This window comes from Peromyscus eremicus, chromosome 7 (assembly GCF_949786415.1).
Source record: "Peromyscus eremicus chromosome 7, PerEre_H2_v1, whole genome shotgun sequence".
NCBI classification, from domain to species: domain Eukaryota; kingdom Metazoa; phylum Chordata; class Mammalia; order Rodentia; family Cricetidae; genus Peromyscus; species Peromyscus eremicus.
The window spans coordinates 98,995,008-99,443,001 of record NC_081422.1 but is presented as its reverse complement, the minus strand read 5'-3'; the positions used below and the strand labels follow the sequence as shown (position 1 = coordinate 99,443,001).

Sequence of the window (447,994 nt, the reverse complement as noted above, 5' to 3'; positions counted from 1 at the left end):
GGCTGGACCCCTGGCACACAAGGATATCTAAACACATAAGCGAGAAGCAACCTGATGAAAAATGAAAACCACCTGAAGCAATAGACAGCCACAAAGATGGGTCCTTTTAGGGTGGGTGGCTCTTGGGAGGAATGGCTAAGAACCATGGCCTTCACTTACTCTAGCTTTCTAACAGGAAGACTGAAGCTTAACAGTAGATAGATACATTGAAGTAATTACGGTGTAACCTGCCCCCTTTCTATTACAGTTTTTATTTTATGCTTTCTATTATCATTACATAAGTTTTATTTTTTATGTATGTGAATATTTGCCTGCATGTACACATGTGCACTGTGTGTGTGTTATTGCTTGCAGAAGCCCGAAGAAGGCATTGGATGCCCTGGAACTTGAGTTGCAGAGAGCTGTGAGATGTCTTGTGAACTTGCTGACCTCTGGTCCTCTGCAAGAACACCAAGTGTTCTTAACCACTGAACCAGCCTTCTAGCCCCTGTAATGTTCTTATATGTTTTAACTATGAAAATGGCTATTAAAAAGGTGAAGAGGAGAGAGGGGGGCCTCCAGCTCCATTCAAATCCAGAGTCAACTGAGATGACACTAGCAAGACTCACACTACCTGGCTGAAGAAAGGGATGGATAAGAAGTCATCAACGGGGTTAAATAATGGCAGACGTATCCAATAAATCCGACGGGGATTTGATTGTTAAATGAATCATATGACTGATGAATGGGTGGAGATGACAGCTTGGGGACAGCGGGAAAATGTCCAAATGCTGGCCATACCAGGAAACACTATCACCAGGTTAGAGGCCTGGGGATGAGTTTAAATAACAGCTTCTCTGCAAGAAACACATCCTTCCCTAGAGGGCTCATTTCACTGTGATGTTAGACCTGGGTTGTGTACATTTTCATATTAAAATTTTGCTAAGTGAACTTTAACAATAGTCAAAAATGATTTTCCACATGTTCTCAAAATAGGAGTAATGACTGTTTTTACAAAATCTAAAAAGCAGGAAAAGGAAATTTGTTCGGTGTGGCTATGTTGGAAAGAGGGCAGAGAGCCAGTGACCCCTCCAAACACCTTTTAATGGCTCTTTCTCTAATCTTTTCCAATGTCACTTTTCTTGGATGAGATTATTTTCAAATTTTATGAGTTAAAACAGGAGGTTTTTTTGTAGTAAGCTTTCTTGTTGGACCATCTTTGGACCACCAGCCTGCAAATGACTCAGAGACTTACTATTAATTATAAAAGCTTGACCTTTAGCTTAGGCTTGTCTCAACCAGCTCTTATACCTTAAATTAACCCATATTTTAAAATCTATATTCTGTCACATGGCGTTACCTCTCTTCCATCTTGCACCTCCCGTTTCCTCTCCTCTGTCTGGTGACTGTCCTTCTTATTCCCAGAGTCCTCTCTATCTCCAGAAGTCCTGCCTAACCTCTTCCTGCCTAGCTGATGGCCACACAAACTTTTAGAGGTGTTATATATATATATATATATATATATATATATCTGTATTAACACAAGTATGGAATATGTAGCATGCACAAGTCAGTTAAAGATGATTTTTTTGTTCTATGTTGGAGCAGGTAAAAGTCATTTGTCAACTTTATAAGTCTGGACTGCATAACCAAATCTCTATCATGCCATATGAAAGGATGACATGTAATAATAAGTCATGAGGACACTGTAGCTAATGATACTTATCATGTCTCATCCAGTCTCAGAGCTGTTCCCATGTTGAGGGATCAGCATATATGTCACCTGTCTTGTAGTATTTCTTGGTTTCTTTTTTCATATCTGTAGTCAAGATTTTCAGGTCTCTGTCTTAGTTAGGGTTTCTATTGCTCAGATGAAACACTATGACCAAATGGCAAGTTGGGGAGGAAAGGGTTTATTTGGCTTACACTTCAGCATATCTGTTCATCACTGAAGGAACTCAGAACAGGAACTCAAACAGGGTAGGATTCCAGAGGCAGGAGCTGATGCAGAGGCCATGGAGGGGAGCTGCTTACTGGCTTGCTTCCCCTGGCTTGCTCAGCCCACCTTCTTATAGAACCCAGGACCAGCAGCCCAGGGGTGGCTTCACCCACCATAGGCTGGGCCCTCCCCCATTGATCACTAATTGAGAAAATACCTTACAGCTGGATCTCATCAAGGCATTTCCTTAACTGAGGCTCCTTCCTCTGATAACTCTAACCTGTGTCAGGTTGACACACAAAACCAGCCAGTACAGTCTCCCTCAATCAAATATGATCTTCATTAATTTTGAAGTGAACCATATATTTTTGTTTCCTGTGGAAACAAAGGCATAACCTCTCTCACAACACAACGTATTTCTCAACTTCCATTGGAAGCCGACATTACTAAAGTATACAGGCTGGTTTAATTCATCAGTCCCTTCCATAATACAATTAATACAATGTCTCTCAGCAGCTGCTGTTTTCTCATCAGCATTCAAAAACTTCAAAGTCAACAAAACACGATGCAGGGTCCAGATGCCCTGTATATTAAAGATGCCCATCCTTTAAAAAAATATTACTTTACTCTTTCTTTAAAGACTTTATTATTTTTAAACTATTTTTCTCTATGGTTGTTTATATTCATTTTCTCTTCTTTCTTCAGCATCTAAGCACATTTTTAAGCATATTATATCTGCTCAGAGGTTTTCTTGGTCTGGATCTGACTTTCTGTGCTTCTGCAGCCTCCTCTGACTGTGTGAGCCAAATCTTAAAGTGCTAGGCTACCATCACATGACTCTGCTTGGTGCATTAGTGAATGGTGCACTAGTGGCTGGTTGTTTTTACCTAGCACAATGGCTGTTCAAGTGCTCTGCTACATAACAGCTGTGCCTCTGTAAACCACAAGCACTGGGTTACTAGGAAGCCATTTTAGTTTTTGTTTGTTTGTTTTTGAAGATATCTCAGGCTCTATGTGGAAATACATGCCCCATGTTGTGCACCATATATAGTAAGCTTTCCTGTCAGACTGACTCTCTTTGGACTGCCAGCCCGCAAATAATGACCCAGAGATTTATTATTAATTATAAAAGTTTGGCTTTTAGCTTAGGCTTGTATCAACTAGCCCTTATAACTTAAATTAACCCTTAATTTTTAAACTGTGTCCTGTCACATGGCATTCCCTCTTATCCATCTTGCACCTCCCATTTCCTCTCCATGGTGTCTGTCTGACGACTCTGTCTTTCTTATTCCCAGAGTCCTCTCTGTCTCCAGAAGTCCCCTCTAACCTCTTCCTGCCTAGCTATTGGCCATTCAGCTCTTTATTAAACCAATCAGAAGGTGCCTTGGCAAAGATACATCTTTACAGTGTAAGCAAATACTCTGTAACAGTTTCTATTAAAACTTGTGACCTGTTGGTTTAAGAAGCTGAGCATGGCTCTCACACTCTGGAAGAAGTTTCAGTTTGGTTTTGTTGTTTCCTTTCCACTCACAAGGCTGTGGGGAGAAGGCAGATCTTAGAGAGCAGAAACCTGTTTGTTCACTTGAAAGCTTGGATTCCTGGCCACCTGTTGAACAGCACAGGATGTGGGGGACCTCAGATCATCTCAGAAAATGGCTTTTGAAAATGTTTTAGCCCCTGGAGCTTCCAGCTCCCCACTCCCCACAACAAACAATCCTTCCAGAGTCCCTGGCCTCCCTTTCCTTCTGCCCCAGGCTGTGATGTTTGCCCGAGGAAGTTTGCAGTAGGCCATGACATTTCAGGAAAGGTTACTAGCCAAAGATGGTCCCTGAGAACCTCCAAGACTCCAAGGGTAATCCCACCCCATCTAAGGAGATGCTGCTTTGTAGCTGAAGTTCTGAATTCATCTGACACCATGGAACTTGCTGCTTTCTGTGGAAAGAGTGGCCGAGTGGCTGCCATTAGCCTTCCTGCTCCACGTAGATGCTTGTCTTTCTGTGTCAGGACTCCCAGGAGGCTGCTCACCAGACTCCTCCAACCTTTTGACCCATTGAGCAGGGACTGGGGGGAAAGAAAGGTGAGAACCTCTCTGGGCTTGTTTTCTAGGGCTGCAATAATAAATCACACACTTGGTGGCTGAAATAACAAAAACTTGTCCTCTCAGTTCCGGGGGCGCAGAAGGCCTAAGCAAGGTGTGGACAGAAGGGTGCTTTCTCTGAAATCCTCTGAGGAGGGAAGACTCTGTCCCTTACTTCTTCCAGCTCCCAATCTTCCTTCCATGCCATGTTGCCTTTTCATCTATCAGTTCTCTCTGCCTTCCTTGTAGCAGGAGACACAGGATTGCACATAAGGTCCCCTGGATAATATAGGTTCATGTTGCCTCAAGACCAAGTCAGGAAAATAGGACACACACACCACACACACACACACACACACACACACACACACACACACACATACACACACACACACACAGAGAGAGAGAGAGAGAGAGAGAGAGATCCTAATGGTCTTGTACAATACTTACAGAATCAGCGTAGGAAACAAGCGAGTTGGCAGACAAGGAAAAGACTGGAAACCCAGCTGGTCAAGGCAGACCATGTACCATATTGGAAAACACAAATGCAGAGAAGTGTTTGAAGATTTAATTGAGCAACAGTTAATTATCTATTGGCCTGGTTCAATAAATTCTAGCTACTCTTATTATCACTGGGACAATAAAGGAAGAAATGGTAAGAGTCTCATCCTGGGGTAGTACTGGAATGAGTCTTCCAGAACAGAATCAAATTCTAATTAATTCCTGGAAGAGTACAGAGGGAGTGTGGTGCTGCAAGGATGTAGCTGTACAATAAATCTCCATCCAACCTGTTAATTGCATTCATTAATTCTTTTATTGGCTTCTGAGTCCTCTGTTAGTTTAACCAATGTGATAGAAATGTTAAAATTTCTTGCTGTTCTCATGGATTTGTGCTTTTTTTCTGTGACTCTATATACACACTTTATGTGTTTTGAAGTTAAATTATAAGTGCATACCATTTCATGACGGTTTTTCCTTTTATGATTCACTTCTCTTTACCCCTAATAGTAGTTTTTGCTTTGAGGTCCACTTTGTCTGATATAGATGGTGTTATATAGCTTTCTTTTTATTAAGATTGTGTGGGTATATTTTTTTTCCTATTCAAAAGACTTCAAACCTTTATGGTTTTAAGAGATCTGTCATCCATGACATGTAACTAGATTCTTATCTAATCTCACAATATCTCTATTTTATAAGTAATTCTAATCCACTTACCCTTGGTGTAATCTGCATGACTTTCATTGTGATGGTTAGCATTGTCAAGTCAACCCCTAGGAAACAAACGTCTGGGTACACCTATTCAGATTAAGGTTAATCTTTCAGAATGTCTGTGAGGGATTGTCTTGAGTACTTTAATTGATGTGGGAAGGCCCATTGTGGGATCCTGGACTGTGGGAAATGGAGAAGGCAAGCTGAGTACTAGCATGGATGCAGTAATTACTCTTTTCTCTTGACTGCAGATGTAATGTGACCAGCTCTCTCATGTTTCTGCTGCTGTGACTTCCCTGCCATGATGGACTGTAACCTGGAACTGTGAGCAAAAGCCTGGTGTTTTGTCACAGCAACAGAAAAAGAAACTAAGATGATTACAGAAATTTTTTAGCAGATAATTAATTTTTCTAGTATTTATATTAGTTCCTTATAATAATCAATTCTCATTTCCTCTCTGGCTGGTTTTATTTTGTAATTGCTTGCCACATTGAATGAAATTTATAGTTTTATCTCTTTCAACATCTGTGATAGTCTGTTACTCTAAAAGACATAAACTTTTATGCTTTTTGACAATTGGAATTTTTGAAGGACACATTTCTTTTTCTTTTGGGTACTACATTTCTTAGTGACTAGATGTAACTTAGGTATTCCCAAGTGGACATAAGTGATATTCTGTCTTCAGTGTGTCATATTTGGTGAACTATGATGGTCATCTACCTCTCACAGATCATATTACTTTTATTATTATGAGTTACAAACAATAAGTAATCAATGGGGAGACACTTTAAGACCAGATAAATAAATATCCTAATCACCAACAAAATTGGTCTGTCCCTTTCTCTTAATTTGGTATCCACTGATAATTCTTGGTCTGGATAGTTCTTCACTGTGATGGCTGCAAAATGGTAACAAAGTTAGAAATAAGGCTCAACTTTTCAACATTAGTACTCCTGGTTCATTCATTCATTCATCCATCTGTCCATCCATCCATCCCTCCATCCATCATAGTACTGGGGACTGAATGTAAAGCCTCGCCGTGTTAGGTGTCTTAGAAGTTTGAAGAGATGTAAGAAGTCTTAGTAAGTCTGAAAAAGGAGATCATGACTTTTGTATTTTTAACTTGTATTTTCAAATTTTCTCTAGTATTATCTTCACAATATGAAGTAAAGGTTTTCAGTCTAAAACAATCCTATTATTTCTTTGCTTTGATGTCCTTTAAGATAAAAATATGAGTTTCTCTTGTGGCATAATTATGTAATAAACTGTGTTCTTGATAAATTTTAAAAATAAAAAATAAATAAAAAAAATAAAAATGAGTCTGTCCAACGTTCCTTACCACCTCATTGGGTAGAGATGAAATTGGGGTATTGTCTCTAGAAAGCTGCAAGAGCTCTCTATTGAAGTAATTATGACTCATGACTTGTTTGTAGGAAAAATGGCTTAGCAGTTTTAGTTGTTATGACCTCTTTGATATTCTTGGACCTCAGGATTTGGTTTCTTAAAGAAAGTCACACAGTGTTTTACTGCCTGGTGTTACTTGAAAGTGTAATCAATCTCTACTAGTCAGACATAAGACCTTTGCTCATCTAGCCTGGGGTTGGCTAAGAGGGTAATAGGAATAGTCTTAATCAGCCATAAGGAAAGGGCAGCTGTTTTCAGCCTTTTTTTCTATTTACCATCCACATTATCAACTCCTCACATAAAAACTCAAGCATCTTCCTCTGGGGATGAGAACAGCCTCAACAAAAAGAGCAATTTTATTCAACTATAAACAGGCTGACGTCAGCCAGAGTTCACAGTCCAGTGGCGAAGCGACCTCCCCAAAGCCCTGCCCTTCCACTCTCTATCTGGCATGATTCTGGAAATAGTAGACTGGAGATTTTCAAGCTCTCTGTGAGAGTCTAACCTGTGGCTAGACCAGAGAACCCTTATGCTTGGTGAAGTTGCTTTTGTGGTGATGGTGGGAATGAACAGTGCTGGATGTGCCCCTCCTGTGTCCTCCTGTTTGGTAGACAAACTCTGAGCAAGAATTCATACTGGCAAAACAATCCCATCCCTTTCTTTTCTTTCTCAGATTATTCAAATTTTTATTATACTTCATATTATGTAAATCTTTTATTTTCTTTTAATTTAAATTCATTTTAACAAAAACAAAGATTATAGATGCCTACAGTGTACCATGAAACATTTCTTCATATGTATACATTGTGGGATATTTAAATCTGATATTAAATTAGATACATAATTACATACATATCTCCTCAAACAATCATATTTTATGGTGAAAACAGTCACAAACTCTTATTTTAGCTTTTAAAAACATGTAGTGTATTTTCACTATCTATAATCTTACTGCTGAGCAAGAATACACTATTATGTGAGTCTAGTCAATTATATCTTAGAACCAGTACTGATCTCTCCTAACCCCTCATTTCCCTACTCTCCTTACCTTATGAGAACCTCCAACATTTGAAGATTCCATATATGAATGAGAGAGTATACATTGCTTCATAGCAGAACATAATGATTCCCAATTTCACCCATGCTATGGCGAATGTCAGAATGTAGTTTCCTAAGACTGAGTAGTATTCTATCATGTATCTGTACCCTATTTGTGTATTCATGAGTCTATAGACATTTATACTGCTTCTATTAGTGACAGAGTTATAATAGGCAACAGAACAGAGTAATTTCATTTCCTCTGGATATATACTAAGCAATAGAATTACTAAATAATATGGTAGTTGTTTTGATTTTTTAAAAACTCTTCCTTTATTTTTTCTCCTCCTAGATTTTAAAAATTTAATTAATATATTTATTTACATTCCAACCAGTTTCTCCTCCCTCCTCTCCTCCCATGCCCTCTCTCCACTTCCCCTCTGCACCCCGCCCCCATATACCTCTCTCTGTTTCTGTTCAGGAAAGGGCAGGCCTCACATGTGTATCATCAAAGTTTGGCATATCCAGTTGCAGTAGGACTAAGCACCTCCCCTTGTATTAAGGCTGAGCAAGGCAATCTAGTATGAGGAATAGGGTCCCAAGAGCCAGCCAAAGCATTAGGGACAGCCATTGATTCCATTGTTAGGAGTCCCTCAAGTAGACCAAGCTACACAACTGTCACATGTATATAGAGGGTCTAGGCCAGTCCCATGCAGGCTCCCTGGTTGTTGGTTCAGACTCTATGAGTTCCTATGAGCCAGGTTAGTTGATTCTGTGGGTTTTCTTATGATGTCCTTGACCCCTCTGACTCCTACAATCCTTCCTCCATCTCTTCAGCAGGATTCCTTGAGCTTGGCCTAATGTTTGGGTGTGGGTCTCTGCATCTGTTTCCATCAATTATTGGAGAAGGCTCTCCTATGGCAATTGGGGGTAGTCACCAATCTGATCACAGGAGATGGCCAGTTCAGGCTACATATCCATTATTGCTAGGAGTCTTAGCTGGGGTAATCCTTGTAGATTCATGGGAGTTTCCCTTGCATCAGATTTCTACCTGACCCTGAAATACCCCACCTCCCAGTCATCTCTTTCAGTACTCTCCTCCTCCATCCACCCTACAACCTGATCACTCAAGTTCCTAAACCTACCCACCCCCCAGTTCACCCAGGAGCTCTCTTCTAGCTCCCCTTCCCAGTGAGATCCTTGGGTCCTCCTTGTTCCTAGCCTCTCTGGGTCTGTGGATTACAACATGGTTATCCTTTGATTTACAGCTAATATTGACTTATGATTGAGTACATATCACGGTTGACTTTCTGGGTCTGGGTTATCTCACTCAGGATGATTTTTTCTAGTTCCATCCATTTGCTTTCAAATTTCCTGATGTCATTTTTTTAACAGCTGAATAATACTCTATTGTGTAAACATACCATAATTTTTCATTCATTCTTCAGTTGAGAGGCATCTAGGTTGTTTCTAGGTTCTAGCTATTACAAATAAAGCTGCTATGAACATAGCTGAGCAAGTGTCCTCGTGGTATGATTGAGCATCCTTTGGGTATATGCCCAAGAGTGGTAGAGCTGGATTTTGAGGTAGATTGATTCCCAATTTTCTGAGAAGTCACCATATTGATTTCTAAAGTGGCTGTACAAATTTGCACTTCCACCTGCAGTGGAGGAGTGTTCCTCTTGCTCAACATCCTCTCCAGCATAAGCTGTCATTTGTGTTTTCAGTCTTAGCCATTCTGACAGGTGTAAGATGGAATCTCAGAGTCATTTTGATTTGCATTTCCCTAATGGCTAAGGATGTTGAACATTTGTTTCTCGGCCATCTGAGATTCTACTGTTGAGAATTCTGTGTTTAGATCTGTACCCCATTATTTTATTTTTTATATTATTATTATTATTATTATTATTATTATTATTATTATTATTATTAATTTTTTGGTTTTTCGAGACAGGGTTTCTCCGTGTAGCTTTGCACCTTTCCTGGAACTCACTTTGTAGCCCAGGCTGGCCTCGAACTCACAGAGATCTGCCTGCCCTGCCTCCCAAGTGCTAGGATTAAAGACATGTGCCACCACCGCCTGGCTTGTATCCCATTTTTTAATTGGTTTGTTTGGTATTTTGATGTCTAGTTTCTTGAGTTCTTTATATATTTTGGAGATCAGCCCTCTGTCAGATGTGGGGTTGGTGAAGATCTTTTCCCATTCTGTAGGCTGCCGTTTTGTCTAATTGACCATGTCCTTTGCCTTACAGAAGCTTTTAAGTTTCATGAGGTCCATTTATTAATTACTCATCTTAGTGTCTGTGCTACTGGTGTTCTATTCAGAAGTTGTCTCCTGCGCCAATGTGCTCAAGTCTATTCCCCACTTTTTCTTCCATCAGGTTCAGTATGTCTGGTTTAATGTTGAGGTCTTTGATGCACTTGGACTTGACTTTTGTGCACGGTGATAAATATGGATCTATTTGCATTCTTCTACATGGCAACATCTAGTTATGCCAGCACCATTTGTTGAAGATGCTTTCTTTTTTCCACGCTTTAATTTTGGCTTCTTTGTCAAAAATCAAGAGTCCATAGGTGTGTGGATTCATGTCTGGGTCTTTGATTCTATTCAAATCAAAGACTCATCCCTTTCTTTGATGAGAGGTTAAAAGACTTAACTGGTATGACACACACCTTCCTTTCTTTCAGATACTCAAGAGCCTCCCTCCCAGATCATTGTTGCTAAGCCATGTTTACAGGCACAGCAAAGGGAAAGGGAACTCTTCCAGAGAAAGATCTTCAGTGGCTGTTCTTCAAATTTGGGTGACTGGAAGCCCGGGCTCCATCCAGGACAAATGCATTGGAGTACAGTGTGATTTTCAAAGCATTTCATGGATTAGCTACTCACTACATTACCTCTGCTTCTCAATGTGCTTACCAGTGAAGCAGAGCTAACCACCAGGGGTCAGGCATGGTGGCACATTCCTGTCTGAAAGCCCAGGATGCTGAGGGGAAAGGACTACCAGTTTGAGGCCAGCCTGGGCTACATGTATAGCAAGACTCTACCTCAAAACAAAAACTAACCTAGCAGTGTGGGGGAAGAATGCCTGAATTGTGCAAACCATCTGAAGACGTGGGTGCTCCGTGAAAGCCAAGATGCTTGTTTCTTCAGGACTGGAAGTGGACAATGAAGGCCCTGATTTCACTGCAGTTCTCCCTCTCCATACGGCTCTTCTCAACTTGTACTCAAGTATTTGGCCACAAAAAGAAAACAGCAGCATGCTCCATATTCCAGTTCCCAGAAAAAGAAGCTAAATTAGGTAAACATGTCTATTTCTAATTTTTCCTCATAAGTGTTTTTTCCTAAACTTTTGATACTTGGTGCAAGCATGGGACAAAAGTCAATAAAAGGGCAATAAAATTGACACGTAGTTTCATTTGTGATTTTTATCATGGGTCTGAGACACTGAAGTGTATCGATATATTTCTAAAACAATCAAAAACAACTATGTTTTTGTGAGATCCAATCACAGTTCCTTCTAGTGTGTGGACCTTAGTGTTCTTTCGGGAAACCACATCTGGTGAGTATGCAGAGAGACAAATCTCACTCTGACTCAGTCCAGGCTACTTGTTCAGTGAGCCCAGGGCGAGCCCAGTCCCCTGGCTCTGCTTGCTTTGTGGTAACATGAGGCTGATGATGCCAACACTTGCAGTTCTGCAAGATGCTGTTTCCAGAGTGCTCACGTGAGCAAACATCTTCGAAGTACACAAAACCACATATACATAAAACATTGTTATTGTTACATTTTTATGATGGTTTTTCTAGCTGAATTTACTTAAGTCGAATCTCCCAATTAACTGGCCTATCTATGTTCTATAAATCATGGCTATCTAAAGCATGTTGCTTTAGGTCAGTCAGTGCCTTTGGCTGTAAAATGGTGTCATCCGTTGTTTAGGGCTCTCCCCTCCCACTAAGAATCTGGAAATAGGGAACTGAGTTTTCAAAGCTCTGTAAGCTTTAACTTGGCCAGAGTGGGGAACTGCTGAGCTGGTTAAGTGAGGCTTGCCTCTGTAGCCCCTGTAAGAACTGCGGGGGGTGGGGGTGGGGTGAAGGGGATCCCTTCCTGGGCCCTCTCGCTCTTTCAGTGGCTGTGGGCTGCAGAAAGGGGTTTTGAACCATTAAATCGTGTAATTGCAGATGTATCCCTACTATGCAGTTAGCTGGTTAACAAAATGAACCACACAAGCAGGGAAATGCTGCCTACTTCCCTGGAGGAAGTCTGAAGTCTTTATATGATGGTTTCTTTTTTCCAGAATAGCACCTTTTCTTTCTCCACTCCCTTTGGTTTGTCTTCCTAAACATCCACCTCCTCTGTTCGTACCCTCACCTTTGACCTATCCGCATGGTGGTATTTTAGCAGCAGGAAGGCTACTAATAGCACCTTGTCACACTTCCTAAGGGAGGCGGGGTGAATAGACCAGTGAGGGAGCACATCAGAACCAATGCTTCTGCAGCTGGCAGGGGAAACGGAGTCACCCAGAACCCGATGCCATCTTCGCTTCATCATTTAAACAGGACTCTGTTTTAGATAAGGGAATTTATGTTGGACACTTGCAAAAGCTATTTGTTACCATTCATTTCTGACAGTCACCATGCGTCTCTACCAGGATTATGATGTAGTGTTTAGTTAGTTAGCTCCTCTGCAGACAGAGCACTGCCACGGCAGGACCAACGGATGCCTTATTCCTTCTCCTTAAAACAACAAACTGTCTAAATGACAAAACATATCTTGTACCCACACGAAGTCTGCTTTCGCTAGGAGAAATCAAGATTACAACTGTCACTTGCATTCTCATCAGATTCCAAGATGAGCAATCGTGCCCTCCCATGCCAGGGCGCTGTGGCCAGCTGAGTTCACTTATTAGCTTTTCGTGTGGTATGGACCCATTCATTAAGATTAATTTGGCTCATCTAACATGAACAGATCACCTCATCAATCAATCAAGAAAGAGAAACATGTGGCACAGACTGTGGTAGATCTTACACACCGCATTTAGAAGCGAAAAATGGAAGATGAAGGCTAGGACTCAGCTAAGACAGCAAGGACAGAGTCCTCCAGCTTCAGGGAGCCCTAGGGAGCTGTAGGGCAGAATCTGAACGGCATGTATCATCTGTCTGGGGCAGCACACGCTGAGACCACTGTCATTTATTGTCTGACAGTGGGAGAGGCCTCACAGCAGTCGCAAGAGCACTGAAACTGAAGAGCTATCTGTTGTCAGGGTGAAGGGAAATGAATGGAAATTCCCCAAAGCAGGAGCAACTTACCTGCTATTCGGTAGTCTCTCATGAAGGAGACTTCTTATATAGAAAACAGGAAGTCATGAGGACATGTGAGTATGGAGTCCCTGAAGATGCCTGCTATCAGCAACATGCCTCACCTCTTCACAGGGGTATTTCACTACAGATCTGTTATCAGCACAGGATAGGGAATGCAAGTCCATTCTTCCTGACACACTTCCTGTCCAAGCAGTTTTCCAGAGTGGTGATACTTCAGCAAAGCAAATTTTTAGATTCATACCATCCTCCCAAGAGAAAGGACTCCACCATGGAAAAGCCAATTAGGTGGCACCACGACCTCATGCTTTAGACGAGATTCAATGTTACTGAGCTGATGCTGCACTTTTATTTGGACAGTGAGGAGTTATGTTTGCAGGCTTTTACAGACAGTATCATCTCAGAGCTTCAAAGGATGATGTGGAGTGTAACCTGAGCACCCGAATGCAGCTTTCTCCTCCCACACTGGCTTTTGCTGACATGGCTGGCAGTGCCTCTGTAGGCAGGGACTTCTGAGGAAGGTGCAACATCACCACAAGCAACAGATGCTCTTATTACGACTGACGTCCTTTTCGGAGGGCTCCTTCCGACCAGCTGCAGACTGGTAGTTTGCTCTGCAATGAGAGCCTCAGAGCTGACTTGGCTTGTATGTGTGACTGTAAACCATAAGGCTCCTGACGCCAAAGCAAACACCTGGCCATTGCTCCATCTGTATTCCCATCACATATGGAGACATCCATCTATTCACACTGACCTGTGGACAGCTGTATAGGTCATTCCCATATGCCACCCCGGTCTGCACCTCAGCATTAAAATCAAGTACTACTGGCATGTAAGTTCTATCCCCTTACCTGTCCCATGTGAGAAATGTTCTCATAGTGTTCAGGTCATGACAACTGGCATCATCCAATTACCCAAGCCAGGGACACCATGGAGACAGGCCGATGTGGTGATATATTGTGTACCGCAATAAAGCTTACCTGGGGATCAGAGAAGCAGAACAGCCAGCCACTAGCTTACCTCTACAAAATCCTCAGCCTCAAGGGAGCGAGTTCCTGTTTCCTCCTGCCTTATATACCTTTCTATGTCCTGCCATATTACTTCCTGGGATTAAAAGTGTGTGTCACCACTGCCTGGTTCTGTTTCTCTCATGTAGCCCAGTGTGGCCTTGAACTCACAGAGATCCATACGGATCTCTGCCTCTTGAGTGACAGGATTAAAGGTGTGTACCACCACTGCCTGACCTCTATGTCTAATTCAGTGGCTGGCTCTGTCCTCTGATCCCCAAGTAAGCTTTATTGGGGTGTACAATATATCACCACAGGCTGATCCACATTCGATTTCAGTGTTGGATGCCTTAGCAGGGAGGCAAAAGGTCCTATAAGTCTAAAATGTGATGGCTCATACTTAGTATAACTAAGCTGGTATCCTTGATCAATTGGCTTCCTTTTTATTATTAGACAGTCTGGCTGTATAGCTCTAGCTGGCCCTCGACTCAAGCCCACAACCTTCCTCAGCTCCTCCAGAGCTGGGATTAAGGTGTATACCACTCTGGTCACTAACTGGTCCTCCTGAGGCTTATGGAATTACTTAAGGCTCAGTACTATCCCTATTTTACCGCTTATAACCAGCACAAATGTTGGTATGAATGGCTAACTGGAGTGTAGTTTGGCTACAAAAACTGATCTCTGATTTCAAGACAAAACTCTGAAATGGCATGTCAGGTTCAAGCTCAAATTAGAAGGCAAGGAGTTCTAAGAAGTGACTCGCCTGCATGCTTACAGTGCTCGGCAGCAGAGACAAGCGCTGGCCTGCCCACAGAGAGCAGGCCAGAATGGGACTATGTACCCACCCAGTCCTCATTTTAACATACAGGTTTCTGTAACTTAGATAGAAAAAAAAAATCCTCCCTTCAAGTTTCTAAACTCCAAAAGAACGGCACACTTTTAAAGAAATGATTTCTTTGATCCAACAGGTAGCAATGTGGCTCCCCCCAGGTCCTATGTTTCAGAACCACACTTTAAGAGATTTTTAAATAAAAGTTGTTTATACATTTTTTAAAAACCCTTACGATAAAGGGAAATGTGTGTAAAGAATGATGCCTACAAATGGCAAAACATTTGTTCTTTGTAAACTGTCAATTTTAAAATCCAATCTATGTGATTGGTTTATTTAATGTAGTAATTTTGCTAATCAGATTTAAGTGAGGGGTAAGTGATGCATTTGTGTCCTTTGATAAAAACAAGAGCATAGCATCGTAACTAAGCAGAGGGATTCGATTCCTGGTTCTATTACTGTTCTGGTTCATCAAAGTGCACACAGCACAGAAAGTTCTGCCCCGCCAGTGACATCAGGTAAATGTAATAGACGGTGCGCTGGGCTGCAGCACGTTCTCATCATACAAGTCTTCTGGAAGTTCTTCTTCATCCCCATCAGGAAAGTAAGTAGGGAAAGGCAGGCTTTTACAATGATCCCTATATGCAGGCAGTGTAGAGTCTTTGATCTGAGGGAATAAAGAAAAAATTCTTACTCATAAATGATACTAATTATGGTTTTTAAAGTTATCACTAAGGGGCTTAGACCTGCCTCAACTGAATGTACCAGGCTCTGCTGACTGCCCATGGGAGGCCTTACCTTGTCAGAGGAGGGAATAGGGGGTGGGTAAGGGGGAGATGATGGGGGAGGGCAGGAGGAGGGAAGAGAGGGGATCTGTGATTGGTATGTAAAATGAGTAAAACATTTCTTAATAAAAAAAAATAAAGTTACCACTAATAAAGAATATCTGTTCCTGTGTGCTTGCACAGGAATGCAACCATTCCATGGAGAGGTGAGCAATGACTCCACTGTTGCTTTTCTTTCTATTTTAGTAAGTTTGATTAATCAATTTTCTTCAATTGAATCAGCTACCTCACAAGAATAAAACCACTAATTAACACTTTATATTTACTGTAACTTGTAAGTATGTATTTAACTGTCCAACAAGATGGATATTTTAGAATCACATCTCAATTATCTTTTATATCCACATTTATTTTTCAAATATGAAGGTCTGATACTAAATACAAATTTAATACCTAATAATTATCCATTTTATTATTCATTCTTTTTGTCTGTTTTTGTTACTTTATTTTCTATACTTAGAACCAAATTTTGGAGGTGAGGTTAAAAACATGTGGAGTTTACCTCATTTTTGTTAAGTGTTAACTAAGAGCACAAAAAGGAAAACATCACTTTTATTAAAGGAATTAGCTCACTTTGGCAAGGAGCATTTTTACTGAGAAGTTAAAGACAAGGATAACATCAACACAAAGAAAGCCATAAGCATTTACAGTAGCTCTCAGAACACTTTATGGCCTAAAATACTTCAAATTATGTCTGGTTTCACAGCTGATACATTTTAGCAGAGATACTGATATGATCTAAAATCCTCTATTTTAGTTTTGGGTATTACTGAGTTTCTCAAAGCTTCCGTAGCCCTCATTTGGAGAGGGAAAATACATTATGTACACAGTAAAATAGGGCATATTCATTTTAGCAATGAGCAATGAATAATTTAGTCAAACGACAGCTGCTAGGAACAACTAAGTGTATAAAAACAGTTCTATTTTAAATCCCCTCATTACAATTGTTTCAAGAAATGATCAGGACGTTGCCCGGAGGATGCCATCATGTTCAGTTTTTTCCAATTCACCAATCTTAGACTCAGCCTTCATCAGGAAAACACTCAATAAGAAACCTATGTGCTAATTTGATAAAAAAATTGTCACAAAGGGTCCACTCAGTTACACTTATACTTTTACATATCTGCTGTACCTGAGGGTTTCCAATAACAAAAACATTGATGATTTTTCCAGTGTGAGTGAATATATAATGAATGCAACAGTTAAACTGAGATTTCTGTTTGTTTTTGTTGAAAATCAATGACCACGTTTTATGGAGCTGGAGTCACTTCAACTACGAACCTTCTCACACTCAGAAATTGCAGCTTCACCACAGCTCAGCAGAGTCAGCCTCTTTTTTTTTTTTTTTTGGTTTTTCGAGACAGGGTTTCTCTGTGTAGCTTTGCGCCTTTCCTGGGAATCACTCGGTAGCCCAGGCTGGCCTCGAACTCACAGAGATCCGCCTGGCTCTGCCTCCCGAGTGCTGGGATTAAAGACGTGTGCCACCACCGCCCGGCTCAGAGTCAGCTTCTATCCTGCATCACCATGGCTCAGCAGAGTCAGCTTCTACCCTGCATCAGCATAGCTCAGCAGAGTCAGCTTCTACCCTGCATCACCACGGCTGAGCAGAGTCAGCTTCTACCCTGCATCAGCATGGCTCAGCAGAGTCAGCTTCTACCCTGCATCAGCATAGCTCAGCAGAGTCAACTTCTACCCTGCATCAGCATGGCTCAGCAGAGTCAGCTTCTACCCTGCATCAGCATGGCTCAGCAGAGTCAGCTTCTACCCTGCATCAGCATGGCCCAGCAGAGTCAGCTTCTACCCTGCATCAGCATGGCTCAGCAGAGTCAGCTTCTACCCTGCATCAGCATAGCTCAACAGAGTCAGCTTCTACCCTGCATCAGCATAGCTCAGCAGAGTCAGCTTCTACCCTGCATCAGCATGACTCAGCAGAGTCTGCATCGTGAGTTTTACTGGATAGAAACGAGTCTTTGGAAGCTCCCAGGCTCTACTTCAATCTATCTGGTCAACATGTCAGTTATATTTACTTTCTTCCTCTCTTTGTAATTTTGAAAAGGACAGTAGGTGCTTGGGGAGGCGGGTGTGGCAGAGTGGTGCTGGCACTGAGACCGCTGGCCCTAGTCGCCTCTCTGGACCACGACTCCCACCTCAGCACTAAGCAGGACTCATCTATTTCTGGAAGGACAGAGGAAAACTGATGTTCTGGCACCAGCTCCTTTCTCTCCTGAAGTCCTTTCTCCCATGAGCTCTTGGCTTCAGGATTCCAATGTGCAGCTTATTTTATAGTGCCCCTTATTTTATAGTGCATCTTTTCACTGATGTGCTACTACAAAGGGAACTGGAGCAGGGAGCATGCAGAGTAACAACAGCTGCTTTAGAAGCTCCACATTCAGGTCAAAAGAGAATTTAGGGACTCTCGCTATCCCCGAGTGGTAGAAGTAAAACAGTTGTACAGACCTTTACTAAGCAGTTCTTGTGTCCAGGCACAGAGCCATTCACGTAGATTATGTTGTGTTTGGTGTTCACTCTCCACACCTACAACACAAAGTGAGAGATGAAGGCTCCAGAAACTAGGAAACGTGTTACTAAAAAGCCGAGAATATGCTCTACAAACCATGACCACGCCAGCAACTGAAGGCCAAGCTTGTAAGATCATCAGTACACCTTACTTTAGGAGTGTGGCTGTGGACAACTACTTCAACTCCATGGAGTCTGCTGACACCAAGAATGATATGTGGAAATTCAGTTCTGTTTTGGTTACTATTACTTTTTTTTACAACTAGCAACTGGGAATTCCTAACTCACTGAATCTAATCTCTAAAATAAGCCAGCCAAGCAGACTGCCTTCAAAAACTTCTCAACATAGAGGAAAAACAATAACACACAATGGTTAAAAAAAAAAAAAAAAAAAAAAAAAGACAGTAAGAAAATAGGGGACATCAAGTTACCTATAACACTACACAGGAATCTGTGAAACAGCAATGTTGTTTCACTAAGCAGGAAACAGCTAACTTTAGGTGTCATGACTGGATCAAGGAGCTCGAAGAACAGGAAGCATGACTTCTGGTGTGCCTGTGACTCCAGGAGTCTGTGTGTATGTCACTCAGTGGGTGAAGATCATCCCATCAGCTGGGCCACAACAAATGAAAGAGGCCGAGGGAAGTACTTCCTCTAGAGCCTGGAAACCTGCCCCAAGTCATCTGAGCTCCAGGCTCCCAGACTTCGGACTCAGTGCCTGTCCAGGCCCCTGCCTCATTCTCAGGACTTCTGCTTCAGACTGAGAAGTCTATCACTGGGTTTCGAAGTTGAGGTTTTGGACTGAGTCAGGGCTACAGTCATTCCAGGGATTCTAGCCTGTAGGTATCCTATAGTGGGATTTCTCAGCCTTCATATAGTAATGACAGAAGGAAATCCTAAAAATATCCCTTTGTTTATCTATCACATTGTCCAGTCAAGCATCCAAAGCATCCACCCATTCATCCAAATAGTCACCCGCTCTGGAGAAGCCTGACCTAATTATATAAAATTACACAGAATCTATACATTAAATGTATGTAGAATTAAGATGGGAAGAATCTGCACAAAATGCCGCAGCGACTACTGGATGCTGTTGCTATGGGTGGCTTATTTTGTTCTTTCTACGCTTTGAGCCACATACATCTAAATATACACATATTTGCTGTTTTAATCAAAGTATAAGCACAGAGCATCCATTATAGTACAAACTGTTTGCATTCAGCTGTTGAAGATTTTCTTCTGATATTAGTATTAAATATTAACTTCCCTTTTAACTCTCTCTCTCTCTCTGAAAATGCATGCACCACAATGAAGTAATCTTATCCCCTTTACTGGGACTGTCCCCTCCTTTCCTTACCCACATCTATTTCACTCACACATTTGACATAAAATCTAAGACCGCTCAGCATATAACCTTCAGCTTCTCTGTGATGATATACATAATATACAGAAACACAATGTCCAGGGAGCTTTTGTTCTCTTTATAAAGGAAAATATTACATCTAATGCTTGGAATCCTTTCTCCCTTGCGATATCTTGTGAAAATATTTCAGTTCAAATAGTAGGTCACTATTTTTTTCTTTGTAACAACTACACATAACACGGCTTAGATGTAAAATATAATTATGCAGCCCCCATTACAGTACAACTCAATTGAATGACTAATTCCACACCTACAAGTCAACCACACACCTCATGCACCCTCCATCCTTAATAGTCAGAAAGCACACTTGTTCAGGACACACACACACACACACACACACAATGCATGCTCTAGGCCTTTGCATATAAACTTACAAACAGTACTTTATAGACTTACTTTCAGTCCATACACTGTCCTGCTCTGGTTTCCCATCTGCCCAGGCATTTTGGTTCCAGGCCAGACTCTGGCAACATCCTGAACAACAAAAAACAAAGTTCACACTTTCAGTACTTTTGACTTTGAGCAGTACTGACTAAATCACAGTGGACACCACAAGCAAGAATAATTAAGTCCTATTCTTTCAATTCCTTTATTCAGCTCTATTAGTAAAGAACTGAATGTGGACGTATATCCATTTACTCCTGTGTTGGAACATGGTTGAAGAATGGAGTCGTGTGAGAATTCTGAGTGCTTGTGACTGTGTTTTCGTGCTCCTCCTAGGTGTAGTGGACAGGAGTGAGTTTACTTCAGCTGCTGTTACTCATGTGCCTCAGTGGAGAAACATGTTTGTGCCATGTGTGGCTTGTCCTGTGACTGAAAACCTTACTCAGGTGATTCTTTTTAACTCTCAGAGTATAAATTGTCTGATGCTCTGAATAAAACTGGCTATCGCATGAGACTTTAGTCCGCCTCATTTTTAGGCCCCTTTCCCAGGTTCATCATTCCCAATTAGAGCTGTAAACACTCCCAGATGGGAGCTAAACACAGACTATGAAGCAGATAGGAGACAAACTCATTAGCAAGGACACTAACTGATCTAATACAGACAGAAAGTTTAAAAAAAGAAGAAACCAAGGAAACACAAACATGCCACATCACCATGCCACGGGAAACCAGTGGGCTGCTTTCCTGATTTCACCTAATCCTAGTTACTGGCTTAATGGGCTTCACCTACACCGCCTGAATGGGCTTCTTCCTCAGGTGTGAAGTCATTTTTCTTGGCTCATATTATCTGCATCAGTAGAATAGTGTTCGTCTAACTAGCTCTAGCTAGCACTGAGAATGGACACTGATCCCTTATCTAAAGACATCAAATGTAAAGTGAGGGACCACTCACTGAACTCTTAGTGAGCAGTTTTGTGTGGCAGGCACACCCTCGCAGCAGCTGAAACTCCCAAGTAGAACTGACACCAGGACAGCTCACTCCATGTGATGGGTTAATTCCCATTTTGACCTAACTGGATTTAGGCTCACTGGGGACACACCTATGGGCATGTCTCTGGGAGCATTTCCAGGGAGGCTTTACAGGAGGGGGGCCCTCCCTAAATGTGGGGGGCACTCTCCCATTGGCTTAGGGTTCCAGGCTAGAGAAAAAGGAAGAAAAAGGAGAAAGCAAGCTGAGCAGTGGTGTCATCTCTGCAGAGGTGGACACCACATGACCAGTTGCTCCCCATGCCCTCCATCAAAGCCAGGGCCTATCTCCCTCATGCCTTCCCCTCTACCATGGGCTGGACTTCTGAACTGTGGACCTTCCTCAAGGGCCACGCCAGGTACTGTCACAGTCATGATGAACTAAGGAAGTCCTTTACTGTGTGCTGCACACAGTTCAAAGAGGAGTTCTGAGTACTGCAGACTAAGTGACTTGTACCCGTTCTATACAGTGTATGTTAACAAGTTCAGCACCCCTGCTCAACTTAACACTGTCATTACAAGCACTCTAAAGAGTACAGACTACATTACCTAATCCTTTAGTAAAGTATTTACCCAACACCTTATGTATATCTGACAACAAATAACCATCAATCATAAGAACAGGAAAGTTGTAAAATTCACCTGAAAACATTTCATCAACCCTAAATAGAAATTCCATACCCATTAGCTGCTCCTACCTCCAACCCTCACAGAAACAACCTTCATAGATTTGACTAGTTTGGAAAGTTACATACAGTCATAAAATATTCTAGCTTCTTTGGCTTAGCATGTTTTCAAGGTTCATCCATAATACAAGTATCAATCCCTCAGTCCATTTTACTAAATGACACTCTATTGAATGGATATATCAACTTTAGTTAGCTACATCAAAGTGATGGATATTGCCACTATGGATATTCATGTGAGTTTTAGTATGCATAGTCATTTCTCTTGGACATATACTCATGAATTGCTAGGTCACAGGGTAACTTTACACTTAACCATTTTAGAAACTGCCAAGCTGTTTTCCAAAGTGGCCGTCATCATTTAAAATTTCTGCCACCAATGTATAAGGGTAGTTTCTTCATGTTTTTGCCACTACGTGTTAGCACAGACCTTTTGATAAACTACGTGCACCCCAGTGCGTGAAGTGCTGACTCACAGTAGTTTTGATCTGCATTTTCCTACTGCTGAAGAAGCTGAGCGCTTGCTCACTGGCCTGACAGATACTTTCTTGGCTTCTTTGCCTGGTTTTTAAAACTGAGTTACTTTTACTATGGGTTGTAAGAGCTCTTTATTTACTGTGGGTAAAAGTCTCATGAGGTATCTGATTTATAAGCACTTTTTCCATTCTGTGCGCTGTCCTTTCCTTTTTCCTATGTTATTGTTTACAGCTTGAATGTTTTACATTTTCATGATGCGTAACTCAACTGTACTTTCTTCTGCTGATTAGACATCTGGGTCATATCCAGGGCCTTGTTTATCTCATGGGCATGAAGATTTATTACTGTGGTTTTTGTTCTAAAATTTTAGGCTTTTCAATCTGTCTTTAATTGCACCTTTCTTTTTTGGTGGGCGGTGGCAGGGCTAGAGACTAACCCCAAGACCTAGTACTTGCAAGCACCCATCGCTGATCAGCCAGGTTGTGTAACCTATTTCTATATAACTACGTGTTTTCACATTCCCAAAATGTTGCCAAAAGAACGGAAAGGATTCTCAGCCCTGCCAGTTGTTCAGTCTCAGCCCCATTTGCTCCCTCACTGTCTCCCCACACACCCGCTTTCCCTTCATCACATGAAGATGGCTGGCTCTTGAGAATGAGGATGCTCTCGTGTGTAACCATGGTTACATGTGATAAACCTCCGAAAACTAGGTACGCCACCAACAGATCCACAGCCTCTTCTAACTTTGTCAACTGTCTGTCCCACTGAATGTCTGTAATATACCATTGTCCCCAGGTTAAGATCCACTTCAGAGTTACTAACTGCATTTAGGTGTCATAGCTCTTTAGACTCCCTATGTCGGGAACAGCTGCAGTCTTCTCGTTTTCCAGGGCCTTCAGCACTCTTGTGGGGGACAGGCCAGTTACTTTTTAGAACACTGACCACCACCTTTGTCTAACATTTGCCGTGATTAAATCTGAGAGATGCTTTTTTCTTTTCTTTTTTTTTTTTTTAAAATTAAGAATCAAGAAAGAAATGAGCACAGGTTCACTTTTCCTTTTTTCTTTCTGCGGTCTTGGGAACTGAACTTAGAGCCTCACTCATGCTAGGCCAAGCACTCATCCACTAGGCTACAGCCATGGGCCTGGTGGATTCATCATGCTGTCTGTCTAACTGGTAGTGCACATTTGATCAACTAGTTAAGGATGCATAAAAGCAAATTAGTCCCCTCTACTGTTAATACTTTCTCTTATGGCTAACCTGCAATTTGTTTTGAGACTAGATGTAAATCTAGCTCCCCTCAAGCTTCCATCATTTGATTTGTATCCACTGTAAATCCTGAACTGCTCACCTATGATGGTCACCAAACGTAAGGTATTTTATCCCTGTCACCAGGGATTAGCCAGCATTAGACCGTCAGAAAGGACATTCCATTTTCACTCATACAATTCATTTATATCAGCAGGAACTTTATCATGAGTCTTTTCCTCTTTGGGGAAAGTTGTTATTGTGTGATTCTGAGAGAAGGAGCCTCTGTGTTCCATGAATTTTCCTCTATGACATTTTAGTTGTAAGCCAAAATTGTCCCAAATGGGAAGTTCATTAAGCTGGTTTCTGGGTCCCTATCTGTGTCTATCATCATTTAAGCATGTCCCTTTTTCCTGTCTAAGGCATTTTGGGCTCACTGTATCTTTCCAGTGCCAACTAGTGAAGGCGTTCCTTTCTGAGGGCACAATGCTGAGAAACGAAGTCTTGCAGCCTAGGAACTTCCACTACACTGGAGCACTTTCATAGGTCACTGCAGCAGGCAGAGAAGGTGAAAATTGGACAGACAGACAGACAAGCACATACACAGGGCGGGGCCATACTGCTAAAACACGATTCAAGGCTTGCTCTAATTTTCCTTTCACACCGAAGCATCCTTCTCTAGCAGAGAAACTTGACTTGGCTCCCATCATTAGTGTATTTATTTCTCTGCTCAATCCTACAACTCATAGAAAATTACTTCTGAGTTGCCAGTATCAGTGCCAAGGGCAAATCTAACTAGAATTTAACAACTGTGTAGTGTGCTGTGTGTGTATGTGGGTGTCACGCTTGTATGCACATGGTGTTGGATCCCCTGGAGCTGGAGTCACAAGCATTTGCTGGACACCTGGCTTATGACCTGGATGCTGAGATCTGAACTCGGGGTCTCGTGGTTGCTCAGCAATCCCTCATAACTGCTGAGCCACCTCCAGCCCAAAGAGTGCTTTTGAATTTAGACTCACAGTATCTTACCAGGTGACTATTTAAAACACCGTGTTAGTTTTCCTCCCTCTTTAGTGTGGCTGTTACTCATCTGAGACACTGAAGCTCATTTTCTAATTATATTTCATGTATTTACCCCCTCAGTGTTTTTATTATGAATATGCAAAACATTGCCAAGGATTCAGGAGAAAAAATACACATTATAAAAGAGAATCTACCACTCCTAAGCCTTCCTACCTTGTTTCCACCCATCACTTGGGGGAAGCGCTCTCACTAGATCTTATTTCATCTTTCTGGCCCTTCTACTGGCCAGGACAAACAGAACACACATACTTTTAGTCTGCCACAAATCATCACTGTTTCATAGAGGTCTCATTCTTTTTTTTTTTTTTTCCCTAGAGCAGCACTATTTTCTCTGCATAGACATACCACAGTTTTATCCACCCAAACTCAAGTGTGGGTCTCTATCCCTGCTCATTACAAATAGCACTGCAGGACTGACTTGTGTCCTTAGGGCAAATTCCAGAAGAAGCTTTGCTAGGTCAAAGGACATGCATGTGTAGTTTTACCAAGGTTCTGCCTGTTCTCCTTCATTGTGTTCCCAACACTGATTTTGATTCTTATTTCCTGGCAGTCTTGTGAACAGATTTCTCTGCAGCTCTCAGTAGACAGTATGACAAAAATTCAGCTTCTTGGTAATACAATCTGTTAGGTGAGCACTTAGTACCTAAGGGAAGCTATAATCTGTTTCTTATTGTGAAAGAAATAGAATATGTTACCAACCACCAACCATTAGAAGGATTCTGCATTTACTCTGAGGCGCCAAGATTTTATTTAAAAGCTCTACCTCTGGGAAAGAAACACTGAATTAGCAAAACAACGGGTCTTTCCTTCATTTTTTATGCTACTATTGCTTGTTTCTCCATTTATCTCAATGCCCTCCCCGACACAAACACTATAATACTATCCTTGACAATCTCACACAACTGTTTCCCCTAGAGCAAAACAAGTGTGTGAACCAGCAAATGGAGCAGCTAGCTGCAGATGCCTCAGTGCTTTAGCTAGGACACTAGGAGAGAGAGGAAAGAGAACGCTGCCGTGGGTATGTATGTCCTGGAAAATGGTGAGGCCAGCCTGTGAAACTGACAACTACTAGGACCACCGAAGCCAGGTTAAAGTATCTGGCTTGAGCTGACCAACAGTGAGCACTGTGTGCAGAGGGTGAGCACTTGGCACTGAACAGAACACCACTGTCTAGTCTGTGGCTGATGCCTGTATTCCTAGCATGCCAGAGCTGAGGCAAGATAGATACTGCAGGTTATGGGCTAGCCCAGGCTACAGAGTGAGATCCTGCCCAACTCCCACCTCCCTCAATGGGCATCACTATTTATACTCACTCCAGTTGAAATAGCTCCAGGTCTCCTGTGGGTCTTCGTTTGACCGTGAGAAGCAGGCTGGCCTTTAAATCCCCATCTTTTCATGACACCCTGAAAACCTTTACCAATACTGAAAAAAAAAAAAGTTAGAATTTACATAATGAGTGGAACGTAAGATTTCTGCCTGTACTTTCTTGACAGCACCTTGGAATTCTAACAAGACTTCCTATCTAAATAACCAGAAAAGGCCATACCAGCCAAACTGCAAATGAACATTCCTTCATCTGTCTTGGTTTGCACCTCTCCCTGGAGTCTAATTCTGTATAAAATGTTATGTCAAGACTGTGAGACAATAGCAAGCTAAGCATGGGGAATTTACCTAGGAAAGGTTCGCCCTCATAATCCTGTGATATCATAGCAAAGCTCTAGAAGTTTCAGCTTCCTAACAAACATAATAGGATGGACCCCAAAGACCCCTATCTCCTAGTATTCATGCTGTACTTAATCCTCTTCCCAGGAGCCTGGGACTGATTCAGTTTAATGGAAAAAATGTGTTAAGAGATGAGCTGTCAGTCTGAGGTTGGTCGCAAGAGACTCCTCTGGTCCTCTCTCTGTCCTCTTGCTTCCCAGGCTCTGTAAGAAGCATCCAGCACTATATAAGCACTCCTATGAAATAGAATGTAGCAAGGCCGGTTCCAGCCAACAGCTGAGGCCTTGTCACTGCTGCCGACAACCCTGCCACTGAGCCTGGAGGCAATTTTTCTCTAGTCAGGGCCCAATGTGACCACAGCCTTGTGAGAGACCCTGAGCCAGATACAGCCAGGCAAGGTACACTGAATTTCTAGCCACAGACATTGAGGCTGTCAAGGTTTATTTAAGCAATTGTGTGAGGGGCAATGAGTCAGAGAACAACAGATAGGGCACAGAACAGAGCACTGAATAAATAAACCTCTAGACTGGCTCTGCCATTTACAAGGGTGAGCCTCTAGCACAGTGGTTTTCAACCTTCCTAACGCTGCGGTCCTTTCAGTCCCTCATGTTGTAGTGACCCCAACCATAAATTTATTTCATTACTACTTCATAACTGGGATTTTGCTACTGTCATGAATCATAATGTAAACAAATAGCTGATATGCAACCCTATAGGGGTCGTGACCCACAGGTTGAGAACCACTGCTCTAGACGCTCTAGATGTTTTAGAGGACACCAGGTGGATCTTGATCTGTGTTGAATAGGAAGCTAGTGGAAAAGCAAAAGTAGAGAAAGACAGATTCTTAATAACCTAAATATTATTTTTAAATGAAAACACTTTATTACAAAGTCTGTTAGTTAAAGAAACAAGCTGATGACACCAAGGTTAGCAAAGTCCATCTCTGAATGTCAAGTGCATTCCTACAAGTGATCCTGTGCAGGTCTGAGGACTTGTAAGTCTTCTACAGGCATCATCTCTATGTTCTTACAGTGGAGATTTTCTTCATCTCTCACCAGACAGAGACAATATATTTCAATGTAATATTGTGTGGTTTCAACAAAGCTAGTTATAATTAGACGTGCACTGTTCAGACCCAATACAAAACAGCACGAAAACCACACTATTTCCACAAGGATTCTGCTACACATTTATTAACAAAGAATTATCAGACGGGATGGATTGAAGAAAGCCCCTTGAATAACAGTTTTAGATAAATCAAGAAGTTAATATAAAACAATTGGAAACTATAAATAGAGCCCCAGAAACATGCACTCTCGAATCACACATCAAGACTTGTTTAGAAAGAAATTAAACGGAGTTTACACCTCTTTCTGCCAGCATATACTACTCTCTCATCCCTCAATAACTACAAAAGTAAACAGTCCTAACAAAAAGCTAAAATAGAAATGTAACATATATTTAATGGAAAAATTACTGCATAATTTTATAGAGAGATGAACATCAAAGAGAAGCTATGAGAATCAAATACTGAAATTATGCTTTAGATGATTATTAATATTTTCACTTAACAGTGAATGTTAGGGCATACTTGCAAAGTAATGTAAAAAGCTTAGTAATTTACAAATGAAAAGAAGTAAGTGAAGAATGATTTGGAAGTATTCTATCATTTAGCAAGTAGCACCTAAGAGCAGCAGGGGAAAATGACCAGCAATACTCCTCTTGGGGGAACATGCTTTAAAAATACCACACTTGCACTCTGGCTGCCTTTTGTAGACGTTCACTACTGCCTCCAGAGTTCTCAAACTGATTATCTGCCTTAAAAAGACAGCTTGAGTGCATGCACCAGGAAAACGCAAGCAGGTAAATTACAGAAGATAATTGAGCTCATTTTAGAGTAAATGATTACAAGATGAAAGTGGTATCCTCAAAGTGCTAATTATGTGTCAGCTAATTGCAGATTGTTTTCCAGTCTGGTCTGGAACACTTCATGAGTTCCACTGTGTACAACGGGAACCTCTTCAGTAAATAACCTTTAAACAAAAGGCAGAAACACAAGTGACGTGACAATTACTGGCTTGACTCAGGCTGCAGAGAATAGAGTGCACCTGTTGATCCATGGGAGGTACAGGTAGCGAGTCTCTGGCTTCTCCCAGTTGCTATCCAACTTGAGAACAAAAGTCATACAAAAGGAATGAACTCATCTTTACTTAGCATGCCCTGGTGTAATTCAAATACAAGACTTTTCTTCTGCAAGTCACAGAAGAAAAACCTTCACAGAAATGTCTACACAACACAGATGCCTACCTCCCTCACCCCCCACCCACTGTGGGGCTTTGCCTGCTTGTTTGTCTAAGACAGGGTCTCGTGCTGCGGCCCCGGCCAGCCCAGAGCTCACTGCCTAACTCAGGCTGGCTCAGAACTGATGCCGTCCCGTCTCTAACGCGCCAGGTTTGCAGGTGTGACTCTTCCTAGCTACCCACTGCAGTTCCTAACTAATGGCTGCAGAAATAAATCAAATGAAAATTTAAATCCGGGAGAATGCAATTTTAAACATTCCAATTTTAGTGGGGCTTACGTGAAAACAAGAAAAACAAAAATAATGTATTTAGGATACTTACACTGTTTAAAAAGTCATTTAAAAGCAAGAAACACCTCAGAGGTCTCATTTAATTTAGATGACTACTACTACTGCCCTGATCCTTGGCCCATGCCCCCCATATGGGCGGCATACAGGGCAGAGATAACATCTTACTTAGCCCAGAATCCAGCCTAAAGAAGTGAGCCTAATGCCATCACTACTACTACTATGTCGTGGGAAGAAAGGAAAGAAAAAAGGTTTAGAGGCCTACAGGATTAGTAACCGTACACCCTTCCAGAAGGTAATGCATAACTTACTTTTCCCAACTCATCCCATTATCTCTAGAGATTAATTCTACAGGAATTTCATCCCCTGGCCCTGCTGCCATCAATGTCCACTTTGTGGTTTCCTTAATCTTTGAGACGCCCTTTCTCCCTAATGCCACATGAAAAGGCAGTTTGAGCATCCTACTTCTGATTGTCTTCTTGCTTTGGTTTAAGTCACAGATTGGCATATGTTAGCTTGCACTGACCACCTGGTTTTGTAAATAAAGTTTTATTGGGGTAAAGAAGCGCACATTCATTTACATGTTGACTATGTCTCTGTTTTGGAGCAATCGTGTCGAAAGATGTCTGATATATTAGATGATATCAGAATTGAACTTTGAATGATTTCATGCTTTCTGTTCACTTCTCAAGTCTTTCTTACTGAGGTAGAGCTTTCCTTTTAAACTAAACAAAAAGCATGACAACATGGTGATGGTAGCCAATGCTCCTGAGCAGGACATACTCAGTGGGAGGCTTGAGCCAAGGGCTACAACAGTGGTTCTCAAGCTGTGAGTGGCAACCCCTGGGAATCGAATGGCCCTTCCACAGGGTGGCCTAAGGCCATCAGAAAACACAGATGTTTACATTATGATTCCTAACAGGAGCAAAATCACAGCTATGAAGTAGCATGAAAGTAACTTTTTGGTTGGGGTCACCACAACATGAGGAACTGCATTAAAGGGTCGAGGCGTTAGGAAGGTTGAGAACCACTGGGCTAGAAGCACTCATGTTAAAGATGAAGCAGTAAGAGATCAAGGAACTTGCCTCGGTCACAGAGTTATTGTGGCTATGACCTTGTTCACCCGTTACTTACTGTCTTGATGACCTTGGTTTTTGCTGCTGGTTGATTTTCATTAGGAATGCAATTAGAGATATAGATAACCACTAAAATATGTTTAAACAACAAATCAAGAGAACTCTGAAACACTTCCTCCCAGTCTAGCTTCATCTCAAAACAACCATCCACCTGAACCTTCTTTCCGAGAGATTATCTCTTTCTAATCTCACTAATGTCCATAAACTTACTGCTCTGAACAGCTAGTAAATCAAGTTATTAAAAAAAGACTAGAAATGGAGGACAAAGTAGAAAAGTCTGTCCTCACATCAGTCACAGGAGAAAGGCAATGGGAAGACACAAAACCTATCCTCAAAAGGCGAGGTCTCCACTCACAGTTAATTGGAAAACGATACTCTCATGGGCTCTGAACAGGGGAGCTGCCTCCAGAGGAGAAGCATTGAGGAAAGTGCACTAAAGGACTTAAGAGGACAGATGGACAACAAGCGAATGCATGTGGGCTGTCCAGACACCCCACAGCCCAGAGAGTCAGTGGCAGGGAAGAGAGGCTTCAATGAGGATGAATCACACAGCTAAGGAGCCAACAGAGCACTCAGAAGTTCAATCAAGGTCCATGTGAGCAGCCAATCAGTCTACAAGCATTTAAGAGCACCAGAGGATGCAGTGACATGCTGGCTGGAAGTGGTACAGTCCCTGGAAACACTTACCACGAGTTACCTAAGATCCAAGGCAAGCTGACCTCAGGAAAGGCCGTCTACAGGAAGATACACAGACCAGAATGCAGTGTGCTTTCATGGGAGCAGCCTGCTGCTCAGACTGAAATGAAACGAATGCTGAGCTGCAGCCATGCAGCAGCAAGGACCTCCTCCTTTCCTCCAGAGCTGGCCAGCACTGTTTTAATCCTAAGGCTATTTGTTCTCCCAGTGCTTATTTACTATTTAGACTGGAGGCTGCCATATAATTTCAAATCATCTTGTTTTCTAGAATAGGACCTTACAAAAGAAACATTCCCCTATCATACTTGATACACAAGAAGACTGGAGTTACCAAAAGGAAAAAAAAAAAGCCAAAGACACTCAACAGTAGCATATGAACTGAAAGCATCCACTGACCACAGGCATTTGAAAAGCTAAGCTCTACACTAAGCTGGTCACAAGTCTGGCCACAAGACAGCTGCTGACCAAGGCATCTGACTCTGCATGTCTTCTTAGGGTGTCCCATATGTCCTACAAGTTATGTAATGGAATTCACACAGCATTGTATGTAAGTTCACAGAAGTGCATGGTATGATTTGTAATAATTCATAAATTTCAAAGTAGAATAAGCTGCTTTATAATCTAGAGTCTTCACTGGTTAACCAAACCAAAGGTCAGGAAAGCTGAATAGTAGTCACCAAGAGACAAGTCAATGACCTTACTGGCTTCAATAACTAGGGGAGAGCAAAAGGGACAGGTTCAGAACCTCCTAAAGACTCCTAACCACCGATCTACCCCATGTCATGTCTTCAAAGCTGGACAAAGGTAAAGGCATCTAGCAGCTTCTCAAGTGGCCTACGTTTGACATGAGGTAGCCATGGTGTGGAAACCTATCTACCCAATTAAGGAAACTCATCAGCTTTTATCCAAAGAAACCTGATGAGTGTTGGCCTCAGTGTCTTTAAAACAAAATCTGGTGTTTCACGATCCAAGTGTGCGTTGTCTTGGTCTTCAAAGCAGACCCAATGGAGAAAGCATTAATTCACGTGACCTTCCACTGAGCCCCATTTCTGGAAGCACACATCTCAGTCCATCTGATGTAAACTCTTTGTATGAAACTAACCCAGTGCAACTTTAAAACTAACCGTCAGTGACTTGACAGGATTATGAGAGCACTTGTTTCTATTCACCGACTTGAATGACTGCACGTTCACCCACCCTGTTCTTCAACACACGAAGAGAACCAAAGCAAGGAGAAGTGCTGAGACCTACGTTTTGGCGGTGACATCCACATACTGTCCAGGACGAAAGTGAGCAGCATAAAGAGGGGTTCCTTTATGAAAAGAAAATGAGAAATCGATGTTATGTGTCAGCACAGAAATGATTTTACTCACAGGCCATTCCCCCACAGAGCACCTGGCTGTGCTTTCAAGTGCTTGTAGATTTCGGCAATTAGAAACATTAGAAATATCCAAACAATGGAGCCATTCACAAACAAGTTCTAGTTATCAATGAGAAGGCTGAAGGACAATGGAACCCTTTTTAAGGTGCATGTGCTAGAGTGAGCCACCAGATACACCTGACTGATTAGCTAGCACCTTCATGGGGCTTATGTGGTACTGGTCAAAATGAGTGAGTCCTGTGATAATCCAGTGCCCCTGCTGGCAAACAAATATAATGATTTCCTGTTGTTTCAGCAAATAAGCATGCTGAATTAAAATATATTATCCATTTCACCTAAAGGGGAAAAAAAACAAAACAAAACATGAGAAGAACTAAGTGCATCAGGGTTTGATGCAATCTTTCGTCACCCAGTGGACTAGGAAATGTACTTCCTGGACTCAGCCTTTCTTTGGTTGGGTACTGATTACAGTGGGAATATTCACACAGCACCTGTCATGTCAGATTACTTCTGTTCTAGGCGTGTGCTGATAAAATCTTTCAGCTAGCACAGGCCTAGGTCTTTGGATTAGACAAAACCTGCCCTAATAGATACTTCTAAGTCTATATTAGAAACGTGTAAGTCACAGCCCTGACCTAAAAAATTGTCATTTTGGTTAAGTCAACACTACATCATCAATTAAGAGCCTAATTACATAAAAAAAAAATGAGAGACCAATGTAGCTGAGAACGAAATTGAAAGCCAGTTTTAGTTTGTTTAATTAGTACTAAGAGTGGGGTGTAGTGGTATTTTAGAGGGCAGTTTCTTTGAGGTAAGATTACTCTAGGTTTGTAAGGGAAAAGAAAAAACCTTAAATAGGAACTTAATTCTATGTATGCCAAAACATCACATTACCCTCTATAAATAAATACAAATGATTTGTCAACCAAAAATATTAATTTAAAAGAGAAAAATTAAAGGTTTACAAGGGATCTCATTTTTGCCAGGCTGAACAATTCAAGCTGTTATTTGACCATCAATGATTCACAAAAACGTGATTTAATATGGTTTGAGCTACAGCAAAAATTAATGTGGACTTGACTTTTGTAACTATCCTAAATATGAACAGAGGGCTTAAATTAGATATGTTAAGATCAAAGTGGGTACTTAAATTTGCTTCAGAACAAATCCTTTATATTCAAAGTGGAATATATGCTCACTATATATCAGACTGATGATATCCAATAATGCAAGTCTTACCATAATTTTTGTAATCAAATTTATTTTGCCTTAAAATTAAAAATTTAAACTTAAAAAATTGACTATCTTCTTGTTGCAATTCAAGTTCAAAAACTGAGGGGCTCTCTTAAAGGTCAAAACACACCAAAATGTCATAATTTAGTAACCATATGAATTAGTATAATCGCATGTCAAACCTTAATTTGACATTCCACGGACAGGCAAATGAATCTTTATCCCAAGGGCTATGTTTGGCCATTCTCCTTTTGAGGCTGTATTTTCTCACTCTCCAGGAGAGTGTACTATTCCTAGCAGAATGCTAGCCTGCAAATTATGAACACATTTTAAAGCTAGAACACTTACTTGGGGAGGCTTTTTTAAAAAATGTGACACTCCACATTTGCAAACAAAAGTTCCTCCCTCTCAGGGAAAACAAAGAGGATCCTACAGCTTTCCCACTTCCCAGAGACAAATACTTGTTTGTTCCTGGTGATTAAATAAGATAGGTTTTGTATTTAAAAATAGGTGTTTGGGACTTGGTATTTTGTTTAGCTTTATTGAAAGGGCTGACATTAAACAAAGCACATATTTGGGTATTTTTACCTCCCTCCTCTCCCGACCTCAGATTACCTGGCTTAATTACAGCATTATCTGTTACACGAAAGATTTTAATTGTCTGTTTTGGTGGCAATCCAAGTTCTCGGTAAAATTCCAATATAGAATCAGGTTTCTAGAGGGAAAAGTAGCACGTATAAATAACACATTAACAGTACAAGTGGACTTGAATGCAGAGACCCAAATCAAGTTACAAACAGCCAGAAAAATAAAAATCAAAGCACAGTGTATTTCCCTACTGAACCAACAGCATCTAATTCCCACTGTTTAAGGGAGCTGAGATTATATCTACAATCATTATACATCTAAGAATCCTTACCGCTTAGGATTCAGCCAGGCGTACAAGTTTCAGATAGAATGTACGCCCTTGCTGGTCTGAAAGCATACCTGGCACCGGCTGCAGGTCCTTGGTGTACACTAGTCACTCTGTTTATGGGGCCTTTCCCACAAATTTTTGGATGACTTGCCCTCTTAATTACTCAGGTCTCCTCAAGTACTGTCTAAAACAGAACTGTTTTTTGTCACCTGCCAACCTCTCAGCCTATTTTTCTTATTCCTTAGACCATTTACCTATGTCCATCCTGGTACACTTAAATAAAAAAAAATTGTGCCACGTGGTGGTGGTGGTGGCGGCAGCGGCGGCGGTGGCGCACGCCTTTAATCCCAGCACTCAGGAGGCAGAGCCAGGCGGATCTCTGTGAGTTCGAGGTCAGCCTGGTCTAGAGTGAGTTCCAGGACAGGCTCCAAAGCTACACAGAGAAACCCTGTCTTGAAAAAAAAAAATTGCTTAATCATCTATACCTGCAGCTCAGTGAACTGTATTCTCAACACTGAGGACACTGCTGTTCTAACGGGGCTGTACAGTGAACACTGCTGTTCTGACAGGGCTGTACAGTGAACACTGCTGTTCTGATGGGGCTGTACAGTGAACACTGCTGTTCTGATGGGGCTGTACAGTGAACACTGCTGTTCTGATGGGGCTGTACAGTGAACACTGCTGTTCTGATGGGGCTGTACAGTGAACACTGCTATTCTGACGGGGCTGTACAGTGAACACTGCTGTTCTGATGGGGCTGTACAGTGAACACTGCTATTCTGACGGGGCTGTACAGTGAACACTGCTGTTCTGACAGGGCTGTACAGTGAACACTGCTATTCTAATGGGGCTGTACAGTGAACACTGCTGTTCTGATGGGGCTGTACAGTGAACACTGCTATTCTGACGGGGCTGTACAGTGAACACTGCTGTTCTGACAGGGCTGTACAGTGAACACTGCTATTCTAATGGGGCTGTACAGTGAACACTGTTCTCTGGAGAAGCTATCGTTCCCTCCAAAAGACAATCTGTCCTCACTCTCTGCTCTTCCCCATCTCTCTTGCTGAAAATGCCAAAACTCCTTTTTCTCACCTTCACTCACACTAACTTCTTCAAGAGGAAACACTGAAGCCTTCCTACAAGTCTGGCTCCTTCAAATTCAGATGTATTTTATTTAAAAGGTTTCAAATTTGCTTTTGACATTCACATATTTAGCTGATTTATAAAGCATAATATTATTTTATTAATATTGAATTTGGAGTACACCAAGAAGCTTCTGAGAAAAATCCCTTACGTTTGGTACGAAACGATAGAATGAACATCACAGCCTACATTAACATTAGACTCAAGCATAAAAATGACTAAGCTGACATATACATCTTAATAACTCTTCAGTTTCACTAGAAGGGAAGAACTGTTTCAACTAAAATCACAGTATTATAAAACTAGGTCTAAAGACGGAGGAGCAAAGTGTTTTTCTTTTTTTTCTTATTTATTTTTATCTTATTTTTATTCTTCAGCTTTCTGGGGGCGGGGAATCCTACAATGGGAGGGCAGATGCAGGGGGTCCAGGGAGATGAGTGGGATTTGGGTGTATGATGTGGGGTTCCCAAAGAACTAATAAAAAAATTTAAAAATGGATTAAAAAAAAACCCAACTAGGTGTTAGTCATGAGAAAAACTGAATGCTCAAATTAAGCTGAAACCAGATGCACTCTAACAGTCTAGTTGGCCCCTCCCCCTTCCCCTCTAACCTTCCACACAAACGATTTACAAAGGCAATCTGGGGGCTGACAGCACTGTCACACTCGGTAGCCCCGTCCACGAAGCCATCTTTCCGCTGCAGAATTCCTTAGCAATTACCCTTCCTACAATGAAAGTACTGCTCTGCTCCCAAGGTGAACTGATTTCATCAACTTTTAGGGCCACTTAATGTTCTTATGAAGAAACACTATGAACCACATCAATTTTTATTTATAAGATACAAAAATAACAAAAACAAACTAGTCTGGTTTCTTAAGAGGTGTAAATTCTTTGCAGTTAAAAAAAAAGTTCTATCCCTATTATAAATAAGAGCATTTTAATCAACTTATTTTGATTGCTCAACTATTGAATATGTTCTGTTCATAGTCTTGTAAACAACAAGCAAACCAAAAGATAAAAACAAGACCTCTATATAGTCAGTCTATCTGCAGCTTCCCTAAGGGCTAAAACCTGTAAGGAGCCAGGACATTCTTAGTTTGAAAAATCTCTTTTCTTTTTAAACAAAAACACTTACAAATGGCGAGTGCTTTCCACACTGGCAAAGCAACTTTTCTTTTTCTTCTTATTAATACAGATTAGTGACACGGGTAATGGGTTTCACTGTGACAATTCCATACACGAACAGCATATATTTTGATCATCTCCCTCCTAACTGACCTCTTACCCTTTGACCCATCTCTAACCACTTTCTCTTTCTCTAACAGACCTTTGAGAAGTGAATAGCTCATAAAGTTCATGTAGCTGAGTGGTCAGCATTTACCACAACACAAGAAAAAGCCTTCTAATGTCCAAATCCCCACTGTGCTGCAGATAAACGACATGAGGGTTATATACGGGGGAGGGGCCAGCAGTCTTGAGTGTCAAAGTGGAATGCCATCATTTCTGAAAAAAATTATTAGTGAGTACTATGCAAATTGCAAATATTGTTAGTATTTGATCGATAACACATCTTTATTATTAAGTAAAAGAGAATATATTAAATTGTGCTCTCAAGTATATTTTCTTTGAGAACTAAAAGATTCAGAGAATTGGTGTGAATTTCAGAATTGGAACAGAATTCAGAGACCTCCGAATTCTACTTTTATGAGCGTACACAGGGGTGGGGGTGGGAGTGGGTGTGAGAAGGAGGTGAAGAGGAACTAATGGTAGCACCCAGGATCAGAACTCAGCCCACATCCCTGTGTTCCCCATCACCTCCTATTTATTTTAAAAAATAATGTTGATTCATTTTTTATATAGGTATGAGTGCTCTGCCTGAATATATGTATATACACCACGTGCATGCCTAGTGTCTACATAGGACAGAAGAGGATATCAGATGTCCTGGAATTGGAATCACAGATGGTTGCCCATTGCCATGTAGTGCTGGGAACTGAACCTGGATCCTCTGCAAGAGCAGCTTGTATTCTTAACCACTGAGCCATCTCTCCAGCCCTGTTATCTACTATGTCTGAGGACTCACTGTTCATCTATCTTTTGTAGCAGAGTAAACTGTCCCAATATGGTGCTTAATTTACAGCCATCAAGAATGTAAGACCATGGATTTACGAAGCTGACAATGAAAATAAAAATGACAGTAGGTGCCCACACACAATCTTTTACCACCCGTTGTCCTTTTTTGTTTCCTCCCTGTGAACTGCCTTGGCTCTCTCCAAGGAGGACTAGCTGTCTCCAGTTCTGTGACTGCTGGATTTATGGGATGGCTACCTCAGTCATCCCTCTTACCAGCTTGAGGGTTACGGGGGGTGGGGTGGGTGTTAATATCCCGAAAGATTTAAGTATGCGAGGCTGTGGAATCTGCCCTGACCAGTGACTTCACTCCTCTGTCACAGAGGCTATAGTGATTACGTTGGGTAATGAATGAAAGAACGCAAAGCCTTCACACACTCAAAAGAAGTTAACTGTGACAGCACATACATGCTGTGTAGCAATCGCCTCTGGATGACACATTCCTTCCAGGAAGTGTGTGTGTGTGTGTGTGTGTGTGGGGGGGGGTTGTCCTCAGAAGACTCAGGAGTAAACAAGCCTTACAATTTCCTCAAAGCCGAACTGTATTTATTCATGAGGATTCACAAGGCCTTCCTGAAGGCCACAGAAGCAGCAGACAACTGCTTAGGGCAGCACCAGTCAGCTCAGCTGCCTGCAGGAGATATTCTCAGCCTGGAGCTGTCCACACCTTGTGGAGGGAGCTCCAGGCTTGTAGACTTCATGAGCTGTTACCCAGCTTATGGACTGAGCTGCCCACGCTCTTGTATGCAACCTTTCCCCATATGCCTCTAAGTAACCCAATGAAGTCACTGGTTTGCCAAGCTGAGCCTTGGTTTTGTTTCTTTGGTTTGTTGTGGGTTCCCTAACTGGGGTGAGTAGATGTTTATTTGTGTCTCTGCAGGAAAAGTCACACAAGAGCATACAAGAAATATCTGCTACTTGTGACAGATAGTATGGTTACATCCTGATTTTTGCCCATGTTTACTTCATAGACAATGAAAAAAATAGTTTGTTTGGAGATAAGTGCTGTGTTCTAGTCACTGGTGACAACCATCGCAATTTCTAGGGTTCAGTCTGGGACACTGGCAGAGGGAATTAATTGGGTGCATTTTTCTAACAAGCTACACATTCAGCATTCTGTTAACATTCTACTTAGGAAACAATGCTTTGTTTACAAAAATCTGATGTGGGTTCAAATGCATCCCAAAGTACTGAAAGTTCCTTCTAAACTACATAATACTTTTTATGGGCTTTGGGTTTTAAGTGTTGAATTGATTTTCCATAGAAGAAAAAAGGGTAAAATGTATGATATATGCTTTTCTACACATAAAATTCATTTCAAATTTCAAAACCAAAACCAAAACCAACCAACCAAAGCCAAGATCTATTGAGCATCTATGACAGTCCAGGCACATTAGAGAACTTCATCTAGTCCTTGCGGTATTGTTAGTCTCCTTACAGATACACAACACTACATCTTAGTGAAGGCTAATAGGCTTGCAGGAGGAGGAGGAGGAACTAGACCAAACCCAGAGTCTTTCAGAGTCCAGATGCCTCTGCCAGCCTGCCTCTCTCCAGACAAAGTTCTCAGGGCAAGTCTCAGGTTGTGACTACAGAACATTCTTTAAACACAAAAGCATATAGAGCTGAAATAAAATGTGCTATTTTAGGAATGGAAATAAATACTTACATAGAAGCGTGATACGGTTTTCCCACCCACAGTCAGGGCTGCTGTTTTTCCATTATAGTTTTCTTTGGGAGTGTATTTTACCACATGACAGTCTTGTACCTGAAAAAAAAAAAAAAAAAAAAAAAAAGCACACAGAACTTAAGCTTGTACTGTGATCCACCAGCTACAACGAGGGCCTAGGACAATTAGGATTTCAGAGTTACTTAACTCATTACCCAATCTGACAGCCAGCAACAAGATCACAGTTACAACCAGGAACTGAAAGAACTGGATGTTAAGTGATGGGCTTGAGATATTTTCTAAGAATGAACTAAGTGGCAGATCTACGTTAACCCTCCCTGCCAGGGCATTGCTCTAGGTTTCCTAATCCCACTATGGAAAGACTGGTTGAGGCCAGACTCCACTTTCCCAGACCCATCATAAGCAAAGTTCTTTGCTATCATCTGTCACGTTTTCCTTTACCAGAGTTTTCTGTCTGAGATACACATTTCAACCATTACAGCTTATGTACACAGATCTTGGCACGCACATAGATGTCATTATATTTCTATGTTTTCTTACCTGAAGTAATGTGACTGCATGCTTTTGACCATCTTTGGTCCATAGAGGCATCATGCCGAGCTTGAGGGCGATAAGACCGACTCTGGAAGAACCTGGCGATAAATACAATATATTTAAGACTATTTACAGATGTAAGTATCTTCAACTATATCAGGCATAATATACTGGTGGTTAACAAACGTTTATAAAATGAACAAATGTAAAATAATTCTAATATTCAGTTTTAAGATAATAGTATTAATACAGAGCATATAAATCCACCATCACTTTTTCCTAGTTTCAGATCCTGTTCAGCATTATCAATCAGAAAATACCTATTCAAATTCTAAGGTATTAGATGGTGTTAAGATGGTATTATACTACACACATGCCATAGGCGCTCCTATTAAAATGTACTCTATTAAGAACTTTTGGGGCTGGGAATGTAGCTCAGGTGGCAGAGCCCTGAATATGATCTCATGAACTACATAAGGCAAGCCTGAGAGTATATGCTTATAACCCAGCACTCAGGAGGTAGAGGCTGGAAAATCAGGAGTTCAAGGCCTCCCTTGACTACAGTGAGAGCTCAAGCCAGGCTAGACTTGAACTTTCGTCACTAAACAATGTAAATGCCTCAGTAATTTCAGAGACCACATGTTCAATAGGAAAGGCTCCATCCTGCTTGGTCTGGTCACACATGGGTTTAGTTTCACACCAGAGACAGAGCTGATTGTGGAACTACGCTTCCCAAACGAGTACACAGCATTCCAATTAAAAACAGCTGTGTTAACACAGGCCATTGTACACTGGATTTTTCCAGCCTCTTCTCCCTGGCTCTTCCCTTTCATTTTACATTCTTTATACCTGAAGGGAGGAAGATCATATATCCAGAACGATTTTCCTCTCACCCAAAACACCTTCCTGAGGAGGTCTTTTCCTAGCAGCACATAAGAAGTTTGGAAATAAGCTGGCAAACCAAAGCAGAACGAAACAGACACACTCAAGAAATGAAAATTCAAGATGTCAAATTTGTAAAGCAGTCAACATTTTTATGCATCCAGCCATACTGTAATTAAGGGGTCATGTCTCGACTCCTCCCAAATCACCTGGTTCCCAAGGATGTAAAGGCCACGGTTCATCTTTCAGGGGATTCAGTTTACTTGCTAATTGGGCTTTATTTTCATCAAAGACCAATTGCTTCACAAACGAGGCATTTTCTTCAGAAAGATGCTCATCCCACCAAGTACTGCTCTTGCTTTGGAGATTTCTAACAAAGAACCAGGTGTTCGTTCTGAAAACAAAAACAAAAACACCACCAAATCATTATTTCCATTTAATGCAGGGGAAGCCAGTGTGAGGTAATGTCCTAAAGGCCTCAGGGAATGGTGAGGGTTGTGTATTTACCCTAACATTTCTTATGATAATATTGGGGCTTCCACTTTAATCAAGAAAGGTTAGTCTGAAGGCTTTTGGTACTCGATGAACAAGTCTACCTAAACACATGAGGGGCTACTAACCCAAAAGAATGTGTATTTGACAGTTTTATATCCAATGAAGGTGGCAGCATGTGGCAAGCTGAATTTTCTCTTAAGTGTACCTCCTCCCTGTAATGACATGACCTATGCTAACAAACCAAATATACGGAGTTTTAAAAACAAAACTAAAACCCACAAAATGCACAACCTCTGACCAGCTGAGCACCAAGCACCAAGAAGGATCTTAGCAGGTTTGAGGCAAAGCACAAGGCGTGTGTAATTCTTTCACGAAGTGGGCCAGAACCTAAATAAACCTGTGTGCAGTCTACTTTGGTTGGTAGTCAGGAAGTTCCAGCTTAGAATCGCGAGTGATTTTCTACTTATTAGCTGAGTGACTTTGGACAACCTATTTCCCTTTAGTTTCAGTTTTATCTGAAAAACTTTATGACTGTGGTCTGCTAACAGGGGGCTGGCTACAGGACACACGCCTAATAGGACACTTAACACAAACACGTCTAGTACAGTACACGCTGGTTGGAAGATATTGCTGCTGATCATAGTCGCAGCTAACAGCTAATTTCTTAAACATTAAGATTAAATTTCTTAAACATTAAGATTAAAACATGCTTTCTTAATCTGTGTCACACTCCTGGACATTTGACACTTTCCACTTCTAACAGACCGTCTGCGCCGGGCCAAGCCTCTGTTCAAGGACACAGCTGTGTGGGCTGCGCACCCCTCCACCCTCTCTCTTGCCCGTACCCACCTACTCCCTAAGCCCGGGGCAGCACCTAGGCCTCTGGCGCCACAGCCCAGCACCTGGGCGCAGGCCGGCGCCAGCAGCCTCCAGGCCGGCATGGCGTGGCCGGGCAGGGCTCGGCTCGCGACACCTGCGGGCGCGCCGCCGCGGAGCTTTCAGCGAGTCCCCGACGCAAGCACCACGGGTTCGAAGCAGCCACGGGACAGCAGTCACACTACTGGATCGCCAATGCCTTCCGCGGAGGAAGAGAACAGTCGAGCCACTTCCGGTCCTTTTCTAAATGCGCTCCGGGCAGAGACTCAATACTCTTAACTATGGTTCCGTCTCCAAATAGCCCTCTTTTGCCAAGGGATACTGTGTAGACTTCTCTTTAGCGGTGGGCAAGAAAGTATTTGGGTTTTAAACTTTAGAAGAACAAGGCAAGAAAGGATCAAACTTTCTTAGGAAGCTAAGGAAAAAGAAGTCACCTCCAAAAATTCCCCCTGTGGGACAACTCGCCGTGCTAAGCAACACTTCGGCCATTTTATATTGGTTAATCCTAAGAACAGCCCTGAAGAGAAGTTATTTCTTTATTATAAACGAGGGAACACAGACTTAAAATTTATGTACATTCCAAAAACAGACGGGCAGAGAAAACACTGAAATAAGGCTGGCGTGTGTTTAACAATAGAATGGGACCAAAACCAATAGAACAGCATGCAACTTTCAGGGCTGGGCATAAATAGTACCAGGCAGTTCTTCAACTCGTGAAAGATCTTGAACTTGAATCATCCAGAGAAGAGGTTCGTGGATTTGAGATCAGGTGTGATTGCAGCATAAAATGGTATTATCACAAAGTTTCAGAGTGATCGTGATGCAGCTACTGATAGCAACTGTGTCTTCTACGCCCCAGGTCCGGCCCACCATGTATGCCCTGGAGATTCATTTCCCTACTTAAAGTCCCTTTCTTGGTCAGATGAGTGTTTTTGGAAAGGCAGAAATACCAGTTTTGCCTTTTCAGCCCCTCTACTCTCCTTCCCTCCTCTCTTCCCCCCCCCCCCCCCTTTTTTGTTAAAGATCTGGGTAGCCTTAGAAGGCCCAGGGGAGAACCTGGCCACTGCTTGGACTTGTATCTTTCCTTGTTCTTACATCTCACTAAGCACTGTTGTGGGTACCTCGGCCACATCTCAGTAATATGTTAAGCCATAGAGAAAAGAGTGCATCACTTCATCATAGCTACTTGGCTTCACAGATACTTAAGATAGGCACTTTCATTGAGTCTTGACATACACTCTATGTGAGAGTAAAAAAGAAATCCCCTACTATCACCAATATCTAGTATTTTGCATGCCTATAGTGTACAACAGTATGTGCTCAGTATTGTATCTGTCCATTAGTCAATGATAACCAGGAAGACAATGAACCCATAGGAAGTTAAGTTTAATTAGCTTAATGCAACAAGAAGGATCACATGTCTGGGAATGTCATTGTAGGAATGAGTCAGGAGAGATTAATACAAAATTTAGGTTTACACTAGGTGTTTTTAAGGTACTATTAAGGAATTAAACTTATTTTCAAATGGATGCTATGAAGAGTTAAAGACAATTCAGCAATTAGGCTTCTTAATCTTTATTCTGGAGACAGGAAGACCAAATTGGGCACTGAGAATGATTGACAATGTCATGAATTTGCACGTGCATGGTGCGAGGATGGAGGGGGTGAGGTGGGGGTGTTCTGCGCATGCAGAGAAACGTGTTGACATGCTGGGCAGATGCATGCCATGCAGCAGCAGCAGCCAGCAGCTCACAACCCAGACGCTGCATCCATGTGGAGAGTTTATTATAAAAGAGAGATGAAGATAAAGATAGGAAAGAGAGAGAGAGAAGTCGAGGGAGCGCACCTCGTGTGTGGGAGGAGGGGGGAGGGAGGAAGGGGAGGAGTTTTTCCTTTTATGTCAGGTGAGGTGCCAAGGGGTGGGAATTCAAAGGGGCGGGTCAGAATATTAACAGACAATACTGTTAATCATTTTGTTAGCAGCCTTTAGAAATACCATGTTGATGTTCTGTTGTAAACATAACAAATGGATGGTAAAAGGATTAGTTTTCATTCTCTCAGTATATTTTTCTCACTTAATCTTTATAATAACCTCATGTGGTGATACTATCATTATCCCAACTGTAGGCAAAGGGAAACGATGACTTAAATAATGTTACCCAGCTAGTAAGTGGTAAAGCCAAGGTCTAAATTGTGGTAATATCACCATAGAGATGTTTTCCTAGACATTTTATCTGTTTCTCTGTAGCATCTTTGTTGCTCTCCTTGCCTTAGAACCCCTCTAAAGGTAGAGAGGAAAATGAATAAGCATATCACATGCAATGGACCAGGATAAGGGAGAATTCACATTAACCTTTGTTTCCAGTGCCAAGTTTTACTCAATCCAGAATGAGGACGGTGTGTAGATGAAACTGATGATAGGCACCGCTGCTGAAGTGAATCAAAGCAAAATCGTAATTTACTGTCCCAACTGACACCTGGAGCTAGGAGTTGTCATTATTCTTGATTTAGTCACTGCCGTGTGCTTCTAAGTGACAGTTGCAGGTCCCAAGAGACCCAGCACAGGCTTCCTTAGGGAATGCAGGCATTGATTTCAAGCTTCCCGTGTGGTGATATGCCTAAGAAACTGCCTAAATGCCAGGATCCCAGGCCACTTTGCCTCAGTAAGACTTCATTTTCTCACTGGAGCAGAGAAGACCTGCCCAGTCTCTTTTTATTATGACAGTTCTGAGGTTCTTACCTCACTAATTCAGACCAGGGCTGATGAAAAGAAGCTTTGTGCTTATTAAAGTAAGAATTAATACATTTCTAATCCTGAATTACTACATCCATGCCCAGAAATGAGAACCACCATAGTAGTTTCAAAGCAAAGCTTCATCAGATATACTGAAAACCTACCATTTGGCTTTACTATGAAGTCTTAACAATATTTGTGATGTGTTCTGTGTGGTTGGCTTATTGCAGAATAATAACAATTTCATTATCAGGCAATTATATTTTAGTGGCCATTTATACATTGTTTAACAATATACCTTGTACTTGAAACTGAAAACCTGTAATAAATTAGTTTAGCCTTTTTTTTTTTTTTTTTTTTTTTTTTTTGGTTTTTCGAGACAGGGTTTCTCTGTGTAGCTTTGCGCCTTTCCGGGAACTCGCTTTGGAGACCAGGCTGGCCTCGAACTCACAGAGATCCGCCTGCCTCTGCCTCCCAAGGGCTGAGATTAAAGGCGTCACCACCGCCCGGCTTAGTTTAGCCTTTTAATTAAACTATCCCAGACCATGTTCTATTTTTCCTAAGTTGTAGAGAATTAGAATATTTACAAATTGTTATAGCTGTGATGAAGATGGGTCATAGCTCTGGTAGTGGAGTAGACAAAATGCACTTAAAGAAATTTCGGACTTGGGGATTCCATTGCCGGCTGGAATCAAAAGCCTCAGAAGCCATAGTGTAAAATCCCCAGATGCTCATTCACCAAGAAAAGGAGCTTCATGTCAGTGCTCTCCAGCAAGATCAAGTCACTTTTGCAACTTCACCAGCACACTTTCAGGATACAATCGTTATTTCTACTAGATCAGGCCGTAGACTTTAGGGTTTCAAGAAACTATCAAACGCAACTATATTTGATTTGGAGAAATAAAAAGGAGGAAGTGAAGAAGGGGGGCAAGTAAGAGGAAATGGAACGGAAGTGGAACAGGAGGAGGAAGACACAAAAGATGAGGGTGAGGAGGAGGAAGGAAGGAAGAATAAATACAGCAACAACTTGAGGAAGCCACCCCCAGTGTGGCTCTAAAAAACATGTTATACACGTTCTTAAAGTTTTCCAGAATCTTGTCCCCTTCTGTTGTTTTTAGTGTGGTTGTGAGATTCAATGTAATTATGCCAATGTGCATTTCTTTAAAATTTTTTATTGTTATAAAAATGTTAGCAACAGAAAACAGAACACCACATACCAGGGGACCACATGCCTTCAGTTGAGGCCATCTGGCTTGTCTCCCTCCTGATGCCAGGCCATTATCACAGTGATCACCACTTATATTTGTAATTGCATGGTACCCAAAGAATAGGTAACTTTCCCACTTAACTAAACAATGATTGCAGCTTTGCCACTTAGCTTCTGCTCTGAAACATTGGGATAAAAATGATCGGTACTAGAGGAGCTCATAGCAGGGAAGATAGGGGAAGCAAACAGACAAAAAAGTACATGTCCGAGTAGAGATGTACAAACTTCTTGAAAAGGATTCTCATAGAGGAGGTAATGTGAATTATTCCTTAGGGGAAGAGGAAGGTTGCCTAGAAGTAGAGAAAGGACATTATAAGTAAAAACAATACAATTCCTACAAAACAATAAACCAACCAGAGCCTTTGGGCACAGAACAACCACTGCTATATTATCTGAATGATTATCTTTGCCAGGATTTTAGAAAGGACACAGTAAGGATAGCTTGTTTCTTCTGTACATGTGATAGATAATGGATCTATTTGCATTCTTCTACATGTAGATATCCAATTATGCCAGCACCATTTGTTGAAGATGCTTTCTTTTTTCCATTGTACAATTTTGGCTTCTTTGTCAAAAATCAGGTGTTTGTGGATTAATGTCAGGGTCTTCAATATGATTCCATTGATCAATGTGTCTGTTTTGATGCCAATACCAAGCTGTTTTTGTTATTATAGCTCTATAGTAGAACTTGAAGTCAGAGATGGTGATGCCTCTGGAAGTTCCTTTATTGTATAAGATTGTTTTGGCTATCCTGGGATTTTTTTCCATATGAAGATGAGTATTGTTCCTTCAAGGTCTGTGAAGGATTGCATTGGGATTTTGATGGGGATTTCATTGAATCTGTAGATTGCTTTTGGTAAGATTGCCATTTTTACTGTGTTGACCCAACTTATCCACAAGCATGGGAGATCTTTCCGTTTTCTGATATCTTCTTCAATTTCTTTCTTCAAAGACTTAAAGTTCTTATCATATAGATCGTTCACTTGTTTGGTTAGAGTTACCCCAAGGTGTTTTATGTTATTTGTGGCTATTGTAAAAGATGTTTCTCTGATTTCTTTCTCAGCTTATTTATCATTTGTATATAGAAGGGCTACTGATTTTTTTTTTTAGTTAATCTTGTATCCTGCTACATTACTGAAGGAGTTTATCAGCTGTAGAAGTTCCCTGTTGGAATTTTTGGGGTCACTTATGTAGACTATCATATCATCTGCAAATAGCGAAAGTTTGACTTCTTCCTTTCCAATTTGTATCCCCTTGATCTCCTTTTGTTGTCTTATTGCTCTTTAGAACTTTGAGTACTATATTGAATAGATATGGGGAGAGTGGACAGCCTTGTTCCTGATTTTAGTAGAATCACTTTGAGTTCCTCCCCATTTAGTTTGATGTTGGCTCTTGGCTTGCTGTATATTGCCTTTATTATGTTTAGGTATGTTCCTTGTATTCCTGATCTCTCCAAGACCTTTATCGTGAAGGGGTGTTGGATTTTGCCAAAGACTTTTTCAGCATCTAATGAGATGATAATGTGTTTTTTTTTTCTTTTAGTTTGTTTATATGGTGGATTACATTGACACATTTTTTGTATGTTGATGTTTCTCAATGTTGGCTGGAACAAAGATGCAGGCTGATGTCAGCAGGGGGCCAAAAACACCTTTTAGGCTTATTTACTCCTTACGTGGTAGTAGATGGGTAGATGCTACTTTTGTGGCTGAAACCTGTGTCTGGTCTCTGCTTGTGCTTCCTCACAATATGGTGGTTGGCTTCTAAGAGCAAGCCTTGCAAATGAACACGCATAGATTGTGTAATCCAGTTTGACCTAGCCTTGTGAGACACCTGGTGTGACTTTACTGCTGCCACATGCTGGTCCATATTCAAGGAGAATGGCAAAGGTACACTATAACAAGGGAATGTGGGCTGGAAGACATTGTGAGCATCTTCAGAGACACAGGCACCATATGTCCAGGAAGATAAGTAGGATTGGTTTTAGGTTGTTGTAGGGACCAAATGATGGCTGACTGCCATGACAGAGTGATCCAGTGAAAACTTTCAGACTAAGTCCAGATGGTTTACAAGAGAGAATATGATTTGTTCCATATTTTTTTGGCTCTAAAGAAGTTTCTAGATATAGATCTGGTACCTCTTCCATTTAGAGAAACAAAGGCAAGGGCAAAAGAACATCTTGATCCAAAGGGTAGGAGGACATGGCAATGGACAAGTTGAGCAACCGAGGCTAGGACAAAAGGGAATCTATCAGACAGGGCAGGCCGCTGACCTCAGGGTCATTTCCTGATGTCTGCATGCTCCTGTGGCAAGCAGCTGAGGTGTGTCCAGAGGGAGTGAGCAAACTACAAAGGATGGGGAGAGGGCTGCCAAGCTGCTCAGGAGTCATGTGGTGACAGTGGTTTCTCCATCTGTGGCATTTAGACTCCAATCAGGCATAGACGCATTGTCATGGCAACTTGCCCATCTGCACCGCTGAGCTGAGACAGGATTCCCTTAGTAACAGAGGAGCTGGGAGATGATGCTTAAAATACTCTTTTATGCCCAGACAGAAATGCCTTTGCAGTTTTATTAGCCATGTAGCATCATGGGGCCTGGCTTTCACTCTCACTTTATATCAAAATGGAACAAAATGGCTTTTTTAAAGCAAGAGTTTCTCTGTCTCCACTGCACAAAGCATACATCCCACTGAAGCCAATGAATAACACACCTAAGTTCCTAGAGTTGCTGGTCAGTATCACATACATTGCCTCCAAATAGAACAGGCGGTCTCCATCTGAAATCACTGGGCTTCATCTAATCTTTTTTCTATATCCTACTGAAGTCCCAGCAGTCTCTCTGTAGGGAAAAATAGTTATGCTAAACAAGAGTTCAACACTTAGGTCATTTAGCCTGACAGTTCCTTGTATCTGTTGGCCATCCTTGCTCATGCCTCCCCTCCAATTTTCCCTCAGCTGTGGCTCTGTCTCCTGCATGAGCTCGCTTGTGACTGATAACCCTGGCTATTAATTCCTCTCCTCTCTTAGCATTTACCATGTGTGTGTGTTCAAGTCCTTCCATGGCTGCATCATCCTTTAACAGTGAGAAGACTCGAGTTCCTAAACCATCTCCCCTCAATAGAACTGTTGGCTCTTAGGGTAGGGGCGGTAGTTCAGAGGTCACATGCTTACTTAGCCTGGGTGGGGGTGGTAGCTCAGAGGTCACATGCTTACTTAGCCTGGGTGGGGGTGGTAGCTCAGAGGTCACATGCTTACTTAGCCTGGGTAGGGGCGGTAGCCCAGAGGTCACATGCTTACTTAGCCTGGGTGGGGGTGGTAGCCCAGAGGTTACATGCTTGCTTATCCTGGGTGGGGGTGGTAGCCCAGAGGTTACATGCTTACTTAGCCTGGGTGGGGGTGGTAGCTCAGAGGTCACATGCTTACTTAGCCTGCTACCAGCCCTGAGTTCAGTCCTCAGCAAAACAAATTGATTATAGTTCACCAGGAAAGCTGTAAACCCTCCCAGCCTCTTTCTCCTCTACCATCACTATCCCTTACACTACTCACAGACCTCTTACAGTGGATGACCTTCATAGACATGTCATCATCATCCGATGGCCAGGTTTTCATGAGGGTTCACCCAGTGCTGAAAGTCCTGTGGGTCTGCACCACCATACAGGTGTCCACCATTGAAAATGATGTGTCTATTTCAAACAATGTTTTAAACTGAAATAGAATTACATTTCCTCTTCCCTTTTTCTCCCTCCAGCCCTCCTCTGTCACCCTCCTTTGAAACCTTCCTATCTCCTATCTCTCTCTCACTCTCAAGTTGATAGCCTTTTTCTTTGACTATATTTGTTACACACACACACACACACACACACACACACACACACACACAAATATACATAAATATGCAATGTGTGCTCAAATACACATAAATACAATCTTCTGAGTCCATTTTTGTTTGTGTGTATCCGGTGTCAGGGCTGACCATTCTGCGTTGAACAACCAGTAAGGGGGCTTTCTCATGAAGGAGACTAATCCCCCTCCTCCCAGCAGTCAACAGTTGCCTGTGGTCCTTTGTCTGGGGATAGAACCCTGGGAAATCCCCCCTTTTCCAGATTAGCATGTCCACGGACATTGCTGTTGTAGTTTTGTTTATGTCTCTGTTTCTAGAAGAAACTTTCCCAGCAGACTTCCTGGTATTTTGGCTTTTACAGTCTTTCCGCCCCCTCTTCCACAAAAGGGTTGGTGATGTGAGGGTATTCCAAGTGACTCCCCAAGCAATACAGATTATTGATGTAGCCCTTAGTTGCCTCTCAGGGGTTGAGCCTGGCACCATATTGCTGAAGACACCACACACTTAGGACACAGGACTCTGATGATTTAAGTTAGATCTGACTTGAAAACCTCTCTCCTGAAGTTTAACTTTCATGGTTCCAGAAAATACTATGAAAGCTTTCAAAGGAAGGAAGCAGTAAACAGTGCTAGACAGCTGCAACACCTATGAGCCATGGGAACTACCAACATGGCAAGATATGTATAATGGTGCCAGCAGTGCCACTCACATGTAGTTGGAGGCCAACAGTGGACTTAAGCCACACTCAACAGGAGGGAGGTCATGCCTGGGAAACATAAACTCCTCTTTAAAAGGTTATCTGTGTGAGTGTTTTGCCTTCACGTATGTGTATCACCCACATGCCTGTGCCCAAGGAGGTCAGAAGAAGGCACCAGATCCCCTGAACTGGAGTTATGGATGATTGTAAGGCACCATGCAGGTGCTGGGAATTGAACCTGGGTCCTCCATAAGAACAAAAAGTTCTCTTAACCACTGAGCCATCTCTCCAGGGAAACATGAGGTGGAGTCTGATGTTGATCACAAGAGAGAGAGATCTATCCTCAATGGTCTCCAATGCTAATCCCTGTAACAATACTGATAGCCCATTTTGTTATAAATAATGATTTATAATGTCTTGTTATATGTCTCCATTTCACAGATGAGGAGCCTGAGGGTTAGAGTGGATAACTACATGGGGGAGGAGTCTGTCTGACCTCAAAACTCATTGGTAACCATAATGATTCTGCTCTTTTGGAAGGTCAGGCCAGCTTGTTATCCGTTCTTCTAGAATGAATCAGTGCACTTCTGAGAATGAACTGGGATCTAGAGAATGCCAGCTCAGCTAAGCTCACGTTGATCCAAAGATATTAAACAAAGAGACCGGCCGAGCTGCAGCTGTGTTTAATGATATTTTTAGTCACTTTCAATTCATTTGCTTCATATTAAACTGTAAATTAATTATAAACTAATCTGAGAGATTATGAAATTATTTTCTCAACCTAATTCAGTCCCTGTGGGCATACGTACTTTTAATATTCCACACTCCAGTTCACCTGTGTTTGACATTTGGCATTCTGATTGCTTTTCACGATGGAAGGATTGAGATCCCAGGGGATCCTGGTGTTGCCAATGATTTACCTTTGTGTTTTTAATATATGCAGGAAGTCCTTTGTAGCATGTTTATGTTACTTGGGGGCAGGGGGATCATTCAACACATAAGACGGAAGAAAATATCTTCCCTTTGAAATGTACCAAGTCCTTTTTTTTTTTTTTTTTTTTTTTTTTGTACTAAGTCTTTTCATCACCAGGGAGATAAATTTCCATTTTAGGAACCTTATCCTGACCATCTAGATGGGAGCAATGATAAGGGAGCTGGTGTCTGCCCATCCTAAAGGGAGCCCTTCTAAATTCAGTTCTGCTTTCAACTTCACAAAAGCAAAGATCAATGAATATATGTGCATTATACATTCATATACATATGAAGAGAATATTGTATGCTAGATGAAACCTGCATAAGTATTTTTTTTAATCCTTCTCCCTCCCTTCAGATTTCAGAGATGATTCCAGAACTTGAAGCCATATTTCCTTTCCAGGAAAAGGTTGTGGGTTTTTTGTTTGTTTGTTTTGTTTTGTTTGTTTTTTCCCTCAGGGAGGATACAGTTTCAGCACCAACTCTGGTCTCAAATATCCAGTAGCTGGGTCAGACTGTAGCCTCATGCTTGTCTATGAATTTACACTGGAGTTTTAAAGTTACAACTACTATAAGGTGGCTGGAAAGATGGCTTAGTGGTTAAGCATGTTTGCTGCCTTTCCAGAGGACCCGAGTTCAGTTCTCAGCATCCACATCAGGCAGGTCACAACTCCAGGTGGCCTCTGAGGGCACCACCCCCACCCACATGGTATATGTTTACACAGACATATACACACAAGTAAAAATAAAATAAATCTTAAGCACCACACATTTATTTAAGTAGCATGCACTTAGAAAACCTCAGTGAACCTGGGTGAAGTTCAGAATTACATTACCCATTCTAAAGACTCTACCCCCCCCACCCCCACACCTGCCAATAAGTGTGGAATACAGTTATACATTTCAACTTTTTTTGTGTAATGATCTGCTTAAATACAGAAGGCTTAAGAATATTAGAATAAAAATTTCCTGGTCAACAGAGTAGAATCCTGGGCCTAAGTGGAGACCTAACTGGATCCAGCTGGGCCAGGTCATTCACTTGGCCAAGGGAAGGCTCACCATGCTAAATAGGTAGACAGAATAACTAGTCCCTTAATGAAACTACTATGTCTGTGTGTCTGATCCCCACTGTAGCTAGAGTTTTCCTGCCTGGCCCACAGTCAGGACAAATCTCTCTCACCTGCCAGTCCCACAGCCACTCAGACCCGACCAAGTAAACACAGAGACTTATATTGGTTACAAACTGTATGGCCATAGTAGGCTTCTTGCTAACTGTTCTTACAGCTTAAATTAATCCATTTCCATTAATCTATACTTTGCCACATGGCTCGTGGCTTACCGGCATCTTCACATGCTGTTTGTCATCATGGCGGCTGGCAGTGTCTCTCTGACTCAGCCTTCCACTTCCCAGCTTTATTCTCCTCCTTGTCCCGCCTACACTTCCTGCCTAGCCAATGGCCAATCAGTGTTTTATTTATTGACTAATTAGCAACACATTTGCCATACAGAACTTCCCACAGCACCCCACCTCAGCTTAAAACGTGTGGTGTTTTTTGCTTCTCTCCTTCATACTTTTCCTCCAGGTAGCTGCTGAGTTTTACAGCTGGTCTGTCCTGGGATACTTCTTTTAAACTCTAATAAAATTGTCCTTGAGTTTCAGTTTGTGCCCATGCTTAAATTCTTTGATTAATGAGGCTAAGAATTCCAAAAGGGGATTTCCCCTGTATCAGAACCTTTACACTTGAAAGGATGAAAACATGGTGAAGTGGGTCCCTTCTGCCGGCCCTGCCAAGGTATGCCCTTAAGGGGATGCAACACACACAACCGAGTTAGTGCAAGAGCTCCGTAGGGGGAGGGAAGAGTGAAAGAGCAAAAGGCCCTCTCGAATGAGGACATGGAAGAGACAGACAAACAGACAGAAAACAGGCAACAGAGGGACAACAAGAAGCAGGAGAGGCAAGAGAGGGGGCTGTAAGGACAGACACTTTTAAAAGGTGCACTCCTTGCAAAGTTGAGGAATGAAAGGTGCCTGGCAACAGGTGATGACGTCACCACTTTGGCGGCCCAGGCCGGCTGGCCAGGGAGGCTGAAGCAGGAACTAACAAAACTCACTTTCTGAGGCACACTTAGGGGACTGGAGAGATAGCTCTGTAGGTAAAAGCACTTGTTTTTTTTTTTTCAGAGGATGCAGGTTCAATTCCCAGCACCCACATGCTGGCTCACAACCATCCCTCACTCCAATTTCAGGGGATCCAACACCCTCTTCTGAATTCTGTGGGTACCAGGCACGCACAGGATACACCTACACACATGCAAACAAAACATTCACATGCATAGAAAAACTTAAAAAAAAATTACATCCATTTTGACACTGACAAAGAAAGTAGAACAGAATTTGGGGAGGTATATGTATGTTATCAGAAAATATAAAATTTTCGTAAATGTTTCATGAGGTTTTTATTTTCCTCCCAGGATTTATTGACAGTGCATATGGTGACCTATAATTCCTCACAAAAAGCACAGTATCCAGTTTTAAGTTTATGTTTTGACGAATCATAATTTCCTTTGTTCATCTTAGGTTTTCAGGGAATCTCCACTAAGCGCTCTGTTAGAGGCATCCGGACAAGCACAACTTGGTCTTACCGTTGAGCAATTTAAGGAGACACCTCCTCTGCCCAGGGACTCCACTCAGACGTAGCCAGGATCTTGACTTGCCCTGCAGGCAAGAATTTCAGGAGGGGTCACTGACTTGGGGTTTGTTAAGAAAATGACAGCCCCACATACCCAAGGGGTAGGTGTGGAACACATCCAAGTGTAGATGGTACAAACACTCACAGATAAACACTGGAGAAACCTGGAATGTTAATCATGCAAGGTTGTCTCCTCAATGGAGGAAATGTATACCTGTTCTCCACCCAGAAGGCCGGGAATGGATGTTGTTAATGATCTGGTGACCTTTGCTATCTGGAGGGCCAGGCGTCACCCAAATCCCCCCAAATGTTTTTATCCCAGACTCTTTCTCCCTAGAACTTTATCTTTGGCTTTTTTTTTTTCTCAATCTAACCATCCTTAGGGGACATGCCACATGTACTTTATAGCCTGGTTACCTCTGCACTCTCTGGGTCAGAAACCACACCAGATCCCAGGCCCATAAGCTATAGGACCCATTTTCATCGTCACATGTACTTCGCAAAAGAATTCCAATGCAGTCACACCTTAAGCTCTGTTGTGTACATGGGATTGATAATTGTTACTAAGAAACTTTCTTCCCCAAAATTACATTGTACTTAAATATATCTAAAATAAATTACTTGGTGTCAGACTCCAGAAGTTTGAATCAACCCAACTAAGTCAGTCTGAACCGAGTTTCCTTCTTACCTCAGTCTATCTTTCCCCTGCTGGCTGTGACACTTACATACAAGGGGTGGGTGGGGCATGCATCCAAGAGCTGCCTGAAGACGTTTCCATAGTCACTGGAAAGGACTCTTCAGTCTGTTGAGCTGTCTACAGGCTGTGCAGGGTGCTCCAGGTTCCCAGTTTTCATGAGCTGTCGCCCATGCTGGGGTGGGCCTTGGTAATGCAGCTGTTCGTGAGTCATTTCTGCTCCTGTAAGCAAGCCCTCACCTATATTCCTGTAAGGAACCCCAATAAAACTCTTTGGTTCACCAAGTTGGACTTCGGTGGTACCCGAACTTTGGTCTCTCATGGGCTCCATATCTGGGTGAGTAGATGTGTGTAGCATCTCCCCAGGAAAAATTTTGTCACACAACAATTTCATTAAATTTTGATCTTCCCAAGTCCATGTCCTTTTAATACGCTAGGCAATAAATTGCAAAAAACCCATAAAGTACTTTCATTTCATTTCCATCGGAAATCGTTCCCCCAAGGAAGAGTAAGCTCATCATTGTATTTGGAGTGGGATAGTGGCTTTCCCCCACAGAACATCATGCTTCCAAAAACGTTAAAAAATGATTGACAGATTCAGTTATTCAGACACGAATGTTTGGAGATATTTTTCTTGAAGTTGAGTGAAGTGAGCCTGTCACTCCAAGAAGAACATCTGACAGGGTTTATTGCCAATGATAACATTTGAGCTTTCTAGCAAAGATTAGGATTTTAAAAAAATTGAATCTGCTGCCATAATTTGACAGATTCTCAATACTTTTTGATGAGACAAGTGATATTATACAGCAATAGGTCATGTGATGTTTTGTTGTTGTTAAATCAACTGTATAAGCATTTAGTCGATCTAATACATCTGAGTGAATAAATATTTTCTAAATGACCAATGCATGGCATTACAAAATTCTCCATAAGCAAAGAAACTATTGACAAAGGCCAGACAAGTTTTATTGCTATGATTTCATGTTCTGTTTTTACAAACATTACCATAGATTGACACTGAATGAAATGGAAAAATAAAATGATTGATTAAAACCGAAAGTTAAAAATAGGGACATCAATTAAGAAATTGCCTCCATCAGCTTGGCCTGTAGGCAAATTTTGGGGGGCATTTTCTTGGTTAATGATTGATAATGGCAGGCTTTGGGGCCGTGCCATCACTGGACAGATGATGGTCCTGGGTTGTACAAGAAGCCAAGCTGAACAAGCCATGGAGAGCAAGCCAGAAAGCAGCTCTCCTCCGTGGTATCTACTTCAGTTCCTGCCCCCAGGTTCCTGCCAGAAGTCTCTACACTGACTCTCTCAGTGATGGAGTGTGACTTAAGAGTTGTAATCTGAAATAGATCCCTTCTACCCCAAGGGTGTTCTACCACAGCAATAGAAACTCATAAGATACAGGCAGTTTGTGATTTTCAGTGCTGTATTCCAGCCAGAGCATCATTTCCCTTGCTGACTAACCTACCTCCCCAACCTTTCTACCATCCCCCGCTTCTGAGAGACACCTGTGTTAGATTCTACAGTCAGTGAGATCATGTGGCATTTGTCTTTCTTTGTCTGGCTTATGTCAATTGACATAACTTCCTCCAAATTAGCCTACTTTGTCTCAAAGGACAGAATTTAATATTTTAGACTGAACACTATTCCAGTGTAGAATAAACATTCAAAGTGATGGATATGCTCATTGCCATGATTTAGTCATCCTACAATGTATTGAAACATCACACTGCACCACATGAATATGTTCCACTATTATGTGCTTATAAAAATAAAAGAAAAAAATTGATAAGATGAGAAAAACACTGAAGAGTTACAAAATTAAAAGACTATCATTATAGTTCTATTTTCTTTTGAAAATAGTTTTAAATAAAAATATAATTTTTACTTACTTTTTCCATTTTCATATATGTGTGTACGTGTGTATATGGTATATGCACGTGTGTGGGCCTGGGTGTGTTTTGGGGATGCTCACACATGTGTGTGTTTGGGGGAATCTGAGGTTGGTATTAGGAATCACTCTTTTTTTTGAGACAGGGTTTCTCTGTGTAGTCTTGGCTGTCCTGGAACTTGCTCTGCAGACCACACTGGCCTCAAACTCACAAAGATATTCCTGCTGCTGCCTCCTAAAGGCATGTGCCACCACTGCCTGGCTAGGAATCACTCTTGATAGCTCTTCCACCTTATTCTTTGAGGCAGAGTTTCTCAATCAAACCCAATATGGCCAGTCTCATTTGCCAGTTTGCTATGGGAATCCCCCATTTCCACTTACAGAGGGTTGATTTATAGGTCTGCTTCCATAGCTACCTGGCATTGATGTTGGTTCTGGGGATCTGAACTCTGGTCCTCAAACTTACATAGCACTTGCTAAGCTCTTTAACCACTGAGCCTATCTCTCCAGGCCTTTAAACATTTATTGATGATAACATATAATGAACTGACTATTGCTACTTAATACATTTTCAGTATCAATGTCCCCCCTCGCCTTTTTTTTTTTTAAACCGAGTCTCATGTAGCTCAGACAGGCCTCAAATGTGCTAGATAGCCTAGAACTCTTCATCTTCATGGATCTGTGTCTTGACTGCTGGGATTCCAGGTGGGTACCACCATGTTTGACTTCCAGTTTCAACTTCCAATACAACAAATATCACAGACACAAACTCAGAAAAAAACACTAATGGTTCTCAAGAGTTGTAAGACCGGACGGGGAGGGGGCCAGTTGACTCCGTTGTGCCAAATTAGTTCCTCAGAGCCATCTTAAACACAGTTATTTTCTTTTGACTGATACAATTAGGATCCTGTATTGTTTTGAAAATTGTTAAACTGGCATGTGCTTTTAATATGCAATATTAAAGGGTTTCATGCAAAAAACTAGAGTTTTCAATTATTTTGAAAAGGCGGATGGACAGTCTGCACTAGGTCCACATTTCTGCTTGGTCCCCAGAGCTGTGTAGTGGCTGCCCTCTTCTGGACACATGCTTTCCCATTGCCCTCCATTTTTACTCTCCACTCTGGACATCCTGCATTACTCACAGGGCTTGCTCAGCTCCTGGAAGCATCCATAAACGTGTACGATCTATACCGTATCCTTGGTGGGTAGACAGTGGGGAGAGCTGGTAGTATCCTGAGGATCTACTGACACCTCCCCAACGGGGTAGGGAGCCTATGAGAGGAAGATGACATCCTCAGATGAGAGAGATATTTCCAAATTTGGGGCAATGGTCTGTTTTCTTAAAAAATCTCTGTGTGTCTGGAATGTGCATATGCGTGAGTGTATGTTCATATCTGTGGATGTAGGTGTGTGCACGCAATGTTGGAAGACAACTTGGGGTGTCAGTCTTCATCATCCACTTGGAGACAAGGTCTCCCACTGTTTGTTGATGTGCACAGCAAGAGAGCTAGCATGTGAGCTGTGAGGATTCTTCCCTCTCGGCCTCTCATCTCACAGCAGAAGTGTGATTACAGACACAAACTGCCATGTCTGACTTCAAGTAGGTTCTGTGGATTTGAACTCAGGCCCTTGCTCACATGGCAAGCACTTTACTCACTTTCTTACAGATTTCCTAATGATCTGCTATTAATATAGCCACGGATTAGTACAGCGCCAAGAGGGTAGAGATGGGGTTTGGGTTCAGGCTTCAGAGTATCCATTATTCAAATCCTGGCTTTGCTAAGGACAGCCATGAACATTTCTAGTCTGGTGACAGTATCCCTCTGTTTTGAGTTAATTTTTCCAAAATCTTGTTTCCCTGACTTCTTGCTCGTTCTTCCTTTGACCTATTTCATTTCACTAAAATTCTCCAACATTGTGCTGCTGCACCTGTCAGTCAAAGGAAAGTATTTTAGAACGTGCTATGCTGAAAACCACGTGGGCACTGAAAGCAGAGGTAACCGTGCTGCCTTGGCTTTGCTGGCGGTACACTTCCTTGCTGGATTTCTTCCTTTGACTCTGTTTGTGTATTTCACATTGTCAATGGAAATCCTTTATTTCTACATTTGCCTCAAAGCCAAAGCTTCCATTCTGGGTGGTCAGAAACAGGTGCCTGCCAGAAGCCAGCTCATTTCAGTTAAAAAGGGGGTGGGGCTCCGCTTGGAGTAAAGAATCTTGTTTTAATTAATATCAGCTTGCTTATTTGATAAGGGCAGAATCCTAGGGCTAGCTTTACCTATGCCAAACAAATTATTAAAGTGTATTCAAGTATTAAATGTGTGCCCTTTCTGTTCTGGCCGTACACATATTGTCAATACCAAGCTCCTTTGGGGTCATGTTGACTCTTTTTGCACATCCTCTTTTCCTCCATCCCCAAGCACATCAATGTGTGTGTAAAATATGTGTATATTTTACCTACATCATATACACATACGTGTATGTTCTTTTGTTTCTTTTTGCCTGCTAAAACTGGTCATAAAAAGGATGCTGCCTTCGGTAGGTGAGGATTAAAAAGAGAGTCAGGGGATATCAATGGTGAGGTTTTATATCTGATTTTTGGACCACTTTCATAAAAGAGAACAGTAATTGGCCCCCAGGATGGAGGGCTCAGCTCCCCAGGCTCCTCTGTATACTTATTCCAGCAGATGAGATTTAGCCAAATTGTCACCAGGGCCTGAAGAGCTGACTCTGTCCCACCTAGTTTCAGTAGAGGGTCTGTTTGTGAGTTCTCCATTTAGAAGGTATATCCTCAAAAAGACCTGTACTGGGAGATGGGTGCAGGAACGGGTAAAATGCAATTTCTACTCTTCATGGAGAAGCTGATACTATCTATCTCAGGATGCTGGAGAGATTGAATGAGATTGTACAAGATAAGAAATTCGAACAGTGTCCCTTACAGTCTCTTCTTGTTGTAGAATAGATGTTTGTGCCTTTCCACAATTCACATTGGAAGATCTGATGTCCCTATGGTGCTATTAACAGGTAGAGACTTTGGGGGGTGGCTGAGTAATGAGGATGGAATTCTTGTAGTGGGATTAGTGTTCTTGTACGAATAGACCAAAGAATTCTATTTTCTGTATCACCGAGGATAAAGCAAGATGATGTCTAACTGTGAGTGAGAAAGAGAGGGCCCAAAGGGCTGGCACCTTGATTGGACTTCCTGGACTTCAAAACCATGAGAAAAAAATTCTGCTATTTAAACTACTGTGTTTATGGGATCTTGTTTTAGCAACTTGAGATAAATACCTTAAGTGATTGTTAGGTGATATTTTTATTATTCTTTGGAGCTGAACTTGAGTCTGACTATGAAAAGGGAAGGAAACCACCTAAAAGTTTTGGCAGGCAAATTGGACTCTGTCCTTACCAGCTCAGAATCCCAGGGAGTATGGACTGAGTGGTAACATCTCAGCAGATATCAGAGCATGGCATGGTACATCATATCATGGTGCTCATGGACATGGTGCTCATAAACGCTTAACCTACTTATTAAATCTATTACAGGTCAGAGATCGATCAGAGGCCACACTGACAAAACTATTTGTTTATTCACTCATTTTATTGTTCACCTCTGCATGGACTAAACATCTACTGAGTGCTTCCTTATACCAGGTACATAGACACAGACATTCATACACTGGTTCGGGGTTAGAAACGGTCATTAGGTAGTTCTCTAATACAGAACTTAACTCTTTCAATTTTGGGTCTGCAATGGAAGCACCAATCTTCCTCTGACGTCCCCTCAATCATGTGAAATATACACCTCACTGGCAGGAGGTTGCTTTGAAAAGAGGAACAAGACCACAACGCTTAGAAAAAAAATTCTGTAAGTACCCAATTTATTCAGAAAACAATACAATTTAAACATTTATGACTCTTTTTCAGTCTTACATTTTTTTAAACCATCATTCCCAAAAATGTTATGCATTTGGTTGACATGTATTTGCAAGATTAGGATCTATAATTATAACTCTGGAAATTGTACAAGACATTTGATTTGCTTCATTAATTACTACTGCCCCCCTCCCCCCAAAAACCTATCCCAACAAAATGTTTCTTTTGCTTTGGATGTACTTCACCATTTTTCTGACCAAAACTAAGTTTCATTTGTGCTTTTTTGTAGCATATAAAACATTTGTCCATTTCTCCAAGAGATGATCAGAAAAGCAAAAACAAGTCATTGTTTTGGTCCAAGACTAACTTAGATTCAGACCAAACACTCCCGCCCTACACAGTCATTTCTACTCATGGAGGTTACACTCAGAAGTGAGAAAAGAGGCCAAAAGATAGACCAAACACTCCCGCCCTACACAGTCATTTCTACTCATGGAGGTTACACTCAGAAGTGAGAAAAGAGGCCAAAAGATGCCCCAACACTGAGCTCAAAGATCAAGTGAGTAGAACAGAAACCTGGGGAGCCATGTTGCTATTTGGCATGGACAAGATTCCATTCAAGATCCAAGGAAGAATCTTGGGAAATCATTTCTAGGAACTGGAACCATCCATGCAGCGAGCTGTAGTGCCTCTTTTAGCCAAGCAGGAGCAAGCCAGAAGGAGCGCTCCTTAGTCTGGGTTGAGGAAGAGGTGTGACTATAAAGCAGTGAGACTGACATGAGGTGTTCAGCTTCTGGAATCAGTCTCATTACTTTCTAGCCTCGCCTCAGAGATGGGCCAGCCCTGTGTGCTACTGGAAGGGAAGAGGTGCCATTGGCAAGCAGGCTAAGAGCTGCCCTGTTTGGGATGATCTCTGTTGTGAAAGCCTTGAAGTTCAGAACCTCACTGGTCCTTGTGAAGTGCAAGGAATGCATTAGCATTACATGGGACCTTGTGAGACATGCAGAACCTCAGGCCCTGAATTAAAAAGCTCCATTAGAACAAGATTCCCAGGGAATTTGTGTATACAGTAGTGTGTAAACATGGGCACTGGGCTAAATGACCCAGATCCACTTCAAAAAGGCTACCTCTAGGTAGGTAAATTTATTTAATAGAGAGGCCATTCTCAGCAGGGAGGGATTATAGATAACAACTGCAAAAACAGTGTAGGATTATTTTTTATTATTTTTTAAACATGCAAAATACAGTCCATGCATCTGCCATTTGGAAAAGTCTCTCATCCTATAGGAGATTAAGCCAAATACGTTTCGGCTATCAACGTTCAAGAAATGTTTCAAAATGCTTTACAGTGTAAAGATAATAAGAAATTTAGCAAAATTTCAACAAACCAGTATAAAAATGGATACATATACCATTTTAGTTCAAGGCAACATGCTGTAAAGAGTATGTCATGACTGTATTTCATTGTAAAAAGTCTTTAACAATACAGATCAGGCCTTGGGGCTACACATGCAAAACAAAAAAAAAGTCAGTTAGTTAAAAATCACTGAAACGTGCTATCTTTAAATGTATATTATCGTTATTTTTTTTTTTAAGTACAGGAATAGAAGTAGTAAATATTAGCGAACAGTGCTTCAGAACTCTGTAAAAGTTTGGAATTCATGGTGCCAGTGTCCTGGAAGACTCATACACTTCCGATGAACACTTTGGTTTAATCCCTTTACCATTGTAATAGTCCACGACTTGATTTGGGACTTCAGCCAACACACTCTTTGCAAGGGCTGCTGGAGATGCCTGCAGGGAAGAAGAAATGACTGTGACTTGAAGCAGATGCAGACTCTGACTCAAAGATCTGAGCCCTGCTCTCAGCGGCTAGTCTCATTCCCTAGGTCACCCAGCCATTTGTCCACTCAATGTCCTTGTTCTAGGTCTGCAAATGTAAATTCACATCTGAAGACGAATTTTTCTGCAGGTTTTTATTTTCTTTAGACTTTCATTCAGTTTTAAACATGTTCCAGTCACTATGCCAGAAGTAGCAGAACTACCAAAAGAGTAGAAATCATGTTAGGGGACTTAGCATGGCCAAACTGAACAATTCTCACAGGCTAACATGATGTAAATGCCACTCACCAGCAATAGATATCACATTACACTGATGCTTCCTATCAGTGTAGATGCTTAGAATGAAGCCAGTACTCCTGAATGTAGACCTGTATTTTAACAAGATGCCCTGGTGATTCCTACTGAAATCTGAGGTATACTGTTATAGAAAGTCACAAACAGTGTGAGACAAAGTTATCTTAGAAGCATACCTCCAAGACATCTTATCTTAGACAGCACACCTCCAAGAGGAAACAATATTTCACTTGGGCATATGTTTAAAATTCAAGGAAGGGAGAGGGGAAGGGCATTTGATGATTCTAAAGACAGTAAGGCATCTGATGGTGTTGAAGGAAGAGTTCATGCTCGTGTGTGTGTGTGTGTGTGTGTGTGTGTGTGTGTGTGTGTGTGTGTGTTGGGCATGGATGGTAGTGGGAGTGAGTTCTGTAGTCATTTAGTTAGAAAATTAGCTTGGAGTCAGGATCTTGAATGTCCCTGTGGTACTGATTCTGCAGCAGAGAATGGTTGAGGTCAAGTACATGGTTAGACCTTGGAGTCATAGAGAGCTAGACCTGACTCCTGGGTCTGACCTTTAGTACTGACTGCACAAGCCCTGGGCAAGCAGTTTCAATAGTCTGAGCCTCAGTAATTGCTACTGAAGGAATTGGGAGGTTGACCAATTAACAAATACTTCCAAGGAAGAAGAGCTGCCCTAAGGGTCGGGGGACCATGTTTCTAATCTTCTCTTTCTCAAACCATTCAACACTAGCCCCAATCTCAGAAGCAAAACAAAAAGGAAACAGAAGCCACTCTGTATAACAGAGTATGAAAATAAGATATCTGAAAGATCCAGAAACATCATGCCGAGTTTTGAACCCTAATGGTCTGAAGGTATTGCAGCGAATCTGGCCTGCAGACACTCTTTTACTTTACAAATGATTGGTTGGGCTTAGACCATGGTCCATGCATACATGGGGGCAGAAACAAAATTCATCTCCAACCTCCCCCTGGTTAGAAAGCTTAGAAGGCCAAAATTGACTTGATTTCCTAGCTTTCCCTACATCTAGGGATGGCCATGTGACCCAATTTTGCCCTATAGATATAAGGAGAAATTTCCTAGGTGAATTTTTGGAAGTCTTTACTTCCTGCTTGCAGGAGACAGGCCTGATTGGCTCCATTTTCCTCTTCCTTTTTCCTTGAATGAGACTGTGATTCCTGCTAATGGCTCTTTTATCATTGTGAGGAACCATCAAAGGAGCCTATAAAGGGCTGATTTTCACACTACTGAATCAATCAAGAAAGGAGTTGTCTGAGTCACAATCCCTAATATGTAGTTACCTAAGAATAAGTTTGCTCACTCCTCATCAAAGAAGTTCCTTCTTGCAGCCTTCAGTTACAGAAAGTCATAACTGGTCAAAATGTGAAGAACAGCTGGTGCCCAGGCTTAGTTGATATAATCACAACACAATCTCTATACCCAACTCTCAGGGAATGTCTTAGATGAGGGTTTGGAAAGATTATAAGAATCAGTGGAGCCAGGAGGTGGTGGTGCATGCCTTTAAATCCAGCATTCGGGAGGCAGAGGCAGGCAGATCTCTATGAGTTTGAGACCAGCCTGGTCTACAGAGCGAGATCCAGGACAGGCACAAAAGCTACACAGAGAAACTCTGTCTTGAAAACAAAACAAACAAAAGAACCAGTGGACCAGAGGGTCTGCTGAGACAGTGTCTTTTATATATGAGAGGGGATCTGTACTACTAAAATCTCAACAATATGGTCGCCTAAACAGGAGCTGAAGGTCAATGCCAATTGACAAGCCAGTGAACAGGGGGAATCTCAGAAGGCCCTGTCCCTAGATGAAGAACTGTCAGGAGCCAAGTAGCCTAACTGATTCTCATGGGAAAAAGCTGTGTACCCAATTTTCCGTTAACAGTTTCAATAGCAACCATTTTTCAACAAGACCACAGTATGTATGTACCTTTTGATCGACTCCCTGAAACATAATGGTTTGCTGTATGGTCCGTTGATCAGGCCCTGGAACAAAGAGACCTTTCCCTGAACCCTACCTTACCCTAACTTCCTCCTAGTAACTTTCCATACCCCTATCTACTTCTCCTAGCTCCTAGCATATATAAGCCTGACTCCCCTTGCAATAAACAAGACCTTGACGCAACTCAGACTGACTTTGTCTTCCTTTACGCGCCTGGTCTCCTTTCTCTCTCGCCCCCATTGATCTTTCAGGAGGTGCCTCCTCGGGTCTCATCAAATAACCTGGCCCGCGGGACGGGTCAAAGAACTACAGGCAATTAATGGCTGTTGAGAGAAGGACAATCAGTTTTCTCCAGGGATGAGCTCCCCAGTAGGTTATGCAATCCCATGTGGTCTGCCCTGAATACATGTACATAGATACTAGAGATTGAACTCAGGTCCTAACGTCTGCACGGTAAGCACTTTATGGATCGAGTCATGTCTCTAGCCCCAATTTTAATGAATCTGAATGCAAATGTCCACACGTGGTTAGTGGCACTGGTGCATTAGAAAGCACTGTTCCTAAGGGAGCTCCCCCCACACCCCGCCTTGCATATTTGTGCTGGTGCATGCACATAGCTGTAGGAACAAGAGTTGGATGGAAAAAAAAAGCCAAAACACAAAATCCATTGTCAATAACAGTAATATGGACAGTATACACTAACCATTTCCATGGATTGGGCATGGTACCTAAACTCCCCCTTCTGCCATCCAATGTATCTGTAGCATTTGCCTTATCTTACTGAAAGTCTGTGTCACTGAGAGGTTAAATAAGCTGCCCAGAGCCACATATCTCAAAGCATGTGCCTATGTGTTTTAAAGCACTGTGTTACCATGTAGAGCAGCAAAAGAGAGGCAACTCATGGGTTACTGGTGTGTGTGAAATATCCGCTCCTCATCTCCCTATTATTTATGGCTTATTGAATTCTGAGTAGATTAGTTTGGATAATGAAATGCTTTTCAAAATCTAATTTGGAATCCATGAAGATAAGGTAGGTGAAAATGCTCCCAGTGCTCTGCCAGTGTCACCCCAGAGAGGCTGGGAGTGCACAGCACATATGAGGGACACTGTGTCCTTGTCCTGGTTGAGGCAATTCTCTCATGGGACAATTCCCTTGTTTCTAATTCCCCTTCAGTCCCTGTCAAAAATCCTCCATTTTTTTTCTGCCAATGCCTAGCTTAAGCTGTAAGGCTTTCTTCGTGAGTCTGTCTCTCTCTGAAGTCATTTGAAGGGTGTAAGACCTGTGAGCTGCGGGCCACATGGAGCTGCATACAGCTGAGGACAGGGATGAAGGCAATCCAACTAAAGCAACAAACTGACTTAAAATTAGGAGGATTTTTCCCTTGCAGTTGTTTTTGGAATTCAATGGCATGGTTCTCAGACATAAACTGTAGATCATAACATCATGTTGCAATGTCAAAATGTTGGACAGAGCTGGTGAGATGGTTCTGTGAATAAGTGCTTGCCACACAAGCATGAGGACCTGAATTTGGGTCCCCAGCACTCACTAAACATCTGGGTATACATACTCCTGTGCACTTCTAATTGAAGTGCTGGGGCTGTGGTGTTGGGAGGGCAACAAGCAGGTCCTTGGGGTTCATTGGGTGCCAAGTCATTGAGCTTGGGTTCAGTCAGAGACTCTATCTCAAAATGTAAGGTGGGAAGTGCTAGAGGCAAACCCCTGATGTCAATGCCTGGCCTCCATATACACTTACATACCTACTTATGTATATATGCACATATGTATACATACAAACATATAACACACACACACACACACACACACACACACTGGACACAACTGTAACTTAACCTCATCCACCCATGGGTTGCTTAGCATATGGATTTTCTGCTGATATCCTTGTCCTAAATATGCAAGTCTCTAGAAAATTCTCCAAAGCCTGGACTCATGCTTTATTAAAACACTAGGGTTCCAGTGTGTGGGGAGCAGAGGACCCCTGAGTGTGTGAAGTCCTGAGTCAATGTGCATTGTTGACATGGGTATGACTATGTAAAGGATTCCAATGCCTCAGTCCCACGGGAATGGCAAAGCGTTCCCCAGGGGAGGCTCAGAGGGATGGCAAAACCTTCTTCAGGTATGAATGAGGATGTTGATAGTATGTACAGAAAATGCCCACCATAGCTCCCTGCACCATATTTATAGCCTGAAGTCTGCACCCTACTGAGTCTGATTACCTAAACCTATCTTCTTGTTCAGTTGCTTCAGGGGTGCTGTGGCTTCCACCAGAGAGCCAAGGCCAACCCACCCCAACTTCTCTATGTGTCTCTATGTCTGTATGTCTGTCTTTTCTTTGTTCCCTTGCTGCCATAGTTAGGCTTCTCTGGGAGCCATGCTGGATGAGGAGCCAATGTTCCTAGTGTGTGCCTTGTGCAGTAAATACTCCTACTAATCTGAGGATTAGTAGGAAGCTTGATAGAGGTTAACACCTTTTGTGGCTTGATGACATTGCTCTTATGTCATATGATGGGCAGTGTGATGGTTAATGTCAACTTGGTGGTGGTGCAGTTACTTTTATTTGGCCTGTGTGTGGAAGGCCAGGAAAGTCTTTAAGAACAGCCTTCCCTCTACCTCGGACACATCAGGAAGCAGAGAGTGTCACGTGACACAGATGCAGCAAATTGTGCCTGCCTCAGCATACCATCCACGAGAAAAATGCAAGGCCTTTCTGATGCCACACTTTGCTGTCCACAGCAGACAACTTGAGAGCTTGGGGAGCCTTGGGTACTTTTCTTTAGAAACTTTCTCCATGGGAAAGTGGAAGACGGGATGGATGCTGGGGCAGTTACTCTTCCTCCACAGCACTGCCTGGAGATCTTGTGGTGAGATCAGCCTTTGCTGCTACTTGAAAATGCCCTCTACACTCAGCTCTGCAGCAGGGCATTGATTTCCTGCTTGCTCAATGATTTTAATTACACGGTGTCCCTCTTTAAAAAGAGACTAGTGATCACATTGCCTTATGATAACGGACAGATTCAAGGAGCTCTGGAGTGTACAGTCTCTTCTCTCAGAGGTTGGACAGGTCATGGAATCTAGGGTTCAGCTGAAGCTGTGTGGCAGTTGCTAGATCTGAATGACTGCTGGAAAGCTGTCACAGAAAGACAGAGGTGCAGGCAGCCCTGCCTAGAGAGCACAGGAGAATATCTCTGTTGCTGAGATGGCTAGTACTAGTGTGGCTGAGGTCCCAGAGCCAGCCCAAATTGTATTTGGTGTGCTTGGACACAGCTGAGAAACTGGCTGTGAAGAATGTTGGAAATTCATTTGAGTGAGAGTCTTTGGAGCAGAATGGCTTTTCCAAATAAGCGTCCAGTGGGGGAGATACTACATTCAATGGTATGGCAATGTGCCTCCCTCTCTCTGATCTCAATAGCAATGGAACCCCACATCTGAAGGGGCTGCTGTAGAAGCTAACAGGAATGTTTCCAGAAGGGACACACTCACATTTGTGCTTTCATGGTACAGGTGACAGAGGAGAAACTGTAAAGGACACTGAAGACTTGGGGTAGTTCCTCCTGCTAGGAGCTCATATCTGGCTCCTCCCTCTGGAATGGTGGCAGTAAGCAGCAGAGCAGAATCCAGGGCTGTAGTGGAAAGCAGGGGCTGGGGATGTGCTCCACTATTGGCAATGTTTACAAGGGCCTACAAATTAAAGGATACAGGAGACTCTCTGTGGCCATCTACAATACTTTCACGGTCTCCCAGACATAGTTTGGGCATCTCTGAACCCAAGAAAGACTTCATGTTGGCTATCTCAGCTTCATTGGGGGGGGGTTGTGGAAATTCCAATGTACTTCTTCATCTAAGGACTTAATAATTATCCCTGAATTGGAGGTGTGGGTAGAGTGTTATGAGAACTTTCTCAACATCATACTAGAGTATTACCTAGAGCAGTGGTTCTCAACCTGTAGGTCATGACCCCTTTGAGGGTCAAGCAACCTTTTTACAGATATTGCCTAATACCATTGGAAAACACAGATATTTACATTATGATTAATAACAGTAGCAAAATTCCAGTTATGAAGTAGCAATGAAGATAATTTTATGGTTGAGGGTCACCACAACATGAGGAACTGAATTAAAGGGTCACAACTTTAGAAAGGTTGAGAACTACCAATCTAGAGGGTTTGCTCAAGCCAATTGGAAAATATGACTCTGCTTTACTGTTTACTATGGATGATAACCCAGAACTGTACAAACTAAGGCTATTGGTGATTTCTCTCTAGCAGAGAAATGATTCAAAGACTATAAGCTTGCATGTTCTTGATCATGAACCAGTCTGCTTTGACAAGCTTGTTCCAGTATTTTCTCCCCTCACTGACCACATTACACTACCTTTATATTCGTTATTTCTTAGCTTGATCATCTTGTTCCTGAGTGAGCAGACTAAATCACCAATGCTGTTCACTGTACAGAGATGACTTAAGCGTCTATCCTTCTGCAAAGAACAAACAGGCAATCTTCTGACAGGTAGGGCCAGGCTAAATTTCAACTTATCCTTGCTCCTTTTTCAGGCATCCCTGAGCAAGCTGCCCAACTGTCTATGGCAACCCTGAAGGAACCAGAGGTCCTAAACTTCATGAGTGAAGACAAGCATTTGCAAAATTTTGGCAATTATAGTGTCCACACCTTCTTATCTATAACTCAATGTATGCTCCTTTCCCCAAATAGTTATGATCTGTGTATCCTTCCTATAGGAATTGTTCAGCCTAGACAGGGTCTGCTGTTACTGCTTCAAGAATAACAGGTCACTACCAACATTGGTGGACATGTGGGAGATGTGAGGATGCCCCCATGATGTCTATGCATACGTGTTTGAAGTTCCGGAAGGGCACAAACTGGACGATGTCTCGAAGGACAGGCTCTCCCTTGGGTGACCTTAGAATTCCGTCATCGCCATCCAGCATCTGCATGTCACTGAAGTCAGCGTTGCCTACTCCCACGATGATGACTGACATGGGGAGGTGGGAGGCATGGACGATGGCCTCCCGGGTGTCAGCCATGTCTGTGATGACACCATCTGTCAGGATCAGCAGGATGAAGTATTGCTTCAGGAGTCAGATGACAGGTGAAGATGAGGGACGAGGTGGGGGAGAAAATGACAATACAGTATCAGATAAATATCTATATCGAGGTGACCTCCTTACAGAGCGACCATAGCAGGAGGGACAATAGACATTTTTGTTTGTTTCTTTAACTTTTTATTAAGAAAAATGTAAAGCAAAACCAAAATAGCCTGGGCACATCTGTGGGCTCATTACTGGGCATCAACAATTATCAGCCTATAGTCAATCTTGCTTTATTTACTGTCCACGCTTACCTACTTTGCATTATTTTTGAAGCATATTTCATATATTATAGCATTTCCATAAATAATATGCACAAAGATAAAATTTTACTAATAAAAATAATATCCTATATGTGAAACTAAAATTAATAACCCAACTCATTGAGCAAAAAAACCAGGCTGTTTGTGTTTTCTGTACACAAAGCTTCTTGAGTCATTCCCTGATGACTCACATTTCAAAATGTAGGATTCTTTCCTCAAAGGCTCTCCAAAGCAGATTCCAAGCTACCCTCCACCAATCCCAAAGGTTCTGTCTCCTTTAATATTTATTTATTCTTATCCATCGCTTTGGTTACTCTCCCAAATAGGCTGGTGGTTTTGGCTCTGGATGACAGTTATGTCTACACTCCTGGACTGTCAAATCCTGAGCTTCGCCAGGTCTGCTAACCCTCACATCAACTTCACTTTAGTTTACCTTGTTCACAACCAAACCAGAGCTGCTCACCATTCATCACCACTCCACTTAGGATACTGTGTCTTCCAGGGTTTACCTGCTAGATGATCTCCCATCCTTCCAGCCTATCTGTTCTCCCTGTCTTCCTATTGACTTTAGAAAGACCTCAAGACCCTTTTTGCCTCCATATCTTTCCAGGTTCTCAGCTAATACGTATCTGATCTGGGCTTCAGCTCAACAACAGACACGTTTGGAGCCTCTGCAGGGTAGCCCTAAAGGCTTAAGGTCATGATGAATGGAGGCACAGCAATTGCAGCTTAATTATAATAATAATAATCTTTCTGATTATTACAAAGCTCAGGGTAAGTAGAAAGCAGGAGACTGGGAGTCAGGAGAACTGCCTTCCAAGCCTTATTCTGTGCGACCTGAAATATTCTATATGCATTGGTCTCAGCTTCTTTATTTCTCAAAAGACAAGAAATATTATGTATGATCTCCTTCAGCTTGAGGATCTTCGGACATCTACAGCTGTGCTGTCCATCGTAGTAGTTACCAACCTCATGAAAATACTGAGCCTTTCAAATGTGGCCAGAATAAGAGAGGAGCTGAATTTTAGATAAAAAAATAGATACCCAATTCAGTTATTGAACATTTTTAAAGTATGCTTAGAACAAATCAAATTAAAGAATTGATATTTTTCATCTGTCAACTTATAATAGCTAAATAAAGATCAAATGTTTGTGATAACTCAGCACCCAAATTGAGATGCCGTTAAATGTAAAATACAAATATTTTAAAGTTTAGTAGACAAACCCAAAGTATTTCATTCCTAATTTTATATGAATCAAATGCTAAAATGATAATATATTGGCTAGTTGGGATTTTATTATTCATAAAGGACATTAAAATGGATCTCCTTGTTTCTTTTTATTTTTTAAATGTGGTTACTACAGCATTTAAGATTGTATCTAGAACTTATACTGCGTTTCCTTTGGACTATGATGCTGGAAAGCTCTGCTAGGAGAGGGGCAGGGCTTGTCATGTGTCAATATGGTGATTGTCCAAGTATAAATGTGAAAGGCATCCTGGCCCTTGGTTTACAGCCTCCCTGTTCCCTCTCCATGTGGAGAGGCTGCCATAGGGTCAGTTGAGATGGGGATTAGAGCAAAAACTCTGTACCTGCCGGTGCAGGCAGTCCCACTTGGAAGTGAGTGTGGGTGTTGTCCATCATGAGCACACTGTGCTGGCTTCACTGTGAGATGGGAGGGAAGAGGTTTAGGGAGATGAAACACAGGCCAAACCCAAGAGAACTTTCCTAACAGTCGCCACAATATTCCCAAGTAGGTATTAGCTCATTGGTGGAGTACTTGTCAGGCATGTGAAGTCTTGGGCTTGGTCCTCAGCATTACAAAGACTAGTACATGAACAAGAATGAACATAAACAAGCTAACTCCCAACAGCAACAAAAGTTAAGAACTCTCTGGAGTCAAGAGAGTGTGAACATTCTAGAATCTATTTCTTCAAGGCTTAATGTATGAACCTTAATAAACTACAGATGACTGTATTGAACCAGGTGGAAGTTTCCAAATAAAGCTGTCACAACACCTCATTCCTAAGTCAGGCCGGGAAAGTGCTTGTGTGTGAAATATCATCATCTATGAATATACCTGAGGTCTATGGAGGGACATTTTTTACCCAGGGAGAATTCTACAATATCAAAGAGAAAAATCCTATTACAAGATCCCCTGACACATTTTGCCTGAGGGGTTTAAGCTCATGCCCCTTGTTAGTAATAACAAGGGACCCCAGATCACAGTGTTCAACCACAGGAGATACCCCTAGAGAAGGGATAAATCACCCACACAGCCAAGAGGGATCAATTACCTGCTTGTTCGTTTTTGTTTTAGTTTTGTAGAGGCTTCTTACATGTGGTGGTTCTGTGTTTTGACTATCTCAGTCTCTTTAAGAGCAGACTCACCTGGCCCTGGGGTTGTGAGGGATGGCTATGACCTCATGTTGACTTGTATTAGCACAGAGTCCACATCTGTCTCTGTGCAGGTGGCCCTTTACTTTTGTAGGCCCTGGTCTCCCAGGGGGATTGAAAGCATCTACTCTTAAAATTAAGCTGCAAGAATTCCAAAGACTGCTCGGATATTCTTATCAACAACGGAGAGGAGACAGGCTTTCTCAGTTCCCCTTGCCCAGTTTTGGCAACAATGTGTCTTTAGTTTCATTTTCAAAAAAATCTATTTTGGGGGCTGGAGAGACAGAATTTAGTATCTCAGGATGGCCTTGAACATACTATGCAGCTGAGGATGACCTTCAACTTCTAGTCCTCTGTCTCCACTCCCTGAATACTGGTGTTATGGGTGTCCTCCACCAGACCTACTTTGTGTGGTTCTAGGGATTGAACCCAGGGCTCTGTGCATGATAGCTAAGCACTCTGACAACTGAGTGATGCTGCCAACCCCTTAGTTATGTTTTCAAACGATCAGTCTTCTTTCTGCACGAAGCATAGATGCACTGGGGAAAGGTGTACAGAGTCCACCTAGAATTTGCTTTGGTCTAAGTGAAAACAGTTGTTGGTCCAGAACAGACAGTAGCCACAAAGGTACCAAAAAGTAGTAATACTTGGGATATAATTTGAAGATAGTGTCTTAACTTGATCAGTTGGATGTGGGAGTGTATTAGCAGGATTTCAAGATGGCACCCAATCAGCCTTACTTCCTAGTTAATGTCCTTTTGTTGTCTTTCCCCACACTGAATTGGAATGGTCCGTGTAATCAGCAGGGTATGATGAGACAATAGAGAGAGACTTTTGTGGTAATTTGAGTTACCATTACTCCTTCTTTGTCTTCAGATTATGTCACTGACCAGAAACCAGCAACTACATGGCAGGCATGTGGCCAAGACATCTTATTAGCAGATCTTTCACCCTGGCCACCCTTCAAAGGACCTCATCCCTGGCCAGTATCTTAACTGCAACCTTGGGAGACCTAATCCAGGGTCACACAGCCATCTCTGCATGCATCTCTGATCCACAGAAAATGTGGAGGCAATGAATGTTTATTGTGGTTTTAACTTAAGGCTGTGTGTCATTCAGAACCAGGAAATGAGGAAAAGAAAAGATAGGAGGTAAGCCATGGAACCCAGATTACTTCAAAGTCATAGCCTAAGCAACGGTTGCATGATGGTAGTGTAGAGACTGGGAAGAGAGGAATGCTGGGAAGAAAGGCCCATTAGGCTTGTAGGGAGGAACTGGTGGGAGGAGAGAGAGTTTGAAGGAGAAAACTAGGTTGATGGAGACAACCAAGGACTCTGATTTGGACCCTGCCTTTGTGTTATTCAACACCCAGATGAAAAGAATGATAAACAGTTGAATGATGAATTTGAAGTTCAGAGGCAAGTTGGGTTAATGATACATATTTGAGAATCATAGCATTCAGGAGGTACATGAGGCCACGACCATGAACAAGATCACCCCAGACAGAGAGCAGAGGAGATTTAGCATTGAGAAGTGAGGAGGAGGAGGAGGAGGAGGAGGAGGAGGAGGAGGAGGAGGAGAAGGAGGAGTAGAAGAAGAAGGAGGCAAGTGGGGAGGAGGAAGAGGAAGAAGCAGAAATAGAGACCAACAGAGTGGTCAGTGAGATAAGAGGATGGAATGTCTAACTTTGACAAGTGTAGTCTTCAGAGGGATGCTGGCGAAGAAACTCACACAGGTTTGTGGGGAGGAACTAGTGGGGGGAGAGATGGAGACAAGCAAAGCCGCTTGCTTTCAATGAATTTGCTGCCCAGAGTTGTAACTCTAGGGACAGTTGCTAAAGGGCACAGTAGGGCCAAGGAGGCACAGCTCTGGATTAGATGGGAGATACTACAGGAATGTCTACATAACGGGGGAGGGTGGGGGAGGATGCAGAACAGAATCATCACATCTGGTTCAGTCTCTGGATAACCCAGAGAGGATGTGTTCCAGTGCACAAAAGTAGTGGTTGACATTTGGTAGTAATGTGGTCCTCAATCCAGCCTAAGACAAGGGAACACAGGTGCAGTGTGAGCAGGTCAGGGGGATTATTGCAAGATAAGTCTCAAATGTGATCTTCTTCACTCAAATGTGGCATGCTGGAAACCACACTTCAGTTACACAAGGCTTTCAGACAGCTGTAGTGTCTGCTCCATCTGAGAAACATCACAACACTAGATAGAAACATGCTGACATCATTAAATAACACACAAGAAAGGTAACATAAATTTACTTCTAACATGTCAAAGAAAAGGCTCCAATTTTGTTTTGGCTTTGTAGCTGTGGTTTGCGTTTTTCCTAAAAAATAAAAAAAAAACAAATGAACAAACAAACAAACAAACAAAACAACTGAAGCAAATGTTTGTTGTGGTATTTTGTATTACTGTTCTTCACCATGATGATTCATGAGGTTGAATCATCATTTTTTGTGGTGTGTGTGTGTGTGTGTGTGTGTGTGTGTGTGCGCGCGCGCGAGTTTCATTGGAATGTGAGGGTGCATGCACTCATGTGCACATATGTGGGTGGAGGTCAGAGCAGGATATTGGGTATCTTCCCCTGCCACTCTCCACTTAATCTTGTCCTGAGAGAGAGTCTCTCACTGACCTGGAAGTTCAAGGTTTCAGCTAGGCTAAGTGGCCAGACAAGTCCAGGTATCAGCATGGCTCCACTCCTAAGTCAATGCTGGGTTTGTAGGCATGCGCAACCACGCCTGGATTTTTGTATAGGTGCTGTGGGTTCAAAGTCCCTTTCCTGTGGTTACGTAGTAAGCACTCCTTCACACCGAGTGTTTCCCCAGCCCTTCTCCTATTGCTTTATTTATTTGTAGTCTGGCCATATTGGAGGACAAGCTTGGTTTTGGACTTAGGTTTTCTTTCCTGGGACAGGCGGTAAGTCTGACCCAACTCAGTGAACATGGTGGCTTCCACTATTGAGTGCCTGTGTTCAGGCAAAGGGGCAGACACTTGTGTCAACCCTAAGCTTCACATCCTGGCAGATTTGGGTTTAATTAACTCCATTGTTTCTCAGATGAAGAGATTGAAGATAGGGAAGTTAAGGCATTTGGAAAAATTAGAATTAGAACTCCAGCAGAATTCCACTTTTCTGGCTCAGTCTTCACCAGTGCTGACCTGCCTGCCTGCTCCCACCCCCTGGATTCTGTTCCCCCAAGACTCACTCCACTGCCCAACCCCTCCCACCTCATCATCTTCCTAGAGGTCAGCCTTTCCCCACAGCTCCAGCAGACTCCACTGGCCCAGGCACAGTCCACACCAATTGGAAGAAGAGGTGAGTGATCTCCCTCCCAGTTGAGCTACCCTACTCCCAGACTCTGATCCCCAGGGCACATCCTGTGGCCCTCCTCCTTGCCCACAGCCTCAATAGCTTTCCCAGAGGCCAGGCTGGTCCTAGGGACCCCAGGTAATACACCACACACTGCCCACTAACACTCCTTAAAGCCTGCCCAACAACCTCAGACTACGCCCCTCCCCTGGCTCCATATTCTGGTCTATAACATTGGAAGAAGACAGGACTTACTGGAGGCCAGGCTGGTATTAGGGACCCCAGGTAAGATACCACCCACTGCCTACTAATATTCCTTAAAGCCAGCCCAACAACCCTAGACTGCACCCCCTCTGCTGGGCTCCATATTCTGGTCTACAACTTCTGAAGAAGAACACTTTACTGGAGGCCAGGCAAAATCTAGGAACCCAAGGCCCCTAAATCTCCAGCGGAGACACCCTACTGGGCCTGAAGACTGGTCAGTCACCAGAACCCTTGGCCACTTAGGCCAGAAGATGAAAGAAGAAACAGAAACCAAGGGACACAACACCCATTCAACAAAGACAAAAGCAAAAATCAATACCTAAACCTATAATCATCCCAAATTGAGATGCCTAAACACCAGTGTAAGACCATAATCAATAACAGAAAGGGCAATATGGCACAACCAGAACCTAGCTGTCCAATGATAGCAAGATTTGAATAATCCAAATACAGTCGAAGTGCAAGATATAAAATAAATGATGATAAACTAATAAAAATAAATACTAAATCAACTTAAAAACAAAAGAAAACTAGAACTGATTGTCAGACTATAATAAGTGTCATGATCAATATCTGAACGAGGTAGGGTAAATCCCCAGTACAGGTGACCTGTCCCTCTCCTTACGGATGCCTCCTTGGTGTTAGTCTCCTCCGAAGCTGACTTGGCAACCTTCTGAATGATGGGAGCAATGTTGGTGGGCCCATAAAGCTGGAGCTTGGGAAGGCAGCTCTGGTAGGCTTCCACGACTCCTTGGATTCCTAAAGTGAGATTTGAGAAATTATCACTTCCATAGTCCCTTCAAATAGATTTGCCTACTCACAAAAATAAAACATTAACTTTGTCCAAATCGTCCTCACCCATATCACACATAGGTTCTTTTTATTTGTTTTTCTCTCAAACAATACACCCCAACCTCAATTTCCCCTCCCTCCACTCCTTCCAGTTCTCTGCCCACCCTGTTCCCTCTCCCCAAGATCCACTCCTCCTCTGTTTCCCTTTAGAAAAGACAGGCTTCCAGGGATATCAACCAAACACAGTATAACAGGATATAATGAGACCAGGCACAAACACTCATATCAAGGCTGCTTGAGGCAACCCAGTAGGAGGAAAAGGCTCCCAGGAATAGGCAAAAGAGTCAGAGGCACCCACTCCCACAAAACCCCAAGATAACAGGCACAGGGTACAGAGACATGTAGGTTCTTAAGGCAAAAGCGAGTACTAGGTCAGTATGTTGTTGCCTCCCCTCCCCCACTGAAATCAAATCACAGAGTCAAGTCAAAAGCAACTGTTTCCTCAAACTTTGCCCCAAGCCTTTATTAGATCACCATAGTTTAAGGAGGCAGAAACTGCACCCATTTTATAAATGAAGAAGTAGAAGCTTAGAGAAATCATATAATCTGCCCCAGGTCCCAGAAAAAATAATAATTATTTTTTTAAATTATTATTTAATTAAATTAAATAATTTAATTAAATTAAACAAAATTAAATTAAATAAAATTATTAATTTTTTAATTATTATTTAATTAAAATAATTGCAGACTTAGTATATAAAATCAGCTCTTTGAATTGAAAGAACCACTAAGCAAGTTGGCTTTAGGGTCTGTTATTTATTTATTTATTTATTTATTTATTGATCATGTTGCTGATTTTAGAGTAAATGGGTTGCCTATAATAACTATTATGTGCACATGTGACCATCTCTCCAGATATTACCCTCACTGAAGGCAAGAATCATGACTCACTCACTTCTGTATTCCCCCAAAGAACTTGCAGCCATGTTGAGAACACACCAAGTGTGTTGTAAACAAGCAAACAGCCCAAATGCTCACAGGTGGGGAGTTATGATAGAACTGATGTCAATCACTCCTTTAAAGGAGGGCATTCACCCTGAGGTCGCATGAGTTCAGGAAATAGAAAAAGTCTGGGATTCTTCTGGGACAGGTAGCTCTGCCCACACTGTTATTCAAATGTGATGGGTTTTGACCATGTTTCACACCACAGTTTGCCCCCCAGAAGACCGTTATAAATAAATTGCCATTATAAATCCATTTGATTCACATGGATGCTGTTGGTGCCTGTGTGACTTTTGCTTTCTCATGCTTCAGCTCATCCTTCTATCCTTCTTGGTACCAAAACAGCACACTGCTCTTGATTTTGACCGTAGGGATTCACAGAAGTCACTGCTGAAGTTGCTCTCTGTAGTCATCATACACTGCAAATCAACTTGGGGACACTTTGGACGAGCAAGTTCTGTTCTGCCTTGTACTGGTTCCCAACCTTATTGAAAACACTTCACCCCCCCACCCCTTCGCCAGCCTGAAACACCAATGCCTGTCATTCCAAAAGTAGATGCCAAATCATTTCACAGTGAGGAGCAGAAGCAAAGTGATGCCGAATAGGAGCTCCATCTTTCTTTTGGCATGCAACCCTTTGCCTAAGATAAGGAAGTTTGGTTTCCTTTCCAAAATTATCAGGCAGTTGAACTTCAAGTGTGTGAAATGATAAGTACCAGAGTAGGTACCGCAGTCTTCTCTGGTGGGAAACCACCTTACTGTTTTGTGGCAGAGTCTCCCTGAACTGCAAGCTCAGGCTTTCAGCTGGGCTGGGATCTCTGGAGACTAGAGGAGCCTAAACCATAATAAACTTGGGTTGAGTGATGGGGGAAGGAATACTAGGATAATGTAGATCATGACTTTGTGGTTACTGTGTTCAGATCCAATGACATTGATATCATAGTCTTGGACACTAAATGCCAAGTTTGTGAAAGAATTCAGAACGTTCACCCTTTGCTACATCTCCACTAACTATGGTGTAGCCCACTTCTTCCTCAATAAGGAAGAGAAGAGGAACATGGACATTTATTCTCTAAAAATGTCTGCCTTCACAGCCTCAAAGGTACTTGGCTGTTTGTTGCTTATTTGAAAGCGGAATGTATGATAATTATCACTGTTCTCTCAGTGTCATTATCTTGTGAAACCATGTGTAGGTATTTCTGGCCAGGAGGAAACAAAGTAACATAGGCCAGACCAAGTCTTCAAGCCTTTGAGCTCTTTCTTGCACAATACCATGAAGATATTTGTTCAAAATCGCCTTGGTCAGCGTGCTGGAAATGTCATGTGATTTCTGGGCTTTTCTCTTTCCTTAAATCTACACAAAGAGGAAACTCAGGAAAAGTTGAGAAGCTCTTGGTCCATCATGGGTCATTCTCCCATTTAAAAAATCAGAATGAATTTTTAATCAATCCATTAACTAAAGTTGATTGATTAACTTTAGTTTGGCTAGAAGCACCCAGGAGTTTACTGAAAGCTTAAGCTCTCCCTGCATTCTGTGTCTCCCAGGGTGCATTGTCCCACTCTATAACATAGCCCTCCGTTCCCTGTGGAGCAGTGTGGCTTCTTTGGAGTCCCAGGGCCCGTTTCTGTGCTGTGGACACTCACACCTGTTCTGCTGCCCTAGTAGAGAGAAACCGAACCTGGAAAGGTGCACAGGGTCAGGCTCTGAGACGCTGGCTTTCTTCCCTGTTATGACTTACCTGCACACTCTGGGTTGTCCTCATTAAAGTTGATTGCAAAGTCATGAGAGACCTAGACACCGATTAAAATTTTAAAAGAGGAAGAAAGGAGAATTACAACCTGAATCCAGTAAGAACTCACAGGGGGGCTTAGGGTTTGCAAACAAATGGCATCACATTCTTTGTGAGTTAAGCAGCAGGTACAATTTTAAGGCATTATACAATCAATCTGAGGTGGAGGGTGAATCCTCAGCTCCCTGTGGAGCTGAGGTGACAGGAAGATTTTCTAGAATCAAATCAATGCTAGCAGGAGGGAAAAGTAAAGCATATAAAAAAGAAAGAAAAAAAAAGGTTCAGAAAAAGGTAACTACAGATCATTTCTAGATTCAGCTGGCCCCAGACTGAAGGGTTAAAGTTGAATGAGCTTTTACTTGTATCCACTTATTTAAAAAAATAAGAACTCAATTAACTGAAGCTGACTGATAGACATGGTATCACTCATAGAGGCACTGGCTAAGCTGTTGACATTTAAGGATCGTTCTGATACACAGAATTACAGTGCAGGGGGATCTTCATGTACACCCAGGTGAAACAGAATGCCTTCTACTGCTGAAAAAAATGAATAAAGTGATATGGCCTGTAATCTTCCATCACAAACTCCCCTGCCTGGCAGTGCCTAAGCATAAGGCTAGATGATACACGGATTGCTCTTTTCTTCCCCCTAAAATCTGATAAAAGAAATAGGATATTCTGGCATCTGGACAGTCTTATTAAATCACTTGGAATTTCATGGAAAATTCCATTTCAAAGGTATTTCTGACCATCGAGTCTCTTGAGTACTGAAAAATAGGTCACCTCATTAAAAGACAGATACCTCCTTTCTGAGTAGGAGGTCGCAGGTGAAACAGCTGGTGTGTACCCACTGTCCCTTTGTCCTCTGCAGATTCCAGGCAAGTTGGCTGACTGCCAGCTGCCCTACTTGGTTTATTTATCTCAAGTTTTTCTTTAGCTCGAAAGATCTTCCTTTGTCTACCCAAGTTATATACTAAACACACTGGCATTGGCAATCCTTAGGGAGATCTGAAAGGACAGTTTGAAGCCCTGGAATGCAATGGTTTGGGCTGTATTCTCAGTCTCTCACCATATTGACAGTGAGTTAAACCAAAGACCCTTAAATACATACCCAGAACACCAAGAACTTGTTTTTTCGTTCATTTGTTTTTGTCAAAGGCAGGCTTTAACAAGCATCCTGCACTCTTGGGCCACCATAGTTACATAGCAAGCATGAATAAGATTGCTGAGATGAAATGCCACAGCGCAGTACAAGATCCTACCTCTGCTCACTCACCGTGTACTCTGGGGGTATCCTGGCACCAAACCCAAAAGCCGGGAACATTTTGTCACTGGAATTAAATAGAAAAGAAGCTGCTTTATTTATCCATCTAAGAAGGAAGAGAAACACAAGCCTGCTTAATCTTACTAGGCCATGTGGCCAAGCCAAGCGCTGACTCATACAATAGCATGGATGATCAAAATGAAGAAACAGTTCTTACTGTTCACTGCTCATTAGCATGTAGTCTCTTCCCTTAAGGTTTTGTTTTTTAACTGAACTTGATAGCCAAGAGTAAAATGGACCTGGAATTTGCACATATCCCATCCCCTAATTGTGATTTTCTGTTTCCTTGGAATAGTGAGTGATGAGGAATTTGGCAACTCCAATCATTGGCTGAATTAGGATCTTCCATATACATAATTTAAAATCTTTTTGAAGCAAGAGATGATTATTCCTTTTTTTTTCCATGTAGGCAGACACCTTGAAGAGAAGTACCACTCAAGACGACGCTGCTGATTAGAGCCAGGATTCAAACACAGACAGCCTAGAATCTCAAGAGATATCAAAAGGCACAGGGGAGCTTGGTAGGCTGCTACCTGACAAAGTATGGTTTTCTTTATAGGATTCACTGTGCCCTCCACCTTAAGCATACACACAAGCAACAACAAGTTATTTGCATGTCTTTTCTTACTTCCTGAACTCAAAGGGACCCCGTGTTTTGCATTAAAATCTTTTTTGTTAACATGTTTCTTAGGCAGGGCCTCACTGTATAGAGCAGACTGGCCTAGAAATTGTAATGTGGTCTAGACTAGCTTCTAACACATGGCAGTCCTCTAGCTTCAGCCTTCTAAGTGTTGTGGACACGTGCCACCAGGGGTATTAATCTCTTACATGCCCACTGCCATCCGACCCTGACTGCCCTGTACTCTCACCTCCATCGTTGGATTTTTCATTGACTGTCTGCTCAATAAGTAGCCAATGATAGATAATCCACGCATTTGAGTCAATAAGACATGGCTGTATGCAGCACATCTGCCCTTTGTTTGTCTTGGTCTCTTCTATGATCACTAGAATTCATCACTAGTTCAGGTGTGTTGTATCTTAACTCTAACTGCACTGTACTCTAGTTAAGAGGAAGGGAGGCATTAACATTTATCGACACATGTAATGGCCTAGCACTATCCTAGGTGCTGTATTATGCTTACATACTACCCTGGGACAGAGTAAATGTTATCACCAGAGAAGATTATGGGATTCCCAAGCCCATGATTTTCTAGTTACCAATATAATGTAATAACTATATGTAATATTAAACATCTAGTAGCAATTCCAGAACCTAGGTCCCTGAGTAGGCAACAAGCAAGACCTTTCTTAAGCAGATTGTTTGCTATAGTGGTGCTATGAAATATTGGTCTTGGGAGAAGGCCTGGCCTTCTCATGCCATGTACCTTTGTTTGTTTTCTCTCCTAGGAAGAACACAACTGAGATTTGTTCTTGCATTTTTCAGTTCTTCTTAGAGTTAGTCAAGGGCAAAGAAGAAATTCAGAGTAGGGCTCACCCCATCCTCTGTAGGAAAAGAGGACATTCAGCCTGGGCCAAGCTCCACTTTCTGAAAAGTTACTTCAAGAAAATCAAACTAACAAAGCCAGATTTTCTTCCATCCCTTCCTGATTTAGAAGCTGTTAGCAACCCATGACAGCTTTGACAAAACCTTCCAACACACAGTCAATTCCACACAGGTGGGGCTACAGATCTAGACAAGCCAGTGTTCTCTAAAGTTGAAATCCTTCATTAAACCACAAACTCCCTCGTCTCCTCATAGCTGTGTCCAGCCAGGCTCTGTTGTACATTGCATCTAGCACATAATAGAGAAAGTATTATTGCTGATAAATAAGAGACTCACCTAGCTTATAGAGGATTAGTCACAGCTCTAAGGAGAAGAAAATACTCCTGGTCCTTAGAAAGACTGAAAGACTTTGCCTCAGAACTTCCTCATTAGCCCAAGAAAACAAAACAAAACGAAAAACCAGTGGAAGGCAAGGGAGGATCTTGGGGGCTAAGTTAGAAGACTTTCTTGCAGGGAGCATGGGTCCCGGATTTTCCACAGCAGGGATTCCCCAAGAGTCAGAACCAGAAGCCTGGGAGGCATCACATCCTTTACTTTCTTCTTTGATGAGTTTTTTCTCTCTATTTTTTTTTTTTGGGGGGGCATGGTGTGTGTATGTGTGTGTGTGTGTGTGTGTGTGTGTGTGTGTGTGTGTGTGTGTGTAGATCTAATACTGTATCTACTTCCAATCACTAACCCAGTACCCAGTGCTTTAATGATATTCCTTTTATACCTGCTAAACCACCCTTGGGGATTTGAGGTTTGCCGAGCTTCATGCACTGTTATGTAATTGAGTTTCAAGAGTAAGATGGTAGGAAAACACCTCACCTACAAGGAGAATAATTAATGCTCCAGAAGGGCTGAATTCTCTGAAGTCAGCCACCATAAAGATTCTACTTAATAAACATACTGAAGAAAAAATTCCAAGCCTAGCACAATAGATTTAAAGTCCATTCCTCCTGTTTAAAAATAAAACCAGTCAGAAAGGAGTCTTATGCAATGACTAAGGGAATAAAGTTGAACAAAAGAAAGCTTTAATATGAGAACACGTCAAAGAAGTCAGATCTGGATCCTCCTGGTACTGAGCAAAAGGGCTATTAGCAACTGTTTCGAAAAAAACAGGCAAACATTGCCCACCTGGAAATTTCAGAAGTATACTACCACACTGGGAAAGGCTACATTTCTTACTGTCAGAGTAAAACAGAAAACACAACAGAAGGCCTCATGTCCTTCCATGCTGACATATCAGTTGTCTTTAGTTTCATAGGAAATGGTCATGCCCAATATCCAAATATCTCCTGGTGGGAAATTTGATTTTAAGCACATTTTTCACTTTCTCCATGAAGGAAACACAGAAACAAAGCAAGACATTAATACACATCAAGGGATGCATATTACATGCCAATGTACATGCCAATGGAGGTCAACTCAAACAAGATGGCCTTTCAGAGCCCTTGGCAGTTTGATGAAGGCAATTTTCCACACAGGCATCTTAAGACTGAGGTCCATGGATAGAAATGCAACAGTGCTCTGGAGACACAAGAGGGTGGCTTTCTTATTAGAAGGGGAAATCAGCATTCAATTCTTCTATTTCCACACATATCCTCTGCTGAAATTGATCTTCTGGGAGCATCTGTGATGGTGAGGCCTGGCTGTATTCACACCTTTCCTTTCATAATTGCTCTTTTCTTTACCTCTTCTGAGTCTCAGCCTTCATGCTGCATTGCTTCAGAGAACAAAAACTAAATTATCAAGTAAAGGAACTATTCTACAGGACTCAGCACCAAGTACTGAGTACCAAGATTCAATTACCAAATACCAAGATTCAAACGTCAAGTAAAGGACATTTTCTCCAAAGTTCAGTAGGAACCAAACCTTCTGCAACTCAGGTCATTGTCAGTTTTCACTTTAAAAATTGCTTGTGGGTGTAGCTAAATTGTAGAACACCTACCCATCACGTAGATGACTTTGGGTTCAATCTCTAGCACTGTGTAAAAGAAAGAATTTAGGATGTGTTATTGTTAGTTGTTAAGTCATTAAAATAGGTTTTGGGAGCTGGCAATAGTGTAGGGTAAATCCTACTTTCACATATTTGTTTATAAGAACAAATTTCTTAGTGTTTATGTTGACACAGTAAAAAATGGGTTAGAATTGATGCCAGATTCTGCATTTGAGCAATAGGTAGCCCTTATCCATAGATATATAAACGAACTGGACTCCCCATACACACACTGTTTTGTTGAGAGCTGATTTCTAAAACCTTTGTACTTCTTTTATATAATAATTAAGCTCTGAAATTCTTAACATATGAATACTTTTTAGATCAATAATATTCAAATTGTAACTGTTACAAAAATTCAATCCAGAGATATTTTTAGAATAGTTTGAATCTCTTCATAGTGAATCATTTTTAGATATTAAAAATTCCATGCATGCAATATCCTTGTTTTCCTTACAGACATGTATGATATAATGACCGTCAAAATAACTTCAAATTAAATTTATGATGAGACATTGAGTCCTAGAGAAGGGATTCAGAAGGAAGAGTGTCTGGTATGCACAAAGCTCTGTTTGATCCTCCCGAACACCACATCAAAAAATGTGTTGGTTTTAAAAATGATACACTTGAACCAAATTCTATGGAAGGAAACAGAAACTGAGTTGGTGAAGAAGCAAAATTCTCATTTGAATCTGAAGAGCTGGTTCAGGTATATTTGTAAAAAAAAAAAAAAGAAAAGAAAATGAAAAAAAAAAAAAGGCCAATAGCCAATTTGCATGGCATTTAGATTCTGTCAGGCAGTTACAAGGGTTACATGTGAATTTATTTTTAAATGCCCATATTTATAACACTCTAGAACTTCCAATTCTTATCACTATTTAAACCTGTGATGAAGAAAGATGTTTTCAATGAAATACTGTGTGAAGGTTGCATATTTTTACCGAATCTTTTCAGAGGCAAGTGAGCAAACCAACCAACCAAACGAAGGGACAAAACCCCTACAGGTCATTTGTCCAACATGACCCCAGACCTGACACTATAATCCTGTCTCTTTTTGTGTTCAGTTTATTTTTAAAGATTGAATTTTGAGTCTTAAAAATAACACCCTTCACCATTGATTGTTTACCACAGGCAGAACTGCATGGGCTCTGCGAAGGAAACTAGATGCGCCTTCAATTTGCAACCAAAGATATAACTCTCATGAGAACAGAGGTACAGAGCTGGGGTGTGAACCCAGGTTCATCTGTCATCAGGACCCTTTAAGAGAACACCATCACACTCTTTCTACTGCTCTTGTTGACTCTGCTCACTGTAGACAAATTTCTTAACAGTCTTGTTAAATAAGAAACACAGAGCTAAATACAGAGTTAAAAGCCCAAGAGATCAGAGCACTAGTGAAGAGCCTTTAGCTTACCACTCACTGCCATCACTTCCCCTGAGAGTTTCTTCCTGTCTGACTTGTCTTTTTATTGCCTTTCTGTTCTGCCTTCTCATTGGCTCTAAACCCAACCACATGACTTCCTCGTTACTGCTTGTCTATACAGACCTCAAGGTCTCTATGGTTGGTACTGGGATTAAAGGTTTGTGTCACCACACTAGGCTGTGTCCTTGACCACACAGAGACTCTGCCTGCCATGTGATCGGATTAAGGGAGTGGGCTATCACCACCTGACTTCTGTTCCTGGCTTGCTAATGACCTCTGATCTCCAGGCAAACTTTATTTATTAAAACACAAATGAAATCACATTTCAGCATAATTAAAATATCACCACATTTCACCACAAGAAGCTGGTCTGGTCCTAATGATTCAGAATAAGAACTCCATTTATGTTCTAGTAACAAAGGGGGTATGTGTCAGAATTCTGATTAGCCCAATCACCAAGATGTCAAGATTCTCTCCTTGTCCACCTTTCTTCCAGCAGGGCAGAGTGGACCCTTCCTTCCTTGACACACTCTCCATCCTTACACAGGAAGGGTTTTCTGGGCCATGCTGAGCTGGGACTATGTTTGTTTTTGTTGTTTTGAGATATAGTCTCTCCAAGTATCCCAGGCTAGCCTTGAACTCCTGTGGTCCTCTAGCCTCAACCTTGCTAATGCCAGGCATCCAGGTGTGAGCCACAGCACCTGATTGACTGACTTATTGACACACTTTTGTTTTCCACTAGACTGTGAGCTACGTGGGGAAAATGCTGCCACATTTTATGTTTTTGCCGCCGCATACAGGGGAGTGGTATTTAGGAGTTGTTGCAGGGATGCTGGCATTCTCACTGACCCAGCAGCACTCCTTACTTCGTGGTGGATTTCAATGCTAGATAACCACTAGAACAACAGTATCAAAATCCCGATTTCTAGGTACACAGCAGACAATGAACTCAGTCTATGGCAGGGGTTAGACCCACATAACAGTATGTTTGACACTTCCCAGGTGTTTTTTAGTGTGCAGACAAAGATGAGAGTCCTGATGGGCTGAGGTGGGGTGTGGCAAAGGCTGTACTGAGATAGAACCCCCATCTTCTGCTGAGCAGCCCGGTGTTCTACACGTCTAAATACCTGTCAGACTGGATTTCAGTTCTAACGTGTCCCCAACACAGGACCTTGCACACTCCTGCCTTGCTTTCTGTTGTCCCCAATTCACTCTGAGGTGGCCACTTCTTTAGACCAGCAGTCTGTGCTTGCAGAGTAATGATTTGGTCTCTCTGGTCTCTCGATCACAGACAGGCTGCCTTCCCTTTCTCCTTCCTTCCTCTTTTCTTTCATGGTATTAGGGACTGAACTCAGGGTCTCATGCATGCTAAGCAAGTGCCCTACCACTAAACTGTAACTCTAGTACTGTTTTCCTTTATTTTATAAATTTTGAGACAAGGTATCACTAAGCTGTCCAGGCTGTCTTGAACTTGCAGTCTTCTTGTCTCAGTTCCCAAAGGAGCTGAGATCACAGGCCTATGGCCAACAGATCCAGACCAGGCTTTTCATTAGAGGAAAGTTCATGTTTTCTGAGACCCAGAGCTATGCTGGCCCCAAGAAAAGCATGCCACTTTGACACTGAGGTGTCTTATGGGATATTTGTATACTGTGTGAAGATATATTGTTGGAATTAGTTTAATAAAAAGCTGAATGGCCAACAGCTAGGCAAAAGGTATAGGCAGAACTTCTAGTCAGAGAGAGAGGAAGTAGGAGATGAATCTAGATGCCATTGAGACACTGAATGAGTCAGACACACAAAATGGGAGAGAGGCAAAACCCATGTAGTATAAGGTAGGTTAATAAAAAAATGGGTTAATTTAAGTTATAAGAGCTAGTGGGACAAGCTTAAGCTAAGGCTGAGCTTTCATAATTAGTAAGTCTCCATTGCTATGGGGTGGTCTGTATGTCAAATGTGTTGCTCTGATTGGTCAATACATAAAACACTGATTGGCCAGTGGCCAGGCAGGAAGTGTAGGTGGGACTAACAGAGAGGAGAATTGAGAGAACAGGAAGGTGGAGGGAGACACTGCCAGCCGCCGCCATGACAAGCAGCATGTGAAGATGCCGGTAAGCCATGAGCCACGTGGCAAGGTATAGATTTATAGAAATGGATTAATTTAAGATGTAAGAACTAGATAGCTAGAAGCCTGAGCCATTAGGCCAAACAGTTTCAATAATATAAGCATCTGTGTGTTTATTTTATAAGTGGGCTGTTGGACTTCTGGGGCTTGGTGGGACTCAAAGAGAAAACTCTCCAGCTACACTTCATTTCATTATTTGGGGCTGGTGGTAGAAAAAGTTGTCTCTAGAGGTCTATAAGAGTTATTATGCTGTGAATTAAAACTCTTAAAGAGAAGCTGTGTCTGCAGAGACCTCTAAGTTGGAACTAACATCCTGTGACTAATAGATAAAAACGCTTGGAACCTATTGGCTTAGCAGATCCACTGGCTTCCACCAACCTGAAAGCTAAGAATATTATCAGAGAGACACTTGGGCCTGTAGAAGAGCCTCCCCCATCTTGCTGTAATTGCCTCATTGATGTGCCCACCAACGTATTTTAAACTTGCCTTGATTCATGACTTTGTTTCTTCTCTGAAACTATAAAGCTTCATGAGACTGTTTCCACATTCGAACCTGTCACTTGGGATAACCTAAATCTGTGTTCTCAGGCTGTGGTCATTCAAAATGTCTCCAGAATAAACTGTCTCTCATTTCTTTTAAGGTGTGAGCTCTCTGGTTTTTGCCTTACAGGAAGTGTGCTGCAGCAGGGGATATGTACATGTGTGTGCCCAAGGGTATATGTAAGCACGTGCATGCATGCGTGCATGTTTTTGTGCATGTATGTGCACACACTAATTTGTGTAGACAGTTAAGGCATATGAGCTGGGATTGTCCTTGCAGAGGGTGAGAGACAGCATGGGTCAGCAACATTATCTTCTGGATTTGGGGACAGCTATCTTGTGATTGGGGGATCCTCCCTTCAAGGCCATCTGGAGAAGAGATTTATGTCCTCTTCAAACTGTTCTACTCAATGGGTCACCTGCTAATGATCCAGTAGGGATGATGACTGTAGAAGGCAGAGAGACAACCCTTGGCTGTCAGAGGCAGAGAGGAATCGCTAAGGCTCACAGGAACTGAAAACCCCTGTGTGGTTTCAGGAGGGGGAATGATGCCTTCTGTCAGGTTTTATGCAAGTGTTTCTTTCTAAGCGCCAACCTTCCTGACTTTGATGCAAGAATAAATTAATTCCAGAGCCCTGACTTGAAATTTCCTGACTCTGCCTGTCGACTGTCTATCCACCCACACAAAAGAGAAACTGCCGAACCTTGTCAGCTTCCATGGGAGGCGCTTGCATGCCAAGCTCTCCCAGGGAGTCTCTTAAAAGAGTGCAGAGGTGTTTTTCAAACCTCCTTTTCTTCTTTAGAATTTGCCCATTTTAACGCAGCACTGCCTTCTTTAAACACAAATAAAATGTTGCTCTGCTGGGCTGCCCGAAGTTGATTTTCTTGTCCAGCTAGGCATGACTTCAGACTTACCCTATTAAAATTTAAAAGCAATTGTTTCTAATGACTCCTCATGTGACTCCTAAGGTGACATATCTTACGTTTATATGAAGTCTGTGTTTTGGAGGGAATACAAAGTATCTGTCAACTTTTGTCTGGTTTGCATTTTCAAGGGATAAAAGCTTTAGGAGATGTCCAGTCACTCTGACTAAGGCATCTGCGTTCTGAGTGTGAGGCAACCAGGTAGTGAATACACTCTGCAAGGATTAGTCAATAAATGCTCCCTGATGATGGATGAGTGTCTAGACCAGCAAATGATCCAGGACTGTGAGGCAGACTATGGGTTTCGGCATCTCAGTTTCTGAATAACTGACCACTCCACTCTTTGGAACTGACTATTGGATGCCTTCTTCCTGTAGGTTTATAGTTCTGGTAATATATTCCATATATATTCAGGTTTTTATCCAATGATTTAACTTTTACTTTACATAAGGGGTCTTATTATGTTGCTTAGGTTGGGCTTGAGCACAGTGCCTACCTAGCACTCCCCTGGGAAAGTTACCTTCTATTATATGCATCTCAAGGTCTAAACATTAAGGGTCTTGAAAACATTCCCTCCCTTCCTTCTTATTCCCTTATGCGTACACACAAGATTACAATGGATTATTAACATGCTTGTTGTGTGAGTGAAGGAAGACAGATGATACCTACTCCTGTGTCTTGGGGATTGGAGCCTGAAGAAACCAGAGCTGAAACTCATTATCTTCATATAAAGGGAATTTATTAAAGTGTCTTACAGGCTGTGGTCCAGCTAGTCCAACAATGGCTGTCTACTAATGGAAAGTCCAAGAATCCGGTAGTTGTTCAGTTCTTGTTGCTGATGTCTCAGCTGGTTTTCAGTTTAAATGGAATTCTGAAGAAGTTGGCTCTAAAGCCAGTGAAGGAATGGACTTGCCAGTAAGCACAAGCAGACAAAGAGCAAAAGCTTCCTTCTTCCGTGTCCTTTACATAGGCTTCCACCAGAAGAATCACAAGATCCACATGGGTCACATGAAAGGTGGATCTTCCTACCTCAAAAGATCCAGATTAAAAATGTGTCCTCCCACTTTAAATGATTTAATGAAAAAAAAAAATCCCCCACAGGTGTGCCCAGCTGCTTGGGTTTTAGTTAATTCCAGATATAGTCAAGTAAACAACCAAGAATTCAACAAGGTAATTTAAAATGACTTTTGAGGTATGCTTAAGGGGTGTAACAAGAGACATTGGAGAAGAATTTTGGGGATGTTTATTGCTCATTGATTTCATAGGACCTGCTAATCTCCTCTCTAAGTGTCTCTATGGCAAGTTGGGGTATTGTTTCTGACCAGGCCTAATACAGAGACCTCACCAGACAGGAGACTGATTGGACCTTTCTTATAACCCATGCTATGGGTTTCACAAGGGTGTGCCCTTTATTATCCTGTGGCAGTAGCAGTTTTTTGTTTTGTTTTGTTGTTTTGATTTAGCGTGGTTGTTACCGATAATGAACTCGGGAAGAACAGAAATCATGTTATGTGCTGAAATTTCTCTAAACCCAGAGGACAGAGTTGCTTTGTTTAGTTTCTTGGATTAAAAGGTCAGCTGTTCACAGCTCGTTACTAACTAGCCTTGTTTCCCAGTCACACCAGGGGTCCTCTGAGGTGTATATGTTTATGTTTACATTGGTTCTATCTCAAAAAGCCTTAAACAAATGTCTGGGCTCCTTCCCTTTATCCGGTCACACTGGAGTGACAGCACAAAGCCAGCTTAAAGCAGTCTATGTTGACAATTTCTCTCAGGGAAACACTTGGTGGGAAAGGGCAGCATTTATCATCAAGAAGAAATAAATACTACTGATTGAATCTCAAGATCATCTCTGCATACACACACACACACACTCACACACACACTCACACACACACACACACACACACACACACACACTTTCCTGACCACACAGATGCATACCTGGGTAGACACATATCTCTGCCAATGTTACCAATAGCTTCCAAGATCAGGAAAACAGTGATGTCGAACTCAATGCATAGAGTGAGAAGGATTGTGGTTCAAATACCATCTCTGTCTGTGTGATGGTATACGAATGACCTATCTTCCCTTTAGTTTTATTCTTTTAAAAATGACGGCTATTATATAAGATGCCTAAAGTATAGAGAAGGAACATAGCAACATCCAATAATACCATGCTTCTAAAACTCAGACATCTGAGAACCTCCTTAGGCTGCAACTCTAGTTCAACAGGTCAGGGGTGATGCTGGTTCATGAACAAAGTGTGAGTAGCAAGGACAGCTTCACACTAAGTCCACACAAGGAAAGTTAGGTTGCTATCTAGTGATTTCACAAACCTAAATCAAGCAGGAAGCTGAAAGAGGAATTTGTCGGTTCACTGAAGCAAGTTTGGCACCGACTCAGTTTCTCTAGGTGTGGAGAGAATGAAGTATCTGGCACAAGGTTTTATTCTGTTTTTCATGAGCCTCTATATGAAGACTTGCTGGAATTGATTGCCTCTTTCCTGCCATGCGTCAGCCAATGGCCATGGGACCCCGCTTGAGAGATAAGCGCACAGCTGATAACCTGAAGTCTCTTACCTGTCATAGTCTTGGCAAATCTCTCCCACAGCCACCAGAGCCTTTAGGTACTCATTGGGCTGGTAAGGGTGGATATAGTGCAGGGAACAGCTGTTCCTGGGGTCTCCGTTAGAGGCAGTGAAATCTATAGCTACCTGGAAGAGGAAAACCAGAAGAATAGATGGGGTTAAGTCAGATGAATTGTTTAGGAACCGTGACTAACCTGGAGAGAGACATGGCCTCAGATAGAGAAACATAAAGAGCTCACGGCATATCTGGCTCATCAGAAAAGGGACAGAAGTGAATTGCTTTCCTGAAAAATGAGTTATTAATTTGACTGAAGTCACTTCTGCTGTCTTTTACAGCCCCTATCTCTTCCTGACCAAGGGGAACTTGAGATTATGGTTCAGAAATCCCAGTCTCATCGATCCGTGTCTCCAGGCAGCCAGGGTAGGGGCAGAGTATCTGTCTCCAGTTCACAATCCACTAAGAAAAGGCTCCCGTGCTCCATGGGCAGAACAGCTCCATTGATGAAGGACAGTCAAGGATCCTTATGGCCAAATTCTGTGTAGAGAATATTGTCTCCCTGAGAAAGCCACTGTCATATTTTCATGAATGGTCAGTTGCCGAGATATGTATTGGAGTGGTTTTGACCAATTTTCTCCCAGGAGTAACCCTGGAAAGCTTTCTTCCCATTTATAGGGGAACATACCTGGGTAGCTCATCACTTCAAGTAGGAACTATAGAATGGAAGCCTCTATCTGGCCACCAAATGATCTTTTCTCTTTCAATTTCCTGATATTATTCTGACTCCAAACTCAAATTTTTAAAAATTTGTATTTTAAGTCAGCATAAAAAGCAATGAGTTTGTTAATAGGGTTTTTGTACATAAGAGTCATCATATTTTATTCTTAATTATCCTTCTTCTGCACTGTGCCTTGTGCCTCTTCTGGCTGATTTCCATTCTTCCCCCAGACAGACCCCTCTGCTTGCTGATCACTTGCATTCTATTACTCTCTTTCCCCCCATCCCTTAAGATTTCTTCTTCCTGTCATGGTCCCTTTTCTAGCTCTCTCTCTCTCTCTCTCTCTCTCTCTCTCTCTCTCTCTCTCTCTATCTATCTATCTATCTCTCTCTCTCTCTCACACACACACACACACACACACACACAGAAACACACACACACACATTTTAAATCTAAGTTCCATTTATAAGAGAAAACATGATATTTATCTTTCTAAGTTTGGTTATTTCACTTTATGTATTGTTTTCCCGCTTGTATCCTGCTAGTGTTATGATTCCACTTTTCTTTACAGCTGAATAAAATTCCACTTTTTTATCCATTGATCTGTTGGAGGAACATCTGGCTCTATCACCTGGTTACTGTAAGTAGTGCAACTATAAACATGGTGCTCAACACCTCTGTGGGATGTGGAATTGGAGTCCTTCAGGTATAGTCCCAAGAGTGGTATAGCTTGGTCGTATGGTAGTTTTGTTTTCAGCTTTATGATGGGCCTCTATACTGATTTCCATAGTGGCTACACAAGTTTACATTCTCCATCAATAGTGAATAAGGGTCCCTCTCTCCACACTTCCTCATCGACATTTGTTAGTTGTTTCCTTGATGATGGCCATTGAGATGGAATCTCAAAGCAGTTTAAATTTGTATTTTACTGATGGCCAAAGATGGTGAATAGCTTTTCAAGTACTTATTGGCTACTTGTATTCATTTCTTTCTGTATGGTGTATGGTACATGTGTGTGGGTGCATGTGCATGTGTGTGTGTAGGCCCAAGGTCAATGCTGGATACCTTTCTTGATCACTCTGCACCTTACATATTGAGGCATTGTCTTTTGCTAAACCCAGAGCTTGCTGTTTGGCTAGTCTGGCTAGTAGCTGGCTCCAGGGATTCTGTATCTCCTTCTACATACCAGGATCACAGCTACACCTATTTGGCTTTTACATGGATTCTGGGATCTGAACTCTGGTCCTCTCAAGTGTAAGGACCCACTGAGCTATTTCTCCAGCTCCTTATTTTCTTCTTTTGAGAACTATCAAGTTAATTCATTAGCCCATTTACTTATCAGATGATACAGTCTCCAGCATTTTACTTTTGCAGTTCTTTATGTATCATAGATATTAATCCCTTGTCTGATATATTGTTGGGAAAGACTGTCTTCCCATTCTGTTGGTTGTTTCTTCCCTCTGGTGATTGTTTCCTCTGCTGTGCAGAAACCTTTTTCATGTAACTAGACTTGCCAGTTGCTGGGCTTACTTCTTGTGCGATTGGAGTCCTTTTCAGAAACTTCTTGGCTATGGCTACATCTTGAAATATTTTCTTTATGTTTTACTCTAGCAGTTTCAAAGCCTCAAGTCTCATATCACATTAAGGTCTTTGATCCATTTGGAATTTATTTTTTACATAGGGTTAGTGATACATTTCATTCATTTGCATGTGGAAGCCAAGTTGTCCCAGTACCACCGTTAAAGAGGCTGTCTTCTTTCCAATGGATGTTTTTTGAGCGCTTTGTCAAACATTAGGTCACTGCAACAGTGTGGGCTTATTTCTAGGTCCTCTATTGTCTCCCACTAGCCTACCTGCTTGTTTTGGCAACAGTACCATGTTGTTACTGTTGTTTTCCTACTATGGCTCTGTAATGTAATTGGAAGCCAGTGGTTGTGGTACCTCGAGCATCATTCTTTCTGTTAAGGATGGTCACCATTTGGGATGCTTTGTGTTTCCATGTGGAGTTTAGTATTTTTTCCTACTTCTGTGAAGAAAAAGGTCATAGGGATTCTTATTGCATTAGATTTATAGCTCTCTCTCACTGCTCTCTTTCCATTAACAACATTAATTCGGACAATCCATTAGCATGGCGGGGGGTATTTCCAAATTCTACTGTCTTCTTAAATTTCTTTCTGAGAGCTCTTTCACCTCCTTTGTTAGATTATTCTTAGTTATTTTATTTATTTTTAACCTGCTGTGAATGATATCCACCCCAACCCCCGATTCTTTGTTATGAAGTATAGAAAAGCTATTGATTTCTGTGTGTCTGACTTTTGTATCCTGTTATCTTGCTGGAAATGCTCATCAGGCCTAAGGGTTTTCTGGTGGAGTACTTAGGGGCTCTAAACTAAGTACAGAACCATGTCATCTATACATAGGAAAATCTGACTTCTTCCCTTCCTATTTGTATCCCTTTCCCTTCAATTTCCCTTGTCACATTGCTCTAGCTAAGGTTTTGAGCACTGTATTAAACAAGAGTGTGCACCCTTGTCTCTAGACGAAATGGTCTCAGTTTTTATCCATTTACTATAATGTTGGTTATAGGTTTGTCTTATAATAGACTTCAGTATGTTGAATTATACTCTTTCCATTCCTAGTTTCTTCTGCACTTTTATAATGAAAGGATGCTGGGTTTGTCAAGGCTTTTTGGCATTGAGTCGATCATATGATTTCTGCTCTAAAGTCTATTCATTTGCTGATCATACTTACTGATTTGTGCTTGTCAAACCAACATTGCTACCCTGGATTGAAACCAACTTGGTCATGGCGTGTGATCTTTTTAATGTGCTCTTGAGTTCACTTTGCAAAAATTTTATTGAGAATTTTTACAGCACTGTTCATCAGGGTAGTTATCTGTAGTTGATTTGCTGTGAGCATGTCCAGTTTGGCATCAGGATGATACTGGTTTTTCAGAATGAGTTGGTAGTCATCTTTGCCTTTCTACTTCATAGAACCATTTGAGAAATATTGGTATTGGCTCCTCTTTAAAGAGCTGGCAGAATCTGGCTGTGAATCTATCTGGTCCTGGGCTTTTCTTTGTTGAGGGATCTTTCTATTACTGCTTCTGTATTGTTGATGGATCTCTTAGAACTGGAGTTACAGATGGTTGTGAGCTACCATGTAGGTGCTGAGAATTGAATCCAGGTCCCCTAGAACAAAAGGCAGTGCTCTTAACCACTGAGCCACCTTTCTAGCCCTGAAAGAGAGGGCCAACTTTTTGATGGAGTCTTTGTATTGCTCTTTATCAAATACTTCTTAACAACAAAAAATAGTAATGAATAACTAAAGCCAATGGTGTTAAAATAAGAGAAAACATCTTAGATTTCCTATAGCACCACCATCAAAATAATACATCCAGCAAAGACATCTCAAAACTGTTTAGCTTAGGGTGGGAGAGGTTACAAAGTAGAAGTCATGGGAGAGAGTGAATGTTCACGTTGCATCATCTTTTCTTCTGTTCACACTATAATAGAATGTGCTCCCTGGTTCCCTAACAATAAGAAAGCTCTATTTTTCTCATATGATCTTGGGGATTATGAGACAAGAATTGTTTGGTTGTGTTATATTTGAAAAAATCTATTACAACCAGTGTCCTAGATGCTCCTTGGGCTTAAAAATGGGGCATTCTGGAAGGAAAAAAAGCTATAATTAAAGAGTAATGTTGGTGGGGAAATACATTACTTTGTCTGAGGTTGTAGTCCTGCAATCAATCAAAATAAAAAGAATAAACCATTGTAATTTATTCAGAACCTCTTTTGCTTTCTTTCATGGAACTATTTCCCCCTTTTCTTCTTTACCTCTCCACAGGACTTAGTTAAACATTAATTTACGAAGGATTCAACTCTGTTTTCAGAATATCTGTTCATTTTTGATGAGGGATATCTACTGATAAAATGAAAATATAAAGTGTGTGATAAGGAAGATCTCGGAAAGGAAACTTACCACCCCAAGGCATCCTGACTTTGAATAATCATGAAAAGAGAGGAATAACTTCTACTAAAACTTTTCTCTCATAAAGACTGCTCTATTGGCATTATTCACTTTCACAAAACTGTAAGGTAGAAATTGTTGTTTCTTTTTATTAATAACCATGATGCCCAAAGGGGTTGAAGGTCAGATAGGTACTACAGGGTGGAGAGCTGTGTTTAAAGCTATGTCTATATGCCTCCAAAAAACAATGCTTTCATTATTATATTTTTATACACCTAAAAGAGCATTCAAGTTTCGTTTGAAATCCACCAGTAGATGAATGAATAAAGAAATTGTGGTGTATATGTACACATATGCAATGGAGTCCTTTCTAGGCACAAAGAAGAATGAAATTATACTGTCTGCAGAAAATTGGATGGAACTGGGATCCTGGTTATCATGTTAAGTAAAATAACTCAGACTCAGAAAGCCACATTATTTTCTCTTGCCTGTGTATCCTAGATTTTAGATAGATACATAGACTCACACATAGGAATTGAAGTGAGACTGTCTCGGCAAAGAAAGATGACTATTAAGGGAAGAAAGAGAGGAAGTCTGGTCAGTGATTTTTGTCAAAATACACACTATGAATGAATGATAATGTTTTATAAAACCTACCACTATGTACAATAAATATATGACAATATTTATATATTTTTTAATTCTAAACCTCTCTAATGGGGTATAATAGTTCCCATTTAAAAAAATGGTCAGAGGAAAAAAAATGGTCAGAAGTAGAGAGATTGCTAGGTAGGAGGCAGGATGCAGCTGTGACAATTCAGGGGAGGTGGTCTTGAATCAACCAATTCTCTGTGACTAAACAGTTGTGGAAGGGAGGGAAAGGACAATCCAAATGTGTGTGGCAGATGAGTAAGAGTGGAAAGACATTTTACTGTGAATGGATGGAGATGGCCTGGAAGAGCCCCCCAAATACTCTATCTTCTGAGATGACCTTTATCCTGAAAGTGAGAACCAGTCTTCATAAAGAAAGAGAAGGCAATTGAAGAAACTCCCTTCAACTAAGCTCTGTGAGGCAAGCCAGTGATAATTAAAACCTCCATGAATTCTGAGCAGGAGACAGGAAGCACCCTGGGATCCACTCATGAGGCTCTCATCAGACAAATATGATCAAAATATGTGCAGACAATTATAGAAAAAATATCTCTAAGAGGGACATGCAAGAGGTACTCAGAGACTGGGTGTGATGGTACATGCTGGTAACTCCAGCACTTGGGAAGGCAAGCTGAGTTGCAAAACAAGGCCAGCCTGGGCTACAGAACAAGAGGTGACATTTATCATACTATGGTAGACCCCTGGGCTAAGTTCAGCTCAGAGATCCACCATTCTCAGCCTTTTTCTCTCAGACAAAATTTGGAGATAACAGTGCCTTGCATAAACAACTGACTTTAAAGGTAAGTCAAGGCTAGGATGGCCAAGTGTGATGTCACTCCTTTTCTTCCTACTGAGAAAAGCATTTAAAAACTCTTGGAAACCCCAATCTTGGTATGATGGCATACACCTGTAATTTCAGTGTTTAGAACACTGGGGATTATGAATTCTAGGCCAGCCTGGGCTATATAGTAAGACCTTGTTAAATCAAAACCCAAAACCAAACAACCATCTCTTTGGGAAATTCCAGAGAGTATTAAGACATATGGCTATTACCTTGATTATGTATTATCTGAAAAAAACAAGTCACTGGAAAATGTTGATAGTTTTTTTTGTTGTTATTATTATTTTCTAAATAATGCCTGAGACTCATGCCTGCTAAGCTACCTCACTTCTGTTCACAGTATCACAGTACTCCTCACAACAGAAGGCATCCTAATCCATGCCTCTTGATTGTCAACATAAGTTGACAATCCATCTCAGGTCTTCATAACCCAACTGAAAATCCTGAAATCTCAAGGGTATTACATGACAGCAAACACATACTGGTGGCGTGATATGAAACTAGGGGATGAAATCAGGTAGAATGGATGGATAAAAACCCATAAAGAAAAGCAGTGACTAGAGACAGAAATACCTCTCCCGTTCTCCCCAGGCAGGCAACATGCTCTTGTCATGCAGCTGCTAATGGCTGGTGTCTGAGCCTGGGTGTATCATCTAGATGGGTGACATGATATTCAGAGGAGTATGTATGTACCACATTGGGATGAGCAGACACAGAATCTTAGCAAAAATACATTTAAAACTGATTTTAACATATCTTAGAGCTGAAATTGGGGTGCAGCAAAAGATGATCCTATATTGTAAGCCTAAGGAACCCTATTAGGCCATTCCTATAAATCCTTCATCTGCAGACTTGGAAGAATCTCATATGTTTAATAAACTAGGGTGGGGCAGAGATGGTGGTGAGAAGGGGATTGTTATTAAACATGGAACTCAATAGGATTTAGTGACCTATATAACATGGAGTTGGATGTCCATTAGGAGAAGGAAGAGGTAGATTTATTTGTGGCTGGAAGAAGGTCATACACCCACTGGACCACAGACTAATATGAAGGCCAAGGTTAGAAGGTTAGACTTGGGCTACTTGGTTTTGGTGGCCTGAAGCCAGCCTTTGGGGTTTCTTCGTATCCCACAGGTTGGTACCTGTATCTATCCATGTCCATCAGAGGGGCTGTCCCAGTTCAGGAGGTACTGGGACAGGCTTTGAAATATTACCTGGTGAAGAAGGGAATAAACCAGTGACCTGCACCACCTAGTATTTCCTGTAATTGCCATAAAGATACTTCATCATGGCCTGCACAGTCTTAAGTACATAGCAGCTATTTTTTTTCCTTCTGCCAAGCAATGGTTTCTAAAGAGTCTCCGGAAGCTGGAGATAAAATATCCATCTTCAGGAGGTGGCCTTCCACCAGGAGTTCTGTGCTCTTTAAAGTTAGCTGTGGTGGGAAGAGAATGCAATGAAAGGTTAGGTTTATTTTAGAAAGCGACAGGGGAGGGGGGCAGTGAAAGATGGGATTAAGTTGAGGAATAAAAGCAGGAAAATGACTGAAAATGCCAGTCTGTGGAGGTGGCTGCAGACACCCGGATTCTTGAGTGCCAGCAAGCTAGCAGAACTGCCGACTTTCCATTTTCTGATAGAAAGCACTTAAGAAAACCTGGTCTTCTGGTGTGTGCTCCAATCTTCTCAGCGGGCAGCTGAGAGCAGGCTCCTGGGAAGCTGCTCACGTTTTGAAGCAGATGTGGGGAGTGACTATAAAAAAGGGCATAGAAAGAACTCTAGGCGCTCCCTGGATGCTGCCTAGTCTCTGGCTTGTGGAGCTTCCTCTTGGGAAAGGTTTAGATGTGAAGACTAAACGTGTCTTTGGACACTTTTAGGTTTTTACACCAAACAACCCTATTCTTCAGACGCCTGCCAATCACTGGACTAACTAGCCATTTGGGGGAATTTGTTGGACACAAGTCACTGGGAAGCAGAATCTAGTTAGTTGCTGAATCTCTTATAACCTGGAGCCCACATGCATACTGTCACATTCTGAGGCAGTTATAAAAAATTAGACATAATTCAGACTTACGCAGTAAGCTATATAATAGGAGATGTGGACTTTGGTCGTCTTTTTAAAGCGATAAGCTAAACTCTTGTTCTCTGTTTCCGCAAAATTCCACAAGGTGGTCATGAAATTAAAAAAAAAAATCCTATTTCCCTGAAACCACTTGGTCCATTTCTTGGAAATTGTAAAAATTTGCCTCCTGTGTCCACTGCACCCTGGCTATGTTTTCTTCGGGCAGGACTCACTCTTCTATCTCAGAGTCCACCAGTATTTAATCTGGCATCTAAAATAAGGATTTATAAACTTAAGCCAGGATACTTAGTAGCCATAAGACATATTAAATGTGCTAGAATAAGAAAATATTTCCGGAGAGGGTCTTAAATAGATAATCTAAGTTTTAGGTTTGATGGTCATGGTGAGAGAACCCACATTCAGCTTCATATATGGTACTATCTTACGAAATACACCATAAAATCAGAGGGAGACGGGCGGTGGTGGCGCACGCCTTTAATCCCAGCACTTGGGAGGCAGAGCCAGGTGGATCTCTGTGAGTTCGAGGCCAGCCTGGGCTACCAAGTGAGTTCCAGGAAAGGCGCAAAGCTACAGAGAAACCCTGTCTCGAAAAACCAAAAAAAAAAAAAAAAAAAAAAAAAAAAAAAAAAAAAATCAGAGGGAAATGGGAAATAGCATCTTTAATTTTTACTACCACAAATCATACAAGTAGCCGTGCAAAAATATCAATAAAAATCACAGCTCAGGATTCTATAGCTTAGTAAGTGATTTTTACTTAGTTTCTAGTTGTTTTATACAATGTTTCCTCCCTCCATTTTGTGCTGCTCTACCAGAATGCTATAGACTGTATTTACAGATGGAGATGGAGCTGGGTCGTGCTTGCAGAGGCTGAGGTATTCAAGAGCTCTGCTAGAACCTGCTCAGGGTTATTTCACTGCTTCATCCCATTGTGGAAGGCAGAAGAGCATGAGTAAGACTGAACACAGATGCATTCTGCTTTGTAATTTGTATTATAATTAACTATATTATAATTCACCAAGAGGATAAAACCCTTATGACCTATAAACCTCCAGAGAGATCCTAGATCTCAATAATTCTGTTGCTTTGGGATTCAACATGCTATAGGGACACATTCAAACTATATATATATACACACACACATATATGCATTATGTGCACATTATATGTATCACACAGAGGCATATTATATGGTGAAATCTATTACATAGTTGTGCTATGTAATAGATCCTAGATCTCAATAATTCTGTTGCTTTGGGATTCAACATGCTATAGGGACACATTCAATCCATATATATATACACACACACATATATGCATTATGTGCACATTATATGTATCACACAGAGGCATATTATATGGTGAAATCTATTACATAGTTGTGCTCACAGAGTCATTCTGGTTTTCTTTTCACTCAGTGCTATCATAGACATGGATTCATATGATTACCTAGTCCTTAAAATTATAATTTAAAATGGCTGCATCATAGTCCATTTAGATGGAGTACTGTAGTTTACACAGTTATTATTTTACTGTTGGACATTTAAGCAGTAGAAGTTTCTATTTATGAAAATCTATGTTACAATTAATGTTTTTATTCATCTATAAAAGCCACTGCTTTCAAAGGAAGACTTTAATTCTCTCATCATCTCCTTTCAACACTGCACAGCACCTGCCTCTTCTGCACTGTCTATAATTGCATTTTTGTCTATGAAGTTCTAGTATCTAGTTTTATTTTTAGCTACAGTGCCATGTGTCAAACCACATGCCTCTCTCTGTCATCTGTTTCACCTCCATTCACCTCCTCCAAGACTAAGACACCACAGTTGATCTTGGTCCTTATGTCTCCAGGATTCTCGTGAGGCATATATGAAGCTTGTCCTTGGGGGTGCTCTTAATTTGCCATGGTTGTGTACAAAATCAAGTGTGCGCATTTTCTACTGACATAATAATATAGGTCATGTATCAGGTTCTCAAATGTTCCAATGACCAAAAAGAAATTATTGACCAAGGCTCCCTTTAACATCATCTGTCTTGCATTGCAATACTGGGGAGTGAACCCAGGGCTTTGACATTCTAGGCAAATACTTATTTCTGAGCCACACCACAGCTCCATTGGGCATCCTTGTCTTGTTTCACTTCTCTGCTTATTACCCGATTCTAGCCCAACACTACCCCTCTTACCCTCAAATTGCCATCCCCCTTTCCTCTCTTGTCTTCCCTTTGTTGTTGATATTCTTGTGTTCACACCTGTGATGCTCTTTATCTTCTGTTAATACACTAACCCAGGATCTCACCTTATTCTGCTGAACCAGTTCTTTTGAATATGACCTATGTCTGCTCATCACATCCCTCAGTCTTTGCTTATTCACTTTCCTTCTTTTCTTTAGCACTTGGGATTGTTGCCATTGTCTTGAAACTCTCCCACCCCTTGGCCATTTGAGCTTTGGTACCTCCTGCTCCTTGGCTGTCTGTTCTTTTGCCCATGGAGGTCTTCTATGACTTCCTGTCATTGGGTCTCTTGTCTTTGTTTGTTCTTCTCTTTGTCCATTTCATCCAGATTGAGATGTATGCAATTGCACCTGTTTCTTGGGACTGAGACTTGCATTTGTAGGTGCTATACACTGGGATACTCAAACATACTTCCAACATCCCCCAAAGCAAACTCATCCTGTTCACAGCTCTCCTGCATTTCTCCATGAACAGCACTGCCATGTTTTGCCAGTCAGGCACCAAGTCCAAGTCATTCTAGACTCATTCGCTTCCAAATCTCTTCTCCATATCTGAGACCCAGGCTCACTGCCTTTCTTTCCACACAGCCCCTTCTCTTGCTGCCACACTAAGTCACTCTCTCGTCATCTTCCTTTGGATCTGCTGTATCTGCTTTCATTCTGTGCCTCATCTTCCACACTCCTCCACTACCATCAGTTGCTTTTGATAAACAGTATTTGATAAACCCCTCCAGATTAACTCTTCTAAAACACATGGCTATTGTTTCCTGTCCTGTTCTTGATCCATTTGAATATTCCGTTGTGTACAAAACACTCAAATCCCCTTAACTTCTGACCCAAAGATACCTCTCATCATGCTGCTAAATACACCCTGCTATTCATACTAATACAAGTAAGCTTCTAGCATTTATCATTTGAATTCATGTATATAAATAGTTAGTTGATGGGGGTGTTTTTCAAACTAAATCCCTAGGGCCGTTATTTATTTATGTACCTTGTTCTTTCAGCTAAAACTGATTTTTTTCTTGAAAGTTTAGGGTTAAGTGAAAGTATATCAAGCAGCCTCGTGCTGGGAGTGTTATTTAACTCTCTTAGCTCGAACCAGAAGTCTCATGGAAGACACAAAGGCTTCTCTCAGCCCTTGCATGTCATGCCAGATGCTCAGTCTCTCCAGGAAACAGCTTGCTCAGAAGAGATGACTGGGGGAGTTTAATAAAGGGACAGTCCACATATGTGTGGAAAAGGGTATATAAAACCAATCACAAAGGGTAGGAAGAACTGTTTCTAGAACTCAGCAAGAAGAGTCTGAAAGACAGGGCATGTGGTAGGAACGGTGATCTTCTATGGATGAAAAAGGTCACTCTGTTCCAGCCTGGAAAGCAGAAATCTAGAGAAATGAGTCTTCTGCATCACTTTTCCCCTTTGCTCTCTGACTGCTGCGCATCAATGGACAAACCCAAGCAACATCTAAAAGCAGGAGGAACTGTCTAGCACAGGTGCCTGGGATTCAGAGAGGGGTGGGGAAGGAAGAGTATATCTGCAGGATGAAGTGGAGAACACCTAGAACTTCATGTCACTTCTGATCCCTGAATATCAATCTTCAGGACTCAAATTTCTCATGCCTAAAGCTACTGGTCTTGCTCAGCACCCATGGCTGCATCATGAGCCAATGAGAATCTTTGCCTCCAGGTGATACAGAGGTATAATTCCTTTCCTCCCTCTTGTCACTTTCCTGCTATCTCCACACCAGGGAGCCCCCCCGCCGCCCCAAATCACTTTTCAAGTCTCTGCCACCCTTTTTCATGCAACAATGAAGTTACTGGGTAGAATATAAGCACTCTTAGACCGAATTAAATTACATGCTACTTTTAATTAACTGTACTACAGCTTAAAATTTACATTCGATTATGCTATGTAAGCAGTAAGAACTTTATAATGAGAAAGCCAGCTTCGTTTTTGAAGCAAACGCCATTAAAGTGATTGGTGCATTTTCTTGGACGAGCATGCAGAACTCTCATGCTCCTTCTAGTGTCTAACCTGAGGTCTACGGAAGGAAGGGCTTTGTGGTGGAACCCTTAATAGCCCAGCCCCTTCTCAGCATTATCTTGCGTTCTCCTCTCCTCATTTTTCACTCCTGATTGCTATTCCCACTCATGTCTCCACAGATCTATTAGTTGGCATGGGAGAAGATGAGAAACTAAGACTTGGGGTGTCATTGTTGACAAACACTGAGGTAGCCTCTATCCAGCTGGGGAAGGTTAATAAAGTGAGAAAGTCAAGGAAAATAGAGCATGAAAGGCAACCTTCCAAAGTCAAGTAGCCACAGGCCTGTCCAAGAGTGTAAAGCCTGGTAAGCCAACCAGTGAAAGGTTACACATTCAGTATAACTGGGTAGTACATACTGGCTTTGATGGGGAAAAGGGAGATGCAAAGTTGAATGGAAAAGGAAATGGGTTGAAATCGGGAGGAATCAAGGAAGGAGGGTTAAAATGATAAAAATATATTCTATGATATTCTCAAAGAACTAATAAAATGAGTCAGGATGTGGCCCGGGAAACCTGTGGGGTAGCTGATGTTCTTCAGCACAGCCCCAAGGGCAAAGCAAGCCTGTGAAGGTTGAATAAGGAATTGTTCATGTGCCTAGAATCTACAGAATCTAAAACAAACTGAAATCAATAAAGCTTTCCCTTGGAAACCTATAAATAGTTTTCTGACATCAGTCTTTTGCCTAATATCTTGGGAAACTATTTCAGTGGCTCTCCTTGACAAATTTTCTTGCTTCACTACTGCCCTGTAGATAGACCTGGATCAGCAATAAGCCCACCACACAGGTAGTGTTGGGTGTGTGTACCCACAGGACATGTTCTTGTTGCCTTCATCATATACTAGGAGGGCAGGTGGGCATGCAGGAGGGTAGGTGGCGCCATCTCTGGAGAATCTTAGACTTTATAGCAGTGACAAGCTCCATTACTAGGGCATTCAAAAGTAAATGAGCAATGCTGAGTTTAGGCAGTGTAGGTTGACTTTTCTGACATTAAAACAGAAAGAAGTTGTTGTCTTAGTCAGTATTCTATGGCTGTGAAGAGACACCATGACCATGACAACTCTTATAATGGAAAACATTTAATTGGGGCTGGCTTACAGTTCAGAGGTTTAGTCCATTACTGCCATGGTTAGAAGCATGGTGGCATGCAGGCAGACATGGTGCTGGAGAGGTAGGTAGGGGCTCTACATCTTGATCAGCAGGCAGCAGAAAGAGAGAGTAACACTGGGCCTGACTTGAGCTTCTAAAACTTCAAAGCCCATCCCCCGATACCCTTCCACTGACAAGCCACACATACTCTAACAAGGCCACATGTTCTAATCCTTTCAAATAATGTTACTCCCTATGAGCCTATGGGGGCCATTTTCATTCAAACTACCACATGAGTCTTTTGCTAAAGAGATACTGGCCTATCAAATGGCCATCTGTCTCAATTTCCCTTTCTATTCCTGTGACCACCACTATCCATGGTCCTGGTAATGCATAGATTTTTGTCAATTTTGTTGAACCCAAACACATACAAAATTTAAACTCATTTTCCATGTTTTCTCATGTGGCTGATTTGGTCAAGAGAACTAAAGAGAGCTCAGCTTCACAAATACAGTCCTGTAAGAAGATAGGTAAGTATTGTACAAATTCCACCTCTTCAATGTTGTAATCCATATTGCCTTCCTATGTGTTCAGCACACCTATATTATTATCTGGGCGTATTCTTTCTGAAAGTTACATCTGCCTATATCTCAGAACATTTTTGTATACTGAGTGAGTAAAGACAAGTTGTTCCAGGGCAGATGGATAAAATTTTTGTGTGTGCATATGTATTCCATGACAATCATGTAGAAGTTGGAGGCCCACTTGTGTGAGTTGGTTTATTCTTTCCACAGTGTGAGTCCTGGAGATCAAACTCAAGTCATCAGTCTTGGTGTCAAGTTCCTTTACCCATTAGGTCATATCACAGTCTCCTTTATTGGTACTTAAAAAAGAATCAACTATCCCAACCAACACACATCAGTAGTGTCTAAATCCCATAAGACCATAGATTACATATAGGAGATGATCCTCAATTCACCTGCTGAGACTAAATACCCACTATATTTCAACCTGGTTTAACTTGGTCCTCTAGTCTTTGAGATTCCCTTTTCACTGCCTGAGAAAGCACTTGGATAGCTTTCCCTTGCTACTGATCAGTGGGTATGACATTGATGCCCATGTTCCAGTTACATGAACACAACCAAGGCATCTATCTTAGCTCAGTGAAATAGAACAGCATGGCTCACTTCCTTTTCATCCTTCTGCCCAGCCATGGGGTCTGGCAATCCACAGCCTTCCTTGCACATCATACCTCATGCAGTTACTTTAAAGAAGGGAAACACAAGAAAGGCTTTCCATCTGAGGTTGAGGAGCAGGGATCATACTCACCAGGAACAGGAATACGAACTCATTTTAAAAACAGGGTTCCATGCCATACTCTAACAATATTGCTAAAATGCTTGCCTAAGATTTTGAAAAACTCTTGTATCTGCATGTCCTCAAACCTAACACCATTCCCATGCCTCATTCCCCAAATAAGGACAAACACAAAAAACAACTTACTGTAAACTGGATTTGGCAGCCACCCATGATGTAGTCCAAGAAGGAATGCATCTTGTGGATCTGCATGGGAGAGGGCCTGGTTAGTAATAGCATGATCTGCTTTCCCTGAATACTCAAGGCCTACACTTAAGGGATAGGTTGCTGTGGTGGTTTGAATAGGTATGAATGCCCTTCCCTCCACCCTCCATAGACTCAAGTATTTGAGTGGTTGGCCTATAGGGAGTGACACTATTAGGAGGTGTGGCCTTCTTGAAGTAGGTGTGGCCTGGTTGGAAGAAGTGTGTCTCTGTGGGGGTGGGCTTTGAGGTCTCATGTGCTCAAGCTATACCCAGTGTGGAACACAGTTCACTTCCTGTTGCTTGCAATCAAGATGTAGAACTCTCAGCTCCTTCTCCACTACCATGTTTCTCTGTACACCTCCACGAAGGAGTAAACCTCTGAAACTGTAAGCCAGCCACAAATAAATGTTTTCCTTTATAAAAGTTGTCTTTTCATAGCAATAGAACCCCTGACTAAGACAGCTGCTAAGCCAAGGAAAAGGACAGAAAGAGGTCTGTAGTGGGTCTTCAGTGTCAGTACATCTGCAGATTCCCACCTCCTGCCCTCTTTATTGAGACATGAACCATGCTTTCAAGACTCACTACTATTTTAGAATAGGGAATGCCTCATACTTAGTCACTCTTCCCCACACAACTTGAGTATCTTCTTTGAGAACTGCCCTGCGCATAGAAGAGATTGAACTATGACCTGTAGTTCCCTATCCTTTGGGGCAAGACTGTCCCTGGGAAGGGGAAGGTAGCATTGGGCTATCATAGCTTTTAGGCCATTCATAATAATATTTCATTTTCTTTGTCCAGTGCTACATCAATTTTATGAATTTTGTCTTAGAGAAAGTTGTTCTCTTGTAAAACATCTTCTCCTTTGATCACATGATTTGAACTCCTTCACCAAGACAACTCTAGCCGTTTGCTCCTGGCAGAAGGGGATTACACATACCTTGCACTGGTTTAGAATCACCATGCCTGAGTTCTTGTAATTCTTCTTCTTGGCCTTGTATTTGGGGTTGATGCATTCCCACTGTACCTACACCAAACAAGTCAATCGTGAGTGTCTTTGCAAAGTCAAGACCGCCTATGAGCTCAAGCTTCTAGAGACGCACACACGGAACTACATAGCTGGAAAATGGTCTCTGGCATCCAGGAGGTAAGGCAGAGTGATGACTGAGACAATGGACTGCCTGGTGCACATCCCATGCCTTCACGTCCCAGCTATGTGTCCCATGATGCTGCTTGACTCCTCTGTGCCAACGGATTGCTTTTCTCTAAATCTGAGCTTACGATTCCTCAGTTCTCAGCCCTTCTCTTGGCTCTGATTCCAGAGGACACTCCTTGAAGGACAGGATCAGAGCCTTGGGGAGGACTGAGAACTGAGTAACTAACCGGTAGCTAATTAGAACAGTTTTCAGCTCTTCCAGATGACAGAAGATTTTACGAGGCAGAAACAACTGAGAGCCAAACACCCCACGTTCACTGGACATTTCTCTTCATGACCCTGAAGGAGTTGGACCCTGAGGCTTGCACTCAGGACATGAAAGTTTACTCCTGACAATCAAAAAGAAGCAGCTTTGGAGGCAGATGTGAGCAGGCTAGACCGATATTTCAATGGCCCTAGGGCCCATGCATTAGTTATGTGGCTTGTTTTGGTCAGTGGGACATTAAAAATGTTGTAAGAATATAAGTTGGAAAAACACTAGTGTTCTGAAACTGCCTTTTTCTGCTTCGAAGTTTTATTTTACCACCTTGTAAAAAATTTATGCATTGCAGGATAAAACCACCACCACTGCCACCATCACCACCACCATCATCACCACCACCACCACCACACACTCCCACCATCACCACCACCATTACCACCACCACCACCACACCACCACCACCACCGCACCACCACCACACCACCACCACCACCACCACCACCACCACCACCACCACCACCACCACCACCACCACCACACCACTGCCACTATCACCACCACCATCACCATAACCACCACTACCACCACCACCACCACAACAACAAACCACAGATGGAGAGCTTCAGCAGCCATCTCTGCTGCATATGCACAAAAGCATGCGAGTTTCACGGCATCATAAGGTGCAGAGAGGCGCTATCCTGAGTGAACCAGGCAAAATAGCCAACCAAGAAAATGTGAAGTAATAATACTGTTTTCAGGTAGGAAATTAGCACACAATTCGTTACTCAGCAGCAGTTATCAGTAATGTCTCATCAGTCAGCAGGCCCTCCTATTGTGTATTGCAAGACTCACTCTTGATCATCTCAAACTAAAGATGCTTATGAGATTCTCAAGAATTAATGAAGATTAGTTAAGAAATTGCCCTATTCTGTCAGCACCAGACAGGGAAAGGGAGTGTGAACCATGAGGCTCGTCTTTTTCCTTCTGATGCAGTACACTGGGTCCTCAGGTTCAAGGCTCCCACCTTCCCGTCTGTCAGCTCTCTCTATTTATTCACATCTTCACTCAATTTTAATCCTTTCTCTTTGATAGCACCTAAAATACCTTTTCAAGTAAGCAACCCTCTACGGCAGTTCCTGTAAAACCTGATTCTCCAACTTTCTTCACAAACTGGGCCTCCCACCAAACTTCCCCACCTCAGGACCATTGCATCATCCTTTTCCTCCCACCCATTCTCTAGTCTCTCAACAAATCTTACAGTTCTTATTTCCAACATATCTTAAATCTCATACTCTTATTTCTGTCCATTGCCATTCAGTCTCGGTCATTATCACATCTTGTTCCACTAAAGTGGCTTCCTAACAGCCTGACAAGGCTCTTCATCTTTTCTCTATAAATGCTTACACACAAGCCAAAGCATATTCTCTCTCTCTCTCTCTCTCTCTCTCTCTCTCTCTCTCTCTCTCTCTCACGGGTGCATATGTATGGGCAGCTCAGAGATCCTCCTTAGGTGTTGGTACTCAGGAGCTATCCACCTTGACTTTTGAGCTAAGATCATTCATTGGCCTAGAGCTCTCTAGGTAGGATAGGCTGGTCAGCCAGTAAACCTCAGCTACCCTCCTGTATTCCACTCCCTAGTGCAGAGCATGCCATCATGCCTGGCTTTCGAACATGAGCTCTGGGGATCAAACTCAGGCCTTTATGCTTATACAGCAAGTACTCTACCAACTGAGCTACTGTCCCAGGACAGCTAACACAATCCTTTAACCACTTCAAACCAGTTTGACCCTTTTCAACGTTACCTAATGAAATTTTCTGCAATGATGGGGATATTCCATGGCTTCATCATCTAATATGACAGCCACCAGCTGCACGAGGCTATTAAGCACGTGGAATGTGGCTAATATTACTGACAGATGGATCTAAGAACACAGTCACACGTGGTTGGTGGTCCCCAAACTACAGAGCACAGTTTGAATGTGTCCTCATAACATTCAGAGGATGCAATTAGGGCCAGCTCCTCCTGGCCTCTGCTCTGTCTTTGACCCCTTTCCATGCAAGGTCACCTCATTCTCTTTGCACCTGACATACTGGTCCCTTTCCAAGACCTCGAGCACACCAAGCTCTTTCCTGCTTCAGTACCTCAAAATGTTCTCTCTGCTTGAATTACTTTTCCCTTACTCAATGCCAAATGGCCTTCTTCTCATCCTTAAAGGGTATGAAGTTAAATGTTACCTTTTACCTTGTGACTCACTTGGTAACTAAACTATTTTCATCTTATTTATTGATTTGTTTATTTTGATACACACACACACACACACACACACACACACACACACACACACGTGTGTATGTAGGTGTGCACACGTGAATGACCCATGCACATGTGTGTAGGTCAGAGGACAACATACAGGAGTTGGTTCTCTCCTTCTACTTTTTGGCCCCCAGGCATCCAGCTCAGGACATTAGGCTTGGCAGCAAGTACCTTTACTGGAGGAGCCATCTTCTCAGTCTTGTCTTTCTTTTTTAAGTAACATTTGTCACAGGCTGTAATTGTCTTTTAGGGTTTTGTTTATTTGGTTCATGTTTAGACTCTCCTTTGGCTCTCCTCAGTTTGTTAGCTTCAGGAGAGCAGAGACAATGTTGGCATGGCTGGTCACTGCACACCTAGAGCCAGGCACAGTAGATGCTGAAAAATCACTGAAGAAGAGACTTGTTCCCACCATATAAATGTGTCAGCACAGGGGCTTGAGGAAGAACTAAGTTCCCCTGGTATCTCTCAGATACAGAAGAGTACAGTGGTGTGCATTTCATGGTCTCAGTGGGAATTACAGATTTATCTCTGTTTATCTGGAAGTATCTAGCCTTGGTGGTCTTCAATCATGATGGATGTTATAATCTTACTTTTAATGGCCTCTTGGGAACTCAAAGATGAAATGTTTCCCCTATTTATTGATTTGACTATTTCTGTTTATAGAAGAGAGCAAGATACAACTTTATGAGACACTTCAGGATTGCAGCAGGTGGTGATGGTAAGCTGGCATTGACTTATTAGCTCGATGGGGCCTGGCTCTGTACATTGAATGCAGCAGCAGTTTCTCTAGCTGTGTTTCTTATCATCCAGGGAGTGACTGCTTATAATTTAGTGCTGACTTTGATTGTGGCCCTTGGGAAAGTAATGCTACTTTTCCAAGATTGCATAGCTAAAGGAAATTAGACATTTATTCATTGAACCTCTCTGTTTTTCCCATAGAGAAACTTCTATTTTGGGGTGATATCTTGACAAGGTCACAGAATGGCTTTCATTAGGATTGTTCTAGAATCAAATCCCACAATCCCCCCTTTCCATCAGTCTCAATCATATATGGAAGATTCGCCTCTAGCATTTCCATTTTTAGTTAAAGGTGCATCCTGAGAGTGTCTGGGGTAACACCACTTACCTGTTTCCCTTCCATGGCTCCTCTCATCTCCTTGAAGGTGGAGGTGAATTCTCCAATAAAATCATGCTTGCCATTCGAGTCCCAGTCCCACACTATGCACTGCAAGAAAAAAAAAGATGATTGTTTTCTCCCAAAATTTTTATCGCAGCAGCTACAGGCAGTGTGAACTTTATGAGGAGTATATGAAAGATGTTTGTTTTATAACAAAAGCTTCATGTAATATCCCTTTGATTGCTATAGCTTTTTACTTGGCTTTGTGAGCCACAACCTCCAAAAAGCCCTGTGCCACATCAGGCACTGCCATAACTTACCAGTGTTTTCAGAAAAAGCCAATAAGACCCAGAGGAGAAAGGTGTGACTGGCTAGAAGGCCCATCTATTGAATGACAGCCTGAGTCTTGAAGGTAGTTGTCCATCCTGCCTCTAATTCCAATGCCTTTTCTCCCCAGCTCTGATTTTTAATTTTTTTTAAACCATCACAGATAGTCTCTGGTTTATAGCTGGAACAGATATCTGAGTTCACAAATTTATACCTTTCAGAACAGTAGTCTGTTAGTGATTTTGATGAAATAATATTATTCATATTTTTTCTATTTTCTTCATCATAAAAGTAAATGCCAACAAAAGCAAATGAAAAGGTTAATAAGTGAAAGCTTTCATGGTACCTTCAAAAGAAATGAATGGATGACAGTGACCAATAAACCACCCTGGTAAATATCACACATCCATCACCCAGCTGTGGCTGTTCATATCTAACAAGAGAGATCCATCTACCACTGTTACGGTTAGATTCTGGGTGCCCCAGTAATACTTCCTATAGTGACTAGATTAATCAACAACAAGCTCTCTGATTGGCTGCATAACTAGTTAAAGAGGAAGAAGGTCCTGATTGTTTTCTAGAGTGAAAGTTAGACCATGGTTTTTAGAAACAATGGCACATTTACATTTTAAGCCAATGGGGTATCACAAAAACCTTAAATTAGGTCAAGAGAGCAAGACACCAGTGTCCACAAACTATCCCCATCTTCCCCCAGACTTCAGATTCCTACTGTCCAGTCTGCCCAAGAAATCAAACTGACCTCTTCCTGGATCATGTGGGATGCCTCACACATGTACAAAAGTACTCCCCAACCCCAGATACATTCTTAGACTTTTTTTTTTTTTTTTTACAATAAATTGCACCTACATTCATGTAATTACTATAAACTGAAAACGGGCATCATCCCCAATATTCGTATTTATCCTCACATGTCCCACACCAGTTCTCTCCATGATCTCTGCTACACATTGCTTGACTCCGTTACTTCTCTTCTCTTCTCTACTTCTTCTTAACCTGCTACTACAATAGCCACCTTGGTGGCCTCCTGGCCCCCCTATATTTCTCTACCCTCAAGATCTATTAATTATGCTAATTACCTGATTTGAATAAAAATGAATATCAACCAATAGGTCTTCCAAGATCTTCTATGATCTTATTGCCATCAGTATTTCCAAATTTACCTCTTATAGTCCATGCTTACAATATTCTAAAAACAATTTTTTAAATAATAAAAAGTGAGGTGGGTGAGAATGTAAGACACTTGTTTTGCTAAGACTTTAACTTTCCTGTTTGAGGTATCTTGAAAAAACTAATTTCTCAGCTTCTCTCTCTCTAAGCATGGAGGATTTGTTAGATAATCCTTTTGCTTGGAAAACATTAATAATATTTTCTGTGAAGAAAGAATGCATTAGCACAGATCAGAATGGAAGAAGTGAGGACAAAGGGAATTAAATTACTTTGCTGAAACAGTAAGGACAACCTTAATTTTTCTTTGATAACTAGAGACCCAGGGGTGAGGGCTGATAATAATTTGAGCAGTTTCCACCAGAAGGCTGAAGATGGGCTGCTGTGCATTGGATCTTGAATGTATTCAGGGACCCATACATTGAGACCCATGCTTGGTCTCCATCCTGTGTCACTATCAGAACATGGTGGAAGTTTCAGGAGACTGGGCAGAGAAGAAAGTTTGGTGATTGGGGTGTGTCCTGGAAGTAGATATCAGGACCCGTATTAGTTATTTATTTATTTTTTTGTTTCTCTGATAAAATACAATGACCCAAAGGAACTTATTTTGGCTTACAGTTCCAGAGGGAGAATCTATAACGATGCGGAGACATGACAGTAGATGGGCATGGCTGTTGGAGCAGGAAGCTGAGAGGTCACATATTTATTCACACATAAGAAACAGAGAGCAAACTGAAATGGGAACAAGGCTCTACACTATTAAAGCTGTTCCCCAGTGATGTACTTCACCCGACAAGACTCCACTTTCTAAAAGTTCCACAATCTCCCCAAACAGTGTCACCAACCAGGGACCAAGTATTCAAACATGTGAGCCTATGGGAAACATTTTTCATTCAAACAAACACAAGACTCCGGCCCCTCTTCTTCTTTTTGTTTCACAGCCCCCTTGAGATGAGCAGGTCCCCTTGGTCATATGCTCTCACCATGATATTCTGCTTTGACTTGGGCCCAAAAGCCATGAGCTTACTGACCATGTACTGCAGCTCCCAGAACCACAAGTTAACTTTCCTCTTATTGAGTTGATCATATCAGGTATTTTTGTCATAGTGACAGAATATTGACTAACATACAGAGTCAGCAAATGAGGAGCGAGGAGGTCAAACAAACAACAGAAACCACACAATACTTTGGAGACAATGATGTCTGATTCAACTCCCTAGCGCTGCCACCACATCCTGTCTCCTGTAAACCCTGGGACTTCTGTCAGAGTTCTGCCCGCTCCAGCGTTGTGTTGATGGTTACTTGTAGAGTAAAGAGCGAGCATCATAATCACGTTCTAGGGACATACCAGAAAGCAGAATGAGGTAGAAGGGGACATACCAGAAAGCAGTGACTGGGAACTGAGTGGAAATCAGGTGTGTGGAGCTGGGGCTGGCAGGTGAGTCCAAGGAGTAGAGCAACACAGAAGTACTCTAGATAGAGGTCACTGGCTCGTGTAGTGATATGGACTCTAGTTCTTGAGTGTATCATTGTGTGCTTGTGTGTGTGCATACACATTTCTGTATATGTTGCAATAGATATGGTTGTGGGTGTGTATGCATGTGTGTAGGCCAGAGATCAACATTGGCTTCTTCCAACAACTTTCTACCTTAATTGAGGGAGGCTCTCTCACTGAACTCAGGGCTTGTCAATTTGGCTAGACTGGCCGTCCAGCAAACCCCAGGGATCCTGCTGTCTCCCCAGTACTGGGATTATAAATACACATTGCCACACCCGGCTTTATATATGTGGGTGCTAGAATCAAACTTGGGTTTTTGTGCTTATATGGCAAATACTTTATTAACTCAGCCATTTCCCCAAACCCTCAATTTCTTTTACTTAGAGTTTATTATTGAAACATACTATGTGCATTTAAGATATTATAATCAAACCCATAATTATTCATAATTAATATATGGTAATAGAAATAAAAACATTTAGAGATCACCTAAATCTTATACATGACTATTATAAACAGTTAAGTGTGTGACTGTTCTTTGAGAAGCCTACATCCATGCTCTGTGTGCTTTATTCTTTCTTTGAGTGCCTATTTTTAAATAAATCCCAATTCTGCTTCAAAACAACAACAACAACAACAACAACAACAACAACAAACCCACAACAACAAAAACTAGAACCCCACAATGAGAAGGAAAATTCTGCTAAAAAAAATCATGTTTTGAAATCTACTCTAGTGTTCTGGTTTTTCGGTTTCCTCAACTGGCAAATGTTAAAAGTAAATTACTACCATAGGGAGGAAGCCTTGAAAACTCCCTTTCTTAAAAAAAAAAAAAAAAAATGACCCTCTCCATTTCTGAAGTTTGCCTCTAGTGCTGTGAATCTACTTGTTTTTCCTCCCAATCACATCATCCCAGATGTCTGTAAAGTGCTCTCTAGCTGGTGAAGAAAATGAGGACCACTGAACCCTCCTAGGGAGGATGAGTGGAGCTTGAGAAATTTCCTGTCAGGGTCTCCAGGAGCAGGCACACAACCTTTGATGTGGCTGTGTGTGTGTGTGTGTGTGTGTGTGTGTGTGTGTGTGTGTGTATGTGTTTGTTTGTTTTGTTTTCCAAGACAGAGTTTCACTGTGTATCCCTGTTTATCCTGGAACTAGCTCTGTAGACCAGGCTGACCTCTAACTCACAAAGCCTGCCTCTGACTCCCAAGTGCTGTTGGGATTAAAGGCATGCTTGGCCTGGTCCTGCTTTTTAAGGTATCAAGTTTCTCTCAATGTAGCTGTTACAAAGTTTTGTTTTGAAAATTCTCAAAAGGTATCCCAAAGGAAGGAAGACACTGAGGCAGATAGATTTAAAAAAATCCTGTTGTTGATTACTTCCTGCCCCAGAGCTCTGATGTGGCTGAGAAGGAAATGCATCTTGGTGAAAGCAAACAGATTAAACCTCCTCAGAAAACTGGAGACATAGGTGAGATGCCTTGGTGTTACTCAATGAGGAAGCCTTGACACATCTGGGAGAGCTCAGCCTTGCAAAGCTTCTGCAAGCCAGAAAGTTCTCACAGCTCCCAGAGGAGCTGAGGCTAGAATCAGAAAACACGTAAGCTTGGCATTGATCAGATGGTCTGATCAATATTCTTCTTACAGACAAGGGGATTGATTGCATTAGTTCCTTTTCCCATTGCTGTGATAAAGCACTCTGAGAAAAGCAACTTAAGGGAGAAAAGGTTTCTTATGGCTCATAGTTCAAGGGCTTAGTCCATCATGGTGGGGAAGTCCTGGGGGAGGAACTTGAAGTAGCTAGTCACATCACATCCATGGTCAGGAAATTGAGAACAGAGGATGCATGCTGCTTGGGTCCTTTTCTTTACTTGTACAGACTAGGACCCCAGCCGAGAACTGTAGAAGTGGGCCTTCCCATCTGAGTTAACACAATCATAATAACACCCCACAGGCATGCTCAGAAGCCTGTCTCTGAAGGGAGTCTAGATTTTAATGTCAAGTTGACAAATCTAACAATCACAATGGTCTAGACCTGGCTTCTACAAATCTATTCAGTGCAGTGGGGATCAAAACCCAATCCTTCTAGAATCTCACTGATTTCATCAATACTACATTAATAGCAAAGTTTTCATGATTAAAAAAGTATAGAATTGTTACCAGAGCTTATACCCCAGTGTTGAAGAACGAAGCTGGATTCTTTTCTCATGCAAGAACAGAAAACAACTTTTGGATCAATGACTTAAACGTGAGACCCAAACCATGCACTCCAAGAAGAAAACAGAGAAAATGTTTCAGGACACTTAGCTCAGCAATGACTTCATGGATATTATGCCAAAAATACAGAAATAAAAGCAAAAGTAGACAGACACAAATACAGCATACTAAAGTCCTGTACAGCAAAGGAACTAATAAATAAAATAGGGGGAAATATTTACCAACCACGGATCTCATAAATGGCTCATTTCATAAGAGAGGAACTCATTCACCACCATAAGAAAATAAATAAAAGCCACAACAAGTCAGAAAACAACAGCAGCATCACATCTCTGGGATTTAGCGTTTTCATGGAAAGCAAATGCTTCTGCCCCTCTGCCTGGACTGTTCATATAGGATTGTTGAGAACATCAAAATGAGACAAGATTTGTGGCAGCAGTAGAATGACTATAAATGACCCCACAAAAGAAGTCATTAACCGGGTCAGTAAGATGTCTCTGAGCTAAGAGAAGAAGCAATGAACACATTCTGTGGTGTTGGTTCAAGTGATTTTCCTTTCATGCCTTTAATTCCTTTATTTTTAAAATTAGAAATTCAGAGTGAAATGATTTGCAAATTATGACTGACCATAGGATACTAAAAATTTTATGATCAACTTGAGGCAAGGCATAGTTCCCTTATAATAAATCAAATAATACAGATTCCTTGGGGCACTCATTTGAATAGTGCACAGTTTCTGTAAATCTGTATCACACAAGAACAAGGTATGTGAAGTATCTTGTCCTGTGTCCTGTGTTACAATCAATGTGTTGGCAGCATCTCTGTAGCTCTCATTATACCTGGTAGACCTAAACAATTGGCTAAAGCCTTACAGAAGTTGGCCAGGCAAATTATTTATGTAGCTCACCAAAGGCTTTGTGGTGAGGGCTGATCCCCTAGACTCTCACTCTCCTTTCTCTTTTATGCTCTCTCTGTTCCTTAACTCCTTGCAGTTTTATGCACCTTTAGTTCTGGTGAATTCAAAGCTGTGCAGAGTTTATCCAACTGACCCATCAGTTGTGAGGTATCAGAAGGGCAAGGAGAGAAAAACTATCCCAATTCTGCCCATAAGGTGTCTGAGCCCAGAGATCCAAAGTGACGATAGAAGAAGAAAGATACTGAGCTGCGTTCACCACCTGCCAGATCTTCTGCTAGGGCCTTTTCTAAGGGGTTTATATTGGTTAAGTTATTTTTATTACAATGAATTTGTTTTATCTTCAGTTTGGGAAGTTTAGGTTAAAAAAATCACCTGGGGGAAAAATGGTGAAGATGGGAATTTTGCTACACTGCCTAGGCTCTAGGAACATTTGAATAGGCCAAGTATTAGCAGAGCTTATAAAGTACATAAGCCTAAGAACTATTTAGAATTCAAAGAATCCCTAGCAAGTGAATCATCTGGTCAATCTCCTAAGCAGCAAAGACTCAAAGCTATTCTCCTATTCTGCTATTATGACAAGTCAGCTAGTCACTCTGTCACCCTGTGCTCTTCAGGCTCCACTGTTATAACCAATTACTTCATTTGTTTCCAGATAATCTCCATTACCCATGATGAATAATGTTCTATACCAAGTCACTGCATAGTCTCCTGGCCAACCTTCCATCTTGGCTATCCTAAGGTAAACTGCCCACTTCTTATACTTTTAAATAAAATATAATATGTATTTATTCCTTGAAAAATTCATACACATATGCAATGTATTTTGATCATATGTATCATCTACTACATTTCTGTAGCTTCCCCTAGGAGCTCCCAGGCCATCACTATTTCAACTTCATGTCATTTAAAAAAATAATAACTATTATTATTATTGCCCTATAAATCCAATTAGTGCTGACCACATGTGCATGGATATGAAAATCCATTGCAGTATGGGCAATCTTCTATGGACTGCACCCCTAAAGAAAACTGACGCTCTTTCCTTCATTAGACTCTCTGCTAGGAATTGTGCCTCAGAAGCCCCTGCTTCTATCCATGCTGGAATTCTGATAGGCTTGATCTAGTGGAGGTCTTGTGAAGGCGACCACAGCCATGTCATGCCTTTTTATCTACTCTCAAAGAAGCATGGGTACAAGACACCAATGGTAACTTTCAAATAGGGAACCCTTTGAAAAGCTGTGAATATAAAGTGTTCTGAAACCCCAACTGTCTAGTGAAGGATTCAAAGTCAATACCCTAGCAGAGCCTGAGATACCAATTAAAATCAAACTGCTTTCCTGTAGAAAACTACAGTCAATGAAAATAAATTCAACCTTCAAAACACCTAAGTAAAGGTTTCAAGAGCTCCTTTATATACCATTTCATTCTTTTATAATTCATCCTATATTATTTTATTCTTCTTTAGTGAAGGGTTTTTTTTAATGGAGTTTCTGATGTGTTAAAAGACAACAAAATCTTTCTTTTTAAATTTGTATTGAAAATAGATTTTTCTCCTCATATAATACATCCCAATCACAGTTTTCTCTTTCCCCCCTCCTCCCAGCTTTCTCCACCTCCTCTCTCCCCTAGATCTACTCCCCCTCCGTTTCTTCTTCAGAAAAGAACAGGCCTCCAAGAGATGACAGCCAAACAGGACAAAACAAGATACAACAAGACAAGGCAAAAACTTTCCTATCAGGGCTGGACAAAGTGACCCAATAGGAAAGGAGTCTCAAGAGCAGACAAAAGAGTCAGAGACACACCTGCTTCCATTGTTACGAGGCTCACAGGAACCCAAAGCTAATAGCTGTAACATATATGCAGAGGACCTGGTGCAGACCAATGCAGGCCCTGTTCTTGCCCTTTCAGTCTCTGTGAGCCCATTTTGGAAGAGGAGGAGGAAAGTCTGTAGGAATCACAGGGGATGGAGGACACCAGGAGAACGTGATCCACTGAATCAACAATAAAATCTTTCAAAGTTTAGTAGTTACATCAATTCTAAGGATCATCTATTGGACAGAATGAGCACATAATTTCAATACTGCATTTTGTTTAGCTAGTAATATTGCTATAGTATTATCTTTCTGTGAATATTTATTATGGCACTGAGAACTTTGAGTTTATTTCAGATGGCCTGAGCTTATATGATACACTGAAGACCTAAACTCTATTTATAATACTGTTGCATCAAGAAGAAAGAATATTCTGAGTGCATGTAACTATTAACAAAAGGAACACCTGGAATATTACCATTCATAAACTGAAAATAAGTGAAATTTTATTCCAAGATTCTTCTTATCACCTGGCATCAGCATATTTGATGACTTCATGGTAATATACATCAGAAAATAAGCTTAGAAGTAGAAAATAGTTATTTTGGTTCATGGTCTCAGTTCATGGTCACTTGGTCTTTAAGTCTGTGGGAAGGTAGCACAGTATAGCAGTAGTGGGGCAGGAGGTTGGGGGATGAAGGCTCACTATATGTTTCACAGGAAGCAAAGAAAGGGAAGAAAAGGAGAGGAAGGAGCTAGGATCTTAATATCACTTTAAGAGCATGCCCTCAGTGACATCCTTCCTTTAAGCTGGCCCCACCCAGTGCCTCCCAAAGATACCATCATCTGAGTACCACACCTTCAACATATGATATTTGGCAGAGGGACACACTTAGGATCTGAACCATAACAGTATATAATATGTTTTCTTTGTCATTCATCTTTTGATGGACACCTAGGTTGCTTCCATATCTCGACAATGTAGGTAATGTTGCAATAGACATATGAATGCAGATATCTCTTTAACGCATGGAATTGTTTTTTGTTTTGTTTTGTTTTGTTTTAGTTATATACCCCACAGTGGAATTGCTGGTAGTTAGATTTCTAGTTAATCATAAATCTTAGTGTGTCCTAGTGACTTTGGTTGTGAGGAAGTTTGGACTTTTACATTTTATGGAATGCTGACTCAGGACCTCAATTCATGGGGTTACAAAGAACCTGCCAAATAAATGATTTGTGCATGGCAAGAGAGACCCAGAGGAGAGTGGTAGTCTGTTTAGCAATGATTGTGTTCTCAAACCTTTCCGCTAAACTAGATTACATTCCAAATTATAATATATCCTCCCAAAGCAGCTACCTAGGGTTACTTACAAATTCCTTTGTGAGTTACATACCAAAGCAATCAAAGCAACACTCCATTTACAGAGCATATCCCAGCCCATGAAGGTGACTTTGCAAATATCTACAATGTTATTCCTTGCAAGGCTCCTTTCCATAGATCAAAGATCCAGAGAGCCCTTTCTTTCTTTTTCTTTCTTTCTTTCTTTCTTTCTTTCTTTCTTTCTTTCTTTCTTTCTTTCTTTCTTTCCTTTCTTTCTCTCTCTTTTTTCTTTCTTTCTTTCCTTTCCTCTCTTCCTTCCTTCTTTCTTTCTTTCTTTCTTTCTTTCTTTCTTTCTTTCTTTCTCTTTCCTTCTTTCTTTTTTTCTTTTTTGTATAGCCCAAACTAGTCTGGACCTCACTGTGTAGTCTGGTTGGCCTCAAACTCATGATAATCTTATCTCTTATCTCAGGTTTCCAAGTGCTGTGTACAGAAATAAGTCATCTTACCCAGATGCAGAGAACACCCTAAAAGCAAAACTTTTAGCTAGGTAAGATGGTACATGACTGTAGTCCAGTACTTGGGACGTTTAGGCAGGAGAATAATGAGTGCAAATCCAGCTTGGTCTACTTACAAGGACCCTATATTAAAACATTTCTTAAGCTTCTAGCTAAAGACAGAAATAGAAGGCAGGTAGATCTCTATGGCTTTTTAGAAACTTATACCGAGGCAATTTAGATGTGGGGTGCAGGGTTTTTGCATCATGAGGAAACCTTGGTATTTGCCTCCTAATCATCTGGCTTTAGTAATATATAAAATTAGAAAAACTTGCTATAGAAAATGCATGACTTTGTTAAAAGAAAAGAAAAGGAAATGAAAGGAAGCGAGAAGAAAAGAGCCAGCAGGGCAATTCTGTGAAGAAAGTAGTTTCTTGCTGTCTAATTATGAGTTCTTGACAGTCTTGGCAAGGCATATAAAAGGAAAGCCACCATCTTGAATAAAAGAACACCCCAGGTGACTAACTTGTCAGTAGCAGGAAGGCTCTCAGAATGAGAGAAAGTTGCTGGACTGTGGGACCTAGACCTGCTAATTAGCAGACTCAGGTGTGTTTTATTTTCACAGTAATCCAGCTCCCCAGTTAAATGACCCAACTATAGACTCTGCTGGTACTCTATGGCCCAGCTACGACAGGCTTGAAATGGAAATCCAAACCACTAAGTCACCAGAGAGAACAACGACAAAAATCAACCCAAGAGCAGCACAAAGCTAAAATGACCTGATTTACAAGGGAGTCTCATTCTCCATCCTTACCGATCTATACCAGTATATAAGGTGATGCCATGTAGGTAGTTCATTCTTTCTTAGTGCCCACCCTACTGTCAGTGTGTCTGTGGCATGCACATATCCCGACTCATTGGACTCAAAATCAGTAAGAGAAAACTACTTTTATCTTTTATTACAACTCTGATCAGTAGACAATGCTTGACTAGGACTCTGAATCTAAGAGGCAGAGAGTTGATTTATCATTGAGGAAAGGATATGCTTTCTTGGTAGCACTTGCAAGGGAGAAGGTAAGAGAATGCACAGGAGGAAGTGTGTGGAAGGGGAGAGTAGCGGTAATTCCACAAGGCATTTTACATTGTAGCTAAACCTAGTTCAGATATGCTGAGTGAGAGAGACCCACAGTCTCTCTCATAGCTCTGAGGACTTGGTTTCTCTTTCATGAGGGATAAGTAAAAATAATTCCTCCTTACTTCAAAGAAAACACACACACACACACACACACACACACACACACACACACTCACACACTCACACCCCTAATCAAAGGGGCCCAATATGTCAGAGTATTGGATAGTAGCCTCACAGAAGAGTCTTACACTAATAAGGAAATGATTTTTCTCTCTCAAGTGAATTACAGACATTGCCTCAGCCTTCCTTGTGACCATATAGCACTTGGATGATTCTGAAGATATAAGTAGCTATCATGGGCAGAGCAGATTATCTTTATAGGTCACTGTAAATTTTACAAAACAGCCCATGAGAGGAAAGGTCTAGGTTGGTCTCATCCACCCTTGCTCACGGTGAAAATTATTAATAAGCATTTATCATCCCTTATTACCTACAAGAGAAGCATTAGTCACATAGAGGAGTGGGAATGATTACAGAGGGTCATAAACTGCTAATGTTCAAAGCAAACCACAGACAGAAGATGAAGTGAAAGCAGGGTCTGGTGGCCGGAGGAAGAGTTCATGAATCATGAAAACCCACAGAGAAAGCCATTCTAGACAAAGAGGAACTAGGGATCTCTGTCATCCCCACAGAGGACATAAGTAAAAGACCAAGATAAACAGCAAGGCAGACTGGATATCAAGATGCTACAACCAGCTTAGACCTATAAATAAAGTCCCTGTGACTGCTGGCCTCACAAAAGCTCAGTCACGATCTAGGCAGAAAGTGCTGAAACATCTCAAGTCACTCCTTGCCTCCCACATGGACCCAGTGACACGTGTTTATACAATATGATTGATTACTCTGCATTTTGCCTGGTCAGTCAGCCACAGAGTTAATTACACATTATTCTTGAGCATTATTATATATAATGGTATGGCAAACAGTGCTAAATGTAATGGCCCTTAGCATTCAGCTATTAATTTGACAACATGACCACATCAGCATTGATGTATTGGTATGGGCCTTCCTTATCAAGGGTAATTTATATCACTGAGCATACTGGCTGTCCCATTCTCCTTCTTGCTGACTCATTATTCACACTGATATAGGTGATGACTCAGTCAATAAAGAAGAAATAAATGTAGTTTGATTTTCCTTAATCTTTTATAAATGCTGATCATGAAACAATATGGATTTTATAGCACTAAGATACAGTCTAAAAGAAATGTGGGCTCATTGTAAAACTTGCCAAAATGGAAAGAGAAGATAGATGTTGGAGGTCACTTGTACCCAACTGTGGTCTCTCCAAAAGGATACCAGCTAGGTAGCCCACCAACCCTGAAACACTCTTATTTCCACCACTCATTTGTCCAAGTGTATCTTCTGAGAAGTCTTCCCTGGCTACTGTACTTGGTGAGGCACCTGTACTGTGCTGGATCCTCCAGAAGATAACCCAAGACCAATGATACATGTGAAGATGTTTCTGGAAGAAACTTCCTTAGGAATAGAGATTTAGGTCAGAGCAGGAGAGGAGGCAAACAAATCTTAGAAAGCAGTTTTGACTCCAGCTCTCAAGTATATCCCCAAACTGTGAATTCTCACCTTGGAATTGAACTTTTGCAGGGGATGGGGATGGGGATGGGGATGGGGATGGGGATGAGGATGGGAATGGGGATGAAATATGGTCTCACTCTGTAGTCCAGCTGGCCACTAGCTTACCACAATCCTCCTGCTTCAGTCACTCAAGTGCTAGGAAACACCAGTTCTACCTCAGGATTGGACACTTAAGCCCCACTTAAGCCATTCACTGATAAAGGGCTACTCCAAGCACTTCAGTTCAACACATGCAGTGAAGCTGTCTTGGCAGCCTTAGGGCAGTCCTCCAACTGAGATATTGGTGCTAAGTGTAAAACAGAAATAATGTAGGAGCAAGGGTGCCATTACATACCAAAGGAGCGCAGTGTGACATGGGTGAGGCATATTGATAGTATCTGTCTCAGTGACCCTGAAAACATTCTTATAGTACTTGAAGATGATCTATGATAAAATCTACCATATTGTTTTATAATTGCTTAATTATCTCTCTTTCCTATAGATTTTAAGTCTTATCATGGCACAAACCAGTTTGTTCATCATTTATCATCAGTAACAAACCTAGTACCTGGCCCATGGTTAGTCTTCACAGTCTTCAAAAAATATCTGTGAAAACTCAAACAGGGAGAAGAATGGGGTATGTGTGTGTGAAGAAATGGGACAGGAGGCTTAATTAAAATGGATGGAATATAAATCAGCCTCTTGGAAATCTACTGTTTTGTCACTCAATTTAAAACCACAAAAGAGAGCTTGAAGGCAGATTCCCCTGCAAGACAACACAACACCAGTCATAAAAGTAATAGGTTACAAGAGAAACAAAACAAAATAAAAACCTAGTGCCAGGTGCAGGATATCTCCATAGGAATTGTTGATGAGGGAGACCCCAGGGGACCTCCAAGCAATGCAGATTCCCCACAATAACTAGTTGATAAGACCCTAATGCTGAAGAGTCCTCGCACTTTGGATACAAGATTTTAAAATACAAGATTTTGGATACAAGAAATTAAGCAGGTACTCAGCTGAAAGCTTCTGCTTTGCTGGCTAGTTTTCAAGGTGCTGGATGGTACCTTGAGGAGGTAATAAATAAATCAATGGTCTGACCCAGCTATAACTATAATACCAACATGCCTGGCCAAACGTACCTGGTATTGCAACAGTGGCATGATTGTTATGGGGTAGCCAACTGTTCTATGATTGAATTTGAGGTCTGCTTCAAAAGAACAACCCTACCCTACACCAAAAGAGTATACATGTCAGTGAATAGCTAACAACTCTACTATTCAATATTATCAATCAGGAGGCAGAGGCAAAAAGATCAAGAATTAAAAGTAATTTTCAGCTATATAGTGAGTTAATGGCCAGCCTGGGCTAAGTGAGACCCTTATTTAAAACAAAAAAATTAAAATATTAAGCACCTAAGATACATAAAGTTTTATATTAGTGGTTATACATAAAATTATAGGTGAAATGGAAGTGGTTGCTGTCTCGTGGGACTAAACATTTTCAAAGGAGATGGGAATTCGTCAAGCAATCATGAAAGGTTTATCGTCCTTTCATAGTTCAGGCCCCATTGCAACCTTTATCCCAAATTGAGCTTTCCTAATCAGCTCTGTTGGAGGATATTTAATCACACTGTGAACCTGGAGTTAGCATTTGCATTAATTAACTAAAATTAACCTTGGGTCAGGAGGTTGAGTTAGCAACTAGTTGACATAAAGTAATCATTGAGCATCAGAGGGCAACTGAAAGAGATAGAGAGACTCATTGGAAGTAGGAATGAGGGATTTTGAGTGGTGCAGCTTTCTGTTCGTTTGTTTTGGCAGAGCAAAGGGATGGACTTTTGGGGAGTCGCCAGCAAGGAGAGAAGGTTAGCTAGGCACTACTCAGCCTCTCTGAGCTAGCAGGTTTTCACCCTAGCCTTTGAATCTCAAGTTTTATTTATAAATAGAATGATAGATTTAGTTAAAGCTACCTTTAGCAGCAGCAACAGGGCCAATGCCTGGGGGAGCAAAGGCTTGGCCTGAGCATCTGGGCTGCTGTCAGAGAAGCAGGCTGGTAACTGCAGAGTTGCAATTGCTGCCTGAAACAGCAGTAGATTAAGGTTCAGCCACTGCACTGAAGATAAAACAACAGCTCTATTACAGACACCTCATATCTTTCCTCAAACTCCTAGATGAACCAGATGGTGTCTATTCCAGTCCCACAGTACTCTGTGTTAAATGTGTATTCTGGCATAGTACCTACTAGATTGTACGCTTTGCTTATTTGGGCTAATTGAAAGAGATACCTTCACTTTCATATCCCAATACTATGTAATTTTTTTTTTTACATAGCAGACACTCAATAGTATTAATTGAATAAACAAAAAAGTGAATTAATTCCTCAAAATCCTTTTCACAAGACAATCTGATGGGCAGTTTCATCTAAATGCAAATATACATATACAAGCTCCTTGGCTAAACAATATGGGGGAAGATCACGTATTATTATGCCCCAAACTAAAAAAAAAAATATTCACAGTGTACCTTAGTAGGAACTGGCCAGAGTAAAACAAATAGATAAGCAGGGTGAGAAACTGAAGGAACGGTTACCCTGTCTTCCTGCATGTGCTGATCCTGTACTTACAGCATCCTGAGAGTGAGTTGCTACTGCAGTTGGCAGTTGGGATACCTCACCCTATTAAAATACTCTGCACATTTACATGTCAAAATCTCTGAGTTCCTGAAAGAGTCAAAATGGTTTGACTTCTGTCCTAAGGCAACCCAGATGTATTTGAAGATGCAGTCCTTTGGTTATTAATACCTAATAACCTCCCATAGAATTGGTACTCTGTGAAATAAAATTTAAAATGTATTTATGCTATGTAAGTGAATAAATTCTATTTTTTTTACATTTGCAAGTAGTAGCCTTGATGTAGAGAATGGATTTTTTTTTATAGAAATGTAGGTCCATTTCTCAAAAACTACCTTTGAAAACATACTGAATGTTATGACAGTGTCTAATTAAGCTTCCATACTTTTGCTGGCATCCCAAAGTAGTTATTAGAGGAACCAATACAGGGAAGGTTATTCCCATTGGTGAATAGATGGTTTTTAACCTCTGGGAAAACTAGATGTGTTACATATCCTCAAAGACAAATAAAGCTATTGGTGTGTCCACTAATAGGAATTGGATGAGAAGAAAAGTTCAATTACTGGGGTAATAGGCTGATGAGATAGGTCAGTGACCCTACTTAACACTGTCAAAAGCTTGTTCTCTACTTGTCCATCTTAGAAATACATGTCTGACTTTATCTTGGTGGAAGGAATGGGTGTCATTCTGGCTGGTTCATGGACTAAAATCCTATCTCTTAGTGAAGTGTTCTTCAGGGTCTGCTTGTAATAAGAGGAGAATTGATTCTTTTTGACAAATAGAGAGTTCCTAGTAGAAATTGTAGGCTTAACAACTGAGTGTAAATTTTTAGTTTTCTCATGTCATCCAGGACTTCCAAACTGTCTTACACACACAAGCTAAGGGAGCAACATAATTCAGCGAAGTTGCCCATGAATAGCTGAACCAAGATAAGAAGGCTATGGGATGAAAAGACACCATCTCAGTAAATAAATAAATAAACCTTCTTTTAAAAGAATATTAAGGGCTAGGGAGATAGTTAAGTTAGTAAAATACTTGTGTGGCAAAGAGAAAAAAAAGCAAAAACAAAAAACAAAACCCAGCCAGGTGTAGTTTTGCACACTCATTTCAACACTGGGAAGACCGACACAGTGTGTCCCTGGAGCTCGCTGACTAGCCAGCCAAGTCTCCTTGGTGAACTTCAGACCTATGAGATCCCTGTCTCAAAGTATAGATAGATAGTTTCTGAGGGACTGCAGCCAAGGTTGACTCTGGTCTCCACACACAAACACACAGGCACACAAGTTCATCTGAATAAAAATGCACACCCATGTACATAATATACCCTTTCACAAGAATATTATTGGATTATCCTAGACTTTGTTTTCTATTACTTTAGAGAGTGGTTGGAGTAAGCCTACACAAAGCCCCTGTCAGTCATTCTCAATTAGACCCAAGGATTCAGATACAATTGCTACCTTACAAAAAGCACAAGTGAGAGAATCCCAAAGGTTAATTGGGCCCTGAAAAGTCCTGGACATCAAGGGTTTAGAGCTATGTGCTCACTGATAAATAAAATGTGCAGTCCAAGCAAGTCAATGAAACATTACAGACACTAGGCCCGGGCAGGGATCAAGATAAATACCAGTGATAAAATGAGGTCTACAACAATTTTTATGAATCTAAGTGGAATGCTTGAGTTTCTTTTGTATCATCTGATGAGTGGGTGGTCAGTCTTACTTAGGCATTTGCTATTGGCTTGGACCTGGTCCTTACAAAACTGTTCTGTGTGGTCATTTTGTATGATTGGATAGGACTAGTAAGTTTCCCATGCTTTTAGGACCTGTTTTTCCCCCTTTATTGAGAACCTCCAATTCTCAAATACCTATGGTAGTTGCATTGGCACTAATTAAATGAGAGAAGTGCATAAATGAGCTTATGTCAGAAAGACACAGTAATCAAGTTGCCTGACTATGCCAAGATTTCCTCCTGGCTGTTAGGGAATGCCACATTGCCAGCTTGTGGTTTCCAGACTGATTAAGCCATACAAATGAAGTCATCTGTTCTTTCTCGGTCTTATAGTGCCTTTTCCCCCTCAGGGACCCAACAGGAGGTTGTATCCAGGCATCAAATTATAGCAATCAATAAACCTTCCACAGCATGGCTCATTTAGAGTAAGAGACATGGACATTTTGCTAGAAGAAACAATGATTACCTGTCACGGAATCTGAGAATCACTGTGTTTATTAGAGGTCAAGAGTGCGGGCTCTCTGTGGCCATGCTAAACTATCTTTGGGTCCTCAGTATATTCTCTGTGGAATCTCATTTTGTGAATGGTACACTCAGTTATCCAAGCTAGTTGTTTGAGGACAATCTTCAATTGCGTCCTCCTTCTTTTCTTCTCCCGCTGCCCCAGCACTTACTCAGATATTGAGACCTCTAGCTTCCACTTCCTTGGTCCTTCCACAGTCTTTCCAGGGCCATATATTTCCCTTAAGTCCTCATTGGGCTTCTATTCCCTGCAATCCCTTTTTCAATCTTCATTTAAGAGCAAGAACAAATTTTCTAAATTTGTTATCTTAATATGGAACCCTCTATTTTAAATGTTTTTTCTCTCTAAATTGTCTACACACAGAGATAATCCAACAATGAATTCTATAGAATACTCCAGCACTTGACAAATACTGATATGGATTGACTTCATAAAAATATAAATAAAATACACAAAGAGATGTCTTAGCAGTTAAGAGTGTTTAATGTGCTTACCAAGGACTGGAGTTCAGTTCCCAGCACCTGGCTCAATTAACATGGAAGAATGCCCTTAGAGTTACATAAAACATGGCAGATCCTCAACAAAGATGCATTCAGTGGTGAATAAACAGGCCATGCAGTACAGAGAAAAATAACAGTGTTTCATCAGATGCTGAAAATGGTGTGCCTTGCACCCCAGCAATCAACTGGATTGTCCTGTATTCTTCAATACCTCTAGGCTGGCTAGGAATTATATTTACTTGGACATTCTCTCAGTCCAACTACCTGTCAGATTTCAAATCAAATACCAGATTCTCAGATAGGCCTTACATCTATAAACTTGCTAGAAGACAGTGGCACAATCTGAGCCAGGGCATAGTGACTAGTAATGAAGATCGACAAAGCTTGCCTCCTTGCTTTGCCCACATAGCCATGGGAGTTTCAATCTTCCTAAAGAGCACTGAAGTATGAAGTTGCAAAGGTTTAGACAAGTATTATGGAACCCTTGATGATTATCTGAACCAGCCAACCCTCCCAGGGCCATAAATCTCCAAGAAAGATTCAAAGAATGACACACTTCACTGTGAAATATCCTGTAGCATGTCTAAAATCCACCCAAAAACAATGTGTGTGACCTAGCCTGATAAAGTCAACACCTCCACTGTTTTTTACTCTTGGATACCTCTGTCTTTGATGAGTAAAAATTTTAGGATACCATTTGCCTAATTATAGCCTTGGTCCACTGAACAATCACTAAGGACTCAAGTGAATGTGAATGCTGTTTTCTGTCTAAGATTAGGACTTTTATTAAATTGAAGACTTTGTGAGTGTAAGCCAGAATATAATGGTAACTCCTGCCTTCATATCATATACAATAGACTCCTGGATCTTCTGACCAGCAAACACATGCATCAAAACTGGCAACATGTTTAGTTCAAGTGCGACTCTTGTGCTCCACTCCATACAACAGAATCAGAGCCTTTAGAGGCAGGGACTAGAAATCTGAAATTTAGCAAGCTCTTCTTCTGGAATTCTAAATTTCTGCAGGTGAAGAATTTTTATCATTATTCCTACAATGCAAACCAATCATATTGCCGATGAAGGCTGAGACACAGAGAGGTGAGAAATCCTGCCCAATCAATGTCTTGCAGTCAGCTAACATCAAGTGCTACATGGAGACCTGAGTTTGTGCTTCACAAGTTCTGTTCTGGAGTCACAGTATCTTCCTCCTCTTTTGAGGCACTGACTGTTATTACACACCTCAAAGCTCCTCCTCTTCTGAGACACTCACTGTGGCACAGCACAAGGTCCAGAAGAGATTGCTTCAAGGCTCATGAGCCTCGCCAATGTACAAGATCTTAAGGCAAAGGACTCAGCTGGACAAATTACATTCCAGTTCCATGCAGGATATAGACAAGATCAAGGAGAAAGTATGTTCACATAATCTAGTTGTTCCCTTCAGACACTGGATGCTCTCTTGCTCTGTCCTCACATTATGCTTAGAAGAGATAAAGAAGTGTTTTACTTGCATATGCCATTTACCAGGTGCTATTTTCTTATTTGCTCTCAGAAGGATTCCTTTCCTGACTGTGTGTAGTGAAAACTCCTAGACAACCTTTTGTTTCCATTTTTGGCATTTGTACTCTGTGTGACTTATTTATTTGAACATCTGTCTGTCCCCTGCATTCAGTTATCAGAATTTAGAAGGAAGGAGCTAAGTCTTTCACTTTTCCATCCTGATTGCCAGCATAATTCCCAATCTGCTGCTGTTGATGAACTCAAGGGGGTGGGGTGGGAAGAGGGGAATCTAAAGTGTGCTGTGATCAAGGCCTGATAGAAAGCCCCTTAAAGGAAGAGATGGTCACAATTCACAGTCCTTCGTTTCAAGGCCTGGAGGTGGGACCTGTCCATTGTAGCAAGTGTCTGCTTGTTGACATCTTACTGGATAGCTGGTTTTCTCCTTTCCCCTTTTCATTCAGCCCATGAGATGGTGCCACCCATAGCCATGGCATGTCTTTCTTCTTTAGTTACCCCCTCTAGAAATATTTCCACAGACAGAGCAATGCTGTGTTTCACTAAGGCTCCCTGTCTAGGCATTTCTTAATTAATCAAGCTGAAAATCAAAACTGACCATCACAGATATCATCCTGACCTTTGCAATGAATTAGATGGGTAGATAGAGGCAAGCTCACTTGCAGCTGTCTACAGTTAGTGAAGAGGGATTTGAATGGAATTCAGAATGATTCCAAGAGTTGCTGTTGTCTCCAGCAGGTCCCCAAGTTCTCTTCCACCATCAAAATGTTCCCTTCCTGCAGGTTGCTGGTATTTTTAACCAACTCTCTAATTTTGGGAAAGGAAGTTCTGCCCCATTACTGCAAATGCAGTGAGAGAAATGAAAAGACAAATTGAGAGCAGATTTAAAGGAAAAGGTACTGAAATCCACAGCCAGGAAGTGTAGAATCTATAGATGGAGCAAGATATAGAAACAAATTGATGTAAGTGGTGCTGACCCTACCCTGAAAATAGCTCACTAGTCAAGATCCTATGTATTCAAGATACCATGTATTCAAGATACTATGCCACTATACAGATCTATGTTTCAGGACTAGAGAAAGCTCCATCAATTTGAACACATGGTATTGATTATAGAAAGTGACATAACTTCAAGATAGCAGATGAGCTGTCCATACATCACTGGTATTCATGCCCTAGATTCCTTGTGTTTCCTCTTGAGGCATATATCAGTATATGAGGACTGGCCAGGCAGAGATAATGGGTGGTGAGTGATGGTGGACAAACTCCCTAACAAGGTCTGCCCTGGGAATTAAACAGTGATGTCACATCCAATATTTACAACAGTTCTTGAAGCAGATGCTTGTGGCAGAACCTCCCCCCCCCCCTTTTAAAGACAGGTCTCACTATGTAGCCCTGGCTGCTCTAGAACTCATTATAAATATTAGACTAGCCTCAAACTCACAGGGATTCACCTGCCTCTGCCTCTGCCTCCTGAGTGCTGGAATAAATGGCATAGGCCACCACACCATGTCCAAAGGCTTCTTTTAGGTGCTAGAATTTGTTCATGACCATGAGGCCATTCACTTACTCATTCACATTTACACACACACACACACACACACACACACACACACACACTTTTCTGTGTAACTACTATTGTCAGGTATGGTGTTAAATAATGAATCATGGTACTTTTTCCCAGTATGAGTTGGGAAGTGAGATCAGGGAATGGGAGGTGCCACTTTCAAAGTAGGTACAAGGTAAATACAGGACATGAATAGATATTCTTAAGGGACCCATAGTGGGAGACTAAGGTGAGCAGCTCGAGGGTGTGAGAATGAGTACTGATGTGGTTTGGGAGGGCAGAGGCAACAATGATCACAATGAAGATGCATGAATTCATTTCTAAAACTTGTTTCTAATTGAAAAATAATAATTGTATATATTCATAAGATACAATGTGATAGTTGATCTACATATTCATTGTAGAGTCAATCAAGATAATTAGCATATTTGTCATCCTATGCATAGGAGTTTTTGCAGTGAGAATTAAGAAAAAAATCTGTTCTTTTTACAGTTTAAAATATTCAGTGTATTGTTAGTCACTCATTTCCTTGCTTATTACATGTTTCTTTTAGAAAATTGCATTGGTCCTTCAGTTCTTCACCTGCGTGCTCTATAGGTCTGGGTTTTTTTCTTTCTTTCTTTCTTTTTTTTTTTTGGTTTTTTGAGACAGGGTCTCTCAGTATAGCTTTGTGCCTTTCCTGGAACTCACTCTGTAGACCAGGCTGGCCTCGAACTCACAGAGATCTGCCTGGCTCTGCCTCCTGAGTGCTGGGATTAAAGGTGTGTACCACCACCTCCAGGCAGCTGGGATTTCTAAGTGCATGAAAAGAAGGTGTAGTTGGGATAGTAGGAATGTTCCCATGCCGTCTAAGGCTAGGCAGCAGTATTCTAAGCTGGGAGCATATGGTGAGTTTACTTTCAGGAGATGGCTGATAGACTGGGGATGGCTGTAGTGCAGCAAATCTCAAACCAATATGTGTCTGGATCTTTTAATGTTCTGTCTGGATTTTTTATAACTCTTTAGGTACTGCATGCAGGTGGTCTTGGAGGAATACACTGACACTTACCTACTATGTCGGGAATGGGAGAAGAGAGTCCCAGTGGTTAGGTCCCTGTGAACCTGCCACTTTAAGAAGAGGACAACACACAAATGAAATACACTCTTAAGATTCTTTCTAGTTACTAAGTACAGAATGGCTTTCTAATTCTTGTTGAGCCTAAAGCTTCCATAGGGCCTATGAAGATGGTCTTTGAAAATCTACCCAATGTCCCAGCAAATGCAAAATGTATGTCAAAATTGGGTACATTATGTGATTCCCATGATGCCCTTGCTACTGGTAGACACAAGACCTTGCATGTGATGACAGGGACTCCAAGAGCTTCTACCCCAAATCTACTTGTAACCTCACCTGGTTGGGTAGCAAACCTGGCCCTCCATTTTTTTTTTCTACAGAATAAAAGGCAATCAGTGCCTGGATACTTCCTGAAGCAATGGCTGCCACAGCTGTGCCCCCAAATTAGCTTTCATTGTGCAGCTGGATACTCTAAAAAGAGGGGAACCACTGTGAACAATTCTTTGTGACTATGAGGAAGCTATGTGGAAGAGAGCGCTGAGGGGGCCATGCGTTTCAGTGATGGAGTTGACAAATCGGTGCATAGGAAAGGGCCTGGCAGAAGAATTAACTAAATATTGCTAGTTGTCACTGTATGACATTTACAAAGTCGGTAGACATTGCTCTGCTGTGAAAGTCACAATATGGCAGGTATCATAGGAAGAGACATGGAGGGGGAGGAAGGGAGGAAGAGGAGGAGGGAGGGATAGAGGGAGGGAGGGAGGGAGGGAAGGAGAGAACATTGATATCTGGAAATGATAAACTGCAGATTCTTTATATCCAGCCAAATGTCTACACCATCTTATTCAGCTCTCCAACAACCTATACATTTTTGTTGAATAGGATCAGAGTAGCTGAGCAACTTGCCAGCCTGCACCAGCTTGAAATGTATTCAAAGGTGTGCCGAATTTCCAAGGCCCTCTAAGCCCATCTAAGAATCATCAAGAGTGTTTGTTATTCAAGTAGATAACAAGATCCCTGCAAAGACTGAGGAAATCAGAATTTCCGAGGAAGGATCCTGAGTACGTGCCTGCTCAATACGCACTCTAGGTGGCTCTTCTTCTCAGATCATTTAGGGGGCACCATGCAATGTGTCTCATTGTCTTGACAGGTGGCAGGAGACTGAGAATCAGGTAGGAGGGATGCAGAGATTAAGGAAGTGGACTTGACAGACTGTCTGTGGTTGTGTGAGAGACAGCCGTTAGTTCTAACAGTGTCTCTGTCCAAAGTTATGTGTGTTGTAAACTACAGCCTTGCATCAGTTCCCTTGTAGGCGAAAGCAGTGAATGGCCACTCTGCCACGTTCCCTTGGGTTTGAAAACCGGAGAAAGCTTTTGCCAGGGCCCAGCTACATGGGATTGTTCTGCTCTGATTACATAATTTGTAGGAGATGATTTTCCTTATACTCATAGGTGAAAAGAAAAAAGGGTTCCTGGGAGAGCAGCCAACTAGCATGTCCCTGTTTTCAGAACACAGAAATTACTGTAATTGTTTAGCTGATTAAAAACATAATGATGATGATGGATATGATTTTAAGAGAGCTTCTTGGAATAAGAAATTATATAAGAGTTTTTAAAGGCTTCAAATTGACAAAATTGTCGTAGGGTAAATCAGGTTTCTCTTTGCACAGCAGGTTACTTTTCCTGAGCTCTTTAGGTCCTCAGCTACTTGCCACTTCCAGGGCAGATGTGTGCTTTTTCTTCTTCTTCTTTCTTTCAATCTTCAGTGAAGATATCATCTATGGTGCAGCTTCTCAAATATGCTCACATCCTAATCTCTGGAATTGCAACATGTGATTTGTTGCCTTACATAGCTGATGTACTTGGATAGGAAGATTATCTGGATTATCCAAGTGGGCCTAATGTAATCAAAAGAATCCTTTAGGAGGAGGAAGGTGGGTCAGAACCAGAGATGGAGAAGCTGAGGTCAACTGATGTGAATGATAGATGGGGGTCAGAAGATAAGGATAATGCCCCCAAGTCTGGAAATCAGCTGAGTCTTCTACAGCCACTGGAAGAAAGAAGCTACATACTTACTTTAGCCTAGACTCATTTTGGATTCTGACCTGAAGATCTGTAAGACAGAACATTTGTATTGTTTTTAAGAACCAACTTTGTGGTAATTTACTACAGAAGCAATATGTAAATAATATACCATCACCCAGTGGCTTCTGTGTTATTCCTATGCTAAGAAGGAGGGCTTTCATGATCCGGTGGGATCCGGGATCAAGTTTGATGGTGGCAACTATCACATAGGATAAACACCAAGAGGATGAACCCTAAGCTCTCCCCTGGAGTGTGGGAGCTGTAGTTTGTGTTTCTTACAATCGCAGATGACAAAGGTGTGTCTCAGTGTCTTTCCTGTGATCCCTTCTGTACCTGTCTCGAGGGAGGCACCCAGAGTGTCTTCTAAGCTATCATGTCTAACAAACAGCACTTCCACAGTGAGCTTCAGGGACTCTTTGCCACCAATTGCTCTAGCTTGTGGACCTTATGGAAAATCAGCACAGATATCTCATTAGTGGCATGTGTCTGTGGCTTATATTCCAACTGTGCTTTTCTCGTGACAGTCAAATGGCTTCCTATACTGAGGTTTATGCCTTGTGACTCTCTATACCTCAGAGAAGCAATTTGTAAGTGTGCAGGCATTGGTCTGGTTGCAGCTTTTTTTTCTAGTTCCGTTACTCTTAAAAATCTCCTCCAACCTTACTTCTTTCCTTTCAGGTTTCCTTTCCTTTAGAGAGTGTAGGCAGCATCTGATCATGAAGGCAATTTACTCATGCTCCATACCAGGAAGAGTGGCAGCTTGGGATTTCTCAGTTGGTAAATAAATGAGAGTACTCAACACCCATAATTCTCTAATGATAGTGGTTCTATGAAGTAGTTTGTCATGGATCAAACCCAAAAGTGAGACTCATTTGAAAGCCATGAAGGCTAATTCCTAGACCTACAGATGCGAACAGGTGTGAGCTGATAGTCAATAGCTAAGATGGATGCTTCAAATCAGGGAGGTTGACCAGTGCAAAACAGTCTTAGAAGTAGAGATCCATCCTTCATAACTTCTTTCACACATAGATCTTTAATTCTAAAAAAAATGGTGATGCTGACTCATGGGAAACAGTACACTGGTTTGTATACATAATCACAGCAGGGAACAGTTATATAACACAACCAAAAGAAATGTCATTGTCTAGAGAGGGTGAGCACTTTACACGATATGTCAGAAATGATTGTCCCCTGCTCAGTAACTACTGGAGTGAAGCCCACATTGGAACAATGGATCTGTTTTCACAGAGGTGGGCTTCTGTCCTTGGTGCTGAGGTGTCTCAGATCAAGCAATCTCACCTTTGGTCACTTTGCGTTGAGTTGCTGTCACTGTTTGGTCACTGCTTGGTAGCCACACTGATAGATGTATAGAGGAGACTGGAATATACTCTAAATTTTTCTTAAGCCCAGACCACTTGCAGCCTTTAACAGCAGTCAACAGATCCAAAGATAGAGCCAGGTATTCAGCGGACAACTATAAAGAGTTGATGTAGTAATTTTGTCTGCAATGTCTGTAGAATTGCTATTTCTACACTTTTGCCACACAATTAACTCTATTTTTAAACTAGCTTTTTGTGTCACTAAACTCTACCATAGTGACATACTTCAAGAAAATAAATGCAAACCTGAACTTCTTTATATGCAACAAGATGGAGTGTACAGAGAAGAAACCAATTATTAGGTGATGGTTTTTGCTCAGGTTATGAAGAGTTGTGATGGAAGATTGGGAAAATGGCTCAGTGGATAAAGTGCTTGTCACGTAAGCATGCGGACCAGAGTTTGACTCTCCAGCACCCACACAAAAGCCAGGAAGGTAAGGCAGCCTGCCTGCAACCCCAGTGCTTAGAAGCGAAGGACAGCAGATCTTTGGGCAAGCTGGCTTAGCTGGTGACAGCTGAAGAGCCCACCTGACATGCATGCTACACACAGCGACACTCAACAAAATTAAAAACATGTAAGTGAAAAGTTGTGAGGGCTGTGATGAGTAGCAGTTAAACAAAATCTTCTCCCCATTTCCAAATTGCATCTGTGATTTCAGTTACCAAATCTCCCCTTGCTGGGCTTTGGATTTCAAAAGAGAAAATGCCTTCAATTGTACCCCATGAGAGTTTACACTCTTGCCCAGGTTATTTTATAACCCTCTGAGTTCTCTAGAACCCTCAAAGTTCTCCCTTTAGACCTCTCTCTTGAAATACATTTATGCTTTTTCGAAGCTGGTACAGTCTGTTGAGTCAAGGCCATGGTTGCTTAGAGTGTGGAGTGGACCAGTGAGACCAAGAATCAACAGCACTGTGGTCACAAGGAAGTCAGAAATTTGATCTCAGTCCCCACTAAGGCCTATGGGACCAGATCTTTACTGAAAGAGGCCCCTGGATGATCTGTATGCACACTGAGAAGCAATGGGTTAAGCTGTTGGCTGAACTGGAGACCCATTTTCAGTATTCTGGATGTGTTTGCTGGTCCTATTCATTTAGAACTAAGCGTCAACCATCTCCCTTGCACTTGCTCTGTCCTCAGCTATGTGAATAAAAGGCAAAGAGGGTTTAGCTCATTTTCCTTCTGCCATGGTGTCCCTCTACCAACCCATTCTATTATTTCACTCTCACCGACCTCCCCCTTCCTCCCCCCTCTTCTTAACTTGGGGTACCTGGCTTGGCTTTGCCACCCATGTTCCTGAGTTTTGCCTGTTATTTCGGGTATTCCTCGCTCATATGGATTTTGAATGTTTGTGACCACTGCTGCTGTTTCGCCGGTCACTGTTGAGGCTGCTCAGGGGCTGGCTCTCCTCCCTGAGTCTATGTGCCACTGCCTTGCCTCTCTCGGAGCACACCTTTCTAGTGTCAACAAGGAGAGCATTTCTGATCCCAGCTGCTACCGAGGTTTTTAGCAGTTGTGACCTCCTAGCAACTGCCAAGGTCATTCCTTGGGGAGAATTCATTTGACCTTGCAGAAAACAATCTCTCTCTCTTTTTCTTAATCACACAAAATGGCCCCTTCCTCACAGCTTGTTTCTGCACATTTCCAATTTAATTCCCCCCCCTCTCTGTAAGTGGCTGATGTCCTTATCTTCCTCAGTTACCCATCACTTATTCTTCAAGTCAGGAGCTCTCACTGAGCCTGGAACTCACTGATGTGACTATGCTAGCTGGCTGGCAAATCCCAGGCATCTTCCTGTCTCGGTCTCCCAGCACTGGGATTGCAGGCATGGCCACACCTGACTTTTATGCAGGTGCTAGGCATCTGAATAAAGTCCTCATGCGTGTGCTCCAAACATGTCACTGACTGAGCCATCTCCCCAACCCTGTTTCTTTTTAATAGCATAGCAATGAATTTCAATTGGTGAAACAAAAAGCTGTTTTCTAGAAAGCCTGCTAACATCCCATCTCTACCCCCCCTCCCCGTTCTCTTTCATCACTCACAGAACTTGCTATACATTTAATGGACTCCCAACTCTAAGCTGATTTAATGAAGTTAAGAAATTACAGTAGAAACCATCACTCTTCCTGTGCGGTACTTCTAAAGAAGACAAACATCATTTGTGCTTTCTCTCCTCTTGAATGGAGCACTGCATCCTCTCAGGCTGATTCCATGTGAAAATTTTCACTCTCTCGATGTTTATATCACACTTTATGAGGATATTATGACTTTATGTGATGCTATAGAAACCCTGTCACAGGCTGGGGGGATGGCTCAGTGGATAAGAGAACTTGCTGTGAATGTAAGGGAACCTGAATTAGAATTCCCAGCACTCACATATAAGCTGGGCATGTATGTGTGTGGTGCCTATAACCCCAGTGCTGGAGGCAGAGACAGGTGGATCTTGACAGCTTGCTGGTCAGCCAGTCCAGCTGAAATGTCAAGCTTCGGGTTCAGTGAGAGAGTCTGTCTCAAAAAGTATGGTAAAAAGTGGTAGATATATCTGACATCCCTCCTTTTGTCTACACATGTGTGTAGATATAGATATAGATGATAGATAGACGAATAGACAGATGGACACATGCCGGCAGACAGATAGATAGGTAGATTCTGTGACATTTCAGCAGTGTGTCTTTGTAACCTGGACTCTAGAACCACACTTGTGCATGGAAAACCATGAAGACATTCAAAATAGGTCCTTATGGTCTATACTCTGTACCAATACATCTCTATTCCAAGTCAAGATTCTGCTTTAATTACTTATTGTGGAATATTACTTTAACTATGTAAAGATGTGTTACGTTTGTATGCTACATTTGTTTAACTATGTAAAGATGTGTTGCTGTTTTACCTTGCCTGCCTAAGGCACCTGACTGGTCTAATTAAATAGTTGAATGGCCAGTAGCTAGGCAGTAGAGGAATAGGCAGGGCTGGCAGGCAGAGAGACTAAGGAGGAGGAGGAATCTAGGAACAAGAGAACAAGAGAAGAGAGAATAAGTGAGAAAGAGAAGAAGATGCCAGGGACAGCCAGCCAATCAGCTGCCAGCAAGCCAGACATGAGAAGCAGAAAAGTAAGACATACAGAAGGAAAGAAAGGTAAAAAGGCCCTGAGGAAAATGTAGATGAAGGGAAACAGATTAAATTAAGTTATAAGAGCTAGTGGGACAAGCATAAGATAAGGCCGAGCATTCACAACTAATAATAGTCTCCATATCTTGATTTGGGAGTTGATTGGTGGCCCAAAAGAAAGCCTGCTACAATTACTTGTAGTTTTTAATCTTTCTTGCCACGATCTTATATATAGTCTATTTCCAATCCTTTGTTTCTTCCAATCAAGCAGAAGTTATCAGTGCACCTGGAGCTCTCAAACACTAGGGCCCTTCACTCTCTTCTAATGCTTTCACTAAAATGTTTATCAAACTTCTATTATGCAGCAGAAATCATATCTCTATTGTGTTGGTTAGTTTTTAATGTCAATTTGACATAAGCTAGAGTTATCAGAGATGAGGGAACCTCAATTGAGAAAACGCCTCTGTAAAACTGAGCTGCAGGCAAGTCTGTAGGGCATTTTCTAAGTTAGTGATTGATGGGCAAGAGCACAGCTCACTGTGGGTAGTGCCACCTCTGGGCTGGTGGTCCTGCGTTGTATAATAAAGCAGGCTGAGCAAACCGTGAGGAAGGAGCAAGCCAGTGAGCAGCACTCCTTTATGGCTTCTGTACCAGTTTCTCCCTCCAGTTCCTTGTTCCTGCTTGAGTTCCTGTCCTGACTTTCTGCAGTGATAGTCTATTACCTAGAAGTGAATGCAAAATAACTCTACCCCTCCGATTTGTTTTTGTCATGGTGTTTTATCACAGCACTAAAACCTATAAATAAGACAGACAACCATATTTCACATCATTATTGACTAAAGGAAGCTCTGTTATTTTGGGTTTTGATATGAAAGTAAAAATCATGCAGATGGCGAGTTCAACAGAGATTTCTCTTATGCCATAAAAATTAATGGTTTTATTTATTTACTTATTGTGTATGTGTGCACATTCATGTGTGAAGCTATGCATGCTTTATGACATGCATGGAGAACTCAGAGAAGAACTTTTTGGGAATCAATTCTGGTGCTGTAAACCTAGTCAAAAATCCATGACTAGAGAAAATCACAGGTCCCAGAGAGGTATTTTACTAAATGGTCATGTTGTCAAATTACCATCCAATTATTTATGTTTATACCTATGGATTTGTACTGCTCTCAGTCTTGGTCAGAGAAGCTTCCTTTTGCAGTGGGTGGTGGTTAATGCAGAGACTCCTAGTCAGTCAAAGTGCTGAGATTAAGTGACTGAGAGTACCCAGCTGTAGATGGGTCATCTACAGGTCATCTATATCAACCTTCCCCAACCCAAGGCTCAGGGAATATCATAGAAGAGGAACTAGGAAGGATGTAAGAGGTAGAGATTAAGAAGATCTGTGAAAGTCCACGTTTTAAACATACCATGGCTGGCACACACATCAACTCACAGCAGTTGTGCTTGCCCGTATAAGACCTAGCCTTGTAGGTCTTATATTTAACCTAGTTAAAATTCCACCATGGATGGGGGAAGGGCTTCTAGAGGCATTATTGGCTGTTGGTGGCTCCTAGGGAAGGTACAATCACTTTTCTTTGGGGATGTGGCTATTGGCAGGTTGCCTAGGCCCCTGTGGAGTCTCATACCCATGATCATATGGTTTTTAAAACTAATAGGTTTTTAGGAAGTTGTTAATGGTAATAATTTAAAACGAGGGCATGGAATTGGAAATGAGATGGGTGGATGGATTCCAGTGGGAGAGTTGAAAGGAGGTAGTGAGGGGTGGATATGACCAAGATACATTATATACATGTATGCAATTTTCAGATAATAAATAAAAACACTATTTTAAAAAAATGAACATCAGAAACTGTTCTTTTGAATGTCACCACCAACTACAATGGTCATATTTACTATAAGATGTTGCTTTATCTTTGAGATTCAAAAATGTGAGAAATGCATGTGCCTTAGACTCGATGAACCAGCAGATGTGGAAGTGGAGAAACAGTAATGACCGGGAATGCAGCAGGTGTGAGCATCAGGCTAGGAAAGTATCTTAGGTCTGAGTGGAGGCATACACAAGCTCTAAGCCATGAATCCTTCCCCTGAGAGAGACCAGAGCTTCCAGGAGCCACATGGGCTGAGTATACTGTATGTGACTAACTGGAGAATTAGCACAGAAATCTCATTACCTGGATGACCTTCTAGGCCCCTTGTTCTGTGGAAATTAGAATTGAGCATAGAATGACACATTTTTGGATATCTTTCCTCCACAATATAGCTACCTTTAACCTTTTGAAATTAAATTCATTTTTATAACGTTACTGTGTAATCATTAGAGTAATAAAATCATTTTCTGAGTCCCATAAGAATACAGAACCAGCAGGAGATACCCAAGCAAAGTGTTTTAAGGGCAATTTTCTGTGTGTCTAGTTCTCCCCCAGCCTCGTTCTTTGACATATATCTCTGATGATTTTTTTATGATTGAGATTTTTGGGATATAACAGTTTTCTGTAGGGAATTATGTGGAGCTACAGTAGGCTAAGATGTGGTCCCAGTTTGATTTTACATAGTTTTAAAACTTTAGAAAGACTTAATACATAGTTCAATTTAATAATGAAATATTTAACTTCATGAGAAATTACTAGGAGACTTATATTTTTAATCATTTTATGCAGAAAATGAAAATTACTAGCACTTTCTTTTGCTTTGGTTCATAATGAGAAGTAATTTGAGAATGATCCCCATCATGAATTTATCTTAATGAAAGAATCACCTCCCATAATGATAAATAACTGCTAAAATGGGACAAAATCGTGAAACAGCAGTGTTCGCTGAGGACTGAGGCGGGATGGATTTTTGTCGGGTAGGAAGTGGTAGAATTGTGGATGGAGACTTCAGATAATTATTGAATACTGGCTATGCATCAATTCTGTGCTGGGGGGTTTACATTCATTGTTCACATTCTCCTGTGCAACTCTGTGGAGTATGCTTTTATCTTTTAAACCACAGAGAGGCTAAGTATCTTGCCAAAAGTCAATTTTCAGCAAGCAACAGAGCCATCCAACACCACTTTATGGAATTGCTCTTGTCACAGAGATGGTCTTATCAGTGACCTCAGGATGAAAAGTCCACTGGGAAGTTTTCAGTCCTTATCTGTTTTGTCTCTCTGCAGTATTTGAGGATGTTGATCACTTCCTCCTCTTTAATAGACTATCTCTATTTGACTTCTAAGGCAAAATGTCTTTCAAAATTTTGCTACACACAGAGTTCTCCAGTGGTTCTATTTCCTTCAACCGTAGTAGGGTGTGTCCCAGACCTGAGCCCTTGAATCTCTTCTCTTCTCTGGTGAGGCTCATACTTCCAGTCCAGGTTTCTCGTCCTCAGGGCTATTGACATTGTAGGTCTGGTAATGCTTTTGGGTGGGGTTACCCTGTACATCATAGTATGATGGTTCTTTTTCATAGCTAATTTGTCTGGATTTAGATTCACCTAGAAGACACACCTCTGATTTCTGTGAGGTCATTTCCAGAGTAGAAATCATCATCCAACCAGTGGTTCAGGTATAGACAGGTCTGAGGAGGAAGCAGGACGCATCTGCCTTCACTGCTTCCTCCTGAGAGCCTGTGGCTGCTACTGCTAATGCAATAGCACCCTCTGCTAACATCAGATCCAACTCCTTTGACCTTCCAACATGAACTCTTCAGGAATTCCAGGCCTTCAGCACCAGAACGATCCTGCTGAGACTCCTGGTGATGTGGACTGAGGAGCTGTTGCGTTTTCTACCTCTACAACATTCAGACGGCTAATGTTAGACTACCCATCTCTTACCAATCTAATAAATCTCCATATATATTACAAATAATTTATAAATATATATTTATACACACATATATATACACACATTCTTTTTCCATTGGTTCTGTTAATCTACTTAATGTAATAGATTATTTAGCAGTGTCCATGGCAATATCCCAGCAGATGACAGTAACACCTATTCCAATCATTCCAGTTGAGATCCACCACCACACGTGATCTAATCTAGTCCTCAGTTCCCAAGTTTCTATCCTAAGTTTGTGTCCTTAGCACAGACCCTTCTCCTTAACTGATGCCCACTTAACCTCTCCACTTTAGGAATCTAATACTTGGGCCTCCATTTGTGTTTTCTTCCCTAAATTTATTCTGCTGCAATCTGTCCGTCCCCATTAAAGGTATCACCACCTTCCAGCTGATCAAGTTAGGACTTCTCTTTCTCCCCTATTCCACTCACAGTGCTTTAGGAAAATCTCATTTATTTTACCTTACTGGTATTCCACCCAGTTCAAGGTCATCTCAGCGTTTCTCTCACTGCCTGGCCGCACTTACCACGATCTCTTGCCTCATGGTTGCCGCAGCCTCCTATCTTGTCTCTTCGCCTCCACAGAGCTTCATTCATCACCTGCATCCCTACTTCACCCTACCTACTGTGTTCTTGAGTGAACAGCCACTCACATGATGGTTGTGTGGAAGGCAGGGGAATTAGGGTGGAGTGATGACCAGAGCAAACCATTTCATCATCTAATTCCAGCCCCATCCCTTTCGGTCAAAATATCTGTTTGCCTCTAACACACAGGTCATCAATATGAAATCTGGCTTCTGTTTTAGGCTGGACTGTAAAGTAAATCTTAAAGCCAAAAACATTGGTAGGGTGTGAACTTTGTTGTATGATGACACTATTAAGTTAAATGTTTATTGAAAAAAGTGACAAAACATCCAAATATCTAAGCACTAAATTATTTCACTACATTCATGTATTTATTTATTTATTCATGTATTTATTTACTGTGTGTTGGAGCATGTGTGTGGAGGTCAGAATACAACTTGCAGAAGCTGGTTCTCTCCCTCCACCTTTGGTTCCTGGGAATCAAACTTAGACTGCCAGCCTTGGTGGTAGGCACCTTTACCCGCTGAGCCATCTCTCCCCCTCTAAGTCTCTTCCAATAAAGTCCACAAATCTTTGGATTTGTGAATTAAAACAGCATCCATGCTTTCAAACATGAGTATCTAAAAAGGGAGATAATAATGGACACTAAAAACTACTTGGATTGGATTGGAAATAAAGGGAACAAATACTAGAATTTACATGATATTGTTTAAATAATCCCTCAATCAAATTTAAGACTGAAATGTTTATATTAGCAACAAAGAGTAAAGTTGATGATAAATGTTCAAATTAATTTAAAAAAAGAAGTAATCCCCTAAATTGTGGAATAACAGAAAGAAGCAAGTGAGTTTGGGTTCTTTCTCTTCCATTTGTCCATCAAGAACACCATAAAGGTCACATGGACTACATTTCCACTATTGTAGTTACTATTCACCCATGCCAGCCATTTATCACTGTAAAATCTACAATTAATCTCATGAAAAGGTTAAAAATAGAATTATGAGACCAAAAGTGTCCTCATCTTAAGGCCTTTACTCTGTTTGGGGACTGACTGGTACATGTTTGGCTCTTGTTTGGCTACATGCTGAAATTATGCTCCCACCCTTGGTACCATCAACCCCTGCTCCTGATCTTGCTCTCTATGTGGTATACCGTATCCTCATGAGTGATGCACATGTTCACCTCTCAGATACTGGAACTGGTTTAATCAAAGGAACTTTTCATACTCTGAGCACTGATTAACTGACTGCGTTTAGAATCTAGGGATACCAAGACTGGCAAAACAATTTGTCAAAGCTTTAGCAATATGAAATCTTGGGGAGAAGGAGTTCTTTGTTTGGAATCATTTCCCCAGGTGTAGCTGTCAGAATCAATAAAGAAAGTAAGTAATCAAACTCTCGTATTATTACAATCCAATTTTGCAGACTTCTGGCCAGTAAAGCAACCCTAAGGATGCGTAAGCCTGGGTCTCCAGTTAAGGGGCCAGTAATAGCCAATAATTTCATAATCACTTCTTATTTGCTTATCTCCAATCTTGAGGCAAGTGTTTTAGATTGAGTAAATGTGATCACCTCTATGTTAACTATTAAGCCTTCAATAATGTTCATCTTGATCCTGATAATATATTTTAGCTGGAGGGGGAAACACTCAGAAGACAAAGGTGGATTGGTGCTCTTTCTGATTCCCTATAGGAAACTGTCAAGCTTAAAGGGTCCTGAGCCCTGGTTTAGGAGAGACTACGCCCTGGTTTTCTATTATTACATCAAAGGCCAAAGCAAGCCTGGGGAGATGGCTCATTCAGTAAGGTTTAGGCTGGTCAAGTAAGAGGACCTGAGTTCGATCCCCAGAATCCAGGTGAAAAAGCCAAACATGCTGGCACATGATTTCAATACCAGTTTCAGAGAGGTAGAGGTAGAGACCTCTGGGGCTGGCTCACTGGCCATTGAGCCCAGCCTAATCAGTAAATTCTAGGCCAATGAGAGACTCTGTCTAAAAACAAGGGGGGCAGCATCCAAGGTTGATCACTGGTCCCTACATACATGTGCACACATATATATGTCTACTTGCACAAACATAAACACTCCCTTGAACACACACATGTCCATGCATACACAGATACACATGCACACACACATATACATGCATATACACACATGCACAGGCATACACACACACACACTCACACACATAAACACACACATTTGAAATCATCCTGAGTGAAGAACAAGTGAACTGGTTTCCTTTTTCATTGCTTAGAAGGTAGCTGGACACAACACACTGGATGCTCATCAACACATGAGCTTTTAAGGCTGATACTCTTTCGTGGGCAACTTATCCTTTTGAAACACTTGCTTAAGACGGCTCTTTAGTGAGTGACTCATTGCTCAGTCACAAAGATCAAAAGTGAGTTTTGATTTCTGTGACCCTGTTGCAGAACTGTTGTTTGCAGATTCCATTATTTCCATCTAATTTGTATCCAGTGACCTTTCCCCATGTACGACGGATTATTAAAGCGCTGATGTCATGAAAAGTCTCAGAAAACCTACTGATCCTAGAATGAGTTACTACCCAGTATGTATGGAAGGCTTTTAATTTTCTCAAACTACCCTAGTTGTGGATTTAGACATAAACACCTTTAACTAGCTCCAAAGATACCTCATTAACTATTTTAATTGTGTGGTAACCTTATATAGACACTTGAGGAGGTCAAAGGTTGATGTTGGGATGGCTTCCTTAACACTTCTCCACGTTTTTTTTTTTTTTTTTTTATTGTTTGGCACGAGCTTTCATTGAACCTAGAGAGCTTGCCATTGGATAAGCTGATTGCTAGCAGGCCCCCAGGATCCACCTGTCTTCATCCTCCAGGGTTGCAGTTACAGATGCACCCTATCACATCTCCTCTGTGGGGTCTAGGGAATCATACTCAGATCTTCATACTTGCTCAGCAAGCAATTTACCCTGCGATTCATCTCTCCAGCTCAAGTGTTTTGATATTTAATCAGGCTATGTTAATTGTACAAAGGGGCTTCATTATGACATCTCCACACATGCATTCAGTGTACCTTGATCATATTTACCTTCTCATTACTCTTTCTTTTCCTTCCTCCCCTTCTCTTCCCCTTTTATATCCTATCAAAGTCGTCATAAATGGCCTATTCTAGACTATCAACTTGTAAGCTTTCGAAGCACTCTTCAAAAATGTACAATCATCTTTCCATTTGATAAATGATAGTGTGAGATGTTAGTCGAACATATCAAGCATTAAATATGCCCAACATCATTTAAATGTGAGCTCATTAAAATTAAATGAAATTTAACTGTTCCTTTCTTGCCACTGGCTGCATTAGCATTAGATAGCAACACCAGTTTTGGTGCTTACCCTGCAGCATCAATACTGAACATTCTCTGGATGTTTATAAACATTAGAAAACATTCTATTGACCCATTACCTGGGATGCATCTAACATGCTTCATGAAGACTAAATGGTATTTAGAATAGGAAGAAATCTCAAAACTCTTCAGAGGCCAGGAAGACAACAATGATATGCAAAGTAATATGGCATTTAGGAAAGCAGCTGTCTCTGTGGAACTGGATGTTACAGAGCATTACAGTCGGCAGCATCCTTTCTCAAATTTGCCCCTGCATCAGAATCACTGACAGGCTTTAATTTCTTCATTGGTAGATAGCAGTCAAAGCCTGAGATATGACATTTCTCATATGCTTCAAGGTGATACCAATACTGTTTGCTAGTGAAAGGATTGCACCTAGAGAAATCCTAGTTCATGCAATTACTGTTCATTCTTTTCAGCTTAGGTCACTTTCTGCGTTCACAGGTTAGATATAAACCACGTTTGTGCTTCTGGGAGAAAAGACGGCATAGGCTAGAAATGAAAGATCCCAGAGTCAGTGTCATCTTCTGGGCCTAGGAGAGTAGAGAAGGTCTAAGGGTACTGAGGATGCCAGAGAAAAGTAACAGGAATATACGAGGGCATGACCAAGGAAGAGTGAAGGAGGGCTGGGTACAATCCAAAGCCACTGTGGTGGCTTTTCAGTAATGGGTAGAAGCAAAGACATGGCACACAGCCTTTTCTGTTTTAGATAATCCAACTGCAGCTCAATAAAAACTAGTTTTCAAATGAGGAATAAGGAGTAATGGCACACTAACAAAACACCTCTGAGGAACTCGGGCTGGAAATTGATTGCAAGGGCAGATTCTGGATGCCTCAAACCATGAGTGCCTCAAAGAGGAAAAGGAAAATAAGATTGAAGTCATCCTGGAGGGACATTCTCCACAATGAAAGGAACAAGGATGTATTAGATCATGTTTGTGCTATTGCCATTATCCATCTGTGTTGTTCAAATGGACATCACTCCAGACTAAAGAGACTAGGCTTCAAAACTAAGTGCAGGGACCTGCAAGTCAGAAGACCTCTTACTTGCTAATTTTTAAGAGTATCTTTTTAATCTTCTAGGGTTAGCACCCTCCCCCAAACCCTGATACCAACAGTGGTTTGGTACTTCAGGCATCCCTACTATCAATTAGAGAACTTGCTTATACTGCAGCTTATGTGGTGTCTGGACACAAAGGATCACAATGTCAAATACAGTATCAGCACATATGTCCTGACCACCCATGCTTTCATTTCTCTCTGTTAATTCTTACACCTCCATGAGGCAGGTGTCCTTTTATTATATTTTCATTTTATTGATATGAAGATACAGAAACATATTTTAACTAGACTCAGCAAGATTTAGGAGGCACCTCAAATCTCAAGTATACTCTCTTTGTTAAGCTAAAGATGAGCCAGATTTTCATTCTCTGAGGTGTCAATGTTGTACCTGCCTAGTTGCCCTATGAAGACCTGACTGCTAAGAAGGTATTTTGAAAATGGTAGTGTCCTTAGGCAAATCCAAAGTGGTTTTTAGTTTCTCTCACTGACTAAAATAATGTCATTGAGAAGTGGGCAGGGGCAGTTAAAGCACAGGAAGGTTATTCCTGTAGACTCTCAGAGAGGAGTTTGTGAACTGTGAGCAGAACTCACAGACTGGTCAAAAGCCTGCTCAGGCAGGGCATTTTTTTCAACAGCTCCAGGGTGTCCAGTTTCTGTTGCAAGGGTTGCTTTGTGCAGAAAGTCTTTCACATCCCCTGATTTGTGACTCACTTAGGACACAAAGTCTATGTGGTACGCTGACAAACAGCAAGGAAACAAACAAGAAATTTCCAGCTTATCAGTCCAGAGTACTAAAGGTTTTTATTTACACTTCTTTTAAAAACATACAGCGCCCCAAGTATGAAGAGTCAGGCCAAAGTGGTTTTCACACTTTGCATCAATATATTTCTTATTGTAAAGTGAACCAACAGGGAAATAGAGTTTCCTTCTTGTGATAGCTTTCATTGGAATCCAGTACTTATAGACAGGTGGCTTGGGTGTGAATCTTGCTTGCTATTGCTGGTTGTGTGATCTTAGGGGTTCTCAGAGTTTTTTAAAAAAAATGATGAAAACATCTTACCATGTGTGGAGGAGAGGAAAGAATTTTCAAGGTAAAAATTAGAGAGGCCTCTTGATTCCCTACTCCTCACCTCACCCCCAACTGCCCTATCAGGAACCAAGATGATCACATTCCCCCCACCCCGAGGGGAGGGGAACTACTAGCCAAATAGACTTCCAGAAATGTTCCTTTCCTTTCTTGTCCTCAGTGTCACTGGACTTCAAGGTCTCATCATCTCATGTTTGGACCACAGCAGTGCCATCACTATTTCCCTGCTCTACTCTCCAGATCACAAATATGGTTCTGACCTCATCCTTATTGTCCCACCCTCCCCTCCGGAGTAGATGTCCTAAAGACTTTTCTTTCTTTGGTATTTCTGAGCTTAGAAAATCACACATCTGCTTATAAATGGGCATCACGTTTCCCCACAGTAACTGAATTGTTCTGATATAGAGACAATCATCTTTGTAAATCCAGAACCCAGCATAGTGCTTTACAGAGAGCAGGTCTTCAGTGGAGCTTTATATGGGACCGAAGGAATGGTCAGACTTTCAATGGACACAAGAGGGCTGGGATTCAAAGATACTCTGTGAATGTTCATTAGTTTAATGAATACTTTGTAAACGTTTTAATATTTATTCATTTGCATACACACACGTGTGTGTGCACGCTCATATATAAGCCAGAGGACAACTTGGGGGAGTTGTCTCTCTCTTTCCATCATGTACATCTCAGGAATTGACCTCAGATCATCAGGACGTTTACCTGCTGAGCCATCTCCCTGGCTCTAAACAAATGTTTTAAATACTTGAAACTGAGGTGGAAGTGGAATTCTGGCTTTGATCTTTGACCATCGTTCTTTCAAGTATAACATCAGTTGTCTCAGAATACAGCAGGCAATTGAAGATTGGTGGAATTAAGGGTGAATCAGCCCAGGAAACAACGGGAGGCACTGTTGTCTCTGTCTGATGAAAGCATAAGATGAAGCTTAAGGTGCGTGGTACTATGCATTGGCCCAGTTGCCTGTAAGGAGGTGGCTGAGCCAGAAGGCAAGTCTGAAGTCCCTCTCATGCAGCCATACAGCAGCTGGTCCACCCAGCAAACGAAACTGAGCATTTTCCTCCTTCACTACATTGCTGGGTCTGATGAGAGATGGGCTAACAAGTCTGGAAATAGGGAAACAGATGGAAAACAGCTCCCAGGATAGATGTATCTGGGGGAAAAGTCGATTTACAGAAGGCAGCAGCTTTTGGTACACTGTGCTGCAGTAGAGTGAAGGGAAAGCTATATCAAACCCCTCCAGTTCATATGGGATCATTCAGCTGTTGGAACTCTGTATCTGTGGCTGTCCTGGAACCTACCCTATAGACCAGGCTGGCCTCGAACGCAGAGATCCTCCTGCCTCTGCCTTCCAAGTTTTGGGATTAAAGGCATGTGCCACCACTGCCCAGCTGAGAGGTGGTTCTTATATGAACTCCCTCTCATTTGTAACAACTACATCTAGACTCTACTGCTGTCACTGAAGAGATGCCATCAAATACACCTGTCCTGGAATAACATCAGTCTCTGGGTGTAAAAGACACCAACTGAAACTTATAGAAAGGTTCGCTGCCATGTTGAGAGTCACTAGCAGGGAGGGGAGTGTTGAGGTTAATTTATGTCCTGGTATACTGCATGGCCAGTTCATTGTAAAGAAAAGAAAGATAGAACTGGCTTTATGCTCAGGCCCAGACTGGGGTTCAAGTCCCTTCCCTTTCAGGTCCATCTGAGAGACCTAAGGGAAATTGCTGTTCTTCTTCAAATGAGGAACAAAACCACCAAGACTTCCAGGGCTGGGGGGAGTGCTCCACTCCCTGTAGGTCATCAAATTCTTATATTAGAAAATAAAGCACACAAGCTGAGTATGGTGACAGAGGCATGTCATTCCAGCTACTTGGAAGGCTGAAGCAGGAGGATTTCAAGTTGAAGACATGCTTGGTCTGTAGAGTGAATTCAAGGCTAGCCTGGACAATGCAGTAAGTAAGACCCTATCTCAAAAATAAAATAAAATGAGGCTAGGAATGTCCCTCCATGGTGGAACACTTGCCTAGAATATATAAAGTCCTAGGGTCAATGACCTATATAGAGGTGATTGTACCAGAATGTAGAACCACCTATCTTGAATGTCACCTTCCTTAATGGAAGGCAACAAGCAACTATTTACACTGTAATATTCATTGTACACTGTTGGGTGATGATTTGCAACAAAAGAACATTCATTTGTTACCTTATAATTCTTTTTTGTGCCAGCATCCATTCATCTGCTTCCACCATTCAGGGTCTCGTTCAGGCTAGAATGTAGGTATTGGCCTGGATGCATCTTCTCCTAGATAATTGACTAGGAAAGTGTAGGATTTTAACCTCTCTGGGGCGGTTGGCAGAATTTGTGCGTATTCATTACTCCTGATAGTCTAGAAGCTACCAACAGAGAGAGGCAGACTCTGTTTGGAGTATTTTACATCTGGGACTCCCTAACCCCTCTTTTAAAGGGCTTCCATAATCAGCTCTTTTATTATGTCAAAGTCAGCTGATTTGAGATCTCAGCTGCACCTTCACCTTGGCCATATAATGTGACACAGCACAGGATGACATATCACCATTGTCACAATTATTGGTTAGAAAGCAACAGGTTCTGCCCACATTTGAGGGGATGTGATTATGCAAAGATATGGATCCTAGGAGACAGGAATCATGAAGGCAATCTTAGGGTATGTGGAGCACAATGTGGTAAAGAAAATATTAATTATTAGCACTCTAATTTATGCTATTTTTTGTATCATAAAATTTCTCTTATTGGGTGAAATTCAGAAAGTATTCATGTAATAGTAGAGATGTGTAATTAATTAATAAACAGCTTCTCCCCCCATAGTCTCTTCATATCTTTGATAATCATTAATGATATTCTGTACAAAAAATCAAACCTATCTTCCTATTTTGCATCTGTAAAATGAGCATTTTAATTCGTCTAACTACCTTTTAACTGATGCTCTGAAGAGAAAATATTGAGAAGTCTTAGAAAAGAGGTACAGTTAATACAATATAGGTAGAAATGTTCTCCCTCTTGGATCTTAGAAAAACAAGAAAGAATGTACAAGGTACCCCTTCCTCCCCCACTTCCTTACATAATGTCTCCCCCATACGCACAGGGTCCTTGGGTTTTACAACAAGCCTAGAGAAGCCCTTGAGGTTCCTGTTTCCTGGTTGTTTGCTGCTAAGGGCCCTTCACCTGGAATGTGATGGGTGACATCAAGTCACAGGAAGGTCGCTGTCATTTCTCCTCTTTTCTCATCCTTCAACCACTGAGCACACATAATATGACACTTTTTCCCTCTTATGTAAGAGCAGCCATTGGACCTATTCCCTCACCTTCTATTTACCCTAGCATCAGAATGGCGGCTCTGAGGAAGGTCGTGTGGCCAAACAGAAGGGCCACCCAGTCTTGGGACACTTCAGAAGATACAGAATGTACTTGGGAATCAACCAGACCTGGGCTTCAGTTTCTGTCTTTGAGAGATTTGTGATTTTTTTTTTTTTTTTTTAGGAATTTAGTCAACTCTCTGGGCTCTGGTTTCTTTCTTTGCTAACCCTGTAGGGTTGTTGTATGGATTGAAGGGATGGCATGGGAGAAAGTACCAGCATCATTTCTGCCATACAGCAAGAGCACATCAATCAGTTAATGCCCTTTTCACCCATAAATGCGTATTAAGGTGTTGTTTTGGCTTCTAAGTCATGTGGCTCACAGCAAGCTGTTTCTCTTTCCTATACCCCCAAGGTTTTTGTCCTTGGGATAATACAATGGTGGGGATACCTTAAGGTTCCTAGCACTCATCTAAAGAATCTGAAACTTCACATCTCACAGCCACGTACACAGTTACACAGGATCTGAGAGGGCACTTTGTCCCCTTTCTCACTTCAGGTGAAGATTGGTGTTGACATTCCTGGCTCACTTGTTCTAAAGAATAGCTAATGACATCAATGGCCACATGCTTTGAAAAGAAGTGCTGTGGCTATAGTCCTAAACAGATTGAAAAGGTTTTTATTTCTTGTGTGTGTGTGCGCGCGCGCACGTGTGCGCATGTGTGCATGGGTGCACATGTGTGGGCCATCTGCCATGGGTGCTGGGAACCACACTCTGGCCCTCTGTAAGAGTAACAAGCACTGTTGATTGCTGAGACACCCCCCCCCACTCTGCCCAGATTATTGATCACTGAACTGTATTGGTTGTTGCTACAGAATGAACAAGACTGAAATGTGTGACATAAAAAATTCACTTTTGAAAACAAACAACACTTTGAAAACTGGTAGTCTTTGCTTGTTTGTGTTCATATCATTATTGGTCACTTTACTGGCAGGCTACTTTGTGTCTCTACAGACACTGAATTTAAGTGGAGATTAGGGCAAATTGGATAACTTTGCATAATGTCACTATACAAAAATAGGACGCACTTGCTCATCGTCAGGAAAACCTACTGGGACTTTAAAAATAGGCACTTCAATTTTGAATTTTTAAATAGGAACTAAAAAGGTCTAAGTAAATATAACAAGTTGGCATGTATATTAAAAATGTGCGGGGATTTTAAACAAGTGTTTTCCTTTTCCTTACTGCAAATGTAACACATTTTAAGGTAGAAAATTAAAAAGAAACCCATTTTTTTTGTAATTTAGCCACTGAGAAATCTATAGTTATCATTTTTGATGTGTTTTCGTCTAGTCATACACATATATATGAGCACATACATGTATGTTTACTGGTCTTTACATGTATGCCCCAGCTTAGCTCTCATCTCCAAGAGTCAAATTCATTTAGCCAACTGCCATTTTGCACAGCTGTCCTGGTTTATTCAGGACCTTGTGGCTTCCTACGCTATGCAACTTTGTGGTTTCCTACACTATGTAACTTTGTGGTTTCCTGTACTATGTAACTTTGTGGCTTTTTACACTATGAAACTTTGTGGTTTCCTGTACTTTGTAACTTTGTGGCTTCCTACACTATGTAACTTTGTGGCTTCCTACACTATGTAACTTTGTGGCTTCCTGTACTCTGTAACTTTGTGGTTTCCTGTACTTTGTAACTTTGTGGCTTCCTACACTATGTAACTTTGTGGTTTCCTCTACTATGTAACTTTGTTGCTTTTTACACTATGTAACTTTGTGGTTTCCTGTACTTTGTAACTTTGTGGCTTCCTACACTATGTAACTTTATGGCTTCCTACACTATGTAACTTTGTGGCTTCCTGTACTTTGTAACTTTGTGGTTTCCTGTACTTTGTAACTTTGTGGCTTCCTACACTATGTAACTTTGTGGCTTCCTACACTATGTAACTTTGTGGCTTCCTACACTATGTAACTTTGTGGCTTCCTACACTATGTAACTTTGTGGCTTCCTGTACTTTGTAACTTTGTGGTTTCCTGTACTTTGTAACTTTGTGGCTTCCTACACTATGTAACTTTGTGGCTTCCTACACTATGTAACTTTGTGGCTTCCTACACTATGTAACTTTGTGGCTTCCTACACTATGTAACTTTGTGGTTTCCTGTACTATGTAACTTTGTGGCTTCCTACACTATGTAACTTCGTGGCTTCCTACACTATGTAACTTTGTGGTTTCCTGTACTATGTAACTTTGTGGCTTCCTACACTATGTAATTTTGTGGCTTCCTACGCTATGTAACTTTGTGGTTTCTTGCACTAGGTAACTTTGTGGTTTCCTGTACTATGTAACTTTGTGGCTTCCTGCACTATGTAACTTCTAGTGATAAACTGGGAGGATTCTGGGCTATCTACTGAATGGCTCAGAAACACCTTAAACTCATCAACTACAAACTTGAACCCATATTTCCCATCCCAAACCTGTTCTGCCAGTGTCTCGTATTAAAGTATGGTCCCTTCCCCCACACATGAGCAAACCAGGAATCAGAGACCTACTCTAAAGTTCCTCCTTTTCTTCTCCCTATACACAACATGCAGTTTAGGCCTGAGTTCTGATCACCTCCTATTGCCATGACTTTAACTGGATCGCCTACGTCAACCTCTCTTGCTGTGGGATGGTCTGTATGTCAAGTGTGTTGCTGATTGGTCAATAAATAAATCACTGATTGGCCAGTGGCCAGGCAGGAAGTATAGGCGGGACTAACAGAGAGGAGAAAAGAAAGAACAGGAAGGCAGAGAGAGACGCTGCCAGCTGCCGCCATGCCAAAGAGATGTAAGGTACCGGTAAGCCACGAGCCACGTGGCAACTTATAGATTAATAGAAATGGGCTAATTTAAGCTGTAAGAACAGTTAGCAAAAAGCCTGCCATGGCCATACAGTTTATAAGCAATATAAGTCTCTGTGTTTACTTGGCCCGGTCTGAGCAGCTGTGGGACTGGCAGGTGAGAGAGATTTGTCCTGACTGTGGGCCAGGCAGGAAAACTCTAGCTACACTCTCTCCTTCCAAGTTCCACCCAAGAACACAAACAGCATTTCATCACCTGTCCACATAGAACCACTTCCTCTCCCTTCCTGGGATCAAAACCTAAACGTCTTAAGTTGAAACACAGGGCTGTGTTTAATTTACTAACTGCAATCTCCTACCTGTTCTTGGAGCCTCTGCAACACATTGAAACAATAGAGCCTTAAGCCTGTTCATTCCAAACTCCTCAGCCTTTGGGATATAGACTCTGGAAAATCTGTATTTTCCCAGGAACCCTTGAAGCCTCTGAAGGAAACAGAGCTCTTGCCTTTGCCAGTTACTTGGCAACTTACATGGCAGCAGAATCTGGTGACTCATTGGCTGCAACAGTCTTAGAAAGCTTTCTGGACAACGTTGCATGACTCTGGGTGGTTGTTTTCCTCATTGATTTTAGGAACCCCATCTCCACCCCAAACAAAAAAGCCAGGCCTGGTGGCATAAGCCTATTGTACTGTCTACTCAAGAGGCTGAGGCAGAAGGATTGTGACTTTGAGCCCATTCTGTACAACACCAGGACTTGATCTAAGAAAACTAAAAGGGCTGTGGGCATAGCTCATCAGTAGAGTGCATGCTTGAAGCCCCAGGTTCAATCCTCAACCATGACAATAAATCCAAAAGGGGATTAAAATTTTTCAGTCTATTAACTTAAGCAGTAGACCTTCACTGTGCACATTAGATTTACTCTGGCAGCATCTAAGAAGGCATTCTGATGCCTTGGCCCTTTGCCTAGAAATTTTGTTTAATTGTTCTGAGGTGGGAATCAATGTTTTTCTTAAGTTCCCCAGGTGATCATAATATGTAACCAAGGTTGATTTATGCTACTAAGGCTACTGGACACCCATGCAGAAAGGGAAGGTGTGGCATTTATATAGCTCTTGTCTTCCCATCCTAAAATTATTTACGGCTTTTATCACTTGTTGATTTTGTTTTTTTCTTTTCAAGACAGGGTCTCATATAGCTGAGGATGGCCTTGGATGTCTCATCTTCTGCTTCCAATTCTGAAGAGCTGGGATTACACATGTGTGTGTCACAGTTAATCATAATCCAAAGTCTCCCAGGAGACTTTCTTGCCTGGACATCAGGGACCATTTTTAGCAGGAATAACATGACATTTTCATTGCCATGTTTCTGAGTTATGTCTTTACAATTGGACCAAATTCAAGTGGGGTGAAATGAATTTTTACTCTCAAATCCCCCCACAAGAGGAAGATATTAAATATACAAGTGACTGGAATAATAATTCTCAAACAGGGACAGTCTAATCCCCTGTGAGCATCTGGCAGTGTCTGGAGGGAAGCCTCAACAATTGAGTAGAGACTCATCACACTTCTTACCTTTCACAGTAAGATGTTAGTAAATGTCCTAGGATGTACAACACAATTAACCAGTCCAAAATGCAGGTCATAGGAAGACTGAGAGGCCCTGACTGACAGAGAACTCCAAAACCTCCTTCTAGTGTTCAAATACTTGTGCCAATGTCTAGTTGGGGGAAGAGTCTTATGTAAGCAAGTAGAATGAAGTGGACAGATGAATGCTGCTTTTGGAAAATGCAAATATAAAGAAACCTGGGGGTAGGGAAGGGGGAATTGAAGGAAATATATTATTATACTTATGGATCATTTCTTCTATATCATTAATTCTCTAAATGTGAATGGCCAGTGATATCAGCAGCACCTGGGAAGCTATTAGCCATGTACACACTTGGGCCCCAAGCCCCACTGCATCTGAAACTCAGGAATCTGTGTTTTAACAAGCTCTCTGGGTGATTCTGATGCTGCTAAAAATTGGCAGCATTGTTTGGGATCCCATGCTGACCTCATTTGAAGGTCTGTTGTGCTTTGGTGTATCATAGGCTGTCAAGAGTCGATTTCATTATTGGAAGTAGCAGAGTTGAGGGAATTGTAAGGGAGTTTATGAAAAGGGCCAGCTGGTCTGCAGGGGAGATGAGCTGGAGGTAATGCCTCCTGACAAGTCCATTTAGTGATTTTACTCTTTCATGGGATGTTTGCCATAATGTGTTTTAAATGCCAGTGCAATCAGGCATGCTGGGTAGAGAACAATAATGATGCTGGGTACGGGTTTAATTGCTAAGGGGAAAAAAAGGGAGGGGTGAGGGATTTGTCTGTTGTAGAAAAGTTCTGAGGATCAGAATCGGAAGGACGGCCCTTTCTCTTCTCACTCTCTTCAAGACTTTTAATTGAATCCTGTTTGTCTCACCCACCCCAGCCCCTCTCCTGATTTATTTCACTGACAATCTCATGGCTTAAAGGTAAGCCAGGATTTATCATTCTTAGCCCTAGACTTGGTTCATGCCATTTCAGAGACTGTTCAAAGGAAGCAAAGTACTAACCCATGAAATGTGGCTTTGAAACGAAAGGGACCTGACATTTGAAAAATCCACAAAGCTGCTTTCGTTCCCCACTCCTTTTCTGAGAAGAATTTAGTCTCCATATCCTCCAAAAGCTGTGCTCTGAGAGCCAGCTCTGGCTACATACCTTTCTTATTTGTCAGACTCTCTCCCTGTGGCCCCTCATTCCTGAAGGTATGTTTCCTCTTTGCCTTCCTCCCCATCCAGACCCCTCCCTTCCTGTAACCTGGGACTGATGGAGGGAATTATCTGGTAATGTACAAAGAAACTCGTAGAAGAGAATATGGTAATAGTGTACTTCAGTGGGGGGGGGCATTCCCAAGACACAATAAAAAAATGTTTTCATAAGTGACAGAATGTGTACCAAGTCCAAAGTAATGATATGGACACAGCTCTAATGAGTGAATCAATAAATATGCAAGGATAAGGGCATTTCTTTTTCCTGGGATTATTTTAAAAAGGTAGACCAAATAGTAAAAACTATCAGGGATATCTTTCAAAGGCTCTATCTAATGTAACTATGGGCTTTGACATCCATCCATCCATCCATCCATCCATCCATCTACCCATCTATTAAGCAGATACTTATGAAGACTATACTGCATACATGCAAAGCACTGTGTAGGTGGATGAAGCCAATTTCTTTCCCTTAGACCTTGACGCTTACATTTCAGTAGAGAAGATAAACCATAAGCACATACATAAATGAGAAAGATGATTACAGATGGTGGTACCTGTCTTGAAGGAGATGAATAGGATGATGAGATGGGCAAATGGAATATAAATGACACACGTGATTATATCTGAGTAGCTGAATTCTAAACTGATGCATGAAGGTTAAGAATTTACCAGCCATGCAGAGACAGGGACTTTAAAAACACATTTAAGGGACAGATAGGGATTTTCACGTTTACATTTGGCTTTAGAAATGTCAACTTAGGGGGCTATTTGAATATGTTAAGAATATTATGCACAATATAGACTTAAAGACCTGAATATGGCTGCATGTCCTTTCAGTGCCATAGGGAAGCTTTGTTAAACAGGCCCTTCCAAGGGTAATTTATTTCTCTACAAAAGCATGTCACTGTCTGATTTAAAAACTTACTACTATTAATTAAGGGATCAGACTATATATTGAACTATATCCATGTGTGTATTTTTATATGTATGCTTGTATGTATGTGTGTGTACGATACAATGACTTGTGTCTAATAACAAAGATAACCCTGACATTTGTAGTCAATTGCCCTGAGGACATTAACCCATTTCTATGTAGAAATCTTAGTTCTTCATAGGTGTTATGGAAGCGGAGAGGGGATATAAGATGGTAGAAAAGTTTAAGCAGGGATGGGGTGGGCACAGGGAGTAGGGGTGAGGCACAGGGAGACAAAGGGGCAGGAAGAGAGAGCTAACCAAATGAAGGATGTGTTTAAAACTGTATGGAATCCTGCTACTTGGTAAGCCAATTAAAAATGAAGGTTTAAAAAAGGAGTTAGAGGGGCTGGAGAGATGGCTCAGAGGTTAAGAACACTGACTGCTCTTCCAGAGGTCCTGAGTTCAATTCCCAGCAACCACATGGTGGCTCACAACCATCTGTAATGAGATCTCGTGCCCTCTTCTGGCCTGCAGTCATACATGCTGTATAAATAATAAATATAAAAAAAAGGAGTTAGAAAGTAGTTTCCTGCATGACTGGATAATGTCACTCCTAAAAGCCACAGGATATTAAAAAATTCCAGGAGCAAATTATGGGCTAGCTTCTTATGAGTTACTGGTCAGGGACACCCCAGAGAACCTCCAAACAAGACAGGATCTTGCCATTTCCCATGGTTGCCTACCAAAACTAAATGGTAAGTTCTATTACTGAAGACACCATACACGTTGGTTGCAAAATATAGAGAAATTGAGCTGGAACTGAACCAGAAGCTTCCTCCTGCTGGCTTTCATAATACCTAAAGATACTATGTCTGTTGCTAGAGAAGAAAAAGAATCAGTGGCCTTATTCAGCTATTATCCTTACGAACCACAAGGCCAACATGCCACAAAAAGTGTGTAACTGGTACAACAGTGGCTCACAGTTATAGCAATAACCAATCATTCTTGGATTAGATTTGAGACTCACTCCATAAGAAGGATTCATGATACTATATCCCCAGTAAAAATCCACTGCTGAGGAGGTTCCAGTCCAGGATGAGGAGGCTTACTATTGAGGTTCAATGGAATTGACAGGGCATCAAACTCCCTTTAAATAGTTATGGTTACACCCATAGACGAATGCAACTCCCAATCTTAAACAGAGAAGCTTCTCATTGCTAAGAGTGGTGCTGAATGCAGAAACTCATGGCTGTTCAAGGTGCTGAGACTAAATGACAGCTGAGTGGGAGTTATCAGCTTTAACAGAACATTTATACTACAGCACCTAAAATGCAGGGAGAAGCCAGAAGAGGGAACAGAAAGAATGAGAGAGAGAGAGAGAGAGAGAGAGAGAGAGAGAGAGAGAGAGAGAGAGAGAGAAGATTGGGAAGAAGGCTGGGAAAGGCTTTCTTCAAGGATGACAAAGCGATCGCCAACATGAGCTCCTAGCAGCTGTGGTCTACACATGCCTGGGCCTGTCAACAGTCAGTTGGAGACTAGGAAGGGGCTCAGGGACCCACTTCTCTCTGCTGAACTGTTGGCTATTGATGGATTCTGGAGGAGGGGATATACTCACTAAGGAGCCCAGGAGACACCAATGGACAATTCCAAACCTATCATCACACACATGGTCCTAATTAAAAATACATGATTGTGGAAAAGGGACTTAAAAGGAAAAGGGGGATGCAGAGAGGTGGAGAAAGATAAGTGGATGGGAGGTAAGAGTAGTAAGAATGCATTGTATACAACAATGGAGTTGTCAAAAGTCAATAAAAAAGAGATGGGATTTAAAAAAAAGAGAGAGAGAAAGATTAGTCATAGTCCTGTTTAGAGGAAAGGACAGTGTACACTGAATTCCTGAAAAATGCTCAGTTTTATCATCTCCTTGTTTTTCTCATTAATTGATGCATTGACTACAATGTAGTGAACATGTTCATTTGGAAGTCCAGTGAGAATATTGCTTTCTTACTTTATCAACATTATAGCTTGAGAAGTGTCATCCGCAGTCCAAGTCAGAGGTCTGGAAAGTTGCCTTGAAAGATTTCAATGTTTATTTCTGCACAGTTAGACATGTTTTTAACTTAACCTTGTCAATAGGAAGGTCTTCAGAGTTGGACTTGACTTCCTGAGAGGCATTTGCCTCTGAGTCAGTTCTGTAGGGTATGGGGATGCATGCAGCCTCTCTCCTCCAACATAAGCACAAAATAGGAATGTGGTTTATTGAGGAGGAGGAGGAGGAGGAGGAGGAGGAGGAGGAGGAGGAGGAAGAGGAGGGGAATCACAATCCATGGTCATCCTGGGCATTTTGCTCTGGAAAGCATCTTCAACAGAATCATCAGACAAGACAGGAGGAGAGTTATCTCTGAGGAAAAACACCAGCTTTTATAAAGACAGCCCCCAAGGCTGGGTGCTCTGGTTATTGGTATTCAGACACTAGAGAAGAGCCCTCTCTATATGGAGTATGAGGAATATAGGTTTTTTTTGTCAAATCAATTTATTAATATTTTATTAATTTCTTATAAATTAGCATGTGTGAGTCAATTCTTCCAGGTCCTGTCAAGTATTTGGACAAAGTCAGATTCCTTTCATTGAAGAAGCTGGAGTCTACACCAGACCCAGGTTGGAAATTCCAAAGACGAGAAGCCTCTGTAGGAAACGTGAGGAGGCATCTCTCCATCACTTCCTTATTTATCTCTAACTGCATGAGGCAGAGGTGTGGCTGGCCACTATACTATTTCCTCTCTCTCTCTCCCCCTCTTCCTCCTTCTCTCCCTCTCCCTCCCTCCCTCCCTCTCTCTCTCTCCCTCCCTCCCTCTCTCTCCCTCCCTCCCTCTCTCCCTCCCTCTCTGTCTCTCTCTCTCTGTCTCTCTCTCTCTCTGTCTCTGTCTCTCTCTCTCTTTCTCTCTCTCTCTCTCACACACACACACACACACACACACACACACATACACACACACACACACACACACACACACACACACAGTCACTCCTCTTGGTTTTTCTAAGACAAGGTTTCTCTGTGTAGCCCTGGCTATCTTAGAACTTGCTTTATAGATCATGATGGCCTTGAACTCACAGAGATCTGCCTGGTTCTGCCTCCAAGTGCTGGGATTAAAGGCATGCACTACCACTGCCCAGCTAGTCTGTTTCTTCTCTTTATTGGGATAGTCACAAAGTATTTGTGTTCCCTTTTAGATAAAAGGTCATAAAAGAAGGCAATCCCTTGTTCTCAGAGAGCAAATAATTGATTTCTTGCAAGGTTAGTAAGAAGTTTTTTCTTCCTTGATATTCAGTTTAAGGAATTTGTTTCATGTTCACACACATGACACAGCCTTGACCTTCTATAGCCCACTCTGATGGCTGAAGCTGTTGCAGACAGGTGAGATCTTGGGAAGGCTGTACCTATGAGGGGAAGCTGCTACTTCCTTCAGGTCTAGAGGTAGCCCTTGGGATTGCCCTGCTTAGCATCCCTGCGAGGGAGGATCACTTCCCTTGGCTTCAAGGACTCTCTTCACAAAAGCTGACATACTTCCTTAGAGATAACTCTCCTAATGTTTTATTTGAAGATTCTATTGAAAATATTTTCTGGAGAAAAACTCTCAGAACAGCTATAAACTGTGATTCCCCCCCCCCCCAAACATATTGCTATTTAATGTTTAAGTTGTGGGAGTGGAGCTGCATGTATACCCTGCAAAGGCCTCTCAGGAAGTCGACTTCATTTTGATCTTCCTATTGACAAGGCCAGGTTAAAACATTTCCAACTGTGCAGAAACAAACACTGAAGTCTTTGGAGGCAACTTTTTCAGTTTCGGTGTTAGCAATGTAGTACAATAAATGATGGAGTGAGTGGCTTAGATTAGCAAGCCAGCAAACCAACCAACCAACCAACTCAGCAATGAGCAATCACTGTGGCCAGCACACAGCGTTGTCCGAACAGAACATCCAGTCTCTGTGGTGGTATTGTGTTCCCCAAAATATTGTGTACCCTAATAAACTTTTCTGGAGTCAGAGAACAGAACAGCCACTAGATATAGAGGCCAGAAAATGGTGGCACACACGCCTTTAATCCTATCACTTGGGAGGCAGAGATCCATCTGGATCTCTGTGAGTTTAAAGCCACACTGGAAAAAGCCAAGCATGGTGACTCACGCCTTTAATCCCAGGAAGTGAGGGCAGAAAGCAGAAAGGTATACAAGGCGTGAGGACCAGGAACTAGGTTGGTTAAACTTTCAAGAAGCAGTTCAGCTGAGATCCATTCAGATGAGGACTCAAAGGCTTCCAGTCTGAGGAAACAAGACCAGCTGAAGAACTGGCAGGGTGAGGTGGCTGTGGCTTGTTCTGCTTCTCTGATCTTCCGGCATTCACCCCAATACCTGGCCTCAGGTTTGTTTTTACTAATAAGACCATTTAAGATTCATGCTACAAGTCTCACCAGTTAGAATTATCCTACAACCATATCAAGGGATTCCCCAAATTCCCACTCAGACTATTCTTTTCTACATTAGCTACTTTTCTCTTTGCTTTAATAAAACACCTGATAGAAACGAGAGAGTAAAGGCTTATCTTGGCTCCTGGTTTCAGAGGGCTTAAGTCCATCCCAGCATAGAAGGCACTGTGGGGTTAATGGTGTGGGAGAAGGTGGTAGAGACTCCTCACCTGGTGGTGACCAGGATAACTGGATAACCTGTCAGTTCTTGGCTGGAACTTGGCTCCTGCCTACACTTCCTGCATCTTATCTATTCTTGCTCTGTCAGTCACCTCGTATGAGAGTGTGGCAGCTCCCCAAAGATTCCTTCTGACACTCAGGTTCTTCTGTTTCATAGACCCTTGTGGGAAGAGGAGGAGTCTTCTTTGCCCAGCCATTATGAATGAAGAGTACAGTAGAGGCGGCACCAATATCCCATCCTTCTTTTCCCATGAGCTGGAACCAGAGCTGGGTATAACCTCCAAAGGCCTTCCCCCAGTGAACCACACCCACCAGTTAAGCCCACCCCCTCACCTGAAGATCCCAGAGCTTCAAATTAGCACTCCAAGTGGGGAAGCTCACTACCCATTGTGAGTCTGTGGAGGGCTTTTTAGATTCAAATCACATCACCACATCCATTCCTCATCAAGCAGTGTCATCTCTCCTCTGATTTCATCCCCAAAGCTGGTCACCTGTCACTTTCCAGCACAGAACTAGCTTAAATAGGAGGAAACTGCTTCCCTTCAGAACAATTCTAAGTTGTTCAGTTGGATGCCATCTGTACTGGGGAAGCATGGTATCCAGAGGGACAAGGGGATCCCCTCTTTACTTCCATCTGGGGATCTCACCAGAGAAGTGTCTGGTGCTCGCTCAGGGCTTTCTTCAAAACATTCTTTGAACCAGTCAAGAACTGACAGGTTATCTGGATAGACATTAAAGACATGCCATGGGCATGGACCATCCTGCTAATAAAATAGTTTGACTTCAATGTCACTTGACCTTAATATTGAAGTAGTGCCTACTGCTGACCTCATTCCCCTCCCTGTGAAGTTACTAAGTGCAGCAGGCACAGGAGGATCCTCATTAGCACCAGGGCCATGACACACAGAGAGGAGATCTTCTCCTCAAAGAATGTTTGAAAGGATGATGTGTGGGGAAAAGAAGGATGGGATATTGGTGCCGCCTCTACTGTACTCTTCATTCATAATGGCTGGGCAAAGAAGACTCCTCCTCTTCCCACAAGGGTCTATGAAACAGAAGAACCTGAGTGTCAGAAGGAATCTTTGGGGAGCTGCCACACTCTCATACGAGGTGACTGACAGAGCAAGCACAGATGAGATGCAGGAAGTGTAGGCAGGAGCCAAAGGCCCCACAGTACAGTGATGTCAGGTAGATGTTTCGAGTTCAGTCATGTTAACTGGAAGAAGATTATTTATTTATTGTGGCAGAAGATTTATCATACTGCATTCACCATCAAATTGTTTTTAAGTGCATAGCTCTCTAGCATTAAGTATGACCGTATTGTGGTATAACCATTATCATTATCCATCACTGGAAATGCTCTGTCTTCCTCACTAAAACTCCATGCCCATGAAACACCAACTCCGAAGACTCAGCTTTGTATATTTCCTGGACAAAACAGGACTTGATCTGGGAAGATGGTCTCAGTCTCTCGCTCCCTGATTCTCACTGAAAAAAAAGTCACCTTGCTATTGAAGCAGCACCTGCTGGGTGACCCCTTTTGCAGGAGACTTCACTCCTCCCCCTTTGGAGCTACTAAACAAGACAGGCAGAGGAGGCCTCTCATTAGTAGCAGGGGCCTGAGACACAAAGAGGGGCAACATTCTACTCAGGATGGAAAGGCTGATGTTTGGGGAAAGAGGAATAGATTATAGGAACAGGACAACTGAAAACAGCAAGAGGCTTAAAGAGAAGGTGAAAGGCTGGAAGATAATTGGTTTGTCCAAGTGTATGTATAGTCACTGTTCTTCTGAACATGCAGACTTAGGATATAGCTGTCCCTTCAGGAAGCTTAATTGTACAGTGATGATGTGGAATCTAGTTCAAAAGTCAAATAGACTTGGTTCCATTCATGTCACTTTAAAACTTTGTGCATCTAGGTGTTAGTATGTTATTTTCCTCTTCTTTGCCTCAGTTTTCTCATCCACAAAACGGGTGATGAAAGCATTTCTCCATGTGAAGGTCAAACAGCCCGTGACAAAAATCTCTTTGCTTTTCTTTATAGGCGTCTAACTAGACTGCACTGCCCAGCTTGCCTTGCTGCTCAGTGTGACTGAGCTGTGTTACTGGGTTCTAGTAATTGGTTTCAGCTAAAACTTCTGGAGAACCAAAGTTTCCTATTTCTGTTTCCTGGATGCAAATGAGTAGTAGGGTGTGGGTGAGCCACAAATACAAGGAACCTGAGTACCACCCCCAAGGCTTCTCTCTAGGGTATGATTACATAGCTTATGCTAGTCTGGCACTTGCTATGTAGACCAGGGTGGCCTCAAACTCATAGAGATCTACCTACCTCCACCTCCCCTTGTGGTGGGATTAAAGGCATGCACCACCACATCCAACAGAAACCTGAGTTCTTGAATCATGGAGAAGCAGACATTGATCTGAATGTTTTATCTGTACTTGTTAAATAAGCAAGACATAAACTTTTGCTACTTGGCAGCTCTCTATTAGCCCAGGATTGCTTTTTTATGTCTTGTGTATGTGCATATGTGTGTAGACTGGTGGAAGATGCCAGAGTTATCTTGACTTGCTCTCTCCCTTAGGTTTGGAGACAATGTCAACCTCTGAGCCTGGAGCTCACTACTGATTCAGCTAGACTGACTGGCCAGTGGGCTGGGCAATTGTCTCTCCTGCATTATGCCCCAGGGCTGGGATTACGGATGCATTCAGTTGTGCCCTCCTTTTAATGGGTACTAGGGACCCGAACTCAGGCCCTCAATGTTTGCACAGTAAGCACTCCCCCCCCAACCCCAGGCATCTCCAGCCCTCTGCTGGATTGTTTAAGGTAAGATAATTACAGAGTTTAGTGAGAAAACTTAAGCCAAGTACCTAGCACAGTTCCTGGAACCTGGCAAGCACTCAGTAAATATTATCTGTTCTCTAGCAGAGACAATGGGGCAGGAGAGACCCGGGTTGAAGCTAAGACCATGCTCATTTAGCTGTGTAATCTTAATTTTTCTGCAAAGCAGAATCCCTAACTCCTCATTTGTGAAGTAGGACAATGTTAATGAAAAGGAGGAAATACGAAAATGAAGAAGCCATGACCCTGTCTCGGTTCAGAAGCCGATTCCTGAATTATTTAACCTTGCTTTCCACACCGTGGTACTGATTGCAGATCTCAGGTGGGATCTGGGATCAGGGGTGCCATTTACTCAAGTGGAGTCAAGAATTCCAGCACCACAGATAATTGAATCAAGAGAGATTTGGATGAGTCTTCAATCTGCCTGTAAACTTCTGAACATTTAGGTAGGGTGTATGAGTGACAGGCACAAGACCAGCAGCCCTGAGCCCAGAAGGCCATGAGGAGAGCACTTGAATTTGAACAGATTTTAGGGAAATGTAATAGGACTATGGACATCCAAGTCCCCTCCTCCCACAATTAATTATACAGCAGTAGAAAGGGAAGAAAAGTTTCTTTCAACTGCCCAATAACGCCAGGCTCTTAATTACAACTTCCAATAATCCTGAGCATAGTAATGGCCTCTTCAATTCCAGTTGCTGGAATTGAAAAAAAAAATTGAAAAAATCCCCCCAAACCAAAAACCAAACAAACAAACCCAGAAAATGTTGAAATCTAGAAAATGTACACACAGGCATGTGCATTTGACTTTGTGTTAAGATGACAGAAAAAAGCTGACGTGCTGAAGGGGGGGGGGGACCAGCAGGAAGTTAGCTAGGCTGCAGAGGCAGTGAGAAAAGGGTGATATCTTTTAGTGCATGCTTAGCAAATGGCTGGTTCCATCACTAAAAGGAAGACTCCAGCCTTACTGATCTGGGATTTTGACTTAACAGATCACTCTAAAGATCGTTTAGAAGTCCAGCTTTGGGGTTGTCAGGTGGCAACCTGGAAATATAGCTGTTTACAGTCAATCAGCATGCCAGCCCGGAAGAGTGGAAAGATGAGCAAAATAGATGGTGGGCAACAGGATCCCCTGGGGGTTGCTTTTACGTGTGTTGGGGCTTCCTTTTCCATATTCACGGGTCCGAGTCCTTCTTTAGCTTCTACATCTTCCTTTCTGTTTCTCCAATTACCTGCCTATATTTTGTCTGTGCCCACCTCACCATGATCTCACTTACCAACCTAGACCTCTTGCCTGCCTAAGGCATGGGGGCTGGGGTCACAGAAACCACAGTTCCTCCTCTCAGTCCCTCTTCAAGGCAGCTAGCTGTCATCAACTCTTACTCCAAGGATGTCACATGAACTCTATAGAGGGGAGTCTCCAAGTCATCTTTGTGACTGAGATATTAGAAGAGCAGACAGAATCTGACCCTTTAGCGGGTGTGTGTGTGTGTGTGTGTGTGTGTGTGTGTGTGTGTGTGTGTAAAAGTTCTCAGTGTGAGCATGTGGAGTTTGTCAAGATTGCTCTGATGTATTTCCCCTCAGAACCAAGCATGCTGTTGTGTCAATAAATGCTCGCTGATGGTGCTCCCCACCCCTGTAGTTCTCTAAGAGCCCCCCATCTGGAAGAATCCTTGGTGAACCCCACACTGTCTCTGAAAAATTATGACTTGTGTAGGAGCAGTGTGTTGCTCAAATCAAAGGAAATGATGAATACTACATTTCATTGAATTGTTTTTTGGGAGAGTATTTTTCCCTTAATGGAACATCGAGTGATTCAGGGTCTCAGACCTCATAAAATAGCTTACATGTAGACATTTTTCTTGTTAAATGTTACAATGACAGAAAATGATGCCTTTTGTTTTAGTCGAAAAATATGATTATCATGGTGATTTATTTTTTAATAAATCAAATACAGGAGGAATGGATTCAAGAGATATTCAACAACTTGACTTCCACATAAAGATATATTAAGGAATAAGAAATTATAAAGCCTTAAAATTCATGATTTCAAAGCTTTGGTCTAGAAAGCAAGGAAATTATTAAGCACCCGACGCATGAGGTTTGTGTTCGAAGAATTTAAAGCCAACGCAAAGGAGTTTTGCTCAAATATGGGATGATGCAATATGTTAAAGGATTAATAATAGCTGAAATAGACTGAAACACTCATATGAAAACCCATGAATTCTTAATAATACCAAGAGCATTCTTGTCAGAGGAAACAGAACTTGAATGTGTTCAGGCCCCAATGACCCATTTATAGGCAACAGAGAATATAGGAAACACTCCAGGAAAAACCATACTGGTCTTTTCTTCAAGAAAACTGCACAGAAAACAAATCTAAAAACACAAAAGGGAACAAAAACTAATTCATTACAAGAGTCTTATTCGCATCCTGGGCTTTGTTTAAAGTATAATATAAAACCAGGAAAACTGGGGCTGGTGAGACCTCCCAGTGGGTGAGAGAGCTTGTTGCATAGGCATGAGTTCAAATCCCCAGCACTCAAGTAAAAAGTTATGTGTGGCCTTATGTGTACATGCCAGCAACCCCAGCCCTTTGTGTGGATGGGGCAGGGAAAGGATTGGTGGGACTTGCTGGCTGTCAGCCTAGCTCCAGATGCAGTGAGCTTGTCTCAAGGGAACAAGATGGAAAGTGATAGAGCAGGGCACCCACCCACACATTCTCCTCCGGCCCCAGCACTCGTTTCGGGATATGCACCTACATACATGTGAGCATACACAACACACAAGCATACACATGCACACATTAGAAAACAGAAAATGCAACTGTTTAATAAGTTAGCAAGTCACTAGGAGAGAGGCAGATATGCACAGGTGGCAGGGTCTCTGATAGCATTAAGCAGCTCCAGTTAATATTTTTGGGCATGAGATGGTTTCATGGTTGTGTTTATGGGAAGGTCCTTTATCCTTCAGTAGTACATCCTGGAGTATTTTCAGGTCAGGAAATATAGTGGCTAAGATAGGACCATGGCATAGTATTGCTTGGCCTCAGGCTCTTTTTCCTTTATGGCTTTCCATAGTAGATTCCCACGGGCCCTTAAACCACCATTATTTTATGATGTAGCAAAACATGTAAATAGTTCATCCAATTTGAAATATTCTTTTCCCTGCTGATTTTAAAGAAATGAGAGAATTTGGTGGGGTGTGTGTCCCTGAAAGCACTGTATGTCTTCTATTTGCTCACTAGGCTTCATAGTCATTGACCCTGCTCTGGATTTGTTTCAAAATGGCCCACAGGTATGAGTGGGACAGGGAACTTCAGGGAGTGGATGGCATTAAGTTGGCCATATTAATGTCTGCTTAAGCTGTGTGATGGTATATAAGAAGGTGGGTATCATAGCACTTCTAAAACTGCCTGTGTATTTAAATACTTTCATATTGAATAAATGCATTTTGTAAAGGTCATTTAGTCACTATTTTGACTTTTATCATGGATAGGAGTTCCAAACAAAACAACATACAAGCAAACAAATGGATAGGCAAGCCAGTTACTTAAAGTTGATATTCATGGAGATGCTGCATACATAAGAAAGGCATTTAAATGATACATTGGGACAAAACCTTAATTGTTAAGCTAGGATTTAAAATATAACCTGACAGATGGTTTAAGAAATTCACTTGGCCAGGTGGTGGTGGCGCACGCCTTTAATCCAAGCACTGGTGGGGGGGGGGCAGAGCCAGGCGGACGGATCTCTGTGAGTTCGAGGCCAGCCTGAGCTACCAAGTGAGTTCCAGGACAGGCTCCAAAGCTACACAGAGAAACACTGTCTCGAAAAACTAAATAAACTAAAATAAAGAAATCCACTTTTTGTTTTTGTAGGTTGGGAGACTAACACCCATGTGATTATAGCTCCTGTCTAGCAGTGAGGCACTGCTTCCCTTGGAGAAGGACATATTAGAATGTCATGGCCACTCTTGAAGAAAAATAACCAATAAATATAAATAAAGGTATTATAGAATACTATTTTAAGGTTTGTTACATTTGTTTATGCTGTGAAACTTTTTTTTAATGATGCAAAATGTGTTGCATTCTTTTATGTTGCATTTGTTTAGCTCTGTGAAGCTGTGTTACTGTGCCTGTCTAAAACACTTGATTGGTCTAATAAAGAGCTGAACAGCCAATAGCAAGACAGGAGAAAAGATAGGTAGGGCTGGCAGGCAGAGAGAATGAATATGAGGAGAAATCTGGGAAGAAAGATCAAGGAGCAAGAAAAGAAGGGGCCAGCTACCCAGCCAGACACAGAACAAGAAGGAAAGAAAAGATATACAGAAACAGAGAAAGGTAAAAGCCCAGAGGCAAAAGGTAGATGGAATAATTTGAGAAAAGCTGGCTAGAAACAAGCTAAGCTAAGGCCAGGCATTCACAAGAAAGAATAAGCCTCTGTGTGATTTCTTGGGGAGCTGGGTGGCAGGCCCCCAAAGGACAAAGAGTAAAGAATAAAAAAAAATCAACAACAGAAAGGCTGCACAGAATCCATCCTGCCTTTCAGAAGAGCCTATTTTATATGAGTGAACTGGTGAGTGCCCCCGGAGGGCCAGCATGTCAGTGGGGGTTGGGCTCCTCACAATGAAGCTTAGGCATATCCCACCAATCTCTCTGAGCTACCTTCACTCTTTCACAGGTCAATGCCAGAAACAGTTACTGCATATGAACTCTGGACAAGCCCTGGATGTGCTAGGTGTCCGGATGTACGGTGAACAAATGTACTTCTCCTATGTGGAGAAACAACATCAGCCAGGGAGACAGAGATGCCTGCAGACATCTGCAGGAAGACTGAGAATTGGTGAGAGCGCATCCTGCAAAGAGCTTGCTTGTCAGACATGAGGACTTGAATGTGATCCTTAGAGCCCACATTAAGTAAAAGAGCCAGGGGGTAATGTTTAATCCCATCACTGTGATAGTGGAGACTGCTAGGGCTCACTGGCAAGCTGGCTTAGGCTACGTAGTGAGTCCCTGACCAGTGAGAGGCCCTGTTTTGTTTTCTCAAGGTGGGCATCACCTAAGGAAAAATACCAAGTTGTCCTCTGGCCTTCATATGTATGTACATACCTGTATAAGAACATAAACACATACACACAGACACATGTGCATACTCTCAATCCCACAAGGGCTAAGGAAGTATTGGTGAGGCTAGAAAGCACCCCATAGATATTAGAGTACCCCAGGAAGGTCTTCTGGGTTGGGGAGGAGATTGAAGAGACTCAAATGCAGTCAGTATGCTCCAGGAAAAGCAGAAGAATGAGGTGAGCAATCCCTGGTCAGAGAGCTGACTGTAGTTAACCCTGGGTGTGGAGAGAGTACAGCCTGGGTCTGAGCACTGGGCAGAGAGAGCGTGGCAGAGAGGAAGGCAGGAAGACAAAGTGCAGCATGGAAACTAAAGAAAGCCACCAATGCTTAATCTCAAAGTGACTGGAACAGGAGCATGAATTCCATCAGGAAACCTGATAGAAATGCAAATTCTTATGCCCATTCTATACCTCCTGAATCAGAAACTGGGGGTTGGGGTGAGCCTCAGCCATTTCTATTTTAACAAGCCCTGTAGGCATTATGGATACGTCAGGAGTTTGAGAACATTGGTCTGTACCAGCAATTCTTAATTAAAAGTGATTTTACCCTCTAGGGAACATTTTTCAATGTCTAAATATATTTTGGGTTGCCAAATTGATGAGAGAGGGAGGGAGGGAGAAAGGGAGGGAAAGAGAGAGAGACCAACACTAAGCACTGTATAGTATATACCACAGTCCCCCAGAACTGTACCCAATGTATCAGCTGTGAAGATGCTGAGAAACTGAGCCTTCTTCCAGGTTTTACTCCTGCTTCTCTTCTTCTTTCTTCCTTTATTCTTCCAGCTCTCTCTCAGTTCCTTATTTCTGCCTCTTTCTACTTTCCATCAGATTTTCTGTATCTATCTCTTATGGGTTCTTGTTCCTACAGAGACCTCAGAGCTCTCAACAACCCACAAAGTCCTCCTTATTTACATTTTTATTCATTCAACTGTATTCAACACTCTTTTTTTTACCCATTCAGTAATTCCCAGTGACAAAACACCAAAGGAGGTGTTAATGTATTCCCAGCCCAAGGAAGACATATATCTCCCTGGAATGGTGAGCCCTGTTCAGAGCAGAGCCACCCATTCCCAAAACTGTAGCTCTTGGGCATCTTGAAAAGGAATTTCTACCAAGAAACCCAGTCAGAAGTCCCAATTTTTGGCACGAATGAGAGTTTCCAGAGGTTTTCCTAAAATAACTGTTTTTCATAAGAGGTAGAGGTAAAACTTGGACTTGTCACTAGCAACATGGAAGTCAGCGAGTTCACTGACAATTCAACCACAAATTCCACGCAGAGTGGGGTTAAGCAAAGATATACAACATTAACATGACTAGGACTAACCCAACAGATGGGATTCTAATCTGAATAATAACACTGAGACTAAAAGAGCATTATCCATCCGAACAAAGTCTTCAGAGAGAACGGGATGAGGGGAATGCAGTCACAAAGGCAAATGGTGGCAGTGTCTATGATGGCATTGTTAACTGTCAACTGGACAAAAGTGAGAATCACCCGGGAGACGATCCCCTGGGCCTGCCTTCAGCGGGTTATCTTGACCATGTTAATGGATGTGGGAAGACCCATTTGGATTGTGGGTGGGGCCTGAACTGTATAAGAGTGCAGAACTGAGCTGAGCACTAGCATGCATGATTCATTGCTCTCTTCTGGTTGCAGATACAACGTGACCAGCAGCTGCTTCAAGGGCCTGATGCCTTCATTCCCCCACCGTGATGGACTGTAGCCTGGACCTGGGAGCTGAAGTAAACACGTTTTCCCTTAAGTTGCTTTTGTTAAAGTATTTCTATCACAACAACAGGAAAGATACCATGATAGTGCCCATCTCACAATTTTATGAGAATGTGTTTCCGAAAAGGCAAACATGAATGTTTATTTCGAGTGGTGAGTAGACCATTCCTTTTGCCCACATGTGGAAGAGGATGCTCTCGACTTTCAGCATCTGAAGGCTAATGTCTGAGTTACCCAGCATCCCTGCCTGTGCCCTCAGACTCTACCATTTACCTTCTAATAACTGTCTTCCTTGTTTGCTCACAATATAATGCTCTAGAGAAGCTGATGGGACCCTGAATCTACTTGATCATCATGTTTCTCACGGAACATTAATCAACTAGACTTTTGGCTTATAGGCACTTTGTGTCCAATGAGTTAGTTAGTCATCCTGAATCAATAGAGTCAGTTCTGTGGTATTAACAAGGGAACTTCTTAAGCTTCCAAGGTCAAGGGCAGGCCAGCCCATTGACCACAGCAGGTGTCCACAGAAACTGATTTCTGGTATTCAGTCTGTTGTCTCCCTCTCATGATTCCTGACCCTGCTAGTGCATGGACCCCACATCCCCATTTCTACATTTGCATAGTGCTCAAAGCATTTGTGGTAGACTTAAAAAAATTTGCAATTCTTCCCATGGAGAGGTAGAATCTATTGTGTCTGAATCTGGAGTAGGCAAGTTACATACTTCGGCTTCTAGGCTGTGGAGGAAGTAACTGAGTTCTTAGCCTTGCACTCAGAGGCCTTGCAGCTTCTGTTGGAGCCTCTTGGAACCCACAGTTATTATACATAAAAGTGTAAGATAGCGTGTATGATGATGAGAGGTAAGGCTCAACCTCCCTCTCACCCCCACTGCATACAACAGCCTGCCTACCTCCAGAGCTGTCAACATGTTCATGGGCATCGGAACACAAATGCCTAACAGAGATCAAGCCAGCTCAGTCTAAGAACCACCTAGACCAGTTTGCCAATGCACCAAGTTATAAGCTAAACATGTTTACTATTTCAAACTACCACACTGGTGGGTGTGGGAGTGGGGAGTAGCACATTATATAACCATAGGTATTTAATGAAGAAATATTTTCCTTCCAGAAACTTCCAATTATACTCTGAAGTTATTTCCGCATTTTGTTTCTGGGAAGCCCCAGGCTCTGTCTTTTGACATAATACATTAGGATTTATTACTGTTGCCTAAGCATCAATAGTTCTGGCAGAAGAAACAGCCTGCCTTTCTTCCATTAAAGATTCTACAAAGTGAGAGGCTTGAAAAAAAGCGACAGAAAATTCTGGGTGCCAAAGTTCATGTGAAAAGAAGAGGGATAATTCAATGTATTTTCAAATTAACATCTCTTGGATGTGGATCTAACCTTCAGCCGGCGGTCTGGATCTCCGCTGCACAGAGAATTTACTGATACTTTGAACGACTTCCAGGCTGGGCTTAAGTTATTCATCACAACCTGGGAAGAGAAAGGCATGAATAGTGATTTGAAGAGGGAAGGCTTGAGAGTTTCATACTTCAACATAGAAACTACTTGAGAAGACACAGCGGTGCTTACAAAAGGACAAGTATCTGGAACTTACAGCTCAATGAAAACTTGAGAGCAGTGAGTATTTTTAGAGTGGCCACAAAGTACGTCATTATGGGTGGAACTCCTATGGTCACTTGCCCAGATGTTGTTTCATGAATAAGGATAGTGACATTGACTACTATGTGGGTAAAGAAGGTGACCTCTTCTATAGCAAAAGGCCTGGAGTTGAGGCAAGGCTGCCTCTGGCCACTGATAAAGGATTCCCCAGTCCTGTAGGACCATCAATCTTATGGCATAAATTCTTTCCCATTGGAGTCAGCAGAGGAAAGGTATTTGGCAAGGGTGGAGGGGTACTATTGAAAATCACCACCCCTAACTGAGGAGTTTTGAGCAGTTCCTGGTTGCTGGAGCCAGGGAGTCTTTTAGTCTCGTGGTGTAGCCCCTGGTGAGTTGTCCATGCCCCAGCAAGCAACCCCACAACCATGCCAATGCAAGCAGTCCTGGTTAAATTCAGTGGGTCACACAAACACAAAAAAAATCAAAGTAGGAGGCAAACTTGTTGATTAGAAGGCATCCAGTGGAGGTGAAAGAGGGTTAAGAGAGAGTAAAGGTGACAAACGACTATAATACACTATATACATGTATGTATGACACAAATAGTTTTATATATATGTACTATATATATACATATATACAGTATATACATATATATAGGAGAGCTTTGGTAATCTGTGACCTTGAGTCATATCGAACAGAGAGTCAGAAAATTTTCTAGATGAAGAATACTGACAGCAGTTTTACATTAGCTGATCACCATCTATCTCAATTAGAATATTTAGAAAGGTATAACATGGAAATTCTTCAGATTATAAACTAAATTAATAACATAGCAAGATCTGTTTAAAATCAGCTTACTAATCATGAACTTGGCTGAATATTGCCCAAGAGTCCATGAGACTTAGACTGTCTTTTGATGGTGTGAATAATCAGCTTGGTTCAGTGTGACTAAGTACCAAGCACGTATTCTAGGGCAGGGACTAGCAAACTGTGGTTCCTGGACTAGTAGGCGCTATGTTCCTGGGGACTTCTTACAAACACAAATTCTGGGCTCCATCTAGTCCCATAAACACTTTTGAGGGAGGCTTTCCAGGTTATCTGGTGAATGAAGCCTAAAAACTATTGCTTTTGGGGACACAGAAATAAAGGTAAATTGTTAAATTGAACTTTGCCATGTTAATCTTTCTTCATATGAAGTCTTTAGGTAGATATCTTTGTGGATTTTTAAAAAATAAGTCTGTCTCCAAATAATGTAATTTGTAATTATTTACAAATGATTCCCACTTCTACTGAATTTTTTACTATAACTATGAATTATTGATTAGATCACAGATTCATTATTAAATTTATTTTAACATGTTAAAATACAGAAACAAGGTTCCTTTGTGACTTTGTCTTGTCTCCAGATATCCTGGGCATGATCAAATTATTGTGAGAAGGAAAACTGGATAATATGGCCTGTGTTCATTCTAATTCCTTACATTTACTAGCAACATTTTCATGAATTTCTTTTTGGAAAGTTCAATAGCAAATCAAATTTCAACTAAAAATTTCAAATCTATATGCATGCATGAATGTATGAGTGTGTGTATATGTGTGTGTGTATGTGAATGTATATTTTGTGTATGTGTGTGTATCTACCCCAAGAGAATAAAACTGTGTACTTATTTTGAAACTACTGAGTAAGCAAGAGGAACGATCAATGCTATGCTGTTTGAACTGTTAGAAAGCTTTGTAATCACCAATATTATGAGATTCCAAAATTCCCCAGCACTAGGATAGGGTCAGAAATTGCATAATTTCTTGGGAACAGAAAAAAATTCCCAGTATCAACAATTGGAGGACACCTGACAAGAGCCATGGAAAAGAAGATCTTAGGAGAGAAGAATAAAATCCAACAATATTAATTAGTATCTCTTCTCCTTTCTTCTGTTCACTGCCTTCCCCAAAGTTGATTTTTACCATAGAGATCTTTATATCAGCAGAAAAGCATTTGGTGATAGTGAGAGGGGAGCACTCAGGGAACCTGTACTTTCTACCTGTTAGTCAAATATCCAGGGCCTGGAGTCCAGACACTCATATTGTTCTTCAGCATACATAAGACACCCCATTCATATAACTAACTCTATACACTTATCTATTCTTTAATTAAGCACATACTCTGGTGCAAGCTACATGCCAGATCATATCTACTAGTGGCCCCTTTGAGACTGTTTAATTCTTGTCAACTTTAAGAATAACAGAATTCCCCTTTGCTGTTTCAAGAAAATAGATCGACAAAGTGACATGGTAGGAATATGGTGCCCCCACTGTCACCCATGAAAATCATGGGTATTCCCGCTCCCCTTCCTTTGCCATTGACACATACAGGCTCTTCTCTGAGTGTCAGGTCATTCAGCACAATTATTCTACTTCCTTCTTAGAGAATTCCCCATGCTCTGGTTCACAAATCTAATAAAATAATAGAGATTGGAGTTGGTTGCTGTATTAATTTCTTTCCTTATTATGTTGACAAAATGCCTGACTAAAGCAACTAGCATGGGAAGGGTATATTTTTTTTTTTTTTTTTTTTTGGTTTTTCGAGACAGGGTTTCTCTGTGTAGCTTTGCGCCTTTCCTGGAACTCACTTGGTAGCCCAGGCTGGCCTCGAACTCACAGAGATCCACCTGGCTCTGCCTCCCAAGTGCTGGGATTAAAGGCGTGCGCCACCACCGCCCGGCGGGAAGGGTATATTTTGTCATCATAACAGGGAGAGCATGGCAGAAGGTGTGTGAGGTCACACTGCATGAGCAGTCAGAAAGCAGACAGAGACGAATATTGGCACTCTGCCTGCTTTCTCCCTTCTATTCATTCTGAGACTCCAGCCCACAGGATTGGGCTTTCCCTGACATGGTCAATCCTCTCTGGAAGTGCCCTCATACACCCCTGTGGTGGTTTGAAAGAAAATGGCCCCCAAAGGGAGTGGCATTATTGGAAGGTGTGGCTTTGTTGGAGTAGGTGTGGCTTTATTGGGGGAAGTATGTCATTGTGGGGGTGGGCTTTGAGGTCTCATATATGTTCAAGCCACTCCCAGTGTCACAGACCATTTCCTGTTGCCTTCTGATCATGATGTAGCCAGCACCATGTCTGCCTACATGCCACCATGTTCCCCACCATGATGATAATGCGCTAAACCTCTGAAACTGTAAGCCATCACCTCAGTTATAAGAAGTGCCAGGGTTATAGTGTCTCTTCACAGAAATAGAAACCCTAATTAAGTTCTCTTCCCCTTTTCTTCCCATGAGGTGCGCTCTCTCTCTCTCTCTCTCTCTCTCTCTCTCTCTCTCTCTCTCTCTCTCTTTCTCTCTTTCTTCTTCTTCTTCTTCTTCTTCTTCTTCTTCTTCTTCTTCTTCTTCTTCTTCTTCTTCTTCTTGTCTCTCTTTCTCTCTGTCTCTCTCTTTCCTATCTTTCTCTTCATCTCCCTATTATAATAAACTCTCCATATGGATAAAAAGAAACCCTAATCAAGACAACTCCATTGGTATTTTTTGTCTGGTTGTTGTTGTTGTTGTTTCCTCTCTAGATGATTCTAAATCCTATCAAGTTGACAATGGAGGCTAACCACCATAGGCACAGGTTATATACATGAGACAGTCACACTAGGGGCTTACAGTAGGGAAGGATAAAGGTTAGGACCTCTTATAGTGTGGCTCTGAAATGTCTCCCACAGACATATATTTGAACACTTTTTCCTAGTTGGTGGCATCTTTTGAATGCCTGTGGAAACTTTGGGAAATACTCACTGCCTAGCTGGGAGACATTGACCACAAGGGCCCTATTTCTGGTCCTGTCTCTGCTTCCTGATTCTCAACTGTGTAGTTAAGCCCCATTGCAAGTTTCTGTACCTTTGACAGCGCCACCCCACCCTGGCTACTCTGCCTCCTCTCCCACAGTAGGCTGTATTCCTTGACAACAAGAACAAAAACAAAGCTCTCAGCCTTTATGTTGCTTCGGCCAGGTATCTGGGGACAGTGATAACAAAAGCAGTGCACAGGGGCTGTTGGGAGAGAGAATGAGTGAGAAGGAGCACTGTTTGACCCAGTGGCTGTGGTAGCAGGGCTTCAGCTCCCATGACAGCTCCAGGATAAGTACTTTCCTGGGGAAGCATATTGCCTTATACAATCACACAACCTTGATGTAAATATCAGCCCCACACATTGCCAACTGTAAAACGTGGGAAACGGTGTAACTGTCCCAAAGCCCAGTTCCTTCGACTGAAAAGTGGGGATAACAGTATTTCTTCCAAGGAATGAGAAGTAAAATACTAGCCAGGCGGTGGTGGCACACGCCTTTAATCCCAACACTCAGGAGGCAGAGCCAGGTGGATCTCTGTGAGTTCGAGGCCAGCCTGGGCTACCAAGTGAGTTCCAGGAAAGGCGCAAAGCTACACAGAGAAACCCTGTCTCGAAAAACCAAAAAAAAAAAAAAAAAAAAAAAAAAAAGAGAAGTAAAATACTACATGTAAATCATTTCAGATGCTGCGTCATTCCCAGTTGTCTCATCAAATGTTGGCGCATGTCATAGTTAATGTGTTCTATGTTTACTTTTCGTGTGTGCATACACACATGCATGTGGGCATGTGGTGGCCTGCCTGTTGCAGTGCATGGACAGAGGTCAGGGAACAAGTTTTCAGGGGTCAGTTTTTTCCTTTCATATGTAGGCTCTGGGTATCAAACTTGGGTCACCAGACTGAGCCACCTTGCTGGTCCTAGTATTCCTAATTTATTATAACTGAATTGCTGGTTGGCTGTGTTGAATGTCGGCTATGGGAAAATGAATCTAGAAGGGAGGGGAGGGGTCTTTTCTTCAAATTTATAGAACTAGAGTAAAAGCCCAAGCCTAAAACGTAGAGGATCATTTTGAGGAGAGAGAGGACCTAGGTCTTTGTCTACGGGCAGTAAGCTAACATGGAAGAGGAAATGTTATGGCCCCGACCCTAGACAAAGAACTACAGACAACAGAGGAATGGTGAGAGCCGGACAAACAGCCTTCCCCAGAGAAGAGCCCCTCAACTCTTGTTCCAGTACCAAGTGGTCAGCTCTAAAACCACACAAGCAACATTTTATGGACTAAGCAGGCTGTATTTCTGTATGTAGGAATACCACACACTCCCCATTAAAGAAAAAGAGGTCGTGAATTTGAGGGAGAGCAAAGGGGTACATGGGAGGGGTTGGAGAGAGGACAGTGGAGGGGGGAGTGGTATGATTATATTTTAACTTAAAAACTGAAAATTATTTTCAAAAGAGGGAAAGGAGTATGGATGCTTCTCAAGCTGATCTCCTCAGACGGGGGACCCAGGCTTCTTACCTCTGTCCGGTGCACAAGCTGCTGAGTTGCGTCATCATTCATTCTGAAGATTTCCAGAAATGGGTCGGATTTACTGAAGAAATCCTAAAATGGACAAACAGCATTAAGTTGTTTTCCTTTTCTTTCTCCTCTGAACTTGATCTAGCACTGAGCGCTGGTAGGTTTGATTCTCATCATCTACCCCCTGACTCCCTGCGCAGTGGAGGCCAGCTTGGCATTTATTTTCGGAAGTCCAGCCTCAGCCTCATCACTTTCTCCTCCTTGCCCCAAGGTGGTGCACACTGCCCTTCTTTGCCCTGTTCCTGTCCCTCTAATCCACTTCTTGGCCTGGAATTAGCTGCAACTGAACTCCAAGGTCTTTGTAAAGTGTTTGCTAGGCTGAACTCTCAAGGACTCTTCACAGATAGATTCAAATGCCGGTTTGCTGAGAAGTGAGATATCTGTTGTCTCAAATACACTGATCATGATTATTGCAGAGTCGGTATCTGACCACTATGAGGTCTGGATCACTTAAGCATCCATCTCTATTATCTGTTTCTTGGTATGTTTGTTAATTTTGATAAAATAAACACCATATGGGGAAGATTACAAAGGTTTTAAATTCATCCTCAGCATCTATAAAGGAGTTAGAATGGGGGCAGTGCCTTGAATCTAATCAGGATTAAGCTATTCAAAAGTTGGATTTCTTCAGAAGTCTTTAATAAAAGGAATCCATCTATATTGGAGTCCTTCCCTCCTTGGGTGTTGTCCTTGGAGTGATCTAGCTGAAAGCCAGCGTCTATGGAGCAGGTTCTCCCCAGTGAGGACTCAAGGCTCCCTGTGCCTCTGTGTCTCCTCTACCCTCTTTTTTCTTTAGGTTTGTGTTCACGTCCTCTGTTGCTGTCTTAATTAGTGAAGGCCTTGAGAGGCGAAGCCCATCGCTGCACTCCTCCTCTGTAGCATCCCTGTTCTCTTAGTGGCCCTGAAATTCCAGCTTTTCTTTCCTTATCCTATAAGTCTATTAAAATTTGTGCTCAGTTCTGGTAGGCTTCGTAGTCTCTATATCCATGCTATTTAAGGAACTAGGCTTGTATGGGAAACCTGCTCAGAATATCTCAATTATCTTGCTGGATTTCTTCTCTGCTCAGTTCTGGTTCCCTTCATCTTCATCTGGGTCCCTTCTCTGCCTGAGAACCCACAGACAGATGTCCCTTGTATCGTCTCTGGTGCTTATGGATGCTTTTAGTGTGTGTGTGTGGAGCCTATACAAATAGGTACTTCATTACTGGTATCAGAAACTACAGAATCTGCATCCTCCTTATAATTTTTTTTTATAGAGTAGTTGGCAAATTCTCAGAAAGGAGGAACTATGCTTTGTTTCCACTTACATATTTGCTGTTACTTTCTCAGTATTTTACCGTGTATACACTTTAGTAGTACCTGGCATTTATTGAAGGAACATATGCGTGAACTAATACAGAAAAGAATGAATGAATAAACAAGCCCTTAGTATAGAATAGGAAGCCATCTATTCCACAGCCTTACTCACACACTCTTACCAGCCCCACCCCCATCTAAACTGTAACAAAACAGAATTAAATCTATATTTGCCCTAACAGTCATCAAATTAACAAGCTGTCATCGGACATCATTTTATTTCTCTTTGGCTTCTACTTATAAAATTCTCTTCTCTATCAATCTTTGCCAGCCATCCTCACCTTGAGCTCAACAAAGGGTTTTCAGGGTGTATGAAGGCCATAAAACCTTTGTGCTAATGTTAAAATCAAAGGAACATTAGTACCTAGCTGCACTCTCTAAGTATCATCAAGTTGGGTGAGAAGCATAAGAGTTGACCTGAGTTATGCTAAAGAATGAAGGAATACATATTCAGGGGTTCTTAGAGAGGAGGAATATGATCAACGTGACTGTAGAAAGTGGCTGGGAAGAGGCTGTATCTCTAGAGTGGGAATTCTGAGAAAGAACAAACATGGGGAGGAGTAGAGGAAGCAGTTATTAACTGTGTGTGTGGTCAGTGGTTCAAGGCAATGCTGGCAAAGTTGGCTCCATAGTAAAGGCCACTAATGCTTATTAGGTCTTTGCTATCCTGGAGAGAAAGCCCAGAGCTACCAAGGGACAGTGAGCAGGAAAACAGTACAATTACCTGTCATGAGTATCATCTATACAGGACTGATGTACATATGAACACTGTAGTGGTTTAAATAGGCATGGCCTCCATAGACTCATGTGTTTGAATGCTTGACCTACAGGGAGTGGCACTATTGAGAGGTGTGCCACTTGTTGGAGTAGGTGTGGCCTTGCTGGAGAAAGTGTGTCACTGTGGAGGCAGGCTTTGATATCTCTCTACACACAATGTGGGACACAGTTCACTTCCTGTCACCTGTGGATCAAGATATAGAACTCTTAGCTCCTTCTCCAGCACTATGTCTGCCTGCATGTTGCCATGCTTCATACCATGATGATAATGGACTAAATCTCTAAAACTGTAAGCCAGCCCCAATTAAATGTTTTCCTTCCAAGAGTTGCCATGATCATGGTGTCTCTTCACAGCAATAGAAACCCTAACTAAGACAAACACACAGAGACTGTAGAAACACACACAACACCTGGACAGGTTCAAACCAGGTAGGGTCCCAACACAGAGAAGGCTGAGTAGAGACAGGGTCCCACACCCAACCAAGAAGCTATTTGCAGTAGATACTTGTTGGCAAGGAGAAATCAATCAGTTTTTTCCAATGAGTGTCATTGGGTATATCAACCAACTACACTCTAGGGTGGACCACTATTTGCCTAGGAGTAGTTGGCCAACACAAATGCATCAGACTCCGTGGTTTGGTGTGTGTGTGTGTGTGTGTGTGTGTGTGTGTGTGTGTGTGTGTGTATGCACGCGGTGTCATCTTGTTTAAGCATATTTTTTATCTTTTTTATTTGTTTGTCTTGATTTTAATTTTTAATGATTGTTTGGTTTATTTATGTATTTATTTTGAGAAAGAGAGAGCACATGAATTTCAGTGAGTTTGGAGGTGGGGAGGATCTGGGAGGAGTTGGGGCATGGAAAACACAATCAAAATATATTTTATGAAGAAATTATTTAAACACAAATGTCTTTTAAAAGAATATTAGCCTAGAAACTTTATAGAATAACCTAGAAAGAGAAGAGAGGGCAGCGGGAAACTCCCTTCTCTGCTGCATCCCTCCCTATTCAACCTGAGACTCAAACATCAGCGCTTTCACTCAATATCTGAAAGTATAAGAGTACCACAGCCTTCCTCTTAGCAAGAATCCAGTGTCTACCTTCTTCACTAGCCTAACCCACAAACCTTGTCTCATCCCCAAATGGCCCATTTATCTTTCAGACACGCTCATAGCTGATTTGCATACACCCGTCAAGGCATTTGCATCTCAACCTATTTCTGTTTTTATATGCATCTAATAATATAGTTGACACCCTCTCTTAGCCCTTCTCTCATGGATGTGGGCCACGTTATCTTGTCCCTGTGTGCCACGGACTCCTGCTTTGCCTCCATAAATAGATTATTGTCCCCTCAGGGATGATTATGAGTTATACTTAAAAACTGCTGACCACAGTGGAAGAACTCTATCAATTATTTTTCTTTTTCCTCTTTATTGAAAATTTTAAACTTTTCTTATCATCATTTTTACTTAAAAATGGGAAAATGTAGGAAAATATAAAATAAAAATAGAAATATGGAGGGGAGCACAACTCCCATCTATAACTTGGTGCATAGAATCTGACATTTATATTGTGTATTTCTCTTCTGAATACCAAGAAGACAGAAGTTGACGGTAGGCCTCATAGAACTATGTAGCTCTCAGACATCATCAGAGAAGTTTCTTTGTGCAGTAGATGGTGGTTAATATGGAATTCATAACTAGCCAGAGTACGGAGAATAAATGTCTGTGAGTGTTCAGTCACCAATGGGATATCTGAATCCTACTCTTGTCCACAAGGCTCAGGGACCATTGTAGAAGAGGAGGTGATAAGAGCCAGAGGCTAGGGAAGACCAGATTAAACAACATCTTCTGGACACAGCAGGACCTCTGCACTCAAGAACTCACAGAAACTGTGGTTGCTTGCACAAAGCTTGCATAACATCAAGCCAGTCAATATTCCAGCAAGGATAGGGGAGGAGCTTATGAACTCTCACACTGAGCTAAGGATCTATTGACAGTTGATGGCTTGGGGGAGCAGGGGGCAGAGATTCAGTTTTCTTTTGGGTGTGGTCCTATGTTCCAGAGAGACATATAGTTGGGAGGGGTTGGGATGGGTAGATCTAGGAGAAATTAGGGAGTGAATATGTTAAAAATACATTGTATGCATAAGTGAAATTCTCAAAGAAGTAATAGATAAAGAAATTGGTGGGAGGCAACAGGTTTATTCAAGACTTCAGAGTTTCAAATCTATCTCAGTGTTCCAAGGTGGTGTACAGATGTTTTTTTTCCCAGATTAAAATCTTCCATCTTGGAGGGAAGCTCATTAAGACACGATGTTAAAGGGGAGGTTAAACAGTGAGATATCTTAAGACAACATGTTTAGAGGGAGATGAAACAATAGGATGTTTGAAGTGGAGGTGAAATAGCCCATCCTTCAGGGAAGCTTGTTAAGCTCAGGAAGTAAACAATTCAAAATCGCTTCAGGAAGTTCCTAAAATTGACCAGATTCACTAAACCCCTCACTTCCCAAGAGCATTTATAAGTATTAAGGTTTGCTGAGAGGCAGGCCCAGACAAACTGAGCTGCTAAGAAGAAGAGGCTTGGGCTTGATAAGCAGTCTAGAAGAAGCAGAGACCAGAAGAGCTGTCTGTAAGAGAGTCAGACCAACCAAGCCACCTGGAAAGGACACCCAACTACCTGTTGAGCTTCCTGCAGGTTGCACAGTACAGTGCTCTCCAGGGTTCCAGCTTTTCTGAGCTGTCACTCATTCTGGGGTGGGCTTTGGTGATGCAGCTGTCTTTGAGTCATTTCTTTTCTTGCAAATAACCCCTCACCCATATTTCTGTAAGTGACCCCAGTAAATCTCACTGATCACCAAGTCAGACTTTAGTGTTATCTATACTTTGGTCTGTAATGGTTCCTTATCTGAGATGAGCAGATGTCTCATCATGTCTCCCCAGGAACAATGTCTCATAACACAGAGTGTAAAGGTCTTATGGGACATGGAAGGGTTCCACTGAGACAGTGGGTGGGATTCACTGGGTTGAGGAAAGGTCCTTCTCTCTAGAGGACCATCTCCTTATTCTCTTCTTGTAAGTCACTCACAGCTTGATCTCATGGGACTGTGTCTGCATTTTCTTTTTAGAGAAATGTATTACTCTTCAGTGAGTCAATTCATATGAATAGAGGAGAGATGGGGATGCTGGGAATGAGAGGACTTACAAGGGATGCCTTGTGAAAAGGATGGACCCTTAAAAGATCAGGGGAAGGATTGAGAGAGGAGGCAATAGACAAAGCCACAAATTCTTCTTCTTGTATCACCGTTCCTCTCCTCAAAACACCCAACTAAAAGGCAAGTGAGATGTCTCAGTGGGTAAGGGTGCTTGTCACCAAAGTCAAACATCTTTTTAGTTTCCAGGACTCAAAATGTAGTAGGAGATGGCAGACTTCTGAAAGTTATCTACATACACACACACACACACACACACACACACACACACACACACACACAGAGAGAGACAGAGACAGAGACAGAGACAGAGACAGAGAGAGGCAGAGAGACAGAGACAGAGACAGAGAGAGGCAGAGCAGAGAGAAAGTGAATCAAGACATAATAACCAACTTAACTATTCTGGACATGTCATTTTCTATGGTACAATTGAAATGAATATATTACAATTTGCCCAAATATCAACAGTATTTTAGTAAATCTAGATATATTTTATGTATAATTCAGTATCCTCTCACTTTTTACTTGGTCATATGTTAAAATGCTCTATTTCTTTCCACATTTTAAAAAAAGATTTATTTGTTTATTTTATGTATATGAGTGCTCTATCTACATGCACACCAGAGAAGGGCATTAGTTCTCTCTGTAGATGATTGTGAGCTACCATGTGGTTTCTGGGAATTGAACTCAGGACCTCTGGAAAAGCAGTCAGAGCTCTTACTGCTGAGCCATCTCTCCAGCCCCTCATTTTCCACATTGTTTAAAAACACTGTTCAGGGTATGAATGAGAATTCCTGGAAGGAAGCTGTGTCTGCCAAGGCAGATTGACTAATTAGAACTTCAATGATGTGGGAAGGTTAGAATGTAGCGAATTCAGAGCAAATTCTCCTAGAGGGAACTTTTGCTCCTTTGGTAGCCACTTATTGCTCTCTCCGTACACGACCTAACATCTCTTGTGACCATTAGGTAGACCCTTTGGAATGTATGAACAGACCCCTAGTTCTACTAATCAAAGGGCCAAGACTGCTGCCAGACAGCATTGGAGGCCAAGAGCAGAGTTCCTCCTGCTTTGCTCTACCTACCTACCTGAGGTACCTGTCAAGGAAGTTGAAAAGTGTTTTTCTTTCATGCATGTTTAAACTCTGTTGCTATAAAAAGTTTATGAAATGGCTGCCTCATTGAAGCATGGTGTTTGGGAAAAAAAACTAAATCTGTGTTCCAGGCCATGGTCCCTCATAACTGACTCCAGAACGAACCATTTCTTTCATTCCTATGATATGGGACTGTTTCTTTAACTGACAAGGGTTAGCACAAAGATGCTGTGGGGGTATCAGAGTGTGAAAGGAAGAAAGGAGAGTTATATGCAGTCTTCAACTTCATATAGGTAAAAATCTAAAATGCTTTAGCATTACTCTCAAATCCAAACTCTCCCACATCTACTCTGGATGATTCTGGGCACAGGTTTAATGTCTCATGGCCTGTTTCCTGCTGTGGGATGTTCTGTACGGCAAATGTGTTGCTAATTAGTCAATAAATAAAACACTGATTGGCCATTGGCTAGGCAGGAAGTGTAGGCGGGACAAGGAGGAGAATAAAGCTGGGAAGTGGAAGGCTGAGTCAGAGAGACACTGCCAGCCTCCACGATTACAAACAGCATGTGAAGATGCCGGTAAGCCACGAGCCATTTGGCAAGGTATAGATTAATAGAAATGGATTAATTTAAGCTGTAAGAACAGTTAGCAAGAAGTCTGCCACGGCCATACAGTTTGTAAGCAATATAAGTCTCTGTGTTTACTTGGTCGGGTCTGAGTGGCTGTGGGACTGGCAGGTGAGAGAGATTTGCCCTGACTGTGGGCCAGGCAGGAAAACTCGAGCTACAGTTTCCCATCCACAGTGAGGAGAACATCACTCTTGCTCTACAGCAGTATGGGGAGAGTAGAAGAGCTGTCCATGTGAATCTGGTGTCTGTCACGTGTTACACTCATAAATGGTGGCTTCTGGGACTTATCAGTGGGACAGAGAAGTCACACAGACACTATGAAGAACTATTCAAATATGGAGATGATGATCATTTGATTCCTGGAAACAAAACCACTCAAAAGCAATTCAAAAAGTATCCATGAGGATAAGCATTATCTTCAAAATAACAACTCTGGGCACAGTTGTTTGGTCACCTTAATGTGGACTCTTTAGTTTTCTTTGCATCAAAGCAGTCTTTGGGACAGTTCACTGTGTTGAAGGTGAATGACTCAGGCCTTTTACTCAAGTTCTGCTATAGTGGATTATTTAATACCCTGTAGGCCACATTACTTTGGTCTGTAACCCAGTATGAAAGAAATTTGCTTAAGTGAGAGGGTAGAAAAATGGTCACTAAAGACTGGGAAGGAGGGAGAAGTGGGTAGAAAGAGGTAGAGAAAAGAAAATAGAGAGAGATAGGCCAGTCCTAGTGTTCTAGAGCAATGTGGGGTGACTAGGAAATTTGTGGTATTTTCAAGAACTATAAAAGAAGACTGGAAAAGTTACCAACAAATAGCAATAACGAATGTTTGAGGAGATGAAAATGTTAATTTCCATAATATGCTCATTACACATTGAATATGTATATCAGATTATCACACAGCTATTTGTCTATTTAAGAAAAAAAGAAAAGAAAAGAAGATGCTCTACATCCTTTAACAGAGATATGTAACACATCTGCATTTCTAATGTACTTTTCACAATAGCCAGGAAATCAAATCAGCCCAGATGTATCAACTGATAGACGGATAATGAAAACGAGGCCCAGTTATACAAGGGAGTTCTATTCAGCCATAAACAAACATGAAGTTGTGGAATGTGAAGGAAACTGGATGGAACCAGAAAACAGCATATTAACCCAAACAACCTAGGCTCAGGTAGATAAATACCATACATTCTCTTCCATACACGACTCCTAGCTTCTGATCGTTAAGTGTGTGTGTATCTTGGTGGGAATAAACGTGGATAAAGGCCAGGAAATTATAAAGGGTCCATGGAAAATGGGAGGGGCAGAGAGATAATAGAACAAAGTGGAAGGGGGGATACTGGGGACAAAAAGGTACAGAGGAGGAAAGGGAGAATAGGGAAATATGTGTGTGTGAAAGAGGGGAGTCAGGCAAAACTAAACGTGCATGGAAAAAATCATCGGAAACCTGTCCTTAGCAAACAAATTTAAAAATATAGTTTCCATAAAGAAACAAAGAGAAAATGGAGCAGTGCATATCTCCCGCAGTAGTCTTTGAACCAGAACCCTGGTTTGTAGAGGAACTGGGAGAAAGAGGTGCCATACCCAGACCCCATGGCTGGTTGCCTTTGTGACTGTGGGAAAATTTTTAAGCTCCCTGTGTTCTGTCTGTAAGTTAGAAATAAAAGGGCCTACCTTTGAAAATACGGTTAGTATCTTAGGGATGAGGTGGGTTAGACACTTGACCCCTGGTACACTGGGGCTGTGCTTAGCAACTATAACTTTTCCATCATTTATGCCGACTAGACCACCATTCCCAGGCAGCCATATACAAGCACAGTGAAACACAGGGCCACGAGCAAAGATTTCACATCTCTTTAAAGCAGGAGTCAGCTAACTACGACATGAGAGACAAATCTAGCCATTGTTTTTATGAATAAAGTTTTATTGGACCACTGCCACACCCATTCATTTATGTTTCATTTATGGCCGTCTTCATGCTTTAAGACACAGCTGAGTGATAGGAACAAAGACCATATGGCTTATAAAACCTACGATACTTACCATCTGGCCCTTCGCAGGAGAAGTTTGACAACCTCTATTTTAGAGACAGATCTGCTTAGTCATCTACCACTCCATCAAGCTAGCTTCATGGGGACATTAAAATGCAATCTATAATGACATCCTTTACAGATGTGGAGGCCAATGGAAGAAGCAGTTTCTCTACACCAGCATGGATACTTTCTCAGGGAAGGGAGGAGAAGGAACATCCTATTAGCTTTCATGTTCCAAAGTGGTTACTAGATGCATCTGTGTGCCTACCTGTTAGGCTAATTGCCAACTGCCTACTAATATAATAAATGCATGCTAATATGACAAAAGAAATGATAAAGGCTCTCTCTTTCTCCATTAAGTGAGTACATTAATATTAGATAAATAAGTTACTCTTCACAAATGTAATTTATTTTATGTACTGGTTCTTAATGACAAATACTTGTCAGGTTTCAAAGATGTCCAACTTGGGTAGATGGCTGCTTGTCTGTTGAACAGGATAGAGCAAGCTAAAAAAATGTTACTTTCTGCCAAGAAGAGTGGACATATTTCTTTATCACTGCGGTTTGCAAAAGCACTTAGTACTCCCTTGTGAATCCTACAACAACAGTTCTCAGACTTTTTTTTCTTAATATTCCTTTGCATTTTTAAAAATTGTTGGGGACCCCCAGACTTTTTATGTGGTTTGTATTAGTTAATACATAAAACATCATAAAGTTTATACATTTAAAAATATTCATCTGCTATATTATTTTTTAAATGACAAAACTCAAGACATAACAAAATAGCATTTTATTGGGAAAATAACGTATTTTCCAATTTCAAGGAGGTAGTGAGGAGAGTGTTATTTAACATTTGTGCACATCAGTCTAGTGACCTCAGTAGGAAGGAGAGGAAGCTGGGTTCTCATATCTGCTCCTGTACTCATTGTGGTTTATTTGCCCTTGGGAAAACATCATTGTTCATGAGTGAGAGAGTGAGACTCAAAAGAGAAAAGATGTCATGGTGTTACTATAGAAACAGGTTTAACTTTGGGGATTTCCGTGGAAGGGTGCACAGATACGAGATCTCCCTTTGACAACCACTGACCTCCAGCATGTCCTCACCTTCCCTCTCCCGGCTTCCTGTTCCTCTGAACCAAGTGTCCTACCTCCTGAAAGCAACCCAAGCTTTGGCTGGGACTCGGGAGACTTCCTGGGTCATTCTCTGTCCTTGATTTTTGCTTTTTGTTTTGAGTTTATTCATATAGCTTTAGGTGAATCATTTCACATCTCAGAATCTCAATTTGCCATCTATAAAAGAAGGCAGATGGATAGAGCAGTGCTTTTTTTTTTTTAACCTGCAGTATTTAAATACTTGGATGTTACTAGACTAAGCAGGAGATGGGATTCTGATGTTCTGTGACTGATATGAGCTGGATACAGCCCATTTCCCCCACAGATTCATGCTGCAATTTTAGATGTATATGGAAATCAGTTACTTTAATGTTACTCACTAATATAATAAAACCCAAGAACTTATTTGTATCATAACGGCTTTTAGTCATTGATTTCTAGCCAGTGACTATATCTGCTGACCACGTAAGTGGTTGCAAAATTATTTAAAGCTAAAAGACTGGAAAAAAATCTTCCTTGAGAATTTCCAGAAACATTTTTTTTTTTCTGCTTGTGAAAGGAAAAAATTGTACTGTGTTATTCTGATCTAGCAAAAAAAATATTATGGGAGTTCCAAATTTTCCAATGATGGCTTCCACAATGTTTGGGGTATACATATTTTCTATAACATGGGTTTTGCCATTTTCCCATAGACCTGGGGTCTACTTCCCTGCTCGTATGTCTGGTGTATGACTTCTAAGATTGAGTCAGCAAATTGTTTGAAGTTCCTACATGGTTCTTGAGAGGCACTTTCTGGGAGAGGCCAGGCCTGCTACAGGATATCTGTCATGTAGGTACTCTATTGAGATCCTGCTGAGCCCAGCCTCTGGCCAGCCCAAGTGCCAGGTACCAGCTGCCTTTTAGAACCATGGGAAATGTGACAGCGGCTCTTTCCTATGAACAAAAGGGAAACTGTTCAAGTTCCTTAGAGCCTGTAGAGCCGCTAACAAACCTCCAGGCCCTTGTGCTGTAACGTTAGTTACTGAGAACAAATTAGAGGCACTACGAGGACAACAGAAGATGAGAAACCATTGCAAGCCGTGAAATGAGCAACCTCCAACTATTATGCTCGCTGCAAAGAGACCGCAGGGCATTGTTGTGAACTCTTCTGAGACTGGGGAAGACACTGGAAGAGGGGGAGCTTAATAGTCATGAGAGGGCGAGGATTTAAAGCCCAACCCCCCAGTCCACTGGGTGCACTGCAGATCCAGCACTCAGCTCTGAACACCAACAGAGACCACTTTGTAAACGTTTCACATTAGCTCCTTCAGACATAAAACAAAACAAAACAAGACACTGAATGGTACATAGTTTGTGGGGCTGAAGGAATAACTCAGTTGATAAATGCTTAGTAAGTGTGAGGACTGTGTTCAATCTGTAGAACATGTGTAAAAAGCTGGGTGTGAGAACTTGATGGTAAGACTCTCCTGCTGAAGACACCACCCACTTTGACTGCAAAACATAGAGAAGCCAGTCATGAACTGGTCAGAAAATTCTCTACCTAACAGCTAGCTCGTTCTCACAGTGCTGACACTTGCTGTGCAGGCTGCTGGGGAAAAAGACATCGATGGTCTTACCCAGCACTGGACCCTCAGTGCTACAAAACCAACCTGCCAGACAAGATGTGTCCACTTGTGTGATAGTGGCAAAACTATTTATGGGGTAACCAACTGCTCTCTTGATTGGATCTGAGGGCTGTTCCACAAAAGAGGATTCCTGTCTGGTTTTATAAATACGGTTAAAACCCATGGCTACTGAAGTCATAAACCTAAGAGGAAGAACTCTTGGTGTTATTTGGCTAAATGGGTGTCAAACTGCCTTCCTAAGCATCCCTGCCTCTATCCATAGATTTGTGTTGATCTCAACCTCGACCAGAAGCTTCTTATCGCCGTGAGTGGTGGGTAATGTAGAGACTCAAAACTGGTCAAAGTGTTGGGATTGACTGAGGGTGCCCAGCCACAGATGAGATACCTTTATCAACCCTTCCCCCAGTGTTCAGAGAATTTGTAGAAGGTCAGATGGAAAGGATGTAAGAGCCGGAGGATGGGGAGGAGAGCTGGGAAGTGCTGTCTTCTGGATGTGACACGGCCACGGCACACATGACCTCACAGCGGCTGTGGTCATCTTCACAAGGCCTGCACACAATCAAGCCAGGGAAAAATTCCAATGTGGAGTGCAGAGGGGCTCCCCAGGCCTCACTCCTAGCTGAGGTATTGGCAGTTGATGGCTTCTTGGGGGAATCAGTTTTGCAGGTGTAGAGAGGGTTGGTTACTGGTAAGTGCCCACACCCCAGTGGATAGCTCCACACCTATGTGCATATAGGCAGCATTAATTGGACTCAGTGGGTTTTAATTTTTTAATTAAAAAAAAAACCATGAAGTTGGGAGAGAAATGTGTTGGCCAGGGCCCTGAAAGGATATGATCAAGATACATGTGCGCAAAAATTTCAAAGAATAAATAGAAGAAAAATATCTAGACTTGGTAATATAGGTTTGTAGTCTCCATGGTGGGGACACAGAAATGTATAGCTCCCTGGGGTTTTCGGGCCAGGAAGTCCAGCATAATCAGTATATTCTAAGTCCCAGTGACAAACCCTGTTTTAAAAAAGAAGAATGGCTCCTGAGGAACAATATTCAAACACACACACACACACACACACACACACACACACACACACACACACACAGAGGCATGCATACACTTAGTTTATAAGGTTTAAAGTTTCTCCTGATATTGCCGGGCAGAATGAGCAGCCACCCTTCCTAGACACTCATGTTCATACACCAATTATCATATCTTGCACATCACTATAACATTTATATGTCATGTAGTTTTTTGATTTATATCTAACTTAGATGATGAAGTCCAGGCTGTGGTGTGAGAGTGGTGTGTCTCCTTCTTAGCACCTTGTTGCTAATAAACACCCCATACAGTTTGGGAAATGAATGATGAATGAAGGAATAAACTAACAAATAAGAGAATGTATGTAAAAATTGATTCTTACTCCGGGAAGATGGAATCCTGTGTAAATAATTACAGATGCGACATGGTTTTATACTTAAGGATATATTTGAAGGGAAATCATAGATACAATATGGTTAAACTGGGAGTCTTTGTAAGGTGTAGGGCCTACACACACACATACACTCACACACACACACACATACACACACACTCAGGACTAACTGGGTGATCGGGTGGATGTTACCATGGAAAGAGCATGATGGAAAGAAGACTGACATGGGGTTGGATCTTCAATTTTATCACTTACTATCAGGATGTGGTAGCCATGGAAACATACCTTGCACACTCTTTCTCTGGGGAATGGAACTGACCAAGGGTTATAGGCTTCTGAGCTCTGATGTCCATCCTTGCATTTGTACTGTGGCCGGACTGCTAGGGCTGCTCTGTCTAATAACTAAGTACATAAGGGACATTAAGGCAGGCTATTGGCTGGGAGACACAGTTCTCAGTGGCCAACTTTGGCTCTGGAACTTCCTAATGGTTTTACTGAACCTCTCTTGATCTAGGTAGCATTTTAGGGGACTTCTATCCATACTCACTCATCTCTTTTTCATTTGGGGTCAGAATTTCCTCATGACCACATTTTCTCTCAGCTTTCCCCTTATGCAACCCATAGGCATTTCCGTAGATACAATCTTTGTGGCTTTCATTCTGTCTTGGTGTCTGTTACCCAGTGGCTCTGGACTGTGACATGGAGGAAGCTTGGACCAGTTATTTCATCTTTTAATCTCTTTCTTCATCTGCATTAATACTGCCACTTACGTGAGGACTGTACAAATGACTGAATGAGACAGTGTATGCAAAGCTCTTAACTGAACTTGGCAGACACAGATGCTTACTGATATGTTATCAGACTCCCCTTCAAGGCTTCTCTTTTTCTTTAGAATGATCTTAATGATGGGGGAAAGTCATATTTTCCTGGGCACAGCTGACCTCTGGCATTTGGAAACAAAAGATGACTTAGTCTTACCAAATTGTCTTACCAAATGCTTCTCCATTTGGGGAAAACCTCGCCTTCCAGACCTCTCTGATGTCTTTGATGTGTTTAATAATGTGGGTTGAAAGGGAAAAATAGCTGCGAGGAGGAATCTGATTAAACTGTGTGTCTTAGCTTTATTACTTCCTTCAATGAGGTCAATGCGAGACGTTTTACCTTATCATCCAATTTCCGTGCATTGAATGCAAGCTCCACATAGTCATCATTGCCTGATAATTCTTCAGCAATCACCTAAGGGAAAAGGCACACATCAGCTGCTGTAGAGAGTGGACCCGTCAGTCCAGGAGCCTATCAGCACCTCTGGGTAATTTTGGTCTCAAAATAAACAAACACAGGCATTGGGCAAGAAGTTTCTCCACACTCCTTATGCATGTGGTGTACCATTTTCAGCTCTGGAAGGGAGCTCACTAGAATACCGAGCAGTGTGTGAGTAGCTTTCATATGAGGAGTGTGAAATGTGAGATGGAGCCATCAGGAGCAGCAATTATCTTTCTGGATATGGAGATGCATGCTTTAAATTCCAGCATTTAGGAGGCAGAAGTAGCACTATCTCTGTGAGTTTGAGGCTAGCCTGGTCTATATAACAAGTTCCAGGCCACCCAGGGCTACATAGTGAGATCCTATCCCCGCCCCCCAAAATTTAAAGTACCTGCCTTTTCTTTAACAAGTCTCCAGACTCACTAACTATTGAGCAATTCATCCATTGCTAGTATCAAAAAGGAACTGAATTTTGGCATTTATTTCATTTTAAATAAAGAATAAATTTGCTTAAATAACTACTGTCTACAGAACCAAGCAACAGAGCTCCATTCTATTACTCAATGAAGAATATTAAGGTTGGCCTCTCCCTGGGAAGCAAACCAAACTTTGAACTAAATGCTTTTAAAATAAAATTATTGAGGGGGGCCAGTGGGTGGCACTTTGCCAATCCGAAAACCCCAGTCAATTCTGTATTCTTCCTGTGTCCAATAAAGTCCACGTTCTTCTCGTTCCTACTCTGTCTTGTGATTTCTAGCGTGATTGCAGAAGCTCTCAGCAGAAGTGAGTGACCCCACTTTCAAATCTACTTTCCTTCCCATTCTCCCTAAGGGTAGAAGGATCAAAATGGTTTTAACAAGAAAGAAAAAGAAGGGGGAAAAAAAGACGGAGAAGCCTTGGGTATTTCAGTCAGCTCCCAGCAGGCAGAGGAGTTCGCCATCCTAGCGTCTCTTTTGGATCAGCGAATGCATGAGGTCTGACACCTGTTGCCACTGCAGGGACAGCTTACCGTGATGGAGGATTTTCCGGCTGTGTTCCCATGCTTCAGCAAGGACTTGGAAAGCTTTCTCTGGGATACAATCTGCAAGCGGAAACAAAAGGAAAATGCTACATATGCAGCTACAGACCTGTTTTAAAACATTCTCCTCTGCCAAACGCTTCACTGACAGCTCCACCTGAAATTATATATATATATATATATATATATATATATATATATATATATCCATATCCATTTATGAGTCCAGTTTTGTCCCTGGGCCTCTCTAAAAATGAATTAGCCCTCTATATTAGCCCTCTATTTCCTCCTTCCTTGTGTGCTGTGAGAAAGGGGGTGAGGAATTTAAATAACTCATTTGGGCCACAGTGGCGTAACTGTTGCTGAGGCATTTACATCAGAATCAGGAGGGCACTGTTGAACATGTACATCAAGCTAACGGAAAGGAGGCTTCATAATCATCTGAAATTAGCATCAAATCTTTACAAAGCAGGTGCGGGGGGGGGGATGTGTAAATATGTAACTTCTGGGTCTGTAACCTCTGGAGTTCTATTTTTAATATGTTCATCAGGGAGCTATGTGTCTCATCAGGAAACCAATGCTCAGACAAGCCCACAGGAGTAACTGGGGTGCTTTTCACGACCCAGTGTCAGAGCATGCACACAGGGACAGCTATATCATCGTATTGGAAGTTATTCTTAGAAGAACTTGCTTCTCTCCCTGATTCCCCCTGTTTTTGTTTGTTTGTTTGTTTGTTTTCCTATTTGTGAAAGGTAAGCTTGGCAAGGCATTGTGGTTGGGATGGCTACATAAGCTATGTCCAAAGGGGAATGGAGTGAAGAGAATCAAGGTGATGCTGTGCCTGCACTTAAGGAAAACATCCCTCTCTTTGGCGGGCAGCTTCTATCTAATATGGTCTTGGTGATGCTAGCTTCCTGGTGTGGTGCTATGGTGTGAGCCTCTCTCTTGAGTATGAGGTGGTACAGTGACTGCTTCTAGTCATTAGGGAAGCGGAGGCATGGAACTCCTATCTCTCCTGTTATTCTGGGGGACAGCAAACAACCATATTGTAAGTCAGCCCTGTACAAAGCCTCACATGGAGAAGAGCTGATGGCTCCTTCTTAACAGCAGGGTTAAAAAGTCATGAGCCTGGGAGGAAACCCCCCACCCGCAAGCTGAGCCCAGGGACAGCAGCACGCTGATTACACTTTTGACGGGCCCTTGTCTAGAAGACTTAAAAAAGCCATACCCTGATTCTGGAAACAAGAAATGGTGAGGTAATAAATGCTTTTTTTCCCCCCAAATCTACCACATTTGGAGGAAGCTGCTTTTTTTTTTTTTTTTTTTTTTTTGATAATCACAGAGGACAGGAGAAGAAGTCAGTGTAAAAAGCAGGTGAGACAAACCCATTCTCTGAAATTCTCATACTGTGTGTTTTCTGTCTCTCAGAGTAGTGAAAATACAGAGGATTCTGGCCAGAGGGAAGACATCTGTAAGACATTCCCAGGCTGAACAGAATGACAGATCCATCAGAATCATATTCTCAAGATGCTCATCATGCTGTGGTCTGAAGAGCAGAGAGTATTCCCGACATAAAGCTACCTGACGGTCACACCAATGATGCTGGTAACACTGATGATAACTGTGACAACCTCAATGACATCTGCAACCAATCCTCCCACGTAAGGAACACATCACTGTGTCAGATGCCTTAACTCTGCAGACTTTTATCCAGTCCCCGCTGCATGCTGCGAGACTTTGTGAATAGATGTGGAAGCAAAACCAGATGTCACACCTGACCTCATAAAGCAGCAGGGGAGTGGGGAGGATGTCAAGAGTAAATGAAAAAAAAACAAAAAAAAAACAGTTGTTATCTGTGAGTAGAAACTGGGCAGCATCTGACTCAAGGCATTTTACAAGTTGACTTGTTATCCTGAGGCATTTCTTTCTATTTCCCTCCTGCTTTATCCACACTGCTTAACTGCCCCTGGGTCCAGTTGATCCCAACAACCTTAGGCTGACAGGTTTCGAGATAGGGTTTCTCACAGGCCTGGTATGCCAGTTTAGCTAGGCCAACTGGCCAGTAAGTCCTAGAGAGGCACCTGTCTCTCTTTTCCCAGCACTGGGATTATTAGTGCACACCACCACTCTTGGCTTTTATTTGTTTATTTTCTTCACATGGGTTCTGGAGATAAAACATGGATCCTCACACTTGTGAGGCAAGCACTTCCCCTGTTGAGTCCTTTCCCCAGCCCCATGCATCCTCATCACTCTTATCTAGACATACCAGCACTTCATTTGCAGGGCATGGATAGTAGCCTGTTACTCTGTGCTCACTCCCGCCTTCATGTTAGGAAGTGGGCATTTGGGGTACAAGTGGCTAACCAAGCAGGCAATAATAACCTGCTTTAGAGTCTCCAGGCCTCCAACTCAGCTTCAAAGAATGAGTAATAATTAAGGTTTCAATGCTTTCATGGTAACAATGATAGACATGCAGTGGGCTGTCACTGATGCTGCCGCTCTTGGGGTTCTTGGGCAAAAATAGCATGGATGCCCAGCTGGGGTGTTGATCTATAGAGAAGTCTGTTCACTGCAAACCCCACATGCTCTGTTGCTTTTGAAACGACTGCAGCAGGCTGGGGGAGACCTTAGGTCATGCCTTGGAATGAGGAAGGCAGAGTGACAAGGACTCACCCTGGCTGCAGCTGACATTTGAGGCCAACAAATAATAAGGTTTGCATGGCTTCAAGGCTAAAGGGGATGTACCTGTCAAAAGTCCTCTAATTTGATTCTTTTCACCCTGTGGCAGGGTCACAGCTGCAGACCTTAGCACACAACAAAAGGGTGACATAGAGAGAGAAAGGATGGGAGTTGAAGCCCCCTGGGTTAGCAAAGTTGGACCAAAGGGACATTTGTACTGCTGGGAATCTGGTCTGCATCCACCCCCGGTCAAGGGGGAGGGCAGACTCCTCCAATGAGGATGACAGTGGTGTCTAACAGCATGGGTCTCTATTTTCAGTAAAGCCCAGGGTTTCATTTAAACAAATAGGAACAAAGCCAGGAAAATAAACATTTAAGCCCATGTCGTAGCAAATGTATAATCAGTTATATTTCAAAACAGTCATTTGGTGACTAGACACACATTTGTCGTAAGGCTGTTTTTAGTGAAAATATTCTCAGGATTCTTTTTATAAATTACTACAGTAGCAGATATTTATTGACTAGCTTCTATGTGTCAAACATTGGCTCATAGGCTACAAGGGTGGAGAAAAATCAGTCAAAATATATTTATAATATTTTTAATTTAAATAGAATACATAATTTTCCCTGATCTTTTTCTCTCCTCTAGCCCCTCCCAATTACCATCCCTCAAACTCCTCTTATGTCCTCCACTCAAGTTGATAGCTCTTTTTCTTTGATTATTGTTATAGTGTTGATATTTATATGTATGTATATATGTATATGCATATGTATATATGTGTGCACCCATATATATATATATATATACATACATACATACACCCATATACATATAGATGGATACTTAGCAGACTGTACACACACACACACACACACACACACACACACACACACACAATTTGCTGAGTCAGTTTTTGCATACATGGAATCAAGGTTGACCACTCTGCATTGGACAACCTATAAAGAGGGATCATCCCTGGGAGAAAGTAATTCTCCTTCTCCCAGCAGTCAGGAGTTGACTGTAGTTGTTTGCATAAAGGTGCAGTAAGTGGTACTCACATGTCGGTGTCAATCAACAGCTGTCTAATTGGACTTAAGATCCATTCACAGGAAGGAAATCATGTATGGTATTGGAAAGCTAGGCAAGTGGGGTCTTAGAAAAGAATCTAGGACCAACACTGGACTAGCACAGCACCATTCCTCACCACATCTAAATCTTATCCTTATACCGCAGATAAGTGTAGCTACCACCTCTCATTAAAGAAACTTCTCTTTCACCAATCACAGAAAAACCACAACTGGACCCAAGGCAGAGATCAACATTGTGGGGAGCCCAGTTCCAATGGATACATCTATATCGCAGCTCCTGCATCTGTGGCTCAGAGAACCCCTCAGAAAAGGAGGAAAGATTGTAAGAGTCAGAATACCAGAAGTCAGCTGTGAAACAGTCTCTCCTAGAAACGGCTGCATAAACAAGACCGGAACAAGGTGTATCAATGAACATGTTAACATGGAAGGGGGAAAATGTTTATATTTTTAATCGCTCCCCTATTAGCCTGACTGTTAATCTCTAAAGCATGTGCTCTAAAACTTGTCACTATTTAAAGACAAGTGCATGGTAAATACACTTGTGAAATACAACTGGGAGTCACCAATTAAAGCAGGTTTAACATGTCAGCCTCGGGAAATCTCAGAGCTTTAGCTGTGAGTCCTTGAGGACAAGCACGTATGTAGTTTTGCATGGAAAGCACTACACACAGGTTCAGGGAGCAGAGCATGGATATGGGGGAGCAGAGTGGATATTGCCAGGGATCGGGCAGGGGTTGGGCAGGAATCCATATTGATTGTCTTCTTTCGTCATTCTTCACCTTATTTGGGGAGACAGGATCCTTCACTGAACCCAGAGTTCGATGCCTCCTCTAGATTAGCTAGCTCGTCTGCTCCAGGGACCCACCTTTCTCTGCTTCCCCAGCACGGGGATTTCTGGCCCGTGGTGCTGTGCCCAGCTTTGACTATGTGGGTGCTAGCTGTGAAACTCAGTTCCTCATGTTTGTTCAGGAAGCACTTTACCAGCTGAGTTCTCTCTCCATTCCTAGGTACTGTCATTTGTTCATTCGGCTTCCCCCCTTCTTATGTGTTTGCTAATACAATTTCTAGACCCACAGCTATAGAAAACAAAACAAAACAAACAAACAAACAAAAAACTAAAATCCCGGCAGTTTTCTGCAGCAGACAGGAGACTTGCCAAGAACCTCACAGGCTTTCCTCTTGTAGAGCAGGTCAACCTTCCTACAGCCACACTGGCCATCTCTATGTTTTGAGTGGTACTCATGCCTCTTATCCATAGACACAGGAAACAGGAAGTGGGAAGAACTAGTACTTTTAGGGAGCAGCCCTCAATCAAGGATGGGTAGACTTGGTATATAAACACCCTGCCTCCTTTTCTGTGAGCTAGAAAGTGAGAACACAGAAAGACAAATAACTTCAGTGTTCAATGTGATCAGATTTTGAAGATGTATTTAAAGGGGGTTTTAAACTAATTTATCCTGTTGGAGTTTCACCAAGGAGGAAAAGTTGTAGGAGTTAAGAAAGGCACAACCTGCCTCCCCCATCTTAAGTCCTGGGGATTAAAGCTAAGGTTTTACCACTGAGTTACATCTCTCTACCCAATTTTTACTTTTTATCTTGAGATAGGTTCTCAGTAAGTGGCCCGGGTTGTCCTTGAACTCACTCTGTAGCTCAAGCAGGCTTTGGACTTGTGAATCTCTTGCTTTAGCCTCCCAAGTACCTGGGATTAGAACAGTGGTTCTCAATCTTCCTAATGCTGCAACCCTTTAATACAATTTGTCATGTTGTGGTGACCCTTATAATTAATATAATTAATTTCATTGCTACTTCATAACTGTGATTTTGCTACTGTTATGAATCATAATGTAAAGATCTGTCTTTTCTGATGGTCTTAGGCGACTCCTGTGAAAAGGTTGTTTGACCCCTCGGGGGTCGAACCCACAGGTTGAGAACCACTGTATTAGAGACTGGTACCACTAAGGCCAGGCTAGACAGACACAATTCTGAAGCTTTGTTAGGCATCTAGGAGAGAGGATGGCAGTGTGCCTGTGTGCTTACATCTTACACGAACTAAGTACAGTCCTTGGCCTTTAAGTGGAGCCCACCAAAGGTCCATCCTGGGGAGAACAATTCAGAAGGGTAGAGAGGGTGATGGTCTCAGTGGGTGATCTATTGGTTTGGGCTTTCTGCCTTAAGCTTTCTATTAAGTAGGATTCTAATTACTTCAGTGTAATTACAGGCTTTTACCCGTTCTCTGACTTCATTAGCAAGAGTTGGAGAGGAGGGAACATTTCAGAGAGGGAGAGGGATTAGGGTTGAAATCCTTCTGTGCACTAATAACTCACCTTTGCCTTGTCACTTGTGTAAGGCCACGTGACCATCACAAATGACTCAGGTTAGTGACTACTCAGCAGTCACGTGTCCCTCATCCCAGCCCCGCCTGCCACACCACAGGCAATCAGGAGAAAGAAGAAAGGGTTGTTCACCCAGCTCAGGGTCCAGGCCAGAGTATTCTATCAGGACAAGGACACACATCAGCTTTTCAACCACCGTCTTTGGCAGGTTGTAGATTGTCTGTCCCAAGGCTGGCAATCAAGCATCAGCAGTCCATAGAGCCGGACTCTATGGCCTTTGCATTTTTTAAATGAAAGATGTTAACCTGGTTTTGGGGTAGACTAAGTGTCCTTATTGTTAAAGGTCACATGACTAAGAATTGTTATAAATACAACCTAGAAAGCTCTGACTGTGTGGTAGCTGCTGCTGTAGAGGACCTCTGGGTACGGATGGGCTCGATTCTCAGGGCAGCCAATGAAGCACGGCTATATGCTCACCAACAGAGGAGAAAACTAAGATGTGGAGAGCCTGTGGCTTGCCAAGGCTGAGGGAACAAAGAACTACAGACTTGCAGCTTAAAGCAAACCAATTTAATTCTGTCCTGGGGCTCCAGAGGGCAGAAGTTCAAAACCAAGGCATTGGCAGGGCCTTGCTCCCTCAGAGGATCTGGGGGGCATTTTGAATCTTGTTCCTTCAGCTTCTGGTGGCTGCCCCGGTCCTCTGCTTGTGGCTGAGTCACTCTATCTCCTTTTTCTTTAGATGGCTCTTTCCTCTTCTGTGTGTCTCTCATCAGGGCACTTGTTAATGGATAAAGAACTTACCTGGCTCACCCAAGACTTCCTCATCTTGAGACTGTTCACTTCAGACTATAAAAGCTTTTGCTAATTGGGGTCATGCTCACGGGACATAGACACAATTTTTGAGGGCTATTGCTTAGCCCACAACAAAAAAGGTAACTTACTCAGACTTTCGCAGCCAGTAAGTAATCTGTGATCTGAATCCAGACAGTCTAGTTACAGAGTCCACATTCATTACTACAGACTATTACAATTCCCAGGAATGACAGAGGCAGGACAGAAGGGACTCTGGCCATCTCAAGTGTGGCAAGCATGGCTCTGGCAGGCCTTGCCCTTCTCCCCGACTCCCTCTGCTTTGCTTAAAACCATTAGATTACATTCCTAAAGCTAGCCACCGAGGTCTATTCCCTTATTTGGCCACTTCCTCCTTCTAAGGCTGACTATGAAGGTCCAACTATCATATTATCTATGGCATGAATTTCTCGTGTATATAATGACCATTAACAAGATTACAGAACCAGGCAATAGGTGCTTAGAAAATGCTATTTCTTTCTTCCCTCCTGTCCTGTTCAATCAATCACCACTTAGAGATAATTATAGTCACCTATTGGTTTGGACTGGGGCCTGGAGGTAGAAGAAAAGATGGGCTGATAGAGACACGGAAGACACTGGATTGATCAGGCCTCATGATCAGATGATAGGAAGGGTAGGGAGCGAGAGGTGAGGAAAGGCTTCCAGACTCATTTCTCCAGCATCTGGGAGGATGAAGGTGCCACTCACTGCCTGGGCCCCTCTAAAGGAAGGGTTGATGAAAGGGGCTCTGGGGAATGCAAGGGGAGACAGTGAGTTTGGATTGGGCTGTTGAATCTAAGATGTCTGTGAGCCATCATGGAGTTATTACCTTTATTGTTGGATATCTGAGGAAGTGTACTGTCCTGGGAGTCTCTAATGCATGAATAATGAATGGAAAAGGGGGCAGACAGGGAGTATATGAAAGGGAATGAGGCAGGACTAAGAGTGAGGCAGCCTTCTAGGCTGAGCCCTTAGCAATGTCACCCTAATTCACTTATCCTCAATCCTTGTGTAGGTGGACTTTCTTTGGACCACCAGCTCCCAAATAATGACATAGACACTTACTATTAATTATGAAAGCTTGGCCTTATCTTAGGCTTGTTCTCAACTAGCTCTTAAAACTTAAATTAACCCATTTATATTAATCTGCATTCTGCCATGTGGCTCTCTCTGCTCAGTACCGTGTGTTCCACTTTCTCTGTGTCTGGCTGGTGAATCCTGCCTCTTTTCTTCCCATAGTTCCTCTCTCTCCCATCTATCCTCTCCTCCCTAGCTATTGGCCATTCAGCTCTTTATTAAACCATTCCGAAGGTGCCTTGGCAGCAACACATCTTCACGGTGTACAAAAAGATTATCCCACAATACCCTTGAACAAACCCATCAGTAGGGAACTAACCTCCAGGACTGAGGGATGGCATTCAGCCCTCTGTGTTCTCCCTGCTCATCTGGGGCTAGAGAAAGGTCTATGTGTGAGGAGGGAGCATCTAATTCAGGGCAGGGTCTGTCTTCTCATTTGTGTAGTGATAAAAGCTCAAAGAGAGACTCATTCAAAAATAAGAAATTGGAGATGTTACTGAAGATGCAGTTGAGGGGACCTTTGTGCACCAAGAAGGGATGTGTAAGTTCTGCAAAGTTTCTGTATGGATCATCAGCAATTTGTGTCAATGGCCTTAAAATTGGTGTCCAAACATTCCTGTTAAGTTGTTCTAGAGGAAAAGCAATATCTAAAGGGCTGAAAGATCCATAGAATAAGATGTTCATCCAGATGTTGTACAAAATGACAAAGGACTGGAAACAGCTTTAATATCTATAACAGAGAACATGCTACACCAATTTTGCCACATGTCTTTTAAAATTAATGAAGCAAAAGCATGCACATTCACACTGACAGGTTTGCTGTATATTTGTTGTAAAAAGTCAAGCAACAAGGCTAGGGATGTGTCTTGGGTAGCAGATGGTAAATCTAGCATGCATAAAGCCCTTGCTTCAATCCTCAGCACTATGAAGTTCAAGATTATCTGCAGAATAGAGAGTTCAGGACCAGCCAGGGACACATGAGTCCCCATCAAAACAAAACAGAGCAATAAAAATGAAACAAAACACAGAAATAAAAACAGAAGAAGACATAGCAATAAAAAGCATTCATAGGTGACGAGTATTTATTTAGAAAAAGAACTGTGTATACATGCATAATGGAAGAAAATCTGTAGTGTATACCAAAGCACTTGAACTATCTCTCAGTAGTAAAAAGAAGGGTGAGTTTTGAGCAGGTAATCCCTTACATGCAGTAAAACAATAAATCCATTTTCTACAAATGATGTGGTTGAGGGACAGACGATCTTTCTTGATAGATGTCATGTGGAAGATCTTGGGTGTTTGTAGAAAGAGCCTGGGGTTCAGCAAACCTTACAGAGAGCTGAGGGTGGGGCTGGGAAACAAAGGATTCCGAAACTGTTACAGTTCACTGTCACATGAACTCAAGGACCTAGAGATTTAAAAGACTTTATCCCATGGACCCACAGATGAGGTAGGCTTTGTAGATATTCTTTCTTGGGGATCAGCTCATCTCTAGAGCTTGTACTACTTGTACTAAAAGTGCTGCCAAAGAGGCCAAAAGGTCTGTGTCAGGTGCAGAACTGCTCTGTTGTTGAGACACAGATCTGCTCTAAGAGTCAGAAAGCCTGGGCTAAAATCATGGCCCCGGTGGCACTTGCACAGCAAGTTACTTCAAGGTTCAAGTGTGTCACAGACAGACCAGGAAGTCATGGTATCTCTGGAGTTTCAGGAAGACTAATGAAGTAACTGGTGCAAATATTTCAGCACTGAGTCTAGTGGCAGTACCATGTCTCAGTTTTTATCTTTAGAATTCAGTTAACGTACTATCCAATATGAGAGAAATTAACATGTGATCATAAAAGATCCTTGACAAGGGCAAAACAGGGCAAAAATACTCCAAGTTACTTAAATTTCCTGGTCCTGGAGTATTTCTGATAAATATTCATGAATGGGGTGCCGAAGAGCTCCCTAAGCTAGGAGAAAGGCATTTTTTTTTCAGTCACAGGAGTCAATTTATCAGCTTGTGGGGAACAATGTCCCATGCTTGACCATGTGTGACCAGTTTCACAGTGGTGATATTCAGGAGGAACTGCATATTATGCTTCAAATTTATGAAGGATTGGCTGGGAGAGATGAGTTAGCAGCTAAAAACACTTGTTGCTCTTCAGAGGACTGGGTTTCCATTCCCAGCAATCACATGGAGACTCATACGCATCTGCAACCCCAGTTTCACAGGCTCCAACAGGCATGCACCTGGTGCACACACATGCATGCAAACAGAACATTCATACACATAAATTAAATAAACCCAAAGGTATTTCCAAAGGGTTGTAGAAATTGCCTTCCATTTGGTAAGCAAAGTGGTATAATGGAAGGCTCCTGTGGAGATCAGCTCAGCTTAGTTTTGAACTGGTATTATGCAAATTGCTTTCAGTGTGATCTTGGGTGAAGGAGCTGAACTCCCACAGCTGACTCTTTATCAATTAGAGACAATGGTGCTCTCATTGAACTCAATACTCTGTGATAGAATAAGGTTTCATGAAAATTGGTCTTTTTTTCTTCTACTCACCACTCATGAGAAGACCTGGGAAATTTTAAAGAGTTTTTAAATTTTTCTTATTAAGGATGTGAAACAAGAGGCCAGAGGTCACATAGCTTACTTAGGAGCAGGAGAGAAGCAGCTTAGAATTCTGTGAATCCAAATGTCTGATGTTAACTTTTTGCTGTGCCAGTTTGGAGGCTTGAATTCTTTCCCAGGTTATGATGATGGTGATGGTGGTGATGATGGAGGTAGTGGAGGTAGCAATGATGGTATGATCATTACAGTGGTGCTGGTGATGGTGATGATGGGATGGTGTGATGATGATGATTAATGGTGGTGGTGATAGTTGTGGTAGTGGTGATAATGAAGGTGATGGCAGTGATAATTACTGACGATGTCAATGATGGCACTGATGGTGATGAAAATGGTTGTGTTGGTGGTGATGTGATGACTATGATGATAACTAATGGTGGTGAAGGTGATCAAGACCGTGGCGATGGTATTAGTGATGATGATGGTACCATTAACAGCACCAAGGTCACAAATACCAGCCAGACCTAAGATCAGTTCTTTGAAATGGCTAGTTATGGAAATGATTTATTATTATAAAGTGATCATAAGAATATATTACTCAAATTGGGGCATTTTTATTATTTAAATTAACAAGATGTGATTAATTAAAACAAAATAATGTGTTTAAGTTAGAATGGCCTGGGCACATGGGACCACAGTCTACACTCTCAGTATGTGGCAATCTCATGAGAGAGGTACAGTCTCCTCCACAGAAATGTTATCAAGAGGCTAGAAACACCAGGCAAAAGAGAGCCTGCTCTGTTGGGAGACTAAACCCAACCCTGCTGTCTCCTCAGTTCTCAGCTGTCTGATTCCACAGGGGCCCTGTCAGCAAATTAACTGTAACAGCAGATTCCTTGCTTTGAACTTTAACGGAGGGGATAGAAGTTGGCAGGATTTCTGCTCCTTTGTTCCCCGGACTAGTGAGGTCAAGAGAGCTGCCCTGAGCATCCAGGTGGGCAGATGCTTCGGAGGCAGGAGTTAGGACTGTAGTCAGCTTACTCTGGGCCTCTGGGAGCTGGAACTCGGGAGTGTGCACCTTGGCTGACCTGCGCCCGTGTACAGAGAAGCCCCAGAGGCCTATGTTCCAAGCAAAACAAAGCTAATTAATTCATACCTGGCCTCATTTTGTCCTTGGATCTGAATCTAAGACTCGTGGGAATGACTTTGTAAACCAAGCAGGTATTTTTTTTCTCTCCCTAAATTTTATTAGATTAATTCAAAATACAAATATTATGTTTCTCAAATTTGGCTTGAATCAGCTCTGGGGGACTCTCACAACCTCTTTGCAGATCTAATGGTGGTTCCTTAACTTATTTGTTGGTAATGCCCCAGGCCCTCCCAGGTCTCTTCGGTAACCAAAAGTAATATAACAAAAGATCAGAATCAGATTAGCTGGGCCAATTCTGCTTCCCATGGGCAGAGGGTTGGGGACCAAGGTTTTCTCAAAAGCATCTGATGATGAATTTGCAGAAACCTTACATATACTTCACTAAAAAGGCTTTTCCTACTGACATGCTGGACTGAAATTCTTTATATTTGTAAAAGTTCATCAGTGGGTTAAGAAACTCTCGCTCTCACTCTCTCTCTGCTGTGTGTGTGTGTGTGTGTGTGTGTGTGTGTGTGTGTGTGTGTGTGTGGTGTTACATATATATTTGCATCTATGTGGACATTCATTTGTGTGTTGGGGGTAGGTTTAAGAATCTTTAAAATGTATGCTGCTGCTTCTTTTTGCTTATTTATGAGTGTTTATGATGATGTTTTTACTAAAACTCATTGTTTCTTTGTATGTGTGAATGTGTGTGTATGTGTATGTGTGTGTACAGGTGCACATCTGTGTGTGTGTGTGTGCTCACACATGCATGTGGAAGCCAGAGGTTAATGTCAGGTGTCTTCTTCAATTGATTCCCATGGACTTTTTTTTTTTTTGAGACCAGGTCTCTCACTGAACCTGGAGATCTCTGTGGGGTCGGGCTGGCTGGCCAGTGAGCTTCAGAGTTCTATTCGTCTTTATCTCCCTCGTGCTGAGATTATAGACACATACTGGTTAACCTGGATTTTGTCTGTGCAGGGAACCACAAGTCCAGTCCTTATTCTTTTGTGGCAAATACTTTACCGACTCCTGAGCTCCTTGGTTGTATTTTGTATTGTAATTCTGATATATATATTCATTGTAGGAGTTATAGGAAAATACAGCTGCAACGCTACAAACCAACCATAATCCCACAACCTAGACCTCATCACTACCAGCGCTTAGACATGTGTCCTCCCAAGTCTTTCTCCTTTGAAGAAGTGGGAAGCATAATGACTATCACCATATTTTCCTACCATTTGGGAAGAAAACACAAGAGATGATTTATTCCTCTTATGACTATGTTTGGTATTCAGAAAAGTTCATCATCACCACTAACTAAATTTCATGTATAGCTCGAAGAAGAAGAAATCAGAAATAGTCACAACTTTTAAGATAAACGTAGTAAACTTTATAAGATAATACATTTTAATTTTGTTGAGAATGGTTTGGGGAAACTAACTTTTTGGTTACTGAGGTTTAGCCAATTGGTGATTTGGCATATTGATAATTCTATTCATGGTGATACAGTGTCTTCTGGTTCCATGCTGTGACAAGGACAGGGTAGTATTATCTGATACTCAGGAGGCTAATATTTGATAAGGACATCAAGAAAGCATTTCCAGAGGCAAGGCAAGTGGCAGGTGACAGGAAGGGTCTACTACATGTCATGGAGACAGGGCCAGCCTGCATGGACAGCCAGTTCTGAGCTGGGTGGACTTAAGAATCTAAGGAAAGCTGGCTAGGAATGAAAAGCAGAAGCTGAGGTAGTCTCAGGTATACCATCTTGCTCCTTGTCTGGGTAAGCTGGTCTGGGTGCTGAGTGCCTTGTACTAGTCTGGACAAATGTCTAGAGCTGTCTTTAACACAGAGGTGGAAGTCTGCAAATTGTCATTCAGTCCCAGCTATCTCACCCTCATCCTCTGAATCAGATAAGGCTAAGGCAGGTATCCAATAGCTGAATAGATGTGAAATAGGGCCATAAACACAAGCTCATTTAAATTGCTACTGAATATATCTTTTTAATATTATCTTTGAAATTGAATGGGCACAGGATTGTTTTCTCTGGGGAAGGGGGGTGCCTAGGTAGAACAGTGCCATCTGTTACTCAATGGCATCTAATACTTAGCATCAGCGAAATGCTGAGTCACAGATGGAAGGAAGGGGGTGCATGCGGGCTATGTGGTGGGGACTCGGGAGACCGTTTTTCGAATGAATGAGTACAGAAAAGAATGTTTAATTTCTGAGAGATGAAAGGTAAGAAAGGAGTGACAGTCATTGACTCAGGATGTGAAGGAACTTAGAAAGGAATTGACCCAGAATCTTCTATAAAGATAGATGAAGTTTATGACCCATATGCCACAGAGTTAGTTGTTAAGCAACTTGTCAGAGGTAACATGGGGACTTGGTGGTAGTCCTTAGATGTAATGCATGACTCCAATTGTGGACCCTCTGAAGGAGGTGTAGAGCTGTGGCAGGAGACTTCCAGAGGAAGCAGAGAGTTTCCTATGGCCTGAATCGTAGATTACTAGACTGAAAGAGCTAGCAAAGAAAAAAGAAAGAAGGGATTTTGTTCTCCTTGGAGACATGGGGACTTGCTTGCCTGCAAGCACCCTGAATCCTGCCTGTCTGTGAGCAGAGCGTCAACAGTAGGGGGCAGCACTGTTTTACAGGGTTCCACATCTAGTCCAGGGGAGCTGACAGGAGGCTGTTAACCTGTGACATCATTCATCACTTACACAGTTGCCACTGCAGTGATTCTGTAAAATTTGGGAAAGCTTTTTCTCTGAGAAACAAAGGGGAAATGGGTTGCTTGCTATAATATGTAAATTTACTTCCCTAGCCATCAAAGGCACAAAACACTAGATATTATCGAACAAAATGCTGACATTGGGATCTTGCTCTGGGCATTACAGTGAGTTTGGATGACACTTTTGGTGTTCACAAATGGGGCCAGTCTGACCTTAAACCAAATTCCCACAGATCATGACAACTTGAGGTCTATTGGTCTTCTCAAGCATCAGCTGACATAATGTGGACTTCTATCTGTGTCAGGAAGGAAACGCGCTGTCTGGATGGTAGGTCCCTTTGACTGTATTTAATGGAGAGCAGAAACAAACAGTGGCAGCCAAGATCTCCACCAAGGGCTGATGGGACAGACAGCTCAGTTGGTAAAGGGCTTGCTTTGCAAGTCCAAGGACCTTAGTTTGTTCCTAGAACCCACATTTTAAAAAGGCAGTGATGGGCTGGGGAGATGGCTCAGTGGTTAAAGAGCTCACCATGCAAGCATCTGGAGCAGAGTTTAGGCTATAAGAAACCCAATTAAACATGGGGTGGGCATGACACCCTACCCTGTAATTACAGTTTCAGAAGGCAGAGACAGGGGATCCCATGAGCAAGCTGGCTAGGGGGACTAGCCAAGTGGGTGAGCTCCAAGTTTGACTGAGTGAATAAGGTGGAAGAGCCAGTAAGAATGCTTCTAACATCACTGCCTTGGCCTCCATATGCAGGTGCATGAAGGTGCCCAGACCCCTCTATACACACACACACACACACACACACACACACACACACACACACACCTGCACATGCAAAAACACATGACACACGTGACAAATAAAAGAAGGAGGAGGGGAGGGAAGAAGGAAAAGCCAGTGTGTACTTGTAATCCAAACACCAGGAAAAGGAGACAGGGTCTCACTCGCTGGCCAGCCGACCTGGCCTACCTGATGAGTTCCAGGGCAATAGAAGATGTTAGCTCATAAAGCAAGGTAGACAGCGCCCTAGGAATGATACCCAAGATTATCCTCCAGCCTCTACATTCACACATTTACACATGCACTGCTCCCCAAACACACACACACACACACACACACACACACACACACACACACACACACACACACACATTCTCTTTCTCTCCCTCAAGACATAACCCATGAACCATGCTGTAGAAATATAAACATTATGTTCTTGCTCCTTGGTCCTTAATCTCTTATATCACTACTTTCTTTCCTCACTAAAGCTAGTGATAGAGTCTGGCCCGTTAGCAGGTGCAGGGTTCTCAGAGTGTAGTCTCTGGTCCATCACAATGGGCATCACTGGGGAACATGGAAATTCTCATTATAAGGTCTACCACTAGACCCTCTGAATCAGATGCTCTGGGATAGGCCCAGCAGGCTGCATTTTCATAAGGTTCTGGATCATTGGCTAGAGAAATGGACTGGTGGTTAAGAGAACTGGCTATTCCTATAGAGGAGTAGGGTTCAATCTCTAGCACTCACATGGTGCCTCACAACCATCTGTAACTCCAGTTCCAGGGGATCCGATGCCCTCTTCACAGGCACCAGGCATGCATGTGGTGCACAGACATACATAGAAAATGGTTTACTATCCATCTCTTATGAACAGAACAAAAATATCCTGTGACACTGAGTCTAGTACCCCTTAAATGGCTCACAGATTGAGTTCTCAGTTACTTTGGAGAAGAAAACACATTGAGAAGCAGCCATGTGGCAATAAAGAAGAGGGATTTATATGGCTGTAAATGTTACTGAAGCATAGAGAAGAGAAAACACATGCAAGAACTTAGGCAATGAGTGGTCAACATGGCTAGGCAAGGAAGGAGCTCTGGCCAGGTGTGGACGCCCTGGATGCCGACTTTGTAAGATTCTAGCTTGAGGGGACTGGCAGTCCCACCAACAGTTTTCAAGAAGCCATGTTGCAATCTTTCCATTTTAAGACTTACTTTGTTTTTAATTATGTGTATATGTACATCTGTGCCCCTGGGTACAGCCTCCTGTGGCTGGCATAACAGGATGTTGGATCCCCCAGAAATGGAGTTACAAGAGGTTGTGAGCTGTCCAACATGGGCACTGGGAAATGAACTCAGGTACTCCACAAGAGCAGAAAGTGTACTTACTTGCCGAGTCTTCTCTCCAGCCCCTGTATTTTAATCCTAAAGCAAATGTCCTTCTTGAGGGAAGATAACTAATGTTGTGCTTTTGCAAAAGTGTTTACAGATCATCTCTATTCCTTCTGTATAAATCATAAAACAAATTTAACTGAAAGAAATGCTCCACCAAACACTACCCAGGTCAACTCCAACTTGGCTTTGCACTAATACTACTTTCTAATTTATACTAGTTAGTGTTGAACTAGAATAAGTGGAAAGGACCATAAAAAGCCATGTGATGCTAGTCAATGCACCTGTGTTACTTGGTCCTATTTTTCTCAGCTGTTTAATGACAATACCAGTAGTAGGTAGTGTCTCTCTCTGCTGGGTGCTGGGATAGTAAGTGACATTGACATGCAATATGGCAGCTCCCTAGCCCAGCAGCTGGGGAAGTCATGTTTGCTACTTATGACCACTGTCTTTGGTGAGTGAAGAAAAATGGACGTCTAAGGACGAGTGAACAAGTTAATAAGCAATGAAAGAGGAAAAGAATGCCAGAGGAACGGGTATCTTGCTCTTCTGTGTGGGGAGGGATCCTGTCTTTCCTGGTGAGTCCTCTGTAGGGTGTAGTAGAAGATGGGCTTAGCTGTGTGTCTAGTTTGGGACAGGATGATCTCCAAGCTCCCCCAGAAGGAAAGCAGAACTCTCTGGTCACTCTGTGTCCTTACAACTCGCCCCCCTCTTCCATCTGCTGAGAATGTACAGTTCTGCCTGGAGTCCTCTCTGAGGACACGAACCTTCCTTGGCTTTACTTGGCATTTTTGCTCAATGCGGAGTCTCTTGCTGTGCTTGGCCCCAACTGCACAGTCAATGCCAGTTTCTAGCCTGCTGAGGGCTGCAGCTTTTTTCCAAAACCAAAAGTCAAGCTGTTTGTGGCAGAGTAGGAAAGTGGCAAATGCAGCAACCACCTCAAGCATCTGTGAAAGCCTGGGGGGACAGGCTCCACATGTGTGACTTCCTGTGTGGTTTGATGAATTCACTCCATCTCTGTTGGTGGACCTTAGTTGTAGCAAGGTAAGTGTTGAAATACCTGCCCAGACTATTTCAGCTTTCTTTTTTAAAACTTTTTTTTTTTTTTTTTTTTTTTTTTTTTTTTTAGGGCATGCATTTACATGAGCCAATGTGTGCCTTGAATCTTTGGACTGAATGAGATCACACATGAGGCAAAATTATACATTTAATATATGCCCGGACATGGAAACTCATCCTTTATAACTCTCCCTTCCTGCTGACAATGCCACTTCTTCTCATCCTTCCCTAGATCCTCACTACGTAGTGCTTCCACTATACCAGGAACTCTGCCTAGCATTTATAAACATTGTCTCACTAATGTGTAGGTAATCATGTGTGAGCATGTATGTCCATAGGTGGATGTTTGTGTGTGCACGTGCATGTATAGGTGCTCACATTCATGTTCATGTGTACATGAGTGTGTGTGTGTGTGTGTGTGTGTGTGTGCACCAGTGTGTGTGCACATATGTGCACATGCACAAGGATATGGAGACCAGAAGACAACCTTCTATGCTATTTTCTTAGGCAGCTGTTCCCTTTGTTTTTGAGAAAGTATTTCTCATTGGCCTGAAACTCACCAGTTAGGCTAGGTTGACAGGCTAGTGAGTGTCCATTTTCCAGTGCTAGAATTACAAGTTCATGGCCCCACACTCAGATTCTTTTCCTCCACTGGTTCTGAGTACCAAACCCTCAAACTTGGCTCATCACGCTTGCATAAACTGAGCTATCTCCCCACCCCGAATCTCATAGTATCCCCAAGTGCTCTTACCATGGCTTTCTCTATTGGTAAATGAAGAACAGAGGCATCTACAGTGTGGAGAATTTGTCTTTGGACAAACCAACTGAGAGCACTGAGCTAGAATCTCTCTGGGACCATTAAGAAGCCATTGAGCAGACCAGTACTGAAGCCTTAGGAAGCCACACCTGGGACACCAGCTGTGCCATCCCCAGGGTTGACCTCCAGCCATTCTGTGCCTGTCTTAGCTACAGAAGACAAAAGCCTCCTTCCAACACCACAGGTGTCAAGGAGGAACACGGTGGTGGTTTTTCTTTTTGCTTGCTCATACTTGAGAGAGCAACAATTTTGAAAAATATCCTCTTCCCCCCAAAAACCAAAAAAATCAAACAAAAAACCCAAACCAAAACAACAACAACGAAAAGTTTCCCTTCATGTCAGTGCTTCAATGTCTAAGCTGTGAAGGGTAAAGCTATTTTGCTGCCCTCCACGGCTCTCGGGGCAAATGCACCTGTCTGGATTGTTACTCCACATGCAGAGGACACTCAACAAAAAAAGGCTTTTATTGGGAATTTTAAGACATCAAGTTCACACTATTATTTGAAAGAGGTAACAGGAATCTTAAAAGGTTTTATTAAAAAAAAAAAAAAACAACAGAGCCAGATATTGGGTAAAAGCTGAAAGATCAGAGAAGCAAAGATTTGTGTTACACAATGAAGAAAGATGGTCTTAAGGTTTTTGAGCTTTGAAGAATCTATTGATTCATTCTAATATGACATGTTCAATGGACTTCTTCCACAAATGCATCATCCTGCTTGCTAACCACTTCCTTCCATGCTACCTACTATCATCTCTCAGGAGTATTTCCTAACGCTACATCCTGTATTCCAGACTCAGTGGGCAGTGGCCACTGGCAATACCAGTATTTTTGGCACAAACACCCTGAGCTTAATTACAGATAGGTCTCATGCTGGACTCCCCACCCCTTCCTTGAATGATTATCCTCAGGGACTGTCAAGGCACTCCTCTAGTCATCTGGCAGACATAGCCTCCCTCACTTAGTCTCCCAGGCTTGCGGACTGCAGACTCTCCCCTGGGTCCTCCTCCTCTAGGTCTCCTTCACTGTGGTCCTTCTTGCTCCTTTGCTACTTCACTGATCTCCTAAGTGCTTTTCTTGCCTCCACATCTCTCTGCTCCTGTGCATCCTTTGTGAGCATGCCAAAGTGCTCTTTCTAATACATGCATTCAACCTTGTCCTTCCCCTGGTTACCAAGGCCTTGGTGCATCGAGTTGAAGCTCTTTCAGTTTTAGGAAAAACAAAACAAAACAAACAAACAAACAAAACAAAGCTGCCTGGCCTGGCTCTTCCCCTCATGTCAGCATCTTTATCCCCTTCCCATCCTCATTTGACCATCCAGCTATGTCCAGTCTCTTCAGAACTCACCGCCATCATCCTGATGTCTGGTGCCACTGTGTCTTTGTTTGGAAAGTCTCGTTTTTCTTTTTCTGTATGAGTGAACTGCTATTAACTTCAAGTTTCAAGTTCAGAGTCATCTTTCCTATGAGTTCTCTTTGATGCCCTTTGGGCAGATAAGTCTTTGTCCTACAACTCCTGGGACACATTTCCATTGTAGCATTTAACCATGTGCACTTTGTTTATCTACAGGTGGATGTCACCCAGCTAATTATAGCTTTTCTGTGGTAAAGTTCCTGCCTTTTTCACCTTTGTATCTATAGCACCAAGCATAGTATTTGGCATATCCAGGGAACCTGGGTATATTGCCTCCCCCAAACCAATCACTGTAGCTATAAAAAATGGGATGCTTTGATTGACTGAAACCAAGCAGCGCTGAATGCAAATGTGTGGGGAAAGTCAATCCTACCAATCACATGGCCAATAGGATGAGGTCAGAGGCCAATCCTACCAATCACATGGCCAATAGAATGAGGCGCTTATGAAGGACAGAGGCCAGCATGTCATCTGGAGTTGGCTTCAGGGGCAGCAGGTCAAGTCTGTGCCTCCATGGCTAACTTTAGCTTCTGGCTCCCTGTGGGGTTGGTTATACATACCCCTAGCCTTGCTGCAAGACCACTACAGTGTTCCAGGAACCTCAGGCAAAGTGAAATGGTCTTTATTTGTATCTCTATTCTAGGAGCTTTCAAATAACACTCCCAGGATTTACTAGTTAGTGCTGGCCACAGTCATAGTCCTAAGCCAAACTCTGGCAAGTGGAGGGGTGAGATCTGTGGCTGAGCTTAAGCAGGATTCCCTTCTGAGTTAAGGATGGAGCTATTTCTACATGGCCAGATGGCAAAAGTAATGATCCAAAAATGATCCAGGTATGACTGCTAAGAGAATGGGTGAGTGGGTATTGAACAGACAAGTTATAATAAGAAACAAAGAACAGGCGTACCTGCATCCTGTTTCAATCACCAGGCCCACAAAACGAGCACACACACTGACTTCTGACCACCGACACTGAATTTCTTTGCTTGATGCTTCTGCCAATCCTTAAAGCTGCCTTTGCTACCCAGGCAGCCAGCTAGGAATGCTAGGAGCCCGATGTTCCCAGCCTAGGAACAGACCTCCCATTATGCACTATGGCAGCTGGCTTGACCACACACGCTTGAGGGCTGCTTTTCTTTCATTAGATCACATTTTTCGACCATTATGGTGGCTCAACTCTTTTCATTTCTTAATTCAGAGCTAGTGTTTTGGCAATATCAAGGGTGCTCTCTACCATATGGCCAACTCCTCCTCCAGTCCAGAGGCCCTGTGCATTGTTTTCCCATCTGTGGGGAACATACTTCTACCTCATCATTTCAGTGTGAATGCCACTTTCCTTGGGAAGCTTTCACCCCTCTCCCTCCCCACTGCTCATCTGACCCCCCCCCCCCGTCACATACACCTAATGCTTCCTAGCGCCCAGTTATTATTATTATTATTATAATTATTCTAGTTATACTCTATAATTTCTCATAATGGTTATAATTTTACTGATTAACCCTTTACCTCCCACCTTTAACCTCCCACCTTTAGACTCGACTGGCTTGCAGGCAGGGATGCTGTGTTTGCTTGGCTTTATATCATTGGCATCTAGTACAATGGCTGACATGAAACAGGGCCACAGAGTCACTGGCCTTTGGAAAGATGAACCTTATGAGGAACTAAAATGTAAGTTCAGGGTCATTTTCACAAGTGAAATTATCAAAAGTTTACATGAAAAAAGACATAAAAATATGACTTCAACATAGATCTATAATTATTCCCTGGGATAAACACAACTTTTACCCTTATAAAGAAGCTTGGTGTCTGAAGGAGAATCTTGACACGGTTCATTAGCATCCATAAAAGATATAATTTTTTATCATCATTGGTTTTTTAAGATTTATTGCATATTATTTCCACTCATCCTCCAACTCTTCTAGTATCTCCTTACGTACTCTCAAATTCATGAATTGTTCAGTTATTATTATAACACACACATGCACATGCATGTACAGGCACATGTGTGTACATAAATGCAATCTGCTGAATCCATCTAAAATTGCCCATGCATATAATGTTAAAGACTGGCTACTTTTAAAAACATGTAAACAGGACTCCACACTGTAGCAGACTTTCTTGGACTGCCAGTCTCCAAATCATGACATGGAGACTAATCATTAGTGATGAATGCTCAGTCTTAGTTTAGGCTTGTTCTACTAGCTCTTATAACTTATTTTAACCTGTTTCTCTTCATCTATTCTTTGCCTCAGGGCTTTTTACCTTTCTTTCACTCTGTATGTCGTACTTTTCTGCTTCCTCTCTGTTTGGCTGGCCGGCCCATGGAGTCTCCCTCTCCCTCAAGCCTAGATTCCTCCTCCTACTTATTCCTTATTCTCTTTGCCACCCCCACACAGCCCTGCCTATCCTTCTACTGCCTAGCTATTGGTCGTTCAGCTTTTTATTAGACCAATCAGGTGCCTTAGGCAGGCAAGGTAAAACAAATGCAACACAACTTTACATAGTTAAACAAATATTCTATTCCACAACACTACACTAAAGCCATAAGTCACTCATTTAATTTGTACCTAAAGGTACTATCCCCAGCAATACCTATAATTATCCACCATCAACTCTCTTGAGAAGTCAAGAGAGTAAGTCTATCAACAGAGGAGGAGATTCTGTGTTCTCAGTTTCTCTCTCTGCCTCCCTTGGGTGAATTTCTGCATCCAGCCTTCAGCTTTCTTTAAGGGAATAAGGTGTGTTCCTGTGAAGGTGAGTACTCTATCCCCTGGGAAAGGCTGACAGGGATGTTCTGTGTTGCCTTCTCCTCCCCAGTGAGAAATTTCTTCTGGTAAATGGCACGCAGGAGGGCAAGCATACAGACACACATGAACACACAAGCTTGCCTTCTAGGCAGACCTCTTCTCACAGATCCCTTCTCCTGAGGCAGGGAGTGAATGCAGGTTTTCTAGGGCATTAGGCTACTGTAATTGGGATTCCCTCTTTGTGAAAAATGGCAACTCTACAAATTACAGTGTACTGCACAGCCTTGGCAGCAGGCCCCAGCTGCAAAGGGCTCGGAAGTGAAATCTTTGCTAGTTCACAGAAAGTCAGAATCTGGCCTGGTTCAGGGACACCAGGCTCCTCCTACTCCGTACTCCTGGCACAGTCATGTGACCTTCATGACTTGTTTACACAGCTTTCTTACTGGGAGACTCTCCCCCTCCTTTGCTAACCCCAAACCATGGTTTTTTTTTTTTGTTTGTTTGTTTTGTTTTGTTTTGTTTTTTCCCCAGAGAGTTTCGTCCCACAGCATCTTCTGTGACTCTTTCTTGTGCAAAGGTCTCCTTCTCATTGTGAAGGCCCACAACACTGGAGAAGGGGCCCAAAAGATGACATAAATTGATACATTTGAGTACATGGATCGCACTTTCTCTCTCTACATTGCTCATTTTATTTGGGGGGCTCAAAACAGGTTTTGCACCTTGATTCCACTCATCACTAAAGGAAACCCCTAAACCAGGGTCATAAAACAGACTCCAGGCTTCGAGAAACCTGCCACTATGAAATTCTAGAAAGCAGCCAACCCCCGTCATATGCACTGGGGCCCTGAGGTCACAAAATCAGATAACCTGACTTACATCTCCAGAAAAGCTAGGAGAAGCCAGGCCCTCCCCGTCCCTTTCTCACCGCTAAAAACAAACAAACAAAAACTTGATTCTCAGACCCTGCACAGCTGGCCCATTCTCCTGTACCCTCCAGTACCTAGCCCCAGGGTTTTAGGACATCAATGTCTTAGGCCAATAATAATCAACACTTGGCATTCTGAGGTTGAACTGAGTGTATTTCATTTTCCTCTACTGATTCATTTCTTACAAACACTCTGCTATACTCTAGGTACAGCAGAAAGAGGAAGATACATAGGAATACCCATGGAAGCAAGGTGATGAGCTTGGGGTCAGCCCTGGTTCTGCCATTTACAGGGGTGAGCCTTTAGCACAGTGGGTGCCAACCTTCCTAATGCTGTGACCCTTGAATACAGTTCCTCATGTTGTGGTGACCCCCAACCATACAATTATTTCATTGCTACTTCATAACTGTAATTTTGCTACTGTTATGAATTGTAATGTAAATATATGATATGCAGGGTATCTCATATGCAACTACAAAGGGGTTGTGACCCACAGGTTGAGAACCACTGCCAGGTCACTTAACCAATCTGAGTCTGATTTTTGTTTGATCAAAGGGACAGAATGATGATATTTATTTCACATTCCAACTAGGATTAAATTAAAGCATCTAATTACCAAGCATTTAGTCCCTTTCTTGGGTCATTTTATTTTATTTTATTTTTTGTCTCCAGAGACTTGGAATACATTTGAATGAGGAGCACTCTCTACGTGTGAGTCTTACAGTTCAGTTGGGAGATGGGAAATCTGTAAAGGGACAGGTTACTACAGCTCTAACAGATACAAGAACAGAGGATGGAGCCCACTCTGTAACAAGTGCCCAACATACAGTTGTTGCATAAATGACCAACACGATGAGGACATTCGGAAAGGAAGATGGTGAACTCTGTAAAATAAGTAACTTCACATATTTGTGTGATCGTTCTCTTGTAACTATAATCAATACGACAGTAGCTAGAAAACATTCGAAAATGCAATGGTTTAAAAAAAGAAAACTAAAGGGAGGGAAGAGCAAAGATCAGATGAGAGGAGGAAGCCTCAGTGGGAAAGCCTGCCAGGTGTGGGGGAAGGTGCAAGGGGCAGCTCCTGCCTACCTGGCCAAGTGTGCACTCCATGCCACCCAGGAAGTCAGCCTCCTTCAGCCCATTGTGGTTGCTGCTGATGTCATGGACTTCAAACCGGAGGCGCTGAACCTCTTCAAAGTAAAAGTCCACCGTGAACAGTTTGGAGTACACTGGGTTTATGCAGGTACGGATCACCTCTGTCCTGTCCACCTGAAAGAAAAAAAAAATCCACAGGGATTAGGACTTTCCTTATTAACCTTCAAGCAAATTAATCTTGTGGTGCATCCCCTTGTTCCGAACTATAAATACCATCCTGAAAGTCACTAGGGCTGGCAAATTAAAACTACAAGAGAAAGAACTAAGCATTGGTCCAGATAATTTTACTAGATGTAACAAACAGTCTAAGATTCTGTATCTGGAGAGTTCAACGATGGTATAGGGACTGGGTGATAGAACAAGATGAGATCATCAGTAGTGAAGGAACGTCTGAGAGAACATCTGGGCTCAGTAGGAAAGACATCTGTGGTCAATTAGTGATGTCTGCTGAGCACAGTGATGGAAAATGATAGGTTAGCTGTCTCATTTTAGCCAAGTCTATTCTAATAAAAGTTTCCAACTCAAGATTCCCAGGAGCACAAAGAGAAAGATCACGAGAATGAAGATCAAGCTACCTTTGTTTTCAAGTGTGCTCTTCATTAGGTAGGCATTCACCCATTCACTACTAGCATAACGCCAATTAGAAGAGTAGAGGATGAGAGGAGTTTATGTGTTCCAACACGCCATGAGTGGTCCTTCTTTCTGCCTCCTGCTTGTCCCCTTCTTCCAGATCCAAGTCTACAACATGTTGTCCTGCTAGGTGAAAAGGCTGAACTCTATACATTGAATTTTGGGGGCTCTCTTCTAGGAGGGGTCTACCAGAGGGAGGAGGGCTGGGCAGGCAATGAGGGAGAGGGAGAACAGAGAGATTCTAGCCTGCCCCTACACGTATAGATGTTGTCATAGACTCTTCCCCTCCATCTAGAGAGCTTGTGCTGGTGCTTGGTGACATGAGCCCTCATCCTAACCTGCCCCCCCCCCATCTCAGGCTTTGTTACTGTTTCGTTTTGAAGATTTTAAAAATGATTATTTTAATACATGTATAAGTGTGTCTTTGTGTGCATGTGTATACACACATGAGGGCAGGTGCTTGCAGGCTCTAGAAGGCAGGTGTTGCATCCTCTGGAGCTGGAGTACTTATGAAACATCTGATGTAGGTGCTGGGAACTAAACTCAGGTCTTCCATGAGTCATCTCTTCAGGCTTTATTTTTCATTTTTGAGACAAGGTCTTTCTGTGTAAGTCAGCCTGGCCAGGAATTAACTATGCATCCAGGCAGGCCTGGAATTTATGGCAATTCTCCTGTCTCAGTTTCTCCCTGAGTGCTGGGATTACATGCATGCAGGGTCATATCTAGTCTTTTGTTCCCATCTCTTATCCAGTCAGACCAAAGGTGGCAATGACATTCTGCTGTGACTCCCCTCCTGTCTTATCTTCCCGTGTCAGCTCTTTGCTCTTGTCCTAAGAGAGTTTGATTCTCTAGAGGCTCAGCTTCATGGGCTGGGCTCTCTCTGGTTCTGTTGTCTGTTTCCTGTCCAGATCTGGGCTACGACGTTTCTTTCCCTTTGCATTTGTCACAAGGGAAAGCACACAAAGCCATTTATGTTTTTGGAAACCTGAAAAAAGTATCTGTTAGCATCTTCCAATGGGAGAAACCGATTCTTCATACTCCACAAGTTGACAGGAGCCTGCTTGTTCCTACAGCATGTTGGCACTCAAGTAGAGACACAGTCTGCTGACTGCCTCTCAAGTGCTGGTTCTTAGCACAAATTATACCCCCACTCCCCTTCCTTTCACACAGGTAAGGGAGAATAATATCCTTCCAGAGGGAAAGAGTCCTCCACCGTGTCACCACGCCCACAGTGCTCCACAGAGAGTCTAATCCTTGCTCCATCTGCCCCTCACCACACCTGGTGCAGTGCCTTGATCCTGGCCCTAGCCATCTGCCTTCTCGTGTTGGACCCCGTGTGGAGGAACTTATAGATGAGGGACACACCTGTCATGCAAGGTGGGTGAACAATCCAGGGTTCAAGGAAAATGAAGACCTAGACCTTGTCATGTTGCTGTGCATCAGAAAGCCATCTCAGGGCCACCATGCTTAGGATTCTACAAGTTGTTGCTCAGATTGGTGGTTATTTGATTGTTTTGGTACCCCATGAAGATTCAGTTCCTATTTTAGCTGAATTTTACTCTCATACATTTATACATACATATACATACATATGTATATACATATATATGTACACACATACACACGTGCGCATATATATACACGTATATAAATTCATTTTTGGTGGCAGAGCTGTTTTTACCACTGACTGTGCCAGTACAAGAATTTACTGGCATAATTCTTGACCTAGTTTTTTCTTGTTTTGAATAATGGTGAAAATCACAGGTTACAAGCTTGTGGAGCACTGGTGAAAGGTGACATGGAGACAGCTCTTTTCCTCCACTTAATGCGTTTTCCCCTTCCTGTCCAATGTATAAAGGCTTATTTCTATTCTCCATTTGGAAAAATATATTGGAACAGCTGGTAACCTTCCAGCAATTCTACATGGCCAAGGACTGCCACACTAAGAAAGGGCATCTACTCCACAGGCCCCATATATCCTTCCAGGCCCTTCTCCATCATGGATTGGCTCCAACTGGCCCTGAGAGACTTGTTTTATTTTAACATCTGATCCAAATGCATAAAATAATGAATCACAAAATGAATGGCTTAAGTATCTTTTGATAGAGAAATGGGTTACAGATAGATTTGACATCTCTAAGACAGAAAAAAATATTCTCTCCTTGTGATTGAACACAGTGTCTCGGACAGGTTCAAATGCTGAGAGACAGGAGATGGAGACTCTGGTCTTTGTTACTCTTGTTAGACACTTCAGTTGACACAAATGGGTCACTCTTTAATTTTCAAGTGTAATTTACATATCAAAATATGGTTCATGTTGGCATTAAACTACACATCTCAGACAGGCTAGCCAAGTGAGCCCTATTCCCTGGAAATGAGACAATGGAAAGAAACGAAGTAATAATATTGACTTTATGAAGATTATGATCTTCAAGAATAATCTTCAGCCACTCAGAACCCTGAGAGCAGAAGTGCTCAGACACAGAGGGAAGGCAGTGAGGAGAGTACTTATGATGATTTTAAGTTTTCTGCATCTCCAGTCATTGAGAGACGCATCATCCTTCTGGAGGCCGCAGACTGGGATCCCCAGAGCAATAGCCTTGAGCAGCACATGTTCCTCAATGAGAGATGTCAAGTTCAAGGCAGGTATCTCTAAAGATCTACTGCCATCTTCCTCGAGGGAACAGTCCTTAAAAACCCGACCCCTGAGTAGATCCTATGAGTAGATCATAGGACCCTGCAATCCAGAGTCTTAGAAACTATTCCAGGCAGGGCTGTATACTTCCTGTGGGTTGGGACTGCAGGTGTGCCCACCACTCTGCATGTCTTAGGCAATTGTGCTGTGGGCTTGCCAGTCTTTGTGAAACAAGCTGCTCCGGTGTGAGGTGAGGTTGTTATGGTTGTTGGTAAAGTGTGGTTTAATCTTGGTTGTTCTCTATCATCCAGTTTTCAAAGTCATCAATGCTTATCTAGCCCCTCTCTGCCACTGTCATCATGATTGATATATTCATATTGCTCTAGAACTCTCAGGACATACTCATAACCATTTAAATAACTTATCACATTCATTTGTTTATGTGTGTGTGTCTACACATGAGGACACTTGTGTGGAGATCAGAGGACACCTTGTAGGAGCCAGTTCCCTCCTCCCATCACATGGATCTGGAGAACTGAACTTAGTCACAGGTGCCTTTACCATTGAACCACCTCTCCAGCCCTCACTCACATCCATCTGTTAGCTTTGGTTTTCGCAGCAATCATGTGGGATGGCCTTATACTCTTTTCTACCTGAGACAATTCCTGGTCATATGTGTAAGATGCTAGATGATAGTGTAGGCTTTTGAACTCAGCCTGCAGACTGACTTCATCACTTGGTCCTTATTTCGTGTTTATTCATATACATCATGGAAAGGCAAATGTAGCTTGACTATGGGGAGAGAACCCAGCCTCAAATGGCCACAGCTTATATGATGATCTTTGAAAATATTTCATGTCAAATGTTTTTTTTTAATACAATGACTTTCCAATAACTAATATTTTCAGAGTATTTGCTATATCGTGGACACTCATTTAAAACACCACCAGTGTTTTTGAGGCATAATTGGCACTAAGGAAAGTCAACACTTTTATAAAGTTTATTTTATGTGTGTGCTCAAGTATATGTATGTGCACCATATGCATGCAGTGCCAAGGGAAGCCAGAAGAGGGTGAAAGATCCCCTATCTAGAATTGGTATTTGTTGTAGAATATTATTTTCAGATGTGTTACATTTTTTTATGCTGTGGAACATTTGTTTTAATGTTGCATTCTTTTTGTTGCATTTGTTTAACTATGTGAAGCTGTGTTACTTTGCCTGTCTAAAACACCTGATTGGTCTAATAAAAGAGCTGAACCTCCAATAGTGAAGCAGGAGAAAAGATAGGCAGGGCTGACAGGCAGAGAGAATAAATAGAAGGAGAAATCTGGGAGAAAAATATCAAGGAGCGAGAAAAGAGGGGGCCAGCTACCAAGCTATATAGCCAGACACAGAATAAGAAGGAAAGAAAAGATATACAGAAGTAGAGAAAGGTAATTTAAGCTAAGAAAAGCTGGCTAGAAATAAGCCACGCTAAGGCTGGGCATTTCTAAGAAAGAATAAGACTCTGTGTGTATTTGTTTGGGATCTGGGTAGCGGGCCCCCAAAGAGTAAAGCATAATAAAACAACCAACAACAGGTGTTACAGGTGGTTGTGAGTGCTGGGAACCAAACCCAGGTCCTCTACAAGAACGACAAATACTCAACCTCTAAGCCAGCTATCCAGCCCCAGGAACTCATTTTTAAGTGTGCAATTCAATTTTTATATATGTTCATATTTCCAAAACTATGACCATGAGCAAGGCCATGAATGTATCTCCATCTCTCCAAGTGTTCTCATTTTAACCTCCTCTCAGCTCCCTACACCATTCCCAGGAAACTGGCATTTGCTCTCTGTCTGTAGAGATTGTTTGTAACCCCGTCTCATTAAACAAACTCTATATAACATGCATATCAACATGCATGCCATGTATCTTTTTTTTCTTTCAGCCAGCATATTTATTTTGTATTTCGTCCATTGCTGTCATATAGATTGTTCACCTGGGAGTTGGAGATAGCTCAGTTGGAAAATTCTCACTGTGCAAGCATCGGGACCTGAATTTGCTACCTAGAATCTACATAAAAAGCTGGGTGTGGTGGCGTGCATGTACAATCCCAGTGCTGTGGGGAAGGTGGAAACAGGCAGCTCCTTGGATTTTCTGGCCAGCCTAGTCTAATAAACAATCTCCAGTTCAATCAGATATCCTGTCTCAAAAACAAGGTGAATGGCATCTGGGGAACAAGGCACAGGGCTGATTTCTGGCCCTTACATGCATGTGATCCTCACACAAGTATACCCGCATGAACATACACTCCACAAAAAAAAAAAAAAAAAGGTTCATCTGTGTAGAATTCCACTATTGGTTATTTGGAGTGTTTCTAGTTCTTGATTATCACACATAAACCTGCAAGTCCCTTTATGTGCAACCCTTTGCATGGACATACAGTTTTTGTTTGTTTGTTTGTTTGTTGATTTGTTTGCAGATATATGCCTAGCAGTAGAAGAGGTGTGTTTAACTTTTCAAGCTTGAGTAGGTAGGCAGTGTTTTTATTATGGGTTTAATTTGCATTTTTCCTAAACCAATGATGCTTACAATCTTTTCACAAGTGATTTACCATCTGAGTACCCACCTTGGAAGTAGCCATTCAAATCTTTGGCAGGCAGTTGCCTGGCTATTCGTTCTCATGGTAACAAAACTACATACTCACTAGGAGAAAGAGAGCCACAGCGTCCCTGTTGACACACAGTTTATGAGTAACAGAGGTGGATTGGAACCCAGGCAGTCGAGCTCTGGAGCTTGTGTGTTCAACCTTGTTTATGTTAACCACTGGTCTTGCACACCTGAAGCTGTTCCTCATAACGGCTCTCCCACCAAGCCCCAGGACCTGAGTTCTAGTCTTAGGACCTACACAGGAGAAGGAAAGAACTGATGCTTGCAGGTCATCCTTTGACCTCTGTGTACACACTCTTGACATATGTGCTTCCTCATAAATAAATGTAAATTTAAAAATTCACTGGTGTGAGTGGGGAGGAGGTAAAAGTGGGCACCCAACACTGAGGCCAGTCAAAAATGCTCTGGAGTTTCAAGGAGAATACAGACCCTTGTTCCCAGCAGACCCTGGTGAAGAATGACATCATAGACCAGAGGACTTGACCAGGGCCCCAAGGCAGGCTCAAAACTAGATACTTCCCGAGAGTGATATTCCTTAAGTACTCTTTTTCCATATTTATTACGGGTGGATAGAGAGAAACTAATTTTCGCCGAATGAAGAACAGATAAGCTTATGTGCAGAAAAGAAAGGGTTTATTGCAGGCAATTTTTCAAACCATATTAACTTCCAAGAGGGTATATTAAACCACATAAAGTTCTGATAATAAAACAGATGGCTGGGCTAGCAGAAAAAGCACTGCTCTGTCTCCAGGCCTCAACTGTCGCCCAACTCCTGCGAGAATTCATGTCTCCTTTTAGCCACCCACCTAGTGGCACTTAGAGCAAACCTGGAAAATGAATGCACCCTTCTTTCTAGAAACATCCAGCCAGGCGCCTCTTGGAGGTTCCTCTCCAAACTGGCACTCTTCATCTACCATGTGGTAAAACCTCCCAGCCCTGTAGAACAGACTGAGCAGGTTGGCAAGGGGCTTTCCCCCACTAGCAGTTCATTGACCCCTCCCTTCCTGTCCTCTGCGGTGGTGTGATGGTCATCTCTCAGTATCAGAGCCTCTGGTGCTAAAGGGGTTCTGTTTTAGGGTCCTGGAATCAACTGCTGTTGAACACAGAGCGGGATGTTGCTGTCACAAGGGACAAGGCCTGGGGCTCTGATCTTGTCTGTAGCAGCCAGCAGACTTACACCACCTTGCCCGGAAGTGTGGTTCAGAAGTCAGTGCCACTTGGCTGGTGCCTTCAGAGAAGTCTACAGTGTCAGTGAGGGGCCTCAGGTTTCCACTCCCTTTATTACCAGCCCCACAGGCTGCTGGCTCTATGCATTCGGAACATCCAATCGTGCAATAGCCTGGCATATACATGCGGCCTCAAACATGTCTTCAGGTGCTGAATGCCTCCGTCCTTCACGGTTCACTTCTCCCCGTCATGAATGCTCAGTTTGTAAGACTCAAGCTTCCTGATTTCTGTCCCAAGACTTACTGCTTTGAGCCTCTGCTCAGTTGGAGGTCCTGCACTGTCTTAGAGTTGCTTGATAGAACTTTCCATGATGTTCAAATATGGTTTAAATGGCAGTGACTAGCCACAGGCGTCTTTTTAAACTTGAAATGCAGCCAGTGGGACGTAGGAACTAATTTTTAAACTTACCTGAATGTAATTATCTTAGATTTAAATACTCAGGGGTGGACAGCACCATTCTGGCTTGTGTCAGCTCTGTCTCCCTGTGGCTTAATGGAAGCCTGAATGACTGTATGCATGCACTTGCATAATGAGGCTGGGGATTCCCAGCTGGTTTCGATGTCGGGCAGTAATTCTCAAGCTTTGCTATATCTTAAGGCCACTTGGGGATCTCCAGACCAATTAAATTAAGATTCTCTAGGGGTGAAACGTAGTCACCAGCAGTTCATAAATCCTCCTAGGTGATGCCAGTGTGCAGTTAAGTTTTAGAACCAGTAACTTATTACCAGCTGTGTTGACTCAGCTCAGAAGTCAGAGAGTCCAAACCAGACCTACTGTGTGTGTAACCTACTGTGTGCACCACACTATTTACACTAAGACTGTCTCACATCTTTGGAAATAGTCAGGCTGGTGAATTTTGCTTGCTCCCTCATTTCTCTGGGCAGCAAATTTGGCAGTGACCACGTCCCCACCCCACACATTTACAAGCCCTGCTAGCTGCCGTTCTAGCAGAGTTTCAAGGATAACAACACCTTCCTCACCTCCCCCCTGTGCCATGTCACAATGAGAGAAGCTTCTCAGTATTGCTATTCCAGGGCACCAAAACATCTCCTGAGGATTCCTTCAGTCTTACCTGCACAGCTCAATAGGGACACTTCCCTGAAGGTTTTTTTTTTTTTTTTTTTTTTCCAGAACTCTGATCAGTTCTATGATATTTACGTTTTGCTGCCCACTTACAAGAATTAAACTTCCTAGGGCTCAAACATTCCATAAGTCTTGTGAATGTCAACACAGGTAAAACTGTGTGACTAGTGAAAATCCTAATCCATTTTATTGGCTTTAAGATTTGGAAACCTCCAGCTGTGGTTACCATGGTCGCTTCCCTTCAGCAGCAGAACCCTGGTCCCTAACCAAGATCAATACGTGTCAGAAAACACATCAGCGGGTCACTTAGTGTGCACCCACAGGTGCTCTAACCACTTGGCCTATCTCCTCCCAGGTAGCCATTCCAACATCATAAATCAGCACCATCCATCCCTGTTTTACACATGAGGAAACGTAGATCCGAGAGGTTAACTGTGCAATTGACCCAACTCTTAAGTAATGGGATGTAACTAGAATTTCCCTGAGAGCTCTTTCCTGAGGCATGACTCCACTCCCAGAGAAGACAAATCTATTCACGTCCTGTCTCCCCACAGCTGTTTCAGGCAAGGCCATTTTGATAAATCAATATTCCACATGTTCTCTGAGAGAGAAACATTCTTTCCTCTCCAACTCTATCTGGACAGTTGTCCCTTAAAAGTCTTTTCAGTGTGACTGCTGGGTGTTCAGCAAGACCTTTTTGGGTGTTGGTTCTTAAGTTTTCTCATCCTTCCTCCTCCTGCTGCATTTTCCTCAAGTTCTTAAGTGTGTGTGTGTGTGTGTGTGTGTGTGTGTGTGTGTGTGTGCAGGTGCACTCAGCCTTGGGAGTGCACATGGAAGCCAGAGGTTGACATCAGGATGTCTCATTATAATCTGACTGGTTGACTAGCAAGGCTTTGGGATCCTCCTGTCTCCTCGCCCTCTCCACTCAGGTGTGCTACTAACCAATCTTTTTACGTAGGAGCTGTGAGGTCTGATCTTAGGTCCACGTGCTTGGACAGCAAGCACTTTACCTACCAAGTCATCTCCCCAGCTTAAGTTCTCCTTAAGTTCTTCCCATTTAGACAGGGACCTCTCTCCAATGGCTCAGGAGACATGCAGATACTCCAGGCCCAGTGTGCTTAAGAAAATTCTATCACAAAGGGAAGAGTCCATTTTTACCCCCAGTCTTAAATTAGCTGTCTTTCCCTACTCACTGCAAAGAGTGGACAGAATGTTCCAGGATCAAGTGCAGGAAGGTGCTGGACTGTGGTCACACCAAGTGAAGCCAGGGTCAGATTCTGAGCACAGGGGAGCACGGGGCTAACCCCACTCACGTGTAAAGCAATGCTCACTTCATTCAGGATGTTGGCTATTAATAGGATGTTCCCATCGTATGGACTCTGCCACAGCTGCAGAGTCCTCCAGAGAGGTCATCCGAAGCTGGAGAGCCCTGGTTTTCTTAATAATTGGTATTTGAAAAATAGTGCAGCTACTCCTCTGCAGGACGATGCGCATACATCTCCAGGCCAGCACACTCCTCAGACAGTCGGTGTGAAGGAGAGATAGCTGGGACCCCTCAGCCCCTTCACCATGGGTGTCCTATGTGAGGATGAGGTTCTGGAGCTATCCTGTAGCTTACTCCTCTACCCTAACTTTTTTAGAGTAATCACCCATTCTGCTTATGAGTCAATTCCTATCGGTGCTAATTGTGAATCAACCATGATACCCAAATGGACCCTTTCAGGGTGCACAGGGCAAGGAAAAACAGGTAAGTTGTATGCCCACTCCCCTTCCCCACAATACTCTGTTATCTGTCACTTTTTCCTGATAGCTCCAACCAGGGAAACAGGTCATATACATATGTGTGTGTGTGTGTGTGTGTGTGTGTGTGTGTGTGTGTGTGTGTGTGACATATAAAAATACATTGTAGTGGTTTATTTTGTTGTTTTTGTTTTTGAGATAGGATCTCACTGTGCAGTAGTCTAGTCTGGGCTGGCCTCAAACTTATATGTTTCCTTTGCCTTTCTAATGCCTGGATTATAGGCATGGACCACAACACCCTGCCTTAGCCATATTTTTATTATTTTAGTTTGTGTGTATGGGTGTTTTTCTTGCATGCATGTCTGTGTACCACATACATGCCTGGTACCTGAAGGGGCCAGAAGAAGATGTTGGAACTGAAACTGGAATTACAGATGGCTGTGAGCTGTCATGTGGGTGATGGGAATAAACCTAGGTCCTCTGGGAAAGATCCAGAGGCTTTAACCACTGAGCCATCTCTACACCTCCTCAGATTTTGAATGTATGCCACTGATAGCAGTCGTTTTAGGTGTGTTATAGAAGCTGAGAACAGCAGTGGGTTTATCCCACCCCTTAAGTCTGAGCAATCAGTGGGAACATAGAGTCTGGAAGGTATTTCCGACTCTCTCTAAACTTTGTGAGAATGATCACTCAGCAATGTAATCAAGAGGTGGCTAAGTGGCTCCTATGCCACATATATGCCATTCCTGGGTGTTCTTATGATTCCATTTTCAGTAGAGGCAACTGCAACCTACAGAAATTGAAGTGATGTTCTTAAATCCCTCTAGCTACATATTGACAGTTGAGCTATGCTGGTTCCCTGACTTCTGGAGCATGTTCTACCTCCCCAACACTCTTAGTCGATGACTTTCTAGACAACATGCCCACAGGATCTGGCACCCAGCATTAGTGCTAAACATAAATGCATACATACATACATACATACATTCAGCCTTTTGTGGGTTTTGTCAGTGAAAGCCAATCCCCTATGACAACTGAAACAAATTAAAAAAAAAAAGAGAGAGATCCTTGAAGAAAGCAACACTGTGGAAGCCAACAGTACCAGGAGCAGGGTCCCCCACAACGGGCCAGGTTGGTCAGCTTTACTACACGAACAGCAGGGGGAGAGGACCTCAAACTCTCTCAGACTGGGATGGCCAGCTGACAGAGTACATGAGTGGGTGTCCTGAGTGTCCTCAAGAAGGATGCTTAGTAATTCAAAGTCTCACTGACTCTGGTCCAAACACTAGCCCTGCAAGCAGCCATCAGGAAAGGCTTCTTCAGTTAAATACACTGTGAAAACATTTTCCACTGTGCCCAGATTTTAGATTGTCATCACACAGGATACGTGTACACTCTAAAGTAAACAGACATTCTGCCTTTTCTAATATTTCCATACATATTTGTCCCTCCTTTTTCTTCATATGACATACACATGTTGCTATCAAGATACACTTTAAGGGGCTTGCATCGATGTCTTAGTAAATTAGATATCTGTGTTAAATATATTGGGTATTTTCTGGGTAAAAATGTTAAAAATAAGTGAGGCTAGTTAATTTATGTATCTTTCACATACTGTCAAAACCATAGTTTGCTCAATATTTTCATATCAGAGCAATAAACAAATGATTATTAGCTTATGAATACATCCAATATTTTGTATGATCCAATAGCCCTTGCCTCTAGTATTCCCTGCTGTTTCTCTGGCCAGGTTCTTCCCTCATCTCCACCCTAAACTCCTATCTGTAGCCACACTCTGGTTATGAGTATCACAATTTCTTATTTTCATGACATTGCAGCTCATAGGTTAGAGGACGGTTTGGCAGAGATCCCCAGGTTTCTGTAGAGTGGGACCTGGTTTCCAGTGTGTGTACAGAGCCTCCTGCCTTCTCTCTGTGCCCAGTGAGGTCACACAGCTTTGTCAAGTGTGTGTCACATGACTTGCCCAAATGACAAGTCTAAGAGACACCCATGTAGCAGTCACTAACTGTGCACCTGGACTTTGTCACCACAGTGGTTCAGTAACCCGCCCCAATTCCCTTTCAAGTTCACTGTGACTCTTTTTCTTTACTAGCTTCTGAAACACCTCCCTTGGAAGTTAGGAAACTCACACTTTTGCACAGTCTCTACTTTGAAAGCTGCAGCTGTCTGTGAAAGGGCTGAGAGGAAGCATGGTGGGGCACACACCTAGAGTTTAGGAATTGCAATCTATTTCTTAAATAGTAGAATGTTCTAGACTAATACAGATGATGATTCCTTTTTCACTCGGGTGATTTAAGCTGTTTCATATATCACAAAAATCTCCAAATGTCCAATTTTTAAACACCAGAGATGATCCCTGGTGGACAAATAGGGTTGGTAATCATGAGATTAATTTCAATGGAGTATTAATTCATGGGTAGGTAAATGAATCTTCGTGACAACGGCCCCAAGATTGTCATCAATAATGTCTTTATTAGAAGAGGTAAAAATGTGTTTTCCCTTTTCCCATTTTTAACTGTACCATCCAAAGGTTGAAATACGTACATATATCTAGTCACAGATCCATTTTTTTGAAGTCTTGCTTCTCTCCTAGAGGCTTCTCCCATGCATCTCTCCTGCTCATCTTTCATTGTTCTGTTGGTACACCAAAGAGCTTTGGTTGTGGGGCCCCTCATAATCAACACTGTCAGTGAGCCATACCAGGTCTCTAATTGGTGATCCTGCCGATTACACCATCAACACCAACAGCAAGACTGAAATGATCATCCATTACCAATCCTTACCACACATGCACACTGCACAGGCATGGACCTGGCAATCTTGTGCTAAAGAAGCATTAGCACGTCAAGCTATTGCTTTGTAGTAAATTTTTCAAATAATAGCTAGAGTTCTCTGAAGGCCCAGCACAGGCTCTGTGCTACATTTCTAGTATTCATTAGCTCTGTGGAACTATGAAATAGGTTTCTGTTTGCCTCTTGCTCTCAGGGCTAAGGATTTCCAGAAATGTAATTCAAAATTTATGCCTTTGTTACAGTGTCCATGGTTTCAGGGCCTATATGTGGCCTTCTGGAAACTGCTTTTCATTTTGATAACAACCAAACCATTTATTTCTTACATTTTACTTATTTATCTATAGCAAGTTCTTTGCAAAAAAAAAATTCTGATTTGCAATTTGTATTAATTTCCATGCATTTACTCAAGGGAAGCTTAATGAGTGTATGTGATTTTTTTTTTTTCTGGATGAGGCCCTAGGAGTTCAGCTTTACACTAGGCATTTATCAATCCATCTCATAGCAGAGTCTGAGGTATGGTAGAGTTCTGCTCAGAGTAGAAAGCCTGAGACACACAGGAGGACATTCTGTATGGTGGTTGCTGGGCCCTATGGAGTCCTGCAGTGGAGGCTCTCCTGCTACAGCTCAGGGAAAGGGAGAAAAACCCCAATGTGCTCATAATTAGTATCTTCAGACGAACAGTGCATATGCTAAATGTGAGTGGCTTTTCACTGTGGTCATAAACAGTTCTGCTAACTCAATGTAGACAATTTATTTGATCTGACAGCTATTCCAAGAGATGAATGAATGTTTCTCATATATGTACAAAAAGACATCAAACTTCTAGGAGTTAGCAGGCATAGACCAGAATGAAGCCATTTTGGTCCCATAAAGGGATGATCTTCCAGTTAGAAATATTAAGCAAAAATAATCAAAGAAAGACCAAGTGGGCAGGGAGCAGAGACTTTTTTAAAGAATAGATTCAAGGTAGGAGGAGAACAGCCTAAAATGTATGTCGTTCCTCTTGACTTGAAATATATTTTTTAATGATTTATTTCTATTTTATGTGTATTGATGTTTTCCTTGCATGTATACCTGTGTGAGGGTGTCAGATCCCCTGGAACTGGAGTTGCAGACAGTTGCAAGCTGCCATGTGGGTGCTGGGAATTGCACTCTGGAAGAGCAGCCAGAGCTCTGAACTGCTGAGCCATCTCTCCAGCCCCCAAACCTGGAGTTTCAATTCCACACTGGATCTAAATTTGGACTTTTCAGACACTGTCTTTGGTTGCAGGAGAGAGGCTAGTTTTCAGCCCTTCCAACATCTGTACAGTGGTTTTGGAATGTCTCTGGCTCATCTCTGGCCCACTACAAAGCATGCACACAAACACATCTTCCTAGCAGAGGGACTGAATTAACCATGCTTTCACTTCTCACATGTTTTATATTCTGACTACTTGGAGCCTGGCTGACCCTAGAGCATTACCCTTCCTAGACAGAGTTAGTTCTTAGAGACAGACCAGTCTATCTATCTACCCCTGAGTGCTCTTTCCTATGCAAGCCAACCAACCAGGAGCCCACTTTCCAAGCACCTCCTCAACTGCATCCCCTTGCTCTAATTACCCCAAGGCTAAGTATCAGCCCAACAGATTTGGCTCTTTTGCCCTGTAGCCCTTGACGTAATTTAAACTACCTGCCCCATCTCAAATCATTTACTACACTGGGACTATTTTCCCCATAGAAACTGTAATAGAGACCCCTCACCAGTGGAACAACTGATCCTGAGAGCCTTCCTACCCTGCTTCCCCTTTCTATGGGATGGAATAGTGGGAATTTTCCCCTCCAGTAATGGTCATTTTCATGTCTACATGCCTTGCCATACCAGATGAAAACAAGTCAGGAAATGCTTCATAGACAGTGCAACAATGGGAAGGTCACAAGTTTAATAGAGAATGAATGAAAATTTGGGGATCATGTTACAGATTTAAATTGCCTTTCACACAGTGGGTGATTGAGTTCAGTTGAAAAGAGTACTTCCCATTGGAAATAGTGACACAGGCCTTTAATCCTAGCACATGGGAGGCAGAAGCAGGCTGAGTTCAAGGCCAGCCTGGTCTACGGAGTGAGTTCCAGGACTGTCAGGGCTACACAGAGAGGCCCTACTTTGAAAAACTAGAAAAGAAGGAAAAAAAAAGAAAGAAAGAGAAAGAAAAAAAGGAAAGGGGAGGGAGGAAGGAAGGAAGAAAAAAAGTTCTTTCCAAGCATTGGCAAAGCTCTGGGTTTGATCCCCTGTAGTGATATATTGTGTACCCTAATAAAATTTGCCTGAGGATCAGAGAACAGAACAAGCCCCTAGATTAAACATAGATGCCAGGCAGTGGTGGCACACACCTTTAATCCTAGCACTCGCGAGGCAGAGATCCATCAGGATCTCTGAGTTCAAAGCCACCTTGGAGTACATGAGATTGACTCAGTCTAGGAGAGAAACAGAGCCAGGCAGTGGTGGCACACACCTTTAATCCCAGTACTTGGGAGTCACATGCCTTTAATCCCAGCATTTGAGATCTCATGCCTTTGTTTGGGAAGCTCACATGCCTTTGCTTGGGAAGCTCACACGCCTTTAATCCCAGCACTAAGAAGGAAGTGATATTGCTGGGCAGAGAAAGGTATATAAGGTGTGAGGAGACAGGAACTAAAACTTTTTGGCTGAGAGCCCTTTTCAGGCTGAGGAGTCCTAGAGGTAAGAGGTGGCTGTGGCTTGTTCCTCTGTCTCTCTAATCTTTCAGTATTTACCCCAATATCTGGCTCCAGGATTTTTTTTTTTTTTTTGCTAAAAGACCATTTTAAAATTTGTGTTACAATCCCCAGCATCATATAAAACTGGGGATGGTAGCAGAAAGACCAGGAATTTCAAAGTTGTCCTTGGCTGTATACAAATTTCAAAGCTAGCCTGGACTACATGAGACCCTGTCTCAATTTTTTTTTTCTTCATCCTCTATGAGCAGGAAATACCTGACCTTTATTGAGCCTCTACTGCATACTATCTCAATTACTTCATACCACTTGCATTCTAGAACAAACACCATTGCAAGGTAGATAGAAGAAATACCTTCACTCTAAGTGTGAAGAAAAGTGACACATCAAGAAGTTAAGAGATTTGCCAAGGTCACCCACTCTGCTCTTGGTAGTATGGAACATGAATCACACTTTCATTCCCAAGCTTGTTTGCCCACCTGCCTGCATTCTCTCTCTTCCTCCCTTCCTCCCTTCATTCCTTCTTTCTTTCTATCATATTTTATGTTTATCTCTCTTTGTACTAATTATGATTATCAAAATGGCATCCCTGATTCTGCTCCATTACAAAAAACACAGTTTAAATGGGAAAGGATGCATCGATCTCTTATTCACAGAACTGGATAAGTTCTTTGGGACAGGCATATGCTAGAACTGAGAGTTGGAAGTTTAAAACCAAGTTTGGGAGCATATAACATAAGTTACTGAAGTTTACGTTGTTACTGCTCCTTTGGGATGGCCCATGGATTGCATAGCCAGGTGTTCCTGACTTGGTCTCAGGCAGGAACTTTATAATATAGAGCTATAATTTAGCTCTAGACTCTGAGCTAAAGGCTTGGCTCAGATCTAGGGGTTGGCATCATCCATATATTAATTCTTAGGCTTTGATTTTCTCTCTGTACTGACTTTCTAGGTCATTATCCCATCTCACATGATCTAGACAAACTAATGGCTTCCAACCTGATATCTCAGACCCAGGCATCTTCCTTGAACATCAGCCACACACACCATAACAGAACTGCTCCTACCCTGCTCTGTGTAGAGGCACAGAGATTCTACCCAAAGGAAGGGGCAAAGGTATGCAGGGAAGGACTGGTAATTCTTATCTCAAAGCCTGGAGACTTCCTTATCTAAAAGCCTTGTCAACATCTGGGAGATCTTGATGAAGAGCAATTAAAAAAAAAATCTCCATTTGACTGATGGAACCAGGAAAAAGCTTCTTAGCTCTAGGGCTCAGGAACGCTGTGTGTGTGCCTTGTGCTGCGTGTACTCAGGAAGAATTAAAGTGGAATTGGGGATAGCATTCCCCAAGGCACATACAGATGCACCCACCCAACCGGGAAATCTTCATAGCTCAACTAACTGAAGTGCATTAAGCAAAATCTTGAGCCAAACATGGGATGACCAGTATAATAATGTGCCCCAGGGACAACTCCTGGAAGCCAGGCTTTGCCACTAAAATCACATCCATACTTGATAGAAGGTGGCCTTCTGCCATCAGGACTGACTATAGAGAGAGCTTCAAAGCCACTTCTCTGCTTCTGAACACACATTCAGTAGTGAAATCTAAAAATATCTCTGTGTAGGGGGTTTAAGGAAGCTGGATGGGAAACTTTCTAAGGATCAACCAACGAAAGAATATTGTTATGAACCTGCCAAATAGCACATGTTGTAGAATATTAAAGAAGTGTTAAAATTCTTTTATGCAGTGGAACATTTGTTTAAAGATGCAAAGATGTGTTACATTCTTTTATGTTGCATTTGTTTAACTCTGTGAAACTGTGTTACTTTGCCTGTCTAAAACACCTGATTGGCCTAATAAAGAGCCAAATGGCCAATAGCTAGACAGGAGAGTGGATAGGTGGGGCTGGCAGGCAGAGAGAATAAATAGGAGGAGAAATCTGGGAAGAGAAGATAGGGAGAAAAAAAAAAAAGAGGAGAGGAGGATGTTGGAGGTCAGCCACCCAGCTACACAGTAAACCATGGAATAAGAATTAAAGAAAGGTATACAGAATATAGAAAGATAAAAGCCCAGAGGCAAGAGGTAAACAGGATAATTTAAGTTAAGAAATACTGGTTGGAAACAAGCCAAGCTAAGGCCGGGCATTCATAAGTAAGACTAAGACTCACTGTATTTATTTGGGAGCTGGGTGGCAGGCCCCCAAAGAGCAAAGAGTATAAAACAGCCAATAACAAGTAGGTCAGTAGTAATAGCAGAAAAGGCTAATAGTTAATAGAAAATGCTAATTGTAAGGTAGAAACAAAGTATCCCACAATTCTCATGTGAGTAAGAAGAGAAAAATGGAATTTTTCAGAAAATCTCCTTATTGGAGATATAGGTGACCAGGAAAGCATGTTGCCATGAGAAAACATTTGTAATTCATCAAATAATAGAGATATGTGTCTAAGTAGAAAGGTAAGTGTGGTGGTTTGACTAGGTATGGCCCCCATGCTGAGCCTAGGAGACAAGCAGGCTCCTAGATGCATAGCTTTGTTTCTTGTGCAAATGAAGCTCATACTATTCCCTTCCTTCATCTCTATGGGCATAGCAAAGAGATTGACTGAGGACAATAGGGCTTTTTGCATAGCCAGTTGCAATAAGAACTAGTATTCCAGAGGAGACACAGAACCACTTGGCCAGAGAGAGGAGAGGAAGACAGAGGTTCTGTAGAGGGTAAAACAGATCTCTTGTAGAGTTTATCAGGGCCAGGGGTAAGGAGCCAGGAAGGGTAGATGGAGGATGAAGATTAGGTCAAAGGCATAGGAGCTTACTAAAACTATGAGGACAAGAAAACTGGGCACAGAGAGGAGCTGAATGTGAGGACAGGACTGAAGCTGTATAAATGGAATTTTGTCATAGAGGAATAAAGTTTACGGACAAAAGAGCAAAGTGTACTTAGGTTCCTTTTCCTCAGATACCCCCACACCATATGTAGCACCTTTCCCAGGACTCTGGGAGGAATTTTCTCAGTGCAGGAACTTGGGAAAATTCCATTATCCATACTGCTGCTTGTTGGCAAAATGTGGACTTTGGAGCAGGAAAGCAGTGAATGCTTTAAGCTGGGTTTAATGGGACATCCTAGTAGGAGGAGCCTAGGAAACAGTGTTGCTGAGAGCAATGCAGATTATGAGTGTCGGGCTCAAGAGGTTTCAGAGGAGAATTACATTAGCAGGTGGCCTAGAGATTCTTCTTGTGATAATTTGGTGAAGAATGTGGCTACTTTCTGCCCTTGTCTGAAGAATCTGCCTGAGGCTAAATTGAAGAATTTGGATTAATAGTGTTGGCAGAGAAGATTTCAAAACAGGGTAGTGTCACATGGTTATTGTGAGACCAAAATGAGCCATCTTAGAAATAAGACCAAAATGCCTTCACCCAAAAACTAAGGCCTAAGTCCTTCTAGGAATAGGCCAATAGTTACTGAAACAAGTCAGTCCAGATTCCAGAAACCAGGAAGTGTAAAAGTACAGAGTCACAAGGTAGTCAAGAGGTAATGCCTGCCAGACTATGGAATGTCCTCTCCCTGGTTTCCAGGGTAACTGACCATAAAATACCCCCACCTGAGGGCAGCCAATGAGAAATGGTGGCAGGCAACCACTCCCTTAGAAGTAATTTCAAGAAGCCCCTAGAAGCGAGCCAATCAGAATTGTACCCGTACTAGCACCCCTAAATGATGTAACCTTGTGATTTTTCCCTTTAAAAACTGAGCTTGCAGATAGGTGGGCACTTCCTCCAGCCTCCACTGCGTTGGGTGTATTGGACGAAGTCCCTGCCTAGGCTTGTATTGCTTTTGGATATCCCGGAATTAAACCTTGCTTTTGCATTCCGGCATGCTCATCTTTGGTGGTCTCTCTGGGGGTTGCGATCTGAGCACAACATTTGGGGGCTCTCCGGGATCCCCAGAGCCCCCCCCCCCCCCCGCTAGGACACCTAAGAGCTCCGGAGGTCCATCTGCACTGATCAGTAAGAGCGCTCCATTTTCTTGTCTTTGCTTTCCTTTTACTTTCATTTTCTTATCTGAAGCCGGCGGTTGAATCTGACAGGCTCTCACCTTGGCGGACGCACCTGTAAGGTGACCCTGGAGGAGTTGGGAGACGTCCCAACCCCTCATCAGGACGCGGGGGTCCCCACAGGTCCGTCCCCCCCCCCCCCCCCCCCCCCCCCCGTCATAGGATGCCCGAGAGGGGTCCATCTGTTAGGACGCCCATGAGGGGTCCATCTGTTTGGACGTCCGTGAGGGGTCCGTCTAGGGATCGGGAGACTCTGTTGAGTTGTCCCTGTCCCATCCGTACGGGCTTTGGCATAATCAAGGCTCCCTCTCTGGACTCTCATCTGCCTGGACCATCTGTAGGGCCCTTGTTCTTCCTTTTGTCTGCCTTTTTTTCTGCCTATCTTGTTTGTCAGTATGATTTGTTGTACCTATATAAATGTATAAATGTATGAGAACTGTGGCCACATGTGTGAGTGTTTTATGCCTGAGCTTGTGTATGTGTTGGGACTTGTGGGCCGGATTGCCAGCCGAAGGGATGGAGACCCCTTTGGTAGTTGAACTGGCACAGAGTAACCTAACATTGCTTCCTTGCTCTCTCTGACCAGAGTGCAGGCAGCAGAACTTCAGGGGCCCAGGGTGCATGCTGAGAGAGCTAGGCGGCCTGTGAGCATCACGGGGGCCTAGACGCAGAGGGTTCGGGGGCCCCAGCTCATTCAGAGAGCTTTGGAGTAAAGACTTTACAGCACGATGAGGTGGCGGCCAGATTGGCCCAGAGGTCGCATGGGAACTAGGCATGGCTGTGTGCTAGGGCAGGCTATGAGCACTGTGGGGCCCAGATATGGCCGGCAGGTTCTGGCTGGGCTCCTGTGTGGACATGGGGCAGAGCTGGCAGGAGCCAGCAGGAGCCTCAAGGAGCTCAGTGTGGGGGCTGGTGGAGAACTAACTGCCCCTCCAGGGTCACAGCTGTGGAGTGGCCTACAAGTCTGTGGGCCCAGCCAGGGCATGGAGTCACTTCCAGTCTGCCATTCTCGTGTTCTTGAAAATCTGAGGTTAACAGCAATCTTTTTGTCCCCATGGTACTTGCTTTCCCTGTCCTCTTTCTCTTCCATGCTGTTGGGTGGGGCTCCCAAGACCTGCCCTGGGGCTAAAACCTGATCAAGGTCTGGCTCCAAGAATGGAATGTGAGACTAACCAACTGTTTCTTGTCTGTGGTACAGTGCTGATGCAAATTGAGAGTTATTCTTGTTATGGTATATGCATGTATTTCTGTTCTTGTTTAAAATATTGTAACTTTACAGTATATTCTAGATTACTGAGAGAAATCACAAGAAAGACTTTGGTAAGAGTTTCTGTTTTAAGAGAAAAAAAAGTGGAATTTGTCTAGAGTAAATGTCTGAGGGATCAAAGGAATAGACTGAGGGTATATAGAAGGTTGTAGAAAGTCAGAGGGGATGTGATGTAAACTGTTAAGTTTTCTTATACCTGCAAATACTGAATTTAAAAGTTAATTTTTGTTGGTTTTCATTTTAAGAATGGCTAATGATTCTGTAAACTGCTTATGTGTGTATGTGGACAGGTATGTGACTTGGAAATGTAAGCAAGCTTTAACTGTATGAATGTATGTGTGTAACTTGGATCCAACTGTGTGTATATATGCAAGTAATTATTGTTTAGAAAAAATGAGCTTTAAACAGCAACCACATGGCTCCCTCCATCTTGGCTGGTGACCTCATGGGCAGCCATGTGGCTGGCAGCCATCTTTTACTAAGGTTATAAAGATCTACTCAGGTTAACACCTAAATACTTATGTCTTTACCAAGTGTTCAACAGCAAGTTTCTAGAGAATTTAAATAGATGGCAACATATGTTTAATAAATAAGATACTTAATAAATATTAAAGTTACACATCAATGCTTTTATACACAGGAATATACCTTGCTCTGGCAGCTATGATGCCATGTTTTCTCCCCCTTGAAGTAAAAGAAGATGCTTTATTGTTGATGTTACAGAAGACATTTGAGAGATCTTAATCTTTTAAGAACAGTTTTTATAGTTAAAAACCAATGACTTAAAAAATGTTTCTCCTTACCCAAGGTACGTTCAGGCTTAAGAATGTTATCTAGCCTCCTTGTATTTGCTAAGTTTGTTAAGCTTAAGTTATTTGGATAAACTGATGCATATATATGTTTTATATTGATATTTTGTTTTGGTTTCTTTACTGAATCTGTATTTGATGCTAGAAGAGCTTCAACTTAAAAGCATTGTTTTTAGGCTACTTATTGTAGACTGTTAGAGAACATAAATAGTGAGTCATAAGTAATCAAGTTTTTTTTAATTGTAGTCAGGGTAAGTAAGTACTGATATAATATTACAGAGATAAGTTTACTCATTTACTCAGTCCCTTGCATATGTTTTCAGGGTTAAGCTTGAAACAAGTAATTAGAAACAAAGTTTGTCTATTCAGATATATCTGGACAGCCCTCATACTTCAGAAATCTGCAGAATATGGCATTTAAATGTTGATCTAAAAGCTTATTATATCAGACAGGCTTCCAGATCCTAGCAGTGACCCAAGGTCTCCGAAGAAGATTCTGTATGAGGCACCACAATGTCTCTGCCTGAAATATGACAACGTTGACCACAGGGCAAGATGCTCCAATGCAACGCCTGCTGCCAGGACCCAGCCCAGACTGTGGACAAGCAGTAGGACACTGGAATTGACTGTACCCTTTTGCCTGGTCAAGGTCAGTCTTCCATGTCCCTATTCCACAGGAAAAATACTCTGCCTTATGGGCCTGATGGCGGAAGAAGATTGATGCTGTTCTTACTGGTGCCTCCAACGTTATGGAGACCTGGGTAGGGATTGGTTCCTGTAATTTATAGGATTGGAAGCTTCTTGGTCTACACTCAGATATAGTTTATCCTTCTCAGATTTCTGATAGTACTGATGGCTAGGCTAGCTCTAACTATGTCAGCATGGCAGCATCACACAACCAGATCCTTCTGCAAGGGTATAGCTAGCTTGTTAGTTCACTTTTAGGAAAATGTTCTAAGATATAAAAGTTTAAGTAAGTCATAAAGGTTCAGATATGAGTCTAAAATGAAATATGTTTCAGATTGCTCTTCTGTTCTATGGTTCAGAGCTTAACATTTAGGAGCCCTGATGAGCTGGTAGAGCAATGACTACTTACTGTTCAGTCACAAGCTCAACATTTTGGATTTGTTTTAGATGTCATCTAAATATGTCTAAATGTAAACCTAAAAGTGCTTCTCATCAGGTCAAAAATCTCTGTCCAATTTATACCTGGCTTTCTGGACAGAAGAAAAATGCACAAGCTTTTAACCCAAATCTGTAGTTCTTGTTGGGACTCAAAGGTATGAGTCCACTTCTGCTGTTTTACAAGATACCCATTACCTGCTTTGTCTACAAAATGGATTTCAGTACAGATTGGTAATACTAATGTATCTAAAACTTTTATGTCATTTTGTAAGTAGGCCTCAAAGGATCAAAAGAGTCATAAAAACCTAGACCCACTTCACAGAGGTTGAAAGGACCCGAGATAAGTATTGCTATTTTTCCTCTCTCCTGGTCTGGGGACTACTGCTTTTCCCATTACTAAGGGTATGGACCTAAGGGTTCCAAATAAGTTCATAAATTTTAACTTCTGTTCCTAGTTTAAATTTGTTTCAACAGATTTCCGCTTGGCTGGCAGTCACCTCCAAGTTTCAGTCGCTGACTCCGCTGCTCCAGATGACTGTGAGCTCCAGACTTGCTAAAAGCTGATGTGGACCAGCCCAGCTAACATGGTTCTTCCCTGTCCCTATGGGGTCAGGCAGCTACATGCTTCTGACAAATGCCCCCTTGCCCAGTCTTTGACTAGCTTTTCAGCCTTTTGGGGGCCCCTGACAACGGCACCCCAATGCCAACTTGAAGCAGTTCCAGAAGAGAATATGTCACCCATGTTCCCTGTTCAGAAAAGGCTGAAATGCTGGGTCAAAAGAAAACTCCCTGGCATAGAGACAAGATGGCTAACTATACATGGCCATTATTAGAGAGGGATACTTATGAGCTAACTGCCCAAAACCCATGATTGGGTTCCATTAGGCACATGAGAAGGGGGAAATGTGAGACCAAAATGAGCCATCTTAGAAATAAGACCAAAATGCCTTCACCCAAAAACTAAGGCCTAAGATTTCTCCTTCTAGGAATAGGCCAATAGTTACTGAAACAAGTCAGTCCAGATTCCAGAAACCAGGAAGTGTAAAAGTACAGAGTCACAAGGTAGTCAAGAGGTAATGCCTGCCAGACTATGGAATGTCCTCTCCCTGGTTTCCAGGGTAACTGACCATAAAAATGCCCCCACCTGAGGGCAGCCAATGAGAAATGGTGGCGGGCAACCACTCCCTTAGAAGTAATTTCAAGAAGCCCCTAGAAGCGAGCCAATCAGAATTGTACCCATACTAGCACCCCTAAATGATGTAACCTTGTTATTTTTTCCCTTTAAAAACTGAGCTTGCAGATAGGTGGGCACTTCCTCCAGCCTCCACTGCGTTGGGTGTATTGGACGAAGTCCCTGCCTAGGCTTGTATTGCTTTTGGATATCCCGGAATTAAACCTTGCTTTTGCATTCCAGCATGCTCGTCTTTGGTGGTCTCTCTGGGGGTCACGATCTGGGCACAACAGTTATCAGTGGCCATGCTTATGCAGATCTATAATGAAAAGGAGCAAGGTGAGCAAGGAAAAATACAAAATGTACAGGTTAAGGAGAAAAGAGGCACCAGGAAGTGTAATGGAGTTAAGTCCTGTGTTCAAGAAGATAAATAGATGAAAGAAAAGTCTGATGCTAAATGGAATAAAGGAAGTGATGACCTAAGATCAAGATCCTACCCAGCTAAGTTTCCAACTCGTGAAAAAGAATTAAAGAAAAACTTAGGGCCAACCTTGATAGCACATGCCTTCAATCCCAGCACTGAAGAGGCAGAGGCTAGTAGATTTCTGAATTCAAGGCTGGCCTGATCTACAGAATGAGTTCAAGGACACCCAAGCTTAGACAGTGAAGGAAACCATTAAGAACAGAAAAGTGGTGAAATGTTTTTGAATGAGGGGACCATGTTCCATCCCTGCAAGTAGAACTTGTCAGCTTCAGCCACATGGTTCTAGCTTTAGAGTCAAGGACACAAGAAGTGGGTTGTGAAATCTCCCTCTGTGGCTAAGGAAAGCTGCTGAGTTCAGATGTGTGTTAGGAGTGTCCCTTCATGGAGGCCCAGAGAAGCCATTGTGTGAAGCCTGGATTTCACTGGAGCCTCCAAAATGCTAGAGATGCCCGAGTAATGGGACACCTGCCAAGGAAAGCTATTAACATGGAGTGGAACCAGCTTAAGAGAGAGCAGTGTGTTTGTTAGAGTCAAATTTGAAAGCAGATGGACATCTGAAGAGCACTTTTCTATCAGGTAAGAAGACACAGAGTTTAGATTTTGCATAGATGGTTTTTTGGTCCTGCTTTGGTCCAGTATTTCCTCAGTATGATCCACTTCCTCCTTTTTTGGAATGGTAATGTATCTCCTATGCCATTGTATGTTGGAAGCATGTGATCTGGCTTTTTATTTTGATTTTACAAGGGGTTACAGTTAAGAGTTTGCCATGGGTCTCCAGAGAGACTTTGAACTTTAGACTTTTAAACAGGGTTGAGACTATTACAGACTATGGGGACTTTTCAAGTTGGACTTAATACATTTCAAGCTGGACTATGCTATGACTATAAGTCTATGGGGGCCAGGGAGTGGAATGTGGTGGTTTGACTAGATATGACCACCATAGACTCAATTGTTTGAATGCTTGGCCATAGGGAGTGGCATTATTAGGAGGTGTAGCCTTGTTGGAGTAGGTGTGGTCTTGGAAGAAGTATATCACTGTAGAGGCAGGCTTTGGGGTCTTATATATGTTCAAGCCATACCCAATGGGACAGACTCCTGCTGCTTGTAGATGAAGATGTAGAACTCTCAGGTCCTTTCCAGCACCATGTCTGCCTGCACCCCCACCATATCCCACCATGATGATAATGGACTGAATTTCTGAAACTGTAAGCCAGTTTTCCTTTATAAGAGTTGCTGTGGTCATGGTGTCTCTTCGCAGCAATAGAAACCCTAACTAAGACAGGAGGGTTGAGGTTGGCAGATACTCTTTACTGTAAGCCCAGTAGTTATTACCATCTTTCTTATTGTTGATCCCACCTCCCGCTGCCAAGAGTGCGAATTTCAGAGGCTCCACAACATTATCCTGCTTCCTTTGTAGCCAGCACCTGGTTTTTAATCCTATCCTGAGCAGACCAGCAGGACTGGAGAAGTTAGCCATTGGGGGATTCTTAGAATGTATATTCTCTCCCTTGATGAAAATACATATGTACAGAGAGATTTTTTCAATTACTTCCTTTGGATGTTGTCTTTGTTGAATGAGGATATGAGTTTGAAGGCAAAGCCATCCACTTGCAACCATAAGGAATGTGATGTTAATTTTCTGTGTTACTTCTGGGCCATTGGATACCAGATATATATACTTGCTTATACACAGCACACAAATCATATATAGATGTATGTACCTTAGCCTCACTGAAGAGGCATCTTTTCTTTTTCCTTTACGTCTGTATTTATGTAGCTTAGTTAAAATAATTATACAATAGGTAAACCTTAACAAAGCTAAACAATGAGAATTTTAAAGTACACATCCTCTAAAGACAGTTCAATAAAATAGAAGTAAATAATTACGGATGACTCAACCCAGAATTCCTTGGTAATTGTTGTGGTACGAAAGAAATGAAAACAAAAATCCCAATGAGTCTAGAAATCAAATGAAAGAATACGTCTCCTAAAAATCATGGAACTCAGAGAAACAACTACATTTTAGAAGCCTAATATATCTCTACTGCAGAAAAACAAAAACTAAAAATTCAGAAACAAATGATAACTATAAAGAGCTAGATTAATAAACAAAACAAAAGAGGTTGGGGACATTTTAGTAAAAAGAAAGACATACATTTTCAAAAGAGAAGAAAAACAGAAAGAATAAGAATTTCTAGGTGTGGTGGTGCATGCCTGTAGTCCCAGCACTCAGGAGAAAGAGGATCACTGCAAGGTCAAGGCCAGCCTGGGTTACATAGACCAGTCAGAGCTAAATAGAAACACTCCAATAAAATTATTTCCAAACAAAACTCACAAACAAGAAACAATAAAGAAAGGATAAGACCTTGGAAGAGGCTAGGGAGATAGTGCAGTGGATAAAGTGTCCTTGTTGTACAATAGTGAGGACCTGACTTCAAATCTTTAGCATCCATGTAAAAGGCAGCTGGGCTAGTATGTGTCTGAAACCCCAGCACTGAGGGAGAGTGATTGATGAATTCTTGTAGCTTGATGGTCAGCCAGTCCTGCCAACTGCTGAGCTCCAGATTCCATGAGAGATCTGGTCTCAGATAAGGATCATAGTGATGGAGGAAAATATCTAATATTGACCTCTGGCCTCAACCTGTACATGCACAGGTGAGCACATACATACACACACACACACACACACACACACACACACACACCACACACATACACACACACACACACATATACATACACACACCACACACACATACACACATGCCACACATACACACATGTACCATACACACACACACACACACACCACACGTACACCACACACACACCATACACACATACACACCACACACACACCATACACACCACACACACACCACATCACACACATACACATGCATACACACCACACACACACACACACACACCCACACACCACACATACACATACACCACATCACACACACACAAACAAACATACATATCCATATACGCAAAAGAAACCCAAGGAAAGTCCTTTGAAAAACAAAATGAATTACATCAGTACCCTGCAGTCTGATTACAGATAAGAGAGAAAGAACAATGGCAGATGCAGTGAAGGTTAAACGAATATGTATAAATTATTTCCCAAAGAGAAATGACTTTTTAAACAAAATATAAACTACTTAAACGTATCTAAGAAGAAGTGGAAAACTAGAGTCGACCAGCAACTGTGGATGAGCCTGTGAAGGTGGTTAGATTCATTGCAGGAAAGGGCACTGGGGCCAGATGGGTTCACAGCTGAGATTTATCTAACCTTTACCGAATGGGTAATTATGATGTTACTCCAACAGTTCTGGGCCAGAGAGAAAGCCGAGCGGCTTACCAATTAATTTCATGGCACAAGCAAAAGTTTAATAGCAAAGCTTGATAAAGAATAGGAGGAAACAGGAAATATGATCAGTATACACCAGTCCTGTTGGGAATATTGATGCAAAACTATGGTAAAAGGGAGCTGGGTTCCGGTAAGGGAACTGGGTTAGGCACCAGGGACTTTCCATGTGACTACATCTGCAGCCGTGAAAATGATACTGAGTAAAATATAGAGGGCTGGAAATCATTTCAAATAACCAGAGGCAAATCACATCTAAACAGAACAAGTAAAGTGATGCAACTGTTACAATTAAAATGGGCAATTAGTAGGAACACTCATCATTATTGTTATTACTGTCTAGACCATCGTTTGAAAGCAACATGACAAGAAAATTTTAACATAGGCAGACCCTTATAAAAATAGAGCCGAAATGATTCCTTGTTGCCGATTATAGGACTGTACATCTATTTAGAACCAAGATACTCAATAAGTCTGTCAGGATTCATAAAAGGGTTTGTTGGGCCAGAGATGGACATGGGAATGCTAGTACATTTATTAACATCAATAAAAAACTTTAAATATCACAAATATATTTCAATTTAAATTTATTTAATACTGAATTTGCATTCAAAAATTGCAAGAAATAATAATAGAAAAATCCCCTGTCCCCTTTGCCCAGTTTCCCCCAACAGTCACCCCCTGCAAGACCATGGTATGATGTCATAAACAGTGTACTGAGTTGACAATGAGTACTCCTAAGCCTTTCATTTGCCATTCTATAGCCACTTCCACTGTGTGTGTGTGTGTGTGTGTGTGTGTGTGTGTGTGTGTGTGTGTGTTCATGTGTGTGGATGTGTGTCCATGCTTGTGTGCATGTGTTTAGTGCCATTCTTCCTCAGGCACCATCCACCTTGTTTCTTGTGTCTCTAATTGGCTTGGACCTTGCCGACTAGGCTAAGCTGGCTGGTCAACAAGCCTCAGAGCTCCTTCTCTGCCTCCCTGGCCACTGGACTCACAAGCCCATTGCCCCACACCCAGCTCTTTAAACGAGGGTTCTGGGGATCAAACTTCTATCCTCATGTTTGCAAGACAAACACTTCATGGGCTATCTCTCCCTCCTGTTCACCCTCTCTGGAACTGCTGGCACCTCTAACTTGGTCTCCACTTCTTTATTGTTGTCCGTTAGAAATATTATTTAAGTGGACTGATACAGCGTGTAAGCTTTGGAGACAGCCTCTCTTCACACCACACAATCCTCTAGAGACATCCAGGTTGTTGTCTGCATTGGCCATGTGTCCTCTATTACAAGGAGCCATGGCGCTATGTACATAGCATAGTTTAACCATTCACCTGTTGAGGAACATCTGTTTCCAGTTTGGAGCTATTAGGGATAATGCGCTAGAAACCCTCGTATACAGGTTTTCATTTGAGCGCAGATCTTAATTTCTCTGGGACAAATGCCCAGGAGTTTAATTGCTGAGTCACGCGGTGGTTGCATGTTAATTTTCGCAGAAACTGACAAATTGTTTTTGAGAATGTCTGTCCCACTTTATGTTTCCAGCAGCAGTGTCGGCGTGATTCAGCTTTCCCCAAACCCCCTACATAATTTGTTTTCACATTTCAGCCATTCTGATTGAAATATCCGTGGTTTTTGTTCTAATTTCCCTAATTGCTAACACTTTTTCATGTGCTTAATTCCCATCTGTACATCTTTGGTAAAATGTTTCTTCATGTTTTCTCATTTTCTAGCTAGATTGCTGTTTACTACTGAGCTTTGAAATTTTAATTAAAAACTGCTTTACGTGTATGGATGTTTTGCCTACGTGTATGTCTATGTATCACATGGTAGTCTGGTGCCAGTGGAGGTCAGAGGTCAGAGATCCTTGGGACTGGAGTTACAGACAGTTGTGAGCCACCATGTGGGTGCTGGGAATCAAACCCAGGTCCTCTGGAAGAGTGCCCAATGCTCTTAACCACTGAGGCATTTCTCTCTCCAGCCCTGGCATTTTTTCTTTAAGGAACCATAATTAATATTGCCCTTAAAGCTTTGTTTTCCACACTTTTGCTGTTAGATGCAATGGAGCACTGAGGCTTTGATGAACTCACTTTTAATTATAGGAATTTCTTTGTGGATTCCTTGTGACTGTTTACACATTCAAGTTCTCTATAAATAGAACACTTTGACTTCCTGCTTTCTTACTTATGTTCTTTGGTCATTCCCTTGCCTTAAAGTCCTGGCTCAATCTTCAGCACCATGACATGTACAGGTATGAAATTCTTGAAAATAAAAAAGTTAAAAAGTTAAAAATGTAATCGCCTTTTTATCTAAGAATTATTTTTCAGCACTTCTCTTGGTGTAACTGGGCTGGCAATGCTGTCTTGACTTTTGCCTCAGCTGGGAGTGTCTTTATTCCCCCTTCTGGTATGAAGGATGCTTGTTTTTAACCAAGGATAGACTTCTAGGTTGACAGGTCTTTTCTTTTAGAAGTTGAAGGCCATTGCCATTTTATTCTCTCCTGTATGTCATTTGATAGGAAGTTTGCTGTCATTCAAATTGTTTTTGGGGAAAGCACTACTTTTCTTCAGCTGCTGAAGATTTTTCTTTTCTCGTTTTCCTTGCTTTCCAGAGATAAGTGAGGTCTCTTGGCAGTGTTTTCTCGTGGTTTACTGAGCTTAGAATTCACCTAACTTCAGAATTGGTAGTTTTTTCACCTCCCCAAACTTGGAAAACTTCCTGTCACCTTGTCCAATGTAATTTTCAACTCTGCCAATGTTTCTTCTTTGTCTCTGGCAATGTCACGGTGACACCTTTGTTAGACATCCACTCATTATTTCTCCAGTCACTGTTTTCCTCTTTATTGATCAGATTGATTAATTATCTATTAGATCTTCCAGTTCACTGACTCATTCACCCAAGCCTTCTGTCCTGCTGGGGAGTTTTATCTCTCCCATCAAATCTTTCAGCTCCAAAGTTCCCAATTTGTTCCTCATTATATCTTCTCTTCTGCTTAGGCTTTCCAGTTTTTCATTTGGGTATAATTGCTTTTTCAAGCAGTTTAATTACAGCTGTTTTAAGTCTTTGTCAGAGAAATTTAACATCACTGTCATCTCGATATTGACATCCATTAATTACCTTTTCTTTTTAAATTGGTTTGAGTTTTTCCAGGTTTGGGGATGACAAATAAAATTTAGGCATTTTTATGTTACAAGATTCCAGATCTTGTTTAAATTCTTTGTTTTAGTCGTGGTTTTGTCCCCCCCCCCCCAATATTGCTCTGATAAGTAGAGATGGGACAGGAGCTCACTGTTACTGTGTGAAAGCTGAAGTCCAGGTTTTCCATTGGCTTCTGTAAATGCCCCGAAGGGAGTTTCTTATGATTATTGTCCAGGAATGGTGTTGTGGGTCTCCTTCCATCTTCATTGCCCAGTGGGCAATAGTTACAGCCCTGAAACCACACTAAGCTTCTTCTGATACAATCCCGCGGGGAGGGGAGAGGTGTCTATCCACTTCCTAGCCTGCAGTGGGGAAACCTGCATTTATCACGTGGTCTCCAAATCCACAGCAGATTGAAAAGCTGGTATAATTAAGGAGGGTGTAGTGTAGACTCCAGTCCTCAATTAGAATTCTCTGACACCAGCCTACGGAATTTGGGGTCGGGGGATGGGGGATGATATTGCAAGCCTGCTACAACCTTTGCTGGCACAAAAGGAATGGAGGCATGGGACATCTGGTTTAAGCATTTCTCTGCAGACTCTCTCTCCTTGTCCTCTGGCTTTTGCTGAGTGCTTCTTTATCTGCACAGTTTACTGTTTCTAGGTCACAGAATTTTTGCTATTTTGTTTTTTTTGTGTGGTTTATTGTTTTTTCAGCTCTAGCGTGTCTTACTCTTTCCAATTTTAAAGTCTTTTTTATGTTTACTTAATATTTAATGTTCAAGGTTTCTTTTTTATATAATTAGAAGAAAAATAGGAGAAAGTACATCTCTTCCATCTTAAAAGTGGAAGTGCTTTTTTCCAACTAATTTTGACACAAAAGAAGCAATATCTGAATAAAGAAAGTGATGGGTTCTAATCAGAAGAGCAAAATCTGTCCACACCGCTGTGCACATTTATAGTTTTTGGATAAGGAAATTTTACGTCATTCCTGAGTCTACATAAGAAAAACATGAATACAAAACATCAGTGAGGAGAAAACTCTTCACCAGACATTGAAGCATATCATAAAACTGATACTGATCAGACAAACAAGGTTTCGGCATAAGAATTAACAAACAGATCAACATAACATCACTAAGTTGTCTTGAAATTTTTCAAATGTTTGTAAGAATTTACACATAATAGAATACACTTCAGTGGAGAGAAATGTATTATGTTTTAAACTCTCAACTGTCTAATAACTTAAGAAGCCTGTCTCACTTTATATGAAAATTTAAAGCATGCCTAGAGACATTAAAATGCTTAGCTGTAATAAAAAATAAATAAAACAACACTATTTCAAGAATGTCAATGTAACTACACATGACTAACTTAGTGGAAAAGAAATCATTCTTGGTTAAGTGTATAAACACAGAGGTTTAAAAAAATGTACAAGGGTGTCATTGTGTGGAAGGAGGTGGGGAAACGGTAAGAGCTGGAGGCACAAGAAGCTTGTTGTGAAAGTGTCTCCCAGAAATGTCAAAAGCTATCCCCAGAGTCTCAACAACATGGTTACCTGAACAAGACCTGGACTGAGCAGATTATACTTATGTTCTTAGGAATACACACACACATACACACGTTTATATGTATGAACAGTTAAAAACAAAGAGGTCATGAATTTCAGAGAGACTGGAGGGAGGAAAGAAAAGGGAGAAATGATGTAATTATATTACAATTTTAAAAGACAAAATATTATTAAAATAAATTATATTAATGTATTGATGGTTTAAAAACTATACATATGAGAAGCTGGAGATGGTCCAGTGACAGTCAAGAATACATACACATTGCTCTTGCAGAGTACCTGAGTTTAGTTCTGAATACCCACGACCTGCTGTTCACAACTGCCTGTGACTTCAGGGCCAGAGGATTCAAAGCTACCTTCTGGTCTCCACTGCACATGCAGTCACATGCATACATTCTCACACAGACATGTTCCCCTAATTAAAAATAAAAACTATCCTTTTTAAAAGTGTATATGGATTTGATGGCACAAAATATTTTTTAAGATTTATTTATCTATTATGTATGCAGTGTTCTGCCTACATGTCTGCCTGCAGGCCAGAAGAGGGCACAGATCTCATTATAAATGGTTGTGAACTACCATGAGGTTGCTGGGAATTGAACTCAGGACCTCTGGAAGAGCAGCCAGTGCTCTTAACCTCTGAGCCATCTCTCCAGCCCCATTACAAAATGTGGTGATATTTTGTTTGTGCTCTAGCAAATAAAGCTTGCCTGAAGATCAGATGGTGGAGCTAGCCACTAGTGAGCCATAAAGGTCTGGAGGTCTGTACAGACAGGAGACAGGAAGTGATACAGCTGGGCAGAGAGAGGAATATAAGGTAGGTGGAGATAGGATCTTGTGTAGCATGAATCTCTAAAGATCTTATTAATAAAGACAAACCCAGAGCCAGGTATTGGGGTGAACGCTGGAAGATCAGAGAAGCAGAACAAGCCACAGCTAACCTTACCTTGCCAATTCCTCAGCTGATCCTGTTTCCTCAGTTGATCCATTTGGAAGTCTCTGAGTCCTCATCCAAATGGATCTCAGCTGAACTGCTGCTCAAAAGCCTAAAAGCTTAATAAAACTCTAGTTCCTGGTTTTCACGCCTTATATACCTTTCTACTTCCTGCTATCACTTCCTAGGATTAAAGGCATGTGTCGCCATGCCTGGTTGTTTCCAGTGTAGCTTTGAACTCACAGAGATCCAGACAGATCTCTGCCTTCAGAATGCTAGGATTAAAGGCATGTGTGACACCATTTTCTGACCTCTATATCTAGTGGCTATTCTGTTTTCTGACCCCAGATAAGTTTATTAGGGTGTCCGATATATTGGGAGCACAATATCACCACAATGTCACCCTTTTTGGTCTGAGGAATCGTGGAGGTAAGAAGTGACTTTGGCTGCACCTTTACTTCTCTGATCTTTCAGCATTCACCCCAATATCTGACTCTGGATTTTTATTACTAAGACCAATTAGAACTCACGCTATTTTTAAAGATTTATTTTATTTTTAAATTGCATGTGTATATGTGGGCATAAGCGCAGATACCCACAGAGACCAGAGGTGTTGGATCCCCCAGAGCTGGAAGTACAGGTGATTGTGAACCTCCCAATGTGGGTGCTGGGAACTGAACTTGGGTCCTTTAATAGAGCAGTTGTACTTAACTGCTGAGCAATCTCTCCAGCCCTATTATAAAATATTTTAAAAATTATATAACAAAACATCATAAAAAGTCAATAAACAAATAAATTTAGAAAAAATTTAGGTGCCACATAATTCAGATGGCAAAAGTTAATACCAGCAATATAATAGAAACTTGTAAATTGTTTAAAGACAAATAACCCTGCAGAAAATTGGAAAATGGGAATAAGAAGGTAACTCATAGGAATGAAAATTGATGTCCAACATATTTAAGAATTCTCAAACTCACTAGGGCTCAACAACTAGGAACTGAACCAACAACAACAACCAAAAAATCACTTGATATTCACTAGACCCATTAAACTTCTAGGGTGGTATTACCTCTTAGTTTGAGATGGGGGACCAAAAGCACATGCGCAGTGTTGGTCAGGAAAGTAGAAGTGGTAGCCTTTTGGGGAAAGCTCTGTAAGTGGCATCAATTTAAGACAGTTTAAATGATGGCTGCAAATACGGCTCAGTGATTCAGAGCACATGATGGTTTTGCAGAGGATCCAAGTTCAGTTCTCAGCACTGACACCAGGCAGCTTACAATAGCCTATAGCTACAGAAGGCCTAATACCTCTGGCCTCCACGAGCATCTGCACTCATGTACACATACCTCCACATCAACACACATTCATACACAGAATTTAAAATAACAACAAAAGTTTAAAGATAAATGTATCCCTGTAGCCCACCATTTTGTATATGAGAGTATATCTCTGGTAAGCAATACTACTGGCATGTAAGAAAGTATTGGTATTGACAGCACCATTATTTTCAGTGCCAGATAAACTAGAAACATCATGATGCCTGTTACCAAGGTTGTTCAACAGGAGGATTAGCTGTGTTCACCCAAGCCATGTTTTAGCACACTGTTACACTACCATTTGAAATGAGTTAGAAATAAACCACTTTTATTGCAGAAGTGATGTATGTGTCTTTATCATGAGAATCAATGACCAGTGTCCATATTGTGCATATCAACATCTGTATGGGATTATGTGAACACAGAACAAATATGGAATGTTATATTCTAAGTTACATTATGGAATGAGGATATAAATCGAGATAGGAAGATAAATAGAATCAAGCAAATTAAGTGGGGAAAAAAAGTGTTCCTAACATGCATTATGATAGAATCATGCACATAGTTGTACAAGACAATGTGTGTGCATGTGTCTGTTGTATATTTGAAGAAGTTTGAAATTTAAATATATATCTTAACTCACCACAAAATACAAACACACCTATAGTCCAAAACACCAACTTCTTCCATGCCAAAAATCTTCATATAGAACCAAAACCCAATGACTTGAGAGACACTTGAGACCACGGTGCATAAAAGTCTGTGACTGGAGATGAAAACAGCTGCCAGCAGTGACAGGGTAGGTAAGCTCTCCCAAGCGAGTTGCTGCTATGACACAATGCTTTGTGTCATGGCTCCCAACTTGTTCACAAAGCTACTCTAGGGTTTCACAGTGAACTCTGGGGCAGCACCAGAAATTTTGAAGAGAAAAGAAGACACATTTGGTGTTTAGTGATGCCTTGGCAACTGCTAGCCTGAAGTAATGTACATTTTCAGATAAGACGGAGCATGTTTGGGTGTATGGGTGTAAACAGAAGTACAGCCCAGGCTGGCCTTGAACTTGTGTACATTGAAGTGTTTCTGCTACACTCCTTTCAGTGGCATGCTACTGCTGTGGGATTAGATTTTGGTACTTGCTCCACTGTGGGACAGGAAATGAGGCTGCTGGTGGTGGGTTCAGGATTGACTCCAGGGTTTGAGAGGCTCTACGGTGACCCACAAGCACACACATTCAAAGAATAAATAAATATGATTATGAAGGAGTAAAATTAATTTTTCTTTGAATTTATGTGCATAACTTATAAACGACTTGGCCAGCAATTTGGACTCAACTACTTAATAAATGGAGTAGTTAGGCATTTCTTTTAGACTAGACTTATGAGAAAAATCCTTGAGCCACTAAGAGAGCCAAGAGTAACATTTGCTAAGGAATGCTGCAAACTGAGCCATTGGCTGAGGGGTAGAAGAGCCATGCAGACTCCCATAGGGATGGAGGCAATGGTTATAGTTACTACGGAAACAGCTATGAGGGTCTGCGACTGATGGCCTTTGGTGCAGTGATGTAATTTCTTCCCCTATCATGCATAAAACAAAATTAAAATCCTACAAATGCCACTGACACCTGTATTCCTATTGACCATAAGTAGCTAATTGATATTCCGTCCACTGCCTCCATGACAACCTGCAGGGATGAAAGACAACAGAACAATTACAAATCAATTACTGTTACACTGGGGTTTCCCAGAGCCATAAATCTGAGAGCTGCTTTGCCAGGAGACAAAGTAAGTTTGACAAGTTTCTTAATATTCAGAAGCCAGCCATCAGATAAGAGTCAGAATTTGCACATTCTAGTGTTGATTACTTCCTTCGTGTGTTTTGTAATGGGAATAGTCAAATACGAAGGCTACTTGTGGTACCTTATTATATTATCATTAAATAAATCGCATTAGGATCATCTGTCCCACTGCATTCGTCATTCTTAGGCCAGAGACTGGCAGGTTTGCGAGGATTTCCATGCATCTTTCATGGAGATTCCCCTGAACCAATTTCAAAATGCAAAACTTCCCTGGGTCAGTCAAGAGCGATTCTGGATGCCACGCTTATGTGGAGTCTCCATTCCCTTCTTAGGGATGCCAATGTGCTCATCCAACTCCTCATCATCCAATTATCTCACTGCCAGCCAGGCACCCTAGGGCAGTGCAGTTTGCCAAGTGTTATGCCAGGCTATTATGGGTAGCTATGAACACGGTACAAAGTGACAAAAAGCTGTGGCATTTGAAACACTCTGTCTCTCAGGTGCCAACTCAAGGAGTACTGCTGTAGTCTTGGTCACTAGGCCTCACATCTTCCTTGGTGCTTCAACATCAGTGAACTCAGAACATTAATAGCCTAGGCTTCACCCGCTCACTGTTCCTACACCCTGTGCTGAGAAAAGCCTGTGTCTTTCTGAAGACACTTATTCTTAGCTCAGGCTCCTTGTCCTTCCCCTCCCCTTCCCTCTCTTTCCCTCCCCTCCCTTTCCTTCTCTTTCCCTCTCTTCCCCTCCCCTTCCCTCCCCTTCTCTCTCTTTCCCTCCCCTTTCCTTCAGTTTCTTCTTCTCTTTATATATATATGTATATATATATATATATACAGGTTCTTTTTTTTTTTTTTTTTTTTTTTGGTTTTTCGAGACAGGGTTTCTCTGTGTAGCTTTGCGCCTTTCCTGGGACTCACTTGGTAGCCCAGGCTGGCCTCGAACTCACAGAGATCCGCCTGGCTCTGCCTCCCGAGTGCTGGGATTAAAGGCGTGCGCCACCACCACCCGGCTATATACAGGTTCTTATGTTGCTTGGACAGGTCTTAAACTCAATATGTAGCTCAGGTTGACCTTGAATTCATAATCCTCCTGCTTCCAGGTTGCAGGTGTTATGATTTCAGGCATGTGCCATCTTACTCAGCGTTAAGATTCTCATTTTCATTTCATGAATTTTAAAGCTTTCGTGTTCTTCATCTCCATAAAGGACTCTGCTTAGAAGGAAAACTCACAATGTAGAACCAGAATCTTCTAGGACTACCAAACAGCAGTGCTGAACTCACTTTGTTGCCATGGCCATGCCAAGATGCCTTTGCCTAGAAATGTGAGTTTCACCATCATCCATCCCTGCCCTGCCTTAGGGTAGAAAAGACAAATGACACAAGGCAGCTGCTCAGCCTCGTTGGACAGCTTGGGACAGGATGGCAAAAGAAGTTCATCTCAGTGGAAAGGGCCACCCTTAATGGAGCCCATCTGCCTCTAGACCATTGCTAGTCCTTCTCAGGGGGTTTGTAGGTCCTGAGTGTGAGGCATGGGGTTAACACCTGAAACATATGTAACTCAAAGAGGTAGTGATGGGTTTAGGTTACCAATGAGAATCTGGTCATAAGAATGGAATGCCAGAAAGTAGTAGGGGGCCAATAAGAGGGAAGAAATAGTTTTAACAGGACTGATAGCCTTAACACAAGTTCACTGGGCAACAGGGAATAAGTCAGATGTTTGCTAAAAGCCACTGGAGTTGGTAGAGCCTGGAGATGGCCTGGTGGTTTGGGAGCCACTGTTAGACAGACTGTAACTTATATATTTGGGTAGGCTTGATAGCCACTAGCTCTTTGCAAGGTGGCTCCATCATACTTCACCAAGGCCAGTCTACTCCACTGATCTCATAAGTAAAAGCCAAGAGACTTAAGCCCTTGAAAGCTTCTTCCATTCTCTTAGTTGCTACAGACACTATTTCCTCCACCTCCATCAAATCTGAACTCCTAGTTTACAAAGTAGAGTTTTAACACTCATCCAATGGGAGAGCCAACCATCCCCGCCTTGCCACTCAGACAAGTGGGCAAGCATGGAACTCTTACTAATTTTTTCTTAGTGCTTCCTCTTTTTTTATTCTCTCATATAGTACATCCCAACAACAGTTTCCTTTCCCTCACCTCCCTCACATACTGTTTCCTCCCCAGATCTTCCCTGACTCTGTCTCCCCTCAGAAAAGACCAGGCCTCCCAGGGACATCAACCAAACATGGCATAATGTAAGACCAGCCACGTACTATCAAATCAAAGCTGGATGATGCAACCCAGTAGGAGGAAAGGGGTCTCATAAGTAGGTAAAAGAGTCAGCAACTGCCTCTGCTCCCACTGTTAGGAATCCTACAAGAATACCAAGCTACTCAGCTATAACATATATGCAGAGGACCTAGGTCAGACTCCTACAGGCTCCCTGATCTCTGAGAGCCCCCATGAGTCTAGATAATTGATTCTGTAGGCCACATTCTTGTGGTATTCCTGACCCCTCTGGTTCCCCCATCATCCCTCCCCATCCTCTGCAGGACTCCTGAGCTCTGTCTAATGTTTGGCTGTGGGACTCTGTATCTGCTCCCATCAGTTGCCAGGTAAAGTCTCTCTGGTCTCTTTGATGAGGATTCTGCTAGGTTCCAGTCCCAGACTCTTCTTTTTCTTAATTATTTTTATGTTTGTGTGTGTATTCATGAAGATGGCTGAGAAGACTAGAAGGTGCCAGACCCCCTGAAGGTAGAATTAAAGGTGGTTATGGACCACCTGATGTGGGTACCAGAACCAAATTCTAGTCTTCTGAAGGAAGAGCAAATGATCCCAACCACTGAGCAATCTCAGCTGTCCCCAGTATGAAACTTTTAACTCAAGCAAGAAAAATGACAGATTGTCTACCTAAGAAGATACAAGGGGAGGAAAAGGTCCAGTGGGGTAGAAATTGTGTACACAATTGGATCTTGGGTGTTGTATTTATCAAGCTACACCAACTGCTTCATTATTGATGGGATAATGAATAGAAAGTTATATGATGACATAAAGAAAGTTTAGAAGTGCTTCAAAGCAGGATACTTGCAGAGAAGTTCTTCTGAAGAAATGATTAACATTAACGAGAAATGAAAAAAATTCAGGACTATCTCTCTGGAAACTGTGAATAAATCTGTGAGGCTCCTCACAGGGCATCCCGAAGTCAGCACTTTAATATGCCTTAAGTGCTATGAAGGCCAGGAGGTCATTAATCTCATGACATCATCAAGCATCATTTTATAGGATAAACCCCAAATGGCTTTGTCACTTTTGAAATAGTGCTTTCTTCATCACAAGGAAAGTGCCCTGGTCAATATGATGCACCATGATATGCACTTATCTAATAATCTTACTGATAGCTTTGATACATTGGGTCAGAGTGCAAATAGTGTGAATATTTTCAAAGGAGGGTCAACTGTCAATACTGGAACTGTCTGTGTTGCTATTAAGAATGACTTTATTGAAATGAAAATGGCTGCCTACCAACCCCACCTCAGTTATGATGGTATGGGCTTGTCTGAATGATACAAAGACTTTTGTTGAGACCTTATTATATATTTATATATGCTGCCTTCACATCACCTCTGTGAAGTGGGCATCCTCACCCTGATCGTCTGGGCACAGGAATGAGACTCAGTAAGAGTTTAGAACTGACTGAGGCTGCATAACCATCAAACTGTAGATTCAATATTTATACTAAGTAGTTTCCAAAAACAACAAATTGGCCAAGCAATAAGCAAACACTATGCCAGTTCCTCAGTCACTGTCATTAACCCCAGCTCTGATGTGATGTGTGCTCCTATGTCGCAGTTGAGGTAGCCCTCTTGGGCATGAGATGTAGTGGAAACCCTGATCTTTATGCTTTTTTCCCCCCAAATCACTTGATTCACCTTCTACATGTCCACATACATATTTCATGGGAAGAGGTAAAATGTATCACTTTGCCTCCAAGGAAATTTTGATGAGCAAAGCTTTGGACATTATCACTTATATTCTGAACAGCCAGATACGTCATTCCCAAGAAAGCTCAAGTATGTAACAACATTTTAAAAGTTACAAAATAGTAGCCCCCTTTCACAAAACGAAATGAGCAGTTTACCCTATTCTCATGTCCTGAGGTAGTGATTGTGTTAAAAGAAGAGCAAATGAGATTGGAGTGTGACCTTAATTAAAGCAAAGACAAGAGATGTAACAAGACAATTTAAACTTCTTTCTGAAAGAGAGAGAGAGAGAGAGAGAGAGAGAGAGAGAGAGAGAGAGAGAGAAAAGAAAAAGAAAGAAAGAAACAAAGAAAGAAACAAAGAAAGAAAGAAAGAAAGAAAGAAAGAAAGAAAGAAAGAAAGAAAGAAAGAAAAGGCTTAATTTGCTTTATTTTCCTCATATAAAAACCCTATATGGTAAGTCTTCCAGGACATGTGCCCTCTGCTCTGAGACAATGGTGTGGGTTTTCACAAGGTGGCCAAGGAATTCCTGATAGGGAGAACAGGACGATTTAATTTTTGTAGCTGGTGGATCGATAACTCTAAAGGAAGAAACAGGTCTTTTAAGAGGGAATTCTGGGTAATTTCTCTCTTGCTGAGGCTTTGGGACTTGAATGAGGGTGGAACTATTTACCCTGAAACTTGGGGTAAGGTTTGTTTCTTTCTTAAAAAAAAAAAAGAACGGAAGGAAGGAAGGAAGGAAGGAAGGAAGGAAGGAAGGAAAGGAAAGTGAAGGACAGCCAGGTAGAGTAAATGGGAGAACAGGGCATAGCATGTGGAACTAGTAGAGGATTCTTTCACACTTCTCATCCAATTGTTAATTTGTTACCAAAGCTAAAAAATAGGAGAGAAAATGAATTTTTTCTTATGAAAAGTCTTAGTCTATTGTCTGGAAAGGCAGACACTGCTGACACAGGAGAAAGATTGGCCACAAAGGCAAAGCTGCAGAAGAAGATGCACTTCTAAGAATTGAGTCACTTGGGAAGGAGCAGGGACATCTCTAGGCTCCCATAGGCCACAAGTAGCATAAATCATGTCCAAGGGAACACTGAGAGAATACCCCCTGTACTCATGCCATCGCGATCCTGTGCCCTTGCTGGTCTGGGCCCTTTTGATTCTCATCTCTAGGATTTTCCCCCAGGAAATCTTAAGTTGACTTTCAATAACACCATGAAGAGAAAGAAGCCAGAGCAGAAGGTAGAAATGGGAGCAGGTAGGATGCCTGGTGATTCCCCCAGCTGAGGGTAAATAAAAATCTATATTTGAACTGCCCAGACAAGCAAATTAGGATGTCTTTTGTGTAAAAACAAATGACTGGATGCTATTTATAGTCAATTAGTAAAGAAGCACAAGAGAGCAGTTAGAAGAGGCTTACTGTGTTATAAGATACAAACAACGATCCATCCTGATACTCACTGTATTAAGGATCTTTCTAGCAACTTCATCTTAAAAGGAAACTCAGTTCAAAAATAAACAATTCCTGCATGTCTGTTTCCCTCTCCCTTCGGCAAAGTTTACTTATTATAAGTGAAAAAGCCTTAGCTGTCTCTTCCCTCCATACATCACAGTATGCCTAAAATGATCACATCCACATAGACCTTATGTTTTTGTTCATTTGTTTGTGAGACAGGGGCTCATGTAGTCCAGACAAGCTTCACACTCACTATGTAGATAATGATGGCTTTAACACAGAATTCACTTCCTTTTATCCCCAACTGTGAGGATTACAGGCATGTGTGGTACCATGCCTATGACTATGTTATGACTTTTCTGAAATTGATTTAAGACACTCAAATGAACAGGAATTCATTCTTTTCCAGGTTCTATCCTACATATCCTATACACCTCATCCCATTCAGGTTCAAGAGCTCTAGAGTAAAGGGAGTTTTGTTCTGTCTTTGCTGATAAGAAGTGGAGGGTCATTACGATCAACTTATCTTGACCATTTATTCATTTTCCTTCCAGTAACTCTTTATAAAGTATCTACTGTGACACCCATCATCCTTCTGGTTGAGAAGAAAACAGTGAAAATAAAGACCAAAGTCCCTACACTTCTGGCATTTACATGTCCTGGGAGACCAGAACATGAAATAAAATATAAGATATGAAATAGACAAGTAGTAAGACATAAACTATGATAAGTATTACCTTATATACAAAGAATGAATAGGGGATGGGAAGCATTAGGGATGAGATAGTTGTTAATGGATGGATAGGAAAGACAATATTGAGGCATATGGCAGGCAAAACATTCTTTAACTTCCTGGGAACTCCTATCAAAAGGATGGGGCTATTTATATCCTTTGAATTTGGGGTGCATGTCTTCATTAACCAATAGCATTTGGCAGAAGCTGTGCTCTGACTAGTTTATGGGTGTATCTTTAAGAAGACTAGAAACTTCCACTTTTGTGTCTTGAAGCTCTGAGATAACACTGTGATGAGGTCAATGCTACACACCAGGAGGCCTCTGTAAAGAAAACATATCCCTCTATGCTTTGCCCCATTTCTTGATCCAGAATCATAAGTCATAACGATAACTCCTTGGTATCTAAATCATTGATTTTTTCAGAAAAGTTTTTAGTTGATTAATTTTGCTATTTGACAGTTTCACAATGCATATGATATATTCAAAGTTACCCCTCTCTCCCAACTCTGTCAACTACTCCCATCCCTACTGGTCCCTTTCTCAGGTTTATGACATGGGGGTTTGTTGTGTACCCATTTAGTTTAACCAGGGCCATTTCTGTGCCCATTGAACTGGAACTGTCCATTAGATCATAGGTGGAGTTATAGGTTGATTAAACTCTGTGTTGAAAAGGTTTTTATTCATTTAGTGGGGTGGGTGGGTGCAGGTCTACGGCTCACAAATGTATGGAGATCTGAGGGAAGCTTGGCTCAGTGCTGCCTCTCTCCTTCCACCATATGAGTCCTGTATATCAAACTCAGGTTGTTAGCCTTGGCAGCAAGCATGCTTATCTATTGAGTATTTTTCCAGCTCAAAACCACTGATTTTTGAGACAGTTCTTTTCACAGTGTCAGATCCACAGAACAGAGGTAGCTCTGAGTAACAATATAGGAATAGAGTGAGCCACGTTTATGCTGTCTCCCTTGGTTGCTATGGCTGGACTCAAGCTCAAGTGATCCTCCTGAGGAGCTAGAAGTACAGGCACACTCCACTGTACCTGGCTGGGAGTGAGCTATTTTAAGTAAGCATTCTAGGCAGAAGAATTAGCATCCCTAGAGATCTGAAATGGACTAGGAGCCTTCAGCAAATGGCAAGGAGGCCAATGTGGTTAGACCAGACTTAGTGTAGGGAGAGAAGTATGAGACAGGCTCAGAAATATAAAGCAGGCAGGACATCATGCATGATCTTATAAAACACCCTAAGGACTTTCATATGATTTGTAAGATGAATGATGGCCATGGGAAAGTTAAACTCAGGGAATGACCTGGTATCACAAATATTTCCCCACTGTTCCTTAAGAACCTGTAAGGCAGCAGAAAGTATACAACATTAAGAAAAGCCAACATGCACAGTGACTTTGTTAAGCCACAACTAAAGATTGCACATTAATCACTGAGTAAACCAGAGATGGACCAACTCCCACGATGTCACCTCTCTTAGCAAAGGTGTAGTATCTGAATGTTTTGTTTGAGAGCTGATTTTTTTTAAGTTGAGAATTAAATTGTGTGTGTGTGTATGTGTGTGTGTGTGTGTGTGTGTGTGTGTGTGTGTGTGCAGAAACCAAATAGAAAAAATATTTATCCATCAGAGTTCAGACATTTTTACCGCTTTGGGAAACATTATTGTTAAATACCACAACTGTTCATGTTTAAATCAGTGTCAGGTATTCTGGAGCCATAAGTTTTGAAACATTAGCTGACCAAATATTCAGTTTGAAGTGTGTCTGTGTGGGTGTAGATGTATGTGTGTTTGAGGGAAAGCAACACTAAGTGGGCTGTAAGTTATATACATTATGTTCACTTTTAGAATATCTACAACACTAAAGAACAAATTAAAGACTCAGATGAGTCCTGTGATGCTCTTCGAGGTAGTTTGTCATGAGAACACCTCAGAGCCCTCAAAGGTACAATTAATAATCTTCTAGAAAGTATGCTTACCTCACTGCTGTGAGTGGAGGTTAAATGATTCATCGCATACTCATTAATCATTAATATATTACTGAATCTATCATTTATCATGTAGCTTAATTGTATTGGCTCATCTGGAGTTGGCACTCAGCATGTGAGTGAGCGCCAGCATTTTGTTTCATCCTTGCACTTGCTGAACTTGCTTAGCTCAGTGTTCTAGAGCTTTATTTCTTGAATAATAAAAGTTTTGAATATTATGAATGGCAGGCAAGTTTACTGTATGATTGCTACTGCTTCATGTCTCTATGTGTGTCACCTGTCTGTCTGTATCATTTGGGAGAGAGCATGTCAGGGACAGAGGCTAGGCAATGGTCTCCTGTGAGCCTCTTCAAATGTTTTTTTTTTTTTTTTTCCCAGCAACACAAAAAGGCAGTATGATGAGGTCCATGTTCTAACATTTTCTCCCCTTTGGGATTCAGGGGCACCTGACATGAAAGGGGTTAATTAGAAGAGCAGAGAGCTGACCTCTAAACAAGATCAAGCTAGAGCAGAGAACCATTCTTTCAAATAAAAAAGATTTGATAAGCACAATTTCATTCTCTTTGCAGGAAAGTTAGGGTGATAATGTGAAAGAAAATCAAATGCCTTTCTACTTTCTTTATACTTACACATTATTTTTCCCTCAACCAAGTTATAGTGAGGTCAAAGGTTCATTATGGTCATTTTATCATTACAATAAAAAACATGTACATGTCAAGAGAGGGAAAAAAGCCCTGACCAACCCTCCCAAGATTTCTGTGGGGCAGGAGAAAAGGCAAGAAGGATCATCCATGACACAAAGTGGTTTCCTTTAGAAAGCAATACAGTCTTCTATATAAGATGCAGCCAATTAGCATTACCTTCAGAAGAGTAACATGGATTCACCCAGAAGGCTCTGGATTGTTGCATATGTCTTTGCTTATGACAACACAGTTGCCATTTGATTCAACTGTACAATGAGTTTCTCATCCTTTAACTAGACCCATAATATAGTACCATGAAGAACGTGATGTAGCAACTGACTTATTAGCAGAGGTATCAGAAACTGTAATTGCCATATTCACTCAGCCTCATGTGATGAGCTGAATGACAAACACACCCTTCTTAAGTGCATGGTGTGATAAACATGCCTGGGGCTCACTCTGCCTGTGTTTATTTCTAATAAATTAGATTATTATTTCTCCAGATCTTCCATCTCTCTCTGAGATGTCTCCCTGTAATGTGGCTCATGTTAATGATAACCCTAAATGTAATATTACCAGTTATGACTTCTCCCTTCATAGTAGCATCTAAGTGGCTGATGTTCCCTACTGTAGATAACATCCTGGAGCAGCTAATGAAGAGATGATGATGAGAAGGACAAAGAGGCCACAGGAAATTGTGCCCCTGGCTCTGTGATGAGATCATATTTACTTCCCAGACTTCACATCTTTCAGGCATCAAGGGATCTAAAGGAAATGAGTTGTAGCTCATGGAGGGAATAGCACTATCCCACACCAAGTACAGGATATTCTCTTTGGAAGAAAGTGTGTGATAGAAGCTTCAACTATTGTATGTTCTCCAGCTTAATATTAAGAAATTTATCTTAGAATGTTCAGAACAATTCTATAGTTGAGGGGCAAAGGAATAACAGTAAAGTCCAATAACACAGAATTGATTAAATTATTATAGTAGATCTACTATTGTCTGTAGCAAGCACTTCCATGGTATGTTATATGTGGAAGAATCTCTAAGAACTGTATATTTCCATTTATTTATTCTACACACAACCTCAGGAGCAATGCTGTTATGATCCATATTTCACAGATGGCTAGATGAGACATAGAGATCCAATAACCTATCCCAAATCATACAGCAACTCTGTAGCTAACCTGGTGGTTGGCCAGGTGTTTGGAGACAGCAGTTGGACTCCACAATCAATGCTCTTTCACTGTTTCTGCTGTCTCAATGCAATAACCAATGGAATAATGCCCAGGAGGTATGACCAAAGGCATGACACACTGATATGTGAAAATATGTTTAAAACATGTACGGGAGTGGTAAAAAATAAAAATAGGTTATAAAATAGGTTGAATAGTATGTCCTTATATTTATGGATAAAAAATAAACTTATTGAGGGAAAATAGAAGTCTATTGAACTATAACAATATATTAACAGATATATCAAACTAGTAACTGATATTTGCAGTAGAATCTTTTGGTACTTCAATTTCTTTATGCTAATGTCTCCATTTTTATTATTATTACAAAGACTATGAGTTTTGATTTCAAACAACCATAAATGTCATAGTAGAAATTTAAATAGAAGAAATATTGTATAATTAAATTTTTCATATTTACATATGTATGTCCACATATACACACCAGCATACATCTAAAATCTAAAGCTAGTCATGTTTTGGTAGAAATGATGTATTTCTGAATTAATCCTGGCAGTGTAAATATTTACAACCCTTCCCTGACAGGGAGTTATCTGTTAATATAAATCAAGAGCCAAGAAAATGTTCATTTCCTGTTATCCTGTACTTCCACTTCTGGAAACGATCCTATGATCAAAATTCAGAAGAAGAGAACTGCCACATGCTCTTAGTAAGAAATACAACACAAAAGAGTCTATTAGTAAATGCCTTGGAAGAACACCGAGAGCTGTAAGAAATACAACACAAAATAGTCCATTAGTATATGCACTGGAAGAACACCAAGAGTCAGCTACCATGATTTGGATAGCCACCCAATAAACCCACGAGGAAAGACAACTAGGCTTATTCAAGAGCCATCAGACTTCTCAGCAAAGGTCTTGTGGCAGTGCGCTGTGTATCCCAGGAGATGCCCCAGAAAACCATAGAGTAGATCTAAACCCAGGATACCAGTGACTTGTGAGAGTAGAACTCCTAGATTTGATGATTTGTGTTGTCCCTGTTCAAAGTCTTGACACAGAAATTTCTAGTATGCAGTATGTAGGAAGTGGAAAGGCTACAACAAGTACAAGAGTTGTAACGTGAGGGGCACTGTGAGAAACTATAGTACACTTCCTCTTTGTTTGGGAGCCTAAGAAAATTAGTGGAGGAAGCCCCTTCAGCCAAGAACTAAAAATACCAGAATTTTCCATCATGATAAACAACAGTGGGAGTAAAAATTGTTTGATTTTTCATTTTGGAGCAAAGAGAAGGCATTTAACAACTCTAGGAACACTTGCATTGGGAGATGTGTGCAAACACGGCAGCTTACTTATAAAGACCAATGGCTTGCTTGTCAAGAATCACTTTAGGCCGCTCATCAACTGTACCCACCCAAAGGAACACCAGTGAATCTTGACCTTCCCTTGTCCTAGCCAGTTCCCTATCCCCATAGGCTGACTACACATCACAAAGCCCAGACCCTAAAGACACCACCCAGGATTATGTCCAGGGGCATTCTGACTCATGTCAGCAAATCCAACTAACTTTGTTTGATCACTGGATTTTCTGAGTGTCTTTGGAGAGGCAAGAATTTGCTCCTCCCTAGACTAAGGAATGGAAGAAGAAACTAGGAGAAAAAGGTGGGAGAGATATCCCTGAGGATGAGATAAACCTAGCAGCCTAGGAAGGATGGCCACACCACTGGTAAAACAGCAATGGAGAACTGTGAAGGAGGAGTGTTGGGGACAGAGAGCTTCCTAGCTCATTCATCGTAGTAGTATGAACACAGGACCCCTCACAAAGGCTTATGTGTTAGAAGCATGGTTCCTCCATGTGGGGGTGGGAGGTAACATGGGACCTTTAAAGGATGGGTATCTGTACTAGAAAGATAGAGAGGAAGGAAGGAAGGAAGGAAGGAAGGAAGGAAGGAAGGAAGGAAGGAAGGAGTCCTTGGAAGGAGTTTCATGGTCCTCTCGACTCTATCTTCTGCTAGGATTACAACCATGTCTGCCTTTCCATGTGGTGCTGAGGACTGAGCACAGAGCTTCCTGCATGCTAGGCAGGCACTCTACCAACTGAGCCACAGCCTCAAATTGTCGTGCTTTAGGTGCTGCTGTCCACACCATCTGTTTTCCTCCTTCAAGGGATGGCCATATTGTAAACGACACTGACGAATGTGAAACTCACTTTCGTTACTATAGTAAGGGTAGTCACAATGGCTTAAATATTATCAAATACATATTTCGATATTTATTAACTTCAGTTGGTTAAAGTTTGACTTATAATTTTGTGTTTACTTTTCTTAAAGGTAATTAGGCAGACTACAAACCTGTCAGCTAAGTACACCTCTTCTCTTTATAAAGTTAGCCTGCCTCAGGCATTCCACCATAGTAATGGAAAACTAACTGTCAGAAAGAGTACTAGCAGTTTTTTGTAAAGACTATTTGACCTGTTGGACTTAGTACAAGAGTGGGTCCTGATAGCCTTAGGCTCCCAGGAGTCCATTTATTGAAGCTCATAGCTAAAGCTCTAGAATTGCCACTGCCTGGACTATGGCTCAAAAGATTGTCTCTGGTGTTCAGCCGCTATAGAGACGGCCTGTGTCAGACCCTGGCTCTGCTAAGATTGGTTGTGTGGCTTAGGGCAAGCCCCAACAGACTTTGGGCAGGCATAAAAATCAGCTTTGTCTGTAAAATGAATACAAATAATAACTCATTTGCAGCATCATTTTATGGCTAGGTTAAGGCAGCTGACATTGTGTCTGTCATGAGGTACCTACGCAGTGTTCACCTTCACTCCAGTGCTGTTCTGTCCTGACCACAGTACTTATTACCCTTCTTATGGTAGGATCCCGCCAGGGGCTGAAACGGGGGAAACTGGGAAGCCTGGGCAAAGTTACTCATCATGATTGTATTAGTTATTTTCCTGATTATTGAGACCAAATAAATACCTGACAAGAAGCACCATAAAAAAAGGTAGGGCTTACAGTTCTAGAATATACATTCTAATACATATATATTAGTGTAATATACAATACAGAATCTCCGTCATGACAGAGAAGGTGTAGTGACAGGAGGGTGAGGCAGCTGAACACATTGTGTCCCGGGGGAAGCAAATGGAGATGAAGGTTGGTGCTCAGCTTGTTTTCTTCTTCTTCAGTCTGAGACACCAGCCCGTGGCCTGCTGCCACCCACTTTCAATGTTTGTCTTCCCACCTCAGATAGACCTTTCCAGAAATCCTCTCAACAACAGACCCAGAGATGTTTCCATCATGAGTCTACATCTAGTCTAGTTGACAATCAAAATTTACGATAACAGCAAAATTTTGGAAATAAATACTGGTATGCCATTTCCAAAATAAACAAAATTTGTAACATTGGCTGCCTTTTCTGGCATAAATGTCTTCACCAATGTGAAATGATTGAACACAGAGAGGAAAGAGGAGAGGAAAAAGAGGAGAGGAATATTTCATTCCCAAGAGCTGGTGCTAGCTGGCATGTGCACCATCAGAAAGATGCTTAAACACTTGCAAAGTGGAATGTCAGTAAGGTGGCCCTTGATAACACAATGAAATGCAATAAACGTTAGAACCATAAACACAGAATTTGGGGGCACACACCTTTAACCCCAGCACTTGGGAGGCAGAGGCAGGTGGATCTCTGTGGGTTTGAAATCAGCTGAGTCTACAGAGGGAGTTCCAAGTAAGCCAGAGCTATATAGAAAGAACTTGTCTCAGAACAACAACCCTAAATACAGCCTTATGTGATGCTCATAAAAATAAGCAAGCCAGTCTGTGGAGAGATGAGAAGTCGCATGTTTCCTCAATTCTAGCACAGTCCTCAGGGTTTTGCTAATTTCTCTGTGGATGTTACAGTGACTGCTGGATTCGATGTCACATTTCATTTTTTTTTTTTTTTTGTCCGTAACATTTGTTAATCAGTGATGTTCATCACAAGCAGTGCTGTCCTCCAACAAGGCTGAATGACAGATGAAACGATGCCGGCTTGGGAGTGGGGAGAGCTAAGCAGCTGAGAAGAAGGAAAACAGTTTGCTTGTTGTCGGAGCCGTCTGTAAATTGCCCTCTCACGTGATGAGAGTGTTAGGGGTGCCTGCACCACAGAGCAAAACAGGAACATGAAATTAGAATCCAAACCTGGGCACTGGTGCATATGTGAGAGAAAAGTGAAGTCTTGTTTATTTATTAATTTTTTTTGTCTCCCCCCACTTTGGTCTTTGGTCTATAATGTATCTATAACTTCCCGACTATGTGGTCATAAGGTCAGCAGAGTGCTTGGTGTTCTCTCTCTCTCTCTCTCTCTCTCTCTCTCTCTCTCTCTCTCTCTCTCTCTCTCTCTCTCTCTGTGTGTGTGTGTGTGTGTGTGTGTGTGTTAAACTACGTTGTAGCATTTATTTAGAGCTGTGCCTTTAAGAAAGAAAACTGAAGGAAAAACTAGTTTAGATTGTAAAAAACAAAAAACAAAACACCAAGAAGGGTTCAGCAAGGATGGCCAGGCTTCTGTGAACCTCTGGGATGGTGTTTTTCCTTTGGGCTGGCTGGACTGCCAATGCGGGAGTCAGACACAGCTGTGCGTCGCCCCACTTCCCTACTGGGCAAGGGGAAGTGCATCATTCAGGCTTTGTCAAACCTGAAAGGAAAAGCTTCATAGCCAGATTTTTGTCTCTATTACTTCGGTGAACTACTTCTTCAAAACAACAGCTTCAGTCCCAATCTGTCACCCAGAAGACAGCTTAGGGCTACAGAAATTTCTTCCCAGTTCTCTGAATCCCTTCTCCCTAAACACTCACCCTTAGATTTCATGCTTTTGTGTGTGTGTGTGTGTGTGTGTGTGTGTGTGTGTGTGTGTGTGTACTTCAGGATAAACAGGTTTTGAATGCTTTCATCCATAAAGCCAAGTACTTCTACCAAACATAGCCTATATCCTAATTTAACTGGAATCAGGATTCCAGTTTTCAGGCCAGTGAGGTCTCAAGCATTTTGTTGGTTTGTTTTCAAGGATTTTTGGTGATGTCTAAACTTTCTTTAGGAAGATTTAAAGGATTTATTTTATTTTTATTGAGAATATTTTTTTTTGTCTGTTTTTTGTTGTTTTTTGAGACAGGGTTTCTCTGTGTAGCTTTGGCGCCTGTCCTGGAACTCGCTCTGTAGCCTAGGCTGGCCTTGAACTCACAGAGGTCCACCTGCCTCTGCCTCCTGAATGCTAGGATCAAAGTGTGTGCCACCACTGCCCGGTGAGAATGATTTTTTCATACAATATGTTCTGATCATGGTTCCCCTCCCTCAACTCTTCCCAAGCCTTAGGCTTTTGTGATCTCTCCCTACCTCATTTGTTCATTCAAGTCTAGTTAAGACAGACACAGAGATTAAAAACAAACAACAAACAAACCTCTTGATGCAGCCAGTGCTGGGGGATCTGAGAGACAACATTTAGTAGAAGACAAAGCTGAGGTTTGTGGCTGTAATCAGGCTTCTCCAGTGTTCATGTACCAGAAGTCTCAATATTCTCCTACCTGCACAATTCCTACAGAAAGCTAAGGACTGGTTTTAGGTGGCACCCTGTCTAGTGCCAATCAGACTCCTGGTGGCTGGCACAGGTCACAAAGAAAGCCCAGCCAAAGAGATTCTGTCTGAAGCCAATAATTTCATTTTTTTCCATTTGTAAGGAGAACTATAAGTGAAAACAGACTCCTGGGCATTCTAAATGGGACACACTGGAGATGTGAAAAGAATCCTGTCAGAAATATAATATCTGGAGCCCAGAAGGACTCCAACCATCAGAGTAGAGTTGGGTCAGGAATCCTCCTTTGGGTAAATAAATGCCTTATTTGTTGATCTTTTCTTTCCATCCAATGCTGTTTGGGTATCCAATGGAATCTCTCATTAAAAAAAAAAAATCACAGGGCTTAAAGGACCTTGTACTGGCCACAACTGAGTTAAGTTTGCAAAAACTGCGTTTATCACAAAGTACAGAGGGATGCTGACTAAACAGCTTCATCCCAAGCAAGACAGGATTGGCTCCCTCTGGTCAACTGTCCAAAGGTCTAGGAAAACAGAATTGATTCCTTCTGTCGCTGTGGATGGCTGTTTTTATCCTTTGCTCTAGGAATCCAATGTCACACTTTCCTGCAGTGCAACCAGATTGAACATAAATTCTGAATGAGACCCTGGAATGGAACTTAAGCTCCAAACTAGGCAGTAGTTCAAGAGAAAGTCACCCTTCAACACTCTCAAAGCAATTTGCTAATTTGAGGAAAATACTAAGTTCATTTTCCTTGACAGAAAGAGGTGTTTCAAATATTTCATAGTCTTGATGACTAGGGAAGAGCAAATTATCATAAACATACTATAATATTCAAACTACGGCTTGAGGGCATGGGTTTTCATTGAGTATTGGAAGCATTGATCACATCCTAGCTGTGTTCATCTATTGGTGTTATCAGATACATATACATTCTGCTGCCTATGGAACCTCCCAGTGTTTGCAGATTCTCAAGTGGTAGGTGAGATCATCAGATAGCAAACTCCAGGAAGGACTCTTAAATGAACTTAATATACAAGTGGAAATACAGAAGTAGTGCTGGTGACTGTTCCGGGTTGTGGAAGATATGAAAAACTTCGTTAGCTTCTTCTGACAAATAGTGAGACGTGGCCATCTGAAAATGAGGGTCTATAATGATGTGTTCAATCTAACAGTCCATACGTCTTAGCCATCTTGTCTGTGCATGTGAATTGTCTATATTGTAAAGAAAAAAACAGAGGCATCACATATCTTTTCAGAAGTTGGTATTTCATTTTATCAACCAAACCAGAACACATAAAAACCTATTTATCGGCTGGGTGGTGGTGGTGCATGCCTTTAATCTCAGCACTCGGGAGGCAGAGGCAGGTGGATCTCTGAGTTCGAGGCCAGCCTGGGCTACAGAGTGAGTTCCAGGAAAGGCACAAGCTACACAGAGAAACCCTGTCTTGAAAAACAAAAACAAAAACAAAAACAAAAAAAACCTATTCATCAACATGAAGGTAATATCTGATCTAGAAAGCCTTTGCCTTCATTATAATTCCTTACTTACATATCATTTTATTCACATTTTACTCCCACCAAGTATTAAACTCTATGAAAACTAGAAACATGTCTGACTTCTGTGTCATTAGGCTCCATCCCCGGTGTCCAGTGGACAGATTACCACATAAAAAAGTCATTGAAAACAAAGTAGATCTTTAAAATGTTACTAATGAATGTATGCATACTGTAAGGCATGTGAATGTATTTATTTATTGCCAAGGATGAAGAAATTTGGATCTGAAATCTAATTGATCTATTATTATTATTATTATTATTATTTACATGTATGAGTATTTTTGCCTATGTGCAGTACTATACCCATGGAAGCCAGAAAAGGATGTCAATCTCTCGGAACTGGATAGCTGTGGATTGCCATGTCGGTACAGGGATCTGAACTTGTGACCTCTTCAAGAGCCGTAATTGCTGAGTCACCTCTCCAGCCCTCTAACTGACTTTTAAAAAGTTTATTCTGCTCTTAGGCTGATCCTATGTGAAGATATAGGATCACAGATGCCCCATTCCACTTAGAACCCAGGATGCACAATTAGTCTTTTCTTTCCTTTGTCTCCATCCCAGCACACACATTCTCAGATGTAACCATTCTTGGGCCCACATTGAGTCTGATTGATTCTTTTTTGATTGTATATGTATATCTACATGGTATATACATGTGCATGCACATGGGTGCATACATGAGGAAGCCAGAGAAGGGGTGCTGAGTATCCTTCTCTGTTACTCTCTGCTTTTCTTCGAGACAGGGTCTCTCACTGAACTTGTAACTTGCCATTTTTGGACTAGGCCAGTAGCCAATAAGCCTAAAAAATCATCTTTCTATCTTCTAGCCTCAGCAGTGGGATTACAGGTGTACAGGTGTGCATAGCCACGCTCCCTGGCTTTTTATGTGGGTTGGGGGGGTCTGAATTCAGGTATTTCTTCTTGTATATCATTGAACCATCTCCTCAGCCTTGATTTCTATTGATTTTAAGAAAGTTGGAGTCCGTTTCTGAGCTTCCCCCAGCACTCTCCATCATTAATACACAAATGCGCAGGAAAAAGATGGAGTAGTTACCATCAAGTTCCGAGAGAGAGATGCCATGGGACATTTTATCGGGGCTCTCATCCTTCAGAACAAGTTCCTTGTTCTACAAAAATATATTGGGCCCCTGCAGATGGTAACATCACAAGGGGTTGACTGAACTATCTCCAATTCAATTGAGGGGAAGAATTTACAAAGACAAACAGAAAATCTGGTCCATACCTGCATCACACCAGTAAGTGCCTAGCATGTGGTAAGTGTTCAATAAATGTATGTTACACAAATGGATGGGTGGAATGTATTATACTGATTGGAATTAAAAGTAGTCTTGCCGTAATAGATGTGTTTGTACCACTTCCTTCAGACAAGGTTCACAGCATGTGAGCTTTGAGGTGACATCTCCACATTAGTCATGGTCAAAGAAATTCACTTGGGGTCCCTTGACAGTATCAGAATCACGGTGGCATCTCTTCCTGTCACGGGCTCCTCAGATAGCCACAAATGCCACAGAATCTTCCCAGAGATAGAAATTATTGATGTGATGTCACCTGGTCTTTCTCCTTACATTTGTGAATCACAGATGGCTGGGTAATGTCCTGTCAGTTGAAAAGAATGCACACCATGGGGAGGGATGTTTATCCCAGATCTTACTGTGTGTGAAGTATAGCACATTTCTTCCATTTGTGCTCCTGTTGGCATTTTGTTCCTTCCTAGGACTTGTGATTTGCCAGCTACATCATTAATATGTATGAGGAAATCCCAGATTCAGAGGGGCCCATGAGCTGTTCCCTGAAAAGTGGAGATGAACCTGGACTCAGGCATCCCTAACTACACCATTAACAGCCAACCACTGGAAACGACTCCCTCTTAAGTACTAACCAGTGTTAAATCATGTAAAATCTAATTCAAACCTCCTTAGTCTCTTAGACTTGAGTAAGAGATGTATCACGTATGGATAGAATTATTGAGACTCAACACTGGGCAATACTGACTGTCATAGGATGCAATTAAGCAAAACATCCTGGACTATCAATTTGTACTTTCACAACCTGCCAAATGAGGCAGTGTAGCAGAGAAGAACAAGCCATGGTTTATCTCTGTAGAGAGAAACATAAATTTTAAACAAGATTCTCCATTTTCAGTAACACATGGTTTAACAAGTGGCCATAAAAGTATTATTCATTGATCATGTAAAAATATCCACTTACTGTTAGGTTTATTATGTTTTAGGACAGTACAGCATCTTTCAGTTTTGTCCCCCTTAGGCCCTCCCTGTGTGTGTGTGTGTGTGTGTGTGTGTGTGTGTGTGTGTGTGTACACCTGGAGTTAATCACAGGTATTTGACATGTTAGGTCTATGTTCCCAGCCCTGTTTTGTTTTGGAGACAAACAATTAAACAGTCCTGAACTAAACTCTTTGGTAACTACATTGGTGTCTCAGAAAGCAGTGCTTAAATCTATGTTCTTGACAAGAGGAAGAAGTAGATTTCTTGAAGTTTTGATGACAGAAGAGCCCTTACCTTACAAGTGATGATGCCTTACTTCATAAGAAAGGCAGTTGAATTTCATATAAAAATTAAGCCTTTATTTAATATTCCAGAGATTCAAAATGCCAATGAAGATGAGACATAAAAGTATTTTCTGAACATCTTGCTGACTTTGTCTTGTACTGAGCATGACAGCACTGTGTGACATTGACTTTGCTTCCTTTGTCTTCAGATGAGAAAGCTGAGGCTGGGGATCACCAGATATCAGACCACCAGAATGCCTATCTAATAGCCATCCTTCCCCAGGTCCTTGCTAAAAGTCTCCAGCTTTATCCTCACAAAAGGTGGCCCCTGTATGGAAGTGAAATACGATTGGTCAAAACTCAAAATGGTAATATCATTCTCTTCAGCCAGTGACTGACTTGGAGATGATCCTGTATCGAGTCCCAGAAAAAAATACAGCGGGGCAGTCTATTGAAGAGATTCTGCAATATGTTTCCTGCCCTGAACAGAAAAGAGAAAAACACATAGAAAGGCTTCGTTTCTTCTGCTGGACAAGGGAGAGTCAGCACAAAATGCTGTGTGCTCTGGCTGCCGTCTTGCTCCAATGTGGAACCAGTTTGAATGTGAAAGCCAGCATGCTTTGGATGAAGGAAGGAAAGGATGGAAGGACCTGTGCTCCCAGGGACATTAATAATTAACAAGGAGCTGAATAGTCTATTTCTTGCAGTCAAAAGCATTTCAGCTGGTGCAGTGACAAAACAGATTTCAACCTGAGCCTGACTGACCACTAGATCCATGACATTAGCAAGGCAATATGGTTTGGTGGCCCCGAGATCCACTTTCTTAGGTGCTTGAGGCAATGCCATCCAATCTTATGAGGGAAATTTCCTGTGCTGTAGATGGTGGTTAATGCAGAAGCTCACGACTGGTTAAGATGCAGAGAGTAAGTGTTGTAGGGTCTGAGGGAACACTGAAGGAAGACCCCAGACTCAAATAGTATGTATGAGCAAAGAGCATTTATTATGCCACATGCACATGGGGTACTTTACTGTACAATAGGGGATGACCCCAAGAGGGATGTGCCAGTTCCTTTTATGTACAGCTAAGGGGAGTTTCAGGGTCAGCTACCTAACTGGTCAAGCAGGCAGCGGTTACACTAGTATATTCCTAATTGGCTGAGGTTCAGTCTTATCATTTTTGGACACATCTACACAAGCTTAGACATAACTCAGAAGGGGCGCCGGTGGGCTTGTCCTTGAGATACTGTAAGGCTGAATTAAGCCCTCTGTGTTTGTTCTTTCCCTTGACCCTGAATGTAAGGGCCTTGTAGATAAATGACCCCCATAATCATGAGTGTATGGACATCACAAGTTAGAGTGGATGGGTTAATAACTAAAAAAGAACACAAATTGGAGGAAGTAGGAAGGTGTGTCCAGATCTTGCACCCTACTATTGAGAGTAGTTTGTTTCCCCAGTGAGACTCCCTAGGAAAAAACTAAATTTTCATTTGCAAGTGGTTATCAGTTGGAAATAGCTTCTAAGTTAGGGATGGGGGCATGTGTCTACCTCTCCTTTCAGCTCTAGGACTCCATCTGGTGCAGACCTGTACATGCTGCCTCAGTCTCTGTGAATTCATGTGTGCATTGGTCCTGTTGTGTTTAGAAAACCTTTGTTTTAAAGACCAACTCCAAAGCTGTCTTTTCCTTAAGAAGGTCTTTAAAGGCTCAGTTTAATGTTCACTAAATTATTTGGGCTGATACGGGCTTGGGAAAGGTGAAACCCACAGGAAGTTCAGCTATTGATCGTTACTTGACCTAGTCTTTATTTTTCATTACCTAGATGCCTATTTCCCCAGGCTATAAAATAAATAGCTGAATCAGTCCTTTTCCATCTTGGGGTTTAGATGTGTGTGTGTCTTTTGCCTTTTATTTTAATTGTTTTTAACTTCTGGGGAAAGCCCTGATGAAGAGTGGAATAGCCTTAGTCCTGCAGAGAAAAGGAAGCGAGTGAGGACCTTGAGGAGGCAGGCTGATAGAGTACTAGATCTTTGGAGCTTTTAATTCTTCTTGTCTTTTTTTTTTTTTTTTTTTTTAATTTTTATTTTGCAATACAATTCAGTTCTACATATCAGCCACAGATTCCCTTGTTCTCCCCCCTCCCACCCCCCTCACCTTCCCCCCAGCCCGCCCCCCATTCCAATCTCCTCCAGGGCAAAGCCTTCCCCACAGACTGAGATCAACCTGGTGGACTCAGTCCAGGTAGGTCCAGTCCCCTCCTCCCATGCTGAGCCAAGGGACCCTGCATAGGCCCCAGGTTTCAAACAGCCAACTCAGATTCAGAGATAGTTTTTGTTGTTTTTCAAAAAACAAATAAACAAAAAATAACTGTCTTTGGTTAGAGAATGAGAATAGAGAGATGATAGAGAATAAAGGATGAAAGGAGGAAGAGATGAAGGGAGTGTTGTAACACCCCACCCCCACCTCCCCACCCCCGCTTCATCAGCTTAAATGATGTTGTGCATTATCAGACAAAACACCGACATAATCAACTTCAGGCTGGAAGGATTATTTTGCTTATGGATTCAGAGGTGCCGATCTATAGGACAGGGAGTGCATGGTGGACTATAGTTGTTCCTGTCCTGGCAGACAGAAGGCAGAGTGGAATGGCATCAGGGAGGGGCCAGGACAAGCTCTGGATCCTAAGGGCATGCTCTGAGTGTCCTTCATCCAGGCAGAGCCTACTTACCACACAGTTCTATCACTGGTCAATAGTCTATTGAAAATTTGAACCCATTAATGAACTAAAGCATCCATGAGATCAGAGCCCTAATGATCTGTCTATGAAACTTGATATCCATTCTCTAAGACGTACTTTTCTAATCCTCTAGACCAATGATTCTCAACCATCCTAATGCTTCAACCCCTTAATACAGTTCCTCATGTTGTGGTGAACCCCAACCATAAAATTATTTTCATTGCTACTTCATAACTGTAATTGTGCTACTATAATGAATAATAATGTAAATATCTGATATGCAGATGGTCTTAGGTGACCCCTGTGAAAAGGTCATTCAACCTCCCTCCCCAAGGAGTTGAGACCCATAGGTTGAGAAGCACTGCTCTAGATCTTTCTCAAGCAATCAAGTTGACAAGAGAAGATTAGCCATCATACAGTATATGCATCCTTATATGATAGGGGGAAGTGTGATGGGATTTAACCTGACTTCTCTAAGATTACATCTGGACTATATCTGAGAGAGAGGAGTCCAGATGTGAACAAGAGCAGAAATCTGGGGATCTTCAGGTCCTGTTTTCTGAGGGTTAGGCTTGCTGCTAACCATATGCAACAGTACACAGAACAATTAGGAAAAAGTCCAGAAATGCTGTGGGATTTCTGTCTGTATGCTGTAAATATATGTTGTTCCCATTGGTTAATAAATAAGCTGCTTTGGCCTGTTTTTCCCTGCAGCTTAGAGGCAGGTGGGAAATCCAAGGTGAGAGACATGAAAGAGAAAGGCAGAGTCAAGAGAGACACCAGCCACTGCCAGGAGAAGCAAGATGGAAAGTACCAGTAAACCATGGCCACGTGGCAACTTATAGATTACTAGAAATGGGTTAAGTTATAAGAGCTAGCTAGCAAGAATCATGACATAGGCCATGCAGTTGATAATTAATATTAAGCCTCTGAATGATTATTTTATAAATGGCTGTGGGACCATGGGGCCGGGTAGGATCTGAGAAATTTCTGGCTACATGTGGGGCTTGAGTCCATGACCCTGAAAAGTCAAGAAGAATGCAGGGCTTTCCATTTCCCCCTTTTCCTTCATTTGTCTCAATCTGCAATCTCAGGTCTCAGGACTAAAAGGGGAAGGAAAAGTTGCAATGTGATGGCTTTTCTATATTTAGACCAGAATATGCTAGAAAGGAATGCCTTGGTGGACTATGCACACTGTATCATATATATATATGCACTAGTCTAAATAGTATATCAGCTTTCCTCAACCCTCATGCATGAATGAGATTAATTAGTGGATAATGTGCAAGATCACATCCATCCATGTCCTCAGTCCAAGTGTCCTCTTTTGAGCTTGGGAAGCCTTTCTTATGAGCCCTTTTTCTCTCTGGCTTGCCCTGTGGGGTCTCTGATATGCTTACCACCTCATTCCTACTTCTCACTCAAGCATGCTACTCAAGTGATGATGGTTGATTGTCTTTCCTCATTTTCCCTTCTAGACAGGATCTCACATATTCCAGATTGACTTCAAATTTGCTATGTAACCAAGGATGACCTTGAATGTCTTATTCTCCTGCCCTTACCCCACCCCACCTCCAGGTGTTGGAATTACAGGTTTATACCACTACATCTGATTTGATTGTCTCCTAATGTATTTCTCAGGGATATGGTATCCAAACCTACAATGACCTTATCTTTCTTCTCATAAGATCATAAGACTTAAGGGTCTTAAACAACAAGGGGGCAGACCAGGATTCTAATGGGGGATCCAGGCACCTGTGTTGTTTTTATGGCCTGAGAAACTGTCAAAGTGCTGCTATCAGGCTCTGAGAACCCAGACCCTGCAACTGGAGAGGGAGAAGGCAGATAGCATCTCTGTTGAACACTCATTTCAGCTTCCTGTCACCACCCACAATAGAGAGGGAGAGATTGTGATAATGGGAACTTCATTTCAGACAAAACCACTTCAGTCAGCTTTAAATTGATGAAGTAAAGCCAAGCAAGAGAACTACCCCTGGAGATAAAGCAGATGCCAGTTTGGGAAAGGCCCCAAAGAAAAAATGCTTTGACTAGAAGCAATCAGTGTTTCTATAAGCCAACGTTTTTCAGACAAACCATTGGAAATGGGGCTGTCGCATGTAACACAACACATCTATTGCATCTTGTTGGACAATGACTTGTTCATCAGGAGTTGACAGTTGATTAAAGGCCTTGCCACGGGGAGGAAATAGCTCCCATCTTTATCCTCCACCTGCCATAGAGATATTTAGAGAGACCTGGAAAACATTAACAAACACATTGAGGCATATGTATAGACTGAATTAGGGAGTGTCAGGCTAATGCCTTGAGTTTTGTATCAGTTACAGCTCCTTCAATCTCCTAGGAGCTCAGAAGGGCTGGCTAGAAATTTCTGTGTTTTCATTTTTTTTTTCAGTTAGAAATGCATGTTTCTCTTGCCCTCAGAGATTCATCCTGGAGGATTTGCCTCATTCAACATGAAGTATTCAATTATATTTGTACTTATTTAGTGTGTGCACATGTGTATAGGTCATAGGATAACTTGTGGGAATTGGTTCTCTCCACCACATGGATCCTGGGGTTTAAACTCAAGTCCCCAGGTTCAGTGGGAGGTGCCTTTATCAGCTGAGCCACATTGCTGGCCATCAATATGCATTCTAAAGTGCATAACCAAGACTGAAGAAATGTTTCTGTGGTTAAAAGTGTTTAATGCTCTTATAGAAGACCCAAGGTCAGTTCTTAGCACCCATGTAGGATCTCTCACAATCACCTATACTTCCAGATCCAAGGCATCTTATGGTCTCTTTTGGCACTTTTAGGTGTCAATACTTATATGCACATACCTACATGTAGACACACATACCTGCTGTGGGATGGTCTGTATGTGAAGTGTGCTGCTGATTGGTCAATAAATAAAACACTGATTGGCCATTGGCTAGGCAGGAAGTATAGGCGGGACAAGGAGGAGAATAAAGCTGGGAAGTGGAAGGCTGAGTCAGAGAGACACTGCCAGCCACCACGATGACAAACAGCATGTGAAGATGCCAGTAAGCCACGAGCCACGTGGCAATGTATAGATTTATAGAAATGGATTAATTTAAGCTATAAGAACAGTTAGCAAGAAGCCTGCCACGGCCATACAGTTTGTAACTAATATAAGTCTCTGTGTTTACTTGGTCGGGTTTGAGCGGCTGTGGGACTGGCAGGTGACAGAGATTTGTCCTGACTGTGGGCCAGGCAGGAAAACTCCAGCTACACATACCTATCGATAATCAAAATTGAAGTGAAATCTTTTTAAAATGCTCACATTTATCTTCCTGAACGGGCTTTATATTATAGGCAAGGTCCAGCTTTAGTGTGGGAATTCTTCTCCTTATTTCTCCTTGAGAAAAGGATGGCAAGGGGGAATTCTGGTAATGCATATAAGTCTTACTTCTATAATGACTTGAACCCAACCTCTCCTTAGCACAGAGCAGAACTTCCAAGACACCGTGTGTTCAGTTAAGGCTGTAACTTCAGGGATACAGAAAGAAAGGTCAGTAGTCAACTTTGAGTTGATAAATAGACTTTGGACCAGAGGCAACAGTATTTCAGAAATTTTGTTTCCTTATTGATTTAGTGTGTTAGTTTGAATGAAAATAACCTTTGTGGGCTCATATGTTTGAATACTTGGTCACCAGTTGGTAGAACTGATTGGGAAGGATTAGAAGGTGTGTGCTTCTTGGAAGTGAGTCACCAGGAGTAGGGTTTGAGATTTCAAAGCCATTCCCAGTGAGCTCTCTCTGCCTCACAGTTATTTCTTCACTCAGCTGTTTCTTCACTCAGCCATCATGGACTCTAACCCTCTGAAAACTTAAGCTCAAACTAAATGCTTTTAAAAATAAGTTTCCTTGGTCATAAGTGTATTCTCACAACAGTAAGAAAAATTAACTGTCTTAGCTGGTTAGTTAGTATATAGTCAGTTATGTAGTCAAGTTTAAAGAGCCCAGGAATTTCAAATGTTCAAAATAAAGCTTATTATAAATAGGACAAGAAAGGAATAACCTCTGTAGAGGCTAGGTAAGAGTTGTCCTACTGGGAGAGGGATCAAGTTGGAGACATAAGAACAGAGACCCCAAGAGAAGACTTTGCATGTGTAAAGAATTCTGTTCCTCAGAAGATATACAACTTCCCTCACAGGGGAGGATGTATCATCATTGGGGTCCCAGAGACTTGCTGTCTACTCCCAAGATGATGTAATCCTATTGATCCTACCCTTTGTGGCAAGACCTAGAGAGCAACATTCCTGGAGATCTTTTAAGCTCCTTGAGACAAGGACTGGCCCTTGGGCACGGAGGGACGGTGAGGTTGTGGGATAGAAAGCACCCAGCACTGCTCCTGGGTCAGGGTGAAAGGAATCATCTAGAGGACTCTTTGTGAGCATTCTGTGATGGAATGCTGTCCTCTATTGCAGTACTGCAGAGTTATCAGTGCAGCATTAATGGGATTGATTGATGATACTTTGAGGGAACCCCAAAACTCTATCTTCAGCAAACAAACCCATGTGGACCCACAGGATTCTGACTTTGTTGTCAAACCGAGCCCTCTGAGCAAGACTGAGGTTTGGTTCTCAGTGATTCTTCAAAAATTATTTACACATGGAACCGGGCTTGTTCTTCCTCTTTACTCTGGGGTCAGAACTGGAGTCTGAACTCCAATATTAGATCCGTTCCTTGGGGGCCAATGTCTCTGGAAAGCCTCTGGTTGTACTCCTACCCTTATGTTCTAGAAACCCTGAGCTGCCTCCTGGTTCCTATTCATCACCTAGACACTCTGGCCAAAGGACAAGAGCACTCCTATCTCACTAATACATCCAGGGAGCAACAGGACTCATTCATTCCCTTCAGGCTGACTAACACCACAGGGGAGTAACAAAACTTGCCAAAGAAAACTTTCTTGCAAGTACATTTTGTTGTTTTTGTTTTGTTTTTTTGTTGTTGTTCTTGTTTTAAGTTTAAAAGTCAATAACATCTCAGTACAAGTGATATGGATTGAAGAAACACTTAAGGACACAGACTCTCAGGACTGGAATGGTCTTCAAAGTGAGCTGGTTAATTCACCTGACCAATATTGAGATCCTGAGCAGTGAGCCTCCTGCCTAGTATTATTTTATGTTGGAACCATATTACTTTATAAACCACGTGCTGCTTTTTCTAATGATTCCAATTGCCAATCAAGCCTTACTTTTATTAATTCGATATAAATACCCACATGGCACTTTCTCATTGGTTCCAGCACATATATTTTATATAAAATTGAATAATTAGAACTGATTCTAGATGTTTTGATATGGTGGTTTTTAATAGCACTTCCACCCTCAGACCAGTCAGCTCCAACTTCTGTTATAAGTGTAGTACATAGATCAAGCCCCTGATTAATACTGCTGCATCTGGGCCTCTGGATTTTCTCTGAGGTTAGGGAAATCCACATAGAAGACAATCTGATAACAGGTAGGTGTCCATTCCTTGGGGAGGAAAGGATTTGTTTCAACTTATAGTCTGTAGTCTATTCATTATCTACAGAAGTCAGGGCAGGAACTTGGGGCAGAAACCTAGAAATGGGAACTAAAGCAGAGGACAGAGATCACTGCTGCTTACTGGCTTGCTCCCCACGGTTTGCTTAGCCTCTTTCTACCATCTTCTACCACCAGCCCAGGGGTGGCACAACCCACAGTGAGCTGGGCTCTCCCACATCAAACATCAATCATTGATCAAGAAAATGTCCCACAGGCTTGCTCACAGGCCAGTCTGGTGGGAGCATTTTCTCAGTTTAGAATCCCTCTTCCCAAATGACTCTAGTTTCTGCCAAGCTGATATAAAAGTAGCCAGATCGGTGGTTTACAGTTCCTATAAGGATCACTTAACCAGTGAGTCAGGAATGGCTAAGCAAATCTACCAGTCTTTGGGAAAAAAATCCTTGAGTGTATCATCTCCAATGCAATGACCCCACTGTCTGGAGTAACAGTCTTTTACTATCCTAAGAAACACCCAGTGTCAACAAATAGTGCTATCAGCAGCTGACATTAGTAGAGGGTTTGCCTTGTGGCCAATACATTCTAGGGGCTATATATCATATTGCTTAATTTAAGCACAGAAGCAACTCTGACATATACACTTTATGCCAATTTTTAGCTACTGAGATAATATTCCAGGTCAGACTTTAGACAGGAAATGTGAGCTTCCTCAGGAAAGCGGAGGTGACACTAATGCTCAAAGTGAAGTCTAATCTTTTTCAATATGACAGTATGTCTTAGGGTTTCTTTTGCTGTGAAGAGACACAATGACCATGGCAAATCTTATAAAGGAAAACATTTAATTGGGGCTGGTGTACAGTTTAGCAGTTTAGTTCATTATCATCATGGCATGACATGGTGGCATGTAAGCAGACATGAAGCTGGGGAAGGAGTCAAGTGTCCGACATCTTGACTTGCAAGCAACAGGAAGTGGTCTGTCTCACTGGGCATGGCTTGAGCATATATGAGACCTTAGAGCCTGCCTCCACAGTGACATACTTCCTCCAACAAGACCACACCAACTCCAGAAAGGCCATACCTCCTAATGGTGCCACTCCCTTTAGGGACCATTTTCTTTCAAACTACCACACAGAATATTTAGGAAGTATCTAGGTGATGATTAGCACAAAGAAACCCTCTAGTTGTTAGGTGGTATTATGTAACACTCATGTAGAAATCACACTTGTTTTGTGCAGGGAAAAACAAAACAAAACAAAAAAAACCCTCTCTTTGGACATGAAGAGATGATGCCTTACTCTGCCTTCAAGTTCTGAGTTCTGAGCACTAAGCATCAGTCCCTGTACTCTCTGGCTGCCAGGAACATCCTTGCACACCTTCTGTGAGTTATTACTGACTTGAACTTCTGCCTCTCTATTTGTGTCTTCACACATTTTAAATTCAAATGACTTGCTAATTGATTCACCCACCACGCCCCTGCTCATTCCTTAGTATATCACAGCTCTTTGTAATTACTGCCCTGAAGACACCCAGGAGGAGCCAATTTTCCACCTTGTTCCTGACCATTACATGGGGAGGAAGGAAAAGTCTGTCACAGATGGCTCTGTGGACTTGAAACGGACTTGGGAATCCTGATGTATTTTGAGGGTGGGTGGGTAGGGATTGGTGCCTTTGAGAAGAGGGCAGGAAGCAGGATTCAGAAAAGATCAAGGAGGATGGACTCTTAGCCCATCTGCTCTTGGGTCTAGGGCAAATATGATCAGAGCTGCCATGCCTTAGACACACATGGTGAGACTTTTACACTTACATTGCTCGATTATTGGATGAGCTAGAGAAGATGTGTACATGGGAGGCATCTTGCAGTGCAGGCACAACCCTGAAGACGTGGTAGCTGAAGGCTCCTTGCTCATCATTCTCCCTGTAGCTGGGCGTCCACTTTCCACAAAGGGGATCTAATTGAGCCCTGGTGATGGAGGTGGTGCACCTCTGATCTAAAACTAGACATGTGAGCTCATCAGTCTAACAGAAGTGGTAGGATCTCTAAGATGCTATTATCCATCCTTCTCTCTGTATCCTGGTTCAAGAGTTATTTTGGTCACCAACAGCTGTCCCTTGTTTATGAGTTCCTGGAGGGCTAGGGATTATAGATCTGTAGACCCGACAATACACAGAACAGTGCCCTTTGGATCATGAAGATAGAGTAGATGTTTATTAAACAAAATAGAGGAGAATTATAATAAATTTTAAAGGGAAAAGGGTGGTCCCCTATATTAATTTTAAACAATTACTTAGCTGAAAAAAAGCAACATTATTCACTGGTACCCACACATAGCAGATACATTAAAATTACAAATAGAAAGTTGAAATCATAATTCTCAGAAGATATTGGTAAATATGACTGATTTTTGAGGTATTAGAATGTTAGAAGCAAAGGAGAAACATACTGAGAATGTTTATAACACTTTAACATTTTCATAAGTTAGAAAACATTTAAAAATTAGAAAAGTGAACCACTGAGAAAATATTTATAACAGATGAAGCCATATTAGTCCATAAAGAATGTATACACATTGGTTGGACTAATAAAAAAAAATTCCCTAATGGAGAAAAAAGGGGTAAATGATATGGATGTACAATTTTAAAAAGAAAAACAAATGATTATTTGGTAAAGAAAAGGGTGGGCCCCTTTGTTAATCAATGGGTTTCCATTTTAAAACTGAAGAGAAAGATTCTTGTCTATCTAAGTGGCAGATCTTGAGAGCATAATATCATTGGCAGAGGTCAGGGAGATGGAATTTATATCTAATAGAGATTTGGTGGTGGAATCAATTTCAACAATTTTCTTGAGGACATTTTGGTCACACAAATAAAAAGCTTTTGAGCCAGTTTGAGCTATTTCTGAATATTTTCCTTAAAAAGTCATCTGAGATATAAACAATGATAAATACCTAGCAATAAAAGAATCAGAGAGAAACAAATTAGTTTATTCACTTACTATGCAGCTATTAAAATTTACCCTGCTGAAGAATACTTATTGAAATCAAGTTATAATATTAAGTTGAAGAAAGTCAAATATAAACAAGGCAAATCAAAGCATATTTATGAATATATTTATCTGCACATCCTAGATAAATAGAAATTAATCACTATATCAGAATGAGGATAAATTATTATTTTCTGTATTTCTTGCTTCAAGGTTTTCATATTCTGTACATACTATTTTGTCATTAAGATAAATCAACCAACCCTTCTTTTCTCCCCACCTTCTTCCTCCAGCCCCCAAGGCTTGTGAACAAGATGCCAGGAATAGATGAAACTTTACCGCAGTTCTGTCCCCTGCTCTGGTCATCGATCTCAGGCTACTTATCTTGCAACCTTGATTAAAGGATGCCCTAATCCTCTCATTTTTCTCAGTAGAAACACTTAACTGAGAAGGTACAAATTGTTCTGCAGTACAACAAATACAGATTTGGAAACTTCCATGTTTAATTCCAACCCCCAGACTAAACTTCAAGACTAAATATTTTTGAACACTGAGACTCACTCTCCTCTTTGCAAAATGAAGTCATGAGCATCCACCAAGTAGTCTTTTCATGGGGTCCAGACTACCTTGTTTCAAATCCTATGTTTGCTACTACTGACTGTAGAATTGGAACTATGGCCAAGTTTTTAACCTTTCTGTGACTAATGATTCATGTAGTAAGAGATAATGACAGCACCCGCTTTGCCAGGTTTTAGAAGCATTTTGAAGATTAACAAGCATTCAGAGCAATCCCAGGACCAGCTGCATACTGTGCCCGCATTTGCTGTGATTATGCAGTTGAGGCGCTTGGTGCAAAACCTGTCATAGACAAACAATTCAGTTAATCAAGCTCTCAAGGACAGCTATGTGCCAAGTTCTGTTAGAGGTTCAGGATATCAGAAGGGCCCCCACCTTTGCTAAAGTCTTGGTCTTGAAGGGGAGGCATGCACATATAGAAAAACAATTGGAGCCAGATGGAGGAAATCAAGTCACCATTGTGCACAGGGCACCTTACAAGCTCTAAGAGCAAGCTGTTATCCAACACAGGAGTTCTGAGAAGAAAATGAACCTTGTAGAAACTTGAAACATGTAGCCACCCTTCTCCCTCTCCTCATTTCTCCTTTTAACCAGCTCTCATCAAACCCTTTCGTGGTAACAGCGCAACAAGAAACAACAGGAAAAAACTGGGAGGAGACGGCAAGTGTGTTTTTCTTCCCAATTCTGCTTCCTCCCTCCTCTCTTAGCCTGGTAGAACCACACTGCCTTGCATCCACACATGCACACTTTGAAAGTTCAAGGTCCTTTCTCAGTTGCTGGCAACCAGACGTGGGAATTTATGTTCATCTTTCCCTGAACTGTTCGAACCTTTCATGAGAAGCTCTGTTCACCCCCATGCCCATAGAGAATTTAATACCTAAGTCTTGCTGTCACAAGGTTTTAGGGACACTGAGACATCTGAACAACAGCCAAAGCTAACTTTTCTCAAAGATTCTTCTGTTTTCTGAAGTCTCACAAGGCTGACTACACCTTATCCCAACATACCCGGTTTGAGTTGCCAATCACCCTTCTCTGGGCTCTCCATGGTACCCAACTTAAAGCTCAAGTTTCTCAAATACAAGTCAAGAACAGTCTGAGCCTGGGGAGTGCTATCAGGGTGGGGGATGCTCCCTAATGAAGACCATTGGGGTCCAGCTCCTCTATAGTCTTCTCCCAGAGTTCCAGAAGAGACGCTACCAGTGGCAGATTAATTAATCTGAGGGGTTCTTGAATATATCTCCATACACAAAACTCTTTAGTCCATTCACTTTATTCTTCTGAGTCAGTTCTCTCTCTCCACAGCTTCTTTTCTGCTCTTGTGCTTTGTTCCTTTCTTGCCTGATTTCACTCTATGATTTTCTGCTGTTATCTTTGAGTTCTATCTTAATTCTCCTGTCTAGTTTTTCCCCATCTCTTTCTTTCCCATCTTGTTCTTCCCCAGCTAGCTCTTATCCATCTTCCATCTCCTTCCTCTAGTCCTCTCTTCTAATCTTTTCTCCTCTCTCTCTCCAGTCCAGTTTTTATACACATACAATCCACAGTTCTCTGGCTCTGCCACTTTCTGGTTGGGTGGGGCAAGTCTGCTTGGTAGCTAGGCAACCTGCATCACAGCTTGATGTACCTGGTAAGTAAAAGCCCTTTAGTTCTGGGTTAATGGTTAAAGGGAGACCTAGAACTAAGATAGCACTGGGAAGAAAGAAGGTTAAGCTTAATTAGCACATCTGCCAGGCCTTGGCAGTTGTCTCATTGTAGATTTTTATCTTTCCTCAGGAACTAACAGATAGTCTGGATACTGCAATCTGTTCTTAGAAAGTCTGGGGAGTATCTAAGTTAAGATACTTTCATCTGGAGAAGGTCCTGGCCGGATGTTGCTAATGATGATACTTACAGAAAGGTCTGAAAATAGGGGTCTGGCTGTGTGACTGCTTTTAGCACAGTTAAGAAATGTATATCCAAATACTTTAATTATATAGGGGAAATTATGCCCCATGAATGATCAAACACACTGTTCTAAGAATGGAAAAGCTACAATAGCACACCAGAAATTCAAAGCAGGAAACAGCTAATATTAAAAAGCCAGTATCACCAAGACTCCTTAAGCCTTGACTTTCTCCTCTGGGAATGTCCTAGGCTTCTTCCAGTCATAGCTTTGTCATAGCCAGCTGAATTCCTACTTCATATTTCTACGTCCCGCAGCAGCTCCCCTTTCTACAAGTCCCATTCTTCTTTACCACTGGTCTTCTAAGACTTGCTAGGCCACTCTTCTCTGAAACTTGCCTTTGACTTCTTCTCCCTGGCTCAATTATCATCTGTACTTCCACCACTGATACCACTCAGGAGAATTTAACTTTGTCAAGTAGGCCAGGGGTCCTGAATGTGGTTATTATGCTTTTTGTCTGCAGCCCACCAACAGTATGGTGGTGACCTTGCATACACTTGGTGTTTAATCAATGTTTGATGAGTATGTGAATGAAAAACTGAAGTTCCCAGATAGGTCAAATAGTGAGTTAATGTAAGAGTAACAGGTGGCATTCTAGGGTAAAAATATCTTGAACAGCAGTCACAATCCTAATTGTGTCTCTAAAGTGTCAAAGACTGATCCTCAGTTACTGAGAGCTGAGCATGCAGCTCACCTCCTATGGAAAAATGTGTCAAAATTAGCTTCTCATTGTGTATTTTACTGGATAAGTAATACACACTTATTACAGGTTAAAAAATAACACAAAGAGCCCAACCTCTAATAACATTTTCAAAATCAAATTCTAAGACTTGAATGCCAAGGGATATTTTCACAGGGGATTCATTTGGCCATACAGAGTAAACAAAACTCTCAGAGTTACACAGAAAATAAGGGAAAGATTTCTTGCACCTAGCTTGCTCTAAAAACATCCATCAATAAATGAAACTTATCAATGGTAATTTTGGAGGCCCTACATAATTTTAAACACATATATATTTACATGCTGACAGTGGATGTCCAACAGTGTGAAGGCTCTTAATGCTATCAAACTGAGCACTTAAAAAGGGATAAAATGGGAAATTATGTTACATACTTTTCTACATATATGCAATATACACAACATACGAAGTATGTGCACTTAATTCCTTGTGGTCATTTTCAAATTACTCTGACTCAGGACTATTTCCTGAAGCCATGTTGTTGGAAGACTTTATGCCTCTAGCATCATCTGTGGATACCATTGCTCAGTGGTCCAAGAGGAGTTATTTAGAATACAGAGTTGTGTCCTTGGCTGCAAAGGAAATGCAAGGTCAATAAGAGTATCCATGATATGCTCTAAGAGACATCTTCTAGCCTTCTTAATTATATTTCCATTAGAGAATTCTGTAGAGCCACTGAGTCCTTTAAACACTTCAAAGCTGGCATCTAAAATAGTCCATCTCATGTTCCATCAGCTGCAAATAACATAATATTTAGCATATTTGATTTCTACTCTCTTGTGTATTTTCTACTGAAACTCTAAAGATCGACCATTGATGCCATAGTGATTTAATGCTATCATTGACTGAAAACAAAAAATGTAGATGAGATCTTCCTTCATAACTTCTGTAACCTTTACTTTCCCCTTCAAATTGTATTTCCATTTTATTTTATTCATAAAATTTAAGCCAAATAAAAAATATAATTTTATACCTTAAAATATCTCATTGATTGGTCTTTCCTAGCTCTGTGACAAACATGTTTGTAAATATAAATCTTTTGAAGCACAGTTCTGCCAGCCTAACTATTTATTAAACGTATAAGTTGGGCTGAACTAGCACTATGAGTACAAAGTTGGTCAAAATAATAGATTATAAAAAAGTGATAAATCATTATTAGTTAATTCAAACTGTTTCCTAATGAGATAAATGGTAGCACCTCCCCAGCTGCTTCATGTGTTGCTGTGTGAATAGGAACAGTTGCTAGAATCGATGAAATTTATTCTCACTTCCATTTTTCTTGTGACTAAAGAGACCCAAAAAGTTTCATTATAGTTGGTGTCACTCCAACTTTTGTGCTCCCTCCAAGTTGTACATCAAAAACCTCATGGTGACTTATCATCACAAAATATTTTCAAGATCCAGCAAGTGACAAGTTCATTATGTCCACCTTAAGTTTTGAGGAAAGAAAATAACCAGAGAACATGACTTGAAGAAAGCTTTGTTAATTACTGAGCTGGGATCGTTATCTGCTTTCTCAATGCCCACAGTACCTTAAATGGCTCCTTGTTCAGAATTTGGAAGATGTTTATTAACCATGGGTTATTGTACCAAAGACAGCATCCCAGTACTGATAAATTCTCCTCTTAAATAAAGTGGGAGAACTGAACTGTTGTTGGACAGTCCAACTTTAGGAAATTTAAATTTTAAAATCTGAGTTTTAGTTCAGATGAAACTTGACAATCTTCAAATCAAGCCTGCGTTTACTTTTTGGGAATCTTCAAGTTTCCCAGGATTCTCTTCCTAAGATTCATGATGGCTACCTGAGTTCACCAATCCATTGGCCACTGGGCAGGTAAATTACTGATATGTTTTGGGGATGCAGAAGCTCACTGAGGTTCTCTGGAGAGACTCTTCTTGTGGTCAGATGTGCCCTGTGGCCATGCTGGTGAAGATCTCATCTTCCCCGCATCATCTGCAGGCAGGCCTTGCTTTCCCATTATTGCAGCCACTGCCTCTCTAACAACAGGAGTCGTTTTCACTATTAAAGATATCTCCCTGCTATTTAGAATATTGAAATGCCATTATTCAGTAACTGAATTGGCACTTTCCTACTGAGATCATTATTAAAGGACCCAAAGAACCAATAGTACCCAAGTATTTCCAGTGTATGTGGGGGAGGAGCTAGTGTGAAAAGAGACATGGGATGGGCATTGATTTTAATGACTTATCTGGTAGATTTACCTTGGACTGTCATAAACAGATCCTGGGGGGTCATTACTAAAGTCTTTATTTTTGTCCTCTACCTACCCTCACACCTGTTTCTATTTCATTTCTTTCTTAAGAGCAAAATAAATTGACTAGAGTTAATATACAACAAACTCTTGGTTCAATGTCTTTCTGCTTCAGTTTTTTTTAATTCAAGGAAGGTATTTTGATACTAGGATGTTCTGCATGGAGCTACCAGTCTCAATTTCAATTCATTCAAAAACACCTGTATGCCTGAGATCTCCTAGAGGGTGACAGCCCCCTACCCCCAAAATATGTCCATTTTTTTGGTCTTAAGGAAATCCCAATCCATGGCTTTAAATACCAAAGATGTATCACAGAAACTCACAAATCTCTGCACAGTTTTTATCTCTTTCCTAAATTCCCAAAGTGAATGTATATGTGCTAACCAGATAATTAAAGTTGGAAATCTTGAGGCAGAGCTAAAAGGACACATATAGACAACAAAAACAAAGGTGTGTTTCCCGATAGGGTAGCTTCTTATTCCCAGAAGACAGTGCAAGGAGAAAGGCAGGAGGTCCCAGGGGAGGACATCTAAACAGGACCAATAGAAGAAAAGCGAGGAAACAGGGACCTTCTAAGTAAGTGCTTAAGCCAGCATCAATTTAGCGGACTTCTAGTCTTGGGCTTCATCCACAGTTTATTCACACCACAAACCCGCTACTTTCCAGTTCTCTGCAGCTTGGTCTTCTGTCTTTCTTGGTTTCAGTTCTCTGCCCGTGTCAGAAAAGGAACTCTACAGCCTCAAAGACAACTTCCATCACCCACATTGCCATCTCACATGTATTTCAAACATAACATGCAAGAAACAGAATTATTTTTATTTCCTCCTCCTCCTCATACAAAAATACTTAACTTCTTAAAAGCCTTGGCTTCCATAATTGTCACAATATACAGAATGATTCCAATCAAAACATCGTTAGTCATCTGTCTTTTATCATACCCTCAAATCCAATACATCAGCAAGTAAACATGGTGGATGACATGAAGGACCAGCGCTTCACACCGTTTCACATAGTCTCACACTTCTGTCCACCAGATAAAGACTCCATGGAGGCTGGCCATGGCTAGCATGTAGCTTCCCTCATCCCTGCCTTCCTTGACCTTTCGGTCCATTCTGTGGGTCATTTTAATCATACATGCTAAGCCATGTAACCCGTTTGGAATTCTTTGTGCTTTCCCAGGGTTCTTTTCTGTCTTGTCCCTTCCACTCCTGGAGTCTCATGTAGCCTAGCCTGGTCTTGAACTTGCTATGTAGCTGAGGTGGACCTTGAACTTCTGATTCTCTTGTCCCTCGTTTCCAAGTGCTGGAATTACAGGGGTGAGTCAATACATTCAGCTAGTTTTTTCATTGTTCTTAAAAATAAAACCCAACGTTCTTCCCAAGTCGATAGGACTCTGCATCGGTGAGTTTTAGTCTGTAATTAGAATCACCTGGAGAACTTAAAATAACAATGAGAGAGCAGTAGCAAAGGCAAGAAAAAACCCAAGCCATCATCAGTAAGTGGGTTCCATCTCAGGCTAGCTGCATGAGGATCTCTCCAGTCCGTGGAAACTGACAGGCACTGTCCTGACCTCCAACCACTGCTCTGTTTTACACTCACTATCTCAGTCATTAAAATCCACATATACTGATTTTCTTATTTTGTCTCTTGTTGATTTTTTGAGTGTGCTAAAATCTTGTGGCTGTCCAGGACCTGTGACATAGCTATTCCCTCTTTCTGGAATGCATTTGCCCACATTTGCTGGTCACTCTTGCCATTCAGGACTCAATTTAAACATTACATCTTCAAAGAGAACGGTGGGGAGGACGACAGATTTGTCAACATTCATATCTACACAGATGAAATAAGAACCCCACCCAGGAGCTCGCTAGCCGCTCAAATTCTTGCAGCCCCATTTTTCTGAGTTTCTCGACAGCAGTTGCTCTTCCATCTCCTGGCTGTGGTGCACATCTCTCCTAACAAGCTCCGGGATTATCAGATTCTTCTCAAACAGAAACTACCTGTGATGGCCTCTGAGGGATGACATTCCTCCTGGGGTATGCCCTGACACACAGACCCTTCTAATCATCCTTCAGTTATTTTTCTCGAGAACATACTCAGTGAAAATCCAGTTCAGTTTTAGAAACTATTCCTTTAGGAATAGAATAGACAAGGGTTTAAAAAATGAGACTGAGAAAAGGAGCTTGAACTCTGATGCCCAAACATAAATTTACTCTAAAGTAATCTCTCATGGTCCATCATTTCCAATATCCTAATAGGACTTACACAGATGAAGGTACTACACCTACAAATAGCCATCCTTTAAAAAAAAGATTTATTTTTACTTATATGTGTGTGTGTGTGTGTTTGTGTGTGTGTGTGTTTGTGTGTGTGTGTGTGTGTGTGTGTGTGTGTGTGTGTATGTGTGTGTGTGTGTGTGTGTGCATGTAAATATAGGTCCTCTGTTTTTCTGGAGCTGGAGTTACAGGTGATTATTAGTAATCTGATATGAGTGCTGGGAATTGAACTCAGATCCTCTAGAAGAGTGGCAAGAATTCTTAAGCTGGGTGGTTATGCCTTTTTAAGCCTTTGCAAAACATGACTTGTGGTCATTTCCTGAGAATCCAGGAGTAAACCTAGCCAGAGTCCATCATCCTGGCGAGTATTTAATTAAAACTTGCTTCAAGTTTGGCTCAAAATTGTGGAACTGATCTTTCTCTTGCAAGGATCAGGGTTAACAGTTTCCTTGGCTTCTCCCTGCCTTAGCTTGAGAGAAGATTGTGGAGAGTCCTGTGAAGGAAATACTTTCTTCACTCTCATCACAGCTGACCAATGTTATTTGAATAAAAGCCATTCTGTGAGGCAACTTCAGCTACATTAAGCTGTTCTGGAATCATCCTCAGCCTCACTAACTACACAAGGAGAGAATTTGACCACAATGACTTCCTTCTTTATCAAACTTCCATTGAATTGAATCCCTAACCTGAAGTCTAATGTTCTATCCCCAGGGGCTTAGTTACAAACACATTCATTGATTCTGTGCTTGTCCCCTCAGGTCAAGAGGACACAAGTACCCCATAGCTTTCTACAAAGAGGGGCATGTTCTGTAAGCCTTATGTCTGCTGTGTCTGGAGAAAATAATCATGCTGGAAGAAGGACACCAATGCAAACATTTTTGTCTCAATCACTGGTCATGGCCACACAATATGGCCCCTTCCTCCCCAGCTGCCTCCTATCCTGACCCCAGACCCTCCATCAATAAATGGATTAATCTCATTTGCTGATCTCTAGAGAGAAGGCATTCATCCTGGGCTTCCTAAGGTGCTTCTGTTCCTGGTACAAAAAGCTGAAAATGTCATCGCCTTTGCAAATGAACAGAAACCTCTCACTCAAAGAGCATCCACAGCACTGTGGTTCACTGAAGCAGCCCACAGGAGCCTGCCTCAGGATGCCAATCCTTTCTTGTTAGAAGAATACACATATGTTCTTTTCATCTAATGACGGTGGGTAAGTCTAACTTTCTTTGCAAAGGTAACAACTTCCCCTGCTCCCCACCCTGCCCATAAGGTTGCTCTCTCTTTCCTTGGAAAGAGGCAAAAAAAGTCCCCTTTCAAATTCACTATTGGGCCAATCACCTTTAGCTTCTAGACATGTCTTACCTCAACTTCATTCCACGCTGAAAACTTAAACTCTGTAGGTCACAGTATGTTTGGTATTCGTTACCTATTGAAGTCTGAATTCTGGGCCAAAATTCTAGCTCCACCAAGCCTAATTCCCATGCATGTCATTACCAAGAAGAGATGAGCTAAGAGTCCGACTCTTACAATCTTCATTGTCTGCTGTGCTTGGGGCTTCAACCAGTTTTAATGTTTATATTCAACTCTGTATGTCCTGAGCAAGGGCTTCCAAACTCAGAGAAATGAACAAGGCATCTGGGTCTGGCAGAACAGGATAGCTCTGGATTTTCAAGGACCAGCCCATAATCTCTTGAATATGAATGAACCATCATGGTGCCTAGCTTCATGCCACAGGCTAACCCAGCCTCGTAGTTCGTTCTGTTGCAGAGACCTCCCTCCCAGAGTGTAGCCAACAGTGTTCACCAGAGATTCTGTTAGAAAAGTTTTACTTCCTTTGCAAGCCTGCCACGTGTATGTCTCAGCAGTTTCTGAACCCAGGGAGGCCACCTATTACATGTTTTATCTTGTGCTACATGAAGGGAACATGGAAATGAGGGGGCTCTAGCTGCAAACTTTCCTGGAGCCCTCAGATTCAATAGGTAAGGAAGCTGGGTTAATGACTGCACCCTGGCTGCCAATGGTGAAATGAACGATCATTGTTCATTAATGCTGGAATAGATGCTTTCTGATAGGTAATTATCCTGTTCAGCTGTGACACATTAATGCCTCTATCATCAAAACCCACTGCATGTGCAACAAGCAAATGAAATTGCTTAGAGCATTAGTCAGCTCCAGATGCTAAAACAAAATACCACACTGGGTGGTTTAAGCATCAGAAGTAAATTTTCTCACATGCTGGCAGCTGGAAGGTCTAACAACATATCAGGTAATTTAGCTCCTGGTGAGGACTTGGTCCTAAGAGATTGGCGCTGTCTTTTCCTCTTGTAAGGGCACTAGTGTAAGGGTTCAGTCTTATGTCCTTACCTATAGCCTATCTATAGTCATATTTGGGTTAAGGGTTTCCATGTATGAATTTGGGAAGACATAGACATTGACTCATAATGCTCAGTAAATGGCAAATTACAGAAAATATGACCTTAGCTGTTGTGTTCCTGGACCTCTTCTATAATTATGTCAGGGATACATCTCAAAAGCATGAACTGTACGCTGTGCCAAGTGAGATGTAGCTATAGACATGTGGACAGCATTGATTCAGTCACCACCAGCACCACCTACACCGACTCATAGCCTGGCTGTTCTAGACAAAGGAAAGATAAGTTAGACATGCTGTCAACCCCTGTCAACATGCTGTGATATGAAACTAGACAGATACATAAAACCAGGTAATTACAAACACACAAATGGTTTAGGTCCAATGTAAGAGACGTGTATGGGATGTTGTGAAAATTCACAGCTAAGACTATCATGTGATCTGTCCTACGGGGCTGGTGAGGATAGTTCCAGGCATATGTGGTCTTTTGTGGCAGTTTGTGGAGAACCCAAAAGTTGCAAATGAGGCAAGTGTTTAAAAGCAAAAGGGTAGTTCTGATTCTCTCCTCAACCTGATCAAGTCAGTAGCTGGATCTGGGACATGTAAATGAACATGGAATTGTGGGAAGCCGGTGACATTTGGCCATGAGCTATGAATGCCAAATAGCACCACAGCTCAGATTTCACAGAGCAACATCATTGTAGTTAACATTTCTCTTCTTTAATTTTTAAAGCCAAAATCCAAAAGAAAATCAATAAGATGGAATTGTGCAAGGTTTAACTCGATTCCACTTTAGAATTTAAATTGAACTTGTGTGCCCCTCAGTCAATTAAAGACACTTTCTCCAAGCTCTACAGTCAAGGCATTTACAGAGATCTTCAGACGTACTTACTCACTTTGTGGAGTTTTGAAAACGGGCTCCTTGAGGAGCAAATGTCAAGAATGTTACTGTGGGTGTGTTTTTCACTTCTCAAGTTACCTCTTGAGAGACTGGATGTAATTGAGTTAGAAAAGAAACAGAGGGCTAGAGCAAGACCTCTCCCCAAAGTCAAGATAAACTCATGTACGGTTAATGCTGTGTTTAAGCCAACACAGTGAACAGAGCTGTGATTCGAAGTGGGACCATGACACTAAATACATTGAACGCATGATGCCCCAAGCTGGGTTATGCATAGGATTCCCACTCACATTCTGTTAGAGTGCATTCTAGCCTGTCTCACTGAGCCTGCCCTTTAGTCAAGATTTGTCCACAAAATTGTACTTTATGCTAAAAAAGATTCCACATGCTCTAGTGTTCTGTTTTTAGTTTTAATTTTGTTTATAAAGTTTTCTCATTCCTGCCCAGTCTCTGATTTTCATTATGAAATCAGTCTGAATCATCTTCAACAATGAACTTCCTCATGCCCATCTGTCAGTTCTCAAGACTGACCCTCTACAATTAATTAGGCTTACACAACCACAATACATAAGTACAACCTGCTCAGTCTGCATCATGCTCCTTGTATGTATGTTTTCAGGGCTGACCATTTGTTAAGTGATTGCAGACTTGGTGTGCTCTTGGCTGATGAAGACTGTTTCTCCTACTCACTACAATCACTATTTGCAATGGCAGCCTAGCTCCCATCAGGTAGTAGAGTTACTAGAAGACAGGCCACAGTGACTCCCCGAGGATTGGCATATGCAGATTACCTAGACTTAGTAAGAAGTGGCTGGTGCCAACAGCTAAGGTTCCTACAAAGCAAGAAGCCAAGACTAGGGATGGAGCAGGCTTTAGACTCTAAGAACCTTCAGATCCTGCTACCAGAGTAGCTCCCCAATGCCCAGTCACACAAATTACTTCCTCACAGAATGTAAAATCTCCATCATCAGCCAGCTATGGTATCACATGTCCATAGTCCCAGAAACTGGGAAGCAGAGGTAGGAGAGTTTCTGTGAGTTCAAGGCCAACTTGAGAAAATAGGGTTGGCTTTCAACTCTATTTAGTGTGGTATGTTCTGTGTGGCTTTTAGCTTGTGTGAGGCTCTCATTCTATATTTCCCACTGATATTCTCCATGTGAAGTTTGGGATCTGAGTCAACATGGGTGCTGCCTCTTGCTGGTTCATGTGTATATTTATTAATTTACTCTCTCTTTTTAGAAACTGTCCTAGAGTTTATGACCCCAATGTAACCATTATGATGGTTCCTGCAGCTCTCTTAACACCCAGCAGTTGCAGGTCTATTTCAAGATTTCTAGCTCCATTACACAGCAAGCTTCTTCAGTGCCTTGCAAAGACCTGGCACATAGTAGTTGTTCAAAGATGATTAGAAGGATGGATAAATGACAGAATTTGTATTGGCTGTGGAATTGTAGACTAACGAGGAATATGGAACAACAAAAAAAAAAACCTACTTTGTATAACTAAGTCTGAAGAAGCTGGTAATTTTATCAACTTGCTACCTGTAAAAAGGAAAACAATATTCAGAATTCTGACCTTAAATATATCAACGTATTTATTCTATAGATGCCTAGAATATCATGGTTAGAGTGAATCTGAGCTAATGATTACCAAAAATATTTGATGAATGAGAAAATAGGGTTGGCTTTCAATTCTATTTAGTGTGGTATGTTCTGTGTGGCTTTTAGCTTGTGTGGGGCTCTCATTCTATATTTCCCACTGATATTCTCCATGTGAAGTTTGGAAAGGCTAGATGGGACAAAATTAAAATGGGGGGTATTGGGTTTATAGTGGATGCTTTGAATGTCATCTTAGTATATGGTATTAATTTTGTAATTAATTAATTTAGTTTCATTTAAATATTGGATCTTACTAGTAGTTCAGGGTGGTCTGGAACTTACTGTATGGCTAAAGTTGGCCTTGAACTCACAGAAACCCTCCTACCTCTGTTTCCCAGTTTCTGGGACTATGGACATGTGATACCATAGCTGGCTGATGATGGAGATTTTACATTCTGTGAGGAAGTAATTTGTGTGACTGGGCATTGGGGAGCTACTCTGGTAGCAGGCCAAAAACAGTCTTGGCAGAGGCTAGGGATTTAGCTCAGTGGTAGAGTGCTTGCCTAGCAAGCGCAAGGCCCTGGGTTCGGTCCTCAGCTCTCAAAACAAAACAAAACAAAACAAAACAAAACAAACAACAGTCTTGCCTACTAGGCAACTACATAAATTTCCATGAGAAACATGGAGGTTTCAGTAAGAGTGGAAAGAGAAAAGAATGTGGGTCCGAGAGCTCTTTTAGGGGTATCCTCATCAGATCTTCATATTACAGAATCATCCAAAAAGGTTCTCAGATAATTCCCACTTTAGTTGTAAAGAAGAAAGTAGAGATGGGAAAAGGGTCAGAGTTCAGTATACCAGCAGGAACCTTAAGTCAAGTGCATAAGTATCCGGAACTCTGAATTCGATTGTGCTATCTGAATGTATTCCCCTAGTGGCATGTGCCTCTATCATTTGTTCCAAGGGCCTTGGAGAAATGGCCTGTTTCTATTGGTAATGGCCACAGCAGGACAATCAATCTGTACCCAGGAAGTGCCTGGGATTTTGTAAAAAGCTCATGCTGCTTTCCTGATTGAAATGGGGTCAGGTTTATTTTTGTACTTTGTTGCATTTTCCAATGATTCTCTGTCCAGTCCCTGCAAACCTTATATACCACGGTTGAAGAGCTAAATCTATAAAATCAAGGTTAAAAAAAAGTTGTCTTTTGACCCTAAACAGAAACAGAAGTGGAATTAAACCCAGGTGTCTCAGCAGGTCTTCACTAAAGTCATGGGTCAACAAAGGAGAAGCCAGGACACTGATGAGTGCTGGGTTCTATGTTCTCATCAAGAATGTTCACTAGTCACAGACTAGCTCTTTCAAACACAGGGCATTGCAGTGTAAAACATCCCACAGCATAAACTATGGCAGACTTAACTGGCATTCTACTGGGCTTTGAGGGCTGATAAAGATACACAAAATGCTCCAGGTCATTGCTTAGTCTGGGTACATTTCTTAGTGGCACTGTCACCAGTCTATACCAGACATCAGAAAGGACTATTCAAAGTCACTGGGAATGGAAAGAGGGAAGCATCAGTAGGACCCACAGATGAGATGGCAATAATAATGTCAGGAAAATAGGATAAGAGGTTAGGGAAAGGATAGAAAGCAGGCCAGTTTCATGTCAAATCAGAATATATATGCATACTAGACAAGAGATAAAAAGAATCACACAGAAAATAACCCAGAAGGATTTTGGTGAGAATCCATTTCTGACCAGTTGGTCAAAGTAGCAAACAAGGAAAGCTTCCTTTACCATAGGACAATATTGCAAAGAAATGCTGGGTGATCGAGGTAGGAAATAGCCAAGAAGACAGAAATTATCATGCAATTGTCCAAAACTTCTGGTTTTGGGTGTAGAACATTAGATAATTACAAAATTTTTGGTTTAGCAAAGAAAAAAGAAATGTTGACAAACTGCCCAGCTGTTTCTTTTACAATCCAAAATGGAAGTGTGGGAAGGTGGCCATCAGAGGCTGGCTCTGGCTGAACTCTGCTGAGGTGGCTCAGAGTAGTGCTCACAGGTGCTATTAAATGTGAAGGCATAAGTCGCAACATAGCAAGACTGTGAATGACATCATGAGCAGACATCTAAACTGAGCTCATTAGCAGCATCAGGAAGACACAAACTGTTCACCAAGGGCAATCCTGGAAACTCCTCCAAAGCTCTTAAGGTGACTGAAGGTGCAGAACTGAATCATAGTGACATGTTATGAACATGGGGAAGATGCTGCTTGCTAACAACCATAAAGAGGGACCACGAGATCTTGGTAACACAGAGCCTCACATTACTAACACAGGTCAGCAGCCCAGAGACTGCCATCCTAGATAGGAATTTCAAGCTATTGCCTTGAGTTTAATATTTTGGCTTTAGAGTGGATGCATACAGGACTATAGTTAGGTACCTTGTTAGAGAATGTTCTTTTTGTTTTTTTGAGGCAGGGTCTCGCTATGTAAACTGGCTGTCCTGGAACTCACTATGTATACCAAGTTGATCTCTAACTCATAGAGCTCTTTCTATCTCTGCCTCCAGAGTGCTGGGATTCAAGGTGTTCACCACTATGCCTGGCCTTTTCCTTTTTTATTAGCATATATACTTACTAGTTTTTATTGTCAACTTGACTCAAACTAGAGTCACCTAGGTGGAGGAAACCTTAGTAGAGCAAATGCCTATCAGATAGATCAATCTGTGGAACATCTTTTTTTTTTTTTTGACTATCAATGTAGGAGTGCTCAGTCTACTTTGAGCAGTGTCATCCCTTTGCAAATGGGCTTGGGTTAGAGAAGAAAGCTGACTGAGCATGAAAGCTGGGAGCAAGCCATTTCTACTTCAAACTCCTGCCTCGGCTCCCCTTGATGATGGCCTGTAACCTGTAATCTAAAACAAACCCTTTCCTTCCCAAGTTGCTTTTAGTCATAGTGTTTATCACAGCAACTGCAACTAAATCAGAACAGCACATAAGATTATAGATTTCATGATAGCGTTTTCATATGTACATGTCATCACAATTTAGCCCCATTTTTCTCCCATCTCGCTTTCCTTCTCTTACACCCCTTTTTCTCTCACAAGAGAGTTCTACTTCCAGTTATCATGTAGATGTATCCATTACTCTCTCTTTTCCTTGCTTCCTTAAGATATTTTCCTTTCATAATCCCATTTTCACTCTCATGCCCCCCACATATACACACACACACAAATACATAAATGCATATTTATATCTGTACTCTGCATGTGAGAATAAAACATATAGCATTTGTCTGAGCTGGCTATTCCCCTTAACATGAGGGCCTCCAGTCCCACCATTTGTTGCCAACACATGCTTTTATTCTCCTCCTATGGACGAATGAATTTCATTCTATGTCTCATATTTTCTTTACCCATTCACCTGTAGATTGATATCTAGGCTGGTTACATATCTTATCTATTTTGAATAGTGCAGCAATAAACATGTATAGGAAAGCATTGTTACAATAAAGGTTATATGCCAGTATAAATACTAATAAAGGTGAGGGCTCTGCTGTAGCTAAAGTTTTCCTGCCTGGCCCACAGTCAGGGCAAATCTCTCTCACCTGCCAGTCCCTCAGCCGCTCAGACCCAACCAAGTAAACACAGAGACTTATATTGGTTACAAACTGTATGGCCGTGGCAGGCTTCTTGCTAACTGTTCCTATAGCTTAAATCAATCCATTTCTATAAATCTATACCTTGCCACATGGCTCGTGGCTTACCGGCATCTTCACATGCTATTTGTCATTGTGGCGGCTGGCAGTGTCTCTGACTCAGCCTTCCACTTCCCAGCTTTATTCTCCTCCTTGTCCCGCCTATACTTCCTGCCTGGCCACTAGCCAATCAGTGATTTATTTATTGACCAATCAGCAACACATTTGACATATAGACCATCCCACAGCACTCTGCTAAGACCCTTTAAGGAAAATCCTTTCCTCCCAGCACCCCCATGAAAGAGGAAGAGATGTGTCAGGGAATGGAATCTACCTCTGAGTGGAGATGTACCATGGTTCGCTATTCCCTTAAAAGTTAATCCATCAACTTGATGGGTATTGAAGTAGCAAGAACCAGTTTTGCATTTTAAAAGAATCCAACATGTGCTATGTTCTTTGAGGCAGTGATTGTGAAAGTCAGAGTTTCTTTTGATTTCATTGACCAGCAATTAGACATGATTTGTCCAACTGACCGACTTAAGAAAAAAATTGATTTTTTTTCCAAAATTGTTGTCAGGAGAGGGGTTCTGTAACCTGAGACTTTTTTCTTAGCCCTTCTGTTTAAAATTATATCGAATCATTTTATTATAGTGTTATTTCACATGAAAAAAATGTATTGTTATACATAAACTATGATTATTTCAGTCTTAGTTCAGTTGGGTCAGCAATTGCCTAGTGTCAGGAAGGCTGGCTTGCCTTAAGCTGTACTAAAAGAATAGGAGGAATGATTGTCCCTTTAAAGACATAATGCACTTCTCCTTCCCAGAACACCCACTCCTAGTACAGTTCCAAGGGGCCACCAAAGCTCTGTTCGATTTGCCTTTCTGAGTCCTCAGCCAGAAAGATGTAACTTTTCCTTTTCTATCTCTTTCTTTCAGACACCCAAGAATGCCCAAGCTGGGCATCCTTCCCAGCACTGTGGCTCTGTAACTGTTTCCCTAATGGGGTCTTTCTTCCTCTTTTCCATTTTCCTCCTCTGGGCAGCTGCTGAGACGTACAGCTTGCTTGCTGTGGGCTTTATTCTTTCAAACGATGGTGAAATTGTCTTCAAGCTTTTTTTGTGGCCATCCTTAATTTCATTTATTAATGAGACTAAGGACCCTGAAAGGGACATCAGTTGCCCCAGTAACATGTGACACCCAAAGTAGGGATACACAATAATTCTAGTAATAATATCTCTATACTATGCTGACTTACAGCTCTTTAGGTACATACCCAGAAGTAATAGAGTCAGGTCATATGGTAATTCTATGTTTAGATTTTTGAGGAAATTCTCTATTGATTTCCATGCTGGTTATATTAGTTGATATTCCTAGTAGGATGATGGCTTCTCCTTCCCCCACAGCCTCACCAACCTGTGTTGTCATTGATTTTCTTAATGATAGTCATGCTGATGGTGTGAAATAGAATATCAGTGTAGACTGGATGTGCATTTTTCCTGATAGCTGAAGATGTTGAATACTTTTTCAAATGTTTATTGGCCACTTGTATTTCTTACTTTTAGAACTAGCTATTGAATTCAGGTATTGAATGGATGATTCAATTATTATGATGTTTAATCTTAAGAACATTTCAGGACAGGCAGAAACTACAGAATCTGAACACTGAGCTGGCACTGTAGAAAATAAAGAACTATAAACAGATGAGGGAGAAAGACAATCTCAATCACAACAGCAAAAGAAAGAATAAAATCACGAGTAGAATAGATGAAAAATATGAGAACTCAAATCATGTCTGACACAGTAAATTGATGAACTAATGATTCTACTAAGGAAAGAGGAAATGACCAAACAGTAATACAGACAACTAGAAAAGCAAGCTACAAAGTTACAAGAATTAGTAGGCCCCTCTTAATAATGACCTTAAATGCAACTCATCACTATAGAGATATAGACTAGCTGTTGGGATTGAAAAACATGACACAGTGCTTATTATCTTCAAGAAATGAATTCCACTGGCAAAGGAATCCATAGGCTGAAAACCAAAGGGGGAAAAAATCAACATATCAAGAAAGAGGGAGCTTAAAAGAAGCTGGTATAGCTGGTGATGGTGCACACCTTTAATCTCAGCACTTGGGAGGCAGAGTCAGGTAGATCTCTGTGAGTTCGAGGCCAGCTTGGTCTACAGAGCAAGATCCAGGACAGACACCAAAACTACACAGAGAAACCATGTCTTAGAAAAAGAAGAAGGAGGAGGAGAAGGAGGATGAGGAGGAAGAGGAGGAGGAGGAGGAGGAGGAGGAGGAGGAGGAGGAGGAGAAGAAGAAGAAGAAGAAGAAGAAGAAGAAGAAGAAGAAGAAGAAGAAGAAGAAGAAGCAGCAGCAGCAGCAGCATCTGGCACAAATATTCTGATAATCTAGTAAAGTAAAATTCAACCCAAAAATTAGCCAGGAGGGATAAAGGAGTCTACTAGATATTAATAAAATGAAAAATTCACCAACAAGATACATTAGTTATAAATATATATGTATATATGTTGGTGCATTTTCTAAGTTATATATTCTATCTGAATAAGAGAATAGCTGTCTGGGAATTTCTTCTTAGTGAAAAATGTAAAGTATGAGAAACATTCTACCAGGTTTAAAAAAACACTAAAAAAAAACCTAGTTAGGCACCTAGTCTGTGCCAGCCACTATTCTGGGCATGGGAGACACATAGGTAGATAACTCTCTGTCCTCTTGAAGCTTATACACAGGAGATAAGAACACACTGATTGGCAATGTTGATTGTTGTAGCTAGAGTTTTCCTGTCTGGCCCACAGTCAGGACAAATCTCTCTCACCTGCCAGTCCCTCAGCCGCTCAGACCCAACCAAGTAAATACAGAGACTTATATTGGTTACAAACTGTATGGCTGTGGCAGGCTTCTTGCTAACTGTTCTTACAGCTTAAATTAATCCATTTCCATTAATCTATACCTTGCCACATGGCTTGTGGCTTACCGGCATCTTCACATGATGCTGCTTGTCCTGGCGGCGGCTGGCAGTGTCTCTCTGCCTCAGCCTTCCACTTCCCAGCTTTATTCTCCTCCTTGTCCCACCTATACTTCCTGCCTGGCCACTGTCCAATCAGTGATTTATTTATTGACAATCAGCAACACACTTGACATACAGACCATCCCACAGCAGATTGTAGTGCTGTTTCTAGTTAGAAGAAATGAGACACACAGCATCAGCACTGAACAAGAAAAATGTTAGTTAAGCCCGTCTTTTGAATTGCTGGGCCATTATATAATGATGATGATGATGGCTGTGAAGAGACTGGACAGCATAAGTAAGAATCTGTTCCTGAACAGGCAGCATAGGTTGCTGACAGAACATTTGCCCAGCATGCATAACGCTCTGGATTCAATCAGCAACCAGCACCTTCAAAACGAAAGCAATGAAAGTTCTAATTCAGGTGTGACTTCTCCTCTAAGCATTTGAGTTTGTAAGATATGACTCTTAAACTAATAAATCTGAATTCCTTTACTTTATCCCTTATCCTCTCTATGTCTCACAGTGCCTAGAGCAGTGGTTCTCAACCTGTGGGTTATGACCTCTTTGGAGGTCGAATGACCCTTTCACAAGGGTTGGCTAAGACCATCGGAAAACATAGATATTTACATTATCATTCATAACAGCAGCAAAATTACAGTTATGAAATAGCAGTGAAAATAACAGTGAGTTCCAGGATAGCCAGTGTTACATAGCAAGGCCCTGCCTCAAAAAACCAAAAAGAAAAGAACATTCTCCAACAAAGTACTTAACTATAGCCCTGTATGATCAAGGCCAAGCTAACCTCATGAAGTTTAAGAAGCATGTGGTTTAGTCATCCCCACACACTCCCCTAGTCATGTGCCAGGCTTTACGTGCAACTGAGCATCAACACATGATAAATTCCACATGAGACCAGAAGAACAGCCCAGCTGAGCACAAAAGGAACTGCGGACCCACAAAACAGTAAAATATATAAACAGCTGTTTAGGCCAATATGTGTTTTGGGTGATGTGCTATTGAAGGAATATATATTCCAAATGAGCATAATCCTGAGTACTTTCCACATTCATCTGCCTTGAGGATAATCTAGAATTCTTGTTACCCATTCTGTGAGTTTTCTATCCTCATGCCCATATGAATGGGATGAATCATGTGCTACATGCCACAAAACTGAGAAATCTGCAGTCTAGAAAGTCCCCAGCTTGCTTTTCTTGGTGCCCTGAGGAGAGACATCATTGTGGATGACTAATTTGAAGGAAAATATTATGGAGATGCATGTAGTAATATGCATGTGTGAAAATGCCCTGGCAAGATAAAGAGACAGGTGCAGAATCAGCATCAGCCAAATTAGGAGCAGAGACCCCAACCAATTTTACACCTTCTAACTCAAGGTTGATTCTGTCCATGGACCAATGCTGTTCCAATTTTCCATGTCTTCTCTTCTAAAAGTATCACTCTGAATACGATGTTATAAGAACCATCATTTAATTGGGGATGTATCTCAGTAGGAAAGTGTCTGGCTAGCATGTACAAGGCCATGGCTCCAATCTTTACCATTGGAAAGAGAACTATCAGTCAATGCAGTGCAGTTCTGGGAATGGGGGAGGTTCAGTTAGATGGTTCTCACTTGGACCTCTCCTGAAGTTGTAGCCAGAGGGCAGTAAACGTCATGTTAGAGCCTTCCTCACTCCTGTGTCTGGTGCTTGCTGCTGGCTAGCAGCCAGAACACCTAACACTGGTTGTCTTCACCTGGCCCAGGACTTTCCACTGTGTGGTAACTTGGCACCAGGAACACACGTTCTAAGGGCTAGACTGTAAGTGCTGTTCTTTCTTTGTTTCAGAAGTCCTGCACTGCACTGAGTGAGGCAGTCTCACAAAGTCATGGCCAGATGCAAGAGAAGAGGACTCCAGCATTCACACGAACCAATACTGAAAGGTCATGCTTTAAGAAGAACACATGGAGCAGAAGACATTATCACAGCCTGCTAAGTAAAATCTGACAGATTTACATGTAAATCATAGGAAGTCATAAAACTGAGAGTAATTTCACTTTTATGGACTTGCATCTGGAATCATGCTAACTGGTGACTTAAGCATTGAGTATTCTGTGGTGATAACCAAGCAGGTCTCAAATATAATTAGATACTTGAAATTTCATCTGGGTCTCCTAAAAGCATCTTGGAAGTTAATGAGAACCTTTCTGTTGGCCCGATGCCACCCTTCCACATACAACTAAATGACATTTAATTTAGAGTATGAACTTCACCTTGAGATATTAATCAGAACACAGTAATTTTATAGTTGTAATCCTGGGGCATGAAAACACAGTCAACTTAATCAGCTGATATTAAGACCCAGGTGTAGGGGAAAAAAATTAATCTTATAGGCAGACAAGAAGTCATAAAACCACAGTCCTTTTCAGTGATTTTCCTGCTCTGGTGTCCAGCAAATAGTCTGAGCCACGCCCTTTCTCTCTGAAGTAGAATCTGGTAGGGGAGAAAGAATGACAAGCGAGTCTTTGTAGCATGAATCTTAAAAGTTCTTATCAATAAAATCAAATCTGAGGACAGTTATTGGGGTGGATGCTGGAAGATCAGAGAAGCAGAACAAGCCACAGCTACCTCACCTTGCCAGTTCCTCAGCTGATCCTGTTTTCTCAGACTGGAAGCCTCTGAGTCCTCATCCAGAATGGGTCTCAGCTGAACTGTTGCTCAAAAGCCTAAAAGCTTAACCAGCCAAATGCTTCTAGTTTCTGGTCTTCATGCCTTATATATCTTTCTGCTTTCTGCCATCACTCCCTGGGATTAAAGGCTCACTTTTTGGGATTAAAGGCATGTGTCACCATGCCTGGCTGTTTCCAATGTGGCCTTAAACTCACAGAGATTCCAGAGGGATTTCTGCCTCTGGAATGCTAGGATTAAAGGTGTGAGTGCCACCATTTTCTAGCCTCTGTATCTAGTGGCTGTTCTGTTCTTTGACCCCAGATAAGTTTATTAGCATGCACAATATTTCGGGAAACACAATACCACCACAAGTCTTCATGAGTTTGCCTCTCAAACCATAACATCTATTCAGGGACATGGACTGGGAAGGAGAAAATTTACAGTTCTCAAAATTCATTACATACAAAGCAGAGGCTGTGGGGGTGGAGTGTAGGGATCTTCCTGCTCACACTAGAGGCTTTCTAAGATTATAGAGGAAGAGATAAGACAAAAAGAAAGAAAGAAAGAAAGAAAGAAAGAAAGAAAGAAAGAAAGAAAGAAAGAAAGAAAGGTGTCCATACCACCAAAGAAATAGACCTACATTCCTGACAAATTCAGAGGCCTGGGAGAACTCAGATGTCAGGAACTGGTGTCCATGCTACCAGTGACTTGGGAGGCTGAGGGCACAGGACATCTCTAGGGGCCAGATAGCTCTGGTGAGTGTAGGTAGGGGAAGGTAGACACATTAAGCAAGTTTCTCTGTCCCAAGGAAACACTGAAGTCTTGTAAAGCCCTGAATTCTGTAAACATGCTGTTCAAGGCAAAGGGTGTTTTGTGTAGTTACAAGCCACTGAATTTGTGATAATTTGATATAATAGCAATATAAAATGAATATGACCTCTCCCCTTATCTACAAAACTTCAATAAATACTTAGAGACAAGCGAGCTATCAGGAGATAAAGGGTCAAACCACAACTGTGTGGTCACAGAAATTGAATAAGATTGAAATGAAAATACGCCAGGGTTAATGAAAAACCAACAGAACATGTGCTAATAAGAAATTGAAAGTGGACAAATGCCTGGCTGTGTTTACTTGAGCAAGTGAGAACAGGTCATAATCATCCAGCAGATAGTACAGAAATTTGTGAACTTTAATACAGAAATGCAATAAACAGCTTCAACTGGACTATGCTATGAAGACATCAAACGTGCAGCTTAGCTTTGGCCGGGTAGTGCGTATTTTAGACTCCATTCACGTGTCTCAAAAATCTTTTGTCTCTCTCTCACACAAACATACACATACACACACAAACACACACTCACACATAGCAAAGGACTTGAGAAGAATGAAGAAGCAGAGAAGCAAAGGGAGATCAGGGGGAAGAAACAACAGGCAGCAGAAAGAAGAGAGGGAGAAGAAAGAGATGAAGACCAATGTACAAGGATGTCAGGAGTAGGAAGTGGAATTATAAAATTCCTGGGTAGGGGGAAGCTGGGGCAGAGGAAGGATGAGCTTCTGAAAATCAATCTTGGCCGTGATGCTTTGGATAGGATGCTGAAAAGCACAGGCAGTGCCAGCAAAAGTAAACAAACGGAGACCACATAAAACCCAAATGCCAGGAACTTTAAAAAGGTAATATCCACCATGGGAGAAAAATGTTTGTAGGGCACACACACACACACACACACACACACACACACGCACACGCGCGCACACACACACGCACATGCACACGCATACATATACATGTTAGTAATCCAAATATACAAGTAACAACTCATATAACTCAATAGCAAAACAAAAACAAGAATGAATTCTGATTAAAATATGGGCAAAAGACATTTCTCCAAAGAATGTATAAAAATGACCAAAAGTTCTGTGAACATATGCTCACCAAATCATTAGGAAAATACACATCAAAGTCAAAATGAGTAGGCTGGAGAGATGGCTCAGCCATTAAGAGCTCCTGTTGCTGTTGGAGAGGATCCATATCTGGTAGCCCATAACAGCCTGTAATACCAGCTCCAAGGGATCTGGTGCCCTCTTCTGGTCTCCATAGCCATTGCAGTTCATGTGCACAAACCCATACATAGATACACAAATTTAATCAAAAAGAAAAATAAGTCTTTAAGAAATGCTGAGATAATGCCTATGAGGATGGCTGTTAGCAAAAGAAAACAAACAAACAAACCAAAACCCCAGAAGTTAACAAGGTGAAAAGGAAAGAGGACTATATTCACAGTTGGTGGGAATGTAACTCAGTTATGGAAAAACTATGGAGTTTTCACAAAACAATTTATAAAATTGGATCTCCTCTTTGATTCAGTAAGTCACCTTCTGCAAAAGAGTTGAAACCAGGACCTGCCAGGAAAATCAGTATCTCTGAATTTAGTGCACGCTTATTCATAATAGCTAAGATGTGGGGACAATATAAACATATAGTCATCAATGAGTGGATTAAGAAACTATTGTCTACTTACAAAGAGTGGACTATCATTCAGTTTCACAAAAGAAGGAAATATTGCCATTTATGACTGTAGCAGATGAAGATGTAGAACACTGTAATAACTGAAATAATCTAGACCCAGAAAGACAAACATTGTATGATTGCACACACAGAATCCAGAATGTAGTTCCCAAGGGGAAATAAAGAAGAAGATACTAGTGGCCAGGCTTAGGAGGAGGAGCTAACAGAGAGGTGATAGATAGTTAGTAAAAGCATACAATTTCAGTTATACAAAACGTCATTTCTAGAGATCTACTAGACAGACAGCATAGTGCCCATAGCTAACAATGCCATATTGTCCAATTACAGTTTGCTTCAAAGGCAGATTGTATGTTCACTGTTTTTACCACATACACATAATTTAGTAGTAATAGTAAAGGTGAATAAAGGAAATTTTGGGAGGCAGTGGATATACAAATGACCTTGAGACTGGTGGTTTCTTGGGTGATATGTTTTTCCCCCAATTTATCAAGTGATATACATTGAACACATGCATATATGTGTGTGTCTCTGTGTGTGATGTTTTAAGAAGTATATGTATACATATATGTGCTCATTCCTAGAAATAATCTAAATAAATATGTTGGGTTAGAACACTGGGACATAGAAAGAGAAATAAAAGACAGCCCATGCCTTCATACCCAGAAAGAACATATCCCAAAACAAGCTCAGCTTTCTATTATATTCAAAGCTCCCCGTTATAGGGTCTGCCTTTCCATGTTTTTCTTCTCTCCCAATCCTAATTCTCATCCTTTCTATGAGAATGCTATTCAAATTAGTCCAGATATAAAAGTTCTTATGCCCCTGAGTGTCCCAGAGGAAGGTTCTTATGTAGATTTTCTCTGTCTTCTGTACACTGAATAGTGTGCAGTAGGTTGCTATGTAGATTTTTCTCAAGCTAACAATTATTGTAGTGAATTTCACAATATACACATCATTCAAGAACACACTTATTTCTTCAGAAGAAACAATATCATGTCAGTTCCTGGCTAAAACCTTTCAATGTTAAGTGCATCATCTCATTTAACCTCATCTTTATGTGATCACTATAAACAGCTCCATCAAAAGACTGAGTCTCATCTTGCCCAAGGTTACAGTGCTATTGACTGACCAAGTGAGGAACATGACTTTTCAGAAAGACAGTGTCAAAGGGTACTGCTCACTATTCAAGTATGGGGGAGTGAGCTGCCCATAAAGGATGCTTGGAAATCAATTGTACTCATGAGGAATTTCAGCTCACTGCCTGCTTGGGTGTCTTCAGGTCAATAAAGAACAAATTAAAAACTTTTATCCCTGGGCCATAACTTAGAGTCTAAATCACCCAGGACTGCAATTAAGATTTGGTGTTTGTGGTCCCCAAGGGGAAATAAAGGAGATGAAAGTTATGATAGCCAAACTGAAGGGGAAACATGGAGCCTGGGAAGTTCAGTTCTCCTCTACAGAATCTATAGAATTAGAGATATTAAGGTGAAAGCATAGCAAAGACATTTAACTTCCAGAGAGAAGGGGGAGAGCAAAACAAATGCTAGAGAAGGGGGAAATCATAAATAAATATTCAGTACATATTTATTTGATGCAAAGCAAGGTGAATATCCGATCAAGGCAGGGACCCAGGCTGAAGGGCAAAACCAAAACTACAGAAGCCTGCTGTTTTCTTGATTAGCCCAAAGCACACTTTCGACATCTTCAAATAAAAACAAAAGAATCCAGGCTTCTCTGAGCTCTGCCTGGGGACCGACAGGCCTGAAAATAAATATCAGATATCATGTGGGGCTGTGGATGCCTGAAAGCATGCGCCATCTTTTATTCATTTGGTCCCACAACACGTCTTGGTTGCGAGGACTTGCTCAGACCTAAGTTCTGCCAGCAGCATCAGTGGCAGAGCAGCACACTGTTCTCACCCCACAGTGCAGAGGCCAGTGGAAACAGCCGAGAGTGCTCAAGAGCTCCAGAAGGCTCTGGCTTCGAAGGTGGCTCAGGGTTGCAGGACAGACTGATCCAGAAGCTGGATTTAAAGGTGTATGTATACCTTCCCTATTAAGGTATGGGTATTGTAGTATCCTCACTGAGGACAAAGTATGCTATTATACAATAACAAACAGAGTTCCAATCTCAACTTTTAAAATCCTAAGGGTATACTCCCTCTGTCTACAGGGGCAGAATAATTTGGACAGGGCCTTTTCTGTTCACTATCACACAGGATTCAGACATACACAGAAGCCACTACCTTAAACATTAGCAGTTGCTGTTCCAGAGAAGAAAACAACACCCTAGAGTCTTTCACTGGTTTGAAAGTGACCCATTAGTCATAGTTCACTTGCTGGAATGAGTCACAATGGAAGCCCTATTAATTATAAGGGACTGGGGAATGCCATGCTACTCAGGGTCCAGAAGACAGAACTGGAAATGATTAACAAACACCATTTATGGCTACTATAGGAGTCCATCTTTCTGTATTGCTTGTCTTTAACTGAGGCACAAAATAGAGAGATGAGATTCAGGCAATGCCTTCAGATGCCATCATCTCAGAAATTCTATCTGTGGGGGCACAGGTCATCAACAATCAAGAGGAGGTCTAAGGAACAGCAACACAATTTTAGGAAACTGGTGGGTCTGGCAGATAAAGGAAGATTAGAAGTATTAAATATGCATAGTTTGTCTGAGCAGACCCAGTAGGGAGCCACAGTGGGTGGTGGAGGTGGACATACTTGCAATCTAAAAATATCCAAGAGATAGAAAGATCAGAAGGAAGAATTATTTAGCATGAAAATCAGAAAGTATCACAGGCAGTTCAGAGAGAGCTATGGAGAAGGGGGCTGTGGAATCCTGAAACTGGACAAACTGACAACATATAGACAAAGAGAAAGACAGAAAAGTGTTCTGGGGTACTTTATTCTTGAGAATGTGGAGGGGGAAAGCTCCAGTGACTAGGAACCCACATAGAAGTTGACTCAGAGAGACATTCAGGAATGGAGATGACAAGCCTCTGGAATAAATTTTTATTTTTATGTTCTGAAAGTTATTAACATGGGATGTGACTTATCATTTATTTTTTTCCTAGCATGTTTTCCAAGAAAAAAATATAAGTTTTTTTCCCTTTAACATGAAAAGCTATGTGTTTTCAGAATTAACAGATTCCATCCAATTCTTGTCCCAATATAGGAGTGAAACAAGGGTCACTCACTGCAGAGCAAGATGCTATCAGGCTTTGATGGACTTAGGGCTCAGGCTCTCCCTTGTACAAGACAGCCCTGTAAAGCCTACATCTGGAACTCAAGATCCTATGGTAGAGGAATAGAATCCAAGTCATACCCAAGTCACACCCCTGGTCTCAGGGGCCATCTTGAACTTTCAGGCAGGTTATTAATTGATAACCATCTATATCTGGCTCCAAGAGCCCTAACTTTATGGGGTTCTTGTCTCACAGGCATCTTTCTCTTAAAGAAAGAACAAAGACTTGCCGTCACCCTCTCCTGAAGAGTCGATCCAAATGGATGTGTCAATCACCAGGACACACAACTCTCCCTAGGAAATCTGTCTCTTCCAGAGGCTTTAGAAATAGTTTGAAACCCAACAAAAATGTAAATCAGCACAAAGGTTTCTCTGGTCACTGCCCACCTCCATCCTGTGAGAGTGTTGGGATCTACCATGGGCCCCCTTGGCCATTGTCCACACTCATCCCTTAAGGTTAACCCACTTTACTCCTTAACAAAGAGACTATCCTGGTGACAGCTTATGCCATCAGTGATAGTAAACTGAAGGAGGAGGGGTAGAAGAGCTATGAGAGAGCAGAACTGTTTTGAGCCAGGGCACAATTGGAAGACTGGGCTTACATCGTTCCTCTAGCATGCCACAAGGAGGTGTGCAATAACAGATCCCAGAGCCAGAGATGTCAACAGCTAAGGAAATGGTGGCAAGTACATACAAATCTTGGCCCAAGATCCAAAACAATGGAGCCCAAAGACCAGCAAAGAAGGAATAAGTTAAAAGGGGCAAGCCAGAAGAACCCAGTGGTTTTGGGAAAGAAGCCAGGAGGCTTGGAAAATGGGAAGTGGTGTTGCTGATATTTACAGTAGAAGTCAGTAGAGAGAAGCACTCGTCTTGATCCACAAGGGACGCAGAAACATCCTTTCTCAAATAAAAAGCATTTTCCCACCACCTCTAAATGAAAAGGGTATAAATAAAACAAACACCGCCTACCGACATCTGAAATGTTGCCAGCTTCTGTTTTGTAAGAATCTCAGCTCTTTTCAGCTAGGGACTACCTCCTGGTCTTAAAATGCACCGTGTCACTTTATACAGTTTCAACCACTCAGGTTGCCTAAGTGTCTGAGCCACAGCTCCCTTTTCAAATGAACAGCCTAGATTCAGTGTTTCAAAAGTAGTCATCTGATAAGAGGCTCAAAAAGCATACATTTCTCCATGTCATGCTGTCCTTGTCAAGAAAGAGCTGCTTTTCAGCAAAACATGAAATTGCTTTATTAGTTGAGTGTATAAAAACACTCCAGGATTTATGTTCTTTCCCCCCAACACATGCTTGGGTGACTCCCATTAGTAACAGCAGGGATTGTAACAGCCCACACAGGAAGAAAATAGCAGCTTCACAGGGTGAGTCTACAATAAGGAGCAGAAAAACCCAGTGGAGTCATCTTGCTGTCAGAGGACCTGCTCACCCATGCCTCAGTTTCTGTATTTGGCTATTGGGTGTGAAGTTTTGTGCTCTTCTGTGGACAGGGTATACTGTAAGGACTAGTTAAGGACTGACACTAAGAACTTCTCATGCATTTCACACACACACACACAACTAAATTTTCATTATCACACAGACTAGCAGTAAAGAAGCCCAATGCCAACCAAGTTTACTTAAAGCCTAGTGGGGTCTGAGGAGATGGCTCAGTGTGGAAAAGTGCTTGCTCTGTAAACCTGAGGACCTGTATTCAAATCTACAGTACCCGTGGAAAAGCCGGGCATGGCTACATGTCCCTGGAACCCCAGCAGTAGGGGTTGGAGACAAAACTTGTTGGCCGTGCAGCTTAGTCAAAAGCGCACATTTCCAGTTCAGTGAGAGACCCTGTGTCAAGGTAATAAGGCAGAGAATAGCTAGAGGTGAGCACCCAACATCCTACTCTGACCACTGCATGTTTGTTGGGGGTAGGGTGAGCAAACACACCTGAACACCTAGGTGCAGTCAATCCCTGCCCCCTCCTACACAGACATCTACTGTAATCTTTGGATCAACTCTACATATAGATAACGTTATTCCAATTTATTGATTCAGATGTTGAGGCTTAATTCTGACATCGCTTGCCAGGATTCACTCTCAGAAGCATTTGATCCTATAAAGTAGATGGTATTTCTAGCAATACCTTACAACCTAATGACACATGTGACCACAGGGCAAGACTGAGGGAAGACATATGGGGCATAACTGTACTTAATATTCTTTCATCGTTCAAAATAACAGAAAAGAATCACTATGGGGGGATGGGGTGGTGTGATAAAAGACAATGTGGTTACACACATGTAGATCTAGGAGAAATAATGAAATGAGAGAAGCATGAAGAAATATGTCTTCGGAAGGCCACACTCCCTTCCCCCGTATGCCTCAGACAGTAAAAGCACTCTCTCTTTCTCTCTCTGTCCCCTTAAAATCAAATCCTGCCCGGCATGAATATGTATAATTAGATGTTCCCTGGGAGTGAGAAGTAGTAATTAATTCAGTGTTAAACATCACAATCTATTACTTGAACTCCATGGCAACGGTGGTTGCCAATAGAGAGAAAACAAAATTTCGGAGCCTATTTTAAAATAATTACATTGAAATTTTTGAAAATGTGTAAAAGCTGATGCTTTCTATTTTTAGGTTAAAACAATAGGCAATGCCTCCTGGAGTAGAGACGGACACTTGGGAATAAAAGAAAAAGGAATGAAAATCTCATCTGAACCAACAGAAATGGCAATATGGATCACGTGACTCTGACCTGGTCCAAAGCACAGAGCCCAGCTGCTCGCTCTGGGTGAGGTCATTGCTCAAGCCAGAAGGAGATGTATTAATAATTTCCTAAGAGACTGAATCTTTGCAGTCAATCTGAACTAGAGTTTAATCCTAGATCTGTCACTTAATGTTTCACTTAGGCAATGTTCTTACCTCTATGAGCCTCAATTCTCTTACCTGTAAAAAAAAAATGGGGTGGGGGGGCAGGTGACTTGTAATGTTCTTAAGAGTGTCAAATGTAGGATGCCAAATCTAGTGTGATTGGTTGTGTACCTCTGAGAACACATTTTGAGTTTAAGAGTCAGGATGACCTGAAAGCCAACAGTTTAAAAAGTGAGCAGAAAGGGAAGAAAGACAGGGCAGAAGAGGTTGTTCACGACAAAGTCCCCTCCACAGCTTGGGAGGATCTCTCGGGAATCTCTGGAGCTAATGCGGCCTGATAGAGCTGACCAAGTGTGGAACAAAATATTAAGAATGTTTTCCACACCACAATCAGCCATTCAGTAGGTGTAGCCTCTCCATGGAGGACAGAACCTTGGGTGAAGGGACCTGCAGTGGAGGCAATCTTGAAAAGGGCTGCCAGCTGCCAGCTTTCTCTGCAGCTGGTCCCCAGGTCCTTGGAAGGTGAGGTGGGGGAGGGCCTGAATGCTGAATGTCTATATCCATTTTACACTAGGTGGATAGTGTTTGCTTTCGTTCCTTAGAATATGTAATCATTACAAACATTTCCAACTAATAGAGATTCTAGTGTCTAGAAAGAGCCAATTACGATGAGAAGCGTCGCAATTTCTATTCTCCAAAAGAGCACTGAGGGCTGGGGAGATGGGGCAGCCAGTAAAGCATTTGCCTTGCCAGTGTGAGGACCTGAGTTCAGTCCTTAGACATGCCCTGTAATCCTGGACATGGGGACATGGAGACAGGCAGAGCCCTGGATCTCACTGCCAGCCAGCCTAGCCTACTTGGCAAGCTCCAACTTGTCACCTCATGCCTCTGTGTCTCATCAACTCAGTCCATCAACAATCAAACAGCAGCGCTCTGCTCTCACGGGAACTGCTCCCTTCCCTTCCTTCTGCTGACAAAGGTGACTCAGTTCACCTTTATGCTGCAATATTCTCAGTTGCAAGTGTAATCAAATTGTCTTCTCTCTATCCCCACAGAGAACTGCAGATGGAGGAGGTCAGATTACAGGACCTCCAGAGTCCATCTCATCCCCAGAATCCTCTACCAGCATCTGCCATACTAAATGATGGGGATTTTGTATTTGAGACAAGCTTAGAGTAAAAGTCTAGAACACTTAGGGATCTTTGGTTGCAAGCAACAGGACCCAGCTTTGGCTAATTTACACAAAAGGGAATTTGTTGAACAATGCTGTAATTGAGGAAGTCCACAGAAGCCCAGTGGCTGGATTTGGAAAAGAGCAAGACCACCTAGCCCTAAAACAGTTATTCTCAACCTGTGGGTCACTGGCCCTTTCACAGTGGCCACTGAGATATTTACATTACAATTCAAAGCACTAACAAAATCACAGTTAAGAACTAGCAATGAAAATAATTATATGGTTGAGGGGAGGGGTCACTATAACATGAGGAATTGTATGAAATGGGCACAGCATTGGGAAGGTTGAGAACCACTGCCCTAGAGGAATAGCAAGCAAAAAGCCAGTGATCCTCTTACTGGGAGAAGCTTAGGTTGATGTTGTCTGCTCTGTTGATGCATCCTGAGCAATAAGTATCTCTCAAATGTGCCTTGTCCACCTTGTCCCCTTCAGACAGATGGTCTGGAGGAGAACATGGGGCTTCCCCATGGCGGAAGATAAAGAGTGGAATCCTTTGGTTTCTACTGTAGACAGAGACACATGGGCGTTTTCTCCCCTGAAGACTGTCTAACCTATAGTTTGCCCAATTCTCTCAGGATGCTATTTATCAGAACTCTATGCTACCCCTGAGGCCTTATGCTTCCCACTTATATCTGATAGATTCCTCTGGGAAATAAGAGGTGTCAAGCTCTCATCACTAATTATAGCATAGACTGAACTACTTTTTCCAATGGAAATAGTAGTAGATAAAAATCCAATATAATTAGAAAATTGGCATTTTACACATATTCCTAGTAACCCGGGGAAAGCAAATTAATCCTCAACTTCAGTCAATTTAGAGAATCTTAATTGACAACAAAAAGTTAAAAAGTCAGCAGGTCCATGCCTGGGCCAGTTATGTAGAATGATACTATTTTCAAGTTCTAAAGTAAATCCCTTAGATTTTTAACTACTAGTCAGGCTATAACAAAGGTATGGGGGTACATTTCCATATTATTTGTACCTGAACACCATTGTACAATTCGGAATTTGGCTCTCTGTAAGCCTCTCGAAGAGGGTTTTTTGTATGCCCCCCGGGCTGGTTGCCCTGGTCCTTAGAACACCCAGAGGGATGGCTGTAATAGATCGCTTTCTCAAGTGATGATTTGAAAGGGCTTAGAAAATTATCGTTTTCCTTTTTTATTCTTAGAAGTATACCCCTATCAAAATATCCACGTGACTCAGAATTCATTGATTTAATAAGGAGGAAAGACCTTGCTTCTAAATTTACTGTTATCAAAAGCAATGCTCTTGTCTTCTTAGGGAGTTGGCTGACTTTGGGCCTCCACACAGTGAACAGAGTGCCTCACCCAGCACAATTTCACAGTGTTAGCAGGCATTTAGGCTGCAGAGCTATAACAGAGATCACAGCCTTAAACCCAAAGTCCTAGAAAAATCCATCTGCCCGAGAGATCATTTTGAAAACATCTCTGTTTCAAATCGTTAAGATATTTTCATCTATTCAAGGATTTACAAAATAATTACCCTATTTCTACATATCATAAGTTTTCTTATTTAGGAAAAAGAGGAAGAAGGAAGTCAACATCGATGAATTCCTACGCTGTCCCTTGCATTGGGCTGGTTCTTTCCTATAGTTCTCGATCCCTATTGAACTTTTAGAAGATGCCACGCCAACCATGCCAGAGGTCACTGGGTTATTCCCACTGAACTGTGTTTACATAACATGCCTGGGGTCTTCCAGCTTATAAGTAGCCAAGCTATACTCTACATTGACCCCAGTGCCCTCAGCCTTCCACTGGGGCACAGTTATCGAGCCACAAGCTTGGCAAAGCTATAAACTGGAAATTGGCCTTTTGGGGAGTGTTACATCAGTACTAACAACACTTCCACTGTGGGTGGAATTGATATGTGCAGTATCTTTTGAATACACATGGGATGAGGCTTTCATTTTTACTGAGCATGTGCCAATTCAAGACCTTCCTGCAAGTAAATGATAAAGGAGAAACTTTGAATGACCACTGATGTTCTAATAGATGCAAAACCTTCTGAAGTTACAAAATTAAAGGTTAAGCAGGAAGGATAGCTGACTTTTATCAGCCACAGTGCAATCATATTTAAATATGAGCACATGTTGCAGAGTTTAAAACAGGCTAAACATCAAAACTCTTTATTGTTTCTAATCTGGTATCAAGTGTAGACAGCCAGGTATTTCTTCTTTTGTTTAAATTAAAAGAGGGTTGGTGAGATGGTTCAGCGGGTAGAGGCACTTTGATCCTTGGAGCCTACAAAATAGGAGGAAAGAACGGACTCTTCAGAGTTGTCCTCTGACCACACATACGTCATGGCATACTCACATGGCTACAGTCATATACACATGCGTGCACCTGTGAGTGTGCACATGCATGCATTTATATAAAATAAAACAAATTTAAATGAAGAAAGAAATAAACATATTGCTGTACATGATGAAACTATAACTAGATTGTAAGTTTAGGCCTCTGTAAGTATTTTATGGCTCATTGCATACCTTGGTACCCAGGACAATCACAGTGAATTCTTATTAAAGAAATGAATGTTGGTTTATTTCCTCAATTAGAGGGTAGAAGACAGAATCAAGACTTGAGCATTTCCATCGTTCAGGCAAATTTATTCCTTTACTAACCTTTATTACTTTAATTAATTTTGTCCATTTCTGGTTAATGTAAATGGAATAAAAGGTATGTACTTTTCTAAAATAACTTCTTTAAGAACTTCCTTCAACAATATATTTTGATCACATTCACCTCTCTTTCCAATTCTTCCTAGATCTATTCCCTTCTCACCCAACTTAATGTCCTTTAAAGTATATACTTTTTAATATTTTACTTCCTTTACTCAAAAAATTTTGATGAGATATATCAGTATTATTTATATGCATTATTATATGTGTTCTTTTGGTTGCCACAGGCTGTTTTATTGTATGAAAATGTTGCTATTTGTTAATGTGGTCTCAAGGTGGAAGCCATTTGGCTCATTTTCAGTTTGGTTTTTACAAAGCTGTTACCAGCTTTCTTCTAGAAGAACTTGTGTGGACATATTTCTTCCTCTTCAATGAATATGAAGGACAAGACACTGCATTTATGCATTGTATTCTTGAATTCCTATCTAAATTTATCTCTTCACACACACACACACACACACACACACACACACACACACACACACACACGTTTTATTTTTTTGAGACAGAATCTAATTTTGTGTCCCAGAATGGCTGCAACTCACTATGTGGCCCAGGCTGGCTTTGGACTAATGGTAAATCTCCTGCCTCAGCCTCTTGTATATTTGAATTATAGGCATGAGCCATATGCCTATAAACTTAACAGTGTGTTTCTTGAGAAACTGTGTACTTTTTGAGAACATGCACAGAATTTTTTTATTTTAATGTGCAAATAGATATAATTTTAAAAGGCACCCTCCTCTCTCAATGCCATGGCTCTAAAATGGAAGTAGGCATCATTCCAATGGAATATTACCCCTGCTTAGGATTATGATCTCTGTGCCTGGTATATGGCCAGATCCTGAGATGAATGTTGTCAGAACTCCAAACTGACATTTCACTGGTACAGTTTAAGGACCCCCTGGTATCCACAACCCCATGTCATCAGCAAAAGATGTAAAATTACAACAGTCCAGATTTGATATTTAACTCCAAAGCAGACCTGGTGAGGCAATAAATTCAAGGAAAAAAATGTCTAGATGTATTAACTATACAGCCCTATAAGTGAGACAGTAACTAATATTTAAAAATAACCAACAAATCAAGGAGTAAAGGGCCCAATGTGACATGGTCTGACAAACGTTGATGCTATTAAGTTGGAATAAATCTGAAGTGACACCTTTTACAAGTAGATGTGGAGAGATCAGCTGGATTTACGCATCATCTGTTGTTGAAATAACTTCACACATATCACTGCCATCAGGACTGTTTATCAACAGAACATGGGGTGCATTTCAATCAGGCCACTGACTTAGAATTTCTCAGACTGAGAATTAACCAGACCCTACCATACACATACACACACACACACACACACACACACACACACACACACACACACACATACACACACACACAGCAATGTTATCCAGACTCTCACAGAGAGATGGGACCATTTAGGTCTGTTTGGCTATCTAGGGATAAACTAAGTCTTTTCAAGATTTGTTTTTCTCTCAAATTAACTGTATGTTTGGAGCTTAGAAATTCATTAAAATGAAGCTGCCTTAGGGCCAAAGAGCGACAGTGGATTTATGGCTTTTTACAGTGATTTTTTTTTTCCCCAGGTGTTGGGTCCTGCACTAACCTTTCTTTCTTTCAATTCACATGCACTGGTCATCCAAAGTGCATTCTACTGTAGCACCTTCAGGCATGCATATGATAACTTAGCTTGTATTTACCTCCTCATATAGTTCTTCTTCACCCTCCATCCCTCCCTCTTGCCTATAGCACTCTTTCTACTTTCTGGGTATTTTCCATACATTCTAGACATAACGGAAAAATCCCAGTCTATGTTGTTCTGCTGTACTCTCTCCTTGTTGATAAATTCTGCCATTGGCTGTATATACTCTATATACAATTATTATCTATATGCAATCTGTACACAATTGTTGTCTATATACAATCTGCATACAATCATTGTCTATATGCAATCTGTTATAGTCATTGTCTATATGCAATCTGTACACAATTGTTGTCTATAGACAATCTGTTACAGTCATTGTCTATATACAATCTGTCAAGAAACTGTTAGCATAAAGCATATATCAGAATACCACCACTTGTGCTCTCCTCTACCCTGGGCTACCATCTTCTTGTGTGTGTGTGTGTGTGTGTGTGTGTGTGTGTTATTAGAATACAGTTCCATCTGGCCTTGCTGCTGTCATCCTGATCCTTCTCATCCAGCTTTCAACCCAGCTGACAGTATGATTTGTAAGAGAAAAGAGAGATCATTGTTGCTCTATTTTCCTCCATATACTTCACCACCCTACTTTTTTACACTCTCTATTCCAGTTGCTCCAGCCTCCCTGCTCTTCCTGAATGTGCCAAGAGAGTCCCTCTCTTGGGACTGTGTTGGACGTCCCTTCTGTGCACCTTTATTCAATATCCCCTCCTCACTGAAGTCTGCCCTGACCACTGCAAATTGTGGAAATGCCCTGCTTCCCAGTCCTCTGTCTCGAAGCACTGACCTCATTCTTACTAGTATTTTCTGATTGATTTTTATATACATATATATTTTTATCACTTATTTCTTTAAGTACATGTATATACATGCAGTAGTACATGTGTAGAGGTCTGGGGACAAAATGTCTCCTTCCACCCTATGGGTCCTGGGGATAAAACATAGGTCATCAAGTTTGGCAGCAGGAGCTTTTCCCCACTGAGCCATCTCGCTAGCTTGATTGGATATTTTTTTATTGGCTGTCTTTTCCAACTAGCTCTGCCAAAGCAAAGTCTACAAATTTGTGACTATTTTTCTTTACTGATCTTTCCCAAATGTCCAGCTCTCAGCATAGAATAGGCATGAATACTTGCTGAACAAAGGAATAATCTTGAATTAGAAATTTCTGGCAATGAAGGTCTTCTTTGAAGTTAACTTCAGTATGGAGCATTCAGGAAATACACTGAACACTGCTGTTGATACCATTGTACTAGGTCAGTTGTTGGAGTCTATGTAGTCCTCCAGGTAAAAGTTATCTTACATGGGAGTAGAAGAAAGCTTTTGTTGTTGATCTGTTGTTATGTTGATATTGTAGTTCTTTTTCCTCGTGACCATATTTCATGGAACGCAGACTACCCTTGAATTACTATGTAGCTGAGGATGACTTGAACTCCTCCTGATTATCATGCCTCCACATCACAGTTGCTGGGATTGCAGACAGGCATCACTACATGTGGCAGAATACGACTTTTAAAGAAAGAAAAATGACCATTATCCTAGATAGTTCATCTAATATATAATACTGTTAGAAATGACTCAAAATTGAGAAAAATAAGCTATTCTGAGCCTTACAAGGGCACTACTGTCATGCTCTGGTTTTCTTTCTCAGAAGCAGTGGTCTATGGCACAGGGGGGATGCTGAGAAACCCAGGAAGAGGAATTACATCATGCCCCTAAAGTCTCACACTATTCCAGGAACTCTTCACATCACTGTCACCCTAAGGAAAAAAATGTCTCCAACACACCCATCTCCCCAATCTCTTAAAACACTTGCAAGAAGATTTGACTTTTTCTTTAAATTGACAAGATAAAACCATCTAAACACTTAAGCTTTGTATCCATACTAAGGAAAAATGTGTCTCTTTCCATAGAGAGAGAAGAAAACTAAATGGCATATCAGGATAAAATTTAAAATTATTAAATCCCAGCGAGGTACTGATGCCACCTCTATGCTCTGAGCATGTGGTTCATCTTGTGGAAAATTGAGAACATAAAATGTTAAGGAGAATGCTCATCTTCCTTTGTTTATGACACAAGCAGATAAACCACGGAGAGGTGTGATAACCATAATGTCATGTATAAAAGAACTAAAAAAAAAGTACAAAAATACAACCCAAACACCCATTTAATGTCATCAGGATACAAAGTTTAAGGAGATAATGCCTCACTGTGATGCCCAGTGTGTCCAGATTTCTCTTGAAGTCATCAGTGTGTCACTAGAACCATTAGTTAGTGCAGACTCATTATACAACATGGCCATTCTAGTACCTCAGGTCACACGACTTCACTTTGTACTTTGACCTTATTCTTGGTTTGTTGTTTCCTAGTTCTTTCCTTTCTAGTTCTGTTCCTATACCATATTTTAGAGGTACATGTTTTTGTTTGGATTTAACAAATTCATAGCTGGAGTAAAACTCCTGTCAAAATGAACTGTATCTTGAGGCCCCGCTTCAACTTGGAGTAGGAAAGAGTTAAGGCTTTCAGGATATTAGGATGTAATGATGCTACAGTGTCTGGGAGAAGGAGGTGAATTTATGGAGATAAGCAGGAACAGAGTGAAAGACATTAGATGTTTGTGTCCTCTCAAAATGCTTATGTTGACATCTTAACCCCAAAATATGATGAGATTAGGAATTGGAGTCTTTGGGAGGTAATTAGTGAACGAGACATGTCAGGAGTAGGAGCAATGAGCTCATGAAAGAAACTCCAGTGTTCCTGTGCTCCTTCCCATGGGAAGACACAGCAACAAGGTGCTATCATAAGCCAGGGAATGGCTCTTCCCACATGGAACTGTGATGCTGTGATCTCTGACTCCCCGTTTCCCTAGCTATGGCAAATAAATTTATCTTGTTCATAAGCTAACTTATTTATTTATTTATTTATTTTGTCTTGTTATAGCACCCTGAGCAGATTATGACAACAACTTGGGCAGTTTTTTATCATTAATTTTATTAGTATATATTTATATGACTTTTATCTCTTCTTTCTTTCATTCTTTCTATCTTTTTTGAGACAGGGTTTTTCTGTGTAGCCCCAGCTGCCCTGCAACTAACTCTATAGACCAGGCTGGGCTCAGAATCACAGAGATCTGTCTGCCTTTGCCTCCCGAGTGCCAGGATCAAAGGCATGAGCCATCACTGCCCAGCTTATTATGGCATTTGCATCCATGTATTTTGATCATATTCATCTCTCACTACCCTCTCTTGTCCCCTGCACGGTTTCTCTGATCTCTTTCCTCTTCCCAATGTGTCCCCCTTCTACTTTCATGTATTTTTTTCTTTCTTTTCTTTCTTTCTTTTTCAATGATCCAATGACTTTCAGTAAGTTGCTTACAGAAGCATGGCAAAGTGTTTGCCAGTGATTAGACCATTAAAGAAGATATCTCTCCCTCCCTTGGCAACCATTAACCACGTGTAAAACCCCAGGGACAATTTCAAATGGAGGGTAACAGTAAATACCAGATGCTGAGTGAGAGTTCTCTGGGAACAGTACGATCTCTCAGTCTCTTCAGCTAAAGTCCCATCTGTGTCAGACAATGACTGGGGAGGGGCACCAAGGTGTGATGCTTGGATGGGTTCACATATCAAGATTGGGAACTCGTCAAGACTGGGAACTTGTCAAGACTGGGGAACTTGTCAAGACTGGGAACTGGTCAAGACTGGGAACTGGTCAAGACTGGGAACTGGTCAAGACTGGGAACTTGTCAAGACTGGGAACTTGTCAAGACTGGGGAACTGTGTCAAGACTGGGGAACTTTACGAAGGTTTCCACTAACTCAAGAACACCCGAATTTCCAACTAATTCCCACAGTCCTGCTTTTCATACCATTTCTGCTTCTACCCACAGAGACACATAGTTTTCAGCAGGAGGAAACTGACATGGGAATAGATTTCCCCATCTGCACAGAAGCTGGGGCAGAACTGATGGCTAATGTATGTCCTCGAGTAACTACCAAAGACATCAGTTAAAACTACTTCAATAATTTAAAGAATTCAGCAGATAAACAAGGAATCTGCAAACCAAGAGAGATCCAATCACTTTACTTATTCATGAAACATCAATTTTAATTCCAGATTTTGAAAATATGATAAATATTCACATCTCCCCTCTCTCATCCCTCCTCCCCCAATGCTGGGAAGAAAAACACAGAGATATAAACTACAATGAAAGCCCGAGGTTTAAGTTAATTTTTGATTTTATAATGATCTTCATCTCCCTGCACTTTCTGCCTTTGTTAGCATCATGGGACGGGCAGACTTAATTACCTCCCTTTCCACTCACTCCTTGTTTCTTTGCTGGCTTCATTTGCTTGTTTATTCTCTTGCATGTGGACTGGTGATGAAGGATTCAAAGAGGGAAGACAAGAAATGTGATGTCATCTTTCATGAGAGAAGTCAGATTTTTATTTTCTTATTTAAATTCAGAGAGAGTTTGTTTGTTAGGCTTGAGGGTGTGGGTGGCAAATAAATTCTTTGAAGAGAGAAAGCTTATTCTTTCAGTAATTATATTTGTTAGCAGAGACAGAGGGAAAGGCTCATCACCTGAACAGGCTGCCGAGACAATTATTTGGAGGAGAAAATAAGTCAGACCACTTCTCACCATGAAATAGAAATGAATTCAAAGTGGACAACAATTTAAAAATAAACCAAAGTAGAGAAAGAAATAACCTTATCTCATCTGAGGATATAAAAAGTAGGAAAAAACTATATATTTATAAAACAAAAAGACAAGTGAAATCATTTGACAAGATATGTAGAAATATAGAAAATAGTCATCTTAACTAACATTTAGAACTCATTTGAAGTTTGCCCAACAGTGAACATAGCGTTAAAAGAAGAAATAAAAATTAATATAAAATGAATTTTGTCTCACTATTATGGAAGCACAAGTGACTCCTGGGGGTGACCCAAGCATGTCCCAGGCTCCTGCCAATTTAAACTAAAACACTGGGTCCACCTAAGGCAATGGCAGAAGTTTCCAAAAGATGGGACTAAGAAGTTGGTGACCCTGTGAAATTTTCCCCTCCCAGGTTAGCATGTCCACTGGTATTGCTATTAGTCTAGTCTTGTCTGTATGGCTGCAAGGAGGAGAATTAGTCCTTCGAAGGGATGAACCTCCTTACTGATTGTCCAGTGGAGAGTGGTCGGCCCTGAAACTATATACACATAAACAAAAAGGGACTCAGCAGGTTGTATCTCTGTATATGTGCATATACACATACATACATACATACATACATAATATATATATATAACAATAAAAAGTAAAGAAAACAAGCCTATCAGTTTGGGAGTTGGGGTATGGGAGGGGTTGATGGGAGGGTACATGGAAAGGTCTGGAGGGAGAGGGAAATCAATGTAATTCCACTTTGATTAAAATATGTATTCTTTGAGGTGTATGTGGTGGCCCATACCTTTAATCCAGCACTTGGGAGGCAGAGGCAGACAGATCTCTGAGTTTGATGCCAGCCTGGTCTACAAAGTAAGTTCCAGGACAGTCAGAGCTACACAGAGAAACCATCTGTTGAAAAAGCAAAATAAATAAATAAATAAACAAACGTAGATAGATATAGAAATTAGTTAATTAATTAATTAATAAAAAAGAAGTTAATTGAGCCTGCAGTAAAGAATTGGGTGAGTCTCATCCATATTTTTGACTCACATTCAGCTTGATCTAGGTGCTAGAGCAGCCTATAACTCAGAACCATTTAAGAGAAAGTTGTAGGAATTAAAGGGCCAAAGCCCAATTCTGAAAGCCTAAACAGGCTGAGCTCAGCCACCCACCCCAACTCATCCATTAAAGAGGATTATAATGGTGAGAAACAAGGAAAGGAGATTTAGTCAATACAGTGCATTGGGGAAGAATAGGTAAAGGGGTTCAATGACCCCTAAGTCAATCTTCAAGGCAGTAACATGAGCATTAGGCTTACATAGAGGGAGGATTGGAAAAGAGGCAGAACTGCATATAACTAAGTCCCAGGCTATGATGGTTGAGCAGTATCTCAGGAACGGTTTCCAAAGTGGTTCCAAAGTTGCCACTGTCTTCACTTTCTTGGCAAGCCAGTCTTCTTGAGATGATGGTCTTATCACAGGGAGATATATCTGCAAGGCACTGTTGCTCTTACAGTTCTGACTTCAGGGGGTGAGGTCTGTAATAAGGCATTGTAAAACGGGACACAGCTACTCTTTGTGTCTTGTGCCATGAAGAAAGATGAGTAGGTTAGGTACCACAGTCTTTCAACAGGCATTCCTTGAGCAGTCAATGTGTAGATTAAAACAAAAGACTGACTCAAAGAAAAAGAGACCGATACAAAGTGAAGGAGAGGCATTGGGTTTTTTTTGTCGGTTTGTCTTATGTAGTGGGTAGCTGTTCCAGCTTTGACCTGGAAATACTACTCCCAATGAGACTTCTAGTAACTGTCACTCCTACCTATGGCCTGCCCCTGAGGTGGGGCTGAGATGGGAGCCCTTAAGACTCGAGATCCAGATGTGAGGGCTCTCTTAGTTCCTGGTGATCGTGGATGCTTGATGTAGACCGAGCAGAGTTCTCCAGAGAACACTGCTGGACTGCACTTCACCTCTCCTGGATCCTGTAACTTATCCCTTTACTTGTTATAAGTTACCCCAAAATAAACCTCCCTTTTAACTACGTGGAGTTGCCTTAATAAATCCTCCAATAGTCTTGCTTTGCTTTGCTTTTTAACCTTCTTTAGGGACCTCTTGGGCCAAGTAAGGAGTCAAAGAACTTTAGTAAAAGCAGTTTCTAAGTGCCTGCTACAGATAGAGGTAAGAAAAAAGATCCCTGAAAAGCAAGTTTCCTCCACAGAGGACAGAGACAGGGAGAGACTCCACATGAAGGGCTCTTCTCACCCTTCCTACCCTGTTACCATCCAAAAGAAGTGATGTCCCTCCCAACTCCATCCAAAGAGCTATGTCATGTGAGATGATGCCATGACACGTTATTTTCCATCTCTTCAAGGAGCTTTCCCTTCGCAGAGTTCATGCTAAGGAGCACTGTCAACTCATCCCCTCCTGCTGGGGCAGGTGACGGTGGAAAAGGGTTACTCTGTGCCTCCCCTGGGCTGACTTTATGGAGATTCAGCAGAGTGGAACAGGATGGGAGTATAGTTTTCCATTAAGCTAATGTAAACCTGGACAGCATCTCTCTAATTCCCTGTCCTCCATCTGGAGAGTGGGGAGAGGACCCTGAGCAGAGCAATCAGGAGGAAGGCTCCCTTCAGTCAATCAGCACATGAAGTCCTATGCTCACCCTCAAGTGACCCATGCTGGAACCTGAGCATACCCCCATAGTGGAAGCTGTGAGAGCCCGAGTATAATGTAAATATCACTGAGGAGTGATGTAGGCCCCAGTACACAAGTTGGGCATACCAGAAGAGCACTTTAAGGGCTTTGAAAATAAAATAACATTTGAGTCATATACCTTATGTTCACAAATAGAAAAATTATTAAAATATTGAGAAATACATAACTAGACTAATACACCATAACCAAGTGAGATCAAATCTAGAATACAAAGTTGGTTTAGTTGTTAAAAACAAATCAATGTGAGTCTTGGGGAAGGAGTGGCTCACTCAGTATAGTGCTTGCTGTGTGAACATGATTAGGTCCCCAGAACCTACATAAAACATGGGCACCCTGGTGCTGGGGAAGCTAAAGCAAACAGCTCACTGGCCAACTAGCCTTACCAAATCGGGTGAACTCCAGACACAAGGAGAGACCCTGTCTAAAAAATAAGAGTGGAGAGAGACCACAGAGGAAGATGCTCATTGTTGAAATCTGGTCTCCATATGTCTGTAAACATATGCACACATACAATCAATGCAATGTCTCATACTTTACAGTCTAAAGAAAAAAGCCCATGTGATCATATTCACTGAGGTAGAAAAGACTTTGACAAAATTTAGCACCATTCAGACTAAATATTCACAACAAAGGAGAAGCAGAAGGGGACTTCCTCAGGGTGATAAGGAACATTGATAGAATCATCAATAGCTAATAACACAGGCAATGATGACAGACTAAATGCCAAGGCAAGAGGTCAGCTCTCAGCACTCCTTGTCCATGCAGCTCTATGTTCTAGTTGATACAACAATGAAAGAAAAAAGAAATACAGTTCTGAAAGGAAAAAAAAAATCATGATCAGAGTGTAGGCATGACCATCAAAAGCACAATTCACAATAGAAAAAATATTAAATTGATGAACTGGCTCAGTTGAAATGAAATATGTCTGCTTTGCTAAGGGCACTGTTAACAGAATGGCAAGATCAAGGAGAAATGAATGCAAACATGTCCAACAAGGTACATGCATCCAGAACTCTCTAAACTCAATAGTAAACAGCCAAGCAGCTCAATTTCAACTAGGTAAAATACTTGACTATGTGCTTAACCAAAGATATACAGACATGAAAGAAGCACAGGACAGATGGTCAGCATCACTCAGCATTAGAGATATGTGGATCAGAGCCACAGGGAGACACATGACACACTCACCAGAAAGGCAAAAACAACATTAACATTGATTGATAACCAGCACCGGGTTCTCCCACCTACTGCTGATGGGAGTGGAAAATGGCACTGTCATTCTTGAAATGAAATGGTTAGTTCTTTTCAATCAAAAGACCTTACTGCTAAGCAGCCCTTATCCTATGAGTCTATGCTGGAGAAATGGAAATCCAAAGTTTATACAAAAATAAGCATATGTAAGTGCTCCTAGCTCCAAACATGAAACAAACCAAAATCCTCCATATGAAGTGAATAAATTGATGGACATCTAGACCGTATATTATCTTATGGCTATAGCAATAGAGAACAGGTTGTTGTTTGCCAGAGTCATGGGTGTGGAAGTAAATAACTGTAACAGGATAGTGGAGGGGAGGGGTGCTTTATTTTGGAGCAAGTGGCGGCAGAACAGCTCTCTGTCCTGATAGTGGTGGAGGCTATTCAGGTTTATTCAGGTAATAAAGTTCATAAAATTATATACTGCTTCTCACACCAAAGAAGGAAAGGAAATTTAGAGACAACAAGGAGGATGTACATGGACAACTTAGTGAAATTCAAGTACTATATGGCACCAAGGTTTGTAGAAAGTCAAATTTCAGTCTTTATAATTGCATTAAGGTTATTTGCATATGATATTATCTTTGGGAAAAGTAGGAAATGTTAATGTATGAAAATATCACAACGAAACCCACTTCTGCGCAATTAATGCATGCTCAAAAAGATTCAGTGGGGACTAAAGAGATTAACAGGAGGAGGGGGAAGAGGAGAAAGAAGGGGTGAGTTATGGGGGAAATACGCTCAACATAAAATACATATTAGTACAAAAACTTTCAAAATAAAAATTTAAAAACAAAAATAAAAGTCAGTGGAAGAAAATCACAAATGTTTATTACTGTCAGAAACCATAACTTGAAAAACCATGTAAAGTATTCAAGAAAATCAATGAGAAAAAAAGGTGTGTGTGATGTGAGAAGGAGGGATTTTACATAGAGATTCTCTGGGTCACATTTTTAAGTCACTCTTCTCTCTTAATGCTGTGAATCAAACCCTGGTTTTTACACATGCTTTTATTGAAGTAACATAGACATATAATAAAATTCACTCATTGTAAGCATACAACTGATGGTTTCTTAGCACACATACAGAGATATAAAATCATCACCACCATTTTGAACACTTTCATGCTTCTAGAAGAGACCTTTGCAGCACCTCATCCATTTCTAACCTCAGGCCCAAGTTCCAGCTCCTTCTTTTATATCTCTATGGTTATGCAATTTCTAGTTTCCATACCAAGAGGTCCACATTAGTCTGAAATTAATTCAATATAAATATTTTAAAGATAAAAATTTTAAACATGTGACCTTAAAATTTATTTTACTAAGAAATTTAGTTATCAGATATTCATGTTGACTCTCTCTAGGCATATGAATATTTTAAAGATCCAACTGCATCTTATGTAAGAAAAAACACAGTCAACAAGATTACAATGTCTTTTTATTGGTTGGTGCTTAGAAACAGGACTTTTAATAGAATATCCAAGATTAATTTAATACAGAAGAAAAAAAGTTACCCAAAAGAGACCAATAAGAAGTAAACAATGTATAGAGAGGGATTAACAAACTTATTTCTGAAGGTAACACAAAATTGTGTTTAAAAATGATTCCTGCACTATGAAAAGCTAACTTGTGGAGATGATGCTTCCAGATGAGGATCAACTTTATTTCTCCCTGTTCTGTGAGGTAAATATGTGATATCTTCAGAAACAGGGTCTTATCATTAAGATCTAGAGGGTAAACAAAAGTATTGGCAATATGTTGTAGAATAATCTTTTTGTACTCTGCAAATGAGTTACTCAGATTGGTTTAATAAAAAGCTGAAGTCCAACAGCTAGGCAGGATTTGCGGGGGAGAGAAGATACTGGGAAGAAAAAGAGCACATTTGCCAGACAGAGAGCAAGCAGTCTGGACACTATAGAGATGAAGTTAATAAAGCTATGAGGCAGAAAGTAAATGAATAGAAATGAATTAATTTAAGTTATAAGAGCTAGTTAGAAACAAGTCTAAGCTATCAGCCAAGCTTTCATAATTAATAAGAAGTCTGTGTGTCATGATTTGGGAGCTGGCTAGCAGGGCAGACAAAAACTTGCTATAAATGATGTCCAACATCCAGCCATGTATATCCACATAAAGCCTGAAAAAGCTTATTAAAAAAAGGTTATAAACACACAAAAACAGAGCCAAATGCAGCTTTCTAGTTCCACAGTCTCTCATACACACTGCAGTAGAGAGACACATCTCCCGGCCTCAGTCTGTAGGCTTGAGCTGCCATCTTGCCATGAGCTAAGCTGTACAGCAGTTTAAGATTTTGCTCATGCAGACAGACAAGGTTACAGATACACAGTAAAGCAAGTTTAGATGGGGGAAAAAACCTCTAAACAGGTGACAGTGTGTTTAATAATGTGCATAGGCTTAAGAACAAACAAACAAAAAAACAAACAAAAAAAAAAGAAAAAGGAAAAGGATATTGACAGTCATATAAATAAATAGTTTAAAAACGATAGAATAAAGTCTTTAAAGAAGAGTAAAGTAATAAAAAAATAAGAAAATAAACAGAGTCTGGATCCTGTATGTTATTGTGTTGTCTTCGAATTTTTTGATTGCTGATGAACAAATGATAGCTGCTGAGAGACACTGGACTATGGAAACTTTTAAATTAAAACCAATCTATGCATTTTAAAATGTCTTAACTTCAAAATGGAAGTCAAAAAATATCTTACGTTAGAGAACAGGTTACACTTTTGTTTCCACAGAAAATGAAAAGCTGTGGATTCATTCAGATTTAAAGAGGATCAGGTTTGATTGTGGGAGACCCTCTGAAAATCCTGGCTACAGACATAAAGGAATAAACCTAGACAACTACAAGACAGGTGACATATATTTTACCTGCTCAAACATAAAACAAAAAATCATCTTTGTGTATAATGGCTTGTGTATAATGCACAGTCTACACTTGCATTAATGCAGATATATATGTTACCTTTGGAAGTTTATGTGTTTTCAGAGCAAGGGGACCAGAAACCATGTGATGCCGCCTCTCAGAGTGTCTCTGTTGCAGTTTCCTCAGAGTTCTTCATCCAGAACAGCTATAAGGCTGTTGACTGTGATGGTCCAGCCTCACAGACTATTCTAGCCAGGACTTGACCATTAGTCTAATTTTCTCAGGGTCCCCCAAAGATGCTAGCACCCCCAGACAACAGGAAGTGGTGTAGAAAACACAATGCCTGCATTCTCAAGGGTTGAGGTGGGTGGTTTTCAGTCATTCAGTGGGCTATGGATGTTTGTTGTTGTTTAGAGGGTTGGTTACAAATTGTTATTGGTCATGGTCAGAAAAAAATGAATAAAAGAGATTAGATTCAGGGATCTCTTTCTGAAGGGAAAAGGGAGGTATAATATAGAAATGATGGGATAAAAGGTTAGATTGTTGAGTCTACATTTGAACAACCATTATCTCAAATATTTTGCATTGTATGAAATTTTGTATAATGATACAAATTCAAGGTTATTTTTGTTATACTGTATTATATTTTTCTATTTCTTGTTTAAGGTATTTCACCTATGCAGCTCATTTTTAAAAATACAATATAAATTTCTAGTCATTGAAAGTTATTATTACAAACTATTTAGGAAAATAAAAAAATGAAGGTTAATAGTTAGTCACCTATAACAAATTTGTAGTCATGTTAGGTATATTTTCAATGTCAGAGGTCTATTTTAGATAGATAGATGGTCTTCAGACATTTCAAAGACCTACAGAATGTGGCATTTAAAATGTTTTGTTAACATAGAGCTTTTCATGACAATGAGACATGTCTGCTCCTGGCACCACCATTCTATTTCATAAAAGGATGATGGACATCAAAGAAACTCCATATGGAGTTTGCTTTCTTATAGCAAAGTTAGCTATTTGGTCAAGAAACTGCCTTTGCCTTGACTGCTGACAGTATGCTGTCCAAACTGGACAAGGAGGACACAAAAGAAAGAGACTGCCAAACTTTGCCAAGACAAGGTAGGGCAGAACTTCAAAATCCCTGCTTCATAGAAAAGTCTGTCATATAGTTTAGTCCTGTATGCTGAAGATGGATGCCCCAATATTGCAGCAAAATCTTGGGGTGACTGTCCAGGCAGCCAGATGTCTCTGTCATTTCTTAGTTTTGGAAATGTCTTGCATTGCACTTCTTGTTTACTCAGGTAGTACATTCTTCTGGGATCTTTGATGGGATTGAAGACTACATAGTTATAGTTAGTTATTGTCTTCCTCAGTTATGATAGAAGATAAATTACATTAAAACTTTGAATTCATCAAGATAGGATAGATAATGGAGTATTTTCTCCAAATATGCCAAATACTGATAAAGTGGACATTGTAAATGTAATTCTTACTTGATAATTGTTCATATTGTATAGTTTTATTTGTTAAAGTTAATATCTTTCCTTTCTATTTAGACAATGCCTGATAATTGTTCTTATTATATATAGTTTTACTATGTTAGAGTTAAAACCTTTCCTTTTTATTTAGACAAAAAAGGGGGAAATGCTGTGGAATAATCTTTTTGTAAATGGTGAAGATGTGTCACATGGATTGGTTTAATAAAAAGCTGAACATCCAACAGCTAGGCAGGATTTTCAGGGCAGAGAGGATGCTGGGAAGAAGAAGGGCAGAGTTGCCAGCCAGATGGAGAGTGAGCAGTATGGGCACTATGGAGATGAGGTAATAAAGCCATGAAGCTGAAAGTAAATTAGTAAAATGGGTTAAGTTATAAGAGCTAGTTAGAAACAAGCCTAAGCTATCAGCAGAGCATTCATAATTAATAAGAAGTCTCCATGGGAGCTGTTTGGTAGGACAGAGAAAGACTAGCTACAGCAACATCCTGTAATACTTGGAGGGGTCTATGGGACCCTATTGGCCAACAACTCAAAAAGAGTTAACTCATTCACAGTACTGTGGTTTTCATTTGCTAGTGTGTGGTATCAAGGAGTCAATATTACCCAGCTGTGAACCCTGCAAGCTACAATAATGATGAATCTGACAAGTTATGCCCACTGGTGTAATAGTGATATGAATATTGTGGGAGTTATCTACCACATTCTAGTTGGATCTAAGACCTGCTCTATGAGATGGAACCCCCATCTGGCACTGTTATCAGGGCCAAGGTCAATAGGTCATTTAGGCCTAGGGGAAAACCTAATACTATTACTTGTTTAAAAGGATTAAGAAGATTCTTAATATATTAAATTAATATCAAATCAATTTTATTTTTTAATTAAATTAATAAAATTGGTATTAAAGCTGAGTAGTGGTGGTGCATACCTTTAATCCTAGCACTCAAGAGGCAGAGGCAGACAGATCTCTAAGTTTGAGGCAAGCCTGGTCTAGAGTGTGTTCCAGGACAGTCAGAGCTGCACAAGGAAACCCTGTCCCCCAAAAACAAACAAACAAAAAATTGATATTGAAAAGATTCTTAATGAGTTGTTGCTAGATGGCAATTAACACAGAAACTCTCAACCTTCAGAGAATAAGAGACTGTACAGTGCTCATCCCTAAATGGTACATATGTATCACACAACTCCCCATAGGGCTCTGGGATCTTTGAGGAAGAAGGTGTGAAAAGATTGTAAGAGCCAGAGGAAACTATTTTCTGGATACAATAGGGTAGTATGCATGTATGAACTCACAGTGATTGTGACAGCATGAACAAGCCCCAATCATGCTCAAGACAGACAAAATCCCAGCATGGAGGTAGAGGAGGTGGGCATGGAATCCCACCACAAGCTCAGGAGCTATTGGCAGTTGATAGCTGCTAGGAAAAGGAGAGTCAGTTTTCTTTAACGATGTGACCTCTGGTAGGTTGACCACAGTTCAAGGCAGGCTCCACACCCAAGAGCAATTGGGTAGCATAAACTGGTGTCAATGTTGGGGATTGAGGAGAAGAAAGCTCAAAGTTGTGTGGGTCGGGAAGTAAGAGTGGAAACTGGATATGGGAGGAGTTTGGTGTAAATATGATCAAATCACATTGCATGAAATTCTCAAAGAATTAAGAAAAATATATTTTAAAAAGAAATAGAAAATATTCCTGAAATCCCAATGAACCTGAATTTGATCTCTTGAATGCACACAGTAGAAGGAGGAAATGACTTTCATAAGTTGTCCACTAACCTTAATAGTTCACTATGCCATGTCACCCCTCCCAAATAGTAATAACAAAAACAATAACAAATGCAATAAAAATAATTCTTACCAATTTGTTGAAAGTTAGGGAGCAAGTTAAGATAACATTTAAAATTCAAATTAAAGGCTGGTGAGGAGGCTCAGCAGGTAAAGGCACTTGCCGCCAGGTTGGATGACTTGATTTCAGTCCTAGAGACACCCATGTGGTGGAAGGAGAGAACCAGCTCCTGCAGGTTTTTCTATGACCTTCACACGCACACTTTGCCCTGCCTATGTTCATACACATGCAAATGCACACAGAAATATAATTTAAAACTGTCAGGGTGAATTTACACTAATAATCATACTGAGTAATGTTTTAAGTTGTTTCTTAGAGACTTTAGAAAAAAATTACGACATAAAGAAAATGACACCAGGTTGGAGAGGTGTCTCAGCCATTGGAAGCTCAGGCTCACAGGCAGCACTGATGGGACAAAAGCACACTGTAAGAATCTCATAGGACAAAAACAAAACGAACTCAAGTAAGATGACAGGGCACTATGATGAGAGGTCTCCAGTCACTTCTAGGAATTCTAAGCATCAGGTTGGAAGATGGCTCCGTTTGTGACGTGTGTGCATTGCAGGCATGAGGCCCCTGAGTCTGGTACCCAGAGCCCACATAACAAACAGTGAGTGTGGTCCTGCTTACTTGTGGTCCCAGTGCTGAGAAGGCTGGGAGAAGAGAAGCCCTGGGGCTCCCTGGCCAGGCTATTTAGCCAAATCAGTGAGCACCAGGTTAAATGAATGGTCTAAGTCAAATTACCTGGTGACTGGTGCTTCCTGGGGAACTGAAGTTAACCTCTGGCTTCCGTGTGCACAGCAGACATGTGCAAACTCACCCACAAACACATGGACGCACACATATACAGACATACCCACACACAAAAGTGAATTCTAAAGCTATATGTATATTTCTTTGTATGAATACATAGGCAAATATGTACGTGTGTGAACTTAGTAAATTCAAGCATTTATGGCTGAAATAGAATAATTTTGATCTAAAATTTTACTCAAATAATATTCTCAGTTTTCTTATAGTAAGAATGAGTGTATTTTAAAATAAAGACATTTGAATATAATTTCTTATTTTAAAATGTCAAGTGATGATAGTGAGGGTAGGGGGTACCTTAAGGGAAATTTTAGAAAACAACCTCTAATATGTGTGAAAAGCCTTATGGATACATCATGACTTGGATTCAGAAATCACTTGTGCAAAGGCATGAGGTATGGGTGACATTTAAATGAAAACATGACCTCCACACTGTGCATTTTGAAGGGAAAGGTTATTGAGAAAAATTACATTATAAAGGCAAGTATTCAAATACTTTCTAAATCTATATTATAGAAATAAACTAAGAAAATTTAAGTACAATAAGTGTGTGTGTGTGTGTGTGTGTGTGTGTGTGTGTGTGTGTGTGTGTAAAAGAGAAAGGGCTTCACATAGCCCAGGCTGGCCTTGAACTTGCTATTCAGTAAGAATAACCTTAAGCTTAGAATTCTGATCTTCCCGCCTCCACCTCCTAAGCACTGTACTGCCATGCGTGGTTTATGTGGTGTTGGGGATAAACCCCAGACTCCGTGTGTGCTAGGGAAGTACTCCATCAACTGTGTCATACTCTGGACCCCAGGCAATAGGCTTTTTAATATTTAAAGATCATATTGATGGAAACATATAACATGGAAAATGTTTATAATCTAATGCAAAATGAATTTTTAAAACTAGAGCATAATATATATGTGTTATATATACTCATATTTCCTTTAATTTTGTTATTTGATATATATTTAATTAAAAAACAAATGTATACACCCATATTTACATATGGATTTATATATATTATTTTTATGCATGCATTTAATATGATATTGGTATTTATTATTCTGGGTGACAGAAATATGGTGTCTTTATTTAATTTTTTAAATATTTATTTGCTTATTTATTTATTTGTTTATTTATCTATCTATCTATTTATTCATCCATTTATTTGTTTGTTTGTTTGTTTGTTTGTGGGAGGGGCATGCCATGAGAGTGAATGAAAGTCAGAGGCTAACCTGCAGAAATCAATCCTTTACTTCCATCATGTGGGTCTGGAGGATTAAACTCAGGTCTTATGGTATAGCAACAGGTATCCTTCCTCAGTGGGCCTTCTCCCCAGCCCTACACTGATTTTCTACCACATGCTATTGTCCCAGATGGGAACAGTTTTATTTTGATGACAATCTAACCAGTAAAAACTCTCTTAGATCCCAGAGACTTGGCCTGTGGTACCTGTGTTACCTCCACTCCATGATGTCTATTCTGTCACCAATGGATGGAGGCTGTGGTCATGTTTTCTCCGTGGTTCCTTCCTAACTCTAATTCTACAGTGCAGGCACCTAGAATGTGTGAGGTTCTGTACAATGAACCATAAAGCAATTAAGGCAGGCTAATCAGGGCCCTTCACTTTGCTCAGGAAGAAATCATCGTGTGCTTATATAAATTCCCCTAGCACAAGGGAGAATTGGGGAATACCACAAAGAGCTGAGCCTACAAAGGGAGACTTCCCATCTGGGAGGGTAATGGCAACATTTTCATGAAATAGTTCATATTACCAGCCTTATCTCTCCCAGTCCTGGTTGTGATCAGTTTTCTCCTCTATAATTTTCTCAATTGGTTTCCAATCTTATCCCATTAGTCATTTGGATCATTCATTATTAGTTTTTATTCCACTTTCCTCTATGCTGAGCCCTGTCAGCAGTGAAAGGGTAACATGGAACGGGTGAACTGGAATCCAAAAGAACAAATCGCAGCTCAGTTAACAAATATGTTGGCTAAATGCCGGCCTTGAGTAGGAAACAGCCAGCCAAAATATTTATCAACAGGATTTGGATTCTACAGTTTGATTTAAATTTCTACTTAGCAGACTGTGGGGTATATCGAGCTGGCAAACTCTGGATTTCTAATCAGGGCTGTTGAAGCAGCAAGACAAACATTTGCATTGATGCTGCCATTGTTGACTTCAGAGGGCAGGGTGCCTGAACCCCCTCAGACATCCCCTTCAGTCACTCACTGGCCACCATCATGGAAGTCTCTTGAGGTATTTACTTGTTAGCTTTTTATATCACCCCAGTTGTATACTGGGCTTCTAGAACAAAACATTCTAGCTTTTTCGTGATCTAAACTCATTTGAAAACGAGCTTGGAGCTGCTTTGAACAATAATGACACACCTCCACACTTGCCACATCTCAGCAGGGCCTTGAGTAGGACCATGCATCTGGCCATGGGGCTGCCTGCTACGTTACCCTTTCGGGGAACCTTCTCTAAGAGTGGAGTTATTTCTGCTAAGCTTTGTGTCTCTCTGCTGTATTGATCCCAACTGCACCCACACATTTCTCCTTATCACAGTTCTTCCCCCACCTAACACCCCTTCCTGAGGAGGAGAAATGATGCCCTTTTTAGTCCCTGAAACAATTGCATCCCAGAGGTGAACACTTAGAGGAAAATCATGGAGGTACTGAAGACAGAAAGGAGTGAAATGTTCCATGTCAGATTTCTGTGTTTTGTCCTCGGCCTCTCTTTGGGGAGAAAAACACAGGGAACCAGTTTCCCGAGAGGAAAGGATTGTTTCCTTCTCCTTTCACTACTGTGGAGCAGATCAACTCCTAAATACGGAAAAAAAAAATGCGGCATTTAGATGTGGATCCAGAATGTTTAAAGCAAGGAGAAATCATATCAGGAAGCAAACAGAGGAATCATCTATCGTTAGACAAAGAGGTGGAGCACCCAGAGCTTCCTTCATGCTCACTGCCCCAAGCAGATGGAGGCACAGTCAGCAGACAGCCTCCTGGGGCAGCACCCCAGCCAAAGGAGATGTTATCCTAACAGGAAAGTGAAGGTGGCTTTCAGTCATACTGGAAACAACTGAAAAGTTCTGCCTGGGCTACTGAGGCTGCAGCAGAGGGAAGAATGCAGAACATGGGTGTGGGACATAAGCTGAGCCCAGTCTACAATCTCCTTCTTCTGGAAGAGACGGGATAGAAACCCTCAATGGGCTTGCATTCTTGACTTTTCTAGAACAGATAGGCCAATTCACCTATGATTGGAGAGCTTACATAGTAGGGGGTGTCTTCGAAAGGCTTGAGGAAGCACCCTCAGTTAACAATGGCTGACGGTTTGTCAGAGGTTTCTAACATGCCAGTAAGGAAAAGGAAATCTGTATTTGTAATGAAGGGCGAAAAAACAAGAATGATGAACATTAACAGCTCTTAGAGCTCTACTCCTGACCGGGATGTTTCATTTATAAAAGAACTTAATACCAGGCACAGATGTCCTCTCAGAGGTGACCAACAGGGATCTGGTGGGCGTACCAATGAGGACACCTCCTGATGTTATATGGATACACGCCATATTGAAAAGAGGAGGAAGAAAGGCACCATCTTGAAGGGAAAGGATCACAAAGGTAAGATGATTGCATCTTAAATGGACTGTCTTTAAACCCTCATCTGACCACTTGTACCAGGATGAGTGTACAAATCTTGATGAGGCTGTAGTCAACCAGAGATGACAAATGAGGGTCTCCATCACCAACCACTGACTACAAATATGGCCTGGAAGCAAGTTATGGTCCTATGCAGAAAATCCAGGCCCCACTTTTGACATATAGGTTGTCACCAAAATGTTTAAGCTACTTACATGTATTTGAAGGGAAATCTGAACCCTAACAGACACCTATCTGCATAAGGTCCATAATGGGAAGTTGCTGTGGGATAATGCTTTTGTACACTGGTTTAATAGAACACTGATTGGCCATTAGCCAGGCAGGAAGTATCGATGAGATAAGCAGACAAGGGGAATTCTGGGAAGAGGAAAGCTGAGTGAGGAGACACCAGCCCGCCATCCAGAGAGCAGCATGTAATGGCACACAGATAAAGCCACGGAAAATGTAGCAACATATGGATTAACAGAAATGGACTGAGTTTAAGTGTAAGAGCTAGTCAGCAGTTACCCTGAGCTAAATGGCCAAGCAGTTATAATTAATATAAAACCTCTGTGTGTTTACTTGGGGGACTCAAGTGGAAGAGATTTGTCCAGACCGCCAGCAGTCTGGGACACAGGATATCTTCTGGCTACAGTTGGTGGTCACCCAGGTATGGCTCGGGCCCAACTTCATGCCTGCCACCAATGGACCTTGGACCACCTTTAACTCTCTCTGCATCTACACCTGCCTGAAGGCAAAAATGAGAGAAAACACAATCATTTTCTCCATAAAGCACTTTTTTAATGCTAAATGAAAACAAAAACTTTATCTCTTGCACCTTCAGAATAGTACACCATGCCTGACATGATTCTGAGAGGTTTCTGGCAGGCAGCAGTGGGAGGGGTGGGTACGCCGCTGGCAGAGACCCAAAGAGTCTGCAAATTATTTATGCAAAAATGGAGTGGGACAGAGCTTGTTATCTGAATTATGCATGCTTCTGTTTTGTCAAATCCATTCCACCCACACATACATTCTAGGAGTCATCATCTCTTATTTACACACCACAGGGTACATTGCTCAAACAGAGGGCAGAGTGATATGGTGCATGCAGAAAGAAAGGAATGTTTACACTGAAAGTATGCGTATTTATTAATCAATTCAACTGATTTTAGATACACTTTTAAAAGCCTAAGCTATGCCCATGGTGAACAGGAGTGATTCCCACCCCCCTTGATGTTCCTCGGGCTACCCTGTGGTTTAGAATTCAACATTAGTTCCAGCATTTGATCTCCCTGAACCTCAGTTTTCTCCGGTGTAAAGTGGAAGACCAAGACTCCCTTTCGGAAGTGCTAGAAGGATAAGAAGACACACTGACAAAAATAAAGCTATTGTGGGGCAGGGCTGGCACACCACAGCCTTTGCCCTCTGTCCCCAAGTCAAATACAATCCACTCTTGGTTACTCCAGGTTTGCATTGCTGGAAGAAACCAAGAACACTTTTCCATGCAGCTTTTAAAATAGCAGTGATCCCACTGCTAATCACAATCTGAACAGGGCTTCAACATGCACCAGGAAACGTCACTTGAATAGAGCTGTTGGTTTATAGAACAAGTCAAAGGCCAGCACGAGCAACATAATAAGACTCTATATGAGAAACACACAGAATATAATAGGGGCTCATAACATAGCTCTATGGTAGAGTACATGTCTAGTGAATGCAAAGCCCTAAGTTCAATTCCCAGTGCTGGAAGATCAACAAGACCGTGACTCCTTTCTTCATGACTGAATCCAAGAATCTCTGATTGTTCTCTGTATGACATGTTCTCATTGCTTACTTCAACTTTATCAGATGTACCACCATGACCTCCTTGAAGTCAGACTGATATTATAATGTGTCAATATATTATTTTATTAATCTACACCAAATAAGTTTTTAAAAAGTTTGAATTATTTTTATCAGCCCTGCTGTGTGTGTGTGTGAGTGTGTGTGTGTGTGTGTGTGTGTGTGTGTGTGTGTGTGTGTGACAGAGAGAGGGGAGGGCAACTTGCTAGAGTTGGTTCTGTCCTTCCACTAGGTGTGTTTCAGGGTTCAAACTCAGGCCGTCAGGCTTGACAGCAAGTGTTTTTATCCCCAGCCTCAGACAGTTTTAATGGACATCACTTCACAACATATTCACAGCAGCTCTTGGACTAGGTATTGTTATTATCCTCTTCCTATAAGTAGCTAATGGAGGCTCACAAAGGATACAGATATTGAAGAACATGTAGGCCTACCAAGGGAGAGAATGGTGTATGAACACAGAGCGTCAGTCTGGGGGTCTGAGCTTTTAGGAACTGTGCTCTCTTGGCTCTTTGCACATCAGAGTCCATTGGGATACCAGGCATTGAGTTGATGCTCAGTTCATTCTGGTGAATTAATTTCAAATTTAAAGAATATTTTTGCTGAATAGTCTTGATCTTGAACATCCCCTGACATGCCCGTGTACTTGGTCCTTGGATGGGCACCATGAGGTCACAGAGACTTTTAAGACATGGTGCCTTATGGGACATTGTGGCTTGTGAGAGTTGTGCCTTTAATGGGGACTGTGAGAAACCAGTCTCCATCCCTCCCCCAACCCCTGCTTCCTGAATATTGTGAGGTGAATAGCTTACTCTACTACACATTCTTGCCATGGTGTTCTGACTCACCCCAGGCCCTAGGAAACAGGGTTAAATAATTGAAATCTCTGCAATTGAGCCAAACCAATCCTTCCACTGGTATAAATTGATTTCCTCTGGAATTTTGCAATAGCGATGGAAAGTCGGCCAGCGTAACACCTAGCCGTACTACATCTTTTCCGTCATTTTCAGCCTTCTTTCTCTCTCAACATTCCCCAGCACTGGTTCCTACATGACGCTGAGGCATGGTCTGCATGCTCCCAGGCCACTCTCGTGAATAATCACAGTCTTTGTGAATTTAGTTTTATCTCATTTTCCACTGCCAGGGTCTCCCTTCACTGTACATAATCACTCCCCTTCCTAGTTTGCTCTCACCACATTTGAACATCAAGGGAAATAAAATAATGATTTGGGGAAACACCTACAAGAACAAGAAAACAGACTCAGAGTTTCAATTCTATTTCATGTATATTACCAGGCATTGGAGTCACTGAAAAGTTGTATTAAGTTGATTTAAAACACTGACTCCTTGTACAGGACTGTATCATCATCGTAACAGCTAGGAACTTACAATAGATATTTATCCTATGGCAGGTATCATGACCAACCGTTTAAATATATTATCCCACTTAACTTTCACAATGACGCCGTGAGGTATTGTTAACATTTCACATTGAGAAAAATAAAGCTTCAAATACATAACTCTCTCAAGGTCACGTCTAAGCAGTAGACCCTTCACTCAAACTCAGTTCCACCCGAAACCAGAGTTTCTGTTCTGTGACACAGAACTCTGCCTTCTGAAGTTTACACAGATCACTCATTTAATTATAGCACAGTGTTCTAACACTCAATCCCACTAATCCACCGACACTCAGCTAGAGAAACATGGGGTACTTTGACATTCTGCAATAGTCAAGAGGCTCAGAAATGAAATGTGGTCCAAAGCAGTCAAAAAGTATCTAAGCAAATATTCCTGCTAATTCTTTGTACACTTTCAACATAATAGGTATTCAGTAAGGTTGAATAATTGACTAATTAATTAAAAGAATTAATGAATGAATGGCCAATCAGTGACACAGGACTAAAACTGTTGGCCTATATTCACAGAGACTTCCTGCCTTCAGAGGCTCTGTGAATGCCATTCAGCTAGCCTGTAGCAGTGAACATGACACAAACTGGACACTAGCTGGACTTTGGCTCTTCTCAGGACATTAAATTCCAGGCTATTTAGAAGCCTTGCAATGTGACAGAAATTTAGTTGCAATAAATCATGGACTCTGTTTGTGTTTATTTTGTTTTGTTACAGAAATGAGATAAACCCTCTCAGTTGCCACCCTCTATTCTTAGTTTTAAATAGTTAACTGGATATCTCAGATAGAATGGCTAACAGCAAGGAAACAAATAACAAATGCTGGTCAAGATACATGTTGCAAGATTCATGGGATATGAACTGGTTCAGCCACTATGGAAATTAATAAAGAGATTTCTCAAAAACTAAAAATAGACCTACCATAAGGCCCAACCACACCACTCCTGAGCACATTCCCAGAGGGTTCTAAATTACCATAACACATTTGTGTTTATTATCGCACTGTCCACAAAGTCAAGTTATTGAGTCAACCTAGGTGCCTGTTGAAAAGGACAATGTGGCACATGTATACAGTAGAGTTGTATTCAGCCATAGTGAAGAACACAATTATGTTGTTCATAAGGAAATGGTGCATCTGGAAATCATCACATTGAGCAAAGTAATTCAGGCTCAAGAAGACAAATACCACATTTTCTCTTATTTTGGGGGGTCCTAGATTGTATAGACAAATAAAATTGTGTACATACATAGGATATGAAAAGCAAGATGACCTAGAGAGACAGATGGCAATAATCTTAACTAGAATTAAATCAGGTACATAACTCTGATGGCTTTAGGTTAATAGCAGAGGGACTGCAGTCAAACTGCTTTGATTCTTTCTTGTGTTTGGTTTATGAGACAGTCTCTCTGTGTATTATAGACTGGTCCAAAACTCACTATGCAACCCAAACTGGTCGTGAAACTGAGATCCTCCTACCTCAGCCTCTAAAAGGATTATAAGCACACACCACCATACCCAGCATAAATTGTTTCACTTCTAATGTCTATAATCTATGCAATTGGGGGCAAGATAAGTAACCTGCTTCTTATTTGTAAAATGGTAACAACTATATACTTGGCTCATGGCAATATTTTAATGAGGTAGAAAACATGTAAGTAACTTAGAGATCTCTAGCACTTGGTAAGGATATATTCTTTAAGAATATCTACTGTGACACCCAGGATCTGAGAGGCATTAGTTTTACACAGGTGCTCTGTAATGGGTTGCTTCCTTCATCCTACCTTACTGCTAGACTCCCAAACAATGCTTCTGAAGGAATAGACAGAAGAAGCCCAGTGTGGGTAACTACATGGATTCTTCTTGTCCCCTTTACATGTCACCATATGTTACTATCAGAAAACCCATCAATAAAGCCTGTTGGTCACCCCAAATTCCCCAGCACAGCTGACTCCTCTGTACACTCATTCTTCATGGGTTGACAGGAAGACATCCCAGTAGACATGCAGAGAGATGCTAAAGGACTGGCCCTCCTCAGGGCGGAGAAGGTTTTGAGTCTCAGATAGGTTGTCACTTATTAGAGATATTTATGCAAAGACAGAATATACTAGCTGCTTCATGAATAATACTCATATAGTAAAGAGATGCATGTGTAGTTTGGGGAGCTAGATTCTTGGCAGGGGTGGGGTGGGCATTTCCTGAGTCTTTCAGCCTGGTGAATGGATTCAAGGGGCAAGCTGCTTTTTTCCTTCAAACTGAACAACGCAGGACCTGTCTATGTCCATGTGGCCATAGGACTCCCGCACAGGATGGTGGCTGAATTCCTACAAACCCAGTTAGAGGCTGCCGTTCCTTATGCGGGGTGTGATTTCCTCTCTCTCTCTCTCTCTCTCTCTCTCTCTCTCTCTCTCTCTCTCTCTCTCTCTCTCATGTGTGTGTGTGAGTGTGTGTGTGTGTGTGTGTGTGTGTGTGTGTGTTCCTGTGTGTACATATGTGATGAATGTGTGTGGAAACCACAGGACACCCATTAGTTTTGCTCCCCAGGCATTATCGTTATCCACCTGTATGCTGATATTTTATTTGTACTGAAATGTAATTTTATTTGTATGTTAATAAATAAAGTTGCCTGGGGGTCAGAGCTAATAGCAAGCCATAGCAGAGCTGGGCGTTCATGGCGCACGCCTTTAATCCCAGCACTTGGTAGGCAGAGCTGGGTAGATCTCTGTGTGGTCAAGGATACAGCCAGCATTGGAGACACATGCCTTTAATCTCAATACCAACCATTACAACCAATGAGAAGGCAGAACAGAAAGTCTATATAAAGACAAACAGACAGGAAGTAGCTCTCTTTCGGAGAGCTCTCTTGGCTGAAGAGGATTGCTGAAGCAGGAAGGGTAAGGCTCTTAACTCTGATCTCTTGGCTTTCTTCTTTGCATTGGCTCTGTGTTTATTTAATAAGACGGTTGGTTACATCTACACACTTGTCTGGTTTTTTTTTTTTTTTTTTTTGAAGCAGTCTCTCATTAGTCTGGAATATTCCAAGTAGGCTAGGCTGGCTGGCCAGTGATTCCCAGGAATTCTTGCCTCAGGAGAGCTGGGATTACAAGTGCATACCTCCATGCCAGGATGTTTTTATATGGATTCTGGAGATCAGACTCAGTTCTTAAAAAGTATTTATTTTCATTTTTCTGTTTATTTATGTGTGTATAAGTGGTTTGCCTGCATATATCTCTGTGCACCATGCACGTTCCTGGTGTCCACAGAGGCCAAACAGGCTGTTGGAGCCTCTGGAACTGGAGTTACAGACAGCTGTGAGCCACTGTGCAGGTGCTGGGAATCAAACCCAGGTCATTGATTAAAGGAACCAGTTCTCTGAACCTCTGAGCCATTTCTCCAGCCCCCAAACTCAGTTCTTTTTTTTTTTTTTTTTTTGGTTTTTCGAGACAGGGTTTCTCTGTGTAGCTTTGCGCCTTTTCCTGGAACTCACTTGGTAGCCCAGGCTGGCCTCGAACTCACAGAGATCCGCCTGGCTCTGCCTCCTGAGTGCTGGGATTAAAGGCGTGCGCCACCACCGCCCGGCACCAAACTCAGTTCTTTATGCATTCAAGGCAAGTACTCTCCCAACTGAGCTACCTTCCCAAGCTCCTAGAGACTGTATTTCTTCCTAGAGAGATTAAGCCTATCCCAGTCCCAGATCTTTACAAAGCAGAATGTCAAGCCATACAGCCAGAGCAGATCGGGGCAGAGAGGTGCTCTTACAACCCATCACATTGCCACAGGCTCTACCAGACTGCTCTAACGTCCCCTCCTAGACACAATATCTGTATGTTTGGTTCCTCAGGCATTCACACCCATCAGTCAGTCCCCTTCCGGATGCTGGAGTTCTAAGGTCAGTTCCAGTTGTCTTCCATGGCTGTGCACTGAGTCCAGTTGTCTACCTGTGCTTAGTTTGCTCATCCCTGCTTGGCCACTTGGTATCAGCTTTGTCTAAATTTAATCCACCACCCCCAAACCCCATCTCCTATCACTCCTCCAGAATTGAAGCAAGCTCCCCTCATTTCAATAAATCTAGTCATAGTTGGTATAACTAGATCCAGAGACCCATGTTTTTAATAATGTATCTTCCTATAGCTCCAGGCATAAGTGATTGACCAAAACTGAATGCACTGTTAGCCCTGCCTATTAGAGAGCAAATCTGCTTATTTCATGACTAGGGCCAGGCTGGAAAGAGAGCATGAGTGAGTGTGTGTGTGTGTTTGGTTGGGGGTGGGGCACAGGATGTAGTTGAGTCCAGGGCTGTGGCTGATCAGGTGTAACAGTGTCACATTAATATGAGTCTCAATCCCACATAGCCTGGATCTCTTCTGGTAGGTAATGTGTGTTAAGAGCCAGCACAGGAACATGTGTATTACATGTCCACCTCAGAGACTCCCTTACTTCAAAGCTGTCACTTTCAAGAGAGTACAAAAGAAGTCAAGTGGACTGAGAGAAACAGCTGTTTAGTGCAAGAGATAAGATCTTAGAAGACATGTCATGAGGAGGAAAATGATCGCCACTGTCTTAAAAATGTAATCTATCTTGATTATTAAGACAATTTGCAACATACTGGCAAGAAAAAAGAAGAAAACTAAAGATCCCTGTTTGTTCAAAAGTGAGAGGTGACAGTGCATACATTTTTTTCCTGGTAATTCTGTGTGTACTTTTCACAATCTTCACTAAAATAAAATATTACTCTCACAATTAAACATCTTTCTCTTTACTGTTGTTTGTGTATGTGTTTGCATGGCATATGTATGTGTACATGTTCACATGTGTATACAAATGTACAGGTGTATGGGTATATGCCTGCCATGCAGAGACCATTGGCTGACCCTGGGTATCGCTTCCATAATTCGTCACCTTAGCTTTGGAGACAGGGTCTCTCAATGACCTCAGAGCTCACTGATTCAGATAGACTAGGAAGCCAGAAAGCTCCATGGATTCTCTTGCCTCCATTTTCCCAACATGGGATTGCAGGCATGTGACCAACACCCCCAGCCTTTCCCATGGCTTCTGGGAGTTCAACTTAGATCTTCAAGCACTTTTCTGACTCATCTCTGCCCCACCCCATATGTTTCTCTTTAAATAGTGTTATGCCATGGGCTATATCGTTGAATCCTGTTTGCAAATCTCATTGTAACCAGCTGGACACTATTGAGTTAAATGAACAGAATGTATATAATCACTCCCCTACTGATGTCACTGGAAACTGTTTTCATATGTTCACCATTAAAAATAGCATTTTGAGGCTCCAACATGCTGTGGGACGTATGGCAAATGTGTTGCCGATTAATCAATAAAACACTGATTGGCCATTGGCTAGGCAGGAAGTATAGGTGGGGCAAGGAGGAGAATAAAGCTGGGAAGTGGAAGGCTGAGTCAGAGAGACACTGCCAGCCGCCACGATGACAAACAGCGTGGGAAGATACCGGTAAGCCACGAGCCATGTGGCAAAGTATAGATTAATAGAAATGGATTAATTTAAGCTATAAGAACAGTTAGCAAGAAGCCTGCCACGGCCATACAGTTTGTAACCAATATAAGTCTCTGTGTTTACTTGGTCGGGTCTGAGTGGCTGCGGGACTGGCAGGTGAGAGAGATTTGCCCTGACTGTGGGCCAGGCAGGAAAACTTTAGCTACACCAACCTCTATACATAGGTTCACATTCTTGAGTTCTTCTCTCCACTGGTAGTTATCAGAGCTAGGAGCATCCCTCCCCAGCATTCTCAACAATACTGGATATTATAATTTATAAAATCCCAAGCAATTATGATAATTGAAAATTTATGCCTTCAAAATTAACACTTAGTTGATTATGAATATAGCAGATACTTTAATATGTTTAGAAAGCATTTAGATGTCTGCTTAAATTGCCTGTGGAATCTTCATATCTTTTGCATATGTATCCATCTACAGGGTATGATAATATTTGAAGCATGGATTTCTGAATTGTACAAGGAAAGAGGGATGGACAGGGAGGGAGAGAAGGAAGAGAGGTGAAAAGAAGTAGCTGTTGAAATCTTTTTAAGTAGGCCAACTGGATCTTTAAGGAGGCTTGGAAACCAACCTTAGGACTAAGCAGCTAGGAAAAATGACTAATGACTCCCCTTTCATCCAATTCTGGTGAAGAAATTGCAGCCCTGGTGGCAGCTGCCACAGAGAGAAAGAGTTCCCTGTCCACTCTGTTTCATTTAACTCCCAAATCCAGCGCTGGCCTGACAGATCTGTGGAGCCTGAGACTAATGGGAAAGAAGCGGCCATGGTTTCCTCCCTGCAACTTAAAAGATTTCCCAATACAAAGAGGCCAGGAGAGGCCAGGCAGCTGAAGCAAACATGAAATGTCTGCAAGGGGTCTCTGGTCTTCACCCTTGGTTTAACCACAGTAATAAGACCAGACAGAAATCAGAGATGATAAGGGATGTGTGGCATCACCACAAGCGAAGAGATACCTGCCAGGATGTTCTCACTGTAGCTCATTAATCGATTAGAAATTCATCACAGATAAGCTTGCCTGGATTTTCCCTACAGCACCTAAATAAAATTTAAATATTCCACTGTGTCTGTGTGTGTGTGTATATGTGTGTGTCTGTGTATGTGTATGTGCATGTATGCATGTATGTACTTGTGTATATATATGTGTGTGGAGGCCAGAGGAAAATCTTTGTCTTTCTTCAGAATGTCCACCTTGTTTTTCTGAGACAGGGTCTTTCATTAGCCCAGAACTCACAGATTAGGCTAGGTGGGTTGGCCAGTGAGCCCCAGGGATCTACCTGTTTACTATTTCCCAGTACTGAGATGGCAAGCATGTACCTCCACACCCATTTTTTAAAAAATTTATTACAGGTGAGCACATCAGCATATAAACATATACATACATCTCCTTGTACATACACACACACACACACACACACACACACACACACACACACACACCACAACTTATACTACTACATCTGTGACTTGTTTTTCGTACATTCAAACATATCAACAGATGACCATTGCAGTCAAGCATCACGGTAACATGGTGACAAATCCTGATGACAAATATGTAGCTGTCCACTGTGATCCTTCTTCAACATGTTTAAACAACTGAACTTTTTCAGGAAAATAAATGCTTGAGAAAACCATCATACTACCACAAATACAGAAGAAAGCCAGTAAATTAAAAAATGAACGTGACAATTAAAGAAAACCAATAATTAGAGTAGAATACGTCAAAGCTAACAACATGAAAGCAGATGACTGGACTGGTCTTTCTTTTGTTTACACAGTCCAGGAACCTGGCCCAGGGAATGGTGCCACATATAGTGGACAAGTCTTCCCACTTCAATTAACCAGATAAAGATAATCCCTAGGCCTGCTTATCTTCCAGATGGTCCTGGTCCTCATCAGTTTGACAAGTGAGATTAAGCAGCACACTATACAGCTACTTTCTTTAATCATCGATTTCTCGGGTTTTCCTACCACATAAGCCTCCAGGATAGAGAAACAAGACAGCCAGAGGGAAATATGCTTAGATAAGGGATGCAACAATAGAAAAAGTTCCTAAGCTCCCACATAATAGACTCTGTAGCTACAACTGCCATAAACACAGTCACCAAAGTCCAGAAGGGATTTGGGGTTCATGGTTCTTAGGGATGATGTGGCTAAAATAATATGTATTACCAAAATCCAGACCAGCTAAGTTGAAGGTAGCATCTTGGCAGTATCATAGTTGCCACTTTCCAGAAGTACATGGGCGGCCAAGGAGCTGGTAACAGTCCCAAGTGGCAGACAACACTACATGTCTCTGGAGGTGACACATGAGAGCAGTGGGATCCACTGGCCTTTCCCCTGCCAAGGATGAAAATGACCGATAAGTGCCCATCAAACCACAGGAATCAGGCTGGCACAAGATCTATGGTACCCATGGGCAGATGCACTGATAGATACAGAGAGATAACCACCTAACTCTGGACAGAGAAGCAAAATAAGGCACAGCAAAAACACAGGACTTAGAAGAGAAAGGAAGTAAGGAAGGGAATCGCATGCTGTTCCAGTCTTAATAGGCAAACAGGCGTTCGGGGAGGGTATCAACTATGGAACGTGAAAATGCGCTAACTTTGGAGCTCAGTCTGGCTTAGAAGGGCAGTGGGGTCACTTGCTAGCCATTTTGCATTAAGCAAGCCTTCCTGTGCCTCTGGTTTCCCATCTGTACACTGAAATACCACCACCTAACTCACAGGCTTTTCAGTAAAGGTTATTTTAAATAATATATTAGATGCCAATACAATAGCTGACACTTAAAAGTTATTCAAATGCCTCCTATCTAGTGTCACTCACATCTTAGCTGGGTTGTAGTTGCCCACTAAGTTTGGGGGCTCCAATTATGTACACTATGGAGTGCTCAGGATTCTTCCATATTTTAAAAATGTTTGGAAGCACATGAGCATTCAGGACTGCTGAGGTGAACAGGCCAGAAGGAGAATTCATTCAAATCAGATTGAAAAACCATGACAAAGTTTCATGAAGTGGCCTAGGCTGGTCTCAAACTTCTAGACTCACATGTTCCTGCCACTTCGGCCCCCACATAGCTTGGACTACTGGGGTGTGCTACTGCACCCCATTATTTCTTTATTTTATCTCAAACTCTCTCTCTCCCCTCCGTGTGTGTGTGTGTGTGTGTGTATGTGTGTGTGTGTGTGTGTGTGTGCGTGTGTGGTGCACATGTTCAGGTTCCTGTGATGTGTATGTGTGTATGTGTATGTCAGTGTAGATGCCCAAAGTTGATGTTGGGTATCTTCCTTCACAGCTCTCCACTTTATTGATGCAGCATCTCTCACTGACCAATCCCAGCTAATCTAGCCAGCCAGCTGGCTTTGAGGATCCCCTGTCTTTGCCTCCCAGTGCTGGAATTACAGAAAGGCCACCATGCCTGCCCAGCTCTTATATACACTCTGGGGATCCAAACTCCAGTCCTTATGCTCACACAGCAGGTACTTTATCCACCAGGCCATCTCCCCAGCCTCTTCCCTCTCTGCTACAAACATTCCTAAGAAGAGGAGAAGCTCACATGCTCCTGGCAGCAGGGTTGAGATGCCCGTTTCTGTGTCTTAGTTCTTTGTGGTTCTTGCAAAACACAAGGCTCAGGAAGCTCATTTCGCTCAGGACCAGGCAGCTAGCATCTAGCATCTAGCATCTTGTATATTTAGTCCATAAGTATCACTTGTGGTGTCTTAGACTTCTATACTATTCTTTAGACCCTTAAAAAAGACTTCTGAGTCCACTCCTTGCCAGCACTTCTCTTGTGTTCATGGTTTGAGTGTCTGAGGCAAAATTTCTATGACCACCATCAGGCTTGAGTATTGCATAGCAGTGGTTCTCCCCCCTCCTCACACTGCGACCCTTTCATACAGTTCTTCATGTTGTGGTGACTCCCAACCATAGCATGATTTCATTGCTACTTCATAACTGTAATTTTACTCTATTACGAATCATAATATAAATATCTGATAGGCAGGACATCTGATATTCAACCCTGTGAGGGTCGTGACACCCAGGTTGAGAACACCTGCTTTGAAGGGTAGCTATGGCATCTCAAGATCTTCCATTTAAGGCCACTGTGCACCCTCTCCTGTTGGTCTATGGCTTTAATAATTCCAGTCTTCCTTAAGGCAAAGGTTTCTCCTTCCAGAATATTGAGGTCACAAGCAAATGAAAATACAGAAAACATATTAACATATTCCAATAGGTCCTCACTGTGTGTTTCCTTGGCACCTCACTCCTTCATCCCCGCTCTTCCACTTCATCACGTCAATGAGGGATAATTGTTCCTTAAGAGAAAATTGGTTTTGAGCTGACTTCCTTCAAGCCTACACCATGTGAGCAAAAGTGACAAGCACAGAGGCGTGGAGTTTTTGTTGTTAAATATGAAAAAGGAAACAGGGTAAAGTACCAAGTCAACGAATCTTGCCAGGGAGGCTTCTAAATCTGTTCTGCTGTGAATTCAAACTGGGACACTGGGAACTTCACATCTTTGCCATGTTTTTTAGGCAATTAGTAATTAAAAGTACATCAAAAAAAAAAAAAAAAAGGCCCTGAAGATTTGTGCCCAACTCCTATTTGGCTCATCTGAACACAGAAGCACTTGTGAAATGCAAAATTCTTTAATCACTCCAAATTGCCCAAGCACTAACCAGGCCAAGAGCATCAATTGCTGCTAAAATAAGATGCAGGTGTTCTGAAAAATCTACATGCAGTGTGCTCTTTGCTCATTTTAAACTACTCTTCATTTGATGTGCCCATCGGAGAGGAAGGACTGGAGGAGGCATTTTCTATCACAGCCTCACTAGTGGAATAACAGTGGTGATTCCAAATGTATCGAGGAGGGCAGGCTGGGATGGGACAACAGAGATGCCATCCACCTCCTCTTCATTGTGTTAGATGTTCAACAAAATGAGAGGAGCATATGCCAGGCCCCAGGGGCTTCCCGATCACACTCAGTCTGGGTGGCAATATCAGCCCCAATTTTTTACCCCCACTGGATCCGTACTGTTTGCCGAGTAACTATGGAGATTTCTTCACCAGAAGTGCACTGTGGATATATCCACACATTGTCTTTGCCCTTTTCACTTTCTTTGTGAACAGATAGAAGGGACAGTGTGTCAGGACTGAGCCCAGGTGTGAAAAGCCTGTGTGCTTCTCTCCTTGGGACTCTTGCCGTCACCACAAATAAAATATGGATGGGATGGTCCTCTAATCCCAGAAGGAAATAAAAAAATCAACTCAACAGAAGTGTTCAACCAAATAGAATAAAAAGGAGCTCAGCCTGAGCCATCTGGCTACCAGCCCACCACAGACACTGTAGCCAAAGAACACTTGTATTTCTATGTGACAGCTTTTGTGGGTATTTGTTCTATGGCATCATGGAAGCAACAGATAACTGATACACAACACTAAACCCAAGTAGAACACACTGGGCACTACTATTCTAAGTGTGTCACATGTGCTAAACGGATTTAATCCTCTTCGCAGTCCATATGATCCTGCAGCATGATAAAGCAGACCCAAATTACATGTCTAATAAATAACAAAGCAAGAAGTCAAACTTGCGTGGTGTGGCATCAGAGCCCCCTTCCCTAACCCCTCTGTTACAATGCTATGTTAACTCCAATGTGAGCCTGCTTCATGATGCAGCAGCTCTGCCCATCCATTTTTCTATTGCGCTTGTGTACAAGCTAAAATACCATTTACGATGCTGATAAACAGAAAGAGTGTGACAAGGAAATGTACTGAAAGACATACTCATTATTACTTATATTAATATTTTAGGTGACTTAGGTACATGTATGTATATATGCAAATGTATAAGGAAAAGCCCCAAAGTGGGAATTGATGTGGAAGGTGTCCAGGATGGGAGATTTGTGGTTCAGAAGAATTTAGATACTATTAATAATGTTTAAAGCTTTAAAGATGAGACTGTATTTGTATATTATCATCCAGTTGCAATTCATATTTTCAGTTTTTTTCTTAAAACATTCAATGAGAACCTCAAAACCTTGACTTACAGAATTCTCTCTGAGCTTAATGCCCAGTGTGCAATAGTTGGGAAGTTTGGGTACATAAAGCCTTATCTCCTAATCTCACATTACAGCATCTTTATGAGACACTCTCCCTTTCATGATAGCTGGTGATAGAACAGAAGAATAGCTAACTCTGTGTGGAATAATTTTAATAATTCTCTAAGCAACCTGAATGAAAGAATTAGAAAGGAGATGACAGACACATTTGACGGAGCAAGTCAGCTTGGTCTAAACTGCTTTGGGTTACATCTCTAGCTTTCCCACAGTGCAGTCTCCGTCACCACATGTATGGAATTTTATGCACCAAAGGCATCATGCAGACTACCACCTTCGCTATTACATAGAGGAGGAAACAGAGAGTGGGCAGGATGTGTGGGGTGCCTGAAGTCTCTTGCTAGCAGGAGATCCCAAGCTGTGATCCCAGCCTTTTCCTCTTCACTGCATGTCTGATGGGATTGCCTCAATTTCTGTGTGAATTGAAAGTGAAACAGAACCAGAGTGTACCCATCAATTCTGTGGGTGACTCCCATCACATGCACCTGGACAGGACACTTACATAAGGGACAAGCCTTTGAGCAAAACCTACTCTTGCAAGAGATATCAAAGAAATGAGTAATACCTGTTATTCTGCTAATTCATGAATTCTTTTAGTCTTAAAATACCTTTTCTACACACTGGCTGAGCATTATGAGTATGTTTCAGTGAAAGGTGGTTTTTGACATGAGAAAAAAAATCCCTTCTCAGGAGCTCAATCTAATGAGGAGTGTGTGCTCCTGCAGTATTATCGAAGGTGGCAGGGCAAAACTAATATCCAGTAACTCATACAAAGGACGATAGAGTTGTGACTAAGTGGAGTTCAGCTCCGAGTGCAGGGCTGGATAACATCCAACCATGAATTCATCTAATACATAACATTGAAAAACAAGAGAGAGCTGACTGCAGATGCAGCTAAGTTTTAAAGCATTTGTCCAGGTCTCCTCCTCTCAGAACAAAACGACCAAGGGAAAAAACAAACAAGCAAACAAGTGAACAAAAGTCCTATCAAAAGATGTAGAAAAGGCATGCGACAACATTTAAGAGCCTGTTTATGTCACAACCTCTCAGAACACAGGAAATGGGCTCTTCCTGAGTAAATCTTCCACAGTCCCAGGACTCATGCCAGATTTAGTGGTGAAACAGTCAACACCTTTCCCCAAGATCAGGAACAAAGCAAATGTCTATTCTCACTCTTATCTGTTCAACAGCTCACTAGGTAGAAAAAAAAGAAAAACCTTTAGCTCCATAAGACTACTGTCATTACTGACACAATATTACTGAGGGCTCAGAAAATCAGAGGTAATTTAAAAAACAAAGAAGTTAAACTAATTGAACGAATCAGCAAAGTTATATAATACAATGCAAATATATAAATTACTGTATTTTGTATAATAAATAATTCACATATAAAACTACTTAAGATAACATGAAATAAGATGCTTAGGAATAAATTTAGCAAAACATGCATAACCTATATAGTGGAAATTCTAAACCCAATTGTCAAAACTTATTTTACCGTTTGTGTGTGTGTATGTGATGTTCATGTGTGTGGTATATGTTGTGGAATATTATTTTAAGATGTGTTACATATGTTAATGGTGTGGAACATTTGTTTAATGATGCAAAGATGTTATGTTGTATTTGTTTAAATCTGTAAAGCTGGGTCACTTTGACTGTCTAAAACACCTGATTGGTTTAATAAAGAGCTGAACAGCCAATATCAAAGCAGGAGGAGAAGACATAGGTGGAGCTGGAAGGCAGAGAGAGTAAATAGGAGAAGTCTGGGAAGAGGGAGGATCAAGAAGTGAGAGAAGAAGGAGGACTCCACGGGCCAACCACCCAGCTACACAGCCAGCCAGAGTAAGAAGTAAAGGAAGGTATACAGGATAAAGATAAAAGCCCAGAGACAAAAGGTAGACAAAACAATGTAAGAAAAGCTGTCAAGAAACAAGCCACGCTAAGGCCAGGCATTCATACATAAGAGTGTATAAGCCTCCGTATGATTTATTTGGGAGCAGGGTGGTGGGCTGCCCAAAGTGTAAGAGTTTCAAAACAAAACAATCAACAACAGGTGTATGTATACATTTGTGTAAATGCAGGAACTTGCAGCTCTCTACGTCTGTTGAGGCCTCAGAAGGTGTTGAGTGGCCCCCTCTATTGCTTTCCCCATATTTAAAACAATTTTTAGGCTTTTTAAATTGTTATGTGCACGTGTGTTTGGCCTGCATGTATGTCTGCTCAATACCTGAGCACCGAGGACCTGTGAAGGTCAGAAGAAGACATCAAAGCCTCTGGAACTGGAGTTACAGACTGTTATGAGCCACCATGTGGATGTTGGGAACAAAACTGGGGTTCTTTGCAAGAGCAGCTAGTGGTCTTAACCACTGAACAATCTCACAAGTACTGTTCTCCATTTACTTTACAATATTTTTTGAATACAGCTTTATCATATTAAGCTATGTAGTTACTATGTCAATTTTCACTAAATTGATAGAGAAACCTCAATCAAAATACTAGCAGAATTTTCTAAAGAACTTATTCTCCTGAACTTACAATTTCAAAAAAAATTTACATGATGTAAAAGAGTAACAATAACCCTGAAAAATAAGAATATTGCCTGGCTTAGATTATATGAATTTAATATTTATCCTGAAAATATAATAATCATTTTTAAAGGGTGATATGGCATAAGCCCAAGAAAATGGACAAATCACAGAGGGTGAAGTCTAGAGAGTCTAGAATTAAAATGGCCCCGGCACTTTAAACTGATTTTCAACAAAGGAGTCACAGAAATTCATGAGGGAAAAAATGTTTAAAACATTTTAATAACTAGGGCAGGGTGTGGGGGGATGCGAAGTGCTTGCCTAGCCTGCATGAGGCCCTGATTCCTATTCTTAGTTCTATAAACAACAAAGTATGATGGAAACAATTGGACATCTGTGTATTTATTTATTTTTTTAAATCTCAAATCTTATCTCATTCTATAAATAAAAATGAATTTGATTGTGGATCATGGGCTTAAGTAAAAGCTGGGATTCTAAACCATCTATGAGAAAACAGAAGGTGATATTTTTAAAATTTGCTTATCCAATTTTATTTACAACGAGAAAGGCCTGAGTCAGCAAAATTCAGCAGGTTACAAACATCTGCCCTGGAGCAGGGACTCCTTCCTCTCACAGGCAAAAAGAAACAGGTCCCTGAGCATCTCTGGGATTCAGCATTCTCTTTGACACACCTGGTCAATCATCTCTATAGTCTTTTTATTTTAATATAAAATAGAAATCTCTATATTATTATAGCACCAGTAATAACACAAATACCCACAAGTTTCTCCTAGCCACCTAAGGAAATAAAGCAATACTGGTAAATATGAAGTCCCTCTCATGCTATGTCTTAAATATAGTCATTTATATAAGGATACCCAGTACTATGCAATTTATACTTTCATTATAAGTTTCAAAAGGGAATATTTTTGTGGCTTAGAGAAAGACAATGATTTCTTAGACAGGGTTAATTTTTAATAGACATTCAAATAATTAGATTTAATCAAATTTTTACATTTTTTCCCTTTTAGAGGCATGTTAGGGAACAAAAAGACAAGCTATATAACACAATATTGAAATATTAACATGAATAAAAGTTTATGACCATTTTACTTGTTAAAATTTAAGAAGTTTGACAATATCAAATGTCGGCATGAATACAAAACAAATGAGGATCTCATTCACTCCTACGGGGAGGGCAAATGATGCAACCACTTTGGAAGACTACTTGAACTTTCTTAAAGTTAAACATACCTTTACTACTTGACCTAGCAATTTCATGTTTATGTACTGGCACAAGAGAATCAAAAATATATATTTGGTAAGATACTTGTGTAAGAACATTTCTAATAGCTGAAAACAGGTAAAGCATAAATGTCCAAAACAGATGAAGAAGTGCAAATATTTTATATTCAAATGAAGGACTGTTAGGATAAACTACAGACACTCAAGACAACTCAGAAACATCTCTACAACATCATGCTGAGAAAGGAAGTAGCTAGGCAAAAGAACATGTTTATACATTAAAAATGTATATGCAGGACTGGACTCTGAATATAGGCTGTTTTCTTGGAAAGGATGAGCTTGGAAGGGGGAAAGGGTATTGAAGGACTTTCTGGTAGCTGAATCTAGTCTATATATTATTTTTACTGAGTATATACAAGTATGAAAACAGTATGCATTAGCTATCAAACTAAATAGATCTGTGCTCAGGAAGTACAGTTTAATGAATAAAAGGAAGCCAGGAGTGGTAGCACTTGGAAGGCAGAAGCAGGAGGATCAGGAGTTTGAGACCATCCTCAGTTACATAATAGGTCAAGATCAGGCTAAGTTACTGAGAATTCTGTCAGAAAAAGACACACATAATTTTTTAAAGAGGTAGAATAACGTTTCACCAAATCCCACCGAGGAAAGATAACTACATTATTAATAACTATGGGATGCAGAATGCTACTTTGCAGTGCAAGCTTACATGAAATATGTACACTTTCTCATTCTATGACTGAAATAAAAACTAGTCCACATTATCATGGGAAGATCTGTTAGTTTCTTCTGTTCACGCTTTCTCCCTCCCTTTGTCTCCCCCTTTGTTTTCTCTCCATGCCTCCATCTTTCTCCTTATTCCTTCCTCCTTTCTTTTGTGGATGCATAGAAAATTGTAACAAGTTTCATCAGAGAATTCGTTTTAATATAATCCAGTAATTAAAACTGTGTGTGACCACAGCATAACATACAGCCAAATGTGTGTCTATCAAATCTCTTCCCACTGCCAATGTGAGCCAGTCAAGACAGGGTGCTCTTCTAGTGCCTTCCAACAGGAGTCTAGTGAAAGAATAGAGTCAAGAGAAAGAATCAACTTCTACTTTTTATTAGTGTGATTCTTATGAGCCCTTTTCTGAGCCCTTATCTGTCAATATTCTGTAGAAAGCCTGGTGTAGGCTTGACCTTAACTGAGGGATCTTGATGTTATTGGGTTTTCCTCTCCTGGACCCCAAGATACACAGACCCCTCCATGGCCAGACAATTCTGATGACTGACAAGCTCCAGTTGGATGAAGACTGGCCTGTGATGAAGAATGTAAATTAGGTCAACACTTGTCCCTCACCATGGTAGCACCAATGGCTCTGGGCCCACTGAGGTTGGCACAAGTAGCTGTCTTTGGCTTGTTACTTGTCAGTAATTCCTTCATCCTTCATAGCATTCTGATTACAAAGGGGTCTCTGGCAGGTTTCAGAAAGGCTGCTCCTTTTGAAAAGGTCCACTCTACTGTATAGGTCTACCCTCTATTTCATGACTTAGACTGGTTAAAAAAAATCATCATTTCTGTTGTTAATCTTATATTCATTATTTATACAGGTAGCTAAAGCACAGATTCCTTAGTTTCTGTTTTTATCTGAGTTCTCATTTGTCCTCTTAATTGTGCCTTGAGATTGCATATGTGAGTGTGGGAGGGGCGTGCAATGTGTGTGTATATCATAAAATTCAATCATCCCATCTTGAAGAATCGCCTTGGGCTTTCACTTATCAAGACCTCCATTTTCAGACCTGACTTATCTAGACCTGTAGCTCTTTATCTGCAATCACTATTACTGCCATCAAGCCCAAAACTTTCTAATAAACAGATACCAAGTTCATATAAAATTAAATGTGTTATCTGTTTCTGTCTGCACTCAGTTTCATATATTTGCCTTTCTGAGTCCTTCCTTGGATGAATAGCCACGAAAACACCAATTATATTTGAGATGAAAGCTAATGGGTAGTTTGCTTAGAGTGGTCCTTCTATTTGCTGGAATACTGTGCTTTCTTCCTAGACAGGCCTGAAATGTTTTGTTCCATCATCTGACGTGTCTAAAAGAATAATGACCAACTATGAAGCTTGATTTGGAAAGTCCATTCAAATCATCACACATTTGTGGAGTACCCACTGTGTAGAACCCAGAGGAAACACATTTTCCTTTGTATGATTCCTACCCAGCCATCTCTTTTATGGTGATAATATATTCACTTTTTCAAAATGTATACATTTTATAAAAAAATGTTTCAAAAATATGTCTGTTAATGAGCCAGGAAACTAGAGTGTAAAACATTACATTCTATACCTGTACTGAGCCTGGTGAGTCTGTGCTTTGTCTATAAGGTGAGATGTGACATTCCATTTCTGCACTTAGGTAAGGGAAGAAGACAAGGAGATACACATAGATGGAAAACCTGGATAATAGAAAACAAAACATACCAAGAAATGATGCTTGGAAAGTCTGTCCATGAAACAACTTTCCAAACAGGATCTTTCCTAAAAGCAAATGCTTTGGGGCCGTAGAGATGCCTCAGCAGATTAAGTCACTTGTTACCAAATCTGATGACTTGAGATTAATCCCAGACACCCACAGGATGGAAGGAGAGAACTGACTCCTACAAGTTTTCCTCTTACCTCTACATATGTGCTGCAGCATATCCACACACAAGTAGGTAGGTAGATAGATAGATAGATAGATAGATAGATAGATAGATAGATAGATAGACAGATAGACAGAGAGGCAGATAGATGATAGATGAGGTGGCTTGAATGAAAACGGCCTCACAGGCTCACAGGGAGAGGCTCTATTAGGAGGTGTGGCCTTGTTGGAGAAAGTGTGTCACTGGGGGTGGGTTTTGAGGTTTTAGAAGCTCAAGCCAGGCTCAGTGTCTCTGTCTTCCTGCTGTCTGCAGATCTGGTTGTAGAACTCTCAGTTACCTCTCCAGTACCATGTCTGCCTGCATGCCGCCATGCTTCCCACCATGATGATAATGCACTAAACCTCTGGCTTGAAGCCAGCTCCAGTTCAATGTTTTTCTTTATAAGACTTGTTGTGGTCATTGTGTCTCTTCACAGAAATAAAGCCATAAGACAATAGATATAATTAAAGTGAATGCTTGTGTGCTTAAAGCAGCTGTCCTTTCCACAGGGTGGTTGTTACTGTCTCCATTTTACACACGAACAAAGCTAAGCACTGAAAACCCACCCATTGCCACACAACTAGCATTAATGGCAAGCCTGGGATTTGAACCCAGCCAGGTTGAAGAAACCCTTTTCTTATCCAAGTTGGTCTATGATTACGTTCATTCAGTAGAGTGGGAATGGTATTCATTATTTGTGTCCTGCATGGTGTTTCACCTACAGATATCAGCTTCCCCTGATACAGACTAAATGTACCGACCACCTTGAATCACATGTCAATTCTCTGCCTCAAGGACAGAAGAATAAGAGGAACAAAGATTAAAAAGTCATGTGTTCCTTCCCATATAATCTAAACATGGAAACATACCTTGTGCTGACCCCAGTAATAAATTCTAAGGTCTCAAGGCTGCACTGAAAGAGCTTGACTTGTAGGTTAATAGGCATCACACATATTTAGTAGCAAAGCCAAGGCACTTGCTTCCACCCTACACGTTACAGCAGGAACACTGCAATATGACTTGGGGAAAATAGAGCTGGTCCTCCAGCAAACATTTAATTCCTCTCCGCCACATGGGAGACAGGAAAGGCTTCCTCAGTTGCAGAATTTTGCAAACAAGTCAGTGCCATGCTAGACTTGGTAGCTGTCTGAACTTTAGGGTGCTGTGAAAAAGCAATAAGCTGGAGCCTAGGAGACTTGAGTAACCTGATTTGGGAAACATTTTTCAGTCTCCCCGAGTCTCAATGTCTTTGTTTTATAAAAAGGTTTAGATGTCCAGATAGTCTCAGCTCTGGCATCCTATAATTCTGTAGAACTGCTGTGAGTTGGTCTCAGGACCAAATGTTCTTTGCTTTCTAGTCCCCACTGTCTGAGGAAGGTCAGTTAAAGAAACACTCTGAGGTCTGGCAGAGGGGAACGCTGTGGTAGTCCCCCATGCCTCCCCAGCCCTCTGCTGCTTAGTCAAGTATACTTCTGGGCTAATTATGTTGTGGCAGCCACTGTGAAATTGAATCCCACCCTCATTTCTCCTTAAAGCGCAGCAATTTCCAGCAGGTGTTAGGTGGTTAAAAAATTGAAACAGGAAAAAAAAAAACAAAAAACCAGATGTAGCCCATCTAAATACTACCACACAGGTGTTGGGGGTAAGTTCTCCTAGTTATGCAAATGTGTCTCTTTTTCTTGATACCTCAACTTTTCTGAACAGTAAAACACATTTCTTCAGGGATGTTTTATTAAATTTAAATTTTCAGTGTTTTTTTTTCTGAGGCCATTCACAAAATTATGACTTCAAATTTCCTTCAAAGTAAGTCAAGAAAATTAAAGGTTTAGTCATAATTATTTGTTCCTAGACAGTATACGAAGTTTCTTTTTAAGATTCCTTTATCACTTCAGGCATCAGTGTGTGTATTCAAACACAACCTCACACTCTTCTCCCATCCCACCCTATCTCCAGGTCCATTAATGCAAAGGTAGTTGAGTTTCTTTTTACTATTATTTTTATTTATGTATGTGTATGTCTGTGTCTATCTGTAAGTCACATATGTCCAGATGATCACAGAGGCCAGGAGAGGGTACCAGATCCCCTGGAGCTGGAATGGCAAGTGGTTGTGAGCCGCCAAACATGGGTGATGGAAATCAAACTCAGGTCCTCTGGAAGAGAAGCATGTGCTCTTAATCACTGAGTCATCTCCCCAGCCTAGCTAGTTGAGTTTCTACTTATATCTATTTAATTTTTTTCTGATGGATGTCAGTGAACTACCACTCAAAAAAAAAAAAAGCAGCTCAACAAAGAGACAACAGAACTAAGGAAACAGGCTATAGACAGAACTTGGATTGGGGAGGGTGGTTATGTTCACAAAGAGGTAGAGTGTGGCAACGCTTATGTGGGACACTCTTCTTCCTTCACCTGGAGTCTCTTTTTCAAGTGAGCCTAGAAAGCATCCTCAGCCCTGTCCCAGTACACTAAGAGTTGTACTGAATGTTCTCTTTTGGATGTCATCTCATTTAGAAACCATTACTGTCAAATTCTTCCCAAGGCAATGGCAATATAAAGACCATGAGTCCCCAAACCATCATAGACGGGTCACTATTCTGATGGTAAATTATTTCTAGAACTTATGGCTCTAAAGCAACAGGTCTCAGCACACAAACCACCAGAATCAGCTTATAATGCAGTCACTGTCATCCATCAACTCTCCACAAAAGGAATGCAAACATCCTCCACTCCATAAGAAGCCATTCTCAACCACAGTGGCAAATCAACATCACTGAGACAGTTTCAAGAGAATGGCTATAACGGGAATCAACCTACCCAAGTCCCAAGTCAGAATCTCTTGGGGATGAACAGATGTGTTTGGCCTTTTTTTTTTTTTTTTTTTTTTTAGAAATTCTCCAAGTGATTTTGCTGTGCTGTGCAGCTCAAACTGAAAATTATGAGGGCTGAGGAGATGACTCTGATGGTAAAGTGCTTGCCACATAAGCATGAAGACCTGAGTTCAAATCCCCAGCAGCCACATGACAAAGCTATGTATGGAGGTGTGCATCTGTAACCCTAGTGCTAGAGAGGCAGAGAAAGAAAAATTCCTAGGGTTTGCTGACCAGCCAGCGTAGCCAACATGGTCCACTTCAGGATCAGTAAGAGATCCTATCTCAAAAAAGAGAAAGCAATTGAAGAGGACATTTTGGGCCTTCACACTTTTGTATGGTGCACAGGTACTTGCACACACACACACACACACACACACACACACACACACACGAAACAGACAGTAAGACAGAGACAGAGAGACAGAGAGATAGAGAGACAGAGACAGAGCCTAACACCCTAACACCTAACACACCTAACAGTCAGGGCACAACCCAGGCTAATAAAAGTAGAATGAATCTCTCAGAGCAGAAGTCTCACATCAGCATCTTAAGGATATCTAAATAATTTGAATGTTTATCTAAGACTATGAAACAACATTATCCAGGAGATTCCATTAAGCATCACTGATTCGGATTACAGGGGTACCCAAATTCAGCCGAAGAGTCTGCTGGTGCCTAGACTTGTTTATTTCTCAAGAATCAAATTCCGGAAGGAACTATCTAGTGGAAGAAACACACAAGACACTGATCAGCATAAAGAGATTACAGTGTTGCCAGGAATGCATAAAATGAAAAATGAATAGAATAAAGAAAGTCAATGCAAATCTGTTCACAGAACAACTCCACCATGCTACACTTTCTCGCTCGGTCTCAATCTCCCAGTTCTTTCCTTTGATGTCAGATCAACTTCTCCCAGTTTCTACCTGGCTTCTCTCTGCATGGAGTTATGAGAAGCTCATTATTTCAACACACCAAGGCACCTGCATCTTTATCTATTCACCATCAGTTAGCCTTTGGGCATCTGTAAAGCCATGCTGGGGTGCCACACAGCAAAGCAGAGTAGCAACAGTCTCAGAAGGTACAGCTGGGTGAGAATGAAGATCTCAGGGAAGACCTCCTCACCAGAGCCTACAGTTCCTAAGACGGTACAGTCTACAAAAGCCAACATGTCGCTAACTTATAATGAAGTACTAGAAATACTTCAGATACTAACCAAGAATTACTGTTCTTGAACCCAGGGGAAGGGGGACAAAACACCCATAACATATCTCCTTGAGCCTATTTTTATTATTCTTATAAAACACATACAAGAAATATTGTGATATGAGATGGAAAATAGTTTAGATAGTCCACATATCTCAAAGCACCTCTATACAATTAGAATAACCATTCTGAAGCTGTGGGGCTTCATAATGGGTTTTACACTTTCACTATGAAATATAATTTTATGTGCTTATCCACTGCAAAAAAAAATGAAAAATCCACAACAAAATTAGGACTAGAAAAACAATTAGTTTTATAGCCTCTTTCCTAACTCATGTCTATTAACTGGACCTGCTAGGGGATGTCTTTCTGTACGCTGTGAATATGTTGTTCCCATTGGTTAATAAATAAGCTGCTTTGGCCTGTGGCAAGGCAGCTTAGAGGCGGGTGAGAAATCCAAGGAGAGAGACAGGAAAGAGAAAGGTGGAGTCTGGAGAGATGCCAGCCTGCTGCCCAGGCAGCAAGATGCCAACAGACTAGTAATGCCATAGCCACATGGCAACTTATAGATTAGTAGAAATGGATTAAGTTACAAAATCTAGCTAGTAAGAAGCCTGCCATAGGCTATACAATTGGTAATTAATATTAAGCCTCTGAATGATGATTTTATAAGCAGCTGTTGGGAGGGACCAGAGAAAACTTACAGCTGCATGGACCAGTCTTCTTCATCCCCTGGCATGTAGCCTTTCTTGTTCTCTTTTCTAAATAGTGTACTGTACCCACATGTAGATGCATTTGTGGATTTCAATCTTGATTATAATACAAATATATTCACATTTGGCTTTATTATATACAAAATATGGGTTGACTGTGTAATGTCTTCCACAGGCCCATGTGTTGAATGCTTGTACCCTAGTTGATAGTGGCATTCTGGAAGGTGCTAGGAACTTTTGGAGGTGGAACCCAACTGAGGAAGTAGGTCACTGGCAGCATGCCTCTAAAGGTTATATCCGATGCCTGGTCCTTTCCTTCATCCCTGCTTCCTGCCTGACACTAGGTGAAGAGCTTTCTCCCCTAAGAGTCTTCACTACAATGATATCTGGTCTCACCATGGGCTCAGAATCAGTGAAGCCAAGGACTGTGGGTGAGTCTCTGAAGCCACAAGTTAAACCAAATCACCCTTTGAAGTTGCTTTGTCAGGTTTTTTTACTGCAGTGGAATATATATATATATATATATATATATATATATATATTTATATATATGGGTTTTTAATATACATTATATCCTGCCTTTGCAGGAAGCTACACATTCGGATTAAGGTAATCACTGTAAGACATCACTCAATGAACACATTCTTAGGGGCATGGTTCAGTTCTGTTTGATTTAGCTCAGTTCAAGGTCACTTGCCACTTGTCCTTCAGCCCAAAAGCTGTTGTTTCAGAATTTTAACAACAAATAAAAGACTTAAGTTTTATCCTCCTGTAGAAGACTATCCCTCTTCAAGAATTTAAGATTTGTGTTGCAAAATGCCTCCAGCTTTTTATGCAAGCCCTTCATTTTCCAGCTCAGTCTGAGACATCCTACCTTGTGAAAAGGAAAACCAAGATTTTGGAGTTATTGAATCTGAAAACGAGCCTGTTGAAACAGCCTTTTAAAGACAGTATCAAGGAGATTCATAGGCACAGAAAATGGGCAAGTTTAGGCTAGAGCATGAAGATAAACCATAAAGCTAGAACCAGGAGCAGAGGAAGTAGTTATACCACACACTAGTAAAGAGAAGTGAGGACATTAATATTTCAACATCATTGTGCCACTCAGGATTAGGCAGTATTTATTCAAGTCTTACTTGGCACCGATGTTTCCCACAGACTCTTTACTTTGCATTTTTGGTACTTTATATTCTTGTCTTTGAAAAGCAGGACACAAGTGTATAGCTTCAAGTAAAGAAGCATTTCAGAACATTATAAACCCACACATGAGGAGTGCAGAGATGCCTGCATTCTAGTTGGGGTTTTCTTGATACCTTCGATAGCTCATATCTCTCAATATCTTTGTCTGACTCTTGATAATAGCCAGATCCTATCTCCCCAGACAAAATTTTCAGTCATCTTCAACCCCTGCTTCTTCTTTACTATACATGTCAAGCTAGACTCTGGGCCTGTTAGTTTCTCTATCAAATTTCCTAAATCTATCACATCTTGTCTCTATTGATAGTCCTTACCATACTTCAGTATCCAGTCTGTTGCCTAAATATCCTACCAGGCTCTTCAATGGTTTTAGAACCCATATATAGTCTCTGTTCATCCAATCTAATTTTAAGTGGCCAAAAATGCTCTATTAGCAACTTCAGAGTGTTCATACAGCTTTAGTTCTAATCCCCACAAGGATCAATAGCTTCCAAAAGACCTAACATCTCCTGTCATCTGCCTTCACTTCTCCTGTGTAAGTTTATCTCCCCTCCTGACAGAAGATCGTCTGTCCCTTTCCGTCTTTCTGTGTCCTTTCAAGCTCTCACATTTAAAAAAGAAATCCATGCTATTTCTGTTAGAATGCCTCCTTGCCCCCTTCCTCCTACTTTGTATGTTAAACACCGTCACATCTATAAAGATGCCTCCCAATCCTCATGTTCTCTGTGAGACTTTGTCTTGCTTTTTCAATCTGTCCCTTATAGTCCCACATTCCATCCTATAATAGAACAAATGTTCCTAGAATGTAATTGATTGTTTATATGTCTGATTTCTCAACATCTACAGTAGGGTGACGTGTGACCAAGGACTGTGCCTGGTTCTTCTCTGTGCTCTTGGTCATCCCACTTCCAATTAGAGCATGGCAGGGAGCCTATTCCTGAATCAGATTCTGAGGAACATATAGAAAGCAGCTTATCATAGACCATGGGTTCTCCAGTTAGCAAACCTGGAATTTTTTTCCTAGTGTCCCTGAATGAGGGACACTAGAAAAGGGAATGATCTTGTGTGATTGGGCTTTTTGAAGCTTACATCACTGAAGGGGCAGAGAGCCAGGATCACTTGTTAGCTTTAACCCTGTGAGAACAGCCTATCCCTTTCACAGAATCAGAATCAGGTGGCTGAGTAGAGCATCCACCACAGAGGCTGGGTTCACTTTTTTATGAATGCAACAGAATGACTTAGAGATTGCAATTAACAGAAAATGGCAGTCCCCCCATAACACTGGTGTGAGTTCATGAGATGCCTGTTTCCTTTAACAAGAATTCTGGAACTGTAGATCGCTGGCATCTGTTTAGTGTCCAAATTCCAGGGCTGAGGCCTCCCTGCTCTCTGGGCTTTATTCTCATGGTTGAAGAACAGTCATAGAAACCTCAGTCCCTGAATATAGATTCTCGGGAGCTAGAATGAGAAAAGACCAAAGCAATGCTGGCATCCATAGCAAACCAAACTTTTCCAGAACCCCCAGACTTTACTGATGGGAACACTAGCCCATGGCAGGGGCCCCAGATACAAGGAAGGCAGGGAACTGTGATTTCTACAAGTGGGCCAGTCTCCCTGTAGTCACCCCAAGGCAGAATGCTGCTTGTGAAAAGAGAAATGATGACTACTATATAGGAAGCAGAAATTCTGCCATACAATGCAGATTTAGGAATCCAGGCTGAAAGAAAAACAAGTGACAGGTAATGAGATTAGATAATACGAAGAGCTGGTGGGTGCATGAGGTAATTGTTTTGTAAAGTGTCTCTTTCCCACTTAGCAGAACAAAATTATATGAAGTCATAAGGCCTACTAGAAGAGACAGAGGGAAAAGAGCCTAACACAGCGGAAGCAGATTGCCAGGACAGAGTCAAAGTCAGCCCAAATTAAAGAGGCAAAGAAGTGGCTGGTGAAGGAAAGGGCAGAACAGAGGTACCACCTAGCATTAAAATAAAACAAACACGGAGTGCAAGGCACAAGGCTGTCAGCAACCAGTATGCTGGTCTCCTTAGAACTTCAAGTGGGAAGTCAAAAAGACAGCTGGTGATGCTGGGAGTGTGTTTGGAGCTGGTTGCCAGTGTTCATAAAAGAAGTTAAAGGTCACATTCTGAAGATAGAAATAGGTTCCCTTGATGTGACGATGGAGCTGCAAAGGGAGCTCTGGTACTGAAGAGAAACCGAGTCCCTCCCACCACCACCTCCCTGGTACAGCTGTTACAAGAGCAGGCACCATTTTAAAAAAGTCATCGGTCACTGATAAACTAAGAGTCCCTGAAGTCAGAATGCTGCAGCAATGAAGGACAAGCAAACTGTTGGAGATCTCAAGGGCACAGTGAGGATGGAGTCAGAGGGCAGTGGGATAGCCAGGGTCACTTCCACAGCTAGGAAAGGAAGGATACAGAGAAATACTGAAGGAGCCATAGTGAACAGTCACGAGAGACATCGAAGAATGCTGGTGGTTGGGGACCACTTATATACACCAACTAATGCAGCCCTCTGTGCAAAGCGTGGCTCCGTCCAGTCTCGGAAAATTCCAGCAACTTCTTGACCACAACTTCCTTTGAAAGTTTAAGATCTATCCCCTCACTTTATAATTGGTGTCTGTTTGAGGGAGGTAGGGCCTCTGCAGTGGACACGACACTGGCTGTCCTGGCAGGGATCCCGAGTTTAATTCTGGCTCTGCCACTAACCAGCTCTAAGACTTCAGAAAAATAGCACACATTTGCCAGACCCCATTTCCTCATCTGTTCAATGAAAGAGCTAGACCATCTGTCTCTTGGCTCCCTCATATTCTATGCAAATGGATAATGAAGGATAGGCTTTCCTTCTAATAATCCTTCATAAAATATATCTCAACAGTAGTTCTCCAGAACAAAACATTACTTAGTAATTGCCCTTTGAGAAGTAGGCGACCCCAATTCCTTTATCCTTCATTTTTTCTCTGGATCCCTACTAATAAAAATATTACCAAGAATATTTTGGTAATAAAATCTGCCAAGGAGAAATGACTTAAGTAAGCAAAATATATTCCCCTAAAGCATTTCTCTTTGTGCCTGGCCCCCAGTATGCATCCTCTTGTCTTCAGGGGAATGGTTCCTAATTTCAGTCCTGCCTCACACCTATGTGAGTACAGGCATTCTTTTCCACCTTCACACAGCAGTTAGGTATGGCACCAACCAACTTCCAGCAGAAGCAGTGTCCTTAAAGAGAATCAGCCACACACTGCTTTCCTGTTTCCTTGTTCCTGTAATCTAAAAGGACAGGAAGCTGGGCAGGACCAAGTGTTTAAAACCTTGAGCCTGTGGGGGACATTCTATGCTTAACCCACAGCCCAGCCTAAATAAACCCTAACAGATAAAAGCACAAGGATTATTGATTTCATATTAAGAAAAAGTTTGCTGGAAACTTCCAGAGGGTTAGCATTTGAGCAATTTCAACAACTAGGACCATCGTGTCTGCCAGTTCTCTATAAATAAATAAAAGCAACCATTAGCGCATGTCAAATGGAAGATGATCTTCTAATACAGGACTGGGACATCTCAAGAGCAACTTGTATTGCCTCCACATGGAAAAATATTCCTATAACAAATTCAGAAGACAATCATCTCCTTAGAACTAAGTAAGAGATAGTGGGTACCAGTTCCATGAAGGACACTTGCTCTCCTCAAAGTATCTAAAGACTAGGAGGATATGGAGACACAGCCTCAAAATATTAATTGGCAAAAAATCCACACATATGACAAGTGCATTTTAAAGACTAATGTGACATAAACTAAGGGCTCAAAGAGATTTTTAGAAAATAGAAAAAGATAGTATTTCTTCTATTCCTGCAACCCCTCCTTTCCAGCACCAGTCTTAAAAACAGACATCTGGATAGGATAAGTTTTATAATTTCCACAAAAGATGCGTGAGGCAGGCATTGTTTCTCATTGTGTTTAGCAAGTCCACAACTTTCACATTGCCCATCGGTCTTCCCATACAGTGTTCTGAAGCTCATAGCAGCTGAAATATAAAGAACAGAGAGTATTGTTCCAGAAATGGGTTATATTAGAACTATTAATTTCTTTTGTCAGTTTTAGATAAAATTCTTCCATATTTCTCACAATAATGATGGTCTCCTCCAAGAAGTAGATGAATACCACCGATAATTCTCAAAATAGCTGGGACAGCCCATTCAAAATGAACAGCAGAGGCGGCGGGAACCCATTAGTTAACTCAGCTTTTCATAATGTGAGGAAAACTGCCGGTCATGTATCCTCTACTTCTGCATATTTCATAGTAATGGAATATTTTTAGACAAAAGCATAAATAAAAGATGTTCCTGGGTGTTTGAACAGTACATTGTATATCCTGTATTTTATTATGACTTTATCTTTTCATTTTGTACCATCATAACAACATAGATAATTATAGTTGCATCTTGGGAGAAGAAGAAGGAAAAGATTATTCTGAGATGCATAAGAGGGGCTTGGCTTTTATTAATTACTCACACATACTTTTATTCGTGTTTCCAAAGAGCAGCAGTCGCCCAGGCAGTCTGTTCGACACCAGAAGTATAGTGAAAGCAAGAAGCACACACGTCTTTCTTTCACGGGGCTGGTGTCTTAAAAGTGGCTGTAATTAAGAGGCGAGCCATAAGATATGTCACCTCCTATGGCGTGAGGGGTGTCAGGGAGCAGGTATGGTCTCTCTATCTCAGTAGGAAGGCAGGGAGAACAAAGCAAGGAGAGAGGACTTACTGGGCTTTCTCAGGAAATGAGAGCTGAGTTATAACCTACCTATAACAAGCAGGAGCTGTCCTGACAGAGATGGAAAGAGGAACTGGATGCACAACCCTTCAGAAGTACTCTTGTGAGGTTCTGTCAGAATACCACCTCAAGCAGGTCCCACATGGCTGCCTTACCCCCAAACGGACAAGCCACGACTACTTACCAGTAATCTGTTCATGCATTCACTCAGTATATGCTTTATGAGGACTTACTCAGGGCTATCTGTATTCTAGAACTGTCGAGCTCAAGTACAAGGAAGACACAGTAATGACCTTCAATGAGCAGCCAGTCTTATGAGCAAAGGCAGTCCTTACCTCCAGCTTTGATAAAAAGGCATTAATGGCACACAGTGTGACCAATAAATTACAAGCAATGGTTATCCTGAGAGGAAAGGACAAGGCAGAAATAAATGAGGATAGAGGGATAGTCAAAAGGATTCAGGAAAAGAGAAGACTGAAAAATTAAGCAGCAGGCACTGCTTGTTTTCTTCTTTTTAAGACCAGCCAACTTCTCGACTTCATTAGCTTTGTGGGGAGCACATTGTTCTCCCAACAAGCTTCTTTTAGATGTTCTGAGAAAGGATGCTAATTAATGATGGCAATACCAGAAGGTTTCTATTTAGGAATCACTCGACTCCAAGTAGGAGACATCACACAAAGCCATGCTAGAGAAGCATAGGGGGACATTTGTTCACTACCCTCTGTGAAGAGGTCCTTCTGATGTTTAGTGTAGAAGGATTAGAGAGAACCAATAGACTGATATGCCAATTATGATGTAGCTTCAATAGTCTAGGGTGAATGTTCCAAAATCTAGAGTAGTGGAGGGCAAAGAGAATATGATAAGTTTTTAAAAATGGAAGATGCACTGTTTAGATATAAAATGACTCTTCATTTAGGAAGAGCAAGGGAGAAAGACCTTGCAACATGTAATTATTTATAACTGGTTGTGCTCTGCAGGTGATAGCCACTATCTTACAATTCCACTGCTATGGTATGCATTGAAAATGCCTCCACCATAAGCTCAGATTTTGAATGTTTGTTCCCTAGCTAAAGATACTGGCCTGGCCAGAGGAAGAGGGTCACTAGGGGAGGACCTTTGAAGGCTCTATCAAGTCTATGGTTCTTACCAAACCTTTTTTACACCCTGGTCTGCTATGATGTGAACAGCTGCCTCACAAGCACACACTTTTACTACCACAAATCGAACTTCTCTGCTACACTTTCTCCACCATGAAGGACTGAACCCTCTGCAATCATGGTGCAAAATAAATCCTTCCTCTTACATTGTATTGTTACACATTTTGGCTACAGTGATGCAAAAGTAACAGCCCCCAAGAAAAAATAGAACATAGGCATGCATTTCCTGCATAGCGGAAGGTAAGGTTGGTAGCAAAGGAATCTCTGTTGGGATTTGTCTCAATAAGAAGCATTAGAACTGAAGGATATTGGAACCCAATATCTTAAGGAAGGTGGAGGAGTCTCCTTGGAAAACTTGAAGACTGTAGTTTCAGGTGTTCGAAGTAGGAATGATCATCAGGAGGCTGGCAGCAGCTAAATGAAGATGTTGGAGGCAATTTGCTGACATCCTGATGCCCTCTTCCCACCTGTTGCCACTCTGACTCTGGAAACATAAGCTATTATGCTACCATGAGGATGTTCACTATTCATCACACCTCCTGGGGGCCAGGTAAACATAAAGTGAGAGAACACAGGATGGGCTAAACCCTGAATGGTACCTGCCTCAAGATGCCTTTGTCCTGAGGCATGAGCTCTTTAGTCTGCCTGGCTGGTTCCATTGCTTTCTTACGAGAAAAGAGGAGCTTGGTAAATTCAGACCCTTACCAGTAAAAGAAAATAAAACACAATGGCAATTTATACACCAGATTTATCTAATGCCCTCCCACTTAGATGTACTTTTACCTCTAAAATGAAACACTTTTCACTTGCCAATTCCTTGTAGACATTTTTAGAGTCCAATAGAGACATTGTCACAACTATAAATCTTTTTTAGACATCCCCTCCCCTAGTACCAGACTGAGTTATATGATGTGACAGATTATGTTTTCCAAAGTTGACTGTACCGATGTATCATGTCCACACTCTCTTCTTATACTCTGGTGTTGACACAACTCCAACAAGACTTGGGGTCTTCATTCCTAGGCTATCAGCTGTCTGGTCCTTTGTAATTGTTCTAATCAATACAATGTGACAGACAAGAGATTTCTGAAATACATTAGTCATGGTTCTTACAAAAAGAAAAGAAAGAAAACAGAACTGTATGTGTGTGTTGCAAAGAATTAGCTCTAATGGTTATGGAAGTTGGAAAGTACTGTGATTGGCAATGTTGGAGAAGCTCCAGTCAGAAGTCTGAGAACTGGAAAAGCCCACAGTGTCATTACAGACTGAAAGCCAACAGGCTAAAAACCTACGAAGAGTTAGTGTTTAAGGTCAAGTCCGTAGGTAGGATCAAGCAGGACGGACTCTTGATTTATTTGAGGGAAAGTGAGCTTTCTGTTTCATCAAGCCTTTAACTAATTAGATGAGACCCACTTACATCAGGAAGGGAAATTTTCTTTCTTTAATCTATAAACTTAAATGTTAATATACAAAACCCTCTCACACAAAGAACATTTGAGTACCCCATGGCTCAGTCAAGTTGACCCATAAAATAACTTATCATTAGAGATGAAAATCACAAAATGCTATATGGCTTGTGTTTCATATTCCCCTATCCCTTCAATAATCACCCTGGAGACACTACATTATGAGTTAGTCTAGACCATATGCAGAGGTCAAATGTAGACATTTTGAGGAATGACACTAGCTAGGCACCCTGAGTGGCCACACCATACACACAACTAAATATGACATGGGATAATTTCAGCCTTCACTCTTTTCAAGCAAAGGTTCTAGTGTCATCAGGGAGGAAGAGGATGTCTTTGATGTGCTTTACTAATAGAGCTGTAGAAATGTGAGGTGATTTCCCTTGCATTGAGTATGAGGTAAGCTTTGTACAGTAACAGAAAGTGAATGGAAATTCTATCTCCTGGGCCTATGATACTAATTTTAATAAACCACAGCTCCTATCACACTGTTGTTGTCACTCCATTTGCTTTCAGAATCACAAGGCTGGGAACCTTCACATGGCTGGATCCATGCCTTTTTCCCTATATGTTTTCAGATCCTGGAACACAGCAATCAAGATACCAACGGATAGGTGAATTTACAGAGGATCCATTTTATTCACTCTATCAACCCTTGTCACACTCCATCACGTACAGCTCAAAGGCAAAGCTGGGTATGGTGCTACTGACCTATAATCCTAGCACTTGGGAAATGAAAGCAGAAGGTCAGAAGTTCAAGGTCAACATTGGCTACATGGTAAGTTCCAGGCCAGCCAGGGCTACATGAGTCTTCATGCTACACACACACACACACACACACACACACAGAGAGAGAGAGAGAGAGAGAGAGAGAGAGAGAGAGAGAGAGAGAGAGAGAGAGAGAGAGAGAGAAATCAAAGGCCTAGTAAGAATTACTATTTAGTGAGCTTCTACTAATACTGTGCAGCAATTTATTTTGAATCCATACCATCTCCAGTCGTACAGGGTAGTCCTTTTACTGATAAAATTGAAGGAGACCAGTAAGTAGAACCTTGCCTGGATAGTTAATGACAGAGTCAAGGAAAAAACTATTGGGGGGATAGATAGCTGAATGAGTAAAATATTTGCCATACAAACATGAGGTCCTGAGTTCAGATTCTTAACACCCATATAAAAAGCCAAGCTTGACAATATGAGCTATAACCCCAGTGCTGATGAGACAGAGCCTGATGGATTCCTGGTGCTCAGTGGCCAACAAGTCTAGCTGAATCTGTGAGCTCCAGATTCAGTGAGAGACCTTGCCTCAAACAATAAGATGGAGAATGACTGGGGAAGACACTGACATTTACCTGTGGCCTCTGCATACATGTATGTACACTGTGTGAACACATGCACACATACATGCATGTAAACACATACACACCACATATTTAAACACTTTAGGTAAGGTTTAAGCCTCAGAGCCTATTGAAAAGCCTCTGTTCAACTCTTTCAGTTTATTAGAGAGCACAGACTGACACCTGAGACAGGACAAGCAGGAATGGGAAATCTATCCTCCCCTATCTAGGACAGCTGGTAGTATGCAGATAACATCAAATTACTTAAATGCCAGTCATAGCCAGCAGGGGTGCTTAGCTGTCTTGTAAAATGACTACAGAAAGCTCATGCCTATGGCTATCAGACCACCCGTGGACAATAGAGGGGTGTGATAATTATTAAGCTTGAATTGCAAGGCTGGAGAAGGAAAAAATAGAGGCTGGCTCTCATCTACGATGTTTTTCTTCCTGGTCTCATGAGCATCAGCAACCTTCCCCAGTCACAGGTAGATCTTCGCCTAAGAATTATACTTTCTTTACCTCGCAGTTGTTCAATTTGCTTTTCGGTTTCCCAACCCTCATGAAGCCAGCCCTAATGATCCCTGCTTAGTCACCTTTTGTACTCGAGAAAAAGGCTGACTAAAGAAAGAAAGGTTTATTCTGTACTAGCTCACAGTTCATTGAAATGCTTGTCCATCATGACAGGGAAGGCACAGCGGTGGGAGTAACTTGAGCCATGGTGCCAAGCAGCAAACAGTGTAAAGGGAATTGAGTGCCCAGTTCATTTTCTTGTTAAGCTCAGTCCATGGTGCTGTTCACGTTCATTGCGGGTCTTTCTTGTTCAGTTAAGCCTCCCTAGAAATGCCCTCACAGACATGCCCAGAGTTACGTCTCCTGGGTGATTCCATATTCCCACCAAGATGACAATCCATACCAATTGCACACCATCTCTCTAGAGACAGCAAACTCCTTCTTGAAAGTCTGAGTTTTGCTAATAGCCCCATCCTTTGCTCGTTTACTCTCAGCCCCAGGGTGGAAGCTGCTTCTTGTAGTTTCTGTCTTTTTGACTCCCTAATGTCATCACGTCTTTAGATTCTACTTATCAACTTTTTGATGAAATTTTTCTTTTCAAGGTAATGTGAGGTTTCTGTCTTCTGACCAGATGCTGACTGATATGGCAGAGATATGAATGACTATTCTGGTAAAGCCCAGTTCTAATTCAGGTAGAGAAATGAATAAATCTTCAGGGTGTTGTAGTCTTCCTCTTTAGAACTGACATCTATCTACCTGCCTGTCCTTATCTTCTTACATGAAGCCATGCCTTATTGGCTCTGTAGTGAGGACTTGAGGCCACATCGAGGCACTTGCTGTTCCTGGAACTTCACTAGCAGAGGTCAGATGTCTGGATGGGAAACGTTTCTTCTAACCCACTAGTGTCCCTGCTTGTGCCCACAAATATCTATGCAACACTGATTTTGGGGCTAAATGGTGGGAATTTAGTAATGACATATGATACGAACATTCATGGCACGAATTCATCCTTAAAAAAAAAAAGAGTGATTGACCCACAAACAGGTCATCTCAACTCAACCCATCCCTGGGGGCAGTTTGAAGGGATGGCAATCTTGGATGCCTTTTCCCTGGATCCTCGGCTTCCTTCTTCACTGCCCGCTTTTCATTCATCAGGCCATTCTTGAAGGAAAGGCAAGCCCATGGGACAGATGATAGACAAAAGAGAAAATAACTAGGTATCCCTTCTCCCACTCCCAAGTCACTTCTGTCCATTGAGGTTCTGGAATCAGTAGTATGGTGGTTGTGTCCTGCAGAAGGTACCTTCTGACCACTTCACCTTAACTGAAAACCACTTCAGTGGCTTATGCTTTAGGACTCACTTATCCATCTATTTAGTGTTCATTTGACAAATGCATATTAAACAGCTACTACTGGGCATTGGGCCAAACACTAGAACTAAAACAGGGAGTGAGATAAGGTCTCAGCCCTTAAGGTGCTATGATGCCTTTATAAATGGGTACTAACAATAAACAAACAAAAAACCACTCTCTGTCCTTTCCTTTGCTCCTGCAAACAGGCTGCTCTGTACTAAGACCCCTTCTGATGCTTGTGTAAGCTTGGTAAATCACAAAGTTTTTGAGCTTCGGTTTCTTCAACTGCAGATGAAGGTTAACATCACAATGTGGTGAGATTGTTGTGGACACAGAATGGCTGTGCCCAGGAAAGAACTGCATACAAATTGGATGAGTTAAAAGGAAAACGACCCACTTCATCTCCCTTGTTATACTTAATGTGCCCATTTAATCTGCAAAGCCTTTTCACTGAAATGATTGAATTACTACTTTATGTTAAATAATTCAATTTAAAAATTCACATCTGGTGTCCCTTGTTACAATGGGAAGAGTTGGAAAGAATTTGGCTTAAAGTCAAATTAAACCCCAAAAGGGGGAAGTGGGTTGCATGCTTAGTATTGGCGACTATTTCTCACATCTATTGCTGAACCTGAACCCTTTGCAGAATGTGGTGTAAGATCTTTAAACTGTTGTGAGACCTCGATTTGGGGATGTGGGGATGCGGGGTGGCTTGGGAAAGAGGGCTGGGGAGTGGGAGGAGGGAGGAGGGGGGGTCTGTAGATAGCATGAGGAGTGAGTAGAAAATTTCTTAATAAAGAAAAATAAAATAACAACAACAAAAAAGAAAAACAGAAAAACAAAACAACAACAACAAAGAAAAAGATCTTTAAACTGACATTGGAAGCCTTTGCTATTTGGCATCCATTGAAGAGATCTGACAGCATGATGCCTCTTACCTGTCACAGGAAACCGATGAATTAGATGTCACCCTTATTATGTAAACAAAGAAAGGGCAGGCAGGAATGCTAAGAAGCAGGCTTGCCTAGGGAGTGCTCAGGTCTGGTTTTTCCCCTTTTAGTCTTTCCCACCTTTAGTCTGCTAGCTGCCTTTTGCCATCAGAAATCTCACCTGGTTTGTGAAGCAGTGCCCAGTTTTCTGTTGGTTGGTAGGTATTTTTATTTTATTTATTCGTTAGTCCAGTTAAAACATAGAAATGGCTACCTTGCCAGAGGGAATAAAGGTCCCCTGTTTACCAACAGAAAACAAAAGCAAATATTTATCTGGTTTACACAGAATTCCAAGCCTAACCAAGTGGAAGGCATGCCATTCGTTGGGGAGGAGCACTGTTTGTTGTGAAACATTACCTCCCGTTTCTCACTGAGTGTGTGGGCAGTGGTGTGCATTATCGTCTATTTTACCAAAGGTCAATCGGTGGTAATAGAGGAAAGGTAGCTGAGTCTAATGAGGCATGGGCACAGCGTCATCCCTCAGAAGGAACAGCCAGAGATGGAGCAGTGAGCGTACACCCTAAGCCCGTGCATGTCCTGAGCACCAGGCCAAAGGTGTACCTGCACCAGCAGAGGGCGCTGTCAATTCCGGTGGCCTTGTTCCCAGGGCTAAAGAGATGCTATCTAAGCCATGATGTTTGGGATGTCTTTCTCCAGTATTTACACCAGACGTCATTTTTAATTTCTGCCCTGACACCAAACTAACATCTCCTCCCTTGTTCTGCTTTAGGAACCTGAAAGCCAACCTTGAATTTCCCAGCTTCCCCCAAAGCCAGTACTAATCAATTGCTCAGTGGTCATCAAGACAGAGAACTAATAGGCTAGGGAGATGGCTCAGCCTTTAAGAGAACTGTTGTTCTTGCAGGGGACCTGTGTCCTGTTCTCCATATTCACACCTGGCCCCTCACAACCTCCTGTAACTCCTGCTTCAGGGCATCTGATGACCTTGTTTTGCTTCTGTGGGCACCCACACACATGAGGCATACACTTATACAGACACATATTTATTTTACAGAATAAATAAGTATTTATACATAATTTTATGTGTTTATTATATATATATATCTATTATATTATTTTTGTTATTTTAAAATACATGTTTATAAATATATAAATAAAATTGTTTATTTTAAAAAAATAATAAAAATTTTAAAAGTCAGAGATATGAACAGCTAATAGAGTCCCAGGGACGAAATTCTGAACATAACTGGAATAGTCTTTTGCCCATTCACTTTTTTTTCTGTTTAGAATGTAGACAAGATATCTGGCAATTCAACCACCATTCTGTCTTCAGGAAACAGCTATGGAGATGATTAGGACTCAGTTTGCTAAGGATGTGGTAAAATAATGCAGGAAAAACAATGTGGACTTCTGTAGTAATAGGGAGACTCTGGGCCAATAGCAGAAACGTCTCTTTATATGAGAAAAACCTAATCTTATTTATGACTGTCTAGCCCATTTTCCTACTGTAAGTAGCAGTGTTTTGAATGGTATAGAGATTTAGCTTTGCTTACAATGAAGCCCATGACACAATATGGAAAATGATCATAATATATATGAGTCAAAAATAGCATGCCAATTTTACAGTTGAATGGGAAAAAAATAAATGCTAAGGACAATAGTATAAAGGTGCACAACACAATGGCAGTGGATATGAATACAATAGTAAAAAGTTAAAAGTCCACTGGCTGATTAGTCTGATAATGGTTGTAGGGATGGAGTAGTTTAGAAAGAGAGCAATCATTAGTGTTAGGGACACACACTTAGACCTGAATACAATTGAAAAAAATTTAAATAAAATGTTTATCATAAAGAGATAGATCAAAAATAGAATATTCAGGTATGTTGGTACATGCTTGTAAATCCCAGCACTCAGGAGGCTGAGGCAGGAGGATTACTGAACATTCCAGGCCAACCATGAATATAAATTCTCTATCAGAGAAAAATGCAAAACAAATCAATAACAAAAATAATAGAGTCAATTGTCCAATAAATGTATGAGATGATCCATCTTCTTTTGCTTGTTTGTTTCGAGACAGGGTTTCTCTGTGTAACCACTCTGGCTGTCCTGGATCTCACTCTGTAGACCAGGCTGGCCTTGAACTCATAGAGATCCGGCTGCCTTGGCCTCCCAAGTGCTGGGATTAAAGGCGTGTGCCACCACTGCCCAGCGATGTTCTATCTTCTTACCTATAAAGAATGCATGTGTTAAAATTCCTCCTCTAAGGGGAGGCTCTGAATACAGCTTCATGGAAGAGAGCCTGTCTAGCATGCATGAGGAACTGGGTTTGGTTCCCAGTGAAGTACCACTACAGAAAGTCTATAATGAAAAGAATGGATAACACCAAATGTTGAGGAAAAAGAGGAATGATGATAATAACCACCACACATCACTGGTAGGAGTATGTATTGGTATAAACATTTTTGGAAACTATTTCAAGATATCTACCACAGGGCTGCATATTTTCATTCTGTGACTCAGCAATCCTACTTCTAAATATTTGTAACATAAAGAACTGAATCCATATGCTTATCAAAATGATCTATCTGTAGGAGTGCCCACAAACAACATTATCCCTGTTAGCCCTAAACCAGCAACAACCCAAGTGCTCATTAGCAATAGAATAAATCAGTGCATCATAACCATACAACAGTATGCATCAACAGGAATGAATCAACTAGACTCCATATGATACCATAAATGCACAAACGTTTTACCTGAAAGAGACCACAAGCTGAAGAGGAAACTGTATGTGATACATGTTCATGTAAAAGGGAAATGCAGTCCAAACCACCTACATTGTTAGAAGCCAACACGATAGTTACTCCACATAGATGGAGGGGAATGAGCAAAAGGAAGATCCAAGAGTGTGCTCTGAGTGTTGTTGATGTGTTTCTTGATTGGGTACTGATGTTACAGTTGTGTTCTCTTTCTTAAAGTGGATTTAGCTACATAGTTAAGATATATGCGATAAAGTGAATCTAAAAATATTTATCAAAGGACATTGCTCCAAAGGAAGATTTGGATAAAATGCCTCACTGATGGGATGACTCAATGAGAAGCCAAGTTCTCAAATACATTGCCTTCAAGAAATAAGACATTCGATTAATAATAGATGTACATCCATGATTCAAATGGAACCAGCCTAGGCGCCCATCAACATACGAAGCGACAATGAAAATGTGGCAATACATGCAATGGAATCTTATTCGGCCATAAGGAAACATGAAATCTGCAGAAAAATTGATGAGTCTAGAAACTGTCATATTAAGCAAGGTGATCCAGATTCAGAATGACAAATATCACATGTTTACTCTCTTGTGAATCTTAACTTTTAATGTTTAAATATATGCCTGTGTTTAAGTGGGTGTGAGTGGGGGCATAGGACATGACATAGACGGATCATGAGAAGAGACAGGGTGTGTTGAGGAAAGCAGAGAAAGCAACAGAATACTCGTGACAGGACAATGAAAAGGAGGCTCTCGGGAAGGAAGGGTACAAGGAGGGAGGGCAGAGGAATGAGGTGGGAGGGAAAAATGAGAAAAAACAAATTTTGTTTAAAAATACTTTAATGAAACCTTATACTTTGCATGCTGATTAAAAATAATAAATACATCGCAACTATAGGGTATGCTTATCTCCATAGAAAAGCTTCCACACTCAAGGAGAGTGAGCAGGAACCTCCTTCATCCACACACTCAAATACTAAACTAGTGTTCACTCTCGACCTCTTGGGATTACTGTACTCTGCCCTTATTTCCTGAATCTACAGCAGTTTAGAAATGGGGTGGTTATTCTAGAAAAATCCACCAAAATTACAACTGAAGCTGTTTGTTCTTAGCTTTGACTTTGCAGATTGATTTTTATCTGATAAGCCTTAGAACTTAGCTCTGTATCAAATGTAACAATGTATTAAAAGTGTGTGTGCTCCTGTGTGTGGGTGTGGGCATGCGTGTGTGTTTGCATGCGTTCGTGTGCATGTGTGTGAGATTATCTAAGACAAAATGTGATTCAACGCCATTCATAAAGTGAGTGTAGAGTGCAATGGGAGGTGTGTGAGATATATCAGTGAGGTCATGTGTGACAGGCTGAACCACAAAACTGTTCTAACCCAGTGCATTTCAGGGAGACGTTTGCCCGCTATCTCACTCTCTCCCCAGACCTGGTGGTGGAGCAGAAGTCAGCTGCCGTATCGGACATGCCCACACCCTGCCTTCTTGGTAGATTCACGGGAAAGGACTTCATCTGAGCGATTTCACACAGGCTGGAAAACACATCAGGATAATTCTCTATTCAAAGGACTTAGCCCTCAAAAGCAGCAATCCCTCCTGGGAAGTCCCTTCCTCTCCCCAGCTGAGCTCTTCTGAAAACCATCTGTGCTGAAGGAACCTTGACTGGAGAGCAGCAGGGGCCCTCGGATGCCCAGGCTGCTTCTTCTCATTCAGTCTTTAAAAATAGCAAAGGATATCTTTTCTGGGGGTTAAGGTCCTAGTCAAGAAGATGCTGCTCCCTGCATACGGTCTTGTCAGAACTATTCATCATCAAGTTACCAAGGCTTATCAACTGGGGTTCTCCCTCTCTTGGGGTCAGATTTTGCACAAAGCTTAAGTTTTCCTTTGAAAGCAGGGTCATTTTCTGTACTTTATTCCCTTCAGGCTCGCCACGTAAGATCAAGCTCAGGTCATATCTTCTCTATGAAGTCTTCCTGGGCTCATCTTCCCACTCTAGTGTGGATTGTACCTTTCTTCCACTCCCCCATCCAAGCTTGCAAAGAACATTTGGATTCGGACATCTCTCTGTCTCCTGAGGGACATAACTGTTCATTCTCCCACGAAGTGACAAGAAGGATGCATGGCGTATGTGAGGCATTCAGTAACCATCAGCGACCAGCTGACACTTTAAAACAAGAGTTTTGAAAGCGAAATCATTTCCAAAAACACAAATAACTGAACCTGGCTTAAGAACCAAGGCAAAAATGAAGCCATCTATCCCACCCAAAGGAAAAGTGAGACACTCTCCTCTCCAGATCCCTGGCAAAAGTACATACTCTTATTTATTTTAGGTCAAAGAATATAAAGAAGTGAATAGATATATAGGACAAATAAGTCTAAAACTCTAATTAAAGTGCAGCACAAGGAATTTAGGTAGGAAAATTATATTGTATTTGGAATTTGTGTGAACTATGTAGATTTTAACACTCTTATCACCAAAACCAAAAAAAGCAGGGGATAACTGTTATGTCATAAATGTGTTAATGCCTCACATTATAGTTACCTTCTTATACCTATATATAAAATCAGACTGTATTCTTTACATATGCAGGATAAATTTAAGTTTAAAGAGCTACAAATAGAGATGAAAAGAGACTTGAGAATCTTCCAGAGAATTTCTGAGAATCTTCCCTTTATATGATCAGGAAGGTAGAGGAAGAACAGGAGGAAATTGGTATTAAATAAAAGATGAACATATAGATGATAATTACTCTAAGCGTAACCATTCTTTGAATAACAAAGAAAGAAACGGGGAATAAAAGGTCACTTTGGACACAAAGCTTATAATTGATTTTTCCCCCTCTTTTTATGCTTAGCCAACATTTGGGTCTGTGGTTAAGTTATGTTAGAAGTGTAGAAGCATAACATCTGGGCTTCATTCTGGTTAAGAGAAAAGTGGCCATTGAGATCTAGGAGCTGACTTGACTCTGTCTACCTAGCCTGGTACAGCCTGGAGCTGGCCTGGTACCCACAATTGGGCACCTATGATCTACTGTCAAACAAAGATTTTCACAAAACACAAACAGAAGACAAGGTCATTCTGTGCCTATGATGGGGCAAGACAAAAGCAAGACAGTTTCATAACCATGCCTGCAGCAAAGACACAAACATTGTCCAAACCACAAACATCTCCTTTTCCTGGACAAGATGAGGGAAATCTACTTCTTTACCTTCATCCATAATCTATTCCCCCTACTTTGATAATATTTATTAAGGAACACTCTCAGAATTGTCCCATTTTCCTGACAACAGTCCATGTAGAATAAAGCCATCCCCACACAATTCCTCTACCCAATGCCTATTGATAGTTCTGTGAGCTCTTCTGAACTCTCCTATGAAGGAGCCTTCAGTTCCCCACAAGGTGTATCTTCTTTGCACCAATAATCAACAAATCCAACTTATTCCACAATGGGTGTACATGTTCTAGTTGTACTGGAAGGTATGAACGATTCTTTAACAACTTTATTCAATCAAAGAGAAAATGGATTGTATCAAAAGCCAGAATTTATACTAAAGTATTAGATTCTTTGGAAGAAATACTAGAAAAGATGTTACTATAATTTTTGTCATGTTTCTGCCTCACCTCAGTTAAAAATGGAGTATCTCCCTCCCCATTCTCCCAGGAAAATAGGAAGAAGCAGAGTGCTAGAGAGGTCCCCAGAAATCCACAAAGATACCTCCACTGTAGACTACTGGCAATGGTCAAGAGAGTGCCTGAGCTGACCTACTCTGGTGATCGGATGGCCAAACACCCTGGCTGTCATGATAGAACTCTGCTGTGGGATGTTCTGTATGGCAAATGTGTTGCTCTGATTGGTTAGTAAATAAAACACTAATTGGCCAGTGGCCAGGCAGGAAATAGGTGGGACAAGGAGAGAGGAGAATTCTGGGAAGTGGAAGGCTGAGTGAGGGAGACACTGCCAGCCGCCGCCATGACAAACAGCATGTGAAAATGCCGGTAAGCCACGAGCCATGTGGCAAGGTATAGATTTATAGAAATGGATTAATTTAAGATATATGAACAGTTAGCAAGAAGCCTGCCACGGCCATACAGTTTGTAAGCAATATAAGTCTCTGTGTTTACTTGGTTGGGTCTGAGCAGCTGTGGGACTGGCGGGTGAGAGAGATTTGTCCTGACTGTGGGCCAAGCAGGAAAACTCTAGCTACAGAACTCATATCTAGTGTCTGATTTAGAGATCCATAGCCGAGCCCCAGGTGGAGCTCCAGGAGCCCAATCGGTGAGAGAGAGAAGGGATTGTATGAGTGAGAGATATTGAGACCATGACTGGAAAAAGCACAGGGACAAATAGCCAAACTAGTGGAAACACATGAACTGTGAACCAATGGCTGAGGAGCCCCCATGGAACTGGACCGGGCCCTCTGGATAAGTGGGACAGTTGACTAGCTTGAACTGTTTGGGAGGCCCCCAGGCAGTCGAGCCAGGACCTGTCCTTGGTGCATGGGCTGACTTTTTGGAGCCTGGGGCCTATGCTGGGACACTTTGCTCAGCCTTGGTGTAGGGAGGAGGGAACTGGACCTGCCTTGGTTGAGTCTACCAGGATAGGCTGACTCCCCAGGGGAGACCTCGCATTGGAGAAGGTGGGAATGTGGGGTGGATTGGGGGGAGGGCTGGGGGTGGGAGGAGGGAGGACAGGGGAATCTATGACTGTGTGTGACTGATATGTGAAATTAAGTTAAAGATATATATATATATAGGAGTATCATAGAAATTCTCAGAAGAAATGATAGAAAAATTATTTTTGATTATTTAAAAACTTTTTCCATACAATATGTTTTGATCATATTCTTTTCTCTTCTTCAACTCCTCCAAAATCCTCTCCACCTCCCTACCTACCCAACTTCATGTTCTTTCTCTCATCCCAAAAAAACCCCAGAACAATTAAATAATAAAAATAAAAGCAAAAAACAAACAAAATACAAATAATATAAAAAACACCAAAACAACAACAACAAAAAGCCCACCCCTAACCAAGAACCTATTTGCAATTGATACCTGCTAGAAAAGGGAAAATACATTTTGTTTTGTTTCCAATGGAGGGTCACTGGGTATAGCAACCATATTCCATGGTAAGATCCATATCCAGGAGTAGTTGGCCAACACAAAATGAAGTAAATTGTTTTTAAGGAAAAATTGAGCTTTCTATTTCCTTGCTCTCCTTACACAAAAGAGAAACAGCCACATGCATGTGGAGCTCTGTAGTGTAGTGGTCCATATCCATGTATTCCATGGAAGCAACGTATTTTCCCTCACATCCTCACTCATCACCATGATTGCTACCAGTTCTTACACTAGGATTTCTCCATAGAGTTGTCACAATATTTTTCTTTCCACTAAGAATACCAGAGTGTTTTTTCTTTTCAAGTTCTTCTTGTGTTGTATAATGTGACAGGTTATTAAATCAATTTCTCTTCCTCTCTTTAAATAACACACAGCATCAAGCACAGCAATCCTTCAGAATTAAAGATGACAACCTAGAAATGTTTGGATTCATCATTGAGCTCTAACACACACATATATCCAACCCACACTGTTCCTGTCAACCCATACACATTGTATATTACCAGTGTATGAATTAGTTGTGTTTTAATTATGTAAGAATTTTACTATAATACCAGTCATTTTATATTATATTAATAATTAGTATACTTCTTGACATAAAATCAATTTTAGAAAAAGGACAGAAATTGGTTAGAATCACTTAAGTGAGCTCAAATCATGTCAAACCAAATGTGATAGTTAATCTTGATTGTCCACTTGACTGAATTGAACAACACCTCAATTAGTAAGGCACAACTCTGGGTGTGTCTGGGAGAATACTTAGAGACATGCAGATCATGAGGGGATTTACTTACCCAATAGATTAACCCCTTGACAGATTCATAATGTTGGTATAGGGAAATGGTAAAAGAAAGTGGGGCCTATATGGAGGAAGTAGGTTACCCTGGGTCTGTCCTTGGGCCTCCATCTCACCTGGCACCTCCCTGTACTTTCTCCCTTTGTCTGCTGGCAGTCTGCCATGGAAAAGTTCCTCTACCACAAGCCCCTGCTACCATGATGCTTTGTTTCACAATGGAGTCAGAGACATAGAGTACAATGGTTGTGTACTGTACCTTCTGAAGCCATGAGCTAAAGCCAACAATTCCTCCCTTACGTTGATGCTTTTGTTGGTGTGTGATCACAGCAATTTAAAAGTTACTAAAAACACTGTGACTTGGGGCAAGAGAATCTTCTACACTGGAAATACTTTAAATATTCTTTCATTACCCTCTTGCATCTAGTTTTCCAGGTAGATATATATTGTTATAATCACATCAGATAGAGGCTTGTATTATTTTTAAAGTTTAAAAAAATGAGTATATTCTTTGTCATGACTTTTCATAAAGAATCATGTAGTCTCACAAGTATTAATAATATATTAACAACTAGTTAATTAGTAACTATATGATATAGATCATTTTACTGTATCCATTTATGAATGAGGAAACACTGGTAACTTATTTATACAATATCTCGTAGATAGTAAACAATAGCTCTAGAGCTCAAATACAGACCATCTCCACCAGAGTTGAACTATACCAGTATGCTCTATTTTTTCCAACATTAAGAAATATATTCACTGCAGAGTTTTTTATGCAACTCAAATCCAGAAGTAACCCATTCCTCCCCTCAATGCTTTTTCAATCACCCAGCTTCACAGCTCTAGAGTCCCTATTAGCCCTTAAGCTTTTCTTATCCAATCCTTCAGTTAAAAAGTACAAGGATTACTTTTAAAATGAAGCTCATTTTCAACTACTCTCAACTTCTCCACAGTTACTTTCTGATCCACAATATCTCAACTCTCAGAAGGACAAATCCAGTGGCCACTTGAGCCCTTGGCAACATCTACATTTGTCTTTGTGCACTTTCTATTAGAAGCAAGTGGTGTTATTTCTTAAAGTATAAGCCACTTTTCCATTCCAAGTCCTCCAATTCTGATGTGGAACTATTTCCTGCAAGTTGAAGTATTTGGCTGAGGCCCAGGAGTAAACACAACTCACAGTTCCCAAGAAGATTCTTACAAAATTACAAGGCCCCTGTCCAAGGTTGTAGAAGCAGTAACAGTTGCTGGGAAAAGAGACAATACAACCAATTGAGCTGTCTGCAAGTCATGTAGATACCTACAGGGATGTAGCCTTGGTTAGTTGCCACCTATTGTTGTGGTTTGAATGAGAATGGCTCCCATACGCTCATCTGTTGGAATACTTGGTCATCACTTTATAGAACAGTTTGGAGATAATTAGGAGGTGTGGCCTTATTGAAGGAAGTGTGTCACTGGGGGTGAGCTTTGGGGTTTCAAAAGCCCTTGCCATTCCCAGTATCTCTTTCTGCCTCGTGCTTGTGGAGCAGGATGTAATCTCTCAGCTACTGCTCTAGCACCATGTCTGCCTGCCTGCTGCAATGTTCTCTGCTGTGATGATCATGGGCTATAACGCTCTGGAATTGTGGGGCTCAATACACATTTTCTTTTATAAGTTGCCTTGGTAATGGTGTCTCTTCATAGCAATACAAAAGTAACTAAGGTACATTTTCTAGTGTGGGCTTTTCATTAATGCAGCTGCCTGTTAGTCACCTAATCTCCTATAAGTCAATCCAATAAACTCACTAGTTTATTAAACAAGACTTGGACAGAATTCTTTTCTTTGGCCTGTCACCTAGGTGCCATGTCTAAGGTGAAAAGATATGTTTTCATGTCTTCCCAGAGGAAAAAAAAATCACCCAACACATGGAATCCCATTATATACTGAATAAAACTCCCCTAAATCTCTTCCATTGTCTACAAGGTTTTTTATGATCTGATAGTTGCCGATTCTAAGACAATTTCTTGTCATTTTTCTTATCTCATCGTCTTCTAGCCACCTTGTCTCCTTATTGTTTGGCAAGGATGAGGATGAGGATGAAGAAGGTGATAAGAACAATTGGCTTCAGGTCTGGCCTCTTATTAAACTTTAAAGCACATAGCACAGTAATATTAACTCTAAATATAATGTTGCATAGTGGATCTATGGCGTACCCATCTAACAACCTCAGATTCACCCTTTATATAGTCACACAGCCTATGGCAGGGCCTCTGTCCTTACTTCTATCAGAATGTCATTTCCAGTATCTAAATGGCTGACTCCTTGTCCACCAGGCTTCTGTATGAATATTATTTTTTCAGAGAAGTCTTCCTTGACTACGGTGTTAAAATCAGTTTCATATCATTCTCCATCCACTTCCTTGCTTTAGTTTTTCAGAAGAGTACTTATCATTTTCTGACAACAGATTAGACATCCATTGCATATTTTCTATTTTCCCTAGCAAAAAAAAGCTGAGACTATGTTGTTCCCTGCTGTATGTATCCCTAGCCCTGAGAAAAGTATCTGGGACATGACAGGAACTCAATAAACGTTTGCCAAATTAAACCAACCAACAAGCAAAAAGAATTATTTATCCATGTATGGTTAGTGGACTTGTAGTTGAATTATGACTCACCGAAAGGATGGATTGTTTCACACCATTGAGTTGTTGTATAGAATACTTATTTGAGTAGTAAAAATGTAGTTTTAAAAATTCCCAACATAGTATTTTGCTTTGATTGTGATTCCATAGCCATGTATCTACTGATCCAGTAAGAAATCAGGACTTGGCATCATGAGCCCCAGCAGAAGAGGGCTCCTAGAGTGACTAGGGTTCTGAGTCTGAAGTCAGAGGACTGAGGGAGCAGGCTGCACTACCATGACCACACGTTCTCAGAGAAGTCATCACGGCATCTCAAGGTCTCGGTTTTCTTATCCATTGATGAGTAACAGAAAAGACAGTACTGGCTTTGATGGGTCAGACTGATGAGGAAAAATAAATAAATAAATGTGAAAGAGCTACCCAGGAACTGGTTTTATTTATTCATTTTTTTATATCCAGTAGTGGTACTATATATGTACATGTTCTTAAAAGCAGGAGAGAGACTATAATCCGTATTTCCTTCCTCTCGTACTCCTTGAAGCTATTCATTGCCTAAGTTGAATATTCAGGGTAGAAAATGTTTCCTTTCACAGACTCTATACTGCCTCATTCAAGGTTCCAGGAGAGCTCTCTAAACAGGAATTGAGATCTTAAGTATGACTACATTCCTCATACCCACACACTTCAAAGCAATCGTGTTTTGTATGATAACAAGATGAAAACTTCAGTTCACTGGTGCAACCAGGTATAGTCCAGGGCTTCATTATATGGAAAAAGTTAGCATTTCTCATGAAAAAGGGAGTCCATATCCTTATCCTTATCCTGCGACTGTCACGAATGGAAGTGCTCTACCTATTAGTGCTAGACTGAGGTATGGGTGAAGGCACCTTTAGATAATTTAAGACACTGGCCATTAAATTATGCCTAGTCCTTCAGGTCCTCCCTGCTACAGTTCTAGACACTGTGGAACAGGCATGAACCACCCTGCTGTGCCCTGTATGACGTCCTCCTAGAGAAGCAATGAGTCAATTCGGGCTGCTTCAATTCTGGGTCCTTGCTACACTGTGGTAGTAACTGGAGAAAACTGTTGGAGGAAGCCTTCAGGAGATAAAGGCTAAAATCAACTCCTTATACCACGGCCTCCTTGCTCAGAAACTGTTTTGAAAAAGCTAACACTGAGCAAAGTGGGGGAAAGAGTGTCCGGTCCTCCTTTGATACCCAGTTCTAAGCTGTCATTTTTCACCAAGAACTTGCCTATGTACTCAAGAGGAAAAGATTTGGGACTAAGTCCTCAGATGAGAGAGAGCTCTCACAAAAAAATCAAGTATTTGAAAATAGGATCCAAGATAGGGAGTTGAAGATTTCCAAGTTTCAGTCAAGATAAAATATTTAATTAGCCTATAAACTGACCCCAAGAACATCTGGAGCTTCCAGAAGGCAAGAAATTTTCTTGTCACTTGTAAGTCTGCCAGACAGTGGAGGCCCATGTTGGCAAAGAAGCAGAAATAGGAAAGGAGGTTATCAGCATGGCCTCTCTGAGATTCCAAGCTTACCGATTAGAGAACACAGAGCAACAGAACGAACTCTCTCCATGCCTATTCATCTCCTTCAGAATGCAGAAAGTGGAGGGGATAAGGAGAGTCAAATAATTCCCCACCAGGGAGCTGAAACACATCAATCAGGTGGTTATACAGACATGTGGTAGAAACTTACAGAACTGTTCAATCTTCTTACAGAAAGGTCTCTTACTTCATGCAGACAATAGGACCAAGAATTCTTGGGCTGGGCAGCAGACTAAAACCTTGCCTCTGGTACTAAACACATTTAGATGTGAGTATTACAAGATGAGTATTTTCATAGATAGATAGATAGAGACAGAGAGATAGACAGACAGACAGACAGACAGACAGACAGACACACACACACACACACACACACACACACAGAGTTCCAACTGATCTGTGATATTAGTTTTCATGTGGTATCAGTCTTCATGAATTATCTCCATTAAACAGAGTAGTATACAATATTTATCAAGTGCTCAGTGTGTACCAAGTACTATTAAGTAATTCTCAAGCATTATAGCTTTCCTTCTCACAGTAACCTTACTATCATTGTGTGGATGATTTAAAAAAATGCAGGTCCAGGGAAACTGGTGAATTTGTATAAGCTCATATGGAAAATGGAAGCAATCTGATTCCAGACTCTGTATCTTTGGCCACTTCATTATCTTGCCAGCCCAGTCTTCACAGCCACTTAGAGAAAGGTCATATAAGAAGCTCAGGGATGATGGGGATCTTTCCAAGACCACACAGTGAATCTGTGGTGGACTTCTGCTTCATTTCATACTGTCCTCATATTAAAAAAGGCTTCTAGTATTCTCTGAATTGTCCAGAAAGCTAATTCAGGTTAAGCTGAAGTCTGGTGGCTCATTCCATAAATAGTTGAATTGTGAGGTAGATCAGCTCCAAGTTTAAGTTTCTTCCTCTGGTATTTTTTCTGGAGTTCTCAAATGCTATTTTAGAAATGGAACCATATCTATTCCCTTTAAACCAAAGTCTTATATAAAACCCCATTATGCTTAATAGTTTAATATATTTTAGCAATATAATTTAGATTCCTGTCATTTAACTGCAATGTCCTAATGGGCACACAATCTGAGAGTCAGTGACTTCAAATGTGGTGGAAATCTAAGCATCTGTGTTAGTGAGCTAATCTTTGATAGGGGGCCAACCATACACAGTGGGGAAATAATAGCCTTGTCAGCAAATAGTGTTGAGAAAAGTGGACATCTACAGCAGGAGAATGAAATGGGATCCTTATCTCACACCACAACAAAAATCAACTCATTTTACTCATCGACATCTCAAACTGGGGATGGAGGGCGTGCAATGGAGGGTAGGGGGTGGGGGATGAGAACATAAGGGAATGGGATGGTCGAGCTGGAACAGGGATGGAGTGAGAGAGCAATGAAAGAGATAACATGATAGAGGGAAACATCATGGGGATAGGGAGAAACTGGGTGCAAGGGAAGTCCCCAGGGATCCGCAAGGATGACCCCAGCTTAGACAACAAGCAATAGTGGACAGGGTGCCTGAACTGGCTTAACCCAGTAATCAGATCAGTAAATACTCTGTCATCATAGAGCCTTCATCCAATAACTGATGGAAGCAGATGCAGAGATCCACAGCCAAACACCAGACCAAGCTCCAGGAGTCCAGTTGAAGAGAGAGAAGAGGGATTCTATGAGCAAGGTGCATCAAGATCATGATGGGTAAACATACAGAGACAACCAAACCAAACTAGTGGGAACTCATGAACTTTAGACCAACAGCTTTGGAGCCTCCATGGGACGGGGCTAGGCCCTCTGCATAAGTGAGACAGTTGTGTAGCTTGATCTGCTTAAGGGGCCTTCTGGCTGTAGGATCAGAATCCATCCCTGGTGCATGAGCTGGCTTTTTGGAGCCCATCACCTATGGTAGGACACCTTGCACAGCCTTGATGTGGGGTGGGGGGCATAGACCTGCCTCTGCTGAATGTACCAAGTTCTGCTGACTCCCCATGGGAGGCCATACCTTGTTGGAGGAGGGAATTGGGGGGGGGGCAGGGCTGGAAGGGTGGGAGGAGGGAAAAGAGAGGGATCTGTATGGTGCTATTTTATTTGTGCGGAAATGTGATTTTATTTGTATGTTAATAAAGTTGCCTGGGGTCACAGCTAAGAGCAAGCCATTAAGCAGAAGTCTGGTAGTGGTAGCACACGCCCTTAATCTGATCACATGGCAGGCAGAATCTCCGTGTGTTCAAGGACACAGCCAGGATGGTGACATACACCTTTAATCTCAGTACCAAACATAGAGACCTGGAGGTCTGTATAGACAGGCAGTGATGAGGAAGTCATGTGGTTGGGTTTACAGCCAATGAGAAGGCAGAACAGAAAGGCAATAAAAAGACAGGACACAGGAAGAAGGTCTCTCTCTCAGGGGAAGGACGGCAGCGAGTGGTAAGATAAGGTGGTCTTAGCTCTTGGCTACTGCTCGATCTCTGGGCTTTTAACTCTTTATTTGGCTCTGTGTTTCTTATTTAATAAGACCATTTAGAATTACATCTACAGATCTGTGGTTAGTATGTAAAATGAATAAAAAATTCCTTAATAAAAATATATAATAAAAAATCAACTCATAATGAATGGACCTCAAACTCTAAGTTTCTAGAAGGAATTTAGGAGGAAACATTTTTGATGTTTACCTGGGCAAGGATTTGTTTTGGCTTTGACACCAGTCACATAAGCAACCAAAACAAAATGAGATGAGTGATATTGTATCAAACTAAAATGTTCCAATACAACAGAAGAAATAGTCGGAAGAATGCAAAGGTGACTTACAGAATGGGAGAGAACATTTGGATGCCACTTACCTGGCACAGAACTAATTTCCAAGGTATATTAGGGATTCCTAAACTAACTTAGTGACTAAACAAAATAATAACAACAGAAAACAAATAATTTTAAAAATAAACAATGTACATGAAATTGACAGTTCTTGAAGCGGACATAAAAATGGGCAATGGACATATGAGAAGGTATTCAATATCAATAATCACAAGGAAATGCAAATCACCCGAGAGCGAGCTAGCACATCACACCTGGAAGGGTGACTATTATTATTTTTTTCAAAGACATCAAGGTGCTGATAAAGCTGGGGAAATTTGGAGTCTTTGTATGCTACTGTTAGGGATGGAAAATGCAACAGTCACTGAAGAAAAGGATATGGAGTGTATACCCTAAAAACAGAATTACCAGATGATCCAGGAAACACACTTCTGGCTATCTTTCCCAAGGATCTAGAAGGATCTACATTCCTGTGTTTATCCCAGCCTGTTCAAGATGCATGGCATGGGAACATCTATCTATCCTTTCACAGACAAGTCAATATAAAGTATAGCATAAACATACAATAAAATATCACTCAGCTTTAAAAGGGAAGGCATTTTAACACATGAGGCTCAGACAACATGGACCTGGACAGCACCAGGCTAAGTGAAATAAATCAGTAACAGGTCAAACACTGTATGATTCCTCTTATGTGAGGGTCTAATATAGTCAAAGGTACAGAAAAGAACAACAGTATGCTTATTGCTAGGGGACATAGAGAAGATAGAGTGAATTTTTACTTAAATTACATAAGGTAACAGCTGTATAAAGTAAATTAAGTTCTGGAGGTGAACACTAGCACATACTGCCTGTGGTTAGTTACAGTGTTTATAAAATATTGTTAAGAAAATGAATCTCACATTAAGTGTCTTCACTGTCATGAACAACAAACAAAACCTAAGCACCACATGGAAGCCTAAGGAGGTGATGGATACATTTATTATCTGGATTATGGGGATATTAGCATGCATGCCTAAACTTATCAAAGTATATACATTGATTATATGCAGTTTTTATATAATAATTAGACCTTAAATAAAGTTGAAAATGAAAATTAAGTATGATTTAACATTGTATATATTAAAATATATCTTAGGAAATATTCTATATGTTAGTCGGGATAATGTTTTCATGAGTGCGCACATTTGTCAAAACTCATCCAGGAAAACATTGCAAAAGGATGTATTTTATATGTAAATTGTCTCACTAAAGTTAATTTTAAACAATTATGTCTCAAAACTACTCTTTTGGGATCTGTTACCATAGCTCTGTTCACAAAATGGCCATGGCTCATAATCATTCTAAGCATGAAAGAGCCATGTTCCACAGAGTTCATTTCTACACACACTATCCAAGAAAAGATTGCTTAAAGTGTTTATCACCCACTTCTCTGGGACATACATGAACTCATATGCCCCTATGTGTTGCTAACAGGGAAGCTACAACATATGGAGATCCAAACCTGCATCTGGATAGGTTGGAGTAGGGAAGGAAAGAAGAAAATGGGAAATAGTGGCACCAAGGAAGGTTAGAAAGACAGGAAACATTCCATGGATGTGGGAAGGGAGATGAGCCCTTCCTCCAGGGGATTGATTGAGGCCTGTCACCATCTGAGAATCAGGAATTCCAGCACAACTAACACAGGCTGTGAAAGCTGCCAAGGTAGACAGTATTCCCCTCATATATAGATATTTTATATTAAAATAGCTGTAAACTAGGCTTGGGGCTTAATGTACATGAACTCATCCCTCTCCCAGATAGTCTCTGGGATTCTCACAAACAAGACTATTAGCATTGCTTACAATGATGACATCCTACCTTCCTGCATCTTTGTGCCCTGGAGTTTGACCTTTTCCACTGTAGTCCTATCAGGACCCATCAAAAACTGCCTGTGCTCTCATTTAGGTTTCTTGACTAACCTTCGATGGTAATAAATTCAAAAGCCACTGAAATGGTATGCATGGCTACTATAAAGATAATGAAGCATCATTCTTCTTTGAGAAGCTCACATTCATTCACTTGGGTGTGTCTTACTCCTCTCTCAGCATGTCTTTTCTCTTAACCCTTGTGTGTATACCTTTCAATAAACTCCCAACTGTGTGTAACAATGACTCATCCTGAAATTCTTTTCTGTGGTGAAACCAAGGAGCCTGAGTTTGCTTCAGTAGACATCTCTGAGGAAGAACTCCCCAAGCTGTGTCAGAGGTCAGTGTATAGATCTGTCTGCATCCCTGCTTCATCTGAAAGAGCAGTAGAATACTGATCAGTTTTTATTATCACCCTGCTGTGCCCACTACAGAAACAGGAATAAGAACAAATCTAAATCAACAACTTTTTAAGGTCTTTCTCCAAGTTTGTCTGAGCCTCCAGTCTTCTATATCAAAGACAGAGTGAGCGCTTCTGGACAATTATACATTTAGGGACTTTCATCATGCTTCCCTCATGGTGCTCAGTACACATTGTGCTTAATTTTAATATCTATAATGCCTTTTCACAGGGCTTTTATGAGAAGCAAATTAAATAACATAAGCAGAGATTGTGAATATAAAGGATTATATGCATATAATATCATCACTAATAATAACCTTATATCGGAGTTCATTGATGATGTGTTAAATATAACAATGCTAATTACTACTAACTGTTACTCCTGGCTAATGTCAAAGCCCAGGATCCACTGAAACATATTTTCATATGGAACTGATCCAAGAGTGATTAGTCCTAAGTTGCATATCCTCTGAGCCCAATAATCATATCTTAAAATTAAGTATAAAAGTGGGATTAGCACTGATTGAAGCAACATCTTCAAAGTCTGCAATGCAATTTGGGTTTCCCTATGATGACAAGTTCTTGCCATTCACAGGATCTGGGCCCAGAGCCACACAATCATCAGCTTGGCCCTGCTCCATGGAAAACATCCAACACTGCCTAGGAGGGAGCCGATGTTCCAGTGAACACAGAGGCAAAGCCTTTGGGTCACAAGTGTCTACATCTCAGTTCTCTGGGAAGCTTTCCTTTATCACACCTGGTTCAAATGTGTAGTTCTAGGAGTTAATGAATGCATCAGCATTCACAAGAGACAAGAAGGAATTATTCCCACACCTCATCAGAAGCTGAGAAACCCTACATTCTCATTAACCATATACTTTCATCTTGTGGCTAGAGAGTACATGAGCGATTCTAATAAATGGGTGTGAACCAAAACTAAGGGAGTGAAGTGTAGTCTGAAACTTGCTGTTTGGAAAGTACATCCAAGTTGCAAGTTTTCTATTCTTTCAGTAAAGTCATGTCAGTAAAGTACATGGGCACTATAAAAGACTTATTGAAAGTAGTTAGATCTGCTATAGCAGTAACCTGAGTTGTTAACACAGTATCATGGGATCCTTTCTCTGTTGGAATTCCATTTTAAAATAAAGTGGGGTTTGGAGAGACGGCTCTGTGGTTAAGAGCTCTGGCTGCTCTTCCAGAGTATCCATGTTTGACTCCCAGTACCAACATGGCAGCTCACAACTATCCGTAACTCCATGTCTAGAAGGGATCCTATTCCCTCCTTTGGCCTCCTTGGCCACTACATATATATGTGGTTCATGGATAATACATGCTGACAAACACTCATATATATAAATTAAGAAAAAAAACCTCTGCAGTAATCAGTAGCAGTAAAACAACAAATGTCAAATTTAAGTTTCATCGCTCATGCCCTCACTTCAGACCACTCTCCTCCCCACCACAAATGCTCATAATCTCAATGTCACAATTACAATGAATTTAAACATTTGTTAAAATTAAGTAATTCCGAAGTTAACTCTTAGTTATGCTAGCCACAGTCTAAGTGCTCAGTTGCCACTCACTGGACAGAGCAGCTCTACAACATGTCAATCTTTGCAGAGGATTCTGCCAGACATGCCATCAGGCAAGTCCAACCTGTAGCCCACAAGTCAAATGTGTTCCCAGATAGTGACGGATGCGGCCCCACATGTTTGTAGACCACAACATCATGTTGAAATGTCAAAAGGTTGGATACTCATGAGAAAGCCCCTCTTTTGCCAAACTCTAATGCTCTCACTGAAAGGTAAGCTTACTTTGTTTTTCTGAGTCTTGCCCCAAAGCTCCTCAATAATCTCTTCACTATTTAGCATCTCAGATTTCCCATGATGAAGATACTGAGAAACTTAAGCAGTATTAAACCTTGGATAGAAGCCCTTCCCCCAGTTCTGTGGTTCTGTACATAGGAATCTCTCTGGCCACCAAAGTCCTCTCCAGGAAACGGCTACAGAAAAGTCTACAATTCAATAAATCTTCCAACTGAGTACAGCTCAGGCTTGCTGGCCTTCACTAAATATGTCACTCCTCTCTTCTAGCATAGATGTGAGGATGTAAAAGTCACTTTTGGAACTTGCATCAGAAAGTAGGTGGTGTCACTAAATAAATGTTCACCACTTGGTAACTGTACATCCTTCTACAAGTGGGTGGTTGGAAGGTCTATGTGTCGTCTACTTGCCTCTTTGGCCTAAAATACTTCTTATGTTCTTTTCTTGCAAACTTTGCTAGCAGACTTCTGACAAAGTAGAAGGCAATAGAAGGCATTGGTGGGAGATGGGAAGGCAACAAAAAGCTACAGCTTCTCCAGCTCTACATGCTTCACCACTGTCTCTCCAGCTTCCAGCAGGTAGGCCCTTCCCCCAACCCCACCTCCATAGATTCACCTTCTCCTAGGCAATGCACCTGCTGGGTCTTTAATACTTAACTCTTCCTTTCATCCCTCTTGTCCAATGGTAGGCTGGCACACTTTTTAGTAACTGGGTCTCTGTTTTGTTGATGCAATGAATACACACTAGCCCAAACAGTTTTTGAGTATTTGACAACTGGATCTCAGCCAACTTTACAAGTTTGTCCTAAAATACCACTTTTCCAGCCCTAAGCAAAGCACCAATTTTTCTGGTTCTCATCTCAGAGTTACTTTGCATCCTTTAATTTCAACTCCTTCACCAATTATTGGTGAAATTATTATGGCCACTCCACGTAGTTAAAGGGAGGTTTATTTTGTGGGGTAACTTACAAGTGAAGGGATAGTTTACAGGGTCTGGGAAAGGTGTATCACAGTCCGGCGGTGTTCTCTGGAGAACTCTGCTTGGTCTACCTCCAGCGTCCAGGGTCCAGGAACCAAGAGAGCCTGAGCATCTGGATCTCTGGTCTTCGGCATCCTCTCTCAGCCCGGCCTTGTAGGCATGACAGTTACCGAAGCCTCAATGAGGGTTGAAACTTCCAGGTCAAAGCTGGAATGGCTATCCACTACAACCAATAGTCATTCAAAATAAATTCTTTCTGACAGCTGCTTGGCACGGGATCTGTTTTCCTAGTCATCTCAATGGGAGGGAATTCATGCCTGGTACTATAAACCCAGACAGCTATCTGTGGCCAGAGAGGTCATAGACCCTAGAGAAGGCCCTCCTACTACCACTTTCTTAAATTAATTTGTGACTGTATTGTATTTTTCCTTATAGGCACAGATAAGTGTAGCTCTCATCCCTCATCAAAGAAGCCTCTCTTTTTTTTTTTTGCAACAGATGGAGACTATTACAGAAATCCAAAACTGGCAAAAATGCAGAGAATAAATGACTGGAGAGTGCCAATGCTAATTGATACTTCTACAACATGACCCATACACCTATGCCTCAAGGGAAATAATGGAAGAGGGAGCAGAAAGAATGTAAGAGCCAGAGGAACAAGACGTCTCCTGCTGGATAGTGTCCCCTAGGCATGACAGCTAAAATGCACTCATAAAATCTCAACAATATGGTTGTCTGAACTAGACCAGCACAATAACAATACCAGTTGACATGTCAACATAGAGAGGGAAAATTCCACAAGGTCCTACCCCTAGATGAAGAGATACAGGTGGTCAATGGCTGCTGAGAAAGGATGAATCAGTTTCTGTCAGGGACAAACTTAGTCACAGGTTGTCTAATCCCAAGTGGCTAGCTCTGGACACATGTATATATGAGCAATGCTATATGGCCTCGGTAGATTGTACACACACACACACACACACACACACACACACACACACACACACACACATGCATACACACATGCATACATATGTGTATATGCAACAATAGTAAAGAAGAGGCTATGACTTGGGGAGGGAGGGGAAGACACAGGAGGGGCAGGAATGATGTAAACGCAGTGCCCATGTGTGAAGTTCTCAAAAACTAAAACAAAATAAACCATCCTATCCTCCATCCCACCCGTTCTAATTTGACAGCATCTCTTCTAGGAACCCATCCAAAAATAAGTGAAAAATTTTGTGCACAAAGATGTTCAGCCTGGCATTACTTAAAGGAAAGCTTTTTAAAAGGCATTTTCAAAGTTAGGAAATAGGACGGCGGTTTAAGTAAATCGATTTGATAGGATATTATGCAACTTGAAAATTACATTTATCAAAACTGTAGTAATGTGGAAAAGGCATATACATCTAGGCAATAAAATCAGAAAAGAACATTTTACATGCTGAGAATCATGTCAAAATAGAGCCTGTGAGATAGCCTAGAGGGTAAAGGCACCTGTCACCAAGCTGGACAACTTGACTTCTATAACAAGAATCCACAGAGTACCAGGTGAGAATGAGCTTCTGCAAGTTGTCCTCTGACCCTCACACATGTGCTGTAGAACAAATATGCTCTCATCCTCAACACATATTAAGTAAACAAATATTACATTGAAAATTTAAAAAAAGGTTTAAAAATACGTGTATCAGAAGAGAAAAAAGACAGAAAAGCAATATGCACAATAGTTGACGATACTTAGCATAAAAGGGGCTTTAGAAAACAATTTATTCTCTGCTAATTTTCAAAAAGTGACTTTCCCCTACTGTACTCATTCCATTTAATTTTATGTAGTTGAGATTTTTTAAAGGCTCACCAACAAGGTCTATAAGATCTTGGTTAGGGGAAAAATATGCCATGATACATAAAACCCCAGTGAAGGAAGATTGTGCATTTATAACGTAAGACTTAATTTAAGATTCCAATCTGCCTGTCACCATTTCTCCATGCACGCTTCCCCTCACCTGAATCCCATCTGCTCATGAACAGCTATCAAAACTCCCTTTCAAAGAAGTGGTTGCTATCATAGGCTTACATGAGTAAATACGTTGCCTCTCCAATCTTACGATATTCCTTCCTATCATGTCTGCTGGAGACACTCCTACCTATTCATAAACAGAGAAGAGAGAAGACTCCAGGGATGATCCTAAGAGATTGCACATGGGTTGATTTGGGATTGGCTAAGAGACACAGTGCTGAGCAGATATTCCTGAGAGGATTAACTTAGGGAGAAAGTCCCTCCTGCAGGGTCTACAGCATCATTTCAAAGAAGCCCAAGAGATCCAAGGGGGAAGGGGGCTTTTATTCAGCTGCTTACCTTGCTCCTAAGGGTACTGTGTGTATCTCTGTTCTATCGCTGTGGCTGTCATCTTCCGCTGACACTGGAACCCAGAGTCATTGGCTTTCCAGTAAGGACTAAAGGCCAATGACTCTCCAAGATCAAGCTTTCAGTGCCAGATGGGGACTGCCAAACAGCTATTGGGTTCTCAGTCTTTCTCCAATGTGAAGACAGCCATTGTTGAATGAATCAGCTCACACATACCATGTAAGCCAATCTAAAAATCTCTTTTTAATACATACTCATTCTGTTGGTTTGTGTTCGCCTAGAGAATCCTGACTCATACAGCATGTTTTTACTCACAGGCAAAATTTACACCTGAACACACACACACACATACACACACACACACACACACACACACTCAGAGCTATTTGGGGGAAGGAAAGAAACCATAAGAATTGAGGAAGAGGGACTGAAGAGGACCTGTAAGACACTAATAAGGACAACCTATAATTATATATATATATATATATATATATATATATATATATATACTGGTGGTTTGAATAAGAACAGATCCCATAGGCTTGTATATTTGAATGCTTGGTCATTAGGGAGTGGTGCTACTTGACAGTATTAGGAGATGTGACCTTGTTAGAGAAAATGTGTCACTGGGGGTAGGCTTTGGGGTTTCAAATGCTCAAGCCAGACCCAGTATCTCTCTTTTTCTGCTGCCTGCTGATGAGGATGTAGAACTCTCAGCTACCTGTCTAGCACCATGTCTCCCTGCATACCGACATGTTTCCTTCTATGATGATAATGGACTAAACCTCCAAGTGTAAGCAAGCCCCCACTTAAATGGTTTTTGTTATAAGAGTCACGGCATCTCTTCACTGACTAAGACACACACACACACACACACACACACACACACACATATATATATATATGTATATATATATACATATATATATGAAAATGCCATAATGACACCCTTATTTTGATCATTAACTGAAAAAATAAAATAGTAACAAAAACACTTATTTAAAACAGGTGCTTAGATGCAATATTTTGATTTATAATTAAGCAATACTAGCAAAACTATCTGTAGAACTCAACCTGCAGTATTTCCAAATAAACTACCAAAGACTATACCAGCTCCTTCAGTAAGTTCAAAATAGCAATAGAAATTTCAGGCTGTGGAGCTGCCTGGGTTTAAATATTGTCTTTTGCATGTACAAGCAGAACAATATTGAATAAAGCCATATTCTTTCTGTCCACCTTGTTTTGTTTACAGAACATGGAATTACTACATCATGTCACTTATAGCCTTTGATAAGTCACTAATAAAATGTAAGTCACATTATTTTAAGTTGCACTCAAAACCACATATATCGGATGGTGCACCCCTGTATGGCAGTCATCTCTGCTTTTCCCCAAGTAACAGCAGGTCTACGTGAACATTTATCAGCATAGCTTCTAGCCAAGCCAGTCCAGGGGATGCAGAGAATCCCACCTCTTTCCCTACAGCTGTTCTTCTCTGGGTCCCTGATGGGCTAAGAGTCTAATGGGCAAACAAACAAAAAGATCAAATCCTTCCCCAGATAAATGAAACAAAATACCAAGTCGTCTCTTGACAAGTGGGAAATCACCACTCTTGAAGACTAATTTATAGCAATACCATTCCATTTACACCATTACCCAGTGAGCCATTGGACTCCGGAGTTTTTCATGGCTCACTTCCTTCCAACACCACTTAACAAACATGATAGCCTACAGCTCCTTCCTTCTTCTTCCCATATCCACCACCTCAGTGAATTTCTTCACTGCCAAATCCTCTTAGGATTTACACACACACACACACACACACACACACACACACACACACACACACACACAGGCTTCTCTTTCTCTAGTCCCGAACCAACTCAGATTAAGGTTGTATATCCAACATAGCACCCCAATGCCATGGGCTTGGAATGATTCCTCTGGGCCTTGAGGCTAGATTCTACCACTGTTAGTGTGTTCCTGCATGGCTCTAAGATACCTGGTTTTGAGATCCAAAGCACCCCTTAAAATTTGTGCCATCTCACACAGACCTGTGATGCAACCAACCCAGGTCAGTCAGCTCCTCTCCTACCATTCTGTTCACAGCTTTTCCAGAGGACTGGCCTCTAGCCTTACTTAGCTCATTATGACAAATGTCCCTGGACCCCAGCCCAGCTCCCAGGTCCAGAGCTCACCCTCAGTCTGGTGGCCGGGGTCACCCTCAGACTGCTGGCCGGGGTCCAGAGATTTATAGGACTGGCTTGCTCATGTCAGTCATCCTTGACTCCTCCCTCAATCTAGAAAAACTTATACCCTGTACTGACTCCCACTGAGTAGTCACTTCTCTCTCAACTTCCCAAATGTTTTCCCTCAGAACAAGGAGCCTCCTTCCTATCCTAGGAGCATGGTTATTAATATTCATGGTTACATAATAACTAATGGATTCTGCAGCATCCATCTTATTACCCAGCCCAGCCTGTGTCCTGGGTGGAGGCGTGTTTCTGACCTGTTAACATGTTGTTGATAATTGGGTATAAGACAGAGTGTGTTATAGTTATCTCTCAGTAATTATCATAAACATCTTGAAATTCTCAGGCTCACAAATTGTCAAAATATCACAGTTTCAAAACAGCCATATTAAAACATCGTGAGATAAACAGAAACATGACTCTATTTAAAATTTTCTGGAACTTTCTCTTTTTGGAATAAACCATCTCAAGACAGGACATGTTTTTGATTTGTTCTGTTTTTAAATTGAACAGATAATCCAGCTTCTGTCTGTCTCTGTGGGCAAGCCTACCTCAAACCACTGCCCATGGGACTGCATCTTGAGGATGACACAGGGGTCCGGCTTGGACAGAGCATCTCTGTCAGAAATGCCTTTGCATGCCACACGCAGCTCGACTTTTGTCAGGCAGGGGCTGTTAAAGATTCCCAGCGTGTTGGCAGCTGACTCATAAATGTTGCTCATCTTCTTCATTCTGTGTTAGGGAAATAAAAAGAAAAAAAAATGACATGCCAGTCACTGCAATTTTTCAAAAGGGGAAGCCCGCCCCTTCCCGCAACAGATCGCCGTTCAGGGAAACTGTTCAGCACACAGATTCGAACGCTGAAAGTCTTCATTATCTCACTTTCCAACTGGCTAGCAGCTTCAGTGAAGCAGGTAACAAACAGCCCTTCCCACCATCACCAAAATAAAGCTTCCCAAACAGATGCGGGCATACTTGGCTGAGATCACCATTTTCCCGTATGATTTTCACAGTAAAAATTTTAATCCATGAAATAAAATTAACGAATTAGTGAAACAAACTGCAAAGCACAATCCAGATTTATAGTAACTATAAGCTTTATGTGGATTTTTTTTTTTACTGATCTGTTGACTCATCAATTTTATCACATCTGATTTATTATTTTTAATTATTATTCTGTGTTATGTGTGTCTGTGAGTACAGGCTCATGTTCACTGTGCAGCATGTGTAGAGGTCAGAGGACAACTTCGTGGCGTTGGTTCTCTTCTTCTACCTGTACAGGTTCCAGGAATAGAATTCAGACCAGCACACCTGCATGGCAAGCACCTTTGCCCACCGAGCCATCTCGCTGGCCCCTCAATTCTTTGTAATTTCCTAAACTCCAACTCTCCTCCTATGTAATGGAGCAGACAAGTCTACTGTCTTGTCGCTGAAGGTAAAATCCAAGTTTCTTACCTCTGAACTCTGGCTCGCTTTCCCAAGTAGCCTTTGGCAAGGCAGCATCTATGGAAACCTCAGCATGGGCTTTTCTATCTCAAGTATCTGAGTCCACTCTCCCCTGCCCTTCTAGACTCCCAGTTGCGACATTAGGACTCAAAATTAAAGAGTGAAAATGAGACAAATAAAATAAAATAATAAAACAACCCAGACCTCTGATTCTGATCTCCTGGGAACATCAGATATGGGTCTGCACAACAGGTTCCAGCCCAATTCAACTTGATGTCTTTCACAGTAAAACTTCACTGGTCAGGCAGAGGCTACCCATGCTTTGCTCAGGCAGAGGCTACTCATGCATTGCTCAGGCAGAGGCTACCCATGCATTGCTCAGGCAGGAGCTACCCATGCATTGCTCAGGCAGAGGCTACCCATGCTTTGCTCAGGCAGAGGCTACCCATGCATTGCTCAGACAGAGGCTACCCATGCATTGCTCAGATAGGGGCTACCCACACCTCCCTCCACTGCAAAGGCCAAGCCTATGAAGATGCTGGAAAATGCTCTTGGGATTAGAATCCTCCCAGCATGTTCTATGCTTCTAGATTCAGCAGGGAAATCAGCAATGGCCTCCCAATCTTCATGTGGAGTTGGTGTCTTACAGTGAAATCTCTCCTATAAAGTTAGGGCAGTTCTTTCCCGTCTCCTTCCCTTCTACCATAAGTATTTAGTTTCTCCCTATTGCTATCTTCATAGTAGTTCAAATGAACACACCACACCACCTTTCACAGGGTGATGGCTGTGCCTTGGCCTTAAACACACGTGTGCACACACAGACACCACTTGTACTGAGACATGGGCACACAAATACACATCAGAAAAGTTTTAATGAGACATAGTCATATACACATACTCACGTACTTACTTATTATCTGTGGCTGAACTAAGTAGCCAAAACAGAGATTACAGAGCCAACAAAGCCTGAAATATTTACTATGTAGTCTGCAAATATGTGCCAACCGCTCTCTAAAATGTCAGGTTAAGGTACATTTGTGATTGAGGAGAATACCATCCTATTTTTTTCAAAAGTGTTGGGAAATTAGTTGAAGAATGAGAGCAACTCTGCCGTCTACCAACTGAATATTAATAGAGTTTGGGGTATTTGTTTTTTACATATTAGAAAATTTAAGCTCAGAGAGGATTGGCTGCTTGCCCAGGTCACATAATAATTCTAATGGCAGAGCTGAGCTTCATTGCCAACTTTCTCGCTCTCAGACCACAACATGTAAAATCTTCAGTGTAGAGATGTCCAAATCTACCAAGGCACAATGGACACGACCAACATCCTTAGCTTGCGTCAGCCTCCACAGCCATACTTCCTTTCTATTTCCAAATAATTGTTATTCAAATATAGGAAACAAACAGATTGTAAATCCATAGCTTAATAGATTACAGTCTCTGTATTTGTGCAACTTGTGAGCAATATAAGAGACAAAGCATGCCTGCAGTGAAGTCCCTCCCAAAGCAAAGAAAGGGGAGAATCAGCCGGGATAAATGTGGAGAGACAGGGTAGGCAGTGTGCTGTGGACTTTGCCAGCTTGTAATAGGTCAGTGTCATCCTGAACTCTTGATTCTCATGGGTTCCTTGGAATCTACAGCGTTCTTCTGCCATCCTGGTAGCCTCTCCTCTCTCTGGGAACCATACCCACTGTCCCTTCATAGGCTCACACCATCCTTGTCCAGAGGTGCAGCCTCCATAAAGAATAAGCAAACTTTTCCTAGAGAGTGGAGCATCTTCTCTAATGCCAGTCTTTTACTTAAGATTTATTTATGTTTATTTTATGGGTATGAGTCTTTTGCCTGCATGCATGTAACTCTGTGTGTGCCTGGTGCTCATGGAGACCAAAAGAAGCTCTAGGTCTCCTGGAACTAGAGTTATGGACAGTTGTGAACTGCTGTGTAGGTGCTAGGAACCAAACTTAGATCCTCTGAAAGAGCAGCAAATGCTCATAAACCTCAAGTCATCCTTCTAACTCCTCTAAGACCAGTCTTAATGGTGATATATAATGCAAGAGTCTCTATCAAATAGAAAAGTGGTTCTAGGTTTACCTTATTAAATCCTAGCTCCTCCACTCACTATGAAACATAGAATAGGACCCCCAACCTGTCTGATAGTAGCACGCCCCATGAAAAGTTTCTGTAAAGAGTATATGAAATAATGTATGCCAGGTGGTTTGTACAATGTTAGACACAGTAAATGCTCTCAAACTGGTGGCTATTATTTTCATTGTCTGGCTTCTTACATGACAAAATCATTCTACTGACATCTCACAATCACTAATATTTCTCCCTATTACTTTAAAAGTGAAGTTCAAGTCACTCCTGTAAAGTCCTTCTGCCTTTGAAGCCCACGTAACCTGGTCATACCTCCCTCTAAAAGCTCACAGCCACTTCTCAAAAAAGCAGTTCACCAGGGAAGCCACAAGCATGAGCTATTATATCTTAGACATTCACAAAGCAAGGAGAAAACAGTGGTGTCTGCTCTACTAAGTTTGTGGAGCTGCATCCTCAGCTTCCCAGGACAGGTCATTTATCTTCCCATCAGTGTTCTCTCTATAGTAGTAGCTGACTCCCTAAGAATCTCCTATTCCATAGAAGTCATCTCTTGGTCCTTATGACAGATGGCCATGTGCCCTGTGTGCTATATGAGGGATCAGAGGGGAACTACTTAAGTTCTACGGTGCAGATGGTCCCACAGTCTCATCTTCCCTCAGTTTCCCATTTGTGTATTACTACAATGCTTTTTGTTTTCCCCACATGGACCTTGTCCAGTGGGCTCCAAATGGTAATGTAAAGTTTCAACTACCCAACCTCCACAAATGCAAAGGAAACTTCTGATTGTAATACTGTCATGCAGATAAGAAACCATATGGGCTGTCAGGGGTGACACACATCTCTGCTTCTGGTATGAGGTTCCCATCAGCCATCTTACCTACTCTAAAATGGTAGCAATCTAGTCATATGTGCCAAAAGTTGTCCAAAACAACTGAAAATTATCAAGGTTTCCTCAAGATAATTAATGGTGGTTGTGTAGCAGTTTTTCTCCAAGACTGATAACATTCCATCTGTCAGGGAAGCTCATTCAGACAGGAAAGAAGCAACTCAAAATAGCTTCACGAAATCCCTGAAACAAATGAGATTCACTAGGCCCCTCCCTTCCAATAATAAATAGAACATACTGTTGCAAGTCACTCTCAGACAAGACAAGCTGCAAAGATTCTCAGAAAAGCCTAGCCTCCTAAAGGAAGCAAAACTTCCTAGAAGAAACAAGGACCAGTTGAGCTACCTGGAAGAGGTCCAGACCAACTGAGCCAACTGAGCCACCTGAAAATGATACTCTCTATCACATTGAGCTACCTGCAGGCTCTACACTGGCTTCCAGGGTTTGTGAACCATCACCATGCCAGAGTAGGCCTTGGTGATACAGCTATCTTTGAGTCATTTTTGCTCCTGCAATTAATCCCTCATCCACATTCCTATAAGTAACCACAATAAAATTCATTGATCCACCAACTTGGACTTTGGTCTTTATTGGGCTCCCCACCTGGGATGAGATTTCTGTGTTGCATTTCCCCAGGAAAGGTTGTCACACAACATGGTATATCTTTTTTTTAATTAAAAAAAAATGTTTATATTCATTTTACGTACCAAAGATCCCCTTCTTCTGTTCTCCTGCCCCCACTCAGCTTCCCCCTCCCAACCCACCTCTCATTCCCTCCTACAAGAAGGTAAGGCCTTCCATGGAGAGGTACATTTAGTAGAGGCAGGGCCAAGCCCCTCCCCCTGCTCCAAGGCTGTGCAAGGTGTCCCATCATAGAAGTAGACTCCAAAAGGCCTGCCCATGCACCAGGGATGGACTCTGATCCTATTGCCAGGAGGCTTCCCAAGCAGATCATGCTACACAACTATCTCACTAAGCAGAGGGCCTAGTCCAGCCCCATGCAGGCTCCACAGCTGTTGATCTAAATTTCACGAGTTCTCACTTGTTCGGTTTGGTTGTTTCTGTAGGTTTCCCCATCATGATCTTGATGCCCCTTGCTCATAGAATCCCTCTTTTCTCTCCTTGACTGGACTCCTGGAGTTCGGCCTGGTGTTTGGCTGTGGATCTCTGCATCTGCTTCCATCAATTATTGGAGAAAGGCTCTATGATGACAGTTAGGGTACCCACCGATCTGATTACTGGGGTAAGCCAATTCAGGCACCTTCTCCACCATTGCTAGTAGTCTAAGCTGGGGTCATCCTTGTGGATTCCTGGGAACTTCCCAAGCACCCAGTTTCTCCCTATCCCCATGATATCTCCTTCTATCATGGTATCTCTTTCCTTGCTTTCCCCTTCTATCTTTGTTTCAGCTCAACCATCGAATTCCCTTATGTTCTCATTCCACATCCCCTACCCTCTATTGCCCATCCCTAATCCCCAGTTTACTTATGGAGATCTCATCTATTTCCCCTTCCCAGGGTGATCCATTCATCCATCTTTGGGTCCTCCTTGTTAGGCCTCTTCTCTAGATTTGTAGGTTATAGTCTGGTTATCCTTTGCTTTTTTACATCTAGTATTCACTTATGAGTGAGTACAAACCATGTTTGTTCTTCTGAGTCTGGGTTGCCTCATTCAGGATGATATTTTCTAGTTCCATCCATTTGCCTGCAAAGTTCATGATGTCATTGTTTTTCCCTGCTGAGTAGTACTCCACTGTATATATGTACCACATTTTCTTTATCCATTACTTGGTTGAGGGGCATCTAGGTTGTTTCTTGGTTCTGGCTATTATGAATAATGCTGCTATGAACATAGTTGAGCATGTGTCCTTGTGGTATGATTGAGCATTCCTTGGGTATGCCCAAGAGTGGTGTGTAACATGAATCTTAAAAGATCTTATTAATAAAACAAATCCAGTGCCAGTTATTGGGGTGAATGCTGGAAGATCAGAGAAGCAGAACAAGCCACAGCCACCTCACTTTGCCAGTTCCTCAGCTGATCCTGTTTCCTCAGACTGGAAGCCTCTGAGTCTTCATCCAGAATGAATCTCAGCTGAACTGCTGCTAGAAGCCTAAAAGCTTAACCAGACTCTAGTTCCTGTTCCTCATGACTTACATACCTTTCTGCTTACTGCCATCAGTTCCTGGGATTAAAGGCGTATGTCACCATTCCTGGATGTTTCTAGTGTGGCTTTGAACTCACAGAGATCCTGATGGATCTCTGCCTCCAGAATGCTAGGATTAAATGTGTGTGTGCCACCATTTTCTGGCCTCTATGTCTATCTAGTGGCTGTTCTGTTCTCTGACCCCAGGTAAGTTTATTAAGGTGCACAATATATTGGGGAACACAATATCACTACAGTGGTATAGCTGGGTCTTAAGGAAGATTGATTCCCAGTTTTCTGAGAAACCTCCATACTGATTTCCAAGTGGCTGTATAAGTTTGCACTCCCACCAACAGTGGAGGAGTGTTCCCCTTGCTCCACATGCTCTCCAACATAAGCTGTCTTCAGTGTTTTTGATCTTAGCCATTATGACAGGTGTAAGATGGTATCTCAGAGTCATTTTGATTTGCATTTCCTTGATGACTAAGGATGTTAAAGACTACTTCCTAAATATAACACCAGTAGCACAGACACTGAGAGCAACAATTAATAAATGGGACCTCCTGAAACTAAGAAGCTTCTATAAGGCAAAGGACACAGTAAATAGGAAAAACGACAGCCTACAGAATGTGAAAAGATCTTCACCAACCCCACATTTGACAGATGGCTAATCTCCAAAATATATAAAGAATTCAAGAAACTAGACATCAAAATACCGAACAATCCAATTAAAAAATGGGCTACAGAGCTAAACGGAGAGTTCTCAGCAGAAGAATCTCAAATGGCTGAAAGACATTTAAGGAATTGCTCAACATGGTATATCTTAACTTAAGGGTATGCCATAAACTGAACTATTATATAACAATAGTAAATCAATCTATTAATTAAATTTATTAATTATTTCATTTAAGCAGGGTCTCATGCAGTCCAATATGGCCTCAGACTCTCTATTTAACCACAAATGACATTGAACTTCTTATCCTTCTGCTTCTACCAAAGTGCTAAGCTTACCAGCATGAATCAAACCCAGGGCTTCCTGAATGCTAGGAAAATACATGATCAATTGAGCTATACCCCAGGCCCAACAACAGTGAATTTAAGCGGTTTATAAATGAATAAACAACTTGTTTGTATTTGGTTAGAGTTTTTTAATATCTAAACCAGTTTCATGGATCACATTTTTAAGCAACAGAAATGATATGGATGGTGGGGAGCTAGGTGATGGATGGTAGAATAAATACTCTGAAGATCAGTCTGGCACCAGTATGATGCTGTGCTTCGGGAGAGAAAGATCATTGTGCTGGTCATTGTCAGTTATTCCCCTTCCTACTGATTCCTCTCCCTTCTGCTCAGGGTCCGAAAAGGCTAGCCTTCACTGACTGCTAACACCAATTGCTGGTGAATGTTTTATTGTGTTTGACCAAGAGAAACAGAATTGAGAAAAAGAGGAGAGAGTGCATGAATATTTCTTCCCAGCTCCTGCCTTAGTCCAAACTAAGGCACACAGCTCCTATCAGGCAACTCTCCAAGGCCTTGGCTCTCACAGTCGTTCCTCCCTTGCTCTTTTATGCTCATGAGTCAGCAATGGTTTCTTATCAGTCTTAAGGTAGGCATCAGTAGAAAGACAATAGGAAACATGAATACATGTACACTTGGTAAATCATGCAGAGAAGAGAGAAAGCATTCTCCAGGATAAGGGAAGTCATGAGCCACTGGCAGCAACACTTACTACTACAGGGGTTAGGTACACTAACTGGACAAGGAGATCCAAGCAGAGTATCCACAGAGTCTATTTCACCACAGAGGTGGGTCTCTGAAAGCCTGTCATTTGGTTTCCTTGGCTCTAGACACCTCATTGTAAATGTTCTTTGCAATAAAAGCTCTTAAAACAGAGAGGGTTCTATTTCCTTATTAGAAGAGAACTACATTAAAGCAGTAGACCTGGGAAGAAAATCAAGTGTGATAGTGACAAGGAAATACTGAGGTGTCTTTGAGAACTACAGAATCCTTCTTGGGAAGCTGGGTCCCAGAAATGTGAAGGTCGTCAAAACTACCCAAGCTTTCAAGTTCTTGTGTTGCAACAATACAAACCATAAAATTCACAGACCACAGAGGGTGAGTTTTAATATTTTTTTTTATTATTTATTTGTGTATATACATGCACTCTGTGGATGTGCATGTGCCTGCAGAGGCTAGAGGCATGTCAGATTCCCTGGAGCTGGAGTTATAGGCAGTTGTGAGCTACCTGATGTAAGTTCTTAGAATCTAATTCCTGTCCTCTACAAGAGCAGTATGAATTCTTAACTGCTAAGCCATTTTTTTTCCATTCCAGAGTTTTAGAAAAACAGTTATTATAGTCATAAGGGGGAGCCTGTGAGAGAGGGAGGAGAGAGAAGAAGAGTGAGAGAAGGGGGGGGGAAGATATGCTGGTCTAGAGACTTTGTAAAGGACTTATGGCAAATTATGGCTTGAGGTATAGAAAGGAGGATGAGGTGTTCAACCAGTTGGCCCAACAAAGCACCTAGATGCCTCCTCTCAGGGTCAATCACAATCACATATAGCCTTTAGGCGGAGGTGCCCATTTAGGAGATAACAAAGATACAAGAACCAGAACCCTCTTCTAGCATTCTTAGCCTCCATCAAGGATGCTCTCAGAACTGCTGTTGGGGTCCTTGCCCTACCTGGCTAATTTTTGTCTCCTGTTCTCATCTTTATGGTAGAAGCTAAGATGTCCACACTCACATACTGCATCACCTTCTCTCCTTGAGTGTGGGTTGGACCTGTGGTTTGCTTTTCACCTTTAAAATACAGCAAGGTAATGGAACATCTGTTTAATGATTTTACTACACTAGTGACACTATCTCGGTAAGTAAGAGCATTGGTCCCTTGCTGGCTTTGATGAAGTGGCCATGTTAGGAAGGCAAAGAACCAAAAGTAGCCTTCGGCTGACAGCCAACAAGAAACTGAGTCCCATAGGCTCAAGGACATGAATTTTGCTAACAACCACATGAGCATGAAAGCATATCAATTCCAAGTCAAATTTCAGATGGGACAGTAGCCCTGGCTGATACCCAGGTTACAGTCTCACAAGACTCTGAAACACTGACTATAATTCACTCATGATCATAGCCTAGGCCACAGAGAGTAAGGGCAATTAACTGCTAGAACACGGATCTGCACCTTTAAGTCTGATTTTATAGTCTGAACCAGGCCATGCCACCCTGCAAACTCTCTCTGGGACAGAGTTAAAAAGCATTCTGTGCTGTGACTTGACAGCCTCAAGATATGATACTTCACTCCTCCATGCTCCCTGTCATGCATGCTATACTGAACTAAATCACATGGTATGAACTTTCATACTACTCTAAAAGGTTAGACATAGTCAGACCCATCCTTTGTTCTAAGGATTGGTCAAGACTCCTCAGACAGACTGCTTGAGGCTACTCAGGCCTTCCCAATCATGGCAGCTAGCTCCTTGTCCTTGTCTTCTTCTCACTCTTAGTAAAGCTCCTCACCAGTCACTGTCTTTAAGCTCTCCCATTCCACTAAACCTAATTAAAGAGAATTGTGTCAGCTTCCTTTTCAAACTGACTAGGGCTGTTATCTTATGTTTAGCAATAATCACTCTCTGTTTATGATAATATTGTTATGCAGCAACTAATATGAACAGACTAGTGAAGCCCTCTATGGTGTGTGTGCATGTATATACAGGTATACACAGTGTGCACACATGTCTTTGGAGTTGAGGAAAATATCCCTTGGAGCATCCCTAATAGTGCTCAACCCCACCTTCTTCCTGGGATACCAGGTACAAGATAGAAAGGTGGGGGAATTAATGACAAAGGTCCCAACTTTTTACTGTTCTACTCAGTCTCTGGTTTATCTCTGCTCAGGCTCAGATGAAAGCCTCGACTGGATATAATGGATCACATGAATATATAAGTACCCAAGCCTGCTCAGAGGGAACAGCAACCCTGACCTTGACTCTAGAGATGGGACATATACAGGGAAGTCAGATTGTTTGGCCTCGACCCAGCTGAAGCTCACAGCTGAAAGGTGATCACAAAGTGTAGCTCTGTCAACCACTGATCAGCTTCCCCTATGGCCCGGGATAAGTGGAATAAACAAGTAATTTCACACTCTGTTAGAGCCTGGGATTAATATGGCCAGATTATCAATACATTTTCCATGGCCTATTTAAATCCTCTTTGTTGCCTTTCATACAACACCCTGGTTTTACAGAGACTAATGTCTGCTGAGAATTATTTTGATGAAAGCTGACTTTTGGCCAATTTTAGAAGTAAATTATAATTGTCCTTTCACTCAGATAATTTAAGGTATAAAAAAACTACCACTTCAGCATATCCACACTCTCTTACAGGACAGACTGATCCTGAAACTTAATTAGTTTCTGAATGAGTTGCAAACAACACCAAGACAATAGAGAGCTCAAGAGGGAAGGAAATCAGCTGGAGTTCACAGGGGAGCCAATTGAGCAGAGCTTGTCCCAAGGCCATTAAGAGTAAGTGCATAATCACTGTTCTGCTTGCCATGGCATTATCCAGCCTTTTAAATATCTCAACAAATTCAAGGAAGGCAGGAGTGCTGGATGTCTCCACCCTGCAACCTTTCAATGCAAGAAATTTATGATGCATCTTCTAGGTACCTGGCGCCATGTTGGATGGTAGTGGAGGCCGTGAACATCTATGCAGTCACCCAGAGATCAGCCAAGTCAATAAGAGATCTATTCTGAATTGTAAGAAGAAGCACTTTGGAGAACACTGAGGAGGAAGTGGTGTGAGTAAATGAAGCAGTCCATCTGTCTGAAGGTTCCATGCTTCTTAGACTGATGGCTGGTGGGTAAAGGTGCTTGCCTCTATCTATTCCTATTGACTTTTGAGTTTGATCCCCAGTCCTACATGATGGAAGGAGAAAACAAAATTCCAAGTCCCAGAGTTCACACACACACACACACACACACACACACACACACATAAACACAAGTATACACATTCACACATACACTCCCCCACCTCTCTCTCTCTCTCTCTCTCTCTCTCTCTCTCTCTCTATATATATATATATATATATATATATATATATATATATATATATATATATATATATATATTTGAGGGTTTAGGCAATGGCTAAGTCAGTAAAGTACTAAGGCACTGGACACAAGAGGATCTTTAGAGTTTGCTGGCCAACCAGCGCAGTTATATCAGCAAGCTCCAGATTCATTGAGAGACCTTGTTTCAAAAAATAAGGGGGAAAGTGCCTGAGGAAGGCATTTGTCAATACCGAAACCACACACACACACACACACACACACACACACACACACACACACACCCCTGTCCCCTGTTTCTCTCCCTCTCTGTGTCTTTGTTTATGTCTCTGTCTCCCTTCTCCTCTCACTTTTCTCCTCTTTCCCCATCCTCCCCTCTCCACTCTTTCTCTTCCCTATCTCCAAACAATGCATCTATTCAGCTAAACAAACTGTTGCTTCTCTTCAGATGCAACACTCACACAAGAGGTACACACGGGCACAGGTGTGAGGACAGATCTAAGATTAGAGGGGGAGTGTTTGAATTCCTGCTCTACAGTCACTGACTGTGTGACCTTGAACTTGAAGCTGGGCTGTCGATTTACCATCTTTTAGATGAAGGTAGTAACAATTCCACTTTGTAGTCTTCAAGATTTAATAAATGAATTCACATAGAGTTCTCAGCAGAGCACCTGGGCTATAGGGAATATTTTAATATTTAATAGGATTACTGTTGATTCTAATCACACCACTAAGCCCATGTAACATTTATCAAGCCCTTACATATTTGCCAAGCATTCAGCAATTAAGTCATCAGGTCGTCAGGATAATGCTGTGGTGGTTTCTGTGTAGGAGGTCCATTTCTCAGGGAAAACAATACAGTTTAGAAAAGGATAAACCCTACACGCAGCTACCCGGACACAAAGCAATAAGATTAAACATCATTCCAGCAGCCGTTCAGGACCATAGTCTGGGTCTTCAACCCCTCTGTTCTATGGCCTCTCAGGGGCTTAGCTGTTGAGGATGCTTCAAGGAAGTGGAGACTTAAACCACACACGTCCCAGAATTCTCTTGACTCGCTTGGTGTCCTTAAATGTCATGTGTCATCTAACCCCTCTTCTCTTCTCAAACTTCCTGCACACTTCTATCTCTTGGTGCCAATAGTACCCTGGGAGTATGTGGGACTAATCTGTCCAAAGTAAACTCGGGCCACGGAAGTGATGGCTCCATGAAAGAGGGGGAGAAACAATGCTAATCAACCAGCCATCCCCACTGACCAACTGGCCTGTAACAACAGAAAGCAAGAAGCAAATACCCATTAGGTTTTGCTCTCTCCAAAGCTAAAAAACAACACTGAAAAAAAGGAAATTGCCAGAAATAATGAGTCTCTACTCTTGCCCAAATGACCACTTCAATGTAGACAATTTCTTAAAGTACAATTTTTCCTTTTGGTATTTTCTGGCTAGGGTGTGTGTGTGTGTGTTCATCCTCTTATCATAAATATATGTGTTCATATATATTATATATATATATGTATATATATAATTTTTCTTCTCTTTTATTTTAATAGTCAAACTCTTTTATCATATATATACATATATATATACATATATATATATATATATATATATATGTATATATAGAGTTTGTGGGTATGTGTCATTTTTTATGTGTATAGTATATTTACATGGGGCACTCACATGTGCTTGTATGCATGCATGTGGAAGCCAGAGAAAGGGATCAGTTGTCTTACTTTATTTTTCTCTACATGACTGCCTTAAGACAGGGTCTCCACTGGACCAGAAGCTTACCTGGTTAGCTACACTTGCTGCCTACTGAACTGTTAGGATCTGCCTATCTCTGGCCCCAATGCTGGGTGCTAGAGATTTGAACTCAGGTCCTCTGGTCCTCATTCTTGAAGAGAAAGTATTCTTACCCACAGAGCCACATCCCCAGGCGCACTTCTCACTCAATTTAAATTATGGCCTTCACATTCCAGTTTTTTTTCCTCTTTTCCGTTTCTAACAATCTAGGTTTTGTCTTGCATTATATTTCTTTCTTTCCTTATCATCTTATAAAACATTTTTTTTATTTTATACACCCTATGTCCCCATCCCTGTTGGAAAGAATAAACACTTTAAGTAGCTTTTAAATAACCCTCTCAGGCTATATATTGTTTAAACTAGGGGAGAAGCCATAAAAGGGGAACCCCATGTACTCCACTATTCACAACACATCTGCTTGCTCTAGGAAAGGTATCCCAGTCCTGTAACACTGATGGAGCCTCAGATCATGAGATGCACCATGTCAAAATACACTGATCACCAACAAAAAAGAAAAAGCAAGAATACTCAACATCTAACTGGCGATGTGCTTACACTTAAGAACGGTCTTATTTCCTAGGATCACTGTCAAGGAAAGGCTACCCCCTAAATAAGTTCTCTCACAAAAGCATAATCAATACTGAACCCGAAAGATGTGAAAATCTCACCATAGAACCACAGCAAACATGATCAACAGGTCAACATTTATGACTCCTCTCAAAAGTCATAATTCTCCAGCAACTGATGCCAAAGATTAGAAGTGATGAAATGGTATATAAAGAATTCAAATAAAAATATTTTAAAAAAAAATCAACAAATTCCAAGAAAATACAGAAAAATGATTGAAAAAATTAATGACACCAATGCAGGATATGAATAGATAGATCAATAAAGAGATAAAGACTTTGAAAAAAAGAGTTAAATGGAAATCTAGGGAATGAAAAACTCATAACTTTTGAAAAATGAAATAGATAAATACACATACACCAGATATAACCAAAGATAATTCTGGGAATTGAAGACAATGTTGATAAATTAGAAAATTCATACATTAATAAAGAAAATAAAATGTGAATATCATGCAAAGACCTCTGGAATATTATTAAAAGATCAGTTTACATACCGGGGGTACTGGAAAAGGCATTAAGCCACAGAAAAAAAGGCATAGGGCTTCAATGAATAGAATGATGAGGTTCAAATTACTGTATCCAGCTAAATTATCCTTCAAATCTGAGGAAAAATTAAAGATCTTCAAAGATAAGGATAAACTAGAGGAATTCTTGACAACTAAATCAACATTGCAGGAGTAATACACATACAGGTGGAAGGTAAACACAACCACAGGAGAGCAAGAAATAAAAGATCCTAGAAGAATCCTGGATGAACAAAGGATAATTTAGAAAAGAATCAAACATCAAAAATAAATGACAGAAATTATAGCACACCTTTCTCTTGTAGCCTTGAATATAGATAGACTCAAATCTCCAAATTAAATATACAGAAGAGCTAACTAGAACAGAGACAATATCTACTGGTTGCTTTCTGGAAGAAATCCAGACAATTCAGATAGATATACACAGACAAAAAGATAAAGGACAGAAAATGATACCATAGCAAACAGAATACTGAAACAAGCAGGAATGTAAGTGTAGTTATATTTTACAAAGTAAACTTGTTAAAAAACAAAATTAGCCTGAAGAGATAAATAAGGTTGCTACATATTGGTAAGTAAATCAAGGACCTAAAGCAACTACAAATGTAACTGTACTGAATATTACTGTACCCAATTTCATAAAACAGGTAATACTGAATATAAATAATCACTGGTCCCAAGTAGCATAGTATTGAATGAGTTTAATACCCTACTCTCAAAAAAAATAGGTAAGTTATCAAGACCAACATCAATCAACAAAAAATCAAAAAGTTAAATTACTATACACATTAAATGGACTTACTAGAAATACATCCATTATTCAAACCAACAACTTTAGACTATTCATGCTTACTAGTAATTCATGGAACACTCTTAAAAATAAATAAGTTTAGGACGCAAAGCCAATCTAAGCAAGACCAGAAAAAATTTAAATAATCCATGTGGTTTCTACCAGATCACGATGGAATGAAACTTGAAATCAGTGTTATCAAGAAAAATTTTAGAAACACATGGAGACTAAAGATAGTTTGAGTGACCAGGGGAATCATCAAAGAAAGGGAGGAAATTTTTACATTCTTAGAAAAATAACACATCAAAGATCTGTGAGATGCTGCAAAGGACGTTCCAAGCGGAAATATATAGCTGTGGATACTTAATTTAAAAAATCAGAAATTTGGGGCTGAGGAGATGGCTCAGCAATTAAGAGCACTTGCTGATTTTCCAGAGAACCCAGGTTTGATTCCCAGCACTCTCGTGTGGCAGCTCACAATCATCTGTAACTCCAGTTCCAGAGGATCCAACCCGCTCTTCTGGCTTCTTCAGACACTGTACTCACATGATACATGCAGGCAAAAATGCTCACATACATAAGATTAAAATAAATAAATCTTTTAAAACATTTAAAAATCAGAGACTGGAAAGACAGTTACTCAAGGTGTTATAAAAACAATGATGATCCAAATATAAAAATACAAAAGGAGAGAGATAATAAATATCCAGGCTGAAATTAATGAAATAGCAATAAAAGACACACAATGGATCGATGAAACAGTTGATGCTTTGAAGACTGACCAACAGAACTAAGCAAAGGAAAGAGAAGCCCTAAAGTTGCAGAGGGGAAGGTGACAAGGGGAAGGTGACAAGGGGAAGGTGACAACAGATACTCTAAAATCAGGGGGATAATTAGGAATTATTTTGAAAACTTTCACCCTACAACAAATAAATTCTAGGCATACATTACCTTTTGAATTCAAGAGATCGATAACAAGTAGTAAGACTTCTATAGGAATAAAAGATCTTCCTAAAAGAAGAGCTAAGGATCTATCAGTTCATTGACGAACTTTACCAGATTCTTAAAAGGCAAGCTAACATTGCTGTTCCTCAAATAAGCCCATTCAAAACAAAAGGCAAGGAGCATGTCCAGGCTCAGTCTACGAAATCAGTATTACTCTGATACCAAGACTACATAAGGACACACCACAAAGAAATATAGATGTACCATCATCAACTTAGCTTCATTCTAGAAAGGTAAGTGTGGTTCAAAATATACAAATAAAAAGCATGATATACCATGTAAATAGAACCAACAACAGAAAAAGCACAGGATCATCTAACAGATTAAGAAAACAGCTTTTGACACAAATCAACAACACTCCCTGATACAATTTCTGAGGAAATTAATTATAAAAGAATCATACTTTATCATAGTAAAAACTATAGATGCCAGACTCATGGTCAATATTATACTCAATGGGGAAAATCTTAAAACATCTCCTATATAATCAGCAGAGTGTTTATTCTGTTCACATTTATTCTTTGTTGTGCTTGATAAAACACTATAGCCAGAGTGATAAGGCAAAAAGAAAAGAAGAAGAAATAAACAAACAAAAAGGATATAGACAAAGAAGGAAGAAGTCCAATTATTTCTATTTGCACATCATATGATCTTATAGTTAAAATCCCCAAAGACTTCTAGAGAGTTTTAGATTTGATTTGCTAAATATTTTCAGCAAAATAGCAAGACACAGTCAATATATGAAAACCAGGAGCTTTTTTATTTACCAATAATGAACCTGCTGAGAAAGAAATCAGGAACTAAATCACATCCAAAAAGGCCCCCAAAAGAATTAGATGTCAAGGAACAAACCTACCCAAGGTCATAGGTGGCCACATGGTGAAAATAAAAACATGAAGTAAAGAAATTGCAGGCTTCTCTAGTTGTCAGAAACACTTCCCATGCTCACAGATTGCAGAGTTACTATTGCTAAAATGGCCATATTGCCAAAGTGATATACAGAGTCAGTCAAATTCCCATCAAAACATCAAGAGCATTCCTCACAAAAAAGGTCTTAAAATTTATATGGAAGCAGAAAAGATCTCAAATAGTCAAAATAATTCTGAGCAAAAAAGAGTGAAGCTAGAGCCATCACAATATCCAATTCTAACTATATTGGTAATTTAAAAGCAGACATAAGTTAAAAGGTAAATAGAAATGAATCAAGGAATAAACCTAAGAAACTACAAACATTTAATTCTTGACAGAAATACCAAATGTATATGTTGGAGAAAGCAGAGCCTCCTTTGACAAATGATGCTGAGAACAGTAGACATCAACACTCAGAAGGCTGCAATGAGACCCTTATTCTTACCTTATACAGAAATCAACACAAAAGTGGACCAAAGGTGTCTTAAGACTGAAACTTACAGATGACTAAAGGAAATTACTTCAGGATTCAGAAGTGGGCAATGACTTCCTGAAGAACTCTAGGAGCAAGCCACTGAAAGAGTTGACAGATGGAGTGGCATCCAACTAAGATACTCTGTGTAGAAAGGAACAACACTGAAGAAAAAGCCAACAGAATGGGAAAAACACAGTATCTGACAGGGTATTCATGTTCAAAATCTGTAAAGAACATTTTTAAAGTGTCAAAGCAAACAATCTGGGGATGAGGATCAGGGTTAAGAGTACTGGCTGCTTTCCTGGAGGACCCAGGTTCAATTCCCAGTAGGCACATGACAGCTCACAATCATCTGTAAATCTAGTTCCAACAGATGCAACATCCTCTTCTATGGTGATATATTGTGTACTCTAATAAAATTTGCCTGAAGATCAGAGGACAGAGCCAGCCACTAGATTAAACATAGAGGCCAGGCAATGGTGGCACACACACCTTTAATCCTAGCACTTGGGAGACAGAAATCCCATCTGGATCTCTATGAGTTCAAAGCCATCCTGGACTACATGAGATTGACTCAGTCTAGGAGAGAAAGAGAGCCAGGCAGTGGTGGCACACACCTTTAATCCCAATACTTGGGAGTCACATGCCTTTAATCTTAGTACTTGGGAGTCACACACTTTTAATCCCAGAACTTGAGATCGCATGCCTTTGCTACAAGTATTTGGGAAGCACACATGCTATTGATCCAAGGACTAGAAAGAAAGTGATACAGCTTGGTAGAGAAAGGTATATAAGGCATGAGGAGACAGGAACTAAAGCCCTTTTCAGCTGGATCCCTTTTGGCTGAGGACCCAGAGGATTCATGGAGTTGGCGAGGTAAGAAGTAGCTGTGGCTTGTTCCTTTGTCTCTCTGATCTTTCAGCATTTAACTCAATATCTGGCTCTGGATTTTTTATTACAAGACCATTTAAGATTCAAGCAACACTCTTCTGGCCTCTGTCAGCACCAGACATGCATGTGGTGCACAGAAACAAGCAATACAATTAACACATGGAAAATGAATTGAACAAATACCTCTTAAAACAAGAACAAATAGCCAATACATACATGAAAAAAATTCAACACATTAAGCCATCATGGAAATGCAAAGCAGAAATACATGAGTATTCTGGTTCACCACAGTCAAATGGCTATGATGGAGGAGAAAGCAGGGGAAGAAGGCTTATACACTGTTGGTGTGAATGTAAATTAGTACAAACACTATGGAAATTAATATGAAGATTTATAAAGAAAGAAGGAAAGGAAGGAAGGAAAGAAAGAAGGAAGGGAATGAGGGAGGGAGGGAGGGAGGAAGGAAGGAAGGAAAAAAGAAAGGAAGGAAGGAAGGAAGGAAGGAAGGAAGGAAGGAAGGAAGGAAGGAAGGAAGCTAAAATTAGAGCCACAAGATGTCCCAGCTATATCACCTGTGGCTGGAGTTTTCTCTCCGGGTCCCGCTAAGCCCCAGCAGTCTGACAGCCCACTTATAAAATAAACACACAGACACTTATATTATTTACAATCTGTATGGCCGTGGCAGGCTTCTTGTTAACTGTTCTTATATCTTAAATTAACCCATTTCTATAAATCTATACCTTGCCACGTGGCTCGTGGCTTACCACCATCTTTACGTGCTGCTTGTCATGGTGGCGGCTGGCAGTGTCTCTCTCTCAGCCTTCCACTTCCCAGAATTCTCCTCTCTCCTTGTTCCACCTATACTTCCTGCCTGGCCACTGGCTAATCAGTGTTTTATTTATACAGAATGATATCCACAGCCATCACCCTTGGTACAAACTCAAAGTCTGCATACTGTTGTAGGAACATTATTTTAAGGTGTGTTACTTTTATTTATGTTGCATTTGTTTAACTTTGTGAAGCTGTGTTATTGTGCCTGTCTAAAACACCTGACAGTCTAATAAAGACCTGAATGGCCAATAGTGAGGCAGGAGAGAGAAATAGGTGGGGCTGGGAGGCATAGAGAATAAATAGAAGGAGAAATATGGGAGAAGAGAAAGAGGAATGAGAAAAGAAAGAGGGGGACATTAGAGGCCAGTCACTCAGCTACACAGCAAACATGGAGTAAGAAATGATGAAATGCACAGAAATAGAAAAAGGTAAAAGCCCAGAGGCAAAAGGTAGATGGGCTAATTGAGGTAAAGAAAAGCTGGCAATAAACAAGCCAAGCTAATTCCAGGCATTTATAATTAAGAATAAGCCTCTCTGTGTGTGATTTATTTGGGAGCTGGGTGTCAGGCCCCCCAAAAGATCAAAAACAACCAACAACAGCATATCATAGAGATATCTGTACATTCAAGTTTATTGGGACAACTACTCCCCATAACCAAGCTATGAGACCAACCCAGATGTTTATCAAGAGACAAAAGAAGAAGAAGTGGATTATACACACAATTGAGTATTATTTAGGCACAAAGAACTAGGCATCATCATATTAAATTAAATAAGCTAGACTCAAAAAGAGTCTGAAAGAAAACAATGGTATTTTCTCTCATAGGTAGAATCTAAAGGCACAGGTAAAGTAGAATTGAGACAATTGAGAAGGAGGAAGGGATCAAGGGAGACCGTAAGAGATGATGACAAGGGAGATAAATCAGAGGACTATGTAAATATGTATGAAACATTACAATGAAACCCAGAATTTTGTACAAATGAAAGAGAAAAACTTCTTGCTTTTCTAGCCACTAGTATTAACTATATAAATCATAAATGATAAATATACTATGCTAATAATAAATGATAAAAAATAATAAACCACATAAGCATCATCTCATTTTTTGATTGACACATTCCTTTGAGATAGATGCTGTCAAACTTATTTTACAGATGTGAACAATGGGGCACAAATGGTTGGTTCACTTCCAGTCCATCACCATAGTTGGTACTTGCCAAAGCCAAAAATTAAGCTCATTCCTAGGGACCCTGAAACACATAGTTTTTTTTAAAAAAAAATAATTTTATATAAAATGACTAGGTCATAAAAGGCAACCTTCAGTGCTGTTCACATATTAACAAATACTTAGGGTGTTACATGTATATTACTGACTTTGTGCTCTAGAAGTCCTTAAAAATGTATTTTTCTGAGGTTGGAGAAATGATTCAGAGGTTAAAAACATTTTCATGCTGCTCTTGTAGAGGACCTGCGTTTGATTCCCAGCAAGCATGTGGCAGCCAACAAACGTCTGTAACTCCAGTTCCAGAGGATCCAATTCCCCTTCTAGCCTCTGCTGGCACTGAATGCACACAATACACAAATATACATGCAGACAAACCACCCATATGCATAAAAATAAAAATAAGTTTAAAATTTTAAATTCTTTTTTCTTCTATCCATTTAGTCCCAAAGTAACTCAAGTCATCCCTCAACCCCACTTACAGTGTAGCTCCAACAAATCGAGGGCTTTGCAAATCTAGAGTTCCTACTACAATTATCCCAAATACTAAGCACTTGATAGATCATAGGTGGAAAAGCTGCAGTACAGGAAAGTACAAGCCACATGAGTCACATAGGGATATGATTTTAATAAATATGATGACAGCATGCGTACACAAATTGACGATATGAAAATTGTTCTGGACATTCAAAACTGACAGTATGCATATATGTTTTTTTTTTTTTCTGAAAAAGCCTATACCCATATGATTCAAGTAGAGAATTTTTTTTCATCCATTTCCTGAACTTTCTAGTGGGACACAATAGAGACCAAAGAAAAAGGCAGATTCTACTTCCTGGAAATATAAAGGAGGAATCTGATGTATTGATGCTCTCAGGAAACTATGGACTTATAATTTTGACTCTAGCAGTGAGTCATACAGATGAGATTTTTCTAGAAAGCAATTATGTCCATTGCACCACATTCATATTAATTTTGTAGCTCTTAAATGTCAGCCATTCTTGGGAGAACTAACTGCATGTATAAATTTAACCAGATAATTATAAAGGCTGACAGAAACTTTTAAAAGTAAAATTTCAACTAAACACCAAGGGAAATAATATGAATGAATGCCTCCTCCCTGCCACAGCCCCTCCTTTTCATATTATGTCAGAAGCAACTCTAGTTCCGGAATGAGACGGAAAAAGCAAATCCCAATGATGTTTCATTATTGTGGTTCTAAAATCATTTCCTCCTGTTTCTCAGGCAACTAAATTTACCCAGTAGGAAGATCAAACCCTAGCCTTCTTTTGTTCTGTTTTTTTTTTCTTTTTAATATAATCATATGCTGGGTCCTTCGGCAAATGCCATGTTAACAGGAAGCTGGGGGCTCAAAAGACAGATTTGAAGCTTCTAGTCTCAGACATGAGATACACTCAAAAGAGAAAAAGAGCAAGATTATTTTTTTTTTGTTCAACAAGAGATGTTACAGACAGCAGATGAAACCAGAAGCCAATTTCCTTGAGAGACTGAAACGTATGGGTCATGTTTAGCTCCTACTCTTTCTCATTTAGGGCCTGCTTCATCCACTTTTAATTATATCCTAGCATTAACAAGCTTTTGCTTTGGAGGCAGAGCACAACATGGAGTGTTTAGGGAAAAAGAAGAGACCGAGTAGATTTTTTAATACAGAAAGAAATGCCTTTTCAGTATATGGAACACAGTCTCTGGGTTGGTGCTGCCCAGCAAAAATGCATGCAGGTGAATGCAACAGTGGCTGTTGGGCAGCTCGTGCAGCTGAGAAAATAGATTCATAATTTATGTCATCAGGTTTAAATTGCCACCTGTGACTAATGACTACTGTGCAAAATGTGTTCTGTGCCTAGCATTTGGGACAACTGTTGGTGGTATTTTTTTTCTATTGTAAACAAGACTCATGAGAGACACCATTATTCCATTATTTGGTGTAAATCAGATTTAGATTCAGATTCTAAAGGACATAGTCAAAGCTTGGTTCCTGCCATTCCCTTGTCTACCCTTGACTGCCGAATGTCCTGTGTGGAGATAGATCGATGGGAAAACCTCACCTGATTAACTTACAGTGATTGGAACAAAGATGGAGCGTCTCACACAGAAAGAACTAGGAACAATATTGAAATGACTCTCCTTGGATCTTAATCTCCAATGGGCAGTGATATTTCTGTCAAGAGTTTCAAAACTGGTCTAGGGAGATGGTTTGGTCAGTAAAATGCTTGCTACAGAAGCACAAGGGCCTGAGTCTGGATCTGTAGCACTGTGTACGAGCCAGGGAATGTACTAAAAACCCGAGCACTGGGTGGGTCATGGGAGTTTGCTGGAATGAGCTTTAGATTGAGTGAGAGACCATGCCTCAAAAAGTAAGACAGAGAAGTGTGGTGATATTTTATTTGTGCTCTAACAAATAAAGCTTGCCTGGGGATCAAAGGAAAAAGCCAGCCACTGTATTAAACATAGAGGTCAGGCACTAGTTAACCACAGAGGTCTGAAGGTCTATACAAACAAGAAGTGATAGAGGTGGGTGGAAAGAGGAAGTGATGTAGCTGGGCAGAGAGAGGAAGTAAGAGGGCAGGGCACAGAAAAGTATATAGGTGTGAGTATACAGGAAGTAGCTCTCTCTTGGGCTGAGGACTTCCTAGCCGTAAGCACTTATGGCTGGCTTGTTCTATCCCTCTGATATTTCAGCTTTCACTCCAATATCTGGCTCTGGGTTTTTTTTTTTTTAATTTAATTTTATTTTACTTTACAATACAATTCAGTTCTACATATCAGCCACGGATTCCCTTGTTCTCCCCCCGCCCGCCCCCTCCCCTTCCCCCCAGACCAACCCTTCCCACCTCCTCCAGGGCAAAGCCTCCCCTGTGGACTAAGATCAACCTGGTAGACTTAGTCCAGGCAGGTCCAGTCCCTTCCTCCCAGGCCGAGCCAAGCGATCCTGCATAGGCCCCAGGTTACAAACAGCCAATTCATGCAATGAGCGCAGGACCGGTCCCACGGCCTGGAGGCCTCCCAAACAGATCAAGCCAATCGACTATCTCACCCATTCAGAGGGCCTGATCCAGTTGGGGGCCCCTCAGCCATTAGTTCATAGTTCATGTGTTTCCATTCATTTGGCTATTTGTCCCTGTGCTTTATCCAACCTTGGCCTCAACAATTCTTGCTCATATAAACCCTCCTCTTTCTCGCTAATTGGACTCCCAGAGCTCCACCCGGGGCCTACTGGCTCTGGGTTTTTAATTAATAAGAACTTTTAAGATTCATGTTATGGAGAAGTGATTGAGGAAGAGTTCTCTATGTAAATTTTTGGCCACCAAACTCAAACATATGAGTGAGTATACCAGCATGCATATTATGTATACAAACCATACACACACACACACACACACACACACACACACACACACACACATCACTCTCAAAGGAGTTCAAAACAGCAGAACGTAAGGTTCATATCAAATGGACTTCCTAGAGCATTTATGTATTAAAACAGGGACTTCTGCTGGGTGGTGGTAATGGACGCTTTTAATCCCAGCACTAGGGAGGTAGAGGCAGGTGAATCTCTGTCAGTTCAAGGGCAGCCTGAGCAATGTAGAGAAATCCTGTCTTGAAAATCAAAAACAACAACAAAAACAGGCTTCTGGAGTAGAAGAGAAAGTGGGTTTAAAGGAAGAACATGTTAGAGGCCAGCATCATGGCCATCTCAGAGATTCATCAAGGACCAAGTCTCATGAACAAATGGGCAATGTTTAGAAATGAGGAGAACCACAGAAGATGAAGGGAGGGATACCTGGATATCTGTGAGCACACGTGGACACGTGACTTCCTGAGTACAAGAGTGTCCACCTGGTGAGGTGCATCCCTTTGGAACAATGTGAGAAGTATACAGTTACTGGAGAAGTTTAGCAGAAATTAACAGAAAAGGAAAAAGATTTCCTACTACCATGGAGAAATTTTAGGAGCCTGTGACAGAAGGAACAAGTGTGGGCTGAGTTGATTAAGTCCATGTACCTGAACACAATTTAGTGTGAGACATCAAAGGAGGAAGAAATTTAGACAATGTCAGGAGCTGGGTAGCTGGAAGTTCTATGCCTTTCTAATCCTCATCAACCATGAAGAGGATTCAAGAATGTACATGAAATCCCATGGTCTCCAGTGTGGGCACAAACAGACTAGAGGAACAAATGGCAACTATATACTACGATGGGCAACAGTACACCAAAACTGTACTGTTCCAGGAGGCTTGCATGCCCAGCCTTTGGGTACTATCACATTTAATTCTGAGAGTCACAGCAGTAAACTGATGATAGTTCTACTGTACAAATGATAACAAATGAGAACTCAGAAAGTCTACCAAAAAATATTCAATCTCAGGTCAAAAAATAGAGGAGGTAGGTGGGACTCAGTCGCATTTTAAAACCCAACATCAGGACACTGTTACCCTTCCTTTCCTTAGATTTCACATCTAAGTTTGATGCTAGTTCTGTTTGAGACTGTCACTGCTAGAAGTCTTGGAATGTTAGAGCTCATTCATTCATTCATAAAATATTTATTGAACACTTCAAGTTGTGTGCTGAGAACCATGCTGAGTGCTGGGAGACACAGGATGAAAAGGCGGGGCTGCCACCTTCCTGGTGCCAACAGGCTGGGGGGGAAAAATGACAGGAGAACAAATATTTACAATAGATCAGTTTTGCTTGCTCCACTCTCTGCCGCATTCTCATTAAAACAGACACCGAGAGACTTAGAAATCAGCTATAATACTGACAAGGAAAAAAGTATGCATGCGGGATTCCCCCCCCCCCATTTTCCACACAGCAGCCACAAAACCGATGCTGGAAGAGGCACCAGTGTATTCGCAAAAGGAAATTGCAGAGTTTATAGCTTAAAGGAGGTTTGTTCAGAGCAGGATATTTCTGTAATCAATGTGTGAGCCTCTAAAAACAGCAGTGTGGTATAGAAAATTCCACAAATTATTTAATCATAAGAAAAATCCACCAGATACATTATAACATAAATAATAACACAGAAAAAATACTTTGAAAAAAATAGCAGAGATTGGAGGGTAATGAGTGGAGACATACATTGTATTTGAAAATGCTTCTCACATTTTTGAATATTTATTTTTAAAAATGTAATATTCTTGTTAATTCATTGAGAATTTCACACATGAATACAATGTCGTCTGGTCATATTTACTTCCCACTCTTTCCCCTAACTCCTCCGAGATCTACCCTCTACCCCACCGCACCCCACCCCACCCCCATGGTGGTGCTTTGAATTAGAATGGTCCTCATAGGCTCATATATTTAAATGCCTGATTTCCAGTTAGTGAAACTGTTTGGGAAAGATTAGGAGGTGTGGCCTTATCAGAGGAAGCATGTTTCTAGGTGCTGCAAGCTGCAAAAATATATGAAGTAGGATTTCATCTGATTATGACAGGGTATACCTGGAAGAAGTCAAGGGCCTTCCAGAGGTCAAGCTGAGGCTCAAGGAGCCATGGTGATATTTGACTTTTGATTATTAGCCATTTCCTGCTATGAATTTCTCATGTGCTATTGTAGCTTTTCCATCATTCATTGGGCACAATTTCTCCTCTACTAATGGAATGTTTAGATAACCTTCCGTGCTAACAACTATATACAGCCAGAACCCCAGTTCAAGCCTCCTTGTAATTATTGTCATTGGCAGCATCTGGCCAGGACTATCCCTGGATGGACAAAAGTATCTTATCAGAGAGATCTCTGTACTTTCTAAGAACAGACTTAAGCATCCACACTATCTGTTTGAGAAGGCCTGGTGGATGTGCTAATTAAGCTTAACTTTCTCCCTTCCAAAGTCTTATCTGTAGTTTTAGATCTACCTTTAACTATTAGCTTAAAACTAAAGGGTTCCAACTTACAGATACATCTAGCTGTGACAGAAGTTACCTAGCCAAGTTGCCTAGTGACTGAGCACACTTGCCAGAAATGGCAGGAACACAGATAGCTTAGAGAGGTAAGGGTCAAAGGGATAAAAAGGCAGTTTTATTTTTGGAGAGGGGACTAAGCAGAGAAGAGAAAAGAGAATGGGAGAACTAGATGGGTAAGAACTGGAGAGGAATGAAGTGAGATGGGGAAGAACTAGATTGAAGGGCTAGAAGAGAGTACTGGAGGAACAAGGTGGAAGATGAGGAAGAGCCAGATGGGAAAGAACAAAATGGGAAAGAAGGAGATGGGAGAGGAGCTAAGATAGGAGAGGAGCTAAGATGGGAAAGAACTAGATGGATGAGAACCTAGATAGGGCAGAACTAAGATGAGAGAATTAAGATAGAACTTAGAGGGAAGAGCAGATAAATGTATAGAGAAATCAGGTAAGAAAGGAGCTAGCCATGAGAGCATAATAGAAGCAGTGTAGAGAAAAAAAAATGACTCAGAATAATAAAGTATACGGACTAAAGAGTTTTGCATATGTAGATTCATTTCATATCATCAAAGATTAAACTATCAGCTAGTTGTAGATTCTTCCCAGACCCAGGAAGGGGACTATCGAGGGGCTGGACCCCCATAGTCATCATTAACTAGGGGTGTGCATGGAGGTTTCAAAAGCTCATGCCATCCTGAGTTAGCTTTCTCTCTCTCCATTCTGTGTCTGTAAATCAGGATATAAGCTAATCTCGCAGCTACTACTCCAGAGCCATAGCTGCCTGCCTGATACCATGCATCCTACCATAATGACCATGGACTCTAACCCTCTGGAATCATGAGTCTCAATAAACTCTCTTTTTTTAAGTTGTCTCTTCACACCAATAGAAAAGTAAGACACCCCAAAAACTCTCCATCCCCTTATTCATTTATTTTCAAAATAACACATAGAGTCCATTTTGAGCCACCCTTATTCTCAGGGATCTACTGGAGCATGGCAGACCTGCCAAAGGTCACATCCTTAAAGAAAACTGGCTCTCCCTCTCCCACTAACCATCAACCATCCATAGCTCCTTGACTGGCAGTAGAGGTCACAAGTCCCTCTCCCATGCTGGAATGTTGATTGGATTGCTCGTGTGCAGGTCTTGTGTAGATGATTGCTGCTGCTGTGAGTTCATAAGTGCAGCAGTCCTGTCATGTTCAGAAGATCCTGTTTCATTCTGGTCTTCTTCAACCTCTAGCTCTTCTGTTTTTATTTTTGTTTTTTGAGACAAGGCCTTTTATGTAGCCCTGGCTGTCCTGGAATTCACAATGTAGACCAGGCTAGCCTCAAACACATAGAGCTCTACCTACCTCTGCCTTGCAAGTTTGGGGATTAAAGATTGTGGATGTGACACCCGTGTGTCACAATGCCTGACAACCTCTGGCTCTTACAATCTTTCTGTCCCTCTTCTGAGATGCTTTCTAAGTCATGCATGGAAAGGGTGTGATATAGATACCCCATTTGTGGATGAGCACTTCACAGAACTTATTCTCTATACATTGACAAGCTGTGAGTTTCTATATTAAGCACCATCCACTACACAAAGAAACTTCAAGTATTTCTTACCCCTGTCATGAGTGTTCATTGCGTTGTATTAAGATTTTTATTTATATGAAAAGTTCTTGCTTATTCATACTTCATGCCCCAATATTAATCTTGTGACAAAATCTTCTTATTCTTGGTGGATACTGATTAATGTGTGTTCCCATGGTCCTTGTTCAGAGTCCTCTCAAACAAGTTATCACATACCTGATCTATTGGCCTCCATGTCCATAAAAGTCCTGGTGGTTAAATATCAAAGACTATCCAGTGATTCAAAGTATAACAGACTAGAATTGGAGTTTCTGAACCCATACAGTGAAAGACCTTCTGGTTGCAAAGAACTGTAAAAACCAGTAACTCCAGCTATTAATAAAGAAGGGATTTCTAGAGGCAGAAAGAAGACTGGGATAGCCAGCCAGAACCTTATAATATCAAATGAACATGAAGTATAGATGTGATTTATAAATCACATAGACTATCATGATTGGGATGAAACTCTATCCAGGAAGGTGCTTGGCTTCTATGTCCCCCTCTCTTCCCTGAATTAGGTGTCTCACTGATACTGACTCAAGAGCAGATTATCCTGGTAAGTATACAAAGTCAAAGAAGAGAGAGGAACTGGGTAACTGGGTAACCAGGAGCTAAGAAGAAGAAAGGCTCACTGTTCACACTTGATAGGTTGACATCATCGTCATCATACCTTGACATCAGTGGACTATACCAAAGGATGAGGACTTCAACAGTGAAATCTTAATCTCTACATCTCAGAGATACAACTCCCCAATAAGAAATGATGCTACTTCTAGGTAGACATCACTAATTCATTCCTAGTGTTACCAACAATTGGATTAGAAGACTTGGACATATACCTTAACTCTTAGGTCTTTCACATTCTGGACTTGGTGTTTGCCTTTGTAAGGCTAAAAGCCCCAAGAAGTATACAGAAAAAATCTTTATGCTGTTGTCATTTGTTGTTGTTGTTGTTTTTGAGACAAGATCTCACATAACCCAGACGGGCCTTAAACTCAGCTCAGGATAACCTTAAACGACTGAGCCTCCTGTATCTACCTCCAGATCTGGGATTGCAGATGTGTGCTGGGAATTGAACCTACAGCTTCATGTGTGGCAGGCAAGCATTCTACAAACTGAACTATACCCCTAATTCCCTTAGAAAAAATCTTGTAGTGATAAAATAAATGAAAAGAAATGCTTATAGACAGAGATATTCTTTTAGCTTTATTTTTTTTCCAGAGCTGAGTCTTTTACCTTTAAAACCTCCAACATTTAACTCACAAAATGTTTATTGAACATGTGTCTACTACACGCCTAATACTCTATTATATGCCCATAAGAGTGCTGAAGTAACATGTGGTCATTGTCTTCAAAGAAATTTTCAGTGTGGCTATTAGGATAAAAATATTTATTTGGGGAAGGCACTAGAGAGAGCTATTAAAATATATAGGACTTTGAATCTTAAAGCCTGTTTTTATATGCTGGATCCACAATTTATTAATCATAACTACATGCAAAATGTACTTTGGCTTCCTCTCGTGAAAATGAAACTAATAACAAAATCTACTTAATCACTATGATGAAGGCCCAGTGAGTAATGATGCACATACTAAGCACACAGTGAACACTAATAATTATGATGGATCTAGTGCTGATGTGAATGAGCTACAAAGTGGATACGTGATACATTGCCAGTGTAACCAGCAAAGACTATACAGTGTCCATAAAGCCCCAAGGAAGCAAGCATAGTGTCCAAGTTTGGTTTCTGTCCTACTTTGGCTGCTATGATGAACCACTCTGACCAAGAGCAACTTGGAGAAGGAAGGGTTTATCTGGCTTACACATTAGAGACCATCATCAGGAAAATCCAAGGCAGGAACCTGGTGGCAGGAACTGAAGCACAGACCATGAAAGAACATTGCTTACTGGCTTGCTTCTCCTGGCTTGCTCAGCTATCTTTCTTATACGAACCAGGACTGTCTGGCACCATCTACAGTGAGATGGCCTCTTCTGACATCGATCATTAATCAAGAAAATGCCCCTGTAGACATTCCTGGCCAATCTGACAGAAGAAATTATTCAGTTTAGACTTCTTCTTCCCAAGTGACTCTAATTTGTTTCAAGTTGATAAAGACTAGTCAGCACATATACTGCGATCCAAAGTATGGTGAATAGAGAAAAAAAGTAATAACTATCCAGCAGTCCTTCTTATTCGGGGAGTGACAGCAGGTGCTTTCAATGGAGTCATTGCTGCCTCACTTGGAAAACAGAAGAAGGGTTTCTTGAGCTAATTCCAAGAGCTTAGCCTGACTTTGAAGAAGCTAAGAGGATAGAAGATGACAATGCATATGATAGGCACCCCACAAATGCCCCAAACAGTATGCTGTATCTAAATCAATAGCTGTCTACTCATTGCCCATTGCATGGTAAAGTGTGAGAGAGCAGAAGGACATTCTAGAACCACAGACTCTAATTTGTGCCTGGGATTTCCCAGTGGTGATACAACTTTCCTTAGTCTGAGTTTTCTCACTCTAAAAACAGCATCAATAATACCTACTTCTTGGGCTACTGTGGGGATTAGAGGAGATAATAGAGCAATTACAAAACCAAGCATAATAATCAACACAGTATACTGTCTAAAAATATTATTTCTATTTTCATCTCTCCTGTACTGTGGTACAGATCACAGCAAATATCAAATTATGTCTGTAATTTTCAAATCACGAAAGAGCTATGATTTAAGGATAAATCACTGTGATAAACTAAGACTCTAAATTTAAAATCCATTAATGTTAAAAGTTGTTAATGTATTTTTATTTGAACCAAACATTTTGGAACAAACAGTCTCAATTATAAGTTAAAGTGTTTCATTGGACATGTATAACTATAAGAATTTTTCTTTGAAAATTATAAAAGACTAGTCAGCTTCATTCTTACTTGAGGGTCATAATTTAATTCAATTAAAAAGCCTGCTATGATTGCTCTAATTATTATTGTTTTACACATACACACTATACATACACACACACACACACACACACACACACACACACTTTAGTATGTATATACTTCCATATGAAATTCTCAAAAATATATCAAATGAACAAATAAAGCCCATTATAAGAATATCCCTTAATAGGATGAAGAAAGTAAAGGTCAAAGTACAACAGACAGGTGGATGGGGGGGTCTGTCTGTGTAAAACCCTTTTAACAAACATCTCATCTGCTCACTTAGCACAAACCCAGTGAAGCACAGCCATGAGTCTCCTTCTGCTAAACAATGTGCTTCTAGGGGAAGGGTGGAAAAGGCAGTGTGTGACCTCTAGCTGCCCTTCCCCATGCCAGTTGGACCAAGGAAGCAGTTGAGACAGTGAAGCAACAGTACCACAGCAGCTGTAGTCAGCGAGGTACTGCTGAGAACACTATCTCCGGAGAATGATCAGGGTTTATCAAAGGCTCTATGAGGGCCGGCAAGACTGCTCAGGGGGTAACAGTGCCCGCCGTCAAGCTGACAGCTCAAGTGTGATCTCCAGAACCCACACAGTAGAAGGAAAGAACCAGCTCCTGGAAGTTTCCTCTGACCTGCATACGTTCACACACACACACACACACACACACACACACACACACACACACACACACACTTCAAATAAGATGTAATGAAACCTTTTTAAAGGTGTATCAGTCTGTGGAGATTTAGGCTTGTATGCTACAACAGCAGGGTTTAACTTTTCCTTAATGATAACATCACTCTTTTTAAAAATCAAACAAAATGTACCTGGGCAGGAGATGTGTGAGAGAAAAAGTCTAGCTATGTGCACAATCAAAGAAAAGCATCGATGCAAGAATGATTCTGTGACATGCTGGCTTCTGTTGCTTAACCATGCCAGGTGAAGGTCTTCTGGGGTCTATTATCCGTACTGACAACCAAGTGCTCATGAGTGGCCAGTCTTAGAATGGCTTTGAAGTAGAAGGGTGCCTCAAAATCCAATTCTTACTTTTCATTAATCCACACCTTAAATCCCTCTGATCTCTTTTATGGCTTTTCTGCAACCAGTGGCTAAGCACCTGTCACTTAGCATCAAAGACATATCTGTCCTTGGACGTTACCTCAAGTGCCATTCACAGAAAGTCAACTATTCCTGTAAATGCAACTTATACTTTACAATATTCATCATAAATAAAAAAAATCAAGATTATAGTTGAAAAATAGAAACTATTAAGAAAGGATAGAGGAAATGGAATTATTATTTTACTATTTAAATAAAAAACAGTCATTACTTTGGTATATTTTATTATGGTCTTTTTATGTTTCTACATTTTAAAAGGAGTTGAGATCTGTATGTAGTTTTCCCACTGCTTTTTAACCTAATTATGTATTAAAGAGCACAGTTTATAAACATGAATATGAATAACTAATATTCTTTAATACAAACAATATTTATTCAACTAATCCATTTTCCTTATACATTTATTTTGCTTTCAATGTGTTGCTACTTAAATATACTGTAATGGCATGCATATTATTTATGTTTATCAGTGCCCCAAAGATAAATTCAGCATCAGCTTTGAAATACCACACAGTGGCAATTGCTTAAAGCAATATGATACTTTTTCTTTGTGGTTATCAATGGAGATCAGGAGCCATCTGTCCCAAAGACTCCAGGGGACCAGTGCTTAAAATCAAACAGGACCAAAGAAATTTGGGAGGGAAATGATGTCTCAATGGGTGAGCAGCTCATGCTCTCTGAGCCTCATGTCCTAAATTTTTCTTTCTAGTCATCTTTTCTTAACCAGAGAAAGGCCAAAATGAAGACAAAGGGACCAAAGACCCAGTTGACTATCTCTATTCATCTCTCAACTCAAAAGACCAAAGAGACCTTACCAACTCTTATGATCCAGGGCAATTCAATGGAGGAGGAGCTCTGAGAAGCATCTGGGTCAATGGTAGGCCTTGGGAAAGTGCTTACCAAGAGCATCTTTCCTTGGTGTCCTACCAAGGACACAGGTAGCCACTTATCTACATGAGGAATGTGTCTTCCTCAGAGCTCTAAATCCTCATTTTTCTTTTCTTTGGACATCTCTTTCCCTCCTTCCTCTACCCCAACCTCCAGCTTCTTAGATAGGACAGTGAAGCATGAGAGGGATGAGACAAGAAGATAGACCCTTGAGTTATACCACATAATTTAGGAATGAAATTAACTCACATACTTTCCTAAAAATCATAATCATCACCTCAAAATCCTCCATGTGGTTGAGATGTTAAAAAAAAATCTAGAATACAAAGGAAAGACCTTTTTTGTCAAATATCTAGATAAGTGATTCCCAGACTTTTCTGTAGTTAGGAAACCTTTGGCAGTCTTTACAGAAATATTGACACTTGTGCTTTACTTTAGGTATTCAGAGTTCATTGGAGAGATTAGAGTACTGGATTTCATAAATTAATGTAGGTGACTCCAGTGTGTATAGAGATCAGTGTTATAGGATGATGTGTCTAGACCAGTACTGGACTTTAAGTTTTTAGAAAGGATGCTGCAGAGAGAATGATGTCAGAACCTATACTTTGGGTGTATAAAGGAGACCAAACACCAGAACAAACAATGAATGTACATAGAGTATTCTTGATCAGTAACATTGAATATCGTACAGAGTTACACATCCCTGGGGCTCAAAGAGCAGGGTCATAGCAACCTCTGCTCTGCTCACCTCAGTAGCTTCATGAAGTCCCCCTTCTTTGGCTCTCTAAATGGCACTGGGAGCTTGTTAGTATCAATTCCACAGCATAGCTCAAGCCAGCAAGAACCCTGACTCAGTCAGTGAGGGCCCAATCAGTGTTTACTGAATGGGAAAAATGAATGAATCAGTCCATCAAACTGATAATCTTCCTCTAAGGCAATTTATTTTCTTTATTTCAGTGATGGTAATTTAATCATGTGCATCAGCCAAGCTTCTCTAATGAAGCAGAACATGTAAGAATTATCTATGTGTTTATATATGTACATATATAGGAAAATATTTAATATGGGGAGTAGATTCACATTATTGAGGAGGCTAGGAAGTCCCAGATGGATACCCAGAAGAATCAGTGGGGCAGTCCCAGTCTATGCCTGAAGACCTAGACAAGGGTAAACTGTGATTGGAATCTGAAGGCTCTAGAATTGGGAGCATGGCAACAGAGCAGAAGATGGATGCCCATGCTCAATCAGAGGAAACAACATCATCCTTCTTCGGCCATATGTCCTATGCTAGTGGTCACCTATGTGAAACAGCCTTCCCAACCAGAAGGTGGGGCAGTTGTCCCTTCCCAGCTTTAACCCGTTTCATTTGCGTTGATTCTCTCCTCCTACTCTTGCATCTTGGTCTATCTTTGTAGCAAGAGGCAGAGTGGCCATGTAGTCTCAAGAGAAGAGGCATTCAAGAATAACAATGCATAAAGACAAGAAAACATTTTATGTCTTTTTTTATGTGTGCTCTTGGTGTCATAAGCTTTATGCATGAACACTGTTAAACACTTGATAAAAGTCCAAGAGAAAAGTTATTACAGTGTTAATTTGTCTTAGACTCATGGCTATAGGTGATATTAATTTTATTGTTATGCATTTTGGCATTTTCTAAATTATAGGCAATCGGCACATATATGTTTTATGTTTCATCACAAAAATCAATAATAATGTTTTAAACCCTGATAAACATGGCTTCTTTGATATTATTGGATGATCAAGTTTAGAGTGAGCATCTATTCATTATTTAATATAGTATAACAGTGATCTAAAAGATGGACTTAAAAATTTAACAGTCAGCTTTTCTTGAAAAACCCACAGGCATAACTGAGGATTATACTTAACACAAAAGCATCATAATTTATTCTTCAAATCTGATTGGCCATGGAGTCTTAGAAATTCAGCATGATGGCAGAGCAAATCCATTCAAAGGAGCAAGCCTTTCAAGTCAGCAGCTCTCAGTGCAAGTTTTTCTTATTATTTGACAATACAAGTGCCCTGTCTATCATAGAATAAAGTCTGAATGGACAATGACTTGAATCTGGACAGCCCATGAAATGATTTTCCCCAACCCGAAGCTATGTTCCAATGAGTGTGCCTAGGGGAAAAAAAAACCTGAATTCTGACTACATTGTTCTTGACCATACTCATCAATACAAATGTCCCGGAGTGGCCACTCTGCTGTCCACTCTCAGACAAGACTGGCCTGGAACGGACAGAGGAATTTAAAGTTTTGAGGCATCAGCCAGGGGAAGCTGTCAATAGAAGCTATTGTTTCCTTGACATGTCTGTCAAGATCCAGGAAAACGGAAAGTGTTGACTGTAAGTTGGCTGCTGCAGTGCTGAAGCCTAGCTTCTGGTACTGACAGTGAATAACGAGGCTCTGGACATGGTCCAGAAGAGAGGGCCAATCCTACGATTGTTGAGGGAAACCAGGGAGTTTTCTAACAGCAACTGCAAAGAACTTCCCTGTGGTCTCTAGTATTTCTGCCAAAAAGGCCTTGAACACGGCTCACGCAGCTCCTGGAGTGGTTAAGTTTCCTCAAGCTGGCCAGATTCAGATTTTATCTATCTTGCCATCTTCTGCTCTCTTCAAAATGGCCGGCCCCCAAGTTGTCCTCATGTACACACAAAGATTTGCTGTGTTCTGGAAGACTTCATTGAGATCAGTAATGCCTGGTACTCTCTCATTCCTGACAAATGAAATAAATGATAAACCCACTATGACCAGAGATCTCAAGTAAAGACCATGATTAATATGATCATCATACCATCGAGGTATCTAAACTCCTTCACATTGCCATTCTACCAAGTCAGAGATGTTTACCAAGAAATGAGCAGAAAAGATATTGTCTGTGCCCCCATGGAGCAGCAATTAGTCTGATGCCTAGTAGGGAGGAAATGGCCACTGAACATTCAGTAATCAAAGTAACTATAACCTTCACTTGGTAGTTCAATACACTATTTTCTTCAAGTCAAGGATAGGGAACATCAGCAAGAAGCCCACCTTGACACTCAAAGCCAAGTTAAACTTCCCCTCTTTTTCCTCCTTAACACACCAACTCTGCCCTCCCTGTAGCACACATCATCCTGTGCTTGAACCACATTCCGAGGCTTGGCTCCTCCATCTCAGAGAAGATGCCTGAGAGAGTGGCTTTGCACCTTCTCACAGATCCATCATCTCTTCTAGTGCTTAGCGTGCTGCAAACCCTCAAGGAATATCTATTAACCGGGTGAGTAACAAAGAACACCTGCAAGATGGTTCTGAACTACACAGCAAGACCCACCCGAACAAACCCAAGATCCAGCAAGGCCCTCCTCGTACCAGCCCACCAACTGTTAACAGTGTTTTTTTCTTTTCTTATTGCATTCATAGTCATAACTCTATTATTACTCTAGAGGGGACCTTTAATATGAGCTAGGAATTATGCCAAACTCTGAATAACATTCTCTAGTCTCATAGAAAATCTGTGATGTATGTATGTATGTATGTATGTATGTATGTATGTATGCATGTATGTATGTATGCATGTATGTATGTGTTACACAATCCTAATCATAAAGAGCTCAGTCTCAACAGGTTCTGAAAACTTAGGCAACACAGATGTTAACCAAGCAGCCAAGTTTGATATCAAGGCTTGTTCCTAGCTATCGGCCCCACCTCACTGAACACGGCCTTTTTACTTCATTCCTCTGTTAATCTTAATTCACCCATAGAAAGTAGACAGGGGCGGCACAGAAACAAGCTCCAACAGCTCCTACGAGAATCCCTACAATAACTCGGAATCTAATTTACAGAAAGCCTTCTTAAACTGTTTCTATTCGTGCCCTTGTTTTGCCTGAGAAACTTTTATGTAACCTTGGCTATAAATGTAGAGAAGATAGGTATACAAATAAAATATTTACTGATAACATGTTATAAAGAAATTTATTTCAAAACAATACTTTGATAGGCATATAATTTTACCATTTCTGAAAGCAAATTTTCATGCTAATGAGATAAATGTTCATGTTAGTCTAACACAATTCAATCCACAGACATACTAATTTGGTACTTCTAGGCTGAGGAATAATAATAGAAAAATATTGTGTTTTTTTTCCTGTAATTAAACTATTATGTTTCTATAAGAGTGGTACTTTTTGTGCAATAAAAACACCGTAATTAATAACAAAAGTAGCATGGAATCCTAGCTGCAGTGTCTCAGGTAGCACTTGGTAATGATCATATCGTGTGCTGGCATGCACAACACAGTGTGTGTGTTATGTATTCAGAACCACAGATACAAGGACACTGTACAACGCAAAACAGGAGAACATTGCCACAAACACCCTTTGTGTTTAATTTTGAATTAATTCATGGCTGTTCTACATTCAGACATCCTCTTACTGTGAGCCCAAGACTTCAGAATCCCCACCTTCAGTTATGTGACTCTATCTGAGGTCAAAATGGATATACGTCCCTAAAAAGCATTCCAATCCTTCCTATTCTCAGAAGCTTTTTCATGGAAATTTTCTCTGGTGTGTGGACTAATTCTTGATAATCTACCTACTTTGAACTTCTCTGGGATATATAACCAGAATTAAAGTGGCTCTTCATCATCATGTGTACAGATTGTGCCCTGATCTTTGCCAGAGAGCTATAGAGGCTTCCAAAGCCAACCAGGTAGTGGGCAATTTCAGTTTTGTCCCATGTCTCATGTCTGCCTGTTGTCCATGTCTGTGGGTCCTGGTCTGCATGTTTTCCTCTCCTTGTCAACACTGGTCCTGCCTGCATGTCTCTCTCTCCTGGCCAGCTGTCTTTTTGGAAAGTTCAGCAACTAATTAGCTCTTCTGTCAAGAATACCTATTCCTGACAAGCGGTTTTGTCATATACAAAAACACTCCTGGATTTACAAAGCCTTCCTGCTTTTGACCGGATCTGCATTAATGTCATTGGCTGCCCAGTGAGATTCTGGTTGCTGGGAGACACTTTGCAAAGGAAGTATTTGTCTACTGTGTCTCAGTGTGTGACCCCTCGAACATCACCTATGAGATGCACATGCTTACCAGCTACTGTAGACATGCTGTGGAGAATTTGTGAGTAGACACCTACCA

The 447,994-nt window shown here is 41.4% G+C and overlaps 2 protein-coding genes across 2 annotated transcripts; both read right to left on the bottom strand.

The window, feature by feature from the left end:
* Positions 1-14,390: 14,390 nt before the first annotated feature.
* Mrpl3 (mitochondrial ribosomal protein L3) lies at positions 14,391-42,108 on the bottom strand. The gene is made up of 10 exons (XM_059268495.1): positions 41,879-42,108; positions 40,744-40,928; positions 39,659-39,750; positions 39,098-39,196; positions 33,856-33,955; positions 31,878-31,938; positions 25,799-25,907; positions 19,978-20,055; positions 18,099-18,176; positions 14,391-15,463 (listed from the first exon to the last, which is right to left on the bottom strand). The coding sequence occupies exons 1-10, from the start codon at positions 41,968-41,970 to the stop codon at positions 15,311-15,313; spliced, it is 1,047 nt and encodes a 348-aa protein (XP_059124478.1). The 5' UTR covers positions 41,971-42,108; the 3' UTR covers positions 14,391-15,310.
* Positions 42,109-62,104: 19,996 nt separating this feature from the next.
* On the bottom strand, positions 62,105-410,394 carry Cpne4 (copine 4). The gene is made up of 15 exons (XM_059267087.1): positions 410,215-410,394; positions 222,211-222,390; positions 197,537-197,608; positions 196,426-196,500; positions 181,940-182,023; positions 176,375-176,464; positions 112,106-112,204; positions 108,188-108,274; positions 107,192-107,251; positions 92,060-92,193; positions 80,879-80,933; positions 79,552-79,603; positions 76,644-76,777; positions 69,526-69,762; positions 62,105-62,363 (listed from the first exon to the last, which is right to left on the bottom strand). Exons 1-15 carry the CDS (start codon positions 410,392-410,394, stop codon positions 62,229-62,231), a joined length of 1,674 nt encoding a protein of 557 aa, XP_059123070.1. The 3' UTR covers positions 62,105-62,228.
* Positions 410,395-447,994: the final 37,600 nt, after the last annotated feature.

Excerpts from the sequence above, each read along its gene's own strand:
- Mrpl3 (XM_059268495.1), bottom strand. The coding sequence starts at position 41,970 with ATGCCGGCCTGGAGGCTGCTGGCGCCGGCCTGCGCCCAGGTGCTGGGC. Across the intron at positions 40,929-41,878 it reads GCCCCGGGCTTAGGGAGTAG|AACGAACACCTGGTTCTTTG; the intron begins GTGGGTACGGGC and ends TTTTGTTTTCAG. Across the intron at positions 15,464-18,098 it reads ACAAGAACTGCTTAGTAAAG|ATCAAAGACTCTACACTGCC; the intron begins GTCTGTACAACT and ends TTATTCCCTCAG.
- Cpne4 (XM_059267087.1), bottom strand. The coding sequence starts at position 410,394 with ATGAAGAAGATGAGCAACATTTATGAGTCAGCTGCCAACACGCTGGGA. Across the intron at positions 107,252-108,187 it reads TGATTCTAAACCAGTGCAAG|ATCCACAAGATGCATTCCTT; the intron begins GTATGTGTAATC and ends TCTCCCATGCAG. Across the intron at positions 79,604-80,878 it reads GGATACCCCCAGAGTACACG|GTCTCTCATGACTTTGCAAT; the intron begins GTGAGTGAGCAG and ends ATCGGTGTCTAG.